At 50.1% G+C, this 455,487-nt stretch overlaps 14 protein-coding genes across 25 annotated transcripts; 8 read left to right on the top strand and 6 right to left on the bottom strand.

Annotated features, from left to right (window-relative positions):
* Nucleotides 1–200: 200 nt before the first annotated feature.
* DNAAF8 (dynein axonemal assembly factor 8) lies at nucleotides 201–96,763 on the bottom strand. Its single transcript, XM_035549110.1, has 32 exons — nucleotides 96,677–96,763; nucleotides 95,299–95,458; nucleotides 92,449–92,583; nucleotides 90,814–91,311; nucleotides 88,302–88,398; nucleotides 87,745–87,883; nucleotides 86,763–86,909; nucleotides 85,880–85,945; nucleotides 83,400–83,765; nucleotides 81,658–81,817; nucleotides 66,966–67,157; nucleotides 64,242–64,397; nucleotides 58,870–59,064; nucleotides 49,723–49,839; nucleotides 47,367–47,511; nucleotides 44,877–45,189; nucleotides 42,002–42,108; nucleotides 38,671–38,825; nucleotides 37,187–37,334; nucleotides 32,963–33,094; nucleotides 31,307–31,501; nucleotides 29,702–30,028; nucleotides 28,056–28,118; nucleotides 26,304–26,354; nucleotides 24,030–24,199; nucleotides 18,491–18,686; nucleotides 14,374–14,468; nucleotides 12,896–13,016; nucleotides 10,089–10,303; nucleotides 8,404–8,489; nucleotides 4,369–4,438; nucleotides 201–416 (listed from the first exon to the last, which is right to left on the bottom strand). The coding sequence occupies exons 2-32, from the start codon at nucleotides 95,443–95,445 to the stop codon at nucleotides 339–341; spliced, it is 5,082 nt and encodes a 1,693-aa protein (XP_035405003.1). The 5' UTR covers nucleotides 95,446–95,458; nucleotides 96,677–96,763; the 3' UTR covers nucleotides 201–338.
* A 550-nt stretch (nucleotides 96,764–97,313) lies between these two features.
* ANKS3 (ankyrin repeat and sterile alpha motif domain containing 3) lies at nucleotides 97,314–114,126 on the top strand. Of its 5 annotated transcripts, none has more exons than XM_035549108.2 (19): nucleotides 97,314–97,410; nucleotides 97,711–97,782; nucleotides 100,104–100,214; nucleotides 100,352–100,527; nucleotides 100,889–101,087; nucleotides 101,305–101,426; nucleotides 102,095–102,176; nucleotides 102,848–102,983; nucleotides 103,297–103,455; nucleotides 104,581–104,706; nucleotides 105,959–106,074; nucleotides 106,925–107,092; nucleotides 107,559–107,683; nucleotides 107,951–108,092; nucleotides 108,643–108,815; nucleotides 110,025–110,110; nucleotides 111,021–111,104; nucleotides 111,612–111,706; nucleotides 111,933–114,126. In XM_035549108.2, exons 4-18 carry the CDS (start codon nucleotides 100,358–100,360, stop codon nucleotides 111,692–111,694), a joined length of 1,971 nt encoding a protein of 656 aa, XP_035405001.1. In that variant the 5' UTR covers nucleotides 97,314–97,410; nucleotides 97,711–97,782; nucleotides 100,104–100,214; nucleotides 100,352–100,357; the 3' UTR covers nucleotides 111,695–111,706; nucleotides 111,933–114,126. The 5 variants fall into 5 exon arrangements, 4 of the variants coding, with proteins under 4 accessions (XP_035405001.1, XP_050569837.1, XP_050569838.1 ...); XM_050713880.1 differs by having other exon boundaries at nucleotides 97,323–97,410; nucleotides 97,711–97,774; XM_050713881.1 differs by having other exon boundaries at nucleotides 97,329–97,410; nucleotides 97,711–97,774; nucleotides 100,120–100,214; nucleotides 111,933–114,120.
* A 2,826-nt stretch (nucleotides 114,127–116,952) lies between these two features.
* On the bottom strand, nucleotides 116,953–126,439 carry LOC118249253 (glucagon receptor-like). Its single transcript, XM_035548997.2, has 14 exons — nucleotides 126,343–126,439; nucleotides 120,366–120,475; nucleotides 120,149–120,245; nucleotides 119,806–119,913; nucleotides 119,417–119,538; nucleotides 119,223–119,329; nucleotides 118,924–119,080; nucleotides 118,464–118,623; nucleotides 118,264–118,324; nucleotides 118,105–118,174; nucleotides 117,868–117,956; nucleotides 117,610–117,748; nucleotides 117,292–117,333; nucleotides 116,953–117,024 (listed from the first exon to the last, which is right to left on the bottom strand). The coding sequence occupies exons 1-14, from the start codon at nucleotides 126,437–126,439 to the stop codon at nucleotides 116,953–116,955; spliced, it is 1,431 nt and encodes a 476-aa protein (XP_035404890.2).
* Nucleotides 126,440–133,420: 6,981 nt separating this feature from the next.
* CLUAP1 (clusterin associated protein 1) lies at nucleotides 133,421–208,138 on the top strand. 2 transcript variants are annotated; one of them, XM_035549101.2, is made up of 12 exons: nucleotides 133,421–133,492; nucleotides 133,740–133,851; nucleotides 135,832–135,916; nucleotides 140,570–140,749; nucleotides 141,762–141,857; nucleotides 158,226–158,309; nucleotides 160,398–160,531; nucleotides 161,721–161,862; nucleotides 183,102–183,174; nucleotides 193,378–193,485; nucleotides 203,915–203,970; nucleotides 207,614–208,138. In XM_035549101.2, exons 2-12 carry the CDS (start codon nucleotides 133,751–133,753, stop codon nucleotides 207,767–207,769), a joined length of 1,215 nt encoding a protein of 404 aa, XP_035404994.1. In that variant the 5' UTR covers nucleotides 133,421–133,492; nucleotides 133,740–133,750; the 3' UTR covers nucleotides 207,770–208,138. The 2 variants fall into 2 exon arrangements, with proteins under 2 accessions (XP_035404994.1, XP_035404992.1); XM_035549099.2 differs by having other exon boundaries at nucleotides 133,451–133,531.
* Nucleotides 208,139–212,080: 3,942 nt separating this feature from the next.
* On the bottom strand, nucleotides 212,081–222,632 carry NLRC3 (NLR family CARD domain containing 3). Its single transcript, XM_035549095.2, has 18 exons — nucleotides 222,626–222,632; nucleotides 221,799–222,059; nucleotides 218,859–220,602; nucleotides 218,449–218,535; nucleotides 217,595–217,678; nucleotides 217,080–217,163; nucleotides 216,569–216,652; nucleotides 216,110–216,193; nucleotides 215,400–215,483; nucleotides 215,086–215,169; nucleotides 214,134–214,217; nucleotides 213,949–214,032; nucleotides 213,622–213,705; nucleotides 213,380–213,463; nucleotides 213,180–213,263; nucleotides 212,853–212,936; nucleotides 212,681–212,764; nucleotides 212,081–212,171 (listed from the first exon to the last, which is right to left on the bottom strand). The coding sequence occupies exons 1-18, from the start codon at nucleotides 222,630–222,632 to the stop codon at nucleotides 212,081–212,083; spliced, it is 3,282 nt and encodes a 1,093-aa protein (XP_035404988.2).
* Nucleotides 222,633–230,691: 8,059 nt separating this feature from the next.
* NMRAL1 (NmrA like redox sensor 1) lies at nucleotides 230,692–234,794 on the top strand. 2 transcript variants are annotated; one of them, XM_035549106.2, is made up of 5 exons: nucleotides 230,692–230,875; nucleotides 230,962–231,200; nucleotides 231,955–232,204; nucleotides 232,455–232,645; nucleotides 233,449–234,794. In XM_035549106.2, exons 1-5 carry the CDS (start codon nucleotides 230,836–230,838, stop codon nucleotides 233,617–233,619), a joined length of 891 nt encoding a protein of 296 aa, XP_035404999.1. In that variant the 5' UTR covers nucleotides 230,692–230,835; the 3' UTR covers nucleotides 233,620–234,794. The 2 variants fall into 2 exon arrangements, with proteins under 2 accessions (XP_035404999.1, XP_035404998.1); XM_035549105.2 differs by having other exon boundaries at nucleotides 230,962–231,238.
* Nucleotides 234,795–235,271: 477 nt separating this feature from the next.
* Nucleotides 235,272–246,015, bottom strand: DNAJA3 (DnaJ heat shock protein family (Hsp40) member A3). The gene is given in 13 exon segments (XM_050713904.1): nucleotides 235,272–235,575; nucleotides 236,199–236,315; nucleotides 238,446–238,543; nucleotides 239,332–239,447; nucleotides 239,887–240,015; nucleotides 240,914–240,978; nucleotides 241,845–241,992; nucleotides 242,908–243,060; nucleotides 244,116–244,322; nucleotides 245,062–245,145; nucleotides 245,287–245,414; nucleotides 245,533–245,698; nucleotides 245,701–246,015. Coding segments are annotated over 12 exon segments (1,713 nt in total). The 3' UTR covers nucleotides 235,272–235,575; nucleotides 236,199–236,211.
* Nucleotides 246,016–246,267: 252 nt separating this feature from the next.
* CORO7 (coronin 7) lies at nucleotides 246,268–286,808 on the top strand. Of its 3 annotated transcripts, none has more exons than XM_035549096.2 (28): nucleotides 246,268–246,579; nucleotides 248,397–248,493; nucleotides 248,747–248,821; nucleotides 251,222–251,292; nucleotides 251,751–251,934; nucleotides 252,715–252,791; nucleotides 253,938–253,988; nucleotides 262,183–262,269; nucleotides 262,818–262,900; nucleotides 280,931–280,985; nucleotides 281,067–281,124; nucleotides 281,205–281,350; nucleotides 282,394–282,489; nucleotides 283,277–283,399; nucleotides 283,477–283,612; nucleotides 283,697–283,872; nucleotides 283,972–284,080; nucleotides 284,202–284,288; nucleotides 284,413–284,555; nucleotides 284,790–284,894; nucleotides 285,006–285,091; nucleotides 285,250–285,391; nucleotides 285,489–285,578; nucleotides 285,650–285,766; nucleotides 285,837–285,972; nucleotides 286,053–286,144; nucleotides 286,226–286,312; nucleotides 286,687–286,808. In XM_035549096.2, the coding sequence occupies exons 1-28, from the start codon at nucleotides 246,520–246,522 to the stop codon at nucleotides 286,690–286,692; spliced, it is 2,775 nt and encodes a 924-aa protein (XP_035404989.1). In that variant the 5' UTR covers nucleotides 246,268–246,519; the 3' UTR covers nucleotides 286,693–286,808. The 3 variants fall into 3 exon arrangements, with proteins under 3 accessions (XP_035404989.1, XP_050569872.1, XP_050569873.1); XM_050713915.1 differs by having other exon boundaries at nucleotides 246,274–246,579; nucleotides 286,226–286,308; XM_050713916.1 differs by lacking the exons at nucleotides 246,268–246,579; nucleotides 248,397–248,493; nucleotides 248,747–248,821; nucleotides 251,222–251,292; nucleotides 251,751–251,934 and adding an exon at nucleotides 261,644–261,734 and having other exon boundaries at nucleotides 252,761–252,791.
* VASN (vasorin) lies at nucleotides 271,023–279,262 on the bottom strand. The gene is made up of 2 exons (XM_035549097.2): nucleotides 279,176–279,262; nucleotides 271,023–273,686 (listed from the first exon to the last, which is right to left on the bottom strand). The coding sequence occupies exon 2, from the start codon at nucleotides 273,674–273,676 to the stop codon at nucleotides 271,649–271,651; it is 2,028 nt and encodes a 675-aa protein (XP_035404990.1). The 5' UTR covers nucleotides 273,677–273,686; nucleotides 279,176–279,262; the 3' UTR covers nucleotides 271,023–271,648.
* PAM16 (presequence translocase associated motor 16) lies at nucleotides 279,302–288,891 on the top strand. 2 transcript variants are annotated; one of them, XM_050713917.1, is made up of 5 exons: nucleotides 279,302–279,320; nucleotides 287,403–287,488; nucleotides 287,761–287,900; nucleotides 288,215–288,280; nucleotides 288,735–288,891. In XM_050713917.1, coding segments are annotated over exons 1-5 (381 nt in total). In that variant the 5' UTR covers nucleotides 279,302–279,318; the 3' UTR covers nucleotides 288,822–288,891. The 2 variants fall into 2 exon arrangements, with proteins under 2 accessions (XP_050569874.1, XP_035405000.1); XM_035549107.2 differs by lacking the exon at nucleotides 279,302–279,320 and adding an exon at nucleotides 286,895–286,990 and having other exon boundaries at nucleotides 287,404–287,488.
* Nucleotides 288,892–289,492: 601 nt separating this feature from the next.
* GLIS2 (GLIS family zinc finger 2) lies at nucleotides 289,493–293,473 on the bottom strand. The gene is given in 6 exon segments (XM_035549098.2): nucleotides 289,493–291,980; nucleotides 292,084–292,202; nucleotides 292,430–292,563; nucleotides 292,786–292,962; nucleotides 293,115–293,389; nucleotides 293,392–293,473. Coding segments are annotated over 6 exon segments (1,581 nt in total). The 3' UTR covers nucleotides 289,493–291,186.
* Nucleotides 293,474–298,956: 5,483 nt separating this feature from the next.
* On the top strand, nucleotides 298,957–307,594 carry TFAP4 (transcription factor AP-4). Of its 2 annotated transcripts, none has more exons than XM_035549104.2 (8): nucleotides 298,957–299,116; nucleotides 303,281–303,446; nucleotides 303,657–303,755; nucleotides 304,094–304,264; nucleotides 304,579–304,716; nucleotides 305,969–306,127; nucleotides 306,249–306,465; nucleotides 306,953–307,594. In XM_035549104.2, the coding sequence occupies exons 1-7, from the start codon at nucleotides 299,028–299,030 to the stop codon at nucleotides 306,441–306,443; spliced, it is 1,017 nt and encodes a 338-aa protein (XP_035404997.1). In that variant the 5' UTR covers nucleotides 298,957–299,027; the 3' UTR covers nucleotides 306,444–306,465; nucleotides 306,953–307,594. The 2 variants fall into 2 exon arrangements, with proteins under 2 accessions (XP_035404997.1, XP_035404995.1); XM_035549102.2 differs by having other exon boundaries at nucleotides 306,249–306,477; nucleotides 306,953–307,593.
* An 813-nt stretch (nucleotides 307,595–308,407) lies between these two features.
* Nucleotides 308,408–329,828, top strand: SRL (sarcalumenin). Its single transcript, XM_050713882.1, has 8 exons — nucleotides 308,408–308,468; nucleotides 316,861–317,718; nucleotides 317,827–317,970; nucleotides 319,635–319,733; nucleotides 320,582–320,677; nucleotides 327,651–327,767; nucleotides 328,131–328,364; nucleotides 329,017–329,828. The coding sequence occupies exons 1-8, from the start codon at nucleotides 308,408–308,410 to the stop codon at nucleotides 329,826–329,828; spliced, it is 2,421 nt and encodes an 806-aa protein (XP_050569839.1).
* Nucleotides 329,829–347,247: 17,419 nt separating this feature from the next.
* On the top strand, nucleotides 347,248–431,264 carry ADCY9 (adenylate cyclase 9). Of its 2 annotated transcripts, XM_035549093.1 has the most exons (10): nucleotides 347,248–349,060; nucleotides 390,859–391,031; nucleotides 396,798–396,902; nucleotides 401,165–401,382; nucleotides 405,350–405,452; nucleotides 408,702–408,910; nucleotides 416,899–417,058; nucleotides 420,017–420,165; nucleotides 423,199–423,240; nucleotides 429,105–431,264. In XM_035549093.1, the coding sequence occupies exons 1-10, from the start codon at nucleotides 347,365–347,367 to the stop codon at nucleotides 430,291–430,293; spliced, it is 4,044 nt and encodes a 1,347-aa protein (XP_035404986.1). In that variant the 5' UTR covers nucleotides 347,248–347,364; the 3' UTR covers nucleotides 430,294–431,264. The 2 variants fall into 2 exon arrangements, with proteins under 2 accessions (XP_035404986.1, XP_035404987.1); XM_035549094.2 differs by lacking the exon at nucleotides 396,798–396,902 and having other exon boundaries at nucleotides 347,258–349,060.
* The last annotated feature ends 24,223 nt before the right edge of the window (nucleotides 431,265–455,487 follow it).

Genomic DNA, 455,487 nt, shown 5'->3' with positions numbered 1-455,487 from the left:
AGCAGCGAACCTCTGCCTCTGTGCTTGCCTCCTGATCTTTTTCCCAGCCAGATGAACACTCCGAACCTTGCTCCACAAATGCAAGCAGATTGCCTGAGAATGCACTCCACTAGAAAGCACAGCTACAGTTCAGAAAGATTTGTTCCTGGGCACTGATCCTTCCTCCCACCAATCTCATTTATCTTACTGATGCTAATACCATGCTTCAGACTTGGTTTTAATGACAAAAAAAATCTTAGTACTCTTGGAGGCTGGGAGCCCCCTTGGTGTCTGTCTGCACAGATACCCACCACAATGGCATCCACCCGTGTGCTGCTTGGCGGCACTGACCATCTTGGCTAGCAGTCCTGGGATTCAATGCGGTGGATGCTGTCAGACGTCAGGGAGTCAAAAAGACAACAGAGCAGCTCTTTAGCCTGCGGAGAAAAGAAGGAAGGTATTGGGCGTAAGCTGTGATTTCTGTGCATTGCAAAGAAACTTCTTTTCAGAGGTAGGTTTCCTGTGCATGGCGCAGGCAGGCAGCATAATGAGGGGATTTACCATGTAGCTGTGGTGTGGATTGGATTAATCCCTGCACAGAGGTAGCTATGAGCATCCCACAGCAGGAAAAGTCTGCTAGTTGTTACAACTGCTTGGCCGTTCTCAAGATCCACATTTTCAAGGAATTGAAAACAAATATCATGTGAAGTGTCAAGTGGGACTCCCCACTCCAAATCTGACTCCCTCCCCCTGGCTGCTTCTGCCTCACCTTCCCAAATCTCACCCCTGGAATCACAGAATGTCCTGAGCTGGAAGGGACCCACAAGGATCACTGAGACCAACCCCTGGCTCCACACAGAACCACCCAAAAACCTGACCCGATGTCTGGCAGCGCTGTCCAAATGCTCCTTGAATTCCTGCAGGCTCAGTTCCATGACCATGTCCCTGGGCAGCCTGTCCCAGTGCCCGACCACCCTCTTGCTGCAGAACCCTTCCCTATCACCCAGCCTGACCCTCCCCTGTCCCAGCTCCATGCCGTTCCCTCGGTCCTGTCGCTGTCCCCAGAGAGCAGAGCTCAGCGCCTGCCCCTCCGCTCCCTGTGAGGGAGCTGCAGGCTGCCATGAGGCCTCCCCTTGGCCTGCTCTGCTCTGGGCTGAGCAAACCAAGGGACCTCAGCCACTCCTCGTATACCTTGCCCTCTAGACCCTTCACCATATCTGTAGCCCTCCTTTGGACACTCTCCGATATTTTACGCCCTTCTCATACTGTGGTGCCCAAACCTGCACGCAGTGCTCAAGGTGAGGCCGCACCAGGCAGAGCAGAGCAGGACGAGCACTCCCTGACTGGTGCAGCGCTGGCCTCGGTGCACCCCAGGACCTGGTTGGCCCTCCTGGCTGCCAGGGCACGCTGCTGGCTCAGGCTCAACCTGCTGTCAACCACAACCCCCAGATCCCTCTCTGCAGGGCTGCTCTCCAGCCTCTCGTCCCCCAGTCTGTACGTACAGCCAGGGTTGCCCCTTCCCAGGTGCAGAATCTGACACTTGCTCGTTAAACTTCATGCTGTTAGTTCATATCGTCCTGCACAGCTCTTTGGCATGGTGGCTTCAGAGATAAGGTGGCCAGCTTACCAGCAAGACCTATGTGACCTGCCTGTCGTCCTGACTGTGCTGATGAACAGCATGTTCCCCCATAGCATTAAACATGCCGTGCTGACAGTCCACCCCATGCAGCCCTTGGATCCTCCTCCTGCCACTACTCTGCCTCTCCTCAAAGCTGCTTTTAGGACTCTTATAGGACTGCAGCCCTCCTGCCGAGGGGCTCAGGATTGTGCCAAGAGTGCCCAGGATGTGTTTTGCCTGTGTTGCTCTGCTCCACTCCCAGGTTTTGGCTGTCTCTGAAGGGAGGGAGGTGCTGGAGCAGCCATCGTAGCTGCTGACATCTGCTTGAGGGCTCCAGGCGGAGCAGAGGGATTAGCACTCCCTGTCAGCAGAGGCTCAAACACACATCCGTGGGCTGCTGCTGAGGAATGTGCAGAGACCCTGCTGTCTCCTCTTCTGACCCGCTAATGGTGGCAGGTCAGTGACGTACTGCACCGCCGCTGAGGGACAGCCACCCTGGCCTCATGGCCTTGTCCCAGCTGCAGTACAGAGAGCTGCATGCAAGGAGAAACTCTGCCAAGCCACAGGACATCTGAGTCCTGAGGTATCGTAATGCTGTTTGAACACAGCACTCCTTGACTGCTCTGTTCTCTGGAGAGATTCCAGCCCTCTCCAGATGCGGGGACATCTGAGACCATGTCACAGAGGCCCACTGGAAATTCCAGCCCCTAATGGTGACACCAACAAAAAGTGGCTCTGTCACTTCCAGATGTGAGCTAGTCTGTGTGTGCTGAGATAAGCTTGTGTGGGGAGCAGGCATCTGCAGGGACACTGCACGAGGATAAGGCACTTCCAAAGCGTGAATTCATCTGTTCCTAAGGTCAATGTTTCAAATAGGGCAGATGAAACGTGCTATAAAAATGCTTGCTTCTCTCAGCAGCTACAGAAGGAGGCACGACAACTAGCCCAGACACAGATTTCAGCACTGAAACAGTTCGCATTTGGAAATCTGAATTCTCATCCCATTGCCTAGTCCCAAATCACACAGGGAGCAAGTATGAAATTCCTTTTCACTTCCATGGCTTGACTCCACCAGTGAACAATACAGCTGTGCTGAAACCATAAGGATTTGAAATCCGTGTTCACTTAACCCTCTTGAACTTTGCCTGATATCATGTTGATGCTCATTAGCTTTGACCTGGAAAGCCTAGCTGACATTTCATAAACTCATTAGCACGAGATCAGAGGATCAAACATGGTTTCTAGGGACATCCTTTGAGTTACAATCACTCCCCAGTGAGCTTGCTCCTCAGATCTTGCTCTGTGATTTCTAAACCCACCCTGAACTATGGAGCAAAAGGCCCCTTTGAAAATAAACACCACTTGCTGCTGTGCTTCTTGCAACCCATGCTGAGAAGTGCTGCAGCCACCACTGTCCCAGGGCTAGACTTGTGGTCTAAGCTCTGAACTGCTGTGAATAACCCCTGCTTCCAGCAATGCCAGAGGGATTTGATTCAGCGGCCCAGACTGCTAAAAGCAGGGAAAAGGGCTGAGCGTATTTGCTTTTTATCTTATCTATCACAGAAAGTACTATAAACCTCGTTCTGATAGGCTGATTCTCCACGGCCATGAAGCAGAAAGGATTTTGTGTCAGCCAGAGATATGCAATGTCCTTTTCAAAGCAAATCAGAAGCCAGCCTGGACTGGCTGCCCTGTCACATTACTTGGCAACAGACGGGCACCCTGGCAGCAGTACGCGCTGTGCTATGACAGCCTTGCAGCTATCGCAGAGTTGTGCAGGCAGACCTTCCAGGCGGTGCAGCACATACAATCCCAGCTAAACCAAGGGAGAAGCTCGCTGCACCTTAGAGAAAGCTGCTGAAAACAGCAGCTGTGAGACTTTTGGGAAGTTTGAGGTAGTCTTGCTTGTGTTACAGGCAGGAATGCAGACTTCAAAGAGGGCTCTGTGTCTTTTAAGGTTCAATTCTTGGAGCACTGGTACTGAAGGCAGCAGCTCTGCAACATTATATGAAGTTACAAACACATCTGACTCTCTTAGATGAGACCAAAAGGGATCCACAGGAGAGGCTTGCCTACTTGCTACCCTTTCTCATTCTCCCAAATTCTTTTTATACCTCCTCGTCCTAACTCTTCAGGCACCGCCTTCTATATTTGTTTCATACTAACCTTTGATGATTACAGACAGAATTTTAAAGATATTTGTTTGGTTTATTTCCATTAAGTGCTCAAATGTCTTTAAAAACTGGGAACTTAGTGCTTCCTTTCTCGGGGGGAACTACTGAGAGAAGACTCAGCCAGGCCATCTGTGGAATGGCTAATGGTTTAGTTTCTCATTTTCCATTTGGATTTGGGCTTCTGAAACATGACTTCTAGAACATAGGACACGTGACAGCTTGGCAGTAGGACTGAAGGAACATTTTCTGTCTTATTTTTGATGAAATATCGCAGACATCTCACTAAGTGTTGATTCTTCATAAAAAAAGTAACTGACATCTACAGAAAATATTGAATCTTTATCAAAATCTCCAAGTATTTTGATTCAAAGTAGTGCTACTGGTGTAATGTGGAAGACAGTTCGACAGGCTTTTGGTCCTTCCTGCCATCATGCACTGAGCTCTCAGTACAAGCCAAGGCTTGGGGCTGTCATGAAGCAACATTTATGTCTCACACAAGTTAAAATTTTCTTTTAAAATTCAATCGATTTGGACAAGTTTCATTCACCACAGGAGCACAAAAGAACATATATTTGTATTATAAATTTCTCTACTTGCCTGTTTCTCATTTTGGGGATAAAGGAGATGCTGTGCAGTGTCCAGTAGCGACTGCTTCTGCCAACAGACACTGGGGGTAAAGAAAAAGAGAAGCCAGTGTTACTTCGCCATCTAAGCTGTCGGAGACTGCCGATGACCTAGCTTTAAGGAGAGCTATGTTTAGTGCCAGCAGCTCTGGCCATGTGCATCTGTTACTGAACTTCTTTACACAGACAAATCCTGGGTTTTACAAAGCTTTGTATAAATGGATTTGGATTCTCAAAATATAAGCCTCCAAACAAACAGTAATGACCTGTTGCATAATGGGGTCTCTAGGGCAGTGGGAAATGCACATACATCTAGATATTTAAGGTCTCCGCAAGGGCCTTTTTCTCAACTAATATAATCTCTGTGTTTTTCCAAAAACCTAGGACTTTCTAATCTGCCTTTGACAACAGGGCTGCTTCACTAGACCTTGTTTTGCTTTGGTCTCCCTCAAGCCACATGAGTTGACCACAAGACACAGGCAAGAGAGATTTAAAGGCAAGATACAAATTTCAAAACTGCCTTTTTAACTAACTCCACGCACAGGCGGAGTCTTCAGCTTCTGGAACCACTCGCTAACCCCATATCCAGGTATTGTGCTTGGCAACAGTTTTCCCTTCAGTGGTTTTCAACAGCTCCAGGATTTTACATCTCATGCATTCATCTTTTGATTTCTACACCTCCTTTCCCTCCAAAGCCTCCAGAGATGAGCTTCCTATAGGGATAACATCACTCCCTGCTAACAGCAATTAACATTTGGTAAGAATGTTTCATCAGACAGAATAACATCCAGCTAAGTTCCTTAACACTTGGCGTTTGTTCTGATTGCACTGCATTATCTAAAAAGGGGGAAGGTATAGGGTCTAGTCTGCACTCTGATTTTCTTCCAATACTGCTATGTTTTCTGTGAGCTTTGGTCAAACACTGCTTGCTGAGTTCCACACATTAACTAGATGAATTTCTAAAGACCCTACACAACATAGTTAGGTCCTAACAACCTTAGGAGCACCTCAAAGTACTTTTTAAAAGCTCAAATAACCATACAGGAGCAGTTTCTAGCGTGGTCATTATAAAATATGTATCACTTATTACAGAACTAAATCTAGTTTGCCACACATAAAAAGCAGAGCACGCCTTTCTTCTAGTAGTTGCTTTGAATCTACTTGTAAATTCTTCCCTTGGCCACCCTGCAGCTAGGAAGTCTGGCTTTAAAAACAAGTTATGACAGGATAAATTCAAACGTTATATATATTGGAGATCTCGGCAACTGGATGCTAACAGAACAAGAAAGATGTCTCACATCATTTTTCTTTGTCTGTGTGTCACTTCCTTCTCCTGATTCTCCCCCATCCCAGTCCCCACTGCTCCTAGGCTGTGCTTCAGCTTCCCCTCACCTCTTCCAAACACTTACATCACTCTGCCCTGTGAATTACCCTTGGCACCCTCCCAGATTCCTACTTTGGCTCTGTTCTTTGCAGTCAGCCAATCTCACGGGCTGCTTTTGTGCCCCCACCTGCATAAATTTTGTCCCCTTCTCTGTTCTTCCTGCCCTTTGGATCAGAAATAATCCATTTATAGACATCCAGAGAACAGAGCACACAGGGTGGGCACTGCTGCTGAACACTAACCACTACACAGTTACAAGGATCTGTGTCTGTCTTTAAGGCAACTGCTCTGCACAGCACATCCTCCAGTGACTGAACGTCTCCTTGATGTGCCACTGATAGAGCTGGCTTAGGAAAGTTTTAATATGCTCTGAACAAAGAGCAGTTACACTGGCAGAGCCTGCATTGTTCCTCCCAATACCTGACTCCTCCTTCTTATCACAGCCCATCTCTGACATCATGTCCAGGCTTTCATACAGATGGCAATGTTTTCCCCATGGCACAGAGCCTAAGTTATGTGGCTCAGCTGTGAATCAGCTCCCAGGGCCACAAAACAATCTCTTACACCCTGGTGCTTCAGCAATGCAGCTGAAATGCAGGCCAGAGCCTGTGCAGGTAGTGGAATCCCGGCCTGCTGCAGTAAGGGTGAGATAAATACACAGCAACCTGTTCAGTGCAAGAGAGGTCACGTGGTTCTTGCTGATGGAGCCGTAAGTGTAATTAACCTCAGATGTTATTTTGAAATGTTTATAAACTAGGCAATGAAGATGCCTTAGCATGAAGTGTCCTTGTGAGACACTAGCTCAAGCTGGCTGTGTTTTCAAAGATATTTGCAAAGTTGAATTTAAACAGTATGATAGCTCATGGTAGAGTAAGCTTACCTGTTGGCTGAAGCTGATCTACCCAAGGATCAATGCCTCTCCACCTCCCCATCCTTAGGCAACACTTTGCTGCCCCTCCCTTCCACATGCATCATTGATCATGAAGAAAAATATTATTCTTGTAGAGCAAGTTTTAAACGGCTGCAGGATCACCAGTTCTGGCACCGGGGCTAAAGGCAGAGCAGATCCTGCCATTTGGGAGTGCCTCTGTGATTTATGCACATGTATTTTGCAGTTTGGTAAGGACGTTTATGTGCTGTACAGGCAGCCATACCGGATGAGGGACACAGCTGGGACTGGCCGTGTCGACATCTATCCCTCCCCACTTCCCTCTCAGCCCCTGGGCTCCCTGTGAGTGGTAGTGAGAAGCCACTGTGATGTCTGCTCTGCGGGTGCTGCCTCCAGACTGGCAATCTTAAAACACATCAAGTTAAACCTACGGAAGGGGGGAGCACTGTGTTACAGATTGTGTTATGCAGTGCCCAGACTCTGAAAGTCTTGGGAAAAAAAAATAGGGGGAGATGCTGTATTGGCTCCCAGCCCTGCTGATGGCCACTCTCCCAGAACCCCCTTCAGCGGTGATCTTTGGGGCTCCCGATAGCTCACTTTTTCCTATAAAGCAGGAAAAGGGTGGAAGGAAACTCACTTGAAAGATCAGTTGCTCTTTGTTTCCCCTTAGTGCTGTACATTGTTGGATGGAAGATTTAGGATGTGGCTCCCTAGGGTGGGATTTTAAACCAATAGGAGCAATATCCAAATTTTGTCATTAGCTTAACAGCATATTTGAAAATATGCTAAGAAATTTGTTCCACCTACCCTTCCCAAGTGCAGCCTTGTGGCTGAGCACCATAAAATTAGATCAAAGTATGAGAACTCCAAGATGTCTACCAATTCAAATGTTTGGATTTGATCACCTCGATGCTTGTAAACTCCAGCATCCTTGAATTCTTATTCCTGCCCATTGACAGTCTGGAAATCCTCCTGAGGGAACAGCCAAAGTCAGGACAGCCTTAGTGGTGCGGCTGCTGGACTGCTCTATACTGATTGTGTCAGAAAACAGATTCTCTTGGCTTTCTTTCCCAGAGGAAACCATGCGCGTGAACTACACATCACATTGCCAAATACCACCCCCTATGCAAGGAAACTTTCCCTCTGGGAGACAGTGGGTTAATTGGCCTGATAATCATTCTATTTCACTAATCAGTCCCTGTAGAGGGGTTCTGTTTGTTTTATCAGGCCTGTAAATCCTCTACCCAGCATTTCTGGTGATTTATTTAAGAGGCTGATTTTTGATTTTGTTCTCTGGTGTTTATTTTAAGCATTTTTTTTCATAACAAACACAGAATCTGCTAAGATATTTCTCCTAGGAATTCTACTGATTCAGCAGGTCTATTCCCAATGTGAGCCCTTATTTTAGAGAATTCCCTGTATTTGTGGAACGATGTTTCCAAGTCTTACAGACACTCCAAGTCCTTAACAAACAACACAACTCAGTATTTAACATCCTGAGTATGGGACACATGGACTTGAGACTAAGGAATGCTCTGAGATGTCAATAGATTAAAAACAACACAGCTTAGGGCGAACACATTGCCTTTGAGTGGTACCTAACATCATGTGAGTCTAAACCACAAGAGAATTACAAAAATGAAGGTCAGCTGTCCTTGTTCAGATCACACACTCTTGGTAGAGAGTTGAGACGGTGGTGAAAAAGTGCTGCTAAAGTGATATTGTTCCTCACTTACCTGTCCAGCAGGGAGTCGAAGCAAATGACCGCATTGTCTCGCTCTGCCGCTAACACCAGACACAAACCGTCCATTAAAAGGGAACACTAAGGGAAGGAAGAACAGAGCTTTGGGTTGCTATCCACTTAAATAAGTCTGTAAGCCTCACTGATGAGCTGCTGACAGCACAGATAACTGGTTGTGTGCTGTGTGAGAGCAGGAAAGACACAAAGAGACAGATTCTTTCAAACTAAAAGAATATCATGTCTGAACTGTTAGTTAACCCATTCTTATAGCATGCTATTATTCCTGTTCCCATCCCTCAGAGTGAAAATAAGCAGGTTGCTTAGGTGTGTTATTCCGTCACTAAGTCTGCTGGAAGCAGGAATACGGAGATAACCGTAAATGTTTGAGATACTGTAGCAGAAACACTCATTACTTGAAGGAGCCCATCTTCCTTCTGGCAAGGGAACACAAATGCTGTAATGTTCACCTTTGGCTCAGCAGTGCCAGACCCTCCTGGAGACATGCCAGCTCTGCCCAGAGTAATTCATCTCTGACAGGAGGAAGAGTTTCCATCGCCAGGAGAGCAGTGCCACTGCCGTGGCTCTCCTTCCCACACGCTGATTCGCTTTGTCCTTCCTAAAGAGCTCTGCACATTCCTGCGCGCAGAGGGACGGCATCCTCAGGGGAACCACAGGAGAAGAAAGTAGTGCTTAGACTAATTGGATGCTAGATGTAATTGCTATTCTGTACAGATGTACTTCAAAGGGATGCTGTCAGTTTAAAAAATCACAACCTAAAAGATCTTACCTGCTTTTATTACAGGTAACACCTAAGACTCTCATAAGAACTGAAGGGATAGGAACACAAATGCTTGTCTGTATTTTTTTCACAGGAACTGCTGTGTGCCTCTAACAGCCCTTTGTTGATAACTACTTCCAGGATAAGTAGTTTTCCTTGTTGTTTACTCTCTGCTCCTAACAGCACTTTCTTGTGTATTCCACCTTACTGCTTTGCTCTAGCAAGGTTCCTGAAATGCTGGGTTTATCCTACATCAAGTACAGAGAGAAAAACAGTTCAGGCACAATGCTGCACTGATGTAAAGTGATGTATTGGCTCACCCCAGAAGCATATCTTGTGCTTACACCCTGTGAGCACTTGCTTAAATCCAATGCTGGACTGCGGCTTGAGTTGTCGTCACCAGCAGAATGAGACACAAAATGAAATCTCTGCCCAGAACTCCAGGGCACCATCCAAAAAGTGGAAGGGTTATTTAGCATCGTAGAAGAGGATTAATGGGGTGTGATTACAGAAAGGAAAATAGAAAATGCCGTATTCTGTCTTGTTCTTCCAGATAAACACAGCAGAACATACATAATAGCAGCAACTGCCCACTGATAGGTGAATGGAATAAAATGTGTAGTGGGGCTGAACCATTCACAGTAAGGATATGTTTGAACATAACAATGTCAAGTTTAGGTGTCAGCGAGCTAATGGAGATAGAGGAACACAAGGTAGGGACGAGCTAGCAAGGCACGCTGCCCAAATTACTTACCAGCCTATTAGAGACCAGATTGCAGTGCTCTGCTAATGCTGCTACCAAAGCTAGTCTGCCCAGAGCTAGCCCGGACATCTTAGCACAGCACTGCATCAAATGACTCTTCCACAGGGAAAGAAGCAAAACAACTCCAGCTGTTTCATACCTTTGCTGCAACACTGCACTTTGCCCTGCTTAGTATCTCAGAGATGCAATGAGCTTGTGGTGCGTCCAGGACAGTGAGACGTACTCCAGTCATTGTGAAATCTTTGCCAATAAGCTGATCAAGCAGTTCAACGTAAGGTGGGTCTGACCCCCGAAGGATGATCCCAGGCAAGACGAGGCAAGTGGTTTGGCAGAGGTTATCAAGCAATGGCCGATCTGATGGGAAAAGATCAAAACACAACAGATGCTTGCTTTATACCTACCCTCACCAACTGCTAGCCCTCTAAGTAATTCTTCCCTGCCACATACAAGTAACTGGAAGATCAGAGGCACTCAGGCATTGTTATATCCTTTGGGATGTTCACAGATGTGATTGCTCATCCCAAACTGTCAAACTGCTGTATGCCTGCGTGTATGTATCTGGAGATCACAAGACAGCAGTTGTGACCCCATTTCAGGAGTCAGACAAGGACAGCTGCTGGTTTGCTACAGGAGATACTATTCCATTTAATTTCTTCCAAGCAAAGAAATCTGTTAATCCAGCTGCTTTTATAATCCAAAATGTAATTCTCAGCAACATACATAAGATTTAATGTATTTCATATTTTCCCCATGATAAATCCGTCTGTCCATTAGGCAGAGCTTTGTGGTAATTGCAGAAAGGAGGTTTCTTTGTGTGCAAGAGCTACCTCTAGCGTTTAAGATGAGACCATAAAGTGAATGATGTGTCTGGTTTGCTGGCGGCGCTTACTATATCGTGCCTGACAGTTCAGAGATCACGTGTACTTGCTTTTCCAGGACAGTAACTCTTTGAAAAACATTTTCTGAGACGCAGACACATCAGGGCTGTACATTAATTTTCTTTCCACTCTGCTTAGACATCTTCAAAGCAAAGAGATTTCCTTATAAAGCAGGAAATTGGGGGCACATATTTTGAGATTTGCTCCCAAGACTGAGCCATACAAAACTTGCAGAATACCTGTGCTCTCTCCACAACTAGCTCTCTGTTGTTATTATTATTAACTTGCAAGCTAGGCTAAAATCAAGAAGTGCTTCAGTCACAACAAAACCGTGCTTCAGGTCTGGTCCTTTTCCAGGGTGCAGTTAAGCTGTTGGGGAAATACTCTGCTTGTCAGCAATAGCAGCATGGAATAGTTTGGACGGGGAACACCTGCAAGTCCCCTCTCACTGCAGCTTTGTCCTCTGAACAGAGCTTGAGCCAACACATCCCGCAGGAAACACAACACAAGATGTGGTGACATCTCTGCAGCCATCCAGATAAGAAGGTCAGGCAGCTACATGCAGAACATCCTGGTCATTCCCCCAGAAGCTGCTGTTAAATACACACAGTTGCCAATCTCTTATTTCAGGGCTCATATAACGGCTTGAGAATGTCAGTAATGTTGTGAGACAGGCCTCACCCCTCACCCCAGCCAACAGTTAAATCTAAAATGTTCATGTAGTCAATTTCTGACGTATTAGCATGCAACATAAAAAAAAAGGAGCTTGCCTGAGGAGATAGGACCTTACACGTGATTTTTGTCATTTTCATGAAGAATGTGTAGGGCATCGTCCAAGGTCAACATAAGACAATGGAAAGAATCCATTGATAATGACCTTGGGAAAAATTCTCCTTCAGAGACCCCCTACACAAAGTAACCTGGTGCCTACCAAGCACCTTTGCTCTTATTAAGGCAAAGGTCTTGACTTACCACCATCATCCTTGCACTTCTACGTGTGCTGTCTTGTGAACCTGCTGGTGTGGGGCCAAAAGTCCCACATCAGTAAGGGTTTAAGATAGGAATAAGCATCTGTATATCCACAGCATTTTTATCATGCTCTTCTGCCAGTCCACAACAACGTTGTGGTTTTACTGCTGGGGTTAACTGCAGCAATCAGTTGCAGTGCAGGAACATTTTCCCAGCTGCCCACCCTCCTGCTTGCTGGTCACATTGGAACTCAAGCTACAGGAATGAGAACGACCTGATTCCAAACATGCCTGCTCCCCAGTGAATACCACAGGGATACTTTACCTGGTCACTGCTTGGTTATAAAAGCTTGGAATCGGTCCACAAACATCCATGTGAGAGTTACATCTCCTGACATAAAAGGCACAGCATCACAGCCTGCGTTGTACACATGCAATCAAGTACAATCAGCAGAAAAGACCCAGAGCAACCATAGGCATCTGAGGGCACTGACAGGCTTGCTGAAGTTCTGACTTCAGAACAAATTCAGACCAGCACTAACTGGAAGTCATTTTGAGCTGGCATCTGTTCAGCAGCTAGTGGGAACTGAATGAGATCTCAGTCCAGTTCCCAAGAGATAGATGTCTACACTGCCAAAAGCACTCCCTGCATAAATTGCTACCTATCTGCGTACAGAACAAAAGGTCTCACGAGTGCCCGTCACGATGGCGTCTCGGTCTCTCCTGTGGCAAGCTGTGAATGGGCATGCAAACCACTGTGGCCAAGCTGGTGTTGAAACATATTGCAAACGTTCAGCAGAAAAAAAGTTCACCTTTTCTTACGTTATCTGTGTTGACAGTGCTTTTTCTTCTGCTGGTGACAAAGTCAGCACTTCTGAACAGCCCTATATTTAAGCACAGGAAAGCACTGGCAGTGGCAAGACCTGGCAGGTAAACAGTTAAACGGCCGGACTCCACTGGAGCTGCTCTTTGCAGCTCAGTTGTCTCTCCTTTCTGAAAGGACATCAATACCAAATCTTGCTGTCACCAGATGGTTTGTCTTGCTGTCCAATTAATCAATAACAGTCTCAATCTATATCAAGAGTTACGCGTTTCCTTACCAAGATCGCATGGTTGCCCAGAGCCCAATAAATTGAGTCGCCCTCCTGTTTCATGTTTTATGATTCTCCGCTGCCTGTTGATTTCCAAACCAACTATAGGGTCACGTTTCAGGTTATAGATCTGCAGGAGGGAAGGGAAGGAGAAAGAGGCAAGTCATGTGAACATTGTTACCTAATCTGTAAGGATAACTCTTCTTAAGTATTGATTCAGCCACGCTGTGAAGCTTTTGTTGGTGTTGTGTACTCCTATAATTGCCAGCCTAGAAAACACCTGGTTGTCTGGAAACAAAAACATTTTGTATGCATTTTCTTATTGGGGCTTAATTAAGTACAGCATCTTTTTATCCTTTTAAAGGTCTTGCATCCAGACACCTCTGTTCCCAGCTCTTCAAGGCCAGAAGCTCAAAGACTCCGAGTAGCCAACATCTTTACCCAGTGACACTCCAGTGTGTAGCAGCCCCCTTCTGTCTCTGAGTGAATCAGCACATCCATGTGTCCCAGCACAGTGTAGCCTTGCTATTCCGGACCGAGTCACAGAGGGAGGACATACACATAATGAAGCACTTTGAAGATCTGGCCAGCTACTTGTAGTTCTAGAGCTAACCTCCTTGGACTGACTTGATTGGGCCACCTCTGTGCCATGAGGACATCAGTCAAAAATTTCCATTCCTTTGATGGGCATAACCCATCATTTCAAACTCTTTGGTTTTGAGAAGAAACTGGTCAGAGTGGAAACAACATACAAAACTAGCTGAAAAGGAAAGACTTATTGTTTCATTTTAGCCACTGGCAAATTACGGTGGTTTGAATCAGAGACCAGCACTGACACAGTGTGAAGGGCCAGATGAGCAGAAGCTGTCCATGCCAGTACTGGTAGGCTTCTCAGCACTACCTACAATACAAGCCAAGAGGCAAGAGTCCACTCTTTCCCGTGCCGTGGACCAGTTCCTCTGGGGGACAGCACCCTTCTTATACACATGTAGCAGTGCTCCATGCTGTGAGCACGTATGCACTCTGGGGGACACATTCAGCAATCGGTGAGTTATATTATCAGCTGTCCTGCTTCATTCTCAGTTCCTGAACACTACGGGAGAAAACCTGGTGACAGTCAGCCTCTGGCCAGCTGTGTCTCAGCAATCACCAGTGGTGCTGCTTCCCCATGACCTGCTTCCAAAGTGATGTTGGCTCTGTGTGGGAAGTTTGCTTCTAAAGCATCAGTCCTGAGCCCTCCTGAGTTTATAGCACAGGTCACCGAACAAACGTATCTGAAAAAGCACTTTTCCACAGACTGTCTGGGTCAATAAAAAGTTAGCACATTGTGACAGGGACATTCACAGGAGAAGGAAATCTCAGCAGCTGGTGAAACACAGCAAGAAAGCATTATCTACAGTGTAAGGGGAAGGAAGTCAGGGGATAGCAGGACCAAAGCCACTGCTCTGACACAACAGGATACTTTTCAGGAAAGGGCAGAATCCTACCTCTTCCTCCTCTAATGTCCGACACTCGGCGCAGCACAGCCCTTCTGGGAAAAACAGCTTCATATCCCGGACAGCTATTTGATAGGATTTGGAGCCTGAGAGATAAATACAATGAGAAGATTCTCTCAGGCCATGAATTAAACATTCTCTGGACTCACACTCATCTTCCTGAGAGATTGATGATGTGCAACTTACTGAAGTAATTGCTTTAAAGGCCAGCTGTTCCGTACAGTAATAGCAAACATTTAAAACCATTATATTTAGAATAGTTTCATTGCCTTCTTGGTATTTTGATTCTGCTCTATTATCACACAGCTTGTTCTACATGTAAACAAGACTCCTTTTTCCTCACAGTGTAGTCAAGGGAATCACGTTAAAGAGCCTGTGAAACTCTTCAATACTAGCTCTAATCCCCCCCTTTTTTTTTTTCTCCCATGCTTCTGGATCACACCAGGCTAGTCTTAGAATCACAGAATGGTTTGGGTTGGAAGCGACCTTAAAGATCATCTGGTTCTAGCCCCCTACCATGGGCAGGGATACCCCCCAATACACCAGGGTGCTCCAAGCCCCATCCAACTTGGCCTCAAACACTTCCAGGGATGGGGCATCGATGACTTCTCTGGGCAGCCTGTTCCAGTGCCTCACTACCTTCACAGTAAAGAATTTCTTCCTTACATCTAATCTAAATCTACCCGTTTTTTAGTTTAAAGCCATTATTCCTTTTCCTATCACTACACTCCCTGACAAAGAGTTCAGTCTTGCTGAATGGGAAGGAGTTACTAGATAGTAAAACAAGTGTGCTTTATAACAATAATGTAAGCCCAAATATGCTGGTGATGTGGGTGTACAACAGGGCAACAGAAAACATTACGGTCCAACAACAGTTGGAGATCTTTCGGAAGTCTTTTCCAACCTAAATGATTCTATGATTCTATAATTAGTGTGAGATAGTACTGATAGCAGTATAGTATTCTGTTCACCTGTGGTCACAAAAAGCAGATTGACACTAGAAGAGGTACAAAGAATGAACATAAGGATCAGAGAAGGAATGGAGAACCATCTGAAGAGTTAAAACTAAAAGACCTTGGGTTGTTAGATCCAACATAAAAAAATAAGGAGTCTGATTTCTGATAAATACATCAAGGTGAAAAGGTCAGAGAAGCTCACTACTACTTGAAGTACAGGTATTGGCACAATAACAGATGGATACAAACTGTTTATGACTATGTTTAAATTTGAAAGTGTAATAAGATTTCCAGCTACCAGAGCTGTGAAGTTCTATAACCACCATCCAATTGGGTGAATGCTTATGAAAGTGAATCGATGATGTGGCTGCAGGTGATAGCATTTACTCAACTCAGGGACTTGAGAGGTCCCTCCAGTTTAGCATTTGAATATTACCCTATAAAGCAACACTGTTATAAACCACTACTCAGAACGTTTTGAGATTTGTGGGTGGAAAATGTTTAAGAAGGAAAAGCTATTTCTATGTAACTGGAGTTCAGATAGATTGTCAATGTGCTGGCACAGATCCATACTCCTGGGATACAAATATACAAAATGCAAATATCCTCTGAAATATTACCATTTTTGCAGGCTACATGTTGCAAAAAAAAATGTGCCTTGCTGCTCCTAGATCACTCAGTCCTGTGTGGAACTTCATAACTCAAGGCATTGTGTAGCCAGAGTCCTTAATGCAATAGTTTACAATCCTGAGATTGTGTAAGTCACCAGTGTATAAGTCATGCTGTATCCTTTATGTACCTCTATGTCAAATCTTTCTTGTTTAAATCATTGATGCCATTACAAAAAGGGGACACATGCTCTCAAAGCAGAATAGCAACGTTTTACTCTCACCTTGCTCAAGGTATAAGACTGTATAAGATGCGCACGCAGAGCTCCTTGGGTTCAAGAAAAAGCACTAGACAGTGACTTCATAAGGCCCAGAGGAGATGGGAGGAATGCAGGTTTACCTCTGCAGCAGAGTCTCAGAGCACTAAAACTGCACTACTTGGTTTGACTGTACCACTGGAAGCCGGTCTTCATCTTACTTAATTTCCCTAGTCACTTCCAAAGGAAACACTGAGGGTTTGTTCCAATTCAGTAAGATGGCATTGGTTAGAGATCTTCCTCAGCTGGAGCAAAACTGAGGAAACCTGGTATTCCCTCCTAGGAAAGAAGTATTTTACACGGTCCCCCAGGTGATCACTCGTTCAACGATTAAACTCTTCCTGCTTTACTCGTAGGCAAATGTTTCTCCCTTTTTGAAGGATAAACTCTTGGAGGTGCAAGGGGTTAAGAACACACCTTTCCTTATGGACAGACTCCTCCTTAGCATAGCAGCTGGATCAAATTCCTGAATTTGAGTTGCCATGTACATAAACTACAGCTGCAACAATTTTCCTTGAGTGTGTGCAATTACAGCTTTGTGAGCCATCCATATAGCTGGCTCTAATACACTAATACACAGTCTGGTCTCAGCAGGCAGGTGCTGGCCAGCCAGTTCAGCTCTGTGCCCAGCCCAGCCTTGGAAGGAAGCAGCGATCTGAAGGGAATCCTGAAGCAAATATCTGAGGGCTTCTCTAACACACAGCTCTCTTGCTAATGTAAACTAACAGAATTACGCTAGGAAAGCTCTAAGCGTAGCATGGGTACATCAAGTTTGGGTATATATTACCCATGACTGATGAGTTCTCATTCTCAAGGCAACATGGAAAGGCAATCCATTAATCTTATGAGCAAAAGAAGCAGGGGCTGATAACGGAAAAGTACTGGCTGAAGAGCTCTGACCATTTCTTGTGTAGGTAAACCCTGCTCTCCTGTCACTCCTACAAATGAGATCCTGTAAGTAATCATGGTAAGAGATCTCTCTTGATTTATCTTAGTCCTAAGGATTATGACCATATCTGACAAAAAGACATTCTAAATCAAGGGGTCGATTCTCTTCCCCAAGCTATATGTGGTGGATATATTGGTGGTTGGGGGACAGTTAGACCAGATGATCTTGTAGGTCTTTTCCAACCTTAATGATTCTATGATACCTTGTTCACTACCAGTTCTCCTCTTTGATATGGAGAAAACGAGGGAGCGATCTGACAGTGCAGAATTCAATAAAAAGAGCCAGTTAATCCAATGGATCTTGACAGGAAAGTTCTTGTGGAACCTGAAAGCATAGCTCAGTCCCTGCTAGTTCACCTGTGTTTATGTTTATTGATTTTACTATTGATATACTCCTTTAACTACATACAGCACAAAGAGCACCACACTGAGAAAAACAAACTACTCATGGGCACTCAACTAATGATTCCTTAGGAATTTTTGAATTACGTTCTTCCCCCACCCCCCCTTGTGACAATGGCTCAGAACCCCCTCCTACAATACACTTAGTTCTTCCTAGTTCTCTCTCCAGCAATACATCCCATTTTCCCATCCTTCACCCATACTCTCAGCTATCTTCTATCCCACCCACCCAACATATATACTGCAACATCCTAGCTCCCTCCCGTTTCTTCCACCTGCGGCTGGCAGATGAAACCGTGGCTGGTTCAGAACACTGAGGATGCTGACTAGCTCGGATGCCTCTGCTGATGTGCCAGCTGGCAAGAGCCTCTCAGAATGGAAAACAGCTGAGTTTACCTCCATTCCTCATTGGGAGCAATTTTTGATCACCTCTTTCTACCCAGTCATTAATGTTTTGAGAAGCTAGAGAAACTCACTATCCTGGAGACTTTAAACCCTCTGTGAAATCTGGTGCAATTGGCCAGTGGCTTGTAAGGTTATCAGGAGGGGACTCAAAAGCAGAGAGAAGACAGATGGATTCTTGGGGATAATAACAAAATGACCAAGCAGTGAAGAGATCAAAGGAAATCTCTTCTGAAGGAAGACAGATCTGGGGCTGTTCTGAGAAGACAGCTTTTTGATATATCTTCTGGGAGAATATTTCATAGCTTGAGACATACTCAGCTCCGCCACCAACAAAAGAATGAAAGCTTTCTAGGGAATAATGGCCTGTCTACTAAGGCCAGATCTGTAGAGACGATGTAGGAGAGAAACAATACATAACATTTTTTCTATTGGCATGTCTGAGCCTTCAGACTTTTCTTTTACAAAAACCTACCATAAAATCCGTTTTGGACTGTGCTGATGCCATACTGAGCCCTCCAGAGGAATGGATCTAATGCTTGGGCCACTTTAGGATCCTCTGGCCCCAGTAAATCTATCAGCTTCTTCACAGCATTTGGTCTTTGAAGACAAAGCACGAGAGAAGTGCCTGAGGTAAGATAGGTACAATGAGCTTCTAAAACAGCAGGATCCTGAAAAGAAATAATGGAGAGGAAACAGATTATAATAAACAGTGCAGGTGAGTGCTGGATACATCCCAGCTTTTCCTTTGGCTATAACCATCTCTGTTTGAAGCAAACAGATCTGCCATTATTCTTTGCTTTCTCTCCTCTTTGCAACACGCGTGCTAGTGGCCTCTGCCAGCAGAGCTTCCAGAGCATAGTCCACAGTCACCGAGCTGGTATCTGCTGTGACAATCACCTGGTAATAGTAGGTCTAGTTCCCACCCTGAGTACACATGGAGCTAAACAAAGTTAAGCACTGAGCTTGTCTTGTAGCTGTAAGCAGCTCATGATTTTAGTCCCCAGGTTCACGGATCAGTCAATGGCAGTTTTTACACATACGAACAGCTTTGGCATCAATTTCCTAACATTCTTCAGTAAGAAAGGAAACAAAATTGTGTTTCTAAAAGAAAGAAAAGCCTTGTGCTGTGACTTGTTCTGACAATCTGCACATGCTAGGCTGGAGGTGGAGTTCATTTTTAGTGGGTAAATACAAATATGAACTGCTACTCTGCTGTTTAGTTGCCCACTACTGAACCGTTGATTTGTGAAATACCCTTTTCACAGTACCTTCAGCATGACATACAGATAGGGAAGCAACAGACATGAGCAATATCATGGAGGTCATAAATGTTCTGGGATAAGGAGCCATGTTTAGTTCTGCTTATAGAGGATGATAGACTACAAATACCAGAACTCTTCTTTGATTTCACAAAAGGGACCCCCCTGCCCCAACACACACACCCTGCTGCTAGAGCCCAGCCTCTCCTAGAGGGTGGTAGAATTTCATGCACTAGTCAGGATCTGGACCACAAAAATAGTGAGCTTAAAACAAGGATGCTCAGGACAGGGCACTAGGCTGAAAGAAAACGGCTTGCCCTCCTGGCTTTGCCACTGATGTACTGTGTGCTCCACGACAATTTTCACCACCTTTGTTTCTTTTACAAGCATTGCCAGTTCACCCTGAGCAGAGATATTTGTTACACAGCTGTGCAGGTCACAACACCCTGGGATCTTTATTTAACTCAGGATGAGTGGTAAAAACAACTAGCAGCCACTGCACCAGCAACCAGAGACCAATTTGTTGGCTGGAGACAGACATAATGACTGAGAAACCCAGGGAAAGGTAGCAAGCGCCTGGGGCAGAAGGTGGCTGAGCAGCAGAGCCGTCAAGGCCATGCTGACTATTTTCATTAAGCAAAACCTTGGAAAACCAGGCTTGTTGCAGATGTTTCCACTGAGTGCGAGGTCAGGGTGTCCACAGCAGCTGCAAGCTGCCTCTTCCTGCTCCCTTCATCTTAAAAAAGTGGCAGAAGCACACAGGTCTGCCTCCCTGCCCTCCAAATGGCAAAGTGCAGCAACACCAGCGCTGCTGAGCAACTCCAGGGCACTGCTGTGTGCTCTTTACAGCTTACAGACAACAACATTTTCAGCTTATTGGCTGAACCAAGCTATGGTTGGTTACTTTTTTTTTCTTCAATTTTTGAAGAAATTAAAACATAGAGGGAAAAACTCTTGCTTGAGTCAACTGAATAACATCATTCAGCCCCCTAAAGATTTTCATTCCTCTCTTTTTTAATCTTTTAAAAGCACCAGAGAATGACAGTTCTCTAGATAAAACATTTCCGAAGGAAAATCCTATCATTTCATTTAAAAATATGAAGATAAAATACTTCAAGGCCTCTTTTGTTTTTCTGTCATAGGAAACCATTCACTAACTTTGACCCAAATCTTCTCACACTCACATTCCTCCTAAACTATATTTCTAAGTAGGCTACAAACTGAAAATCACTGGCTCAATCCTGATATTTGAAAATGCAAAATGATCCATGGGACAGACCCATTCTTAAGCTGGTTAGTTAGATAAGAGATTTGATACAAGTTGTCATATTTGTCAGTCCACCCATCCCATGGAAATAAAGGGCAAAGGAAACTCTGGGATGGCAGTCACATTGCATGACTGCGCATGAGAAACATACAGGGAAGTTTCATAGGCCGTGCTGTGATTAGAATGCCCTGTTTAGATTAGGATAAAGAGTTTCAGCATGTCATAGCATACTGCAAAATTTTGACGTTAATTCAGTTCTGTATAATACAAAATAAGCCCTTTTTGCTTGAAAACTTTTGATAGTTTAAAAAACATGCACATAATCCACTTTTCCAAGTGGTCATCAAGACTTCTCCTTCGGAGATGAAAAACAATGACGACGTCTCCATGAAAACTTTCAAAAGCTCTGGACAAAACATATCAACATTCATTTGACTCCATGTCAGACATCTGCAAAAGAAAACGTTCAAAGACAGTTTCTGTTAAACAGAACATAAAAAATGAAATTGTTTTGTTCCAGAGCTTCTGAACAGTGCTTTTAGTTTATGTAACAAACGCTTTTGTTTCTGTATCCTGTCTTATGAGCAGGCTTGGGGTTAAAGACTGTGTTCTTTCTAACCGCTAGCAATGGTGTCAGCGAGTCAAGGTGACTTCTTTCCTTCTGATACATCCTCGTATCCGGTCTAGACCCTTCCAGGCAAACGATGCTTTTATTTACATCCTGCCTCAGCACCATCTTCAAACCATGTCCTTGCTGATACCCGAGCAGCTGCAGCGAGATTGCACATTTGCAGCTGACTCGAATTCAGTGAGCAATTTTGTTGATGCACACAGAGAGGAAGTTCCAGCTGTGTGCTGGCTCTGGAGGACTAACAGGATTAAAACACAGCAAAACTGTCCTTCTGCCTCTACCGTTAGACTCACACGACAGGACTGGAGGGAAGCAGTCAAGTTACCGAGTCCAGTGACCTGCTGCCACTGGCAACCATATCAGGTAAATTCCTGAAAGATTGGTCAGCTCCCACTGTAAAATCAGGCTTTCTCTCTAGCAGCTACAACTGTGAGTCTCTGCAGTTCTGGATCCTGGGTAAGTGGGTAAGTGCAGACAGGAAAACCAATCAAAACAGGCAGAACTCCCTCTGGGAGCAGCTGCTTCTCACAATTTCAACACTATTAGATCATGGTAAAAGCTGAAAAGACAGCATCAGCTCTGTTTAGCTGACCTTTGCTTTTATTATTATTATTAGCCTTCAGGTAAAAAGCATTATTGTGATTAGACAATCTCAGCAAACAGTGGACCACCCCATTATTTATCGTAGTCCAAAGGCCAAAAGCTACTAAGAAGCTGACTGCTAGTATTTTAGTTGAAAAAGCAATCATGTTGCTGAAAGCATGTTGCTGAGGATATTCATAAATGCGCACGTAAATAATACATTTGAAAGAGGAAGGAGATGCTCAGTATTGCTACCAGCGACTAAACCCCAGATTTGATACCAAAGTACTATGTACATAAACCAAACTGGCACATTGCACAGCACATGGGAGTTTCTAGAGATTATTTTAGAGATGGATTTTGGATCAGAATCTGGGTGAGGAAGAGAGAGAAAGCCTGGAACTTCTAGAAGCGTTTGACACTGGCTCCAAGCTCTTCAACACGAGATGCTCAATCTCAGCAATTTACCTCCAAGTTAAGAGACTCTTTTTAAAAACAGCCTTGTATCCTGTTGTGCCCTAAACTGAGAGACAGATCTACAATTAACATTGCTCTGATTCAAATGCTTATATGAAATTCGGCTGTGAAAAATAGTTCTGCCCCCATCACCTGCCATTGTAACAATTACATGCCAGATTTTCAAAATAATCCAGTCCCTGAAGCATGCTGGGGCTTTCTGAAAATCTTACCTGTTTGTCTTGGGAGCCCAAGCCATTTCAGTCCACATGACTAAAAGACTTTTAGATACGTTCTAAAATGAGGAGGAACCCCCTGTACAATAGAAAGCATTTTGTACTGCCCATTGCCCCTTGCCAAAGGCAGTCTATTATCACTGTTTTCTCACTTTCAGAACATGCTTTTTTCCATGAACAAAACCCCAGTACTCTGTAATTTTTAAGCTCATTAGTCACCAGCTCTTCAAGGAAACTAAATCAATGCTCAACAGCTGCTCCAGTGTGCTAGAGAACTCTTAAAAACAAGAGAAAATTTTCATGAAATAAATTCTCTTCAAATTTACCCTAATATCTACATTACTTCCCAAGGTAGACATTTAGATATTTTTTTAAACGTCTTTTGTTTCAGATGATCAACTAAATATTATTGTTTCATCACATGATTAAAAACTTTATTGGAAAGTACTTCCCCAGCAATTCTAATAGGCACTATACTCCTCTTACCAAAGATCTGCAAATATTTAAATATCAGATGCTTTTGCCCCATTCCTTTGCTATTATGCAGAAAGTATTATTTTTTTGCTGATAGGTGGTTATGTCAGAACACTGTCCTGTGATATTTCCCATCTTCTTCTGGAAGACTATTATGAATTCCTGTGATATGTGCTTTAAACTCTTCCAACTTAACTCAAGAGTAATATCCACAAAAAAGGCTTGTTCTCTGTAAAAGTTAATTGGTTAAGTGTCTTCAGGAAAGCAACCAAATAAGTTTTTTTTCTTTTTAAGGAAAAAAATAAACTCCTTGAAAATGTTCAGCTTTCCATTTCCTGATTTTCACAATATCTTTACACTCATCTATCATCTCAGAATATTTCAGGTTGGGCAAAAAATGAATTTCTAATGCTATAAAAGAGCAGAAACAAACCTATTTTCAGCTAACAAAAACTCTTAACGCCCCAAGGTCTAAAAACCCTCCTTATTGTCTGTTAGACAGTAGAAATGACAGCAAAATAATTTTCTCTTTGCAGGTCATTTTTATAGACTACTACACACACGCTTCTGGAACAGAAACTCAACTATAGATGTAACGTAATACCATATTGTTACTGGGCTCAGGAGGTATATATATATTCTCTGGCAGTGCAAGGAATGTTCTCCAGCTCCCTGGTTTAAACACATGGATGGAAAACCAGGCACACGGGCAGGGAGGGCAGTACACTCCTTGAAGTGCCCTACCTGGATTGACTGTGGGGGAAGAAAAAGGGGACACCTGTTTTGTAGTTAAGAGTCAGCATTGTAAATTAGCAATTAAACAAATTCTTGGGAGGTCTGTATTGCCCATATCCTCTGAACTTTTGTTTTAGAGAAACTAGGTCTGCTTCTTTATGGCATACGATAAAAGAAACTGTCAGCGTGTCAGCTTGCTTTGTGCATGGTATTGTACAGATATGATTGTTCTATATAGCTCACTTCTAACAATAACTAAGAAATCCCGGATGGGAGTTTTTGCTCTTTCAGGAATGGATTACTCACTAGCTCACATATTTTCCCACTCTAAACCTAAGCATAGCTGTAGATCTGCCAGTTTCGTAACAAACCTGTTTCACTTCAGAAGAAAGGAGTCCTAAGGCAATGTCTGGTTCCAGATGTACGTGTTTCATCGCAACCACAGTGAATTTTTCTAGGTCTATTTTTTGGAGGATCCTTGCAAGACGATGGCTCCAGGCACCAGGTTTGATCAGCAGCACTGTGCAAAGGATCTGGGCTCCTGTAACAAAGCACACTAGTCAAACCCAAAGCTGCTCTTAAAAAGAGAGGCGAAACATACAGCAATATTTCTTTACTAGCCAGGACAGATATCTCTAGAAGAGGGTTATCTAAAAGCTGGCACGAAGTTCATAGAAATTTGAACCAAGCAAGTCCATAAAAAAGCTGTGCACATATATTTATTTTTAAAAAAGGAAAAAAAGCTAGCTACAACAGTCTGAGCTTGTAGATTTTTTTTTTCTCCAGGAAATCTGCGGTATCTACAAGTCCAAAAGGTTTATCTGGCAGGTCTGTAGGATGAGACTCCATCCTTTATATTATAGCTGAATGTTTTGAGCAGGATAAAATATTTCCTTTTACATTTTTCACGTGAATTGTAATGATTATGCGATAAAATTCTTCAGGCACCTATTAAATTCTTATTCCTCATAGTTTATCTCTCAGAGCTCTGTATCTCTCTGTTAGAGCTATGTTTCAAAGAGGCACTAACAAGTATGACAGGTTCCAATTAATGTTATAAGCCTTATTATGAATGGAATTGTGTTTACTAAAATTGAGATTTCAGCAAAAAGTTTTTGCTTCTGACAATATTTCCCCAGCAGGGCTGCCAGCCAGGTGTAGCACACAGTGTGCTATCAGAAACAGAACAAAACGGACCAAGATAGTTTTGCTATCTGACAATACAAAATGTCTTAAAAGGCAGAAAATACATAAATTACATTTTTAAATGACAGCATTTTCAAATCATTAGTTCTACTAATATAAAGCACTGTCTAAAATCTAAAGCTTTTTATTAATGGGACTGTAGTTAAGATTTTATCCTAATAACACCCCTTGAAGATTTATTAGCAACTGTAGTGTCAGAAGCAGTCAGCTAGGACCCATTAACTGCTGGTGCCTAACCATGTCAATTAGCATGAAGCATGAGGTAACAGTACTGCAGACTGCTAAAATTGATCCGTGATTATCTGTTTGTGTACATAAAATGTCATTTTATATTTCCTATACACCCCATTCCTAATTATACAGATGTCGATGCAACGAAGCATCAACCATGCTGCATATAATTTGATGCATACTGTTATTTTCAATTGGCAAGAGGCATTTTGCTGATTCAGTGACAGAGAAATATGGCATCAAAAATAAAAGGCAGGAATGCTGCCTCCATTTGATATGGAAACTTAACCCTTCTCCTGCACAAAGCCCTCATATTAAGGAACTGCTGGGTTTTTGCACATATTTCTTGAACAAAAAGGTTTAAATGCCATAGCAACAGCCTGCAAGTGCAGAAGCAAGCCGTTCGGATCCACTCAGCTGCTCTCACACAGAACGGCAATCTCAACTGTATACAGTTACATAAACGTTCATTGTCCTCAAGACGTTTTACTCACCATCTGCTATGTTTCTGGGCAAATATTCTCATTCTTGTGGTGTGTGAATCACTACATGCTGCATATTTATGTACTTTAGACACTTCAGGAGGGGATTTGTCTTCTCTCACTTTGCCTTCTTGCTCTGGTCAAAGGCAAGTGTCTAAACCAAGGTGGGACACTTTGCCACCTAGAGTTGGTTTTCTCTCCCTGGTGACTGTTAAGTGACAACATTTGATAACATACTGCTGTTTATCAACGGAACAGTCTCTGTTGATCATGAATTACCACAAAGGCCTGCTTGGCAGCCCTCAGACATGCCGGATTTCAACAGTTCTGGCTGTTTAGTGGCCTTTCTGGGTTTGCCCAAGTTTCCCAGTTCTTGTTACATTTTTCAGCACCATAATATTTTTAGATCCTTTCCTATAGCCCGTGATCGGGCCACCCTCCTCCCCTATGGGTTTTCATTTCATAGTGTAACAGAACCACAGCGCTGGATCTCTTTTATATACTATTTATATACGTAAGATATGAGCATGTTAAAGTAAGTGTAAACTCAAGACAAGCAAATATCAGATTTCCTGACATGTTTAGACAAGAGAATGTATATCACTGCCAGTATTCAAGCCTAAGAAAAAAGAAAATCTTTTCACTTATTTTTTGCTGGTACATCTACATGAGTTAGGTCCACAAAGGCCTTATGAAGCCACATTTTCCAATTTGTTCTTCTCTCACCTGTTTGCAAGTAGGTAAATAGTGATTCTTCACGGCATCTCTGGCTCTTTTCTGATAAATGAGATAAGCAGATAGATCTGATTAATAAGTGTGTATGTTCTGGGACAGTAATTTGAGAACAGCGCCACCATCTCTGCATAATGCAACCAACACTGCTATGACACACATTTTAAAATGCGACCCTGGCACATGCGTAGCTTGATTTCAGACATGGTTGGGAATTCAGTTGTACTGGGACACCCTGGGAGATGTAGTACTTTTCACTTCTCCAGACAGCCCAATAGCATATGCTGAAAAGGACCACAAATACTAAGTTGTGTTGATTTTCATTTATATTTTCTGTGTAGGTTCTTTCTTAGTCACCATTTCAGGGAGCAGCTAAAACAGTTTTAAGCCAACTTCATGCTGCCACTATTTCACAGTCAAGTTGGAAGCTGCCATGAAAATCAGACCTGTTTCTCTTTCCCTCCTTCCCTGCCCCACAAGCAAAGAAGGGCTGTGTATTCTGACTACACACCTAGGCAGCACTGATCTGTGGTTCAGTCCTCTCCCCAGCTCTGCTGATGAAACCTCAGTGACATTCCCCAAACAGCCAGGAATGGTTACTTCAGTGGTTCCTCATAAGAGCAAAGCAGTGTAAAAGGAGCCTGGTATGAGCGAGTTAGGCCTTACAACAAAAGTCCATATAAAAATGTTTTTCCTTCAGTCTAATGTAAAACCTGCAGTGACCTAGAGAGGTGAGGAAAATTTACGACACCTCAAGGCATGTGTGAATTGAGAAGTTAGCTAGGATGAGGGTGCAATGAGGAGAAACTTGCAGACTGTTAAAGGACTTCCTTTTCCAGTGATCTTCATTGGCAAGTTTAACCAAAGAGACATACAAGGTAAATAGCAGAAAACTAAAATCTGTTTGTCAAAACAAAATCATCATCATTTTTTACTGTCATCAATATTTATTACTGTCTGAATACTGTCTGAAGTCCATGCATTTCTATTTCCCAGAGCAACATATCTGGAAGGTTATCTAGCCGAAGGTTTTTTTTTTTTTTTTTTTAATTTTAATGATACTTTTTTCCCTTTCCAAATGTATTTCTCTTATTTTGCTGTAAATAATAAGAACAAACATATAAGGTGAAACCATCTCCTTGCCTCATAGTTTTTATCTCCCATCCTCAAAACACCACTTTTTTTCCTTTAGTATTAGGGGGTTAGCTAAAAACTTCTAGCATCTGTGAAGTGCCTAGTGACCTGCATGGCAATGTAATGCGATGAGCAGAGCCCCTGGCTGAGACTTAGGAAATGAGCATTCTGCTCTGATCTCTGTCACTCACTTATTGGGAAATGGTGACCAACACATTTCACCTCTCTAGGCTTCAATTACCCTTGCTGTAAAACAATGAAATGCATATTCTTCAAGACCTACAGCTGAGAAGTACTACTAAAGAGCTGGGATTAATTACTCTTCCAGCCTACATTCCACAGCAGAACCAGACAGGTTGTCCAGGCATGCAGAGAAGAACTGTGCAGAATAAAGGTGATCATGACAATAATACCACCTTCCCCCAGTACCAAGTAGACTTATCAGACCTTTTCTTCCTAATTGGCCAGGATTACAATGTCTAACCACGGGTTTACTAATCCCGTTTTGATGACTCCAACGTAGAGGATGTAGAGTTATTTTTTCTGGAATCTATTTTAAGAGTAAAAAATATTTTTATTCAAGAGGCATCTGGTGCATACTTTTGATCTTACCTTCAGCCCTGGATTTCTTGCCAGGTGGTGGCAGGTATTTTGTAGCAGGGCGGTATTCTGCATCTGTAAAAGGAAGGAAATGTGCTTTTACAGATGGAGGACCTTCACTGGGGAGTCAGGGGTTGAGGAAGGTAATTTTATTTAACAGGGCAAATGACAGCTGAAGAGCTGTTCCGTAGAATGAAGACCCCTCCACTCCTCTCACAACAGGAGGAAAAATGTAATGACCTTATATAAGAGAGAGTGGAGGATGCTGAAGTCACAGTTAAAAGATGTGTCTGTGCTCCTTTGTTGTCAACAATGGCTTAGGTGGGAAAAGCTGACATTGTGATCACAACCTCCCTCAACAAACTGATTTCAGTTCTGCATTTCTGTTATCCTGCCTTCTGGTCTCAAGATAACCCCAACGAAGGACAGCAATGCATGCAGTCTTGCAGTTTCACGCAGTAATTTGGGATGTCTGCTGCCTTGTTTTTTGAAGACCTCTTCTTGCTCTCCAAACTCACACAAAACACACAGATCACTGTCAGACCTAACTTATGTGAGACTAGAATGAGTATCTTTTTCCTGACACCACCACATTTTCTTCTTTGTATTCAGTAAAGCCAGTTTGTTATTCTGCACTACATAAGCACAGCATGTTTGAAACAAGCATCTAACTTGGTGTTGACAACAAAGAACCTTTCTTCCCCATGAAAAGATAGGGGAAGAGCTAAAACTACAAAGCATGAACGCACGTATGGAACTTCACCCCTCCTTCTCCATTGATACGGAGTGTTTCCACTATCCTGATTTATCTATGTGCCTGAACTATCAGAAATCATCAGGCTTGGAACTATTTATCTTTAGGTGTAAAGAGTCAGGCTTCCCCAAGAGCTTAGGTGACATGCTAACATATTTCACATTAGAAGAAAACAGTGGGAGCTCATACTGTGGCGGTCCAAAGCATCCAAAATGAGTAACACCTCAGTCCACACAATGATTTAATTTAAAGAGGTGTGGCTATACATTCCTTGCTGCAGGAAGAAACTAGCAGGTTTACTATGCTGAAAGATCAATGCAAGCATATATCATTGAAGTCTGAGAAGTCTTGACAACAAAGGTCTCCATTCCTCGTGAACTGTTCATCCTGCTCCAGGATGAAAAGAAATTCTCAAGAAAAACTGTTTTCTTCATCTCTTGCAGATTGGTAGTACCTTCACCTCCCTGAGTCTAGGGCAAGCTCAGGGCATCTAGCCTCAAGGAGTCAGGCATAGCAATTACACGCCTACATACAGGCGGGACAGATCTTGGCCTCCATTTCCCAGTTGCTCTTACATACAGAGGCAAAGTGCATAGAATATTATTTACTGGTCCTGCTACCTGTTGTGACATCTAGTTAGTATTTATGGAGTACCTTGAAATCTTCAGAAGGGGAACCAGGCCATACATAGCCACAATAGATAGGCAAACTTGTAGATGACCTCAACTGGCTCCTGGTAATTTAATATCACTGGTCGTTCAGCCAAGTGAAGAACTTAACCCCAGATTATTATGTTTTTCTGTGCCGTAGAAAAACAGGTAGAAATGGATTCCTTTATCCAAGTGCAATGAATTCCCAAACACCCTATACCCGAGAACATTATAAACGGTAAAATATGGCTTACTAGTTACAAAATCCTTCTCTGTGAAGAAGAGGATGGCTTGTCTGAACGTCATCTCTGGGGTCAAGGCCATTACTCTCTGTAGAGCACTGCCACTTTTGCTTAGCTCCTCCCTGTGCTGTGTTAATCTTTTCAGCGCATCTGCAAGAACTTTGAAGGCATTGATCCGCCGTAACGCACACACAAGGACTGGGTTTGACATGAGTCTATCAAGGCTTCTTTGCCAGGAAGTATCTCCAACCTCAAAAGGGGTTATTTCTCTTGCCTGACATCGAGTGAGATAGGGCAACCATTTGAGACCTAGAAGTTCAAACCCTGAATCAGGTTCTTCTGCAAGTGAAAGGAAATACATTTAGTATCAGTTGACAGCATGTGTTTCCTAGAAGCTATGTTTTATACTGGAGAGAAGTGTTCTAAATTATTATTATTTTTTAACTAAACTAAAGTTCCAAAGTTGCTTTGACTTCAGTCCCGGCTGCATCCAAAATGGACTATAATGCAGATATAGAAATATACTGGGGTAAAAAAACAAAACAAAAACAAGATACAAATGCTAGAAAATTACATTACAGTGAAAACAATAAATGGGCTATCTGGGAAATCAACAGGGAGCCAGAAAGAATAACTGCCATGATTTGATTAGAGAACACAGCAAATGGAGAGGAGTTGAAAGGGAAATACCAAGAATAGACTGATAGCTAAGTGCTTTGACACAACATAATCCATAATTATAGATCCTTTACCACCTCTTATAACATTCCATTTTAAGCTATATTCATTACCATAATAAGCTACAATTTAATGTTGACTTGTCTCTAAAGTAATTTAAACATTATTTGTAAAGTAGTCTTACTTCCAACATAAGATATTTAGGGGCTCAATTCATGACTGCATGTTGCTGGAAGTTTCTGTCAGCTAGAACCTTCTCTTTGCCTACCATGATACAGATCTCACTCCATAGTATTGTTTCAAGAGAGTAGGATACATCAGAATAAGAAGGATGCCAGACTTCTGCCCTTTATTAGCATAGTGCCTGTATTATTGAACTCCAATAAAATCTGCATCATGAAATTATATAAAATCATCCTGCTTAGCACTTCACAGCACTCTTCATGCATGCATTTGTAAGCATTTAATGTGGGGGACAGCGTCATTATTCTTCCTGTGTGCACGAGGAAATGAAGCATGAAGAGGTGCGGTGTCTTGCTTCTGATCACAAAGAATGTCAATGGACCAGGAATAGAATTTGTGACTTCTGAATTCCTGTCACTGCGACTCCCTTACACAGCTGCATTATCTCCCAATACTTAGGAGACAGGGAAAGACACAATACTCTGGATTACGCACATCTTTGAACTATTTTGACACTCTGAAGAAAATGATGCCCACTTACGCCAATGTCCTGTTTGTAATGTGAAAAGTGGCCTTGCCCATGACTAACTAGCCGTGATAAATTCTTTAGCACTTCAGGCAGGTAAACAAAGAAACTGGTCCTTCCTGAGGCCCCATTCACCACATTATTCATAATGTTCTGGCTATCACAAAAATAGCTGACAGGCTAGACTTTCCTGACTGACGTTTGCAGTCCTCCCCCACAGCTGTGGTCACCTGCATTCTGAGACTGGTTACTGCTCCCAGGAAGAAGGATCTGGCAAAGAAGCTCTCCAGCACTCTTCATAGCATCCACTCCGATCAGTGTCAGCATGACAACCTGCTCCATTTCAGGTTCAGAGGCATATATTTGATTGCAGAAAAGATCCAGAGGAATGTTACAGGGGCCTGGCACTGCACTGAGGTTTCCTCCTGCCCAAGAGAATCATCAAAACAGACGTAGTTACTGCCCAGAAACAAACATCCACTCTTTTTTTAGCGTGAAGGAATTGACTAATTCTCTATTGGGCAAACAAAGGCCAATGCCTCACCATGATGCTGCAGCTCAGCATGGCCAAAAAAAGAAGCATACTTGAGGAGCAGTATCACAGCAAATCCTTACTAATCAGTTGCACTCCTTAACTGGAATTGCTTTTGGCATGTAAAGCAGATATATTAAATCCTAATTTTGATATCCTTATTCACACTGTTAAGCAGAATTGATAGATCTATACCTAAATTATTTAAGACATCAGTTTCAGATTGATAACTAAGGACTACCTTCACATTAAATTGATACTTCACTTTGTGTTCTAGGAGATCACACAGCATACAACTGAAGACTAAATAGGGGCCTGTTATCATATTATGCATATGTCCATGGTCTGCAGCATAGCCTGCAAAATACCCTGCAGAAATCTGTGTTTGATTTTATACTGTTTCAACTACATTATTATTTAAGCAATTCTATAGATGAATATCCATGTACTTAGTTATTCCCACACTTTAACATGTCATAATGCTAGAAATTAGTGAATGACATACATTTAATTATATTTCCTTAAGATTTGGTTTTGGAAAGCGATAGACTTCAATTACAAATCCTGATATCCGATATTTAAAATAATTTAATCAGTTAAATAAAACTATATTTATCGCTGAATACATAAGAAAACATTACCTGCAGTTATCAAAATAAACTTCTGATTGCTGTGACCTCCAACTGTATAGAACTAGTATAGAGCTGTATAGAACTTAAAGACTCTCCCATCCGTCTGAGTCACGGATTTGTAGGAGAAGACAAGTTTACTTGCTTTTCCAAGTCTTATCAATTTCCCAGCTTTGAATGAATGAGTTACTGAAGTAAATTCAACTGTATAAACTAAAATTAAGAACATCTGAGTAAAGTAAAATGAAAAAGTGCCTTCTCTGCACCTACACAAGAAACTACAGCTGCTAACATTTATCACTTCAGCAAATTCTAGTTTTACATGCTAAATGAGCAATTTTTCTCATTTTAATATTTTGACTTATCTTTGAAACTATGTCTGTAAATACTTATTGATTGGATACTATTCTTTTACTTATGGTAGCTTTAAGGCTTAATTGGTTGTTGTCAGGTCATATTTAATTGTAAATAATTTATTTTTCCACATATATTGTAATCTACTTTAAAGTTACTTCCATATCACTTTTCTATTGATCCTCACATTCATTACCCAGTGGCAGAAGACATCCACTGAGAGTTACTATAATTGAAGGACAACAGAACACTGAACAAATTATTGTAGACAACAAGCATACTCATAACGTTCTTGTTCAGGAAAATCCTCTAATAAAGATGTCGGACCTTATAAGAGACAGAACAATGCATTCCCCCTAGTCTTGACCTACCCAGCGCCTGCAGCAAGGTCTCGGTGTAAGGAGCCACATGAAAGCACACAGAGGGATCCAGCCCAGCAGCGGCAGGCAGGTTGCTCTGCCTGTCACTACGGAGCCCTTGCTTTGCCAGTTCATTCATCAGTCCTGTGCACAGAACAAAGAGTGCATGAGGAATACATAACTCTGTGGTGCAGTCTGACATGAAAACACGCTTATCAAATATTTTCATTCATCTGACCACAGAACCATTACAGAGACATCAGTGTGGGTCGTGCTGAGCTCACCAAAGAGATATGAAATGCAATTCCGTCATCGCCTCTCCCCCTGCTCATATTCACTTACAGGTACTGGCATACAGTACAGCTTCACAACAATTGGTTGTGTTCTGCAATAACGCTTCAGACGTTTTTGAAGGTTTGTTATTTTTACAATTACTTTGCATATGTTTGATTGATTTACACTGTACAAGCCTGTCAACAATTTACTGCACTGTAGAATGGAAACTAGATTATTAGCACTAGACATTGATGACAAACCTTAGATGCCAAATGTGGCAGTGACACAGATTTGAACTTGCACCACTGCAAATTGCCTATCTGCTTTTTGAAATTCAGACGGTATGAATAACCGAAACTTTCCTCTAGCTCCTAAAGGGGGCCTACAAGAAAGCTGGAAGAGGATTCTTTATCAGGGAATATAGTGACAGGACAAGGGGCAATGGCGTTTAACTAAAAGAGGGTAGATTTAGGTTAGATACTAGGAAGAAATTCTTCACTATGGGGGTGCTGAGGCACTGGAACAGGTTGCCCAGAGCAGCTGTAGATGCCCTGTCCCTGGCAGTGTTCAGGGCCAGGCTGGATGGGGCTTTGGGCAGCCTGGCCTGGTGGGAGGTGTGCCTGCCCATGGCAGGGGGATTAGAACTGGATGATCTTTAAGGTCCCTTCCAACCCAAACCACACTCTGATTTTATGATTCTATAACATGCTCTAAAATGGAGGATCCGTGAAACCACAGACCTGTCAGTCTGACTTAGGTGCTGGGGAAGCTCATGGAGCAGATTATCTTGAGTGCCATCATATGGCACTTACAGGGCAACCAGGTGATCAGGGCCATGGGCATGGGTTTATGAAAGGCAGATCCTGCTTGATGAACCTGATATCCTTCTACGACAAGGGGACATGCTCAGTGGGTGAGAAAAAAGCTGTGGATGTTGTCTACCTAGATTTCAGCAAAGTCCTTGACTTTGTTTCCAACAGCATTCTCCTGGAGAAACTGGCCGCTCAAGGCCTGGACAGGTGTACGCTTCACTGAGTTAAAAAGTGGCTGGGTGGCTGGGCCCAAAAAGTTATGTTGAATGGAGTCAAATCCACAGCTGGGGGCTGGTTACTAGTGGTATCCCCCAGGGCTCAGTACTGGGGCCAGTTCTCTTCAATATCTTTATCAATGATCTGGATGAGGGGATCAAGAGCACCCTCAGTAAGTTTGCAGACAACACCAAGATAGGCACGAGTGTTGATCTGCTCGAGGGTGGGAGGGCTCTGAAGAGGGATCTGAAGAGTCTGGACCGATGGGACAAGGACAACTGTATGAGGTTCAACAAGGCCAAGTGCTGGGTCCTGCACTTGGGGCAACACAAGCCCATGCAAGGCTACAGCCTGGCTTGTTTCAGAAATAGTGTAGCCAGCTGGACCAGGGAAGTGAATGTACCTCTGTGCTCAGCTCTGGTGAGGCCACACCTCAAATACTATGCTCAGTTTTGGGCCCCTCACTACAAGAAGGACATCAAGGTGCTGAAACACGTCCAAAGAGGGGCAATGAAGCTGGTGAAGGTTCTAGAGAACAAGTCTTATAAGGAGCAGCTGAAGGAACTGGGGTTGTTTAGCCTGGAGAAAAGGAGGCTCAGGGGAGACCTTATTGCTCTCTACAATTACCATAAAGCAGGCTGTAGCAAGGTGGCAATTGGGCTCTTCTACCAAACACCAAGTGGTAAGACAAGAGGAAATGGCCTTAAGTTGTGCTAGGGGATGTTTAAGTTGTATATTAGGAAAAAAATTTCTCACTGAAAGGGTTGTGAAGTATTAGAACAGGCTGCCAAGGGAAGTAGCTGAGTCACCATCATAGAATGGTTTGGTTTCAAAGGGACCTTAAATATCATCTAGTTCCAAGCCCCCTGCCATGGGCAGGGACACCTTCCACTTGACAAGGTTGCTCATCCCTGGAGGTCATGAAAAAAAACTGTCAATATAGAGCTTAGTGACATGGCTTAACGGTGGACTTGGCAGTGCTAAGTTAAAGGTTGGACTAGATGATCTTAGAGGTCTTTTCCAACTTAAATGACTCTGTAATCCAAGAGTATTATATGCTGTCTGGTCAAACTTAGTGAAGAAAACCTTGGTCAAAAATTTTTGGTGTTTTGACTCTCAAGCCAGAAATAGGTTACCTAAAGACACCTATCTTTCTCTTCTGTTGTAGGAATGATTAAGTTTTCTTTGCTTTGAAGATTGAACACGGTTGGACATCAAATGGGTGACTACTTTTCAGGAGGCACTGATTAAAAATATGAAACTGTTTAGTATGGTATCTACACTACTCAATTCCTAGTGCTGTTCCACACTTCTCAGAGGCCAAGCCAAAGCTTATGTGGCAATATCATCAGCTTCCCCTCTTCAGGGCTCTGGAATATGGAATAGGCTATCTTTCCGGATTACTTATGTCTTCCTTTATTGCCTCAGAAAAGAGGCACTTGCAAAATCTCTCTACAAAGGGAAAAAAACAGTTCTCTACAATGAGGGAAAACACTTGACCTTTCCAGACTATCCTTTGTTCCAGTGCCCGCATAGATACTTCTAGTGCAAATTTTGCAGTGCAAAACAAACACTTTAAACATCATCTGGCACTCAGAGGAGGAAAAAAAAATGCTGTCTTTCTTTAATAAGCAACTTCCCTTAGGTCTACAGGCAGCAGGTGACACGGTGCTGTAATTAGTCTGCCATGATTAATCCACTGTGTCTGAACATGTTTTCAGAACATACTGTGATAGTCCTGGGAGAAAAAGCAGAGGACTTTTTGAAATTGTCATTTTTTCCCCCCCAAACCTCTCAATGTTCCATTCCATTATCCATGGATTAGAAGGGGCAATCAGGCAGTGGATGAAAGCCTCCATCAGGAACTAGCTGCTGTGGTGTTAATGGAGGGGTCAAACCACTGTGCTGGGGACTGTCCAGGCTACACTGACCCACTTCTCCCAGTGGTGGTGACTAAAGGGCAGGTTGCAGGAAAACAGACACAGGAACAGACTCTCCTGCTACAGGCAACTTGCCCATTGCCCGACCAGGAGGAAGCAGGCAGGGCAGGGTTCTCTGTTCTGCACTGATCCCTGTCGTTGTTTGTGATTTTCCCTAGAGACCAGCTTATCCTTAAGAAAACTAAACTCTCTTCCTGAACGAGAGCATCGGAACAGAGTCTGATTCGTCTAAGAAGATTTGGGGCAGCTACTTGTCTGTTCTTTGGCAGTCCCTGCATATAAAATGAGTTGCAGTTCAGATGCTTGGAAATCAAAAGTACGCAGAACTCAAGGCTGAGGTTGATAGGATCAGGTGCTATCCTCAGGCTCAGTGACACCCATGTAGTTTTGGTAGCACACTTCTCTGGGCAATAAGAATACCTGAGAAGGTTATTGATAAGATGAATCTAGGACCATTATGAAGGCGTACAGTGGGAAGTCCAGAGACAAGGGTCAGGAATTCAAACAGAAGAGGTTCCAGCTTGACATAAGGGAAAAACAGATCCCTGTGAGCATAAGCAAGCATTGGAAGAGGGGCCCAGAGAGATGGGGGAATTTCTGTCCTTGCAGATTCTCAAGACCTGACTGGAAAAAGCCCTGAGCATTCTGGTCTGAATTCACTGCTGATGTTGTGTTGAGCAGGCCATTGGGTGACCAACCTTCTGTTGCTCCCTCCAACATGAATTATTCTATGATTCTAAGTCAAAAGGACTTCAGTGCTAAAGATCATACAACTGACAAAGATCAATCTACTATGTAGGAAACATAGCAGTGGCTGATTTACAAGCGGGCTTGGAGATACATATAGCACAACTATAAATTCACTATAAATTCCTGATATTCTCAATAAATCTTTCCTGCAATGTAACAGATTTGGTTAGGCTTTTAATCTTTAGCTCGCATGAACTGAAATGCAAGCCTTGTTTTCTGAGGTTGTTAAGTGAAAGCATTACCTTTTACCAGCGCAGGAATATGGTGACTAGCATTCTCCTTTCTCAGCAACAAAATGAGACTGTGCGTGCATGGCTCAGCAGAAAGCTCTCCTCTTGCAGAACTGTTTGCAGGTGAACTTGAAATCTTTCTAGGGCAAAATACGGCAATCTGAAATAACAAGGACCAGATTAGACAACTACATGCAGATTTAATCACTGTAGGGCTCAAGCAAATAGTTAAGTTACAATGGCATATCAAGGTACAGCACACCAGCAGAGCCATAGTAACTTCCAGTGACTGGCTGTTCATGCGTCATCTGTTCATGACACAAAGGAATTTAAACATCAGGGAAAAGGTTTAATATAAAATGTTTTGCTCTACTACTGGGCTGGACTAAAACCACAACAATTACAGTGCAGCCAATTCGTGGTACCATCCTAAGTCACTCATGCAATAATGATCTTGAGCCCTAGGTTCTGAAACAGCACCAAAGAACACATTAAAGCAATAGTTCCTGAACTTCTGAAATGGCCATTTAGGAGCATGCTCCAAATATTTGGCTATTTTTACTATAATATTCCATAAATAGGAGCTACTTTTATTCTATAAAATATTATGAGCAGGGAAAGTGTTCTTCCTCATGCTTGATTAGAGAACAAGCAGAAAAGAGGGGCTTTGTGTACAGTTTAGTTTGCAAAATTATGCATTTCTTGATTGACACAGGAAACAACTCCAAGCATGAAAATTTAAAGGAAGGGGTCCAGCTCTTTATAAGACAAACTGTCATAGGATTCCTGGCTGATTTATTTTGTAAGAAATGCAGAACTTGTCTTCTTGTACAGGTGAGTTTGACTGAAATCTTGCATTTATGATTATTTGTTTCTTTAGGCTGACATGTCAAAATGCCAACTGCACTCTAACTCAAATAAATCTATCATCATGTTAACAGACCTTGAGAGAAAGAAAAAAAACACTTCATTTTTGACAATAGGAAAGCTCTTCTCGCAAGCCATCTGAATGCATTATGCTAGGGGACTTCATTCTGAAAGGCCACAAGCAGACCCAGAGGGACAGCAAAGTACATAATCACACATTAGTCTGGTAGATGAAGACCATTCTCTTGAATACAGGTTTACAGGCCAGAGATTGTTATTTTGGTTTATGAGGTTACTGCCTGCTCTAGCTTATTTTGAGATCAATGGTAAAATTCATGTTTACTTCGTAGAAGAAAGCCTGATCATGCATTAGTCTCAGTGAGAGGCTTAGGCCTAGTGGGATTTTCCTACTAAAGAAAAAACATCAGTACTGAAAGCAACAAGAGCACCACTCGTAGGAATACAAGGAACACAAGTGCTGGCTAGCTAGTAAAGAGAGAATGGAGAAGAACACTCAAGGACACTCACTACAGGAGTGTGTCAGCTCGCACATCCATAAACCCACAGTATAATAGTTTCAGAAATGGTAACCCAAAGCATACAACTGAGCTGTATGTTCTGACCAGTACCTGACTTGTTGTCATGCTCAGCACAATGGCTTGCTTGGGTGAAAGCTGCAGCTGTCTGATTCCTTGCAGAAGAAAACCCCGATGAGTACAGACCAAAATCACATTACCATATGCATGAGGAGATACCACAGGTGACACCATCAAAATAATGTCCCCTAGGTCAAAAAGAGAGTAAGAAAAACAGCATATTACTTTCACAGAAACCGTGGTGTTACTGCAAGGAAACTCTCATAGTGGCCAGTTCCTACCTGAAGCACTCTCCAAATGGAGACACTGTATTTTATGGTTTATTTGCTCTATTCAGCTTATAATGGCTGCTATCAGAGGTCAACACAGAACAGTAAAGCTTATGGCATTATAAGCAATCTCTTTATGAATCATCTACTCCAGACAGTCTGTCTCATAAGGTCTATCTAGCTGTCTATGAGCTGTTATCTTTCTTTGAGGTATGTATGCTCTCAGTTCACGTGATGGCTGTGTGTCAGTGCGTCAGGCTGTGTTTGAGCTATTACCCTTACAGCTGGTCTGACAGCAGCCAGACCCTTTGAGGACCAAGGACCTGATAAGCCTGGCCAAACTGATGAGTAACCAAATGAAGACAAGACTGATTGCTGGTTTGTCCACTGCGAAGTACATGAAGCAATCCCAGGCATTCCTTTCTGCTATTACTAGTGGTCCTAGCCTGTAGGACTACAGCCTTGGTCAGCACTATTTTCTGCTCCCTCTCAGCCCTTCTTTAGTCCTGTCTTTACTCATCATCCCAGAGCTTGCCTTGCGGCATGGGTTACTGTACCTTTGGACCAGCCTCTGATCACAACACCACCCCACTATGGTTTTGTACCATCCATGGCTTCATAGGTTCCTATCTTTGGTCATCATAATGGCACCAGCCTGCTCTCTCCTTCCTGGGTTTCCCTCCTACCTGAGCCCAATGCATTAAGTCTGGCTGCTTGTGCTCTGCTTGCATCTCTCACTTCAATAGATACGCTCATAGAAGCGACTGGAGTTTATGTTGGGTTAGAACCTTGCATTTTTTTTTTTTTTCACTTCCATTTTCTAAATTGAATCCCAAGCTCACTGTCAACACGCTGGCAACAGATGCTATGAGCATGCTCAGGAGAAATAGCCCACACGGCCTCCTGAACAGTGTACCTCCTGTATAGTGTCCTGCTGTACCTAAGATGGAGCTTCCCAGTAGCCTCTGATCTACCTGAGGCCTTCGCTTTGTTCTGGTATTACTTTGGGTCTCTGCTCTTACCGTCTCTTTTGCTATTATACTGTCCTAGTTCTAACAGATTTTCTTCTCCTGTACATAACACACATTCAGATCTTTGTAGCTTGCCAGGAGCTAAGAAAGTAGATGCTCAGTATCATTTCTACATGGGTTTCCTCTGTACTGCCATATTAATTTCTCCTAGCTCTAACAATCATATAATGGGGCTGAAAATATTTTAGTCTGTGTCCCAGTTACACTTGGTTTTGGTGGTAGACCTATCAATAGTGTATGTTTCCTGGGGTTCTAAACTTTGTGATAGATATTCGTCCCCCAAGAACTTGACCAAGGCTCAGCCTGCCATCTCAAAGCAATAGCAACAAAACAAGGGAAAGCTTGTGTTTATTGTTAGGGATACAACAAGCAGAGTGTTTCTTTGCCTAAAATTTCTATATGGCTTTAATTTTGCAGGCTCTGAGCCAGGCTGACAGTGCTGCACTCATTATATATGAACTGTCAAAATTCAGGGTTGCAGGTGGTAAGATTTTGGTTCATCTCTAGTTGATAACACCTAGACAAACAAACAAAATTTCACATACACATATCCCAAATTAACAAGAATATCTGCTAGGATCAATAAAACTTTGATTAATGGGAAGGAAGGGGGACAGATATACCTGGTAGGAGCAGCAGTATATTTGTTCTGCCTGCTCTGCATGAGTGTATCTTCCTGTCTCAAAGAGAAGCTGTTGGAGACCTGAGGGAAGGAATAAGTGAATGTTTCTTTTCCTTAACACCCCATAGGGTGCTTGCTCCCAGTCCAGGTTTTCAGCTTCTCTTTGAGAGTCATGATAGAGATGATACAGTTATCTGAGGAGCAAAGCTTGAAAGTGACTTCCTGAGCCCAAATACAGATGGAACGTGGTGTGGTGTAACTCAGCAGCCCACATCAAATGTGAATCATTAATGGCCATAAAAGGAAGGAGATGCAAAAATGTGAGTCATTCCATCAGCAGCAACCAGCTGCCATCAATACCGATCCCAAATAACGCAGAGCCAATGGCTGTCTGCCAAGCTACTTGAATTAACATGCCCAGTTATACGAAAGAGTGTATCTCAAAGGTAAGACTTCCGTTCCTTTTCCCTTCTCTATTTTTTTTTCCTGTCACCTTCCCCCTTTTTGGCTTGTGCTTTCGTACCTTCTTTCCTTTAGCACCATATTTTTCTGCACCTTCTTTCTATGTCAATACAATCTTGTTTTCCTCCTGCCATCTTCTCTCTGACAGCTGCTGAGCTTCTACCCCTCCCACCCCCCACTCCCCTCAGGGAACTGTCTTCAACTGTGGGAGTAGAAACAGGGCAGCAGCGCCCTAATAGCATCGTCTCAAAATCATACGCATTTGAGATCTGCTGTGCCAGGCCAAACTACAGAAGATTATCAGCACATTGGCCCATCTACAGCAGACACCCCTATACCACACAGACGCTTCTTAGCCAGTAGTAACGCTGAATGCCCTGGCAAGCTCCCCTTGAGCACAGTCAGCTTGCAGCTAGCCTGGTACGAGTTCGGAAGCTGGAAGACTACTCCTACAAAGGGAAAAAGGGAATTTGGACAGAGGAGCCAGGTGAGAGCTAGTTAATATCAGCCCTGTGAAATACTTTTTTTCTGTGTTGTCAGTCCTGGCCTGAAGTCTTAGTTTCATACCCCATTATATTCAACTCTTGAATAGTAGAGGTAGATGATCTCTAATCAGATAAACGTGCAGTTTAAAGACACTGGTAGGTCTTCAAATGACAGTTCCTTGGACGAACAAGTCCCCTACAAGCAAAAATTTGTGTTTTTTTTTTCTTCTTTATCGTTCAGTGAAATCTAAGCAGCCTACAGGACTCTAGCAGCTACTCCCATGAGGAGGATGAGGTGATGATAACACTCTTCTGTCACTTCATTTTAGGCAACAGTGTTTCACCAGAAATTCATTCCTAGCTCTGGACCTGGCCAGGTCACAGCACTGAGTAATCCAGGGAGGCAGAGTTTCCTGAAACAGGTGGGCTGGAGTGAGGTAACACTGTCAGCAAAGAAGAACCATAAAACCTCATGATTCATTCCCTATCACAGACCTTTGGAAGTTGAGACAAGCATCGCTGGAGGTCGAGGTTGCACCATGTCCTGGAGATGAACGTTTTCTTCATCTGCTTCTGCTCTAGTTGATGAAGGACTCTGAGACCTAAGGAAAAACAATAGATATTAAAAGTTGTAATGCAAGGTTCTGACTCTAACCCACTTTCTACAACAAGCCCAGGGACAAGGAAGCTTTACTGAAACCACCATTTCAACCTCTTGTCCATGACGTGAACTGCATCAAGGTCTCTCTGATTGAACATCTCTCTCTGTATTACTCCCTCTGAGGCTCTCTCTGTTCAATAAGTACCTAATACAAAGTAGCCAGCTTGGCAAGGAAACCTGGGAATCAAGAGATAGGTCAGGCTGCATTAGCAGTATTTTTCCCAGCCACAAATATATTACAGCTGCTATTCACTTTCGGTTCTTTAGCTAGAGTTTAAGCAATTTTAAAGCTATCATGATACTCCTCTGCTGCTTCATGTTGGGCAACAAGAACTATCAAGTCTGGCAGAGATGCTCATGGCAGTGAAGCCTCTAAACATTTCTGCATTCCCAAAAGGTCCAAATTATGGCATGGTGAACATAAGGTGTGGTTCTGAAAGCCAGGCACTGACAACGCAAATGGCACTGTAAAACAGTTTGGCTAGGTCTGTGAAGTGCAGGCTGTTCAGGCAAACCTGTCTGCCTCATCCCCTGCTACTGAGTCGGCTGGAATACATCCTACTTGTTGCTCCCAGGAGACCAACAGAAGCCACCAATATTTGCAAGTAAAATTTGAAAAAATGAATTCTGAGGTGCAGTTTGTATTCTGATCTCCCAATGGTCTGAATTACCAGCATTAAGAGAAAGACAAGCGCATTATTTAGAACATAGCACCACTCTGGACTGGCTAAGTTGTACCAGAGGAGCAGAATTCATCATCTTCGTAGGAGGAAAAGCATCCCCGAGGAAAACAAATAAATAAAATGAATGAAACTTTTCCAAATTGAGTTTTTCAAATCCTAAAACTAACAATGACGAGAGTCACTGTTCATGGCCAAACAAAACTGACAATCCCCTCTATGTGCATCAGATTGATTCTACATGGGTGCACCTTGCCCCTTGGCAGAAAGCACCAAGAGGACTGCAGAACAACTTACCCCAGGTTTGCTGCCATTGACAACACAGTGATCCACACTGCACTGAGCAACCGGGATCTTCAAAAACCTGTCCAGAACTTGCAGGTTCAGGGCCCTATATGAGTTCTCTCCAGGGGAGTTTCACCACATCAGTACATATTTGATCCAGTAACATTAAAAGGAGACGCCCAGGGTCTGAAAAATCCAGCCTGTAAAGGCTGACACCCCACGTGATTACACAGGTCTGTGTGACAAATGACAGCCAGGAGAGGAGGTCTGAGTTTCATGTTATCCTGGCTGGTGGAAATTCCTTGAAGCCCTAAGCCAAATCTTTTGATAAAGCACTGTAAAACAAATGTTTCAAGGCTGAGATCCTGTGCCTGGAACAACCAAAGGAGTGTCTTTCAAAAGCCAAAAGAATACCTGTGTCTCTTCTCTTCCCTCTGCAGGCCAGCCTACTCTGATCTGTCTTTGTAACAGTCTCAGGAAAGGATCTCTGAGCACAGCAGAGCCCTTCATTTACTGAGTGTGGCTCGGTGTGGACTGAGTGTGCTTCCTGGGTTCTTAGGTTTAAGTCTCCATCCATGAAGTAGCAAAATTGTCAGGAAGGGAATGATTGTTAGAAAGTGCTTCATCAAAAAAAAAAAAAAAAGCTGCAGAGAGGTTTGGGAAAAGAGCGCTAGGAAGGAGTGCTGCAAGAGTGTTCAGGCTACTGATCTCACCTTCCCTCTGCCTCTGTACAGCTGCAGACCATGTGCTGCTCAGTGCTGACTTCACAGAGCTGAACAGAAGCTTTTCTCCTTTCCTCTCATCCCTTTCCCTGACGCACCTCTGCTCTGCTGAGTAAGGTCAAGAGCAGACTTTCTGGCAGCCTACCATCATTGCTATGTTGTTGTCAACCAAGCAACTTTAAGAATAAAAAACATTAGATAGGTTTTGCCTATCTTGGACAGAAACGTGAGCCTTTGGGGGCTGTAGTCCCCCCACCTTGTAGTACTACATAGCAGAGCACAGGCACTGTAGGTTGCATGATGGATTAATAGCTACTTAATAGCCCATTTCCCTCTGCAGCTATATCCAGCCCCATCTGAGTGCAAGATTCCAGACTCCTGAATCTCACTTGTTCCCAGCACTTTTTGGCACCCTATTGCTATACCACCAGTTCCTAAATTGCATTTCTCACACTGATTGCTTGAGTTGAGTTTATAAGCCACCTTTTGTTTTCACAGACTTCTGTCATAACTCTCTGAAGAGCCTTTTCCATCTGAAGCTCCTTATCTCCAATCAGTTGATAAGGATGGGCAAAGCTATTCCTGGAGAACAAGCTCCTCAGAGGCACACAACCTTGAAGCATTTCTCCAGCACCAGGTACAGCTGAAAGAGATTTCAGATCAGGCTGATCAGCTGTACTTGGCACAGCAAGGACCCACGAGCAGGTGCTGCAAGTGTATGAATTACAGGCCTAGCTACCTGGGAACACATGATGGGAGGCAACTGCAAGAGTCCCACACCTAACACAACCAGAAGAGACAGTCTTGTGAGAGACTGAGGGCTTTTACAGACTGTAGTAACATATGTGAAAATGGAAAATGTACAGATTGCTCCCGTCCATTACTCTTGTTCATTCAGACCTTTAGCAGAAGACTAATTGATAAAGACAAAGCACACTAGCTGTGTGCTTGTCTGCCATCCATGTCATACTTTGCCTGTGAGAACTACCGTAGCTCAGAAGCATGCAGGCCAGTGCCATCACCTCACTCTGTTGCATCTGGAAGCTGGATCTAGGACACCACCATGCAGTGCTGCATGAGCAGCCCTCCCTCCGAACCAGAGGCACAGCTCTCTGTGCACACGGCTGTCCAGCTGGGGCAGGTAAACGAGAGGCTCTGCTTGGCTCCTGCAGTAGATGGCATTGATGGAACTGCAGTCTGTCACGCCAGCCAGCTGCGGGTCAGATGGCCCAATGATATTCTGCAAGGTGCTACGTGCTTTTGGCCCTCTCACGCCCAATGCCAGCACTGGTAGCACCTTGCCCATCTCTGAAGCATAGGAAGAAGGCAGTTTTTCTGTGAAAGACAAAGACACGTGTAACTAAAGCATGGAACAACCCACACCAAGGTCATTCATTCTGCTCAAGTGCTCTTTTTAGCTCTGTCATAGGGGACTTAGGCAAAGTAACCTACTGGTTACCTGTCCTGTGGGTGTTATGCTGGCAACCAGCTGTACTTTTTTACCCAGTAGTAATTCTGAGATTACTCAAGGTAGCTTACCTGTTAAAGGAGTGGGTTGGCTTCTTATTTGCTGTGGAAAAGGATGTGCATGGGGTTAAATACTACACAGCTGATACACTAGAAGCCAGCACTTTAACTTCTGGTGCTGTACGTTGTTTGTATTCATAAGGAAGGCTGGTGGGATTGAAGGGGAGACAGGGCAAGAATAAGGGCCTGAAGAGAAGAATGTTTTCTGTAATTTTCATCAGATATGGGAAAACTGGGAAGGGAATCACAAGCTGGATATCCATCTACATCTTTTCTAGATCATTTCTTCTGTATCAAATACAGATTTTGCATTACGTTGCCTAATGTGTCCAAATATTCGATTTTTTCCTTTATTTCCCCTCCAGGACTTGAATTGTGGCTTTCCTTATTTCCTGCAACAATTCTTCCCTACACCTCCGGCAAACCCTTCTCCACATTCACTTCAGCGCTATTTGGGTCCAATAAGTAAACCCAGTAAAGAGCAAGTTTTTCTCCTCCACATTTCTCACTGTGTAAGAGCAGAAAGACGTGTCATTCTCTTCCCTGGAGTTTAAATGTATTCATTTACATCATTAGTTGCCTAAGAATCAGAAACCAGAACATAAGTCTCCAGAACAGGTAGACAATGGAGAAACTGACTGAAAATACTTAAAATAATCATTTTAAAGTTTTCAAGCTAAAGGTAAAAATCCAGTCTACAAACTCACATAGCAGTCCTCGGCTCAAATGATTTGTCCCTTCATGCAAAATGTTCCTATTTAGATACAGGGTACAGAGCACTGAAGCAGATCTGCTGCCACTCATCTCTTAATGACTGGTGATTTTATGGTTTTCTTACTCATTTCTGAAGTCCTTCTTCATTTCTGCAGCTATCAATATGAATATATTACACGCATAATGCTGAGACAACTGCAATCCCATTTCTAAAGCAGTCTGCTCGTATGGTTTTCAAATGTAAAAAGAGGCAAGGAAACTGCAGGATATTTCTCTATTTAAGCAGGTCTGCGCTCATCTTCTGTCTAAGCAAACGGAAGCCTGTTTCTCTCACTCTGTCTGCCCACAACTTTCCCCATGAGAAATGGATTGCCTGTATTCACTACAGTGCCACATGCAAACCTTCCAAGAGAACTTTTGGATTAAAAGAAAGCACAAGCCACAAAACATTTCAGAGGCTCTCTCTACACCTTGCAGCTAGTATAATTGCTCATTGTTCTAAGGTTATACTGCATTATCTACTACTAATATTCTATACAAGCTTTGAGACAGGCTTCATTATGTCTACTTCACAAATGGAAGACTTGAGTGGCATGGGCCAACATGTGGCCATTGGTGTCTAATGTTAAGGGCTTTGAGATTTGACATCGGGGACTCATACAATTTTTGTTCGCCTTATCTTTTTGGTCTCTCACCTCAGACCACCTTCTATTGGCAAATTGTGATGTTTTGATGATGGCTTATCAGACAACATAATTACAGGATGGATAGATCTGTAGTTTCCTTTCACACATTCTCCTAAAGGTCAAGTAAAGACTGAAGTACCAGAGGCGATGGGATGGGGGGAACTGAGGAAGAGAGGCTGGATTCTCTGCAGTACCTGCAGGAAAATCAGTAGGAACTCATTTGGTATACCTAACACATGGGTCTAATCCTGCAGCTTACAGCACTGCAGTCTGGGAATGGTCTCTACAAAGGAACAACAAAAGCGGTTTGAGACACACACACATAAAGGACTAAAAATTCAACTTGGAGTAGTTGAATTCTAGCAACACTGGGAGTAGATAGAAAGAAACAGTCTAAGGTCTTTTATCATTTCCTTTGCAAAAGATATAGGCAACTGATATGATGCTCTTGTAAATCTGATACCCTTTTCTCCATGTCCGCAGCACCACATCATTCTTCACCTTAGTAGAGCTAAAGATCTTCACCTCAGCATCATTACACAATGGAATCGCTGAAGGAAACGCTGAAGGAAAACTAGACCTCACCTGAGCTAGAGAGCAGCACATCATGCTGAGGATAGAGCAGGCGGAGTCCGCAGACATCCAGACCAGAGCTGAGTACCAGCTGCAACATGTGATGGGTAGCTAGGGAACTTCGGAGGAGAGTTTCAAACAGCAATACCATGGCAACCTGAACAGCAAGAGCACATTGGAGGAGTGAGCCAAAATGCTTCCAAGCCCACAGTGACCACACAGCTGTCTCTTCTACTCACCTTAAATTCCCATGCCCTACCTACGCTACAAGAGCTATAAAGAGGCTTTCTTTTCTTCTGTTTACATGCAGTTCAGCACAGTAGGCTTCTAGCTTCAGATTGAATCATAACGATGATAATTATGATTGAATAATAATTATGTACTACTACTGAAATAATTGTGCCTTTTGTCACAAAAACCTGCTAGTAAAAGACTGCAAGTTCTCTGGGGCAGAGAATAAAGTGAATCACTCTTATTTAACTCTGCGTACTACAGAAAGATGGTCCAGTAATAATAATAGACCAACTGGTTGTTTCCTTATACCTACAAAAAGGCCAAAATCAACACAAAAAATGATTCAAAAGGCAGGTACATCCCCGGTACTGTCCCAGATTTACCTTTTGAACTTTTCCTTACCAGATGAATGCAATTCAGCTCGTCCTGACACACAGGAAGACATACGCTGTTACATACTGAATGTCTATACCCAAAAGGAAAGCAAACTACTTTGAGCTCTGCACTCTCCTATCAGGAGGAACTTATTGTTTTGAAACACAGATGCTTTACAACAGAAAGTTGTGTGGTGCTTGACATGCTGAGGGCAATAAATCGTCTAGCTGAGGATCAGACAAGCATGGTTGTATTGGCCTCAAATTTGTGCGTGGTTCTCCTGGGTGTAAAGACACAATGCTATCCCCAGCAGCAAGCTTTATGTCTGCAGTGAACGCCAAATGAATTCATCACTACTGGTCACTTTAAATGAAATGCTACTTCCCGATAAACACACAACAAGGCTTATAACATCATAATAAATGAAGATATAAATTTACACAAATCATAAAAAAGTAGTCTAATTAGGAATAAAAGCTTTATTTCTTTATGTTCGTCTAGCTCAAGCTCTCCTGATACTAACCCAGTGATCACAGCAGCCAGTAAGGAAGCTTTTTTCTGTAGCAGCTATAAGAGTCTCTGGGGTCTGGCTGCCTGGGCTCTAGGCCAACTTTGATAATGCAGCTGTCCAGCACTGACAAACCTCAGTAACTGCTGCCTCCCTTTTGCCTGGGAGCCAGCCACTTGGCTTTGGTCTCTGAGCTTTGTTGCAGGTATGCCCGCGGCCAGTCTCGTATGTCACTGATTCTGGCCGTTATCCTAATCTGCTGACTTGACCTTCTGGCTTGGCCCTGTCCCTATGGACTCTTTGGCTGACCCTGGTTACTGGACCTGTTCTGCTCTTCTCACTTGGGTAACGTGTGACTGCACCCTGCCAAGCGAGGTGGCTGGCCCTGCCTGCCTTGCTTAGTCTCACCTCCTGGCTTGCCACTTCCTTACAGGGCATCCTGCCCTTGCTGTGAGAGATTCTGTATGGGCCTCCCAGTAGGACTCCTGAGGCGAGTCGAGGAATTGTCATGAAGACATACGAGGCATTTCCTGACTGTGCCAGGTGCCCAATATCTTCAGTAAATAACTGTGGTTTTCTAGTATCTTCCAGGAGGCAAGCCTGGTACAGCTAACTGGCCAGACTTGCTGGTTGTTCAGGACAACATAAGGTATCTGCATCTCCCTGATTCACTCCTAACAGGAAACTGAACTCGTCAGATCAAACGTGCCAGGTTGTGTTGTGCAAGAGCTAAGAAAGGTGAGTTACCCCAGGTAAAACGTTATCATATCTGCACAGGGGTCCAGTACATTTTGGTATGCACTCCTACACTGAGGTAAAGATGAGCTAATTCAAGTTACACTGACCTCTTCTTCTGGGTTAAACGACGTAGAATTACTTTCAACTTGTTCCTACAACGCAGTTACTGTAGGTCAGGTAAATAGTACCAGAGGCTTCAGAAAAACTTGGATTTCTGAGCACAAGTTTTATAAAAGTTGTGTTGCACGCTGGCTTGCGGTCACGGGGCTTTGGGTTAGCAGAATTTGTCTGTTGTTACTGATCTGTACCCGGTTGGTAGCAATTTCTCCAACCCATATATTTCATAGTTTAATCTTCTGTGGCTCAGAGCAATCGGTATATCAATACCACTGACACAAAAGACTCAGCTTATTTATGTTTGAGTGAGAAATACTTCAAGTTGAGTATTTGTACCAAACCTAAGGATTGAAATATTTCAGGTCACTTAATTGTGATTATTATTATTATTTTTACCTCAGTGTCTATGTCGCTGCAAGCCTCAATGTTGCTGCTATTAGGGAAGTATTCTTCATCAGTTTCTACTGTCTGCCAGTAAAATCCATTTGGCACTGCAAACACTTTCTCCACTGCCTGAAACACACAAATGATATTTCTTACCTGTATGTTATTTTGATCCCTCAAAATCAAGAGCTAGGAAAAAACATTATGGTTAATTTTACAGCTAAAGAACATATGAGGATGCATAATCATGGATTAGAGTTAGTAGCCCAGTGTTGTTCCCCTACCATTTACCTTCCTGCATCTGTACCACCAACTCCAGTGAAATTATATCCCACGAATATGACTTTGCAGCTGCTTCCTGAGGGACTGAACCCTCCTAGGGTCCAACACAGTGGCCCTCCACATGGGGAGCAAACACTAACATGAACAGGAGTCGCATACAAAAGGCAATGCAGAATCAGGCTCAGCAGCTTGAGACCCTGTTTCTCCATGATCATACTGGGTATCCAGCAGAAAAGAGCTTTGTAAAGCGAATGCTCTTATTAACCAACCAAACAGAAGGCAGAGAAAGAATTGCATGAATTTTTTATGTGCCTGTAACTAAAATAGGACATTTCTCCTGTGTTCATGTCACCACAAGTGGCATGTATCTGTAAGTCTTACTGTGCCATATACTCCTGAACAGGCAAAAGACTCTGGCATTTAGGTCACAGCATTATAGAAATGTGGCATTTCCCAATCTCAGCACGTTATTCTGTTTCTCATACATTTTCTGGGCAGTCAAGCATGCAACCTGTACAAGGGCAAGTTTAAGGATGTTGAAGGATGTGTCACTCATCAGAATCTGCTGTGACTTCATGCTTCATAAGCAAGGCCATAGTCCAGGAAGGAATACAGCTTTTGAAAGTCACGTTTGCCAAGTTCTTTTTTGGGAAAAAGCGTTTTTTTTGTAGCTACACTGTTCTTGAGCATCCCAGAAATATGGGTGCATTTAGGCAGAGTGCACATTGGGCAGAATTCCCAAGACAAAAAAAATCGTCCCTTTTGAGACATAGGCTCAGAAGGTGCAAACCTGAGTATTTTCACTATTTTTAAGGTCTCTACTTTGACTTTCAGCAGTCATGAATCTGTCCCCATCTCATGTGGTTTTGTTCACATGCCACAAAATAATAATAAAATTCTTTTTTTTTTTTTATTTCAACATGGTCCCATCAAGACTTATTATGAATATAAAATGTATTAATTGCATGAAGAAGTGTCCATTTTAGAATATGAGGTACATATAATGCTCTTTAAGTGTATAATCACAAAAGAGATTAGAGATTTTTTTTCACTGCTTGGCAAAAGATATGCACTTCATATCATTTGAGAAACGAAAAACAACATCTACAAAGTGAAATTTATTTCAGTGATATTAAAATCCCTCTGACATCTGCCCTTTGTGTTTTCTCCTTCCTCTATTTTCTATGCTTCATACGATATTTGCCTAAAAGCAGAACCAGGGATTTCACTTTTCACCTGGTTTCAGTCAGCACAACTACCCCAAGCTAAGTGCTCTGACATTGCTCAAGGATTCGTTCATTTTGTCTTGCAATTCATCGTCCACTAGCCTCCACATGTGATATTAAACATGGTTGCTGTGGAAAACATTGGAGAAAAAAAACCACATTGATTTAAGGAAGCAGAAGCTCCTCTTTTTTCCAATGTTTGCTGCCAGCTCCTGCATACAACACTGGCATGGTGCAGTGAGCACAGAGGGATCAGACAGGCCTTCCAGAACAGGAATGCAGCAAGACCCCAGACTTCCATTTATTCAATCTGTTCCTTGAGCAAACGTCAAGTCTATGAACTTCCAAGAAGGAAAAGAGGAGGGCCAAAGGTGGACAAACCAACTCCAGCCTACATTGCCATGGGAACCTTCATTACAATCATCCAGACGCAGAGGACACAAGCTGGGAAGTCCCAGGTAAAAAGCTGACCTTTACAAAGTGCCGTGGTGTAAGCTGCGGATCAGCTGCGATCCGAGGCAGCTTGGCTGGCCTCCCTCCCCATCAGAGCAGGGATCTGGCCACACCTATTAGGCAATCAAAGCCCATGGGAAATTGTTCCTATGATCTGTCAGATTCTGTTTTCTAGCGGCCAACATGAATGTGATTTCACAAAGCAGCAGAAAATTAAGCTTGAAAAGCCTTAGATCTCCCAGAAAATCCTTTTTCTCCTGGGTAAGAAAATACACATAGCTGGCTGCAACACGACGGCCTGTTTTGTTCAGTCCAGCCAAAACGTTCAAGTGGAGACTCCTGACACCACCTTCCCATGCAATGCACAGGAAGAGAAGAAAACAACGCTCCCATGCATCAAGTTCAGTTGTTATAATATTGAGATGAGCCCTATTTGACAGGCAACACACAGTGATCCTCCCCAGGTAGCTGAGTGACCCCACTCTTATTGAAATAATTCTGGTGATTCTGACACTCTTTAGCTTTAAGCTACTGTTTTTAATATTTGGTGGGTAACACTACTTGCAGTGTTCCACAGTGAGAGACAGGGTAGGCATGAGAATTGCGTTGGTTTCACCTCAGGGCTGGTTCTTCTCTTATGCCTCTAACAATATTACAGTAGCTGTAAAGCTTCTGTGCAAACACAGCAGTTCAGAAAGTCTCTCCCAGGCTAGCTGATACATCATCTCTGAACGCTGACCTGTCTCTTGACAGAGACTCCCTCCCCGAGCACTGTGCAGAATGGTAAAGAGGCAGGCCAGCCTTCAATACCTACCTGAAAATGCCTCTTCTGAAAGGCTCTGCAAAGCATCCTAATAATCTTCTATCTCATGGGAAACGCATTACACCGGTGAAGAGAGGTACCCTGTGCTCAACCAATGGCAGCTATAGCAGCCCCTGGGATACTTTGACTTATGCTGTGACAGGCTCCAAAACCCCAAATCATTTAACCACGACCATTTCCAAGACCTTCTCCCCCACCTCCTAATGTAAGAAAATGGGGTTTCTTACAGCACTTACATCTTCTCCGTACATACTGCTGCTATCAGAGCAGGAAGGGAAGGGCTCGTCTGTAACTTCCCATTTGTAGGTACTCTAGATTTTTGTCAAAAATTATCCTTTTTTTTTTTTTTAATGGGGAGACAAATTCTGATTTCTGTTACCTTAAAACAGTGGAAAAGAACGATTTACACCATAGCTAGGATCGAACACACATCATTTTTCAAACAGCATTAAAAAGAAACCCAGAGCCACTGCTTTGTTTCAGACAGCATTACTGAGATGAAGCCAGACAGTTATGGGAAGGAAATTCACAGCAGAACAAAAACATGTTGTAAAATACTGAGCAGAAACATGAATAAGCACATTTTAGAGAAGACTGGAGCTGTGTGCAGCAAAAACATGAGTCTAACTGTCATACAGAAATATGACCAAATCCAGTATCTCTTCTTCTCGCTTACAGCATATTCTGTTCTCATTTCCGACAACAAAGAAATAGCTTTTGCCGTCAGATATCTAAGAGAGTCTTTTAAGTTGCAACAAGTCTTCTAGACTGCTTCCCAGCCACAGCAGGAAAACAGGAAGAATTTTTATGTACTCCACAATCTCATCCCCTTGCACTCAAAGTGCTTTCTAACACAAAGACTTGCTCAGCCATTATCACTAAGACAGCACCTATATCCCTAGGAGATAGATGGTGCATCCCCTCCCACCTCCAAAGATAGCCTGTGAATCCGATACGTCTATAACATTTCAACTCCACTGACCACTTCAGCAGCAGCAGAGGAAGCACTATTCTCATTCTAGCAAAGGCTTTGACATTAAAATTCAGGCAAGGCTCATGGCTAATGGGATACACTCAATCATGCCGCTGAGTTAGAGTGCACTATCCTCAAACTTTCTCCTCTCTTCGCTGTCATAAACCCCAATGCATTAGTGCAGTATTCCCTGTGGAATACAGATTAACACAAACTTGAGTTTGTTTTCTTCACACCTTTTCTTCTCCATTCTGCATACTCCCTTCAGGTGACTGCAGATTTAGTGCAGGAAACATGCAAGCACAGCAGGAAGATCCCAGGTAGGGGAAAGTCTGGGGAGAGAGCGAGCTAATTCAGGACTTTGTCACTAAAAACATGCAGTTCTGATGACTGTATTTCAGGCAGTTTGAAGATGCATCTCCTTCTGCTTGCAACCCTTTTGTATAAGGAAAGAGACATCCTAAAACACAGGAGAATGGATGAGAGTAATTTCCACCCATTCTGCCAATCATGCACAGCACTAATGGCAAAGCACATTAGCTTGATAGTTCTTTCAAACTGCTCTCTTCTGCAACAGTTAGCAATGACCCCAATTTAAACATGAGCTACCAAACTTTAGGAAAAATGAACTGTAATGGTCTACTCTTCCCTAAGCGAAGTCTTCATCTCCATACAAACTTAGGCAGATGCCATTGTAGTCCCTTCTCCTTTTAAAAGGCTTGGGTTTCCTAGTTACAACTCCCAGCGACAACTTGAACTCCTGGCCTCACTAAAATCAACAGCACGACAAAAAATCAACAGGACTCAGCTACAGCCAGGCTGTCACCATCTTCCCTCTGTCTCACGAAGATGGCTGAGATACAGCCATGCAGCTCTTCTGCTACAGATTCATTGCTATCAACGCACGTAGAGGAGGCCCCAGGACAAATGTCTCACCCACAGGTGACTCATCTCCACGCGGACTCATCAGTCCGATGACGTGTGATATGTACGTAAGTGCTCTCCCCCAAGCTGGTGATACGGCTATCAGGCCGCCCAGCAGATGCAGGGTGCCAGACACACGGGCCCTTAGCATCAACTCAAGTAAAGATGAGACACAAGCAAGATTTGGAAAGCAAGGGACAGGATGAATAGATCTTCTGGTTTAGAACTTCAGCCGGGGCTTAAACAGATGAGCTGTTGGGCTTAGGGGCCAGCGTGTGCCATGCTGCAAGTCTCAGCATCCTGCTGGCTCTCCTGTTTGGGCATGCAGATGCGGAGGTGCTGTTCTGGGGGCTGTACCTCCCACATGTGTCGGTCCAGTACTCCAATGCCCAGTTTAGCAGCAAAATGATCAAGTCCTTCAAGCTTTGGCATCAGGCTCAGTATAAGCCTGGAGGAGGAAAGCATGGCCCTCAGCCATGCACTAACTCCGAGACCTTAGAGCAACACATGGATCAGGTCTGACAGCTGGCCAAATTGTGCTGCATGCCAGGTAGTTCCGCCTGCACCCTCCACCCATGAAACATTACATGGCCTAACTCAGCTGCTGCTTAAAGCTACTAGTTTGCTGCTTCTCAGACAACACGAAAGGAGAAGGGGAGAACACATGGGGCAATAATCCAAAACAGCGTAACGGCCAACACCCATGAAGCACTGACCCGGAGCATACCGGCAGTTATTACATTTGAGATGGTGTGAAAGGCAATGCCCATGCAGCCAAGGGCCTGAAGAGTGTCAGGTGAAAAGCTGATGTGGTAGTAAGTAGCAGTTCTCTGAGCAAGCCTCTTTAGCAGTGGAATTAAAAAGTTGGAGTAAGAGACAGTGGAAGATGCTGAAGCCACTCAGCATGGGTAAAGCCATGGTACTCATCAGTGAAAAAACATCACGGCATTCAAACTCTATAGCTCAGCACGAGCTTGACAAGAAGACCCTAAAATACAGATTCACAACTGTACGTGCCCTGTGGGCTGTATTGTAGGGAGGGAAGCACCAGGAAATGGAAATGTTAAGGATTACTTCCACCTGTAACATGCCTTTTTTCCCTTCCACTTCTCTAGAAGGTTCTGGTCCCGTTACGAAATTTTAGTTTGGAAAAAGCTTCCTCATTTCTAGTCGGAAGTGAAGAATCCAAAAAGCTTCATTGCATGATCCGGCTCCTTCCACTGGGACACCTCAGTCTGTCAGATGGCTTTTTCTACTCTTGCTTTGAATGTTGCAAAAACATTGTTTCTGCTGCTTCTCCTGGGAGATTTTTCAACCTCTCTGAAGTTTCACATCAAGCAGCTTCCCTCTCTCCATGCTATTTAGAGAACAGGTGCATCCCAGGCAGGGTTTTAACCAACGTGCCTAAATTAGAAGGGTCACCCTGAGCATGCTGTCACTGGAAATGCTTCTCACTCCCGCTTCAAAGACTACGTACAGAGTTCAGGCACTCGCATGTCCCCATTAGGTGCCTTAAAGTGCACAAAGTAACGAGCAAAGAATCTGTGCCCACTTTTCCATAGCATGAAACAGTGATTTCTAATTTCCTCAGCCATGCATTGCTCTTGTTCTACCTGGTTATTTCAGTCTTTGGAAAAAAAAAAAGTTTGCAACTTTCAAGCTTGAGTGTTTGTACATGTAAAGCTCTTCTGGTAACGCAGTCGCCACCAACTTACCAGCAGGAAAATCCCAAAAGTTTGCATTTGTGTTACAGAAATACCACATTAAAGAACTGCTGTACTTTCTGCAAGTCCTCTCCCACATCAAACTTCCTGTTGGTTCAGTCTCCACTGTTTAAAGTCTTTTTGCAGCATTGAGTTGCAACATCAAGGCAAGTTTGGTGCCCTGGATCCAGTTCTGGAATTCTCATCCTTGCTTAGCCAAAACTGAATAAAAAAATGGAGCTTTGCTTAAGTGAAAAGCAAAGAGGGAGCTTTGTGTAGACCTGCCTTCAATTAGTACTGTCTAAAACAAAACAAAACAAAAAAACGCACCTGTGCTGGAAGTCAGGAGGGAAACTAAAAAAGGAGCAAGTAGGGAACTGATCACCAGGAGGTGCAACAAAAGCAATTCCTTGGAGCTAAAAAAAAAAAAAAAAAAAAAAGAAAAATCACCTTCACTTCCACTTAGGGATGGAGGTTCCCTTCCCTGAAACCTTGCTGACATGATCACTCACCCTATCCTGCTGTGCCCTGACTCCTCTATCATGGCATGCATCTGTACAGGTTGGGAGTTCAACAAGATGCTCCGGGAAGCGTGCAAAAAGATGTCAAGTGGTAGATGGTGGGGCTGTACCTTTTGGGCACGGGCCCCAGGGTGCAGAGCACTGGAGAAAGTGCAATACAAAAGCAGTGTGCCTTAATGAAACAAATTAGCAGAGGCAAAAAGCAACAGTGCTGGCTACAGGTTTCCTGTGTCCCTAGGGTTAGTGCTTGCATCCTAAGGCTTAACAGCAAAAAGTACTTCCCTGTTAAAATGAAGTTCTCTTTTTGCTGACAAGGAACACTGTGGTTAATGACTTCTGCGGGGACTATGCCACCCCTAACCTAACCTGAGGTTTTAATGACTGCTCTGTGAGTTTACTCTTCATGTCTAAAGTGAGTTACCGGAGGTTAATAGGCAGCATGCATAGTATTAATAAGAAAGCCTCAAAAAAAGATTGCAAGAGAAAAGCAATCTGTTGGGGTTCAGAACAGACTGAAAAAACACTAGAACAATTGACTGAAAACAAGACCTTGGCTTAACCTTTAAGCACTTTGTTGAGTGTATTACAGCAACTGCTACCAATTGCATGTAAAGCCGTACACCGAGCTAGTCAGCACACAAGCAGATGGCAGTTTTACCTGATGTTCCTCCTCCCTCCACTCCTACCCGTTTGTTTCACCCACCCACCAGGGCTTGTGTTTCAGACTAAGCTACCTGGAGCAAGAACGGGTATTCACTGTATGCCTTTCCAACAGACAGCAGCAGGTCCCTTGGTCAACTCAGGTTTGCATACACCACTCCAAAATACAGTAAATCAAAAGCAAGTACGGATCACAGGCCCTGTACAAAGTTTTCAGACCCATGAAGTTTAAAAATGTGATACTGAATTTTCCACGTAGAATTTATACTGGGTGTATTTTAATGACACTTGGGAACATTCTCAGTTGGTACCACTTTGTAAAGCTTCAGGCAGACAACAGGGTTAGCTGCTGCCTGCTGAGAGGCTGGCTCATTGCGCCTTGCTTAGAGAAGTCAGCCTTTCTGTTTAACTGCAAGACACATCTATTAAAAAGCCATGATACATCGTGGTCTCAGTGTAATTCAGGCCTGGGAACCTGGGTGGCGCAGAGCATTTGAACTTAGGAAGAGAATGTGGCCTTTGAATTGACTTTCATTTTTCTATGGCATCAAGGCAAAGACTTACCCCCAGAAAGTGCTTGCTATCTTGCTGTTCAACTTCTAATGATTTATAATCCCCCTAATAGGGGATTTGCATAAAAGCCCTGACTGTTTTAAATGATGCCTTACTTTATGCCTTACAAGTATACAGCAGATTTATCTTTTACAAGTATGTCAGCCTGCTTTATTGCACTTGCCTGTACTTGAAAGCTACAGTGACTGCAAATCAACAATATTAAGCCTCCTTTTCCTTCAGAGAAGTGGGATAAACCTTGAGGCAAATTGCTGAGTGCACTGCTAAGCCCCTAAGCTTTCATGGCATTGATTCTCACATTGTAATAGTAATCCCCAAATCTGGTTGGGATTGCAGCGAAGTTCTCATGCTACATTATTTTCAGAACTAAACTTTGTTGTGAACCAGAATTGCAGCCTTCACAATTCCCTGGAATTGTATCTCAAGTTTTTTTGATGACTTAGGAATACTGGGAAAAAAACACGATCAATTAAAGGCTGGTGATGTCATGGGAAAGGAATAAGTGGAACATTCCCTCAAAAGGTATGGAAATCAGGTAGCATTCAGTGCTTCTTTGAAAAGCTGGGATAAATATTTACAGTAAAGTGGGAGAGGCAGTTAAGTACTTAGAGGCCTAAAAGCAATGTTTGATGCCCACAGGGAATAAACTCCCCGAGCAAGCCCAAGGTACATGAATTCTTGTAACATTACATTCACTTGAATATCTGTTATGGAACACTTGCTAAACTGACAGAAGTGAAAAAGTTAATTATCATTCTATTTCTAGACAGCATGAGGTGAATGTTCCTACAGACTTCTCTAAGAAAGCGAGTTTAATCACTTGATTTTAAGTGGTGCTATGTCCTTGTAATCTCATGCACTTCAGTGGAAAATCAACACTGCTTTGAAGAATTTATTTTCAAACAGAGTTTAAATGCTTAGCTAAACCAAATGAAAATACTTGTAACACGGGAAGAACAACGACTTCTACTGGACATAATGAGAAGAAAAAATCAGAAGCCCAAGCATTTCTGTACAGTACCTGAGGATCAGGACTAACAGTAGTGATGCAACTCAGCAGGACAGAGGGAATTTCAGGAGCAAGTGGATATAGCTGGTTTTGGAAGCAATTCACCAGTTCTGGTCTCCACCAGATAACATCTGGAAGCCACGTACAGGATAGAAATTCAGTAATCCTCTGGTAAAAAATGGATATTCCTTGGAGATCTTCTTCAGTCTGCAAAAAGTCAACAATTAAAATGCATTGGTGACAGGCACTGCAGCTCGCTGTTCTGTGCTGCACTGTGTACCTGTAACAGCTCTTTCTGCCTGCAACAATCCCAACCTCATGCTTCACGCATCTGCCATACAACTGCACTTCAGTGTCTCCAAACCAAATCTTAATTTAACCCCTCTGAGCCTCCCAGACCATCACAACCTGCATCCCTGCAACCAGAGCTTCTAAACTTGTCCCCTTACCCACAGAAAGCACACTCCTCCCACGATCCTGCTGTCACTCTGCAAAGTCTCCACTTCTAGGACCAAAGACAGAACTGAAGGTCCCGATACCGTCCGGGTTTGTGACACCAGAGATGGGACCTGAGAGCAGATGTTGTCTGCAACAGCCAGTTATGCCCACCAGCTGACTGTGACATGCTCACACCATGGCTTGGGGACAGGCTCCCATGTGGACTTGCCTCAAAGACCCCTTTGGTAAAGGGGCTGGGAAGATTAGCAGCATTGCCCTTCCACCACAGTCCTTGATACGCGTGGACAGCTCAGCTATAAAACCCCATCGTGGATGATAACTGGAGAGTTCACAGCAATCTTCGACTGGTAGCCAGACACTGGTATAAAGTAACTGGCTCATGACATCTGACAGCCCACAAATACTGCTCCAAAGCACATTACATACATACATCCTTCTTGAAGAGGGAGAAAATGCCGTACACCAGGTTACAAAACAGTCTGATACAATGAAACAAATTTGCAAAGGGTTTCATAGGGATAAAAATGAAAATATTTATTAATTTCAGGATTTTAAAAAAAGATTGATACTAATATTAATATTGATACATTAATTTTGAACACTGCACTGCTAAATTACATTTTTCCATTATTTAACCTCCCCTCTAAGCCCGTTGTTCTTTCAAGTTTGTTCTTAATTAGTCAGGTTTTCAGAGAACAAATTGGTGACCTCAATGAAACCCAATCAGAAATGAACAGAATTAGCAATTATGCAAAACATCTTCTCCATATCCTCTATTATAGCACCTAGAAATTAGAACTCGAGCAGTAAAGGTCTGCAAAAAAAAAAAAAGCCCCAAATCTCATGACAGAGATCGTGAGCTCTTTTGAACCACCACGGAATTGTTAAGTGATCGAAGCGTACAGAGAAGAACCATACTGCTCTGCATGGTGCTAGCGTGCCTAATTGGGAATGCTGAGTAGATTCTTAGAAAGCGTACTCTGTACAAATCTAATTCCCATCAGACATGCCTGTAAATGCAGCTTGTCGATCTGCATGCAGAAATTACAAGAGGTGTACAAGCATTTGCTCTAACAACTCAAGAAGCCAAAACCACGCAGGAATATTCACATTTTTCTCACTTTTCCCAATTGTTTGGAAGGAGCACTGAAATAAAACAAGCAAAACTAAACCCCAAAAAAGCAACAGAAATGGGATTAAAACATTGCAGAAGCACTTGATAGAGGAACAGATGTCATCATAATTGAATAAGCCAAAAGTTAATCTGCTCAGGACAGGAGCTTTTTCCTTGAGAAACCGTTATTATATTCATAACCATGTGAAAGACATAGATGGCAGTGAAGAAGCTTGTAAATAAAGAGCTGATGGCTTACAGCTCTGTAATGTAGCTCACCTCCAGTTACTAGTTACTGAAAAAAAACCAAACACAAAAACCAAAGAAACACCGCAAAGCAACCAGCAGCACACTAAGCTACGTGAAAGCAGCAGGCTGTCTTGTTCCAGTTGCTGGTGATGAACTGTACCCCAGCATTACTTGAGCTGTGACGCTAGGGCAGGCACCAAGCCACAGAATCACATCCATCAAAGCCAACGAGACTGATGAACACACTCAGGGTGTTCAGTCACACCAGGGGCGGGAATTATCAGTGAGGGAAGCTGGAGAAGGTGAAATCTTGCCTTCTTGATACGGATAGGTCCTCAGATTCTAGCAATCCACCATCTGCTGTAAAAATCGTATTCATATTACGATCTGAACAAAATCCAAGAACAACTGTCATTTTGCTGCTATCACAAGATACAAGTACAGACACACCAAGATGGGCATTTCCTTCCTAGCATCAAATAAGCAAAAATCTACCTACTAAGCTGTGTAGTCTGTACATCTCCATCTTTGGCACTGAAAATGGACCCTGGACTCTCCACTTTAAAAACATTAAATATCATTTGTCAGAATGCTGTTGGTTAAAATTTATACTACCTGGTATGCCTCTCTACACAATACAAAAAAAGGTAAGTAAAATTTTCCTACACTTTTGTAGTCATTCTTGGAGTCAGTAGATGCAGTAATAATGCCTGGAAACACTGATTTTTCCTGGATTTTCATATTTTGAAGGAAGCCCTGGTAACTGGTTCTTATCGTGCCAACAGGAGACGAACAGAACAAGAATCAGTAAATGCCACAACAAAATAATTTTATTATCCGATTCAACCATTAAAGTATTGTACATTAACTCTACAGTACAAAACTGAAGACTTAAGTGTGAAAAGTAAAGTCTACCACAGTTCTCTCCAACAACAGCTGAAGCTGTTCACGGGGAGGAGTGGGGAGACAGGACTAGTCTCCCCATTAGGACTAGTTGTTTTCCTCATCTCTGCTGTGGGCTGACGTTTCTGAAAGACTTTTGTTGTTCCTATCAGCTTAAATCTCCGTTGGGGAAAGAGCAGCAGCTTTACAAACGCCTCAAGAAAGCAAAACTGACAAAAGTCGTCGTTATCAAAATGACATAACGGTAGAGCCTCCAATAAGAGTTATACATAGTCTTGCTTTGAGCAACACCATCAAAATGCCTTGCCCGTTCACTTCCATGCGCACTAGCTGAACTCAACAGCAACATTAGCGGCTGGAAATGGGGCAGTAAAAAAGCATTTACAATTTATATGCGGACTGGAAACTCCACAAGGCTCATTCTGACAACCTCTGACAGAATCCTTCCCAGCTCCAAGCAAACCTTCGGAGCAGCCTGGGCTTGCACGTCTCAAGTTCATTTAATTATTTGACACCAGATACACATTTTGAGCATACTCAGTGCTCATCGGTTCTGATGCTCTGGTCAGCTGCTCATCTGAGATCAGCAGAGTGACAAGGCAACTGGACAGAAGACAGGTTAGTCCATATTCCTGTTTTCTCTGTTTCGCAGAAAACATCTGGAATTGAGTCACCTGAGACAGAAATCAACACTAAGCCCTTGTCCAGCCTAGCAGGCTGCTTAGCCTCATTAGCCCTGCTGCTTCTGCCAACAGATGCCCAAACACTAGCAGAAAGGTGTGGGGTTTTTTTGAGTAGTGTTTTAATCATGACATTTTTGCCAGCATCAATCATTTACGTGTGCAAGCACTGGAGCCGCAGCTGTCATACTCCAGGTTTTATGACACATCATGGGAAATTCAATCTTCACTGCTGATAGACAGGCAGCTGCGAGCAAAGAATGCTCTTTGCAGCTGAGCAAGGGAAGCTTAAGCAAGTTGTGCCCCCACAAGGAGGACATGGACCTATTAGAACGAGTCCAGAGGAGGGCTATATGGATTATCAAGGGGCTGGAGCACCTCTGCTATGGAGCCAGGCTGAGGGAGCTGGGGTTGTTCAGCCTGGAGACGAGAAGGCTCCAGGGAGACCTTACAGCAGCCTTCCAGTACCTACAGGGGGCTTCAGGAAGTCTGGGGAGGGACTCTTTGTCAGGGGGTGTAGGGATAGGACAAGGGGGAATGACTTTAAAATAAAAGAGGGTGGGTTTAGATCAGATATAAGGAAGAAATTCTTTACTCAGAGGGTGGTGAGGCACTGGAACAGGTTGCCCAGAGAAGCTGTGGATGCCCCATCCCTGGAAGTGTTCAAGCCCAGGCTGGATGGGGCTTTGGGCAGCCTGGGCTGGGGGAGGTGTCCTAGACCATGGCAGGGGGTTGGAATTAGATGATCTTTAAGGTCCCTTCCAACCCAAACCACTCTGATTCTATTGGATCCTACAGGATCTTTTCGGCATAGAGGAAGCATCAAGAATTAGCACATCCCTCTCCACATTCCTATTACCAGTCAGTGAGGAAGGATAAAGAGACAGTGCAGCTGTTTAGGTGAAGCAGGCATTCTCAGGAGTAGGAAATCCACCCCCAGCTTGCCAAACCCAAAGCAACCCCTATGAAGGTTGCTTTGAGCCACCTGGGAGATGCTCACCGTACCCATCAGAGCATAGGGCCAGTGTCTCAGCTAAGGTTGGTCAGTAACAGGATCATTAGTCAAGCAAGTGACCCACAGAAGGCCTCAGGTACAAAAGGATCACTGTTCCCCAAATATGCCTGGAAACATTTTCCAGCAAGAGCCAACTATATGGCATAGGCAGGTATAGGTATCTCTACCAGGCAAGAGTAGCAAGGCCACAGTAGGTCTCAGGGTAATACCTAACAAGCTGTCTCCACAAAGGAGAACAAAATAGTCGATACTCTGAGCATCTTGATGCAATCTGTTTCAAATTAGCTCTGTTAAAAGACAGCAACTCTGGGCCCTACTTTGTTCCATTTCACAGCTCTGCTGTTTTCAGGCCACGAGCTCATATCATGCCTTACAATACACTGTGCCACCTACACATGCTAGATTTTCAGCTTCTGTGCTAGACCTTTCGGCTTGGTGTTTTGGTGCACAGCACAGACTCTGTAGTCTGGCAGAGTTGAAGGAACAGAGTCTCGGGTCCTATCTTTGGGTCCTGACTCTTGGGAGCCAAATAGCAAGACAACATTCCCTCTCATAGGCCACACTCTTCACACAGTTAAAATATAACAGCACAAAACATAATACACGCCAAACATGTGTCTCCTCAGTCAAGTCCCTGCACTGTGGGGTTACAGCCACCAAAAATATATTAACAGCTAATGAGCAGCAGAGACAAAAGACTTTGCCATACAGAGCTGGTTTCTCATCTGCACATAATCTAAATTCAGCATAACTGAGGACAGCTTGAGTTGGCAATTAGCTGTAAGCAGTCTTTCAGTTCACACAGTACTGGGCTGTTCCCCCATTCTAATTTAGAGCAGCACTTATGCTTTTCTGTCCTGGCTCACTGAAATTTGAGCTTGAATTGCCTAGTCTCTAGTGAAAAATAGCGGTAACTGCCTGTGGCAGTTCTGTACGACTAGCAAGTGTAAAGGCTGCTACTTACTTTCATCTTCTGGATTTTGGTGCTGTTTTGGGCTAGAGATTCATCTGGTGGCATCAGACATGCATATAGGGCCAATCCATCCTCTTGCCAGGCCTGCTGTAGCCCTACCACCTGAAACGGAGCTTTGGGTCCACCTTCAATTTTCACAGGAGGCACCTGTAAATCCATTTGAACATAATTTCATTTTTAGATGGTTGTATTTTGAGACTGAAGGTAACCCCTTATCTTGCTCTGTTGCTTTTGAGTAGTCACATAATGTACAATAACCCAGGGAGCACTCTCACTTGATTAGTGGATTAGCTGTGGTTTAGCCACTAGCAAAATCAATAAAGACCAAATTAAATAGGAATAACATGTAGGTTTTGATAAGTCATAGGATTTATTTTCTCAGTGAGGACTCTCGTGACTTGCAAGCTGACTTCCACCAGTTTCACTAAGTGAAAGCAAGAACCTACATTTGTTCTTTAGTCTAACAAGAAATGAGAACTGAGTCCCTGTCAACACCGCACATTCGTGCCACTGCATGCTGCCTTTATCAATGATAATGAAATCAGTCCAATCTCATTTCAAAAACCAGTGCTCAGTGATTATGCCATTCTGAGGAGCTATTGCAGGCATCTTTAATAAGACTTCATCTTCCCTGTTAGGGATCTCTAAAAGCCAAAACCCCAGTCTCTATCCAGTGAATCCACCTTGTAGTTAGATTTGAGGTGATTTCTTTTTGACAGATTTTTTCACGTCCGCACCTGTGTGGGAGGCATTCTATCTGCCAATATACATATCTGATCCAAACTGAGGAGGATAAAAAGGGACTTTTGCCAACCCCAAGATGAACACTGGGCATCTTTTATCGTGAGCATTGGTTTTGTTCCAGAGACAGGATTCCAGGAGGAGAGACCACTCCGTTGGCTCACAAGGCTGCCCCAAATGAGGCTGAAACAGGATGCGTTTTAGCAATGGAATACACGAGAAACCTTACCATTGGGTAGAAAAAAGACAGAAAAGATATCCAAAACAGCCTGGGAAGACATCACAGCACTGCAAAGCATCCTGAAACTTGGGTAGCAGGTGAAAGAGGGCAGAGGACTATCAGAAAGTCAGACACAAGCAACCAAAGCCACAAGAAAGAGCAGCAACCATGTGAGGCAAAGATCCCTGACCCAGATCGTGTACTAGATGAAGAGACAGGCAAGTTTGAATTACAGGACTGTAATTCGTTCCCAGGGTTCTGGTGAATACTGAAACCACTTAAGCCTTGTTCTCATGGTTTACACCATCACCACGGTCTCTAGATAGATTAATAGCTCTGCTATTCACTGCATACATAAAACAAAGCTATTTACAGTGAGATAAATGCCTTTAAAAATATATTCTCAACACAAGGCGCGAGTGCATTTTCAAACTGTGGAATAGGTCAGTTGTATCACTCCAAATAGCACTATCAAGTCCTTGACTGCCTTGAATACTGGTTTGACACGGGGATTTCTGTAGTAGTTCTGCTACTGGAGAATGCTCACATCTCTACCACATTCCCCACTAGCAGAAATCAGCATATCTTCAGGGAAGTCAATAAAGGCACGCTGATTTACACAAGCCAGGAAGCCAGTGATTCAGTGGAATTACACAGATGATCAGCAGATGAGAATTTGGTCTAAAGTGCTTCAACTTTTCTTTCATTACAGAAACGCAGACATTTTCATTGCTATCCAACAGCTGTTTGGGAACCTGTTTGGAATCAATTTGTGGCTTTTACCCCAGTTTGCATTGGACATAAAGTCCACCACAACATTTGACCCTCTCAGCAGATGCAGCGCTGAACCCTGGAAGCTGAGATGCCCTTTCAGGCTTGAAGAGAGCTGCTGCAAGTCAGAGCTCAGGCATTTTAAGTGGGAGTAAAGGGAAGAAACCTCAAACTGCAGCTGTTCATGAGCTAACTATTTTCCAAATAGAAGATTCAGACTCTGGGGTTGTTCAAGTGGCAATTTTCATTAGCACTGAACTAACATTAAGGAACGTTGGCAATGTTTTAATGGAAGCATGAACATCATTAACAATTAATACTGTTTAAGTGGAGTTTAAGTGATTTAAAAGCCTTGTGCATGCTGTCCACTCACGGTGGAATTTACGTTGAGCGCATGGATAGGTATGCCAACATCTTTAACAAGGGAAAATAATGCCAACATGCAGGATGGGAGGAAAGAAAAAATACTTCCCGTTTTCCTTAGAGGAGAAGGGTAGCATCAGATGAATGGGAAGAGTGAAGGTTTCTTTAGAGGGGAAAAGGTGTGATCCAAAGGACAACTAAGACAAAACACACCAACACTTGTTTATTGCCCTCTTGGCTATCAGAAAGGATTTGTTCTTAAATAGAAGCGTCAAGACACGTGAATGGATGAAAATGTCTCCGTTTTGCTGCGGACAAAGTATAATACTTAGCCCTCTGCTTTCACTAGTCACTTTTGATTACTTTGAGTCTGCCTCACTATTTTTTTTAAATTAATACATTTATTTATTTTTACCTTCTCTGCCATGCTCTTTGTAAACTACAGGCACAATCCAGCAAATCTTGCATTTAAAGACAAGTTAGGACATAATTTCCCCTTTGTGTAGCCACTGTTTTGTAGCTGTTGGAAGAAAGCGATTTCAAGAACCTATTCACTGGAGGGAAAAGCACACCCTTAATCATGCAGAACCTTCTTTTGTGCAGTCACTGCACATACTCACCAGAGACAGAAGCCACGTCACAAGGGCATTGTAGATGTCGGCTGCTCTCAGCACTATGTTAGGCACCTGCCCACTGCACTGATCTGTAGATACCTGGCCACAACTTGACAGCCAAATTGTCATAAGCAGAACCTCATTTTTCATAGTGGCTGATCTAGGTAATGTGTCAATATCTGGCAAATAAGAGGCTTCCTGTCGAAAAAAAAAGTAGGAAAAAGAACATCATTTGGATTACTGGAACCGTGTTCATCATCGCGAATGAATTATATTCATTGCTATCACAGGAGGGACAATTAATATCTAGTGAGCATTTATCAGAGAGAAAGTGGGAGCCATAAAAGCTAGGTCGTTATATCAGTGACACATTCTGGAGTACTTCAGTTTTTCTTGGAGAGCTGTCACCTGGGTCTTCATTTAGCCTAATACTGCTTGGTAAATGGAAGATTATGTGGTCACAGCTGGATATAGCACGATCAGATTTACTTAGTATTCTTTAAGATTTTGTGTTATTTTTAAAAAAAAAAATCAAATGAACACCTTCAAGGCAAGCATAGCAGAAGTGTCAAAACTTTCATCATTTTCTGCTTCATCTACATACCTCATTCACAGATGATGACACATTTAAGTGAATTCATCACCTGTCTTTTACTTTAGTATTGATACTTGGTTATTTAGGATGCAAATCCATCTCCTTGAAGAGACCTGTTCTTTAACAAACAACCCCAACCTTGAATTGTGGGATTATAGTTTAAGGGATCTCTTCTGTTTCTCCAAAGATGCTGTAATTATTAGCTGGCTTGCTATTCCTATCTATATTCAGTCTGCTGTCCCTGACATTTCTTCTGTAAATTAGGAAACTAGTCCCTAAAATCATAAAGATTATCCAGTACACATTTGAGTATTGTTCCTCAACAGGTATGATCCTTGAATAAGGACCCTAAGGGCCCCCCCAAGGCATCCTGAGAGCATGTATTCTACAGGCTTCGACACACATTCATTTACAAATAGCTGGAGCTGTTTACGGTGGTGTTATTTCCAAGCTACTAGTTACAGCATCAGATGAAGGCTATGCTCAGCACTTCAGAGTCAGCAAAGCGCAACAGGACTGCACTTCCTGTGCACGTCAGTACAATCAGCCAACAGACTAGACTGCTAATTAAGGTGGGCAGAATTAATCTGAAGTGACCTACTGTAGTACGAGGCTAGCAGGCTCCCCTTTCTGTGAGCTGAGCTGTAGGAACACAGGAGGAGCACAATGAGAACAGAAGGGTGTTGAGGAGCAGCTGGGCAGTTGTTTCCAGTTGCTCCAAGTAACCCTTAATGAGGATGTCTGCCCATGCCTTTACACTGAATTAACCTTAATTTGATTTACCTGAATGTACTTTGGAAGCAAAATCAGCTAAATCCAATTAAAGCCACTTTAATTCTGAATTAAAACATTCACAAAGGTGTTTAATGACTGATCCACTTGACAAGTTAATGTAGCTTGACTTTTGTGCCTGTCCTCAAAACACAGGATTCCTTAAAATGGTTTTCAAAAAAATAAAACCCATAAATACAAAGCCACAAGCAGATCTACGGTGTTGCTCAGTTATTTTGCTGCTAAGGTAGCTGCCACAGACACAGCACTGCCTACAAGCACCAAATAAAAAGTGCAATTAGTAATAAAGGAAAAATAGTCATGCAAAATCTTCTGATGCTGCGGATCTGCAGTACTAATGTTACTGTAGTCCTGGGGAGCTAACATGGCTTTGACACTACCTTCTTAATTCTCCCGTGAAGAGGCCTGAAAAGAAACTTGGAGACTTTCAGAAAAATATGACCTTCTTCTATAGCCCGTTTGGAGACGTGATTCTTTCTTCCTCTCTCAGCAACCGTATGGGGAGTGCAATCAATGACTGGAGGTAACTCGAGAGCTACAGATTAAACCAGGATCTATTCCTTAAGCAAGGAATTTTAAACTTTTCCAAATCTACTTGGCCCAGCGGCATGGGAGGGCTCCATAAGTTCGCTGACCAAGCTCAGAAAAGAATTTCACTTCTCCATTTGTTAAGGTTCTTCCTGAGAGCGAACGAGGCTTTGAACATTGCTCTTTGCCCTTTTCTTCCTCTGTCAGCCTCCTTACCCAACAAAGGCAAAGAAGAATTTAACTAACTGCAGAAATACTAAGGCTAATGAACAAAAAAAATGAAAAGGAGCTAATCCTGTTTAATTCCAGGCAATAACTGCTGAAGTCAGCTACACTCAGTGCTTTCTTAGTATGCCTTTGCTCAGCATTGTCCAATTTACCTAGTCTACCTACAAAGAGAGTCCAATTTCCCTACACGTTACACTGACTTTTGTGACAGTATTAGATTGTAAAAAGATAAAAATGACTGAAATGCTGAGCTATTTTCGGTTGCTCTGGCTAGAATTGTGCTGTCAATCACAGACAGGCTTGCAGCTGATTGTACTCAAGTACCAGCAATTACTATAGAGTAAATAAGATAAAATTTCTTGTTTCCAAAGTGCTTGCTATTTTATTTTGCAATTATAGTTTACAACATTGCAGCTTACAACCCTTCAGCTTGATTTTCCATCCACCCTTCCACACCCAGTTCTGGCCACATTTCTCCACTGTGACACAACAACAGTGCAAGCAGAAGCATTGGCCGCCCTGAGCAGCCAAGGAAGAACATGTCTATAGGTCACATTAAATATACGCATAAAAAAAATTAAATAACCTACCCCCAAATCCACACTGAAAAGAAAGGAGGAGAAATTAATTGAAAGATGCCTTCTGGATACTATATCTTCTAGCTTTCGGTTACAAAAAAAAAAATGATTCAAAGGGATCTGCACAGATCTGCCTTTTTAAATCAGAGCTGTTTATAATCACAGCAAGCTGAAGCTTAGTGGATACAAGTTTGTCAGCCAAGACTAATGTCATTTTGTTTCTAATAAAATAGCTCTAATTGGTTAAATGATGCTTTTGTTGATGGTTTTTGAAAAGACTAGTTGGCATTGCTTTTACTATGCCTGCACACTGCCTTGGACAAACAGCTCTGTTGCCCTAGAACTGGGAAAGATTATCAAAGCTGTTAGAGGCTGGAATGACAGAGCAGCAGCTCAGGAGCCAAGGGGGCCAGCTAAGAACTTTGCTGCTGGCTCCCAGCTAGGTATAAGGCCGATAGCAAGTGAAAGTGATTGCCATCCAACTGCTGTTTGAAAAACACTCTACATTACGTGTTCGGAAAGTTTCTTCCACTGCACGGATCCAAGAAAGCAGTCAGTATTTCTCATCAGAACCAGCTCACCCAGGCTGAGGGTTATCTCCCAGTGGAAGAGTAGGTCAAGGAGAAGCAAACTTTTTACAGATACAGCCTCACTTTTGCAAATAAAGAAAACTTTTTAGCATTTTCCTTCTAGCGTGTTTTTTTTTTCCAATACAAACTAAACTGATGCTAATGCTGAAGCAAGGCATCATGTTCAATCAAAATAAACTCTCTACTATGCTGAACAGACTCTATAGCATGGAGAGCTAAATGAAAGCATCTGCTGCATGTAAAGCATATAAGTTATACTTACTGAGTCTCCTCCTTCTTTACTGGAGGAGGTGAATGAGGGGGAAGGGGAGGAATAGGAAGAATCTTACTCTCATTGGCTGTAGGCTTAATCAAAATAATTGTTTTCAACCATGTCTAAATTTATCCTTCTATGTCATCCGCACCCTAGCTTGGATCGCAGATTTCAGAGGCAATCCCTGATGAATGGCAAATTACCGACTGCAGAAATCTTCTGCCAAATGATGCATCTGCTGTACGTTTGTAAATGTGAACTGATTTCTAGGTACTTTAGCAGCTCTAGCTAATTTCTCTAATGAAAATTCTATACTCTTATGCTGAAATAGCTCTAGCATTGCATGTTCATGCTTTGCTGGAGGCACAGCTCACAGTACAAAACACAAGCATGCTGATTATGTGGTGATAAATCTATTTTCCATGCAGTCATGTTGCTAATGTAGGACAGTTGATAGTTGGGATACATTTAACATTTGTGCCCCTCTCCCCAAACCAAAGCAGATAACACTTTCATGGCTTCTAAAAATTCTTGCATTAGATGAAGCCATATTGGAAATGTCAAGTGTTTGTTCATTTTCATTCTGTAGGGAAGGAAAAATGATGACAATGCCATCTGCTAGATTATCTGAAATTCCACATTAGATCGTGGAATAAACCGTGAAACTATTCAAAGAACTGCTTCATCATTGCAAAGTGGGAGCAACAGATAAGAATGCAGAAAGTATCTGCATTTCCTGTATGCAACTGGCAGAACATACTGTAATTAGAAAGGCAACATTTAATAATAAAAAGGAGAGTATGATTGATGTTAATGGTCTGAATGGTCTTTCTGTTAATGCATTTTTGTACTAGATTCACTCTATATAGCACAAACGGCTTTCTGAATATCAAACATGCTGAGGTTATGGACCTGAAAAATATAATGGTAGCAAGATATTGTTGAAATTTTTTTTAATTTGAACTGAGCTTCAGATCGCTAAAATGGAGGAGATAGGATCCTCCAAAGCAGGTAACTCTCCCAGAGGAAGATTGCAGGAACTCAAAGAGCTGAGAAACAGGCATTATTTGCTATGAACTTGGTAGTTCTCCAGATAGGGCACTGCATATCTTGTGAGGTTAAGTTTAAAAAAAATAAGAATAGTAAAGAAAATTTCTTTGCTGAAAATTATTTTCATGTTGTGTACAATTATTCTTAATCTTTGTCATGAAGAATATAATCTCTTCTGATTCAGAACGAGCCACTTATCCATCCTTGGCATCATGGAGGTGCTAAAGCTAGCCAGCACCTCTGCTGGAGCACGAAGAGGGTAAGTGTCAGAGTGAAATGTCAGCTCACTGCCAGCAATTACTGAGCATAGGAATGCAGTTCAGAGATGACACACAGGAAGGAACTGAGCTCTGCTTGGCACAGGAACCAAGAATAGAAAAATTCACTTTGTACACCTTTTCTTGTTGCTGCCATCTAAGCATTGTCAACCTCAAATGCAATCTAAAGTGGCTTTATATCCACCACAGCTCTGGCAGTCAGTCAGTGATAGGTAGGATCAGTTACATTTCCAGGTCGGGATGTGTCATTGTTCTACAACAATCCCTTTTCATCCTATCCCATCCTATATTCCCTATAAGGAATTTTTCAGCTGCTTCACTAGAATTAACAGCTCATCTGTGCTACCAAAAAATATATAACCCTTCTGGCAGGAGAGTCAAGGACGTGGCCCAAAGAATACGTTAGAGAGACACCGTGTGATCATTCAGGATCACACAGACAGAAAAGTATTTTTGGCCCAAAATTTAATGTCCTTTTTTGTTGTTGTCTGCAGTGAACAAGGCAAGTGAACAAGACAAGTCCACAGCATCAAGCATTTGGTCCTAAATAAGAATCTTGTACCTTAGGGTATGCTCTCTGTCCTAACCTGCTCAACTTTTGCCTGTGCTGCCAAGTACTCCCAATGCAAGTACACAGCACTGCCCTCGTCACACTGTCTCTTGTATATGCCAGTGCGAGACTTACTGGGATTTCTTGCTCTGTCCTGGGTTGGAAACATTATCACTGTCTGAGAGTCTTACACAGCCAGGTAATGGTCTCTCTTGGAGAACATCTTTCTAGTCACTCTGAGATCACTAGATCGGAATAGGATGAATGAAACAAGAACATCTATCGGTCAGCAGTGATGGGGAGAGCACAGTCAGAGCAACTATGACTTCCTTGATAGAATTGCTCCCTGAAATACTTCATTAGCACATAGAATGTTCTAAGTAATATTTAAAGCCAGCTAGGAGTACGTGTCAAATACCAGCCTAGTTTTCAGATGACTGAGGACCAATTGCAACATAATTCTAATGTTCATGAGAACACAGAATGTTTGTGTGGTTATGAAGCATATTAACTAATCAAAAGTGTTTTTAAATGGTTATTTTTCACCTAAAGATATTCAAGAAAAATTGTTGCCAAATAGCCTCAGTTTACACAAGTCTGAATGCAGCTAAAAACATTCAAGTAACTAGCAAAAATAATATGCAAGAAGCAGCTGTTTTACACACAATTTCTTCTTCATTTGCTGGAAGTGGGAAAATTTTCTGTCAAAGACTCAACTCCTCAGGTAAACAAAGAAACACTCTGAAAATTGCACTAAAATTTAAATCAAAGTAGCATTGAATCCCATTTGATTTTGTTTGCTTTCTGAGGCAATCATTAAAAATGAGAAGTGCCTTCTCCATGATTGGTGTTTACATTACAGTAACACTTCGGCTTGGAGGGATTCAGAACCTCATTGTGCTGGTATTCTATGCACACATAACAAAAAGCTCCTGCTGTACTGAGTTTTTACTCCTGGTTGACAAGCAGCAGCTGAAATATGTAAGACAAGTTAAATTACTTACACATTTCATGTGAACACAGTACTGGGAATTAGGAACTTGTGCCTTAGTCTTGGCTCTGGATTATTTCTCTATGAAACTGCAAGGTGAGTAAAACATTTCCTTATCCTAGATCCCCTCTAAATGAATTAAATATCAAAAGCCTGTAAAACACTCTGAAGAGGAACAGAGTAAAATTACAAAGAAAGATTAAGAAAACTTTTTTTAAACATTACTGAAACAGCATCATGTCTAAAATCCAAGCAGTAGTATCTCTATCTTCTATTGTTCTTCAGCTCATTTCATAACTGTCTCACAAATGAAATATGCTGTGATTTCCATACCTGCAGCAGGGAAGGAAATTGTATACAGTCACTTTGAAAACCTGTGATAGAGCATGGAATCGGTCCTCAGCCATCTGAAAACTAGGCTGGTATTTCACAACTGTTCCCAGCTGGCTTTAAATACTCCTAAAGGGCACAAGTAGCTTGATACTCTAAGAAATTCATCATATGCTTATCAAGTTAAGTAAAGCCGTATTTTTTTCTATTAAAAAACAACTATTTATCTTGTCATATATTTCTCTGAAACTCGACAGAAATCCCACAGGGAAAAAAAAAGTGGGGAGCTAACTACGCAGTCTCTTTTGAGTCCTACAGCTCTTACAGTTGTAGTACTTAAGTCCCTTCCACTGTGATGTTGCCAAGTCCCTGATTAGGGCAACGCTCTTATCGACATAGGAAAAAGACATGCTGAGAGGCAGTGTCATGCCCAAACTCAGAGTGAGCTTAGCCACCCTGCAGAGCGAGCGTGATAACAGGTTCTGGTTTGGACTATCCATACAGCATATTGCAGCATTGCTGGTTTGCTGAAAGCTCAGCTGATTTATCCAGACATTTTACCAGAGCTAAAGTAGCCTGCTCTTCAACCTCTCGGCTGCCAGTTCATAAATGGATTGTGTCCAGCTTGTCATACAGGCTGTGTGATCTTGTGTCCAGCTGCAAAACACTATGCATACAACTCTTTGGACCTCTGAATTCTCTAGGCAGTAAATATGGGTTAGCTGTGATTTTGAGAAATGCTAAGTGCTTACAATCTCCAACGAATCTTGTGGGAACTCCAAGTGCTTGGCACATTGCTGGACAGAGCTTTATGTTTTTAAAATAAAGCTAACCATAAGATTCTTCCACTTAGTAATTTCAGACGAAGCCTTGAATTCCTTTCAATAGCCCTGCCACTAAGGATAATGTTTCTATAATTATTTCTGTAATAAAGTGTTTACAAGCTGTAACCAAGCTTATCCCCCCAACGTGTCAAGATTCAAGGCCGTAGTCCAACCAAAGTCATGATGCTAAACAAGCGGGCATGAGGAAAAACTAGGAATACAGTTTAAACTGTAAAGCTTCTTTAACAATAGCATTATAGCTGTGTCAGACATGCCTGAACAGCCCCTTAGAAGAGCAGAAGGCCACATTCAACCTCCTTTCATCTGCAAATAGTCTCACAGATCTCAACCATGAGGTAAGGCCAAGAGTTGAGAGTTCCAGGAAAGATGCGCATGGCAGGAAGTATTTCTTTACATAAGTAAATTTGACTGGCACTTGTTCATATGCATTGCAACCTTATCGTAGCTAGTCCTTCTGCCAACAAACACAGGAACTACCAAAGAGCAAGGCCTGAGGAGACACAAGGTACAAAAAAAAGCTCTCTCCCCTCCTGCCCTCTTCTAAATGAGAAATAAATATTAGCCCATGGACATTTTACTCTATTGTCTTCTCTTCAAGTTTAATCTGAACCATTCTTCTAATGTGAACAGAGGAGTGTTTAGGACCTCTACTGGCAGCAAGTTCACGCACGTAATTCTGGAAACTATATTCTTTTTACTTAATATTAACCCTTCCCTTAAGGAGCAACAATGAATGTTCCCATCTGTCAAAATCATGCATAAGTATATTCAATAATAAGCCTAAACTCATTTTCATTGCCTCCAAGATGTGTCAGGGAATATAAAGGACTAAATATTTCACATTTCCCTATGGCCATTTCAAACTCCCATCACAGAAACAGCACTAAATCTCATCTTTGAAAAGACCTGACTGTCCCACTCATTCCATAGCTGGTAAGTACAGTGGACAAAGGTGGAAGCCCCTGCTAAACAACCAGACCGGGTCTCTGTGTGGATATTTAAATAGAAAGAAGTTCTCCACGGCATTTTGTTAGTCCTGCAGTGTTCAGTATAGAATGAGCATCTCCTGGTTCTGAGCACAGATGCAGCAATGTGGCTAAGAAACCTGCTGAAGCAGACAACAGGTTATTAAAGCAGGATTAGGGTATGTCATTTTTAACTGCTCTTGCTGCATGCACAGAACTACTGGGAGAGTTATCAGGATGTAAAGTTCCTGACTTGCGTTTATCTGTGCCCAAAGCGTGCCAAAGCACACACTTCCAGTAACATCTATTAGTCTGAGAACACAAAGAACAAGCAAGCAGAATGCTTGTAGAAAGGAAGTTGTTTGACAGACTTTTAAGGCCTAGATTCTCTGCTTTGCCTGTTAAGGCAAATCCTCAGGATGCATCTGTGACATCCAGGGCCGTGGCAAAGGCAGTAGCAGCCTTAGTTCCTCTAGCTTGTTAACCACAACCAAGGGGACCATAAATCAGTTGAACTCAACCTAAGCATGAAATACTCTGCCAACAATCCCTCCCATTTTCCTACTCTGGTACCATGTGGGAAGATGAAGAGGAGGCCAGAAATACAGGCCCTGTGCCAGCTAACAGTTGCCTTTGATAGAACAACATTTTCTTGGGTACTTCCATGCTATTCTGAATCCTGTGTGCTGGACTGGTGGTACAAACAGGAACCTTGGCCTTCTGTTTCTGCAAGCTAAATTTAACTACATCATCTCTAATTGCTTTAGTTTATTTTTAAGCCTTTCTTGAGTTGAGGCAGCAGGTTCATTAAGTACAAGAGATTTTAATCTTGCTCCAGGAACTCATTAAATACTGCACTGTACAAAAAGGGAGGAATTCAGGGGCCATCTGCTGGCTGTTTGGCACATCACTGCTGGCCACAACCCCAGACAGAGTCAGAGCAAGAGAGTGAGAAGACCTAGAGTGAAGGACAAGCCAAATTCAGCTCTGATGCCAGAAAAAGGTTGAGTATGAAATATTTTGCAATTTTTAAAATTAATTGTTTTAAGCTATAGTAAAATAGTAAGGGCTGAATGTTGGTTTCTGTTACCTTCACACAGGTGCAAATGTAGTAGCTGCTGTGGTCCTGCATAAATGAAAACAACACTTGGTCACAAGGAGATTTAACATTGCAAGATTAGTTTCAGAGTAACACAGATACAGCAAAGTTCAGTTACTGTGTGACAAGATAATTGTAACTGAAATAAGATATAAGTTTTCCTTGATTTCTCCAAATATGTATATGGCACCACTTTGTTGGAGAAAAACTGGCATTTCCGTGCAGAACCAGCATAAAAACTATTCCTTTCATAACTGGTAGATCGGGTTCTGGTATGATCTTTCTACTGAGACGTGAATTTCACCTTCATTTCTCTTTGGTCAGCATGGCCCTGCTCTGAAGCAAGTGTATGAAATTACATAGCTTTATCTGTTTAATTTCATAACCTGCAGAAATCTTATTCTTTTTCATTTATGCCTCTTCCACAGTGATAGAAACAGAACTTTTAAATATTGCTTAGGACATCACCTAAGCACATTCACATAAGCAGATATACAACTGAGTTGGTGAGATGCCAAAGTAGTATAGTCCAGCTGGTAAACGGTTAGGTTGGGACCCTGGAACCCGCAGTCAATTTCTTTCAGCAACTCTTTGTGCTCAGGTACGATGCAAGAAAAAGGCAGTTTCCAGTGTTGTCACACTACTGCATTAAAAAGATCAAGACTCTTCTACAACAGTAATGAAAGTCACAGACACCTATTTTAGTAAGACAGGTGAAGAATCAAAGCAATTCACTGAAAACTGTGCAGATCAAGGCATCTTCTACATAAAAAAAACACATAGGACCAGTAATTGAACTAAAAATATTTCTAGAGATTTTGGAAAATCAACCTCTACTTTCAGTCATACTGTGCTAGCCCAGGGTAACTGTCACAGTATCTAAACATACAATACTTCAGCACCACTCCTGATGGTTGCTAAGACCCAGGAATTTTTTCAGAGATTTTCCTGTGAAAGTCACATCAGATCCAAAGGAGAGTAAGGCAGTAAAAGGTCAAGGACGGTTTTGACCATAGTACTTTAAGTTTAGCTTTGTGGGAATGCAAGCAGAAAATCTTCTGGTCTAAGAATTTTACCTGACATCAGTGAGCTGAATCAAGGATATATTAATATAAAAAACCACAAGCCTGCCAATTTTAACAGAAAGGTTATAAAGTCTTATGTCTGCAGGTTGGAAAGCAATTGTCTGCATAATATATTTGTTAAGCTAGAATGACTCGGTTGCATGCCTGACTGTTTTTGTTTAGTAAGCCAGCTGTAAAGCTAAGCTGCAATAAGACGATGATCATAGTAATATAATTACTAGCACAAGGTTAGCCAAAGTGAATGTGTAGCCAAGAAAAATTAGATGTCTCAGTATGAGTCAATGCATTCATTTTCCAAACAGTTTGACTGTACAAGGTAGATAAAACAGTGTTTAAAACGTACTGGTAACAAGGTGGTTCCTAATAGCTTTCAAACTGCACTATCTTGTTCTGCCATACCATGATAAAGCAATAAAGGTAAACAAAGAATCAAGCTGAAGCCCCCATTGGAAAACAACCCTTGTGTCCTAATAATAAAAGTTTCATAAAACCAACTGACATTTGCTGTCTGTTAAATTAAATCCATAGCAGGATGTAAAGTATCTGGATGTAAAGTATCAGGGCCATGAACACCACCCCCTGCAGTGGTTTAGCTGCCTGGGTTCAAGGCCAATTCTGACACAGCACAGCTGTGTAACTTCACATGCTGCTGACGTGAAAAAAGCTGCGTGAAGCCTCTTGCCCCTTTGCTTGGGAGCTGCATTTAAGCTGAGACACTTGCCCTTGGTCCTTAACCAAGCCACACTGCAGCTATACCTGCGCCTGGCCACATGCTTCATCGCTACAGACTTACCGCATAATCGCTGCCTGTTGGCTGACCCAGTTTACCATCACTGGACCCAATCCTGACCCTGACTTGACTTTCTCACCTTGATCTTGGACCTACCTCACCACCAGAGACTTGGTAACTGGTTACCCTCACTGGACCTGCTCTGCTTTTCTTGCCTGGGCACTGTGGGACTGCACTCCTTGCTGGTGAGGTCTCTGCCCCTGCCTGCCTTGCTGGCACCTTTAGCTCGTCTCATCTTCCTTTACACAGTAGCTTGTGCTGCTCCTTGACACAAAAATCAGTTGCGGGCCCAGCAAAAGTAGCAACTATTATCTGGATCTAATGTCAATGTAATACAGAAATAAACATCAGTACTAAGTCACTCTATCATACCAGACAACATCAATTAAATGACAGGTCAAACCCATTTCATTTTACATCTTTCATTTAACTGTTTTACATGATGTACAGCATTCCTTCTCCATCTCCCTTGTCAATAATGCTCTGCTCAAATACTGAAACAAAACCTGCACGTTACTTTAAGCTATTAATTCAACCTGACCTTACAACATGGATTACATCACTCAGCTGGCTTTCAGCAGAGCTGCAGATGCTTAAATCAGTTCTGAACTAGATCCAAAGGTTAAAATGTGGCTAAGGGGCCTGTTTTTGGGAGAAATCTACTTATGCCAGTCTTAAGTTTCACTGAAAATTTGAGTAGTAGAGGTGAATGGAGGGGTGGAAGTGGGAGAAATCAGGCTCTTCCATGCATTTTTGAAAATAAGAGTTGGTTCAGATTGCAAAAAGTACCTCACGTGTCTAGGAATCCGAATGACAGGCAGAATTTGTAGAATGAGCCCACTGATTTCCATGGGAACTTGGTACTTGCTTGTCTGGAAAATACGATTGGATATCAGCCCCTTCTTTAGATGCTGAAATACCTCTGAAAGTTAGTTCTCAGCATCTTAAGTTACCTGTGCAGTTTTGCAAGTGTTCTTCCCAAACCTGATTCTCATTTATATTAGCGCATCCCACAGAGCAAAGTTGAGTACAGAATTTGACTGAACTAGGTTAAGAAAGAGACAGTAATATTAAATCTGAATTTCACTGCTTTCAAATTTTAGACAAGAACTCCAATGTAAAAATTTTAAAAGCTGCATTATAGTTACAATTCTTTCCAAGCACATCAGCTACAGTAACTACAGAGTTTCTAAACTTCCCCTCTGATTATTATTCAATTCAATTATTTATGTACATTAAAAATGGTCAGAGGAATTCTGGAAACCATGACAAGTGTTCCAGATCTCGACACCTACCATTGCCAAAACAAAGGACTTTAAAACAAGTTTCAAAGTATTCTACTCTGTCAAACATTGTGGTTTGTTCTTTGAGTATACATGTTTATATATAGATATTAGAGCAACACAGCTGCCAAATTACACTCCTTTAGTTTTAAACGTCAAAACATTCAAGTTTTTCTGCCTTCCTATGTGCAGAAGAAAAAAGAAAGGAGAGAAAACCTGTTCTAATTCAAAGACAAAAACCGGTGCTGTCAGAATGAATTTCAAGTAATCTTATAAATGGCTTGTATTTGATGGATGATGCTGATCTATTTTTCATTCTTAATTTTAATAATGAGTATTTCTGAAGAACTAAGAGCAAAGCTGCAGTACGAAGAAGTGGTAATAAAAGATTATGGGTTATACCGATTCCGTTACTATAAACAGTGCCTTGTAAGTTTGGGCAGGTTTCCCCCCGCCAAGCAGCCTGTCAGTTAGTTTAGGTACCAGTTACCCCAGCTGCCAGCTAGTTTCTACAGGCCTCAGAACTCGAGCAAATTCTGAGCTGGTTAGCTTATGCTAATGACCACACCACATTGGCTAGCTGGCAGTAACGTGACTACGGGTGTATTTACTCGGTGATTTGGTGACAGCAGGACTACAGTGCAGATATACTCTGAGCTGTACTTGAGAGAAACCACATTACCAGGCCTTCATCTTCACTACATTGGCTTCCGTGCAGCAAATATGGGAAATGACGAGGATGCAACACAATCCAGCAATCACTTAGTGCACTGCAAGGAGTGAGTTAGCAAAGCTCAAGTATATTTCTGATGAGAAAGTGTCTGCATTTTAATAAGGGCTAGCTGGAATCTGGTAGCACCTCCTGGCAGACTGAGAAAGAAGCAAGTCTGAAGACTAGAATCACAACCTTTACACCAGGGACTGAAGGAGCTAAGGGAACAGCTCTGTGCAGCCTATTCCAAAGCAGGCTGATAGAGGGGAAATTCACCTGTCAGTTTGTTAGTCCTGTACTTCTTGACAGTGATTAATCCAATGTGGGAAAAAATGAGCTTTTAATCTGCAGAAATATGGCATTCAGTTCATTACAAAACAAGCACATCCAAATGGTCCGTTCCCGAGGTTAGGGCTGTAAGGTCTATCACCTTTTGTACTGACAAGAGAGCTTTGTTATTGCTACTGGCCCAGAAAAATCAAAGTAATCACAGACAAGTTCTAGAGTTTATCTCCTCTTACCTTTTCAGCTGGTGTTGCGCCCACTGAAATCAGTGCAAGGATGAATTAGGACTATATACACAAATCATCTCAGAAGGAAAAACTACCCTGTCCTCTGAGCCATACTTTAGGTTTGGGGAAAAATCAGGATTAATTTCATGCTCCCGTAATCAGAGCTTCAGCCAAGAGCAAGATCTATTATTAAAATCACAATCCTCAACAACTACTTATTCACACACACCCACCAAACTGAAACAGTTTCTAGGGGCAAACAACCAGACAGGACTCAGAATAGGCTTTGCTTTAGAAGTACAACAGTGAAAATGTTTCACTTTTTCTAAAGGTATTAAAAAAAAGTCTGGCTCCAGGGAAGTGACACTGAGCCCTCCGACTTCAAGTTCGGATTTCTGTTATGACCCCATACATCAAGTCTGGTGGGCAGCTGTACAGGGAACACTCCCCTTACAGGGAAGGAGAGAAAAACATAAGTAACGTGGGAGAAGAGCTGTAGGACTGCTCATCTATCCAGGTAATGCTGCTCCACAGCAAACAGGTTTAAAATGATGTAATGAAAATGACTTTTTTCTTCTACAACCCCTTCCACGTTTGGCCAGGAAGCCATTCCAAAATGGACAGTCCTGTGCTGAACTACTAACCATGTGGAACAAAACCGGTGTTTTCTCTGCCATGGGCTGCTTTCCAGTAACTGACTGATGAGGCTGCAATCTCTCCAGCTGCTCCTGGAATCTGTGTCTCCTGTGTTTCTCTTTCATCTGTTCTTCCTTTTGAGATAGTTCTATCTTACTTTCTTCTGTCCTGAAAAATATACACATTCTTTTTTGCTTTAACTTTTTACTTGGGAGAAAAGACATGCTTGTTCATCTGTTTGCATTTCTTATTCTTATGTTTATACCATACACTTGAGGGTGGATCATGACGTGAAAGGCTAAAATAGATTTAGAAAGTGCTTATGGTGTTTGTGGGGGACACAGGAACTTGTCATTGGGTGAAATCATCTCTCTCTAAAATAACAAAGAAGAGGAGCAGACCTCAAACTTCTGATAAGCGGTGACAATCTGGAGACCAAGACATGCCATTTAGCACAGGCTTGTTTGAGATTTCATTCCCTTTCTCCACACCAAAATACTCAGCCTTCCAGCCATCTCCTTTCCTATCTGCTATAATAGTGGCAAGTTTCCCCTGAAGCAAGACCTTCCATCTTTCTATATTTTGAGAAAGATTTCATCTGCCATTTCCACAGCAAACATGAAGTTCAATTTCTTCACAATCCTTCAAGCCCCAGGTGACTCAATTAGAATAGCAAGAAAGAGAACTGAAATATGTTAAAATCAATGTGAGCAACAATTCAGCAACAACAACCACCCAGATTCTTGCCAAGCTACAGTCTGCCATCTATGCGGCAGGCTAACAGGTAGACAAAATGGAGTTTTTATAGAACTGATGGAAGCAGTGAACTTTAGTATCAGGAGCTTCTTGGAGGAATAACCCACAACCAACCATCTGCCATTTAAAACTAGTACATGCCAACTGAAGTGTTTAAGTGATAGGGTAGACAACTGAAAAAGTAATAGTCTCTGGAGCAGGCAGATTCTCCTTTTTTCCAAGGGCTCATATGTCAAAGTCAAAATGTTAAATTTCACCCTGAAAATAGCAGGCAGAATATAGCTTTTGATAAGTCAGTATAATGGAGATCTCCCAAATAGCTGGGCAGGTGCACAAGGTGCCCACCTGATTTCACTTTTAAAATTAGATCTTACACAGAATACACTTCATTAAGCCTAAGGAGGCAGAAGCCCAAGTAACCGGAGAACACTCTCCAATTTCCTCAATTGTTACCATTGTTATTTCTCTCTTCTAGCCTTCCAAGTGGTAAAAACAGCTCCTCATGGTTATACTTTGCCCCACTGAGCTCTTGCTCTTTTCTTGATGACAAAGAGAGAATTGCTTTGTTCAGGGGAAATAAAAAGAGATACAGGAAAGGATTAGATTATAACTCCCAATATTGGTACAGGAAGACAGACCCTTCCTGACTTATTTTCTATGATGCTACGCACAGTAAATTTCAGCTTTGTTCTTCATACAGGTGATCAATATTGTTACTCTCCTACCTATAATCCAGGCTAAAGAAAACGTCTAAATTCACCATGTCAGAAGTGCCACAGTAAGCCATGTCTAATCCTAGGCCAATTCTCTGATCTACTAAGTCTGGCAGCCTCTAAAATGTTAAGCAACAGCTGCCAAGTTTGGCCATCTTTCTAGGTAAGAGAACCAGACATCCTTTTGCTCCAACTTACATTCCAGATAAGCCATATTCTTTAATCTTACACAATTAGATAAGCCCTAATCAAAACCACTGGTGACTTCTCTTGTGCGATACCTCGGCAATTCTGTCGTGGGTAGAGGAGACTCCAGAACGTTTCCTGAATGTTGAACGCTCTCAGCTTCCACTTGGCTTTTTCTTTCTATGTCAGCTCCATTGCTCCCCTGGCTTGACAAGGGGGCATTTCTATTCTCTGGTTGCAGTCTCAATTTCCTAGAAATCATCTTGTCTGTCTCTTGTCTCAATTTACTATATTGTTTTTGACTGAGTTTAAAGGCACCCATCTCTTCCAGACTTTCTGGATCTTGTTTTGTGCCTCTGAGTCTTTCAGCTGGGGTAGCTGCGTCATGAAGAAGCTCTGAGGCTTCTTTACGGGCTGTACGGAGTTGTTGCAGTAGCAAACTTTTCCCTGAGCAATTGCTCCTGCAGAGGAATAAAAAAGTGATTTAATCAAGATAGAGCATTACATGAATAAATTTATGCTCTGAACAACTTCTCATGAGTAACAGCTCAAAACAAAAACTGGACATCTACACAGATTAATAGCTGTTGATAAAAGCAGCACCAGCATACAGGTAACACAAACACCAGTGACAGAATGTGAATCCGATCTTACTGGGAATTTCTTACCTCTTCTGGATTTCGGGCAGAAGAGACAACTAACTACTAGAAGAGCCCTGAATAAGTGTGATGTTGGCATGGAAATCAGGTCTGCAGATTTTTGCCCTCTTCGGATATGGGTACCGGGACTCAAATACATAGAGGAAGAGTTCTGATAAAGTTCTGATAACTCTTAGGACTTGTGAGTGTTTAGCTTCATTTCACCTATGCCTCCAAGTTATTGTGACTGCCGTACTGTCAGTAGTACAATATTTTGATTGTATTCTGCTGTGAAATGTCCCCTCGTGACATCGTAAGCAACTTTGGTTATTCTGTCTTGCAGTTCCATTCAGTGATGAGGCTCCCAGGTTATCTGCTACAGGAAGACTGTCATCTGTAGCAAACATACCTTGTTTTAGTAGTAGCTGAACAGTACATGGACTAAGTGACAGATTACTCCAGTTAGATATTGATGTTGCAGTTAGGTGGTGTGTTTGAGTACACAGCATCATAGTGCTCTACTAATCCAACTAAACGTGCTTCTTGGAACAAAGAAAATCCAGATGGAGAGCATTCTTCCTCCATAAGGATCTCACTTCTGCCATCACATCAACCAATCCAGAACCACCAGATCAACATTTACATTGACAGCTGTGATACTGGCACTGAACTATCTGACCACTCTGGCAATAAACCAACAGTGTATTTTCCATGCTAACTAAGTGCCTGGAGATCTTAAGACTATAAGATTATCCCTCCAAGGCCTTAACATGTAGGTATGTTGTGCTATGGCATACATAGCCCTATTTAATAGCTCCATCCAGGTAAAAGTGAAAATGGCACTGAACCCATGCAAGTGAGATCAAGATCTTGCACTGCTGAGACCATGAAGCTTTCTTATTTAGAAACAGAACTGAATAATGTTTGCCATGCTTCTTTTGTGTATTTACTTTAACACCATTAAAACAAATCAAAATCCACTCAGCTAAGCTCTGTTCTCCATCACACCAGATTTACACTGATGCAACTTCTGCATTTGCCTCAGTGACAGCGAGAGTTCCCCAAGCATCATCTCATCCCCATTTTCTGATGGTTTTGGATTAGATGTCATAAGTTACGCTGAGTATTCAGCTCTGTTCCTTGCCAAGTCATTTATTCTTTTAGACTATTAAAAAAGAATAAGAGTAATTGGCTGGCACAACAATACAAAGTGTTCTGCCTGTCCTCTGTACCGCTGTAATGTGAACTTACATGCATCAGGTTTCTAAATATAATACAGAAGATAAATACAGTAAGATGTTTAAAACTTGACATACCTGTTCCACATTAAATGGATGTCTAAAAACCTATGGGTATGAATCAAGCCCTAAGTTTAGTAACAGGAAAAGGCTAGCATCTGTGCCTATTGAAGAATCTCCGGTTTAGGATTCCATGACTATATATACACACACACACACCCCTAAACAATTAAGGAGGAATGTGAGCATCTGTGCCCACATAATGTATTCAATATTCCCTTTAAGTCAACATGCATTCTAGCCTATTTTATTACTGCTAAAAATAAAGGCTTGTCTGAGTCAATTTGCTATAACATTTTCAAAGTTTGCTTCCAAGTCATTTAAAAGCAGTTCTCATGTCACTTAAACGTGTCTGGAGAAAAAGCCATGTCTACTCTGTCTTTTATGCCACTGCCACACAGCTGTAAAGTAGCACGGTGCTATACCATCTCACACCAATCAGTTTCTAACTTCAATATCTTTACCATGCAACAGAGATCTGGGTCCAAACTGAAACACTTTTGTTATTAGGTTGGGCGCTTTTGCTGTGAGAATCAGGAATGGAGATATTTCAGTATGTGAGCTCTCGCTCTAATCACTCTTAGGGGAATTATTTTAATTTTGTAACACATGAATTAGGGTCAAGGTAAAGAATCTTACATTCTCCTTTCTGTTTGGTCCTTAATTGTCACAGTCTCTTCTTCTTCAGTGGAGCTGTCGCCTGCACTATGAAATAAATTAGATAGCGTTACTTAACTTCATTCAAACTGTGTGTTAGATTTCAGTCAATTCTAAGATGCAAATTTAGAGCTGTTAGGAAAAACAGGACACTTCTAGGGCAGACCTCTAGGTCTTATGGATAGCTCTTCACACTATTACTCCAGCAAGGCAAAAAAAAGCAAACAACACTCAAGCAATTCTAGATCACGATGTGTTGGTTGCACTCTGCTGTTTATTAACAAGGTTTGTGGTGACTGTTTTCTTCAGTCTCTTGCTGCAGTAAGCATGCATCTTGAGAAGGAAGCAAGACACCGTTAGTTCTGAAGAAAGGACACATCTGCCAGAATCTGTTGCAGACTGAGAAGAACCAGGCCTCCTATAGACTATATAGAGCCCTCTTATCACACAGGAGACTGAGAAATCATCTACAGTTGCTTGCCAGGAATGAAGTCAAGGAAGTCCATTTCATACACAGTGCTGTCAAATGCTAGCCCAATTCCAACAGACAGCTGCAAGCATTGCTTTGCAATCACTGCCCACTCCTTCACAGATAGGAAGCTTCCTAAATGTTATTCCAGGGATGATTTGCATGTCCCTTCTGTGCTGCCTGCATCCCTACACCTTTACACGTTCTGAGACAAGTTATCCTCTCCTCAAAATACTTTCATGCTCAGCTACGGGCTATGCCTTCCTATTAAGGTCACAGAGGCGTGCAAGAAGAGAAAACTTTAAAAGCTTATTTCACAAGTATGAGACGCAGAGAGAAGGTTCCTTCCAACTTCCCACTTTGTTATTGACGTCAAACAGTAAAGCCAGAATTTACCTTTGGTTCTCATCATGGAATGTTACTGACTTCTGTGGTTTAGCATCTCTTAAATCAATGTACACAGTTTGAGGCTCTGGCAGGCACTGTAATCTCATCGTGTCCATCGTCAGAGAACTTGGTGAAGATGATAGGAAGGCAACATCCCTAAGTACAGAAAACATTGTTTTAACACATCCTCTCCCATATCCAGAGGGGAAATCCTGCAGGGCACAGATTATGATTGAAACTGGACTGTGAAAGAAGCTTTGTGCTTGGCTACTGCACCAATTCAAACTCTACTTTTGCCTGCTATCCACCACCTTCCAGAGCTCAACTCAAAGATTCAGCTCCCCACCAGGAATACAGGTCACAGGCAGCATAATGAGGGATATTTAGTTCTTAAAAACTGATGTAGTCAAATTGACAACTGATGTTGTCAATTGACAGGCAGTTACTGTACCAAATAACTTACAAGATCCCAGTGTCAATCAGCAAAAACAGGCCCCTTTTTCCTCTGCCTCCTTCAGCAAGTCCATTTTATCCTTCAGAGCATAAAAAATACAAGTAATCTTCATGGCTCTTCCTGCTGTCAGCAAGGAGACTTTTAGCGACATTAGTATTTAAATTAGTATTTTAGCTAAATCAGGACCAGTAAGAGAAACTGCAAGCCTTAAAATTAACCGAAATGACAAAAAAACATGGCCATGATCATTTGCTCAGCCTTGTTCCCCTTCCTTTCCCATCCATCTCAAGTCTGACAAGATTTAAACAGAACTGGTAGAGAAGGCTCAGGTGGCAGGATACTGCCTGTTAATTATTAAATGTAAACGAATGACCGAGTCTTTGTCTTTTAACGCCACTACAACATATTCCAACAACAACACAAGCTTTCTGCAGAGGCTACAGAGAAAAGCACCTAGAGAACACCATGAGTTTCCAAGCATCTCTACCGCCAATTGCAACTACCCGCTGTACATAACAATTGGAGTAAAGGACCTACTTCCTATTCTCTTGCTCTTCTTGAAAGGAGATCTTGGTTGATGGCCTCCTGCGGCATGGAGATGTTGTCCTGGACTGCCTGCCACACAGCTCTCCTAGTTTTTCCATGAGCTGATGTTCAGATCTACACCTGAAGGTCTCTATGAGACGACAACAACAAAAATCACCGTTTGTGGTATATTGGGTGATCCAGTGGCAGAAGACCCTTTCCCCATTGTAACAGCACACCTTCCTCTACAGCCTGTCAGAACAGGAATGACAAAAATACTATTGATGTCTGCCTCTGACTAAATGCACTCCAAACCTTTATCTGTCTTGCCCCTGATTCACTCTTAGGCTATGAGAGGCTACAAAGCACTTTTTGCAAGCTACAAAAGCAAGACAATCTTAAGGGAAGCTAATTAGTTAAAAAATAATACGTTTTAAAGAGGCATTCAAAAGGCTACCATGATCTCAACATTCAAGAAGATGCTGCAGGAATGACTTGAACATATGAAGCTAAGTTTTCTTTATTTGTACATGTTTTCAGCAAAGTTGGTACTAATTTAGCAGTATTACCACGATCTGCTGAGGAGATGGCAAATTCTGCATGAGTGCTATCTTTCTGCTGCTTCTGCTCCTCAAGAATCTTGTCTAGGTCCCATTTCTCAGTATTCTGAAAGAAGAGAACCAAACTGTGATGGAAAATTCACCACCAAAAAATTGCTACTAAGTAAGAGTTCCTTTGACTCGCACACTTTGTGGTAACTCCCTCTGATTCTTCTGCCATACATTAACACAGAAGTGACACAGAATTTCACCTTACTTATCCCCAGCATTGCCCCACTGTCACCTGCTAGTAGATGAACCAGTGGGTCACTCTGGATACAGCTGCTTAAGCACGAGCCTCAACAGTTGGCATGACCGACAAAGAGACAGTCCTCTGTCCACCCCTCCAAGTACTATTTTCCTCTCCCTTTCAACCATCTTAGAAAGATGAGGTCCCTGACACTCCCCCTAACTTGCTTTGTTACACAGATCCACAAAGAAGTGCTGTAAAGAACAGGATGTATTTATCTCTTTGGATACTGCTTCTATTCAGCTGCCTCATCCACATCCGTTGAGGCTTCTGCTCTGAGAATCATGAATGCCTTTGATACAGACTATAGAAAACCACTGTAGATAGTGAAACAGGCTAAAAGATGGTCTGACAAGGCCAGTCAGCATCAGCTGGGATCTCACAGCTGTTTATCCCAAACTGAAGACGGGATCATCAATTTTGTTAGCACAAATCACACGTACACTGGCTGAAGATATGCTCACTGTGCACACCGCTCACGTAGGTATGAGAACCAGTCTGTGATGACAAAGGCTCCCAGGCATTTCAGACACTGCCTGCTTTCCCCTCTGAATATTTAATGTAAAGTTTCATTTAAAATAAGATATGCCAATCTGGTCTGAAGCACCAGAACTCAAAAGTATTTCTATTTTTTTAAATTGTCATAATAGACAGCCAATTTCTTTTTATGTCACAACTACAATTAACGGGTGTTTTGTGTGACTGTTTATGGACTTTAGAAAAGCAGAACCAGCCTTGAAAACAGCTTCACCTTATAAAAAACCTCGGTCATTTGCCCCTCCCAATCAAGAGTCGATTCTCGCTCTTTCCAGAGCGAGAAATCTTCGTGCATAGCTGAACCATGATCAGATCTATTCTAATATTACAGGCCACAGCTGATGATAGCCACAGGCTTAAGTCTCTCACATCGCCATAAGCTAATCTTGGTTCAACACCAACATTGAGATGTATTGGTCTGGAAGAGTGACTGACTGACAGCGGAGCTCACTACCAAGAGAACCGCATCACGGTTCAGTACAGGTGCTGTTTTATCAGACAGCCTGGAGGGAGAGACCACACGTGCTTTTACGCTATGATGCAACTGATACTCAACTTTTTCAACAATACTGCTTGAATATCAGCTATTATAATAAGACGACCACATTATCATCTAACTTGCAGTAGGAAGTCTTTATCCTCCTAAGCTTTAATAAGAATGAGACTATCGTAAGGTATTGTAAGGGTACAGAACAGTAAGAAATGAAGATATACAGGATTAAATTCCAAACACAGAAAGGGACTTAAATATTCATTAAGGAAGAAAAAATATTTCTCAAATGAACTAATGGAATTTCTTCTGATTCCAAACATAGTAGTTTTAACTATTTTAATTGACAAATTGAGGTAGCTTGCTGAGCTGGGAAGTAGCAATCAGACTTCAAATCCAAACATATACACCACGCATGCAAAGGATACAGCTTTGCCCTCACTGTTGTGAAGTGAGAATACACTGAGCCTGGTCTCAGAACACACACAAAAGCATCAGGCTTCAGTTCACTGATGTCAGTGATATCAAACATGTTCTGGAGGCAATAAACCACGCCTCTCCAAGTAACAGAGCAACTGACTTGCGCTAAGTGAGGTGGGAATTAAACCTAAAACCACTTGAAAAATAAAAAACCCTCCAATAATGGCATGATTAAATGATTCAGCACAATGCAGAAAGAAAGGTAAGCACTGTCACCCTTTGCCTGTACTAGCAGAGCTCCAACATCAAAAGGTTATGGTTTTGTTTTTTTATTTTTTAAGAGTGAAGATCTCAGGAACCCTGACTGCTCTCTCCTCACCTCCAGCATTACCACACTGCTGCAGAAGAGACGAGATACTGGAAGGCCAGAAAGCTCACTGTTTTAACGTAAAGCCTGCAAACAGAAGAGATCCCTTGCCTTCCTAGGGACAGCTGCAGTGGCTGGTGTTCCTGAATGAGAGCTCAAACCATCCCGCTGACCAGTGACTTTTGCTACCATTACAGACAGTCAAGGGCAGCTCCACAAGACAAAGAGAAGCTTCTTAGCAGTTTGTATCACATACGACCCAACAAAACTCAAATTCAGGACAACAGCAAAGAAAAACGCTGTGGCACGTGCAGAATTCAGCATTTTGGTTCTGTATTTTAGTAGGATTATGCAACCAATGCCCTAGCCCTTCTACCCCATGAACAGCACTCTGAAACCGCTTGCTTGGGCCGCTCACCTGCGAGGACAGATGGGTTTGTTCTTGAAGGTGGTCAGCTGTAGAAGTTTCTTCCTTAACACTTCTTTCTAGACTGTCGCTCATGCCATGGGAAGGAGGCTTGACATTTAGCTCTGGGTGGCCTGGTGATGGCTCCAGATATATTTTTGAGAGTATCTTTGTCTTTATCAGCTTTCTTCTCTCTTTTTTACTGCCCAGCTCTTCCACTAACGATGCTGTATTAAGCCAAGAGTTCACTCTTTCCTTGGCCTGTTGCCTGCCCAGCTCTTTCTCTTCAAGTCCATCTGTGGAATCTGAAAGAGGTTCTTCAAAAAAAACAGCTCCCTTTTGGCCTGGAATTTCTTCAGCATGGCTGGCAAGACTGGAAGTCTCATCTTTAATCACCAGTACATGTTCTCTTGCACTAACTGGGGCACCATCTGTTTTTTTCTGAAAGCCAGAACTTTTCAGATCTCCATTCCAGATCTCCCATGGATATCTTTCTGTTTCCTTTACTTGCTACAGGTAGAGGAAATACACACATGCACAGTCATATCTCCCTGAGCTATAGAAGCTGACAATAAACCAAAACAAAGTGACTGGCAGATAGCAACTCCAACTCAGACACCATCTGGTAGCAGCACACACCACATCCATCACAGAAAACAGTAAGACTGTTTACTTTGCAAAGACTATAGCTTCAGGATGTGCTAAGCACCCTTGAAATTAACTTACCTTACATCTGTTCATTATATGCCACTTCTTACACTGAGATAAATGAATGGGGATAAAGCAGCACAGTAAGTTAGTCCTTCTGGGACAAAATAAGGTCAGCTGGCTCCTCTTCCAGCTTCTTATGACACCTAGTCTTCATCAGTGCAGATGCAATGTAATCATTTTATCTCAGAACACTGGTACAAGGGCTGAACTCCCTATTCACCCTCCTTAGTACGCTGCCATTAGGAATTCCACTTTTTCTAGGTACGTAAAATGGTGGCTGAAACCACTTCAAACTGTCTAAAACTTAGAAGCCATTACACAGCACTACTGTTAACACACAGCTGTGCTGTGGCTTCAGCTGAGCTGCAGGTAACATTCCGGTACTGAGCTTATTATAGACAAATCCACAGACTCAGCAAGCAGCATCGTCTGCCTTAAGGACTCTGTGTCATCGCCAACCCATAAATACTTGCATGGTCTTTCTGACTAGAAACTGGGCACCTGTTATCACATGACAAACCGTGCCTTCCCACGCCATATGCACCATGACGTACATTAACCATAACAAGATTCATTAGATTTAGAAGAGACTGAAAGATTTCTTGAGAGACAGGACCACAAGTAAAGAAAAGGCTGGTATTTTAACAAAGAAAAGATTGGATACACATCACTAAGATCTAAGGTGTGCCATAGTCTTAAAAAAAAGATAAAAGGAAAATAATAAAAACAAGATGATGGGACCAAAAAAAAAGTCTGAAAGCACACGAGCAGAGAAAGCTTAAAAGGGTCACTATATATGGAAAAAAAGACCTAATTTCCAATGGGAGAAGGTACTGGGGACTATGTTCTTCTGTCATACTATTCAGCCAAATAGGTCAAGTAACAGCAGCTGTCTACACTGGAGACGAGCAGAAGAGGAGGTTACAGTCATACAACCTGCTCACAACAGCCAACAACCTGTGTGTCAGAGTCTTCCAGGGAGAACTCCAGCAATTCTTCTGACAGGTCAGGAATTAAGTTGGGATGCTCTCGATGGAAGATAAAAAGCTCCTCATCACTCTCGCAATCAGACTGTCAACAGAGAAGTTAAATAAAAAATTAAACTTCACTTAAATGCTTTTTTTGCGGTCACAAATTCTATGTTGTCACCACCTGACTGAAGTTCAGAAACCACCATTTTCTCCTCAATCACATCTCTATTAGACAGCCTGACACTCAGCAACCTAGACTGTCTTACAATAGACTAACATTTGAGCAAGCTACAGTAGTTAAAAAAAAAAAAAAAAAAAAAACAGATAAAACATTGAATTAAGCGAGTGTGTGAGCCCTGAAGATCCTAAACGATTCTTTATACTGCCTTATTTACCCCTTAGGAAGCAGCAAGGGCAGAGCTGCTCCCTAAAGGAGGATAAGCCAGAAATATAAGTACCTCACCAGCTAGGAGTCAGAACCACAGTACCTAAGAGGAATAAGCAAGACAGGCTAGAGCTAGAAGCAGCGGCCATGTGGAGCCAAGAACCCATGCTATAAGGTCATGCTGCAGTAAGGCTGAATGCCTCAGGCCAAGTAAAGAAATCAATTCACCAGTCAAATCTTGGATCAAGGCAGAACTGTGGCTGAAGACCAACACTCTTCAAACAGAGCCCAGACTAAAAGCAAAGGCCCAGGGCTGAGTTTAAATAGAGCTGCTGGGCCAGCGGGTGTGGGTGGAAGCTCCAGGTGAGGCTGGTCAGGGCCATAAAGGCTTATTATTGCACTCAAGGCTCTGACATTCACTGTTCAGAATGCAAATCACTACCTATACTTGGTGGGACAGAGTTTGAATAGTTTTGAAAATCTCTTTTCTGAACATAAGATGCATGTTTGACATGAATTCTTACGCACAGACAACAAAGAGAGAATAAGCAGCTTCCCTGCAGTTAAGACCCTGGCTTCCTGCTTGTCTCATTGTTTTGCAAGTGTCTATTTTCAGTAAGTCACATTTTAGAGAACTTTCTCTGGCATAATTAATTTTTCCTAACATAGACAAAAGTGCAACGTAACTTCTTTCCCCTTAATAAAATGCATACGAAGGTAATGAAAGTACTTCAGGGCATAAAACGCTATTTGTCAGTGCCACTTGCGACGCAGGAGCACAGCCTGTTGAGGTTACAGATCTCAGACACACAAATGCATCTTCCCGCAAGTGGAAACCACTCGGGCAAAGGTGCAGGAGGGAAACCACAGGCTCAGCAGGCTACTGGTTTACATTAAGCAGGAGAGGGATTATACAAGCAGATCCTTTGAATGTAAATTAAGGGTAGCATGTAAATGCCAAATAGACTGCAGCAGTTCCTTCAGCAGGAAATTTGTTCCACATGTGATAGAAACAAAGAATTTGGAGATTTTTTATGAGTAAAAAAATGGTCAACGTGATTTAGAGTTATAGCCTGGTATTTGGCACAAAAATACAAAGGTATCTCTCTGCCATAACTTTATTGCACACTTATAGAACAAGAATGACTAGAAATCATTCCTGAGTGTTGATGTCTAATCTGTACTGCATAGACACATCTGAAAATGCAACAGTTGCTTTAAATAACTAACCCAGGATATAGGTAGGGAGGAACTGGGAAACAGTAAGGCCATATAACTTGTCCAACATATATGTTCCTGATAGAGGCAGGTGCAGAAAACAGGTCACGGAACCTATATCTACCCTTTATCCACTACATCACACTGCTTCTCATGACCCATTATTAACTGGCAGTAAATAGCCCATGAAGGCACTTCTGACTCCTTCACGGCTCACAAGACTCCCTTTGTGTCATTAAGGGGCATGCTAAGTTGGAATAAAACTCCTAAATAAATTTCCTGAAGAGTTCAAAACCATTTTTTCAAAGTTACCTGCTTGACGATTAACAAAATATTTTGATTTGGACAAAAGGCCACTAATAATCAAGTCTTGAGACACACTATCACTACAGAAAAGTCAATGCCAGAACCAGCATCTTGAACTAGAGAGGCAGACACTTCTATTTCCACCAGGCTGTCCTGTGAACTGGGATCTTAGGCTGCCCATAGGCAGCCTGTCCCACACATTAAGACCCAGCAAGTAATAAACATGTAACGGTGAAGAATACTGCACAATATCTATGAATCTCATGCTTTATGTCAAAACAGTAGTGGCATTATGCTTCTTTGCAGGTAGAACTGAAGAACAGAAATCAACGTGGCTTTGTGAGAATTACAGGCAAGGAAAAAAGTAGAATCCAGGAATCAAATATCGGACAAATGCTTCTTCCAGTGGACCACAAAGGCTTCAGGAGTATGACTTTCCTGTGATCCTCATACATAGAAAAACTTTCTGTATGGGCCTACTGTCTGGCCAGTACATTAGCAGAATGAGGAGCACAATACTCTCAAGGATAAAACCTTAGCATTTCATCTCGGATCAATTGTATGATTCTTTCCTCTTGTATTTTTGACTGAACAAACTAAGCAGAAATGTGCGGTCATTCTGCAAGGTGTCCACTACCCACCTCTTCCCAACCTAGCAATATGAGCATCTGGAGAAATCAGTCCCACATTGAGGTTCCAAAGAACACAGTGAGATGAGATAGCAATTACACCGACAATTAGAGGTAACGCTGTGGGTTAATGCACACCGTAACGATACTCAGAATGAACCAGTACACCATCAAGGATAACATACTAGCTATTCAAAAATGGCTGGCAAAGATGACCTTGATTTTGAGATTTTTTTCTAACAGACAGTGAGAAAGATAGGCAGGTTCCAGTGCTTACTGTGGAAGTGTCAGAGTCCAGAGATGGGAGCTGATCTTTCACTGCAGCAAGTATAGCTCCCCACTGAAAGGCTCTGTTACTCTGAGCAGGGACTGTAGGAGGCTCAGGTGGATGCTCTGTATCCTCGCTTTGCCCTTCTGAGGCCATTAGAACAGCTTCCCTTCAATCAAATGAAAGATGAACTTAAGTACACCTCAGGAAAGAAAGCAAGGGAACATCAGAACAGAGCAAGAACAAAGCGTGTGCATTCAGGGTCGGCATAATTCTCAGCGCTCCCAGGGTTTTCACGGTCAGCAGTGAACATCAAGATCTGCGTTCTTGGAGTCGCTCCTTCCCACCTGAGCTCACTGGGCTCAGAGCTTTCTGCCCCACTCCCCATACACATGCATAACTTGGGCCTCGCCACGGCCATTTTAGCCCCTTATTTATAAAGAATTTCCAGGATCGTTAGCTGGACTGGCTTGTCATTGTGTTCTTAGGAAAGCCTGTTCTCACTGCCTGCATTGAGAGGGAAGACAAGACTAACACCTCTGCTCTCAGCTGGTCTTTACTCCTTTTTCCTGTTTCTCCTCATGTTACCCTCCTCACTGATCAAACAATAGATAAAATGATTTACGCTTGCTTTTTGTCACTGCATTTGTACAAAAATAGTTAAGAACAGGCACGCTCTTGGATTTTGACCTCTTACAGGATTTTTAAAGCAGACTCCTTCCTTGTGTTTTCCTTGATGTACAAGAGGAATTGAGACAACACAGTAGGGACTATTGCTGTGCTAGCAAGTTGAATAATTAATCCTCATGGAAAACCTTTGCTTTTTAAGTTTTTATGCCAAAATTGCATGGCTTCCTGGGGAATCAAAAGCAGGAATAAATCAGTACTGTTTGGCGAGAAAGGTTAAGAGGTCTGTGACTGTATGTTGCTCAGCAGAGAACTAACTGTCCAGAGGATTCGACTGATATTTGCATTGGCATGGACTGACAATTCCTCTGAACGTTACCTGAAATCTATCTTGTGCCCTGGCAAGTTTACAGCTCAAGAAAGGCCATTGCAACTATTTTATGTGCTGCTCACATACAGCGGCTCCAGTGTTCGTAAGCCTACGCTTGGATCTGATTTATGTACTGTGAGAGAAGTCACCAAGGCTGGAGTACCGCGTTCTGACAGCGAGCAGGAGCTCGCTAAGTGGACGGGGCTAAAACCAAACTGCCCGCTGCGGCTCCCTGCTGACAGAAGGCGGCTTTCCCAAAATTAAGGGCTCTGGACCCGGCTTCTCAGTTGTCGCATACAGCGTCCTCCCGGGGCACGAGCCCTGCTGTATGCGTAGAACAGCCGTGGCCAGACCTAACACAACTTGTGCCTCCTGCAGAGCCGCGGCCACCTGAGGAGGCACCCCCCGAGCTCCCCGCGCCACCACAGCCGACATTTTCTGTCACGCCCGCCTCGGCCGCCCGCCGTTCGGGGCGCGACCGCAGCCGGCGGCTGGAAACGCGAGGCGGGCCGGCACTCGTGGGCACGGGGCCCGATGGAGAACCGGCCCGAGCCGATCCCTGCCCGCGGCGCTTCCACACGCTGCAGGGGGGACCGGGAGAAAGCGGGGCGGCCACGGGGCCCCAGCGGCCAAGATGGCGCCGGGGCGGCGACGCCCGCGCAACCCCGCCCCGCCCGTCGCCATGGCAACGCGGCCCACGGCGCCCGCGCGGCCCCTCCCCTCCCGGCAGCGGCCCGGCCGCCCTCCCCCGCCACCGGCCTCGGCCCGGGGGTCCCGGCAGGGGGAGAGGCGCGGGGGGCGTCGCTCGTGGGGCAGGGGGAGGCGGGCGCGCGGCCCCGGGGTCCCCGTCACCGCCGCGTCACCCCCGCGCCTGCCTCGCCGCCGCCCGCGCCGCAACGCCTGCCGAACCGCCCGCCCTTCCGCGGGGCTCGAGCCCCATTGGCGCTCGGCGCGCCGCCCCCTGGAGAGCGCCGCCACCTATTGGCTCTTTCCCGCAAGGGGGGCGGGGCTTGGCCCTGCCGCCGCGGGGGCTCTTGGGCTTTGTAGTCCCCAGGCGCTACGGGACGCTGCTTCCCGGCAGCCTCGGTGCTGGCTTCCGGGAGCGGAGCCTCACCGGGCGGCAGGTGGGGGGCGGCGGGGCTGGGGCAGGGGGTGCTCGGCCGGGGCTCGGCCCCTCAGCGGGGGCTCCTCCGGCTGCGGCCGCCCGGAGTCTGACCGGGCCCTGCGGCAGCCGCCCGGGCCGCTTCCCCCGCCGGTGGGGGCAGGCCTGGGCCGCCCCGCGCGGGGCCTGGCCGAGGGGACCGGGGACCGGGGGCGGCGGGGCCGGACCGGACCGGACCCTTTGCCGGGCGGTGGCGATTTTCAGAATAACTTTACTAATTTATATCTCTTTTCCTGCGTTCTGGTTTTCTCACCTGCTCAAGCAACGAGCTCTGAGCGCGGGACAGCCCGCTCGCTGCTCGGCGTCTCCGGGGAGTGCTGATCTTGGTAAGCAGGTAGGTGGCGACGGATGAGGAGTAATTATAAGGCAGCCTCGGGGGGCTGAGGAGGGCTTCTAGTGAGTGCCGAGTTAATCGCTTCGCCCCAAAGCAAGAGCAGTCTGCAAATGTTCTCGGGGTGTTTGTCTAGCTTATTGCTAATGAGCAGATCTCCGCCGCTGATCCATCCTAGCGTACTTTTTTTTGACTTATGCAAGGATTTCTGCGGTCTTTCGCCAAAATCTTGCATGCTACAACTTAACTCCATTACATCTTGTCATATCCACTGTAGCCCCCAAGGAATGGGTTATTTCTGTCCTCTTTCTCTTTGCAGCAACCATTCACGCACTTGAAGGCCATCACACATCTCCTCCTCCTGGCTCCTTTTCTTTAGTCTGGATAACCCAATTTAGTCAGTTTGCTCTTTTTAGTCTTTAGGGCTCTGATCACTTTCACTCTTCTCCTCTGTATTTTGTTCAGCTGTTCTCTGTATTTTCTTAGGTGTGTTCACAGCTGATATCATGTTCCAGTTTAGTCTGGGGTGAAACTTTTGCCTTTTTTAAACTCTCAAGATGTAGGTAGTTAGAGCAGAGTCAGGGTGGTAGCAGTGAGGTTGGGAGTCTTGAATATTCTGGAGTCAAGTGTTAAGTTAACCTCTCAGTTGTGTCAAAACTGCTCTGACAACTTGCTGAAGATGTGTTTGTAACTTGTAACTGACGTGGGGCAGGTTCTGGTAAAGGCTAAACATCTGGGTTTCATGGTAAATGTACCCAATTAAAAAGGAGGTCTGCAGAGAGAGCAGCGAGCTCTGTTTTCATCTGAACGTGCACGTACGAACTGTCGTGGACTTTACCTCTTAACTGACTGCGAACATGCCTTTTTGCCTTCCAGTGGAAGCTTTAGTTTGTTGCGGTGAGAAACACTACTACTTTTCCTGCTTATGTTTCACCTATCCACTTATATATTTATGTTTTGATTGTGAGGTGGTCAGGGTGTTTCTGGTCTTTCACTTGTGTTCACCTGTGTATTCCTGCACGAGGCCCCTGCATTGCCAGTGTAATAGAAATTGCTATTATCAGGTGAAACAGGTGATGTCTTGAGAAAGGAATCACACATTAGCAACGCATGCTGATTAGGTAGAATGGGTGGTGCTTCTATGGTCCTAGCAAGTTAAAGAAGGCAGAGGGGGAAGCAAGCTATGGGAGAAATATCCACTGGGGGAGAAAAGAGGTAGGAGTTAAAGTTGATTCCCTTATCTTATAAGAAAAAGGGCTGGTGCTTGCGAGAAGAGGACTCCTCTTCTTGTATATTTATGCAAGTATATTTATGTTTTCTAATGTCACATCTGAGGCAACATAAAGACTAACTGCTGCTGAAAAGCACATTCTGTCTCTCCTTCATTGTTGCCAAGTGTGGCACTTGCATGACCCCCAAATGAATTAGTCTGAGGAGTTAAACTGGCAAGAAGCTTTCAAGAAGGAGAGAGTGCTTCTTGGTTAGCTCAGCTGCCCAACGTAGTATGTGGTGGGATCTGGCAAACCCCAGAAGTGCTGTATGGGAGGCAGTAAGACTAGAGGGATGGGAAAGCACTTCCCATTGGGTTGACTCAGATGTAGCCTGAAACCGCAGCTGAAGACCACAGCTGATAGATGCAGCTGTGTTGAAGAGCTTTTTATGAAGCACCAAATGAGAACGCTCTCCTGTGAGTAGTTAAAATGATTAATTTGCAATTGCTCCCCAAGGCTAGGGATGGAAAATAAACCTTTCAGACAGTCCTGAAACTGTGCTAGCTTTGTAATTAAGTTACTGTCTGCAGAGTGGTGGGTACAGCCAGATAACAAATGGGCAGGTGCGCGGCTGTTCAGAGCATTTCAGCTATTTCCAAGATTCACAGCAATAGGACTAGGCTGCTGCTGAAGTGCTGAAACAGTGGAAACAATCTCCTTATAACCTGATGACATGATGAAGTGTGCACCTCGTTCAGGTGATCTTAACTACTTTTGAGAGCAGTGTGCACTTGTTGGTATTAACGACCAAATTCTAGTTTAGGCAGGGCCATCCTGTGGTGCAAGACATGTTTTTGGTGCTTCTCCCGACACATCAATTTTTAATTCTCTCTGAATTATAAGACATACAGACCAAGAATTACATCCTTTTGTATAGCACTAAGCATGCTATCAGCACTTAAGTAGAAGTTTAATGTCTTCTCTTGATGAAGCTATCCAAAGGTGCCTTAGGCGTGTTTTGATCAGAAGGGGAGGAAATAAAGCCGGTGCTTCTGAAGTCTTAAAATGAGATTTGAAAGATGTTCTTAGCATTATTGGCTTTTATTTTCCTAGTGTATTCAAATCCCAGAGTCTCCTGCAGCAAGAAAGAACTGCCAGCAGAAACTCCTTGGCAAGTCTTATTGCTTCAGGCTACAGCAGGCTAAGAAGGCCATCAAAGTAAAGGTAGGAGTTTGAAACTCTGTGCCTCTGAGGTGACCTTGCCTCCAAGCCTTGGAGCTTCAGAGCTCCCCGGTGAGGCAGTACTCGGTGCAGGACAGAGATCAGCCAGCTCAGAGTTCTGCTTTGCTTTGGTCGCTCAGAGCGGGATGTCGGAGCTGAGTGATGAAGCCAGCGAGTCGGAGCTGCTGAGCCGCAGTCTCTCCATGTGGCATGGGGTCGGGCAGATGATTTGTCGGGAAGAACTGGATGTTCCTCTGGACTTGCACACGGCCTCCTCCATCGGCCAGTATGAAGTGGTGCAGGAGTGTATCCAGCGGTAAGGAGGGGCTGGAGAGGGCACAGCTCTCTTGTACTTAGTGACTTAACTTTTTTTTTCCTCTGGCTGCTGTACAGGTCTGCCTAACATGGCAAGAAGGGCACACCATGGAACTCCTGATGTGTTCTTAGGCACAAAGTTACAGGGGGCAATCCTGCTGGTTAAAAATGGTCTCTTCGGTGATTTGGTGGATGTTGTTCTAGAGCTGGTAGGAATTCCCATGCAGGCTTCAGTGCTAGATTCTATTGGGTTTTTTTTTCAGCATTCTTTGCATATGGTGGTGGTAGCAGAGACTGCTGGAATCTGCTGTGAGCTATATCTCCAGGCCAGTAGTTCAGCTGAATTCTTTTCTGTTATTTAGTGGAGATCTGGATTTGAATAAGAGGAACTGTGGTGGCTGGACTCCACTGATGTATGCTTCCTATATTGGCCATGACACCATTGTGCACCTGCTGCTGGAAGCAGGAGTGAATGTGAACATCCCAACACCAGAAGGACAGACACCGCTCATGCTGGCCTCCAGCTGTGGAAATGAAAGTGTTGCTTACTTCCTCCTCCAGGTGTGTATCCTGTAATAAATAGGTAAAGCCACACTGCATGGTTTAAATGCACAGAATAGGATTCTCCGTCAGTTGTGACCGAAGTTTGCAATTTGTTCTGTTGAGTCCAGCTTCCTGACAGGGATTTAAACTTTCTTGGTATCACACCACAGAGGGGCAGTGGCTAAGAGACCCAGCAGAGGGGATGCAGTAAAGAACATTCTCTGTTCTCTTGAAGCAAGGCGCAGAGCTGGAGATGAAAGATATTCATGGCTGGACTGCCTTATTTCACTGCACCAGTGCTGGACATCAGCAGATGGTCAAGTTCTTACTCGACAACGGGGCAAACGCCAACTGCAAGTAAGGAGAAATCTATCACTTTTGAAAAGATCTCTCATTTCAGATAGGAAAGCAACAGTTGATGTATGAATGCACTCAAACACAGACAGGAAGAAGATGCCTGCTTTTATCTCCTATCCTGCGCTTTAGGAAGTACGGTACGCTGTTAGCTAGTACAAGGACAGGTGACTTGCAAACAGAACAGTGGGGGCTGCCCATGTTGCTATCGCTTATTTAAACAAGCACAAGAGAAATTAGATTGACTACTGGCTTAATTATGGGATAAACTCCAAAAGAAAACAAGTGCGACCGTTCCTGAACTCAAGTTTGGTTTCTAGTTTTTGGAGTGTGCAGCAAATTCCTGTGACTTAGGAACCACCTGTACGTTTGTGTATTGAATTGCCTAGGGACAGCAAGAGGTTCTCGGCTTTGCTAGTTCCTGAAAAACAGATTTCGTCAATGAAAGGCAGATAGGCAGCTGGAGGAGCAGCATGTTGCTGTGCAGAGTAACACTTTCTGCATCTGTTTTATTGAGATAGGCCAGAATGCAGCGTGTATATATACAGCCAATATACTGTATAGTTTGTGATCAGCTAAGGGTGGAGGCTGGAAGTGTCCTATTATGATATGGCAAGGAATGCAACGCGTTTTTGATTATTCTGATCCATGTGTATTTGTTCCCTTTCTAGGGAGCCTGTGTATGGATATACACCTCTGATGGAAGCAGCTGCTTCTGGCCATGAGATAATTGTTCAATACCTTCTCAATCATGTAAGTGTCTGGACAGTTCTCTGTAAAGCTCAAAATCTGTGGTTTGAGCCTTCAGAGAGGGAGAACCACAAGACTAATGCCATAACAGTTCTAAGTGTTGTTTAATCACTGACAGTCACTCTGATCTAAAGTAATGAATTCCAAGGGCTGTTCTAAAAATAGCTGTTTTCTGAAAGCTAATACTCAGTGCACTGCTAGTCTTGCACAAGGAGGAGAAAGTCTGATGTGACTGAATATTGGCTGAATTAGGAAGCAGCTAATGCAGTAATCTGCATTGAGTTTACAGGCTTGCGTGCTTGGACTACTGGGCATCTTAAGTCTCTGTCCTAAAGCTTATCAAGAGACATGAATGCCAATGTTAAAGTTTTTAATATCCCACTCAGCTGGTCCAGCTGAATTCCAGAGGGAGGCAGCAATGCAAAACATTTCAGATAAAACTAAGTAGCTCCCAGTGGCAATGCACAAGAGCCATATGCCTCCTTGGCATTTGGGGATTGGGGAGACCAGATAGAAAGGCAACAAGGAATTCATAGTGCAGCTTGAACTGTCAAAGGTGAGCCTGTATTTCTGATGGGCTTGGAGAAATGAAGACAATTCTTTAGCTTCCTTGAAGATATTTTTTATGTAATACATATCTGCTATGAACACTTCAAATGCCTGTTTTTCTGTAGGGAGTGAAAGCAGATGTCAGAGATAACACTGGAGCCACGGCACGGACACTGGCTATGAAGTATGGACATACGAAGATTGTGGGGTTGATAGACTTGCATGCAGCCCCGGTACCCAAGGTCTTCTGCAGGGGTCCAGGTAAACAGGTTTTAGTTCCTTCATCTTAAGGTAGAACATGAAGATAGGTGCTTGATGTCTTGTAAGTATGGAATTACATATATGGGGTAATGTTAGCCGGTCTCTTTTGGAAATTCCAGTATTTTTTTAGGATGTAAGAGGCACAGATCCAACACTTTTTTTTTCTTGCCTGCTGGCCCTTTTCTGACCTAGTTAAACTTTCACCCTCTCTTTTAACGCTTCCTTTTTTCTTTTCATTGCTTTTATAGGACCAGTAATAAATAAGTAGGTACATGAACTATCATGCTGCTAACAGTCTTTGTTCGGACTACAGGAAAATATGAAGAGCTGAGTTCTTCAGATGAGTCGTGTTCTGCTCCCCAGAGACAGAGACCTGTTCGTAGGACCAAGGGTCCCAGCATCCATGATGGGCCCCAGGCTTTGGCTAAGATAACAGCAGTTGGAATCGGGGGAAAGAAGCAGTCTCGCTATGGTGAGAATAGTTTGAAGCCTAACTGCGACTCCTTCATGGTCTCAGGTGCTTTACAGCTATTTCTGTGCCAACAATTCTCTTTTCATTTGGGTTTTTCTATGCATGGCTTATACAGAAAGGAAAACAGTGAACTAACTCCCTCATACAAGGCTATAGAGCTTCTGGTTTAAAACCAGTCTATTGAATGCACTCGTGAGAGCTGGATATCGAGTGGAAAATTATCTGTAGAACAAACACTGCTCTTACTTCAATTACTGTTCCCCCTCACTCTTGAAAACAGTCCAGCTTCTCTTTTGAGGTGGGCTCAAAGGCTTGAGAGCCCTTCTCAGCTGATGACAAAGGAAGAGGTCACACGATCCAGGAAATAACTGATAAGGAAAGTAAATTTGCTACACCTGGACCTGTCAGCTTTGTTTTCCTTGATGCTTGAAGTACTGCTTCAAAAAAAAAGTTTAAGGCCTTTGTAGAAGGCTGGGAGAAAGATCATGACAGTTCAGACATTGACCACTGGATGCAGTGGTATGAACTTGCCTTCTCATGCATGTGTTGTAGCTATAGGTATTCCTCAGGCTGATTACCTAGTTTTCTGAAATAGCCAATATGGGCTTAAAAGCATATTCAACACTTGGTTCATTCTCTTAACACAGATGCATGCTACACCATGGGCAGTGACTGTATCAGCACAATAATCAGCTTCTGAAATGATAGTGGGATGTTAACACAGATGCGGAAGGGTTAGTTTTACATTGTGCTTGGCTGGGGGGGTGAAGTACAGTTGGCACTTTGCTGCCTTAAGCAGATGTTTTCCCACTTAGTGTGAGTGTGGAGATGAGAGGAAATGCTTGAAAGCTGCTCCATAAGTAAGGTACAGCTCTGCTATAAGGCTGTTCCCTCTGACTTTTCATCAATGCCATCATCTAAATAAAGTCCGGCTATTTGTTTGTGTGAGGGAAACTGTAGACATACACACTTTCTCCCCTGTGCTTTTTAAAATGGATTCTGCTAGTTGAAGTGACAGTCTCTTGGTTATTTTGAAATCCCTGAATGAATGCTCTTTCTGCTGGAACCTCCCTGGTAACTTGAATCCTAATTGCTCTGTTCCTTCTGCCTTTTTTGTGCACACAGAGCAGGTTCCTCCTCAGGGCTATGTTACCTTCAATGATGATGGCAGCTGTGAAGCAGATGGTATCCGGAACCGGGATGTTACCTCTCCAATTAATGAGCAGGATGTGGAGAGCAGCAGCAGCAGGGGTAAATCACTGTGTTGGAGAAAGAATCTACTTGCAAAGCTCACCTGGGTGTGGGACTGGCCCCTTGGCTTCCGTGTTCACTTTCCAATCTCCTTAGCTGTTAGGCAGCTGTGGTCACTGGATCTTCACCTCTGACCTGAGTCTGTAGCATCGTAGTATTGTACCACTGGCCAGAACCAGGTTGTGCTTGACCCTCCAAGCAGAGAGTGAGATGCCCCAGTGGGCAGGGAGAGGAAAGACCATTCTGAATGCTGCCTTCACCTCTGTCTTACTGTCTGTCAGTAAGACACCTCTGTCTTACCGTCACCTCTGTCTACTGTCAGTAGTAGGGCTGACCTTGAGAAATCCCAGAACCTGGAGGGGCAGAAGGGAGGCATTCTGGAGCAAGTAAGATATTCCCTTGGTAAAAGAGGTCCAGCAAATTGCCATTAATATGTTGAGGGCTGAAGTATCTCCCTTCTGAGGAAAGGCTGAGAGGGCCAAGGTGGTTTAGTGTAAAGGAGAGAAGGCTCTGTGGGGATGTCAGTGTGTATAAATATCTGAATGGAGGGTGTGAAGAAGACGGAGCCAGGCTCTTCTCAGTGGTGTCCAGTGACAGAACAAGAGGTGGCAGACACAAACTGAAATGGAGGAGATTGCCTCTGAACGTAAAGAAACAGTTTTTACTGTGAAGGTGACTGAACACTGGAACAGGATGCCTAGATGGGTGGAGACTCCCTTCTTGGAGATGTTGCCGTTACATGATTCTAGGTGACTAGCTTGAGCATGGTTTGGGACAAGATACCCTCTAGAGGTCCCTATGAACCTTGACCGTTCTATGATTCTGTGAAGCAGCACAAGGAAAGCATCTATGGGCGTTCCTAAACTAATGGAGGGTAATGTGGCACTGTGCTGGCCTTGCTCAAAGAGATTTTCCCTGGATTTCAGTAATGGGAGTGAGGGCTTATTGTAGGTAATAATTCACTTGTCCACCCTGTCGTCAAGAGCCTCACAGAAACACACAAACACACACTTGGCCTTCCGGCTCGCTGAGATATTAAGCAGACTAGGAGAAAGACTAGTGCGTGGGATCAGACTTGTGACGTGTCTGTCTCAGAACTGTCTTGTAATCATGAGTATTACAAGTGAAGGAGAAACCCAGAACAAGACCTCCTTTATGCCTTCCAGGAGACTTCCCTGATTGTCGTGTGGCAAAAACAGTCTTGAGTGTAATGAAGCTCAACCTCAAGATTTTCTTTCCTGTTCCTTTCCAGAGGATAATGTTTTCCTCACAAACAACTTAGCAACCATCAGGAGCAGCAGCAGCAGTAGTGAATGCCTGACCAAAGCCCTGGGGGTCAGCAGTGAAGGCTCCTTGGAAAGCAATGAGGTGAGGTTGTCCTTTTTTCTTTCTCTGCCTTCAGTTTGGCCTGTGCTGTTACCCTTCCACAGCCTGTTATGATTCTACCTCCACAGAAGGCTGCACTACCAGGCTGGGTGAGAAAAGGTACAGGAAGGCACGCAAAACCAAGTTTCTGTATTTGAAGATTACACATCGGCTTGTTTGGTCTCTGGCTAGTAGCCAACTATCAGAATATTCCCTCAAGTAGATTTTTTGATGTTGAGTGAATGGTTTTTAAGCTCTCTCTGTTGCTTCTGAACTCTTTCTTGAGCACCATCTATCTAGCAATCCGTAAAGGACATCACTTGCTAGAGCTGGGTCGATCGTTTAGCGTGGTGAGGTAATAGGCAGTATTGTAAGATTTAGAGAAGCACAGTAATGCTACATTGTCACCCTGAAATACAGAAAAGGGAAGAGGTGGTTCAAGTCACAGCTCATGCTTCAGAGCCAGCTCTGGGCTGGTACGTAGAAGGGTTGTGAACACAGATCCTGTTTCTTGAGGTGCTTCTCACAAATGGGAACTCAGTGCATTGTATTGGTCTGGGGAGGATTTGGTGCTGCTCTCTGCTCCCGCATGCTACTTCATAGGCTGGAATTGCAAGAGCCTGTTAATTCCAGGCCAGTCTAGAGCAGTGCTATAACAAGGTGCTATCCTGACAGTGATTTGACTCGGCCCTTTCTGAAAATGTTTCTAGTCGTCATTGCTTGTATTTGTAGACCATTGTCTGGATTTAGAGCTTTAGGCTTGGAGCCTGCACTTGTTAGACATAGTGCTCATGGCACCTTTGCATGACTGTCCTTGACCCAACATTCCCTGTTGTGTTCTTTCCTTTTTCAGGATTCTGACCACACAAACAGTCCTCCAAGTCGGAAACAAGCCAAAAGTTTTAAGGTCAAGAACCGCTACAGCAACAGTGATAACCAGTGGACCCACTGCCCAGGGAAAGCTGGAGGCTCTAGTCAGCACCTCATGCTTCCAGAGCCCCCTGCCTATACAGGACCCCAGGTAACTGAGGACAGAAAGCTATCTTTGAAGTGATGCAGACCACATCACTGTATCAAGCCTGGGAGGTTTCTTTGAAATTGTTCAAGCTGCTTTCTTGGCCTTCTCAGATAAAAGGAAAGCTGTCATCAAAATGTCTATGATACCCACCCCCTGCCCAAATATAAATACTTGTGAAAGAGCAATTTCTTGTACAAAGAACTGCTTGTTTAGGTGTTGGTGTTGCTTGGAGGGATATTACAGATCCTTCAGGGCTGTGGTGGGGACTAGGGCAAATGGTGGGGGGTTAGCTGTCTCTTCTGCAGTTGTTACAGGAGGTAGTAGCTGCAGTGCACAGGCCAGGACGAGTCATGACTTGCTGGAACCCAGGAAGGCATAACAATAACAAGAGGAAGCAGATGTTTATGGTGAAGAAGAGAGCTGATGCTTTTGTTTGTGAGAGCGTAAATAGTTTTTGTATGGGCTGCAGGACCTGGCAACGTTCCTTGAGCAGATTGGGTGCCTGAAGTACCTGCAAGTGTTTGAGGAGCAAGATGTTGACCTCAGGATTTTCCTGACCCTCACAGAGAGTGACCTGAAGGAAATAGGCATCACGTGAGTATCTGTCAGGTAGTTCTTATCTCTTCCCTTAAAACTACAAATGCAACCTGGTAAAGAAAGCTTAGCTGGTGAGTGCTTCTCTGTTTTGGTAGTCTCCCGCACAACTTTGATATCCCTTAGTTCCTGGCCACAACAAGCTTTTGTTGTGGATGGTGCCCTTGGAGGAACCAGGAGGTAGCAAAGGTCCTGCAGGCATCTTGTTGGGCACGGGCACAGACAATGCTGTGTTTGCTCCCTGACAGTTTGTCGTTTTCCCACCAGCCTGTTTGGACCCAAGAGGAAGATGACTTCTGCTATTGCCCGATGGCACAGCAATGCCCGGCCACCCAGTGATGCCCTGGAGCTGGCCTATGCAGATCGGCTGGAGGCTGAGATGCAGGAACTGGCCATTCAGCTGCACAAGGTAAGAAGTCTGCCAGGAGCTGCTCAGTGGCTTATCATGGTCTAATGAGTGACCGGTAGCGTGTTTCTATGTTCTGCCTCTAATGGACTGGGATAAAGGAACAGGCATAACTTCCAGAGGACACACTAGGCATTGAGTAGATCAGTTAACCCCATAAATACAAATTTTCCCCTCTGCATTCACCTGAGAACTAAAATGAGAGGGTGAGGGGAACTGACTACCTGCCTTTTTTGGTAGTGTCACTTCACATGAAGTTGTGCAGCCATCTGCAAACGGGCTTCTACTGATTTAGGAAATTAGGTCTTCTGAATATCTTTGGAAAAGGAGAGCAAGAGGAAACTGTAACTTTGGGGCTGGTCTTGGTGTGGATAGAATCTCTGTTCAGTGTATAAATCTTGGGCAGTTTCATTTCTGCTGGTTTTGGCATGTTTCTGCAGGGACCCTCTGGCTGCCAAACCCATTAAAACAGCAGGGACGTGTCAGAGCAGGCATGTGTGAGAGTGATGTACAGTACTTGCAGTGTAGTCATCTGCACTCTGTTCTGCTGTAGAGGTGTGAAGAGGTGGAGGTGATGAAGGGCCAGGTGTGCCAGGAGCAGAAGCTGCGTGCGGTGGCCGAGAGCTGTTTGATGGAGCGGGATGAGACCTGGAATGCCATCCAGTGCCAGCTCAGAGAGGCTCAGGCCATCACCAAGGATGCTGGGGTCTTACTGGATCAGATCAAGTAAGTTCTTCCCAGCAAATGTCACTGAAGCTAATGGGGAAAATGGGGATTTGGGCTATGCAGAGATCAGAGGTCATACTGTCACTCTTACAGGTGATACATAGGGTAAGGCAGGACAGCTCGTGAGGCATCTGAACTCATTCTGGATCCTCTGTGGCTTTCTCTAGTGGAAAGTCATGGCCATGTGAGCAGATACGAAGCCTTGATTAGATGCATGAGTTATAAATGGGCTGTTTTTTTCAGTGCCGAGTGCTCCTATTCCAACTCAAAGATGAAGGGACTCAGCTCCTTTGGAACCAAAAGCCTAAGTGCTTATATGAGACCCAAGTACTAGGGGGCATGTGGCTTGGTGACTGCATGAATGCAGGAAAGAGTTTCTAACTTCCAAAGAGTATCAAAGGACTTCCAGTGTCCGATCCTGGCTAGCGAAGAATACTCTTTTTTAGCAGCTCTGATTCCTAACAGAGAGAAGCCTGCCCTGTTCATGCCCACCACTGCCTCTGAGTTCCGTCTTCCCCTACCTGCTGTTATGTCCTTTGCTGCCTTTGGGGTACTCTTCTCCATGCCCCAGCTGAGCCGCTGTTCTGTCCCGGGCCCTGATCTATTGGTTGATAGGACTGACGTGTCCTTGAAGATGACAGTAGTCCTACTGCTACAGTTTCTAGTCTAACAGGGGAGAAGGCTCAGCTCACGCCCAAGCCAGGGATTGGCTTCCAAAGGAGAGCAGAGTGATATTCCCAGAGCACTCTTCCCACTGAGGAGCTGAGGCTGCACTGTTTGAACTGATAGCATGATGATGTTAACCAGAGAACTTTATGCGTGCCCCTGATGACTGTCCTGAGGTAGCTTCATTTGCCCATTAGAAACCTTGGACTGGGGTTGATTCTCATATAAACCAGATGCAGCCCCTGGCTTAGGCTTTCTCCTGCTCACCCCACCTCCTCCTTCTCTTCTCCCCCCGCAGCTCCTCTGTGGACAGGGGCAGAGATTGCTGTGGAGATGGGGCACAGTGGAGAGCGCCCTGAGCTTTGTCTGGGGCACGTCTTCCTCTTCCTGGGAAGGAACAAGGAGCAGTTTGTAACCCAGGGCGTTAGATGTGGTCCCTCGGCATCCCAAGCAGGTACTTGCAGGATGTAGGAGGGCACAGACCGGCATGCTGTTCCAGAAACCACCCTGTGCATTTCTGACTGGCTTTGTCTTGTTTGGCAGATCCTGTCAAGCAGAGCTGTCCTCCCGGCTAACCCAAGAGCAGGCAGCTGGCAGAGCACTGGACACAAAGGTGCAGCTGGGAACCGGTGAGAGTTGAGTAGTATGTCTGGGGAAGGAAGAGCTTATCAAACCAAAGAAACAGGAGCAGAGGGTGGGCAAACAGTGGGAGACCCTAGAGCAGGCCATGTGCTTGCCTTTCACTGCTGAGAGGGAGAGGCTAGGTGTGATTTGGAATGCTAGATGAGCAGGTAAATGCTTACACTTAGTATAAAAAGTCTTGCTTGGGGAAAGCATCTGAAGTGTCCAAGGTGTTTGGGTTTTCACTGCAGCAGAGTTTCTTTGAAGCTCTTGATCCTTAGCAAGTCAGAAGTCCTGGGGTCTGGCAGGTGTTTCTGGCTAAAAACGTAGAGCTGTAGCACAGGCACTCAGTGGCAGTCGTGCTTAAAGATCCTGTGGCTTCCCCTTCCTGCACTGCAGTGTGGGCCCCTCAGGTGTGTTACTGCACTGTGCACTAGAGCAAGGTCTGAATCAGAACCAGTGGTGGTTCAGTGACCCAGTCTGGTGGATTGTGCTGCTCACGTAGTGAGGCAAACGGCTGTACGTGGCTGGGTAGGGTTGGCTCTCCAGCTCCTGATCACAAGGAGCTACCAAATGGCCATGCTGCCCTACGTGATGTGCTCTTCACTGCTTGTGTTTTAAAAGTGACGTAATCAGAGATGATGATTTCAGTCTGCTACACTTAATCTTTGAGATCTGTCTTACTGTGTGACCAAGCCAGTATTTCTGAGGGGGGGGGGGCGGGGATCACAAGTGGTATAATTGGTGGGGGAAAAAACTCAGTTTCTGCCATGGGCAGTTCCAGTTCCCTTCACATGTGACTCAGAACCCCCAACTGGAAGCACTTTGGGTGTAGACACCTCACAGCAACACCAAGCCCTTCTCTCTGTTCTGTTGCAGAGCATGCAGATTGACAAATGTGTGGTTTCTTTCTTGCAGTGCGGGAAGGATGGCCACCTTCCTTGAAGTCTCTGAGCTTGCCTGAGCTGTCAGCTGTTCTAGAGAAGTGTGTGGGAGAAATGGGTAAGGTGGGGGAGGACTCCGGTCATGTGAAGTGACTGTTGTGCTGGAGGGGAGGCATGGCGGGGCAGGCTTTTGATGGTTTGGCAGTGGTATGGGTTGGAGGGAGCTAACAATCCCCCCATCGCTGAGGGAAGTCTCCCAACTATGAAGCTGTTGCTGGCATTTTCTTGCACTTACTCTCACTGCAGACGTTGGGCTCTGCCTTAGCCTCTGCTGACAGGTCCAGACTGAGAAGGGGATCCATAGCTCCCTGTGTCTTCCTTGCTGCTGTCCTCTCCTGCTGCTCAGTGATCAGAGCTGCATGTGAAGGGGTTCCCAAAGCGTGTGCCCTGCAGACAGGAACTTGTCCCAGCAATATGCACGGTTTTGTTCCATGGGTCCTGCAAGATGCAAGGAAGAAGATGGCATAGAGGCAGGATAATGGTGGCTGAATGCAGTCTGCAGCCTGCTCTTTACCACTCGCTGGCCTATTGCTGACAATGATTTTTCCTTTTGGTTTGTCCTCAGGTAAAGCTCTGCAGACTGTGACTCAAAACCTCCAAAGGCTCCAGGCCCCAGGGCAGGGCGGGCAGAGCTGGCTAGAGCCATAACGAAGCAGGATGGTGAGTGGGAACTAATGATAGCTAGAAAGGGCTGTGGAATTGAGGGAGCATCATTCCTTGCAGCAAGTGACAGCCATCCGTGGCTTGTGCCCAGTGTTTGCTCGTAGCATCCACCATGAGGCATTACTCCGGTCCTTATGTGCCCTTTGACTGGTTTTCTGTTTGGAAAAATCTGTCTTTGTGTCCCCCAGGAGGGTAACTGTCCTGTTTTTCCTGGTGGCTGCAGGAATACTGACGTCGGGTGACTGTTCCACCCGGAAGCTGAGTGTGCCTGGGAGAGTGAACGTGAGCACTGTGCTGGCAGCACCGCAGCTCTGCTGAGAGCTGGCCGATGTGTGGAAGAAGGTCTTGGCCATCAGAGAACGTGCCTGGGAGAATGAGGGACAGCAGAGGACAAGGACTCAGCAGCTGTATGGGCCTGACTGTTGTCTAGGTTCCCAGGAACATGTTGTCTGTACTGGAAGGTTAAGTTAAGAGGACAAGCACTGAGCCCAAAGGGTTTATCTGCCTTAAACTCCCTGTAGCCTTTGTCATTGAGGGCTGCGTGGTGTTAGAAAGCTGACAGCTACCTACAGCAATCAGTTATCCTTTTCAGAATCCGCTCCTGAAGGCCTCCAACACACATGGATTGGTAGTTGCTCAGGAGCTGACACAGAAAATGTATCTGAGGCAATAAGGAGGGCAGGCTTGTTGTGGATGACTAAAGTGAGCAGAGGTGGTGGTGTTTTGCAGTGAGCTCCAGAGAAGCTCACGCAGCCCTAGTCTGTAGCTGGAATGACTTCCCTACTGCTGTCTCAGATCTGTACTTCAAAACGTCTCCTAGCCAGCCCGCCTTGGTTCAATTCAGATTCTTGCCCGCCCTCCGGGGTCACTTTTGATCATGTTTTTCACTCCCAAATAACTGTTTTTTGTGGTAAACGCTTTGTGGCAGAGACTCCAGTGGTCAGGTTTGTCGGTGCCAAGATCCCAACACTGACAGTGGTTGCAAGGCAGATGTGCCCCTGGAAGGACATGAGAGAGAAGGAAAAGCTCAAGACTGTTTGATCTCCTTTGCCTCTGGCAAACAACAGAGTGCCAAGGCGGGCAGAACAAGAACAGAGGAATAGATCTGTCCCCACGCGGGAGGTGGATTTAAAAATAAAAATAAAATCATATCCCAGTTGCAGATGTAGCTGCAGTGCAAAGCTTTAGTCCCCAGCTTTGCCTGCCTTTGGTTTCCAGGCTTCAGTGCTAGGAAATAGGGCTGCTGAGGCGTTCTTGTGTTGGCACTGTGGGTGTTTTCAAAGGGCAACCGCATGGCGCAGGAAGAGGCCCCCTCCCAAGGGGACTGCCCGGTCTCTTGGAGCTGGGCAAACAGCCACAGGGGCTCTGGTGACAGTTACATCGTATAAAATGGCTTCCAGCACTGTGCAGCAGCTCTGTTCCTGCGTATTGCTGAGTCCAAGGCAAGTGGGAGGTGGGTAGGGAATACCTGTGGTCTGACCGATGGCCTTAATGAGTCTGGAGAAGTCCCCTTCTCTTTGCTGAGAAGGGGAAGAAACTGTGTTCCTTCTGATTATTTTTTTAACCTTAATCACAAATGCTGAAACGCAAAAAAAACATCCCAGCTCCATCCTTAGCTAGTTATCCCCTTCTGATCAACTGCCCAGGGCTATTTAGGCTTGAAAATGAGTCTGCATTTGGTGAAGGTGACATCCAGTTGGGCTGTCCCAGTGAATTGTCCCTGCACTTTGGGGGGCAGTCCTGGGGCACTGAGGCAGGTATGTACACCACTTGGCACACCTGCACTGCCGCAGCCTGTGTGCACTTGACAGCATGCTCAGCTGGGGAACGTTGCCTTCTATTCATGTTTAACTCTTGAAATGAAAAAGCTGCTGTTGTGCCCCTTGTTTGGGGGATGACATGGGTGTATGCAGGTGTCAAGTGCTGCAGGCAGTAGGACGAGGCTGCAGGAGCTTTCATGCTGAAGCACTATTGTTGTGGCAGAGGCAGCTATTCTGAGGCAGCATCCCTGAAAGCTGCTCAGAGTATTGAGGATGTGCTAGGAGCAGGATTTGGGGCCTTGTCCTTCGTTCCCCCCTACGGAACAGGGGTAGGCTGGAGACTCGCAGCCTGGAGGAGTAGACAGGAGACTTCACACCTACAGTGTGAAGAAAGCCCAACAGAAAAGGTTCTCTGGGAGCCCAGATGTAAAGGCTCAGAAGGGTGCTAGAGTGTCCCAAGGGGGACGCCAGGGAAGGGGCTTTATAGAACTGTTCCCTTGAGGAAGCAATCCCTTGGATGTGTGACTTGAAACAGTATTCAGTGCTGAAAGGGTGGCTGTGCAGGCAGCAGGGAGTCTGGTGCTACCCGTAGTCAAGCTGTCCAAATTAAATAGCGTTTGTTGACTTGGCTAAAACAATAAAAACTGAAAACCTGTTTCTGGTGTCTGGTGTGTGGGCTTCTTGGGAGGGAGCTGGTGTAGAATTGTGAATAACCTGACCGATTCATTTCAGGACCATCAGGAATACGTAGTGTTTCTAGCTTTCTCCCCCAGGTGGCTGCAGGGCTCTGGGGCTGCCTTGTCCATGGCTTCCCAGTCCCTGCCTGGCCCCTGTTGGAGGTGATGCCCTGGCAGTGCTAGCTGGGTAGGTGGTGTGGGAACTCGTGTAGTCAGCAGTATCAGCGCTGCGGAGGAGGAGTGTGCATAGGTAAGCGTGAGCCTTTTTACTTCCTAGCTGGGAACTGCCACTTTTACACCCAAAAGGTCCTAGCTGCTTGAGAAAGGTGGCGGTCTCTGCAGTAGCTCAGAAATGAGTTTAGGCCTTGTTGAGTTGCGTGCTGGGGTTTTCTTAAGATGAAATGCTGATCTTGGGCCCAGCTCTGGTCTGAGACTTGTGAGCTGTGGCAGTGTGACTGCGCTCTGCCAAACCCTCAGCCAAGCTCTGATCTGTCACTAGAGACAGGTGGGCAAGAGGAGCTACCATTCAGCAGCTGTAACATAAACCTTCTGTCTGGTCAGAAGTAAAGCTGCTGTGTTGAAACACAAACAAAGCTGACCTGTGGGCTGAACTGGTGGGAGTGGAGCAGAGAAGACTCACACTTGGATCCCTGTGGTCCCTGTATCCTGCATCAGCCTGCCTGTGGGACAGTGTGCAACCAGGGCTGGTCCTATACCCAATTCTGAAGCCGCTGGGAGAAAGCTGGCGCCAGCTTCCCTGCTTCCCTTTCATGCTGTCTTTTTTAAGGTCATGGTGTTGAAAACTGCTACTTGTCTCTTCTCAGCTTCATCTTGCACGCAGCAGCACTTGGGAGAAGAGTACAGGGAACCCAGGGGCCAGTGTTTGGGGGGGGGCAACTAGCTGATCTCAGGAGGAGGGCTAGCTCTTCCCCCGGCAGTGTGTCTCTGCAGGCCCAGCAGCAGCTCCTGGGGCCATTCCCTGCTGGGACTGGCAGCACCCAGCGAAGGGCAAAGAATCCAGGCTGCAATCCAGCTCCTGGCCGGGAGAAACTACCTGCTTCCTTGTTCTGCGTGTGACTCGGCTCTCCTGGTACAAGAGCTGGCATGGAATTGTGGTAGCTGTTTGTATTATTTATCACCACGTTGACTTATTTTGCTGTTTTTGTCCTTGTGCACCCTGTAATGTAATCCCAGGGTGGGGAACACGGTGCTATCTTGAGCCAGGGGCTCTTGGTGCCTGTTTAGTAACCTATAGTGAGGAGCGTGTGTGCATAAGTGCACATCAGTGCTCTTACATACACAGCTGCCTTTACCTTGGTGCCTGAGAGCCACTTCCCTCCCTCAGAGCAGACACGTGGCATGCTCTGCTTGCTGAAAAATAAACATTTATTTACATCTGAAAAGAGTCAATGTGCAAAATGGTCTCACAGGGGTTACATCTGTCCAGCAAAACTCCTGCTTGGCCCTCCAGCTTCACATGCCAGTGGGGCTGAGCTCTGTCCTTCCCGTGCTCAAGGCAGCTCTCCTCGAGCCCCTGTGTTTGCAAGAGGCTCAGCCCGTGAGCCCGGGGGCTGTGCGAGCCCCTTGCTCTGTGCTGGAGCACCACCTGTGTCCACTTGCATGCAGCGGGGAGTAAGAGCTGCTTCCTCCCTCCTGATGGAGCGGCCGTTGCAAGGCAAAGCGTTGTGCAGCAGGAGTTAGGGACTAACTGTCTGTCCTGCTGCTGAAGGCGAGAGCAAGGGGGCTGGGGTGGTGCTGGCGGCCGTTGCTGTGCTCAGCCCTCACCCCTCACGGGAGCACCAGGACCACTCCTGGACACAGCTCTCGGCTGCAGCCAGCCAGGTGCACGCGGCTGGGCTCTGCTGGGCTTCCAAGGCGAGGTGCGGAGACGCTGCTGGAGGCTCTTCTGTGGTTTGGGTGCTCTGGGGCTGGGGTCCCCATCCCAGCAGGGGTGCTGAGCTGGGCCACGGCAGCAGAGACTGGGCTCCCAACAGGCTACTTGGTGGCGAGGGTGTACAGCAAGTGCTCGGCCCCCTCCTGGAAAGCAAGGCTCTTCACAGGCAGCTGCTGCATAGCCGGGCCCCAAAATACCCAGCCTTTTGCCAGCCTTCTCTTCCCGAGCCTGCGGCATTTCCCGTGCAGGGCTTTACAGCGCTCACTGGGGAGGAGGAGGTGGCTGGGCCTGGGGGGGCCGGGGCTCAGCTCCCCCCTCCCGCTGTGGGCAGGCCGGGGTCCGAGTCCTTCGCTCTCCCCTGCAGTGGTTTTCCCGGCCCCACCAGAGAAGCAGCGCTGTCCTTCCTACAGGGCAGGATTAACACAAGTTCAAGTGCTCAAGCGCTGCGCTAAGCTGCGTGTGTGCCACTCAGCTGGCGCCGGGGGGCTCCGGGGGGGGGCTCCGCCATGGGAGGAGGTCGCAGAGAGGAGGCAAGGGGGCGGCTGGAGAGCAGCGAGGACGGAGGCAGATGCCGATGCCATGGTCTGCGGCGGGCGGTGAGGAGGTGAAGAGCTTTGCAGGACGACCCCAGGACAGGTGTCTCGGGGTGGCGGCGAGGGCCCCCGCTTAGGCAAGGAGCGGATGCCCTGGAGAGCCCGGCATCCATCCTGCTCCCAGCAGGAGCCTGCGTCCTGCTTCAGCTGGGCCTCTCCTGCGGCCAGCATCATCTGGTGGTGCCAGCAGAGGTAGGTGATGGCGTGGGGTCAGGGAGTGGCAGGCTCAGCTCCTCGCGCCGCTCGCCCGCTCTGCACAAGCACGAGGGGCTGGCAGTGTCTGAGCAGCGCCCAGGGCCCTACCTCCACCCAGGGACCCTCACTGCGTGCAGCAGAGCGCCGGGTGGTCGAGCTTCCAGAGCTGCCACTTCTTCTTCATCTCGGACTTCACCTGGCAGGGGCGGCAGGCTTAGGGTTCGGCTTTTTGTGTCCTCCCCAGACCAAGCGATGCGAGAGGCAGATTCGCAAAGCCTGCGGCTGGCACGACCCAAGCCCAGCTCCCAGCACCCACCCCAATAAAGCCAAGGTTAAAGCAAGGTTAAGGGGTTTTACTGGCTTCTGTGGGGCAGCAGCCAGCGCCACAGCATTAAACTGGTGCTCTGGGGCCAGTAGGGCTGGCTGGTGGCAGAGGCAGGGCTTGGGAGGGCAGGGTACGTACCTCCTTGTTGGCAAAGCAATACAGCACAGCCACCAGGAAGCCCTGTGGAGAGAGCACGGACCTGAGTCCCACGTCAGGGTGTGGGACTGGCTCTGTCTCACCTCCCTTGTGCTTTTCGGGCCACCCCAGAGCATCCCCAACACACGTGTGCATCAACTCCTCAGCCACCATCACGCACTCGACAGGGCTTGGGCAGGAGGCTGGCGTCCCCGTCCCCCAGCTCGTGCAGGGGCTGGGGCAGCACAGGGGCAGCCAGCTGGAGGAGGGGGCCCTAATTCTCACCCCGTGGTGCGAGGACGCGCCGTGCTCTCGCCTCACCTGAAAGGAGTTGAGGAAGAGGGTGAAGAACACCTTGACGTAGCGCAGGATGCCCGTAGTTTGCTCATCGGTGGCAAAGATGAAGACAACTTCGTGGATCCCAAAGAGGGGGATGAGCGTCAGCGTGGCTTTGGCCAGCCTGAAAAGAGCACAAGGGGGGCAGGGCCCTTTTGTGAGCAGGGACGAGCTCTCATTTAACCTGAGTGGTCATTTAATGAGGCACGGGATGGGGGAGCTGGCAAGGGCAGCCCCGCTCACCGCAGCTTGTAGTCGGCGTAGCCCTTCTGGTTGGCGCGCAGCTTTGCCAGGATCACCTTGAGGATCCGCATGAAGATCAGCAGGTTGATCTGGGGGGGTGACAGTGGGGGGGAAGGGGGGCACCCATGGACCAGTCCTGCCCTGGGGCCAGCCCTCCCTCCCACCGTCCCCAAACCCGAGCCGGGAGCCGGCTCCAGCCCCTGGGAACGGCTCTGGGGGTCGTTGGGGCCCCCCTACCAGGGAGGCGAGCAGGATGGGGATGCGGATGATCCACCAGTAAGCCATGTTCTCGTTCAGCGCCCAGCACCTGCCCGGGAAGACACAGAGAGCAGCCCGGTCATGACCTGCTGGGGGTGCAGGATGAGGCCATGCCCAGCCCTCTACACAGCCACTCACTCCGCGTTCTCCTTCAGGTACTTGGCAGCCATCCAGGGCACCACGAACACCACGGGAGTCCCTGCAAGTCACACAGCAAACCCTGTAAAACCAAGCACCCGCCTGAGCTGAGAAACCGCCCCCAGGCTGGGGACGTCGCGGGGTGGCAGCTTCGCCCAGGGCCCGTCCCCCCCGTCGCCGGGCGCCCGGGTGGCCCCTACCCCAGCCCAGGTACAGGTAGAGCCTGTAGTAATTCTTCTCGGAGAAGACAGCACCGATCAGCAGTTTGTAGAGGTAGACGGCTTCCACCAGGAACCAGTAGTGGTTGGCCAGAATGCAGTACTGCATCAGCACCTGTGCCGCACGGCAGCCCAGCGCCGCCTGCCAGAGGACACCCACCATGGGGCTGAGAGTTTGCCCACAGGGTGCACAAGTGCACCAAGAGCTCGCCCACAGGGTGCACGGGTGCTCCAAGAGCTTTCCCACAGGGTGCATGGGCACCCCGTGAGCCCAACCACCAGGCGCATGTGGACCCTGCGAGCTCACCCACTGGGTACACGAGCACCCTACGAGCTCACCCACTGGCCACACGGGTTGCGTGGGTACCGGCACCCAGCCGCACGCCCTCCCCAGGGTCAGCATCCCCCCGGGCTCAGTGTCACCCCCCCCGGCCGCGCTTGCCTCGTGGCTCAGCAGGGCCTGCCAGTCGGCCACCTGCACCACCTCCATGCCCCAGCGCCTCTCCAGCAGCGCATCCTTCACCATCACCGAGGTTGCCCGTAGCCCGAAGGAGGCGAAGAGGTTGGCGTGGATATAGTTTCTGGTGCAGTGGAGCTTCCTGGTGAGAGCAAGGGGGTCAGGGGACACCCCTTGGCCGTGGCTGGCAGCCACAGACAAGGGGCCATGTGCGGCAGGGGTCATGGCCCTGCTGGGGCTGACCCCCGGTGCATGGCAGGACTGCAGCCCCCAGCCTGTCTTACCTGAAGACAGTGAGCACAAGCAGGGCAGAGACAAGGGTCAGCAGTGACAGCGAGTAACCCACGGTGTAGAGCACTTTGAAGCTCACCATCAGCCTGCGGGCACCCTCCTGCACACAAGCACCACTCCACTGAGCCCGGCTGAGCAGCACCCACCGCGCACCCTGGGGTGCCCCCGCCCCCGCCAGGGCTCCCACCTCCTCCATGGTGGACTCCATCTCCTCCTCGCACTGCGAGTAGTCCCGCCAGGGCTGGCTGCCGTTCACCGTCACCCACTGCCCATCCACACCGCACTTGCGGCTCACCAGCCCGTGTTTCACTGCGGGCACAAAGCAGCAGAGGCTTCCTTCGGGCTGCCGGGGGCCCCAAACCCCGACCCCATGATGGAACCATGGCTCTCTGCAGGGGCACTGGGGCATGCAGCCATGGCTCACACCCACAGGGCTGCCTCTGCTCTGCCCTCCCCATGCCACGTGTGTCCCAAGGCTGTGGGACCCCGCTCACCCCCAAGCCCCCAGACCTGCTGTGGGCCAGCACCAGATCCCGCTTCCCCACGGGGTCCGGGATGGCCGAGGCTCATCGTCACCTTTCTCAAACCAGGGCAGGTAGAAGGGGCAGGAGACATTGACCGCGGTGCCGGGGCTCCCGTCAGGCCAGCAGGCGTACATGTCAAATGTGCGGTTGCAGAAGAGCCCTTCCGTCGGCAGCACCACGCCGGGGAGAAGACGATGGTCGGACACAGGCAGCACGGCCAAGCCTGGTCCCGCTGTCCCCACACCTCAGCCCCCCGGTACCCCAGCCCTTGGGTGCCCCCCATGGAGACACCCGGTCCTGGCTCAGGAGCCCTCTGCGGGTGACTGGTGTCACCAGGAGGCTAAGTCCCAGCCCTGGATGCCACCCAGCCCCGCGTCCCGTGCACAGCCGGCTACCTGCTGGGTACGGCTCGCTTGCCATCCTCCTCAGGCACTCGTCTCGGTACCGCATCCACTCCTCAAAGGTCCTCTCCAGCACCTTGGCCCCGCCGTGCTGCAAGCCCAGAGCCCGGTTTGGAGCTGCCAGCCCCGCACGCTGGGGGCACGGAGCCCGCAGGGGCCTGAAGCAACCCCTCGGCACGCACCGGCCCCGCAGCCCCGGCTTGCACCTTACCGGCACGGAGGAGAAGAGGCACATCCAGGCGAGGTGGACGAGGCTCCGCCGGTACGCGGGTGCCATCACGTCCCTCATGGCTGTCCCCGCCGGCCCGCGGCACCCCGGTCCTGGGCGAGAGGCGGCTGCTGAGGGCGGCACGGCCGAGGGCTGCGCTCCCCGGGGCAGAACCGGGCTGCGAGCGCACCAGTGGCTGGGGTGAGAACAAAAGCCACTTGGGGTAACCAAGTGCCAGCCTGGTGCCACCGGGCTGGGAGCTGGCGGGGGGTGAAGGGACGGCCCGGGGGGTGCCGGCATCCCAGCGAGGGTGGCACCGGGCTGCCACAGCCCTGGGAAAGGGTCAGGGCTGGAGCCCCCCCCGGGGCTCCCCCTTGCAAAAGGGCGCTCCCCGCGTTCCCCGGCCCAGCCTCGCCCGGGGGCTCCCGGAGCTCCGCACGGCCCCCGGGCCCCCCGCCCCGCTCCCCCAGGGCCGTGCCCACGGAGGGGGGGGGGGGGTCCCCCGCCGCGCAGCCCCTCACCGCCCCCCCAGCCCCTCGCCGCCCCCACCCCGTGCCGACCCCAGCCCCGTACCGGCTCCGCGACGTGAGCGCGGCGGCGAACGAGCGGCGTCTGCGGCGCGGGCACCTCCCGCCAGCGCCGTGCCCCGACGGGGGGGGCGGAGGCGGCACCGCCTCCCGGGGCTCTGGGCCGCCCCGCGGAGCTCCCGGCCCGGCCCGGCCCCCCCCGGGCCACCGGGGGCCGGGGGCGTGCGGCGGCCCTGCGCGGGGGCCCCCTTTGGGGCGCTGTCGGGGGGGGCCCTGAGCCCCACACAGGGGCGTGTAGGGGGAGTGCGGACCCCGCTGGTGCCCCCCAGAGCCCCCCCGTGCAGCCCAGGGGAGGTTATGGGGTGCCCTGCGCTCGAGGGGGGGTTTGGAAGCGCGGCGGGGCGGCCGGGCTGCGCCCCGAAACGCAGCTGGCTGACCCCGCCAGAAAACCTCGCATTTATTTCACAAAATCGAGATGTTCGCCCCTAAAACCGGCCCGGTGGGCTCATGGCAGAGAAGGCGGCCGGGAGCAGCGGGGAGCTGCGCCTGTCGCTGCAGCAAAGGGAGCGGGGTCTGGTTTTGTGGAACGGGCAACCCGCTGGTGGGGCTGGCAGAGGCGATGCGCTATGGTGCGGGACCCTCATCCCTCCCCGTCTGTTTCGGGGGGAGCCGTGCCCTCGGGATGCCTTTCCCAGCACGAGGTGGCACCGGGCCTTTCCTCGGGCTTCCCTGCCCCGTGCTTTTTGCTTCTTGCTGATTGCTTCGGTGAGCCCGGGCAGTGCGCTGATGGAAACCTGGAACTAAGGCACGAGATGTAAAGAGCGGAGCCGGGGCAGGGTCTGGCACCTGATGCTGGAGGGCCCTGGGCCTGGGGTCCCAGCCGTGCTGGTTCATGCTGGGAGGGAGGCACTGGGGCTGCTTAATGCTCCAGAACCATTATCCCTTACTGAGCAGCCCCGGTGCCATGTGCTAACCCTTTATTTCTAGGTAGACCCCGTGCTGATGGGCAGGTGGGTCCTGCACACCAGTGTCTCGGGAAAAGCAGCCTGGCGGGCACCAGGGGCCCGGTCCCGGTGGCAGTGATGCAGACACACACACACAGAGCTTGTGGGGCAGAGCTTGGCGTGAGGCGGGGAAGCAGCGCTGGGAGGCAGCCAACGTCTCACCCGGGAGCGAGGGCACCCAGGGCAGGGCAGAGCAGCGCTGCTGAGGCGGAGGTGAGGGGATCGCGGGGTGACCCTGGCTGGGGACGTCGGGGGTAAGGCTGGCAATGGCAGTTGGGCTGTGACCGAAATCTCCAAAGCCTCCAGACAGCAGAGGATCCAAAGGAAGAGGGTTTCCAGTGGGGTTTCTCTGCTTGAGCATCACCGAGCACGTGGAACGGGGCACAGCACCATGCCCTGCTGCCCACCAAGCCACCGGGGAAAGCTGTGAACCCCCAAGTGGGTGAGCATGTGCACCCGCAGGCAGCTTCAGCCCAGAGATGCTCTTCCCCCCAGAACAGCCTTGCTGGAGGACGAAGGAGTGACTCGGAGCACAGCCAGCACAGCTCCCTACCCCTGGTGGTGGCTGAGGCGCAGAGGAGGTACGTGGCCTTGGAGATGTCACCGCAGCCTCGCTGCTGAAGCCCTTTCCCTGGGGGTTCTGCCGTTCTCCCCCTTGGCGGACAGTTAACTTTGCCTCAGGGTGACAAATGCTGCCTGCACAAGCATGTAATGCCCAAACAGCCACCGGGAAGTGGCCTTGCCAGACGCCCGGGGCGCAGCAGAGCACCAGGGCACACATCTGCGGTTGGAGCGGGACATGCCCGCCGCTCCTTGCACAGGAACCTGAGGGCTGCACCCACCCGTACCCCCCGCTCCAGCCTCTCCCTAGGACATCTGCAGCAGAGCAGAGCATCTGGGCATGGGTTCCCTTCCAAACCAGAGCAGGAAGCCCCAACATCCCCCCACGGTGACCCAGCTGGGGCATGGAGCCGACCCCTGCCGCAGCGGGGCGCGGGCTGCAGCCTGGCCGGGAGCCTCCCACAGACAGCAGCACCTGGGTTTGCTGCTCCGCTGCGGTACCTCCATAATGGGCGGCAGCGGAGCGTGACCCTCAGGAGCACGGCGCCTCGCTCAGCACCCCACGGTCTTCCCGTCCCGCCCTGCTCTGCTCCTCACCCTCGCTGCTGCAGGTGAAGAACCGCTCCTCCTCCTCCTCTTCTTCCTCCTCCTCTGCTGCCCATTAGCCCTGGTCATGGGATGATGTTGCCACACGGCAGCTTTAATGCCCAAGGGGAAAATGGGGGCTCTGGGGGCAAAGCATCAGCATGCTGGTGTGGTCCCCCTGCTGCCAACGCACGTGGGTGCTCAGCGGTGTAGGGCTTTGCTCTTGTGAGAAGCACCCTGGCTGCGGGAGGGCTCCTCACCGGGGTGAACCAATTCAGGTCACCCTCCCAGGGCCCCCGCTCTCCTGGGGTCACATCCTGCCCGCAGGGCAAGCTCAGCACTCCGGCCAGGATGCTGATGTGCCTTTGGACTTCCCATCAACAGTACCATAGGAAATTAATACACCCTGATCTTGGGTTGACATAAGCAGTTTGTTAGCGTGCATGCACAGATGCGCTCAGGGAGACGTCTGAACAGGAAGAAAGGTGTTTTTTCCTCAAGGTTTGGTAAATGAAATCCTTTGGCAATGATGGCCATTCGCGGGGACCGTGTCTGCCCCCCACACAACCTGAGCCCCTCTCCACCGCCGCAGTGGACCCAATGGGGCCAGTGCCTTGAACGGGGATGTGAGGAACGCGCTGTTCCTCTCCATATTGATGCATCTCGGGCAGAGTCTCCATAGCGACTGCAGCGCCTGCAGCTCGGCGGGGCCGGATCCTGACCCACCGGGCGCCGCAGAGCCCGGATGCCGTGAGTGTGGCCGGGCTGGAGGTGGCAGCTCTGCTGTCCCCTGCCCCTTGCCGCTGCCTGGCCTTTTTGGGTCTGCGCAGGCACTTCCCATGTCTGCCCCACCTGTCCTGCGGCCGGGCCGTGCTCACCACATCCTCCTCTCGGTTGTGGCCCTGGCAGCCCCGCACGTGGTGCGTGGGGCAGGTCCCAGCACCTGCGGCCACTGCTCCAGCAGCTCTGCGAGAGATACAGATGCCTGAACCCCCTTCCCACCTCCTCCCCCACTGGGGAGACCCCATGGGACCACCACGGCCCTGCTCCCCAGCACCTCTTGAAAGCAGGCTGCACTTCATGTAGCCACTGCAGGCAGGGAAAGTCATACGTGTGTCTTACTGCCGACTTTGCTAATCACAATGTGTGGCTTCTCGCAGAAATGCTAATCAACACACCCTGACTTGCAATTATTCAGTGAACTTCTCAGAAAAGGCTGCCGGAGCAGTACCGGGTAGGGAAATTCATCAGGCAGTGAGCGCGGCGCGGGCGGGAGCTGGGCAGGACGATGCTCGGCGCCGCGCTTCCATCCTGCCCTGCTCAGGCGCACCAAAGGCTTTTGTATAGCTAAAAAGCAAAGTATGTTTAATATCAGCAGATGGTGCTATTAAAGATAGCTGCAAAAGCGCAGCCTGACAACACGCGGAGGCAGACCCGTGCAAGCAGTGAGCCGCTTGCCCCAGACTTTGCTCTTTTCAGAAGCCGTTGTGTGCGTATGGGAAAAATTTGTTTCATGCTTGAATCTCTCTGATTCAGCAAGGGATGGATCCTGAAAACAAGACACCAGAGCCAACAGCAACCCAGTGCCAGGCTAAGTGCTGCAGCTGCCCCTAAGCAGTGTGCTCTCCATGCATTGCCTTCAAACTCAATGTCTCAACCCTAAAAATGACCCCGAGCTTTGCCCAGCCACAAAATGCTTCCTCTTCCTGCAGGGCTGTGGCTTGGGGTGGCTCTTGCACAAAGTGACATCTTAATTATCCTCTGGGGAGCACCAGGTCACCACAGCCAACAAGGACATGGCCACGGACTTCACAGGCCAGCCCGTTGCCCTCACCTCCATCCCCTGGGGCAGCGGTGGCCGGGGACGCCGGCACAGTCACCGCTCTGCAGCAAAGGTCACTTCCAAGCTGGTGCTTGAGCACCGCATTGCCACATGCTCGTGATAAATGACTGTTCCCAGCTCATAAAGCCATTATCGAATTTGGCACTCTCTCAGAGAAGCCCTCAGCAGACGCCTTCCTACCGGAGCACCCTGGGCGCGCGGCTTGCTGGGCCTGCCCTCAGAGCTGACCGAGCCCCTCGCGCTTCCGTTGTGCTTCTCGCCTTATTCAAGCAGGAAGGCTGAACGATAAGATCAAGAACTTCTCTGGAAATCATCTATATTCACATCCTGCCCTGGAGCTGGACTCTTTGTACCCGTCCTCTGCTGAAGGGCACAGCTTGCCCTCCTCCATATGTAACGGCTTGGCAGGCGGCGCGGCAGCCGTATTGCAGGGCAGGGTCGCTATACCCCTGGCATCCATAATTCAAGGAGCGGATAAGAGGCTGCAGCTTTTATTTCACTCCTGCCCATTAGGAGGCTGGCTGCAACTTCTTCTATTACCACCTATTTTAACAGAATCGCATCCAACAGCTCACTGCCCTGTCCTCTCTCCCAGGACAGAGAAGCCAAATCCAGAAGTTTTCTCCCGATGGAATAATTTTAAATCACATGCTGAGATCGGTTCCGGGTCTCTCCATAGCCCTGTGTTTGCATTTCACCATCTTTCTTTTTCTCACTCCCTTTGACACCGCCTGGGTGCAGTCATCGGTGACTCGGCGCCGTGCCCCAGCTGTGCCATGGCAGCGCCTGCGGTGGGACCTGCCCATCCCCGGGGCGGCCACAAAGCGGTGGCGCTGGTGGCACCCGGCGCTCCCGGAGAAGTGTGTGATTCAACGCGCTCTGCGAATGCTGTGTCTGCATCTGCACGTTGTTCTCCCAAACCTCTTAGCACTCGATTTGTTGTTATACACTCAAGTCATGTTATTTTATCTTTCCCCTCAAGCTGGGATGAAAATTGACAGTGTTTGGCCTTTCCCACCAGAGAGAAATACCGACCTGGGCAGCCACCAACCTGGGCAAGGAGTCCCTGACCTCTCCCCAACGCTTGTCCCAAGCCACCACCCCGCCAGCCCCGGCAGCATCTTTGCTGCAGCTGAGCCAGCGCCGCGGGATGCATTTTGCAGCTCGGTCTCTGCTGCACCCGCCATGGACAGGAGCACGTGAACGAAGTCACGCTCCTTGCAGCAGTGGCTCTGGACAGCCTGTCCCCTGAGGTCACCCAGCTGGAGGGCTGAGGCTCAGTGCATCACAAGAAACCCGCAGGGATGTTGCTTTTATTAGTGATGGGAAGATAATGGGGTATCTACTCAGCACAGGACATGGCTGTGTCTGTCCTTGCTGTCCCAGGAAAATGGGTCTCACTTCAAAATGCCACCACGAGGCCTCAGCTGCAGACATTCAGCCTGCAGCATTGAAGGTACCTGCCCCCAGCTCCAGGTGGAACCACAGCTGGTTGCTGTTGAGCTCAGCCTGTGTACGGCTCTGGGCTGAGCCCAGGTGCCAGCCCTTAACAGGCATCGTCCTCAGAGCGCCCCACTGACTGTTTAGGTGCATCCGAGGCTGAAGGAACTGCTTTGCCAGATCTGGGCAGGAGATAAGAGGTGGTAATTTGCTCCCTAAAAGTCATCTGAAGATGCTGAGCAGCCTGAAAGAGTTCCTTTGCTCCTCGCTGAAATGCACGCTGGCTGCTGCTCGACAAATGGCAGCTGGGTCCTGCTGCAGGGCACATCGCTGGCGCTAATGTGGGAGCAAAGGTGGGTGTGCTGCTGCTTTGGGTTCCTTTGTGTCTCTCTCCGGTAGATCTGAGGGCTTAAGAAAAACAACAGAATAGTGCCCCTCCACCCGGGGTATCAGACATAGCTTACAGCCGGAGGAAGCAGCAGGCAGCTGGAGGCAGGGTCCTGCAAGCCCCGCTCTGGTTGAGCTGCATCTGCTCCAGCCTCCCGGTGTGGGAATTGCCTGAAGCTGCTGTTTGGCTCAGGATTGCTGTCAAAATCCTCCCCTTTTCCTCCCTTTGGGGAAATTGAAGCAAGAACGAGACTTCCTGATTTCTTCCCTTTGTAGCTGTTCTTTGCGTGTGTTACCGTGCCAAGCTCCTAGTTTGGGCTGGGCTGGGACTGGGCTTTGCTGTGCTGCTGGTGTGGGGCTCTGCTGTGTGCCAGGGATGGCTCCGTCTGAACCTCAGCCTCCAGTGCCCTGATGCCCTTTGTGGCTTGGCACAACCGGCAGGTGCTGCTGCTCTGGGATCTTTCCCCTGGCATTGCTGGCATTAGAGTTTGCAGCACGCACGAGGAGGGTCCTGCAGGCGGTGCCAGGTGTCAGCAGCCCTGGAGCCTCCTGCGACTCCACGTGCTTTGGGTGAGGTTTTGAGGGGTTTTCACTTCTCTTAGTGAATGAAAGCTGGAGATGGGCCCTGGGCTCACTGGCACCATCGTACATTTTCTGGAGCTCCCCCAAAGGGAGGTTTCTGGGTACACGTGTCCTCTCTGCTCAAGGAGGTGCAGACATGCCCACCATGAGCTTCTCCTGATGTCACTGCAGATCTTCCAACAGCTTAACTGCAGAGGAAACAATGTCACCTGCCCAGGAAACCTGAGATCTTCACTATCTCGCTAATAACTCCCCAAATCCCTCAATATCTCCAGTGCAACAGCTTTTGCTTCAACTGCAGAAAGGTTACAAGGGCTCCCCCCATCCGCTGTGCGCTTTGGACAGCGGCAGGTGAGGACTGCGGTGCAGCCAGCTGCTGGAATGATGTTGCGTTGATACAAGAGCAACCGCTTCCTCCATGGGCAATTTCACAGCTGAGTGGATTTTTGCGATAGGAAAAGGCACTAAGGACAGACAGGATGCATCTGGGCTGCTTCCAGATGAGGCATGGCCCTGCTATTGCTCATCTCTTCCTTACAATCGTTCTCGCACATGGGCTGGGTCTGCCCAGTGTCCCATCCGCAGAGATCAGGAGCCAAAATATTGACTGTACAGAAGAGACACAAAACTTTTCACAAGTGAACCATGATTTTGGATCCCTTTGCCTATTAGTAATGATGATCTGGACTTTCGGCCCCACGTAGTCTATAAATCAAGCTGTGCCAAGCCATCTGAATTCAGACACCCCAAGATTAGGGGGATTTGGGGGAGATAAGTGCTTACAGCTGGCTTCAGGCAGGCCACGTGGCACTCAGCTTTGAAGGGAGCTGCTACAGAGTGGAAATATCGTCTTGTTTTTCACTGCATATAGATGAGAACCCAGTCCCTCCTCTCCTGACCTGTCAGACAAAGTCTGAGATAGATCTGGAAATCTATTTGCTTGGGGATGTTTTTTCATCCTAAGTAGCTTCTCTTGCTTATCTGCTGAGTGATCAAACAGTGGCAGTTGATTTATTACCCCTTCTGCATGATACATGGGCTGCTGCTCATCCTGGGCACCGCACTCTGCTCTCCAGGCTCCCTTAATGCCAGCACATTAGCAGGAGGGAGCAGCTGTGCAATGTAATTACAGGGAACGTGACATTCCTGGATGCTTCCCTTCCCCAGGCACAAAGCATTGCATCTCCGGGGTTCCTTGGCACAGCCCCGTGGCTCCCACCAGTGGTCTCCAGCCGTCCCCTGTCCTCCCCTACCTAGAAATAGCAGTCGCTGTCCTGTCCTTGCTTCTGGAGCGATGAGGAGATGGTAAACAAGTGAGAAGGGTGGGGGCTGCTCCTGAAACTCTCTTCCATGCTCAGCAGTGAGCAGAAACCCCACATTGCGTGGATGGGGCAGCGAAGGTGGCAGCACATGGCACAAAACAGCTTTCAGGTGACAGTGAATCTGCCCTGGCTGTGAGCTGGGGGATGCTCAGAAGCCAGGCACCAGAAGTGGGGTGCAGAAACCTGAATGTGAAGCATCTGTGTGACACTCGCATATACCAGCCAAATGAAAGCCTTTTTTTCCCACCCTGCCTTTTCTTTTCTCACCAGCTTCTCTCTGAGTGAATTCCTCTGGCAGATTCCCTTCCCAGCCCTTCAAGCCGTAAGGGGTCTGCCCATAGAGCTGACACTCTCCTGCAGCATTTATCTCACAGCTCAGGAAGCAACACAGCAGAAGCAGTATTTATTTTCTCAGCCATCAAGGCAACCACATTCTCATTTTGCGGTGCCTGAGAGGTGGCTTGGAGCAGGCTGATGCCTGCAGCGACTTCACACGGAGCTCTTCTGGGATGTACAAGAAGTGTGAGGCCTTTTTACTCCTTTTTCCCATCAGGGAGGGCACAGATGAGTGTTTGTTGCTTTGTGCTCGAGGAATCCCAAGAATCCTCGATCATCTCAAGACTTTCTACTTCTCATTTTAAAAAAACACTAGAGAAATCAGAATAAAAATTGCTGGCTTTCTCACATGGTCATATTTTCAACAGCAGAGTTTATCCCAGCCCTGCCAAGAGCTCTGGCCATGCCAGCCCTGGGATCAAGGACTGAATCTGCAGTGCAAGAAGAGCCACACAAGACAAGGAGACAACATCAGGGAAAAAAAAGTAGGTGAAGCCTGCAGCTCTTCTCCCTGCTTGGCAGGTCAGTGAGCAGCAAGGCTCTGGGAGGTGGCAGGGATCAGCTGCTGCTGGAGGGAGGCTGCGCTCAGGCTCTCAGAAGCTTGTTTTAGCTAGAAAAAGTTCTTCTTTCACTTTTAGATATGTGGGTTTCTAGGTGGGGTGTAGTTCTGAAACAGGGGCACAGAGGAGCGTGGGCACAGTGGCTCAGCCTGCCCCTGGGAAGGGCGCTGTGATGCAATGCCACCACCTGCCCTTGCGCTCCCCAGACCGCCCCGTGCTGCTCACCTGCCCGCCAAGCGCAGCTTATTTGGGATTTTAGAGCATCAGGAAAACTCCATTTCAATGAGCTGGTAGAGGCACTGTGGCCACTCCTTCTGCATGTGAGCTGGAAGAAGCCTCCGTGGCAGCCCCTGTCTGCCTCTGCACCCGTGAGCACGGGCAGATGCCGCCAGGGATGCGCGGCAAGCAGCCAGGTCAGCCCGGCTGCCAGCAGCAGTCCCCCGTGGGAACAGCACAGAAGAACAGTTCTCCACCAAGTGTTATGGAAAAAACACTTTAGGACGATCTGCCAGGTGTTACGATGTAGAGGTGTGAGAATTTGGCTAGAAACGTGCCATAGCAACTTTAATGTTGAGTGCTGCCAAAAGAACAACCTTAGGAAAGAACAGCAGAATGCTAAAAATGAAAAAATAAGTAAAAAAAAAAAAAAAAAGCCTTCATCTACAGGAAACTGGCAACAAGAGTTCAGATGGCTGAAAGAAGGAAAGATTACTAGAGCTGGTTATTTGTGTGCTGGGAATCTGGCAGATGGGGGTAGTGTTCGGATGCGACGGGACCGTGTGGAGCCTTGGATGGGAGCTGCCAGAGGGGAACTGGAAAGTGTCAGCTGATGGCCAGGAGAATCGGAGCACCAGGTCAGCAGGGCTGCTCTGGTTGCAAGGAGCATCTGGGGAACACCGAGAAATAGGCAAGCCACGAGACTCTTTCTCTGTTCTCAGGTGACAATGTGGTAGGCAGATGTGACCTTGTTTGGGCAGATGTGACCAAATAGTTCTCCCTTCCTAAGGGCTCTGAAAACAGCTCTTGTGAGCAAGCAGAGACTGGTAGGTGTCACGAGGTCTGGCTGCCCTTGTGAGGTTCAAGGTTCAAGGCAAGTCACCTAAAGCAGGCTGCTCAGGACCATGTCCAGACAGCTTTTCAGCATCTCCAGGGATGGAAACTCACAAACGTCTCCGGGCCTAGTCACCCTCATAGTAAAAAGAGTGTTTCCTGGCATTCAGAGGGAACCCCTGTGTTTCAGGCTGTGCTCATTGCCACTCGTCCTGTCACGGGGTACCACTGAAATGAGCCTCACTCCGTCTTCTTTACAGTCTCCTTTACATACAGTTTTTCATGAATAGTCAAGAAGTGCTAGATGTTCTTCAGCAGCTAGTTGGAAGTCATCCTACATAGCTAAATACAAGATACTATAATGATACTTTATCTGTTGACAGCTTCACAGAATGGCTGAGGTTAGAAGGGTCATCTGGTCGAACCTTGTGAGACTGCTTCTCCTTCCCCGCCTGCCACCTCTCAGATCGCAGAGCTTGTCTCCGGCCCTGCTGCAGAAACTGTGCTTCTTGCAGAGGCACGGCAGTTTGCACAGCAGCCTCTGGCACTAAGTCAGGAGCTGACACAGACATCAGGCTGTCTGATGGCATATTTGAATGATGTACTATTTAAAAGCACATTCTGCTAAACACTTGCAGCAGTTAAAAGGGACCGGATGGCATGCAGCCTGGATCAATGATGTTCGGCTGCTCAGGTCAGTGGTTTCTTGGTGAAACCACTGACTGATGGATGCTCATGAGCCAACGGATGACTCCACTCCAGTGGTATGGAGCCAGAGAAATGGCTAAAAGGTGTTGGCACAGCCCTGAAGTCAAAACAGAAGGACATAAGTGGGATGAGGTGATACAAACAGGGCCCGGGCTGTGGAAGGGGTTGCCCGGCCCCAGTTGTAGCACACATGGTACTTATCAGCCCTGAAGTGATTTGGGGAGCCCCAAAATTCACGTGTACATGTGAAACAAGCAGATAAGAAAATTTTTCCATGAGGATTTAAATAATAAGCTGTTACTGATGGTCTCTTCTGTTATCCCCAACTGCATCTCACAGCGTTGCCATTCATAGCAGGGGCTGCTAATTCCTTATCACCAGCGGTCTGGGCTGAGTGGTGCAGCCACCACCTTCCACCAGGCACTGGTCTGCTTGTGCCTGAGGGGCCATCAGTGCCCTGCGTGCTCACAAAACGCTTGGGCGGTGTTCATCACCCCCGCCTGGCTTCCTCCTACAACTTCACCAGGCCCCCAGCAGAGGTTGAGGCTTCCCACAGCCCTAATGGAATGAAATTGCATTTAGATGAAATTAGAGGCTTGGATGGAGACCAGTTGCTGCAGGTGTACAGTAAAGATATTATCAACTCAGAAATCTGCAATGTTGTCACATAGTTCACCCATTGCTGCAGGAAATCTGCACCAGAAGTTTAGGTTTTCCTTCCCTTCCAACAAAATGTCCAGCTTTTGTAGTGGTGAAGGGAAGAAAAAAAACCCAACGCAACATTAAAGTGTGAATTGGGCTGTGGAATGAGGAGTAGTTTACGTGGAGGCTAGTTCATGTCTGGGGGTATGATCACAAATGTATAGCACTTTTCTTTTGGGTCAGAGTTTCTGGGGATGGGAACATGGTAGGGAGAAAGGTTTGGCCCCATGCTGCAGGTTCCTGTCAGTTATATGGCTGCAGTTTGCTCCTGGCCCTTTTACTTCAAAGCTGCATTCACTCCAGTGACATTCATGCTGCCTAATGTTCATCTATGAATATGAAGTGAAGAGCCGAGTTAAACAATATGGTGACCTTTTATTTCATTTATTTTATTTTATTTTGCCCACCAGTCAATGTGGTACAGCAGGGGAATGATTCCTTCCTTCTCTGGTTTTCCCTGCACAAGTTATTGGACGGCTGATAAGCTCTTGAACTAATGAATTATTTAAGGTTTTCTATCTTACGGCTTTTTGGCATTAGGAACCCAACCTCTAACCATGTATCCTGTTTTATAATGTAACTACTTATTTTCAATTTTTATCTTTATAGGACTCATTGTTATTTCCTTGCTTTTGATTGCTCTTTCAATCGTGTAGATAGGCGGCTGCTCAACAGAGTTTGTGTGTGCATGTGTTACATATGCTTGAGCAGTTGGAACTGGTAAACTGAGGACTGTTCACAAAATGTACTGAGGCATCCATAGATCAGCCTGACATCTAGATTATTTTCAGCTCGTTCTGCCCCGCAATATTGATGGCCCTGTCAGTACGAGCTGTGGCCACTCTGCCCGGTGCTTCCACAGTCCCGTGGTCAGAGCTCCCGTTCCTTTAGGACATCTGAAACAACAAAGTGTTGGCGGAAAAACTGTCACGTTGTCCTTACTTGATTCATCAACATTAGAACTCCTGTTGGCTATGTCTGTAGGGGCAAACTCGGGAAACCGATAGCCTTTGAGTAGTTTGTTATGAAACCCCGCTGACAGGATCAGTCAGCGTCAGTCGTGGGCAGGAGCTGAGGGGTGGCAGGGAGCGAGGGGCTGGCCCCGGGGACATGGCTGTTCTTGGGTGTCGTGAGGATGGACAGCGAACATGGAAGTATTTGCTGGAGGTATTTGCTCATCGCAGCCGTCTGCGCTGCTGCGTGTGGCATAGGCTGCTCCTGGGGCTGCCGTGCGTTTCGGTGAGCGGGGCACGTCCTGCCAGCACCGTTGGTGTCACACCCCGACCACCCGCCGGCGATGTGTGACCATGTGGAGCAAAGCGTTCCTGCCCGTCCTCGAGCTCAGCCCCGCTCCAGCGTGCGGGCAGAGCTGCGTGCCCCCGTCCCGCCGACATCCCGGCCCCCTGCCCTCCCACAGGACCCGAGGCAGGATGCGGCCCTCCTCGGCGCTTCGCTTCCCGATGAAGTTCGGCCCGGCCGCTGCGCCGTAGGGCGGTTGCTGTAGCGACGAGCGGCGCGGCCTGGTGCGGCGGAGCTCCCGATGTCGTTCCGCGACCTGCGCAGTGAGCGCGGTCACGAGTCCCCCCGTGTCCCCCCGGCGGTCCCCCGTCGGGTCCCCGGGCTGGTGCAAAGGGCGCCCGGGCCGGGCTCGGAGCCGCGCCGTGCTCCGTTAGGGGCGCCGCGATGGCGGCCGGGCCCCGGCTCCTCACGGGGGGCTCGGGGTCGGTGCTCGCGGCAGCCCCCGGACGCGCGCTCTCGGCTGTTTTTCAGATTTCACCGAGATGATGAGGGCGCTGGGGTATCCCCGGCTCATCTCGATGGAGAACTTCCACGCCCCGAACTTCATGCTGGTTGCCGAAGTGCTGCTGTGGCTGGTGAAGAGGTGGGTGGGTGGTCGCTGCCGTGGGGCCGTGAGCCTCGGACCGACGGAGAAACTTAACGCGACCCGGCCGTTCTCTGACATCTCCCCTCCGCGTCACGCAGAACATGCAGTAATTACGTTTGTGGCTTTGGAGTGTAATTATAGAAGCTAACAATGTGTTTTGGTAACTGAAGTAGAGAATAATGCCCGAGTCCTGTCAGAGACGGCACCCTGAAGATGGGTGTACTTAAAGGTGCTTTTATCTTTCACGTATTCCACAAGCTGTACTGCTGGCCTTGCACCCCAACCAGGGCGATGTGCAGTCAGAACTGCTCGAGATCCAGTTAGTTTTTATCTTGTTACAGCTCTTACTGGTTCAGCTTGGGCTTGTCTAGCATCCGTGCTGCATTGTAAAACTGTGTGCATATAAACACAGTATTCACCTACCGCTATCCAGTTACGGTTTTGCACCCACCTAACCCATTGACAGACTTTGTTTAAATGTTTATGAAACTCGACCTGCTAATACATACTCTTCTTTCCCTCACATATGTGAAAAAATAAAACAAGCTACTCCCCACGTCGAATATTCCAATGGAAAATAGTGATCTGTTTGCCCGATAGCTGTTTCTTTGGCCTGGACTTGTAATTGATATAATAGCTGGGAAATTAAATTGAATGGAAGTTTCCTGAATGCTGTCGCAATTGTAATAAAATAGGGGAATACTTAAAAATGATTCAAAAGTACTTGAAATGAGTTACCCAAATATTCTTTAAACTACTGCTATTACACAGAGGGTCTAAGTTACTTGTTGTTTCCACCTCATGTTTAAGAGTGTAAATCAGTGTCCCCCCCCACAGCAACACAACAGGGTTGCTGAGAAAATAAAGAAAATAAAAATATCATTTTAAAAATAGTATTTCTAAAAATAGTAAAAATAATAAAATATCATTTTAATAAATAGTATGTCTCTAATTAAAAGCTTAAACTTCAATACTGTGAGATAACTGGGAGCTCTGTGCCTGTTAGGGAAGTGCTTTACTTTCAGACCAAACAGCAACTGAATGCCAGCATCCTTCTCTGTTATGAGTCAGATTTACACTTGACAGTGACAAGCAGCTTTTCCTCTCAAGAAGCCTTTTGATTACACTTTAAAGCAGAGAGGCTACTTTGCACATGCCTTGCTCTTAATTGCAAATGTGACTTGAAAGGGAAGATGCTTTTTTTTTTTTGCCTGTCTGAATGGTGAAAATCTCAAAGCCCGGGAATAACTCCAGGAATTTACTTTTTTTTCTTCCTTTGTTCCTGTAGGCTGGTGACTTCTGGAAGTTTCTGCACTTCACTAGTCCTTTTTAAAAAGCAGTTCACAATCTTTCCGTCTGCTTTTTCATGTTCATTTAATTCTAAAAGTAATATGTGTGAAAGGATGTCTGTGAGCACGTACTTTTTTTATGTATTTTGAGAGTGTGGAAACATGTATGGTAACGTTTTAAAAGATGACATGGCTCTTTTTGTTACTGCCATCAGTAGTAATCTAGCACAACATTTTAACATACCACCTAAAAGGCTGAGAAGATGAGCTCTGTCGTATGCCAGGTGTTTTAAATTGTGAAGCCACGTGTGATCGAGTTTAGTTTGATTTACAGAAGCAGCTTGTGATTTAAGTAGTAAGTTATTGCTGAGTATAAGTATTTCACAGATTTGATCAAGTCAGCTAAATTTTTCTCCTTTCCAAAACCCTGAGTGAAAAGATGTACTCTGGATCCCGAAGTAACAATTCCTGCTGGAGAAGTATCTCGAGTTTCGTAGCTTTTGCAGTTTGTACACAAACCCCTCAATGCATTCCAGGGCTTGGATCCCTGTATCTGCAATAGGAGCTAAAGAGTTATTTTTAGTTTTGTACGTGTGTTCTTTTTACTTTTTGATTTTGCCTCACGAATGAAAGAGTCTCCTCAATACTGCGTATTTATTTCAGAATTGATATGTGCTTCTTTCCACAGGTACGAGCCTCAGACTGACATTCCTCCTGATGTTGAGACAGAACAGGACCGCGTTTTCTTCGTTAAGGCTGTAGCTCAGTTTATGGTATGTCTGTTTATTTCACATTGAAATACGTGTTCTGGGTTAGCTTTAATGGTTTCCCTCTTAATCCCTTATGATTTCCGTCTGATGGGTGGCTGAGTATGTACTGTACTCTTGTGATGTATGTCAAATTGCAGGTCAGCTTTGTTTTCTCTCTGAAATAATAATTTAGGCTATATAATTTACTGGGGAATTCTGCTCAGGATCAAAAATACAAATTAAAAAATAGTAAGACAATGAAGAGGAAGGGAGAGAGAGGTTCATTTTAGAACTTACTACTAATAAAGCTTCAGCTATTGCAATGATGTAAGCATAACTGCTTACCTGATACTTTAAGTAGCTTCATTTGAGTCATGGTAGTGAAGTCAAGTAGAAGTATTCTTCCTTGGTTCATAGGTTCTTTGGGCCTTGAGTGTTCTTTTTGGCTTGTATTTGCACGGATCCAAAACAAGTGGTGACCTTGTCTGTGACTTGGGATCCTGATATAACAGCTGTTAAACTTGAGCAGCCCAGGGTATGCTGTTACTGAAATCATGTAGAGTTATATCTGTGACTTCACAGAATTGGAATCTAAACATCTAATGATAAAACAAAATTCATCTTTATCTCTTAATATTGGGGGGGTGGAAGTAAGAGTGAAAGATATAGCTGTAGATAAGACATTTGTGAAGCCCTTTAAATGGGTTTAGAAGAGATTCTGTCTTATGTACTGCTAACTTTGGATGCCTTTAGTTCATATGCTTGAGTAGTTATAACCTCTGATGTGCTCTATAGAATTGTACGCTGGTATTCTGTCGTATGAGCCTTCTCGCTGATTGGGCTGAGGCACATTTTTCTCAGAGCCAATCTTTTACCACCTTATTCTTAACCATACTTGAATTAGGTTATCAACTTCTGTAGTCTCATGCGATAAGAACACAGTCCTTCACATCATCCTTATTACTTTGATGTATGTGGCATGAGCCTTTGCTGTTATGACACACCTGTGCACAACTTTAATCAGGTGGAAGAAACTTAGTGGTTAAAACTTACAGATGGGTTTGGAAACAGTGGAATTCCTTATGCTAGAGCCAAAGATTAATTTCTTATAAAACTTCTCTGATTTTTTAAAATATATTAAAATGATATTCTAATCAGGATGACTTTTGTCTTCGGATTTGTGATGGTGTCCACCATAAGTTTCCTTGATTCTTAATTTTACGTTGTTCAGAATATGATTCGCATCTGTGCATACCAGAATGTACTTCTGAGCCCTGGAGCATCATAAGATGAAGTGAACAGATGTATTTTGTTGGGAGGGATTTCTTCCCTCCAAACCAAGCACGTCTTGAAATGAAAAGATGGAGTCATTAGTAATGTTGTTAATACATTTTCCTTTTACTACCTGATTTCACGGAAGATATCCCTAAAGATTTTGAAGAATTACTTGATTCAGAAAATGAAATGAATTGAAATTTCTTTAATCATCCTATGCTTAGTTAATATTACAAAATAATGTGGGGATTATTGTAGTTCTTCAGCATTTTCAGAATGAGAAAAGCTTGTAGACATTTCCTTAATAACTCAACGTCTGTGGAATCCACAGTTATCTTGTCTAGTAGCTGGGAGCTTTATGCGTCCGTAGCCAGAGGTGAGATGTGATAGAGACAGATTTATCTTAGGGAATATCGGGATGGATTAATCACCATGAAATATATCTAGAATATTCCTTTCCTTTACCAGACAAGGAGTATAAATGTGTTTTTACTCAAACAGTGCATTGCCCTGTGTTACTGGGTTTAGATACTGCCAAGACTGTGCTGTTGTACAGGAAAGAATGCGAAATGCTTGGGCCAGCTGGGATAAAGACTGGGTCTGCAACTGAATGGCTGGAGCGCACAGCTGGGACTTCTGGTGGTTCTTCCCTGAGCTGTTTTTGCTTTCCCATCACACAGTATTTGGCTAATTAACCGATTACAAGGACTGAAACCTGTGTCTGGCGTAGGCACGAATCCTGCTCTTGGTACTGCCTGGGCTGTGTGCTTTACAGCTGTGTCAGGGTTCCAAAAAAGCCAAATGTCAGCAGCAAGGATCGCTGCAGAAACCAACCAAGGATCTCAGGGCCCGAACTATTACTGTCTTTGGATGCTGTATTGGTAATTTGCAGAGAGCTTTTAGGAGCACAGGAGTGTGTTAGTAGTGAGCCATGGGGTAGAGGAAATAAATTGCAGGGCTTGTTGCTTTGCACAGCAAGGCCCTGTGTTTGTGGCATGTCCATAGCTCTGTGTCCTGGGACTGCCCTCACTGCTGGAATTAATGTTTGTTGTCAGGTTCGGGACCTAGTGGTTTTGTGGGGTTTGGAGGAGGGTTACGATGCATGTGACCTCATGTAATTAGGATATCCATTTCATCTGTCCTGTCTCATAGGAATGTAAATTCTTCCTGCTTGCGGTTATCTCTTATTGAATTACTGAATTGACAGATAGAAAGTTCTAACATAACAGGAAAGATGTAGACTGTTTGGAGAAGCAAGGACAAAGGTACTGAGCCCACCACCCTTTGGTTTAAATGGTATGGCATAGCATCCCCTCCTACACAGCACAGAGGAAAGTAAGATGGGACTGGAAAAATCCACCAGCCACTTCAATCCCCCAGGAAGGGGACTTGCAGCACAGTGGCAGTGACACGGTGCCGTGCTGCTCTGTGGGTCAGGCAGGAACCTTTCGCGTTCCCGCTTCTCTGAGTGTCTTTACTGAGGCTCTGCCTTGGGTTCGCAATTTGGCTCCATGATAATAATGAAGCAGGTTTTAAAGTAGAGCAAATTTTCTGGCTGTTGATTCCATTCTTGCAGTAAATTTTTATTTCTTTCCTATTGCATTGTAATAATTGGATTTTCAGGATAGATGGAAGTGATTCTTGATGATACTTTAAAACTATTTGGAGTTGTTAGAAAATAGGTGACTGAATCTCGAGCTTTCCAAACATGAAGTTTGCTTGCTTGAATAGGCAGTGCAATTATGTCAATCTGAAAAATATATGTAGTTTTATGTGTTTTTCCTCTTTTTTTTTCTAAGTAGCCTTTGAGTGCAAAACATTTTTTTCCTTTTACTAGACATTGATTTTTCTTTCTTGAGGTTGAATGGAACTGAAATTGGAATTCCTGTCTCTAACCATGTCCTTCATGATGTGGTGTATTAGTCTTCTTTGTGTAGTGGATGTTTAACAGATTCTGTCAATTTAATGGCATACTTCTCTTAAAATTTAATACCTACTGTTTCTACGGTTTAGTTTTTTAGATTCCTTGTACCCAAAGAGATGGAAGAACACATCTGGCTTTCTGCTTTGTGTGTTGGTTCATTTGAGGTCACATTGGCCAAAATTTTCAAAAGCGGTTCGGGGTTTTTGTACCGTAAGCCTCATACTGCCCCTGATCAGGGTGTGCAACATCAGTAACCTGTTCTGGAAAGTGTGACTTCACTTTTAGCTGTGTTCCTGCATGCAGGAAGTGGGTGTAGAGTCACTGTGCTGCGTTGTGACTTTGTGAAGAAAGAGGCAAGATGCAAGCACCACCGAGAAATCTGGTTGTAAAGTCATGAAGCTTGGCCGGAATCAGATGACAAAACGTTGATCAACAGCTGTTTGCTTTGTTTTCTTTGCTCCCTGAAAAGTTGGAGCTAGGTCCGTGGGTTGAGATGCAGTCCTTTCTCCCTTTCGTTTCACATGAAACTTTCCTGCGTTGAAGTATTTGGAGAAGCCCAGTGCAGAGTGGGCAAAGCTAGCACCAACCGTTCTGGTGTTCGAGTCGTGTATCCCAAGGCTGAAGGTATTGCACTGCTAGGCATCCGTAAGAGGATGTTAAGTTAAAACTTAGCTGTATTTGTATTTGTAGAACTAGAGGGCAAACAGTTTTCCTTTGCTTGTCTGTTTAGTCAGGCCATCAGCAAGAGTGCCTCAAAACTTAACCTAGAGTTTGGCGTTAGCTCCTTGTGGCTGTTTGTTTGTAACATAATCTTGTTAGGAATTTCAAGAACTCCGTTTGTGTCCTTTCTGCAACAGATGTGCAGCATCTATGATGCTCACTTTTTCCCTTTGGTGTTTTGAATTAAAAAATGATAACGTTATAGTTTTTGATGTTTTTTTTCCTTACTGGTCCGTCCGTACTTTTCAGAGATGGAAGACAAGGGAATAAAGTTGGTAATATTGTAGCAGGGAATAATTTGAGAGAAACAATAAAATATTCTGAAGGTACTGCTGAAAGAGAAGACAGTTAAGTTAGGATAATTGATCTTATTCTTGTAACTCGTTAAGGGTGAAATTTACCTCTCTGCAGCATCATCACAAGACCTGGGCAGCACTTACATTCCACTTAAACTTAATTTGAATTTAAGTGGTGCACAGGGTTTTTGCTGATCTTCGCAGAGGGAAGAATTAATGGAGAGTCTGAGGTTTTTTTATTCTGGTAATTATCTGCAAATGTTCTGACATGCAGAAAGTGCACATATTTCAGAAAGATTTCTTTTAGAAACATCAGCAATACGGTGAGGCAAATTTGTTTCCAAACAGGAAGATTTATTCTCATAAAGCAGAGGATGGTGCCCACAAAAAGAGCTTTAGAGTGAAGAGTGAAAAGGTAACGATTTTATTCTTTGTTACATGATAAATTCTTTCTTCCCAAAGGCTACCAAGGCTCACATAAAGCTCAACACGAAGAAGCTTTACCAGGCAGACGGCTATGCAGTGAAGGAACTGCTGAAAGTCACCTCTGTGCTTTATGGTGCTATGAACACCAAGGGAGTGGAGCGCACAGACGTGAGTGAGGAAGACAGCAGCAAATTCAAGTTTGATCTTGGCTCAAGAGTAAGGAAAACTTGTAGTCTTGTTTTTTATTAATCTGTGGAAAAAAAAAACATTTTCTGGCTGAAACTTCAGTAGAGAATGTTCTCTAAAGGAAGTTTATATGCCTTTATCTCAGACTTTCTGTGGCTGAAGTTACACGCTATGGCTTGTTTTTAATTTGTGTGTTCTTAAGCAGAAGTAGAGGCAACAGAGGCACAAAATTGGTTATCTTTGTTTTGCATTGCTACTGAAATTGCAGAGCTATTGGAGTAGGCCAGAATAAAGGCTTATTTTCTCTATCTTAATCTCATTGCAACAAGGGAGCTTCCAAACCACTGACTGATAGTTGGGTTTTGAGCCAATTTGGGTTGAGTGGAAGGGGAATCTTCCTATCATCTTAACGGACATCAAAGTTGTTCAAGCCCTTAAAATAAACGCCTTCTCTAGATATTTCATTTAAAAAAAAAAAAAAGGCAACCAACAAAACTGTGTTAAATAAAAGGCGTTCTTGTTGCTGCTTTTTTGTTACTTTTATCACCTCTTTATATTCTGGTATCTTTAGTCTTTGATTCTATTATAGCTGTGCTATGTCAGATCTGCTAAGAAAGTACCTAGAAGAAATCATGAAAAAGCACTTCTAGATGATCAGTATTTGCTATCTATGCACTGTGCTAGTCATGTACCTTCTATTATATGCACTTTCTACTTTTGCATGTGGAAAAAGGTATTTTCCCTTTGCCCTGGGCAGCACATGAACCAACAACCGGCAGAGTCAGTTTTGAGGAGTGTTTTTTGTTGGCCTGAGGTGTCTGGGGTTTTACTGATGTGTAAATGGAGGCTAATCTAGACCATGAGAAAGCCAAGAGACAGGCTCACTGTGATTCCGGTGGGGAGCTTCAGTGCTACAGTAGAGATTCAGCCTCTGTGCTGGCCTCCCATGCGTTTTTAACATAAAATGGGAAAAAATCTGTGGATCTTCTGTGTGATATTGTGGATTCTCTTTTGCCATTGAGTGCTGTTGCTCTGTTTCCAGATTGCTGACTTGAAGGCAGCTAGACAGCTTGCTTCTGAAATCACCTCCAAAGGAGCAAGTCTGTATGACTTACTTGGCAAAGAAGTTGAGCTAAGGGTAAGTAAACCCTGGAGAGTGTACAAGAACTTTTGTTCGCTGGGTGCTGCAAAGGAAAAAAGGTGGAAAAAGTATGTAGCTGTTTTTAACAGCTGCATCTAAAATGAATATCCTGTTATTTGTAGGATTGGGTCAGAAAGTTTGCATTTTCTTCCCACTCATATTAACACATGGATTGCAGTGAAACTGAGAGAACAGTTTGGCACTTTCTCTTCAGAAGAAAACTGAAATAGTCTCTGGAGAACTATTTGGGGATATTGACTTCATGTGTATGTTTTAGCAGTGGTGATGAGTGTGTTCTGAAAGATAAATGATTAATGCCTTTAGTTATCCAAGTGCAAGGCTCATTATTTCTGTTATAGTAATTGAAAGCCCCACAAGCCTGCAGGGTACATATTCTTTAGCTTTGTTGTAAAATCACAAGCATTGCATGAAGTCACGGAAGTGTCATCAAACACTTTGCCAATAAGTCTTTCAATATTTTCTTTAATGCTTTCATCTGTAATGCTGTAGATTATTTGTTTGCTGATAACAGACATTTAAGCAAGGGAAGCCTGGAATATTCTAGTATTATTTTTGATAATCTTCAGATTTGTAATATCTGAGCTGTGGGAAGCGCATCCTGTAAGAGCAGTAGACTGTGTGCCTTGACAACTAATGCTCCCGGGTCCTCGTTTGATGGAGTGCGAGTGTTTCAAAGGATGGATGATGTACAGGGAAGATTACCTGTGGAGCGTTGTCTTTTCTTCTAGATACATTAGCATGGTGTACAGCTGTGTGAAAGACATTAGTATCTTAGAAGGGAGAGAGAAGTGATAACCAGTTTAATTCAACATACACAAGTCTTACAAAACTGTTAATCAGTCACTTCTCATCTTGTACTTTTTGCTTAATTTGCTGGCTTTGACATTTTCACATTTTCACGTGAGTACTGCCTAACGTGCTAATGCTTGCTTTAGAGCGTTAAACTATTTTTTTCTGTATATGGCATCTCTTAGAGCTCAGCTAAAAAGTCAAGTATAGGTCAGTGTAAGTCAGCATTTTTAGAAAGTACTTAAGCATTGCTTTGAAATTGGTCATTGTTTAATCACTTTAAATCAAGGCTTTTAGGAGTCCAACTGACTTTAGAACTGGGACTTAAAATAGGGACTTATACAAGTGCCGAGTGCTGAAAGTGTGAAATGAAAAATCAAGAGATGGGTAAGTGCTTCATCGCAGCCACTTCTCGTTGCACCCATAAAGAGACCTTCAATGGTAGTCTGTTTAAGGGTGCAATTTGTAAAAGGATAGTATTTATTATATACTGTAGAGAGCGTATGTTTCTTGTGGTGTAAGGACCGAGTGCACAAGCTGGGGCTAACTGATCTTACAGAGGTACGCAGTTTGTATTTTGCAAAAAGGTTTGACAGACTGAATTTATCTTCAAGAAATCCTGTCCTAGGAAAGATGACCTTTGCTTCTGTCTCATTAGCTACAAGTTTATATCTTTAAAGCACAACATGACACTATGCCAGTGCAGTGAGTACCTCGAGAGCAACAAAGAAACTTTCTTGCTCTGTTCCTTTTCATTTGATACTGGTTCCAGCCTTCTGAGTGATTTGTTAAAACTGGAGGAAAAAAAAAATGGCTTGGGTGTTAAATGCCAAGTTTGGTATGTAATTGTGTACGAGTTTGAGATTTAAGCATTTAGCAAAGCAAATAATTTTCAGGTTAAAAAGGCATGCGGTTGCAATAAGCAGTTTTCTGGTGGAGTTTGTCAAGTTTGTTTGTTTTAATTATAAGCAGAGTTATTTTTTTACTTCATGGCTTTTTCTTCTACAAAGACTGCTAGCATGGTGATGGTGATTACTTGGCTTTTTGCTTTCAATTAGTAATGGAAAGTTTATGACTAGACACCTGTTGCTGCCATTTTTTACGAAATTGCAGTTTAGATACTGTAAAAATTATTTCCAGTCCGTGCACCAGAAAAAGTAATCTCCTGAAAATGAGCTGAACTTAATGTGTTGTTCTGAGTAGTTTACAGATCACTTATACCAGGAAATGACCAAAGTGCTGGGCAGCTTTATTGGTTTTGGCACTGACATGCCTCTTGTTGTTTGGAGAGATGATGGAGGCCAGCACAGCGCCTTTGGGAGAGCTTAGAAAACATAAGGTGAAGTGAGACTAAATACAAGCGAATTCCCCTGGCTCTTGTCCTTTCCATCTTTTCAGGAGTCACAAAGCAAAACCTTTACCTTCAAATTGGTACTGGGGTCACTTCAGTTTACCTCTTTGTAAAGTAGATACGGTAACTTTCTCTTCCTCTGTGAAGCTTAACTAATAATATGGGAAGTGTTGTCTTGGGCTTTTCTGATAGAATCTGCAATACAATTGTGAATGATTATAGCTGGGATTCGATTCAGGAGTGATAACCTTCCTTTTGGCAGCTACCAAGATCTTTGTGACAGAACCTGAGACCCTCGCTCTGTACTTTAGGAAGCAGATGGAAAAGGGAAATCCAGAAATAACGTGTAGGTGGGAGATAAATCTTACCGCTCCCTGAAGCTGGAATTCAGCTGAACGTGCAGCTGGGTCACTGGCTCTCCGCTCCATTGTGCAGTTTGAGCCCTGTTTGGTGGTGCTGTGGGGTGTGCGCATCAACGCAGTCCATCCCAGGGAAAACCAGCAGCATCTGCCTCAGCCACCTGTGTTGCTGGGATGCTGGATACTACCCAGCTTCACTGCACGTGATGCAGCTGCGTCATGAGACCTTTTAAAGCTGTTGGGGCACCACAGATTTTGCACTTTAATTCCTGTAGAACTTATCTACCTTGAGACTTCATGGCTTTGGTCCTGTTTCCACAATGAGCCTCTGTAAATAAGTGCCCTTGCTTCCTTTTTAGTTGGTGGTAACCTAGACGTTTCAGCAGTGGAGTCGGGGGTGTGATTTGTCACCCCTAAAGTTCACGTGTTTGTAGGAGCAGCAGAACTGCACCGTGTGCATGCATGTTTCGGTAGAGTGTAAAGGGAACTCGGTGTGGATGGCACGAGCGAGAGACGCCTGCAGCTTGGTGAGGTGGCTTTCCCCTTTCACCTGCCGGTGCAGCCCGTGGTCGAAGATCTTGACTGGGTGCACCAGGTGATCCTGCAATCACAGATATGAACACCTGAGTGTGTGTGGTGTAAGACAGTTGGCGTGCTGCCCGGCACTGCCCAGCTTGAGGGCTTTTGTGTGCCTCGAACTCTTGGCAGCAGCAGCTCCAGCCTCGCTGCAGGCTATCCCAGCTGGGGGAGCAGAATCCTCAGGGCTGCGGGGTTTTCCTACACAAAGTTTACGGCAGGGAGGGAGGATGTCTCTGGGGGGAAAAGAGGGATGTATGGCAACCTTTAGAAGATTTCATCATCCTAATTTTTCCTCCCAAATATTTTAAAATAATTGGGCTACATGAGCTCACTTGAGTATGAAATGAACTCATCGAGTGAGAGGCAGAGAGCCAAATGCTGCTGTTTTCTGCCACTGCCATTAAGTCTGATAATGCCTATGGAAGTCAGTGGTGTTGTAGTTATTTCCAAACAGCCAGTGTGGAGGGCAGTAAGGAATTGCCCGTCATCGTTTCACACCATCTCCCTGGATTCTTCACAGACTCGGTGAGGTGCTCTGAAGCTGACGGGGTGGCATCCTGTGCCTGCCCTTCCCACCCCGTTCCAGGTGGGCAGGAAAAGTGCTGGGAATTCTTCATGTGGAGAGCTAGAGCTTTGTCCGTACATATCAAACTAGCTGCCATTAATCTAAGGTTACTTTTAGTATTTTTTTTAATGTGTTATTTATTGATTTCCATTGCTTATTTTCTTTTGACATTGCGTGGCTAAGTAACGCACACAGTAAATTGCACTGGAGGAGAGACCGCGCTATTGAAGGGCAGTAGGAGAGCAGTATGGTTTATTTGTTAATTACGTTTTATGTCCTGAAACCTGTTGCATATATTAAAATGCATCGACAGTTCTGATATTGTTTTAATGAATTTGAGAACATGGTTGTTTTATTTTCCCCGAACTCCCTCCCCCTTCCCTTCCAATTCATCCATCTCCAAATATCCAATTGGAGGATCTTGCTACCAAGGCTTAGTTAAGCTGAGGATCTTGTTTCTATCCTAAGCAAAGACTGCTTCATCTTCGTGTAACCGTAAAAGAAATGCCAGCGTTTGTCATTAATGGGTTGAATAGATCTGTTTTCATTGTCTAAGCACCTTTTGGGGAAAGATCACTGGGAAAAGTGAAGTAAAACTCGTTTTTATTTCCTGTAGAAATGTTGACTATAATTTGTGTCACAACCTTTATTTTCTTTATTGGAGCTCTTCTTGCACATAATTTGTATAGAAGCTATGTAGAAAATCCTTATGCATAAGATAAACCTTATTGATCCAAGTCATGGGTCACTTTCGTAAATTACTTTCTGAATGAAAACAAATTTCAGCCAGAGAAAGGAAGGGCTTATTAAGGGAAAATTTATATCAGATGTGTTGTAGGTACGTATTGATGTAAATGCATCTGTATTAATTTGGTAGAGTATTTGTGTTCATGGAAATGTGGTACTGTGCCTTTGTAATGCCTTTATAAATCCATGATTTCCTCACTGAATTTCTGATATATTTGTAAACTGCTTTTAGAATTAATCTATAATGTTCAAACAACAAAAAAAACCCACAACCAATAAACATCACTCAAACCTTTAATTTAAGAATACTGGAGGAAGCAAAACCTACAGGTACTCATTTGCTTAATTCAGACTAGGGTGCTGTTGGTAATTGTTTTGGTCAGAATCTTAACTAAAAGCTATGCTTATCTCATCAGATGAAAATCACAAATGTCGTTTTTGGTTTAAATAAGAAATCAGATTTTATATTTGAGCAGAACAGGAAGGCATTTCCCGATAAACAGCCCTACAGCAGCAGAAAGCTAAAATGTGAGGAGAAGCCGCTGGGTTCCAGCCCTGCAGACGGGTCAGGAGATTTCCTTTCCTGCTCTCCCACCTCGTGCGTCGGGCTGCGGGGCGCAAGGTGTGGGTGGGGAGAAGTGCAGGCGCTGCCTTTGCCCTGTTCCAGCTGGGACACCGGTGCTGCCAGGTAACTGCCGGGGGGGAGCTTGGCACAGTTCAGCGCTGAGGGGGAGAGAGACGGAAAGCTGTACTTCATCAGGGGATCTTTGGAGTTCAGTGCTGGAGTCCACTGAAGCTGCTGGGATGCTGTGCTTCAAGAACAGCTGTTGGTGAGCACAGCATAGGTTGGTGTCCTGTGGCAGTGCGCTGGGGGAGGGACAGGCTTCTTGTTTTAAAATGGATTTAGCCCTTATATTTGCAGATAGTTTGCAGTTTCCAGTCTTACTGGTCCAAGTATAGAAATTGGAAAGTTGGAGTTCGTAGAGTCTGTTTTTAAATACGCTGGTTCCTAGCGCTCAGTAATTGTTTCTTCATGCGTGGAATCATTGTAATCTTGATGTATGTTAGGACTGTAGCGGAGCTGATGAATGAGTTCTGGTGCAACACAGTGAGTTCCCCAGCTGAAAAGCAAATTCTGTGCATGGAGATGCGTGTATTTATCTTCATTGCCTCCTTTACTGCCAATGGGACTTCCTCTGCATTGCATGACTATGTGGCCTTAATTTTCAGAGTATTTATATCCAGCTTTGGAAGAGTAACTAGACACTGAGTTCTCGTTTCCTAGCACTCCCTCCACGCCCCCCCCTCAGATGAGGAAATGTGGGGGTCGATTTGAGTTTGGGGTAGGGATGGAGAGATTTGATTTATATTTCTCCCTCTCTCCATCCCTCTTTCTCTCTCTCTCTCTGCATACACTGTTTTCTATGCTTAGGAGGACCAAAAGAAGTAGAAGTTGAAACTACCGGTGCTGTGATCAAGCTTGTCAAGCCCCAAATCAAGAAAAGCACCAGAGTAATTAATGTTGGTGCTCAGGCAAAATGCAGCGCCACTTCATTGTGCGTTCAGTTCAGTTTTCACATGGGTCGGCTGACTCTGGACCTACACAGCTAACTGCTACGGTCTTGTAAATGGCCCAGAGACCTTAGAAAAGCCAGTGGTCCTCTGTGTCATGTGACAGCTGGTTACCGACAGGTCGTTCGTGGGGAAGATGGCAAGATGAGTCTTTACTGGGAGGGAGGGCTGATGAGGTGACCCAAAAAATTCTTTAGCATAAAGCAGTAACGACTTTCAAGGTCAATTGTGATCAATTGAGGAAGGATGCTCCTGAGTTGTCATACGTTGAACATCCAAAAGGAAAAATTCACGGCTATTTATAACACTTGGGCGAAGCTGACTGTCTCTGAGAGGCTGCCACTTTGCGTCTGCCAGAGGTCCCGTGGACGTGTTGGCAGGAGCCTGTCAAGTAGCTGCCTCGCTTAGGCTTGCTGACTTATTAGATGCAGTAAGATAATGAAGCAAAAAAATTCCAAAATAAAACTGCCTCTGTGCTGGTGGCAGGCGTAAAGATTTCTGACCTTCTCAAGGTTGTTTTCATTTTATTTACCTCTTAATTAACTCCAAGCCATGTAAAACTGAAGAAAGGTGAAAATAATCTCTCTTCTGCTGTACTTTGCTTGTGCTGAAGATGGGCAGCAGCCCGGGTCAGTATTCTCACGTTCCTCTTGGCTCTTACTCAATCTGCAACCTTGAACAAACCATTTAGTCCCTGTGTATTCTCTTGCGTAAATAAAGTAATTTCTGTAATTTTGTAGATCAAAGTTTTTAACAGCCAGATAGCGTTTCCAAGCCTGCGGAAGATGAATTTTGAAGTACAGGGTGTTGGTACGAGTGTTCCTGTTATGTATGCACACAGTATAAGCTTATTCCAAAATTGATGGAAGCCATTGAGAATCTCTTTGCTGACTTCAGTTTGTGACATGCTTGAATTAAACTCTCAGGAGAGCCAAAGGCATTTAGATCCAGCTGCGGAACTGAAATGGCATTAGTTACAACATAAAGAGATGCCACTGAAGACATTTAACTGGATCTCTTCATTCCCTGCTTCTTGATTAAAGATTCCCTCTCCCCTGCCTCCCCCTGCTCGTTCTGTTGCGGTTTGCTGCCTGCCCCTTTCCGTCGAGGGAGAGGTGGGTCGGCTTGGAGTGACAGCTGCATTCTTGAAAGGTAACTACAAGAAATTATTTTACCTGTGATGTTGGAAATGTTTTCCATCTGCCAAATGTTAGTTCTGGGTGCTAGATATTGCCTAGGGGAGGCTGATAAACTCATTTCTCTCTTTCCCGTGCCTTGGCTACAAAGTTGCCATGCACATCACAGGGGTAAAAGTGATTTCTAGTGGGAACTTGAAATTCGAAGTTCCCAGAACTCCAGAGAATTACGTAGTTTGCTTCAAATTCTTTGAGCTGTGCTGCTTCAAACCAAAACCTAACTTACCAGTTTTGAAGAAAAGGGATTATTGCAAGGTGGGAAGCCAAAATTAAACCTTGAAATTGTGAGAAGTTGAATCAATACTGTCCTATACTTTGGATTGCTTTAACCATAGGCATGGTTATATGTTCACGTGACAAATGATTTTCTAGTGAGCTTTGCATTAGTATTTGGCTTGGAGACATACCATCATCTATAAATTGGTAGGGGGCGTGTTTCCTGTTGCAGTTTGGGGCCCGTTGTTTCAGTGCAGTGACGATTTTGTCAACCATCTGGAAGACTTGCGTGCTTGTAGCTCAGTTCTAGACTGTTTTGAAAAGCCATTCTAGCTTAGCTGGGAAGAAAATCACATCCAAACCGTCTTCTGTATGTCACAGCACTTGTCAAAAACTGCATGACTCTGCGAGAAGGTTCGCTTAATAATTGGGCTACATCAGAAGCGTTGTGTTCTGAATATCTGGTGAGGCTTCAGTTGCTCATTATTCCTAACCTTCCTTCATTAGAGACAAAGTATAGCCATGTCAAAATTTTAGTGACATAAGAGGAAAATGTGCTGACTTAAATTGCCTTTGTTTCTGCTGAAGAGCCGCCCTGTATTTCTGTCACTGGAGCACACCAGCCACTCCACTTCTTGCTGGTTAAGCTTTGTTGGGAATGGAAACCCAAGCTGCGTGGCAATGTTTGCGGAATCGAGGGCTTGATGCGAGTTAAAAAGTTTAAACTGTCTCTCGGGTGGTATTGCTGCATACCCAGTGCCTGTTCCTGCTTTTACTGCAGCTTTGCATGGTGTCATAGCATGTTTTTGAGGTCTGAAAGATGCTGCTGAACAAAACACGCTTTTTGTTGATGTTTCTTTTTCGTTCTGAGGAAATCATAACCCTTCCTGAAGCTTTCCTTTTATTTTTGTCGAGTAGGGAAAGGAAATACTTTTAAAAACATTTGTTACAGAAGGATGTGGATAAAAGGAGATACTGAAGTAACTTCTGGCCTGACCAGGTGCCTTGCCTTTTTGATGACCCTGCTGTTTTTTCCTTTAAAAAACAAAAAGCATGCTTCCAACTGTCCGTGCTGCCCAAGGCCAATTTCATCTGTTTGTAGTAGGAAATCCACTCACAAACACAGCTTCCGCTGTGCTGGCAGACATACGTTCGTTGTCTTCTTGCCAGACTGTGGAAGAGACATCACAAGCTGCCGCCTGGATCGGGACCCCCGGTCCAAGCAGGACCCTGCAGCCCTGTGGACTAATCCAAACTTTACCAATGCAATGTGCCGTGAAACCCGTCACGTATTAAATTAAAGGTGAGGGTTCTAAGGGTGCGGGAAGACACCAGTAAGCACATGCTGGGGTTTGTGAGCGGAAGGTAATTCAGTGGAAACAGCTCTTGAGCTAGAAGACCCGCGGACCACCTGGAGGTGGGTGTGGGGAGGGGAGAGCAGTGTAACTACGTGCCTGTCAGAAAGCTTTACAATCCTCCTTCTTGCCTCACAGTTCAGCAGTCTGGATGCTAATGTTTGCAAGGGGTTTCTTCTGTCATAAGGCATATGTTCAGATTACATCTTATCTGGCTAGGCAGACTGCCTGATTCTTTTTGGTCTGCAGAAAATTATGCTTTCCAGCTGGTTCTTTAGCTCAGATCCCCTTCTCGTGCCATGCTTTTTAAACATTGCAATAGCTACTGGGGCTTCAGACAGTAGCTTTGGTTGAGGGCTCTGCATTGCTGAGTAGGCAGATGTCTCTGTGGATTTACTTTGTGGACTGCTGAGGTGAGCATACAAGACAGCAGCTTCCTGGGAGCCTGGAAGCAGCAAAAGTCTCGATTAACTTGAGCTTTAATCTCCTGGGGAAGAAAGTAGGCTGTTAGAAGTATCAGGTTCCTTCAGAAGGTCTTGATTATTATAGAATCATAGAATATCCCAAGTGGGAAGGGACCCGTAAGGATCATCGAGTCCAACTCCTGGCACCGCACAGGTCTGCCCAGAAGTGTAGACCATGTGACTCAGTGCACAGTCCAAACGCTTCTTAAATTCAGACAGGCTTGGTGCAGTGACTACTTCACTGGGGAGCCTGTTCCAGTGTGCGACCACCCTCTCGGTGAAGAACCTCTTCCTGATGTCCAGCCTAAACTTCCCCTGCCTCAGCTTAACACCATTCCCTCAGGTCCTATCCCTGGTCACAAAAGAGAATAGATCGGCGCCTGCCCCTCCGCTCCCCCTCGCGAGGAAGTTGTAGACTGCGATGAGGTCTCCCCTCAGCCTCCTCTTCTCCAGGCTGAACAGGCCCAGTGACCTCAGCCGCTCCTCATATGTCTTCCCCTCTGGGCCCTTCACCATCTTCGTCGCCCTCCTCTGGACACTCTCCAACAGTTTCACGTCCTTTTTGTGCTGTGGTGCCCAGAACTGCACACAGTGCTCGAGGTGAGGCCGCACCAGCGCAGAGCAGAGCAGATCACTTCCCTCGACCGACTAGCGACGCCGTGCTTGATGCACCCCAGGATACGGTTGGCCTTCCTGGCTGCCAGGGCACACTGCTGGCTCATATTCAACTTGCTGTCAACCACAGCCCCCAGGTCCCTCTCTGTGGGGCTGTTCTCCAGTGTCTCGTCCCCCAGTCTGTACGTATAGCCAGGGTTGCCCCATCCCAGGTGCAGGACCTGGCACTTGCTCTTGTTAAACTTCATGCGGTTGGTGATCGCCCAGCTCTCCAGTCTGTCCAGATCTCTCTGCAAGGCCTTTCCATCCTCAGCAGAGCCTACAACTCCTCCAAGTTTGGTGTTGTCGGCAAATTTGCTCAAAACACATTCTAGTCCTGATTATTTTTAATTTCCATCCTGTACCTTCCTGTTCATGTGTAACTGTGCCTAATAATCCATTCCATTTTGGCCAAATGTGATCACGGTGTATGTTAATTAGTTTCCTGAACGGTAAACTCTCCAAAAGTAGAGTTTTATTACCTGCATGGACAGCTGTAGTTACAAAAACCCTGTTTGCAGTGAGTATGGGATGTAATGCTTCCTGGAGTAAGACTGAAGGCAGCAGAGAGTGGCAGTGAGAAGGTAACTCGCATGTGCTCCTGAGAGAGGAGCAAAGATTTAATCTGTGGTCAAAAAATCTTACGTGCAAAGTCTACTGTGGTGGAGAAAAGCTTTTGTGTCCGGTCCTTAAGACAAAAAAAGAAAAGATCTAGAAACCTCCGTTAGACCTCTGCACATCAGTATATACCTATAATATACAACAGTTATCATGCGTGACCTGTATGCTAGTCGTGCACCCCTTACTGCGCTTCAGAAGATACGTGCATCCATTTATTGCACATATCAGGCGTGCAGGAAGCTAGCTTAGCTGGTTTTGATTCAGCATGATGGAAAACAATAGCTAGTTGGAAATTCTGCACTGGGCATGTTTGTAGACTGTTTTTTGCATTAGTGGCTTTTCATTTTTAACCAAATATAAAACTCCTAGAGGGAAAAATTCTTAGTAAAGGAAGCGGTGGGGGGCTTTTGCAGGAATGGCAGCAACTTCCTGGCCCCACGTTGTGTGCATAGTAGGTGCATTTGCCTTTTCTGCATGCTGACATTACTTTGTGGCCAGGCAGCCTGTGAATTTAGGATGACTTTGTGTTCCTTGTTGTCACTGCAGCACCCAGGGAAACAAATCAACAGGAGCATAGTGCAGTGGGAATGGCCTGCCTTGCTCAGTGGCATCACTCTTGCATGTCAGCGTATTTGCTCGGCAAGACAACGCGAAGTAGCACAGGTACACTCAAAATCCACCACCTTAGTTCTGTTTGCAGGAACTTCCTGTGCAGACAAGCGCCAGCATTGCCGCTGTACTCAGAGTCCGCTGACTTTAATAGAAGGTCTTCAGGTTGTGGTAGAAGGCTGAGAAATTGTACAGCTATTTCCCACTCTAGGTCTGAAATGCAAGCCAAATGAGCCACGCTGCAGCTGAGTCCATGTAAGTGCTTCTAGATTTCGCAATGGGCTCACAACATTGCCCTTCATGTAAGGGTTCTGAATCAGATTATAACACCTCTTGCATAATGGAAAGCTAAAATGTACCTTGGAAGTGCTGCTGCTGGTTTCTGCTAAGGCCATGATCCCATGTACTTTCAGAAGATGCTGGGAGCTGTATCTTGACCCTCTGCCAGTAATTGCTCTGTGGAGCCCATATGACATTTGACAACAAACCAGTTCCTTCTGTAGTGTTTGCTACTGAATCTTGTGCTTTGGGAGAGTTTTGTATTTTTTTCTTGACAATTTCAGTTGACTGTGTGGAATATTTCTTATAATTGATGTGTAAGGGGGCTGAAGTCCAAACTTACAGGAGCTTTTATCTGGCTTTTATTTTGCTTTTTATTCAGGAAGATGACAAAGCCATACTGTGTTTTTTTTGTTTGTTTTGCTTTTTAATTTGCAGTGCAGGTGCCCAAATCTAGCCATCTAAGCCCGTTTCGGATGGCTGAAGTTGACCAAGACATCTGAAAATGGCTGGCAAATATAATACAGGACTTAGGGCGTACCTGGAAGATGAGTGACATCTTTGTTCGGGCACTGGAGTCCCCTGCATGTTAGCATTTATTTCAGAGATCCTGTATATACCTGAAGGGGAACTTTGCTTTGAATAAAAGATAAGTATTCCCTAATGGTCTTAGAGATCCATGTTTTTCCACATCCAGGAAGTTTGTCTGTAGAGCTTTGTGGAACAGGTCTTCAGTGACAGGAAAGGCAGGTCCTGCGCTGCTTTTCTGCATTTTATATTTCAAACGGCCTTTGTACGTTAGCTGAGTATTTGGCAGTGAGGCTGAAAGAGGGTTTGATAAAATTACTGTCCCTGTATTTGTATCCTACAGGATGCTTTTTTGATGAGTGCTGCAGAACTCCTGGTGCAATGAACGAGTTGCTTCCTTGTCCTTTGGCAGAAAGAAGCTGTACTGTGACACCAAACTGAGTGTTGTGACTATAATGACAGTTTGCGGTCCTGTGTTAGGCAGACATCTCCAATAGGAGCCAAAAGGTGGCTGCTGGGGTAGATGACCAGAACCGCAGCTTGTCACAGCTTCTGGAGGGCCAGCTGCTGGTGTGGTTTCTGTCGACAGAACCTCAGGCATCTGCTGTGAGGATCTGCTGTGGCCTTCTCCTTTGCTGGTTTTTGACCCAGGGGACCGTCACTCAGCAGCGGTGCACACGTGAGACTAGTAATTTCTTTAGACGGATGGAGTTTTGAAGGCTTTAAGCTCAGTGGTACTTCCTGAAACGACGGCAGTACAGTTTTGCTCTAAGGAAATCTATCTTCACTTTTGACGCCAAAACTGGTGCAACTTGGGTGGAGCTGGCTTCGCTGTTAGCTTTCTGCATCCTGCAGGGATTGTTCTGTCAGGCTGTGCTCTGTTCTGCTTGATTGGGCAGTCAGCTGGCCTTTGATTAGAGATCCTTCTAACTTTGTAATGAAATTCTCATTTCCAAAGAAAACAAAATTTTTGAGTCTAAACCAGCCAACTAATTTGATAGTACATTCAGTTGGCTTTGTCCAAAGTGAGATGCAAAACTTGCAGAACTAACATCTCAGCCTTTCCGTGCAGCACCAAATACTGGTTGAACCAGAGTGGGTAAAAAATGCCAGCAAATGGTGTCTCTTGTGTACTTTTGTGTGTTTTCTTTAATAATTGTCAGCTTTAGTTCATCAAAAATGATTTTACGCTTGGCTTCCCTGATTTTTAATTAGTATTTATCATGTAAAAGTATAGCCAGGGAGCTCTTTGAACACTTTGAACAGGAAGCACTGGTAAGTGGTAAACAATCAGCTTGTTCATGAATACCTCTCTGTTTTTGTATGTGTTTGTCTTCTTAAGTTGTAATTACTAGGCATAGTCCTAAATTGTTCAGCTTCTTCCCTCCTCTTGCCTTGATAATTTTTTCTATATTTTCCACCTCTCCTGAGAACTCTGTTTTTAATGGTTAATTTAAAGGAAGCCTCTTGTGTATTATAATGTGCATTCTGATTAGTACACCTAGTTGCAAAGAGTACATTACTTCAAAAGAAAATGAAGAAAGACACATTTTGCAGCTTGGTTTCATTTGCACACCTTTTTTGAGCACGTGGAATTGTGAGTACAGCCAGTAGCAATGTAATACCTGGTATTTGGGCAAATTCAGAATATTGGTTTGCCTTCAGGTGTACAGCCTGTTTGTAGCCACAGATTTAAGCACAAACAGGCAGCTTTTGTGCCAAGTCAGGTTTTAAAAATCTCCGTTGTCATCTTACTGCGTATTTTACACCGGGTAAGAAATGCTATTGATGACAAGTTGGGCTGGCAGGAAAACATGGTTTATTTGCTCGTGTGGAGAGTCAGAGATTGTCAAAGTGGTCGTGTGAACTTAAATTCATTTTCTTTCATTTGCTAATGGCTTAATAATGTTTAAATTAGTCAACTCTGGTATTTTAAATACTTTTCATAACATCTCCATAGTCTTTGTGGGGTGTTTTATTTTTCTTCATGCACATTAATGTGAGCTGTCTTCTTTTTATGGCCAGTTGCAGGGTCCTTCCTCAAAAGAGGTACTGAAAGTAAAAGCTTTTTCTTCAAGAGTTTTCATGGGGTGACAGGAAATGTCCCGCTGACAGATATCCATGGGAGCCTTTACAAACATCCATTAACAAATTCATTGACCATTTTCATTTTCTCAAAGTGTATTTATTTTTCTGTTATGATTTAGTGCCCACTTATATTTACTGCTCTGAAGTGCCACAGGTTAATGGCACTGTTTGTAGCAATGAAGTGAAAAATGGGAATGCAAACGTAGACCCTTAGGGAGGAGCTGTGTGCCCATGGAAGCTGCAATGGTGCACCTGGGTTCACCTCTCAGTCTGCTGGAGCGCAAGGAGGACGTTCATGACACTGACTGCCTTCGTTTCGGTTAAGCTGTGGTTCAGTAATCAAGTCTGAAAATACAAATTGCTGCCTTAACTCTGCTCTTCATTGGCCTGACGAATTTTTCCAAGCGGGCATGACTTCAGGACTGAACCTCGTTCTGGACATTGATGCGGATTTCTCCATGAAGACTGTATGTAAAACTTCCACGGGTGGTAGAGGGAAGGTAGAAGGAGAGACATCAAACTTGTAGAGATGATTCCAACTTGAAATGGTGGCTCCTCAAAGGTATATCTGAAACCCATCAGTTACCCTGATCTGACAAAGGTCAGAGTGACTTGTGCGTTATCTGTGGGTGCTTCACCAGGCTACTAAAAGGAAATTGGTAAGGGAGTTGGGTGTAATTAAAACCTAAGGTCCTTGCTGTTTCTTTTATCTCGTTTGAAAATGGAAAGGAAAATCATTTCCTTCCTCCTGCTGAGTGATAAACTATTTTGTTGGAAATACAGTCGCTTTGTAGCAGAGATCTCACTGTTGCCATCAGGAGAGCTGAGTGCACTTGGCAGGGCAGTTTTTCCAGCAGCTGATCTGGCTTCCTTTTCAGCTTCTGTGCATCTTGGCTCAGGCGGAGTCTTCACAAATGAACAGGCATTTTGTTGAGCTTGTGGATGCAGAATGGTCTCATAATAGCTACTGAGCTACGTTATTCCTATCCGGCCTTCCTCCAAAAGCGTCTACCTGTGGAGTTATTCAGGAATATGTACTGTGCAGACTCTTCGCATCTTATATTCAACCAGACTGACTTTCTGCTGCTTGGCGCTTGTATTTCTGTGTGGGCAGGGGAATGTTCATAAGCACCTTAGGCAGCGTAAGCTGTCACTGCCACTAACAGATGTAGCTCTTGTCATTCCCCAACAGGATATTTCCCCTACTTCTCTTGTGCCCCCCCAAAAATAACAAAAACCCTCCACACAGCATGTGGCAGGCTGATTCAGGGAGCTGATCCAGCAGAGGAATAAGCTCTGCACGAAAAGCAGCTTTTTTTGTCTGGGTGAGCTCCCTGATTGGATTCACTGTGCAACTCTCTGAGTTTGAGTTGGTGAGGCAGCAGGATGGAGTTGGGCTGCCTCCGCCAGTACGTGCTTACGCAAGCTGGAGTATCTGGCCTGGTAACGTAACGGAGTAATTGTATCTGCTTCCAGCATCTGTCCTGTAGTAGGCTGGGTGCAGCCTGTTGTGATGCGTATAACGTGTTTTCAGGTTCTTAGTCAGATGTTCTCTAGAGAGATGCTATTTCTGTCTTTATCCACCTGCTTCCAAATGGTTTGCCGACATAAGATGATTTTAAGGACTTTTGGCTGGAAAAATCTCCCTCTTCTCCCAATCAAGCAACCAATCCAGTGTTTTTGTGTAATGACCTGGTCAGTTTTGTAAGACATCATACAGACGAGGGCATGCTGAATACTCCTAAGCCCATCTGTCCCCAAAACTGCTGTATGCAGAAGAGGTTTTTGGGGGGATATAAACAAGGAATGCAGTTTTGATGAGGAGTCTGAATCACTTGGTTACCTGAATCAGAGAAGCCCATACATCTGCATCAGCTCATTTCATATGGGTCTGCACCCACATGGGAGGCACTTACGGACTGTCCCAACTGCCTGGTTTAGTTAGGTGGGTTCACGCTGCTTGTGTCTCTGGGAGTTTTTGACACTGGGCTCATCTGCCTGTACTGCAGTTTATGTGAGCTGCATTGTAATGATGAAATCTTCTGTGTAATGTTGCACACTTTGCTTAATGTGTAATAACCTGTGCAGTTTCCAGAAAATCTGCATTCAAGAATAGTTGCAGTTCAAATGATAACACTTACCTTGTTTTGAAAAGTTACCTTAATTGCTCCATGTTGATCCCAGCCTCACTTAACTGACATTTTCATAACCTCCCATTCTTTTAATTGTTTGAGCCCTGGTGCATAAATACTAAATCCTATGCCATTTGTTATGCAGATGATTATGTTGTTGTTGCTTGACCGTCCTCTGTTCTGCAAATACTAATTTCTTAGTGTACTGTTTAAATTTATTTATGTACTTTTGTTTCATAGGAAGCAAGAACAGAATCTATTGCCAGACCTTTGGAGATAAATGAGGCTGAGAAGATGATGAAAATTGCCATTGACTGTGTTCTGGTAAGCAAATTGATATTTAATTGCAAAATCATCATTCCTCTCCTGCAAGAAGAATGTAGTTGTTCTTATCAACAGCCTAGGGTTAAGCTGTAACACACACATCACCTTCAACTGACTGGGCCAAGTAATGCTCTGCCTGGTTAGTTAACAGGTAATGTGAAACTTCAACTAATGGCTAATGCAGGTTTTGGTCTTTGTGTTCACACGTTTAATGTTACCTATGTTCATCAAGGGAGAGAGCAGTCTGTGATGACTCCTTGCATCGTGGCAATGAATATAGTGATGATCTTTATGATTTCTGTGGAAAATCTGTTGTGTTCAAAGTGAACAGCCTTGTTAACTGTAACTGGTAGCTTTTCTTGGCAGAGTAGAAGAGGTGTCTGCACAGTGATGATTATGAGCTGGCAGTCAGAAATCACAGCCTGCAGCAGAACGGATAAACTATGTTAGCAGCAGCACCTTGGAGAACATGTTAAGAACAACTCTGCTGCCAGACTGTTGTGCTGTATGGCTGTGTTGGTTTAATGTGCAGAAATATTCTCCCAGCTGAACTGACTTTGGTAACAAACCTATGGTGTTGCTGTCAATACAGCTGTGTCAAAGAACAGCTTCCCTTGGCCTCTATCTTGGGAGAAAACAACAGAAAACCCCTCCATGGTTTAGTCGTAATCCCTGCTTCTGGTAGGGGCTCAGCAGTAGTCCCAGAATCTCTACAGGAATGATTGACTGCATCAGCACAGAAATCTGCATGCCACCTCCATTGTTTAAGCTGTGTCAATTTTACAGTCTGGGCTGCAAGGGGCATACTTGGTAACTCAAAATGTGTTGCTACGTCTGGGGTCGTGAAGGTAGGCTCTGGAAAAAGGATAGCTGAACTGAGAAAGGGGTGAGAAGAACTTGCACTGTGCTTATTAGTGGCATGCCAGTGCATCGTTACGGTTCTAGTTTCAGAAGTCCCTTGTCCTGGTCTCGGGAACATTGTCCTTGCTCCAGTGCTTGGGTTCCTGTATCTCTGAATCATTAGCTGCCCTGAGAGGCAAGTATGGTGGTTAATTAAATCCTAGTGAATACTGTAAGTTATTTAACTGCAAACTGTATCCAGTCCAATTGTATAATTACAAGGAGTGGAGTTCCAGGTTTTAAACAGCCAGCACATAATCAATAGATACTCCTGACGATCTTTCTTTGTTTCTGCTCCTACTTGCAGTCCATATCAACTCTAAATGTTGTTAATGTGCATTGATATTCCAGGCAGTAGTGCTAATAAACTAACAGGAAAATATTAGAGCAGTTGAGGAATACCAATAACACATACCTCATCTGGTTTAGTTCTGGGCCAGTTAATGAAACGACCTATTATAGCTGTACAGCATGTAACAATTACTGCTAGAATTTGAGCAACTGTGGAGTCCTTCTTCCCTTTCACTCAAGCGAGATTCAGAGTTTCTAGAGCATGAGCACCCTGAATGCACTCAGTTGTTCTAAAAAGCTTTCCCCTCCTTATTCCTGTAATGCGTTACAAATTTTGGGATGCTTCCCAGATTTTGAAAAGATGGATGCAGCAAGACTCAGAAGAGTATGAAAGTATTGGGATAGATTAACTTCTTTTCAAAAGTAACATTTATCAGGAAGAAAAAGAATGTTGATAAAAGCCTAGATATTCCCTAAAATAGCGCCAAGAAATTAATACATTTCTCATCTGTGTTTGTTCAGATGCCTACCTGTTGAAAGATGACTTTCTATATCCTTTCAGATTTTTGGAGGGGGCTTCTTTCCTTCCCATCTTTTAGTACCATTTTGATGAAAAAGAAAGTAAGAAAGTTAAAGCTCAGGACAACTTTTTCTTTTCTTTAAGAATGCATGGGGAAAAAATAGGTATTTTAAATTTCTAAATGTATAGCTAGTTCATTATCCTGGTCATGGTCACACACAAAAAAAAAATTATTCTCATTGCCTGGCTTGTTCTAGCTCACTGTTATAAAGTTCTATGAAAACGTTATATGAGATAATACAGAAGTATGTTTAGCATCTGAAAGACAATTCTAATTATTCCAGCGCATGCTATGGTTTATCATCCTTCTCCTTTAGGAACAAGTCCAAAAGACTAAAGACATGTTGAATAATGTGGCTTTGGATGAAGCCAATTTGGAAGCCAAGATTGAAAAAAGAAAATTGGAGCTGGAAAGAAGCCAGAAGAGGCTACAGACCCTACAGAGTGTTCGGTAAAGATTATGAACCGATTACCTACTGCATAAATGAGTGCTAGCGTAAATGATGGTATTGTGTGTTCTTAATGCTTAGAGCAGCGAGGAGTGAAGTCTGTTAATGAGACTGAGATGATGGCCTGTGGGAGAAGGATTTTCATCTCTAGAGATGCCCAATCTGGATTGTAGTTGTTTTTTTGGTTATTTTGTATTTGAAATCAGATTATCAGGGCTGTTAAAAGCCCCCAGAACATTATTTGGTGGGCTGCCTAGTTGCTGCTTGAGCTGTACAAAATGGTCAGGTAGTATGTCTTTTTTCCTTTATCATTAAACATAAATGGAGACATGTACTTCCACTGAAAATGACATGTGGTGCAAGCATTCCCTTTGTTCCAGAGGCTTCCAGCATTCCCAGCCACCAAAGTAATTAGGCATCCCTTGTTGGGATAGGTTCCTCTGGGTAGTGACACAGCTTGCCATAAAATCAAAATGTTCAGGTCCATGGTTTAGCTTGGTTAAATTAACCATGCCCCCTTGGCTAAATTGCAGATTTATGCAATCTATAAGATCATTCTCTATTTTTGAACCTTGTATGAAGAAAAAAGAATATAAATACGAGAAGAATGAATGGTGGGAAGAATAACATTGGATTCATATACACGTTGTGATCCAGAACACTTCAGTTGGTAGATGTGAAGCACTGAACAGCAGTAGCATTCTGTGGGGCACAGCAGTAGGCACTGTAGTAAAAGGCCTCATCACTTACTTGTATCGGGACTAGTTATGCTTCTAACAACACAGTACAGTTTTGTTGCAGATAAGCCTCCAGTAAAGTAGGTGGCTTACCATCCATGCAACAAGCTGATTTTTTTTTAATTTTTTTTTTTGGAGTTAAGGAACAGCAAGCTGATTAATTTAGATTTGTCTGCTAAAGAGGCCAAAACGCTGCCTTCTGTTTGTTTGGAAAGGAATGGTAGTGGATGTGCAGTAATGTTTCCTTTGCTATGTGTAATTTTCATAGGATAGCGTAGTATTTCTTTGCCTCGTGCTTTTAGTCTCTGAAGTAGCGTGGAACCTTGGAAGAGAAGGTCCTTATAGAGTAGTACAGTAGACATGGAAAAGCAGCTGCAAAAACAAGAATGCTGCATCACATTTCTGCATGTACAGGTCTATGTTTCTCTGAGTAGTTTGTTCTTGTTGTCTGCAGTCCTGCTTTTATGGATGAGTATGAGAAGATAGAGGAGCAACTGCAGAAACAATACAGTAGTTACCTAGAAAAATTCCGTAATCTAACCTACTTGGAGCAGCTCCTGGATGATCATCGTCGGACAGAGCAAGAGATGTTTGAGGTAAAACAGTTTGGAAATGCTCATCAAGACTCTCTGTACTGTAGTCCTTGGCCTTATAACAGAAAATGTCATAATACCCCTTTGCCAGAGCAGCCTGTTGCTCGTAGTACCAGCTCCAAATGACTGGCAGTTTACTGATGTGCTGTAAAGTATGATTGGTGTTGGACAAACGTGATAATAGAGCTTTCTATTTTCAGTTAGTGAACTTAAACCAATGTAGTGATACCCCTTTCCAGACTAACTTTTCTTGATTCATTCTTTCTCAATTGATGCCTTTTATTGTGTGGAATATTTTCAGTATTTCTAATCTTCCACTTGCTACATACAGTGTATGTACTAAGAGTTTTAGACAGTTATTTTTGTTGTCTGCCAACAACTGATTTATAAGGGCTTCTTAGCACAAGGCTCTTCAATTTCCTCATAGTTGTTCTCTTCAATGAAAACATAGCAAAAAGTAGCAGTGAAAAAATCAGATATGCTGGAATCCTCTCTCACAAAGACTTCACTTTATTTTGGCAGAAATTCTATTTTCTGTTGACTTACTGAATTGTATCAGTTCAGGGTGATTCTTGATTATCCAACAGGATAGAAAATATGCATCTCTATCTCATCTTACTTCATCCTTTCCTTTCCTTTGGGTGTTTACTGGACTGCAGCACTTTCAGCCAGCCTTTTATTCAGCTTCCTGTAGCTTCATGGTTTACTGATATTATTGGCTTTTCATCCTTCTTGCAATCTTTACCCAGTACATTTTCTGTCTGCGTTGAAAAGAGATGTTTCAGTGAATGATCTCCCCTTGGGCCTTAATCTTGGTGGGTGTGCTATACCTTGTTTCAGTGAAACAGTGCTTCCACTTTCTGGTCTCCTACCTTTCATATGCAGATAGTGTTTTATTTTGTCAACACAACTCACTCTTGTTCTTGGCAGAAGTATGGGAGAGCTGCAAGTAACGTTCCTTGTGTCTGGTCTACAACTGCACATTTTGCTTTTGTCATATCCGTATGAGCCTACTGATTTGGGGAAGAAAAAAAAAAACAACAGTTAAGTCATTTACCCCCAAGTTTAGTTAGAGTAAAATTTTGTGACCTGTGCTTAGGCTAGAAATAAGATAAGGTAACGTTATTGTCCCTCTTTTTCCATGATGTCTCTCTTGAGCTGGTGAGATTGTATCTTTCTAGAAAGCTTTGCAATTCTGTAGAACTGATTGTGTCAAGAAACCTCCCCTTTGAGTATTGTCTGCACTCTTTCTGTGCATCTGAGCTGTACAACATGATGTACAGAGGGCTTCATAACCAGGCTCTCAGTTCTTTTTGCTGTCTAGAGAAAATACAGTAATGCCCATCACCTCTGGGACACAGGAAAAGGATGCTCTATTTTGTTCAGAAGGCTCAAATATTTTACTGCATTATTTGCCTGAGGAGAAAGTCAGTCTGTATTTTAAAAGATAACATGGGCATTTGACAACTTGTTAATTGTTGTGAACCAACTTCCTATTAATCTCCCTTTTTATAAGCTATCTATCTCTGTAGAAACTGTCACGTATTTCTAACCAGTAGCGAGCTTCATATTTTCATGTGTCTTGTTTAATAATACTCTAGTTCTTCCCCATCTCTTTGGAAGAAAAAAACCCTCCTCAATTAAATCATACTCTTGAAATGAAGCCTAAAATCTGATTTATTCTTTTCCCTTCTGTTCAAATGTCATTGAGACTTAATACCAGAGGTAGAAATGATTTGAATTTGACTACCTGGAACTGTTTATAAATTCATGAACAGAAGTTAGTAATGAGTTGGCTTACAGCTCTTGAGAGGATTTTTGTTAAAAGATAATAAGATGAAGGAAAAGCCTTTGCCATTCAGGAATGTTCCTGTGCTTAGAATATGGAGAGCACTTTTTATTTTCCTTCTTCTTTCTGTGAGGTGCCTGGAGAATCCATATAGATTCTTTGGCTTTTAATTTAGTAGGCTAAGCAGATAGTGATATTTCAACATTGTGCAGAATTAAAGAGTATTAAAGGCTGTGAAAAAAAGATGTGTCTTTCTCTGCATACTTCTGTTACTTGTTATACGTGGTACACATTAGCAAACATCAGAACTGGAAACTTCTTAAACGTGTGTTTTATGTTAACATTAAAATAACATCAAGTCTTCTGCATTTGGAATGTGCTCTTGCCATGGTTGAGTGTTCCTAACAATGATCTCAAGCGATCAAGTTACCTTGCTTAAACCATCTGTAAAATGCATTGTGTTAGCTTAAACCAGCAGTTTACCTGTCTAGTTCCATAGCTTGAGCTAAACCCTGAAAAGACCCTGAGACCATTTCATTTCACTTCCCATAGGTTAATGTCTGTTAAATCTTTTCCCGAGGCAATGTTTGAGAATACTGTCCCATTCCTCCCCCCCCCCCCAAAAAAAACACCAACCAAACAAAAAAAAACAAACCACAAAACAAAAAAGACAAACAACAAGGGAGAAAAAAAGGTACCTTTGACAGTTTTTCTTCAGACTGAGGAAAACAGCATGGGGATCAAGAATAGAAAACTAGAGTATCTAAAATACTTAGAATGTTTAAAGAGTGAGGCCCTAAACATCCCTTTGTGGGCAGCAATCCAGCGACTCAAGTAGCGATGACTGCTTTGTTGCAGAAGCTGTTGCTTTGGTAAAAGAAGAGGTTGTGCATCTTTTACAGCCAGATTCTCAGGAGTGCTGGAGTTCAAGCTAGTATATGAAGTCATGAGATGTCAGTGCTTGAAATCAGGCTCCAGGACTTGGTAACTGAAAGAGAATGAAGGATCTGGGTCCTGACTAGGCCAAGAGACTTGCTGGCACACTCCTAGCTCCAAACTGGTGGGAGGGTATTTTTATTTTTAAAAGTGCGGTGTTTAATCCATTTCAGGTTAGTCTCTCACCAAGCTGGAACACCAGGGCATTTTTCTGACTTCTTGTGTGCTTTTCAGGTAGTGTTTCTTCACCTTTGGTATGTGTTGGTGAAGCAAAACAGTGGGTGGTTTTCTTACATGCTTGAAAAAAGGAATTTGCTCCAAACTGATGCTGAATGCTGTCTTAGAGTTTATCATCTCTGTATCACTTTTAGAATCAACAGAGGAAAAATAACTGGGATAATTGCATTTAATCCATTTTAATATGCAGTCTCTTGAACTGTCAAAAATACTGAAAACTGTGTTGATTTTAACTGTGATTTGTCTTTTGTTCCACCAAACAAATCTTAATTATCTTGTGTGGTAGAAGTGAGAGTCAACTCTTTTATCATTGCTGTGTATTTTGTTAAATAGCTTGCTAGGAAAAGCAACAGCAACGTAATTAGATTAATCCAGCACTCTGTGTGCTGTTCAGTACTGAGGGCTGTTTCCTGGATCACTTTCCTTGACTGGTTGCATGTCTTAAAGAGGAATTTTTGTTCTGATTGAGAGACTGTTGCTGAATAACGAGACTAATCTCTAGCGTGCTTAGACTCAAAGCCGTTTTGGTAGCCTGCTGACGTAGCATGGCTAATGACATAGGCCAGAGTGCATTTCCTAATTAGAAAAGTGATTTAAAGATTGTACCCAAGCACACAGATTTAATTAAGTGACATTGAGCAGTGGAAGCACTCCAGCCTTTCCAAACCGCGGTGCTGGTTGTTTGTGTGGATTTTTTGGTTTGTTCTTTCAAGCGGGAAGTGTGCGGCTGCTCGGAGAGCTGTGCTCCGGAGCTCACACCGCTGCGGCCTCGAGCTTCCCGTTCCTTTTTTTTTTTGCCACCCGGTGTCTGTGATAACAGGGAGCAGCGTTTGGAGGACAATTGGCGGTAGTCTCCTGCCAAGCACCGGACTGAGAAATATCCCTCGGTGTTAAAAGGAACTTGAAGGCTTGCTATTGAGTCTCAACTTAAAGAATTGGCAGAACTGAACAGTTAATTGATGATGAAATTACCACCTGCAGAGTGCCTGCCTGTTTGATGTGGAAACCCTTTGAAATGTATGAAAAATACGAAATTATTTGTCTGTTATCAACTCTCGTTTGTGGAAATGTCAGAAGTCCTTACATGACTCCTCTTTTGAGTGAGTTTCTCACATTTATTGACAAACTGTCATGCACTATTTATTATTGGATCCAAGGAATTTAAATAAGGGTATTTTGTCTTTGTGGTTTCCTTAGCCATTTTTTCATTTTCAGTCACCTCTTTTATTCTGTTTCCGTTCTCTTGTGCTGCTCGTGGCACTAATCCATCTTCTCGCATGTCTGCACAGAAGCGGGGATTTATGTGCCGTGTCTTCTGAAAGATTTGTTCTTATTTTTCTACTATGTAAAAAGAGTCGATGCTCTTCATTAATTTTTATCCTATTTTTAAGACAAAATTGGTTCTGATGTTTAGCCATTAAAGTTATTAGAACTTTGGCTGCTGTAAAATTCAAAGTTTCAGGGGTTTTCAGATTGGGGACTGAATTTTTGGACTGTAATAGATGCCTGTCCTTTAAAGGACAGCCCAGGCTAACACAGTTAGAAAGGCATTTTTGAAACTAGTTTGTGTAATGCCAGAATAACGTGGCAATATCCTTTAGCATTTGCTGGCCTTTTTTTTAGACAGAATATACTTATGTTTCTTTTGTGCTTTGCAGAGGGCATGCTTGGAGTGTTTTCTTCAGCTACTTCCTACTGACGTGTTTTAAGACTGCTTTTATGATGGTACTGTGAAATCTCAACTAATAAATGCCATGGAGTGGTGGACATGGAAAAAGATGTTCTAAGCTACTCTGTCATTATCTTTGGTTTGGGATTGCTTAAACCATTTTTCTTTTCACCGTTCTGATATTACTTTCAATAAGCAGTCCATTATGATGAAAGGTTAAGCAAGGGAAAAAAACAAACTGCATCGTGACTTTCTCTTCGTAACCCACCCTACCCAGATAAAATCCTGTCTTCATTTACCTGACGCTTTCCTATCAGAGCTCCATACCTGAAGCAGGTGCTTTATTCTGAACATGTACGTATCAGGGATATCTGAGTTCTGATGCTCTCCAAGATAATCTTTGGTTCTGCTGCTTTGCTTTTTGTCTTTTGCCTTGCACTATCCCTTTGAAATATTAAATCTAGACATTCCCATTGCAGTGTCTGCTTACTGAAATAGCCAGACAGAAGGTTAATATGAAGAGCGTTTGGTTACAGACTTTAATCTTCTAGCTAATGTGCACTTGAATTATGGCTGTTTGGTAACATTTTTATAGGTATCAGGAGAGCACTCCTGGTCCAGCATAGCTAAATTATATTGAATATTAGATGTAAAAGTAAGCACAGGCATCTTAATTGTTGATTGCTTCTGTTCTGGCATTTAGTCCAGTCTACAAGTACGACAGCGATGGTGGGCTGAGACACAGAAATCCCATAATGGAGAAATGTGGAAAAAAAACAGAACAGGAGGAAGGGATCGCATAGGCAGAGAATGAGGGCAATGGAGCATTGGAGGAAAAGACATAGGAAACTGCTGGCCTGAGAAATTACGGTCACACAGTAGGAGAAGATGGTGGAGACAAAGAAAAGGTGGGAGGGCATGTGAAGAGCAAGCTAGAAAAGATGGAGGTTACAGGGAGCTTTTGCTGCACACGTTCTTTCCACTGAAGCAAAAATCTGCAATCCCCTACCAATACCATGGCAACTGGAGCTGGAGTCTCAGAGGTACCTCGAACTGCCCTGAAGTGGTTGTGTGCTCCTGGTGCTTTATTGACACTGTCTCACCTTAAAAACCTTAGCATAAACTTTTTGGGAAATGAAAACAATTGAGATGTATGTTTCCCAGTGCTCAAAGGTCCACGTATTTGTTACGATTCTCTGGACATATGATGTGCCATATGGGCAAACAAGCTTGCATTTGTCTCCTGGATTTGGGGTCATTTGACTCAAGGCTTTGTGTTCCTTTTATTCAACAGACTCTAGAACTTTTTGCAGACTCAGAGATCAAACAACAGTTGATTAAAACCCTAACAATACCACTTAAAACTCACTGTATCTAGTGCACGATAACCCGTAGTTTGGCTTTGGGAGAATAAAACTGTGATATATGAGAAGCCCTAACTGTTTTCTGGTGGCTCAGGAGGTACAAGTACAGAACTGCAACTCTGTATTGAGAACATTTTCACTACACTCGCTAAATTAAAAAGGGAGCCAAGATGAGATTTAAAATATTTCAGTGAGCTAGGGATATGTGGGAAAGCAGGGAGGTTTTTGAATAGGCCAATACGCATCTTGCAATAGAGAAAAAAGCCAAGACTGCTGGGGTTTGGTAAGAGGAGAATGATGCAGGAATGCAGGTCATCTCTGCTCTCACATCAAATTCTGACACAACCTGAAGTGGGATTCATTAAAATAATTGAGGGGGTGGCAGGACTGAAGATGACTTCCCAGAGTGGCTGCTAAATTGTCTTGCGCCTGTTACTGCTGTCAGTTTTTTGGAAGGAGCTACTCAGTACAGGTTCATCATTTAGAGGTTTTTTTCTGAACAACAGCAATGTTCATATTCTGCCCTCAGCAGCCCACGAACTCCTCAGCAGTAGGAGGTGGAGAGGATCCTTGTGCATCTGGGCTTGGTGCTGTGCTGGATACGAACCCCCTGCATAGGCTGCTCCAGGCTAGTTCTTTGCTGCTGCTGCAAACCCGCTGTCATCCTGTTAGATATAAAAATGCTCTGCAGCTGGGGAAGGAAGATGGGGACAGTGTCCACTAAGTACTGCACCGTAGTAATTCGCAGGTAACTTCTCTGTCGTGCCAGCAATTGTTTCCATAAAGCACGAGATGTAACAGCTTGCAGTGATAGCTTAGCTTGGAAATCCATGAATGCTGCTAGAGATCAGAGACTGTGCAGCCTCTTAAGTTCTTAGGTTGTCTTGCTGAATTTCTTCTGCAGTGACCCCGTTCCTGAAGAAACATTAGAGGATAATGGTGTCTTTTGTGTGTTCAGAATGCACTGCCTTTTAGTTTTTAAGTGTTCTCTTATCTGATCTTATTTGGCAAGAAAATAGGATAAGAGGATTGTTCACGTGGCGGTCTTTCTGCCTTCCCTGTATGCCTGAGTTATGCTTTTGAATATTCACAAGTATTTTAAATGAGTGACTTATATAACGGAAATCTAGCTAAGTAAGAGACAAAGCAGAAAACAATCATAGATCACTTGAAGCAACACTGATCAAGTGGATCAAGTTTCTTTTTGTTCCAGCCTTTCCCCCCCCCCCCCGCCAAGATCAACACAAATACAAAAATAATCATTACAAGAAACCTTTTAATAAGTGGTTACAAGCCCAGGAATTGGTTGAAAGAAAAAGCCCAAATAACAGTTATTTGGGGACTGACATAAGTAGGTAATGTTAAAATGATGTGAGCAGCAGAGGCAGGTAGCTATGAAACACTGGCATTTTGATTCACACAAACATGCATAATCTCAATGTGAAAAACAGGTTGTTTTTTATATAATGTTAAACAGTAGAATAATTCTCAGATTTCCAGCTGTGTAGAAACAATTTCTAGTTATGTGAAATATATGAAAATGAAAGACTGTGCAAGTATGAACAGAACAAGAAGCCTTGTGTCAGACACCCACCTAGCACACGGGCTGGTGGTAGGAGATACGGCACCTCCCAGAGTCCTTCCCTTCCTCCTCTGAATGCTCCAGAATGCTGTTGGGGTTCACAGAAGTTGGTTCTGGTGTTGAGATGGATACCAGCACTCTAAATTGGGAGCTGTACCAGTTCAGAAGCATTCCAAGAGGATCAAGCATTGGGATTAAGGAAAGGTAAGAAATGCTAGGGCATCTTTCTGCCCAGGGAGTATGGGTCATATTTGTATTGCCAGGATTCCATATTCATTCTCACTTGGCCTTGTTTCGAGCACAATATAGTCCTGAAATCAACGGGAACCTCCATTTTAAGGCCACTAGATTCTCCGAGGGCCTTCTCTTTTAAATCTGTCGAGCTGTGGAGCTGTGTGCCTTTCTCTTGCTCAAGCTCTGTTGCATCTTTGAGAGGTCAGCCTGTTAAGCAGGGTCTAAATCCCTTTGGCAGTTTTCATTCGCTTGAAATACTTGGTGGTGGCCATCTTTTAACAAGAAACAAGAGTATCATATAGCACATCCTACATCTCAATTTCTTCTCAGCACAAGGAGATTTAAATCAACAGTGCCTGTTTCTTAATCTGCACACTAGGCTGGAATGAAGCTACCCTGAAATGAGGTAAGAGCTTATGTGGTGAAGAACACAGAATTACTGAAAAGTAGAGAAGAATGCGTAAGGTGAAACCTGATGTTTTTGTAGATCAGTGGTTGCCCAGAAATTATTACTTATTTTGTGTTAAAGAATAATAGCCTGATGTATGTGAACAGTCCTAGAAATAGTGTTTGCTATTCCTTTCAACAGAGATTTGTCTGCGCCCTAAGTCTTGTCTACTTTATTCTTCTCTAGCTCATCACAATGAGAAATTTAAAAAAAAAAAAAAAAAAAAAAAAAAAAGACCTTATCTCTGTCTTCTAACTTTGTAGCTAGAGCACTGTCTTAGTGAGCAGGAACTAGGAGCTCAAATATTGTCAGGCAGGAGAAGTTGTAAAACCTAGGTCTCTAAGTCCTGTGCTAGGGTTCTAACAACAGTGCTGTTAAGACAGAGGCTTGCTGGTGCTGCCTCTTAATTTGAGGCTTGACTGGTGGGAATGAAAAAATAAACTGAAGTGTGTGTCAGCCACCTGTAGAAGAGATTCTTTGCTGTAAGAAACATGGGCTGTACTGGAACTAATTGACCTCAAGATGAAAGCAGATTCTGTTGTCAATTCCTGGAACCATTGAGTTCAACAAGAATTATTACCCTGTAATATAATAAATGCTATCCTTGAAAAGAGCAAATGATCCTGGCTCCCCTTGGAATGCTTAAAGGTTTGTGCTACCTTTGACACAGGGAGAGGATAATTCTGCTGTTAGATTTTAGTGGTGATGGGACAGTGACTGCTTGATGGTGGTAAACAAGATACAGCTGTGACTACTAACTTCCAATCAATACTAATTTGGATGATGATTTCTTCACACAGTGCAAACTGACCTCAGGTTTACATTGCGGAATTGTACATTAATTCAAATAAATCATACATCTAACCAATATAGCTTGTAAGCTAGTACAATAAAAATGTAATACATGGAGGGAATGCTCAATGAGCTGTTATTGAGTCATTATAATTCACGTCTTCCACAAAAGCGAATTGGAAAAATAGAGAGGAGCCGTCGTGATGGTAAACTTGCACTAAATCTGATGATGACTACATTTGAGTCGCAGGATAAAGTCCATCCTCTGTGACACAATTTCAGGTAGTAGTGAATTCCTGAGTGTTAGTGCTGATTTGAAGCTTGTATGAAAGCGTTTTAACTGGAAAATTCTGGGCAGAAAATGTTAGTCTGGGATTTCCACCCCCCCCCCCCCCCCCCCCCTTTTTTTTTTCCTCAGTTCTGTTTGGATTCTATCACTCAGCACTAGAGGATGATTTAGAGGCCTGTGATCTCACCCAGTCTCATGATGCATTCTGGCTGCTTCCCTTCCAACCCTTTTCTCTTCTGTCTCTTCCTGATCCTCTTGAGCTATGCCCTGTCGTAGGTGGTCACAGAAATCTTCAGCGACCCAGTGCTGTATTACCTGTAACGTTCTGCTCCCTCAACTCTGATCTGTGGTTCTTGGATGGTTCAGGAGTATTTCTTGTATCCTCTTGGGGCCTTTAACTTCAGGCCTTTAGTCAGCTTTATTGAACCTGGATCTTTATGTGGAAGAGGAAACTAAGCCTAGTATAAGCATGCTAGACTTACCTGTAGGCAGCATCCCTGTGCTTCTTTAACCAACTTGAAAAAAGGCGTTCAAGCTTGTACTTACCCTGGTGAATCATGACATTGCACCATTCCTTGTTTCCATATGGCCCAATTTATGTGAATAATGAGATGGCTCTGGCTGGTGGCACAACAAAGTGTGCTCTGGGAGTAGTGTTGGAAAAGCAGTTCAGCAGAAACATTTGGCATAAATGTCATGTGTGTGTTTTATGAAGGCTTCTCCACATTTATGATGCCTCTTTCCCTTTATTATTGAACGAATGGAGGTAGTCAAGGGAAAATTTACATCAATCTGCAAAGTGACCCATGCTGTATAAAATGCACGCGTAGATGTAGGGGGAAACTGGCTGCCCCAAGAAGTAATGAAAATAGGGTGCATGTGTGCATATAAGAAGAGATCCTGATCAATGAAGCCTCAAAAAGAGGGGAGGGAAGGTCATGAAATAAAGGAAGATTTGAAGCGTCAAGTTCATAGGAGCCAGCATTGACTTCAGAAGTGGCAGAGCTCGTAATGAAGGAGATAAAATTATAGAGAGCTCAACTGCCATCCTTCTCAGGAGCCTTCAGGTAGCTTATGTCAAATTCTTTGAATTGCCATCAATCATAATATATAGCACAAAACAAGTACAGTACAGCAGTGGGGATGACTATCTGGGGTAGTTTGTTGTGTTTTTTTTTGTTTGTTTTTAATAGAAAAATAGTCAAAAGAGGTAAATAACGTTTAAGCCTGCTTCACACTGATCACTGATTCACAGATTAATTCTGGTTGGAGAGGACTTTGTGAGGTCTCCAGCCAAACCTACTGCTCAAAGAAAGGTCAGCTATGGCATCGGACCGCGCTGCTCAAGACTCTATCCATACGGGTCTTGAAAGCCTCCAAGGACAAAGACTGCACGGCCTCCCTGGGCAAGCTGTTCACTGTTTGACCATTTGGATGAAAAACGTAATGTGTATGTGGCAGAGACGGTGGAGTAAGCTGTGCAGAAAGATTTTATCTTGATGCACAGTGCGTCAAGAAACCTGCCACTAGGAGAATAACCAATTTACTTCATAAGGACAAGAGGGGAGAGCTGTAGGGGGAAGCAGAGGTTTACATGAAGCTTAAACGTGGCCCTCCAGTCTATAGGGCAAATCGTGAAACCCAACCAGTAGTGCAAGAGCAAACGCTTACCAAGGTGGAATTTGTCACCCTGAGCTAATTTGCTCTTTCTATTTAGTCCCATCCTTTTGAGTTCCTGAGGGGAAAGCATTAATTTCAAGGTGAGACCTTCATGCACAGTTTGCTTATTCAAGAGGGTGAGTAACTGATCCGCCGAAAGTCTCAGGACACCACCTCTCAACTTCACTTTATGAAGTGTGCTGTTCAGTTTCAATTCCAATTTATCTGTTCCGCGAAAAGTGGTTATTGCAGTGCTTGTGAGTTGGAAGTACTGAAGTCAAAACTGCTCAGTAATTATGGGAGTTTTAGGAAGAAGTATGTGAGAAACATTAAAACAATATAATTTCAAAATGCTTCCTATGGATTATGTTTCATCCTGTTATGTTTAGTGGGTTTTTTGAATGTACTTTACAGGTTGTGGCCTGAGCTTGGTAGCATTAAGAGCTGCTGTGGTGGAATAGCATTAGTGTAGGTAGTTTAGGCTGTAAATCACAGCTTTCTCTCTCTCTGCCTTCTGCTGTTCAGGTGACATCCTGCAAAGGCACAGCCAGGCAGCTTGGTACTGGCTTCACTTCCCCACAGATCCTTGACAGCAGGTTGCCTTCCTAAAGACATTCTCCAAAACGGTCATCATGAGAGCTCATGCTGATATTTTAATACTATGCTATCTTTCCTTTATGATAAATTTAATTACATTAGAAAACATTTTAGTCTTTTTCTCCCTTTTATGATAGCATGAATGGCATTTGGTTAATTGTCATGTGTTTCCTTGTAAAGATAAACGGTTCAAGAAAATTTCAAGTCTTTTTGCATCTTCGGTTGATGGAAGTGCGCTTTGGTAGTGACCTATCAGATCTAATTATTTTGCTAAATGTGGTCGCTGGAGTTTGTCTTGGGGAGGATGCAGTGTTCTCCATGTACTGTGAAGCAGTGAACATGAACGTTTTTGTGATTCTGCCGAGCTCCTTTCAGTACAAAGTTGGTGCTTCACTTGGATAAGTATTATTCTGTCAGCTTTAGTGACTAATACTCTTCTGCCCCATTTATTCAAGTACCTTTAGTGTGTCTATTACAGTACTCCCTGTGAACACTACTTCTACCACAAAAAGCAGCAAAACATAAGGCTAGCAGGATTTAAGACAGGAAAAGAGCAGACTGGAAAGATCAAATCATGTTGTAAAGTAGCGTAAGTTTTGCTGTTTTTTCAAAAAAAAAAAAAAATTATTCTAGATAGATATATCAACGATGGGTATTTGTAATGGCTAGCTGGGACAGAAGAATAGTTTCAAGGTAAACAATTTTCTCTGAAGAAGGACAATGAATCAAATTCATTATTTAAAATAATGACACTGGGAGAAATGAGCTGCTCCCCCTTTTCCACCATCGCTGTAGGGACAGTGTTATGATAACAGTTGGTGAATTTCTGTTGAGTATCAGTTAAGCGTATAAAATACTCTCAAGTATGCTTTATGTGTGTTTCAATAGAAATGATTACTGTAAAAATGGCTGTTAATGATGAGAGGCAATGACTGTTTCAGGACATAAAATTGAGGGAGAAGATGGGAATAATGAGAGCAGGGAGGAGACAGATGGTCCTGTAATAGGGGCTGGTGATTTTCAATTCATTCAGTGTGTGCCCATCCACTGGAAGGATGACCTCTCTTAAAAAAATAAAAATAAAAAATGGCCAGAGGTGGTGATTTTCAGACACGCCTCAGGCCAAAATGGTAGAGGTATACATGTACGTAAAAGTTACCTATTAGTGTGAACTTAGAGTGATCCAGAGAATCTGCTAGGACAAGGTTGTGTTTTCTTTCTGATGCAGAGCTCTGTGTTTGAAGCAGTGACTCGCTTGTTGGAGGCCCCAATCTCCAAAGCACCGTCCTTGATTTAATACCAGGACGGAGGGAGGTTGTGGCTTTTGTGTTCATCAGGAAGCTACCTCCCAGTGATAGCAGTTCACAGGTACTGAGGTGGTGGCATCAAAGGAAAGCAACCTGTCAACCTCTAGATGCAAAGTCTGTCTTCCAGCCAGGGTGCCGGGGACCTGATTTATTGCCAGCTTTAAGCACTGCAAGCCAGCTCCACTGTGGTTCTGTGCTGTTCACCGAGTGCAATACCATGTGGTATGGAGAGGAGTATTTTTTTTTTTTTTTTGACTTTTCAGATTTGGTAGCTTCTATAGGAAAGTGGATTTATCCAATGACTGCAGGTGAGATGGGAAACCAGAGAAACCCAGCTGTGCCCTTGGTTTCTTTGTTGTTTCTTTTACTGAAATGATATGATGTGCTAAGAATATGACTTAAGCAGCTCAAAGTTTGAGGTTAAAATGAACATTAGCTTATGCAGCGTGATCTGTGTTGGCCAGTGCTTTGTCCTCTGATCTGTAACCATAAGCTCTCACCAGGCTCAGCGCCTAATGCGAGGCGATTCAGTGCATTCAAGCTGCTCCTTTGCGGAGAGAGCAGCCCCTCCTCATCCTCCTCTCCCAGCCTGTCTTTTCTGGAGTGCCTGTATCCATCTCTTGCAATGCTCTGAGGCTGCAAACTTTCTCACCGTGGTTCTGTAATCCCAGTGGGTTCAAAGCTCTGCACCTGTGTACCTCTTAATGCCTCCAGTCTCATGCTCTGTGCCATGCGCGTTTGTGTACAGGACTAGAGATGGGCTTCCATGCATTGGTTAATTAATTTGGGGTGAGGTAATTATAAGCAGTTCAGCATGATCAGGAGCATTGTCTTCAGTTCTTATAGAACGGCTCTGGGTAGGTTGGCACCTCATGCTGTTGTGAGCTTCAGCTGTGCGGCCTTGGTGTTGTGTTCCCTATGTTTCTGTTGTACCTAGCAGGCTTCCTCCTGCTAAGAGTGCGGTCACGTTCCCTGCTCAGGCACTGTGCAATTTCTCCTGGTCCTTATATCTCATCACCCCCGCTGAATGAGTGGCAACACTCTATTATGAAAAACAAATCCATTGCATGAGTGTAGCAAGAGCTAATCTCAGCTGCTTTGTTCTCTAACAAAGCAAGAAACAGCTGCTGAGATTAACAGGCAAGGTGAAGATGAGGTGGCTCAATTCATCTTCAAATCGCTTCACTTCAAGTGTACTACAGAGCAGGAGGATTACCAGGATGCTCTAGCAAATCGCCAGGAAAAAAAAAAAAAAAGAAACATTATTTTCTCTTAGTAAGATGAAAAGGTTATACATAGAGAGAGATGTTGAGAAATTTCTGGGATTTGGAGGGTGTCTGAGAGCAGAAGAAATAATGAAGGCAAAAATTGAAATGTTAGCATCTGAACAAAAAGTCAGCTATCTCCAGTTGTTGTCTTGTCATTCTTTCACACTTATCCCCTTCTTATTTTCTTCACTTCTTTCCTTTGCCTTTCTGCTTAGCGGTAACCATATTGTCTGCCAGCTGGCTCCAGGGCACATACTTTTGGTATTCAAAATCCCACTGACATTTTCTCCACGCCTTTCCCAACAAAATTTTGACGTTAACTTTTTTTTTAAAAAAAAAAAAAAAAGCCTTAAATGATTAAATACTGCATCATTTTTAGTTTTATTTTCTTGAGCCTAGATTTGCCACTTTTCATTCTGAAGGGACGTGGAGAAGTCTTCAGTTACATGATTTGAGCAACTCGATTTTATTGTTTAAAACAATGCTCAGCAGCATTAGTTATATCATAAGGGACTGGCTGTCAAGAAATCATGTGGCTTATTCAAATCATGGATCACTTCCCTCAGTCAAACAATGAGCTGGTGGCAGAGCTTGTGTGATCTGGGGGTCAGCTGCTGGAGGATATTCTGTATGGTGGCATATTGGTCTGTTTAAAAACAACCAGAAAAAAACAAACCCAAACAATCTGCCCCGCACCCAGGCCCTGCTCATAGCTATGTATAGTTTGCAAGTGGTTGTAATGGCATGTTTTTTAGCAATGCCTCTCAGAGAAATTATAATTCATATTAAATAAGAAACTGATAAATGAAAAAGCATTTCTTGGGATTTGCTTTCATGTAGCTTTCTGTAAAAGGATTTTCAAAGCCAACTCCCGCTCTCTCTGCTGTAGGAATTGTAGATGACGCTTTACTTGTCTGTAGGGTAGTAAGTTAGATTATAGTAAAACATTCTGCCAAACAGACATGTTTTGTCTCTTTGCTGTTTTTCAAAGGCTTTCATAGCCAGACGTGAGAGGTAAAGCCATTTACTTTGCCAGTTAAAGTAGATGCAGATGCAGGGTATCTGTATTGTGCTCCTTCAGTCCCTGTTCCGTGAAGAACGTACGCCTGTCTCGCAATAGCGTTTGGCCAGCTGGACAGATGGGTAACATTGATGCTGAATTGGACAGTCTTGAAGAAATAAGCACGAAAAAGCTCACAGAAGCAGCCAGCATAAAACTGGAAGCCATCTCTGATTAGCACGGTCTTGTTTTCACCAAGCTGGTGTAAGTCATGTCTGTTAGATAATGTGAAGTCTGGGGAGCGGTGTTTGGGGCGAAGGTGGAGCCCAGTTGGGGCAGAAAATACAGCCTGGTGACTGCAGGCACTGAAAGCAGCAGGGAGAAAGAGGGAAACTGAAGCTACCACTGATGCAGCTGTTTAAAAGTTGACATGATTTAAGATTTCGGCGTTAAAAACAAATGAAGCTGTTGCATTTTTTCACTAATTTAACATGTCTCCTTCAGATTCTTTTAAGTGAGAATGTGACAAAAAAAAACCTGAACCATGGTAAATATAATTCACTTTCTAAATACGTAAATGGCTACTGCTTCTGCCTTCTCCTTTGAAGATCTTGCTTGTTCAGAAGTACTACAGCCAGCACATAATGATGCTGTCCTGGTTCCAACTGGTTTGAGGCTGCCCTTTTGAAACAAATTTGTTTTGCTGCAGTTTTTGGTAAGCTTTTGTAGGACGTAGCCTGGCAGCACAGCTAAATTGATGCAGTGATGGGCTGTTGTTGAAAGGGATGGTGTTGTACAGTCTCAACAGCTCCCTTGGGCTGACTGCAGCGTTTATCTGACCATGCTTGAAGCTATTCAGAAATCTAAACTGTAGAAAAATCAACATTTTTTTTCTGCCAGTGAGCTCTGTGCTGGCTCGCTACGAGGTCAGCTGAGATGCTGCTGCCAGCACAAGGAAGAGGCTACAGGAAAGGGGGAGAAGTCTCAGCTGTATGGTCAAATCATTTTCTTAGACTCCACTTCTCTTATATTTTAAGCACGGGAATCAGCACTGAAGCTGAAAGCAACACTGCTCCCTCTTCTTACCCTCACGGTTTTTCCTGCAACGGCAATGCCCTGTCCTCCATGTGCAAGTTGAGACTTTGTGCAGCATCATGCTGAACTGCACTGGAGAATTTGTCTGGTTTAATTTTATTTTGATGGATTAGTAGTTTTCACCTGGGTTTCTTTTGTGTAGCTGTACAAATGCTTGCACCAGAGTAGGAGTGAAGGAGCAAGTGGCTGAGGGTGCGGGGCAGGTGAGGCTGCTTATTTGATTGAATTTGGATTGCCTTCAGCAGTCTTAACAGATACATGGAATTACACTATTAGGCAATGATTATGTCTATTATTATTTTAATGGTCCGTGAATAGATGTATTTTAAAAATGTTTTCCAGGTTTATGAATTTGTCCCCATGATATCTGGGAAATGTCCTTTCTTTTTCTACCTCCCTGTTGGCCTTTGCCATGTGCACTGCGTAGGCTGCAGCAGTCACAGGGGTTGAGATTCAGGCGGCTGACGGATCCCTTCATTTGCGCCCTTCATCCCAAGGACACAGCAAGTATTGTAAATGTTTGCTGGGGCGGGGAAAGGCTTGTTTAAATCAGTTTCTATACCTTCAGTGACCATCTCTAGGTCTTCTGGCTGGCTGGGAGAAAAGGTGGGAAAAGCAGGTAGCAGCTGAGGCAGTGACCAGAAAATATTGGGACCCACTATTGCAGAGGGAGGTCTTGGAAAGGGGATGTGCTATGGACACCAAAGGAAACACTGGTAGCTAGAACCCTCTGGGTATTTTTCCTCAAGTCCACATTCGTTTTCACATTCATCCATCTTTAAGAAGGCTTTGCTAACACAGAGGAATGTGGAAGGTGGTAATCATTGCAGCGGTTACCCTTCTAAATGGGACTGAGCTGTGCTGGTTTGCCATCGGTGTGTGGACGTGTTGCTGCTCTGGGGAGCTCATTGTATCGTTGCCAGCAGCACAGAGTGAGAGGAGGCAGGTGAGATTTACTGGCCCGCTTACTGCACCGTGTCGTCCTCAGCACCCCTCCATCTTGCCTTTAATCCTTGGTTACGCTCCTCTGTCTCCTGGTCATTTGTTCCTTAGAGAAAGAGCTAATCAAGAAGAGCAGTTTCTTAAACAGGGTAATTAAAATGTTCTGAACCTCCACAAAACAAGTTATTAAAATATTTTTGCCTTTTCCCTTCCTTGTTCTTGCAGGTGAAATTAGCTTCTTCCTGCAGAATACATATCCCTCACCGGTAGTTTTGATTTCTAGGTAGCGTGGCTTCTGCACGATTGCCTTTTGTGTAACACTCCTTGCAATGGCAGTCATCTTCCCATCTCCGAGCAGGAATTGTTTGGTTTCTTCCCAGAACCTTTCGTACATTCCCAGGCAGGTTTGTGAGCCCACGTGGTCCAGCGCTGAGTGCCTGCGCACCCACCAGTGCTCAGCACCTGTGCAGGCACACAGAAAATTCTGGACAGGATGCTTTCATTATAAGGGGGAATATTTCTCTGTGCCTATGGGCTTTCCCCACGGACACCCTGACAATTCCCAAGGAGCCTTTTGCCCCTTTCTCGTTCTCATCCTCCTGTTAAAACATCCAGGTTTGCACCTCAGGTGTTGGTATTTTGTATCTTGCCCATATACCCGTGTGAGCTGCTATGGCAGTACGGAGATGCCTCTTGCACTTGTCATTTCCTTCCTTCAGGCGCTGTACAGATGGTGAAAGGTGCCTGTGCTCCAGCTGCTTCGCAACAGCTGAGACCCGGAGCATGCTCAGCCTCGCCGAGCAGTAGCTATTAGGGTATTATGGATGCGTCTGGCTCACTGGAGAGAGGCTGAGGCAGCCCAGTCAGCTTATAATTAAGAAATCTGAATGAGGTAGCAAATGTGCTCTGTGTTATCAGGGTGATTACAGTGGGGCCTCCCAGGTCACCCCAAAGCAGGAGCTGATCAGGCACTGTGGGGTTTCTGCTTCCATGTGCCCTGAAGCCTTGCAGGGTCTGGGGCTCTGCTTCGCTGCCCACCCCATGTCACGACGGCTCAGGACGGAGAGGTGTGGTGGTGCTTGGGGGGGGGGGGGGGTGGTCACAATTCATCCTCCAGGAGAATGTCGGGGAAAAGAGAGCTAAGTGCATAAGGGAAAAAAAATTCACATTGCTTTAGTATATGAAAACTAAATAAATGTGGTTTGTCTGCCAAAAGGCAATGGACCTGGGTTTCTCCTGATTTTCACCGAGGTTTTGTGTTGGTCTGGCACAGCTCCCCCAGCTAACTGGCCTTATGCAATCTGCTCCTCGTCTCTCATGGAAGAATGAGATCTGGGCAAGCAGGACTGTAATTACCCAAAGAACTAACCTGGGGATTTTGGGGTCCGGTAACTTCTCTTTTCCTACAGCTTCTTCTCCTAAGATTTAGACAAACTCAAAGCTCTTTGCTGGTGATGCTTTAATTATTGCATGATATGAACTACAGCAGCCGGTTGCAATTCTTTGTAAGAGAGCTTTACTGGGATCTTTGAAATGGGGTAAGTCCTGCTCGGAAAGCTGTCAGGATGAACGTCGCTGTCCGAGAGGTGGTGTTGGGAGTCACAGGCATCCTCCTGAGTGACTTCGGCTGTGTTAGTTGAAACTCCTCTAGTCACCTGTGCTGGCAGCTTGTGTCAGTACCAGACATGGCAGCGTATGTGACTGGCTTCCCCAGCCAGTCCAGGTGTTGGCCCATTCCCTTGTCTGTGGTCTCCCACTTCCGCTGCATTCTAAACTATAGTTGGTCAAGCACAGCCATACAGAAACTAGGATCTTTGGCCTAGAAACAATTTATAAGGTTATATGAGCGCACATAGATGGCTGCATGTGTGCCGTGCAGTAATGCAGCTGCTGATCCCTATGTCATTGCTGACCTTGCCCGTTAATTATACTCAATACGTGATTAGACATAAATTTTAACTATTTACCCAGCCAGTCCTTTAACCCAACTACCAAACTCAAGCAACCAGTTAAGAAAAATGCTATTCACTACTTATTTCAAATACTAAGGGTAAAAGCAGAATTTAAATGACTTCAGCTTACTGCCTGGAAGCAATTTCTCTGCAAGCTTTTTCAGCATGACTTTCAACTCCAAAGACAGGAATGCTTATCCCAAGATGCAATGTCTTGTGCAAGCCAGGCCTTCATCTCCAGCAGCTTCCTCGTGTACTGGTAGGACCTGGTAGGTTTCCAAGAGGTTGGTGGGAGAAGATTTTTCTTTCTCAAGCTACCACGCTGTTACTGTATGTAAGGATACACGGTTCCATCTGAGAGTAAAAATCTTTCCTACCATTCAGTTCTTTTCAGATGATCTTCTTTTTTCCCCTCTGTCCCACAGGTATTTCAGTTGATCCACTGGTTCCTTTCTGCACATGCACTTAATGTGCAGATTTGACCCTGTCAGAGCAGCAGTTGTCTGTTTATTTTTTTATTGTATACAAGTTCTGCATAGAAAATCAAAGGCTCAGAAAAATTGCAGCTCAATCTACAGTTAATTAGTGTTCCCATCTACTTGTCTTGCTTGAGTGCAATTGTAGAAAAAACTAGAGCTAGTAAAATGAGCGGCTAAATCCTTCCATCAGTTGTTTGCCATCTGTTTAATATTATAGGTTCTATCTTGATGTGGTTGTATGTTTTATGTCTTACCTACTCTATCATGTTTAGTTTGCTTTTCACCATTGATGTTATCCTAGTTTAAACTAGATGTAATTAAAAATATATTTTTCTGTCTGATACTGCTATTGGGATAATGACCCTTAATTTCTAAAATCCCTTGGTAACTTCGGTAGATTTTAGTCCTAACCGGATGAAGAACTTCATGAACTCAGCAAAAGACCTCCTAGAATTGCGTTGCGGTGTTTAGCAATCAGACAGTTCCTTTAGTCTATCTGGTATGCAATGCTTAGCAAATGCATGTATACCAGAGGATTAAAATTACTCCCATCTGTTACTGTCTACAGAGGCAGGCATGTTTTCTTACCAATCCATTATGCTGGAATGAAAGTGTCTTTTTTAACTGCTGCTGCCCAGCTCCCGTCAGCCTACTTCTTCCCTTCTGAGCTGTCACATTTCTTGCTCAGTTGATACTGCAAAACTTAAGTGTGTTTTTTTTTTTTTTAAAGTCCTTGTAGGCCTTGTTGTAATATTCCTTTTATCGTTGGCATTCATTTGAATGGGTTGAGGGTTGTGACTGCTGCTTTTCCTCAGCACAGCAACCACTGTACTACTTACCCTTTTCATTTGCTCCTAACTGCCTTTGTCGGAACTTTGTCATACTGTCAGTACAGTAGCATTTCTCAGCATATTTTAATCTGCTATACTTAAAAAAGAAAATCAACGATCCACCTTGTGCAGTCTTTTATCACAGTTCTCCTTTGCACCCAAATACTATCAGTAGTACTATACAATAGCATGGTATACTAGTATTGTATAGTATATGGTTGTACTTCTCCAGCTCATTGTGTGGGTTTTCTCTTCCCATTTTGTTTGCATGCATGGAAATTTGTGAATTTGTCCTGGTTTGATTTATGTATTATAAAGCTGCAGTCATTTCACAAACCACTTCTGGTGGTTAATGAAGTATTGGTTGGGGGGGGGAAAAAAAAAAAAAAAAAAACAACCACCAAAAACCACTTTCCAAAGAAAGTCCCTTCTGTTCTGTAATGGCAGTAATGTTCTGTGGGATGAAAACAAGTGAACTCATTTTCACTGCAATAAGTGAAGTTTCAGCTGGCAGGAATGTATGGTTGATTTTCAGCCCACTGTTTTACGTGGGTATATGCTTTATATCCTGACCTCATGGGCAAAGTAAGTAGGAGTTCCCAAGCTTCAATTAAGACCTTTTTTTTTTTTTTTTCATGAAGTATTTCCCGTGGTGAAATTTTCCTTTTTCATTCTGCTTTTGAGTGCTCTTAACTGTTATAGGGCCATCCAATTAGCTACTTGACTGGGCAATGTGGCAGCTTTTCTGATTCGTTTGTTTTCACCTGTTACAGGAAGCAGCAAACATGCTGCGTCTTATGCAGAACAGGCTGAAGGAAGAGGAACAACACCTGCTTAAGAGTGGAAGTAAGTGGGATTTCTAAACTAGTTGTATTGGCAGAAAAATGAAGCGCTGGCTGCTACTTGTATAAATGTGCACTTACAAGCCACAGGGACATGGGATAGACAACTGAGTCAACAGATGATATTAGAAAAAGTGGGATGATGATAACTTGAAAAGAACACCAATGAAATGGAGAACCTAAACTCTGTGAAATGCTCCTTTACCTTGTAAATTTTACCTGTAGTGCTGAGAGGCAAAAACAGTTGCTCACTAAATGTGCTGTGCAGCTGCAGTGGGCAGAGGGAGGCTTCATTTTACTGGCATCCAAGCCCCTTCAGGCTAGCTGCAGATGAAGCAGTTGTCCCAGCACAGTGGGATTGATGATGAAAAGTTGGTTCGCTAACAAGCTTGGTTAGAGGACTCTACCTGGGAAAATGCTTGTGTGCTGGTGAGTAGTCTCATTGGTTCGTGGGACTACCTGGCTGCCTCGTGTTGCGCGGGTGCTGGTTTGCCTTGCAAAACTGGAGGATCATTTTTGTCCTCAACAGTTAGTCTGCCACGTTGCGTGCCGTGGAGGTGGCTATGTGTTTGGACTAAATCTTTGTGATGTATCTGTCAGATTGTAACATTCACTGATGAAAAAACCTCTGTTTGAAATCCTCGTTAATATCACTAATCATCAAAGTGTGGTTCATGTTTGCCTTCTTGGGTTTCCTTGATTTAGTGTACCTGCAAAATGTGAATGCAATTAAAATTTGGGGATTATCTTTTTTTCTAAACTTTTAATTAATTAGAATTCTAGCTGAAGAACGGAAAGGAACAATAACCCCTTGAGATTTTGCAGAAAGCTAACAAACCAGATTTTGCTTCTTTTGAGTCAAGCGTCAGCAGAACTTCCTCGTTAGTTGCCCATGTGAATTGAATATTGCAATATGTGCATTTTTATATGGTACTGAAAAAAAACAAGAGGAGGGTTAACTCTCAGGATCAAAGGGAGAGTTCATGAAAGCTAAAATTGGGTAAGGACATAAGTTATGCTTCACAGTTTGTTTGCTGGCAGATGTTTTCTGAACAATCTCATGAAAGAGGAAATTCATTCATCTCTGCCCATCTTTGATCTCTCATCTCCTTATGTCAATGCAGTAAAAAGTGAAGTTTTATCTGAAACGTAGGATTTGTAAAGTAAATTGCAAGAATGTGGAACTATTTCAAGGATTTACTTGAGTGAAAAAGTCCAGGTCCTGCTATGTGATAGTTTCCAGGATGATTAAGTTTGGTTTCAATAGGTTTCCAGAGTAAATAAGTTCAAGAGGGAAGAACATTTATCATCAATAATTAACAACGTGAAGTGTAACGTGAAATTTTCCTGATTTTTTTTTTTTTTTCCTTGCCAGTGGACTTTCAGAAAATTGTTCAGTCATTTTGCATCTCTCAGATAATACAAACCTTGCCTTTTAGTGAGCGATCTAACTTCTACCTAAGAACACATAATTAGGACTTTTACTGACCTCAAAAAATATTGTCATAATATGTCTTTATTCCAAATTGACAAAATTAGTGTTTGTTCTAGTGATAGGAGCAACAGGAGCCTGGTTTTCAGTGCTGGCTTATTTATTGATTGTCCCATAACCTTGGCAAATCAAGTCATCTTTCTAAGCTACAGTCTGCCCTTACCTGAACGTGGCGTTGAAGTCTGTGGAGCTGCAGGGATGTAACTGAGGCAATAAATTTGGCTCTTGGAGGCTGTTTCCTCAGTCGTGAGCATGGAACACAGCTTTGTTACTGGGTGCTGTGAGGTTAATTTATTGAATGCTGTAAAACTGGCTGAGATCACAGTTTGCTAATGCGAAATGATCAGGTACCAAGTTGTGCTTTCCTCTTAGACCAGACCCTGCTTTCTCCTCTCACTATTAGTTACAAGATGCCTTTTATACAATTCAAAACAAAGAAATTTACTTGGAGGAGAGAAGGAAGAAGTTGGTATCTCGTAGTGCCCTGTTAGGGGTGAAGTTAACCCTAGGATCCTAGTCGCAAGTCAAGGATGTATCTTGCACAAGAGGAAACAGAAGCAGCAGCAGAATCGGTGCAGCATCACAGAACAGCTTTGCCTGCCCCAAAGAGGTTATTAGTGAAATTCACACTAGAAATAGAAAGGACAGTAAGGGATGGAGCTTCGGCAGTCGAGGGTTCCCAAGAGCCCTGCAGCCTTGGCCTGGCACTCTGTGATTTTATCAACAGCTACTGCAAGCATCATGTGGATTGTGGGGAGCTGGTGTAAAACCTAACGGTCACGAGCACTTAGACCTTATTTTACCGATGTGCTGAGGTTCTGCATGCTGTATCCTCCTTCAAAGACAGGACCTGCCTTTTAGTGAGACAGGCACAAGGAAGATTAAAGAAAGGCTTTTCTTCCCCATTAGAAAGATTTTTCTGAAGCAGGTTTTAAGAGAAAAAAATCACTTGTTTATTCCACTTGCATTTTTAAGTAATACACACGCACACACACAGTCCAAGTGCTTTTATCATGAAGTTGTTTTCCATCTTCAGCTTGCCAAAAAACCTCAGGACCTTGCTGTCTGGACCGTTAGGGCAACAAATACGTCTGAGCTTCGTTCCCCTGCAGCTCCGCTCAGAGGCAGGCAGTCTGGCCTGGGTCCCTGTCTCCTAAGGCTGAACCTTCCCGTGAGCTCCCTTGGGACAGATTCGTGGTCTGCCTGCACAGAGGCAGCTCGGGGCCAGAGGGAAAAGGAAGGTGCTCTAAATCTCATTACGCTTTGCCCCTGAGAGCTGCAAAGCACTTAATGAGGCTCTTGGAACAGCATAGGCTGGAATCAGGTGATAAATGTGTTACCACTAACTGATAAAAGTCAGCACTCATTCTGCCCCTGTAAGCACTCTCACCTTTGCATACCTTTGTAATCGATGCAGTTCTTTTATTGTCTGAATCCTTTGACCTTATCCACTGCTAATTTGGTAAGACGGGCTGCAAATTAACAGTTAATTTCTCTGCAGCAGAAGTTGCAGGAATTCTGGACAGCTCTCGGTTTCCTTTCAGGCTGAACTAATAGTGAAGAAACCTAAATGATATTTATTATGAAGAATGGCTGTAAAACATACGTTGAATTGTGCAGGTCTGTTAAGAACACAGAAAGGCAAAAGGCAATGGATATGTCAGGATGCATACACAAAATTTGCAACAACATTTAGTGCAATTCAGAAATAGCCTGGTTCTTTTTTCTTTTTTTTTTTTCTAGTGTACATCACAAATCATCTTTCATTTCTCACAGAACATCTTCATAAAACCACTGCACTTAAAAAAAAAAAAAAGTTAACACTAAGTTATGTGGTAAAAACTGTTCTTAAATTATGTAAAGACGTTGAACTCTAGATACAGATCGGGCTTTCAGCAGTATTTGCATGATGACAACATGTGCAGTTAAGTACTTGCAGCACTACAGAAATGGTTTTTGTGTGTGAAGAGTGATAAGTAAATTGCTGGTATTTTTGTAATCCTAATTTCACATAAGATGCTGTTAGAGAAACCAATATACGATGTACGGTGTTTTTTCACAGCGTGCTGCCTTTGTAGCACATCCAGGGCTGGTGCAAAGTAACAAATGCCAATTGCCTGAAACTCAGGGCTTGCTGTAGTTGTGGGTAATGGAACAGTGCCTCTTAAAATATTGTATTCAACACTGCTGGATGAGCACTGCGAAAACTGTTGAGAGAACTATTGTCAGGTGTAGATACGTGAAGAGTTGCTCTGATAATGGTTTGGTGCGAGAGGAGAGGACTAGGAGGGTCACTGACCACAGTAGAAATTCAGGATATTTTTTCAGCATCTCCCATTGTTGAAAAAAAAAGTGTTTGCTGAGCAAAAAAGTAACTAGTGAATTTTTTTCTAAGCTAAAATACATTTTTTCAGACTAATCAGCCTATTTCATTTATACACATTCTTTCTTTTTGTGAATTTAAAAGCAGAATATATATACATATTTAAAAAAAAAGATATATTTTCAATATATAAAAATAAACCCTTAGAAGGTTTCAAACTGTTTCCTTTATTTCTTTTGGCCAAATCTATGCCTAGCATTCGATTTCAGTTTGCAAAAATATTTGCTGTAAAATTGCATTGTTCAGTGCAGGTGCCACTCTCTGGCTTGCCACTGCAGTCAGCCAGCCCAGCCCTGGCTGCTCTTGCTTGGTCTGTAGAAGGAAGAAGCGCCCGTGCCATGCAGCACGCTGAGATGTGCAGCTCTCTGGTGGTGTTCAGCAAACCTCATGTCCCAGCAGTAGCAGCAGGATTGACCGATGCTCCTGTACAGCTTGAATTCTGCCCAGTACACAACCAAAGCATTTTTTTGGCCAGTTCTACGTGCGGAGCTAACTCTTTTTTTGACAGGCAAGCAAGATGTGCCCAGATCTAGCGTCTTGCTCAGTTAAACAGAGCAAATAGATGCTGTGCTCTGGGTAGCAAATCACGTGGCGCTGTTGCAGGTTGGTGATGTACTGAATCTCTTGTATCTTTCCCACTCCAGAACTGATGCTCTGACATCTGACAGGTGATAAACAAAAAGCCCAGTGGCAGTAATTGTCACATTTGAAGTGTAGCAGGGAGTTGCTGGGTAATCCCCACGGGTGCCTGGATGGTATTGCTAATGCTCAGCACCCCCACCAGTAGCATGCTAAGACCATCCGTCTTGTAAGAGACGCTTGGAATTTGTCCACAATTGTCTTGTGTTTTGCTCATTAAATAATTGCAAATTCACGTTCTAATATAATAGTACTACGATGGATTCTTGGCCTCTGAGATCATTAGAAACTTGTTATGGTGGCTGAACATGACCCCTCTGTAAAATGGGCCAAATAGCTACTCGTTCCTGTGCCAAGGCTGCAAATCCCAGTTTGAATGGAGAACTATTCTTCACGATTTCAAGTGACGGAGACCTATAGGTTCCCTGGGCAGTGGTTAGTTGTCTGTACTGTTTAAGACATGAGATCGGATGGTGCAGCGATAGACCATTTTAAAAGGACAAAAGGTGAGAGGTGAGAAAGTGCACTTAGACCTAACTGCAACACCTGCTTGGTGTTTGTGGGCATGGTATTGCTCAGTTTTCCTACGTTAGGTCTGAACATCCATGCTTTCTGCTGAGGTCAGTAGGACCATAGGTGTTCGGGCCTTGCTCGGGAGTTCTTAGACCAAAATGACTCTTTCTGAGATGACACAAAGGGTCTCAGTTTTGTGCTAAGGACACGGGATATTCCCTACTGAAATGCATACATCAAAGCATTTCTTTCCATTCAAATTTGCAGAGCTGCAAATACGTCAGTGTTCGGGCTGGTACATCTGACTGCTTTCTCTGAGTTTGGTGAGACATGAGTATGGCTTTGGTAGAACTGAGCCTTTCAAGTGGGAGCTGAACATTTTTCCTCCCTTGGTAACGTTAAAATCCTAATCCGCTCCTTTTTTTTTTTTCCTGTTGTAAAATTTAATGCTATTTATCAAGTGGATTTTATTTTGGCTCAAGTGGCTGTTGGTTACCCACTTGGTTTTCTCATGACATTTTCCACCAAAATCAGCGTCTTGCTGAATACAGTAATCATGCAGCCAGGGTCTGTTTTCAAAGCAGTGATTTTTATTAAGAAATTGAACATGCGAAGCAACACTTACATCTAATTCTAAATTTATTCATTCCTATCAATAAACTATGCCCTTTGTGCTCATTATCTTCACCCCAGTACCTTCTTATTTTACAGTTGGATACATTTACTTGAATATTTATGCAAACTAACAAATCTGTAATGAAATCACTGGTACGTTATTAAATCATGCTGTTTTTCCTTCAAGCTTTGCAAATTACCCCAAATTTAATCATTTAGATATAGTACCATCAGTCCAGGTATCTGCTCTTGCTTTTTTTTCTGGAAACAGGTGTGTTTTGGAACAAATGACACACCTTCTGAGAGCACTGTTTCTCAGCTATAACCAGGATGTACTTTCTGTGGCTGGACTAGTTTAATTGAAACTAATTTAGTTGCCTGAAGCCCACCTTTATGAAATGGAAATACTGAAATGTAAGTTTAAAATCCCAGTATATTCTCTCTCAGGTGACCTGATATTTTGCCAATATTCTCTGTGCAGTAGAGTAAATCCCAGCAGTGAGGAAGTGGGCCAAATGCAGTTTATGGAGCGTTTGTCTTGATTACCTTTTCATAGTAAAAATAAAGGAGCCTGTTAAAATACCAGCCTTAAGCTTCAGTGAGCTGCCAGCATTAGTCTAAATTTGGGCACGTAGATTGCTGAGTTGCAGTTTATTGTTAAAAGTTAAATAATCTTCATGTAAAGCCATGCAAATCTCATAATCCAGCTACATTAGAATGTGTTCTGTACTTCATGTACGAGTATGCGGGAATTTGAAGTAGTATACTTTATTATTCTCATTGCTTTATATTGATACTAAGAGAAATCCACACTTTCTCCATAAAAAACTCTCCTTGTGTGCTCAGAATGGAGGTATTGTCATTTCTGTTGTGCTGTAATGTCTATTGTTTGTATTACACAGTTAGTGGTTGTCACCTCTCCTACGACAACAAGTGATTTCTTTCTGTGTGTTAAGTGAAACATTCTGAATTGTCACCTTTTTTTTTTGAGTATCCAGAATGTTTTTCTAGAAACTAGACACCCTGAGCATGTACAATGAGAAATAAAGGGTGGAGGAGTCCTGTAATTCTCTAGGTAGGTCAGATCACACAACATTAGACTAGTTTGCCATTTCATCCTTTCATAAAACCTGTACTCAGCTTGTTTTCACCATGCCTAAATAATTTTTTAGCAACGTGCTCTGCTCTGTGTCCTTGGCATTTTGGCCCTGCACAGTTGTGCCCTGTGGGCGATAACTCGGGCTGAAGAGCTCTGTGCTAGGAGCCACTGAGCCACCCCTCACAGAATGCTGGGTTAGAGCAACGCAGTTATTTTTTTGCAAGTGAAAAGGGTGCTCGGTGTGTGTCCAGGCGGTGGGCAGGAGACTCAGAGGCAGAGGTTGTTGCTGAATTTGCATTTCAGCTCCAGCCTTCCTGTTCCTTCAGCATGTGCTCACTGTAGCAGCCTGGTGAAACTTCACATTGGGGTCTGTGCAGCACAGTTCCAGACAGGCTGTTCAAAGAAAGTCCAGACTCTTGCCAAAATCCATAACAAGCTTTGTTTCAAGGTCCCATCTCAGCTGGAAGAATGGCGCACTGTGTTTGCATGCCGGTAACTCACCTGATGAATTTTTCTCTTCATTTTTACTGAAAAGTAATCCAGGATTTTTAAAGGTGTAAATAAAAGCTAGGTTTTCAGCTGATGTTGGCTTGACTGTTAGAGCACACTTTGAAAGAGGAGAGGTGGAGCTGAGGCACCAGGTGTGCTTTTTGGGGGGGTGGCCGGTGGCTCTCTGTGGCGTCCACGCATGGGCTGAGCACCTCCATCACTGGCAGGTGAGAGGTAAAACATCTGGGTCAGTGGGGGAGAGGGATAAAAGTAACAGTGTGAGAAAGAGGGCATTAGGAGGAGCAGAGCAACTGAGTGAAAGAAGAGGTTGGGAGAGAGAAAAGCTGTGTTTAAACCATTTCCTTTCCTAAAGCAGCAGCTTGAGGCCCTCCAGCCATGGATTCTCTCTACACAGTAGGTATCAATTCTATCCCAAGGCACTGTTCACTGTGGGATCTTACTGCCAGTCCCAATTCCAGCAGAAAGATACCGTGGGGAATTATATGATGAGCTGGTCTTCCTTTTTTGCAAGTTGAAATGGGTCAGAAATGGCTGGAGAGCCCAGGAGCATGCTGCAGGCAGCAGCAGGGTTCGCGTGGTTCAGGAGAGCATTAAGCCATCAGCACGGCTGGTTAGGGGGGAGAGAGCACCTCTACAGACAGCAGAGGGATGATGGCAGGTTCATTTCTGTCCTTCTTGTCATCTTACCACTGTTCTGTCTGAAGGGAAGTATGTTTTACGTGTTGTATCTGAGAGTCTGTTGCTACAAATGGTTTAAAAAATGGTTTCCAGAAAAGTGAAATGTAAAATTAAAGCCCTGTGTGTTACAGCAGTGCCCCCACCCCGAGCGGAATCGCATCGCTGTGCCTCTGCAGGGGTGAAGGCTCTAAGTCCTGTCCCCAAAGTGGTGTTAACTGGGTTTGTCACTTTGGGTTGCCACCAGAGAGCACCGGATCCATTAGTCCAGGTCTCAGCTGTCAGCTCATGCTCAGGACAGTGAGAAGGAGAAGGTGCTAATGGGGAAGATACTGAACTGGTCTGGCAGAGCACTCATGAGGGCCCTCAGCAGCATCCTCTGCTCTGGCTGGTGGTGCTGCAGAACAGGAGGAGCACATGACAAAATCTGCAAGAGAGGAATTGTTGCTCAAAGAAGGGGCAAAAAAGAAGTCCAAAATGAAAAAGAGCATTTCAGTAGTAGCAGTGAGACCCCTTGCAGATGAGGTGGTCTCACTCTTCAACATGCAGAGCACGAATCTGAATCCTTCGTTTAGGCTACGCATGGGTCTTCCAGAGGAGTTTGCCTGAACAAAACCTGGCTTTCCTGAATATCGGTAAACAGAAACAGTCTTCAGCTCCCACAGCACCCACAGCAGTAAGTGATTCCATCACTTGCCGAGGAAGAAGGTGCAACACAAACAGACATTGCAGCTAATGCTCTTGGAGCCTCATAATCTTACCAGGGTATCAAATATATCCCTTGCTGTTTTGTCATTAACTTAATATTGCAATGAAAAAGATTATGGAAAAAAAGTCTAATATATCGTATATTTTCTGATAATTAAATATTGCAAAGACGTGTCAGCTCATTACTAATCATAATTAAAGTAGTTATTTCCATTTTCACCTCAGACGTGTGTAATTAAGTGTACCTGGGAAAGAATTGCCTGCTTTCTGCAAATAACAGACAACTCTTGCTGCTGTGCCAAGTGTTAAGCTCGCAGTCCCGTGGGGTTTGGTGTAGCACCGGTGATTCCTTAAGCTCCTGCAGACCGGCCACCATGCAGCAGCGCTTCTCGGTGGAACATCAGCCCTGAGTTGTTGGATCAGCTGTTGTAGGGGGGCTCATCTCTACATAAAGCACAGGAGTTTGTAAGATGCCAGGAGCTGAAGGCTCAGCTGGGGAGGGAATTAAACAATCACGAGTGGGCAGAAGCTGGAAGGCAGAGCTTGGTCTTCGTGAGCCAAGGAGCGTGAACAAGTAGTCTTACATGCACAGAGGGGAAAAAAGCTCATGGGTAGAAGGAGACTTGAATGGAGCAGAGCCTCTTCCAAACTTCCCACACACACCTGCACCCAGCTGGACTGCTTCGGAAGAGGCTCAGAGGAGAATCAGTTTGGTTGGTCTTGCACGTGAAACTTGAGGTTGGACTCAGATGGGACTGCTATGGCTGACTTGGAGAACAGCCTGCCCTCTTTTTCACTGCAGGTGCTTCGATGTGTTGGAAGGTTTTTGTCATCCTTTCAAACCTCTGAAAGACAGATCCTTTAGGTTTATTCCAGTTTGGTGACTGGGGGATTGCTGTCAGGGATTCAGCTTTAGTTTGGGTGGGAGGAAGAAAACAAAGGCAGGTTATGAAAACATTTGAAGTTCCTGCATCTTGGGATCTCTGGGCTCTCTTCCTAGTCCTGTTTTTCTAGACAGCTTGGGTTTAGCTCTAACAGCTTTCATTTATCTGGAGATGTCTCATTGTGCTTTTTCTAACCTATGACTAAATGAAAGGCAAAGAGTCTAAGGGGACTTTTTTTGATATTACTTACAGCAGAGTAAAAGAGTAAGATGTGTTAATAAGCCCACACTTTCCAAAAGCTGTTAAAAGATATTTATTTTGAAATCAGTTTCAGAAATAGCACCTTCTGACTGGACATACGGTTCATACCCAGCGAGTGTATTCAGGACATTGCCTTTACGGTACGACCTGAGGATGGTCTCAGGACAATTGTTTATATTGTACACTCTGCTCATCTCAACTTCTTTGGCACTTACGTGTGGAAAGATGCCTTCCTTAGTGAGGCTGTGGAAACTGGCTATTCCCCTGTACCTGTCAGCAGAGACAGTGCCCTGTTTCCAACACATTTTGAATTAATCTTGGACTTGAACAAAGGTAGAGAGCGCTAGCATCTCTTCCGTCTAACTGCTATTATGGGCTGTTGCACTTTGTTTTTAGTGATGTTTATCTTCTGCTTTTGTTTTAACCAGATAATGATGATTCCGATGCAGACATTCAAGAGGATGAAGGCTCTGATAGTGAAGTGGAAGAGGGGCAGATCATGAAGCAGCGCATGGCCACGGAGGCTCTAGTGCAAGGTACCTTCAGCTTTCCTGAGTTGCTTTTATTCAAAAGGACATGCTAAAAGCATCTGAGTAACCTTAAATGTAAAAGACCCTGTTCAAGGACATTGGCACTGCTCCATTCACGCAAGCTGTAAGAGGACAGTGTCTTATGGAGAAAATACAGTGCTTTCAGGGGAGCGAATTAAGGAGGATTTACTGAAGAAAAAAAAAGTGAGAAAAATCCTTTCTTAGTATTGTTTTGCAGATTCAGAAGTAGCCTTGTGCAAAGCCTTAGAAAAGTAATATGATTTCTCATTGCAAGGCATTTATTTCCCTTTAGGTGTAGACATTATCTCCTGTAGGGTCTTCTTCAAAATGGGACCTTTAGCGAGTCTGTAAAGCCTCCTGCACTGACACAGTCAAGGGTGTGACGCATCTGAGTTACTTCATTCAGGGGAGGACCCCCAGCTTCTAGCACAGTTGATGCAGAGTGGAACTTCAGCCCCTGGCTGCCGATTCCTATAGATTCCGGGTCAGGAGCAGTCTGAGGATCTGTGTTCCACTTAGGTGGAAAAAAAAAATGTTCTGCTCAGTTTACAGTCAAGCAAAATGAAACCAGAAAGTCGGGTTATTTCTCACTGGCGTTCTTGTCAGCTGTGAATGATTCTGTCCATCAGCAAAAGCCTCTCTGGGCTCTGGATGAAGTGCCAGTGTGGATAATATCATGTGCCACTACTTCTGCTGGAATGTGTTACTTGTATAGACTGCAAATGTGTTTTCTTTCTGAGCAGAGTTCTGCTCTCCCCTTTCTAATGGAGACTAGAGCAAGAAGCTAAAATTCTCAAGTCAAAAAGATTCAAGCATTTTTATCCCCATTTCCTCAACTCTTCATAAAGTCGAAAACTCTTGAAAAGTTTGAAAAGTTGAAAGTCTTGAAAGTGCCAGATACCCTAATATTCACTAACAATTTTTACAGTGTAGTTTCTCAAAGAAAAGTTTGTACTCAGTTTTTAGAGCTTTAGAGCTGACTGTACCTGTCTGTGATGCCCCCTCTCAGCAGGCATCATAACCCAGCGGTATGGGTCCTGGCTGCAGTTAGAGTCAGCTCTTAACATCAGCTTCAGGAGGAAGAAGTTTTATAATAAAAGCTGTAGATTTTGTTGCAAGTAGATTTTTTCTAGGATGAACTTTATCGCTAATTACACTTACTGGAGACTCAGCCTTAACTTGTCCAACCTAACGAAAGCAGTTGAAATCCCTGAGATATTTCCTCTGCCTTCCTGCTTAGATGGCTTCTTTGCTCTTGTCGGTCTCATCCGAGTCTTTAGTAAACTACTTCTGACACACGATTATCCTCTGGCTTTGCATGTTCTGATTGTGGTTTGCCGACTACCCAGTGGCCATACCAATCTTTACTCAGTGTGTCTGTAATTTGGAAGTCTCCCTTAGCTCTCTGTCCTCTTTTTGCCTCTCACTTGCTATGAACAGAACTACTGAACCAACTCCTTGTATGTTTAAATGGATCCTGAGATGCCTTTTCCATGGCTCATCGAGGGGTGAGGCTGTATTCTCCTATTGTAAGTCACAGCACTTCAGTCCTACTGTGCTCCCATGCAATCTCTGCTGGCAGAGATGGATACAAACATCCTTAGGCTTCTAAGGGAAGAATTATCAGCTTACTTTTCTGCCTTGCTGAGGTTACTCCTCATCGTCCTGGGCAAATCACCTAGTTGCTCTAGCTGTATCTACACTGTGAGATTAACAGCAGGCTCTGCGTACTGCTGGCGTTGCTCCAAAATGTTTTGTTTAGGAAACTCAGCCTTGCTATATCTCTGCCTCTGGTGTAAAATGAGCTCTCTCAGGCCTGCTGATTCCTTATCAGTACAGAACATAGGGAAAAAAAAAAAAAGCTTGGACTATGTCAAGACACCAGCCAGGCTTTCCTTCAGGAGGTCCAGCCTGATCCAGAGTGCACACTTAGTGAGGAGCAGCTCTAGCCTCAAGGACAAGCTCAGTCTGCCTCTTATTTGTGTTAATTGGCCCCTTTGGTCACATCAGGGGTGAGGTTGTGTTTGACTGCATGAGCCTGGCAAACTGAAGCGCTGGAGACAATGTCAGGACCTGAGATTAATGTCAGGTTCTTCAGCTTCGTTAGCAGATTGAGCTTGAGCACTCACTGGCCATTCATCCTTAAATGCAGAGAGAATCTATACGTGTACTTCAGCATGGGTAGTTTGCATTTAAAATGTACTTAATAATTAAGACAATATAATAAGAGCATCATTTTTATTAATTACCACTTTTTTTTCCTTGGCTCAATTCAAGAGATTCCTATTGCTTTCTTTTGAAGTATTGTCTTCTTACAAAGTGATGCTTCTGAGCCATATTTGTTCTGCTAAGGAGAAGTAGTCCACTGCGGTTAGTTCCTGCAGTTGCTGTGATTCAGTTTTACATCTCTAATTTCCGTGTTATTAGTATTGTAAGAGAAGGCTTCCTCCCTCTGTAATAGGTGGGCAGATATTCTAGTGTGTTTTGCCATTAGAGAGGCAAGATTCATAGGGAGAGATAATCACTCTTATTAGGCCACTTGGTATAAATGGGGAAAATCAACACACTTTCTCTCTCGAGTCGTTTCAGCAGGTTTGTCTAAATGCAGTAAAATTCAAACTAAATGCAGCTTTGACAATATTGCTCCTGGTTTTGTTCTTTTAGCCAGTTAAAAGACTTGAAGGTATAGGATTTAGTCACCCATGGAGCACATAGAAGAGTGTTGGCTAAGGGAGACATGACAGACTGCCAACTCCTGTGGTACAGAGAGAAAATCAAATCCTTATTCCCCATGTGAAAAGAGGAATAGGTGGGCTAAGAAGGAGGTTAAAATGGGCTATGGAGCCTGTATCTCCATCGAGTTCAATATATTTACACTCTGATTCACTGATACAGCAAACCCAGCTTTAGCAAGCCAGGAGGTGCTTCTGTACAAGGAGAGAACAGGCACGGGGGTGAGAATGAATGTCTAGAAGGATGGTCACCAAACTGGCAGATGCTGGCTTGTTGGCTTTGTGACCCTATAGCCAGCTTTGTCAACACAGTTGAAGGCAAGCCTTCTCCTTGATGTGGCTTATTGTAATAAATTCACGTGTCACTAATCATTTGCTTTTATAAGTGAAAGAATACATTTATTTATCATCTGAATCTTTTAGTTTGAACATTGTAAGCGTAAATAAAAATTCACATCCACTTTTGTTCTGCCTGGGAATAGATAAGTGAGGCTGTTACACAAATAAAATAGCAAATACTTGAACTTTCCTGAGGTCAAACTGTGAGTTAGTTTTGATGTTTGAAATAAGACTCTGTTTTGTCAGAGAGCCAAAGAAAAAGAAATTCTTGCAGTGTTGCAAGGTCTTAGCCCTCTGCAATGCAGACAAACCTCTTCCCTGAATCAGGCCATAGACCAGTGTTTTGCAGCAGCATGGTTGTTCACGTGCAGATGGTATAGATGTTGGGGAGAAATATGCAAAGCTTCATCCTGGGAAGGTAGAAGTTACCATGCCAGGTCTGGCATAAGGTCCATGTAGCTTGGTCTTCTGTTTCCAGAACTGCCTGAAAGAACATGCCTGGGGATGGCTGCAAAAACCTCCATGAGGTTCTCTCCCATTCTCAAACTGGTTCAAGCTCCATCAGGGTTTCCTGAGCTGGTTTTGGTTTCCACATACTTGGTCTAACCCTTGGTAGGTGTTTTATTCTAACAACCTGTCCGGTCTCCCCTTGAACTAAAGTGGTTTTTTATTGCCCATGGTACCAAAAGTGGCAGACTTTGAAGTGATGCTGTGGTTACATGTGCAGATCCATCTTTTCAGACTCATTCATCCAGAGTTCTGAAATGCATTGTGGAATCATGAGCAAATTCAGGATCTCTCCTCTTCCCAGAGGCTGCACTGGCTGACTGTGCGAGCCATGGCAGACTGGCACACGCTGTGCTTGGAACAAGGTAGGCAGTGGAAATGCTACTGAATGAAACAGAAGTGATTAGTGCTTGCAAAACAATGGGACTGTGCCCATATAGTAAATCATCCTCTATTCCCCACTGCCAGGATCTTTCAGCTCCCAAAAAACAGTTAACCAGTTGTTCTCTCTCTTATGTTTCCTTTTGTGATGTTGGCGTTGAGGGGCATTTTTGTCCTGTTAGGACTATGGAGACTATTCTGCTGTCGAGACAATAACAACTTCAGCTCCATTTGGTCTTTATTGTAAGACAGCTTTATCAAATGCTGAATATTACTTTCTAAACAATCAGTCCACGGTGAAACAGTGAGAACAGCTCTCTTGGAGCCTCTTACCTTTCCAGAACTGCCCAAGAGGATCAATGTGGTAATGAAGTCCTGGCAGCCAGGTTAGCAAGACTACTTGCCAGTGAAGGGATAAAACGTTAGCCTGTGAAAACCTGCAGCTTAACATAGCAAGGACAACAGATGAGAACAGAGGGGTTTTGTTAAGAAAGCCAGCTATATCTCACTGAAGGAAGTGGAACCAAATGTACAGCAATCAAACCAGAGATGAGCTTGGGGACAGGCAGGGAGCGTGGCCCCAGGTCCCCGTGGACACGGGCTGGCTTGCCATTGCCAGCTGTTCCTGTGCTGCAGTCGGGCATGTGGGGATCCCTGGTCCCGTACAGATGAACCTCGGGGAGGCACTGTGCACAGAGCAGCATGCCTAAAGCATGCCAATGATGCTTTTGTGGCAGATATTCAGTGTTTTGAGATGATAGTGATGTTTAGTCTCCCTGTCCTACTTTTCTTCTTAAGCTTTTGTTGGTGATAATTAAGTAGGAGCCGGCTAGCAGGCATGGGGCAAGGGCTGAGGATACCCTGCATGCTGGGGGCAAGGCTCCAGTGGGTGAATTAGCCCTCACGTTTTCAGTCCTTTAGGGAGAATGGGAGCTTTGACAGAGCAGCAAGAAATCCTCCCAGGCCTGCACAGTCCTGTTTCCTAATCCCTCCTTACAGCACGCAAGCTGAAAACCAAGCAAGTCCTTATCTGTTCTCACATAAGGAAATGGTCAGACTCCTCTTGTGGCAATTCTCTCCCCAGCTCATGACCATGGTCAGGCTTCTGCTACTGAATTTCTAGAATGCTTTACTTCCCTCTAACCTCCTCGGTGCCTAGAAAGCATAGGCATGCCATCAATATGAGGGGGAATTGAGGGATTCAATTATGAATGTGCAACAGCTGCCTATTCCTTGTTCGATGTCTTGTTCACATTGAGTTCCTGTGGATGTCACATGTCTGATTTTTAAAAATGTATGTTAAATAATTAATCTATGTCTTCACTTTTCTCTGGTTCCTAAAAGAAATTACGTTTGTAAGTCCAAGACCAAGAAACATACAAGTGCATGTATCTTTACAAACACAGGTTTTCTCAAAATGTTGCATTCTTTGCTTTTGTGAAAATGAGTTTTGATAGGAAAAACATGCTGAAACCTGCTGCAGTTGTCTAGACATCATTCAGATGTTGTGTGAGTCTATTCCTGATCTCTCAGCTTCTTCCATAGGGACAGCTGCCTCTTACTGGCATGCAGCTTAGTGTAGGATGTGGTCTCCCGCTTTACTGTTCCCCAGTCATTCCCCCCAGTGTTCAGAAGTAGCAGTCAGGATCTCCCTGCTGCTGCAGTGAGAGGCACTGGAGCTTGTGTTGTTGGAAAGAAATAAATGAACAGAAGAAAATGTCTTGTTCAGAGTCATGCCACGCTTGGTAACTAAAGTGTCACTAAGAAGGATTTGCCAAGGGTCTGTTGCACGTGCAGACTTCAGCCACAGACTCAAGAAACTGTCAGTGTCCCTCCGATGTCCCAACAGCACTCAAAGGTACCAGGAATCTGCGGTTCAAATACTCAGTGAGGCTTGCAGGCATTCTACATCTCACAATTTCAGAGTAGAAAATAGAGTTTGATGCTTGCACTGAAAGGAGATACACGCGTGTGCACGCACACACACACATATATATCTATATATATATCTCACAGAAAGGTGAGTCGGGGTGAACAGCAGCCTTGACACCAGCTCTGCTGGACATCGAACTCTACTTTTCCCTTCTGTTGGAGGTTCATGATTCTTGTCTGTAACCCCAGAGCTCCTCTGAAAAATCCCCATCTGATTCTTTGGCAGTTAACAAGAGATACACAGCGACAGAAACAAAACTCCCTTCTGACCTGGTCAGGCTGCTCTCTTCCTGACAGCTCTTCACAAAGCCAGGCGTTTGCAGGCCTCTCGTTGCATGTGTTTGCAAACGGGCCTTGATCCAAAGTCTGTGAAAGTGGGTCTGGATTTTGCATGTCCTGTGGTGGTGGCGGCAGAGGGAGAAGGCTGAGGCATGAAGAATGGGTCTTGCAGAAAGGCATTTGGCCGTGCACGGGCAGGAGTCAACTTCTCCCGCTGTTTGATAAGGTATGAAGTTGAGGAGAACAATTTCACAAATGCACCTGCTCTCAAAGCACCTCAGAGGACTCTGCCAACCTGGTATGATTCTCCATGAACGTTAAAAATTCCTTCCTTGAGAGCACCACAAAGTGCAGGTTTAATCCGACTGGGGCTTTGTATCCATGTCGTACTGTGGATCCTTGTGATTGTGCTTCTGGGGTGAATGTACTTTTCTAATAAAGAAATGTGAGTTCTAATTGCAAACACTTCAAAGTGATTTTGGAGAATCGGGTTAGTCTCTTTTTCCTTGCCTCTTCAGCTCAAGCAGAAGGGAAAAACAGTCGGCGCTGTTTCAGGAACCGCTGGGTCTGACTGCCAGTGCTCAGAGGAAACTCGTCTGGGGAGGAGGAAAGCCAATATAGCTGCTCTTCTGATCTTAGCGTATTTCTGTGTGGATCTCTGTAAATTCCCATCCTCCAGATAAGAGTCTGCAAAGTCTTTAGGTTTACTGATGTGGCTAGCTGCTGGATGTGCTCGTGTAGCTGGGGAAAGAAGAGTCAGGTGGTTTTGGACACACTGAAAAGGGTCCGCAGTTTGGAATTCATGGAAGTGAGTTTGTCTTAACTTGAAATAGAGTTCCCTCCCTCCATCTCATCATCATCTCCCAACAGAGCTATCTCCGGCTGCACCTATTGTGTCATCAAAGTGAAGTGCTTACAGGGATGGAGGAGGTGTCCCTGTGCTTTCAGCCTGTGTTATGGCCGCTGGACCTAGTGGAGGAGGAGGAGGGCTGTAGGTCCGAGATGGTGGGGTTGAGACAGGTGACTTACTTCCAAGCAAGTTTCCTTTTCATGGGTGGTGTGAGAAATAGAAGTATGAGTAGCAACTGTAGCGTGCTTGATAAACCACTGTATTTTGGCAGTGTCTGGAAAACGCTGCTGAGATCAGGGCCTTCTGCTAAGGGCTACACTCGCACGTGTAAGAGGGCAGAACCCAAAGGGTGCACGAATCAGAAAGATCAGGCAAAAGATTCATCCTCATTTCCTGTGCAAGGAGGGGAAGCCAGAGGGAAGGGAGCTCACCCTGGAAATTTGCATTAAGATTGGAAGACTGAAGGTAGATCTCCAAATTGGAGGCAAAATGTTTCAGCTGCAAATCTCTCTTCCCCTCGGGGTAGGTTGTCCTAACTTCTCAGGTTAAGTGTCACTTCTTGTTGTCAGGAACAGGGTTAACATATACCTACTGCTGAGTAAGAAGATGTAAATCATTCTGGTCCTGTGGATCCATTGTAGGCAGCTGCACAGGTCAGTACAATGGCAGGCATCACACGCAGAGGAAAAATGGCAAATGCTCACGGGATAAAATCATGGATGCGCATTCACTTCTGATCTTTGAAAGCTCAGTGGCTACAAACCGTGGCGATGCACTGAGATTGGATTTGAATCCAAAGGTGCAGTGAATTACAGCCTGTTCATTACTAGCATTTTACCTAATTATCACTTTGTACAGCGTGTCCCAACTGAATTCACATTATCTGTAAGTAAACATAACAGGCTTTCACCCGCTTGGAAGCTGCGTGAGCCTCTGTGGCCAGAGTGGTGCAGCACTAATGCCGCAGCAAGCTGAGCCCAGCTAAATTGAACCCAGTAAATTTCAAGTGCCAAACACTCCCGTACGTGCCAGCCCTCCCTGTTGCGTGCAGGCAATGCCTCTGTTTCCTGCCTCCCCTCCAGCACGCAAGGAAATTCACTGCGGCCATCTGTCACTTCTCTTGCTCCCACACGCAGAGACTTGGGGTTTAATATCGGAACGGTAAAATGAGGCTCCTGCCTTTGTCACAGAAGCTCTTCTGGTAACATGAAAATCTGTCTTCTCTCCTGTTTAGACTACAGCATATTGCACAGCCTGAAGCTCCAGGCTTTCTGCATGTCGCGGTGTCTTCTATGAGCATCCCAGGGCTGTGCCACGGGATCTAATGCTGCTGATCCCGCAGGCGCTAGTTTGAAGAGGTCCTCCCAGCTTAAACCCATGTAGGCATCAAAGTCGGGGCAGTACCTGGTCCTTTTCTTTCTCCAGCTGTAAGCAGTTAGATGCCAGTAAGATGCTCTTCCTGTACCTGCTGATGGAAAAGCAGCATCTTGTAGACTTTGTTAGCATTCTTCAGGCTTTTTCCTTGGCATTTTTGAACTGTCCTATTTCATCAGCTCTCCTCGTTTGATAGTCTGGTTCTCTTCAGGATCTCTCTCAACTTTGTCTTATCAGTAAATTTTAGGAACTCTCTGCTGCTTTCTGCTTTGAGGTAATAAATCCCTATCTAGCACTTTATGCTGAATCTTCTATGGAAGAAAATTGCAGTTAAACTCTTGGTCCCATTTGTTGGCTGAGCAAAAGAGTCATTCTGTTGTCATCTAAAGATGTCAGCTGCAATCACCTCTGAATTCATGTAATAAGCCTATCTATATCAGTCTCTAAAGCTTGAGAATCTAAAGCTCTGTCCAGGAATCATCTTATAATTCCAGCTCAACTGCCTGTGTTGTCAGCAACCAGCTCGATACTTTTTATTTGAAGATATAGGATCCTTTAAATTATCTGTCTTGACACAGCAAGGGTTGTTTGGTGGCTTCTGAATGAGTTAGCCAGCTGTTTGCTTCAACTAACCCAAATCAACCTGCAAAAGGGGTGAGAGGGACCCGTCTTCTGTACTTTGGGAGGTGCAAAGGAGGTTTGACAGGATATATTTTAAAGTTGTGTTGTTCTCATGCTAAAAAAAAAAACAAAGATTTTGTCTAGTTTGGAAAAAATCCCGTATCTGTCTGTCGTAGAGAAAACTAGTGATGGCACGAGATGGAGAAATGGGGTGGCCCCAGCAGGGTTGTTAAACAGGCATCCAGTTAGTGCTGAGTGTTTTCCAGTGGCTGCAGGAAGCAGGGCTGGCTCAGCCAGGCAGCCCATGTGCAGAACTTCCCAGTTACAACTCTGCTTTACCCTTTCCCAATCCCTTCCAGCCCCCTTTCTTGGCAAAAAGGACCATGCTATCTTCCCACTTCAGATGGCCTCTGCGTGTCCCAAAGTACCAAAGCAAGGCTTGAGTGCTTTGTCCCTTTTCAGTGGACTCCCTACAACCACTGCCTCTTCAGACTTGCACATCCCACTCTCAGCAGGAAATTCTTGAGCCTTGGCACTGCCCAGGATTTCTGTGAGATGTCAGTCCCTGCTGGAATGTCAGCCAGGGTCTGAGCATTGTGGCCTCTCTAAGGGCCGGAGGGCTTACCAGGAGAAAAAGATGGGCGTTGGTTCTCAGTATGCTCAAGTGGAAGAAGGAATACACAATTTCACGGAACCATTTAGGTCGGCAGGGACCTCTTGAGAGCATTTAGTCCAACCCCTCAGCTCAAACAGCATCAGCTTGAGCAGCTTGTGCAGGACTGCGTCCAGTCAGGTGGTTTGGATGCGAAGACAAGAAGAGAGGGAGGACCTGCCACTCCTTCTGTGCCACCAACTGATTGCTCTTGCAGTGAGAAATCCCTGCCATATTTCTGATTGGGTTTCATTTGGCTTCACCTTCTAACCCCTGACTCTTACGTCTTTCTGTTAGCGATTTAGCAGCTTGTATATCGTAGGATTTTCTTCTGATGAGGAATATCTGTACGGGATAATCATGTCATCTCCCAATCAGATTTCCAGTAACCTGAATAGATTGAGCTACATGGTTGGGGGTTCTCCTTGCTTGAAGGTATAAACAGTTGTCAAAACTTTGCTATGAAGTTCTTGATTCACTTGTCATGCATATCTTTTCTTCAACCTATTGTATGCCTTGGCCTAGCAGCATCAGGTAGCTCTGGGAATACAGTCTTGACTGGAATTCCTGTCAGCCTCACCCTCTCCACCTTCTTCCCAGTTATGAGGCTTAACAAGCCGGATGGCCTTACATGCGTTGGGATCTCATCCTCCCGCTGCTATTTGGTTGCTTCTCTAAAAGGAAACCCTGAACTTCATCTTTTGTTCTCCCTCTGTGCTAACCACAGTGATTCTCTTTGCTCTGCAGGGAGAACTGGCATGCGGATCGTGGGAACAATGCAAGGTGGAGACACAGAGGAAGAAGTAAGTAACCATCCCACGCACCTGCAGGGCTTCTCTGGCAGTGCTTCAGAATGACAGCTCTCTCCTTAGCTAGAGAAACAGATTTGTGTCTGCTCAATCTTCATGCCACAGGCTTGCTTTTCCCCTCTTTCCCTCCAGCTGACTGCTCTCCCTTTATCTGCACACACGCATACTTTCCCGTTGTTCTTTTGCTCTTAGAGTCTCTGCGCATTGTGCTGTGCTTTCACCTCAGCCCAGAGCATGTAAATAGCGGCACGCAGGCTACAGTGATGCTGTTTTGCTGATCCATGGGGGCAGGTTGCTGGGAGGAGGGATCAGTGCAACGTAATAGGAGTTAGATGTGTTGATCTGAATCCCCTAATTTGCTCAAAGTCATGCTCCCTGGAGCCCTCTCACCGACCTGTACTACCACGCAGCATCTCAAGCATCAGTCCTCCAGCTGATGGGATGGGTGGGAGCTGAACTGCGAGCTGTACCCCTTGAAGATGAAGCTGTCTCCTGGCTTTGCATCTGGTTGAGGCTGACCTGGTGAATAGATGGTAGCTAAACAGGTACACCCAGGTTTGTACAGCGGGCGGTTGCTCTGACTGCTCTGCTCAGCCTTTGGCATATGGGTGATCTTTCTATGCCTCTGGGCACTCTTAAATGGCTACATCTGTACAAGGCAGTAAGACAGAGCCTCTGGCCCTGAAGCCAGCTGCTCTGATATGGCTTGCATCCACACCGTAAGCTCTCCCTGCCATCCCAAAAAGGTGCCTGTATCCAAGCTGCCAGCAGGGATCAGAGGGGCTGTCCTGTTCCCCAGGTGATGCTGGAACTTTGTTTGGGAGAGTGCTAGCTGGCACAGGCCAAAACCGTGTAAGGAAGTGGGACAAACACTTAAAAACTGTGATGACCGTGAACTCACGTTTGATTCCATGCTATTAATTTACTAGTGTGGAGCCTTTCTGTCTCACCGTCCAGCAGACACCTCACCCCGTGTTGCCTGTCTGGATGAGGAGGCGTGCCAGGAGTTCAGACATCCCTGTGCCACTGGGGCATTATCGGTCTCTCAGTACTGCCTCGGCTCTCGCCGCCTTCATGGCGTGGAAATTAAGCTTCTGTGAAACAAAGAATGTGCTCTTTCAGAAATGCCTCCACGAAAGCTAGGCTCCAGACCCTGGGGAAGCAGCAAAGCACTGGCTTGGAGCAGGAAGCTGAGGTTAGTGGTCAGCTGTGAGCTAGCCCAGGCTGCTCCGTAGCTCCACACTGGAGCGGAGATGTTGGGTGTTCCAGTGGTACAGAGCTCTGCCCTGCGACCCAGGGGTCTGAAGCTTTGGGCCATCTTTTGCATCTCAGAGCTCTGGTGGGCTCAAAGCACAGCAGCCCGTGTGTGCAGTAACACGTGAGCTCTGGGAGCGTGGGCACAGGCAGGGTCAGCGCCGCTGTCCTCCCAGCCAAATCCCCAGCAGCACTGCACTGCCTGCCACAGAGCCCTCCGGCGAGGGACTTGTCCCTCCAGAGCCGTGGTGGGGCGCCAGGCCCCAGGGTCCCAAAGAGAGTTTAAAATGAGAGAGAAGCTGCTGGGGGAATTCACCTCTACGGGATGTAAGGGTAGTTGGAAACTCCTGATGTTTGCCACCAAATACAAAAGCCATTTGCCATGGTTGTCTGATGCCGCTAGGTTAGCAGTGCAGAGTTCTGGGCAGGCTGTTTCTCCTGCAGGTAGGGTCAGAAGAGAGAAAATGCTGCTGTCAAGTGGTCGTTGTAGAGACTCAGAGGCACCATAGCGATAAGGGAGTTAAGTGCCCTGCTAGAGAGGGACGAGCTGCCTTCACCTTGTTTGTCCTCACTTTTTTCTCTGGAAAGCAGCTTACAGACCATGCTCTGCTGTTTGTTTCTGCCAGAAGGGATGTAGAGAAAGCTGTTCGTTGCCTTCTGGGGAGTGAGTTATGCCCTTGACACTCAGACCCATTTCTGGGTAGGGTCAGGAGTGCCAGTGCTGTAGGTGAAGACGCTGTGACTTCAGTCACAGTGCTGCCTGATTGTTCTTTACCAAGTCCTTGCCAGCTTTGTCTATGAATAACCATCCTCTGTAATTTCTCCGCCCTTTGGATTTCCCTTGTGTTGTTTTTTACCACATCCTGTTCACAGCCTTCTCCCATGTCTGCCTGTTGCCACAGCCCTAGCGCATCAGGTGTGGAAAGGAAGGCCTCTCGTTGCCTCAGCTGCAGCCACGTTGGTTGTCTTAGGGCTCTGCCCTCTTAGTTCTGCATCTCAGCAGGCATCAGGGCTGAGAAGCTTGCTAGGGACTCCTGCAGGCTTCTGTGTCTGAGGTCAGGAAACAAAACTAGTGAGGCTGGTTAGGAGTTAATCTGGCTATGGGTTTGAGAAGAGAGCAGACTTCAGCCTCCCCAGGAGCTGGCCTCTAGCACTTCTTTGCTCATGTGGCTCCCCTCCCCTCTGTATCCGATGAGCCCCTGAGCTGTACCAGTGAGCCTGCACCCCCTGCACAGGGCACCCCACCTTTGTGGGTTTCTCCTGTGTGTGGAGCAGGGCATCTCCTGCAGCAGCACAGCTGGGGGCTGTCGGGAGAAGACCCAGTCACCGACCCCGTCATCTGGCAGAGCTGCCCTTGAGTCTGGGAAGACAAGGTGAGCACTCGAACTGAAGGTGACTGCTGCCCCACATGGGATAGGGGGGTGAACCCAGTCCAGGCAGCTTTTCTGCCTTTCCCTGCTTCTAGCTCCCCTCCCATACAGGGCAGCTGCTTTCCTGCAGCACACGTTTCAGGCAGGCCCACCTGCACGCCTCCTTTTGGTGAGCAGGTCTCTGGGCACCTGCTTGTGCTTTGTAGTTTAGTCTCAGTTTCCCCCACTTTGGTTGTATTCTCAGTGTCCTTTGCAGTGTAACAAACGGTTCTCAGATGTGGCACATGATGCCCCAGCTGTTCCTGCCTTTGCCACCTTCCCTCCCGCTCCCATTCTGGTTACTTTCTTTTTTTCTTTTATGTTCTTGTACTTTTTTTTTTTCCTGCTCTGCCTCTCCTGTTCTTTCTGCTCTGGTTCTCCAAGGGGAGATCTGCCCCAGCCCAGCCAGGCAAGCGCAAGATCATCACCAAGGCACAGGTGGGTTTCTTCTGCAGTTTTTCTTCCACTAGGCCTTGATTCTTCGGTCTCACAGTAGGTATCACTTTGAAATTAAACACTCTGCGAGGCCTTTAATACCACAGATTGAGTAGAAGTCAGGAAGCTCGTTTTTGTCAGCCCCATGAAGCGAGGAAGGATGTTTGCTGTGAATCGACTGGAGCAGCCAGTGTCTAGCAAGGCGGGGAGCTGCTGGTGGAGCCTTGTGGGCATTTAGCCCCCAGAGGCAGCTGAGCTCTGGCCTATTGTTATTTTAAAAGGCAGCAGCCGGAGCTATGGGCTAGAGTAAAACCTCTTGTAGAATCTGCTGCTGCTGCCCAGGGCAAGTCCAAGCCTCGATTCATAGCAGTCCAGACAAATGGCCTTCCCCATAGCCCCCAGGCGTGTGATTGCGCAGAGGGCAGGGGAGGAAGCAGCCTGATGTCAGCCAGAAGCACCAGCCTTCACTTCTGAGCTGGCACAGGTGCCTCGCCACCCGAGAGCTGAACTGGTCATGGACTCTGTGTGCTTCCCTGCAGGAGGAGTCGGGGGATAGTGAGATTGACCTGGATGATGATGAAGATGAAGAGGAGGAAGAGGATGTGGAAGATGACAGCATGGAAATCTCCCCAAGCAAATCCAATCACCGAGCAAAGAAGCCAGAGCCTCTAGAGGAAAGTGACAACGACTTCTGACCCTCTAGTAGCAGGACCAGGAGGCACCTTGAAATAAAAACTTTGGAGAGCATTCAGGCCAGGAACTAATATCCTGCCATCTGAAAAGTGCTCGTCAGCATGAATTCAGGAGTTGGTAAATAATGTTCATTAAACTTGAAAATTAAACTTGGATTGCCAGTCCTGTGACTCGCAAAGTATGAATAGTTTATCCGTAATGAGAATCACAGTAATGTGGAGTGCTGTTATTTCCATAATTGCATTAGAACTGGCCCTCATGCACTGCAGTGCCAGAAGTCTCACTCCAGTGAGCATTGTGTGCCTGATTTCCCTGCATTTTATTATGTCCAAACAGATTTTTTGGCTTAATAAAGCTGGATGAAAAGCTGCTCTGGGAACACATTTAAATTGATTTTGAAACTGGCTTAAATCTGTTTATCCTAAACATACCCTTTCCTTAATCAAGGGCTTGTCTCTACGAAGAGCAGTGCCAGCAGGACTAGAGGAGTGAAGTTAAAACTGGGAAACTAGTGAAAGGATCCTCAAAGCCTGCCGTCCATGCAGCATCTCTTAGTATTTCAGCTGTGTCAATGGGAATTGTTCTCAGACTTAAGTGCACCGTGCTTGAGTGTCCTGAGAGCAACTGTGTGAGACTGTGCTGTAACTAAATCCATATGAAATTAGTCTTTTAATTATACTGGTACTTCTGGGGCAGACTAAGCTTTAGGCGCTCAAATGGCCAGAAGCTGGGCACTGTTGCTTCCTTTTGTTCCTCTGCTTGCCTTTCTTCATGTATCATCGGTCACCAAGAGAACAAATGTCCAAACCCGAAAATCAGTAGAAATTGACTGGTGTGCAATGCTGTTCTCCTGGTAGAAGAGGTCCCCTTTACATTTTTTTATTTAAGAAAACATTCCTACTTGTATCAGGAATAGGTGTATTTTCTGTACTTAATTATTCACCAGTTTTAGCCTGATTTTCTATAGGAACAACATCAAGTGATTGCCCTCTTTGTCTACCCCTCCCTGAAGAACTTTTAGGATACCTGGCCAGTTTCAGTGAAGAGTGGTAAGGATGTCTGGATATTAAATTCCTGCAAACTTTGGGGAAAAAAATAAGGAGATGTTAGGAGAATACTTAATGGAGATACTCAGTTCAGCTGGTGAGGAATAAGAGATGTGTGCAGGAGCCAGAAGATCACAAGGTATGTGGTAGGAGCTGAGTGTTAGTGTAGGGCAGTGGTGGTGTTGGGACACGGGCACAAGCCTGTAGGCATCCAGGCTTTGGTAGTGTGTTGCTCGCAGAAGTGCTTAGCATACTGGGAAGTTCGGTGGGTTTAACTGATGCCATCAGTGAAGGTACTCAGATGAAAGCAAAAGCTGGAGTTTTTCTAGCGTATTGCCTCCTTTCCTTTAGCTCTGCTTTAGTGTCACGGTTTGTCTTCACAGGAGCAGAAATCAGTGCTTGATTAGAAGAGTTCATTCTGGTGTGTGTTCATCAGGGCAGGCAAGAGCCCAGGCTGTTCTCTTGCCCTTCCCTTTTCTTCACATCACCGAAGTACTTTGCTTTCCCTCCATCTGAAATCTACAGTCAGGTCCAACCCCTCCATTATTACACTGAAGGAAGGAATACGCGAAGGAAGGAATACTTGAAAAACCAAGAGATTTTTCATCTCTCCGATTCTCTGACACCTGTCAGCAGAGCTTAGAACTTAAAATGTCCTGTTGGAACGAGCCAAAACTTCACAGGTAAACGCTCCACAACTTTTATGTAGTTAACAGGACATATGTGGGTGCTGTGACGTGCTGAAATGCACAGAATTATATAAGCTTGAGCTGAACTGGCTGACAGTTAGGACCTTTCTTTGCACCCTTAATTATAAAGTTAATCAGCATTTTGCACCTCACTTCAAAGAAAGCAGACATACAAGATGGCGTTCCTAGTGCTAGATACCTACTGCAAATCCATTAGGGCGGTCCTGTGACACTTTTTCCCTGGCTGTGCTTGCCCCATTCCTTCTCCCAAGGGCTGAAATGTCCTGATTTTAGGACCTGATCTGAAAACATTCTTTCATGGTATTCAGGGAATCCGTTCTGGTCCTCCCTGCATGCTGAAAGAGATGCATTTGACCTGTGAGGGAGATTTCCCATGTGACTGGGCACAGTCTCTGAGTTTGGACCAGTTTTCTGTTATTTCCTATACCGTAGGCTGAAATGGAAAGCTGATGTACTAAATCATGTGCGTAGAGCCAGAGCCTCTTCAGGCAGCACTGCCACCTAGCCTTTCAACAGGGCCTGCCAGGTTTTAGGGGAGCTGTGGTTTGCATTGCAGCTTCTTGTATCAGGCATGAACAGCAGTGCTTTTAGCAGCCACCCCCCAGTGCCATGGGAAATGCACCCTCTGAGTATTTGACACTTTCAGCACGGAAGTGTTTTTCTGTAGCTAGGTATGTGTACGTGCATACAGATCTATAAATGTCTTTCAGATTGTCGTTAACCCCATATTTCCTGCAGCTCCAGGGTTTGCGAGCCTGCTTGGGATTGTTGATTGCTGTCTCCCTTTGGTACTTCAGGCAACATTTCAGCTTGGGGTTAAACACAGACTTTGGGCAGAGCTGGCCTCAAAGCCCTGTCTGTCCTGAAATAATGATGACAGAGGTAGGACTTCAATCACTCAGCATCACTATATCCTGTTGGAGATCACGAGCCAGCCTCTAATGCCTCATGGAAAAGCCACGAGCCCTCCTGATGTGCTAGAACAGGGTGTGGGGTCTCCAGCCTGGGCAGGGGAACGCAGTCCTAGTGGTGCACCCAGAATGTCCTATGTAATGATCCACAACCAATAGAGGAAGGCAGTGCAAAGGCATTTTTCCAGCTAGGAACCAATTTATTTCCAAGTATGTACATATCGCACAGCTCACCCCAGCATTCCTCCAGGATCAGCCCACAGCAGTGTTTGGAGCAGGACTACAGCAGCAGCATGTCCAAGTGTGGACTCTGGCTGGGGTGGATCAGGGAGAGGGGCAGTGGCTGGCAGGGGCTCTGGGGGCCGCACAGACTGCCTTCTGGTCATCTGCAAACCTTGTACCCTCTGGAAAATCACCGTGTCTCTGCTGCACACCCAGAGGCATCACCGGGCACCTCTGCTTTCAGCAGCTGCCTGCCCAGAAGGTGACCTGCTAGGGGAGGACCCTCTCTGGAGCTGGGACAGTGGGAAGACACGTCCCAAGGTCACCCAGCTTGTCACCGATGGCAAGAGCAGGAAACCCAAGAAGTCCAGCCTAAGCTTGTGAGAGGCAGAACTTTGTCAGGAGGCCTCCCAGCAGCACCTGGATGCATGTGCTGGAGATGGCCCATCCTCATGCAGTGCTGTTCCTCTTCCAAACACCCTCCTGCTCCTCCTTCCTTTCTCCCAAGGGCTCTTTATTTCCCAAGGCCTTTCTAGATGGTTCTACTCCTACACCTTGGGATTTCTGTCTCTTCCAAGAGGCTTTGATGCAGCACAGCACTACCAAACACTTTGGGCATGCCCAGCCAAAACCATCCTGTTACTGAGGGCACGGCAAGGCACACCGCTGCACAAGGAGCAGCCCCTGCTCTGAAGTCCCCTGGTCCAAAGCACCACCGACTGATCTGAGCAAGGGAACAGCAAAGCTCTCATCTCTCTGGGACTTCGGCGGGAGCTGCAGGACGGGGCTGTATTTGGTCTGGTGAGAAGGGGCGGCTGTTTCACCCGGTTCTCCCAGCCTCTCCCTAGCAGACCTCAATGGAGAAGAGCTGGCACTTGGAGCAATGTCCTGGGGCCGGGCTGGGGTGCCATGATGTTTGCCTACAGCAACCCAGGGTGAGAAGAGAGCCAAACTCCTGGGTGGTCAGGATGTGCCTGGTCTGGGACAGGCTGTGGGCACAGCCCCGCGGCCCCAGCATCACGGAGATCACAGGAGGGGTTTGCTGCCCAGGCAGTGGGAGGTAAGTCACCCCTGTGCATGGGAAAAGGGCCTGGCGTGTGGGGTGTCCCCCCCCTCCCTCCTGTTTCCATTTCACCCATTCACATAGCCTCGAAGCTCCCCCAGGGCTCGGCTGAAGGGGCACCCAGCCATGCGTTCCCCAGCTTTTTAACGCTGGCAAGTGTTGACCCTCGTGCACTGCTGATCCGGAGCCCCAGGTCCCAGCAGCTGCGAGCCCCTCGGGGCCATGCTGAGAGCTGCGGGGCTCTCCTTGCCCCTGCTCTCCCCTGCCGGGCGGCGGGCCCGGCATCCCCCTGCACAGGCACAGCGGCCGAAGGGACGCCCTCCGCCCCACCAGGCCACCTCCTCGTGGCGGCCAGGGGCCCTCACACCTCCACGACGCAGTCGGGCGAGTTTGTCCGGATGGCGTCAGAGATCATCTTGGCTCCCGACTGGCCGATGCGGTTCCCTTGCAGGCTGAGAGAAGGAAGGAAGAGGAGTTCAGGCTTGGATACGGGGTGCAGCAAGATCCCCAGCAGGTTCGAGAGAAGCTCCCCAGCTTTGCACCAGCCTCCAGCATCGCTTGCACCCTCCCCACACCAGCCCAGACCTCCTGCGAGGACCCTGGTCACAGAGGACTCTGGCTTTGAGAGCCCCGAGGCAGCCAGGTGAGCAGCTGTAGAACGCCCCTGGGGAGCTGGAAGGGCTGATCCAGCTGGACCTTGTGGTATTTTGGGGAGTGTTTGACTTTTAGAATGGTTCTTTGCCCCGAAGGCATCCCCAGAGAGGAGCTGTGGGGTCTGGAACGGTGTAGGGATGTTGGCTGCCACTCGGGAGGAGATCGGGATGCCCTGGTCCCCAGCCCCGCTGGGGAGGACCCTGCAGGGCAGCTGGGGATGGGCAGTGCCAGCAGTGGGGAAGGTCGCCTTACCATTCCTACGGTCTCCCCCACCCCTGCCTTACCGTCCAGCTCAGCAGCCACTTACTTGACGTACGTGAGGCCGTGGTTCCCCTTCAGAGCGGTGGCGATGCAGATGGCTCCGTCCATGCCCAGGGAGTTCTCCTGCAGGCTGCGGGAGGCGGCAGGGTCAGAGCACCGACCTCCAGCAAGGTCTGGGAGCGTTCTTCCTGCCTCGCCCCGGGGAGCAGGGTACTCACTTGAGCCTGCGGAGGCTCCGGTTCACCTTCAGTGCGTTGGCCATCGCTTTGGCCCCTGCCACGCCAATGAAGTTTCCTCTCAAGCTGCAAAGGAAGGCAGGCCATGGGGAAGGACAGCCCAGGGTGACCCGTGGGCCCCATGCTCTCCATGGGCGAGAGCAGGAGGTGGGAGAGGCAGCCCCACGTCAGCGAGCCAAGGGACAGGTAAGTCTGGTAGGCCATGATGCAGGGGATGCAAGGGGTGATGAGCCAAAGACAGGGGCCTCGGACACCCCCAGGCAGCAGTGTCACTGTGATGGGGACTCGCTGGCCCCACCGAGCACTTACTCCAGGATCTGCAGACTCTTGTTGACCATCAAGGCCTCTGCTAGGGCTTGGGCCCCGGCCGCGCCAACTGAAGCCACCTGAAGGCTGCAAGAGAACAAGAGACCTTCAGTGCACGTCCTGAGGTGGCCGTGGTGTGCTAATTAGACAAGCTAATCAGACTAGCTGCAATGCCAGGGCCCTGCCACAGCCTGGGTACTCACTGGAGATCTGCCAGGGTCGTGTTGACCTTCAGCGCAGCAGACAGGGCAGCCATTCCCTCGTCTCCGATGGCATTCTCCTGCAAGCTAAGACATGGAAATCCTGCGTCTGCCCCCAGCCCGAGCACCCAGGAGCAGGGAGACGGGCAGCGAAGGGCATCGAGCACAGGGCATGGTGTGCCAAAGTGCCCTGGGGGTCCCTGCCCAGGGGTGCCCAGGACCTGCCCACCTGTATCCCCACTTACTCGAGGCTGGCCAGGCTGCTGTTGGACTTGAGTGCTTGTGCCAGCGCCGTGGCAGCGTTTGCCTGAATGAAGTTCCACTGCAAGCTGCAAAAGAAGGGGAGGTGAAGGCCGGGGCTGCAGGCTGGGGGATGCCCTGGTCCCTCCGGGCTCAGCACCCAGTGAGCTCAGCACCCATCCGCTCACCACCTCCAACGTGGTGGAGGCTTGGGGGCGACCCTGTTCACCCAGTGCAAGTCCCCACGGGTCCATGCAGGATGGCACGCTCCACGTCCCGTGGAAGGGCAACTCAAGGAAGCCACTTGCACACCAGGTCCGAGGGAAACTCACTGGAGGGACGTGAGCGCCCTGTTCTCCTTCATCGCCAGAGCGATGGCCTTGCCGCCTTCATCATACAGCAGGTTGGCTGCTAAGCTAGGGGCAGAGGACAGAGGACGTGAGTCACACATAGTTTGGGACATCTCCAGCGACACCGCACGGCAGCGTGGGTGCCCTCCTGGGCCTGTGGGACTTACTCCAGCCTCCTGAGGGTGCTGTTGGTCCGCAGGGCACGGGCGATGGCGGGGCCCCCCTCCTTGCTGATGGAGTTCTCCCGTAGGCTGGGGAAAGATAGAGGCTGGGGGGGAGCACCAAGGCAGGGCATCGGATGCCCCCCCCAGCCCCTCTGCCCCCTGCTCTGGGGCTGTAACCATCTGTGGCAACAGAATCTCCACCAACATCTGCATCTCCATTCCTTGCATCGCTGTCTACAGCGAAACAAGCTGCAGCTGTTCTCATCAAGAGATGTCCTCGGAGAAGAGAAGCCTGAAGTCTGACCTCGTGGTGTGGGGCTGTGCACAGTAACTGTCCAGGCTGCCCCACTGAAAATAGGGATCACGGATCACAGCGTGGCTGAGGTTGGAGGGGACCCCTGGGCCTATCTCCTCCACCCCCCGCTCCAGCAGGCTGCCCAGGCCCATGTCCGGGTGGCTTTTGGAGATCTCCAAGGAGGAGACTCCACAGCCCCTCTGGGCAACCTGTGCCAGGGCTCCATCACCTGTAAAGAAGCGCTTCCTGGTGTTCAGACAGAGCCTCCTGTGATTTCTGTGGGGTGGCATTAGGTGGAACAGAGCTGCTGTCACAAGTGCCCTGCTGTCACCCCTCCCTGGAGCAGCTAGTGTTTGCAGCACGTCCCACAGATGTGAGCACTGCCAGCTTATCGGGGTTTTTCTCAGCCTATTTCCCTGCTGTGATCGCTTTGTTGCAAGACAGCTGAGCTGATACTGTCTCGCGGAGGGAGAAAGTTAATGACTTCCAGCTTTCGGCCTTTGGAGGGACCAAGGCTGCTTTCAGCATCCGGAGCACTCGTGGAAGCAGCCGGGCACAAGCCCAGACTGCCAAGGAGCTCCCGTGTGTCCCGTCTGTCGAGAGAGCTGTGCCCCAGGGCGGCATCGCTGGGACAGGGTGGCCAGAGGGGCCGCCACTTACTTGAGGTTGATGAGTCCCTTGTTGGAGCAGAGAGCCACTGTCAGAGCGGCGACCCCGGCGCTGCTGATGGAATTGCTCTGGAGACTGACACAAAGAGGGGGGCGTTAGGATGGGCCACTCTTGGCACCACTAGGTGGGCTGTGGGGTTGTGTCGGGGGTTAAAAGCACCTGTTACACCAAGAACCCAGCAGCTCCCCGGTGCGGGGAGCCGAGGCCAAAGGAGCAAACGTGGAGGAAGCAGTAGGCACCCAGCAAGGGGCTTTGTGGCAGCAGGGTGGGAGGCAGCCAGAGGCTGCCACGTGTCGGGGACTTACTCGAGGCTTTGCAGGCTGTGATTAACCTTCAGAGCTTCAGCCAAGGCGACCGAGCCATTGTCTCCAACAGAGTTGCTGGAGAGCCTAAGACACAAGGCCAAGCGAGTGTTACCAGCAGCTGTGTCACAACCCAAGCCCCTGCCAGCAGCGTGGGGTCCACAGTCCCCTGCCTTCCAGCAGGACCTGGGCAGCTTTGCTGGCCTTCCCTTGCTGGGGCCGTGCTTAGACCTGCTGCCAAGGATCCATTTGACCCAGCAGGAGTCCCACCACAGGGTCCCCGTGTGCAGGGCCTGGTGTACCTTTGGGTCCTGGGAACACCCTCAGGGTCCAACAACAAGCAGGAATTTGCTGCGGTCTAATTTCCAACCCACACACACCTGTGTTGCTGTATCAAAATTGCTTTTTAGCTGAAACCTCTTTTATTGTACCTACAGGGCCTGGAGACCCACCATTCTGGAGGGCAGCTTGGCCCCTTGCTTCACTCTGGCTCCCTGCTTCCCCAGAGGTAAGCAGAGCAACTCAGCACCGGGTCTATCCGAAAGCCATTCTGACACGCTTCCCACCCTCACCCACGATAGTCCCCTTGGACAAAGCTAGCAAAGCCTGCCCTGGCTGTGTAGCATGGCCCAGATCCCTGTCCTCAGAGCCCAGGGACACATGGCATTGGCACTGCCATCCCTCGGCCTTGTGCTTCCCCTGTCGGCTCTCACATTAGTTCCTTGAGGCTGCAGTTCCGCTTCAGTGCTTCTGCTATTTTCCTTGCGCCCTGGGCTCCGATGGAGTTTTTCTGCAGGCTGCAAAGGAGAGGAAGTCACCCACGATTATCAGCCAGCCCCAGTCACGTCTCTGCTGGCGGCACCTGTACCCCCTTCCTCCCCTATAGACTGTTCTCAGCTCTGGCAGTGCTCTTCCACCCTGCATGCACCCTGAGAACACGTCAGGCTGGGAAAGAAATTGGGTTGTGACAATCTCTAAAGGCCTGGAAGGTCTTTGCTGACAGGGGTGGTGTGGGGACAGTAAACTAGGAAAAGCAGCGCAGTGGGAAAGCCCAGGCTCTGCTGCTTGGCCCTCGTGGCCAGCCAGACGCCAGGATGTGGCCGAGCCGGAGCCCGCGCGGGGTCTGCTGGTGGCTGGGAGGAGCAGGGGGGCACTGGGTCCCAGTCACTCACTGCAGGGTCGTCAGCTTGTGGTTGGTTAGCAGGGCCTCGGCCAGGAACGTGGCACCGTCCTCCTTGATCACGTTGTGCTGCAGGCTGCAAGGAGGGAAGAGCAAGCTGTAAGCGAGCGCCAGGGCGGGCGGCACCTGCTTCATCTCAGCACCCCCAGACACACAAACACCCGTGCAGGGCTGCCACCAGTGCTGGGTGAGCAGGAACCCCCCTGTTACAGCACTAAAGGGTTCCCAGCTTCACTGCCCACAGCAGTCTGCTTTGCTGTTGTGCAGTCCTGCATCCCAACGAAGATTTAGGGCCCCTCTGGCTGATGGGGATTTAGGGCCCATATTATTTCTGTGCCTCCTGCCGTCAGGCTTGCTGCCCAGCACAGCCAAACCAGGGTGTGCACAGGGACTCCCCACGAGGGCAGGGAAACCGCGATGTGCAGCCCTGCAGGCAGCTCAGCCCTGCAGGCAGCTCGTCCCATGCCTCTGCTCCTGGGGGTGCTGCAGAAGTTGAGACTTACTTCAGGGAGAGCAGGACTTGGTTTTTTTTCAGTGCATCAGCCAGCGCTTTCGCTCCCGAGGGGCCGATAGAGTTGCTCCGCAGGCTGGGGCGAGGCAGGGGAGAGGTGAGCAGAAAGGACGCGGTTAGCAAGACGCGAGCGGCACTCGCCCACCCGCACCGGGACCGGCATCCGAGCGGGATGTGCCCGCTTTAAGCCAAATGCCTCCACGTGGCGCTGCCTTGGGACCACTCCTCTCCCTCCTGATGTCCCCTTGTCCCCGGGCTGTTAGTGTCCGGGTGGGACACCGTCGGTCTGACATTTATTAACGAAGCCACGTGAAGGGACTGTGGCAGTTGGCCGACACGCGCTCAGCGCAGCTGAGAGCTGCTGTGGGATGCCGGTGGCTTGCAGGCTGCGCCCACCCCTGCAGCAGCGCGGCGTTGGGCACGAGGCTGTCCCCAGCTCCGTCAGGCCAGGCGGGGTTTGGCTGCGCAGGGACGGCGCGGCACGAGCTGGGAGGAGGTAACACTTACTCCAGCACCATCAGGCTCCTGTTCACCATCAGCGACCTGGCCAGTGCTTTGGCACCCTTGTTGCTGATCTGATTTTCTGCCAAGCTGCCCAGAAAAAGAGAACGGGTGTCTGTCAGGGGAAGGAAGAGGCTCTCACAGCCCCGGTGCGTCTGGGAGCGCTGCTGGGACACAGCTGGGGACGGTGCAGCACAGGAGAGCGATGGGGAGTGTTTGCTTGGTGGGTGACACGGCCCTGCCTCGCTGTGCAAATGCTTCGGGGTGTGCTCCCCTGGGGTGGGACTGCAGGGACAGGGTGGAAAGGGAGTTTCTAGACTTAATTCATGTAGTGAAACGGAGAGGTCACAGTGAAGGAACCTCCGTGTGCAGCCACAGGTAAGGAAGGGAAGGGAGATGGGAAAGAGAGGACCCATCTTCTCCGGGCCACGCATCTCCATGCACCAGCTGGTCTAACCCATGCTGAGCCCCTTGTGCCCAGCAAACAACCAGGACCTTGGGAAGTGGGTTACCAAGACAAGCAATCTGCAGCTTGCTGCCCAAATTACAGGTTTAAGAACAGCAAGGAGGTAGGAGTCCAGCTAAAAATAACCGAGGAGGGTGGCACTGATCAGGATTTTGGATGAATCATGGCCTGCACTGGAGACAAATGCAGGGCTGCTGCTGGCAGCTTGTCCCAGGGAGCCTGGGCGAGATGGCTGCCCCAGGGAGCATGCTCCCGAAGCAGGGTAAGGTGCAGGAGCCCCCCGTGTGGGGCTGTCCTTGTCACCTGGCACCCTGGGGAGCCAGCGGGACGGCTGCTCCTGGAGGCCCCTCGCTCTGGTTCTCCCCAGGAAGAGCTCATCTGGGCCAGGTCCTACCTGAGCTTCTGGATCTGACAGTCCTTCACGCTCAACACGCTGCCCAGCAGCTCCATCACATTGTCCTTAAACTGGTTATTGTCCAGCCTGGAGGAAATAGAAGGAAAGAGCAAAAGGCAAGGTATTTTGGAGAACAAAAAGTGAGGAAAAGACTACCCGCAGCTGCATAGGAACACAGCTGTCCCATGATGTCTGCACTTCCCAAGCGGAAAAACTCAGGCACAGAAGCAGAGGTGGCTTCCCTGAGACTGCAGATCTGGCCCCGTGCCATCCCCAGGACAGAGGACAGCTTCGTGGTGACGGACAGCGCTGGTGGGCCTACATCTCCTGTAGACACCTGGGGTTTTGAGTCACGGGAGCAGTCTGGTGTCCCTGCTTGCTAATCCGAGTGCAGCCCCACTGCGCCTTACCTGAGGTTGTGGCAGAAGAGGAGCTGAGGGAGCAGGCTCTTACAGACATTGTAAGTGAGGCAGTTGGAGAGGTTGGTCTCCTCCATGCACACGTTGGAGACCTGCAGGAGATACGCCAGGACAGAGCAGTTCACTGGCGTGAGCATCCCGGCCAAGCTCTCATTCTTCATCGCTTCCTCCACAGACTTGGCAATCTCCATGTGCTGGATCTCATACAGGCAGTGCACGGTGTTCACTGTCCGCGAGGAGATAACGTAGTCCGTGTTCAGGCAGCCCTGGAGGAAGCTGATCGCTTGGCTCCTGAAGCTGTTGTGCTCATCCTTCGCCAGGAGCCACCCGGAGAGCACCTTGTTCACCTGGGGGGAGAGGAGCCCCGAGAGGAAACGCACGAAGATATCAAGCTGCCCGTCCTCAGCCTGCAGCGACCTCTGAACAGCACTCTTGAAGTGGTTGAGGAAACCCAGCTTGGGCCAGGACATCCCGTTCTCTGTGAAGAGGTCGAATATTGCCCGCTTTGCAGCAGTGTAATAATAAATAGCTGCTAAAAACTCCTGTATGGTTAGGTGGGAAAAATAATAGGCTGTGGAGGACTGCATCTCCTCTTTGAGTAAGAGTCTGCTGCACAAGCTGCTCTGCAGCAAGGAAAGGTCTATGCCGTACGTCTTCATGTCCTGCTCGTAAAACACGTACTTCCTTTTGAGCAGGCCGTAGAAGGCCAGCCTGCCCAGGCTGCCCATTATTTTCTTGCTGTTGTTCACAGCTTGCTCAATCCTGAGTGTTTCTCTCTGCTTTTCTGGCCAGTCACTGCTCAAAGCCATTTTAAAATAATAGGAATAGATTTCTGATAAGGTTTTAGGAACAACTGTCATTTCTTGGGATTGATCGGTGCTGTTTTTTAGGTAATAACCAATTGAAGAGCCAGAAATCCAGCAAAAACCAGGAACTGTGCACATGATGTGTAAAGACCTGTTAGCCTTGATATGATGCAGAACTTGGCTGGACAAGTCTCTGTTGTCAAGGAACATCTGGTCCAAAAATTCTTTCATCTCTGCTGCTCCGAAACCTCGTATTTCTGTCATCCGGTCAACAAGGCCGCCGGGGATTTGGCTGGCTGCTGTTGGCCGTGAGGTGACCCAGACAGAGGCCTCCTGTAACAGGTTGCCCCGTATGATGTTGGTGATCAGGTTGTCCACCTGAATCTCCTTTTTGGGATCAGTGCACACAACCGTGTTGGAAAAATCCAAAGGAGTCTTGAACTCATCCAAGCCGTCGAGGATGAGCAGCGTCCTGGCGGCTCCCGCAGAGATGCAGCTGGGCTCGGTGATGTGAGGGAAGGCCAGGCGGATGAGCCGCTCGGCAGAGAGCTTCTCGTAGGTGTTGAGCTCCCGGAAGGTGAGGGGCAGCACCAACATGATGTCCCTGTTGATCTCCCCCTTTGCCCAGCTGTAGACAAACAGCTTCACCAGCGTGCTTTTGCCAATCCCAGCCACCCCTACGGTCACGGAGATCCGTGGGGGGATGCTGACCTTGGACAGGGGCAGGAAGAGCTTCTCTAAAGGGATGCTCTTGGATACATTACGTAGGCCTTTGGTGGTTTCGATCTGCAGGATGTCGTGCTCCTTCTGCTGGATGTCGGTCAAGCCTTCCACCAGCAGCAGGTTCGTGAGGCGCTGGAGAGGACCCGTCTCCAAGCCATTCCCATAGTAGCTTTGGAGGCTCTCCAGATGTTTCTGCACCATCGGTTCTGCACAGAGAGAAAGGAAACAGGAGGTGAGGGGGAGGAGAATAACCACAAATGCAAATGAGAGACGCTGCTCCACTTTTCTGCCACTCCTGTGAGGAGGGGAAGCTGCATGGAGCCTGTACACAAGGCGTGTGCCAGGGCCCTGACTGGCCTCACCTGCAGCCTCCACCCACACCTACAGGGCCAGGAGCCTGTTTAAGCTCAGGCCTGGGCCTCCCGTCCCTGCCCGAGCTGTGCTGTAGGAGTGCTTGTCGACAGCTCCACTGCACATGTGCCTGCTGTGGGCCTTGTTGATCCGGACCCTGATCTGTGCACTGCCTTTGCAGCTTGTCCTCGGGCCCTCCTCAGCACTCTGCACTTGCCTGGGGGTCTCTGGCATGTGCCTGGCCCCGGTTTTCCTCCCTGGGGCTGATCCTGTGGCATGACTCCCTGGCTTGGCCTCAGCCTCATTGCCACAGAGCGGGACCCTTGCTTGCACTCAAACCCCAGCAAGTTATTTATATTGAAGTGCAGGATAAAACAGGGACTCGAGGGGAGGAAGAAGCTGGTGTCTGGGGCTGCTGCCTCTGATTAGGGAGCAGAGGAGATGCCTCAGCTGGGGTATGAGCCCGGGGGCTGCAGTTCAGCACTGCTGACATGGTCCTCCCACTTTCTGCCTCTTCCCAGGCTGCAGAAATGTCTCGGAGGCTGCATGGCCCACCCGAGGCCCTGCTGCGTTGCTGCAGTTGGGTGGCGATGGAGGATCCATCCCCAGATGGTCCTGTCAGACTGCATGAACTCCGTGGGAGACACCACCCTCTGAGCACAGGTACAGCATCGGTGCCGCTCTCTGCTGCGGCTCTCGCGAGCCCAGCTGCTGCCTGTACCCTCAGCTCTGCTCTGCTCTGCCTACAAGGGCTGTGAGGCTCTGTCCCCGGTGTGGCTGTTGCCAAAAGCGACGGCTGCCCGGGGAAGTGCGCTAGAGCAGGCAGAAGGAAGGTCTCTCAGAGCTGGCAAGGCTCCTGTCACCCCCTTGCTGTGTCCTTCCTCAGCTGGTGCTGGAGGAGGCCCTGAGCCAGCAGCAGCGCTGGCATGGGGCTGCGGAGCCCACCTGAGCTGCCAGTCGCAGCCCGGCTCTGTGCGCATCGCGGGGCGCTCCAGCTCCTGGCCACAGGCACGTGGACACCCCGTGTCCTGCCCCCCTGTGCGCTGCCTACCGTAAACAGTGATGTGGAGGTAGAGCTGGGAATTGGTGGTCTCGATGAAGGTCTGCAGGCACTGGGAGGCATAGCTGCCCTTGCCAGCCAGGACATCCACCACGGCCCTCACCTGCTCGGGCAGGGAGCTCGCCTCCTGCACCCGGCCGGCCTCCTCCGCTGTGAGGAGGTCCAGCCTCCGCAGGTAGCAGATGATCTCCTCCAGGAACTGTGGTGAGATGGACCTCACCAGCTGCTTCTGGTAGCGATTGATCCAAGCCTCTGTGGGAGAGGAGAGCAGCAGGGTTGGGTCTGGTATGAGGCCTGGGCGCGTGGCTCGGGGGTGCTGGGGAGGGCGGCAGTGGAGCGCCCGGTCTGGCTGGGAGGGCAGCCCTGCTGGGAGCAGGGCGTAAACCAGAGCCCTCCAGGGGAACCTGACAAAGTCCTCCTGGAGGTGATGCCGTCCCACAGCTGTGGCCGGCTGGTTTGTTAGGAGGTCAAGGTGGTGGCTATAGAAAATGGAGTTAAAGAAACCCAAGAACACAAGAGATGATGCTTCTTCCTGGAAACAAAGCCTGTGCGGAGAGCAGGGTCTGAGGAAGATTGTCTGCCTTCAGAGGCAGCTGCTCCCCCCATGCCAGCACAGCAGTCCCCAAGCCCTCGGACCAGGGACCACCATCAGTGCTCACACCTGGGTGCTCCACCTCACCCCATTTTTGGACACGAACCCCACCAAGGTGCTGGACTTCCTTGGACCACTGCCCATCCTGCTGCAGAGCTCAGCCACAGCCAGGCCCGAGGACCCGGCTGTGTCAGTGTCCCTGCAGCTCCGTCCGGCCACCACTCACCTTCCATCAGAGGCCTCCCGTGGCATCGGCGATCCCGGGGCGAGGAGCGCGGTGTTAGCAGCAGCACGGCTCTCAGCCTGCGCCCACCACCTTCCCATGGACTGCCCAGTGTTCCCTCGGGCAGGCACGCAGCAGATGGCACGTCAGTGCAAGCTCTGGCTGCCCCGCTCAGCCCTTATCCATCTTCCTGCTGGAACGAGAGGAGCGGCGTGGGAGGGAGCTGCCTCGAGGTAACGCTGCCCTCCCCGCCGCTGGCACAGGGGGACGTGCGCTGAGCTGGTGGCCGCCTGCAGCCACTGCCACGAGCCCACATGGGCCCACACCAGTGCTGAGGCTGCCGCGTGCAGAGCTCGGATGCCAGCACTCAGCCCTGCCCTGCCTGATCCTCTGACCCTAAAATCCAGCAGCATCCGTCTTAACTTGGGGCTCAGGTCAGCCAAAAGCTCAGACTGCTGTGGGCTTGGCAGGGACTGAGCCCGTCGTGCTGCAGCATCTCTGCCTGCTTGCCCGGACCTCGCATGAAGGCTTGGTGCCTTCGCCAGCACCGCTTCTGCAGGTGCCTTTCTCGAGCACTGTGGCTGCGTTAAGTGCCCAGACATGCGGTGACACCCCCGTGCCACCTGCAGGGCACCCGGCAAGTGTTTGGGTGCCAGCACTGTCACCTGTGGGTCAGCAGGACTGTGCACTGCTCGTCAATTTTCTTTTTGTTGTAAAGGAAGTTGTGGGGCAGCAGCAGAACGACAAAGGACCCGTTTCAGTTTCCAAGCCACCTCGTTGCCGTCCAGAACCTCCGTCACAGCTTGCTGATCGGTGGCAAACACCACATCCTGTTGCAGAGCTGTAGGTGCTCTATTTCAGTGGCAGCGCTGGTGAATCGTAGCGCAGACAGAGCACCTACCCACTCCCTCCCCCTCGTCTGCTGCAGGACCACTACCAGACTGCTCTTACTTTTGTTTTGTTGTTTAGAAGCGTATCCAGTCATTAAGTCCCATTGTTTTTAAAGCAGAGAGCAGAGGTGAGGAGGGAAATACCTTCCTGCAGAGAATGCTCCAGGCTCCATCTATATTAGCACTTTGTACCATACCTCGTCACCAGCCCTGAAGCCATCGCTGTGGCTGTGTCTGGGTGGGAACTGCTCAGCCCGTGGAGCCAGGAGCCCCAGCACCTCCAGGGGCAGCTACTTTAGGCCGGGGCTGTCCGAACACAGCAGCAACACAGACACCACATCTGAGTGCCCTAGCACAGCACCTGGGCTGCGCAGGTCCGTGCCACTTCACCCCGAGGCATGCCAGCCAGGTGCTCTGCAAGAAGTGACCCAGCTCGCAGGCAGGGCTGCCCTTGCCCAAACCCTCTCCTGAGCCAAACGTGGGCACCACAGGGGCTTTGTGCTGCCTGGCCAGCAGTCACAGCTAACTCTCGCTTGCTTTGGTCAAACAAACCCGAGCTCTTCCAGAGAAAAAGCGTCATTACAGCTTTGACCAAGGGAACCTGGAGGAGATTCTGGTCCGTGGTCAGGTCCATGGTACAAGGCTAGGATGCGGGACAGCCCCTTTGCAGTCTCCCCTGCTCGTCCTGCCAGGAGACCCGTGTGAGATCTGTTTCCCGACAGCAGACGCGAAGGGTGAGTGCCCAGGCTGCAGGAGGGAGGAGTGGGGCTGAGTCCTGGGGGGCCCTGCACACACTTCGGGGCCGCTCTCTCCTCGAGACCCCTCGCAGCCGGTGAGCGTACAGCGCTGCGCAGTGACGCATCCAGCCCTCCTACACAGCCCATCCCCATCTGCCCGCTGGCAAGCCAAGGTTTGAGGCACGGATTGGGTGCTGGTGCTGTTTTAGGGTAGCTGGGTCTGAACCCACACACTCTCCCTCCAAGAGGGAAAGCCAAATGGTCCTGCTCCTCCTCGGCTGCCCAGCTCTAACCCTCTGGTTTCAGAGGCCCAGAGGCAGCTCAGCTGCCTCGCATTTCACCCCCCAGGCAGCCTCTAGGTCAATTAAAATATCAGCACAAGTTAAAGGAGCTCAGGGAGCAGTTCACAGCAAAATTTTCACCCTTTGATGTCTTCTTGTCTCTGACTGGCCTGGAAGATTCAATTAAGTCTTTGCATGCAGCAGTCTCTAGGTTTCTCATCTTTGCTCTGCAACCAGTAGCGTGGTTAAAATGAAAGGGGTTTTTGCTGCTTGTAGTGATGTTTCACTGTCAGCCCTTCCTCTGAAACGTGGCTGGTCAGGAAAAGCCCTTTGATGGGGGAGAACCTGCTCTAATGCTAGAGATTATTTGATCACATCCCTTGGTGCTACATCAAAACGTAATCCTGCTGCTGGAAGCCAGCAGCCGTGGCTCAGCTCATCCAAAAACATCTGACACGAAGAACAAAGCAGCAGAAGAAATGATGCAGTGGCAGCAATTTTTTTCTGCTTCCGGCACGAAAGTTTCCCATGGATGCAGCTCCAGGACTGCCGAGTGGGTGCTGGTTTTCTCCAGGAGGGCGGAAGATGTTATCTGCACAGGCCAGGAGGCTGCAAACACCGCGTGGCCGCCCGAGGGGGATCCAGCAGTGGCTTGTGTCTGTCCTGCCGTGCTGCCGGTGTCCCTGGGAGCGCCAAGGTGATAAGAGGGAGAAGGGGAAGCCACACAGCTGAACTGGCGAACAGCATCTATGAGCCCCAGGCAGGGAAACATGGGATTTAGTTTGCAAGAAGGTGGCATTACTCATCGGAAGGGTCCTACGCAGTGGCATGCCACCAGACGTGGGGCTCTGGGGACATGGGGACCACTGGCTGGGGTAAGTGAAGTGCCAATGCATGGGGAGGCTTCTGCTGGTGACCCCTGGGCATGGCGGAGTCCTGCGGAGTGCTTTGGCTTTAGCGGTGCTTTTGTCTTCCAACAGAAGATTCGCCCATCTGAGGATGTCTGGTCAACACTTGCGTTGTCCCTTAGCAGAGCTGCGGCCCTACCTCCTTCGTCCCACCACGCCTGTGAGCAGAGGGCGCATGTCCACAACACATCCGTGCCCAGGAGTTGCAGACACCGTGCTGGAAGGGACCCGTACGCAGCCGCATGTCCTCCCTTCTGCTCGTCTGTGGCTCCAGCTCCCTAAACACACTCCTGCTCTCAGCACAACCGCGAGGGATTCGGGCGCCTGCCTGCAGCAGGCCTGGTTCAGCGGGCTGTGCGCACCGTAACCCTGCTACGTGCGGTGTGTGTGACCGAGGTGCGGAGCAGCGTGCCGCGGGGGATGTGGCTGATGCCGAGCAGCGCAGCCCAGCCAGCAGAGCCCAGGGGCCCGGCCTGCCCTGGTGGGACAGGACGGGCTGGCATAGCATGGAGCCTTTGCAGACGCCAGACTGCCTGGAAAACTGTGGAAAATGTCTGATCCGCAGTATTTAGGTATGTTATAAAGCTTCTTACATTAATTAATAGTTGCATTATTAACCAGGTGCCTCTAGGAGCAATGAACTGCCCATTCCAGTGCAGCTCCATGGCCCCAGAACAGCAGAAACCCTCGGTGCTGCCTCTGCCTTCTCCCCGTTTCATGACCCCCCCGCTGGGGCTCACTGGTTAATTTGGGAGGCCCCGCGCCGAGCCCAGCAGCACGGTGCTCTTGTGCTCGCTCTCCCCCAGCCATGGCAGCGGCGTTGCTCAGAGAGAAACCAGCCTGTCTTCCCACCATTTCCTGGCACGCATGAACCTCGGTGGCGTCCTGCTCCGGCAGCGCTCTCCGAGCTGGGGCAGGGGGCGTGATAGCAGCTGGGTCCCCAGGACCAGAGCAGGATCTGTTCCCACAGCACCGGGGACTCGGGGCTGTAGGTAAAGCCGGTGACAAGCTTGGAAGCTGAAAGTAGAAAACTGCCCCTGCTAAAGTGACGTGGGACGTGGCGGTGCTCTTGCTGCAAGGCTGGAAGTCTCCCTTATCGATGCACCACCCCAGCAGCAGTGGGTGCTTTGGTTTTTCCTGCTGCTTATCTGCGGGGCGGGGAGGGAGGGCAGCTCTCTGAGGGGCAGCGCATCGCACGCGGGAGCAGCCAGGCCGTCCTCTCCAGCCGCTCTCCCTCCGCCGATGGTTTGAGCAAATCCTCCAGGCGCAGCACGGGCTGCCACCTTTTGGCAGAACAGAAAAGGATTTCACTGAAGCGCTGAAGCGTCTTCTGCATTAGACCCAACTACAGAGCCAACAGATTTGCAGGTAATTCACCCATCTAAGCTTGCACACGATTTTAAGATGCCACCTTATTTTATTTTTACCGTTTGCACGTAATGTTAGCAAAAACGATTGTGCCCACACAGAGTTTCCTGTGTGCACTCTCCCGTCAGCCCTTCTTTACCAGGAGGACTTTCTCAAAACCAGAGGCCCCAGAGGCCATTTTACCCAGGCCACCACCCTGTAGAGACCGGCCGGTGTAAAGTGTCACCAGGAGACAAGGCTGGCTGGGCCTCGCGCGTCCCGGCATCGCAGCAGGCAGTGCTGTCACTGCCCCAGTAAACGTCTTCTAGATGCACCACATCTAACCCCTACCAGGTTTGTTTTTTCCTCCAAAACCTCAACCAGAAAAGCAGGGCCCAGACCCAGCTGGAGTTAAACAGCAAGCAGTGGAGGTGAGGAGCCAGCGAGTGCCTGCAGGCTGTGTGCTAGGAGCCCGAACACCAGATCTCATCAGCAAAAAGCAAGGATTGATCTATGGGTAACTCCAAACCGACAAAAATGAAGCTAATTTCAGAGAAGGTTTCTTGCAGGGTGCTGCTACACCTCGGAAGCCTCAAAATGAAAAATGAAGCATTTACTGAGCTGACTATGCCCTCAGGACAAACTTCAGCACGTATGTGTCTGCAGCTCACGGAAATGCAGACCCTCTCCCCCTGAGCAGTTTTAGCCTCTCTCGCCCCAGGGATCTCCGTTCTCAGGATATCAGCACAAACACTGAGCATGAGCCTGCCCCGTAGCGAGGCCAGCCTCAGCCCCAGCGGGGAGGCAGAGCTGAGGGCGCTGAGCTGCCGCGGTGCTGCCCCGCTGCCGAACCTTGGGGACGCGCCAGGTCCCCCGGGGCTTCGGTCACACAGTGCCTGCCCGGAGCTGCGGCTGTGAACCCCCAAAACCAGCTGCAAGTTCTCGAGAAACTTTTGTGCAACACTGAACATCGTTCGTGCTGCGCTCTCCTCAGACTGCCCCAAATTATGTGGCTGGCCTTGGGTCACCCTCCACACAGCACTCAAACTGCAGGCGTCTGGTGACAGCACCCGGCCCCTGATCCGGCTGCCCTCTCCTAACAGTCCCATGCCTCCAGGGTTCATAGCATCCCTGATGCTCTTTGGTACTTAAATAGGAGCAGGATTAAGCCTCATGCACCGCCCACAGTGCCCAGCACGCAGTGTCGTGCTGCAGGGCGCTGGGCATGGACACACGTCCCCTGCCTCCTTGGCCTGCCCTGGCACCTGCAGTTCGTGCATCATGTTTGGGATCCCCACAAGCAAAAAGAGCCCAAGGAGGTACCAGGTGAAGCCACTACGCCTTTGGCCTCATTGTTCCTGTGGCTGGGCACAGGGAGGGCTCAGTGGTCCCATGTCCTGAAGAAGGACATGTGGGTGTAGCCCAGCAGGGAAGCTTTCAAGGCCCATCTGGTTTCATCCCAGCCACAGGACCCCTGCTCGCTCTTTGATGCGCTGGGCTAGTGGGCAGCATGATGCGCTGAAGGATGCTTATCTCATCCTTTTCTGTTTACACCGCATAAATAGCATATTCTATTTACGCTACATTTCTTTGGTTGTTTTTGAAGAGACCTGAAGTCATCAAAATGGCACTAACATGGGGGCAAAACCTGGCGACGCACAAGGTGGGCAGGCTGTACTGGGCCCGTGTGTGCAGCCAGCAGCAGGCAAGGGGAAAGAATTCGTGATGAGGGACAGATCCCCATGAGGTGCCACGCATGTCCCCGTTGCACACAATTGCTCCTGAGCCTCTCCTCCTCCGGCTGAGCTGTGAGAAGGCCAGCAAGCCCGGGCTGGGAGAGCCAGGACGTCTCACAGCAGCAAAGCCGGCGCCGCCGCGCATGGCTGCCGCAGCGAGGTGTGCAGCAGCTCGTCCCCACGCTGGGTGGCCAAGCGGCACCCTGCCATCCCGCACACCACCCAGGTGACAATGGCCAAGCTCCAACCAGCCCCACCAAGACCTTACCTCTGCCTCGCGCCGCCTTCCCCAGGTCCCCGTGCGAGCAGGGTGGGAAGGAGGACACCCCTAGTCCTGGTGGGAGCATCCTCCGCGCCCCTGCATGTCCCCGCTCAGACGTCTCCCCAAAGCTTTGCTCTCTCGCCGCCCGGATGTTCAAGCTCAAGTCAGAAAATGGAAGCCAAGCCCCTGGCCCTGCCCCTCCGGGACCCGAGGAGGAGCTGGGGGCCGCAGGCCACCACAGAGGAGCTGGGGCAGCACCCGGGGGCGGTGGTGGCGGCTCCCCCCACCCTCTGCGCCGTGCCAGCCGAGCTGCTTTTGCTCTGTCTCGCTCCTTGCCCCTTCCTGTGCTGTGGGTCTTGCTCGATCTTCCTTCCTGTCACGGCAGAGCTGTCGGGCTGCCGTGTACGCAAATTGAAGCGTGGCTCTACCAAGAAACCCGCAGCGCTGGTAACCACCCCATCCGACGTGAGGCCTCGGCGCACAGCCGCTGCCTGAGCCACGGCTGCTCTCCTGGCTGCTGCATCTCCACCGAGCGATTTCAAACAAAAACAAATCCCCCCAAACAACAGCACAGGGGAGCCCTGCGTGGGCAGAGCTCAGGGGAGCTGGGTGCTGAACGTCGCAAAGCCGGGGCTGAAGCTCCGGGGAGACCTGACAGAGGAGGCTGCTGCCACGCGCAGCAGCTCTTCCCCTCGCTGGGCCGCACCAGGAAACATTTGCCATTCCACTGGTAAATTCAAGTTGTATCTTGAAAACGCTGAACGAGCAGGAGGGGAGGAATAAAGTCCCTTTCCTCCGGAGCTGTTCTCCTGCCAGCACTGGAGCAGCGTTTGGACAACGCTCTCCAGGTGTAACTCGGGTTGTCCCGCGTGGAGCCGGGAGATGGACGTGAGGATCCTCGTGGGTCCTGTCCACCTTGGGCTGTTCAGTCACTCCGTGGGTCTGCCTGCAGGCCCCCAGCAGGTGTCCTCCACTGGGTGTCTCCCACTGAGTGTCCTCCGGCAGCAGCACCATCACCCCTGGGTGCGGGGCTGCCGTCAGCCTCCTGCCCCCATCGGCTTTGCCTTACACATCCATCGCCATGCCAGGCCTGCCGTTCTGCCTGCTGCCACCCGTCTGCCCTGCGTGAGCGGGTGGGGACAGCGCGTCCTGCGTGGGGAAGGGGTCGCTCCGTTTCTGGCAGGTAGTGCCAATGAAGCTGCACCAAAACCCCCGATGCCCGTTGTGCGGCCCCTAGGTCTTGGGGAAAGGGACATTTATTTATTTTTTCAGCTAGTATCACATGCCCATATGTTTGCTTCTATATATTAATATGAACCCGTATATATATATAAATATATATTAATATAGTTAATATATTAATTAATATATAAAATTATAAATATATTTATATAATATAATTAATATATCAATACAATTAATGTGTATTAATATGATGTATTAATATATTAACATATTAATGTGAATATTAATATTACACGAACAGATATAGTTTGGGTCACACAATGCTGTAATTCTGTGGTGTCCATACAAGGGGCTGTGCTCGGTTCTCGCAGCGTGCTCGCTGCCACAGGCTGCCCCGGCGCCAGCTTCCAGGCTGGCTGCAGGGATGTGAGGCTCCTTTTCTGTAATTAAAGTGATCCGAGTCCGTCCGTGTCCATCCGCGTCCGTCCGTGTCCATTGTCCCAGCACAAGGAGGTGGGGAGCGATGAACTTTGCAGAAACCTCACATTGGTCAGAAAGGAATGCGGCATTAAAAGGAAATAATAATGATTAATAATAATGATTAACAATGATTAACAATAATGATTATTAACAATAACGATAATAATAACAGTAATAATAACAACAATAATACCGATAATAATAATAATAGGAAATAACCCTCCCAGAAGAGCAGAGCCAAGAGGAGCCGAGCCGAAAGTAGCCGAGCGGAGCCGAAGGCAGCCGAGCGGAGCCGAGCAGAGCCGAGCAGGGCCGAAGGCAGCCGCCGGGCGGAGCCGAGCGTAGCCGAGGGGAGCCGAGCGCAGCCGAGGTGCATGAGGCGAGGCCATGGCGGGCCGGGGACCGGTCGTCGTGTTCGGGGCCACCGGTGAGCGAGGGCCCGGGGCGGGCCGGGGGCTGGGGGCTCGGCCCGGCGGCCCCCGGCTCACGGCCCCGCGTCGCCTCCCGCCGCAGGGGCTCAGGGCGGCTCGGTGGTCCGGGCCCTGCTGGCCGAGGGCACCGGGGAGGTCCGCGCCGTGACGCGGAGCCCCGGCGGCGCGGCGGCCGCGCAGCTGAGGCAGCTGGGAGCCCGCGTGGTGGCGGCGGACCTGGACGACGGGCGGACGCTGGAGCCGGCCTTGGCGGGCGCCTACGGAGCCTTCGTGGTCACCGACTTCTGGAATCACTGCAGCCGGGAGAGGGAAGTGGAGCAGGTAGCGCCTTGCTGTCGCGGGCCTCGCGCCTGGCGGAGGTGCAGCCGTGTGGCAGCAGGGCGCGGCTGCTCTCAGAGCTCTTCCTGCAGCCTCGCCAGCACCGCTGGCTCCGGCCTCCGGTCCGCAGCAGTCACCAGGCTTTGCAAATGGATCGGGTCCCGGTTCTTGCAAAGCCAGGACTCGTTCCCTGCGCCCCACCTTGTCACGCGGTTAGATGCCCTGAGACTCGGGGCGGTGGAGGGCACTCAGAGCGGCAGGGGTGGGCTGACCGCCCCGCAGAGCCTCCCCGGGAGGGGGCCAGGGCTGTGGCTGCCTGCGCTCTGCTGCACGCACAGCTTTGGGGCCAAAACGTGTTACAGCATCAGAAATCCCAGGGCCTTCCCCAGCGAGGGGAGCTCACCCTAGGGGAGGCTGATGGCTTCAAAAGGTAAGATCTGCTAGGGCAGATCCCTGGTGGGTGCTTAGGGTTGGGGTTTGTGCACTCGGCGGAGGAGCTGGAGGGTTTGTGACCCTTTAAAGTAGGATGTATAAGCAGAGGACTGCTCCCCCTGGCCAGCTCACACTGCTGGGTCTGCTCAGCCCCGGTCCAGCTGAGGGCTCAGAGCATGAGGTGTGTGGAGCTTGTCCCCTGGTGTGTTGGATGCTGCCTGCCCGCCCAGTGGAACGAAGGGGAAGGGGTGTGTGGGGATGAAAGCTTGCGTGTGTCCCATGGGAGCCATGCTTCTCTTCATGGCTGGTGTCACTCTTCACACAGGGGAAGCGGCTCGCTGATCTGTCGAAGCGCCTGGGTTTGCGCCACGTGGTGTACAGTGGCCTGGAGAACGTCAAGAAGCTGACAGGAGGCTGCCTAGAGGTGCCCCACTTCGATGGCAAAGGCATGGTGGAGGAGTACTTACAGGCCATCGGCGTTCCCACCACAATTATCCGAATGCCGTGCTACTTTGAGAATTTTCTTTCTTTCTTCAAACCTGAGAAGGCCCCACAAGGAGATGGGTTTGTTCTGGGTAAGACCGGGCCTCTCGCTCTGCAGCTCGCTCTCCCAACTTCTTGTCTGCTCAGTGCAAACTCCCTGGGCTGGAGGAACCATCCCCTCTGCGGGCTCCTCCGCAGTTCAGAACATAGAGGCTCAAAAGATCCTGTTTTTTCCACACCTCACGTTCAGAGGCAGGGTGCCAAAAACTGCAGCTCTGCATCCGGGGAGCTGGGCTCTCGCGCAGGGCTGCGCTCTGACTGGGATCGTTCTGTCCCCTACAGCGCTGCCCATGGGGGACACCCCCATGGATGGGATGGCAGTGGAGGACTTGGGGCCCGTCGTGCTCAGCGTGCTGAAGTCCCCAGAGGAGTACATAGGCCGCGTGATTGGGCTCAGTACTGGCAAGCTCACCATGGCAGAGTACGCCGCTGCCTTCTCCCAGCAGACGGGCAAGACCGTGGAAGCCTCCAAGGTAGGAAGCACCCCTTGGTGTGTTTGATGCTGTTGAGGTAGGTGGGAAGCTGGGTCCTGTCTGGGACAACAGGCAGGGGCTGCAGCAGCTCTCTGCTCTGAGAACAAAGCACCCCTGATGCTCGCTGTAGCTTCTCCTCTGCCAGGGATAGGCAAGCAGAGTTTTTCTTCCCAGGCCTTCAGCACAGCACAGAAGCAGTGCCCCACACCTTGCTTCAGGCAGGGACAGCAGCTCCTGTGGTACCTGGGGGCAGCCCAGGCTGCTTGGGCTGTCCCAGAGCTCTCCCAGACCCCTCCGGGTGTTTCCAGAGCCCCTCAGCCATGGCTGTTCCTGGGGGCAGGGAAAGGCTCCTGGTGGCTGCACTGGGCCTCGTCTGCTGGGGCGTGTGCCCCTTGTCTGAGCCTAAGCCTGGCTGGGTGCTGGCCCCGAGCAGCCCGGGCTGTTCCCTGCCGGACGGGACTGCAGGGCACTCAGTGACACTGCCCTGCCACGTGGCTGTGGATCTGGGAGGCAGCTGCCTCGGGACGGATGCAGAACAAGCTCCCGAGCATCTGCTGTGTGATGTCCCCCTACGCACACCCTCCTCACACTGGAGGAAGGGTGGGCTGGGGCGGTGGGGGGGGGACGACTCGTGGACCCTACCCAATAGACTCGCTGAGGAGCAGATCCTTCCTCACCCGTGGAAATTAATGCAGCAGACTGCTATAATGCAGCCCTCTTCGGCCTCCCTGCATGGTGTCAGAGAAATGCCCTAGCAGCCTCTGCCCTGTGAAGCCGGTGCTTTTCCTTGATTCTCTCGGCAGATCTCACCAGAGGAGTATGAGAGACTCGGCTTCCCGGGGGCGAAGGAGCTGGCTGCGATGTTCCGTTTCTATGCCCTGAGGCCAGACCGCAACGTGGAGCTGACGATGAAACTCAACCCCAAGGCCCGCACCTTCCAGCAGTGGCTGGCAGACAACAAAGCTGCTTTCTGACCTTTCCTTCTCTCATCTTCCACCTGAGCTTTTGCAGCAGGTAGCAGGACCTGGCCGAGGCCGGGAGCCGCGCAGCCTTGCGCTCGTGCCTGGGGGCGGCTGACCTCCAGGAGCACGTGCAGGAGCAGCGTGCCGACTGGGCTGTAACGGCTGTGCACACCATCTTTAGGGAGGTGTTTAGTAAGTTCTGGGTGTTTTCACATCTGTGGGATCGGTTTCTTGGGACCACACCCTTTCCTAGGCAGCTCTGAGCATACCGCACAACGTTGGGCACTCAGGTCCCAATAGCGCTGTGCCCACGCCAGGTACCCACAGCAGCGCCCCAAAGCAGCACTGGGGCAGCAGCTGGGGTTTCTCCTTGGACCACGTTCGGGCATCACAGGGAGGGCGGCAGGCCTGGCCGTGTGTCTGCGGAGACAGGGCCCGGTGCTGACAGCCCCGAGGGGTGAGAGCTCAATTCCTCTAGCCAGACAGCTCCCGGCACCTGCAGCCTGGCCTTTGGGCTCACAGGGCTGATTTCCAACACTGCCCTCAGTAGCTGAGTATAACTTTCACAGTTGTCTTTTAAGACAATTAATTGTCTTTAACACTCTAAGACTTGTTTAAAAAGCTTTTTCCCTCACCCTCCCCCGACGGTACTGTTGGGGTGAGCTCTGGGCCACGGCTGGCTTCGTGCTTGAAGTCAGGCGGGGGCACGACTCCGTTACCTAGCCCTGCGCCCCCATCCCAGAGCCGACCTTCGTTCCTTGCCCGTCACTGGGGCAGGGAAGGGAGCAACGACAAACCCACGGAGGCAGGATGGGGGAAGAGCAGACAAGGCAGCGAGGCACAGCACGTGTTAAATATCTTTATCAATCTTATTTACATGGATACAGAATCACTTTACAGGCAATTTAATCAGGAGGCAACGCGTGCTTTTTTTCAGCTAATTAAGAAGGGCAGGACTACGACATGTTCCTGTTTAGCTGGTCGATTAGTATGTGGGCTGATGGTACCTGCAGGGCATAGCTAACAACAGCGGGCAACAGTAACCATGAAAATACTGCAAGAGCTCAGCTCCTCCTGGAAGGACTGATCCACTTCACTTGTATTCTCACACACGTAGAACAATGACTCTGAACAATCATTTATGCTGTGGGTGTTGCACTAACAATAAATTTGTCCAAACTGGCAAAGGGCTTGGTGATAAATTTGTACCAGCTTAGAAGCAACGGCATCTCCGTAGTAACTTCAGTCGATTGAGGAGGGGGAGGAAACCTGAGGCAAAGCGCAGATCCCATCTCTGCGCTTCGTGCAGGAAATCAGCAGGACTAAGAAACCCCAAGGCTGCTGAGGAAGCTGGGGCAGCTGGGCTCTGACAAGTCCCAGCGAAAGGGAGACATCCTGCTGCGAGCGTGATGCAGGGCGGCTAGAAGGGCGCGGGAGACTGTCTGTGTGGCTTAAAAGCCACGGACACACCGAGTCTCCTAGGAGAAGATAAGCAGTGCCAAGTTCACCACGCACGTCTAGCATTCAGAGGGGCACCTGAGTGAACAGCAGCCATCTTGGGCTCCATACAGCAGACTGCTCCGCTCTGTGCTGGAAGGACAATTCTTTATTTTCACATTTCCACTGGTTTGGATTCTAAGTAATTTTTCAACTTTTTTTTTAAAAAAAAAAACAAAACCAAAAACAAATAAGCTTCTAGCAGCAGTATGGACAGTGGAACAACCTCAGGAGACACCCACGTTACCACAAAGCTGGCATTTTCCATTGTTACCATTTCCTAGGACGCTGGGTTGCTATTTTATCATGATGAAGGTTGGTGCCTCAGTGCTTTGTGGCCTCCAGCTGGGATTCTCACTGTGCTGCTGACCGACATCCTTCGCTCTCCAGAGCCCGCTGCCAGAAGGATTCATCCCCGACTGCTAAGATGATCTGCTGCTGCTGGCTCTTAGTTTCCAGTAGAACGTTTCCCTGCAATTGAAGCAAGCAAAATGTTTAATTTTTCCCGAATGCACCAGATTAAGGTGCACAGCCCCTCCAGCCTGCTTTGGAGCACGAGCAAGTCCCCGCCTGACCTGCAGTCACGCTTTGTCAGCCACAGGGAGCGGACGAGTTTGAAGCTGAGCCCCTGGAATCCAAGGGGGTATTTCCAAGTGGGCTGCTGTCAGCCCACAACCAGCACCAGAGGCTCTGCGGGCCCCTCCTGCACCTCCCAGCAAGGCGCTGCTCCTCCCAGCGGCAGCAGAACTGCCCGGCCCCAGCTTTGCCAGCTCACAGGAACGCCCTCAGTGCTTGGAGGAGGGACAGTCCCTGAAGGGACAAGTACTCCCAGGAAGCAGAGCTGCAGGGGAGGCCACCAACCTCCCTGAAGCTGTCTCCAGCGTTTCCTTTCCTGGTGCAGCAACAACGCAACTGGGGCCCTGGCTTTTTGCTCCAGGTCACAGGGGACAGCTAGAGCTGGTCACGTCGGTGGCTGGAAGGCCTGAGGCTAAGTGAGAAGCAATGCGCTGCTTTCGCTTCTTCCACCTCCCAAGAAGGGCAAGTTCTGCTCGGTGTGGGGGAAAGGCAACAACAAAACATAAGAGGCTTCCTACCTCGGATGGGGTATCAGGAGCTAAACATTTTCTTAAGTTTGGAAAGGAATCCCTCCTTGTTCTCCTCAGCCTCAGGCCTATCCTCGCCTGCGTCAGCTCTAGCCGTGGCCCTGCCACCTGGACACAAACAGCAAAAGGCTGCAGTCAGATACATTCCTCAGGCTGCCCCAGCTACGTCTCCCACCAGCAGCCAGCGCCCCTGACAAAGGGAGGGGGTTATTTTAGACTGGGAATGGTTGGGTCAGCTGGTTTCGCCAGCACCCTCAAGTATCTCTCCACGAGGGGCTGCAGCAGGCAGCGAGCCACGGTACCAGGGCCGCTCTCTGAAAGCACCGGAGAGCCTGGACCCCAGAAGGGGAACAGAAAGAGGTCAGCCCAGGTAACGGCGGTCCTTTCCCTTCTCCTCAGCCCTCCAGCTGCCAAGGGAATTCCTGTGCTCTGCACAACCAGGGCAGAGGCCTGACACACTTAGAACACAAGCACTTGGAAGCAGGAGTCTGCCACTGAAAGCAAGTTCTTGACTTCACCCTACAGAAGGGTAAGCTACGCTAGTGGTCCCTGGAAAAATCTGTCTGCCCATGTTTCATCGTCTGTCTCACGTTTAGGGCAAAGGAGTGCAAAACCACAGCAGGAGCCTGCTGTAAGTAATTCTCGTGCAGTGCTCAGACAAACAGTATCAAGGAGAAACTGAACTCAGGCTAGAATGAAAAAGGCTACAGATATTTCAGAACAAGTGTCCAGATAAGGAATCTTACTGGCAGCAGCTGGCAAAGTTTTCCTATATAAAAAAGTCCTGAGAAGTTTTTTGTCCTTCTGAGAAGTGGCTACAGCAAAAACAAAGGCAACCTCTTTGCTACTCTGTTTTTTCTGCAGCCTAACCATCAGTAACAAAACCCCAAATCCTCCCCAGCCTTTTTTGGGACACAGAGGGCACAAAGTCCAGTCCTCTCGCAGCCAACACCCGAGCTCAGACTGATGCAATGGCATGAAACACTGAGGCCTGCAGCAGAATGTGCCTCCATCCACTCAGGGTACTTTCTGCCTCCCAGAGCAAGGACAGGCTTTTCAGCAGCAGCCTGTCTCAATACTGCAAGCTACTGGCTTTGGTTTTAATCCACCTTGTTGCTTAATTGCATTTAAGATATCTCTGCCCTTCCCTCCAAGATGCATCTCTAATGTTACCTGAAGCGGAAAAGACAATCCCATTCACTTCTGTATCATCAAAGCACTATAAAACATACCATTGGTAAGTATATGGCAGATTCCATCTTTCAATATCCTGAACTTCCAATATCGTAGGCTTTGGCATGTGAGGTAGAGAGGACCTGAATTCCCACAACCATAGAGCAGCTTTGAAAAGCTTACCTTTGCCTAGCTGTACGCAGTCGAAAATGCCCTTTTTGGTTTCAACCAAAAATAAACCACAATCTAACAGGCATTAAGAAGCTCATTGTTCCAGCGTGAGTAAAGAAAGCACTGTTTTGCTAGCAGAAAAGACAAAATTTTTGTCTTGCCTTACTGTTCTGCATATATTTTGTCTGCAGCTGCTACTGCTGCAGGATACCTCACCACTGACACTTAAAACACAACTGCTGGATCCAAGGTTTTAATCTGGAACTGAAAAAGCAGCTTTACAAAGCTCCCAGCTGACTTCATGCCTTCCATCACGCTGGATGCTCTCTGCTGACTGGAGCCAACACCCAGCACCAACAAACCTTTCTAGCCAAGGCTTCCCCATGTGCACCAGCTATGGCTCAGAGTAACCCTGACAGCAGTACTCCCCTTCAGCTTTCAAAGAGAAACATCCCCACTGCAGCCAGAAGCAAGCGCTGAGGACAGATTAGCTCACGCAGAGAGCTGGCCTGAAACACATTCGCCTTTTCCACCTCTGCTACCGTGACGAGTTACTTCTGGCCCAGGGGTAAAAGCCGGCAGCAGGAGGCATTCATCACCACAGCGAGACTCACCAGAACTTGTCAGGACCTGGAGTATCACATTACCTGCTCTTTGTTCACACACAGATTTTGCCCAGTGACCATCAGAGCAATGCTCCCTGGGAAGAGGCTTTATGCCACAGCCTATTAACATCTCACTAAAACTAATTTCAAAGTAACACGGCAGGTTGTGCTGACACGCCGTCCGACAGTCGCCTTGGCTCACCTTCCGCTGTCCCCCTGAGCCCCCGGGAAGCGTTGTGCTCTCCCACACCACCTCCCCGAGGAAGGAGCGCTAATTCCCCCAGCTCACCTGATGCTGTATTTGTGACTCCGTTCACTGTGCCGTCCACATCTGTCTCGTCCTCGGCATAGCTCATCATTAAGGCTCTCTGGCGATCTGTCAGCCTCCTGCAGGTCAAAGAGGTGTTGGTTACGGCTGCCTTTAGGGACATCGCCAGGCTTCCTTATCCTTCTCTGGCAGCACACACAAGAGGCAGCTACTGGAAGCACAAGATTAATACATCTGGCATTCCCTGAGAATCCCTGTGACCAATCTATAAAGAGCCAGCCCCAGTGGAAGAGGAGAGGGATGAACCACTGCATTTCATCAAACTGTACTGAAAAAGCAAAACCCTTTCAAGTGCTGAGAGAAACATCTGGAGCTGCAACAGAACAAACACCTGTGGGGGGAGGCCTCAGGAAATGAGCTCCCTTGCTGCGTGCAGCAATGCAAACTAAAAAGTTTGCTTCACCACAGGAGCAGAGGGTGGTGAGGCAGCCTGAAAAGCAACTGCCAAGGACCTCAGTTACTTTAAGCTGCAGGTAGAAGAGCACAGACATGTTGTAAGCCAGAACAATGAATTTACGTAACTGGGTTCCAGACAAAAAGTGGCAGGAATCCAGGTGCATGACTATTTATATATTTCTAGGGTTTAGGATTTTTACAGCTGTGTTGCCAAACTGTATTTTCAAAAAAAGTAAGCAAACAAACAAAAACCACAACAGAAGTCCAAAAGTCTACCTGTCTACTTCACACTAGGAAAAAAAAAAAAAGCAGAGAAATGACTCTAACTGTCCAAGGAAAATTCAAAACAGATCTTGATAAGCAGTAAGAAATTTTCACAAAATCCTTCTGAACATTTTTTTTTTTTTTTTTGCAAAAAGCACAAGATTTCCCAGAAACTTGTGTTACTTACTGAGGAACTTTTATCTTTATGTGAATGTAGTGGTCTCCGTACCCATAACTATTAACCTTGGGAATGCCTTTCCCACTCATTCGAATTCTCTGGTCTGGCTGAATACCAGGGGGTATCTGTGAACACACAGGGGACACGTTTGTTATTCCACTGTATGCATTTACATAGTAATTGTGTTGCATGTTTGTAATCAATTATTTCTCCAGCAGGCTTCAAAATAAGATGGGAGAGGTCTGGTAGGTTCATGCATCTCAACACATTCAGAGGCTAAGTCAACACCGATGGCAAAGCTTGTAAAGAACCTAGCAGGGTTCACCAGACTTCGGAAGGGATTTGTGCAGCAATGCACCCAGCCGCTCCTGCCCCTGTCCCCACACAGTGATCTGGAAAGGAGGTGGGCCCAAGCAGGTCGCAAGCTACCTGACACTCAGTCCTGAAGAAGTCTGACACTTGATACTGGGGGACCGAGAAGATTTGCACCATCTCTGCAGCAAAGTGGGGCTCTGATGCCCCACAGTGATTTATGCCCGAGCTCTTCCACGTAACGGTACCTACCGTGATATTGATTGTCTCGTACAAGCCTTGACATCTGGCTGTACCTCCCAGAACAGCTTGTGCTACTGAAATAAGGAGGTCTGAATGGATATCTGCTCCATTTCTTCTGAACACGGAACTTTTTTGAACCTAAAAGGCAGGCAGTTCCAAAAAGTAGTGAGCAGAACAATACAAAGTTATCACGGTAAACTGCTTTGAAAGGTCTCAGCAGAAAACACCAGAAAGCTGCAGTCAGACCCTTTACCACCCACAAACTGCGTGGCTAACAAGTCTAGGTTAACGTTCAGTCTTTCAGAAAATCACAGCTCTTGACATAACTGTAACTAGCCACAGGCTTAGGGGGATGTCTGCTGCTTATCTCAGCAGCTCCCTCCTCTAACCCCGTTTGTTAATTCATCAGTGTCAGTACGATTCTGCAGAGACAAAGACAACACTGTCTTGTCCAGTACCCCAAAAAAGGAAAGCCTGAAGAGGGAAGCAGGAACCTTTGCAGTGGCCTCACAAGCTGGAAGAGAATTAAATCCTCCTGCACCACCAAGGTACTGAAAAAAAGAGTTTTCTCCCTGACAGAGCCACATAGAACAGAATACCTACAGGAGAAGAGGGCCCCAGCTACAAAGAATGTGCAAAGCAGCACTTAATGCAAATCTGCAAAAGGGTACTTGACCAGCCAGCCTCACGTGCATTCCTCCAGCCCTCCCACTGCTGCAGGCAGACACCTCCTTCAAGTCCCCAAGCCAAATTCTAAAGGCACCAAGAACCTGCTCTGTGTTTTGATACACACTACCACAAAGGCCTCACCCCAGAACTAGCAGCACAATTCTTCATGAGCAGACTCAACTTGTTACAATGCAGATCTTCTGCTATCTCAGAAAGTTCACACGGATCACGTTACCTCAGCTGTTTACAAGGATCACTTGCTCTTCCTCCTCCTGTTCCCCATTTTGTCCGACTTCCCAGGCAGTTGTGAAGGGAACAAGCAACCAACTTAATAATGGAAAAGAGCTTACGCTGTAACGATACATACCCTGAACGTAATGAAAATTTCCTTCTTCCCCACAGGCATCCGAACTGTCTGCCCGTCCTCAACGCCTGCAATCAGGAGAGAGGAAAAAAAGGGGGAATGTTATCACATTAATCTCGTATTATAATCTGCGTGCTACTGGAATACCACAGCTTCCCCACTAGGTCCCTGCCATCCCACCGCAGCAGCGCCCGCACACCACGAGCGGAGGCACAAGACCTACCAGAGGCACAGCGAGCCCCTCGCCACGAGCCCAGGACCACGGCCAAAGGGCAGAGGTCCAGCACACACTGGTACCCCAGAGGTGATCGCTGCCCGCCGAGCAGAGCAGCACCCCTACGCAGGCTCAGTCCCTACAGAGTTCTCCTGAGAAACGCATCAGCCTAAGGAACACTGGGCAGCCTCTACAAGCTACAGGAAAATTACATGCTGGTCACCCAGGGCGGTCTCAAAGCAGCATCTTCAGTCCCACTGCTTGTTTTACCCTCTTTGGTGAGGGAAGTGATCAGCAAACTTTTCTGAGCTAAGCTAAGGCTTTCAAGATTCCCACCCTCCCCACCAGCTTCACCAAGGACAAATGAAAAAATCAAGTTGAAATCTTTTGAAAGTGTCACTCTTCAAAAACTGCCGAGAAGGATCCACGCAAGAAACAAAACTTCATCTCAAAAAGGGCAAAGCAAATATTTTTATCTGCCAGGTACAAACGCACGGCCAGAAAGTTTCTCTCATTACTAATGCTTTCAATTACCAAGCTATTGGTCTGCTTTGTTCTTAAGATTAAATTATCTGCAGCAAAACTTCTTTACGTTGCCCCGACTTTTGTACCTGGCAGGGAACAGCCACGCTTTACAGGCAAGTGCCTTGCTGTTAGCCCAGCAGAAATAAATAACTACAGTCCCTTTAACAGATGGCAGTGCACAAACACAACACTGACCAGCTGGCACCGGAACCACCACTGTCTTCTTCTGTTTGGTTTGCCCCCTTCCTCGACACACTACACACGGGGTTGTGATGATGGAACCACGACCGCCACACCGTCGGCACGTAGATCGCATTACAAAGGGGCCCGTATTTATCGTTTCCTGGTGAAGAAAACACAGATCATCCAAGTATTTAGTACTGAGGTGGTACTTTTCACCTCCACAGTACCGCTGACGGTGACTGGCCCGGCAGACTTGAGTCCTTCTAATCGCACATACAGCCTGACAGGACAGTTGAGGGCAGCGTTATCTTTTAACAAGGGGTGGAGCAGAAAACAGGCTCAGAAATCCAAAGAGGATGCTGCTTGTGAGAAGCTGGATCAGATTCAGCTTCCATTACCATATACTGATTTCCACTGAAAACCATCACGACTATGAGCAAGCGTCTGCTGGCCTGGGGAAGGGAGACAACACTTTTCATCTCTAGGATATAACGCAGAAGAACAAGACTCCTCGCAGTGCTCTTTCATGTGGTGCTACAAACAACTGTATCTCGAGGAGCCCAAGGACAATCTACTTGCAAGAATTATTGCTGTATCCAGGAAAAGGTTACGGAGACTAAACTATGGACCAACCCGTCCCACAAGGAGACGGTGGGAAAGGCTCGCCTTGCCCTCTGGCCAACTGTGCCCGTTCCGCACAGCAAGCTGTTCTGGCCACAGACTGATCGCCAGTTTCCATTTTGATGCATGGAAAATCAAAAGCCCAAGGCTTGATTATTTCTTTACTAACTTCTTCACTTACTGTCTGCAGCATACATCTTCTCATTTCCTGATGGGTAAATATCACTGGTCACGATACCAAACTGACCTCGTCCTGAAGGCTACTGCTTTAGCTGGATAGAACATGCCTTTAACTTAGAAAAAAAACTCCTAGCGCAGATTAACATCAAGTCCACATTAACCTGATTTCACCCAAGATAAGCCGATGAGTGTAGTGAGAATTCTTCAGCGTGGAAGGGACTGACTTGCCCCGGTAAGGAAGAGAGGCAGGTTCTGCTGCGCTTTAAGCACTCACCATGCCAGTGCCGTTGCAGTAGTGGCAGTGCTGTGCTTTGGTACCAGGCTCGTTCCCTTTCCCACCACACCGCTCGCAGGAGTCATTGATGTTCACCACAATCTCCTTGTTAACACCTTTTGCAGCTTGGGTGAAGGTCAGTTCCATGATGTACTGCACGGGAAACACTGACGTCAGTCCACAACCGATGTGTGGTGGGGTCTTAAGCAAACTGGAATTGGTTTTGCCAAATATCAAACTGTGCTTAAATACGTCTGGGTAACAGAGGGGGAAAGAAACAGATGGATGCACAACTCGTTCGGAAATGTTCTGCCTGTATTTGGGAAGCAACAGCCTGTCTCATATAAATAAAAAGGATGACAAACATTACAGGAACGATGATTATACCATTGTGTAACAGAAAGGAGATTTTAAAAGAGAAAAGACAAGTATAAACGCAAGCCATGCGTTTTTCTGCTCTCAGGAAAGACCTTTAGTATTTCCAAAGGTTTTACTGAACAGAAATACATCAACAGGTATGGGCGGAGGCTTTTGCTCCCAAAGAAAGCATCTGCTCTTCCTGAACAAACTCTTTGCTTAGCAAGGGAATTCAGCAGAAAAGGTGACTCCACAAAACAGGAAGTTGTGTTTGTAACAGGAAGGCCATTTCCAGCTAGAAGCACTGAACACCACACATCTCCGAGGGCATCGTGTGAATCAAGGCTGTCAAGACTTAATGAGCATTTAGCTGCAGCGCAAAGAACAAGAAATATTTTTTGCGTTATTATGGGCTCCACTGCAAAGTTAAGCCAATTAAGTTGCAAAATTAAGCCAATTAAGCAGTCAAATCCAATGCTGGAAGGCTTGTTTTATAGTTAAAAGGTATTTTGTGGTTTTTGTCATTACAGCATGAAGCAGACATATGCAAAGCAACTTAACGCAGAAAAGTTGCCTATACAAAGATGGAAATTGTTTGGCAGCACTAACCGGGTCAGTAAACACCAGGAGAAGTAGCTGAAGTCCACAAAAAAATGCTTGGCCTGGAGGCATGGAGAGGGTATCCGCATGGCTTACCAAAAATCCCCCCCCACACACAGCACGACGCTCACGTGCTGACGTTCCCAGAGCAAACGCTTTGCTTAAACTCGCTCTGGCAGCGATCTGACAGCCTGCTGCCCCGCTCCAGCTTTGCAGCTTCACACGCCCAGGAAACGCGCGCATCTCGTTACCTCCTGCGGCTGGTCGAAGACGTTCTGGAAATCACCAAAAGGGGACCCCGAAAACTCGCCGAAGATTTTCCTAAAAAGCTCCTCCGGATCAATCGATGGACCGCTGCTCCAGTACTGGCGCCCAGCACCGGCACCTGTTGCGCCAGGATCAAAACTAGCTGTCCCATACGCGTCGTACTGCTTCCGCTTCACTTCGTCGCTTAATACCTTGGAGGCAAAGAACGATGCCATCAGGACACCGACCAGGTCCCGAGCAGCCTGGCTGTCCTGGGCAGCCCCCCCAGGGGAACTCAGGGCTGTCTGTCACCAGACGGCGCTCGCTCAGACCTTCGTGTCCTCAGGAAGAGCGTCCCAGCCTTCGTGATCATACAAACTATCGAAAAGCTTGTCATTAGCAACGTGACAAGGTCTTACTGGTTCATAACAAGCATGAATAACTTGTGTTGTATATTTCATTGCTCATATATTGAATGAAAACTGGTGGTAAGAGTGCTGGAGGAAACCTGAGACCTGCCAGAGTGCAAGCCAGCACAACACAAGGTAGAGAGCAGAAACGGAGCTGAAGCACAGTGGAACATACCTTTGTCTCAGAAAGCTAGTAACTGCTGACAGGTTTGTTTGTTTGTTTGTTTCACCTATGCGCTACCTCCACCGCAGAAACCACCTTTCCCAACTGTGCCAGTCCCTCATTGCTAAGAGCCAAAAATGCAAAGAGCCAAAAATGCAAAGAGCCAAAAATATGATCAGGTAAAACAGAAATCTGCGCTAAATAACTCGCTATAGACACCTCTAGGGCAGATGCACTCACACCTGAAGCACAAGATGTCAAAAAACAGCTGTGCTTTTACAACAAACAGGCACAAGAAGACACAGTATCTCCACTGTCTACTCCAGGAGCCGTTCCCACCTCTCTTCCCTTTCACAGCAATAAAACCCCGCACGTTACCTCGTAGGCTTCTGCCAGCTGCGCGAACTTCTCCTTAGCTTTGGGGTCATCCTTATTTGTGTCGGGATGGTATTTCTTCGCCAGCTAAACGAGAAAAAAACCCAAGCGTTAGAGACAGCCGAGACCGATCTCGCAGGCGGCAGGCGAAGCTCGGCGCTCGGTGCCTGCGCTCTGGGGGACGAAGCCCCTCGGTGGGCGCCCCGGGGGGGGGCGGCGGGGCCGTGCCTGGTAGTAGGCCTTCTTGATCTCCTTCTGGCTGGCGGAGCGCGGCACCCCCAGCACCTGGTAGTAGTCCTCCTTGGCGCGGGCCGCCGCGCTGCTGTGGAAGGAGGCGGCCGGGACGCGGCTCGGCCCTGCGGGAGGAGGAGGAGAGGGGCGGTGAGGGGGCGGTGAGGGGGCACCGGGCGTCCCTCAGCCCCCGAGCCCCCCTCAGGCCCCGCCGCCGCCCCCCCAGCCCCGCTCCCCGCTCACCCGCGGCCCACGGCCCGGCGCACAGCAGCGAGGGGCGGCGTGCGGCGGGTCCCGGCGCGGGGCCGAGCCCGCGGAGCAGCCACACGAGTGGCAGCCGCAGCGCCCCCCGGCCCCGGCCCCGGCCCGGCCCCGGCCCCGCCGCGCAGCCCCGCGCGGCACCGGCGGCGGCCCCAACCAGCGCGCGGCGCTCCCGGCCGCCATCTTGGCCCGCGCGCGGCGCTGCGCATGCGTCACGGCGGCGGTGGGGGGGGAGCGCGGTGCCGCGCGTGCGCAGTGGCGGGGGGACGGTGAGGGGAGTGGGGTCGTCGCTGCGGGTCTCGGGACCCCCCTCCCGGGCACCCCGGGGCCGTGGCCGGTCTCCTGCCGCCCGGGCGGGGCGCGGGCAGCGGGCTGAGGCCCGGGCTCCTCTCGCGGAGGTGGCCGCGTTCCCGCAGAGCCCGCGGTAAGGGCAGGAGCTGTTCCCGATTCCTGCCCAGCGCCCATCTCCCGCCTCCGTCAGCGGGGCCGTCGCCGCCGAGCCCCGTCAGCGGGGAGCGCAGCACACACGCAGCTGCCCACAGCCCTGGCGAGACACCGGGGCGGCAGGGCCCGTCCCGGGGCTCGCCGCGGGCCGCGTGCCGGCACACAGCGCCGGACCGCGGGCGGCGGAGCCTCGGCGGGCCTCGAACCCGCGGCCCTTGGAGCTGCCGCGGGGGGGGAGGAGGCGCGCGCCCGGCCCGGCTCGGGGGCGTGGTCAGCGCGGAGGAGGCGGGGCTAGGGCGGGGCCGGCGGCTCGGCCCGGCTCGGCTCGGCTCGGCTCGGTTCGGCTCGGGCGTCCCGGTTCAGCCCGGCTCGGCTCGGCCCGGCTCGGGGATCCCAGCCCGGCCCGGCCCGGCTCTGCTCGGCTCGGCTCGGCTCGGCTCAGTTCGGTCCGGCCCGGCCCGGCCCGGCTTGGCTCGGGATTCCCGGCCCGGCCCGGCCCGGCCCGGCCCGTGCTCCCGGCGCACCATGAACCGCTTCAAGGCGTCCAAGCTGCGGCACACCGAGGCCCGGCTGCCCCGCAGGGAGGTGAGCGCGGGGGGCTCGGGGCTCCCCGGGGCTCCCCGGGCGGGGCCGGGCGCGGCGCGGTGCGGCGGGGCCGTGCTGGGGCGGGCGGCACCCACCCGGCACCCGCGGGGCTCCCGGTGCCCCGTGCCCTCCGTCCCCGTCCCCTCCAGCTCAGGGATGCCGGCTGGGTTGTGCTGGGCGAGACGGGGTGCTGAGCCTTACCGGGGCGCGCAGCCCTTGCGGGGGCTCCCCGAGGCCGCCCTGGTTCCCAGGGGTGGCACCCAGGTGTGGGGTGCGGTGCCCTTCGGCGTGGGCTGTGGGGCCAGCAGCGGGTTGGGTGATGCTGCTAGAAATCTTGGGGTCTCGCTGCCTTCGAAAAAGGTTTGGGCCCCCCAGGGGCACGGATGTGTTCGCCTCCCAGCCCGTGGGCTTCAGCACGCTCCTTCCCTTTATCTTCCCGTCCGAGCTGCCCTTGCACAAGCCTGGCCTGTCCTGCACCCACACCCCTGCAGGCCTGCCAGCACCCGGCGTGTCCCTCTGGGGGTTAATTCAGGGTTGGAAGGGATGCGGCTGCCCCCGCACGTGTGCCCAGCCAGCCCGGGGAGCACACGCGGGTGCCGGGACTGTCACAGCCCCGCGGCAAAGATCCCAGGGGCCCGCAGGCAGGGGCGTCCCCGCACCCCGCTGGGGGAGCTCTGTGGGACATCAAGGGCCCGGCGTGCAGGGAGACATCTGCTCGGCCTCGGCAGCCTGCGTGGGACGGGGCCTGCCTTAGGGCATTCCCCATCCGGGCACGAAGCATGCCCCAGGGAGCCAGGCCTTGTGCCCCAGCCCCGTGGGCAGGACTCGTCCCCACGCGTCTCGGGAAGCGCCTCGCGTCCCTGAGCGTGGCCGCTTGTTTACCGAGGCGAAGGCAGACGCTTGACCTGGCCGGATCAGGAAGCACGGCGCAGACACGAGGATCGCATCTGGGTCGCTTCTCCCCCCTGGCAGCCTCCGAAGGGCTCTGCTGGCAGAGACGCCCTGAGGGGCTGCGGCTTGTTGCAGGGATGTGGCCGGGGTGTTCACCTCCCCTGGGTGCAGGAAGGGTTAAGGGGCCTGCCACCAAGCAGGCTGCTGTGACAGGGACCAGAGGAAGTGCTGCAGGAACCGCTCGTCTCTGTCAGGCCCCAAAAGGAAGCCGTGCAAAGGGAGGAAGCGCAGCTCTCGGTCCTTGTGGGGTTGTGCAGCTCCCGTCCTGCAAAGGGCTCTGTGCGGGACGCGGGCACACGCTGCAGCGGTGCTGGTGGCTCTGGTGACACCCGTCCAGCGCCCCGCTGTCGCCTCTGTACGAGGGTTGGACTTAGCCCCGGGTGTGCCGGGGAGCTCCCACGGGCCTGCGGTTGCGCACCGGTGTCACCTGGAGCAGGTCCGGCCGAGGAGGAGCTTCTTGGTGCCCCGTGGGTGCCATGCTCAGACACAGAGGTGGTGGGGAGCGAGCAGCCAAGTGGGATTTTGGCTCAGGAGCTGTGGTTTCATGGAGAGGCAGCGCTGGGAGCTGGGGTGCTCCCATCCCTGCAGAGTAGCTGCAAAGCTGGCCCCGCAGCCCAAGCCCCTGTGATTTTATGGATGGAGCACGAGCAGCCGCGTTGCCCCATCCCTCCCTGAGGACGGGGCCCTACAAACGTGCCTCCAGGTGGTGCGAGGTCCCTCAGTGAGGGAGCTCTGTTGGGACTGAAGGTCTTCAGCAATGCTGTGTCAATGCTTCATGCTCTCCTCTCCAGCCATGCGCCGACCAAAGCGCCAGGCCCCTCCGAAGCAGAGGCATCTCGTAACATGGGCTTTTCTCTCCATCCCAGGCCTGGATTGGGGGTCTCCGAGCTGGCTCCATCACGTCCTGCGGGAACCACGTGAAGGCCAGCTGCCACTGGGTAGCGTTCAGCGCCGAGGCGACAGGTGAGGATGTGGAGGTGGGATGGGTTTGTCCCCGGAGCTGCGGTCCCTCGGGGCTGGCTGGCAGCTGCATAGGGCACAGGAGGCACACGGGCACGTGGAATTCCCCCAGAGGTGCTGGCAGTCCCGCAGGTCCGTCTCTTTGGATTGCAAAGCTGGGTGCACCCTGCTGCGTCCCGGGGATTCCTGGGAGCTCCTGTGGGCAGCGGTCAGGCTGTGGGTGGCTGGTGACCTGCTGCTGTGTCTTCTCCTGCAGGTGTGCTGGGCATCGTGCCGCTGGAGGGCAAGGATGGAGGCAAGAGGACCGTGTCTCAGCTCTGCTGCCACTCAGGTGAGCTGGGCGTCTGCTGAGCCCAGTCCAGCTCGTCCTGTGCTCCACAGCGCTCTGCACTGGGGCACCGAGGTGTCGGGTGCCACCTCCACAGCAGGCATTTGGCACAGCACGGCTGTGCAGGGGGGCTCAGGAGCTACTCCTCAGCCTGGGCTCACCCGGGGATGCTGCGTTGGGCCATCTGTGTCCTGGGAGAGGGGCTGGAGGAGCTGCTGGAGTCCCCAGGGACCACCACCCGCAGGCAGGGTGACCCAGACACGTCCCGCTCCCGTGTGAGGCAGGGACCTGCTGAGTTCAGAGCCGTGGAAGCTGTGAGCGCTGAGGACCCTCTCTCAGTGCCCTGCCCCCCTGTGTCGCAGTAGGGCCTTGGGACATTGCCCACCTGCAGCATCCGGGCAGCTGTGCGTAGCAGAGGGGTTGTAGAGAGGCCAAGCTGAACACGAGGGGCTCAGCAAGGTCGATCCCGGTCCTTTCACCTGTAGAGCTGCCGAGTGGTCTCAGGCTCCTGGGGACCTTCCTCCAGCACGCCCTTCCCGTGTCACTCGTTGTGTGCCCTGGACTTCCCAGTACAAAATGTGAGCGGAGCAAACCAGTGGGAAAAGCGGCCCCTGGAGCATAATTCTGGACTTGACTCACCTCGAGCATCCTGCAAAAGGCTCTTGGAAGACACCCGAGGAGCAGCAGCAGAGCAGCCCCCGGGGCAGGCAGCCTTGCAGGAGGAGCACGGGAGCAGCCCAGCACCAGGCTGGTGGAGGAGCTGGGGTCCCAGCAGTGTGCAGTCGGCTCCAGTGACGAGGGGAATGGGAATGGGAACGGGAATGGGCTGATGGCCACATGGCTCTGAGCTGCTCTGACCCGGCCAAGCGAGTGCTGCAGGGAGAGGCGGCTGGCAGCGGTGGCTGAAGGCACGGGGAAGGAGAGGGGGAGCCTGGGGCACCCTTCCCCTGGTGTCTGCGGTGTGCTGGCTGCCCGTTTCCCCGAACACTGCGTCAGACAGAGCATCAAGGTGGGAGCAGGCTGCTGAGCCGCTCCCAGCGCCGCCCTGGTGCGTGCGGTGCCTCGGCAGGGCTGCGGCAGCGCGCGGCGTGCGCAGGCTGGGCTCTGCCCGCCTCGGCTCTGCCCAGCGCACCGCGTCTCCTCCAGCCGGGGTGCCGGCAGGCGAGAGCTGTGTCACGCTGGCAGGGAGGCCAGCAAAATCCTTCTGTAAGCGAGGCAAGCCAAGGCAGGGAGCCGGAGCCGGGCGCCGCGGGGAGGCCCTGTCCGGGCAGCACCGGGCTGGCTGCCTCCCCGCACCCCGCGGTGCTGCGCTGCCTTCTGCTGCCTCCCGCTGCCTCCCCGCCTGCCACTGGCAGAGCCAGGAGGGTTTGGGCTCTGCCGCGGCCGGCCAGACTGACCCGAGTCCCTCCGGTGCTGCCGTAAGGGCAGCCGAGCCGCCACTGGAACGAGGAGGCTTGAAGCTTCCCAGCTTCCTCGGGCTACTGTCAGGCAGGGTTCCCTGCGGGGTTGTTTGCTGCCCTTTCTTGGGGCTCAGCCCATCATCTGCTGGGCTCCTTTCAGCCCCCTTTCTGGGCTTGTTGCCCTTCCAGAACTTCTTTCCAGCCTCCGTCCTGTCCTGGCAGACATCCCTGTGCCACCAAGCTCCCCGAGTTCCCGGAGGAATGCTCGGTGGGGCTGGCAGCGCACGCAGCCAGCGCAGCCGTTAATGAGATTTCAGCACAAGCCCTTTGAAGCTGGCCGTGCCTGGGAAATGCCTCCCTTCGGCATTCAGAGCAGGGGAGGGATTTTTCTCTCCTCCCCGGGGCAAACACAGCAGATAAGTCAGGAGCTGGAGTAAGTTGCTTTTCTTTTTGTGCCTTCTGGGCCCGTATCTCCGCAGCCTCGTGGAAGCGGAAAAGTACACAGTGACCCAGTTTCCCGAGCGTGCTGATGCACCGGAGGGGCTGTTAGTGCCGGTGCCAGCCCAGCCTTGCTCCCGCGAGGCTCTGCCGCCGGCACGCTGCTCAGGGCCGTTACAAAGGGAGCATTGTGACCAGCGCGGGGCCGACACAGACGCCCTTGTGCCATGCGTGCTTCTCCTGCCTCCCCAGGCTGCTGCGGCTCGGCTCTGGGGACGTCTGTTGTGAAATTGGAGCCAAAGCTGGGTGGTGGCACCTCGAAGAGGGGAATGCAGCTGTGGTGTGCTCAGGGCTCCCCGAGGGACAGCGTGGAGGCTTTCAGCAAAGCTGAGCTGCCCCGAAATACCTTGGTGGGGAAGGGTACCCCAAGGGGACCTTGCTCCCTGCGTGTGCATGACAAGGGTCTGAGACTGGGGGACAGCAACGGGGGGTGAACGTGCTGTCTGCGGGGGGCTCGGCTGAGCGGTGGTGACGCGGAGCTGGACCTCTGCTCCTCTCCTTCCAGACGTGCTGACAGACTTTGACTTCTCACCGTTCGATCAGCTCCTGCTGGCTACAGGCTCTGCTGACGAGACGGTGAGTGCTCGGTGCCGTGGGGACCCACGGGGCCACGGTGTCCCCACCCCGGCGTGTCCCTGGGCTTTGCTGCAGAGCTTGGGGAGGTGGATCCAGAGAGATGGGAGTGTGAGGAGCCTGGGGAGGAGGGTGCCAGCCTCGGAGAGCAGTGTGGGCAGTCCCTGGGTTGTAGGGGACGGGGCAGACTGACGTGAGGGACGGGGACTCGGGCACGTCCACGAAGGATCAGCCCTCTCCTGTCACCCGGGGCGCCTGCAGCCCCGATCCCACCAAGGGTCACGCGATGAGGCTCACCTGGTGTCCCATTTTCCTGGCTCTGGGTAGAAGGCACCAAAGCCTGGAAGAGCAGCAAGCACCATCTGCTGGCTCTGCGCTGACGGGGAGAGCTGGCTGCGGGGTGCAGGGCCAGGGCCGGCTCACCTGCCTGGGGACTGACCCGCGTCTTCTGGGGGCCGCAGGTGAAGGTTTGGCGCCTGCCCGAGAGCGGCCAGGACCTGCCCAGCAGCGCGGGGCTGACTCTGGGGCCCGGCGGGGGCCCGGTGGACGTGCTGCAGTTCCACCCCACGGCGGACGGCGTCCTGGCCAGCGGCGCGGGGAAGCGAGTCACCGTCTGGGACGTGGGGCAGCAGCAGCCGCTGGCAGGTAGGCGCGTGGTAGATGCGGGTGCCGTTGGCCCCTGAGCAGCCAGAGCCGAGCTGCCCTGGCGTGGTGGCTCCTGACCTTCTGTTCGAGCTGCCAGGGGCGTGGGGATGCTCCTGCACAGCTGCAGCCGTGTCCCCAGGGGGTCCTGGCCTCAGCTCTGGCTACCACAGGCCCTCCAGAAAGGCCGAATCATTTCACCTGGGAAACGCTGGAAAAAATGGGTAGCAAAAAGTGATGGCTCCTTCCCAGAAACCTCTCTGATGGGCTGCAGGGTCGGGGTTTCCCTGGCAGAATGTCCCTGGAGATCCCTGGGTCATGAGGGCTTTACTGGGGGGCTTGCAAGAGGAGACTGGGCAGGGGAAGACTGCAAATGAAACCTGTGCTCCCCCAGCAGTGTGGGGTGTGTGGGCAGGCAGGCTGGGCTTACAGGGGCTCAGCACACCAGCGCCACCTTGGTTTGGGTTTTGAATTTAGTGGCTTTGAGTCCAGAAGAACCAGCAACTGCCTCGCGATCTCCGTGTGGCAAACACAAAGTCCACCTGGGAAAGAGAAATCTGCTTTCTCGAGCAGAAGCGTGTCGCTTGGCAAAACCAAGCTGGTCAGGTGGAAAACCAGCGGGCGGCGTGGTGCCGAGGGGCGCTCCTGCTGGGAAACCTTGCCAGCCCTGCCCTCCTGCTCTGGCTGCCCAGGGCTGGGGTGGGGGGGTCCTGCTTTGTCCTCCGGAGCACAAAGCGGGTGCCCAGCCCCACGGGAGGCCCTGATCGTGCTTTCCTCTCCCAGCACTGGAATCTCACGGGGACCAGCTGCAGAGCCTGTCGTGGAAGCGAGACGGCCGCCTCCTGGGCACCTCCTGCAAGGTGAGCAGCGCAGCCGCCCTCGGCCGTGCACGGGGAGGCTGCTGAGCGCTGCGAGCACCTCAGCGGGCATCTCCCGTCCTCCCCCTCCTCCTCCATGGGGTCTTTGCTGGGCTCTGGCTGCCCTGCGTGAGGTGCTGGCCGGGCTGCTTGCAGAGTGCTGCCTGTCAGCCACGCACCGTGTTCCTGGTGGCCGTGAATCCGCCTCGAGGAGCGCTGGCTGCCTGGCTGAGCGCAGGGAGGGGAGCGCAGGGGCTTTGGAAGGGGGGCGACGTCTTTGTGGCACGGCTGGCTAACCTGCTCCTGGGGTGCACACGGTGACCCCGTTTTGGGGAGAAAGGGCACAATCAGAGCCCGGTGAGAGGCGCTGAGCAGCGCTAGATGGCGCCTGCTGCTCGCCGCCGGCGTGCGGTGCCGGACAGGCGGTGCGCAGGGTGCGTGGAGGCCTTGTGTGAAGGCCTTGCATGGAGGCCCTGCCTTGTGTGGAGGCCAAGCAAGCAGGACCGAGCATGCGAGCCTGGCTGAGCGAGCAGCCACGGTGTCGGGCTGTCCCGTGGCGGTGTCGGGCCATCCCGCATGCACCCTCCGGAGGGGACGTGGCTCAGCCATGTGGGGCAGGACGGCCCCGTTGGCCCCACGGTGCTGCCTGATCCGACAGATGCAAAATGTACGGGTCCGTGGCACAGCTTGGTAGTGAGCGCTCCTGCCATGAGGGCCCGGGCAGGTCGGGCTGGAGCGGTGTGACACTGCAGAGAGCAAAGCTGGCTCCAGGGCACCTCCCCACCGCATCCCACCCGTTTGGCTGTGGGGCGCTGGGCAGGGAAAGGCTCGCCACACCGCCCTCAGGATGCTGGAGAGCGGTGGGAGGGTGGGGGCTGAGAGGTCAGCTATAGCCCTGGGTCTGCTTTGGAGGGAGAGTAGTTGTGGGGGTGTCTGGGAGCAGTTTTGGGGGTGTCGGGGCCCTGGTGAGGCCATGGGGATGTGTCCATGCCCGCAGCATGGGGCAGGACCTGCAGGGTGCCCTGCAAGTCACAGGATCCGGCACTATGGGGAGGAGGAGGCTCGCTGCAGCCCTCTGCTTAATATGGCCACACATCCTGCTGGCCCTGGGGTCCTTAACCCCCCTCTGTTTTCTTTTTGTCTCAACAGGACAAGAAGCTGCGGATCTTTGACCCCCGAGCCAGCCCGGCTGCATCCCAGGTACCGTCCTTCCCAGCTGCGCCGTGCGGCGTGGTGCAGGCAGCCCTGCCCGGCTGGGGTGCTCGGTGCCCCCAACTGTCCCAGCCCTGGCAGGGCTCACAGACACTCCAAGGGGCCCTGGTGGCAACGTGGTGGCACAGAGGGGACGGGGCTGCCTCCTTCTCGGCCCTGGTGACGTTCACCACATGGGGTCCCTGCCCTCCCGCTGGAGCTGGTGAGCGCTCTCGGTGCTCCAGCACGCTGGTGCTGGGCAGGAGGGACTCGCGAGGGCTTTGGCACCGTCGCCTTCCCACTGAGGAGCCCTGCGGGCAGCGGTCCTGAGCCCTGCAGGCACGAGGGCTCCAGCGTGGCTGCGGGCTCCTGGGCTTTGTGTTGCTGTGCAGGAGCTGAGCAAAAGGCTTTTGGGAACAAGGACTTGCCAAGGGTGAGGCTGGGCAGCTGGATCTGCACAGCTCAGCAAACAACAGTGATTAGGAAATAAGTAGAGGACTTGGGCCTTGCCGTCAGCGTCAAGTTTGAACAGCCTCTTATTAGAGGCTTCCTGTGGCTTTGGGGCTCTGGCTGCCGGCAGCCGCCGTCCCTCCGTGCAGAAGCGGTGGGAGGCATTTGGGAGGGGAGGGAAGCAGTGGAGACCAGGACAGGACGGCGGCAGCAGGCTCTGCCGGTCCTCGCACCTCTCCTGCTACTGGCGTGCGCCTGCCCCTGGACTCGGGAGGCCAGCAGCCTCCGGTGCTCGGGTGCTTGGCTCCCAAAAGGCCCAGGGGCGCTCTCTGCGGGTACAAGAGGTGCTCTGACTCTTGACGCAGCCGTGTAAATACAGCAATAGAATATATTTACATAAACCCGGCGATTGCATATGCAACTGAGCTAGGGTGAAGTGCTCCCCGCCCTCCGAATCGCTTTGGGAGCCGCTCAGCGTCGCGGGGAGGTGCCAGCCCCTGCTCCCAGCTTCACCTCATGCCCACCCTGCCCGCCCCCCGGTCTTCCCCCGCCAGACCTGCCGGCTTGGGGACCGGCGTTTCTGCAGAGCCGTGAGCTCCGTGGGCTCGCGCCAAGTCTCCTAGGGAGGGTGGACTCCGTCTAGCTGAGCTATTAAAAATAATGTGTGAATGATGGTGTCTGTTCAAAGCAGGCAGCTCACTTCCCTCCGCTGCCGGCTGAGCCAGACCGGGTCCGGCGCGGAGCCCTGGCCAGCGCTCGGTTTGCCAAGAGAAATATGCACCTTCGCTGCTGCTGCCGAGAAGCGCAGCGCCGCAGCCGTAACCCCGTCCGGCTGAGATTTGATGAAGATGTTTAGTCTTGGAGAAGTATTGCGCCGAAGGGGAAAACTTTAAAATGCCATAAATCCTCTGGAAGCTTGCGCAGGGCTGGCTTAGCCAAGAGGAATAACACTCCTGTGTTTTGTTTTTTTCCCCCTGTTGCTGGAGGGCCGGGTTGCTTGGAAGGGCTCCTTCTCCCCGGAGCCAGCGTGGTTATGAAACCGGGTGATGCCGGGGCCGCTGCTCGGTGCCAGCAGCTTGCCAGCTCCCATCTTTGAAGTGGCCCGGGTGGCGCGGCAGTGAAGGAGGTGAGCGATGGGTTCCAGCCAGCCCCGCTTGGAGCAGAGGGCTCGGGCTCGGCACCGCCGCCAGCGCGGCCCCATCCCTTTGTAGGGCTCGGCAGAGGGCTGCTCCTCCGGCTGGTTTTCTTAATTTGCCAAGCCTGCCTCGTTAAACCATTCCTTTTTTAGAGCAGGGGAAAAGGACGAGAGGAGCTAAAACGGGAGCCTCTGGAGCAGGAAGGAGAGGTCGCTGCTGCGGGGCTGCAACGCCCCATGTTGCTCGCGGGTCTCGCGGGTGCCGCACGCGCCAGGTTGGGGACCGTGGGGTGGCCGGGAGGTCGTGCTGGGGGCTCGGCCTCCAGAGCCGGGCTGGAGGCTCCCGCAGCCGTGCGTGGGGAGGGCCCGGCCCCCCCGCTCCCCTCGCAGCTATTTCGAGCATGTCCCGGCCACGGGCAGGAGCGTGTGACGCAGCGAGAGCGGTGACGGATGGCAGGGTGGCGCAAGAGCTGTGCGGCCAGGGGCTTGCTGACCCCAGAGGGTGCCCAGTGAATACGCACGGCCATGATGTCCCTTGCGAGGACAGTGGCTTCATCCTGCTGGACCCACAGCCCCTTGTTGCTGCATCTGGGCTGGAACAGGGAGGTGCAACCCCGCCGGCCCCTCTGTGAGCATTAGGGCAGTGCTTGCACCCGCTCGCTGCTTGGTGTGGCTCCCTGGGGCCCCAGAAGTGCCCTTGGAGACGCCTTGAGCCTCAAGCAGGGGCTGCTCAGCTCTACCAGGTTCTGGGGCCACCGTTTTGCTCCGGTCCCACCGTGCCTCCCCATGCAGCCGTGCTCCCCGGCCCAGCTTGGGCTGGGTGTGAGCACTGCTGTCCTTTTGAAGAGGTCCTGTGAGTCCCATCCACTGCCTTGGTCTCGTCCCCCTCCCAAGGCCATGCTCCCCGTGCCGCAGCCTCCCACGGGCTCAGGGCTCGCTGCTGCTGTGCACAGTTGCCTCCTTGCCTTTACCCTCACATTGGAAGCGCGTCGCATCCCCTTACCCCTGGCCGTGGCCTTTCTGGGGCTCAGTGCTTCTCCCCTCCTGCCTTCATCAACCCTGCAACGCCTGGGCACGTCCCTCCTGCCTCCATGCACTCCCACGTCCCCTGGACAGGGCCCTGGGGTTTCATCATGCAGCAGCCCTGGTCCTCTGTGCGTGGGGGACGAGCTGGGGCACCGGGAGGGCTCCTGTACCGCGGCCAAGTGCCGGGTGAGCCACCGGGACCAGCACCGCGCAGCTCAGGTGCAGCGTGGGCAGTGCTGGAGGTGGCAGCTCCCCTTGCAGGCTGCCCCAGCCACGCTTTCCAGGCGAGTGCTTTTTTGGCACGTGAGCCAGCGCCCTGGTTTGGTGCGGCGGAGCCACCTCGCCAGGACCCAGCATCGCCCCGAGGGGCCGCGTCCCGCGTCCGCCCCCGTGCTCACAGGCTGCGCGAGCACGCGCTGGGCTGCGCGCATCTGGCCAGCACCTGGCTCCCACGGCAGGGCCGGGGCAGGCGCCGCAGATACGCCGGGCTGCGGGGCGGCGGCTGAGCGTGGCCAGTGTGGGATGGGGAGGGAGCGTGCTCGTTCTCACGAGAAACTTCCCCCGCCGTCGTTTCGGCAGGACCGGGGGCGAGGGAACAGCCGCACGCGCCAGGCGAGCGCATGCCCGCGCTCACGTTTTAAAGAGCTCCCTTGGAGCCTGGTGCTTGCGGGGCCGGGGCTGAGGGCAGCTGGGGACAATTTGCAGGGTGTCCCTGTGGGTTTGTCCCCGCTGTGGGTTTATCCCTCCTGCTGTGCCTGCCACATCGAGGGGGCACAGCTCGGCGCCTGGCGGTGCCCAGGTGGGGACGTGGGGGTGCCCACCTCTGCCCGCAGCCTCTCTCACGGCGGCTGTCACCCTGCCTCCCTGTCCCTTGGGCCACATCAGGCCCCTGCCATGAGTACAGCGGGGCGGGGGGCTCTGTGGCCGTGCTGGCAGGGCGATGCCGTGGCTGGCTGGACACCAGGCTGGGGTCATCAGAGCCCAGTGTGGCACCTCTGCCCCGGATCCTGCTGGAGCGGTGGCCCTATCCCTGCCCGCCAGGGCCAGCTGGGGACCACTCCACAGGGGAAGGAGCACCAGGACAGCCAGAGACTTTCTGCCTTCATCCTCCCCCCCCCAGCAGCACGGCATCCCACGCCGGGGTCACCCCGGGGGTACCTGACTCCCAGCCTCAGCAGCAGCTTCCTCCGGGCGGGGGGAAGGTCCGCAGCATCCCACATTCCCAAGGAGACCGTGGGAAGCTTTGAAAAAGTTGGCCTAGCTCTGGGCTGCCTATTTATAGCATCGCGCGCTCCGCGCTCTCATGCTTCTGTTCCCCAGCGTAGCTGCACGGGACTGTTTATATTTCCTCTGCTCTGCTTCCCCCTCGGCCGTCCTTCGCAGGAATGCCGCTGGTATTGCAGACATGGGGAAGTCGAGGAGGACTCGGGCCGAGCATCACGAGGGACGCGGGCGCACGGGCTCGCCCTCGCCTGGGTGCCTCTCCCTCCTGCGGGCGTGCTGGGGATGGCCGTGCCGGGTGGCAGGCTTGGGGTGTGCCACCGCTCGCTTGTGTGGGCCTGGGGCGGTTTGGGGCCCCCCCCCTCCTGGCTCTTTGTGGAGGTGGGAGGCTGCAGAGCCTGGCGGCTGTCCCGCTGGGAGCCCGCTCGCCTTCCTGCCCTCGCTGGGCCGGCGGCATCCTCGGGAGCCTTGCTTTGGCCTTGCCAAGTAGCGCAAAGGACGGGACGGAGGCTGGGGCCTCTCCTGGCAGTGGGGTGGGGGATGCGGGGCCTGCGGGTGCGTACCCATAACACGGGGACACTAAGGCAGCGCTGCTCCCTTCCCGCTGACACCCCGCACCCACTCATCCTGCACTGGGCCAGCGCCAGCAGCATGATGGCTGCTGGAGCATCGCTGCCACCGCATGCAGTGACTGGAGCTCCCCACGGGGAGAAGCCCCGTGCCCCTCATCCCCCGTCAGCCCCGCGGTTTGGTGCGGCTCAGCGAGGGGTGGCCGGCCGGCGGGCAGCGCAGTGTCGGCGAGCTGGGGCTGCTGGCTGCCCGCAAGCACCGCGCTCTGCTTCAGGACAGATCTGAGGAGGGCAGCTTCTAAACCCAAAAGCCACGCTCGCTGGGGCTTGTGGCCCCTCATCTGTGCACTGTCCCCTCTCTCTGAGCATCCTCGGTCAGAGGAGCCAATCTGCAGACGTGGGGCTGGCCTGCGAGAGGCTGCTCTGCACTCCTGGCCACCTCTGGAGTAAGTGGGATTTGGCAGCAGGAGATCGCATTCTTCTGCGGGGAGGATGCGCAGCGGTTAACCCCCTCGGCTCCTCAGGAAGCCCTTCCCCCTGCCCCCTGGGCCGTGGCTGTTGCAGGCAGCGGTTGTTCTCCCCACCCTTTCGCTCCCTCCCGCAGGGGGTTCGGGTGCCTGCGGGCTGCCAGAGGGCAGAGCTGCGGGCCCCCCCCCCCCCTACCCAGCCCTGCAGCTCTGCCCTGGGCTCCCCAGCCCCGTCCCTCCCTGCCCTCGCCTCCCTGCCCAAGGTAAATATTCCCTGCGGAGGCAGGGATCGCCCTGGTGCGGGAGCAGTTTTCGCTTTGTGTCGGGCTCTCCTAGGCAGCCGAGGAGCCGAAATCCGCCAGCAGCTGTTACCAGCTCGCGCTGACCCGCCGTGGCTCTGCTGCCAACAGCTGCATCCGACAGGCCGGCCGAGCTTCCCCGGCCCTGCTCCCCCGCGGTGCTCGGCCACCCTGCAGCCCCCGTGTCCCACAGCGGCCCTGGGGCCCTGCAGGGAGCAGGGCTGGGGACCCCCAGAGACCCGCCACAGGAGCTGGCACGGCACCCAGCCTGCGCCAGGAAAGGTGGGGAGAGTTCCCCGGCACCCTCCCTGCGCTGCCGATCGGCCTCAGAGGAGGGAGCACAAAATTTCCCCTTTCCCTTGGCCTGGGCTGCCTCAAACCAGCTGGGCTGAACCTGCACAATGGGCTGGGGGAGGCTGGGCTGCCTCGGCGCTGGCGTGACCGGGTGGTGGCGGGGGAGCTGGAAGGCCCTCCTGGGCTCCCTGCGTGCCAGCCTGGAGCTGGAGGTGCCTGCCAGCCTGCGCTGAGCCTGCCAGGAGGACGAGCAGCTCAGCGGGGACACGGAGGGGCTGCCAGCGTCACCTGGGTTCAAAGCGCTGGGTCCTTGCCCAGCTCTGGCAGCCCCAGGGACCTGCAGCTTCCCCAGCTCCCAGCTGACCGAAGCATCCCGGTCACACCGCCCCATCCCAGCCTTGGCACCTGCCCACGGCAGAGGACACGGGTGGGGGTCCTGGGGACCCCCCGGGACCCGCTGCCGCTAGGTGGAGCGGCGCACGCGCCGCCCGGCCCCGCACGCTCACCTCTGGCAACATCTGCACAGCCTGGTGTCTGAGCCACCTCCGAAACCGGAGCGCCCCGGCCCCAGCCTCCCTGCATATTTGCTGACATACGTACTGCTCAGCCTGGGATGGAACTAATGCAGAAAACATGTTTCCCCGCTGCAGCGTGCGCAACGTGGGCTGGGAGCAGCGAGGCCCCGCCAGGGCGCTGAGCTGGCCCGTGCGAGGGTCCCGGCACCGTCTGCGCTCCGGAGCAGTCCCGAGCCGTGCCCCTGGGTGCTCTGCCCCGTCCCACCCAGCTGGGGACCGTCCGCACATCCCTGGCACCGCCACGGTCGGCACCGGCCGCACACGGGAGCCAGCGGAGCCGGCGTGCGCGGCTATCGAATCTCCAGCTGTGGAGTTTTGGCTGCCGCGGCCGCGTGGCTCAGGTGCAGAAGCGATCTCCCCGCTGATGATCTGGGCTGGCCAGGGTTGGGCTTCCAGCTCTCCTGGCCCCAGCTCCCGGGGTTTCCTTCCCCGCTCGGCTCCGATCCTGGCTCCTGTCCGTCAGGCAGGCGGTGGGGCCCTGGGAAGACTGGCAGCCCCCAGGCTGCCTCTCCCACTGCCCCGCTTTGGGCCTCTCCTTGTCCCCACCACGGTGACACAGCCCTGCTCTGCAAGGGGGACACGTCCCCCCGCTCGGCCCCAGGGGCATCACGGGCCCCAGGGGCGGGATGTCACTGGAGGGGTGCCGGTGCTGGAGCTGTGCGTGGGGCAGGAGGATGGAGCCAGCAGGAAAGGGGGACTGGGTCAGGGGTTTGTCAGGGGCCTCCTGTCCCCGCTGGAGAAGTCTCCTGTGCCAGTTTTTTAGATGTGGGGAATGGGCCCCTCCTGCCCCACATCCTGCCCCACATCCTGCCCCACATCCTGCCGCCGCTGCTGGGAGCGCCAGGCTTGGCTTGGCCAGCCCAGCGCCTTCCTCGCGCGTCGCTCGCGCTGGCTGGCTTGCGCCGTGTTTGTGCTGGCAAGGCGGCCACGTGCCGGCGCCAGGCAGCGGATGCGCTTGGCACCACGCGCACCTTCTCCAGCCCTGGCCGCAGGCCCCGGCGGCTTGTCCGGAGAGCGGGCATCCCGCTGGGACCGGGGGCGGCAGCTCCCGGCGAGGCTTCTCCAGGGGGCAGGAGGCACGGCACCTCCGCGGGGATGCGGCTCACGGGACGTGGCTCCCCTGGGTGCTGGGGCAGCGTGTGCGTGCCACCCCCATCTGCCTCCCGCCTCGGGCATGCCGGGTCCTGCGGGCCCCTCTGTGCCGCACGGGGAGCGGGGCTGGGAGCGCTCGGCTGCGCGGAGGGGCCGGAAGCGCTGCGCTCGGCTCAGCTCCGCTTTTCCGTGACAGCTCTGGAACTGTTAGTGGTTGGGCTGGTTTATTGGCGCTTCGTAAAACGAGAACGAGGAGGCTCCAGCGCCTCCTGCGTTGCAGGGCGAGAGCTGGCTGCCGGGCCCTGCTGGGATGCCGGGAACCGCAGGGCCCATCTGGGGGCCACATGGGAGCCGGCCCGCAGTAACTCTTCCCTGCCCATCCTCGGCAGAGCAGCGCTGGGGCCTGGGGGTGGGACAGGGCTGGGGATGGTGCTGGGGCGGGCAGGATGAGGCACAGGCCTGCTGGGGGGGTCCCAGCCCTGCAGGGAGAGGAGGAGGAGGTGTGGGGAGCGCTGCCGGGCTCAGTTTGCCATCAGTGTCTCGGTAGCCTCTGGACACGCGTGGGGCACCTGCCTCCTGCAGCCAGGATTTGGCACAGATCGAGAGCCCGGGGAAGCATCCGGGGAAGTAAGTGCCTCTCCCTCCCTGGCCATGGCTGGTGTCAAACATCTTCTGGTGCCTGCCAGCATGGAGCAGCTTCTCGGTGCTCTGGCCCCCCGAACCCCCCACGCTTGCCATAGGGGGAGCCCGGGCGGTGCTGGGGGACCCGGGAGCCTTGCCGTCACGCTCACGTTACCTGCTGCCACCCCCCGCTCATCCCAGCCACCACACCGGCACCTCCGAGGCCACCTCGCCGGCTGGGGGCTTGGGACGGTCACTGCTTGGGGGCTGCCCCCACCCCGCTGGCACTGTGGGCACCTCTCGGTGGGGACCTGGAGCCAGCGCTTGGCCCCGCGTGCTTGGCCCCGGGGCTGGTCACGGCCGTGCTGTAGCCGCACATGAAGCACGCGTCCTGCACGGTGGGCCCGGCGCGGGCAGTGGGAATGCTGACGGCCGTGTCTCCTGTGCCTTGCAGAGCGTCCCGGGACATGAGAACAACAAGGACTCCCGGCTGCTCTGGATGGGCGCCAGCGATTGCCTCATCTCCGTGGGGTTCAGCCAGGTACGGTCCTCGCTGGGAAGGCAGCTCCGCGCTGGCTGGGATTTCCCACCCCGTGCCAGGGCCACGGCACGTTGTCCCCACGCGTCTCCTTTGCTCCTGCACGGCATGGCGATCGCAAAGCAAGGGCACCCCCAGGTGCTTTTCGGGCTGCCTGGCCCCCACGAAAGCAGGCAGCTCGGGAAGCAGGAGCTCCCCTCCCAGTCCCTGTGGGTGGCAGAGCCTCCGGCCACCTCCGGTCCTTGCAGCGCCCTGGCCGCAGCCACATCGGGTCGGAGCGGCCACGCTGGGTTCTCCCCTGCCTTGCGCAACAGCCACCGGCACTCGAACCCGCGCTGAGCCGCGGGGACACCGAGCGAGGTCAGGCGGGCACAGCCCCTCCGCTGCCTGCCCGGGATTGCCCTCGTGGCCTGGGGCGTTGCGTGCACTCAGCCGTGTCCCCTGTGGTGGCCGAGTGGCTCGGCACTTGCAGGCTGGAAGGCGAGGACGTGGGGACGGATGTGCCACCCCGCTGCCACGCGGCCCCCAATGCCGTGTCTTTGTCCCTGCAGATGCGCGAGCGGGAGGTGAAGCTCTGGGACACGCGGAAGTTCAGCGGCGCGACTTTCACCTTGACGCTGGACACCTCGCCCGGGTAAGGACGGGGACTCGCCACGGGATGGCTGAGGAGGGACGTGGGGCAGCGTGGCAGCGCCGGGGTGGGGACGTGCCCTGCCATGGCCACCACCCCCGCCTTGCTCGGGGACCTGCAGTGAACACGGCGGGAGAGCAGGACCTGGCAGGGAGCTCCTGGCATCGGTAGCGCTTGGACACAAAGCCAAGGACAAGCCTGGGGATGATGTGGCTGCGTCCCTGGCACCACGCGGGTGGGAAGGGCGGGAGGTGGCAGTGCTGGGGACAGCGTGTCCATGTCCCCAGCAGCGCCAGGCTGGGGAGGGTGCTCCGTGCTGCTGGGACGGGTGATGGCAGCGCTGGCGACAGCACAAGGCAGTGTTTGAGGTGGCCGCGGCCGGGCGGGCGCGTGCTCTGGGCAGCACACGTTGCTTGGGAACAGGGCTGGGCCCCCAGCGCGATGCTGCGGGCGACTGAGTCTCTTTGGCACGGCTTGGCCCTGACCCGGGCTGGCGGCAGGGCTCGGTGCTTTGTGCGGCGCTGAGGCTGCCCAGACAGACGGGGGCTGGCTGGCGGCGGAGCTTTGCTTGTGGGGCGTCCTTTTGGGAAACGGAACGGCAGTTTTTGTGGCCGTGAGGGGTCAGCGCCTCTTTTCAAGGCTCGGTGAAGATGTCTCCTGTCTGCGTGGCACCACCGAGGCTGCGGAGGTGACAAACACTCCAGTTAGGGCTGACCTCACCTCTCCCACGCCGCCCCCGTGAGCTGGCCCAGGATCATGGTGCAGGCAGGGAAATGGGGGCCACACCGAGAGGCAGGAGGAGGAGGAGGCACTGCCTTCATCCCGCCAGGGTAATGGGGGCTTGGGACAAGGGCTTTCTGGGCCGTGCTGGAAGCCTCTGTCTGTCCCAGAGCTGCTGGCAGGGCAGCAGGATGCCGGGACCCTCGCTGCACACCGGGCTGGCTCTGTCACATGCGGCAGGGACACCGGGACCCTCGCCACACACCAAGCTGGCTGTGGCACGTGGCGGGATGACAGAGCTGGCTGGGTGGTCGGGAGCCGCCGGATGCCGATACGTGGCCTCTGGCAAGGAGCTGAGTGAGCTGTGACAGCAGCGCTGGCCCTTGGCTGCCCCACCGCATCCCCGCACGAGGTGTCAGCCCCGAGCCGGCGCTGACGGCAGCTGGGACCGGCAGGAGGGGAGAGGAACGGCCGCCGGCGCTGCGGGGAGGTGCTGGCACGTCCCTGCGAGGAAGGGCAGCTCAGCACGGTGACCGGGGGAGCAGCAGAAGGAGGGAGGCAGAACAGGAGGCTCGCGGAGCATCCCTCACCCTCCTGCGAGCTCCCGGGGCTTGCAGCTCGCCTGCTCCCCAGCTGTGCCAGGACAACAGGCGAAGCAGCCACAGGGGTGCTGTGTCCAGCCTCGCCTAGCTGTGCCCCAGGGAGAGAGAGGTTGCTGCTGGGAAAAGCACCCCGGTGCTGTCAGGGTGCTTCTGGGCTGCGGCAGCCTCTCCGGGCATCATTAGTGTCCAGAGTGAACGCCCTTGAGGGGAGCCAGGGAGCACAACACACTGCCAAAGGGGATGCTTTGGGATCCTTTATCCAGAACCCAGCCCGTTGCGCCTTTCCAGGAATCACCCCAAACCCTGCCGTTCCTCATCCCCCACGCGCGTGGGCCTCCGTGCCGGCGCTCAGCTGGGGCGAGCCCGCCCGGCTAAATTGGATCCAGACGCGAGGCCGCGCGCAGCCCTGTTTGCGCAGGCTGGAGTTATTTTGGCTGCCGGGTTTATCGGCCGCCAGGAATGCGGCTGGCAGGCTCTGCTGCGCGGCCCGCAGTGGCGTGTCAGGCCGGGGCTTCGCGAGGTTGTGGCTGCGTGGCGAGGGGAGCTGATAAGGCGGAGGAGGAGAGGGGCCGCGGGGCGCCGGGGGCGAGCGGGGCCCCTGCTCCGGGGAGCCGCAGAGGAGAGGGAGGTGCTCTTTTTAGCGAGCCGTGCTGGGGCTGAGCGCTGGCAGCCGCCTTTCCAGCCCTCTCCCCACCTCTCCCCGCCTGTAAATCTCATGGAGATGACAAACCGCGGAGGGGGATTTGGGCTCACTCCCAGCAGACGTGCCGAGCGCGAGCCGCGCTCTCCCTGCAGCACAGCCGCCCGGCACGGCACGGCAGGGTGCGATGCTCGGGCAGGCAGGACGGGGGGTGAGGGTTTGGGGGTCACAGGGGTCCCCCCAGGAGGCAGAGCCTGGGCAGGGGAGCTGCACACTTGGTTCAGGACCAACAGACCCCAAATGGCACGGCACCCGGCCCCGCCATCACCGGCACCCATGGGTGAGGGCCGTGCTCAAGGGGCTTTTGCCTCCCCCTTCCCTGAAGGCCACTCCCCATGAATTAGCCCCTTCCCCGCCTGCTCTCCCCTAGGTTTTGGACCAGACCCTCTCCATCGCAGCCCAGCGCAGAGCACGGGCCGTACCAGCCTGTCCCCACCATGTCCCCTTGCGGTGCTTGGCACCCAGGGGACCCCTGGGGAAACGCAGCCGCCTCCACGCAGGGCACGGAGAAGCCGCTCTCCGCACGTGCCGCTCCCCGGCGCCTTCCCAGGGGTGCCGGCCCCCAGACTCTTTGCCACCATCTCCATCCCCGCTGCCCCATCTCTGTCCTTCCATGGCCCCACACGGAGACGTGGCCATGCCAAGCTGGCACGCAGGAGCCAGCCGGGCACTGCGCTGCCCACGATCACTTGGGCACGGTCACACGTGGCCGCGGGTGCCGGTCGCAGGGCACGGGCCATCGAGCGCCGGCTGTGCGGTGCCGGCTGTGCCAGGAGGGGTGCCAGGCTGGCAGGGCGGCCGTGGCCACAAGCCGTGCACAGGCAGCCCGGCGCAGCAGCAGCCCATTTAGGCTTTTTGAGGAAGCAATCAGTGGGCGGGCAGGAAGCTCATACCATTCATTACTGACGCCGGGCCGGCAGGAAGGGGAGCGCGTGCCCCGCCGCGCCCCGCTGCGGGGGCCACTTGCCTGCCGAGGCTGCCCCACACATCCCTGGGCATCCCAAAATGGGGCACGAGTGTGGCCCGAGGTGGGGCTGGGGGGACAGCCCCCGCGTGCCCAGCCCCAACATCCTGCGGTGCCCACAGCCACCGCAGCTCCACAGGCGGCTGCGCCCCTGCACAGCATCCCCAGGGGTGAGGGTGGGAAGGGAAGGCACTGGCCTAATTCACCCTGCTTTGTCGTCTATGTCCTCGAGTGCGTTCAGGGGCTTTCTCATCCCAAACCCTGAGCAGGTGAGCACTCTGTGACCGCGTAAACCTTGTTCTGAAAGCACAGGGCAGCAGCCAGGCAGATAGCAGCATATGGCACAGCCCAACTTAGCCACTTGTGCTGGATGTGTCCCCGGGTGTCCTGGGAATGCTGGGGTGGGGGCGCTCCTGGCCCTCCTCCCCAGTCCCTGCCTGGGGGCTGAGTCCCTGCCGGTGCCCAGACCCCGAGGGAGGCAGTGGCAGGAGGCGCGGGTGGCCCCGGACCCCCTCTGCGCCGCCATCCTCACATGTCGCCTTTTGCCTTTTGCTTGCCCGTCGCTCCCTTTGGATCAGGTTTTGTCTTCCCTCCGGCCCCCTTTAATTGGATCAAGGAGCAGCAGGAAGGGGCCTCAATAGGTTATTGTTGCCCTAAATTGTAACCAGCACCGGTGGGGTTGGGTTACGGGCTCAGACTCAGGGTCAGCAGCCAGACCCCGCTGCCGCACGCCCGCCGCCCCGGGCCGGTGCCGCCTCTGTGCCGGGGATGCCGAGAACAGTGGCTCCCTTGTTGTGCCACCCAAACCTTTCCCTGCAGAGCCGGCGGCCTCAAACCCCTGCCACAACCATCTCGGGGCTGGGCCAAGGTGACCGGGTCTTGCAAAGTGTCCCAAAACTCCCGAAATGCTGGGTCCCCCTGGGAGGGCTGGGGAAGAGCTTTCGGGAGGGCTGAGCGATGGGGCCCGGTGGGGCCGGCTGGGTCTGTGCTGCCCTTAGCAGTGCAAAGTCCACCAGCGCTGGGAGGTGCCCGCGGCGGGGGCAGCGGCGTGTTTGCAGAGGGCTTTAGCGCCGCTTGGGTTGGGATGCGAAGGGCCCCGGGTGGTTCCCCCCGGGGACGCTGACCCGGGCAGGCTCAGCGCTCTGTACTCATCATCCTTCCCTTCTCCAGCTCGTGGGGCTGGGCCCTGGCTGCTGTGAGCCCCGGCGCTCCCTGCGGGGTGGGACGCAGCTCACTCTGCAGAGCCTGCAAGTGGCCAGGGCTGGAGCACAAGCCCTTCCCGGCGGCGTTGCTCACCCGGTGTTGCCCGGCTGCGGGGCTCCAGCTCTCGTGCACGCTGAGCCACGCACCTCCGCCGTCTCGCTGTCCCCTGTCCCCATTCATCGGCTTTTATGGGACTTCTGCAGCAGATCCTGTTGTGTTCCCCATGCCCTGAGCCCAGTGGGGCTCCCCCGTGCGACGCGGCTTGTCCCAGGGGTGCGCCCATGCCACTTGGGGTTACTTTTACCCCAAGTCCCTGTGCAGGCAGCGCCAGGACCACCAGCTCTCGTCCCAGTCTGGCCATGAAGCCACGAACGCTGGCTTTTCCTGGGACTTGGCAGCCATTTTCTATGATTTTGGGTAGCACGGACATTTTGGGGGGGGTCTCCAACAGCTCCCACCCCAGTGGCAAGGCCTTGGTGGCAGAGCCCTGAGCAGGACAGGTCCCCGTCCCCATCCCTGTACCACAGGCATCCCTATAGAGCCCTGCCCTCGCCCCCTCTGCCCCCATGCCTGTGCTGGTCCCCCTCAGCAAGGAAAGGGCTTTTCCCTCTGCTCCAGCCAGCCCCTGGCTGCTGCCACAAGACACAAGGAAGGACGGAAGCCACCTGACCAGGTGCCAGCCCCAGCGGGGACTGTCCCCGCGCAGCAGTGGGGACAGATGCTTCCCCATGGCCACATGAAGGGGTTAACGCCAGGGCGGCTGCCCAGCCCCGCAGCCTGCCCCGCTAATTGCACCGTGTAAAAATAGCCCAGTGCTTGCGCTGCCGCTCCAGCGGGAAGGCAGCGAGCGGCCTAATTGCCGAAATCGCTCCCAGATGGGCCACAGCCTCGTCCCGGCCTCGCGCTGGCCCACAGCCGCCTCCGCGGGCGACCAACGCTCCCCAGCCCTGGCCTCGTCAGCTTTCCAGGAAGCCAGCAATATTTCTGCCTTTCCACAAGCTCTTTCTGGCAGCAAATGCTCTGCAGCAGCGCCGGGGGGGGGCTGCGGGACACTCGCACGCACGCTTCGGCTCCCTGTGGGCATCCCTCGCCCTGGGGCAAGGGGACGGGGACCCAGCACCCCCTTCATGGCCCTGCAAAGGCTGCATGTCCTGCTGCGGCTCTGCTCCAGCCATGGGGACGTCGGGGACCCAGCACAGGCACCCTGGGCTGCTCAGGTGCTGGGGACACTGGGACTTGCCCCTCTGCAGCTCGCGATGCTCTTCGCTGGGCCCCTGTCCTGTTGGTGGCTTCTGCCCAGGGCTCTCGGTTACCCGAGAACAGCGAGAGGGATTTTTTTTGTTTGGTTTCATTTCAGGGGGTTTTGCAATCCTTCCCCTGTGCTGATTCAGCTCGGAGGAATTAGCAGAGCCGCACAGTGTGCCGCGCTCATCTGCTCCTGGCGTGCTCGGAGCTGGCAGTGGTTGGGGGGACTTTTGTGCTGGGGCTAGGGAAGCCATGAGGGCTTGGGGGAGCTGCGAGGACACTTTTTGGGTGCCACTGAGCTTCTGCAGAGCCACATGGGTGCGGACGTGGGTGCTGGGTATCACAGAGGGTCCAAGCACTGCGGTGTGCCAAGCTGCGCCCTGCTGCAGCATCCCCATGTGCCAGGGCCTTCCTCAGCCACGCTGAGCGGGGATGGTGCTCAGGGAGCCAGTGCCTTGGCACAACAGCCCGATCCTGGGGGGCGTGGGGAGGTGGCAGCCACCAGGGCTGCAGGCCAACAGCCTGCTGTGCGGGGTCTGACCTCCTGCCAGCAGCACGGCTGTGCACGAGCAGAGGTTTGGCCCCCCCCCCCGCATGCTTCCGTGGCATGGGCAGAAGGGGACTGAGGGACTGCCCGTCGTGCTGCTCTGTCCCCCTCCCCATCGCCTGAACCACCTCAAAACCTTGTCTGGGAGCCCCACGAGCAGCAACATCCTGCTTCGTGCCGGGGGAGTTGCTTTTGAGCTGTCGGCAGCCACCAGGAGCAATGTGACCAGCCAAGGGTCGTGCGTGGGGTCCCCCGGCTCCAGCCCTCGCAGCCCAGGCATCTCATTTCGCGCTGGGGAGAAATGAGCCTGGCAAACCTTGAGCTAACTGCAAGTGGGAAAAGTCCCTTCTTTGGGAGAGGGGCACATCATGAAGCAAAGCAGCGAGAGAAGTCAGGGAGGAGTGAAGCAGCCGCTCCGGTGGGAGCATGACCCTTGGAAGGGGATGTGGCTGTGCCAATGCTTGGATGTGGGAGAGGGATTTGTGCTCCCTCCGTGCCCTCTCCAGCCTGGGCGGTGAAGGATGGGGCTGCTTGAAAGCGGGGAGGGGATTTCTCAGCGAGGTCCTGGAGCTGTAGGAATATAGGGAGGCAAAAGAAAAGGGGCCAGGAGGGAAGAGGCGTGATGGCTCCTTGCGTGACGGTGCGGGGTCTGGTGTGGCGAGGGGACGTTGCTGGGGCTGAGCCCGTCCCTGCACCCATCCTGGCTCGGGGGCTGCGGCAGTGACCGTCCGGAGGCACCCGTCACTCGCCGGCACGGGGCTTGCGCTCCGCTGGGGAGTTTTCTGCGCTCCTCCTCGCAGGGCTGGAAAATATACAAAGCTCGCAGTGAAAATATTTACACAGCAGCAATTTTCAGAGGAATTTGGGATGTTAATTTGAAAAATCTGTGGGGAGAGAACCACAATGGGCCCTTTGAGCGGGCGAGCGTGGCCCTCGCGCCTGCCCGCCCGCGCCGGAGAGGGGCCCCCGCTGCCACTGCGCCGGCCCTAATGGGAGCCAGCCCTGCCGGAAACCCACCTGGGAGCCGGGGGGGCCGCGCCAGACGGCCCCCGCTGCCGCCCCACGCCCCTAATTGCATCCAGAGCACGCACAGGACCGGGTCAGGGCCACATCCTGCAGCAGCGCAGTGCGCCCGGGGGTCCCGGTAGGCTGGGGGGGCTGCAGGGCGCTCACCTGAGCCGCCAGCCCAGGGAGGCAGCAGCCCCGTTGGGTCGTGTCCCCTCTGTAACCCTTTCGGCAGCCGGCCCGCCACAGCTCCGCTCGCTGTGGTGGCGGCGCTTCAGCCCGCTTTGCTCATTTTCTCCAAATAAAACATACCTCCGCGGGCAGGGACCCAACCTGGAAAATTCCAGCCCGAAAGATAAAGGATTGGAAAACGATTAAAACCAGAGGTTGGAGCAGAAAGCACTTGGCAGCGGGAACCTGCCTCGCGCCGGCCCCGAGCCCCCCCCGCCGCAGCCAGCGCACGAACACGGCTGTTCCTGGGGCTGGGGGGCTCGCACCCGGGAGGGGGGCCCAGCACAGGCTGCCTGAGCCTCGGCGTGGTGGCAGCCCCCGGCGTGGGGGGACCGTGGCCCTGCTGCGGGCTGAGCAGCTGCGTGGCTGGGGATGAAGGCTCAGGCACGGCACGGTGCCAGATGCAGGGCAGAGCCCCGGGCAGCCCCTTGGCATGAGGCTGGCGCAAAGAGGAGGAGGAGGAGGAGGAGAGGAGGAGGAGGTGGAGGAGAGAAGGAGGAGGAGGGTGACGTCAGGAGGTTATCGAGGTTGAGCCACGCTGTTTGTCCGACGCCCTGTGGCCATCTGGCAGCCGGGGCAGGATGAAGTCAGGCTGGATGATGCGCAGGGCAGGGTCTCATTTGAAACTCGTGGCCTCTGTTTTGCTAGCAGCTCGCGCTGGGGGGGCAGCTTCATGGGGCTGAAACCTCCGAAAAACTGCCCCAACTCATCCAGCGCCAGCAGCAACGGGGAGGACGCGGCCGACCTGTCCCCTCCTCTGCAGGGGACACAGGCACTGCCACCAGCAGGGTCTGTCCGAGAGCCCCAGGGGAGCTGGGCTGTGCTGCCCTTGGGAGGGGTCCCGCAGCTCCCAAGATTGCAAATGCTGTGCACAATTCCTTGTTGTTATTATTTCATTTTATTTTTTTACAAAAAGACACCCTTCTGGTCTGCCTTACAAAACAGATGTACACAAACCTGTACTAGAAAAAGAGTTTTCCCAGAAGAAATGGGAAATAACCATGTATAAATATTCTCTCCGAGTTCTTAAAGCTTCGATTCCCGGTTTGCCTGCTCAGCGCTTCCTTTGGCGCGCGGCCCGGGGGTCCCGAGGGTCCCAGCACCTCGGCTGGGCCGCGCCGCTCACATCAGCTTCCAGGGAGTTGAGAGCCACGGGCCGTGCTCCACTAAAGGGCCCTTGTTGCCAGCACGTTGATGCCCCTTAGCTAAGTCACCGATGACTTTCTTTTTAGCACTAGCTAAAAAAAAAAAAAAGGCCAACCCAAACCCCAAATTAAAAACGAAAACCCCTCTCTTTCGCTACCCACGTTCTACGTAGAGTCACAGAAATCAAGGCACTTAGTCATACGCCGAGCGGTAAAATTAGTGTCTACTCCCTAAGTGTGTAAGCCTCTCAGAAATTGCACGTTACGGGTTTGGGCTTTGTGCCTTCATTCAGTTAACTCCTCGCTGTTCCTCGGCCCGGAGGAACGGGGCCGGGTGCTGCCGCCGGCCGCGTGGCGCTCCCCTCGCCCGGCTGCCCGTGCCGCCTGGCTCAGAAGTAGGAGGGCTTGAGCGCGGTGGTGTTGTTGTTGCTGGGGTAGTGCGCCTGCATGAGCGGGACCTCGCACTCAGAGCCGCCCGAGAGCATCGCGGCCTCCGGCCCCTTGCGGCTGTGGTTGCTCAGATCCCCGTTGTCCAGGCAGGCTTTCACGCCTTCCAGCTCCAGCGGGCCGGTGTCCACCCCGCCGCCCGCGTGCGCCTTCGCCCGGCGGTGCCGGCGGTAGTACGTGACCGCCGTCACCACCACCACCAGCAGCAGCACGGCGGCCAGCGCGGGGACGATCATCAGGGTGAGGTTGTTGTCCTTGCCCTGGGTGACGGGCGAGTGCTGCTGGTGGGTCATCTGCAAGGTGTGCGCCTCGACGCAGAACTCCTCCTTGGAGACCTTCTCCCCCAGCGGCCCGACGCAGACGCGGTAGGTGCAGTTGGGCCTCAGCGCCCGCACCGTGTACTCGGCGAGCGAGGCCGGCAAGCGGAGCATCACGGGCCGCTTGTCCGGCCCGGAGAGGTTTCGGTAGCTCAGCCGGATGCCCTTCAGCTGCGCTTTGGACTGGACGTAGTTCTGCAAGTCCACCTTCAGGGACGTGCTGCTCACCTGCGTGATGCTGATCTGCCGGCTCGGCGTCGGCGCCTGGGTGGCCGGGGACGGTGTCGTCCCCCTCGCCTCCTCCTCCTCGCAGTACGCCCCGGCGAAGCCCTGCGGGCACAGGCATTGCAGGTGGCTGCGTGCGTCCAGCTGGCAGGTGCCGCCGTTCAGACACGTGCGCGGGGGGCAGATCTGCGGCGGGGGGCTGCTGGGGGCCGGGGGGACGCTGAAGGACACCGGTGCGGAGCTGCCGGGGGAGGCCCTGGCCTGCGGGGTGGGAGCAGCGGTGCTGGGCTCTGGCGGCGGGCGGCTGCTGGTGGGGAGCGGCGCAGGCGGCCGCAGCGTGGTGGTGCGCGGCGTGGTGGTGGTCGTGGTGGTGGTGGTGGTGGTCGTGGGGCAGCCGAAGTCAGCGTACTGCAGGTGGTGGAGGAGTTTGCCGGAGTTTTTTGGGGGGAAGTGGCAGCGCGTCTCCTCGGGCCGCCGGAGGACCACGCTGCTGGCGTTCACCCACTGCACGAGCCAGCTCATCTGGCAGATGCAGTTGAAGGGGTTGCCGGCAGCTGTCACGGCCCGGAGCCTCGGGAAAAAGCCAGAGAAGTCCCGAGGGATGGTGTTGATGTTGAGGTTGCTGATGTCCAGCTCCTGGAGGTTGTGAAGGCTGTGGAAGTCCTCTGCCGGCAGCTGGGAGATCTGGGCATTGCCAGCCAGGCTGAGCTTGGTGAGGCTCCCCAGGCGCCGCAGCACGGCCGGGACGCGCTCCAGCAGGTTGTTGGAGACATCCAGCTCGTGGAGGTTGTTCTGGGTCTGGAAGAGCTCCTCGTCCAAGCTCGTCAGGCCCAGCCCCGCAATCTTCAGAGACTCGATGTTGACGGCGTGGAAGGTCCCAGGTGCAATAGTGGGGATCTTGTTCCAGCTGATGTCCAGCAGCAGGAGGTTGGGCAGGTCAAGGGGGGGCACTGCCCAGAGCTGGTTGTTTTGCAGCTTCAGCTCCAGCAGGTTCTCCAGCGTGTCGAACGCGGCGGCGTGGATGTGCTGGATCCTGTTCCTCTGCAGGTAGAGCCGCTCCAGCAGCCGCAGCCCGTGGAAGGTCTCATTGGTGATCTCCTGCAGCTGGTTGGAAGACAGGTCCAAGTTGACAAGCTCCGTTAGGGGCTGGAAGATATTTTTCTGGATGCTGGTGATCTTGTTTTGTGAGAGGTCCAAGAGCTGAAGGGCGGGCAGCCCCGTGAAGCTGTCCTCACTAAGCATCGTGATGCCGTTCTCAAAGACGTACAGGGAGAGGGTGTTGGGGGGCAGCCCCCGGGGCACGGTGTGGCCCCGTCTGGCCGCACACAGGATGGTCTTGGGGTCCTGGCACTGGCAGCCAGCGGGACATGCCCGCGCGAGCTCCCCGGGGACCAAGAGAAGCAGCGTGCAAAGGACCAGCTGGTTCATGGTGTCAGCTCTGCGGGAGAGAGAGGTTTGCATGAGGATACATGGAGCAAGCACCGCCGCAAGCACGGCTTCACACGCAAAACACCCGGCTTGTTTGGCGATGCTGAGGGAGGGGCTGGCTCCCCGCAGCTCCCGGGCCAGGCTGGCACGGGAGCCCCCAACCTGGCTCCCGGTGGGGCAGGGACAGCCAGGCTCGGGCACGCTGCTGTCCCCACCGCTGTCCCCACCGTGCCAGCGCGGCGCCACAGCCTCCCAGCCCCCGACTGCCCACACGGGAGGGACCGAGCGGCCATGCCACCAGCCCCTCGGCATCTCGCCATCCCCTCCTGCCCTGCCCGGGACACTGCAGCCCCAAAGGGACCATGGAAGAGCCCAAAAGCCCCCGCTGCGCTCGCGTCTCCCCGCCGCTGCTCCTGCCTGGGGCTTGAAGCAGCGCACGAGCTGCCCACCCCGGCTGAATGCTCTCCCATTCCCCTGGCCCCCCAGATTTAGGGCCGTTGGTGTCTGCGCACCCCCAGCTCCTCCGTGCACGGTGTCCCGGCTCCGGCTCGAGGGGCTGCCTCCCGCGGGGCGAGGCGGCGGGGAAAGGGCCCCTCCTTCCCCCCGGCTCCTCTCAGCAGGGTGCAAACCAAACATGTGGGATGCGCCGCCTCCATCCCAGGACGCACCCGGCTCGGCCTCCGCCAGCGAAGGGGGTGGGAGCGCGCCCGCTTCCCGCATGCCGAGCAGGACTTAACCCTTTGCTTGTGCCGCCCGCACGGCAGCTGCCCGGAGCTGCGCCCACGGGCGAAGCCCCCCCGGGACCCCTGCCTATGCTGTTGCTTTGCCCCCCCCCATAAGCACTGCAAGGTGCTGCTTTTTGGGGTGGGCACGTGGCCCCCAGCACCAGGGCGAAGCGTAGGGCAGGGTTTTGGGGAGGGGGGGGTTCAGTGCTTTGAGGTATCCAAATGGCCGCGCAGTCTCCAGCGCTTGGAACTAGAGACCCCCCTGGTGCCAGGGCAGTGCGGGCGCTGGTGGTGGCAAACGCGCCCGAGGATGGTGGCACCCGGAGGTGGCACCCACCGTGGGGTGGCCTTGGCTGACGAAACGCTGCCAGGGCAAGGCTGTGGGGCCAAAGGAGCTGGCCGCCCCAGCCCCAGCGGGGAGGCTCAGGGTGCCAGGGACGTGGCCATGGGTGGCAGGAGGGCATCACAAAGCTGGCGAGGTGCTGAGAGCGGTGTGGAGCCACAAAACGCCCGGCGACGGGTGCTGCCAGCCCCCTCCAGCCCCTGCGTGCCGCTCCTCGCGGCCCCAAGTCACGGGCAGATGCTGCATCGTGTCTGCGTGGGGAAGCAGGGAGAGGACAGTGCTGTGACCTGGGCTCCGGTCCCCTTGGCAGAGCAGAGCCATTGGCAGGACGGGAGCCCCTGCCCGGCACCGTCCTGCTGCTCCGAGGGCAGCGGGGCCACGTCCCCGGGCTGCAGGGGGGGGGCACCAGGCCAAGCTGTGACCCCTCCGTGGGCTCAGCCCCTGGCGGGCCTCCAGCCCTCTCATCTCCCAAATCCCTGGCTGCACACTGCGACTTGGCGTCCCAAAAAGCTTCCTCTGTTGGCATCCTAGGATTCTGGCACGGCATCGGCCTCGTCGGGACACAGAGCCCCTGGGCTGCGGCCCTCATCCCTCGGGCGTGGGCAGACTGTTTGGGGCAGAGGACCAAGGGGAGGACGCTCTTGGTGTGAGCAAGGCCACAGCAGCCCTTGCTCCAGCCCCTCTGTGCCAGGGGCCCCGGGGACAGACGTCCCAGCTGATGTCCTTGTCTAGGACGTGGCTGGCTCGTCTCTCAGCCCCGTCTTTCAGCCCTTTTAATGACAGTCCTAATTAATGCCGGCGAGGGGTGGGGGGTGAGGCACAGGGTTGCAACAGGGCCGTGTTTTCTCTGCCACCCCACTGCAGGCGCTCTGCAGGCTGTAGGGGTGCCGTGACCCCCGCAGCCCCTTCCCCAGCGCCTCCTCCCCTCTTGCCGAGCCACTCAGAGCTGTTAATAGCTTCAGGCAAATAAAACCCCCGCGGCGTGCAAGGGGCCCCCGCCGTGTGCGGGGGGCTACCGGGTCGTGCAGCAGCACGCGCCGGCTGCCCCGGCCGCCCCTCCGCTGTGGGGGGCCCCGGCCGAGCCGCACCGGCGGCACAGCACGAGCCCCAGCAGCGCTAGGGGGGGTGACACCGACACCCAGGGGCAGCTCCGTGCTGGTGCCCCCCCCCACCCCTGTCCTGTGCCACCACCCGGACAGAGTTAAGGCGGCGTCCGGCTCATGGCCCGGTCCCGGGGTGCGCCCGAGGGTGGGGTGCACCCACGCCGCTGGGCAGGGTCACCTCAGTGCCTGAGTCACTTGGCCTGGGGACACCAGCAGTGGGGAGGAGCCGCTCCGTGGCCACGGGGTCACCGTCACCAAGCCCCCACCCGGTCCCATCGGGTGGGTGGCTCTGCCAGGGGCTGCTGCACCCTGCGCAAAGCGGTCAGGCACGATAGCCGAGCCAAAGAAAGCATCGTGCAGCCTCGTGAAGGGGTTTTGGGGACACTGGGGGTGTGAAGGGAACTGGGAACGGGGCTGGCACTGCTCCCACCGCTGTGTGAGCCCCCGGGGGGTTCAGTGCCGGGCAGAGGGCCCAGGTGAGCGGCTGCAGGAGCTCGAGGCTGCCGGTGACACCCCAGGGTCCTGGCTGCCCCTGGGAACGAGGAGCCAGCCAAGAGCCCTGCACCAACCTCAGGACTGAGCGGGGGACAGCAGGCACCCCGAGACAGCCACACCAGTACCAGGACAGCCTCGAGGCCGGCGCAGCGTGGGGCCGTGCCAGGCCACCCGGGTGGGCAGCGCCGGGTGCCGGTGGTGCAGGAGCTCAGGGCTGGGACCGGGTTTTGCAATGCCAGGGTCGGGTTTCGCTGACGTGTCCCATGCTGCAACCAGCTGCTGACTCCAAGTCTCTCGTCCCTTTAATTATGCTGGCATTTCCTCTCCGGCTGCCAGGCTCCGCTCGCCCGGCCCCGGGCAGGTTGGGCCGGGCCGTGACCGCGGCCGAGCATCCCGCCTCGCCGGCCGGGCCGGGTGCCCGTGTGCTCCACCCGCGCGGCTCCCGCCTCCGCCACCGCTCCCTCGGCACCGCCACGCTCCGCCGGCACGCGCCAGCATCGCCTCAGCACCCTGATGGGCTTGCAGGGTGCTGAGGGGTTGATCCAGCCCGGGGGCTTGGCAGCTCCATAGGGGCCGGGGTGACGGGCGGGCAGGGGAGTGGAACAGCCTCGCCGCATCCAGGCGGAGGAGATGTTCTTCTGGAGGTGCTCGGCCATCCCGCGGCCGCCCTGCCAGCGGCCTGCTGCTGCCTTGGCTGGGCTCCCCCCTGCCTGCACCGCAGATACTTGCCGAATTATTCATATTTTCCGGCTGCGGGAGGATCCGGGCTCAGCCTCCCCAGCTCGCACAGCCTCTGCCTGCCAGCCTGGTGGGCTGGAAGCGCTGCCCCCGCTCCCCAGGGAGCTGCCCTGGGTGAGCCCCGCTCCCTGCTCAGGGTGGGCACCGTGGTGCCTCCGCCGGCATGCACAGAGCTAGTCTGTCCTGGGGACACGGCGGGGTCACCCCTTTTCCCATGTGAGGGGGAGCCTGATACCAGCCCCGTGCAGCTGCCGGGGCTGAGGGGCAGGGCCGGCTCCTGCAGGGGGTCCCCATCCCCAAGCCGTGGGTGATACCTGGGCAGATGGATCCTGCCACAGCCACAAGGAGGTGCCCCTGCTGCTTGGCGAGCATCCCTTGTCCCTGGCGCTAGCGCCCGCAGGGCTGCTCGCCCTCCCGACATCAGAGGCCAGTGAACCCGGGGGTGCCAGACTGCGGCTGGGAGGGGTCCCACAAGCTCTCACGTTGCGCCCCATGTCACGGCGGGTCCCTGAGCCGGGGGTACCCAGCACAGGCGGGACATCTCCTCCCATCACCGCCCACACCGGCGAGCGAGGCCCTGCATCCGTCCGGCTCCTGGCACCGAACAAAGCCACCGTTGTCGCCGGCACGCAGCCAAGCCCGGTGGGCCACCCCAGCCGCTTGCGGGCACCGGCGCAGGCACGGCTGCGTCCCCGCCACCGCTCGGGGCCCCGCGCGCAGGAATGCGGGGCCTGCACCGGCGGCCGGCTCGAGTTGCAGGCGCCGCTCCCCAGCCCCTGCTCGCGGGGCCCTCCCTAACGCCCCCCAAACAAGCCCGTGTCAGCACGTGCCCCCTCCCGACCCCCGGCGGGGGCGCAGGATTAGCCCCTAATCCCCCTTTTCCCTTCAACCCGCCCTCTGCCGCAGCTCCCACCTCCTCCCAGCCTCCCCTCCCTATTTAATTAAAGTTTCCGCAGCAGCCCCGGAGGAATGCGGGCCTGGTTATTGCCTCCCCCCCCCGGCGCCAGCCCCTCGGCCTCGCTCCTGCCCCTGTGACCCGGCCGCGCTCCCGGCTCTCAGGTGCCGGGAAGGGGAAAAACCAGCAGGGTGGCTTCGCCGGGAGCCAACGCGCCCGGGAGCCCGGCGGTGCCGCCCTGCTGCCACGCGCGGATTCCTGCGGCCTGACTGTGGCTGCCGTGTCCCCGAGCGCTTCCTCCTGCCGCATCCCGCCGGGGCGGCGGAGCCAGCCGGGCAGGCAGCGCTTGCGTCAGGGCGACCGGGCCAGGCCACCCGGGCTTGGTGTGGTGGCGAAAAATAGTAATTAGCGTCGTTCGTCACGCCGGCACGGCCCAGCGCCGTGTGGGCAGCAGCCCGGCCCCAGCTGGGTCAGGCCAGGCTGGCTGCCACCAGGTCGCGGTACGAAGGGACCTGCCCGTGGCAAGGAGGGGTGACACGCGTCTGGCTGGCACTGTCACCCGAGCATCTCCCCGCAGTGGCACCGGGATGCCTGGGCGCTTGGGGCAGCGTGGTGGCTACAAGGGAGGGAGCCTGACACGGCGAGGGATGCTCAGCCCATGTCACACCTGGGGAGGCGACGGGCCCGGTGTCACCCCGGCACGCACTGGGTAACAGCGGGCGCACAGCGGCAGAGCCGGTGGGGCATCACCACCAGGCTGGCCGGTGGGCCTGCTGGCACACAGCCCCACGGGGACACCGGTGCCTGCTGTCCCCTGCCTGCTGTCCCCAGCGGCGAGCCCTGCTGCCACATCCCTCGGGACCGCGCTGGGTCTCACCGCCACCCAGGAGCCCTCTGCCAGCAGCACGGCTCACGGCCACCCGGCAGCAGCGGGGGGGGTCCCCGCAGCCACATCTCGCCCCCTGCCCGTGCCGGGGCAGCACCAGGCCCGGGGCCGGAGCCGCGGCAGGGGCAGGCGGCGGGGGACAGGACCCGCGGAGGCACCGCGCCGGATGGGGACCCCGCCACCGGCTCCCCCGTCCCCGCGCACCCCAGGGGGCTGCCGCCGGGGCCCCGTCCCCAGGCGACGCCGTGCACCCGGCGGGCCGTGCAGCCCGGTCCCCCCTCTCCTGCCCGCGGCCCCCCGGACGCGGCACTCACCGGGGCCGGGCCGTGCCGGGCCGGGCCGTGCCGGGCTCTCAGCGCATGGCTGCGGGCGGGCGCTCCCCGCTCTGGCCGCGCTGGGCGCGGGGGGGCGGCTTTTAAAGCTCGGGGGCGGGGCGAAGTGTCGGGGGGGCGGGGACATCTCCCCCGCCGCCTTCCCATTGGCTGAGGGAGCCGGGGGAGGGGATTGGGGGGCGGGGCTTCCGCGGAGACTCCGCCCCCTGCGCACCTGGGGCCCGGCGCGGGGGTCCCCAAGGACCCCCAGGGACCCCCGGACCCCGGGGGCAGCTGCGGGGGCAGCGCGGGGGGCAGGCGCAGCGCCCCTGGCACTGCCAGGCCCTGGTGCCCCTGCAGCCCCCAGCAGCCCCCCCGGTACCCCCGTGGCCCCGCGGCTGTGGGTGACCCCAGTGCCCCAGCGGAGCCCTGGTGCCCCCTGCCACAAACCCCAAACCTGGTCCCGGGATGGCGCTGCCCCGACGTGGTGCCCCCCGCAGACGTCCACTGGGGACAAGGGGCTCCAGGTGTCCCCGCGGGGCTGGCGTCGCGGTGCCCCGGTGACAGCAGAGCTGTGCCAAGCGCTCCAGGACGGCGCTCGCCCTTCATCGCCTTGAGGACAGGGTGGGCTGGGTGTCCCGGCACCCAGAGGTGCCCTTGTCCCAGCGCTGGGCCCTGCTGGCGGTGGCAGTGCTGGCAGCGGTGACCGCAGCTGGGCAGGGGACCCCCCGTGCCTGCCGGAGCCACCCCAGCAGTATTTGTCCAAGTTGTGCCAACAGCCACGGGCCAGGATTGTGCCGTGCCGGCCAGGGCCGTCCCTGGTGTCACCCGGCCACCCCGTGACGTCCTCTGCAGCGTCCCCGCCGCAGGGACCCGCCGTGGGCACAGGGCTGCCGGGGCCAGGCAGTGGCTGGGGTGGGTGCACAGGGCCAGGCGCCTTTGTTGGGCTGCGTTTCCTCAAAGTCGTTCCGTGTAAAATCCCGGCACTGCACGTGCTCCCTTCCCCCAGCCGGCACGACCACAAAAATGTCAACCCGAAAGTAATATATTGTCCCTTTGTTCTCCTGGAAGCTGCCTCTGGAGCTTTCTCCTCCACCCGCATCGTGGGGAAGGAAGAGAAGGGCTTTGGTGCTCCCCGTCCCCTCTAGCCACAGGGTGGGACGGGGACGGGGTTGGGGACAGGGACGCTTTGGCCAGCCCAGCCGGCGGCCCCGACCGCGGGACTGGCAGGGCGGCGTGTGCCGGTGAGGCGTGCGGTGTGCCGGCTGCGCCCCGCGGCCCCGTGCCCGCCCCGAACAGGCTGAGCCGGCCCGGGCAGCCCGGGGCAGTGCCGCGGCGGGGCCAGGTGGGCCCCGGGCTCCCTCGCCCGCATTTGGCATCCGTGTGCCCCGTCCCCGCGCTGCCGTGCCACGCACCGCGGGGCTGGAGGCGGCCGCCAAGGTCTCACGGCCATAAAGCTGTCACGGCAGGGCTGAGCGTGGCAGGGCTGTGCCATGGGAGGCTGTAAATCGGGGGAGATGCTCAAGGCCGTTCCCATGCGCCTGACCGAGGGCACCCGGCACTGCCCTGCTGCCACGGGCACGGCCGGGAAGCCACCGGCGTGCGCCTACCTGCTGTGATCCTGGGGCTTGGGGCTCCAGCGGGGGAAAGGGCTGAGAGGGCAGGATCCGGCCCCGTGGCTATTGGGGCGCTGCCGCGTGCCAAGGCAAGGTGCTGGGCCCCGTCCTGCGGTGCTCAGCGCCCTCCTTCCCTTTGCAGGGCCATGATCCCGCTGTTCGACGCTGACACGGGGCTGCTGGTGCTGGGGGGGAAGGTGAGGAGCCACGGCACGGGGGGGCGGCGGGGTGCTCCCCGCGCCCCCGCTTACACCCCAGCCCCTCCACGTCTCTTCCAGGGAGAAAACCTCCTGTACTGCTTCGAGGCGGCACCGGCACAGCCCGCACTCACCCAAGGTAAGCAGGATGCGCCCCGCGCCGGGCCGCCGTGGTCCCCAGCCTCGCCCCCACCCCACGGCTGTCCTGCCTGTCCCCAGTCACCCAGTGCCTGACGGAGGGGCGCACGCGGGGCCTGGCCGCCGTCCCCCGCCTGGCCCTGGATGTCATGGCCTGCGAGGTGCTCCGCGTCCTGCAGCTCACCGACACCTTCCTCGTCCCCGTCAGCTACATCGTGCCCCGCAAGGTAAGGGGGCGCGGGTTTCCCTTGGGGGGGGATCAGCACCAAGCTTGGACCCCGTGTCCCCGTAACCCTGGCGCCCGCTCCCTCGTGCCACAGATTTGGGGACTGACCGCAGCGTGCGGGGCCGTGGCGTCTCAGCCAGGTTCTCTTGCTGCCCCTGATGCGCTCTGGCTCTTCCCCACTCCCTAAAGCATTTTTCTGAGGGGAAAAAAAAAAAAAAAAAAAGAAAAAGGGTGGTGGCTACAGAAATGCCCTTTTCTGTAAACAGACACTGTTGTGGAAAAAACTCACGTTTAAAAAAAGAACCAGAGCGTAAGCGCTGCTGCAGGGCGGCCACGGGCTGGGGAGGGAGGGCTCTGTCCCCACGGGGACACTGCCTGGGCAGGGCTCAGCTCCCCAGGGAAACTGAGGCACGGAGGCTGCCGCCGCCGCTCACCCCAGGACCCCCCTAGCAGCACCGGGACAGAGCTCGGCCCCTGGCCCCCACCCTGTGGGCAGCACCATGTCGGGGGGCCTGGTGCCATCTCACGGGTGCCACGTCACCGGCCACCGCCGGGGGATGGAGGGCAGCCAGGTGTGGTGAGGGTTGGCGGGGGACCCGGGTCCCTGGCCTGGGGGCAGCAGGAGAGGAGGGAAACCTGCAGGGAGCTGAAACCTGGGTGCTGGGGGCTGAATTCTGGGTGCTGTGTGGAAGATGTGGGGTGCTACCGGACCCCGCTGCCTAACGGAGGCTGGGCGCTGGGGCAGGGGCTGCAGGCCGGGTGCTGAGAGCTGGGTGCCGCCATTGGCAGTGGAGGCTGGGGGCTGCAGGCCAGCAGCCGGGGGCTGCATTTTGGAGGCCGGATACTTTCAGGGGTGCACGGCACAGCCCAGAGCTGGGCAGCGTCTGACACCTACAGGCTCCGGCGTGCAGCTCGGCCGGGGCTGGGGCTCCGCGGCCGCAAGGTGCCCGGGGGTCTCCTACCCGGGGCCACCAGCGCTCGGTGCCCAGGGACAGCGAGGGGCCGCAGGCAGAGCACCACCTCCGCCCGCCCCCTCTCCCGCAGTCTGTCCAGGAGTTCCACGAGGATCTGTTCCCCGACTGCACCGGGGTGCTGCCGGCCACAGGTGCCCAGGCCTGGTGGGCAGGGGACAGCCAGCAGGTGAGTGTCACCCGGGGGGTGTCCCCATGGCAGGCATCACCCGGGGCTGGGGGCAGCACTGGTGCCGGCACAGCGACCACACCACAGCCTTGGGATGGGGACATGGAGGGGCGTGTGTGCAATTTTTTAATCACATCCTTTTAATGGAAAGTGGAGATTCATACAAATCAAGTCTGTTTCCCAAACGCCAGTGGGTTTTTGGAGTGGCTGCGATGGTGGCAGGGCACCGAGGTGCACCCCCAAGAGGGTGCCATGCACCTCCTGACTGCGGAGTGGGAAGGAGGCCCCTGGGGACAAGCAGGGCTTCGCCCCCAGCCACCCAGCGCGCCCAGCCCTGTGCTCGGCTGCTTCTGAACGCAAACACAGCTTCAGGAGGTCTCGTCTGTCCTGCCGCTGACGTGCGCCCACTGAGTTTAAAATGGTTTTCCAGCAAGGAACTGCTCAAAAAGGCTCTCCTGAGCTCAGCCAAGTGAGCTCTATTTTCCATCTAGGTGCAGCTAAGAGTAAAAATCTAATAGTGAAAACACATTTCCCACCATCTTCCTTAAAAACGTAGAGGTTGAGGCAGTATCCTTAATGCATCCAGAGCCAGGAGCCAGAGAAGGGCCTCTCCTGTAAGCCACATACCACAAGCGGCAGGTCTCGGTGGGGGCGATTGCCGAAGGAGGGGGAAAAGGGGGTTTTGTGGGGGCAAACCCGCTCCTCGGTGCGGCTCCTGAGAGCGAGCGGGTGGGACTCGGGGGCTCCTCTGCCAGTGCCCGCTCGCTGCAGCGCTGCCGCTCGGCAGGTGGAGAAGGTGAGCCTGCACCCGGCGCGCAGACCCACGCAGACCTTCCGCTCCCCCGTCATTGCCGCCGTGGCGCCCAGCACCCAGCTGCCCGACGATGGCCCCGCCGACACCGACCGCAGCGTGAGCATGGGGGTATGAGGGGCCGGGCAGGGGCTGGGCGGGGGCAGCACCCCCTGCCCACATGCCGTCTCCTGCAGGAGGGCAGCGGCTACTCCTCACCCTCCGGCTCGCTGGCCTCGCCGAGCAGCGCCGCCACCTCGCTCTCTGCCAGCACTGGCCCCTCCAGCGGCTTTGCCAGCAGCCCCAGCCAGAAGTCTCTGCAGAGCATTTTGGGTGAGTGGGTGCCAGGGTGGGCTCGGCGTCCCCCACCCACATGGCCGAAGGAGCCGTGGCACTCAGCGGTCCCCGCCTCCGCAGGGCCCAGCTCCCGATTCCGGCACGCGCAGGGCGCGGTGCTGCACCGCGACACCCACATCACCAACCTGCGGGGGCTGAGCCTCACCACGCCAGGCGAGAGCGACGGCTTCTGCGCCAACCATGAGCGCGTCGCCCTCCCGCTGCTCTCCGCTGGCGGCCAGATTGCCATCCTCGAGGTACAGCGGTGGGAAGAGGCTCTCTGTGCCACCGCTGTGCCCAGCACATGGGCGCCCGCGCCTGCTGCGCGCCCTGGGTGACGCGTTGCTCTCCGCCAGCTCTCCAAGCCAGGCCGTCTCCCTGACACGGCCGTGCCCACCATCCAGAACAGCGCAGCGGTGGCCGACCTCTGCTGGGACCCCTTTGACCCACGGCGCCTCGCTGTTGGTACGTGCGCTGTGCCCAGGATGCGTGCCGTGGGGCACTGACACCCTGCCGTGGCACACTGCACCCCGTGTCACCACTCACCCCCTGCCTGTCTCTCTCCATGGCGGTTTTGGTGCTGCAGCGGGTGAAGATGCCAAGATCCGGCTGTGGCGGGTCCCTGAAGGTGGGCTGCAGGACACGCTGCGGGAGCCCGAGGCTGTGCTGCAAGGTGAGTGCGGTGCAGGAACACAGCTCGAGCACCGATTGTCCCTGGGTGTCCAGATAGAGCCGCACGGGCAGACGGGTCTGGTGGTGTCCCTGTCCCAGTGCCAGCACTCCGCTCTCCTTACCAGGGCACACGGAGAAGATCTACTCCATCCGCTTCCACCCTGTGGCAGCTGACCTCCTCGTCTCCTCCTCCTATGACATGACGGTGCGGATATGGGAGCTGGGCACCAGGCAGGAGGTGCTGTGCCTGCAGGGACACACGGACCAGGTAGGGTCAGGCACCGTCGGGGGACCGCAGCACCCAGACGTGCCAGGCCTCCACACTGCGGCGCAGCTGGGTGCCAGCTGGGAGCTGGTTCCTGAATTACGGTGCTGAGATGCCATCGGGGAGGAGAGGTGCCCACGGGACACCCAAGGGATGCACCTGGCCGGCCACCAAGTCCCCTGGGCCAGCCGGGGGCTGGGGCACGGATCCCTGATGGGGGCACCCTCCATCTCCCAGATCTTCAGCTTGGCCTGGAGCCCCGATGGGAGGCAGCTGGCGACAGTGAGCAAGGACGGCCGGCTGCGGCTCTACGAGCCCCGGCGCAGCCCCCAGCCCCAGCAGGTGGGACCACAGCAGCAGGAATGGGACAGGAGAGCTGGGAGGGGACAGGTCCCTATGCGGGGAGCTGCTGAGCAGCGGGTGCAGCCAGTGACCCTCCTTCTCCCCACACAGGAGGGCCCAGGCCCCGAGGGGGGCCGCGGGGCGCGCCTGGTCTGGGTGTGTGGAGGCGACTTGCTCCTCGTGTCCGGCTTCGACAGGTGAGGGCGGGCACATGGCCGTCCCTCGTGCCTCCCCGGGCACGGCCACCACTGGGCACAGTCCCCGGGGGAAGAGTTGCGCCTCGGTGCCCGCCATGGGGACACCGGGCATATCGGGCCCTGCCGTGCCACCCACCCCCACCCCCACATCCCCACAGCCGCAGCGAGCGGAGGATCCTCCTGTACCGGGCACAGGCCCTGCCTGATGGGCCCCTCTCAGTCCTCGGCCTCGACGTGGCCCCATCCACCCTCCTGCCCTTCTACGACGAGGACACCAGCGTCGTCTTCCTCACTGGCAAGGTGGAAGGGCCTGCGTCCAGGAGGGCTGCCTGCACAGGGCACCGTGGCATGGGACCCGCCGTGCCCTCACACCAGCCCCCGTCCCACTCTGTCCCAGGGTGACACCAGAGTGTTCCTCTACGAGGTGACCCCCGAGCCACCCTATTTTCTCGAGTGCAACAGCTTCACCTCCAGCGATCCCCACAAGGTGAGGGGGCGCCCGCTGGGGCCGTGCTGCCTGCCCTGCTCCCAGCCCCGCTCACGCACCTGCTCCCCCAGGGCTTCGTCTTCCTGCGCAAGACAGCGTGCGACGTGCGGGAGGTGGAGTTCGCCCGAGCGCTGCGGCTCGGGCAGGGCGCCCTCGAGCCCGTGGCTTTCCGCGTGCCTCGTGTCAAGGTAGTCATTAGGGCTGGCTGCGTGGGGGGGCCGGGTGGAGGCCCCCCCCTCACCACCCCGCATCCTGCAGAAGGAGTATTTCCAGGACGACATCTTCCCTCCGACCCGCGTATGGTGGGAGCCCTCCCTCAGCGCCGGCGCCTGGCTGGCAGGGGCAGACGGGCAGCACCACCGTGCTGACCTCCGTCCCGCCGACATGATGCCAGGTAGGTGCGGAGGGGCGAGGCGGGCAGCGCGTGTGGGGCTGCCCCACCTGGAGCTGCCCCACATCACGCCGCCCTCCCAGTGAGCCAGGCCCCGAAGGAGCAGCCGGCGCGGAAGTTTGTCCCTGCGGCCGTGTACCTGGGGGAGAAGACGGATGAGCAGAAGAAGGAGGAGGTGAGCGCGGGGATGGGGATTGCCAGGGGACGCTGAACCCCCTTGCGAAGCCCCATCCCCACCGCACTGCTTGCCCCATAGCTCCTCAGCGCCATGGTGGCCCGGCTGGGCAGCCGCCACGACCCGCTGCCGCAGGACTCCTTCGAGGGTGTGGATGAGGCCGAGTGGGTAGGCATAGCGGGGTTGTGGGGACAGTGGGACATGGGGACACCAGGACACTGCAACATGGGGACAAGGGGACACCACGACGTGGGGACACCAGGACACTGTGACATGGGGACACCGAGACACCGCAACATGGGGACATGGGGACACCACGACGTGGGGACACCGAGACGCGGCAACATGGGGACACCACGACATGGGGACACTGGGATGCTGCAACATGGGGACACAGGGACACCACGACGTGGGGACACGGGGACACTGCAACACGGCTACATAGGGACACTGTGACATGGGGACACCGGAACACCAGGACATGGGGACGCCGGGACGCGGGGAGCGAGCCCTGCCGCTCTCACCGCCCCCTATCTCCACAGGACTGATCCGCGCCCGGAGCCCACGGCTCCCCACGGACACCGGGCTCTCCGGAGCGGACCCGTCAAGACGCGGGCGCGGTTGCGGCGCTGGGGCCGGCCCCGCCATTAAAGCCGTGCAGCCTCGCCCCGCTCTGCCGTGCTTGTGTGGGGACGAGGGGCCGGGGAGGGGAAAATGGCGCCCGCCGCCCGCCCGCCCGGTGCCGGGCGCCGCCACCAGGGGGCGATGTGGGGGCGGCGGCTCCGCCCCGCGCCCTCCGCTCCCTGACCCGGCCCCGCGCGGAGCGGAAGGGGCGGCGGGGACATGGTGAGCGGCCGGGCCGCGGCACCGGGCGGGCACGGGGCGGGCACGGGGACGGGGACACTGAGGGGGACGGGGGACAGGGACGGGGCGGCAGGGGACGGGGCGGCAGGGGACGTGGAGGGCGGCAGAGGGACAGGGGACAGAGGCCTGGGCAGGGGACGGGGGACAAGGGATAGGGCAGGGGGACAGGACCCGGGGCAGGGGACCGGGACGGGGACAGGGAACAGGGCCCGGGAGGAGGTGACAGGGCCATTGAGGGTCCGAGTGACAGAGTAAGGAGCCAAGGCTCTGGGCGGGGGACAGGGGACAGGGCCCGGGGAGGGGGAGGCCGGATCCGGATCGGGGCCGGCCCGGGGGGCGCAGGAGGCGGCAGGGAGACGTCGGGGCCGGCGGTGACAGCCCCGGTGTCCCCGCAGGCCAAGTACCTGGCGCAGATCATCCTGGTGGGGGCCCAGGTGGTCGGACGGGCCTTCATGCGGGCGCTGCGCCAGGAGTTCGCAGGTAGGAGCCGAGCCCGGGACACCCCCGGCTCCCCCAACCCCGGGCTGTGTGCGGGCAGGGGACACCCCCAGGTCCCTTTGCATGGCCCCCAGGCTCCTGCCACCTCCCCAGCGCTGGGTGCAGGGAGGGGACCTCACCCGGGTGGCCCCATGAGGGGGGCGGGTGGCTGAAATGGGGCTTTGTGGCTGTGACCCGCCTGGAAGCCCCCGGGGTTTTGGGGTGCGGGGACAGGCCGTGAGGCACCTTTGGAGGGCTGACAGTGTGCCGGGCAGCGAGCCGAGCTGCAGCAGACGCGCGAGGGCGCTCGGAGAGGCCCCAGTCCGCTGCTGCCTCCAGGATCATCGGCATCAGCCTGCAGGAAGCTCAGCAGATCCTCAACGTTTCCAACCTCAACCAGGAGGAGATCCAGAAGGTAGAGGCTCCCTCGGAGTGCCTGTGGCTGGGGAGGGCTGGTGCGGGGTGGTGGGGGGTGATGCCTGGTCTCCGGAGGGTTTGTGGGTGCTGTCCTGGGCATGGCTCGTCCCGGGAGAGCTTCACTGCCCCAGCTTGAGCTGCAGCATGGAGGAATTTGCTTGGCAGAGCTGCCTGGGGATGGGGACACTGCTCCCCAGAGGTGCTTGTCACCACTGCACGAAGCAGCCTCCACCCCCAGGGCCAGAGGCTGTCAGGATTTGGGGAGCAGAGGGTGCAGGAGGCAGCGACTGACAGGGAGCTTTGCTTTGGCAGAACTATGACCACTTATTCAAGGTGAACGACAAGTCTGTGGGAGGCTCCTTCTACCTGCAGTCCAAGGTGAGCAAAGGGAGAAGAGGTGCGGAGGCCCCCCAGCTCTGCCCTCAGCCTGTCTGGCTTTGAGAGGAACCTTCCAGAAACAGATGTTTTGGGGCAACAGCATCTCCTGCACAGGCTGAACCCACCTGAAGGCCATGCAGGGAGGGTTTTTCTGCCTCTGCTTGGCTGCTATGGGAGGGAATGGGGGCTGTTGGTGCCAGCCGAGCAGAGCTGGGCTGACAAGGGGTCAGGAATAGGCTCTGTCCCCACCCTTTGTCATGCTGGAGGCCATCCAGCACAGGGGGATGCCTCGGGGTGGGGGTGGGGGGGGGCAAGGGACCTGCAGCACTGACAGTCATTGCGGACGAGCCCCTTTCAGAGCCCTGGTGAGGCAGGAAGGACTCGGAGCCTGGTGCCAGCAGGCAGGGTGTGGGTGCTCTGGCCCTCTGTGTCACCTTGTCCCCTTGTCCCGCAGGTGGTGAGAGCCAAGGAGCGGCTGGACGAGGAGCTCCGCATCCGGGCCAACGACGAGAAGGAGAAGGGCTGGAAAGCAGAGACGTGACTCCTGCCACCCGTGTCCCTGCTTCCCTCTCCCTTAAGTTAAAGGTAGCCAATAAACGCCGTGTCCTCCACTGCCTGGCCTGGCTGCTCTGCGCCCTGGTTAGGGAGAGGGGGCGGCCCTGGCGCTGCTGCTGCCCTGCTGCTGTGCCCTGGCCCTCGGCGCACAGCAAGAAAACACGACCCAGACGCAAGGGACTGGCACGGGCTGCGTCCTGTCCTGCGGATGATGGAAGGTGGAGGAGGAAGGAGGGGTGTCCCCAGCTGGGCCTCAGGGCAGCGAGGGCTGCCAGCGCACAAATCACGCCCGGGAAGGCCGCAGTAGCTATTTTAGTGGGGGGTTGGATGCTCTTGGCCCGACTGCACACATGCCTCTGGCTCTGGACCACGTGAGAGCTGGAAGCTGCGTGCAGACAGGCAGCAAGGACAGGCGCTGCGTTGGGGCACAGCGGCAAGGAGCCCTGCGGGGACACAGGGGGGCTGTCCTCGCTGCAGCCCATGGAGGGGGCTCAGCCCCCCAGGGAGGCCAGGCAGAGCCAGCTGTGCCCCAGGACCCCAGCCCCAAGGAGATCATGCTGGTGTCACCCCTCTGTCCCCTGGCATGAGCTCAGCACTTTGTCCCCATCTCGGGCTCCTCGCTGCCCTCGAGCCCCGGGCACAGACTGAAACAGGAACTTACTTCAACTTCGCTTTATTGTTTTCTTAATAAACTTCCTCTCCCATGGAGGAATATAGTGTTATAGTCGTTAGCTTATCTCTTACTTCTGTAGTCCTTAAACTCTATGCTAACAGCGATGGAGCCCAACAGGAGGAAAATAAAAACAACCCAGAAACTACAATAGAAAGGCACTTAGAGACCGTTAAAATACTGATGTCCTGGAATGTGCAACACAAACCAACAAACGAGCAAGAAAACGTACACCGGCCGGGGAGGCCTGGTCGATGGCCGAATGCCATGCTGTGGCAGTTCCGGGCGGCCGCCGCGCCCCGGCCCGAGGACGGTGAGCACGGGGAGACCGGCTCCCCGCGGGGCGTGCGGCCAGGGAGCGCTCCCCTCCCCGAGCCTGGGCCCCTTGTGGGGCTCCTTGCAGCTGGGTCAGGGTCGGGGAGACCCCCGGTTCGGAGAAAGCCATGGGCAGGGGTCCTGCCCGGGGCGGGGCGAGGTACGCAGGACCCCCCTGTGCGCACCGGGGCAAGAGAGGCACCAGTGCCATGGGAGCGGTCAGGGAGAGCTGGCCCCCGTGCTGGGGGTGGTCATGGCCCCGGGTGAGTGTGAGCGGTCCCTCAGAGAGGGAGGGTCGGAGCTGGGGGAGCAGGGATGGACCTCAAGGGGCCTCGGGGCACCTCCGTGTGGTCCCCATCCCCGAGGCTCCTGCCTCTTGGTGCTGCTGGCAGAGCCGAGCGGGGGCCCTGTCTGCCCAGCTGTACTGGGGCTGCCCAAAAATCTCCGTTTTGCCACAACGTCTGGGCTGGGCTGGGCTCTGCCTGTGCTGCACAGAGCCTGGGCAATTTGCAGCACCTAGCCTGCACCGGTGCTGCCCCACAGCGTGGGGGGGCACATTCAGAAGCTTGCTGTGGGGCTGGCCTGTCCCATGGCAGGACACCCTGTGGGTCCCCTGCCAGGCAGGGTGGCCCGGCCACGCCAGGAGAAAACACCACCCCTGTGGGGCCCCAGGGAGCCGGCACGGCACCGAGCCACCCGGTGCCAATGTGCCACTGGCAGCTGCCCGCAGCCCTGCCCGTGCCAGGCACCCTGCCTGCGCTGCCTGCATGCGCTTGCGTTACATGGTTAGGTATGAACATAGCTAAACACAGTGGCTCTGCCCCGGTGCGGAGCCGGTGCGGCGAGCGGCACACGCGGCCGTGTGCCTTGTCACGGGGAGGGCCGGGGAGGCGGCGCGGGGTGGCCCAGCCGCGGAGCGGGCGTTTGGGGATGGGCACCCAGGAGCCGCGGGAGCAGCCCCAAGCTGTCACCCTGCTGTCCCCACGGCAGCCCCGGGCTGGCACCGGCAGGGCCAAGGCCTCGGGCAGGGAGACGCCAAGTCAGCGACAGCAGAAGAGCCCAACAGGGGCCCCGTCAGAGCAGGGGGTCTGGTCGATAAATAAATAGCGGCGTCTCCGGCTGCCGAGGCCGGGGCTGGGCGCAGAGCAGGGCCCCCCAGGCCCACCCCGCGGGGCTGTGGCGCTCACGCCGAGCAGCAGCACGGGGTCGTGGCTGGCTCTGTGCGCCGAGGGATTATTGCTATTCTCAGAAGAGTCCGATCTTCTTTCGTGAAGGTTAAAATCGTGCGCAGGCCCGCTGCTGGTGTAGGCAGCGCCGGGGGTCTTGGCGCGTCCCCCCTCCCGATTCCGGGAGCGGGGCCAGCCCCTCAATTCACCACGGCCGGCTTGAGCAGCAGGGAGCCGGGTGGGATGACGACCCAGCCAGGCGGCAGCGCCTCGGGGGGGCTGCTCGCCGCCCCGATGCCAGCCGACAGGTCGAGCACAGCTCCCGGCAGCAGCGCCAGGCTCTCGGGGGGGGCCCGGAGGCGCCCCAGCTCCGTCCTTTCGCAGCCCGGCTTGCGGCTCTCCGGCCCCTTGCCGCCCTTGCGGCCCTCGGCCCCCGCCGCCTTCTCGGCCTCGGCCTTGGCCCCGCCGGCCAGCAGCGACATGACGGGCAGCCCCAGGCCGCCGGCCGCGAAGGGCGAGGACAGCAGCGGGCTCTTGGCCAAGTTCAGGGGGCCGCCGTTGAGGGGCAGCGCAGGGCCGGGCAGGGCGGGCAGCCCCCCCGAGCCCCCCGCCCCACAGCCCAGCGCGCTCAGGTCGAGCGGGGCTGGCGCCAGTGGGATGGGCAGCCCCGGCAGCCCGTGGGGGGCGAAGAGGGCGGCGGGGTTGGGGATGACGAGCTGCGCCCCGTTGACGTAGGGCACGTCCGCCGAGCCCAGAGGCGTCTTGGGGGGTGGGTGGCCCTTGAGCATCTCCTGGTGCTCGTGGGACACGAAGTGGCCGTGGGCCTTGATGTGCTTGCGGAGCGAGCTGGGGTCCGTGTAGCGCTTGTGGCAGCCCGGCATCTTGCAGTAGTAGGGCTTCTCCACGTAGTGGGTGCGGGTGTGCTTGAAGCGGTCGCTGGAGTTGGAGTAGCGCTTGTTGCAGCCTTCGTAGGGGCAGATGTAGGGCTTCTCGCCTGCGGGACAGCACAGCGCCGGGTCTGGCAGGGCCGGGCACCTCCGCCACCCCCCTGCCGGGCCCCCCTCCCCCCCCCCCCAGCTCCGGCCCCGCATCCTGACCTGTGTGCGAGCGGTTGTGGATCTTCAGGTTCTCCAGGCGGGAGAAGCTCTTGTTGCAGGTGGGGCAGCGATGCGGCTTCTCGTTGGTGTGTGTCCGGATGTGGATCAGCATCTTGTACCTGCACTCGCAGCCGTCAGCTGGGGGGGGCCCGGCCCGACCCCAAACCCACGCCCCCCGCCCACCCCACTTTCACCTACCACAGCTCGCGGGGACACCCGGTGCGGTCACCCAGCGCCATCCACCCTCACAGCCCAGCCCAGCTCTGCCCGGGGGTGCAGCGCTGTCCCCCCCAGCCCCAAAGTCCCCCATGGAGCCCGAGGTGTGTCCCCCCCCCCCGGCACCCACCTGGCGTTGAAGCCCCGGCCGTGGCGGGCGCAGCCCTCCCAATGGCAGCAGTACCCCGCGTCCTTCTCGGGCTTGACGTGGAAGTCGTTGACGTGGTCCACGAGGTCTTGCAGGAGGTCGAAGAACTGGTTGCACTGCGGGCAGGAGGCTGGGGGTGAGGGTGGGGGGAAGACTGGGGACCCTCCATCCCCCTCCAAGTCCCCATCCCTGAGGACCCCCCCAACTCCCGTGCATGCCCTGTGCTCAGCGTGAGGGGCTGGGGAAGTGCAAACGACCCCTTGCACCAGCCCCCTCCTCCAACCCCATATCTGCTGCCCCCCAGCCCCACATCCCCCCCCCCCCCCCCCCCGGCTGACCTTGGACCAGCGGCAGACGAGCTGTTTGGGCAGGGGCAGCTCCGGGGAGAGGCGCTTGTCCTTGGGGGGGGGCAGGAAGGCGGAGGAGGGCAGGTGCAGGGCCCCCCCGGCGCTGAGCGGCAGGAAGAACTGGAAGGAGCTGGGGATGCCATCGATGTAGCGCAGGGACTGGAAATCCTGCGGCAGAACCCAGGGGGACGGCGGTCAGGGAGGGGGCCAGCCGGCAGGGCCCCCCCCCCCCGGCCCCAAAAAAAAAAGAAATGGGGCGGCTCGGGGATGCCAGGAGGGGGGTCGTGCAGGTGGGGAGGGGGGGTCCCGGCAGTACTCACGTGGGGGACGGTGGGCAGGGGCAGGTCGCTCGCCCCCGGCCGCTCGGGGGACAGCGGGGCGCTGCCCCCCGGGGACTCCACGCCCGGGGGGGGCGAGAGGCTCAGGTCCATGACGGGCACGGGGGGGAAGCGCCCGTCCCGCTTCTCCAGCAGCTTGGAGTGTGCCAGGAGGCCGGAGGCCGGCCCCGCCCGGCGCCCCCCCCGCGCCGAGCCCCGGCTCTCCCCGGCCGGCGGGGCGTCCTGGCGCGGGGGGGGCGCGGGGCCGGGTGCAGGGGGGGGCCCCGCTCCCGCTTGTCCCGGGCGGCCCGCAGCTTGGAGATGCTCAGCTTCAGGTCCAGCGGCTCGTCCAGCGAATGCATGGCGGCGGCGGGCGGGGGGCTGCGGGGAAGGAGGACGGCACGGTGAGGGGCGGGGGGGGGGGGGGGGGGGTCACCACCGCATCGCCCGGCCCGGCCCCCCGCCGCGGGGGGGGGGGGGGCGGGGGGGTCTGGCACGGGCTCAAGGCCGCGGGGCGCTGGCACGGGGCCGGGGCCGTGCCGGTGTCCCCGTGTCCCGGTGTCCCCTCCCGCGGCGGGCAAAGGGCAGGGCGCAGCGCGGGGGCGACGGGGGGGCACCGAGGAGGGGGGGGGGCGCGGGGCCGTGCCCGACCCCATCCCCATCCCCCGGGGCGGGCACGGCCCCGTTCCCCGCCCCCCCCCCCCCCCCCGGGGATTCCCCCGCGACCCCCCTCCCTGCGCCTACGGGGGTGGCCGCCGGGACCCCCCCACCTCCCGCGGTTCCCCCCCCCCCCTCAGCCCCCCCCGCCCTTTCCCAGGGGCGGCGGCGGCTCCAGCCCCGCCGTGACCCGAGCGCGTTGGCCCCAGCCCCGGCTTCCTCCCCCGCCGGGGCCCCTCCGCCGCTGGGGCCGGGCAGGGGCTGCCCGCGGCTCGGCTCGGGGCCCCCCCCGGCTCCTCCTCGGCCCCCCCCCGCCCCTTCCCACCCCCCCCCTTCCCGGTGCCCCCCCCCTCCCCTTTCCCCAGCCCCTTTTTCCTCCATCCCGGTGTGTGCGCGCTGGGGGGGGGGGGGGGGTGGGGGGGGCGTGGGGCCGGGCAGGGGGCGCAGCGCACCCAGCACACGTGGCACCGTGGGGCCCCCCCGCGTCCCCCCCCCAACACACCCACGCCCCCCCCCCCCTCCCCGCTGCCGTTGCCACCGCCCCGGGGGGCCCGGCCCCCGCCCTGCCCCGCCGCCGGGGCCCCCCGCGCTGGCCGGGCTCCAGCGCGGCGCAGACGCTGAGGAATGCGGAGGAGCCGCGGGGGGGGGACGCAGGGGGGCCCGGCCGCGGGGGTGGGGAGACCCCCCCCCACCGCACACACACACAGAGATACCCCCCGCCTCCCCCCCCGCCGGCCGCCTGTGGGGCTGGCCCCATAGGGGTGAGCTCCCTCCCGCCCCACAGCAGCTGGGGGAGGGGGGGCTGCAGAGGGTGGTGCCCCCCCCAACGGGGGGCCGTGGGGCCTGCCCCACTGCGGCTGGGGGGGGCAGAGCCCCCCTGCCCCATAGTGGGGGCGCTGCCCTGAGCCCCCCCCCGCCTCTCCCCACACCCCCAGGACGGACAGGCGGCACCCACGGGTGCGGGGCCCCACGGCACGCACTGGGGGGGGGGGAGCCGGGTGTGCGGCATGGGGGCTGACCCCATGGGGGGGGGGGGGGGGTCGGGACACGGGGGGGCCCAGGGGAGGGGCGCAGCCCCAGGCTCTTTAAAACGCCCAAACCCACGTCTGGGGCCGCTTCCTCTTCCTGCCACCCGTGGCCCCCGCCCCACGCAGGGATGCGGCGATGGAGCCTCACGGGGCGTGGGGGGGGGGGACACGGGTGGGGTCGGGGGGGGCAACGAACCCAAACGCTGCTGGGATGCGGCCCTGTGCCAGGCCGGTGCCCAAAGAGAGGGTGGCCCCGGCTCTGTCCCCGTGTGTGTCCCTACCCCACTCGGGACGGGTTTTGTGGGGTGCCGTTGGGGGGGCGAGGGGGGGGTCAGGGGGGAAGCGGCCTCTGTCGGGCAGCTGAAATAGCCCCGGGGGGGCCGCCAAAGCCTCCCGTGGCCTCGCTGCAGGGACAGCCGGGGGTCCCTGGGCAGCCCACAGCCACCCCGCTACGGGCAGTGGGGGAATCGTGTGTGTGTGAGGGGGGGGAGACCCAGCGACGGGGTGACATCACCGCCCCCCCCCCCCAATAAATAAATAAATAAATAAATAGCTGCCCAGATAAATAAAGCCCCGAGCATCCCCCCCGCCGCCGACAGCAGCGCAAGGACGGAGCTGGAGGGAGGACGCGGTCACGGGTGGGTGACACAAAAGGCGAGCGGCTTGCGGGGAGGGGGGGGGGGGGGGCACGCCAGCAGCCTGCTGGTGGGGTTGTCACGCGTCCGGGGGGGACCCACCACCACCAGCACCAGCACCACCAGTACCACCACCATCATCATCATCATCATCACCCCCCCCTCCCCCCCACCCCGGACCGCTGCCTACCTGCGGGCGGCTCAGCGCGGGGCTTGGCGCACGGCCCCCCCCCGCCGTGGGGCCAGCGGGCGGCTCCGCCACATCTGCGAGGCGCCGAGCGCCGGGGCCGGGGGCGGTGGGAACGGCGGGGCCCCCCCCGGCCGGCCGGCAGCCCCGGGGCGGGGCGGGGGCTCTGCCCGCCGTGATTTATGGCCGCCCCACCGAGCGCCCCGCTAGGACCGGCCCCGCCGCGCCGCCGCCCCGGCAGCCATTCGCGGGTGGGAGCTGAGCGCATGCCTGGGCCCGCCCCGGGGGCCGGGGGGGGGCTGCGGGTGGGGGGGGGGTACACGGACGGACACACGGACACACGCGGACACGCGGGCGGGGAGAAAGCAGCGGGGGGAAGGGGAAGGGGGAGCCCCGCTGCGGGGACGCGCACACGCGTGGACGCTGCTGCCCCGCGGGGGGTGGGCTGTGGCCGCGCCGGGTGTCACGCGTGGGGGGGGAGGAAGAAGGAGGGGGGGGGGGACGTGGCGCGGGGACCCCCCCCCCCCTAGGATGCAGGAAGCGAATCCCCCCGGCCCGCCCCCCCCTTGCTCGGGGGAACTCGGGGGGGGGGATTCGTGTGCTGCGGGGGGGGGGGGGGGGGCGAATCTCCCGCGTGACGCCAGAGCCGCTCCGTGACGTCACGGCCTGGCAGGGCCTCCCTATGACGTCACCCCCCCGCGGTGCGCCTGGAGGAGGGAGGGAGGGAGGGAGGGAGGGGAAGGGGGGCGGGATGGGGCGGGGGGGGCACACGGGGGGGTTGTCCCCGGGGCTCCTTCCGCAGGCAGGATGTGGCGGCTTGGCCCGGCTGCAGGGCCGCGGGGGGGGGTGTCCCCGCTGTCACGCCCCACGCGTGTGTTTTGGGGGGGGGGGGGGAATCCACGCGAGGGGGGGGCGCAGAGCTGAAAGCGGGGCACAGCCCCGTGGCGGGTGGCTTTCAGCCCTCCCGGGGACATCCGCCACGGGGGTTGTGCCCCCCAGGGGAGTTGTCACCAATGTGGCCCCCCCCCCCGTACACCACCATCCCCCTGTGGGGCCTCCCAAAATCCCAATGTGCCCTGAGCCCCGTGGTCCCCAAAGCCACCTCTGAGCCCCACAAGTGCTCTGAGCCCACCCCCCCAAGGCCCCCAGCAGCCCCCCAAGCCCCCCCCCGCCTCCCCCCCACCAGCCCCATTTGGCAGCCCCACGGGGACGGAATGGGGTGGGATGGGATGGGGATGGGGACAGGACAGAGGGGGGACAGGGTCAGATGGGGTGGCACAGGATGGGGCAAGGATAGGGTGGATGGGATGTGATGGGGATAGGAAAGGATGGGATAGGGACAGATGGGACAGGGCAGGATGGGATCAGATGGGGTGGCACAGGATGGGATAGGACAGGACGGGATGGGATAGGATCAGATGGTGTAGCACAGGATGGGATAGGGATGGGACAGGGATAGGAAAGGACAAGATGGGATAGGATGGGATGGGATAATGCGATAGGGAAGGATGGGATAGGGTAGGATGGGATGGGATAGGGTCGGATGGGATAGGATGGGATGGGATAGCACGGGATGTGATAGGGTCAGATGGGATGGGAACAGGACAGCAGGATAGGATCAGGTGGGGGTGGCAGAGGATAGGATAGGGATGGGATGGGGATAGGAAAGGATGGGATAGGGTCAGATGGGATATGGTGGGTTGGGATGGGGACAGATGGGATGGGATGGGGTCAGGAGGGGATGGCACAGGATGGGACGGGGATGGAATGGGGAAAGGAAAGGATGGGATGGGATGGGATGTGGTAGGACAGGATGGGACAGGAATATGAAAGGATGGGATATGGTCAAAGGGGATACAATGGGATGTGATAGGGTCAGATGGGATACAATGGGATGGGGACAGGACAGAGAAGGATAGGATCAGGTGGGGGTGGCACAGCATGGGATAGGGATGGGATGGGATGGGGATAGGAAAGGATGGGGTAGGATGGGATAGGGTCAGATGGGACAGGGCAGGATGGGATGGGGACAGGATGGGACAGGGATAGGATCAGATGGGGTGGCATAGGATAGGATAGGGATGGGATGGGGATAGGAAAGGATGGGATAGGGTCAAATGAGGTAGGGTTGGATGGGATGGGATGGGGACAGGACAGAGCAGGATAGGGTCAGGTGGGGGTGGCACGGGATGGGATAGGGTTAGGAAAGGATGGGATAGGGTAAGACAGGATGGGATGGGATGAGGACAGGACAGAGCAGATAGAGTCAAATGGGATAGGAAAGGATGGGATAGAGTCAGATGGGATAGGAAAGGATGGGCTGGGCTGGAATGGGACAGGATGGGACGGAGATAGGAAAGGATGGGATAGGGTCAGATGAGATGGGATAGGGTGGGATGGGGACAGGACAGAGCAGGATAGGGTTGGGGGAGTGGCACAGAATGGGATACGGATGGGATGGGGATAGGAAAGGATGGGATGGGGTAGGACAGGATGGGACAGGGACAGGAAGGAATGGAATAGGGTTGGATGGGATACGTTCAGATGGGATAGGGTCAGATGGGATGGGATGGGGACAGGAGAGCAGAATATGGTCAGGAGGGGGTGATGCAGGATGGGATAGGGATAGTACGCGGATAGGAAAGGATGGGATGGGATAGGATGGGATGGGATGGGGACAGGAAAGGATGGGATAGGGTTGGATGGGATACGTTCAGATGGGATTGGGTCAGATAGGATGGGATGGGGTTAGGACAGCAGGATATGGTCAGGAGGGGGTGGTGCTGGATGGGATAGGGATGGGATAGGGATAGGGCCAGACGGGATGGGATAGGGCCAGATGGGATGGGACAGGACAGAGCAGGATAAGGTCAGTTGGGGGTGGCACAGGATGGGACAGGGATAGGATGGGGATAGGAAAGAATGGGATGAGGTAGGACGGGATGGGACAGGGTCAGACGGGACGGTGCCAGGACCCAGCAGGCCACAATCCCGGGGGGGGCCACCGGCCGCGCCAGGGCCTTGCTCGGCCAGCACGCGTTGGGACAGCACGGCACGGGCACGGGGACGGCAGCCGGGGCGTTGCGGGCAACGCACCGCCTGCAAGCCTGTCCGCGAGACCTTGCGATCCCCGCAACGCCCCGGCTCCCCCTCTACACCCCCCCCCCGAGCCCCCTTCGCCCCCCCGAAGCCCCTCTCCCCCCTCTCCCCGGCGGAGCCCGCGCCGTCCTTTGTTTACATGGGCCGGTGGCTGGCGGAGGCGGCGCCGCCGGGGGAGGGAGCGCTGCTGTGCTCTCCCCAGCTGTTTCCCGCCTTGTGAGACACACGCACACGCACACTCACACCCGCACACGCACCGCCCGGCCCCGCACGCCGCTCCCAGCCCGGCCCGGCGGCCGAGCAGCCCGGCATGGAGTACTTCATGGTGCCCGCCCCGAAGATGCCCTCCCTGCAGCACTTCAGGAAATCCGAGAAGGAGGTCATCGGCGGGCTCTGCAGGTGGGGCACGGCTCTCCCCGCGCTTCTGCCCCTTTCCACCATTTTCTCTCTCTCTCTCTCTCTTTTTTTTTTTTTTATTATTATTATTTTATGCTTTAAAAAAAAAAAAAAATTTCTCCGTATTACTCCCCCCCCCCCCCCAGCCGCGCTCCCGGGGCCGCCGCTCCGCACGTGGGTGCGCGCCCGGGGGCGCCGCGCACATGGGGCCGGGCCCCGCCAGCGGCCATGCGGCCTCCGGGGGGGGCCCCGCCGCCGCCGCCGCCGCCGCTGCTGGTGGTGGTGCTGGGGCGGCGGGGAGACAGAGGGGGGGGCGGCACCGGGCCGCCCCGTGCCCCCCGGGGACGGGGATGGGGGCAGCGGAGCCCGGAGGAGGAGGAGGAGGAGGGGGCCCGGGGGCGCCCCGGCGGCGGGCGACGGGGCCGGGGGGGCGGCGGCGGGGGGCGTGCGGCGGGGCCGGGGGGGTGTGTTTACTGCGGGCCCGGCCGTGACTCTGCAGCCCTCCCGGAGGAGGCGGGCCGGGCCCGGGGCTGCCGGGACTTGTAGTGCGGAGCCCGGCCGCGATCCGCGGGGCCCCGCCGCACAAAGCGAGGCCGCCCCCGGTGGAGGGGGGGGGGGTGGGGGCGGCTGCGGCGGGCACGGGCCCGGCCGCGGGAGGACGAGGACGAGGAGGAGGAGGAGGAGGAAGGGGATGGCGGCCCCGATCCCGGCCCCGGTCCCGGCCCCGGCCCCTCCGCCCCGCCCTCGGCCCGGGTGCGGCCCCGGCGGGTCCCCACGCGGCTCCATGGCGGCCCGGCCCTGCGCGGGGCCTGCTCGGGCCTCTGCCGGGCCCCCGCGCGCACACACACATACACACGCACACCGACACCCACACGGCCCCAGGCCCGGCTGCGGCGTGGGCGCGGTGTGGACGTGGCCCCCCTACAGGGGCTGGGGGGTGCCCGGGCCTGCCCCAGGGCGCGGGGAGCTTGGGGGCGCACGGCCTGGGGAGGCGGGTGCTGCCCCCGGGGGGCTCGGGGAGCTGGGGTGCACCCTCCTTGTGAGCTTGGGGAGCTCAGGGACACCCTGCCCGTGAGCTCGGGGAGTTGGGGTGCACCCCTCTTGCAAACTCGGGGAGCTCGGGGACACCCTGCCTGTGAGCTTGGGGAGCTCAGGGATGCCCTGCCCACGTGCCTGGAGACACCCTGCCTTTCCTGCAAGCTTGGGGGACCCAGGTGCACGCTGCCTCGGAGTTCGGGGACACTATCCCCTTCGTGCAGGCTTGGGGAGCGTGTGTACGCCCTGCCTGGGAGCTCGGGGAAACTGGGTGCGTCCTGCCTGCAAGCTTGGGGAGCTCGGGGGCACCTTGCCTTCGAGCCTGGGGATGCCCTACTCTGCCTGCGTGCATGGGTAGCCCCAGGGATGCCATACCTGTGAGCTCAGGAAGCTTGGGGACACCCAGCTGGCGAGCTCAGGGTGCTCAGGTACACCCTGAGCTCGGGGACACCCTGCCTGAGAGCTTGAAGAGTGCAGCAACACCCTGCCTGGGAGCTTGGGGACACCCTGAGCTTGGGAACACCCGGAGCTCGGGGACATCCAGCCCACCGGTGCAGCCCAGGCTGTGAGCTGCAGGCACCGACAAACACGGGCTGGCACAGCGGGTCGCCCGCAGAGCCCCGGCACGTCCTCATGAGTTGCGTGGTGGCGGCCGGCTTTGATCCCCCGTGGTTTTGCTTTCCTCGAGGTCCATGTGAGCGTTGGTGTCCCTGCCAGGTCCCACGTGGGTACCACCATGCAGCTGGAGAGGGAAGGATCAAATTCTACCCGTCCAGCCCACGCCTCGTGTCCGGGTGCACCCGCGGCACGGGGTGGGGGCTGTGGGCACCCTGGGGCTTCTCCCCACCATGGCTTTTATGGCACAAGCGCTTCCGTGCACAGGAGCGGCCGGAGCAGGAAGGGAGAGCCCGGGTGCGCTGCTGGCACGTCCCAGCACGGCGGCAGGGCTGGAGCTGGGGCTGGATCTGCCCCGCTCGGGGCTCTGCCCCCGTCCCTGTGGCTGCAGCACTGCCGCCGTGGCCAGGTGCGGGCAGGCAGCAGCCGAGCACCGTGTGGAGATGCCGGTGTGGAGCCTGCTCCCAGGGTGGCACTGGGCGCCAGGACAGCTTCTGAATCGAGGCCTTTCTTTTTCCCCTTTCTGTATTTAGCTGTCACTTTTTAGGTCTCTTCCCAGGAAGAGCAGCTGGGGAAGGTTACGAGAGGTCTGCTGGTGAGGAAACGGGCTCTTCCTCCTTTTCTTGTATTTAAGAAACTGGTTCCGCGCTGCCCAGCCTGAAACATCCCCATCTAATTCCCCTTGTGGGCTTGCAGCTGGTGGCCCTCAGGCCTGAGAGGCATCAGTGCAGGATGACGAGGGGCAGATCCTGCCCTTGAGGAGGGACAGTGACCCTGGCAGGCATCGTGCTCACTCTCAGCAGGGCTGTCCCCACGACGAGTGGACGTGAGCCCGCGCCCACCGCTGTGGCTGCCCCAACGTCGCGCTGTGTTCTAACGGCCACGATGGGCACATGCGGGGCAGAGCCCCAGGACCCATCCAGAGCCCCGGGGCACCCCTGCGGAGCTGTGCCGGGGGATCCGGTGCCTCCAGTGCTCCTCACCCAGCGCCAGCCTGCACCGTGGCGCTGTCTGGGCAGCCGGGCACCAGCGTCTTCCCTGTCCCTGTGGGCTGAGCCAGGACCTTCCCCAGACACATGACTTTGCTTCCCAGCCTGAGCGAGGCGTTCGGTGGCACGGTCCTGGCTCCATGCGGTGGCATGGTCCCGGCTCCATGTGCTGGAGCTGAAGATAACACCATGGCCCCGCACCCGGCGCGATGCAGATGAGGGGCGAGAGGTGGCGGGGAGGCTCGGCTCGCTGTGCCTGCACCATGGCGTCAGCCCCGGCGCTGCTTGGCACCTGGACGCATGTTAAAACACAGGCTGGGGCCGTGCACGGCGCTGCTGCCTGCAGGGGAAGGCCAAAGCCCCTCTTATCTCGCCTCGTGCCGGCCGCCTGTCCCCTCTGTTTTGTCTTCGGCATTTCGCAGCTTTCCTAGCCCTGTCTCTGCACGGAGCTGGGCGCCTGGCAACGGGGGCAGGCTGCGGCACACGTCGCCTGCTTTCGTCTCAGTGCCCGGCTGTCGCCCCAGCATTCAGGGCTCCGTGTTGCTCGCCACCTTGCTCGCTGCCCCGTGCCACCATCACTGTCCTCTGCGTGCCAGCACCCCACGGGGTCAGGGGGCGCAGGGTGCGCGTGCTGCCCCTTCCCTCCCGCCGCGGATCCCCTTTTGTTCTGCTCATTTATTGACCACTGCTTGCCAGGACTTAGTCTCCCTGCTCCCCGCACCACCTTGGGGCTGCTGAAGAAGCCAAGCTGGGGGGAAGAACCGGGACCCCCCCAGCCCTGGGCTTCACCAGGGCGCAGTGCCCGGCCGGGGCACGTTGGCGGTGGCCGGCGGTGTTTCCCGGCCCAGCTGTGGGGCGAGGGCGCGCAGGAAGCAGGCGGGAGCTGCGGCTTCGGGCGGGACGGGGGCTTCTCCGCTGGGAGCTGTCATCTGGAAGCCATCAGCGGGGCGGAGGGAGCCGCCTTCCCGGGGCCACACACGCTGGCCGGCCCCGCGGGGACGCAGCCGGCGGCCTCGCCCTCCCGCCCGCGCAGGGTCCCGCGGCCCCTGCCAGCGCGTAGGCACAGCGTGGCACGGCCCCGCGGCCGCTCAGAGGCGATGCCGGTGGAGCAGGCACGCACATGTGGCCCCAGACAGGGCGTCTTTGCTCACGGGGTGTCCGTCAGTCCCTCTTCCTCCCGGCTTTCTGGAGCTTTGTGGAGCCGTGTGGGTACGGGAGCATTGCTAGCTTTTGCCCCAACGGCAGCATCGTGCAGCCTCTCCCCGTCCTGCACAGGACAGAGGTTGCGCTGCTTCCCACCTGCCTGCAGCTGGAGGATTCGCCCCGCGGGCTCAGCTCTGGCCGTGCTGTCGGGATTCGGGTCTGCCCTCCCGGAGGGTTCTCCCCACGGTGTTCCCCATCCTTTCTGCCGCTCGGGGCTGCAAATCGAGACAGTGCGGTGCTGGGGATGCAGAGCACAAACGGCCGGTCCCTGGGGGACGCACGGGGGTGCAGCCCCCCCACCTCTAACACCCAACCTCTCTCGCAGCTTGGCCAACATCCCGTTGACTCCGGAGACCCAGCGGGACCAGGAGCGGCGGATACGCAGGGAGATCGCCAACAGCAACGAGCGAAGGCGGATGCAGAGCATCAACGCTGGTTTCCAGTCGCTGAAAACCCTCATCCCGCACACGGACGGGGAGAAGCTCAGCAAGGTGAGCCGGGGCTGCGGCGATGGGTAACGCAGGTGTCGGTCCCGCACCTTGTGGTTTCCTACACTACTTGTGGGGCGATGTCTGAGAAGGGCAAAGTGGGGGTCGTGATGTGGGGCGCTGGTTGCAGGGAAATCCCAGGCGAGGTGCGGGGCAGGGGGCTCGGGGAGGGACCGTGACTGCTGCCTCACCGCCCCCCCGGCTCTCTCGCAGGCGGCCATCCTCCAGCAGACGGCGGAGTACATCTTCTCCCTGGAGCAGGAGAAGACCCGGCTACTGCAGCAGAACACCCAGCTCAAGCGGTTCATCCAGGTGCTGCCCCAGGCGCTGGGAGGGGACGGTCCTGGGGGCTGGGGAAGGGACGGTTCCCGCTGCTCAGCACTTCGCTGCTTCTCCTCGAGGTCCATCCTAGGACATGGAGGGGGGGGGGAGATGCCCTGCCCTCCTGGCAGGCCGGGGGTGCGGATGGAGGCACTGACCCCACACGCTGCCCATGTCCCCAGGAGCCCCTTCCCTTGTGGGGAGCCCTGGGATGTGCTGGGGATGGCCACTGGGGTGGCACTGCCCAGCCCTGGTCCAGGTGGAGGGCTGGGAGAGGAGGGCAGCGCCAGGGCTGGACCCCATCCCCTGACACCATGTCCCCACTGCAGGAGTTCAGCGGCTCCTCCCCGAAGCGGCGACGGGCGGAGGACAAAGATGAGGGCATCGGCTCACCGGACATTTGGGAGGACGAGAAGGCCGAGGACCTGCGGCGGGAGATGATCGAACTCCGGCAGCAGCTGGACAAGGAGCGCTCGGTCCGCATGATGCTGGAGGAGCAGGTGAGGCCGCGGGACGGAGCCGGCCGTGCGCGGGGCGGGCTCGCCCTCTAGCGGGCTGCGCCGTGGGGATGCTGGAGACGGTGCGGGTCTGGCTGCGTGGCTGGGACGAGCCCCTCTTGTAGCGAGCCCCTCTTGTAAGGAGAGGGCTCCGCTGTCCAGCTCCCTGTCCCCAGGCTCGGCCGTGCGCTCTCCGCCTTGTCTCCACATCGTCCACCCTGTGGCTCCGTGCCCGGGGACATCCCATCTTGGGTCAGGGCAGCGTGCACGGCATGGGCTGTGCTCCCCCAACACGCCAGGGCCCTCTCTGCTGGCAGGTTCGCTCTCTGGAGGCCCACATGTACCCCGAGAAGCTGAAGGTGATTGCTCAGCAAGTGCAGCTCCAGCAGCAGCAGGAGCAGGTGAGGTTGCTGCACCAGGAGAAGCTAGAGCGCGAGCAGCAGATCCGAACCCAGGTGAGTGCGGACGCATCCCACCACCCATCTGGCTGCGGGGATGCCCCGGCAGCCCCCGTCCCTGCAGGCTTTCCCCTGGGATGCGTGGGACAGTGAAGCACAAGGGGTCAGGGCAGTTTGATGATGTGCTTGGCACCTGTGGGAGGCTGAGGTGGGCAGCACTGTCCCGGCAAAGTGCCTGTGTTAAGGAGCTTGGTAGGGGTTGATGCCAAGGGTTCACGTCTCACTGGGGGACTCCAGCTGATTTTTGGGGATGCCAAAACTGCTCGCTGCCGCCTGCAAGGCTGGGACGGGCAGCAGGCATGCTGGCAAGCATCGCTGCCTGGCAGAAGTAGCAGGACTGCAGGGACAGAAGCCTTCACCCCTAGGGGTGGGGAGCGTAAAAGGGAGCGAGGAAAACCGGCTTCCTCTGTCGTTTGGCTTCTGCAGAGATGCTTCCCTGCAGGAGCCCTCCCAGCCGCCTCCTGGGGAAGTTCAGCCTGTTTTTAGGTGAAGGCTCCTTAGCCTCCTGCGAGGGCAGCTCTTTGCACCCGCTATTTTAGCGGGGATCTTCGAGGGGTGCGGCATGTTCCCAGCTGAGCAGGTCGGGACGATAGCAGGGCGAGCGCGCAGCAGCCGCTCGGGTCTGGCTTTAAGCCTCTGCCTGCCCGAAAACCGAAAGCTTCAGGATACGGGGGGGGAGGAGGAATTCTTCAAGTTCATCCGGATGCCTCCTGCTCTGCCAAAGCAAAGCTGACTGCAGCTTTCAGCTGGCGTCCTCTTGTGTCCATTCAGGATGGGCGAGTAGCAGCTGATGGAGCTTTTATGGCCTTTTGGCAAGCGGCGCTCCCCATCGCCGCCTTGCCCGGGTCCAGGGGCTCCTGCCCGCCGTGTGCAGTTACGGGGCTGCCCCTCTTCTGGTTCCCTCCTCGCTTCGAGCCACAGTCATCTCAAGTGAAAACTGGGCATGGAGCACGGCAAAACACCGCTGCGAGCGGGAGGGACGGGTTAGGGCACTGCTTCCGTCCCTGATAACCAGCGTCAGGGTGGCCACGAGGCCCCCAGCGCCGGGCCGGGGCGCAGACCAGTGTTGGGGTGCGGGGACCTGGGGATGTTCCCTTACAGATCACAGCTCTGGGTAGGGCAGAGGCAAAGGGGACGAGGGGTTTGGGGCAGGAGCTGTCACCCTGGGTGGGGGGGGGGTTCCCAAGAGGCTCACACAGAGGGAGGCTTTGCCGTGCTGACGGGGGGGGGGGTTTGCTTCTGTGCCCAGCTCCTGCCAGCACACGGTCCCCCAGCGCCCACCCACCACCCCACTGTGATTGTACCAGCACCACCTCCCTCCCATCACGTCACCGTGGTCACCATGGGCCCGTCCTCGGTCATCAACACAGTCTCTACGTCCCGGCAAAACCTGGACACCATCGTTCAGGTAGGGAGGGCTGCGGCATTGCAGGGGGGAGCACCACAGGGTGCCCCGGGGATGTGGGGGTCCCCAAACCTGACGTGAGGGGAGTGTCACCGTCCTGACGGCTGTCGGTTGCCCTTGGCAGGCGATCCAGCACATCGAGGGGACGCAGGAGAAGCAGCTGCAGGAAGAGGAGCAGCGGCGTGCCGTTATCGTGACGCCTGCGCGCGCCTGCCCCGAGCCCTCCGCCTCCGACACCGCCTCCGACACGGAGGGCAACGACAGTGACTCCATGGACCAGAGCAAAGAAGACCCCTCGGGGGAAGGGGAACTGCCCTGACACCCCCCGGCCAGCAGCCGGGGTGGGGAGCGGGGTGAGGGAGGGAAACGTCAGAGAATATGCTGAAATTTTTAAAAAATACGATGCGATTTGGGTCTCTTTTATGACCTTTTTCCAATACTGTAAATCAGAGCGCTAGAACCAGGCGACGTTCGCTGCTCAGTTCCCAGCGAGCGGGGAGCCAGGGGGGCCGGGGCGGGGGGGCGGCGGCGGGCACTCGAGGGGGGACAGAACTGGAACCGGGGCTCGGGGTGCAGCCGGGGTTTGGGCCAGGCGGGGGTCAGAGCCCCCCCAGCCCCCCGGTTTCATCAAACTCGCCCCCCACCCACGGGAAATCCTGCAGAACCAAAGCCGGTCCCGGCGTTCCCGCTGGCAAGCGGGCACCGTGCCGGCCGGAGCCGGGTTTCCCTCGGGACGCCGGGGCTGGGGGGGGGGGGGATGTCGGTTGGGATTTTGATTTCTTTCCACCTCTTTTTGTTTCGTTTTAAACTTTTCGTTTTTTTAAGCAGGGGTCGGGCAGACTCCAAGCGACGCGGTTGCAGACACAGCACCGGTTCTCCCAGAGGGACGGGGACCCCGGCTCGGGGTGCGCCCGCCCTGCCGCGGCTCCCAGTCCCCACGAGCATCCTGCACCGTGCCGGGGCGAGGATTCCCACCCACCCTGAGAGCAAACACCAGCGGGATGCGGCTCATCAGAGCATGGGCTGCCCGGCACGCCCAGCCCCGGCCCCGCCGCGGGGATGGGGTTTTGGGGGTCCATTTTTGGTGCCGGCCCTGTGGGGCTCCCCTTCCCTCTCCCCTCCCTCCTTTAAGCACTTAATCCGGTTTGCGGGGTTCGTCAGGTGAGAAGAGCTTTTCTGTTTCGTGGTTGTGTCGCTTCTGTTTTTCATTGTGGGCGGGGGGGCCCCACTTTTGTCCCGTCTCTGCCCCCTGCCTCTGCCCCCCCTCACCCCCCCGTTTGGCTGTAGGGTTTTAGGCCAGTCGTGTGTAGAGCCTTGTTGGTATTTGGTAGGTTCCTCCCCAACCACAGCTGTTTCTCTCTCGGTTTCTTTCATTTTTTTGTATTTTTTTTTACGATTTTCAGGTCTTTGTGTTCATTGAGAAGCTATTATATTTTGTTAAGAAAGTGAAAAAAAAAAGAGGCTTGTGCCTTTGTAAAGAAACAAAATAAAGTTTGTACTTTGTTTTTTAGAAGCTCTGCCCCAGCGTTATGTCTGTGGGGGCTGGGGGACAGGGTGGATCCGCCCCTGGGGACGCTGTCCCCTGGAAGCCGCCGGGATGTGGCAGGAGGATGCCGGTCCCGGGGCCATGTCCCACGCTGGGGGGCTCTGGGGCCAGTTTTGACACTGCGTCTCAGCTGGGGGGGCTGGGGAGGGGATTTCTGTGCCCACCGGGGGCCCAATGTGCCCCAGGATGGGGGTGCCAGGATGGGGGTGCCCCATGGAGCACTGTGGTTTGGGGAGGGGGGCACACCACCTTTTCCCAGGGCTTTTTGGGGGCACCCCCACGGGCCAGGCTCTCTGTCTCCCCCCTCTGTACCGTGGCCACCCGTGGTGCCTGGCAGGGGCCGGATCCTGCTTCCCCACTGCATCCCTCTCCCAGCGCAGCCCATGGCCTCCTGCACCATTGTCCCCATCCCACCACCCCCTGCTCTTGCTGGGCTTTGGGATGGGGGGGAACTTTCTCAGATGTCCCCAGGACGCTGAGGGCTTGTCCCCATCCCTGGGGACAGCTCTTGGCACAGGACGGTGACCCCATGGGCAGTGCCACTTCCCTGACACCAGCCCTCCCCGGGCTGCAGCGCTGCCGCCCCTGTCCCCGTCCCTGTCCCCTGGCTGCGGGCCCCCGGGATCGGCGGCGGCAGCATCTGTGCAGGGCTGTGCTGACAGCAGCCAGCCCGGCCCCGCGGCCCCCGCGCCGTATAAATAGAGGCGGTGAGCAGCAGAGAGCTCCTGGCAGCCACCATGAAGCGCCTCAACCTGCTGTGCTGCTGCGTGGCCTCGCTCCTGCTCCTCGGCACAGCAGGTATGGCTCCCGCACCTTGCCCGTGGGGCTGGGGGTGTCTGCGGGGCTGGGGGTGCCTATAGGGCTGTTGGTGTCCAGGGGGCTGGGGGTGCCTATAGGGCTGCAGGTGCCTATAGGGCTGTGGTTGTATATAGGGCTGTGGGTCTCTGTGGGGCTGTGGGTGCCCACTGGGGCTGTGGGGTGCCTACAGGGCTGTAGGTGCCTATAGGGCTGTGAGTACCTATAGGGCTGTGGGTGTCCATGGGGCTGTGGGTGCCCAGTGGGGCTGTGGGTGCACATGTAGGTCTGGGTGCCTGTGGGGCTGTGGGTGTCTGTGGGTCTGCAGGTGTCTTTGGGGCTGCAGCTGCCTGCAGGGCTGTGGGTGTCCATAGTTCTACGGGCGCTCATTGGGGCTGCAAGTGCCCATGGGCTGGTGGGTGCCCACATGAAGCTTCGGGTGCCCATTGGGCTGTGGGTGCCCACTGGAGCTGTGAGTGCCCATGGGGCTGTGGGTGCCTGTGGGGCTGTGGGTGCCCGTGGGACTGTGAGCACCTCCGGGGCAGTGAGTTCCCCATGAGCCCAGCCTGCCCACAGGGCGGGTGCCCCACGCAGGACATGCTGCAGGGCTGCAGCCTGCTGAGCTCGTCTATGCCAGGGCTGCAGTCACCCCAAAACTATGCGGGGACACGGGGGGGGGGGGGAGGGCTGTGAAGGTCCCAACTCCACAGCCAGGGTGGGTGCAGGGGCTGTGCTGCAGCTGGCGTGCTGAGGGCAGTGTCAGCCATGGGCTGCAGGGGTGAAGCCCCCGCGTGGGGTCTGATGGGCTCCAGGGCACCCAGCACGGGACCCCCCCCCCCCCCCCCCCAAGTCTCTGCCAAGCAAGACAGCATTGGGGTGACCCCCAGACCCCCTTCCCCGGGCTGGAACATCCCCGCTTAGCACCCCGGCCCCGTGGCAGTGCTTGGCCGGGCGTCGCACGGGGAGCCGGCGACATCGCCATTACCCTTGCTTGCCCTTGAGTTAATTTGGGCCGGTTCGCTGCCTGGCTGGGCTCGGGCGGCCGTGCTGCCGGGGGGCGGCTAAGTATGGAAACAGCTGTGTAACGGGACACTGCGCTCCTGCGGCCGCCCTGGCCCCCGCGCCACCGCGGCTCTGCGCGCGGGCACCCGCAGCTGCTGCCTTCTTGCAGCCCGGCACCCCCGGCCCGGCAGAGTTTTATCCTTTTAAGGGCATCTTTTACCCTTCTGGGGAATAAAAGGGGTTTGGGGTGTGGGACGTGTCCCGTCGGTGGCTGGGGGACCTCCGTGGAGCTGTGCGCCAGGGATGGAGATGGGAGTGCCAGAGAGATCCTCTCCGGGCACGGCTGGTGGCTGGTGCCACCCAGGGTTGTGCTGGTGGCCCAGTGGGGGATCTGTCACCGCAGGAGGTGGCCACCGGCCCGGCTGGGCTCGCCCCGGTGCTTGGGCGAGGTGGCTTTGGCTTTTTCCTTTGGTGCAGAGCCGGGCTCTGGGACAAGCTCCCCTCTGGCCTGCAGGAGGAGGCCCCTGTCACCCTGTGCCTGGCTTTTCCCATAGGCGCTGCTGCCATCTTGAAAGCCTCGGCTTCCCGTGGGACCTGCAAGGCCCTGCGGTGAGGAGAACTCAGGGGGACCCCACGGGTGGCCGGAGGGGCTGTCACAGGCACCTGGTGGCTTGGGGCGAGGGCTTGGGGTGGCTCCTGCAGCCCGGTGACCAACCCTGGCCTCATACTTGGCACGTGGGGATAAAGCCCCCCTAGTTTTATTTTTTTTTAGCTTCTGTGTGCCTGGCCCCGCTGTGGTGGCTGTGGTGATGCCGGGGGTGGCTGGGACCCCGCCACCGCTCCCGGGGCAGGAAGGGCCCCGCGCTCGTTGAACCCCTGCCAGAATGGCCGGCGGGCCACGTGGCCGGGGCTGGCAGAGCTCCCCGGTGTGGACGGGTGCTTGCCCACCTCCAGCTGGGCAAGGAGCTGAGGGAAACCCTGGCACGGCACAGAGGGCGTTACGGGGCTGGCCCACGGCTCTCCCCACGGCAGCAGCCTCGGCCACTACCACCACACCCTGGGACTCCTCACCCTGCCTCCTCACAGGATGTGTCGCCGGGGGTGGGCACCATCGATGAGTCCTTGTGGTGTCCCCAGCACCCAGGACGTGTCAGCTTGGGGTGGAACCCACCTCAAAAATGTCATCTGGAAACATGGTGGACACTTCCACCTGGAAAGTGTCATCTCGCATTGGGCTCCGTTGCCTGGGATACACCACCTTGAGGAGTGCCCCATCTCCCTGGAACGTGTCCCAGGACATAACACTGGCATAGGCTCCACCAGTGGGACATGTCACCTCATGGTGAGCTCCATCACCACCTCCTCGTGTCACTTTGGGGTGATCCCCATCACCCATGACATGTCACCACAAGTGGGTTCTATCACCTGCGACACATCACCTCGTGGTGGGCTCCATCACCAGGAATATGCCATCTTGGGGTGGGCGACATCATCTAGGACAAGTCACCTTGATGTGGGCTCTGTCCCCTCAACACATAACTTTGGGGTGGGCTCCAGCTGCCAGAATGGATGAAAAACAGCTTGATGTGAGCTCCACCACCTGGCATGCATCACCTCGGGTGGGTGGGACACAGCACCCATGGGAGAGCCCCAGCTCTGCCAGCCCCAGGCTGCCCACCCCAGCCAGCTGCCTCCATGGGCATCATTGCTGTTGGGTGCAGAGGCACAGGGCTTGGGGTGCCACAGCCACCCACAGATCTTGGCCATTCGTGCCACCTACATCCCTATCACATCCCCTCACCAGGTGGATATCCCAGCCCCTGTGGGTGACCCGGATCCCTCCCAAATTGTTGGCCAAGGAAAGCAAGGCAGATGTCAGGCATGCTGGTGTGATGTGACACCCTGTCCCACCAGCCCCGATGTTTCTGGGAGCGCTCTTGGCACGCTGTGCAGGTGACATCCAGCCACACAGGACGTGTGGGTGGGAAACCTCGCTTGTGTGCAGCACCCCCCCTTGGCACAGGGTCCCCATGGGGAAGGGGTTGGGAGTTGAGCTGCAGCCAGGGAAACACGTCCCCACCATGTCCCCACCGCATCCCTGCTCACCGAACTGCCTGCTGCCGGCACTGGGGGGTGCCGAAATCCCAGCCCATGAGGCAGGTCCGAGAGTGACCAAATCACTCCTAAAATCACCCCATTCTTCAGGCGTTGCAGGAATAGCAGCAGTGCTGGTGGCTTGGCAGTGTTCCTCTGGGCTATTTTAAGCCTGCGGGGACATTTCCCTTGTAAGCGATAGCCCGAGGAAGCCATCGAGCTCGTGTGCCGGCGGGGTCTGGTGGAGGGGCCGGGCAGTCTCCAGCCGGGCACCCCAAGCCAGGCCGGGGTGCTGGCACCAGGAGAAAAGCCCCAGTGCCAGCCGGGGTGGTGGGGCCCCGGCTGAGTTGGGGGTCCGTGTCCTTTGTCCTGCTGCTGGGGCTCCTGGAAGGGGCTGGGTAACCGCTGCGTCCCTGCCTGGATGATCCCAAGGATTTAAGGATCCTGTGGGACAAAGCATCAGCATCAGCACCAAAATCCAGGCTGGTGAGCCCCAAGGGGGTTGTCCCATGCAGGTGGCCAGGAGTCCCTGGCAAAAACGAGAAGAGGAATGAAGGGTCATGACCCAGAGCACCCCTTGGGGCCACTGGTGGCCCTGGGGCCAGTTGATGACATTTTCCCTCACCAGTAGCCCAAGGACAAGGCCAGCGTGCCCTCTCAGGAGTGGCTCACCAAAGGAAGGGGCTCCCCTGGGGTCTCCCAGCCACGGCACAGCCTTTCCCACCTTGGCATCTCTGCCTCCAGCCCCGGGTCCTTCAGCATCTCTCGGCACACAGTGTGGCCTCCGGCTGTGCCTGGACCTCGGCCTCCTGGCCAGGGAGTTGCTCACGTCGTCACTCTCCGCTGCCCCCGTCCTTGTGCCACCTGCAAGCTACCAGCCACGAGTTTGGGTTTGCCTCCAAGTCTCTGATAGGAACACCAGGGTGGGCACCCTGTGGGAAGACAGTTGAAAAACACCCCGCAGAAACGATTCCCAATTTTCATCTCTATATTTAGCAAGCCATGAGCCTGGTTTAATCCATTTGGTGCATCCTGGTGAGGTTTCCTTACCCTGACTCCTTAATCAAAATATCATGCAGCTCTATCCCCCTATTTACAGAAATGAAGTCTTTTTTTCTTTTTTTTTTTTTTTTTTTAGTCTGACAAATCTGTTTCCTGTGTCAGCAGTGTGATCTGTATCGATCAGCCATCTCCCCCTGTAGGTGGGCATCTGGGATTTCTGAGATTACGCTGGGATTTCTCCTGCTAAAAGGCTGGAAAATGCACTGGGGTGGCTGGAACTGCCCAGGGTGGGAAACTGAGGCACGGGACCACCAGGCAGGAGCTGCTGCCCTGCCATGCTGCCTATGCTAGGTCCGGGTGGCGAGGCAAATCCTCCTTGAGGTGCTTGCTCTGGCAGCAGGCTGGCAGCAGTGCGGGGCATCCTCCCTTTCAGACCTTCTGTGCATTCCCCACCTTGTTTCCCCTGGGCCATTCATGCTGTTGGCTGGAGGCGAGCTGGGCCAGCACTCCGTCCCCGAGCAGAGGCAGGGACATCGCCATGATACAGGGGGACTGCAGCGGGTCAGATGGCGCGGCCGGTGCCATGGGAATCCTAGGAGGTGCCAGGCAGTGTCTTGGAGCCCAGCCACCTCCCTGCACCTCTGGAGGACTTTGTCAGAAGCAGGCACATGGTTTGGAATTCGTGCAGCCTTGCCAATCCTCAGAAAGAGGGAAGAAAGAGGCTGGGGGCTTCCTCGGGTCCGGTACAAAATTCTCCAGCAGGAAACACATGCTTCCTTCTTTCATAGCAGCAAGATGTCCCCCGAAGTCAAAGAGCCCATTTGACCAGAACCTTTCTTTGATCAGGCCTAAATAAAAGTAATGATGGCAAGAAATGGTGCTTTGGCAGCCGAGGCCTGGCCTTGTTTTCCTTTGTCTGTGTTGCTCGTCCTGCCCGTGTACCTCTGGGCAGTGCCACCGTCACTGCTGCCACTCCTGCTCCCACTGGGACGGGCACGGCTGCTGGAGCAGACAGGGACGTGTGCCTGGGGTGTGGGGTTCCCCAGAGCCCCTCTGGAAAGGCAAGGGGAGGGCAGGACTGGTGGTGGCCGTCCCCTCTGTGACCTTCCCGCGGTGCTGGTTTATGGACTGCTGGTGGGACCCATTTGGGAGCCGTCCCTCAGGCCGGGTCCCCATTCCCTGAAGAGCAGAACAGAAACCAGCTCAGGCAGTGATGGCTTTTCTGTTTCCCCCATGACGTAAAACACAAGCAAGGAAGGGGGTCCCGATGATGAACACAGGAGAGCAGGGAAAGGCAAAGTCAGGGTTCGTGTGGGGCTCTGGGCCCCTAAGGGCATCTCGTTGTGCCTCCCAGGTTACTGCTCCCACAGCCTGCGGAGCCGCTGGTCTCTGAATCAGCCACGCCGTCAGAAATAACTCCCCGCGTGCTGCAGGGGCTGGGATTCGGGCAGAGGAAGAGGGCGTGTGAAAAGCCATCCCCGCGGTGCTGCACATCGCCAGCCCCACGCTCGGGGCTCCTATTTCTGCTGGAGGGGGAGAGTGTCCTTCCCGGGGCCACCTGTGCCCATCTGTCCCTCCTGGCTGTCCCCAGTCCTGGCGCCATCCTCAGAGGCAATCCCTCCCGGTGGGCTCCGTTCACCCGTGGTGCTGCTGTTTCATGGGGCCCTGTGAGAGGATGGCAGGGAAGGGTCATGTGCGTTGCAGCCATAGGATGGCCGAGCCATCCCTCTTCCTGCCATCAGCACTGGTGTCGTGCGGCACACCGAGTCCACCGTGGGATTCCCATCACGGCTGTGCCCCACATTGCTGTTCCAGCTGGGGACAGGGTGGTCATGTCCCCAGCCATGTGGGCAGGGCTGGAGCAAGCTTGGTGACCTGGGGTCCCACCACCAAGGGGGGCAAGGTCTCCTCTTTGATGTTGCTCAGTACAATGCAGGGTGTGAAGTAGGGGAGCCCTGGAGTCATCTTAAAATGCGTCTGCATGTTGTAGTTGTCCCACTCTCTCCTGCAAGTGCATGGGGACATCTCCTGGCCGAGGATATCACCCTTGGCTGGTAGGCTGGCACCGGGGCCCAGGGGCTGAGGACAAGCAAGTGGGTGTCTGCAAGGGGGCTGGTGCCATCCGTGCCCCCGCTGAGCTGCTCCTCCTGACCCCACCGTACAGTTGCTGGATGTATTTTTAGCCCACAGAGGCTGGGCAGAGGGTGTTAAGCCCATAACCTTCGGCCCATTTTGCTGCACGGCGCTCATCAGCCGGCCATCTGCAGATCAGCACAATTTGCCTTGTGATGGATTTGGAGACCATGTAGGGGAAACAGGCGGGAGAAGGAGGTGGAGAGGGGAGAGGGACTTTATATAATGCTGTGAAGGTCACAGGAAATAAAGCCCGTGGCTGACACACCAGCAGGAATATCCCAGTTTGAGCGTGTGGGGAACATTTCCCTTCTCCCGCAGGGGATGGCTCACAGCTGAGTGCTGGGGCCCAGTGGGTCATTGCCCAGGGGACACGTCCACGCCCTGCATTCAGTCAGAGGGGACACACTGGCCCCAGAGATCTCCGGTGGGGTCTCCTTTGGTCCCCTCCTCACCTGCCCTGACCCTCTTCAAATGTCCACTCAGGAATCAGCTTCCCTCCAAGACCTCCAGGTCACCAGCTATTCTGGGGCCATGCTGAGAGTCTCCCTGTCCCCATCCGCTGTGGGGACCCTCAGGGTGCAGGTGGGCAGAGCATGCCTCACACCGGCTGGCCTCTTCAGGCCCTCTTGGGTGGGAGCTGCGTGGGGCTTGCCGTGCTCAAGGCTGGACCTGGAGCCTGCGGGTACCTGTGAGCCACCTGCTAGGACAGGATTCGGGAGGTCAGCATGGGCAGAGAAGGGTGACTGTGCATCTGTGACAGGCTTGGGGACGCTGGCAGCTCTGAGCCATGGTGCCAGGCTGCACATGAGGACTACAAACCCTGGCAGGCTGAGGTGGGCTGGTGCCTCCCAGCTGCCTTCCGCTGGCATCGTTTGTCCCCTGGCGCGAGCCCTCAGCTGTCGTGTGACTGCAGGCTATCAGCGTGGCTGGCCCCGGCATGGCACGGACAGACACATGGCCGCCTGCCCGGCGCTCTGCTCCAGGGCTGCAGTGGCAAAGTGGCTGCAGTGGGCAAAGAGGCCTGGGGTTGCCCCACACTGTCCTTGGCTGTGCTCCTGCCGTGCTCACACCGGGGATGGGTGGTACCCAAAATTTCAAGGGTGTTTTAAGACACACACCATCATGTTGCTGAAGCGGTGCTGCAGCACACACCGCAGCGAGCCAGGTCCCCGTGTCCCTGGCACAGCACTGCGGTGTGCCACTGCAGGGCCATGGTGCACGAGGCCGGAGGAGGAGGACAGCTCCATGCTGCATGCTGTGCCCGCACTGCTCACCATGCCCGCTGCCTTCCTGTGGCCTGGGTGGAGGTGGCGTTTCTCCCAGTTGGCATCTGCTTGCCAGCTGGAGTACAAAGGCATTATTTTCCTCTGAAACGCTTCCCTGGTATGCAGGCATTAGAGTTTTCAGGGGATTATTTAGACTAGCAGCAACTGTTTGTAACGGAGACAGTATAGCTGGTGATATTTTATTTTTGGCATCAGTTGACTAATGTTAAATTGCAGTTGGAGGCCTATGGAAAATACAGATGACTTCTCCCGGACTGCAGAACAAATTCATTGTGTTCCAGCCAGTTGCACGGAGTGGCAAATGTTTTCCTAATGAAGGGACGCTCACAATAAATAGCTCCGCGCCCCGCTGCAGGGTCAGGCCCTGTGGTGCCGCCCGGCCCAGCCCTTCCTGCGCGCTGCCGGCTGCGGAAAGGCACGGCCCTGCTCCGGGGAGCCGCCGGCCGCCCTCGCCGCCCTGCAGGGCTGGGGAAGGACCCTTTCACCTGCCAAGTGCCTGAGGCCTCTCGCACCCAGTGCCCCACTTTCATATCCCCACCACCACTGGGTTCTCTCTCAGGGCTGCTTCACCGCCTCGCCCTAGCCCCACAGCGCTTCTGCGGTGCCCCACAGCCTGCACGGCCCCAGGGCCACGTCCCAGCCCTGCGCAGCATCAGCGCTTCTGCCCGCAAGCACCTCTTTGCGTCCAGCTTCTTGCTACGGCCAGAAAATGAGCTGGAATCGGAGATGCGTTAGGAGAATTTAAAGTCTTGGTGACAGCCTCAAACCCCCTCTCTTGCCCCTGCTGTCCTCTGGGGCCGCACGCCCCGCAGCCGCGGGCAGGCGCGGGTAAGACTGACCGAGCTATTCTCATCGTTTAGAGCTGCGTGCCCCAGCCCCGCCGGGTGCCGAAGATGTTGGCCATGCCGCACAACGCCCCTCGTTGGCCACGGAGCCCCGGCTGGAGGAGATGGCCACCGACGGCAGCCCTGAGGAGGAGGAAGATGGCGGCACCGCCAATGCCTCCAGTGCTGCAGAAGAGGGAGGCGGCGAGGGGGAGGAAGAGCTGAATGGAGGCCTGAGCGGGGCCATGGGGCTCAGCCAGGAGGGGCCCCACTGGGCACAGGGCCCTGGGGAGGATGATGCCATGTTGGGTGCCCCTGAGGCAGGGGGAGAGGCCGCCCACCAGCCTGGCCCACAAGATGGCTTCCATGACCAGGAGGATGAGGAGACTGATGCTGGCTCCAAAGAAGTGGCCACTGAGGAGCAGGGGAAGCCTGAGGGAGAGAAAATGGAGGAGCCAAGAGTCGTGTCTGCTCCTGAAATTGGAGAAGAAGGGGAAGAGCAGAGCTCAGAGGAAGATGACGAGCAGGGGGAATCTGAGGAAGAGGGAGATGAAGGTGGAGAGTCTGAAGAAGATGGAAGCAAAGGAGAGTCGGAGGAGGAGGGAAAGTCTGAGGAGGATGGAGAGTCTGAGGAGGACGCTGCTGGCTCAGCAGGGCCAGAGGACGGAGCTGAAGGAAGTGACAAGGAAGAGACCAGCGTTTTAGGGGAAAGTGGCCACAGCAAAGCAGCAGCTGCCAGCAAGGGGGAAGCCAAGGATGGCCCTATCAGCTGCCATCACCCACCATGTGGGGACGTGGAGCCTGGCTCTGGCAGCAGCAGCCCAGCAACAGCAGAAAACCCACCTACAGCAGTGGAAGAACCAGCAGCAGCAGAAGACCCACCAGCAGCTGTTGAAACCCCACCAGCAGTAGTGAAAAACCCACCAGCAGCAGAAGACCCTCCAACAGCAGAAGACCCTCCAGCAGCAGAAGACCCTCCAACAGCCAAAGACCCTCCAGCAGTGGAAGACCCTCCAACAGCAGAAGACCCTCCAACAGCAGAAGACCCTCCAGCAGCAGTGGAAGCCCCCCCTGCAGACAACCCATCGCTGGCAGAAACGGAGAGCCCACCCAGCCCCAGCACCCACCCTGCTGCCGCTGAGCACCAGCACAGACAGATAGGTTGGAGTCTTTTGCTGTTGGTGTGCCGTAGCATAGTGAGCAGAGGGCGGCGAGAGTGACCTACTATCAACCCTGGTGGAGCTGCGCTTGGCTCATTAAACTGCGCCTAATGCATGGCCCTCTCCTAACGCTTGTGCTTCCCGCACCCGCCCCTAACTGCTGCACGGCCAGGCCAGCCGCGCCACGGGCAGCAGTGGCACAGGTGGGAGCCCACGGATGCCAGCAACGCAGGTGCTTGTTGCAGCGATACCAAGGCTGGCCAACATTTCCCTCGCTGCACTTTAAGCCCATGACTTCTCCCATCTGTGGACACATGAACTTCTGCCCTTCCCCTCAGCCCCTTTCAGCAGCCACAGACCTGCTAAAGGACATTTACCAGCCCTCAGAGTCCACCAGACCAAACTCCCGGCTCTCTTGGCATGCAGGCAGGATGCTGCCCAGGCCGGCAGGTCTTGTGTCCATCAGCCACTGGCCTGCAGCCCTTGCCATGTAAGGAACGTGTAAAGAGCCAATTCAGCCTGCTGAATTGCTGAAGCGCCTGCTCTGGCCACGGACAGGGTGTGTTTGGTCACCGAAATGTGAGCTAGCTCAGGAAAAGTGACCCCCCCCCCTTCCATGTTTTACTAGAAACGCTTACGGACTTTGGCCCATGGGCTAGGCAGCAACCTTTGGACACAGCTGATTCTTTTTTGCTTCCTTCTGTAACATCCCAGCTCAAAAAGCTCACATTTGTGCCGAGAGGAAAACCCAGTTTGGAATCTGTGGCTTGGCAAGTCAAAAGGTCTTCCTCAGCCCCACACTCAGGGACAGGCTCAGCGCAGTCCCTCGGGGCAGCCCCAGGGCCCGTCAGTGCCCCTGTTTGCCCGGGCACCCATTCCCCAGCTCAGCCAGTGGGGCACGCGTCCTTGAGGCCCCGCTTCAAAGCCCCAAGCCATGGGGCCCTGTGTGTGCCAACCCCTTTGCTAGCACGCCTGGAGCAGGGACACCTCTGTCCCCCTCTGTGGGGAGGCTGGGGAAGGTGCCCAGGGCCACCTCCTGCCACTCAGCACCGAGCCAGGGAGGCTCCGGAGAGGCAGCCTCCAGCCTGGCAACAGGCAGAGGTGGAGAGGCAGGAGGGAATCCAGGCCTCACAAACCCTCATGTCTGCAGCTCGACGTGTGATTTCTGGGGGGTGGACAGGGAGAGAGGCAGAGCAGAGAGCACCCAAAGCTGAGGGGAGTTGCAGCTGCCGGGGGGAGTGGCGGGGCAGGCAGGAGCCCCGTGGGCAGCAGCTGCCGCATGCCCCAGCCCTGCACTCTCCAGCGCCTGAGAGCCCCTTCCAGGCACATCCTTCGCATTCCCCGCGAGCACCGGCCCTTGCCTCCCCCTCGGGAGACACCAGAGGCCTCCCCCACCAGCCCCTCCTCGGAGCCAAGCAGTTGCCTGCGATGCTTCCCCCGGCAGCCATGGCCCCAGCAACCTCGGCCAAGCTTCCAGGAGCATTTGCAAAACAGAAACTGAGTGGTGTGCCAAAGCTGGCGGGTGCCGGGTGCGCAATGGGGCCGCGGGCTCAGGGTGTGCGAGCTCCCCAAAGCCCTCTCCCCAGCAGCAGCTTGTGTGAGCTCCTGTGCGGGTCCCCCGCTGCCAGCTCCAGCAGTAACAGGTCTCCTTGTTTTTCCCTCCAGAAGAGGTTGAGGATGCCAGCGAGCCCACCAAGCGCGACCGGTCCCACTTGGAGAGCACCCTCAAGTTGAATGAAGACAAACCTGCCGATGACGTCTCAGGTGAGGGAGCCCGGATGGCACTGATGCATGCAAACCCTGCTCCTTTAATCCCAGCAATGTTTCCAGGATAAGCTCCCTGCCACTGTCTGAGAGCTGAGTCTGGCAAACCTGCTCTGCTACGTGAGGAGCATGGACAGGACTCTTCTTCCCTAGGCTGCTTTGTCAATAGCCTTATTTCTTGTGGGTGCAGTAGCACCATGTCTTCAATACCAGCCCTTACACTGGACTGGCATACTTTAGGTATTTTAAAGACAGCTCCAAGAGCGTACAAGAATGAGGAGGCTAGAGAGGCTGGCAAATCATGAATTGGCCTGGGCCAACCACACTGTTGCCTGCTGCTCAGAGAAGCTTGGGGCAACTTATAATAAGGGGTTTTGATTTTTATTCCAATTATGAATTGGGTACTATTCTTATAAGGCTTGCTTCTGCTGGTCCCATTGGCAGTCAGGACTAGAAAGGAAGCAATAAAAGTGGCTGGGAAATGCCAGCAGTAGGGGGGCAGCTCTGGCTGCAGCAGGGGTCCCTGGGCTCTGTGGTGGAGGACTTTGGGGATCACGGGTGTTGAGTGCTAAGCAGCATTAACGAGAGAGGTTCCTTGCATCAGTTGCTGGCAAGCACGAGACCAGCAGGAGATGGGGACAGTGCCCAGTAGGAAATATTAGCAGGGCAGTGGCATCAAGATGCGTGACTTGGATCAGTTTGGCCAAGATTTCAAGCATGAGCTGCATCTCTTGATCAGCTGTCACCCTCAAGGTCTGCAGGGAATGCCCAGCAGCTTACCTAGAAGGGATGCAACCAGGGTGGCTGGGGTTTGCCTGTCACCCATCTGCATGCTTTTGCTCCCACAGGAGTACTGCAGCGGCTGAGGAAGATCTACCACTCCTCCATCAAGCCCCTGGAGCAGTCCTACAGATACAATGAGCTGAGGCAGCACGAGATCACAGGTAACGCTGCGGGCACCGGGGTCTCCGGCACCGTCAGGTCATTGGGATGCATTCAGACAGCAGTGCAGAGAGCAGATCATGGAAAGGCTCGGATAGTTCGTCTTCCTCTACAGCTTCCCAAGAAGGCCATGAACATGCTGGGCTTGGAGGACGTGCACTAGTGAACCCAGCACCCAGCGGCAGGCATTCCTGCATCTGCCTTAGCCCATCTGCTGTCGGGACCATCTGTGTAGGCTGAGCATTGAACCCTGCCTGCTTTGGGTCCTCCACCTGCTCAACATCAATGCTCTGTACCCGTGCCAAGCAGAGATCATGGCCCAGCAAGACGGGCTTGGCAAGGAAGCTTAGGACCTTTCAAGGCTGGGGTTGAGCTTCCTGGGGGTGGCTGGAGCTGGCATCCTTCCTGCTCCATATGGGACACGGCCATGTGGGCAGGGTATTCCTCAAGCTCGGCAGCCTTCACTCATACCAGGAGTTAGAGTTTCCACCTCTTGGCAACTACAGACACATTGGCTCAGGTGAGCAGGTTCCCGTGGCCATGGGCATTGGCTTGGGCTGAGCCCCAGTGGTGTACGTGTCCCTCCAGAAGAGGAAAGTGCAGCTCTGGCCCCAAGATGCTCACACACCTGGAGGCTCCTGTGACCCTTATGACATGAACCACCCCATTTTCCAAGCACAGATGGCTCCAGCCCCAGGTTAAGCCTCTGCCAAAGCCCTGTCCCTAGCAGGGGCCAGGTCCCCCCGTGCTTCGGCTGCATGATCACGTCAGCCTCCTGCCAGGGTCCCTCCTAGCCCTAGGGTTTTGCTTCCTCCCCCAAACATCCTCAGGGCTTTGGCCTCACACCCTGGAGCCATGCCTGCCCCTCCTGGTGCCAGAGGCATGCCTGCCCCACCGGAGCCAGAAGGACCTCGCACAGCGCCCTGACCTTCCTCTGCAGCTGTTTGTGGGTCCCCTGCTCATATGGGTGAACCCACAGGACACATCCACCTAGAGCAGAACTCCTGCTTTACAGGGGCCCCCATTGCAGCCCAAATGCCACTCCTAGGTCAGTGCCAGACTTCTGACATTTGGCAGGTGGGCTTCCTCATCCCCAGCCCAGCCAGCCCGTCTCCAGCTTGGAGCCAGTGGGGAGCACGGGGGGACCCACGGGGCAGCAGGACGGGGTAGGGTCAGGGCTGTGGAGCCCTCATCACCAGCCCATGTCCTGTCCCTCCACCTCACAGCACACCCTGGGCATCGGCCACCACCCACTGGGGTTCTGGGGCGGGCGGTTGGAGGTCTCACACGACCGGAGGCATGCGCAGCTGCCCCGCAGCCCACTCCGTGCCGCTGCCTTCGCGCTGCCTTGGCCTGCCTCAATGTGCCTGGGGACCATGAGTTGCTTGCTGTGCTGGGGGTTGGCCGGGGGGGTCACAGCAACAAGCATCCGCTCTCAGCTCACCCCGGGGCACTGCGTTTTGGAGAACACTTGAGGTCGGTCGCAAGGGCAGATAGTGGACTCACAACCTCTTTCCTTATAGGGTGCAGCCCTAGCGCACAGCCTGTGGCCTAGCTCAGGACATCTGGGTCTGCTCCTCAGCCGTCCCACGCCCAGGCAGCCCCTCCCTGCTCCCTGTTGGGGGGTCCCAGCTGCCTGCATTGCCTGCAGCCCCCGGCTCAGCCAGGCACAGCCCCACTGGGCTGCAAGAAGCCCAGGTCGCACTCCCACCGGAGCTGTCTTGCCTCCCACCAAACTCCTCAAGTACCTCTGGAAAACCCAACCCCATCATACATAGTCACATCCTAAAAGCCTAAAGCACAGCACTTTGCCTTTTATACCCACTGACACAGTTTTCCCCAACCCTTCATTAGTGGTGCAATTAGAGCAGCCTGCAGATTAATTAGAGGGTTGGCCGAGGGAGCCCCTTTGGCTTTGTAGGGTGGGTGAGGGCATGGTGGGGCTGAGCGATCCATCTCATCTGCTTCCACCATGTGGTGGGGTGAGCTCCTGTCCTGCCTGTGGCCACAAGGGGTTCCTGGCATCGGGGTGCCCCTGTGAGCAGGAGATGCCCCAAGCCTCCCCCCGTGGTGAGCTCCCATGGCACGGGAGGCTGGAGGGCGCGGAGCTGCGGCTGAGCTAGCTGGGGGGAGCGGGACAGCTGGGCGAGCGGCGGGGCAGCAGTGTCATGGAATATGCATGACCTTTGAAGGTGTAAGCCAATATAGAGGGGTGCCACCGCAGGCACCTTCGCCCCTCCATTACGCGGCAGCCCTCCATTTTGTCCACCTTCCACGGGCTCCGTTTTGGCCTCCGCTTTGGAGCTGTGGCCATGTCAGCCCTAGCGTGGGTCTGAGCCAAGTGGGGCCTCCCCGCCATGCACACCAGTGCGAGTGTCACCTGCCCTGGGGAGCTGCGACCGGCGCCGTGAGCCTGGCTGAGGCTCGAAATTGCAGCCCAGAGCATTCACCCAGCTCCCTGCTCACAGCATGGCGAAGCCCGACAGGGGACGTCTCCATCCCATGCTCAGCATGGGCTGGGTCCCCCATGCGCTTGGTCACTGCAGGCCACCCGTCGGGGATGTCCCTCGCCCAGGGAGCCTCACAGCCTGGCGACGGGGAGCTTGCCACCAGGCCATGGTGCATGCCACTGATGCTAATTACTGTGTATGTGCCAATTAGCCTGCCTGCTTAAGGAACGGCCTGCCGATCGCCTTCACCAGGCTGTCTAGGGAGGCATGCAGATAACTGTGGGGTGGTCAGGACACGCGTCTGGGTTGCTTGCTGTCCTAAGCATGCCTCGTGTGGCTCCGTTTGCTTGGTGATGCTGCCAGGGAAGGCAGAGGCAGGAGGATTGGGGCGCAGGGCATCCCCAGCGAGGCAACTCTGCCTGGGTTTGGATTCTCATCCTGGTAGCTGCAGGTCTCGTTGCTCACAGACTGTAACTCCTTCTTTCCTTCTGGAAACATGGCCATCCTCTGGCTTTGTCCTGCCTCCGAGATTGCCAGGGCCGGTGTTCAGCTCCCTCTTCAGCCCGGGCCAGACCCAGGCAGCCGCATCCCTTCTTCGACTCACGGTACCTTTTCTCTCTCCCCGTGTCCCCTGCTAACAGCTTACCCCGGACGCACCCTGGGCTCCTCCGCCACAGGTTGGTATTGCTGCCTGCCCCCTGCATGCTGCCAGCGCTGCCTGAGCTCTTCACTGGCCTCTGGCTTTCCTCTTCACCCGCCCCAGCAGAGCCACATCTCAGCTGCTCACGTGCCCCACGGCACCCAGTGCGTCCCGGAGCTCAGCAGCACAGCGCTGCCTCGGCACTGCCCGCCCCGCAGCCGTCCTCGCCTCTGCCAGGCTTCTAAACCTTTCCCTCGTGGGTTCAGTCTCAAGAGGGTGCAAGGTCCTCTAGTGATGGTTCAAGGGCTTTCGTGGTGGGCCCGCAGGTCCGTCTCCCACCCATGGGAGCGGAGCAGAGCCCACACTGTGGGTGTGATCTCTTTTCACCCTTCTACGTGCAGAAACTTCCCCAAATGCCTCCCCTTGATCCCCCCGGCTGCAGTTTAAGCCGATGACCCAGCAGCAGCTGTCCTACTAACACAGCCTGGCCCCTGCGCGGCGGCCTCAGCCCTCTCGGGAGCTGGAGCTGGCTCCTGTCCCGTGTCATGCCCAGGGGGAGCTGCCAGGGCCCCTGGGAGCACGAGCCTGGAGAAACAGGGGCTGGGAGGGAGGCCAAGAAGCGCCGGTGATCACACCGCCCTTCCCCTGGGTCTCTGCTGCGGCACAAGGCACACAAAGGATGGGGAATCCCATCTTATGCCCCTCGTGTCCTACCCCATGGCCCCTGGTCTAGGATCCTGCCAAAATGGGCTCCTCCGTACCCCGCCCCAAAGTGGCAGAGCCCCAATGGTGCCCAAGGGCCTCTGGCTCCCTGTCATGGCAGCGTGCAGGCAGTGGAGAGTGTTGTAGGTATATATAGCATGTCAGATAGCTGTATTATCTGCGTCTCTAGCTGCACAGGCACACAGGAGTGCGTGCTTGCTGCTTGCGTGGGTGTGTGTACGCAGGGGGCGAACGCACGGAGCACGACACAGGGCGAGCATCCACGTGCAGCTTTCCCCCCGTCCGCGGGCACTCGTGCCGTGCAGGCAGACAGGAGGCTTCGCAGGTGGGCTGGCAGCCCTGCTGGGGCTGCAGGCAGAGTCCCTGCCCTCGGCAGAGTGCCTGACAGCATTTGGGGTTGGGGATGGCTTAGCAGGGTGGGGGATGCTGGGACAGCCTGGCCAGGTGTTTGAACCCACCTGGTTTGAGAGCAGAGCGGGATGTTTGGGCCAGTCCGAGCCAGGAGAGGAGGGAGGCTTTGTCCACATCCTCTGCCTTGCTGCGTGTCCTTGGGACGGACCTGCGCTGTGGGGTCACCCTCACTCCATGGGGCTGAGCCAGCACCCAGCATTTCTGCAGGGCTTGAGGAAGAAGACCCAACCCAGGGCTAATCCCGGCCCCAGAGCAGTGGGGGGCACCTGAGGGCAGCCTGGCCTTGGAAGCAACATGGAAAAACCACCCACAAAGCCACTACTGTAGGAAAAAATCCCTCCATGAGTGAGAGAAGCAGTTCTCTGTCCTCCCCTGCAGGACAGCAACACTTCCAGGAGGGACAATGCTCCGGCGGGGCATGGACTAAGCCAGAGCCGGACAGTACGAGATGAACACAGCCTCTGCAGGGGAGATGTGACCTGCTGGCCCTGTTTGCCAGGTGCTTTGCAGCGTCTCAGCATGCTCTGTGCTCCAGAAACCCTTAGAGAAGCAGCTGCTGTGATTTAAGCAGAACCACAAATGAAATGCAAAGAGCTGCAAGGTCTGAGGGTCCCCCCACTCACATGCAGGGTGATATCATGCACTGGTGTGAGGCCGCCCTGCAGATACCACCAGGATGAGCTGGGATGCACTGGGATGAGCTGGGACGAGCACCAACTGTGGTGTGAGCCAGGCTGGGCTGGGAGCGAGCAGCCACAGGGTGGCTGGAGAGAGCCGCGGTGGCGGAGCTGCCGTCATCCCATGCTGGCGCTGGCAGGGACGGAGCCTCTTTTCCCCTGGCAGCAGCACCAAGGTGACGCAAACCCGTGCTGGAGGGACACAGCGGGAGGACCCAGCAGGGCAGGAGGCCTGGCCAGGCACCCAGCAGGGTGGGAAGCATGCTCTGCTTCCCCAGCCCCACGCCATGGGCAGAGGCGAGGAGGGCTCATGTCCCCCAGGGCCCAGGAGCTTTCCAAAGCAAGGGAGAGGATGGGCTGGGTGAGCCGCTAGTGACCTGCAGAGGGGCTGCCCACCTCGGCACGGCCACGTGCGGCCCCGGCACGCAGGGATGGTGCTGAGCCACTCACCTTGCACCCCGAGGAGCCCCCCCCGGCACGTGCAGCGGAGCCGGGGCTCGCTGGCTCCTGCCCTCACCCAGCCACACCTGGCCGGAAACCTGTTATGAAAGAGCACGCGGGGACCCGCCTCAAACCTCTGGCACAACATCACAGGGGATAATAACAATAATAATCCGAAACCCAATTAAAGCCGGCAAGTGAACAGAGCGGCAGTGATACAGTGGTTCAGAGGAATGATTAGTAATAAAAGCCCCAGGTTTCGACACTTGTTTTTGTCCCGCATGGGAACAGAAAGTCAGATCCCAAATATTTTGGGGAGACAGGAGTGGGAAGGCTGCTTCGTCCCTGGCGGAGGAGACGGAGGGGGTTTGGTCCGACTGCCCCTGGGTGACGGCCACCCCACTACCTGACCCTGCCTGCCTGGTGCTGCCTCACGCTTCAGGGGCAGGAGCAGGCCTCGGGGCCGACCCTGTCGTGGGTGCCCTGTCCTGTCAGCGGGGGAAGGCTGTGGGACAGGGCTCCCAGCTCCTGGAGGCACCCAGCCCCACCGGGCAAATCTCCCACTCACACCAGACAGGCCCCTTCCCATGCTGAGCGGGGACACAGGGGGCACATCCCCACCATCCTTCGTGGCTCCTGTCACAGTGTGGCTGTGGTTTGCTCCCCCACCCCGGTGTGTCCACACACAGCTCTCCCAGGACCGCTGCCCGCCCGGCTCTGGGCCAGGCTGCCTGGCTGCATGAAGCAGGGATGGGGAAGGTTCCCACAAACGGGAGCTCACTCATCCAGTTTTTACTTCCATTTCTGGCCTGATTTGGCCTCGAGCCGACCAGCACACTCCCACCTGCCCAGGGCATGGTCTGGGGACCAGCATGGCCCAGGGGCTCCCCTGGCACAAGCGGCCCCCTGGGTGGCCCCAGTGCCACCGGGGCTGGGCCGTGCAGGCATGGGCTGATGGCGTAGGTCGGCCCCAGCACCTCCTGGAGCAGAGGCTGCTCCTGGGCAGGGGACAGGTCGTTACGGGCCCCACACCAGCCCTTGTCTGCGTTCCGTGAGCCTCTTAGCAAAGTGTGGGGCTTCCAGAGCGTGGGCTGGGGACTGTGGTTAATTCTCCTCCTGCCTTTCCCCCAGCCCAAAGCAGGGCTGTTGGCTGAGCTTGCCCTCCCTGTGCCGGTCTGGAGCCCTGCAGCCTTCAAACACCCCAGTTCCTTTTGCATGAGGCATTTACCTGACTGCAGCATGGCCACGTCCCCTGCATGCCCAGTGCTTTGTGGCGCCTGCCCTCCAACAGCCCCCTGCAGCCAGCCCCAAGCTCACCCTGGCTGAACTCGAACCGAGCCGAGACCCGATCTAAAAGACTTTCAACTTGTCCTGTAGTCTAAGAAGGGCCAAAGCTTAGAGCAGAGCAGACAGGGTTCGATCTCGCTGCGGTGCCGGCACGGGGCCCTGCTGGGCGATGCCGTGGCTCGGCGCGCAGCGGCGGTGCTGGGAGAGCAGCCCCGAGGGCGGCTGTCTCCCTGAGGCTCTGCGGCCGTGCTGCTCAGATGGGATGTTCATTACGGCAGGGAGTTAAATGCGCAGCGGCTACGGCTATTGTTTCTTCACTTCCTCTTGTTATTTCCCCTCTCCACAGATGGGGAGATCACTTCCAAGCCGATGGTGCTATTCCTGGGACCGTGGAGCGTCGGTAAATCCTCCATGATAAACTACCTCCTAGGGCTGGATGACACTCCCTACCAGCTCTACACAGGTACCTCGCTCACTGCGGCCCCGCTGAGCCCTGGCCCCCGTGGGAGGGCTTCTTCCCCTGCCACATCCCTGTCCTGCAGCACAGCGCTCGCCGCCTCCAGCCCCCTGGGTGCAGCGCTGCAGGGAGCCTGCATGGCTGTGAGAGCAGCAGCTATGTAGCGAGGGCAACTCAATGTCTTCTCCCCATCCTGCCCAGTTTAATCACCCTCCCGGGAGAAAAGCCCTTCCCAGTCCTCCTCTCTGCTCCCACTGATGTTGTCTTGGAGCCTGGGAGGTGCTCCCAGCAAAGGCCCGGGCCAGCCCCTGCAATGGCCAGTGTCTGGCACAGATTTCACAGCTCTGCTGCTCCTCTTGTGCTGGACAGGGGCAGAACCCACCACCTCTGAATTCACCGTCATCATGCACGGCCCCAAGCTGAAGACCATCGAGGGCATCGTGATGGCTGCAGACAGCGCGCGCTCCTTCTCACCCCTGGAGAAGTTTGGGCAGAACTTCTTGGAGAAGCTGATAGGGATAGAGGTGCCCCACAAGCTCCTGGAGCGAGTCACCTTCGTGGACACGCCAGGCATCATTGAAAACCGCAAGCAGCAAGAACGAGGTAGGGCTTTACTGCGTTCATCCGAGGGACTCCAGAAAAGATGCTATTACGATGAAGGACAGCAATGATGACTGAAACATGATGAGGAAGAGCCCTAGGCTACAGGGGGAGTCTGCTCTCGCTTTGGGGGGGTTGGGGAAGTGTGTCTGCCTGTGGCCTGGGGAATGTACCCGGCCACCATGGCTCAGCATTTGCTGTCCCGTTTGTCACTTGGAGACAGACTTTGCCAATGGCTGGCGCCGCAGCAGCACCCGGAGGAGCACCTGGCACTGGATGCCCGAACAGGCCCAGCAGGGCTTGCAGGCCCTCTCAGTGCCCACTGGGGAAAGCGGTGCTGTGGACAATACCTGCTGACAGGAGCAGCAGGAAGCTGTGGCTGGCAGCAGGGAGAATGGAGGTTTGGAGGTGAGGTTGAGGGAGACGCAGTCACAGGCCATAGGGATGAGTTTTCATGCCAAGAAATTAACTCTGAAGTGCTTTAGCACATGAGAAACAGGTTCTGTGCCACATGGGAAGTCAGCTGTGTCTCACAGCCTGTCCAACCCAGACAGGGGGTGAGTTGCAGCAGGCTCGAGGTTTCTCTGTCCCTTGACCTGAAGGGACTCCCACTGTGCTGGCCATCGCTGCTGGATTTCTCTTTCCTCTCCTCAAGGTTACCCGTTCAACGACGTGTGCCAGTGGTTCATTGACAGAGCCGATCTCATCTTTGTTGTCTTTGATCCTACGAAGCTGGACGTGGGCTTGGAGCTGGAGATGCTGTTCCGCCAGCTGAAGGGCCGAGAGTCCCAGATCCGAATCATCCTGAACAAAGCCGACAGCCTGGCTACCCAGGAGCTTATGAGAGTCTACGGTGCCTTGTTCTGGAGCCTGGCTCCTCTGATCAACGTCACAGAGCCACCCAGGGTGTACGTTAGCTCCTTCTGGCCCCACGAGTATCATCCGGACACCCACAAAGACCTGTTCCTCAAAGAAGAGATATCACTCCTGGAAGATCTCAACCAGGTGATTGAGAACAGGATGGAAAATAAGATTGCCTTCATACGCCAACACGCCATCCGGGTGCGCATCCACGCCCTTTTGGTCGATCGCTATCTCCAGACCTACAAGGACAAAATGACCTTCTTTAGTGATGGAGAACTGGTGTTCAGAGACATTGTGGAAGATCCTGACAAGTTCTTTATCTTTAAGTCCATTCTGGCAAAGACCAATGTCAGCAAATTTGACCTCCCCAACCGCGAGGCTTACAAGGACTTCTTTGGCATCAACCCCATCACCAGTTTTAAGCTGCTGTCTCAGCAGTGTTCCTACATGGGCGGGTGCTTCCTCGACAAGATCGAGAAGGCCATCACCCGCGAGCTTCCCGATCTGCTGGGGAGCATTGGCCTGGGGAAGAAGCCCAATGTTCTCTCCTGCGACATCACCGGCTGTGGCGAAAACCCAAAGAATCGCTACAAGAAGCCGTAAGGTTTCTGTAACACAACAGTCCACGTGTTCCTACCAGTGAATGAGCTTATGTCTTATCTGTCCAAGAAGCCGTGGTCTGTTAACCTTTTGAGTGCCACACTGGCAAAGGCTACTGTACAATGAGGACTTTGAGTCATTGACATCAATGGCAGGGGAAGATGGGTGGGCATAAGAAAGAGAATAAAAACTGTGAATTCCTGACATTTTATCTTTGTTCTTTTGAGTAGAAGGCAATGTTTAAGCTGTAAGTATGAGCAATGTGTGGTGAGCTAAAACTGTAGCTGCTTCTTCACTGGTGCCGAGATGGGTGAACTGGAATTTCAACCTCTGCATACACGAAGCCAGCAGGGAGTGAGGACGAGGGCACAGCGAGAGCACAGGGGCGAGCAGTGACACAGTAACCTGGGGCATCAACGGGAGCCCCGGGGCACGGCGCTGCGCAGGGAAGCAGAGGCCAGGTTCCAGCTGTTGTTTTCAGGCACAGAAATCCTACAAATCTCTGCAAATATTGATCCTGTTTTTCCTTCCAAGGCTTTTAGGTCACCTGGTAGAGTTCTCCTTTCATGTAACAGCTGAGCTTAACTTTGTTCTGCAGCCTTCACCTAAGCATGAGCCAAAAGAAGGGATTCAGTCCCCCCACCGGGCGTTTGCAGGGGCATTTGTTGCTCCAGATGGATCACCGTGATGTGATCTGCAAGTCCATGCCAGAGCAAGAAGTGGTCTGGAGAGGAGCTGCAGGACCTGGCTGAGTTGTGCTGGAGGAACAGGGGCAGCACCCCACTTCACAGAGTCCTGCAAGGAGCTGTCAGCAAGTTCTCTTTCCAGGCCAGTACAGAGACAGGGCACTTAGTGCCTGCTCCTGCCATTAACCTCAAAAATCCATGCTGGCAAGTTAAGCCCGAGAGTCAGCAGGGCTCAGAGGGTTAATATTTTGGCAGTTTGACCTCATTTTAAGTCCTCATTGCATGTTTTCTCCAAGCAGCCCTGGTTTTTTTTGCTCTGTGGAGGCAGACAGGAATGGGAGATGACTCGCCACATCCTTTTTTCCCCTCTGCTGACCTGTTCTCCCCAGGACAATCCAGGCAGGTTTCTGTGACTTATTGTCCAAACCTCACCCATTTTAGCCAGAATCTTGTTGGCTTATCTCTGTGCATCGGCGCTCAGTCCTGGGAGTCATGGGAGAATGACAAATGACAAATCCCAAAATGAATGACAAATCCCAAACAGGTGACCTTCCTCAGGGAAGCCGACCTTGGAACCTGGCAGCGAGCGCTGGAGGATTACGGGTGGCCCCCGCCGCTGGGCTGCGCTGCCCAGCACAAGTGACAAAGATCTCCCGGACGGAGCCTGGTGCCTTCGAGCCCAGCCACAGCCTGCTGAGTGGCTTTTCTCCTTCCTCCTGCCAAAGGACCACAACCACCGCTGCTCTCCAGGAAACCTCTGGAGCAGGACTTACCTTTGGCAGGAACAAGCAGAGTTGGAGGTGCCGGGTGAGGCAAGAAGAAGGAAAAGGGAATGAGCGAGGGAAAGAGAAAGCTGGAAACAGAAGGCTCTGTTGTGATGGGAAAGGTGTGAAGGGCAGTGCCCCTTGTCGCCACGTGCCCCACGGGACGTGAGCCAAGGCAGAAGGTCCCTGGGGCGCCATGTCCCCGGGTGCTGAGGCTGGGTGCTGCAGAGAAGAGGTCCCCTGAGCCCAGGTGGGTTTGGGGTGATGCCGCCCAGGGACTTCCCTAGCTCCTTGCCTCTGCTTGGGGCGAGGACTGTGCAGCTGATCTAGAGCCGACGAGACACAAACCCACCTCCAAGCATGAGAAGGGACATGTCTCATGCAGAGGGGACTGGAAGTAATGAGTGAAGGCAAGGAGAGGTGTCAGAGAAAGCAGAAGCCAGGATAGCCTGGAGAGAAGTGATGCACTCATGAGTCAGTGCTGTGAGGTCTCAAACCTGCTGCCTCCCTTCGCTCCTGTTCCTTTTTCCCTCTTTCACGTTATCCCATTGCTCATCGCCGTCCCTCTCTATCTCACCCACTCTTTCTTGCCTCTCACTGTCCTCCGCTGGGTGAGTTTGCATGGTTTTCTTAAGAGCTAATGGCATTGAAATGCCAAAAGAAATGTGCTAATAGAGTTGCTGTTCCTGCCATTGCGCTGTGTGTCATTGTCACAGTAAGCAAAGTCCATCAAACCTTCTATTTGCAAGTGCCGTGTTGTGCCATCTCTTTCTTTGCTGCCTTGTCCCTCCAGAGCCCATGGGCTCTGCCCAGGGTGCCCCATGGGAAGCCCCCAGAGCCCAGGAGGAGCCTGACCTCTCCCTGATGGCCTCAGACCTGAAGGCAGCATTACTGTGCTCTCAGGCTGCTCCCATCCTTCTCCCTTCCCTTCCCTTCCCTTCCCTTCCCTTCCCTTCCCTTCCCTTCCCTTCCCTTCCCTTCCCTTCCCTTCCCTTCCCTTCCCTTCCCTTCCCTTCCCTTCCCTTCCCTTCCCTTCCCTTCCCTTCCCTTCCCTTCCCTTCCCTTCCCTTCCCTTCCCTTCCCTTCCCTTCCCTTCCCTTCCCTTCCCTTCCCTTCCCTTCCCTTCCCTTCCCTTCCCTTCCCTTCCCTTCCCTTCCCTTCCCTTCCCTTCCCTTCCCTTCCCTTCCCTTCCCTTCCCTTCCCTTCCCTTCCCTTCCCTTCCCTTTCCTTTCCTTTCCTTTCCTTTCCTTTCCTTTCCTTTCCTTTCCTTTCCTTTCCTTTCCTTTCCTTTCCTTTCCTTTCCTTTCCTTTCCTTTCCTTCTTTTCTTTTGCTCCAGCTTTTCTTCAGCACTCATTGCCTTCTCTCCCATTTACGACCCCTCGCTCTCTCCTCCACCGCCTGCAGCCCCGTGCAATGCACTGGCACAAGTGTCCTGGACAGGGCTCCTCTGACATGGCCAGCTCCTTTCCCCAGCACACTGCGCTGGGCTTCTCTCTCCCGCGCGACGTCCCACGCAAGATCGATGGCAGCGGGGGGGGGTTTGAAGCTGGGGCTGGGCCGGGGCCGCCTCCCGCTGCCCTCATCCCTGCGTCGCGGGCTGCGAGCATCTGGCCTGAGCGTGTGCTGGACAGACACTCGCAGGAGTGACACGGTGGGGACACAGGCCCGTGTAGATGCCCGTGATCGAGTGCATTTGTATGAAACTGTCAGCTTGAACATCGGCCTGTCTAATAAATCCTGGCATTTTCCAAACACACTCCCTGCGGGTGCCTGGTCTTTTTTCTCTGGCCCGGGGGCAGCAAGGCAGGGGCCAGGGGGGTGTGTGTGGGGGGGCAGCAGCCAGGTCCCCACCCCTGAGGTTACAAGGAGCGCATCCCATCCCATGTTGGCTCTCCCCAGCACCGGGGTCCCCCCGCTGCCCCCATGTCACATGAAGCCCAGAGGCGTGCACAAGCAGCTGACGCCTTGCACGGCTGCAGCTTCTCCCCCTTGAGCATCACACTGGCACCCGGTCTACCCCAGGGACCTGGTGCCCCCAACCATCTGGCTAGCTTGCTGGTCAGAAGGGGTTGTCCCAAGAAAGCTGGAATAAGTGGAGGAACATCTCACTCAGCCATGGATCCTTTGGAAAGCCTGGAAAAACCATGGCATCTCAACGTGCGTGAAGGTCTGACTAGCGAAAAGCACAATTTCTTTCCAGAGCTAGTTCAAAGATGTGAATCATGAGAAATTAACACTCCTGGCAGAATGAAAACTGATTCCACCGAGACGCGGTGCTGGCAGCAGCCCTGGCGTATCTCTTGGTTGGAAAAAGCAAACATTTATCCCAGGACCTAGCTGGGCAGGAGCTGCCCATGCTGCTGGCGGCCCCCAGCACAGAGTCCAGCTCCTGCCCGTGCCCAGGGCTGGCTCAGCAGCGTTCCCGAAGTACAGCCATGGCACTGCCGATGTCCAGGCACAAGCTGAGGGTGTTACTGTCACTGCTGCCTCCTTTGCCCCAAGACTTGCCCCAAGGTCTCCATCGCCTGCCCTAGTGGTGTGTGGAGGTGATGGGACGCACCCGCCATGGGATGTTCCCACTTCCCCCTGTGCAAGGCTCAGAAACCTGAAGAAGCCCAATAGTAAATAAAAAAGGGTTGTGTTCTGCCTGTTAAAACACACCACATGAAACCTCACCACCCTCGGTAGCATCTCTGCATTTCAGGGATGAAAATATCCCAGTGGCTCTTTCGCAATGAAGTTGATTCAATTTCTTTTTTTTTTTTTTTTTTTTTTTGTGTAGACATCGCATTACACTTTGCAGGGGTGAGGATCAATGCCTGTAACTTGATCAATTTTTCTTGCTGCAAGCACAAGGCCAGTGCTTCTCACTGTAAATAATTAAGCTTCGCCCCTCCAAGTGTAACTTCCCCATGGAGGAGCACCTGCCTTTCGTTAGTGGCAACCACATGTGGGGAACTCGGCTGCGTGCTGCATCTTTCATCGGAAGAGAATTGAAAGCCAGATTGTCAAACGCAGTTGCACCTACTTGGGATAAGCTGGAAATCAATGGGTTTTGCCTGAGGCACGTACATGCTGAATCACGAAAGTGCACAAAGCCTTGCCTGAGGAGCACGCAGGGGATGCTGGCGCGCTTTGTGTGGTGGGAGAAGGATTGCTACGGTCTTTGGGAGAGGGCAGCTGCACAGGGCTCCGATCAGAAATGGGGCTCACAAGTGCCACAGGACCTGGCAAAGCCCCAGCAGGTCACCGCCCGCCTTTGCAGCCCAGTGGCACAGCCAAGACCCGAGGGAGGCTCAGGGCAAGAGGCGGAGGCTCAGAGGAGGCCGGGCAGCGTGGAGCCCTGGGGAGGTCGCTTCAGCCTCGCTGCGTGCCCAGCAAGTGCAACGCAGGAGAAGCAGGGGCTGCTGGTGTGGGGGGCTCAGCCACCAAGCTCTCCTGGGTCCTGGGAGTGCGAAGGAGGAGGGAGGGGGGTGGTGGGCTAGGGCGTGGGGTCCTGAAGACAGAGAGACGGGATGTTTGTCCTTCCAGGGGGCTCACGTGCTGCGTGCTCCTGGCCGGGCAGCGAGCCTGTGCAGGACAGGAGGTAGCTCAGTCCCATGCAGTTATCACACCAAGAGCTCTCCTGCATGTGATTCGCTTTCCTCCCAGCACCTGAAGATGGGAGCTGTGATGGCCGTGAGCTGGCAGTCTGTGTGCCAAGCCCGAGTCAGCCACTGTGCAGTATCCTCACCCTCTGTCACGGGTTAGTTCATTGGGTTGCTCCTTTTATAGCACGTTCATTAGCGGTCATTTAATTGCAGAATGCCAACATTAGCTGTTCTGAAGAACTAATATGCATACGCAAATTAGCAACAAGCATTTAATGCTACCAATATTAGAGGGAGTAATGGTAGTGGCAACAGGAAAAATACTGCAAGACCACAGCCATCGGGAGATCTGCTCTTCCAGCGAGCAGCCTGTGACCTTCAGCGGTCCCGGAGGCAGCAGGGACCAGATCGATGCCTGCAGCAGCCTCGGCAGGGGATGAGCAGGGTGAGCCGGAGGCATTAGTGGGCACCCTGTGCCCCCAGCACCGGCTGTTGGAAGGGATGGCAGTGGGGACAGCACCGCTGGGACCTGCGGACACTGGTGTATAAGTGTCCGGGTCCTGTCTCCACCGAGCCCTGGCTGCACAGGTGCAGCAGTGCTGTGACACACGTGCTCCTCGTCCCCACGCGTGCTTCTAAAGCTGTCAGCACGGGGAAGCCCTTGCTTCCTGGCTGCTTTCTTGCACTGTCTGCCAAGGGATGGGAATGGCCGAGCAGGAACTGAGCGCTCCCAGGGATCACAAGTGCTGCCCAGCACTTCCCGGCACCCGTGATTAATTGTTGCTCTTAAATTCAGCGCTTTTATGCAGGATGGAGGATGGCCAGCCAGAAGCCCAGCTCCTGCCCCACCTGTCATTAAAAAACATTGCGGTTGTATAGTTGTGGAAGGAAATAAGAGTAAATGCATCCTCTGTAAGTGGCTTCAGCTTTCTACGCACATCTGCATCCTACCATTTCCGCTTCGGTGGCCGGTCTGCTTCTGTTTTCCCTCTTCCCATGACCTGTATGCTGCTTTTCTCCTTAATCCTGTCTGCAGCTCCTGACGTGGGGCTCGGGGCAGTGCTGCAGCTATGGATAGCGGGGAGGAAAGGAGCCACAGCTGCCTCTGGCCAACTGCAACTGATGGAAATTTTGGGTAAGCTGCAGCTGCAGCCCAAGCCCCATCCAAACTCAGGGCTACTCTAGGTGCTTTCTCCCTCCCTGATGTACGATGCCCTCTTCCCTCCTTTGGTCTGCCCCATTTTAACACAAGGGAGGGAAGCTGGCAAGCCAAAAAAACAAGTAAGTGAGGGCAGTAGCAGGGTGACGGGGTGAAGCTGAAGCTGCCCTGGGGCCTGGCGGCAGGGCTGGGTATGCCCTAGTGAAGCCGTGGTGCAGAGCGGCTCTCCGGGTCCCTCATCTCCACTTGCAGAAAGCCGCATGTTTGGTGCTCTCTGCTTGAGGTAGGAGCACTGCAGCCCCACCACAAAGGGTTCCACAGCTGGTTTCCACCTTGGATGGGATTTTTGGTGGCTGAGACCCACTTCTATGTAAATCAAGAGCGAATGACCTCGTCCAGTCAGGGAAATGCCAGCTGCAGGTGAGGAGAGAGCAGGGCTGCACAGGCAAGTGGCTCAGAGTCAGGACAAAGGCGCCCAGCAGGTTCCAGGGTGGCTGAGCCCAAAACTGGGGCTGTTGCAGCCCTGGTGCCCGTGGTGGAGCTGTGATCCCAGCAGGAAAGCAGGGTGGACTTTTTGCAGCCCTCATTGGCAGCAAGTGCAGCCAGACAGTGTTTTCCCACCTAGGGGTTAGCCAGCTTTGCTTTGGGTGCTCTCCCTCCAGTGCAAAGCAGGGCAGCAATGTGGTGGGAGGGCAGAAGCACAATTAAAACCTAGGGCAAGGAAGGGGAGATGGGCTGGAGTGGCAGAAACATTGAGTCAGGCACGACAACTCCCAGCAGCTCAGAGGCAGCATGGCTGGATGCCCCAGCCCCTGCTACAGAAGACACCGGGATGATTTTGGTGTGCTCAAAGCTGGGGAGCACAGCCCTTTGCCGGTCCCACCGCCACAAGCTGGGAGGCGAGAGATGCTTGGCGCTGCACCTCGGTAAAGCACATCAAGAAGAGAAGGGACCCAGGATGGAGAAGTCGGAGGTGAAGAGGATCAAGGGCAGCAGCTCCTCCTGCACCGGGTCTGGGGCTCGGCAGCATCAGTGGGCAGAGGAAATCCAGGGAGAGGCACCACAGAGGAGGGAAGGGCTTGCGGGATCACAGTGCCGCAGAAGGAGGAGTTTTTTTCCATTGCTTGCAAACATCATCATGTTGTATATAAACACAAAATGCCAAAATGTGAGTCAGCTTAATGGCAGTTTGGCTTGCACACAGAAAGACGATAAATGTTAGAGGCACAGTTTGCAGAGGTGATTTATGGGCGTTTCGGAGGTTTTCAACAAGTTGCTTCATGGCAGGTAGAACATGCTTCCACAGTCTAATAAATTTTTTTGATGAGTTGCTTCCCATCAGTGAGGAGAAACCTCTCGGGCCCAGCTAGTTGCCAAGCTTACTTTTTTCGTCTTTGGCCTTGATATACTTTAGAAAGTGGAAATGCAGATGGTGTCTTCCTGTGGGCAATAGGATAAGAATACATAACAGTGTACTTTTAATAGTTGCTAAATAAATTTAGTGGCACAATGCCCTGATCCAGCACAACAAAAGATCCTATTCACATGAGGGAGCAGATTTAAGACAGACTTAGGAATCTTAATTCCTGAATTTCCCAGCATTTTTTTTTTCAACATAAAGAATCTCAATGAGCCAGTTGCAGAGACTTTAATATAACATCATTTTTGTAACAAATGCTATAGTCAAAACGTTGCTCCGCAAACATTTACGCATGTACTTAAATTTACACGTGTAAATAATCCCATTCAGGTCAGCAAAACTAACCACATATATAAAGTTAAGCATGTGTGAAAGTGTCTGCAGGATTGAGGCCAACGATTGCAAAACAGTTTAAACTATAATCCTCCATTTTCATTAGTTCTAACTTTCTTGAAAAACTTCTACCGTGGGCTTGAAATTCTCCATGTCTTGTTGAGCCAAAGGCGATTTTTCTCCCCAGGAAGTCCAAGCAAAACCCTTCCAGCTGTTTTCAAGTTGTTAGGCTTCAAAATTGCATTTCCCACCAAGGACATTCTGCCCTTTTAACTTAGATAGCTTGAAATCTATTGTGTAAATACAGCTAATTAAAGCCAGTTATTACTTGCTATACATGAAAGCCCTCAAACACCACAGTCCAGTAGATTTGGCTGCTTTCGCTAATAAATCAAGGAACTCTCCGAATCATTCAGAAAGCTCCTTGAGCTTTCACCACGCTGCAGAAACACTAAATACAAAGTTTACAGCCTACCAAGAAGTTTCCCAAGCCTCCTTCTTTTCTGTAAGAGTTAAGACTTCAAAAAAGTGGAGGTATTTTGGAACACAGCATTTGGCGACCCACGTCCAGCTCCCTGCCCGCCATGGGTGAGCACCGGAGGGCAGCCCAGGGAAACTTCTGATTCCCAGGCCCACAAGAAGCCAAGGCGCTTACAGGCAGCCCCCTTTAGAGGTCGGCCCATCCCTCGCACCCTCTGTCTCAGCAGTCAAGCCTGGGCTGGTGGCAGAGCCATCCGAAGTACTTCTGTGGTATGGTTCACGCAAGTACAAGTGCGAATCTTTTGGCAAGTGCGTTCACGCAGCACCACAGTGGAAGAAATCCCTGGTTGCATGGAAGGAGATGCAGAAACAAGATAGCTGGTTGGGCCTGGTGATCTTGAAGGTCTTTTCCCAACTAAATGAATCTACAATTCTGTGATTTTCTTTTCTTTTACCACTGAGACTCGGCGCGGGACTGCACTCCCAAATCTCCATGTGTTCATCCTCTCAGAGCATCACGGCGCGGCCTCCAGCCCCTGGGCATAGCTGCGGTGGGCTCCCATCGCTGCTCATTGCACGCCCCAGACAGCGAGCAGCCATAGCCATCTCGTGGTGAAATTTCTCACTTGTACAGTCCAGGCGTCCTGCTTTTTCTTGGACTTGTTTCAGCAGTTGGGAAGATCATGGAAACCTTGTCCTTCTATCCAAGCGAGGTGACAGAAAAGACAGCGCTGCCTCAAAAATAAAACATGGCAGTCATTATGCTTTGTGTGTTGGGGGTATAACAAAACAGGATTTAATGGATATGTGTTACTTGAACGGCCGTGAGAAGGGAATGGGGAATTTTCACTGCTCTTCCACTGAGCCAAAGCTAAGGAAGGAACTGAAAAAAGGAGGGTAAAAGTGGAGAAATTAGAAGACAGGAAAAAGCCACTTAGTTCACCAAGCCTGCTCCTCCGTGGGGTTAGCTCAGCCCCCACGCTCCCGTCTCTCCCCAGGGACTCACGTTGCTGCATCCCGAGGTCAGGCCGGGCCCCGAGGCCAGGCCAGGCTCGACGGCCTTCGCCAGTCGGGGAGCGCAGAGCCCTGGGGCACTCCAGGGGCTGCTCTGCCTGAAGCGTTGTCCAAAGGCACGGGACCGCTTCGTGAGTACTTCAGCCAACGGCACATCTTCGTAGCTTATCCAGGAGCAGGTTCTGTAGGATCCCAGGAGCTTACTCCTAATAATGGAGATGTTTTGGCTAGGCAGATAAGATGAAATCTGGTTGTTTGTTTGTGCCGGAGAAATACCGAGAGGCCATCTCAGCTCCTCGTTTCCTTTTCAGCCTTCTAGGAAATAATTTACCAACTAGCAGACAACATGCAGTGAGGAGATGGGGTCACACAGAGTAACACATCAGGCTGCCTGGCCTGCACCAAATCCCCTTTTAGATACCCTGCGGCACTTAACTCACCTGTCCAGGTCTGCCTGACACAACACCTGAGCAGCTCCCACAAAGCTTTCAGGGGTCCTCTGAAAGCTGCAGCCTGGAGGCAAACCTTGTTGGGAAATGGCTGAAAAGCCTGCCATGGTTATGTTTTTTCCTGACCATGTCATTCAGAGCTCAGCTCGTGCTGTGAAGCGTGAGGGTTATTGGATTTTTGCTTATCCTGTGTGACCGCCGGTGCTCCCATTACCCAAGCGAAGGAGATTCCCTGTTTATAAAAGGACAAGGGCCCCATTCCTGAATCCTGATTGCATCTAGTCTGGACCATGTAATTTCTCATTCCACAATCTTTCATTTTTCTATATGCTATTTTGTTTCTCCCGACTCACCTTTTTACCAGATTCTTGCTGTTTTCAGCACCCCAGAACCGATATTTCTCCCTAACTGCAGAAGAATACGCCTCGCCTTGCCTCCAGTTTCAGTCACTGACAGAGCAGGGTTCACATTGCTCCACACGATTTCTTCTTGCTTCATCAAAGCCTTAAACCTACCACCATGGCAGTACCTCACAGTAGCTCCTGCTGCCTGTGCTTCATGACAGTAGCAGTGGGCTCCTTCCAAGCTCACAGAACACCAGCGCGTGTAAATCATCACTAACACAGGCTGGAAATGGAAACAATCATTCCTCGGTGCCTCCCACATCAGCCTCTTAAATCAAATGCCTGCTGCTCAGGGGCATTTGCTCGGGGGGAGCGGTGAGTTATCCACGATCCTAGAGAGCACGGCAGCTGCAGCCACCCAGGAGAACGCCCGGGTAGAGCTGAGAAGGTGGCTGTCTTCTGTCTTCTTGGGGAGAAAAAAAAAAATCACCCAAAAGCTGGTATTACAGATTTTTTTTTTTTAATGATTCTGGCACCCACACCACAGAATAACAGATTTGTAGCTAAAATACACTGTGACATTCTGAGAAGGGGAAAAAGAAAGTGAACGCGTTAGATGGGAATGCCGCATTACTCAAATGCAGCTCCTGGCTCGGGGCAGCAGCAGCCGCCACCATGTCCCCCAGTGCCACCCTAACGGTTCTGGCACCCACAGCCCTGGGAACAAGGGATTGGGCCCCAAAAATGTTAGAGCATTTTGGCCTCGGAAACCTACACTTGAAAAGGGGCTTGGTACACACACCACAAATGTTCTACTAACTTTTAAGTTGTGTAATTCCCTGTGACACTTGGAGTCCTGGAGCTGGGATTTTCTGTGGATTTGCAGCAGGTCTTTCTTCAAAACCTGTGGAGTGTGCACAAGGTTGCATAAGGCTGTAATTATGCCTATAAATTCTCATCCCCACCTCTTTTCAGTTGAATAATCCAAAACATTAAATATAAAATGTGTTGCAAGTTGCAACTGTACTGTTGCAATTAAAAAAAAAAAAAAACAGAAAATGATAAAGTGAAGTTATGTATCGTAGTGTTCACACACATTGCACAAATGACAAATGATTTTTTCCAAATCTCTATCATTTCCTCATAATAATGCAGGAAAATCCTGTACCGAGTGTCACCCTAAGAGGAAACCTGCCTGTGAGGTTATACAAATAGCTCAGGCTATTCTGAGGGTGATTCCATGCAACAGAAATCCCTTATCCCTAAGGATCTTCCCACAGAAACTGTGCAGTGAAGACAGATTGTCTAAATCAATGAGCTGGTATAACTATTTTATTTTATTTTATTTTATTTTATTTTCTGTTTCTCTGTAGCATTGGCTTCATAACTCCTATTTTGCAATATCATCTAAGTCATGATGTTATCCAGGTACAGGAGCATGTACAAGGTCTTCGTGGCATTGTAGCACATAGGTCACCAGCCCTTCTTTAGACAAGATGGAAGTCAAATTTCCAGGGAAAGTACAGTGCATCAGGACTTCCCCTAAATCAAATGGTATCTTTTGCCTTAGCCCAGTGATGGCTGGATATCTCACTTGCTCAGGGCTCAAAAAGGGTTACTGTTTTTTTTTTTTTTTTGGCAGATAGAATTGCCTGCTTATCACGGGAGGCTTTGCCAGCAGTGGGCATTTCTTGGACCTGGAAGACAGCGAGACCGGCCTGCAGCAGGCACCAAGGGAGAAATGAGGAGCAGTGCCAGGATGGTGGCACGCAGCTGATGGCCCCAACACATTTTCTAAAGTCTGTCTTTCTCTAGTGTGCTAAAAAATAGTGACAATCTATCTGCAAGATAAAAAGCCAGCTGAACAACTTGAGAAGAGGAAAATGGGTGAATTAACACTATGCTTATTTTCCTACTTATCAGCCTGACGTGGAGCCACAGAAACTCCTCCCTAACGCACACCATGTATGGGCTATTTTTACATGCATTTTCACTGCCTTCCACCTACTCACAGAAGTCCTGCCCATGACTTAACAGCCTGAGTTCCCACCACTTGACTGCAACTGTTGGTCACTTTCACTGTTTTTCGGTACTTTGTGCTGTGCTACAAAGCTGAGATGTGGCCTGGCAGCGAGAGTGACCCAGCTCCACTCAGGCATCATGGGTGAGCATCTCCAGGGCTCATCTCCCATCAGCTGTTTTACAGCTTCATCGCTTTTTAGTGGCTTACGGCTTTGTTTTAGCTGAGCTGCAGGCTGTCCCTTGTCCCCCTGCTCTGCTCTGACCGTCCTGCAGGTAGATATGCTGGGATCTTGATGCTTGGCTGGGCGAGGCGACATCAACGCCTGCTGCTCGTCCTTCTCCTGCTGTTTACTCCTTGATGCTTGCATGCCAGAGAGCCCCATTCACACTGATCTTAACTTCTCTACTGTAAGTAAAAAAAGGCCTTTTTTTTTTTTTAATTAAAGAATGCCATGCAAGTTCCTCCAGCGAGAAGTTGTAGTTATAAAAAACAGCACGTTAGATGTGGCAGTGTTTGCAGACAACAGTGGTACTTCCTGTGCTCGGAAGCTGAGCAAGTTTCTATTTCAGGCTTTGCTGACTCAAGGGTGAGGTACCCACGCTGATTCAGCAGCTTGGCAAGTCAGGAGGACTTCTTGTTACGAATGGCACGAGCAATAAATTTTAAGTTTGCCTGCCTCTTACAGAAATGCATTTTAAGTGAAGCCACCTCCTGGTGGCAGACAATTTGCCAAATAAGTGGTATTGTCCGCACCGCTTTTGGTGTAGACAGACACTTGAATGAGACACCCATAAAGCCTGCAAGGAAAAGCCTGGTCCTGCAGGAGCCAGCACTTCCCACTCATCTAGGCCAGGATTTATCCTTCCTACCGAGGTACAAGTCATGCAGAAAGACCTTCTATTGCTTACTTTCTCCTGTTATCCATGCATCTTGTCTGGGACATGAAATTGTGTCGGTAACATGGATAATTTGAACCACAGCTTCAGAAGGATGAAAATACAGCACAGTTAAAATCAACCTGGCCACCTCACAGAAGTAAGAAGAATGCACCACTTTCTCAACTTCCTTTGCTTTACAAGGAAAAGGTGCCAAAGGTAATCCTTGTGCTCTTCTTTTATGGAAAAGTGAAATAAGCATCTTGATCATTTTCTGAATTTAAGAAGCAGATGGGGGTAACAATCCTCCCAAATGTTTAACCTGTCAGTATGCAACCAGAAGTCAGAACAGTATGCTTCTTGTCCAGAACATGAGCTCTCTCACCCAGCAGTTGTCAGGGTTCAGAACAAAGCTCTGAATGAACACTGCTGGGCCAGCTAGGATGCAGAGGCAGATGTTTGTCTGAAAGTGAAATCCTGCTATCTGTTAAGGTAGGAAACTAGGGAAAGGGACGTCTGTTCTCTCTCCCTTGAACCTTTCTGTCTCTGGATGGACTAACAGGTTTCAAAACATTTTTTTCTTAACAGTTTTACTGTTTCCAGAGCCAGATGGGATAAATAGTCTCCATCCATTGCATCCATGATGCCTTCTCTTTCAGGCTGTAAGTTTTCCTTTGCCAGCATACAATAAAAGCCACAAACTTCTGAATAGCATTCCTCCTTCCCAGCTACTCCGGCATTAATATACTTTGTTGTTCTAGCCAGCAGTTCCCATGTCATATTCTTCTGCCTCCTGAAGGCGGTTTGTGAAGTCTAAAAAGCATCATGTGGGTTGTCACATTTTAGAACCCCCCCTAAATAGTTTTGCACAGCTCCATCAGATAAGCAGTGAAGTACAATATTATGAATGTCAAACAAAAGCTAATCAGAAGAGCTGACAAAGCTGTGCCTCTGAGAAGGGAAGCAAATCAAATTCTATAGACTAAATATGTATATTTAGTGGCATGAATTTAAAAGAAATGTGCAAGTAGGATATGCATTTGCCTAACTATTGCACTGTAAAGTATTTCCTCTAACTGGGTCTCTGAGAAAGGAAACCAGCCACAGCATATTTTGGAAGGGTGGCCAGAATTCTTTACAGGAAAACAGCACAACCCAGAACTACCAGGCACTAGAATTAACCCAAGACTCAAAATCAGCACTGCCTGGTAGCCTCCAGCTCGGTCGAGGTGCGCTTACTGAGACAGTGACCAGGAGGAGGTATCTTCCTTGGAGAGTGCTACAAAACTCACCCACCTACCTTAGAGGGACACAGCAACAGCATTATATGCCACAGGGTTCATCTCTCTCTGGAAAACTAATCGGAATGCAGGGGGGAATAACAGATACAACTTTGAACCACTTCTTGCTTTCTAAGACAAATTTTACTCAACCACTTGAAATAAATACATCATTGGCAATCTTGATTACCATTTACATGCATTTAATCTGCTTCTCAAATTCAACAGAGAGATATCTTCATGACAGAAGCAGAGGAAAAGAATAGCACCCACAACAAGGTCAAAGTTTCAGTCTTTTGGGAGGCAGCCCTAAGTTCTTCCCAGGCAGTAGAGCTAACGAAAATAAATACAAGGCAACAGTTCTCCCTGCTGCACATGTAGCTCGTGTTTGCATGGAAGTGGACAATGGCAGAAGCTGCTGGGGCACGGTGAGGCAGGTGGGCAGCCATGGGGCAGCACTTTGCAGTGATTTGGCTGTTAGAGGTTTCATCTCGTTATTCCAAGGCAGGGCTTGGTTTGGGGGCGAATGGCTAACACTGAGTTACTGCACAAAAGATCAAAAAGAGGAGCAGGATGGGAGCCTGCGGGTAACAAACCTAGTGGGAACTTCCTCGGGGGAGAAAGGACTCTGAGCAATCCCGAAGTCAGGGTCTGAAGTCAGATGCCTGCTTCAGTCCCACGTCGCTGTCCCTCAAGCCAGCATACAATAGCTGGGAAAGAGGAGACTACTTCAGTAGCAGAGATCAAAAGCAGTCTCTGACTAGTAGGCAGCCAAAATTTGGGATCATGTGGGTCACTCCATTAAAACTTGTGATGTAGTCAGCATCTTTGATGTGATTCTGTTCATTATAAGAACACACAAAGTCTTGCTTTATTGAGCACAGGGGGAACAAGACATTTCTCTTGCTTTTGGGTCAGAGCTTTGCTTCTGCTTATTTTCTCTCCCCCAGACCACGCATACCCCATGCCTGACGTGTGGGTCTCTCCCACATGCATAAGAGGGAAATGCACACGAGCTGCCCCTCTCCTCTGACCCGAGCACTCATGCACGAGCGCTGTTAAGCACACACGCACCCGAGCCGCCTCCTGTCCGCATGCTCACGCCCTGTGATGCACACACAAGCCACTGCCCGACAGTTTGGCTTTAACGAAGGTGTGATCCCACATCTCCATTCCAGATACTCCTGAAAATTGAATTAAAGCCTACCCAAGCAAGTTTCAGTAGTAAATAACAATCTGAGCGGCTTCTTCTGCTACCTTCCGGACAAGTACTGTTTTACTTACCGACTGTCGGTGTGCTCCTAGTCACTCTGGACCAAAGGAGCTGAATGAAATCACAACTTTCTTCTTGCCAGAGGGAAAACTCACATCTTCAACTGGAGGAACACTTACCCTGGCATTCTTTCCAACGACATCCTGATTTACTTACAAATAGTAAGGGCTTAAGTTATTTCCTATTTCCCCCTTTCTTCCCACCTATTTCAGCTCTTTGTAGTTTCTACCTTTTTCAGAGGGGTATTGAGCAAACGCAGCTGGCCCAGACTGTCAGCTGATGGAGTCTCTCGTAGGGGATAATAACAAGCCAATGCTCTCACAGAGCAAACGGTGTGCTTGACTCTCAGTGCCTCTCACATCTGGAGCTTTGAATCGTCCCATCTCGGCAACAACCTAAGTCTTAGAGGACTATTTAGTAATGTTAAATGACACAGGTAGTGTTACCTAAAAGTGAGGTAAAGGAATCCCTTCCTTTTCCCAACAAATCTCCCCAATTCCTCTGAATCTTTGGTAAGCCTGGCACTCAGACTGAAGAAATTCACCATCCCTTGTGAAGTAACTCAAAGTACACTTGGCTAACCGAACAGAAAGTTCGCAAGGAGCCTCGGCAGCTTTGCCCGTTACCGGGGAAGCCCAGGAGGCCATCCTTCCTTCCTCTCGCTCTCAGTACTGGTGTTTCCGTGCGAGCGGCCCGGGCAGCGGCTGTGCCCGGGGGGCGGCTGGCAGCGGGCAGTGCCTCGGGGCTGCCCGGCCTCTTATTTACTGCGCCGGGAGCCGCGGCCGGTCCCCGGGGGGCGCCTGGGCCCGCTCCGCCGCCAAGAGGCCTCGGGGGCCGGGAGCAGCCCCGGGGCGAGAAGGGGGGGGCAGGAGGGACGGGGAGGGGCAGGCACCGCCTGTGAGGAAGCGATAACGAGGCGCAGGCAGCGGCGCGGCTCAGATAGCGGGGGGGGGGCCACAACAACAAGCGGCCGGGGCGCGGGGCCGCCCGCAGCTGCAGCCGCCCTGCCCTGCCCCGCCAGCGGCAACGGGCCCAGCCCGCTCCGTTACCTCGGCCCCGCCACCCCCGCGGCTGCCACCGGCCGGGCGTCGTCCCCGCCCGCGGCCGCCCCCCGGCAGCCGGCGGCGGAAGATGGTGGCGGGGGCCGCCCGCGGCCCGGCCCGCCGCGCCTGAGCGAGCGCCGCCGCCCGCCTCCCCGCGGCCCGGCCCCCGCCCGGGCACGGCGCGGCACCGCCCGTCGGCAGGGGCACGGAGCGGGGCGGCGCGGAGCGGCCCCGCGGGCAGCGAGCGGCACGCGGCCGGCGTTGAGCGGAGCCCGAGGGGCGCTGGGTGCCGCAGCCCCGCGCAGGCCGGCGGGGAGCGGCGGGAGGCGGGCGGCGGGGCCGGGCCAGCCCGGCGGGGCGGGGGGCGGGCGGCAGGCGGGCGGGGGCCGGCCCGGCGGCGGCGGCGGCGGCGGCGGCGGCCGTGAAGGGAGCGCTGCCCGCCCAGCGGCCGCCATGGAGCAGCGGTGCCCTCCCAGCGGGGGCCCGGCGCCCCCCCGGCGACGCTGAGCGGGACCGGGCCGGCGGCGAAGCGAGCGGCGGGCCCCGGCCCCGGCCCCCCGCGCGGCGCCCCGCGGCCGTGCGAGGCGGGGGAATATGCGGGGCTGCCCGCGTTGCCCTGCCCTGCCTGCCGCGCCCGGCCCGCGGCGGAGCGCCCCGGCGCTGCCCGGCCGCCCCTGCGCGCAGGCGGCGGGAGGAGACTGAGCGCGACGGCCCCGGGAGCCGCGGGGTCGCCCCGCCGGCGGCTCTCCCGGCCCCGCCGGGTCCGGCTCCGGCTCCTCGGAGCTCCCCGGGAGGAGCCGACAACATGGCTTCCCCACCGCACCAGCAGCTGCTGCATCACCACAGCACCGAGGTGAGCTGCGACTCCAGCGGGGACAGCAACAGCGTGACGGTGAAAATCAACCCCAGGCAGCACCCGGGCTGCGGCTCTTCCAAGCGCTGCAAGTACAGCATCTCCTCCAGCTGCAGCTCGGGGGAGTCGGGGGGCGCCCGCAGGGCGGCCGGTGGCGGCGGCGGCCCCGGCCTCCGCCGGCAGAAGAAGCTGCCGCAGCTCTTCGAGCGGGCCTCGTCCAAGTGGTGGAACCCCAAGTTCGACTCCAACAACCTGGAGGAGGCGTGCATGGAGAGGTGCTTCCCGCAGACCCAGCGCCGGTTCCGCTATGCCCTCTTCTACATCGGCGTGGCCTGCCTGCTCTGGGGCGTCTACTTCGGCGTGCACATGAGAGAGAAACAGATCGTGTTCATGGTGCCGGCTCTGTGCTTCCTCTTGGTGTGTGTAGCGTTCTTCGCGTTCACTTTCACCAAGGCTTACGCTCGCCATTACGTATGGACTTCGCTGGTACTCACCCTCCTGGTTTTCGCCTTGACTCTGGCTCCGCAGTTCCAGGCGCTGAATCCTCTCTCAGGAAGTGGTGACATGTCCAACCGGACGCCCCCGGCCAGTCCCGCGGACACTTGTCTGTCTCAAGTAGGCAGTTTTTCCATGTGTGTCGAAGTGCTCTTGCTGCTTTACACCGTGATGCACCTACCCCTGTATTTAAGCTTGTTTCTGGGACTGTCGTACTCGGTCCTCTTTGAGACCTTTGGTTATCGCTTCCGCGACGAGAACTGTTTTGCGCCTCTTGGAGCCGGGACGATTTACTGGGAGTTGTTGAGTAAAGCCTTCCTTCACATCTGCATCCATGCCATCGGTATTCATTTATTTATCATGTCTGAAGTCAGGTCCAGAAGCACGTTCCTGAAAGTGGGGCAGTCCATCATGCATGGAAAAGACTTGGAAGTGGAAAAAGCCCTGAAAGAGAGGATGATTCATTCTGTTATGCCAAGAATAATAGCCGATGACTTAATGAAGCAGGGGGATGATGAAAGTGAAAACTCCGTCAAACGCCATTCCACCTCAAGCCCCAAAAACAGGAAGAAGAAGCCCTCCATTCAGAAAACCCCCATAATATTCCGCCCTTTTAAAATGCAGCAGATAGAGCAGGTGAGCATTTTGTTTGCAGATATCGTTGGCTTCACGAAAATGAGCGCCAATAAATCTGCCCACGCGCTGGTGGGGCTCCTGAATGACCTGTTTGGACGTTTCGACCGGCTGTGTGAGGACACCAAATGCGAAAAGATAAGCACTTTGGGAGACTGCTACTACTGCGTAGCTGGCTGCCCAGAGCCCCGGGCAGACCACGCTTACTGCTGCATTGAGATGGGCTTGGGTATGATTAAAGCCATCGAGCAGTTTTGCCAGGAGAAGAAAGAAATGGTGAACATGAGAGTTGGCGTCCATACTGGGACAGTGCTGTGTGGCATTCTGGGAATGAGGAGGTTCAAGTTCGACGTGTGGTCAAACGATGTCAATTTGGCCAATCTGATGGAGCAGCTGGGGGTGGCTGGAAAAGTCCACATTTCGGAAGCTACTGCAAAATATTTGGATGATCGTTATGAAATGGAGGATGGAAAAGTGACCGAGCGAGTTGGTCAGAGCGTGGTAGCTGACCAGTTAAAAGGTACGTGCTTATATTTTGTATTCGGTTCTTTTTTTTTTTTTTTTCCCTTTTACGAGGGAATATTTTTTCCCCAGTACGTGTTTTGTGCTTGTTGACTTGCAAACTGAACGTGCTTTACACGTATCTCTGCGTGCTGGTGATCAGAAACGCCAAGGGAATTACGGAGTGAAAGATGCCATGGAGATAAGTGTGAAAGAGCTCACGCCTTTTTTTTTTTTTTTTGGAGGGTACTCAAAGCATACTTTGACTTCGAAACTCCTGAAAATTCCTTGTGAGCTTATCGCGTCGTAGGGAGGAGAAGGTTAATGTGCTTGCTGTCTGCAAGAGGTTTTTGTTTTACTGTTGTGTGTCATCCTTTAATTCAGTAAATAAACTTGTTAATTGACTTCATGTGCCATACATACAGCATATGTGTTTTGCAAAATTATGTATATCTGTGAAAAGTTTTTTGGCACCGAAAGAGTTGGGACTGCGAAGGCATTTGGGAAAACTGACAGCTGGATTCACAGAAAGAAGTGAGCACTGCAGATTTGGCAGTTTGATAGCAAGTTGTTACGGTTCGAAGTTAGGCTGGAAAAAGTTACTGGGGTGGTGCAGTGAGCTAGCAGATGCTCTCATTTCTGCAGCTCTAAGGATTTGGGGATGAAACTGCAAATTTGCAATTCAGGAAAGAAAATGAGGGATCGTTCGGTTCCCCTTATAGCTCGGATAAGGGGCCGATACTCATTTTTCCACAGAGTATTCATTTTCAAATGAACCCCTTGACTGCTTTCCAGCAGAGGTAGCAGCACGTAGACGTGCATGCAGGGGGATTGTACGTGCTGGAGCTTTCACTCTGGGGCTCCTTGGAAAAAGCTGTCCGTCTCCAGCACCGCACTTTTGTCTCTCCGAGGTGTGTGTGTCTGCAGCGGTGGTGCTCCAAAGTGGAGAGCAGACAAACAAAAATGAGCGTGGAATGCGTTGCAGCCCCTTTTGTGTGACGCGGGTTTATTTGTTCAGCTTGTCAATGTGCAAGTTTCTATAAGGAAAGTGCGGAAAATGGAGTGGAGGAAACCAGAGGAGTCGCAGGAGAGCGTTGTGGTGGGGAAGGAGAGGTTTGTGGCAGTAAATACGAAACGAGGCCAGGATGGTTGTAGGAAGGTCAGCGAGTAAGGACGGGGGGAGAGCGTTGCAAAACAGCGGTAGAAGCGGTGGCGGCGGTCCGCTCGCCTGTGGCAGGTGCTTATTTTGATGTGACACAAATACTTATTTTTGGTGAACTAGCTGTCTGTATGCATATGGCAACAGGGCTGAAATGAGAGGCTTACGGGGAGGGAAAATATCAATAATGACATTGGTGGCTGGAAGCCACGGAGCTGAAGCAGATGTGTGTCCTGAGGCTTTAGCTCTCTATTTGACTTCTAAAAATACAAATTAAGTTAATTTCTTTGAAAACTGTTGACGCTGGGGTGGTTACGTGGAAGGGTACTTTCGAGAAAAAAGGATCAGATATAGTCTCTCTGTCAGTGTAACTAGAAGCTTGCCTCTCTTGTGAAAATAAATTACATGATTTCTAGAGAAACAACCCCGTGATGTTTAAGTTCTTATTTTCCCTCGTTTGTCTAACTTTATAGCTAAATGCAGTGTAAAGGCTGTGCTGTAGCAGCAAGTGAAATGAAGTGTTTTTGCTAAATTTATAACTGTACTCAGTGTCATTACTCAAAGTGACACGAATTGGCTTGCGGAGACTGATGGTACTGCTCTTCAATATTTCAATATATTTGTTCATGTTTTCTAGGAGATCACAAGAGTGCTGTATAGAGCAGTTACACCCCGTGCCAGGAGTGTTTTTTCATGGTCTTTCTCTGACTTGTGTTCTGTCCTTGGTTCCATTTATTGCAAGGAGGCATAGGCTGCACTCTCTGTAGCGTACTGATGCGGATTTGGCAGCTTCCAATGCCTTTCACGGGTCCTGCTTTAGCCAGGGCACTACAGATGAACAAGCTGAAATGCAGCTCGGATAAGATGAAGTATGCTTTGTGGATTGACATTTTAGTGGTCTCTTCTCACCCTGAAACCTAGCTATGACAGCATTTGGAAGATGTGGTAAGAATTACTTGAACAAGGAATTGCTTTAACAAGGGTTGTTTTGTTTATTTTTTTTCTTTTTTTTCTTTCCCATCTGTATTTTGTCGTGGAGCTGTAATTAGCTCATGTTTTATTATCCGTGTCTTCTATGGGTATAGAAAGCGAAGCCTGTGTGCACGTGTACTTGCGGCGCAGGCAGCCCCGTGCCGTGCCTGCTCGACGTGCAGGTGTGCTGCAAGGTGCGGCGGCTGCAGCAGTTGCCCATTTTTTCCTCTTTTCTCAGTCCTTTGCTCCACAGTGAGCTTACTTGGCTGACAGGTGAATGGCATCGGGGGAAAAAAAAACAAAACAGGGAAATGGCAATGATAAAAGCAATCTGGCAGCAGTGCCACTGCATAACATGGGGCTGGAGATTAAAACCAGCTGCAGGGGAGGGTTTAGTTAAGGAGCCGCTCTGAGAGTTAATGCGGTGAAGTGAATTTCACCTTGTAATTAATAGTCCTCTGCCAAGCACCTGCTTGGTTTTGTGACTGAAGTACTGTTAGGAAGCTTTGCTTTACTGTTTTCCCTGAGCGTTAGTTGATAGCAGTGATAGAGCAGAGGAAGTTTGTTGTGGTTGTTTAATTATGTCATGCGTCGTACTCTTTTCAAGTATCAAAGCGCAGCGGAGATAACAGGCATAAGCTTTATTTCCCTACCAATTCTTCACTTCTCAGTTTCCTTTCAACCTTTGGTATCTTAATGATATCCTATTTTTCATGTTGTATGCCTAGCCTATTATCTCTTAATTGCTTGAGCTGCCGCAGCGGTCGTTGCTATCTGTCTGAGGCTAAGTCAACATTACCAAGTCAACTCCTCATCGAGCAGAACGGGGGTGCTGAGGGCTCGTGTCCACCTCGGATGGGTTTCAGGACTTGTGCCTGCACGAGCGCTGCCCTGGCACTCCGGACACGGTGCTGTGCTGGCTCAGGCGTAACCCAGGGTGCTGGTAGAGGTTTGCCTGGAGTCATCCTCCTGCTGCTCTGCTTGGTTGTTGGAACATGTGAGGCATAACCAAGTTTCTCCTTCCCTGCGCTGTTTTGTGTTTCATTGGAATTTTTAGGATGGAAGTACCTTTTCTTCCTCCTTTGGCTGATCCATGATACGATGCTTCCTCGCCTCCTTATCACAAGAAGTGCAGCCCCAGTATGTTCCTTCGTGTTTCTGACTTCTGAATTAACTAGATGGTGTTTACAGCATGCTGACGAGGAAAGAGAGCCATTGATGGCCTTACAATGTCTTTTTGCCTGACTGCTCATTGTTTTAAGATTGCTTAGGCCTGCTGTCCTAGCAACACCTTGGATTTGAGGGAGTTATAGGGGAGCAATGATGTAGTGATTTTTTCAAGTCCATAGATAAACCCTAGAGGTCAGTTTAATTGCATCTTCCATATTAATTTTGCCGTAGGATTTGAGACAATTCACTTTTTCTGTTTTCTTGCTGAGCTTCCTAGCAAATACATGTATTGAGGACTATAAGATAGCAAGCGTCACATAATACATGAGATTATGGTTTTAATGTGTCCCTTCAGGACTCTGTGGAGTCAGAGATCTCTTTTCAGGATATAAAAAGTCCTGCTTATGGAAATATTTTTGTTTTGCTCTTGGTTGTTCTTGTTTCTTCTTGGTTGTTTGCATTTCTCTTTCTTGTTACTTAGGAGGTCACAGCATTGCTATTTGCCAGCCAGTCAGCAACATTTTCAGAAATACCAGGGTCACCAGCATCTTTTTTTGAGCGCTCAAAATGCGTAAGCATGTTGGGGAAGAATGCTTGCTCTGTTTATGGAGCATAGCACAACCAACCATGGTTTCATTTGGGACGTTTGCATGTATGCTGTTAGTCTAGTGAGAGTCATTGTTATTAAATTCCCTAAAAAATTCCTGGCTGTTCTGCCTCAAGCCACCTCCTTCAGTTTGTCTCAAGGAATGGCGTTACCCCTGAATTCCTGGAAGCGCTTGACAGACATAGTTTCTCTATGGTTGCCATTTGCTTCATCATGGAAAAAATGTCAGTGTTTCCTGTGCTCTCTGTCACTGGCTCAGCAGCTCGAGCTGTGCGTGGCCGTGGGGTGCAGGTCTGGTGGTGGGAAAATCCCCCTTCACCTGTGGCAGCCGGTGGCTCCAGCTGGTAAAGCACTCGTAGATCTGGGGCTTAATGTTTTGTCCTTTGCCATTCTCCGCGCTTCTTCTAATACCGTTAAACGTTTTTAAAGAAAGCAAACCGGTTATAAAATTCACCGTTTCGCCTGATATTGCAACCTTTCTGTGCAGTCCATTAAGGCTGTTATTTCTCCATAAATAGCCCGGCTGCGTGAAGGCGCGGTGGCAACCTCTGACCGACGGGATGCGCATCTCTGGGCAGGCCCTGCCTGGTGACCCGATACTCTGCTGCTCTTCGGGTTTAAGTTACAGGGAGGCAGGGCTGGTGTTCCTGAGAGAAAAAAGTCTCAGATAAGGCTATGTGGAGGCAAAGCACTGAATTTTTCTTCCCTTCCTCCCCTCTTGCAGATCAGGCGAGACCAGGATTGCACCCGATGGCAGTGAAATCTTCCCAGCCTGCCCACCTTTCTGTCTTTTCGCAGGGCTGCATACAGAGGACCCGTGCAGTTGTGTGCTTCTCGAAGCTCATAGGTGGATGAAAAATAAGATGGAAGTTTCCCTGAACTTCCTGAGCCCAGCCTGCTGGGCCTGCTGTAAATCTAGAAGGCTTGTGCTTGTGCCAGCAGGACAGCTCAGCAGAGAGCTCTGTGCGGGTTCGTCTTTGCTGCGTGACTTGGCTAAAAGCAGCTTTAGTCTCTAAAGAGGAGATTTTAGTGAATAGTCAGTTTATCATTTTTACATCGTCTGACGTATAAACTGTTATTATTGAGGTGGAAGTCCACGATCTTGTTGTCAAGTGTGAGACTGAAAATATAGTATCATAGACAGGTTGACTTCTCTCCTGTATTTTAAAAATGGAAAGTACTCAGTGACAGATAAAGAATTATAACTAGAGATAATTTGTATGAAGGCATGTTGCCAGGAAGAAGTAAATTCCACGTTGATTTAACATTTTGACATGATCTGTAATTTTGCAGTGTAATAGCAAAAAGAAAAGAGATAAATAGTGCATGAAGTTGCTCAACCTGATTCTTGTCTAAGTCTTCACTTGGTAAAGATACGTTTTGTACTTATAAACAAAAGAACCTTATGGGAAAACCTAGTGATTATTCAACTTTTCAGACACTTTGCATGATATAATGATAGAGCTTTTTCTGAAAGTAAACATTTGTATTTTTATCTATGTATTAGTGCGAATCAGCTTTATTGCCAGGTAGGTATGACCTCTCTAGAAAGATCAATTTCTCCAAATTTTGAGGGAGATTTGCTGAGTTGCTTTTGACTTTACACAAGATCAAGTAGCAAAATATCTCTATTTAGAAATCCTCACACCTAAGCTGTTTTTATTATTCAAGGGGAACTTGGATGCTTACCGTTGAGGCTCTGAGTTTTGATAGCATACTTCTGGGCTAATTTGATTGCACGTGGTGCAAAGCCATTTGTAAGTACAGTTACCGTCTATGTAAGATTCTTCACTTTGCACAGGGTGGGGCCTGGCTCTGGCCATATACTTTGTTTAACAAAGTAGCCTCCAGTTTCAATTTTTTTGTATGTCCTGACACTAACAGGGAAGTCACCATGTGGCTTCCAGTCTGATTGTAAGGTGTTGCTGGCTTCAGCCCTACCTCAGTGCTGCTGGGTGGAGTAACAGCTTTACTAACCCTTAAGACGTTTACATCCTCAAACAGTTGAAGTGAGCGCAGCACAAGTGGGGCTTTATTTTAAAACGTGGGCAAGATCAGTGTTGAAATCAGGCCCTGTAACGTTGGAGTGACACCATAACGTCTGCTGCAGTGGGTGATTGTCGTCTGCAGAGGCTTTCTTTCATGTTCCTTTCTTTGGCTCCCCAAAATGCAGTTGTTGAAACGCAAACCAGTACCCTACAAATAACAAGTCAGAACTCCCTCGTTCCTTCTCTCCATTTACTTCAGTAAATCTTCAGAAGTGTGTGAGAGACTGTTCAAATGCAAGAGAACTTTCTGTTCTTTAAATAAGAGCATTGATATTGTAGCTTATAAGGGGAAAAGATTGATGGAAAAGACAAAGCACAGTCAAAAACACATAATTATATTCATCTTCTGTCACAAGGATTGAATGGATTGTTTAAAACCCTCTTCAGTTGTTTCACAATATGTACTTCACTTTTCCTTCTGGCAGGCAAAGTATATAAGAACTTATATTCGCCACTTTAAAGCACAGTACAATTTCATTGCATTTCAAGTTGCTGTAAATTGTCCTGGAATACTAATCAAATTAATAAATTAACACTGCTTTCTCCCCTCTGCAGCTCGTGGTTGAGCTTTCTCGCTCTTGATCCTGAATCACAAGCTGACTGCATCCCTCCTGGCTCTGTAAGGAGAGACTGCTATTCCTGCTTCCGTTACAGCTGACACTTGAAAATTCCCTGCTATTTTTAGATGATTTTCAATCTCATTTCTGTCCTTCAAAAAGAAAAAAAAAATCCTAGCCTTTCAATTTTTAACTTCCAGTGGGAGTTGCTATTGCAAAGAAGCCAGCTAGTCACCGTAGTCGCATTAACACATTTTAACAGGTTCTGTTACCTACGTTTGTGTTACTGTCAAGGCTGTTTCACAGGTTTGTGGGAAATGGCTGGAACTTGACTTAAAGCAAAGCCGCGTGGGTTGTGGAAGTGCAGCTGCTTGCTCCCAAGCAGCATTTAGTGAAAACACGAGGTGACAGTTGTGGCAGGAGTGGGCTGGGAGCAGCACCACAGTGCTGCGGGCCTGGCTGTGGTCTAGGGCCATGCTGAGGGGCCGTGGCTGCCTGGGCAGGTTCGGCTGGAGCCGGGCTCCTCTCGATCCTCTTTGTCTCTCCTGGGTGGCACTGGCCTGTGCTGCCCTTCCAAACCAACTTGTTTTCATCGCATGAATGTTCTCTGGTTTCCAGAAATGCTCTAGCCTAGAGTGCTAGGCCTACCGGATACATGGCTTTAGGGTTAGATAGGTTTTGTGATTCTAAAGTTATTTTGTGAAGGAACAAAATGTTCCAGATGTTTTTCTTCAGCGAGCATCCCTCAGATTCAAAATGTCCCTTACATCTGCCTGCAAACTTTTGGATTTGTATTTGCTACAGTAACTTAATGTGGGAATTCTTAGGAAACCATATAAATAACCATAAATACATGCTGCAAGTCTTTATTTTACCGACAGTGCTTCCTGTTCCTTTGAATGCAATTCTTAAGCTGTTGTCTTCAGCTTGACTTGATAAATTTAGAAATCACATTATTGTCATGAAGTTGTACTACCTAGAGAAAATCCCCCAAATTGGAACAGTGACGAGGAACAACTGGAAGAATGAAGTACACTAGCTTGCTGATGGGACCTTTCTGTTTGTGGCTTGACATATGCAGAAACACGCAAACAAAAGAAAACATCTTTTGCTATACCTGTAATGTCTTGTTTGCCTAAGAGCGAAAGAGCAGCTGTCTTGCCTCTTGCTCTTTTCCTTTGGCTGTCGGCTGACGGTAACCCTGGTTCCTGTGTGTGTCTGCCAGGAGCGGGACCGTCCCCGGTGTTGCTCCCATTGCATGGGGAGTGGAGGGACACAGAGAGAGAGATGAAAAGCATCCAAATGCAGCTGTCTGTGAACTAGGGGTTAACGTTGGTTCCCTTCCACTTTTGTTAGCTTATAGGCCTTTGAAGGAAAGCTCACAGAATGGTTAGGTTTGGCAGGGACCTCTGGTCATCTGATGCAACCTTCTGCTCAAGCAGGGAATCCTTTTCTGCCCCCTCAGAGATAAGAGGGAGAAGGAGACGGTGAAAGCAAAACTAGTCTATAATCAATATTAGCAATTATTCATACATTTTATGAGCTAAAATGGTGACAGTTAGGTTGACTGCTTAACAGCACAATAAGCAAAAAGGAAAGTCGGTAATTGAAATAAAATGCACTTGGAAATGTTGATTCAGCCTGTAGGAAATGTAAGAAAACTTCTGTTTCTGATATCAGATGCTTAATTCTTTGCATTCATTAGATAAACAAGGACATTTAAAACGGAAATGGAAACTTTTTTTTTTAAATGCGCAGCTTGGATGTCTGACTTGAATGCATATGCCTAATGCATGAAATAGAAGTTACTTTTTTTCTTTACACCTATTTTCAAAAAGCTGCCTGATAAGCTTTTGCATAGCTGTTCTTGGTAGTTCTTGAATCAAATTCTTGCAGTTATTTTTAACTCCTGTTTAGTGGACATGTGAGGTCTGTCCTGTAAGGAATGGAGTGCCTTTATCCTCTGACCGACTTGGACAGAAGTGAAACAGGTAAATCTCTTGGAAGTACTCAGGGCCTGACACGGCCGGTGTTAAAGACAGGATGTAATGAGGAAATGCTACTGCAAGGACATTATTTGCAAAGAGCCCAAGTACAATGTTAGCTCCAAATTTCCGTTGTTTAAATAACGTGATGCTCGGTAAGAGCTGTGGGTGTTTCTAGGAAGTCTGCATTTGGGCTGTACCAGCAGAAGGAATGGCTGCAGGTTTCCAGAAGAACAGCGAAAACCTTGTAGTGTGGCACTTGCCCACAGTGAAATTCTGCTAGCAGATCATCAGACCTTGTTCCAAGACTTTTGTAGCCTTTTCCACCTATGCCAGTTTTCAGGACTTGGTTCTTATTTGATAACAATATGTAAAAGGGTTTCACTTGTTTTGCTTTCAGTCTGACTCCCTTTCTGTGACTGACGTTGCTACTGCAGTACGTTATGAAAGAGGTTTTATCACGTATGTACATGTAAGTTACTATTAAGACAATATGAATAATATTTAATGTTTTACTTGCTGCTTGGCAATGTAGTGTCAACTGGAAGCAGAGAGCTTTCTTAAAAATACCACGTGAGGATGAGAAAATTTATTATTAGTTGTTTCATAATCCCAATAAACCATTTAAGAGAAATGCGCACATGTGCCATGCCTTTCCCCAGTTTCTGGAATCCGTAGTGATTGCTAATTGAATTTTTCTGCTGAGGATGTTAAACTAACATGTATGTCTTAGGTTATGAAACATTGCTGCCACTGGAATCTGCTGTGGGTACGGAGCTGTAAACAAAAGGTCTCTAGTCTTTGCTGAAGTCACGTTTTCCTACCTCTGTTGGAAACTTTACTCATACTTTGGTATTTGATGATAGCTTTTTGCAAAGAAGTCCAAAAATCTTTATTGCATGAAACTGTTGCGAGTTACTTGCTTTCAATGTAGGCATACATATGTGTTCGTGTATATGTATAACATTTCAGTAAATATGTGCATCCTGAGGGTGTTTCTCGTATGAAAATGCACCAACTTGTCTTTGCAGCCTGTTATTTCTGAAAAATTGTCTTCTGTGCCTATGACCATCACTAGCCCTTCTGCCTCACTGCAGTCCAGCCGGGGTGTCCATTGTCCCTCCTTTATCTAGCTGGGCTAGGGTGAAATCAAAGACATTGTGAGAACTGTTAGTACCAGTAAAGCTCGTGATTCTACCATCTTATTTTTCAGACCCATTGTCAAAAATTTAAAATTAGGACTTTAGACAGCTGGTACTTTTGATGAGACAGAAGCATATCTCTAGCTGCAATCACCAGAGTAGGGTTGCCACTGTCAGGATTGCTGGTGTGTCTGATGAGTTCAGGGACACTTGCAGGATCAGGCATAACACTGAATTTAACCTCTCACAGCTGGATTCTTCCAAAGGCAGTAAGGAGGTTTACGCGCCCATAGCCACAGCAATGTCCAGAGGCCGTGGTGGGAATCCTTGTCTAAAGGATTGTATTATTTTATTAGACGGGGATGGTTTGCCTTTTACAATTTACTGCATGAAAACTTTGAAGTCTAATTCCACTGTCGGTGCATCACTGCACATGAGCTACAAATCAAAGCAAACAGGAATATGTCATTTTGAAATCCCATCTATTGAAATGATTATGGAAAATGCACTTGTCTTCTTTTTACTACTTTTCATCAAAGAGCAAAAATGGCCAAAATATAACATTCAGCTTAGGTCAAATAAATGTGTGGTCATATTGGATGTAAGCTGGCTTGCTGGAATGTCTCCAATTCTGGTGTCAGTTTCTCTGATAACTCAGCACCTGATCACTTTTCTTCTCGTATCTTAAGGTTTTATGTTGCTGCGCATCATCGCAGGTATAAGAACCATCCCTGTAATACATCCCAACAGTTAGATTTTTAATGTGCTTCCTGACAGTTAGTCTGTCTCTTCTAGGAAAAAAAAAAAACAACGACCTGTGACAACATTTTGGTTTGGGTTTTTGGTTATATATTCCCCGTTTTATTTTGTGTGTATTAGTGAGGTTGCTTTTGTTTGTTTTTTAGCAGAGACATAGCAATATCTGTAGAGATGTAATCCTTGTCATGGTAGGTGAGTATTTTTTGGAGAGGAATTTTTTGTTGTTGACATGTCCTTTGTAAAAACACTGGATTAACCAAATCGCCTTGTAACCTTCATTTCATGGCTGGACCTCTTCAACTGAGTGTACTTTCTTTTCAGTTCATGGCTAGAAGTTCAGCCATTAGTGCAGGTTCGTTGAGGTGAAAGCCTTAAAGCTTTTAAAATGATGGAGATCTCATAGGTCCAAGAGATCTCATGTGGTCGGAGCATCTAGGTCATGGGAGGCTCCGATATACTGCACCGGTTAGAGCTAGGATCTGGTGTTTGAAGGCACCATCAGCTGCTCTCAATCAGGCTTAACTTGGGAAGAGTGCTCAGTTCTTGTAGCACAACTGGCCAGATCTTCATCAGATGGCTGGTGTTAAAAAAAAAACCAACAACAACAAAGCTTTGCTTAGCTATCTATAATTAATAAGGAACGTGCTAGAACCTACCTGTTGATAGCAAAGGTAGGAGCACATCTAAGATTTTCTGAGTGCCTTTGGCTTTCGCCGCTGTTGCCACAGCAGGGCCTGGGGCGCACCCATCTCGGCAGCACTGCCCGTGCAGGGGCTGCAGGCAGAGGAGTTTGTGGTGGCTGCAGTCAGGTGCCGAGACTGAATCAGGCCATATGGAAAACATTTTTGATCAGGCACAGTGTTTTCTGAACGCTGCAAAAAAAATGAGTGCGTGACGTGGCTGTTTTTAAAATGTAGTGTGTCTGTCTGTCAAGCACTGAATTCTTTCCAAGATTTTGAGAGGTGACAAAGTTGGAAATTGTCTTAGAACATAAAAAGAAAGTTTTTAAAGTAAGGATAGATTTTCTTGCTAGGCTTCCCCACTTTCTGCCCTTCCATAAAGTAAGGTATTTTATAAGCACTTAGGTAAACTGTGTTACATATGTATTTTGGGACTGAACTTGGACTATGATTTGCCTTGTGTGAGCCTAATGACATAGACAGCTATGCAGCACATAAGGCTGTAAGTGTGCGTGCTGCTGCTGTAGCAGGAGGGGGCTTTGCGGTGCCGGGTTGTGCTGGATTTGTTAATTCTTGCGCTGCTTCCTACGCCCAGGAGCCGGGCCGGGCCCTGCCAGGGTTCTGTGCGGATTTTAAACAGCAAATCTTCCTCATGCAAGCAGCGTGCTTTGTTGAAGTTGTTATAATCGTTTCCTTTCAGAGGAGCCAGCTGGTTTTAATGGCGGAGTTATTGATTTGGGGAGGTTGTGTGATTCTGTGTGCGCGCTCATGTCGCCTGCAGGATGTTACGGTAACAAGTCTCTGTGGGGTAATGCATAAAACTGCATTGATACACATTGAGTGCATTGGCAGTTTATGTAAATAAGAGCACTTTAAGTGTAGCAAAGGGCTTCCACACACGTAAGCCACGAAGAAGGGTGCTTGGACAGTCCTTGCTGCTGTGTTCAGGTGATTCAGCACAAAGCGGAGTACAAGAGGAAGGGCTGTAAACACAGACGTAGGGTTTGGAAGAAGGAAGCCTGAGAGCATTTCTGAGAGTTTTTATCACCCCTTTCAATGTGTATGTCAAATTACAGCACTGCTGCCATGACCATTAGAGGTTGATGTTAATTAGCCAGAGGACTGCAGCTGCCATTAGGTGGCCGTTGGCCAGTCTCACAAAGCCAGTAACGATCCTGTCCCTACGCTTGAGTTGATAACGGCTCTTCTACAGCCTAGTCAGGTAAATAAATAAGTTTGGGTTTGGGTTCTTTTTTAAGCATAATTAGATTTCTTTTTCCTGGTGTGACTTTTCCATGTCTTGTAATTTGAAGAAAAATCCCTCCAACCCCTTTCTTTCAAGAAAGCCTAAAATAAATGTCTCAATGTGTATGCATGTGGATATTTTTATACCAATACATAGCTGAACCATAACAAAGGGAGGATGAAATGTTATTCTTTAATATTTACTCTTTCCCTTAGGTGGTCAGGAGGTAAAAATCTGCAGCATGGGCCCAGCACACTAGCTGGGAAGAAGCTGTGCGTTTGGGTAACTGGGACAAACGGACTCTGTGTGCTTGCAGAGGGATGCTGTGGTTGGACAGGAGCGAGTGCTCGCTTTGAGAACTGTCTGGAGTCCCTGCTGTTAGTTTCTTCCGTGTCTGTAGCTGTGTAGCCCGTCCCTGGAAAACAGTTGTGCAGGCATCTGTCAGAATGTGTAATTTTTCTGACATGCCCATTCAATAATCTGCCTGAGGAGGTAAGTCAGCCTTCATCAAACCCCGGTTATAGCTGCAGCCAGGGGTCATTATGTTCGTGTTTTGTAGGGTTCCTGCCTGCTCTAATAAAGCTGCTGGAACAGTTGGCTTCAGTGCCCTGGTCTGTGAAGTTTACCATTGTTAATGTCACTTTTTTATGGGAGACTGACCAGACACATCCTAAAAACGCAGCAGTGAAGTGCCAGTGTGCAATAACTGTAATTTCTATGCTGCGACCCCTAAAAGCAGGTTTAAAACCCCATCAGCAAACAGGTGCTCACTTCCCAAATGTATTTATGGTAGAGGGAGCACCACAGAGTGCTGCTGTTTGCAGGGCAGGGCAATGAGCTTGTTCATTCGCTGGTAAGAAGCTGTGCTTGCATTTTGTTGACAGTGAGCTGTGATTGCTGACAGCGGCTCCCGAAATGCTGTATTTGAGGTTTCTCCAGAAATGCAGGCATTTGTAAGTAAGTGGGCTAAATCAACTAAATTCTGTGTAGTTAAAATCAGTATTTCTACTCCATGGACATGGTGTGTTGCTTGATACCTCTGTCTCAGACACTGCCTGCCTGCACGTACACTTCTGTGTTGAGCTGGGAGTATTTTGTGTCCCCACATTTTCTCCCCATAGCATTTTCTCCCCATAGCATTTTCCCCCCATGTTGAGTTAAGGAAGAATACAGGGCTGAATTGTACTTTCCCTTTTTGGTACATCTGTATGCATTATCAGTAATAGAGTTTGGGGCCTTAAAAGGGAAAATCGGTATGTAGATACTCACATGAGAAGCGACAGGGAGATGTGGGGATACCAGGCATGTTTTGGCAGCAGGATGAAGAACAGCGGGTTCAGCCCAGCAGCGCTGAAAACCCCCCTCAGCGGTACGGGCAGACACAGTATTTGCAGGGAGGAGTGTCCACCGCATCTCCTGAGCTGCCTCTTTGCTTCTGCGTCCCGCACTCTGGTGGCAGGTCCTCGTTAGTGGCTCTGTCCAAGCCAGTGTCCGCGTTGTTCTGCTCAGCTTTTGCTTCCTGCACTCGTGGGTAGAACCTGGTGTTCTGCCTCCAGACTTGGAAGGGAGAAATTGCTGTCAACGCTATTTTGCAGCTTTTTTTTTTTTTTTTTTTTTTTGTACAAACCAGATAATGATTTATTCTTCCTACCGCAGTGTTACGGTAGTTCTGGCAGGGAGAGGATTTTTAAGTGACATTCACTTGGGAGGACGGAAATGATTCTTTAATGGCCTAACGTTTCCAGATACTGCCTAGCATTTGGGGTGATTCATGACGTTTCCTGAACCAGAATTTACCTTTTTGGATGTTGGGGAAGGAAAGAACATACTGCAGCGGCAGTAGTGTATCCAAGATGCTTTTTGTTGTTATTTCAGTGAGATCTCCCCAAAGTAAATTCCAAGACCTTTAGCACTTGGCGTGTCCCATGTGCAGAAGAAAAGATTGATTCAGTACATTTATCCAGCTGACATTTGGCTGGTTTGAATACATATTCCACTTAGTGTGACTGGTCTTGTGAATATGTTCAGATGTGAACCTGTCTCCACGTGTGGAGAAATTGGCGTTTTTGAGCTGTGTGTGTGTGTATGTATATAGTTGCAGTATTATCAGCCAAAACAACAGGGAGACCAAGTGTGTAAATGACACCTGAAAATATGAAAGGTAAGCACTAATACAGGTGCTTACAGCACAGGCAGTAGGTGGCCAAGTTCCTTCATGTTCGCCTTTAAAATTTGCTATTTTGGCATTTGGAACTTTAATGTCCAAATTTTGAAACATACTGCAGTCTTTTAATTTATTTTTATTTTTAAAACCTACTTAATAACTAGGAGGTTAGTTGGCAAAAACATGTTTCAAGGGAAGCAGAAGTGAAAGAGGGAGAGACGGTGGATTTTTGGTCCGGTGCGAGATGGCTTGTTCCCCCAGGGCGGCTGTGCCCCTGGGTTCCCAAAGTTCAGGTGCTGGGGGCTCTGCTGGGATCAGTTTTTCTTTCTGGGTTATCCATTACATTCCTGACTGATTTTAGGGGCCGCATTTCAGAGGAATTTTCTCAGTGCAGTGCAAGCCACTACCCATGGTAACTTGTGCGCTTCTAAAGAAAGGTCGTATTTGCTGGTATCGCCCTCCCTGCCCCCAAAACCTGACAGCTGTTTTAAGAAGTTATTTTCAGGCTGGAACATGAAACTTGGAGGAGAACCAGCCTTCTTTATAAACAAACTCAGCAGTTCCCCCCTATCAAATACGACTCTGTACTTTTATTTACAACTTAATGCAGCTGATCATATGTTACTGCTGTAGTTTATTTCCCCCTTTTTATTTACTTTAATGTTCTTTAATGTTTGTTTGCTAATAATTCAAAAGCGTAAACAACTGGAGGTGGTGGTGGACTTTGTGGTGTGAGTTGTAATAGCATTTCCAATGCAGTTTGCTGATGGGAAAAAGGATGTTGAGAAATAGGAAAGCTAGGATTTTCACATATTCGCATCATGGTTTTTAGCTGTAGAACTGAAGAGCAAAACTTATTTTTGAGCAATGTCTCGCGTACTTTGGTGCAAGTTCCCAAGGTCCCATAGCACCATGGTAGCTTCTCTGAAAATATTGTGGCTTATTTAGATAAATTTTCAGTGTTTGTTTTCTTTGTTCTCTTGCAACTGAAGATAAGCCCTGTAGGCAATACAGCAGGAAAATATTTTAATGGGACGGAAGCAGTGAAGGGAAAATAGTTATTCCTAAATTTTCTTTTGTATTTTTAATTACCCATTAGATCATATCTTCTGAGATGTAAATTAGCGATGGATTTTGTGGTGATAGGCAGAAAAACTGGGAGGGCGGTAGGGAAGTGGAAATCAAAGGGATGCTGTGTGATGGTGGGAGGGAAGAGGTGGTGAGGAGTTGAAATCTGTAGAAAGGCAACCTGGACCGCTTTTCGGGGGCGTTTCTTGTTTAGCCATTGGATGTCGTTAGTTTTGTTTCAGTAATAGAAGAAACGCAGCCAAAACAAGATGTGAAGCAAGTGGAGAGGGCCCATAAGAGAGCAACGGAGACAGACAGATGCCTGGAAAAGAGGAAAGCAATTGCAGCTGTTTGGGTTGGGGTGGAAGGATGAGTAGGAGGGCGCTGCGTAGGGGGCAGGACCCAAGTCCTGTCCTTATGCTGCTGCACCAGCACCGGGCCTGGCAGCGTGGGCGGAATGACAGCAACTTCATCATGTTGAGGATGCTAAAACACTGAAATGAATTAATGGATCACCCTGGGAGGTCGTAGGGTTTTCCCTGCTGGCAGTTCTCGTGAAGAAGCGAGGAGCTCCGCAGGGACTGCCCCGGGGCGTGTGGGTGGGCTGGGTTAGAGAGATGGGAATAGTGGTGCTGGGACAGCTGAGTCGAACTGTGCTGCTGCGAGTGGAGATGCCATATTTCATCAAGATGGCATTAAAAGAATTTTAATCCTCTTTTTGAAAACATAGAAGTGCTGCTGCTTTACTGGGCGGGGGAGGGTTTTTTTTTTTTTTTTTTTTTAATGTCATGATTCATCCACAGTGCAGGATGAAAGAAGATCTGCTGCTGTCCCCCAGAGCCGCATGGAGCGGTGACGTGGTCCTACCTGTGATAACCAGGGCTGTGCTGGGCGAGGGATGGGCTGGGCACGTGTCGGGGCTGTGGTGCGTTCCGGAATGACACTTAAGCAGTCCCCAAGTCTCATTGCCAGAGGTTTTCCTATAGGTAGAATTTATTTTTCTTTTTTTTTTTAGCATGCTCATGTATTTGAGCATGTACTGAGCCAGCAGTGTGCCCTGGCAGCCAGGAGGGCCAACCGTATCCTGGGGTGCATCAAGCACGGCATCGGTTGTCGGTCGAGGGAAGTGATTGTCCCGCTCTGCTCTGCGTTGGTGTGGCCTCACCTCGAGTACTGTGTGCAGTTCTGGGCACCACAGCACAAAAAGGACGTGAAACTGTTGGAGAGTGTCCAGAGGAGGGCGACGAAGATGGTGAAGGGCCCAGAGGGGAAGACATATGAGGAGCGGCTGAGGTCACTGGGCCTGTTCAGCCTGGAGAAGAGGAGGCTGAGGGGAGACCTCATCGCAGTCTACAACTTCCTCGCGAGGGGGAGTGGAGGGGCAGGTGCCGATCTATTCTCTTTTGTGACCAGGGATAGGACCTGAGGGAATGGTGTTAAGCTGAGGCAGGGGAAGTTTAGGCTGGACATCAGGAAGAGGTTCTTCACCGAGAGGGTGGTCGCACACTGGAACAGGCTCCCCAGTGAAGTAGTCACTGCACCAAGCCTGTCTGAATTTAAGAAGCGTTTGGACTGTGCACTGAGTCGCATGGTCTACACTTCTGGGCAGACCTGTGCGGTGCCAGGAGTTGGACTTGATGATCCTTACGGGTCCCTTCCAACTCGGGATATTCTATGATTCTATGATTTGTATATAAATAAATGCATCGATTCTTTTAGCTCAGGAAAAGAAAACAATTGCAAACCAATGGTTTGGGGGGTTGCTTTGCTTTTGATGTGAAAAGCTTTGGATGCTGCAGCCACGCAAAACACCAGGACAGATGTGGGACGCATCCTGATGCCCCGGCTGCCAGCATAGCGGTGCCGGTCCCATCGCACCGCAGCTGGCCAGGGCTGGCCGGGAAGCACCTGCGGCCGGCGGAGGTCTCGCGATGCTCCAGAGGGTGGCTGCGCTCAGCTGTGACAGTTTGTCCCTCTACATCCTTTTCCTTTCAGTGCAGTCTTCTGGACACGCTTGTATGATAAGTTTTTGTGACTGCAGATGTGTTTGTTGTTGGAATTTACTCCACTCTGCTCTGCAAGCCTTGCCATGGTGTTTCCAGGTCTGTTTCACTGGAAATTTCTCTTGCACCATCTAAGCTTGCAAAAACAAACCAGGCATAACTATTTGGAAAGGTTGTTTTGTGAGCTGTTCTTTCTGTATTTTCCAAATGTATATTGCCAACAATAAGACGAAAGTGACGGAAAGGTGCTTTGGGTGAAAGCATGACCCAGGAACAGTAAAAGTTCTGTTTCTTCTTTGGCTTTGTGCAAACCAGCAAAGCACCTTGGTATCATGAAACATTCTCAAATATTTTCTGTTCTCATTTTTATTTCTTCCTTATCTACTAGTACAATTCCATAGGCTTGCTCATTGATAAGCAGATAAGTACTCCTATCGAAGATTAAGAAAATAAACTTGATTTTTGATTGTTTCCATCGCTTGCCAGCTTTATCTCAATGTGTGTGTACAAGAAAAAGTTCTCTGGGGTCAACAAGTCTAATGATTTTGTTGGTAGTAGTTCAGACATAATGCATCTTAGTTATGAAGGGCAACATCATATACTTAATTTAATATCATGTTAGCCATTCTCTCCTTTCAGTTATCTACAGGAAGACTAAATAAAAATAGCTTAAAGAAACATGCCACTAAAATACATTTTTAAAAAAGCATTAGGGAAGAACTATTTCAAGGCTATTTTTAGGTCCCTAAAACTTGAGATTGTTGTCATATTTTTTTTCCCACCATGTAGTTTTTTTTGTTGTTGTTGTTTTTAAATCATTTCTGTTTACTTTCATAACCAGAAGAGTTGTTGCGTTGAAGTAATATATTTTTAAGGATAGTTAAACTCAGGAAGTTTGGGGGGATTGTATTATTTATAGTCCATCACTTTATACCAAGGTTCTTACCTAAGGGTTTCTTTGTATCTGATTAATTTTGTTTCTCCTTAATTTTTTCATTAAACTCCACATACTCCCAGTGGGAGCTATACACCTAACTCACTTGGATCTACCTGTGCAGATTGTGAAAACCAAGCTTCTAGCTCACACTGGGGAAAAAATCAAATTATAAATGTATTTTACTCACCTCACTGGGGCTGTTTTACTAGAAAGCAAGCTCTGTTGAGTATGTCAAAGCCCTTAATCGTCAGGCTCCATCTCACAGTTGCTGCTGCTCACTTGTCCTTTTTTTTGTGTTTTTTCCCTCCTTTGCCAGTTCTCCCCCTCCTCTCTCATTAATGTGGTTTGTATTCAGATTAAGTTAAGGAAACACAAGGGAAATGCATATGTTTTAAGAGGCTGGTTCTTCTCTGCTAATGCAGTGTTTGTTGTTGGGTGCTGCCTGGAGTTTGCCTTCATGCAAAACTTCAGCTTTTTCTGTTTGTTTTAGGGCTGGCACGGCACAGTAAGCAAGGTGAGGGTTTTTAAGTAGGGGAGAAATGAGGCTTTGCTGCTTGTGACGTGATACAGGTGGTGCTCATGGGGCTGCTTGGCTTTTTGGCCTCCCTCCTCCACGTAGATTAGAATTGTGGAATTGTATTGGCTTTCCAATTGTCATTTGGAAAAAGTATTTTACCTTTAATAAAGTCTTTGAAATGTTTTCCTTCCCTGCCTCCAGCATCTTTGCTTTCTCCATGCCCCTTCTTTCTTGCAGTCCTTCCTTCCAGGTTTCTGCTCCGGGTCCGGAGATGGAAGCCACAAAGCAGGGCTGGCTCAGTGCTTGGAATGGCTGGAGGAGAGAAAAGCTGAAGCACAGGGAGTGAATGAAGCAATGGGAGTGAGCAGCTGGGTAGGGTGGTTGGAAACTCCTGCAGCAGATCCGCTGGTGGAGCGGTGCTCCTCGTCCGCCTGCAGCAGGACCCCCCAGGCCTTCCCGCTGCCTCCCGTCTCTCATTTGCTTCGTTGCTGTTGTCCAGCTAATCTTTGCATCGGGACAGGATTCAAGAAGAAGATGAAAACTTGGTTAGAAAGAGTCACGGTCATCCTTTTCATTTTATATGGGCGATGATCTGGAACGTTACACAATCTGAATTTTGATGGATTGGCAGCGAATGTCAAGGCCCTTCATTCTCCAAGCCCCATTTTAGCTGTTTTTAAGGACATGAAAATGTAAAGATGTGATTACCAAGGGCAGAAGCGGCAACAAGGATAACCGAGTCAATTCCTGTTCCTTTTCAGGAAAGGAGCCCAACTCTGCTGGGCTGGGAAGCACCCATAAACTTCCCAACCTAGCTGGTTTGTTTTAGCTCTGGATTTATGGGACTTACAGTAAGCAAACCCGAGAGGAAATAGTATAACATCCGGTCCGGAGCATCTCTCTCACACTTGACAGTAAGCGAGTAATGGGAAGGAAGGAGCAGGGCTGGCGACTGGCAGGGTTGTGCGTCCGGGGCTAGGAGCACCCCGGGACACGGCTGTGGTCGCTCCCCCGTGCCGACCGTGGCCCCTGGCTCTGGGGCCATAAAAGGGAACACATTTCTTGTCAAAATAAGGCTGCCAAGCCCAGCGGATTTCTGGGAAAAATGTCCGGTAAAGGCTGATGCAGCCTTGGGATGCTGTACAGATTAAGAGTGTAAACATTTACTTGCTCTAACTAGAGTTGTTCACTCTTTGGAGCCCGTAGGGCAGGAGGATGTAATGCTGCCGACTCATGGACGGTCACTGCGTAGCGGCGTAAAGCCTAGGCAGAGGTTTAAAGGTCAAAATTGTTGTGTTTTTTTTTTTTAAAAATCAGTTATTTTATCATGATGGACATAGCAAACAGGTCCATTTTTTTTTTTTTTTTAAAAAAAGGTGCATCCTTGCAGTAAAAATCGGTTTTAGATAAAAAGTAGCCATTTTTTTCCTCTCATCGTTTAATTTGAATTGTTTTATAGTAACACTATTCCCTTATTGCTCAGAGAGTTTTAAATATCTATAAAGTCTTTAAATGATGCAAGAAAGCGATCTGTTGGCATATAGTGCAAACTGAGCGAGTGGAAAAGTAAATATTTAAGGCTGACATATTGAAGTATAAATAGCGGTCACTGTGTGTAATGTCTTAATTGTAAAAATATTTCTAGACTTCTGCTAGTATGCACCGCTGCCTGTCCGATGGCGATGTTTTCGAGAAGCCGTGTTTATATTTTGGAAAGTCTGCCTAAGGCTGCTCGGGGATGCTCCTTTGCTAGCGCTGTGCCACCGGGTGCGTGGCGATCCCCAGCTGGCAGGCGGAGAAACTTCTCTGAAGTTTGTCCCTGCCCCGGCCTGGCTGTGGAGCTGTCTAATCCCAAAATGAGGAACACGGCTCCTCGAATGCTGGCGTTGAGGCAGCACAAGGCCTGGCACAGGGCCGCTGCCGGCCAGGCCATGCCATGGGGCATTGGTGGCCCTGCGGAGGTGTGGTGCTGGGAGAGGCCTGGGCTGATGCCGCCACTCGCCACGGATGTCCTACCAGGCTGGAGCTAGGTTTTCTCCGTCTTCAGAACCTGGTTTTGAGCTCTTGAGGCGTGCAAGGACAGGGTTTTGTACCTGAAGAGCCCCACTGTGCACCTCAGCTGGGGACGCAATGAAGAGCTCGCCTCTCCGTTCCCTTCCCGCGGGCTCCTGGTAGGTCATGGCTGTGGCTCGAGGCTTGTGCGCTGAGTGGGACCCCTGTAAGCTGTGCCGTGCCCTGCCCTTGTTGTTGGGCCTGGCTGGCTTCCCTGTGGGCAGGAGGGCAGGGAGGTGGGAGCTGTTAGCATGCCTTGACGTTGTACGACAGCTGCCCTCCGCTTGAAGCTGAAGTTTGGCGTAGCTGGAGCCAACCTGACATTTGTACTTAATGCTTAACGTGTCTTACTTTAGAAATAACGTTAAAGGGAGGCGTCCCTCTCTTGCAAAGAGCCATCATGGTCACAGGTAACGCTAGTCTGGAATTGCATTGGTGGTTTTTGCTAAATCTGCTGTGAAATATTTGTTTTATAGGTAACACGTGTTTTGACTGAAAGTTTTGTATACGGGAACAACGCGAGAGATCTTGCTAAATTTCAGCTTCCCCACCTCTTAAAAGACTGGTTTTTAAAATGCAGGAATTTGGTCTTGAACTGCAGCACAGAACAGGGACACGCCAGGGCCTTTCGGAGCCCTTCCTTACCTTTCTGGCGGGCAGCTTGCTCAGCCAGGTCAGCACAGCAGTGACACACACAGTTACAAGCTGCAGTTGTCATCGTCTCCGTAGATGGTGCCGCTATCCGTGTCAGCTCATACTTTCTCTTGTTTATTCTTTCTATAATACTGCCTGCTAATACTGAGTCATATTTTTAAGCTGTGGTTTGGAGCTCTCCAGGACCTTGAGCTCAGCGCCGGTGACGCGCTGTGTTGCATTACTTTCTCCAGAAGCAGCCCATATCCAGCTGCTCCCCTCCCAAAATACCTGCAAAGGGGGGACTTTCGGCCACCATTCATAGCAGCCCAGGTACGTCGCTAGTTTTGCGAAGTAGTGCAGGGCAAAGAGGTTTCCTGCTGCTCGGTGGGTCCAGCCACAGAAGGTGGCGAAGGGCAGCCACTTCCCCTTCCCTGCCCCATAGTCCCAGCGCTGGGAGAGGCGGCCGGGAGCGCCGCGAACACGTGGCCACGTAGCATCCGTTGTTGTGTTGTTCTTTGACCGAATAGTATCAGTGGTTTTTACTCACTGGAAAATAAATGGTTTGCAGAAGCTTTTGTGGCCAAGAAAGAAAAATAACTTTTTTTTTTTTAATAATTGTGTAGATGTGTACAATAAAACCTGGTTATGCATTTAGCAATAAACACTTGTTCTGCCAGTGCCATACCTGTGGTCAGGGCAGTGTAGTGGCATTTTTTATATTACCCCAATATAAATAATTTATTTAGTGAATTATTATTTTATATGTTAGTTTCTAATCCAATGTATGATTATATAATAATGGTAATGCCTGAGAGCCTTAATGAAAATCAAGAACATTCTCTTAAGTGCTTTTCAAACATTAAAAAAAAATCCCTGTGAACTCTGGTTTAAATAAACAAGATAGATGCAACAGAGATACAAGCCACAGCAGAAGTAAATTTGTATTCAAAAAAGATAGGAATGTGCTTAAGTATTTTCTTTGAAAAGTTTTTTTTTTAAATACTATCTAATATCCTAACTGACATATTTAAAAGTCCAAAAGCTTTGTTTGTAATCATCAATTGTGCTGCGCTGATTGTGCAGAACAGGTAATTCCGAGGCTGTCAAACACCTAACAAAGGTCTGACCTTGCTGACTTCCCCTTGCAGGCCTGTCCTTTCCTCCGTTTGATCTGCTCTGTCTCTCCCAGCCGAGTGCTACTTTCCCATCTCACGGGCTCAATAACCTTGTTTATTCACTGCCTAGCAAACAGAACAGTGCATGCACTGAGGCCTGGCTGTGGCACTACAGGGCTTGCCACCAGCTCTTTTGCCCTCTGTTTTCTTCCCCGCTGAGATTTTTTTTCTTTTGTAATTTAATCACTTTTACAGACTGCTTCTCTGGTTTAAACTGTTCACATCCTTCAGTGCACGTGGCTGTTCAGAAATGAGCTATTCAAACTCATGCAGATAGCTTTAGTAAGCCATACTTGTATATCCCATTTTATATTTTATATAAATGCATATATATAAGTGCATAAATCCTATCAGAAATTGATTAGGAATGTTCTTCTGGGAGGTGCAGTTAGGTCTTTGCAGGCGCCTGCTTGATGCTCATTTCCTTTCTTTTGCCAAAAAAAAATTAAATTGTCTTGACCATAGCAAAGACCATCTTTCAGATGTTGAATGCTGGAGTAATGTACATGGTGCGGTTGTATCTTGCTCGCACTGATCATTTCATGGCTGTGACTCCGTTTGTTCTGGTTTTGTTTGGCGTTTTGTTTTTAACAACTGTTCTGGAAGCACCTCGCATAGGTAAGATAGTAGGCTGGTATATTTTTAGTGCAACAGCTAAAAAACAGGATGATGGACAATAAAGCAGTGTGTGTGCCGCTGTTCTGGCAAGAGTGGCTGATAGATGCTGCCCTAACCACAGAGCTCCCAAAGCACTGGTATGCTTTGTGGCACGGGGATCACTGATTCCACTTCGTGAGCAGTACATTCCTGTCTTTAGCAGCGGTAGCTCCAGTGCATTTAGGTGTATTTTGAAAGCTTTAATACCAACAGGTTTTATAGGTTGTGTGTAGTTAATTCGTATCCCTCAGTGATATCTTGAGCCAATGCCGCATTTCTTTTATTTCCCGAGCAATTGTGTGTGCTAATTTACAATGCAGTTGCTTTGTTTGCATCTTAATTTTATGTGTGTCACTTAACAACAGATGCTTTGTGGAGTAGAGGCTCCTATAATTAGATTTGGCATATGTTCTCGTGATAGGTGAAATAGTTTGCATGCTTCTAGAATAAATATTTTCTGCTGTCCGTATTTATAATAATGGTAAACAATTGACCATGTTAGCTCTGCGCTACATGTTTAGCGTAAGCTGTGGCTTTTGGAACAGGTACCCTTGTGGTTCAAAAATACGGAGTCCTTTCTAATGGCATTTTTGTTGTTGTTTTAATACTCCAAAAAAGGGAATGATCAAAGTGCAGTCTGTTCTTTCCTGCCCTTCTAGATATACAAAACAGCTGCAAAGCACAATCAGCTATTGTAGTGATATGTGCCCGAGGTCTATAAATAGACGTAAAGCTTCGAGCTTGAACTGTGCTGCTGGAGAGGCCAGGGGATTTTTGCCTGGGGTTACTAAACATTCCCTCGCTTGTTTGTGGTTTAGAACCATAATTTCCTAGGCTGCTATATTTCAATTAAACCTGAATTAAAAATGACTTTACCATGAAGGCTTTACATGATTTCATTGTTTGCAGTTCTCTCATTCCATGATGGTTTTCAACCTCTTTATTTTTTTTCGTTGCAAAATCCTTATGCATTACAAATTTCTAAAGGAAAACAAGTGAAGTACAAGACCTAACTTTTTTTTTTTTTTTTTTTTTTTACTAACAGAATATTGCTGTGATATGTGCAGTTAGTGGGAGTTTTATGGAGGTATGCGTGAAGAGTGAGAATCCGAATATTGTTTCATTAAATTGTGGTCTGGACTCTCCTTCAACCTGGAAATGTGCAGTGTGGTGCTAGATAAGGGCTTCATGTTCTTTTGAACTGGAAAGTAGGCAGCTGCTTCAAGTACACCCTGCCGAACTGTGAAAAAGAGTAATAAAATCTGCATAGCAGATTCTGAGCTGCAAGAGCTGTTCCCAGATTTTTGAATTTGATGTGCTGCATACTTTTTATTCATCGTGTTAACTGGTATTGGAATAGTTGTTGAGAATGTGAGAGCTAGGGACTTCCAAGACGATGAGAGAAAAATTAGTGTATTTGGCAGGAGTAAGGTGTTGGAGATAATTTGGGTTTTGAGTATCCAGGATGTGGTTGAAACTGCTTCAGGCAGAGTTGAAGGAGGCTCTAAATTGCTCGTTGGCTTTCCGCTCGCTCTCCTCCTGAACAAACGATTGGTTCCCGTTGCTCTTCAACAATACTAGCACCCAGCATTGTTAGTAGTGCTGTCCTGCTTTAAATTAAAGTGAGAGGAGTGATAAAAATAACTACTTTAGCATTTTAAATCGCTACTTTTCACATGTAACCCTCGTGCTTCGAGTTAGATGAACCAGTTCATCTCAAGTCTGTATTATTTCAGTGACGTGACTTGAAATCCAGATAATCGCTGCTTATCAGAAGCAACGTGGAAGGACCTGCTCCGTGTAGGCAACTCACTGAAGGTGTTTCTTGAAGCCTTCAGTGCATAAATATAATTCGATATATGTGGTCTGCATTTTCCAAGGACGTGCAAGATTATGGCAGAAATTCCCCAGCCAGAGAGTAGAGTGGGATGATGATAAACAGTGTTCTTTCTGAAGAAATAGCAATAAATCCTTGAAGGAAACAGGTTGAAATCTCAACTGGAAAAGCTATTTGAGAACGTACAGGCCTGCAGAGTTCCTTGCAGCAGCCAGAGGTTGACAGGAGGCAGCGGTGTGTGTGTAAGGCTGCTGTTCTGAAACCGGTGGTGGCTCCGGGGCGGTGTTCGCCTGTGGTTTTTGTCAGTCAGAGATTTACCTGAACTGAGAAAGTTCGTCTATTGGAAGCTGTCCTGGTGTGGCCTTTCTTGGTGAAGATCGGGACATGAAGAGGGCTTTTTAAACTGAAGAACACCAGGAAAATTTCTCTGCTTCTTCTGCTGAGTCCATGAAAACCTAAACCAAGCAGGCACAGGCACACAGCTGATCTTTACAACAAAGAGGACTTTTCCTATAACTTTCCATGTGGCAGTCCTTAGGTTTCATGGAGCAGCAGAGGTTAGAAGGAGCCTCAGAAGGTGCCTTGGCCAACTCCTGCTCAGACGTGGGAGCTCAGGCCCTTGTCCAGCTGTTTGGGAATCTCTCTGAGGACGGAGACCGCACAGCCTCTCTGGTCTCCCTTTTTTGCACTCCACGGTGAAACTTTCTCCAGTATTTTGCCTCTCAGCTTCCACCAACCAGACCATCCCTATAGCTTGGCAGAGCGGGCAGGGGCAAGTGCCCAACCTTCCTTCGGAGAGGCTGAGGGGGGAAATCAGCCTCCTGCCCCCTTCCTGCAGGCTGCGTAGATGCACAGAGGATCTTAGCTGTTTTGAAAGGACTTGGACTCTGCCTTAGTATTTATTTTGGTGCAGTAATTCCTGCAACCTGGTTCCTTGCTCAGGAGGCTGAAGAGCATGATTGAGGGGCTGCTCTCAGCGGCACTGCCACGAGCACGACAAGAACCATTTCTCTCCGCTGCCCTGACCCGCAGCACAGCGTGCGGGGACACTGACCGCCGGGCGGGCTGCGATGCACCAGCAGCAGCGCTGCAGGCGCTCGAGGAGCCATGGGCACGTGGAGAGGAGCTCCCAGGGCCCACAGCACGTGAAGGTGTTGAAAAGTGTTCGGGGAGGACACGGTGGTTTGGACTGGGAGAGGATGTTCCCCTCTGAGTTGGTTTTCTCGGAGAAGCAGACGTGAGCTAAAGCATTCGGAAGGGTCGGTTTCTCAGGGCGGTTGCTGTAGTGCAGGCTCCTCTCTTTTGGGATCGCTGGGCTCCAGCGTCCCTGCATAGCATTTTTAGTGCATCCAGCAAAAATAGATGTACTTCAGTACCCAGTGTCTTTATTTATTTGCTTTTGAGAGCAGTAGCTATTGCATGTCTTCCCGAGACGCTGTTTTTTTCCATGAGATCGTATTTGGTTTCTGATGTTGTTTGGGGCCCCTCGGCTGAACTCCTGCAGTCACCTTGTTGTCTCGAACAGAGCGTGGCTATTGTGCTGGTCCTCGCAGCAGTTCCCTGCTAGAGCTGGCAAATGTTTTCCTGAACTCGCTGTACCCTCCAGTAGATAAAATGGAAATCTAAAAGCAACACAGGCTTCCCACCAAAAGATTAAGATTAATTCTTTTTTTTCAGCAACGTGTTTTTTTCCAGGCTTCTGTGCTTGCTGGTTTGCCTCCTAGAGAAAGAGCAGCTACTCTGGAGGTGTGCACCATGCAGCTTCAGCTGAAAAGACAAATGCCTTGCTTGTGCTTTGGTGCTAATGGGAGAGCAGACTTGAAATAATCCATTTCCCTCTAAAGTAAACAACTTTTTATGCTTCTGACATAAAAGATGAAAAGCACACCTCCTTTCAAAACCAGAGCTTGCTCCTTAAGATTCTGGCAGCTTCATTAATTAAAAAAAATATATAATAATATATATATATATATATATATATGCTTCAGATAAGAAATTCTTTTAAACAAAACACTATTTGATCTCCATATTCTATATATCCTTCATATTCTACAAACAGGACATCCAGTTGTTGTGTAATACCTTCAGTAGATGGCTATGACTCAGTGGAGCCCTCCAGTAACTATTAGAAAAGTATTTCCTTTCTCAGCTCTAAGTTTATATACTCCCGTTCCCGTTTCCCAAGTGAACTCTGGCATGAAATACCAGCGGCCTGGATCAATGAGAAATTAAAATGTTCTTTTTTGGACTAGGCAGCAGGGAAAAAAAGGCATCAATTGATGGGGTAGCGCCAAAAGTTTGTCTAAGGTTGGACTCAGTGCTGTGCAAGGCAATGCTGTTTGTTCTGAAGCCTTGTTTGAGGGTCTTGCAGCCCGGGGAAGCGTGGTGAGCAGCACATCACGTGTGGGGCCGCGCACACCACCCGCGGGGCTATTCTGTCCTGCGGGGATCGCAGCTCCGTGCTGGGGGGGCCATGAGATCTGCTTCAGAAATAGGCAGCTGCGTGGTGCAAGTAGCTTTCTCTTGCACGTTTTGGCGTGACTTTGGGTTTTGCTGCCGAAGAGATGATGGTTATATAAGCTCCAGTGGAAGACTGCTACATTAGCAATGCATAGCTGGATGCTCGCATACATCTTAATATATTTAGAGTCCTGATTTTCCTGGTATTTCTAAGACATCCTATGATGATGTTTTTTAGGGGAGAAAAATCTCTCTCCTCTACATGCTGCCCAGGCACTGACATGCCTTCCTGTGTATTAAAAATGATTTATTTTTTCAAAGTATTTGTCTACTTTTAACTTTTCAGTGATTAAACTTTGATTGAACAAGTTTAACAAAGCTTGATAGATTTAATGGTTTGAGAAGAGACTCGTTTATTTTGACATAAAGTTCTTCCATAATTTTCATATTGCTGGTTAAGAAATAAGAGTGTGCAGGAGCAAATAGATGGGAAGAAGTGCAGTCAGAAATCCACCCAGGAGTAAGGTGAAATGCCAACAAAGTGTAGAGATCTCACTGTAGACAAAAATGAGGTGAAAACTGAGGCATAGACCTGTGTGATTGAGGTTTTAATGCCAGAGATAGGCAGAGATGGGGGATATGTGTCCCAAGCATCCTACACACTAACCTGGATGCCATGCACTCTGTTTAAAATCATTTTATGATATTGGTGTCTTTAATTTCACAATGTCAGTTCTTTAATTTCAGTTTCCTTGAAGGAAGGAAGACGTGCAAACTAAAGGGAGATTTACCACCATCGTTTTTTCTGTTTTGAACCTTCCCATACACCTCTGTGAGTTTTGCAGCTGCCTTGCTGTATTCTGGACGTGCATCTGCTTCTAAAACAAGAGATTAGACTGCTTATCTCAGGGAGATGCTAAAAAGTGTCAGTGGTCGGTTATAAAATTGTCCCTTTACATAAAATGGTATATATAAGTGTGAAGGTAATGAAAAGCATACTCTCCTTCTTGTTCAAACAAGCTCATAGCGTTTCTTAGATTAGATATATTTGGAAAAAAAAGAAAAAAAAATTGCTTGTTATCAGTTAAAAAAAAAAAAAAAAGCTTTTTAAGATGAGTAAGCTAAGCCACTGTGATTCATCATGTTTCTCAGAAGCCCTGATCCCTAACCTCAGGGAGAGAGTAATCCCACAAAATACCTCACTCTTCATTGAGGAATTTTGTTTTTGAATGCCTGGATCTTCAAATAAATAAGGAACGACTCCGTCGGGCGGGTGATTCAGTAGCACAGCACTGGCCCAGAGCTGCCAGAAATCCAGCCAGGGGCTGCTCCCCCCCGATCCCCACAGATCCCAGGGCTCTTTGCACAGGCACCTGGCAGGGCTGCTTGCTTGGTGTCTGCTGTCGTTGCCCGCGCAGAGGGGCTGGAAGAAGAGAACAGACTTCCGTGCCGCGTGTGCAGAGCTCGTGTTCAACACTCTGCTTGCAGGTGCCAGGCTCTACAGGGAGGGAGGGCGACGCAGGAATTTACATGCACTAAAATAGGCTTTTGTAACAGGAGCTTTCCGTCAGTAAGCCTGTTATGTAGTAGCATGCAACTATAAAGAAAGCTTCTGCATGAAAATAATAATAAAAATGTTAATTTAGCTGAATATTCATCTTTTTCAAGTCATGGCTTACTTTTATGGAACGCTTGTTTCTTATGAAATCACATCAGAATTTTTGAATACGGTAAAAGCAATCGCTTAAGTCTTGAACCAAGCTAACCTTGCAAAATAAGAATAAGAACACGATTGAATGTCAGGAGGGCAAGGGTACCATCAAAGAACATGCTCTGGAGTTGTGTGTACTGCTTATTGCAAGCCCTTAGTTTTATCTAGAAAAGATTCCTGAATGTGATGTGGTGCACAAAGGTCAGGTTTAGCTTGCTTTAACTATATTGAATCACTCTGAATAGGCGTATATATCTTTCTTTCCAAAATGTGAAGTATTCGGCCTATCTTGGATTTTCTCTCTTACACCAGTTTTTCAAGAGTTTACCTGGGGTAGTTAGCTACCGTGCATGCCAGTGTAGCACAAACATTGTTTATATGGAAATTTTTGCAGAGATGCTTCTTCGTAAGGGCTAGGAGACTAAATCGGTTCACCAGTAGATTAGCTAGGGGAGATAGTGGGCTACTTTCTTGTGGTTTTGCTTTTTGAGAGGCGATGAGTTTCCGTAGCAAGCTATCTATTTATACCAGCTCAGAGCCCACTGATTTTCACCCCGCTTGTTTTTGCATTCCAGACGCATTCCTGTACTCCCCAGTAATAACTTCTAGCCCGAGGGAAGTTTGAAATGTAATCAGCTAATTATTAGCACGAAGTCTGAGAATGTTTTTGCAAAGGATGAAACCAGCATCCTTTGGGTGATACGGGGCATGAGCAGCCGGCGGAGCTGGCTGCGATGTGAAGCAGGCCGCCAGGCTTGGTCCAAATGCAGACTGGTGAAATATCCAAACCTCGGAACAACTGAAGTGCTAATTTCACCCATTTTGTGCCACTTGCAAGACTTCTACTTACCTGTCGGCCAGTAGTGGTGGTATTTTTTGGTATTAAGATTGATGTGAGCATCAGTAGTGGGCAGAGACTTGTTGAGGGCGCACTCATTTCAAACAGTGACAAGCCAAAGGAAACGGTCAGCACTTGTATTTGGAGAATGAGCATTTGACTGTATTTACTTTATTTTTAGCATCATTCACAATGGGTAGATTTAGTGATGAGATGTAATGATAATCAAGAGAGTTCATTGAGTAACCAGTGACAAATCTCAAGCTAAATTTAATCAGGTGTGTTTGAACCAGGTGTGTTTGGATGAAAGAATTTGCTACATATGTGCTACATTTTCTAGACGTCTTTCATCGAAATTATGATTTGGATCATGCTACATTATGTGGTGAAGTACAAGTTGCTAAATGGGATAGTGATGAGCATTTGTGATGAATGCACAAGAGCAGAAGTAACATGGTTTCAAGTCTGTGTGCAAGAAACCTGCACTGGCTTGGATCTGTCCTGGCCCGAGTGCGTGGCTCCCATACACGACAAGCTTTGACGACAGCCTGAAGACACTCGGCAGCTTCTCATGCGACAGCAGGTTTGTTCTCTGTCCCCGGAGCCAGGAGGGGGTCATCCTGCCCGCCTCGCACATCCTCGCCTTGTGGTAAGGGACGAAACTCACCAGGAAGCGGCGAGACTGGGGAGGGCAGCAGGGAATGTCCAGGGAGACATCACCATACTGCTGTTCGGCTTTGTGGACTTCTCTGAGTATAGGTGCTTGCCGTGCCTGGAGGATCAAAGTGGATTCTCAGCAGGCTTGGTTTTCTTGCTGAGGGCTCTAACAAGCCTACCGTTTGGGCAGTCTCTGGTTGTCCTGATGTTATGCGGGAAGGAATAGAAGGGATTTTGGAAAGGTTTTGACTGTGTGAATAAACATAACTCTGGAACAATTTCCCTTTTCTTTTTAACTTTGTTTTGAAGCTTTCAAATTCTTTATTTTGGCGAGGGCTTGTTAGTATCTCATAGTTAAGGAAGGGAAATAAGCTGGTTGAAAAGACGATACTCTCTGCTCGGGGAGACACAACATTCACAATCTCAGAACAGTAGTTCTTCTCGGCACTGGCTCTCAAATTAATCTTTCCTGTGTTCTAGAGGTACTTCGTATACCCTGTGGCTGAAGTTTGCCAGTTAAATTAAAAGCACAGCCGTATGGTGATGCATGCTTACACGGTGGCTGCATGCAGGGGTTTCATTTTCACCACCTTACCTGTGTTTATACAGCTACTATCCATTGTTATTTTAAAGCGCCTCTCGCAGCAGTTTTATTTGCGTTAGTTTTATTTTTCACTACTGAATTAGTAACCATTTAAAACTGTTGGCCATGTAAACAAGCGGTGCGTATGTTATTCATAACAACCTACCTTGAATTACAAATGCCTGTTTGTATTGCACAAGGCGCAGCGCTGGGGGTGGGATTGTGAAACGAGGGAATCCAGAAGCGCGAATGCCGTTCCTGTTTGCCTGGTCCCTGCAGCCCACTCGGACAAAAATCTCACAGGGTTCCGGCCCCTCCACTGCCAGCAGTCTGGGGATGCTTCCTCGGGGAGAAAGAGGGTACATGATTGCTGTCGGCTCATTGGTCTTAAAAATAAAATGGGAAGATGCATTGAACAAACGCTTGATCCCAACAGTAATTCTTCAAACTGTGTGGGTAGGCTCTGATGATGGGTGAAAAAAATGGTCATCTTCTTTACTTTGAAACCGGGTGTAGAAATGTATTAAAAAAAAAAAACAACAGCAACAACAAAAAGCTCATACTTCTAATGTAGGAATTATCTGTGATGTGCAAATTTACTACTTTTGATTTGATCCCTTAAGGAAAAATCTTTTATTTTTCTGAGTCTGACTTAGGCTAATCAAGTTAATGAACTTTTACTCAAGGTAATTTCCGTAAATGTACTTTGGTGAAAGTTCACAAAGCATTCTTGTTGTCTGCAGAACGTTTCCACCTCGCATTCTTTTCAGTGAAATATTGGAGGTTACTTGCAGGGTGCAGGGATCTTCCCAAAGATGCCTGAGCATGAATAAGCCAGCATGGAGCAAGGCGGGGAGAGCTTTTTAGTGTGCTGCCATGGAGCAGGGTTTGCCTTTCCTAAAGCACTGCTGTGCCTTGCCACTGCTGCTGGTCTGTGCTTTTGGTAATGGGAAGAGGTGACACGTTATGGCTGTAGCTACCCAATACTGAGGAAAGGTGAAATGAGAAGGGTCCTTCTGACCAATATGTGATGGATATTTAGGAACTTTTGAGTTAGAGCTCTCCTGTATGCGTCACTGGATGCCCAAGATGATCTCTCTTCATTTTGACCTAAGCAAAAATGTTGGTACTTAACGTGTGCCTTCAGTATTATTTTATCAATTGCTTGGAAAAAAAAAATGAAAAGTGTTGTTGACAGTATTGCATCTGTTTTTTTTTCCCTTTACCTTTTTAAATTTTTTTTTTTTAAACCAAGTTACACATGCAGAACCCACCAGCTCCTAGCAGGTCTGCTTGCAATTCTTATTTGGTTTAGGCTTCCTTGTCTGAAAGTCCACGGAGAGCGGTGAAGTCGCATGGCTCTTAGTGAGGGCGTAATTAGCCTGTAGGATTGCCCTGCTTTAAATAAAATGCTGATTTAGCACATCGAGCCCAGACTACCTGCATTATGCAAGAGGGAAGGAATTTGCCTGATTGTAGTCCTGTCAACACGCAGAGATTGCAGCAGCGTAACAAAATAGACTGCTAAAATCTTGTTTAAATTGGTGCGTGCTCTTGTCTGGATCCTATTAAAAATGTTAGTACCAAGGGCCACAATAGCTCACTTTGTTACTGAGTGCCCGAGCAGACTCCGGTTGCATCAGACTATTGTTTTGTACTGGAATCCTTTTGTGCATCGTGCATGCTTGCTATGTTTCATTTCTAAAATATCAATCAAAAGGATAGGTGAAATTTCTGGTCCTGAGTGCAGTTTTCCAGGGTGGAATTTCTATAAACTTCTAATTGCTTTCAGTAAGGCCATGCCTTTTAGTTTAAAAGAAATCAGTTTCCATCCCTGAGAGCCTGGAGCTGACAAAACTTTTGCTTGGACCCCTCTCTGTTCATCTTAGGAAATCCTGTCTGCCATGCAGGGCCGGTGCGGCTGTCCCACGGCCCCGAGGTACACCAGCGTGAGGTGGGCAGGAGGGAACGTAGAGCTTGAGACAGCTCTGGCATGCCTGTGGTTGTGCGTAATTATCCCGTCTAGAGGGCTGGAATTTACTCGAGAAATCCTTGCCTCTCCACGGATCTCTGCTTTATGAAGCTGTTGTTAAAACGGGTTGCCTGAGGTCCTTGCCTTGGAGGTGGCCTCTCTGCAGCCGTCTGATCACTTGCATCCCTCCACAGCACAATGCAGCTTTAGGTTAGAAACCATTTTAGTGTACTTAATTATGAAACAAAGGGACGTTTGGGAAGTGGATGCTGCATATCCCTGAGGGATCGTGGCACTCCTCGGGCAGTGGGGAGCGGCAGGGCTCCCTGCGTGGGCAGAGGCACAGGGGATGTTTGCAGATGCCAGACCGACAGCTTGGCTGCAGGGGGCTGCGAGGGAGCGCTCGGAGGCTCCCCGCAGCTTGCTGCCTGCCAGCCACAATGTAGTGCAAGGGCGGTACGTGGGGGCTCCTGGCTCCCCGGACAAGGTCCTGCCTTTGTTACATGGAGTGCTAGGCAGAAGCAGGGGTTGGATGTTGCCTTAGCCATGTGTTTTTGAACTTGCTGGGTTTCCAAGCGGGCTGCTTTCTTAGATTCAATTCCTGCTTCCTTAGTCTTTAGTTATATTTTCAGAAAACAGATTGGGCTGTAGGAGTATGGTAATTTTTGAAGACGTTTCAACCCCCTGAAGAAGCTGAGCTCCTGTGTGCTTGGTCGACTCTCATTTTGGCAGCTCTTCGGTTCCAAAATGCCATCATCTCTGCCACGCTCGTTCCTTCCCAGCCATTGAAATTAACGCAGAGGGCAAAGGGATAGCCAATAAGTGTGAAAAATAATGCCAATAACATAGCAGGTGCTTATGAACACACATAGTTGAATCACGGAATTTGTTTTCACAGAGGTATTACAGAGATTGAATAGTGCAAGTACAAGCCAGGTAGCATCTTTGGTCCCAAATGACCTACAGCTGGAATTGGGCCCTCTTTTTGCCTTACGTGTAGGAATGCTGTATCTCTCTCAAGTTTTGTGAGGAATCCTTAGGACAGGGATCATCTGGTATCTACAGCCCATTAGTGAATTGGCTGGACCTTCGGCTTCCCGCATGGAGCACCCAGTTCCCAGGGCAGGACTGAAAAATCCCAAGATTGCCCTTTGAACCAAAGCCCTTCTTTCCTCTCAAGGCATCAGACTGTGTGCTGAAGGGAGTAAAACTGAGCCAGAAACCAAGGGAGCTGCCCAGGAATGGGCCCATCTGCCCTTCGTTTCCAGACCATGGTCAGTGGCACACTGGCACCAAAGCAGTGGAGCAGACAATAAATGAAGGCAGCCCTAAAGCCTGGGCAGGGACAGTTTATGAGCAGGTCCGTAAATACACTCCTGAGGCAGCTGTTGCAGTTGGATTAGTGGTTCGAGCCGTTCGCCCTCGCTGGATCTGCACAGGATTCTTTCCCCCGCTCTGTGCTTCGTTTTCCTGTCCCTCACGCAGGTAGGAGGAAGCTGTGAGGCTCGAGGGAGGCCGGCCGGCTGCAGCCTTGTGCCTGCAGCACAGCTCCAATTGCGTACCGTGGCTTTGGGTGCAGGGCTCCCGGCTCCCCGCTGGCAGATGTCGAACACCAAAATTACACACATGTTGTTGATCAGCATATTCCAAGCCCACTGTTGTCTGTTAGCTGATCAAAAGCAAGCGTTTTGCTAAACAAAGGAGGCATAAGAAAAACAGTGGTTTTCCATAATACAGAAGATGCCTCTGGTTTCTCTGGCTCTTTGCAATCCTTCTTCTGAGATTATGAAGATAGGTTTGGGTTTTTTCTTTTTTTTTTTTTTTTTTTCTTGGGGGAGGGGGGGGAGTTTCTTTTGTATTTCCAGCCTGTAAAGTTCTGTTTCTTATTATCATTGTTTCTGCTTTCCAGAGTCCTAAGATAACAAGTAGGCTCATAAATTCCCTTTCTAATTTTAGTCACAGGAAATATTGCTCCATACATTCGAAGTGCTTTTCCAGGTAGGCTTGTTTATTAGAGCCCAGGCATTGGGGGCTCTGCATGTTGTAGCGAAAGAAGCGCCTGTAGGTTTTTGGGGTGGGAGCTGATGCAGCCTAACAGCTGGAGTAGAGATTAAACATAAGGACAAAATATCAGGTCCAGTCCTCCTTCCTTCCTTTCTGATCTTGCCCAAGGAGTGAGGGCGAGCAGCTCTCCTTTCGATGCTGTATCTCATGTTGTTTAAACACAGCCACTGGTGGCTCCTTCAGGAAATCAGATAAACTCCTTGGCACAGCTGGCGGGCTGGGTAGGTAATTGTTTCCACTATGTGAGCATCTCGTAAACTTGCTGGAAAAGCCACTCCTCTTGCAGTTAAAGATCAGGCTAATAACTCCCCATCCTGGGCACAATGCCATGGAGGAAACTTGTAAGGTTCTGCCTTGGAATCTCTGCGCCCTCCTTTGTTCAGCACGAGCGAGCAGATGTTTGATCGCCTGCCCGCGCCGCGCCATGCAGGAAGGTGTTGAGAGCGCTCGCCCTGCAGCTCCGGTGCACAGCCCCGAGCTCTCGGGGCTGGTTCGGGCACTCAAGCAGAAAGAGGTTTTTTGGTTTGGTTCGTTTTGCTAATTTTTCTTTTCCCAGTTGCCAAAGTGCTCAATAGCGATTTTCTCTCTGGGCGATCCAATTGCAATGTGGCAGCTTCCTTGAAATTCAAAATATACCTAGAGGTCTTTACATGCCTAAATTTCTAAAAACAAAATCCTAAGCGACTTAAGCAAGTTGAGGTGGAGAATTATTGCTAGTGCACAGTGTTTCCACTCTGAAAGTTCAATCGACTGAAAGATGTTCTGTGGGGATATCACAAGCCTTCTGATTATCCAGTTTGTATTTACCAGATGCTGCTGCCCAGCTAAGGACGTTCCTTGGAGATTTTTCTCCTCTAATTTCAGCGTGCACAAATGCTTTAATCTTGAAATTATGAGAATCTTCAAGAAGAAAAACACTCAGAAGTTAGTTCTTAAATGCAACAATCTGTTGGCAAATTAAGATTGCAAAATAGGAAAAAACTATTATTACAGAAGTAACAACCCTTATTTTCATTTAAAGTTGCGCATTTCTTGGCAGTGCATTCAGTTTGGTTACTGGGGCCCTCTTTGAAGATGCCTCGGTTGATTTGTGGTATGTTGGCTGTGCAGCTAGGCAAAGGACTCCCAATTATGCGTTTGCCCATTTCCAGATTGGATCTTTAGTGAAATGCACAGCGAGCTCTGGTTCATAAGGAGCCTCGAAATTGTATGGCAACATATTTTATTATATGAGGAAAACTAAAATCGGTCTCGGTTTCCTCTCCCTGGAATGGCCGGGGCTGAATACCAGTTTTCTCACTCCTGGATTTTTGGCAAAATAAGAAGATGGGGTGTGGAGAAAACTTTGCATTGTGGTTTTTAAAAAGAGAAAGCAAGAGATGATTGATTGTGAAGAAGCATAACCTTGAAAGTGAGTGAGTACTGAGCTACTTACAAAGGAAGGAGGTAAAGCCAGCCCTGAAATGCAGAGCTTTTTGATGAGCTGCCTGTACTGCTGCACGAGATACTTGTACCAGAGTTCTATAAAATGAGATACGAAATTATTGGGAGGTAATAGCTAACACCGTTCATCACAGCAGACTAGGGCAGGTTATTAATATTACTTTCTATCTGGAAAGATGCTGCTGTATGTCCTCGCTCTGGCGTAGGAAGGGCAGTCACGGTGGTTCTCTCATGTGGTAGGAACAGATTACATGTGAATTCTGATTTTGGGTGGTAACAGACTGCAAAGTTAGTGGGTTGTGAAAATAGAACTCATTATTTAATAAGCGTAAATTCACAAAATAATTTATTTGGAAAGAAATATGATTAAATGATTAAAGTGAGTAGATTTCTGGGAAATAACGGAAGGATGAAGAATGAAAAAGAATCATTAATATAAAGCCGTTTGGTAAAAGGGGGCATAATTGGAGTAATTTGGATTTTATTACACCAATACCAGGAATGTTACTAATTTTACAGAAAAGAGGGCTACTGGGAAGTAGTTATTCCACAAAGGAAGGTGCCCTGTTCGCTAACTGCCATTTCCTAGCAGCACAGCTAAAAAGGTGAAGTGATTCAGGGGGAGGAACAGGGATGTGCACAGAGAACGGGGTTATATTTCCATTAAATGAATCAGTGAGGCAACGACTGAAATATCGTCGTGATTTTTTGGTGTCTCTTCTTCAGTATCAGTACTGAGAAGGGTTTCAGAAGAATTTGAAGTTCATTAGATTAGAGAGGTGAGAGGTATGCTACAGCTTGCCAGTGAGAAAGTAATTTTCCTGTCTGCTATCAACAGAGAGCTAAGAAGCCTTGATTCCATACAGGTGAAGCATCAGCACTTGATGCAGGAATCTTATTTTACCAAGGAATTTGCTCACCGATGTTGGTATTAGCCCCGCTTTCTTGAGGCCTTCTGTAGGAGAAGACATCTCCTCTTCACAGAGGCATGGAGCAGTGCCTGTGCCACCGTGCACGTCAGGCCCAATGAAGGAATGAAGCGAAGTAATTGAAGTGACTGGGACGTCCTCTTGCCCCTACCCGTGCCAGCAGGCCAGGTCCCGCCGGCTCCCGGGCCCGCTGCCCGCAGCAGAGCATAGGGCGGGGGTGTGGGGAGGCCGCGCTGCAGCGGCCTACTGCTGGGCTGCCTCTGCCTCTGCTCCCCTGGGGGTGTTTTATTTCATGCTACCAAAAGCAGGTTAACAAGACAGGGATGTTTATGCACAGCCTTCCTCATAATTTTGTTTGTTTGTGAGCTTGGAGGTGTTTTGCTGTTGTTAGGTGTGGTGTTTTGGTACTGGGAGTGGGTTTCTGTCTTCATAGCTTCAGAGGAGGGCCGCCGATAAAAAGGAAAGCAAAGCTAGCAGAAGAAAGGAGCAAAATGCAGCCATTTCTTAATGCTTCCAAAATTCAATGTTAGCAGCAGTCATAAACCCACCGTAGTTCTGTGCGGATCTCACCTGTTAACTACTTTGTCAAAAATGCACTTCCACAAACGCTGCCGTGGCAACGTTCAAAATGGTCGAACTCCAGCAGTAAATGGCTTGGCTCGGTGCACAGGAGCTGTTACTCTTTATAGCACTGTCAGATTCCCAGAAGCTGAAGATGAGTGAAGGAAACGGTTTGTGTTGTTCAGAGACACACGATGTTGCTCATTTTCTCCTGGGCAGAAAATACTGAATAAATCAGATGGTGGATGCTGTGCCCCCGGTCAGATGTAATACGTCCCCGTGAAGGAATGAGCCAGCTCCTTCCCGGTCTGTGCTTCCAGGAGCCATCTCTGGAAAAAGCAGAGACGTGCTGCAGGGTAAAGCCTGCCAGAGCACGTACTCGCTATCAGGCAGCTTAAAATTGTGTTATTTTTCAGCATTTCTTTGGAATAAATCTGGGGGAAGGGAATTATTATAAAAAGGAGACTGGCAGGAGGGGAAAGAAGGACAAGCTTTATCTTTGTTAGTGGCATTTCATAGCACTTTCTTCATTGTAATGTTGTGAGATGAATTGTCGTGCAGCAGCACACCCCAAAACTTGCACCATTTGCTGTATCTCACAGAAAATAGCTGCTCCTTCGTTGCTGGCTTATTTGTTTCATACTGTTGAGTTACCTAACTGATGTAAACCTGCTGCACGGTGATGCGAATGTTCTTCCTGCTGCACCCTGTTTGTATGGAAGATGACAGTGTGGCTGGAAGAGCTCACTGGGTATGTAAAAGAAGGAAAATTACGCCTCTTGTCTGATACGTTTTATTGCATCAATAGAGTTCTGCTGAATTAATAGCCCTTTTTTATACCAATACACTTCAGACTTACCAGGAGTTGCTTGAGGAGGTGTCACAGAATTGCAAGCAATACCAAAGCATGCAGTTTCCCTATTGTAAGAACTATTTAATGACCAAGTATTAGGTAGGTAATATTAGTAAAGTTCAATAAAGGTTTCTAAACCTCCTAATTCTCAAAAAATAACCTTTTTCACTTATTTACTTTCCTGAAACACCAGTCCTTCAAGTAAGTTACATTTGTTAGCCCAAAGTGCTCGGAGGAGCCCTGCCACTGTCTGAATGCCGGGGACACCTCTCGAGTAGTGCTGCGTGTTTGGTGAGCATGGTGGGGCTGGGGAGCACGAGGAGGGAGTAAGGGAGGCTCTGTGGTCACCCGGTGCCCCCTCGGCCAGTTTGGAGCCCGGCACCAGCCACCTGTGGGGCAGAGCAGCGCAGGGCTGCTCCCCCAGAGCAGGCCTCTGTTGTGGCAGCCCCGTGGCCTTGGCGCTTTTTTCTTGGTGTGGAGCTCAAACCAGCGATGATTTTACTTCTGTGTGATGCGTTGGCAAAGTAATTCTGCCGTGCAACACAGGAAAACAGGAGAAAAGCATTAAAGAATGCCTCCTTAAAAGTATAAAGGAACAAAGAAAATGCATGTGCTTAAAAAAAGAAAAGAAAAGGGAATCATAGTGGCAAAATAATCGTGTTGCTTTAAGGTAGCATTTAAAAATAGAAGTAGAAAACTTAATGCTCTAGCTTTTACCCCAGTAAACATACAATTGTAAGCTGATTGCGGTGAATTCTTTACATGACAACCCCCATCAGCGTAAGGTTTAGAGACAGCCCAACATCTGGAAGCCAGCAGCAGCAGCCCGGGATTTTACGAAGCGCTGCCGCCAAGTAGGATCCAAGGGCTGCTGTAACCAATGTAAAATGAAGGTCGGGTCCCATGCAGCACCTCAGGCACAGGGCCCATGCGAACGCGGGTTTCTGCACAGGCTGGGCAAGTGCTGAGCAGTGTGAGGTACTTGGGAAATAAACAGAGAAGCTGAAAAACTGCTATTAGTATTTCTAACTTATTTGTATTGGAAAGCTTACAGACAAAGTCCTGTCTGTATTACGTGTCAAAGGCAGAAAAACGTTTATAGAATCTTTCCAAAGAAAGTTGCAAGAGAATGACCTTTATCATAACGTCAGCTGTTACTTGAACAGAAACATGCTGTCTTCCAAGGGCTGGAGCTTGGAGTGTTTGTGTCCGGCTTTTGTCCTATAGGAGGAGGCAACCAGACGCAGTAGATCATCTTGTGTATGAGCGGTGTTGGGCATCTAAAGCCAGGAGATTTGCTGACCCAGATGCAGGACCCACGAGCCAGCGCAGGACGTCTCCTCCAAGGCCAGGCAGGGAGGGCTTGGCTTCAGAATCGCATGGGGCAACAGCTGGGACCCCAAAATAAGGAGCACTGCCCGTTTCGGGAGCTGGTCCTCCTGCGCTTCTCGGAGCGTGGCAGTGCCTGTCTGTGCCAGGTGGGAGATTTCCCACAGAGCAGCAATAAAACTGTCTCATTTCAATTCAGGAAGGAGCGTGGTGAGCAGCTCCTTCTCCATCTTTGTGCCTAGGAATAGCCCAGAATATTGTAATGCAAAGTATCAAGGAAGTGAAATAAGGAATATTCTGAACCAAACTCAGATCCGTATTTTTTGAACAGATTTTTGGTATGGATCAGCTTGATACAACACGGTATTTACCAGCCTGGCCTTTAGTACAGGATCTGGCTTCCAATTATGCTTCACTTCATGCAACAGTTGCAGAGAGTGCGTGTGGGTGTATGAGAGATTGAGTTTGTTCTTTAGAAATGTGAAGTCTGCGTTGACTATGAAAACCCATCAGAATTTCTAGCACTTAAACGCCATTTCCTTTTGCAATGTGCTACCAGCATTAAGCGAGCTTCACAACAGCTCTGTGAGAAATGGAGAATGCAAGTGGAGGAAGACAGGGTGGTTTTCAGAGGTAGAATATCAGTCCAGACATCATTGAGAAACAGGCTGTAAATCTTTTCCAGAAGCAAAGAGTTAATGTCCAATCTCAAATTACAGCTTGGAAGTGAATGCCTAAAGTCTTAGCTCTTTTTTCAAAAGTACGTAAGTGAAAATGGAATAAAGTACATGTCAGGCATGGCTGCTGCTGTGGGTTCGAGTAGTCTCTTGAATCTGGGATAGCAGCTGTCAGGCAATCCTGATGGCCACCACTTCACCCAGAGTGTCCTTATATTCCTGGTGGTTGTTCCCAGATGCTTCTCCTTTTGTGCTGTGCTCTTGAGCTTTGATGGCGCTTTGCTAGCTACTGTATTTCGTATCCGAGAAGTCCAAAGGAGTGTTATTTTTGTCTTTCTGCAGTTCTCAATGTTTATGTCTCTCCTCTAGGTTTGAAGACCTATCTGATCTCTGGTCAGAAGGTGAAGGAACTGCAGTGCAGCTGTTCACAAGCCCTGCTTCCTGGCTTGGAGTCTGGAGATGGAGCCAGGATACAGGCAGCATCATCGTCTGAGAACGCCAGCGACTTGACGAAGACTCTCAAACATGTGGAAAAACCTAAGGTAAAATGCCTAGTCCAATTGACAAGCAATCTCTAAAGTAAGGTGAATGTTTTTTAAAGGTGGTTTCAGATAAATGATTTTCTTAATATTTGTATTTCGTGACTAAGAGGTCAACACCGCTTTTTCAATAGTCTTGATTTTATTGGGGAGAAAGAATCTATGCCTCCTGCAGCTACTATAACTTTTATGATTTTCTGTTTGCTGCAGCCTGCTTCCATCTTTCCTCTATCTCTCATGCTGTGCACCTGTGAACCTTTTTATATGAGCTTATAACAGACATCTCCATGGAAAGACAGCAGGATTGTTTGAGTGGTAGGAGAAAGCGCTTTGGTAGGCTACAAGACTGTGTTTTATCTGCTTGCTCTAGAAACCTAGAGGGCAACGATTTGTATGGAGAAACAGCTTAGAGAAATGATGACATTTTGTTATGTTCACACCTCTCACGAGAACTCTTGACAAGGAAATCTGTGAAACAATGTGTATTACTTTGAAGCTTTGCTGTTACTCTCAATCTTCCAGCTCAGAACAGATTTCCCAAACAACAGATGTCTATTCTCTGTTTTCATTTGTGCTGTGAGTTCCTCATGTTGGGTTGCCTGAGCTGGGCACTAATGCCAGGCCTGTGGGTGGCTGTCTGCAGGTCCTTAGACTCAGTGTATTTAGTCCTGGAAAGAGCTCTTTATATTTAGCTGGTAGAGCTGACAGCAAGTGACTTTCATGGCACTCCGTCTGGATCAGGAGAGCATGGTTCAGGCACCTCTACCCTGCATCTGTGCTTGGTTTTAGTTTTGGAGTAAAAACACTTGATCGCAGTGTGATAAGCTGGAAGGCTGGTCTGCAGATACAGACCAAAGTTAAGCGATCTCCTTACAGAGCAAGCTGGGGCTGTATAACTACAGAAGGTAGCAAAGCCATCATTGTCCTTCCCAAAATATGCAGTGTGAGGTTTGGCTGGTTTCAAGTTGTTGGTGACACCTTTCTATATTCCTACTGCTGTGTAAGTAAGAACGGGATGGCATATTTGGCATCCCTCAGGCACCAGCTTGCCAGCTCTCTCTCATCTTTCAATGAAGGGACTCAAAAAACGTAGGAGAACACAGCACAGGGCGGTCAGTGGATGCCTGTGTAAACAAGTCTGTGCTGCCCGGCGCGAGGCCACACAGAGGTACTGCTGAGGCAGAAAGGGGTAGGAGCTTATCTGTTTCAAGTAGTGAAGAGAGAAAGCGAGTATGCCCTGTTAACCTAATGAGTTAGGTTGGACTAGATGGTCTCCGGAGGTCCCTCCCACCTCAGAACCTCGACTGTTCTGTGATTCTGGGACAGCAAAGTAAGCTTTAACTGGAGGGCAGCAAAACTACAGCAAGGTACAGTGCTGACCTGACTGCAGCTGGGATCTGCTAACATGTGTTATGTAGCAACTTTTGGTGCTTGTTCAAATGACCCAAGACCAAAATATAGTCTGTTAAGGATTGGCTTGCCCTCTGGGGTGTGTGTGTGTGGGGGGGAAGTCCTGTTTGTGGGGTCTGCGGGCAGCTGCTGCAAGCTCTTGGGTTTTTACCTCTCCTTTTACCTCCCCTTCCATTTGTCTCCACTGGGGAAATACTCACAGACCGGAGGGGTGGTGTAGGGACAAACTGGGCTGTGCTGCTTTTCCAAACGCTGCTGCTGCTGCGTTGCGCAGTGAGCCTTTGTGTACCTAAAATGGCCGCCCAAGGAGCGGGGTGAGAAATCCGGCGTGTGCCCCTTCACTGTGTGTGGGGTGAGGCTGCTGAGCGCTAGGTGAGGGGGAGTGTTTACACAATGTGGCCCTGTCTGCCAAAATCTGAAGAGAAGGTGTGGGGAGCTGGGGGTCAGCCTCTCCTCAGAGGTAACTAGTGATAGGACTAGGGGACATGGCCTCAAGTTGCACCAGGGGAGGTTCAGGCTGGAAATGAGGAGACATTTCTTCTGAGAAAGAGCAGTCAGGCATTGGGATGGGTTGCCCAGGGAAGTGGTGGAGTCACCGTCCCTGGGGGTGTTCAAGAAAAGGTTGGACGTGGTGCTTAGGGACGTGGTTTAGTGGGTGACAGTGGTGGTAGGGGGATGGTTGGACCAGATGATCTTGGAGGTCTTTTCTAAGCTGAATGATTCTGTGGTTCTAACATTGATTTGCTGTCATGTAGGTAGGCACTTACTTCTCTACGTGTTTTCTGAAACAGGAGGGTGACTTACTCAGCAGAAGTGTGCATCACTTCCTAAACAGCTAGCGTGCCACGTTCGGACATGCTGCTGGCCCGCGCTTTGTTTGCTGCTCATCGTCTCTCTGCATCTGGTCTGGGGCCGTCCTGGCTGGGTGTTAATTGCTGTTTAAATGCTTACGCTGTTCTTCACCGCACAGAAGTGCAAACATGGCTATCCAGATAAGTGAAGGAGAGGCTCACACTGACTGTCCAAGAAGGGAAGCTGCTTCAGAAGAGCATCTAGGACAAGTGCCGGCTTAGTTTCAGCCTTCTCAGACACCCTATCTACAGTGGTGCTAAAGCTGCTGCATCGAGTTTATGCTTATAGGTACCTGTTTCTATTCATCACCACGAGCACTGGAGGTCTCCTGAGGGATTTTGCAAGTGGCCAGATGACACCTTGAAAATAGTGTGCCTGATTGCCCAAAACAGATTGATGCTGGAGTGAATTTTGAACGGCCCCAAACTCAGCTTCCCCTGCAGTCTGATAAGTATCCATATAACGCATGCCCCAAAATATGTCAGAATGTGTACAGCACAGTGATAAAGCAATCATGTGAAGGTTCAGCACTTAGTTAAAAAAAATGCTCCGCTGCCGTAGTTGCAGTATAGGAGTGCAAGGTGCTGTTGCTTCTCGCAGCAGGGCTAGGTGCAAGTACTCCAAGCTCTGCAGCACACTCTCAAGTGTGGATGTGCTCCAGCCTTCTTCCCTCTGGGTAGTCTGTTATGGCAGACTGCGGGCTGAGAGGGTTGGGTCAAGCATTCAGGAAATCTGTAATTTGCCAGCCATGCTAGAACAGGTCTTACGATATTAAAAAAAATAATAATAAAAAATTAGAATATATTTTAAAAATCCTCACAAAGAACAGATGTGCAGTTTAATCACAGATCGTGCACAGTTTCTGAAAAGGAGTGGGTTTCTTTTATACAGTGTTTTTTTTCTTTTAAAGCCTGCAGCTTGCTGGTAGGGTCTGGAGTGATAATTTGCAGAAGAATCATGACTTACATGCCAACTGTTTTAAATACAAAGCTGTAAACAGTGTCAGTGTGGGAGGAGATGACTCCAACTCTGCAAAAGTAGGAGGGGCAAAATTGTAGGCAAGCTGAAATATTTTTGTTCCAAAGGGAAAAAGTGGCCATATTGCATGAAAAGGATGACTTTCACCTTTTGGGCTTGAATGGATGTTCTAGTGGACAAGGTCTGTTAAGGAAGGTCATGAAGGAGAGTGCAACAGTAATTGATCCATGAAAGGAATTGTATTTCCTCCTCTCCTCCACTATGTCTGCATTTAATTTGATTGCAAATCTCATTGCAGTATGGATATCAATAAAAGGCGTGTTTCAGGTCATGAAGTGGGTATGTAACTAAAACGGTGAGGAAAGATGCTGAAAACATTAAGTAGCAGCTGATTTTTGTATGAAAACGCTGTAACTTGCTTAGCCATTTTTGGTATTAGTTTATTTTATCTGTCATATATTGTGAAATCCCATACTTGACTGAGAATTACAGGCTTTTTGTAAAAAATGTCATTATCAACTCAGTATGAAAACAGAAAGTACTTCTGCTTGTTTCGGTGTTTGCTGAAAGTGCGTTAATGCGTTATTCATCGTGACTGGCCACAAACGCACGGAGCTTGTGCGAGTGTCTGCAGTAGAGAATTAAGTTTATGATATTGACTTGAACGCATGGGGTAGGTCAGATAACCTCCCATCTCTTTTCAAAAAGACAGGCTTCTTTTCTGAGATTTTTGTCTTCTGCTTTAACCCTAGGAGCTAAGCATGTGATTCGGTCCTGCTGGTTTATTAGCAAGATCAAGTGGGGAGTATTTTCTTTATTTTTAATGTTTGAGATATTTGATTTTTATTATCACCATTAACTGACTTCTACTATGCTTAAATCTACTAGCTATCGTTCTAGGAACATAGAAAGCTTGTTAGCCCATGGTCACGTTCAATTTTAAAGCCATTTGATAATGCTTTCTGCAAAGTGGTTAAGGCATTCGTGATACTTGATATTTTTTTAAACAAAACCATTTAGGAAACAACTTCATTCTTTTTTCCGGTATGCTGTTACTTGGTCAGGTTGTACCGCTTCAGAATTGGATGAAATTTGCTCACCCGTTGCCAGATTAAGGAACTTGTAGGTAATTCGAGTGCCTCAGCCCAGCCCGTACTCCCGAGGAGCTGCGGGTGTGATGGTCATGGTCTGCTGGCTGCTAAGAAGGCTCAGAGCCTCCATGACAGCCTGTGAGAGACATACATGGTTGAATGATGAGGTGGAGCAGCAGTCCCAGGAAGAAGTGCTACACCATAACAACCTTCAAAATTAAGACTTCTGAATCTTTTTTGAAATTCAGGTGTGACAAGAGACAGGAGAAGGGGCACTGGATGAAAATTCAATTCTGAAAAGAGAAACATGCTGGTCTTTGAAATAGGGAGCAAACCTGAAGGGAGAAGCTGTTGTGTTTTTGGACCAGCTGTTGCATGTTGGATGGAAGCTTGCACCAGTCCCTCCTGAGTTCAAAATAAATAGATAAAAGGGACATGGGGTGTTGAGTTTGGGATGAAATGCTCAAGTGGCTTGTTGGAAATTTCAACAAGTTCTTTTGTGGATAACCCACCAACATGTGGTGTAGCGTGCTGAATTTAGCATGCTGTTCCCAGTGACTGGTGTGTCTGTACCCATTAGTAGTCTTCTGGCAAGCCTGGTAACAACAAACTGTCTGAAGAGTATAGGAATTGTCAACAGGGATCGGATATAGGGTCCCTCTCGTGCAGCATCCTGTCTGTACATGGCGAGTAAGAGAGAAAAGTTTGAAGGACTTTGCAAAAGAAGATAGAGGGTTAATTTGCCTTAAGAAGATCACATTTTAATTCAGTGGGACAGGTTGTTTTAAAAGCTGAACTGTGACCTTTTAGGTTGCTTCCAAAATGCATAACCTGTAACTATTAGGAGTGTTGATGTGCTTTCCTTGTTTCCTGTGATGTTTGCTCAGTGTTTGGCTTCAACGGTATAACACAGCCACAGCTCCAGTCCCCTCTCTTACAGAGCTGTATGAAAAAGTATTCTCCTTCATTATTTTCAGATTTGTTACTTTCCGTTTTCCTGTGCTGTTTGTAACACGCCATGGTGTTTTGTGTTTTTGAATATGCTGCATTCTGTGCTAAGTCTTCCCTCAGCTGGTCATAATGCCATTCAGATCTTTCTGCAGACCCTTTTTAAACAAGAAAATTGCACTTCTCTCACTGAAGAATATTTCTTTTGGGGGTACTCCTTTGCCAGAGAGTAGTGATTACAGAATGTCTGTGATTTTACACCAGTAAATCTTTCCTGGGTTAGATTTAGCTTTAGTAAGCAAAAAATCTATGATTTGTTTTTGAAATGGTGGATTCTGGTCCTGTCAAATTTTGCTCCCTGTTTCCCTTTCTGTTGCTTTGTTTATCTTTTAACCATGCAGCAAGCATACAAGCAGGCCACATTATAAATTGCATACCATTACGAGGACACCAGAATGTTCCTGGCTAAATTTTTTTTGTCTCATTGCAGCCTTGCCCTTCATGTAGTACCACCCTTGCACCCCACTGTGATGTCAGCATAGATGAAGGAGCTATCCAAAATGGTTGTCAGGATGAGCATAAAAACAGTACAAAGGTAATTTGAGTATTTATCACTTCCCTTCTTTCCCCTTATTTCTCTGCTTCAGTTAGCTTTCTCATTTTTGCACAGCTATTACTTTTATTCAAGCCCTTAAGCAGCAGAACCAATTTTGAGCAGTTGTATTCTAAACTTTGGTTTCCCGCTCCCCGCACACCCCAAATTTCAAAACAGTTGGTAATTTCATGGGCCAGTTTGAGAAGGACCTAAAATTTGGGCTCTTTAAATTAATGCTGAGGCCAGCCAATGAAAGAGGCACAAACAACGCTACCACCCTCTCCATCGCTTACACCAGTCGCCGTGTGTCACCTAGCCACAAGTCACACAACTGTGTCTTGCCATTGTCTCTTGTATCGTAGCTCTAAAACATGGTCATTCCTGTTCATGCCCACAGCTGAAATTCACAGCACCTGAGTCCATTCACATCCTTTTTCTGACAAATAGAGCATCTTCCATATTCAGCATGCTGCTGCCAAGGTTGTTTTCCTTGCTTGTTGCTTAGATATTCTTACCGAAGCCACCTACTCCCTCTACAGTACCAGACATGGCCTATTTGTCGTCTTGTTTGTGGCCTTTGTAGCCTCCCTGCTCTGCCTGTCATCTCTTCCCCCTTTCCAGAAAATTAAGCTCCCACCTAAATGCAGACTGGATGCCAGAGCTTATCAGCTCTCTGTTATGTTTTCAGATAAGTGTAATGCTTTTCCTCACTGGGGAGAATCACTTTATAACTGTTCTCAGGGATAGCTATCTGGCTGTTTTCCTTCTCATCTGTCTGTAGAACTCTTCTTGTGTATAGAGCTAACAAAAAAACTTGCTAGCATTTTTGTAAATGGTATGTAGCACAGTAGGCCATGTTCTGTGCTGGGGTTCCTAGGAAACAGCCTAAGAAAAAAAAATACTCATCTCTTCAACTCTCAGGAAGATAGAGCAGAGTGGCCAGCAGGTACTGGTCTCAGAACAGCATGAGATCTTCGAGACAGAAAACATTGTGGGAAATCTTCCCAGATGGTGAGCATGAGATGCTGCTTCCCAGGCTGCTTCTGCCCACGTGCCAGGGGTCTCCAGGAACAGACTGCAAACCAAGATTTTCCTCCTGATACCAACCACCTGTTGTCATATATTGTCTTCATCAGAATTATTCTTTAAAGTTTCTTCCTACTGCAGCTATCTTAGCCTCATGTATGTTAATCACGTGGTCGATGAACCATGCTTGGAAGAGGCCTGTCCAGTGCTGAAAAAAACATTGGTAAGTTCATTGGAAGAAATAAGCTGGTGGAGACCAGATCATATGTCCCTCATGTATTCACAGGTCACAAGTTGCTACCCAAAAACTGGACCAGCTAAGTGGCTATCCAGTGAGTCTGGGATGCCCATTTAAGTGAAAGCTTAAGCAGGTACATGTACAATGCTGCCATGGCATTTGATTTCCGGATCTTCTTTGCAGTCTCAGGTTTCTTAGGAAGAAGAGCTATCGGCTCCCTCTGCTCACCTCTGTTCTCTCCCCACACCACGTCGCTGCGCCTGGCCCTGCAGCATTCATGTCCCTTCCTGTTCTCTCATCTCCCAAAACGCTGTTAACCACCTCCTTGGACCCTAGTGTCCTTTGGAGCCCACACGTCTCTTCATGAGGGGAGTGGTCCCGTGGTGCGTCACATCTCCGAGTGCTCGGGAGAACTGCATGGCCTATGGCCGTCAGAACCCACAGTAGCACTGGAGCTAACAGCATTTATTAAACAGGGATTTTCTCCTTACAAGCAAGCAGTTTCAAACTCTAATCCCCTCCTGTTAAGATTACAGAGTGGAGACAGCACAGGAAAACCTTGAGCTGACCAAAGGGAAGAATTTTCTTAGGGATTTGAGCCTTTGCCAAAGAGCTGAAGAGAAGAGGCCAGGAGAAGTCCATGCTGACCTTCTCTGAAAGAGCAGAAATTTTTACTGCATTCTTCAGATGAACTCGAAGAACAGACAGGGAAAGCAAACAGTACACATATCTTTTCTCTGAGCTGCCCAGACAAAAAAGCTGTGTTCCCTTCTTTACTGCTTTTCAAGTACAGCAGGGTGAGGAAAAGGAAAAAGATTCTTTACAAAGAAAAGGGTGGTAACTGTGACCTTCATTTTTCTAGGCCTCAATTTTTTTTTCTGCAAAGTGCTCTCAGCAAATACAATCTTTAGCACTAAAAAAACAAACAGCAGCAATGAAGAACCTTCACTTCAGGCGCTTGTTTGACAGTTCTCCTTGCCTCGGGAGCAGCAGTTGCTCCGGCCAGCACTGCCATGCCCTCTGCTCCTTCGTAGCGCTCCCCCTGGGCGGGCTGGGTGACCTGCTCCGGCTGCTGGAGGGCTTGTTTGGAAGCTGTTGAATGCTGTCCCATAGAAAAGACGCTGGAGACCTTTGGTGGTGACCAGGAGAGTGCCCTTCTGTCACACTCACAAGTGCCTGTCCAGTCCAAGAGATATGCGTTGCTGAAATCACCTTTCTCTTCTGTTGCTTACGTTCCTTAGCAAAACATTGGCAGCACACCAAGGTAACTACTGAATTTGCCTATTATACTTCATCAGCTGCTGTCGCTGTACCATGAACACCTGCAAGCTGCCAAAACAGCTGTCTTGAGTCATAGTAGGGACAAGGCTGGGAATCCTGTCCTCTCTGTGCTGCACTCCTCCTGCTGGGCAGCCAGCGCAGAAGAGTCCTGCGTCCTGCCTGGGCAGGGGGAAAGGGGAGTGCAGTCCGCCTCCCTCCTGCCTTTCCTCCGGCTTTCTACGGCTGTGGGGCAGAGCAGGTCTTCCTTTCGCTCTGGAAGTTTTGACGGGGATGGGGAGCTGAGCCCAAGTATTTTATGACTTCCTTGCTCGAGGTGATGTGCTGCTGCTGTCTCATATCTTCACTGGTAATTATTTGTGAAAGCAGTGATGCATGAAAGTTTTTAATATGCACAATGTTTGTGTTTTTATGTTTGTTCAACTAGAAAATGGATACCAGAAATGCTTATGTTAGAAGAACGCTTCTTTTTTGTTGTAACATCTTCCTGTTAAAAACTAGGAAATAATATATTAACAGTTGCCTGTGCACCTTCAATTATACCTGCCTATGTTCACGTTCCTCATTTGTTTTACAGCCTAGAGACGCAAGGAGATTCAATTAATTTTGCACGGGCAGCTAGAAATCTGGTATTTCTCAGCTTTAGCTAAGTTGATTTTACAATCTAAGGAACATATTTCAGTGCATGATTGGGTGGTGTGATATTTATGGTCACTGCAGTGGCATCCAAGAATAGTCCTTTGGAGGAGCTAGTCACTGCTGTGCTGACTGCTGTACAGGCAGAAATGAAGAAACTTCTGTCATGAGTGGGTTTCAGGATGAGGATGAATGATACATGGTAAATGATAAGACGTGGAGGGGGGAGATGAACATTCAAATATGCTAAGTTTTGATACATGTTTGTATTTGAAAATTGTAAAATGATCCTGACTAACTGCAGCTCACTTTCATTCTAGCTGTATTTAGTTGTCTAATTCCTTGGACTTGCTTCAGTGCACATTGGTCTAGATCAAACAAAATGTAAAGAAAGAACTTCACATTCCATGAAAATAGAATCATTTTTGGTTGAAACTTATTTTTATTCTGAAATGAATGACAGCAGAATTGCTGATACTGTGCACTTCAACTGTATTGCAAGCTGGTGTCAAAATTTAAAAATACATTATTAATACAATGGTAAAAGAACTATATCTTAGTGAGGAAAATGTGGTTTCAGTTGCAGAATATTTTTGTAGGATAATAAGCTGTACAAAAGGGCTGTTCAGATATGGCTGTTCCATCTTTCTGGGAAAGCAGTGAGGCTGTAGTGGACAGTGGCAGGATCAGCAAGGCTGGCAGAGTTAATTGTCTTATGACCTGTGGAAAGATAGCACAGTTAAGGCAGGTATTTAAAAAATTTTTGAGAAGAATCTTGACCTGAAGATGAGTGAATGAAGTTTTGGTCTGTCATTGGTCTTCATTGCATGTGTGAAAATGCAATTTGCTTTCTGATGCCTTGGAAACGGACATAAAAAGCAAAAAGACGACTACACCTAAAGAGGCGTGTGCTTCTAGCAGACATGAATGATTTCAAGGCAGGTGGAGGTAGGTCTTTGACATGATCACATAAAAGTTCAGCGTGCTGAGGGAAGAACTTTTGACTTTTGCTCCATTAAATCTCTCCTGTCTGCTTTCTCAACCATTCATGTTCCCTGTGTATCTTTTACTTTCTGTCATGCAGGCTCCAGGAGGCCATAGTCCAAAGACTCAAAATGGACTTTTGAGTCCTCCACAAGAAGAAAAGCTGAGCAACAGTCAAACCTCGCTTTATGAAATGTTGCAAGAGAAAGGAAGATGGGGGGGCGTGAGTCTGGATCAATCAGCCCTCCTTCCTTTGAGGTTCAAAAACATCAGAGAAAAGACAGATGCTCACTTTGTCGATGTGATTAAAGAAGACAGGTAAGGCAAGTGGAGCTGCACAAAGAAAAAGTATATAAAGGAAGAAAAGGCATTAACAGGGGTCCCATATCTGTAATCAGCATTTGTGTGCTTTTTGTTTCATGTCATTAATTATTGTAAACGTATTATAACATGCTGTATGTTTTCTGATCTTAGTCTGTCTTCTGTTTAACCTGTAGTAGGAACTTGAACTCAAAAACATTCTGCTCAGGAATATGTAAAGCCAGGTTTTTCATTTTTTTCTGTGGTTAACAGACATTCTTCATTCAAGTCTTCGAAAAGGAAAAATACTCTTTCGATGACTTGTTGTGGAGTTGAACTCTTTTATCTTTACATTCAAAACTCCTCCTAATATACATATTATGTACCTTCATCTGCAATTAAAAGTGTAATATACAATCTGAACCACAAAATTCAAATTTTTGTATTGCAAGAGAACAACATCTGATAATATTGTGTGACTAATACCTAGAAATCACATTTGGTTTGGAAGCAGAATTAATAGGAGTGAATTTTCATGGACCTGTTAGCTACCTACAGCATTTTGTAAAGTTAGCCTCTCTCCCCATTTCATACAAAAAGACTTGTTTCGGGCAGAGGAAAATATGTTCTTCAGAATTCAACACTGTATGATTTTGTAAACACACAGCCATATCTCCCTTATTATGGCAGTGATTTGACTGGATCAGCTAAACAGATAACTTAGTTTTGTTATTATTTATGGCTATTCTTATTTTTGCTTCACTGCTTCCACTGAGATTAGGGACATTTTATCTAAATATCCTTGAAACTGTATGCTTGTATATACTCCAGGCTGTTCGGAACAGGGACAGTGTTGTCTTAATTGGAAACATGACCAAAGCAGGGAGAAGTGAGAGAGAGGGACAAAAGTCTTTCTCCAGTCTCTTCTTCTCTTGTTCTTTTTCGTTTCATTTTTGTTTGTTGGTTGTTGGTTTTTTTTTTTTCAGATTATCTTTCTCCTGGGGCCAACTTCTGTAAAAATTTAGGTTCTTTTTTGTGTGTGTGTTCTGTCATTAGTGGCTGAGAACAGGTGTTAAGCTGATACTTCAAAATATTAGAAGACAGAATGATTGGGAAAGTCCAAATGTTTGCAGAAATCAGGAAAAACAAATTGGATTTTTGTTTAAAATTTAACTAGCATACTGCAAATTTTAAGTTACAGAAGCAGCTTAATTTATGCCAGTGGACTGCTAAAGATACCCACCTCCAGCTCTTGTATTCATGGAGCTTTCCTCCTCCACGTACAAAATGGATACTTCTTCAGAAAAAGGAAAAAGTAGGACCATGATGTGACATCAGTCAAAGCCTAGCTTTTTTTTTTTTTCTCAATTAAATATCATCATTACCATATTAAGTGGGCCATTTCTTGTTGCCAGGGAAACTTCTCTGCTGAGTTCGGTTCATGTAAACATAACTTTCCAAAAATAATCTCCTGATTAATTAGGTCTATTCAAAATGGTTTAAGCCTACCATTTTATATCAATCCTTTTTAACATTTCGTAGAGTTAAGTTGTATGTAATGAGTCATTTAAAAAACATGTTTGATCCCCTACTGTGAAACGTAATATATTGTTGGTCTCAAATTTAGTATCGATGAGGACGGTTGAACGGGAAATCTGAGTTTTCTCAGCGAGTGGGGTAAAATCCAAACTTCCACTTGGTCATCCTACATGAAGACTCACATCATTCACAGTAATAATTACTGGAATGTTGCTGCTTTGCTTTCATGTTACTGCAAACCCAACAACAGCGAGTGAGAGCTTCTCTTCTTATTGGGTAGCGACTTGCACCATGTTGCATGATGCAGGTGTTCTGATCTGCAATGTAAATTAGGCATCATATTCACAGATGTCTAACCTAGATATGGTGATTAGGTGTTTAAATTAATCATGCAGGTTTCCTGTACAGCTGGGAAGAGTTAAACATATCCTAGGGACGATTCAGGAGCCTGCGCACTGCACAGCTGCCTAGGGCTGGGTGCGAGAAAACATTGAACACTGGTGGTGTTTGTCATGCCATAGCCTCTTCTGGAGTTCAGATGTGTGTCTGAGAGTTTCACAATTGGCTGCTGGGCACTTTGTGTGCCCAGATTTCACCTTGGAGTTGATATCTCAGCACAGTTCCAGTCATCTTTAAAAATAATAGCAATAAAGCCAGTGTTAGTGTGGCATTTTTGTATTACTGTATTACACAGGAATCCTTTCCATGGAAGTTATCGGCTTGCCTTTTCTTAGAAATTGATTGTATGTATTTTGCACAGTACATAGTTTGAGCTTTAACTCTAGCTTTATTAGAACCTCTATAAAAATACCATGCTTTGTTCATTGCAATCTGCATGCTACCACGTATTTTAGAAGAAAACTTTAGTATAAGAAGTAGTAAGAGTAGTAACTGGGTCTTCTCATTCCTCGAGAGCATCCGGTAATGTTTTTTAATATATTGGCCAAAACCGGAGTGTTTAAAGGATGTAAAGTATCTGCCATATTCTTGGTTGAAGTCTTTTGTCTTCTAGAGCCTCAGGGCATGTGTTTGGTTGGTCTTGCATCTCGAGAAGAAATGCTTCCCACATGCTATCTTGTATTGGGAAGTTTGGGCTTCTAAAAAATATCTTCCAGCGGTACAAAAAAAAAAAAAAAGAATGCAGGTACAGACTAGCTTTCTAGGGTCTTTCAGCTTGTTCAGTTACGTGGAATTTGGTCTCGTGCATCTCTGTGGCTTTTGTTTAGCGTTAGCAACTGCAAAATAGTCTGCTCAAATTTTTGCTCAGGTGCTATGTTTTTTGAGGTAGCACTTGGAAGGAAGCAGTACCGTTTCAGATTCTATGGCAGTTTCTAAAACAGTGCATTGTATGTAATGAGTGGAATCAGTTGCTTGAAAACGAAAAGAGGTTCATAAGGAAAGTGTGTGTTGTGAAGTCTCAGATTAGGATGACAGAAGAGGGAGTGACAGACTATCCCAGAAATAAATTTGGGTAAGCAAGCCTGACCATCGGGCACAAAGCAGTCTATGCTGAGTAAGTTGAGTCCTTCCAGCTCTTTGACACCTACTGGAGAAAGAAGAGGTTTGGAGATCAAGTGTCATAGATATCACCAGAGAATTTCTTTCATAGACTTCTTACAAGTCTGTAATGTAGACCTCAAAAAATGGTCTTTTTTTTTTTTTTTGCTCTGGAGGGTAGAAAATAGAAACAACTTTTTAACGTTTAAGGCCCCTTTTGTGTTTGTGCTGCACCTGGCACTGAAAGATAAGCTGAAGGAGTAAATAAACACCCTCTGGTAGATGCTGCCTACTGGTTCATTAGTTCTAGTAAGCTCATTTCATTATTTGTTAGTGCCTTTGTTGATGATTCTGGAGATTTCAAATTTTCTGTTGCAGAAGTAAATTTAAGCCATCCATCACCTTGGGTTACATTTTTCTGCAGCCTGGATCGTTAAGCGAATGTTCCCAGCTGAGTTACTGAGATATTTTAGTGTCTTTAAAATAACAAGACGGTGCTGTTTTCTAAAATGGACAATGTTTTTTTCTAACAATTTGTCACCTTTATCATCCTTGGCTTGCTTTGTCCAATAGAATTCCATCCAAGACATAAATATCCCACGGCCACGCATCTCCTAAGGTTGTGCACCTGTAGCAGCAATTAACCTTTACAGTCAGCTAGCTTATATTACAGTTATCTGTAGCCATCTGCAGTTATAGCTGTTAAGTTTCTGGAAGAGCTTGTTAGTGTCTTCCTGAAAATATAAAAGTTTGCTCTGTCATGGTTTTGTAAAATATTTCCTCTGTCTGAGCAAGGATAAGGGGGTACCACAGTGGCTGAGAGCAAAGGAAAACTACAGGAACTGCAAATGCAAGTGCCTCCATCCCTGGAAGCAGAAGCCACAGAATGGTGGGGCTCTGGAAGCACTACAGCTGAATAAACTGATGCTGAATTGTCTTTTCTCTTTAGCCTCATGAAAGACTACTTCTTTAAACCGCCTATTAACAAGCTGAGCCTGAACTTCTTGGATCAGGATCTGGAGATGGCCTACAGGACGAGCTATCAGGAAGAGGTGCGTTTCTCATGGCATTGGTTTTCTTCTGTAATCCAAGTAATGTCTGTAATTGTTTTTAACACATTTCATTGCAGTTGATGACAAGGGTTATGAAATGTCAAGTGGGGTTTACTACTCAGTATTGCTGCCTCTGAAAACAGTCTCAGTTTACCTGTCTCGTGCCATGTCCTGAGTCTAGTCCAAGATTTGGGTTGGAAATACATTTTCACAACCCACCAGGATACACTAATCACTTCCCCTGCCTTTTCTCTGTTTTCAAGTTAATGTTTCAAGGCTTTAGGCAGGTCGGAGAGCTGTAAATGACTACTTGCCTTCTCATTAAATGTCCTGACTTTGAGAATGGTATTTTTGAATTTGATTCTTGTTCATGCCACAGCCTCCTGCTTATCTCAGTGATACCCAAATCTGGTCTGAACTCAATATTATAAGTTCTGTAAATGTGTTGCATTCAAAAACAGGCAGTTCAAAACACTGTGTAATTGTAAGGAACAGTGTGTAAATTGTAAGGAACTTGGTGCATTCTTTAGGATTTTGCAGCGAGTATAAAAAGTCCTTTACCCCCTTGGGAGCTAGTAGTTCTGCAGACTATACACATCAGTAGATATTCCTGCTGGGTTGATATGAACTAAAAAGATGTAAGTTTGCATGTAGCAACAATAGACGTCAGTACTAACTGAGGTTACATTTCCATGAGTGGCTGAAAAGGTACGGCCAAAAGAGGGCAATTGCTCTCCCATCTTGTTCCTACTGCTCCCTGTTCCTGCTAATGGCTCTGGTGCTTACCACACTTCCCTGCTGTGATCTAGTTCATTTTACTAACCCAGCATAAAATAGTCATGTTTTGTTTTTCTGTTTGGGGCTTTTTTTTCTTTTCTTTTTTTCTTTCCCTCTATTTTCTGCTGTTTTGGAATTGAACCAGCAGCTTGCTGAATGCCAGAGGCAGCACGAGGTGAGGGTCTGGGAGCAGGAGGGGATGGGCCCTGCCCTTGAGCAGTGCTGAGCTGTGAGGCTGGGTCACACCTCTGGCAGGGTTCCCACCATGATAAACGAAAGTGTTGATGCTCGCTTCCTCCCAGTTTACCCTGTATCTGAGGACAGGTAGGATTTCTGCTTCACTGCTTGTTGCTTTCTGCTTGTAGGCTGCTTTCTGTGCTGGGCAGTGCTTCCACGCTGTCCTTAGCAGCAGCCCGTTTGCTTGGTTTCTACTTTTTACAAATGAGGTCTAACTTTTTCTTTTTCCTCTTCTTTTGTTTTTTCTAACATAAGGGAAGCATAGTAGTGATGCAGTTCAATTCATTCACCTTGTTCAGGAACTCTATGCTCACCCTGCAGCACTTTAATTGGTGTCTCTCTGAATAAAGCTCATTCAGCAGCAATAGGGAGAAGCTTCCTGTGGGTGACATTCACATTTATGAAGTTATATCTACAGCAGTGTATTACATCTACTCATATCCTGGATTGAGTGCTACAGGAGAGCAAACCAAGAGTGGTATGTGCTCTTTTGATAAATCAGAATTTACATGGTATTCATACCAGTGTGTGTGTGTACATACACGTGCACACACAGACCACTGTTTGCCTGCTCAATTTGTACAAACTATACAGAAAACAGTAAATCTAAATCTTTCCAACTGAAAGATTGGAAAGAGAAGAAAAGCAGTGATAGTCAAGCACATGCAGATTGATCTAGTAATGTGGGTGTGCAGGAAATTCATAGAGGAAGGAGAAGGAATGAGGTCTGTGCATTTTGTTGGTGGTAAGCTGTTCATTTGAAAATTATTAAGTAAACCTACCTGAAAATGGGAACCTTATTTCATAATAGCAACTATGCAGGACTGGGGCAAAACTTGTTAAAGCCTTAGTATTAGCACAGTACTGGCCCAAAGCAAAACAACAAAAATCTCTTGGGGAGCGAAGTGATTGTAGCATTGCTGGTTGTTGAAATGCCTCGCAGTTCACTGTTGCTGAACGCAACTTCCAGCTCCAGCGAGTTCACCTCTAATTACACGGTGCCAGCTGCATGATTGCTTTGTGATCATTCCTAAGTGTCTCCACTTCCCGAGAGCTTGCTTAGCCTGTTCTTGTTTGGAAATTAAGGCACTACTTAACACTGTTAGGGCATCCTTAACACTGTCACTTTAGGATGCGGTGCTGATTTCCTTAATTCAATTTGTGACTGTGTATGTGGATTAAAGGGATTCTTCTACAGTTCAGATTAAAAGGTAATTTTGGCACTGAAACAAAGCTCACTGAATACATTAGGTTGCAGAGAGCTACAAATGAAGAACAAGTTCATTTTGCTGTGCTGTTGAGTGCCAGTAATGTTCTGAGGACTGAAAGAAATGTCCAAATGAAAGTAGAGTACAAGACTGCAGTATTCAAACGGGGCTACTTCATGGCGTTATCAATAGCATACTTCTCATTTTTCTTTGGAATTTGTTTTCTGCGGTCCCTCCGGAAGATACAAACACTCCTAAGACTGCACTTAGTGGAATAAGCCAGGGTGCGGAGCTCATGGTCTGGTTTTCAGCAGGACTGGCCAAACCAGCACACACCACAGCTGTGCCAGCACAAGGTGGGGTGGGAACATGTGGTAAGGGGTTGCTTACAGCAGAGAGTTACTTGGAGTCCTGGCCTTAGATCAGTTCAGGTTCCATAGCGTCCCGATTGCTGCTTTTAGTCTTGTGTGAAAGGGAGATGTGAGTTCTGCCACGGTGAACTAACTCCTTCTGTTGAGTGGTGCTTGGAGGGTTTTCTTCAAGACCCCCTGGAACCAGAAAGGGTTTTTTTTGTTTTTTTTTTTTTTTCACTGTTGTAAGTTCTACTGTTATTTTAAATGAAAATACTTGAAGAAAACTTCTGATAGCTTTCTCTGCTAGTAATTATGTTTTTTATGTTCCTTTGCATAGTATTGGCAATTTTTGTATTATTTCTATGTCATTATATTCTGTTAAAAAAAATGATAGTGGTCTTTAAGAAAAAAAAAGATGCACGCCATACCCAGGGGCTGTGCTGCCAGTGTGTTTCTGCAACGTAGGCGTATTCTCAGGGAACTGCTAGTCATTGAACTACCTCTTCTGTTTCTTTTTTAATACAGTACTTATAGTGGATTAATGAAGTGGCAAAATGTTCTGTATTCCTCTATTTATTTTTGTGAGCTGCTGTTTATGCTGTTTATTATGTTAATTTGTCAAGAGAGCATTTATTCATTGTCATCACTTCCCTCAACCCCCGTGTTCCACACAGGTTATAAGGAATGCTCCAGTGAAGACATTTGCCAGCGCTACCTTCAGCTCACTCCTGGACGTGTTCCTCTCCACCACAGTCTTCCTCATACTATCTGTCACGTGTTTCCTGAAACACGGGATGGTGGCGTCCCCTCCGCCACCTGCGGCAGTCGTCGTGTTCATCATCGCCATCCTGCTGGAGGTGCTGTCCCTCGTCATCTCCATTAGGTAATAAAAACGTAACACTGTCTTGAAATAGGAGTGAGAAACAAAGCGGTTGGCTGGCTAACAGTGCTAGCAAAGGCAAGAAGGCTTGCAGCAGATCTTGCGCAGAGAGGGTCTAGCTGCAGAAACTGAAGGAGAGGAGGGTGACTCTGATCGAGTCCGCCCGAGGAAGCAAAGTCTGCACACCATGCGTGTCCCCACCTACCAGTGCTTGTGATGCCACGCACAACTCGATGTCTTTCACTCTCATCTGTCCTTCAGAAAAATCCCCCACATTTAAACCCCTAAACAGAAATACCATTCTTCTGGTTTAAAGCTGAAATAAGTTGTCACAAATGCAAACAGTATTCCTTTTCGGGGGGGGAGGAATAAATAAAATTGTCAAAGTCACAGCACATCTGTCAAGAATTAGTTTTCTTAATGACTTCTGTTTCAGCTCTGATCAGTTTAATATTCAAATCATTTGTGTTTTTTTTCTGTTTGACACACTGAAGTTCAGTATTCCCCCCAATTCCTTGGCTGTGTGACAGTCAGCTGCTGCTCAACGGGGCATGGTCTTGTCTCCGCAGTCAGGGCCCTGCCAGCCCCCACACTGCCTCCTTGCAGCAACAAACCGTCAGCCCCCAGGTTCTTCAGGGTGCCTCTGAAGCACTGTGCCATCAGAGGCAGGTCTTAGCTGCAGGCACAACTACCTGGTATTTAACAGTGATTTCTCATTCCTGATTTATGCCCAGTCATCTCCAGAATGTGTGTTTTGGACTTCTGGGACACTTACGGTCCTTACCCCATCATTTGTAACTCGTTGAAGATCCGTTACTGTGCAGTTCCTGCATAACGTGGGGTTTCCCCAGGCCTTAGCAGAAGACTGCAGTTGTTATATGCATTCAGTAAAGCTCATGCTCTCCTGGGCGTGTTGTCTGATGTGCACAGATACCACATGTAACGTGTTATTAATCCAGATGGTAGACGCAATAGTAAGATGTTTGTTTGTCTGTACTTGTGATGGCAAGTTTATTCTGACCCCTTCGTTCTCTGTTTTCACCATCACGAGAGAATGTTGTGCGGGTGGTGTGTGGAAATGGGTGTCTTCACTTGCAGTTCTGCAGATCTGTTGGTTATGTGTAAGTTAAAATGCTTTTGTAATTACAAGTTAGAAGCAATTCTGCTGTTGTTTCAAAAGAAACAATAGATTGCAGCTTGCACTCTGACTTTTCAGGGTCGAGATAAAAAATAATTTGTACTTCAGCCACCAAAGTAATCCTTGTAACTCAAGTATGCCTACAAAGGTATGCAAGCATGCTTACTGGAAATAGTGTGTTTTGGAGTAAAGAGATGTCATTTATGAACAGGGACAGTACTTTTGAAGGTAGTGTTTCTTAGCAGGTGTACTTGGCTGTTACAGCTTGAATAGCATTGTAGTTCTGGAGTTTTTGGAAAAACTAGAAACTCAGAAAAGTTTTTCTTGTCAGTTTAATGAGCCCAGGCAGATCCTTCATTACGTCAGGATGGGGAGCAGGAAGGCAACAGTGAGCAGTTAGTTTGGGTTAGGTGGCCACAGAACTGAATCCTTGGATTTGTTCAGCTCTGAACAACTCAGCCACCGCTTTCTACAAGAGCTGGTTTCTGTTACCCAGGTGCATTTGGAGATACTTTGTTTATTCGCCTTGCAGATACCTCATCAAAATAACTCCATTTTAGTATTTTTCAATATGTTATTGTTCCTACTTGTTTTTCCAATGTCACATTATTATCTTTGCATTTACTTTTGCTTACTTCATACAGTTATAAAAGATGATGCTGTAATCCTATAAATTTTTTTATGTGGGTACATAAGGTTTTCCTTCAGTCCTGTTCTGTAATTGGTGGGTCATGTTTTATTTAAGGAGAAGAAGGAAAGTTGTTGTTTTCAGTATGTTGTCTGTATAGTCAGGAATTTGCAAAGCAGTTTTGTCTTTCTGAGCTGTGTACGTCAGTAGGGAGGTTTAAATTCATTGCAGCACTGTATTGCTGACATCAATGCTCTCTGATAGTGAGCCCGGTCCATTACCAAGGTGAGTTTAAGTGGCCTTATAATGTTTTCTTAATGCTATTTGTTTTTGCCAATGACATTTCTGCTATTTGCATGAGATTGTGTTGGTTTAAAACCTAAATTTTACTTCCTGAACAGGCTCGGATTCCTCATTTAAAGTCATGCTGATTTAAAAAGCCAGTGTTTAAAGCAGACTCCTAAGTCTTAGAAGTATCTATTTTTTAATATTAATCATTCCTTTGTGTTTAATTCTGATCGGAAAAACAGGTTGAGAAACATCTCACCTTTTGGTGAACATCTGTAGACAGTCACCAAAACTTAAGTGGTCCCACCTGATATGACAGCAGCAGGTTTTCAATAAACAATGGATTGAGAGCGCACAGGTTTGCCTTTCTCCTAATGGACACTCATGGGAGGTTTGGGCGTGCAGGGAATATTGTAATTCCTGCACAGCTACTACGAGTGCAGATGATGGTTGCTCACTAGCACTTGCTGCTTTCACTGGGACTGAGATGGCTGTGAATCTCAAGACCCCACAAATTCTTGTGGTTAATTTGGGAAACAGGAATTGCTGGATGGGAGAAGTGGTTGCTGCCCTTTCCTGCCCTCTCCCACAAATGTGTGGCTGAGGAATTTGAGATAGAAAACAAGCCACTGGCTATCAGTAGCTGCTGGGGCCCTTGTCATGCAACTGTGAGATGTGTTCTCCTTTCTTCTGGCATGAGGAAAGCATCTGCAAATTTACTCCAGAGTTACAAGCAGTTGATTCTCAGTCATTTGCTGCCACAGGCTCACATTCACAATTTTTCCTTTAGTAAACGAAATATGATTTGTACTTGGCTTACATCTCATCATGGCATCTATAGTAACCTGTAAGTAAATCTCTGAAGTTCAAAAAAGGATCATCTCAGATCTGGGGAGATCTCACCCAGGGTACTTCCTTGAAAATAGCCTCCTACTTTGCACTGAAAAAGAGCTTTTATTGCTGAAGACAATCTCAGAAGCCTTCTGGCTTGTTTTCAGTTAGAATCATAGAATCATTCAGGTTGGAAAAGACCTCTAAGATCATCTAGTCCAACCCTTAACCTAGTACTAAAGTCCACCATGCTTCTAAGTTCTACATCTACACATTCCCTGAAGACCTCCAGGGATGGTGACTTCCCTGGGCAGCCTATTCCAATGCCACACAACCCTTTCAGTAAAGAACTTTCTCCTGATATCCAGCCTAAACCTTCCCTGGTGCAACTTGAGGCCATTTCCCCTCATCGTACCACTTGGTGCTTGGGAGAAGAGCCTGATTCCCACCTCTATATAGCCTCCTTTAAGGTAATTCTAAGAACTAAGGTAGTTCTAAATATATTGGCATATTTTGGGGGCACTTTTTTTTTTTTTTTTTTTTTTTTTAGGATTTGATGTCTGTTTGGGGTTTTGGGTTGTTTGGTATTTTTATGTTGAATTTATGGTACTTAGTTAAGGTACATTTTTGGGCCACTCCAGTCTCCACAGCCTGAGGCACACACTCATGTACAAGTGTAACAACCTTCCACTTACCCATCTGTGCTATTGAAATATGATCATTCTGTAAGTGTTCCTTAGTTGGCTGCATTAAATTCAAAATGTTTTAAATTGTGCACTGCATTGCATATTCCCAGAGGATGAGTTTACAGGCAGCTCTGTTTTCACTGCTGAAGCATGGAGCCTGTTGGCATCAAGAGGACAGACGTACTGTTGTGCCCTTATTCCATCTCACTTCCTTTGATCAGAAAGAACAAAATCATCCTTTTCCTCTTTAAATTGTCTTCAAAGCGAGGACTGCTCACTGACTGCTCATTATACGCAGAAAAGTGCAGAGCTTCCTGTGCAGAAATGTCATCACAAGTGACAATCACAGAATACCACAGAGATATCTTAAGGGAGGGGATTGGCCTACAATGCTGGGCACAATCCTAGAATTTCAGGAGAGGGATTATTTTGGGACCAAAAAATTCTTGCCTAAGTTTCTCATTGTATTTTCATTATCATGATGCGAAACACCCTGTATTTAAATCAGCCTGACTTTTAATTGAATCCAGTGCTCAGACTAGGAAGTACTCGCTGCAGCTCTTGTGGCTAAGGGCTCGAGTCCAGCTGCAGTAGTGGGAGAGGAAAGCACTCGCTGCCTGCACAATGAGAAACGAGGTAAAACTGAAGTTGTTAGAGCAGAAGTCCTTATAGAGCAAGGCTTGCAGGAGAAGGATGTTTTGATTTCTCAGAAGTGTCTGATAATAAATTATTGGAGTATCTATAGATGAGGATCCCACTGTTATCACAAGTGCCACTCTAGAATTAATTGTTTAAAGCTGCATGCAAAAAGTGGTGCTTAATTTGTCAGCATGTGGAGTATGTCATCTCCAGTTCTGTAAATGTAGTGCAAAGAATGTCCTTCTGCCCACTTGAAATATGACTACTTTGACTTTCATGAGTTCAGTTGGAGTGTAAGAGGTCTTAAAGTTCTGGTATTTTATAAAAATATCTTGGGAAATGTCACTGAGCACACGATAGTGTTAAGTTTCACTTGGGATTCTTAGGGTTGCTTCTGCAGGAATACAGGTAAAAGAGATCTGCCCACTATTTTAGGTGTGAATACAAGTTTTTTGTTGACTAGAAGTTTTTGCATCCAGTTCTTGTTCTCAATTAAAACTTGTTATAAATAAGATGTTTAAAACATGCATTGCTTTCAATAACACCCTTCAGTGAAGATCTCTCAGTGAGGAGATGAATCCAGTGTAGTGGATATTTCAATCCTGTTCTAAAGAGTGAGAGGTGGGAGCGCGTGGTAAGTTGATTCATCAGTTTAGAAGTACCTTAACAGAGAGAAAAAAAATTTTCTGGGTGAAGAAAAAAAGCAAATACAGTCAAAGCAGTAGAATGGAAACCTGCTGTGCTCTGATGAAATAAAACTGCCCTTTGCCCACTACTTCACCTTCTCAAGGCTTGCCAAAGTAATATCCAAAGTCTGTCTGCTGTTGAAACCCTGTAGCCGACTGATTGGATCTTCTTAAATTCCTCATAGCCAAGAACAAAAATTGCTTTGTGCAACTAGAGCTTAATGAACTGGTTTTGTTAACAACCTGACTTACATAGAGTATCGATGCAAGGGCAAACTGTATTCTGTTTTGCCTTTATTTATTTCTAACATCTGTGACTTTGGTATTTAATATCCCACCAATTCACTGCTGTGCCAAAAGCTTTTGATTTGAAATATGGGAATTGATTTTAAACTGCCAGTAAATACAGAAATGATGGTAATGTTCTCCATTAGCCATTAATCATTTATGTCAAAGTTACTAATTTGAACTGCAGCTTGTGTAAACATCTTAGATGCTTCAGCATTTAAGCCCTGTTGAGCTACCCACTGACACTGCATTATTTACCGGTAGTGCCCTGTAGCCATTAAATGTCTGCAGCTCTCCTGCTGCCTGGATTTAATGCAGTGCTTGCTTCCTGTGATGGGAGAGCTGTGCTGCATTCACAGGCTTCGTCTGTTTTGTGAAAGATGAGGTTTCCCTTGTTTTAATTCCAGAGTGTAGAGCATTGCAATTGATTCTGGACTGAAAAAAAAAAAATCAATGCAAGAAGGTAAACATTACCACTGAGAAATGTGGAGTTGTCCTGGAATTTGTGCTTGCTTTTTCAAACACGCAGCTGCCTAAATAAAGAAGTGTCCTCATCCCAGGATTAACAGATCAGGTTTGCTGATGGATTTGTTGCTATAGTTCCCACAAGAATTTATCCTGGCATGAGGCTTGGCAAAAACCAAGCTTTCTGCTCCGTGAAGTGCCCACGTGGGCTGGGGTGCGAGACACGAGCGGCGCCGGGTGCCCATCCCCAGGGCTGGGGTCTGCGCCCGCAGCGGGGTCCAGGTGTGGCGTGGGCAGGGGGTGCCTGGCTCCACGCGGGACTGATGGGTGCTGCCCACGGTGCTCTGCCAGAGCTGGTGCTGTTTCCTTCTCACAGTTTAGCCATGTAAAAGCTGATCCCAGTTCGAACGCTTTAGCAGGATCGACTTTATTTTTAGAGGCATGAACTTGGGTGGCATTTTCAGAAGGACTCAATACTGGAGCAGCTTGGCTGCCACTGGAGCTGGAGCATGTTCTGCCATGGATGATAGAGGCTGTCAGGACAGTATATAACACTTTAGAAAAACCAGTAATTACTCTACAGGGCTTTTGAATTTATTTTGCTTTCTATACAGTTGTATTTCCGTGCTTTGTTGCAAATTCTCTTTTATGATGTAATATAGCTATGCTTTTTGGCTTAAATGGGAGTCCATTAACTAGGCACTGAGAAATCTGAGAGCACCCTCTCGTGGGGTGCTGGTGTATTACAGCGTTTTCCATCCTATTACCCTACTTTTCTCTTTTTTTCTTTGCATTTAAATATAATTCAGATATTTTAATGTATTAAATGGGAGAATAAAAGCTCTTGAATTATGCTAGAGGTTGCAAAATTCATGAGGCCTAGACCTGAGAATTAAAGTAACACTCATAAGCAAGACATTTAAAAGGTGTGCAATTAGTGTCCAAGTCACACAGAAAACTTTACACATTTTTTATCAGGTTTTTATCCAACATTATACCTTGTATTTTAGTCAAAAGCATTAGAGAAAAAACCTCTGTGGTTTTTTATTTTAATTTTTTTATTTTTGTCATTTTTAAAAAAAGATCTAGGTAGTATGCAAGAGTTAGTTACTTTGGAATATGTGAATTCCACATTTAGCATATGTTGTATTTATACATTCTCGTTAGCTGTGAGCATCTCTGTCCAAAAACGCGTTTGCCATTCAGGCTCCCTGGTCATCCACTGTGGCACCAGCAGAATTACCCGTGCCACAAACGCACAGGGCGCTGCTCACGCCTGCCTTGTGGTCTCGCAGCGGGCTCTGTGGTTTTGCCATTTCTCTTTGAAGTAAGTTCGTCTCACAAAAGCAGGAATTCTTTGGTAAAGCAAGAAAAGCTCAGGCCCGCTCTGGTTAATACATACATCCACAATGGAGAGCCTTTGAATGAAGGTAACTATTGCATTGCCTTTTTATGCCTCCATAAAAATAATTAAAACCTTGAAAAGCGGTTGCAATTTTTGGAGAGTGATGAATGTTTCTGAGCTTTGAGAAGCAAATTTTCCCGATGATCTGTTTCTGTAGATAAAAACAGTTAAGCATTAAACAAGCCTTTACCTTTGCTCACTCGTTTTAATGACGAGAAGCTCTCCGGTGTAACAAGAATCTCTGCTGAGCTGCCCTCGGGAGCTCACCCTGTTTCGCTGCTGGCTCCTGCAGCGTGCCGCGGGCCTGGGCCTGGGCCTCCGGCAGCCCGAGACCAGAACCAACCCTGCCGGGTGCCTGCGTGTGGAGGGGCCCACACGCCCCTCCCGTCCACCCCCTGGCAAGAGGGGGTGGCAGGCATCCGATCCCAGATGGGGACTCACGTCAGGTGTCCTAACTGGGAGAAAATGGTTTGGATTGTGTCGTGACGCTAGGAATGCACAGATCTGATGGCCTTTGGAGGAAGGTCTGCTGGCAGGACGCGCAGCCCCACTTCTCAAACATTTCTGATGGTACTCTTAGTAACTTGCTTTAACCTGTAACCCCTCTCTCCAACTGTTTAAGGCTAGGTATTTATGAATGTAAGTCTCTCATACGCTTGCCTTCCAAGTAAGTGAAAAGCGTTTTCCAGTTTGTTTCTCAAACCCCAGCATCCCCCCTCCCTCCCATCCCACCTCGCGCTGTAGCAAACAAGCCGTCATCTTTCAGCACACCTGGATCATTCCTTGAACTTACCAGCAGGTGGTATGGCACGTGGCAAGCTGTGACTGGTGCTGCAGTCCCAGGGAAGAATTTTAAGTTGTTTTATTACAGGTAATTAAGCTGTATGGAGTGATGTGCTGAAATTAACCCATAGGTCTGTGGTTCCATTTGTTCCAGGATGGCATTCTTCCTGGAGGAGGTGATGACTTGCACGAAGCGTCTCCTGGAGGTGATATCTGGCTGGCTGCCTCGACATTTTTTCGGTGCAATCCTAGTTTCTCTCCCAGCTCTTGCAGTTTTTTCGCACTTCACCTCTGATTTTGAAACAAATATACATGTAAGTTGTAGAACTCTGTTTCATAGTCTGACGTTTTGGATCTAACTTAGCTTGTTGCTTGCCTGCGTTCTTCCTTCACTTCCCTCATGCTTTACAGATGTTTGATACAGATCCCTTAGAGAAAACAGGGCTTTTGTGTATGATGGAATACATAGTGACTTGCTGGAAAACTGTCATACAGAAGAGGAGAGGGATAGCTATAAATGCCTGTGTGCATACATACCTTTTTTTTTTTTTTTTTTCCTTAGAGCAAATACTTCTGCTGGTGTTTATTCTGGCTAATACAAGTAGAGTATCTTATTTTGTTTTTTGATTTGGAGCTTGTAGTCTGAAATGTTTTGTGAACCTAAGAAGTTTGCATGCATATTAGTAAATCTAAGAGCAAGGCCAGTATTAGCAGTGGGTTGGGTTTTTTTTCTCTGCCAAGTTAGATGGAGAAACTGAAAAAGGAAAGAGCTGTTGGGACATAGAAATGATTACCCTGAGGGGCTGCAGGGATGGTTAAAGGAATGCAGGGTCTGCCTTCTCAAAAGGAACTGAAAGAAACTGGCTTTATTTGGCCCAGCCAGAGACAGGTTCACAGGAGATTTGGTGCCTCCTTTAATAAAAACATTCAGAAGCAGGGAGCAAGGAGCTAAATACGGAGGAAGGAAAAATGTTTAATTTAAAGGTGAACCGTAGCATAAAATCAATGCTTATAACCTTTATGAATAAAACAGATGAGAAACTGAGATAAAAGTTTGTTTCTCCTAGGTAGCACAGCGTATGAGCCTTCCTTTCCAGGATCTTCAGGGAACTCATTTACAAATCACTTGCTATTGCAGGGCCCTGGGCATAGGTAACAACCAGAACCTCTTCCTTCTTCCTACCATGAATTACAGATGCAGTTTGGTACTGTGTGTCGGGAAGTGTTTATTCTGTGGGAACATATGGACCAGACATTTTGATTTAAACCTATTCCATGGTTTTCACAGTCACAAAGGACTGGATTTGAGGATCTCACATCCCATGTTTAAAATCTTTCTGTAGCTTTTACCTTTGTGAACTTAACCAAAGCTATTTTAAAGCTGTACAATTGTTTTAGTTTGATGATGGCCTTCTTCCCTCATGACCACTAGCAAACTAATTGTAGGAATGTTTTTACACTGAAGGGACCTGAAAACCTTCAAATCTCTCAAATTTCTTTGTGCATTGATTTTATATCATCCCATTCATCACCATCCATGATCATCTCTCCAAACATGTAAAAGTACTGTTGGAAGACCCATTTTTGTTAGCGTATTCTCAATACCTCATCATACCAGGTTATTGGTCTAAGTGCTTCAAGCAGCAGCAGTGAGGCGGTGGTGTTCATCACCAAGCTGAGAATAATCTTGGCGTTCTTTCCTCTTGCAGGTCCTCCAGAGTCGCGGGGTTGTTGGCTCACTCTCCAAGAGATGTCCCAACTCATCTTGTACTCAGTGATGTTCCAACAATCATGGAGCTCTAGGAAATGGAATCAACCTATAGAGGGTCAGGTAAGTGTCATATTTTACTATGACATGGTTTTGCAAAGTTTTTTTTTATTCATAGCATTTTATACCTTCCCTGAATATAAAATAATTAAAATAAAAATTAACAAAAATAGCAATGAAAAAAAACTTTCCAAAGCCATGCATACATAGTAAACACAGCACTTGCTGACCCTCTATAGGCTGGCTTCATGCTGGGGCATCACTTGGAGTGAGAACCAGTGCTCTGCCACTTTAGGAGACCTGAAATGGGGGGAAAAAAGTAAGTTTAAATTATGTTTTTTATGGACATTTCTGAAATGAATTTTATCCATTTTTGAGTCATTAAATTAAACAAAAACACTGTGCTTATGGTTTAAAAATGGTAAATTATGTAAGTTCTTTTTCCATACACTGTGTCTACTTCTGAATCACATGCTTATTTGTTATGTGACAGTATTCCTAATTTGCATTTTCTGCATTTCAGCTGTAAAGGAAATTTAAAATGGGGGAGAGAGAGAGCGATCATTTGATACCGTAAAATGCAGTATGTAGCAGAACAGAGCTCCAGGATGCGGTTGTGGAGTCTCTGTTTTAGCTTGGATGGTCATCAATAATCTTGATAAAACCATACCTTGCACATCAGCTTGAGAGCTTTGACCGGTGTAACATTGTGTCTCAGGGAAATTAAGACATTCTGGGGAATACCTCTGTTCTGCACTTCCTTTTATTTATCCAGCAAAGATGTGGAAGGGGAAAGCATTAAGACATTTGGAAGAGAAAATCCAACATTGTCTTTTCAAATTGGCACAAGTGGTGGTATTACCAAGCACTGATTGCACTGATTGACAATGATTGATACCTGTCTTCTGTAATTGAAACAGTTTTTTCTTATTTCCTTATTCACCTGCTGATGGGCAGTATGCTAGCATCCTCTAAGAAATGTTTTTAAGGGAAGCTGGTTGTAGTTCCTGAGGGTGAACATGTTCCACTTTTTCAATGCAGTGGAATTTTGACATCCCGTTCAAAACAGGGAGGATCTAATCCCAGTAATTAGAGAGGATATTAATGTGAATGCTTACCCTATTTTTTCCTTTATTCCTTTCTTTTTTTTTTTTTTTTTTTTTTTAATAAGAAGAGGAACTGAGCATTTTGCTAAGGTAAGCTGAAGGTGTTGAATAGTATTGAGATAATGGTGGTATAATGAGGTAATGCAAAACTGTATCTAGGGAAAATTGTGACAAACTGTCTATGCTGAAAGTTTGCTTGCTCTTTGAAGGGAAGACCTCCGTCTTCAAGTGCTGCCTCCTGTTACAGACACAATGAGGATCACTTAATGTGCATATCACAAGGAAATTAGGTCTTTATCTTTCATATTGCACATGCCTTTATTTATGCTGGCATTTATGTGCAAAAGGGCTCCAGTCAGCAAGGCAAAGCTAACTCGCGCTCTCTCTCTTTGTTGCAGTACACCATGTTTATGTGTTGTGCCATTCTGATCACCATTGTGCAGTACTGTAACTTCTGCCAGCTTAGCTCCTGGATGAGATCTCTATTGGCAACTGTAGTAGGAGCAGTGCTTCTCATTCTGCTCTACATCTCCTTGTGTCCAGACAGGTGAGCATCACATCCCAGCACCCATAGACCATGTTTGGGATAAGCAAATTCGGGATAAACAAATTTTTCTCTGCCGGTGAAGTGAGGATCCAATACATGTGATTTTAGTATCCGCCATGAATTTCTCTACTGTCTCAAATGTAAAAAGCCGATTTGGAAAGAGATCTGCGTTTTTGGAGGCATTTCAGGATGATACCTGAGGGGCCTTTTCCTGTAATCTGTGTTGAAATGATGCTCTGTCCTCAAGTGGTGTGTTTCTAGGGCACACTTAGGAGACCCATAGAATTGCTTTTTACGTTTTGTTAGAAAATCTATTTTAAGACATTTCTGAGGTGTTTGGTGTCCTCTCCTAGCTTGATTTACATTTGCCTTTAAGAATCATGTATTGTTCTTCCAGCTCCCTCCTCAAGGAATTTTGCACTGTAGAAGGCAGGCACTCAGATTTAAGAGATCTAATGTCCTGCTTCCTTTCTCACTTTTCTGGCTTTTCAGAGGATGCTGCAAAACAGTAACTAGAGGAATCATGTTAATGTAGTTTGTGTGAAATAACCTTAAGCCTTTTCAGCTTGTCTGCTAATAAGCAGCTTTCTCCATAGGATAACTTGTTTGCAGTATTCTTCTATTTTCTTGCCAAGATAGTCAAGGGACTCCTTCCAGCCCCCTGTCCACTCCTATTGTCAAAATTGTATAATCAAACTGCACTTCTTGGTAGCTTAAGAAATATGGCTTTTGGCACTCTTACCGTAGCATGGGCTTTGCAAGGACTTCTTATGCTAGACTTCTGTGATTCCTATCAAAAGCTATTCCTTTTACACTTCTTCAGAGGCCTGCTGAACCATATGGTGAAAAGCTGGGGAAAGAAAAAAAAAAAGTTTGCAGATGCATGTTTTGTGTATTTAGTTTTCCCCTCTTCAGGCGTCTTCAGCTGACTCTTAATCTTGATCCAATTTATATTATAAGAGGACAGAATAAAAGTCACCCCTTAACATCTGCTCAGACTGTAAGTAACTCAGAAGTGGCTATGAGAGCTGTAGGAAGAAGAGCCTGTCCCTCCTTGGAAAAAAAATAACTTGGAACTGGTGTCAGTTGACAAATGGTTTCTAGATCATATTAGACTAAAGAAAATCCCTTTTTTGTGTCAGCAGAGCACTCAAGCGAGGAGTACAGAACAGCCGTTTCTAGCTTCAGTGGAGGGAAGAAGTGTTTGGTTTCTGGAAGTAGTGTTCAGTTTCTGGATGCCTGCTCCCTTTTTCTCATCTTTGATTTTTCATTTGGATTTATTTGTCCAGCTTACCTAACAACATCACTCCTCCAGTGTGCTAAGTGACCCTCTCCCAGTAACAGTTACTTTCACTCATTTCATTTTTCCTTGGCATTCTTTCCCTGTCCAACCACCAGCTTCACTGAGAAGTTAGCCCCAGGTTCATTTTTTCAAGTGAGTCAGTGAACAGTAAACTCATAATGCTGTTTCACGACTCCCTTGCTCCTCTTCCATAATTCCCCCAGGCCAGGGGTCTTGCTGCTCATTAAGCTACATGCCTGCTAGCATGTCTGCATGGAGCTGCTGCAGCATAACTTGGTGCTGGGTGCAGAATCACAGACGGAACCAGAGAATGGCTGAGGCTGGAAGGGACCCCTGGGAGTTTCAGGTACAGCCCCTGTTCCAGCAAGGGACTCCCAGAGCTGCTTGCCCAGGACCATGTCCAACAAGCAGAGCCTTTTAGAATAGGGTAATGTAATGTCAGTGTAGTACCAAAAGTCTTTATGCAAAGGCAGGCAGTCAAGCTAAAGCATGGAAAAGGTATCAGGGTGGTTGACATTCTCCTGGGTGATTACTTCAACAGACCTCTGTGCAGTTTATTGCAGAAGAAAATCAGAAGGTTTGGTGTCATAATTTTTACTCCTACTTCCATATTCAGAGACAAATTTTAGACAAATCACAGGTGTAATTACTAGATCAGCTTGTATGTAAGCTCTGCATCATGACATTGCGCAAAGGTAGGGACAAAAACTTGAGATAACTTGGGGATTTCCCTGCACATCGACTTTATTGAGGGACTGGAAAGGTTATTCCCAAGCAGAGAGTTGGAGACCTTGCAATCTGACAATTTGTAGCATCATCTTTGCTAACTGCTAAAGGGGTAGTTATGAATGTTTAAGAAACTTTGTCTTAAGAAATTTTCCTAATGATAGTGTATTTTTGCCTGTGGTTTGAGTACTGGTGATCACAAATGGGCAAAGTTTAGAATTCATGCAATATGTTATTTCATCTCTGAAGTATTTAAAGTAATAGCCTGAGCTGTTCAACTGCATACCTGAAAAACAGCAATTTGCAGAATTGATCGTGGACAAAATGCGGGTTGAATTAGTGTGTCCCATAACTTCTATTTGCCTAGATTAATAATAACTTTTTTGTTCCTTTCTTATCAATAGCCTAGATGATTTTTTTTGTCACAAAGGTAATTGCAGCTTTGTATACATCACAGGGAAATCCATTCTGCACTATTCTTTACTTTTTTCCCCCCAAAAGTAACTAGTTCTGTCAATTAAAATACTTAATTGCTGCATAGAAATTGTAATGTTTAAATTACTTTCATTCATGGCATCTTCAAAAAGAGACTCTATATTTGTGTTTTGTTTTATTATTTTTTTAAATCTTTGTATTGTGTTGGTCAGATAAGATGGAGGCATAGCTGATTTTTAGAGTTCTGAAATTGCTTTTCTATGTTTCCAAGGTAAGTCTGGATTCTTTAACAATTACTTGTTCCAGACGTCATATTGACTGCATTATCATCACCTAGTCTTCAGAGGTTTTTGCATCGCTGTCTGACTGTGGTTGCTTCTGCCAAGCAAAAAGTGCAGATAAGTCAGTGTTCAAACAAAGTTTGTCAGAAGTTGATCAAATGTGCAGTGCAATTATTGGTCCTACTGTCCACATAATAGAAAAGTTCAAAATGCTAACTGGAATTCTGGCAGAATGCTTTGTTTATTGCTTTAACTCCCTTCTGATGTCAATGCTTTTTTTTATTTCAGCTCTGTGGAAACTTTTCATCTGGATTTGGCACAGAACTTTAGGTAAACTTTATATCAAATGACTATGTTTAGGAATAGAAACATTTTCAACCAGTTACATGTAGTAAAACTTTGCATCCATAGTAATACACCTGGGAATTCAACAAATTGGTCCAGCAAGTTGTGTTTAAGCTCCTTGTGTACCTAGTTTCCTTTCCAGAAGACCCGAGTATGATGAAAAATCATCAGAGAGCTGATGGTGCAGTTGCTGAATTGCATAATGCTATTTGCTTTTAAAATTTGATTTGTAAGAAATAGAACTATGGAGGAGCTATATAAAATAGCACCTGTTTTTCCAGTAGTAGCTGTTTTAAAGCACTATCTGTACATCTTGAACTTTTTTTAAATTGTTTTGTTGATTTGCACAATTTGGAAGTGTGCAGAGTTAGATGTTACCCACAGCTGGGCAGCTGAGAATTCCCTGGTGTAGAGAAACGTCAGCAGAAAGAGCAGGCTGTGAAGCCAGCTGCCTTCACCGGGACGTAGACATGCAGGCAATATCAGTCTGCGTGCTGTCTGTCACCCGGAGCTCACTTAGGCAGCACAGCACGTACTGTCATTGAGAGCAAATGAAATTGTAGCCCCCAGACTTCTAAACCAACAAACAAAAATCTTTTACTGGGTTATGAATAGCCCCTTATAAATCAGCGCATTAAAGATTCACTCTAATTATTTCAGTGCTGAATTTCCTGTGATTTTATTGCAAGTTTTTCTTCTACCATTTTAAGTGTTTTTACTAGTTGTTGGTATTAGAAAAATGTGTTTTCTAATTGCACGTTTGGGGGCAATACTGAGGTGATGTTGTGCTCGAATGAACTAATGACCCTATGAACAAGTTGACTAAGTAATTCATCTAAACGAGTGTGTATTCAAGAGGATGTTGCTTCTGCTGTGAGTATGTATCACAAAAAAAATATTTACTTTTAAAAATTATCATCTACACAAAGTGCTCTGTTAGTCTAGCAAATGTGTGTGTTGTAAACACGGGGAGATGGTAACTAAGCTTTCTTATTAGATATGTATTCACCAAGATGATAAAACTTAATACAGTGATATGTTCTTTACATGGGTTTTCTTTTCTTATGGCTTTGATTGAAGATCAAAGATGAAAGATAACTTCATTTGCAGAAGGGAATTCCAGTTCACTAAACCCAGAAGGGCTGAAAAGTTAAAGCCAAAAAACAGAGGTTGCTTGATTTTTGTAGGCCAAAACACTGGAGGGAATTTGCTGAAAATGCAATGTACAAAATATTGAAGTGTGGTTGATCACTGAAGGTAATGTCTTAGAATTAACCTGAATTTAGATCTTCAGTGTTTTATTATTAGTTTGTGAAATGGCCTAAGCTTTTGTGTTGCTCAGAATTACAAATGTCTTGGCCACCATTGACAACAGCTTAACAGGCTCCTGACCAGATGCTAATCACTAATAAATAATTCATTCTGCCTTAAATAATTGACAACCCAGTCTTCAGTTCCATGACTGTTTGTATATCATTGTTTATTAGGAATCTGTCAAAAAAGAGCTGTCAGGCATTGTTTGCATGCAAAGATTTTTCTTTCAAGAACGTATCACGTAACTTCTAACTCATGATAAATAAAGGTAAAAGTAGGTAAAACCAAACAATGTAGAGGTAGTTACTTCAAGCAGGCATGGAGTACACTCTACCTGCTTTGCAAATCCTACCCTGTGATTTAGATTCTAAATAAAGCAGTGACCAAAATATCTGGCTCATTAAACATTTCTAAGCTTAATTTTAAACTTTCTACTATGAGATGCATGGTATTTGTATTCTGCCTGTCGTTCCTTCAGTCGGGGGAAAAAATGCACGTACATGGTGCACGTGTAAATACCGCACAGCACAGTCCTTCCTGCGGGCAGTGGCAGCTTTGTCAGGTGGTGGTTTGTTGGTCACCATCTCTGTTTTAATGCAGGAACTGTGTCGCACCAGTGCGATGTTTGTGAGTGGCTTAGGCCCCTCTGATCTGAAGCTGCCCAAACTTATGAACCTATGTAATTCTTCTCTGGTTTGGAAGTTAAAAGAGAGAGAGAACTAGGAGTTTATCTTATTCTGCTTCTACCATTGATTTGCAACAGAATTTGGCTGCTCGGGGCTCTTTTTAATGTGCATCGTTATATACCACAGTTCTAGAGTTCTGTACGAACAGATTTTTCTCTTTCTCCAGGTGGTGTACCAATAAAAAGTTGAAACTCCCTTATCCTAACAAACATTTACACTGTTCATTTCTAATTAGTATAGATAAATAAAAAAGATTCCTTGGTCACCCAAGTCAGCGCAAAAGCTTTTCCTTAGCTCTAAGAGGGCAAGACTAACTTTTTATTTGCATGCCTTTCATAAAGCCATTCCCTGCTCTTGATCAAGAATTGAGATAATTATTAATATTGCATGGGAAGAAAGGTACTAGTAATGGTAATGAAGTCTTAGCACAGAGTTCATCTCTGGACTGTCTATGCTGTGCTCAGTAAATCAAAATACGGAATTTGCCTCCTTTTCCAGACAGACCAGTTCTTCAGCCCCAAAGAGGTATTACTGCACTTGGTCTTCTAGGCAAGAAATATTTTTGTTTTCATTCATTTCTTATCTGAGAGCAGACAAAGTGTATTGTCACAGATTGTGATGGCTCAAGGAGGAACACTGATAGGCTACTCAAGGTGGAAGACTATAATTGCTTGATGATAGGGTTTTTTTATATGCCTCCTCTTTATGTTCTTCATTGAAAGCAGCTGTTTGATTTCCTTTTTCCATGCTGTTCCACCATTGCATTCTTTTTTAAGATTTAGCAGGCATGCATCCACTTTAAATATAGTAAGAAATCCAAATCCGAACATAGGTTACTGGCTCAGAAGCAAAATGGCTTTCCAAAAATCTTTATAAGTAGAAAGCCATTATCTTTATGATTTGTGATCAAGCCAAAGGAGATTCTGTCTCCGGAGCTCTCACTTGTTCCATATTCAACACACAGGCTGAATGAAGATGCCAAGTTAATAGTTAGGCATCTGTGCCAGGAAGTGCTTCAACAGTTTGAGTTAAAGGAACATTGACAGCTTAAGATTTCAGTCTGAATGACTTTTAAAATTAGTTTTCTGCGGCAACACCTCATGAAAAGTAGAACTTAAAAGGATTTGGTTTTGTGTGATCCTTTTCTATATTCGTGTGAGTTTTTTTCTTCTTTGCATTTTAAAGGACAGCTTTGGACAGAGGGTTGTCTTTGCTAACAGACTGTGAGGTGGTTTAAAGCCCTGTAGGTCCTGTAACCTATTCGCTGCAATGTCCAGAAATTTGATTTTCAAATGAGTAGGAAGTAAATGTTTCCTCCTTCAGGTTAGTATTGTGGCTTTTAGTACTAATAATTGTAGCAGTCGCATAGTGATCAAAAATGCCTGCTCTGGAAAAGATACTGCACCTTCTCTTTTGAGATACTAACCCATTACCTTATTAATGAAATCAGGTCAGCTTACAAGTGAGTCACTCTCATTTCAAATGCAGATCTCTGAGGTTGTACACCCATCTGGGAAACAAGGTCAAGCCGGTGCTTGAGGAGATGACTGAGAGCTCGCAGATGCCAGTACTTCAGGAGCTGTGAATGGGAGGCAGGAGTTTGTTCTTAAAAGGCATCTCTAGCGTTTGATATGGGCCACTTTTTGTAACGGAAAATGTATGGTGCCTTCTTAATTTATTTACGAGGAATTAAAGTACCAAGGACTGTTTTGTACAATAAAAACTAAATAAAAAGCCTCTAATGACTTAAATAAATCCCTGTGGCAGGGCTGTTTGATGTTAGAGCAGACTATCTGAATCAAACTCATGTACTCTCAAAGGAGTAACTTGGCGTTGCTCAGATCTTCTGGCAGATCTCTTTCCACAAGATATGGAAAATAATCAACTGTTTTGAAAAGAACCTGAATCATGCTTCTTGACTGAGATTCATTCCTCACCTCCTCCAGCTTTCTTTATTTAAAGAGATCTTTACTCTTACCTATCCTCTCTTGTTGTGTTCTCTAAGCCCATCAAATCTGGAGGATATTTTGCTACCTGCTAAAGAGGCAGCAAGGCTTGTATTTCAGAAATTCTTACTATTTCAGTTATTGATTTTTTTTTTTGATATCAAACCAATAAAATGAATATGCCTTCACTTCTCCTGGGAGAAGCATATTTATGATTGGGAAAAAAAAAATATATATATATATATATAAATTCCCAACATAATACATAGTCTTATCTTTAATCTGAAATTTGACCTGTAAGCTCTCTATTGTAAATACTTTACTTGCAGAAGCCTTTTTCTCTCCTGTAGGCTTACTATGATAAAATTCAATAGATACATATACAAAAAAAAAAAGACCAAAGCACAGAATAAAATGTGTGTATTCATCTGTACCACAACTGTGCAGGGTTTGCTTCATCATACCTTTCTGGCTATACTGTGCAATCAAATATTTGAGAAAGAACTTCCAGAAAAAGAAATTGGGTCTGGAACGTAGCTCAGTTGCTAAAACATTTGCTTTGATTTCAGAAATGGAAGTATGTCCCCCACAGACATAAAGAAACGAACTGAAAGTTGAAATGTTTTCACATTACAGAAACAAATATAAAGTCTTCTTTTCTTGAACTGTTGCTACTGTTGTGCTTTGAGGTTTTGATCTCCTTTTGCTAACATACCTTCATAAGAGGAATACAAACAGATGCTGAGATACAGATTGCATTTCTCTTTTTCAAGCAGAAAGGTTGAGGTGATGCTTTCCCTTATCAGACCATTTCTTAACTTGAGAAATCTGAGCATGTGTCTGCACATATCAAGTCTTACACTTTGGCATAAGAAAGTTTATAGGAAAAAAAAACTTCAGTTAAGTGACTCCGGAAATCGCTGCATGCCAATCTGTCTGGGTTTAGACTTAGTTTCCAGCATTGCATAGGTGGTGTCTTCTCAGACTAAATGTGTGTCTTCACATCTCTCCAGAAAGTTGAGACTGTGGACTGCAGATGTCTCCTTGCTAAGGGCTGTTTGGCACTGGAAGCGTACTCTGTCAGTGCTTCATAATCTGCACAGGCAGTCAACGAATTGTCAAAAGGATTTGAAATATTGCTCTTAATCTATATGAGCCATGATTTTTATTTTATTTTTTTTTAAATCTTGGTACTCTGAGAAACTTTCCATCTACACCATAAAAAGCTTCAGTGGTTGTAATGTGCAAAAGATGTCAACCCAGAGCTCCATATTCAGTGCTTTCATGCAGGAGATATGATGTTCTTCACGAAGCATCTTGTACAGGGCTATCTTCTTCCAAAACCTTGACATGTTAACGTTAAAGGCATACTGCAAAGGTTACTGGTCTTTGATGAGGAGACAAGGGAAAGTCACGAAAAATATAGAGCGAATGCTTCTAAATATTGGAGGGAGTACAAAGAAATGATAAACACGCCACTTACACACACTAACGCAAGCATAGATGTAGACAGACAGATGTGCACATGCATGTATCTAAACACACCCATTATTAAGCATTTATTTATATATATTTACATGTAGTGTTTTTTAAGTACATATTTATATAGAACAATAACTGTCTCCTTAGTGAAATCTTTAAAACAGGACTAACGTAAAGGTGGGCCAATTTCTGTGTTGCTAAACCCGATGGTATCCCTTTAAGGAAGTACTTGGTGAGTTTAAGGGTGAAATTAATTCTTTAGCAAGCTTAATAGCAGATAAAGTTTTCAAAGCATATTGTCTAATTTGGTGTGTAGCATACACTTCCAATACTTTTCTTCTAGCATAGGAGCAGAAATCGCAGTGCCCTGACCATGTTTTTAAATGCACCTTTCTTGTTCTTCCCTTTCTTCTGCTTCCAGCTCCAGGAAGAGTCTGTGCAACAGTTCAGTGCCAAGTGACATGAAGAGGCCAGCAGACCTCATCGGTCAGGAAGTGATTTTGGTTTTTTTCCTTCTGCTCCTCCTGGTCTGGTTTCTGAATCGGGAGTTTGAGGTCAGTTACCGCCTCCACTATCATGGGGATGTGGAGGCCGATCTTCATCGCACCAAAATTCAGAGCATGAGGGATCAAGCTGACTGGTTGCTGAGGAATATTATTCCCTATCACGTGGCTGAGCAGTTGAAGGTTTCCCAGAGCTATTCCAAAAACCATGACAGTGGCGGAGTAATCTTTGCTAGTATCGTGAACTTCAGCGAGTTCTATGAAGAGAACTACGAAGGAGGCAAAGAGTGCTACAGAGTCCTGAATGAACTGATTGGGGATTTTGATGAGCTGCTAAGCAAACCACATTACAGCAGCATTGAGAAAATCAAAACAATTGGGGCAACCTACATGGCTGCTTCAGGGCTGAACACATCGCAGTGTCAGGACAACAACCATCCCCATGGACATTTGCAGACCCTTTTTGAATTTGCCAAAGAAATGATGCGAGTGGTGGATGACTTCAACAACAACATGCTGTGGTTTAATTTTAAACTTCGGATTGGCTTTAACCATGGCCCTCTCACTGCTGGGGTCATTGGCACCACCAAGTTATTGTATGACATTTGGGGTGACACTGTGAACATTGCTAGCAGAATGGACACCACTGGCGTAGAGTGTCGTATACAGGTGAGTGAGGAAAGCTACCGCATCCTGAACAAGATGGGGTATGACTTTGACTATAGGGGGACAGTCAATGTGAAGGGGAAAGGTCAGATGAAGACCTACCTTTACCCAAAATGCATGGACAATGGGATCGTGCCACATCACCAGTTGTCTATATCCCCAGACATTCGGGTTCAAGTGGATGGCAGCATTGGGCGATCTCCGACTGATGAGATTGCCAACCTGGTGCCTTCTGTACAGAATTCTGATAAGATAGCCCATGGCACAGATAACTCAGAAACCAAGGACATACTTCCTTCCTCCAAGAAGCTCCAGAAAGATTCAATGAAAGCAGAAGAGAGGTGCAGGTTTGGCAAAGCTGTAGAGAAGACTGACTGTGAGGAAGCGGGAACTGAGGAGGTCAATGAACTGACAAAGCTAAATATCTCTAAGAGTGTATGATGCACTGTCAGAGTTGCATGAAGTGCTCTGTCAATAGAAACACAAAGACATTTGCAATTGGCAGTTTTCTTTTTCAAGAGAGACCTTCTCAACACCTAGGTTGTACGTTTGTTTTCATTTCAGCGCCTGATGCTGTGTGGATCACAGCTCTTCAGGGCTTGTTTTCATCCATCTCTCTCCTCCATGCCCCAAATCACATCCCAAGCTCCCCAGCTCCCTGTGCAACCATCTTACAGCTGAGTAGAGGATATTAAGTGCCTTCAGATATACTCCATTGGACTCCCTGTCAAGGTACAGAGGCCCCAAGTGAAATCATAGCTTTGGGTATTTATCTAATTTTAAAGAAAAGAAAAGCTGTGGTTATATCATTTTTATTGTTGTTTCTCACAAAACACTTTTTTTGGCTAATGCAACTCCTTGGGTTTTTTATATCTATCTGAACAATGTTTTACTGTTATCAGACCTTTTGTATGTAAACACACAGACAAATGTGCATGTATCTACCATATGAGACTGACATAAAGTGCCAGTAACATACCACAAAAGAATGTCTTGGCAAGGGGGTGACACAATTTTACTTTGTGTTGGGCTGGAGGAGGAGTTCTGCAGTGGCTCAACATTTAGTTAGAGTAGGCTGAACAACTGCTGTAGTTTTATTCTCCTTTACCAATGCTTTCTTCAAACATAATGTGCCATTGTGTGCTTTGGATACCCTTCTTTTCCATATAGCCAATGAGTTACTGATATGTGGGAATGGAATAAGGGTTTGGACTTCACCAGCTCTCAGGACAGGCTTCCAGAAGCAGACAAGCGACCAGAAGAGCGTTACAATTTGGGTTTTGTGTGTCTAAAAGGGTTTTAGGTTGCTCTGCACCCTAGCTGAATTGGCAAAGGTAGGTGAAGTTGGTGTCTCTAAGCTGGTCTGATTTGAGAGAGAGAAAAGTTAAATAAATGTTTTGGAGATGCCGTTATTTATTTATTTATTTTATTTCTATTCTTATTTTGTTTTTGTTTTTTTTGCGGAAGGGATCAGGAGAGACGAGTCGTTAATTGGTTTAGCAAGAGTAGTAGGATAGCGTTTCAGCCTCTTTGAACTACCAACCACTGTGAGGATGTTGTTACCTAGGCAATATTTGTTTCAAAGCTGGTGAAACTTCCGAAGCCACCAAACGCAGTTGGGCATCCCAGCTTCCCTCTGTACTGAACTAATGGTGCTGCACAATATTTTTTCAGGATTTGCCCCCTACACTGTGCTTTTGCAGCAGGGAATAGAACAGCATGCTCCCTGCGTGCCACTGAAAGCAGGAATAGGGAGAGAGTCCTTTGTTGCGAGCTGAGAAGCACAACAATTTCCCAGTCCTGCGGGTGAGTTTGTGCAGGTCCCCGTGACTGGAGATCTGCTTGCACAGAGGTAACTGCAGGAGTGGGGCCTCAGACGATACCGGTCTGCCCTCTGCATGCTTCCATCACCTCATCCACTTACATTTGATGCCCCACTTTGGATATCATTACCTATTCAGCTATTTGAGTTTAACAACCTTGCAACACCAAATAAAAGAATTTTTGCGCCTGAAATAAGTTCTTTAGCCAGGGAAGGTCTGGTGGAATGCAATGCTGTGCTGTCTGCGTATTGGTATGTGTTTTAATTCTTTCTTTCCATCTGACCTGAAATCAGAATATATTGATACTTCGTTTTATTCCCGATGCAATTTTCGGAGTTTGAGTAATAAATATATACATTGTGACGTTTCTATTCAGCCATCTGAGATCCATCTACACTCCATGGTGAGCATAGAGTCCTTGAAGCCTTTGTCAAATGTAAATCTAGGAGGTTTCTGGATCTCAGTTACCTTAAACAAGACTCTGCACACTGTTCTCACAAAAGCTGCTGTTTATGCATCTCTAAATTGCATTGGATACAAAAGCTGTTTAAAGTGAATCTTACTTGCTCAGTCTCCCAGCACACACAAAAAAAAGGGGGTGCTCATCCCTATGCCACAGATGCCGTAGCCTTGTTTGGGGCTATTCCTGACAAGCAACAATAGGGAATTGTTTTTAATAGTGCAAAGTTTTACAGCAGCCTGCCTTCCCACTCAATTAGAACTAGTCCCCTTCCCCCATAGTGGGTTGCACTTCCAACTTTCAGGTAGTATAACTCTGCAAATACCTCTTGAATCCGACGAATGTATTCTTGAAACCATTTCTAGGATTCTCGTTCCAGTTAAGTGTATGTCAGTATTTCTTTTCTTACAGTGGGGGAGTTCACGTGGTCCAGAATTGTTTACATGCCTTCTAGTGTTATATTTGGGATCTTGAAGTGGTTCAGCCCTTTTTCCCTTTCCCTTCTTTCCCCCCGTTTTACAAACAGCTCTGCCCAGGGTTCAGTACCATTTCTCTCTCACTGACCCGCTGCTTTGTCGGGACGGGCCTGCTGATGGAGCCCTGCGTGGGGACCCCTCCCGCAGCCCCCTGCCACCAGTGAGGTTTGTGCCGCGTGGAGCCTCTGAAATGGGCAACGCTCCCGTGCTGCGGGAGCACCGCAGGATGGCTGGTAGCGTTAGGATACCAAAAAATAAAACACTATACCGGGGGCTCATTATTGTTGGCATTAAGCAAATGAAATGGCAGAGGAGAGAAATCGGGTTGGGCTCTGAAGTCGGGGGCTGCTGTCTGCTGCAGGCTCTGGTGCGTTGAGCGCGGCGCTGCTGCAGCCTCCGCAGCCTCCTTCGGAGGTCAGCGCCTTGCCTTAGCACAGCGTAGGAACAGGATCGGGAAGCTAAGCTGTCGGCGTGCGCTTTGAACAGTGAGATTTTCACAGGCACAGGGAGACACTTGTTTTTTGTTGGAAAACGGTGGGGGTTGAACCTTTGCGCCTTCCCTTGATGCCTTTGAAAAGATGTCCCAGTGCTTGCAGGAAATTGTTCTGCCGGCATATGTAACGGCGCCGGGCTGCATCCCACCTTGCCCCGGAGCTGGCCCTGCTACACGTGCGCTTGTGGGAGGCCTCGCGCAAAGCCAGTGTCATTGAGATGTCCCTCCTGCTTGCCCCACTGGTGCCACTGCCATTTAGATACGGGGTAGAAGCTGCAGGGCTGGACAGATAGCTGGAAGTGTATTCTGCACGCACAGTCAGCGCGGCGCTGTGCTCTGGTTTTAGGGTGTCTTCATGCTGATCGTTTCAAAACTACCCAGAGAGGGGGAAAAATTGCTGCATGTTTGCTAGGCCAGGGCTGCCTTCAGCCACAGGTCCCCTGTGGGAGCTGCTCGGGAGCACAGAGTGAGGAGGAAGATGGTGAGCGTGCCCTGCAGTGGCATCTTCATCTGCTGCCAACGCGCAGAAATGCTGACTTTCTTGCAGCTTCTGCTGTGAAATGGAATTGATTTCTCATTTAAAAACAAGTAAATGGCGTTCCTGTTGATTTACTTCTGGTGTTCGTGATTTGGAGACAGGACCAGACCTGCCTGTTGTTTCCCACAGTTTGGTGCCATTCCCTTTGGCCGAACCAAGCAGGCACAGCGTTGTGCCTGGCAGCTTCTCCGCAGGGCAGTCGGATTTTGAGAAGACAAAAGGGGAGCTGAGAGGATGCCCCCAGTGTGGAGGTGGCACAAACCTCTCCCAGAGCCAGGTCAGCGTTGGCTGGCACCAGGAAAAGGGCGAAAGATAACTAGTTGGATACTTCAGGGCTTATAATTGCTGAACTCTAACTTGTTTCTAAAACTTTAATTCTGAATACAACAGCCATGTTTAAAAAAAAAAAAAAAGTGGTAAGGGAGCAGTTGTGCACTTCATGCCTTTATGTTGCAATATCGCAGAGCCTGGGAGTGCCTGAGGTTGGTTATAACCCAGTCAGCTGCATAACTGAGCAACTTGGGGGTTTTTACCAAATTTAAGGACTGCGTCTGTTTTCTCTCTGCTTTCATGCGGGGTCTCGCTGGCTCAGTCTGGGTGGGTCCTTGCCTCCCTGGTCCTCTCTAAGCTCCATCTTGCGCTGTGCACAGCAGCACCTGACTTCTGCCGGGGCCAGGTGGTGGTTCCAGGGGTTTTCCTCCGCACTTCAGCTGCTTCCACTGCTGTTTGCCTGTGACTGCGTTTCCCAACACGAAGGGGAGAGCACATCAGCTCTGATATTTCAGTCCTGCTCTGGTGGTCCAGCTGCTGCTGCAGCTTTCTCCTCCTGCTGTTCTTGAGCCGCTTGGCAGAAGGCACAGAAGGGTGGCAGGCACGTCTGCAGGGTTAACTTGGAGATTCCAGGAAAAAAATGAATTTTTCATCACACCAAAAGGAGGGGGGGGAAGTTCTATGACCTTGAGTGTTAGAGACCGTGCAAAAGCAGAAGTTAATAACTAAAATGAAGTGAGGGGCTGCTGGTGTTGGGTTCAGGGAAGCAGAGCTCAGGAGGGCGCTTGTCCCCAAAATGCTCTGGGATGCTGAAAGTGGAAGGATGCTTGCAGAGAGCATGTTTTGTTTGTTTGCTAAGCTTGAGACTTCTTGGTTCGAAGCTATTTTGTGGGGAGGCGTATTTGGAAAGGAATGTGGCCAAGCAAAAAATGAGAAACTCTGCTTTCAGTCTCAGCAGAAAAGAGACACGTGAGCGGGCAGGGGTCCTTGGCTGGTGGGGCTGACTGATACACACGGAGGGTTCGGCTTTGTCTTGAAGTCTGGCATTTAGTTATATATTGTAAAGCACTGTTTATTGATGTGACTTTCCCAGTCGCTGGAAATGTCATGGGAATGGTTTGGCTGGAAGCAGGGAATGATTTACACATGGAAAGAAGAGCGGTGGATGCTGGAGATGCAGGGGTGCCCCAGCACTGTCCGGCAACGTGCTGCAGCACTGATGCCTCGCAGGAGCAGGCCTGGGGTCGGCTGGCTCAGTGGGGTGGGAAGAACCTGGACTTGCGGTTCGTTGGAACCGAGAACATCAGCATGCAGTGCCTGCAGAATTTTGCCAAGTCCTATAAAAACAAAAATTTGGAAATGGTAACCACTACATGCTGATTCCTGCAGACATTCTGGCTGTCCCTATTTTAGTTTGAGGGGGGCAGTGGTCTGGTGACTCAGTCAAGAGCTGTGAAACCGTGGACCATTTTCTGCTGAAATGTACCGTGCAGGAAACCAGAGAGCCAAGAGGGTCTGCCTGTAGGAATGCAGGACACCGCACACCGGTGGATTTTTGTTTCAGTGGATTTTGGTGCTCTGTACAATGACATTCGTGCTTCCAGCTCAGAAGGTGGGGAGTTCAGAGGCCGTGCTGCAGCCATACATCGATCATAGACAGCATCCTGTGGTTATAGAAACCGAAACCCTGTTGCCAACACCAGCCAGTCGTTTTCTTGGAGAGTCCACCTACTCCTTCCATCCTTTAACCTAACTGGCAGGATCAAGAAGAAAATGACCTGGACCCCCAGACCCTTACCACTCTCACCAGAGCTGTGAAATCCCTTTGGTAGTTTCCAGGTTGCCCTTGGTGTCCTTGGTGCCCACGTGGGAGAGCAGCAGGGGGCAGTGGTCGGATGCGTGGACAGGACTCAGCAGTCTTCCCCATGACACCCCTGGCAGGCGGCAGACCTCTCTAGGGTCTAGAGGTGGGTGCCTCTGTCCCCTACAGCAGGGAGTCACCCGCAGCGATCACCCGCTGCTTCTGGGTGCTCCCGCATGGCACAGGGTCCATCAGCTCAGTTTTTCACGTGAAGCCATGCCCAGCACCTCAGCTCAGAGGGCACTAAGCCTGTTTGCCAACTTCAGGAGGAGTGAGAGCCTTTCTCCTCTTATGAGGAGCGACCAACTTCCAGCCTTCACCTGCTACAGACTCACGACGTACAGTTTCACGTGGCACAGAGCCCCCCTACATCTCCACTGCAGCAGGGGGGTGAGACTCCTGAAGCCATGGGGTCTCTGAGGATATCCCCTCTCTTCGTGCTCATCCTCGCGGGTGCTGTGCAGCCCCCTCGCGTCCTGCCATAACTCCGCTGGAGGCTCCGCTAGCCTGGTGGCAAAATGTGGGGTAAGCAAACAATGCTGCACAAGGCACCAAGCGCGCTGATATCACGGAATCCCAGGGTCATCAGGGTTGGGAAAGACCTTCAGGATCTCCAAGTCCAACCAGCAGCCCGGCCTCCCAGTCCTCTGCTAAGCCACGTCCTGCAGGGATGGGGACTGGGCTGCCGCGCCAGGCAGCACGCCCCGGTGCCTGGCCACCTCAGTGCTCAGGTCAGCGAAGAAGGGGGAAGGTGGACATGAGATGAGATGTGGGGTGCTCTGAAGGCTCATCTCTGATTTCCAGGTTCGATGACTTTGCTCGGCTGGAGCACGGGGAGGTTTGGGGTTTCTGTGCTAGGATGAGGGAGCCTTAAAACAGACACAGTTTGTGGAGCTGCTGTAATGCCACCCTCTGAACTCTGTCCTCTGAGCAACGCGGCAGGTTTTGTCAGCAACCATCAGGCACCAGGAGCTTGCTGGCTTTGTCTTTAAATTAGAGTTCATTAAAAATCAAATGTCAGACTCTGAATAGGCTCAAGCAGTAACTAAAATCAGTGCGAAATCTGATTTGTGTTACCAGTGGCTCAGCTGGAGCGTTGCTGGGGGCTTACGGGTGCTGAATGAAGCTCTGTGGAATAACAGCAGTGCGAGTTTTCTGCAGAAATCCCTTTTTAAGCTTTGAGCAGAGGAGCTAAACTTTTGTCTTCAGCTGAGAAAACTGGCTATACAACTTAGAGAAATGTTTGCTTTTTACATTCAAGAGGCAATATTAGATCTTAAGATTATTTTGGGGAAAACAAAACAAAACAAAAAACAGGTGGGTAGAAGACATTTAAAGCTTTTTTCCCTGGTTCTTTAGTGTAGCTGCTGTCCATTAGTTGGCCGGGAGAGGAGCAGGGCAGCCCCGGGTGCAGGGGCGCGAGCTGTCCTGCCTGCGGCACGTTGCGGGGAGCAGCTGTTCCGCACGCGTGTTGTGGGGCTGGACGCTGGTGCAGGGGAAGCAGTCGCTCATGTTTTATTGTTCTGGAAAGGCCCCGAGGCTGCTGCGTCGGCTTCTCGCTTTGTAGCCCTCAGTCTTACTTTGTACGTGTTTTACTCTGTTCTTGCATTGGTCTTTGGCCCGCTGTAGCAGCACGTATTTTAATCTCTAGATGTTGCAGCATTCACTGAATCTGAAGAACTGCAAAGAAGGTAGTGGCTGGGACCAGCTTCTAAAATGTCAACTTTCAGCTCTTTGACCGGTGCTGCCCTCGCCTAGCTCATCATTTGTGGTCGCTTGAGCCGCTATGTACCCGAGGTACCTGGCTGGGCACCGCGTTGCTCCGCAGCTCGTGTGTGTCCGCAGTTTGAGTTTTCCGAGGACATTAATGCACTCATGTCATAGTGACTTTCTCAGTTTTTACTCTTTTCTCCCTTACTTACTAATGAGGTCGCCTGTTTCTAAATTCATGCATTGGCTGAATATTAGTGCGCGATTCAGAGATGGTTTGTATCATTTGGTTGTGGGAAGATGTAGGCTCGGGGCAGGAAGAAATGCAGCGCATGGTACAGCAACGAACTGGGGTGTGTGTGCAGAAGGAAGGCGCTTGCCTCTTCAGCATCCTTGACTCTTTGCCTTGATCCCAGCAGGAGCAGTGTTTCATTTGGGGTCTATCTGAGATGTGAGCTGGGTACCTCCGTCTCGCTGGTGCCCCCAGGAGCCTCCCAGGGAGGGTTTTGGTGGTATCGCAGTGCTCTGCTGGGCACCGGGGTTGCCTCTGGGCTGGCACCAGCACCTGCAGCGGTTTTCTCTGTGCGTAGAGGTTCGGGACTCCCCCACCGCCAGAGTGCCCTTCCCAGATTTCATTTGTCACCACCAGTTTTCTGAGGCCATGTTGAGATACACATGTGCATGTGTATATGTGCCGAGACAGAGACTTGTTGCACCCTACTGCGAGTACAACTTCAAACTTCCAAAGTAATAAACTCTTTAAAGCCAAGAGCCTTAACGACTCCTAATGTCTGCTGAGAGACAAAGCACAGGTTCAGGTTTGTGCCGAATACTTAGGAATTTTAGCCACAGATGTCTCCTGTCCGTGAGGAGGTAACAGGAGCATCCAGAGACGCGAAGGACCTTGGCCGCGCTCACCGAATCCACCAGGAACACATAGAAAGGCTCCCCCGGTGCTCTCAGGAAAGTCGCCTCACTCCCGCAGGGCTTGCCATCACATTGCATTTCTCATAACAGCCCCTCCTTTCTGTGAAATGCTGCTTTTAACCTGGCGTAAAAGCTTTCTGGTGGTGGTGGGGACCAGCCACCTCCTTTCCCTTTCAGCCCCAACGTGGGGCAACACCACGGCATTGGTGCCGGAGCTGTGGTGAGGTTTGGCCAGGTGGAAGCAAGGAACCCAGATCCGAGCCGGCTCGCGTCCGGTGGGGCTGCTGCCTTGACGTGGTACGGAGACTTCAGCGCTGCCTGTCCTTGCCTAAGCACACATGGAGATTGTATGGAAAGTGTTAAACATTCATTGAGAACAGTTTCCAGTTCAGGAAAAAAAAAAAAGGCAAATGAAAACATTTTAAAGTATCCAGGTTAGCTGGAAATTGTTTCTTCATGACGTCTTTGTTTTCTTTCTCTTCCCATCCTAGCAAGGGCCGTGTTCACACTACCTTCTCCCCTCCCTTTCTGCAGAAAGACAGAACCGTGCTGTTTACAAGCGCCCTGCGGGGAAGCTTGGCGCTTCTGCCGGGTCGCTTTGCTGGGGGACGGGGCTTCCGCGCAGCGGCTTCAGTGTAAATACTCTGCATATGCTTCGTTGACAAAGCAGAAATGGAGAAAAGTTGTATCTGTGAAATATTAAGCTATATATGTATATAGATAAACCGCGTATTATCTCTGACTCGTTACGGATCTGTAATCAATTGTATATTAAACTGTTTTACTGTATCGCAGATCATTTCACGCTATCTTAGATGTAGAAAAGCTGAGAAAGTAATCCACAATACACTATGTCAACTTAAAATTTGTTTGCTTTTTTATTTTTGCTTCAGCACAACTTCAAATGCAATCTTGTGCCATTTGCACATTGTTTCAAAGTATAATAGTTTGGAATAGCAGTTTTTTGAGCCCTTTGTTTTGGATTTGGCATTTTACAATGTTTCTTTGATAAATCATGAAACCACCGAGTTAATTTTTGATTAGGTGCATATTTAGACGGCATTTTAAATGCTGAAGGAATTTGTCACGTAGCCCAGAACATAGGCCCGCTGCACTTCGGTGCGTTGCTCGGCACTGAACGGCCGCCGTGCTCCCAGCAGTGGCTCAGGAGCAGAATCCCCCCGCTTCGTCCTCGTCTCAGCGCTGCTCCGGGGCCTCGGCCACGTCTCTGCGGCCGCCACCACGGAGGTGAGAGCCCGGGGCTTGGTGTGCCAGGGAGCTCGTCGCGGTTGAAGTTGGGCATGGATTTAAGACAGATGGTTTTTCTTTAGCAAACAGCCTGGATGGTTTATTCTGCAAATTATTTTGATCTGCTTTAATAGTGGAGTAGGACATTGTTATTCTGGAGCAAGAGTCCACAAGACAAGAAGTCACTTTTCCTGGGAGTGGTTGTCTGTGAAGACGAGCCTTAACGTTTCTGAAATGCGAGTCCAGCCAGCAGAAAGAGGTGAACGTGTTGTGCTGGGCTGCCATGGGCAGTGGAATCTGTGTCCGCCTGCCTTGAAGCAACCCATTGTGTTTTCACTGGGTGTAATGGGGAGACAAACTTGTCGGAGGACTGTCCTGAGCCCTGGCAAAGCAAGGCCTTGAGCTGGAAGATCTGAAGGCTGCCTCTGGATCCGTGCTCACCCGCTGAGCCCAGGTGCTGTGCTCCGCTCCCACCTGCCGGTGAGCACAGGTGCCCACAGTCACCGTGTCTGTAAACACCGAACCCTTCCCTGCCCCCGGGCGCTGAGGACGGGGCTGCGCTGAGCCTCTCGCTGGGTTCAGCCAGACGCCGCGTTCGGGAGCCTCGGGTTCCCTTTCCCCCGCTGCCCATCGGGCTGCAGCAGCGTCGCACCACGAGCTTTGTCCTGGAACCACGGAGAGGTGAAATTTGTTTCCCCTGAGGGTGTTGATTTATTGCTTTCCCCCGTATTTTAAATATTTTTTATTTCTGAAGACGAGGTAAGTATCGGAGCATGCGTCATGTGCGCCTGGTGCGATTCGCTCTGCAGCCAGTAGCCAGCAGTTGCACCACGTCACTTGATGGCAACCCGGGATTTTGTGCCAATGTGCATATTTAGGCGATGCTCAAGTGTGCCTGGGTGTTGGCCTTCTATTGTAGGTGAAAACTGTTCAAATGTTATCCAGTGGGTTTTCTATTGTAGATCATGGTGATTGTGAACTGCCAAGGGATATTTTTTAATAAATCTTATGAAGGCATTTCAAATAAATCCAGTCCTTCTGTTTTCCTTTTCAGTTCTGTTGTCTTCTCCCAAAGCTGCCCCATTTTTCAGTTTCCTGTCTTTGTCTGCTTCAGGTTGCAGTGAAGGATGCGTTAGACACAAATGTACTTAAAGATATTGGCTCGTGTGTGTTTAGCTTAGTAGGGGACTTTGGGAATGAGAAAAGCCCCAGAATCTCCCAGGGCCGTGTTTCATTGCTGTTCCCAGGGGGCCGTGCCAGGGGTGATGCCGTGTCCTCAGACCATCGCCTTGCAGGGGTCCCACGCCCCAGTATTGCCACGAGCACAGGAAGCTCTGCAGCAGCCAGCCTCTTGCTTCTTCATGCGTCAGGATGGCCCCAGACAGCTGGAACGTGAGTACTGGCTCGCTCCTTGCTCCCAGTAGCGTGATGTGGAGGTCCCAGGCCGGCGTGCACTGCCCAGCCGTGCTGCTCTAGGGGTCGGCTGTTCTGGAGGAGCCGCTGTCGCCTCTGGGGTAGTGAAGAGATGCAAAAGCCCAAGCTGCCCCAGCGCTCAGTGCTGTGGCACCCAGAGCAGTCCCACCTCGCGGGGTGGCTGGCTGCCTGCTGCGCCTGCCTGGGCCTTTCTCTTGCCACCAGAGGTGCTGTTCAACCTTCTTATGTGAGGTGAGAACCTGAGAGTGCGTCCTGCCTGGGAGGAAGCAGGGACATGGGTGCCCTCCAGCTCCAGCAGCGTGGAAGGTGGTCAGGGAGTGGCGATGCTGCCCCTGCCCCAGTTCCCCTGGGGTCTCCTTGGGGCTTTCCCCAGGGAGCCCAAGCTGGGCTCCTCACCCTGGGAACTGGTTTTGATTTCCATGGCGCTGAAGAAGATTTTCCTCCCTCTCTGGGGCCAAATCTCTCTTCGGAGCAATATTTTATTCCCCACTCTCCCTGGTTTCATAATGTTTAGTCCAGCCAAAGGCCCATAAGCGATTTGTATTCAATTAACGTTGCCACTTAAGCACCCGCTCGTTGCGTCGCTCGGCGCGGGTTCGCCACATCACTTCGGGGAGCGGGGACCTGCCAAGGATGCGCTCGGCCGCTGCACAGCCCCTGGGGCCGGGTGGCTCGGGAATGCAGCAGGCTTTTGTTCTCACTTGTTAATCATTGTTTTGCTGTTGGTAACTGAGCTTTGTCGCTTTGTGGTGTCGAGCAGCAATTCTCATTTCACAGCTTTGCGGAGTTGATGGGAATTTAAGAGCTAGATGCAAATGAACTTCATTAATGTGCTTAATTATCTTATAAACCTCGTATCCATCTGTCCTGCATATGCTTTGTACTCGAAGCTTTAAGACAAGCATCCACATCAGCTTGGCACCAGGCGGCTATGAGCGGGAGCCCTTGGCGAGCACCAGGCTGCGCATGTGGCATTACCTGTGGAATGATTTGCTAAGAGCAAAACATATAATAAAAAACGAAGAACAACATAGAGACTTCTCCGAGGTGTCCAAACTCCAGCCCCAGCACCAGGGGGAATCCTGAAGCTTCAACACCTCGATGATGTACGTGGTTTTCAGCAGAAAGCTATTTTGTGTATTTCCAAAGGTGCTGCTGTAGAAGTACTCCAGCGGCTGCAGCCATAATCACAATGGGAGCCATCCGTCCGTCTCGCGGACAGGGCCACAGGAGCACTCTGGAGCATGCTGGGGCCTTCTCCAGCAGCGCCTCTAGGTCTGGCTGCCTGGCCGTGCCTGCTGCGCTCCAGCCCGCTGACAGGAACTCGGAGCACCAGAGCCTTCCCCGGTGGCCGGCTCCTCTCCCATGTGGACAATACCACCAAATGCCACAGAAGTCAGTAAGTTTATAACCCACCCCGCGCTGGCTCCTCTTGGCGAGGCATGCCCTCACTCCTGCCATCGCCTCCTTCCCTGTACCGAGCATTTCACCATGGGAGAGGTGCGTTGCAGTCCCAGCACCAGGTGCTACAAGCAGAATCGCAGGGGATGCTGCGATTTAATTGCATTATAGTAAATAATTATAATAATTTGATTTAGATAATTTAATAATTTAACTCCATTCAAGCATAGCATAAAACGGAGCCTTTTCTTCCAGGCTGCCTCATGAAGCCGCAGACCTGCTGGACAGGAGGCAGTGCAGGTGCCCGTGGTGCCAAGGCTGTGTGGCTGTACTGGGGCCGAGGCGCAGGGAGCGGCCCCAGGGAGCTGGGGCTGTGGAGCCGGAGATGCTGCAGTTGGGTGCTGGGCGCAGGGAGCGTCTCAGCTGGGAAAAACCAGCAGGGCTCAGTGCAGATCTGCAGCTCTTGTCCTGGCAGCAGCAGTCCCGGAGCTGTGCAGCTCTGAGGCCGGCGTCCTGTCGACACAGCGGTAAGCAGCGAGCTGGGAATGGGGAGCCGCAACGCATAGCAAAGTGCTGACGGAGAGCTCGTTCCCTTCTTTCACTCTTGCCAGCTCACATCATGGCAGAGACACCTTGTTCCCAGAGGGGCTCGGATAACACCCCGTCCTGAGAGCCCTCTGCCTTGCTCCCTTTTTGCATCCAGCCTCCCTGGTCCAGTGCCAATGTCCCTATCAAATTACCAGCCACCCCAGCTCCCCTTTTTTCCTCCAGCACAGCCAGACACTCAGATTCAGAGGGGATATTGAAGAATTGTTGTCATCTGGAGCTCTAAAAACTTGTAAACCTTAGCGAGGGCTGGCGATGCTGCCTGCTGAGGAGTTCCACACCCAATGCTTGTGCTGGGGACACACCAAAATCTCCGGTCCCTCAGCATGACTTGAGCTGTGGCTGCACAGCAGGCAACACTTCTGAGGTGTGGCCCCAGACATGGGGACCCACTCACAGCAAAGCTCCCTCCCTAAGCTGTGGCAGAGGAGGCAGAAAGGCTCGAGCGTTGGGGTTGGCATCCTCCAGCCGCATCCAGCTCCCCTCCGGCACCAGGAGCTGTCGAGGGAGCCCCTGCCGCGGCAGGGGGAGAAAACCTTTGTCACTGGGGCCGGGTGGTGGGCTTGGGAGTAGCGCTCTGCAGGGCTTCCAGGGGGAGCTCAGGGATGTGCACGGTGAGCACAGACCCAAGGGCACAGCACCGTGGTTTGACAGCATCACAGGCGGTGTGCGGACATTTACCGACATCGCATGTGGTTGTAGCTCCAGAGCCTGTGTTAGGTGAGGATGTGTGCCAGCGGGGCTCTGAATCCCTCTCCTGGAAAAGGGGAAAAGTTTTCTCTTTTCTTATGCAATCTATAGAAAATATGAGCAAAATATGCATTTCTTGTGCTGCTGCTGCTCCATGGAGCTCCTATCACACCCTGCTTACCGGGTGGCTGCACCCATGGGGACCTGTGGGATGGGGCAGCTCCAATGGGGCAGCTCCTGCTGGTCCTGCTCCCAGGGAGCCCTGGAGGTGCCCGGTATGGTGGTGCTGCAGCACAGGCGTGGGCTGAGTTACCAGATGAGGTTTGCAGCATCTTGTCCCCCTCTGCTTCTGTACCAGAACACCTCTGTCCCTGCTGGGCCCTGCTCTGTGTGCCGGGCACTGTTTTCCTTCTGGGGTTGGTTTTGCGTGCCCCTGTGCTACCTGCAGCCGGCACGCCCGCTGCAAGTACATGTAAAAGCTAGGAAGCCCTGGGCACCATTCCCAAAGATGCTGGGAAAGCCCCTGCAAAGCCGAGGGTCTGCCACCTGCAGAAAGCTGCAGCTTGGGGCAGAGTGGCTGTGGGGACACGGGGACACAGGGCCACAGCACCAGGAGCACCCGCATATCCCGGCCTTTACCTCCCCCTAGTGCCACCCCTGCTCCGGCTGCAGCAGGGGAAGCCAGGGGCCAGGGCTCAGCGCCCTGCCCAGCCCCCCAGGGCTGCTGGCAGCTGGAGCGATCACCCCAAAACCCCCAACCTGGGCGAGTGAGCACTGGGTACTGCAGCTGCAGCTGGCAGCAGTGAGGAGGCATTCAGCATCCCCTGGCTATGGGGGAGAGAGGGAGCCTGGGGGCAAGTACCCAAAAGTGTGATGTTTTGAAGGCCGAAGGTCCCCAAAAAGCGCCGTTTTGAAGGCTGAAACGAGGCTGTTTCAGTGCCACAGTTGTGGGGCCAAGAATCTATGGGGCAAAAGCCTGGCACATGGGGTCCGTCCCTGCTGTCAGCTCTGTGCTTTCCACCTCTTGGGGTCTGAGAAGGACAAAAGCAGGAGGAGGCCCTTCCTTGGAGGCCGGACGGTCTGCGTCAGCCCAGCCTGGCCGAGGCACGCTCTGGTAAGGTACATGGCAGGGAAATGGTTCAAAAAGCACGTTTGGCACCACAAAGTGGCTTTGTACGGTTGTGGGTGTCAGGGAGCTTCATGACCCCAGTGCTGGTGATGCCCCAGGCTCTGCAGTGCCAGGGACTGGGTGTTTTGGGGTTGTCCCCAGAGCAGGGACGGAGCACAGGAATTGGCTCCATGTGGGGTCAATGTGCCCGTGGGCTTAGAGGGAGTGTGTGGGGGGGGGGGTGGTTGGAAACTGGCTCACAACCCTGTCCTACCTGGATGCGTTTCTGTTGCCCTCAGGGGTGTTGGATTTTTCTGCTCCTCGGTCCTGAAGAGCAGGACTTGCATGTGGGGAAGGGGCAGGGGGTGCGGGCTGGGCAGCGTGGGGCCATGTGGGTCTGCAGGGTGTGGAGCCATAGGGTGTGGGACATGGGGCTGTGCAGCATGGTGCACAAGGTGATGTCGTGTGGGGTGCGAGAGGGGCTGGCCCCACAGCACCGTCCCCCAGGGGATGCCCAGACCCCACCACACTGTGCCCCTAGTCCCCACCTCTTCTGGAGGAGCCCCCAACCCACACAAGGACCGCAGCGGCCACTGCTGCCAGAGCAGGGCTGGCCACAGCCTGTGCGTCCCTGCCATGCAGAACGAGCCCTGGGACGCTTCCAGCAGGAACCAGCCCAAAGAAGGCGTTTGCTGCACTCTTCTGGCTTTAGAAACATCTTGGAACCAGAGGATTCCTCTTTTTCAAACTGCGTAGGGGGAGACATGAGCGCAAAGGGTTAATTGCAATTAAACCCCGTTTGGTTTTAGCAGCCGCTAACGCCAACCCTGTGGCCCTGGCAAGCCCTGCGCTGGGGTATTTATAGCACCGTGAACTTTGAGCATGTCCAGCGAGCGGGCAAAGCCCGAGCTGGAGATGCGGGGAGGGCCAGAGGCTGCTGGGTCCCCTAAGCCAGCAGGGCCGCGTCCCGGCCCGGCCCCTGGAAAAACCCTAAGGCCCCCAAAAAACCTCAATTTTTGCATCTTTTTAAAGTTGCAGCAGATGTACCTATGGGGTGACAGGCCCCACGTTTGATGCAGCAGTCCTGGCTGGCGGCTCAGCCGCGCTGGCATGGCTTGCAACAGGGCAAGAGGACAGGACGCACTGGGCTCACAGCCGCACGCAGGCCCGAGGACGCGGGGAGCCTCACACCGGCACTGCCCGCATGGCTAAGCCCCAGCACTGCGTGCCGGCAGGGCTGGGGAGGTGACTGTCACTCGTACGCGGCACTGGTGAGACTGCACCTCAAATACTGGGTTCAGTTTGGGGCCCCTCACTACAAGAAGGCCACCGAGTTGCTCGAGCATGTGTGGGGGACAGCAAGGACACTGGGAAAGGGGCTGGAAAGCAGGACTTAGGAGCAGTGCGGAAGCTGGAGCTGCTTAGCCTGGAGCATGGGAGGCTGAGGCGAGACCTCGCCATGCTCTACAACACCCTCAAAGGAGGCTGCAGCAAGGAGGTGTTGGTCCCTTTTCCCAGGTGACAAGTGACAGGACACGAGGAAACTGCCTCAAGGTACGGCAGGGGAGGTTGAGGTTGGACATCAGGAAGAATTTCTTCACAGAAAGGGTGGTCAAGCATGGGAACGGGCTGCCCAGGGAGGTGGTGTCCCAACCCCTGGAGGTGTCTGAGAGATACGTGGACTTGTCAGCAAGGACGTGGCTGAGTGATGGGACTCAGTAGGTCAGGTTGGTGGCTGGACTTGATGATCTCGTAGGTCTTTTCCAACCTGAGTTATTCTGTGGTTCTTTGATCTCCAGTCAGGGGCTATCCTGCTGCTGGAGTCATTCCAACGCTGCCGTACTGTCCGCAGCCATCGGATGGTCTGTGAGCGTCCTGGTCTACAGGCAGAGATGAGAAGTGACTCAGAGAGGTGTTGTCTGGAGCATGCTTGTATAGATGCTTCCAAAAGGGCATTGATCTGAGACGGGATCGGAGCAGGGACAGTGAGACCTCACAATGTGTTCTTGCCATCAGTGGAGACAGTGCAAAGACTGGGAGCCAGCCGCAGGGCACAAACTGGCTGAGGAGGAGTGTTATGAGTCCAAAACAGCCTTCTTTCAAGGGCAGGACAGCAGCATTGCTCCTGACCGCTGTGCAGGATGGCACCAGGTCAGCCAGACCCCACGAGGCCGCTGGGGGATGCGCCACGGGCACAGAGAACCTCTCCAGCCCCTTCTCCTGAGGCTGAGTGTAGGACTTGTAGAAGTGCTGACTGGAAGGCTACCAAGAGCGTGTAGTATTTATTTTTTTCCTCAAAAGCAACTGAAATGTTTTGGCTGAAATTTAATTTTTTCTTGGGAGTTTTCACTGTGATTCTGGCCCGAGAAGAAAGCATTTCATCTAACGTAGGTAATGTTTGACAGGGTTGTAAGCAAATGAAAATCAGGTCTTATAAAGAGAAGTGTCTGGAAACCTTCATAAAGGAGGACTGGCCTCATTTATAATTGAAAATATATACAGTTTTGTACAATTACGCATCTTGAACAACTGTGAGGGCAATTGTTCAAGATTGCCTCTTCTTCCTGAAAACTGTGGCTATTTATTTGTGGGAAAATATACTTTATTCCCTCAGGAGAATAAAAGGGTGTTGCTGTTGCTCTCCAAGGTGCCTCTGAGATGTCTTTAGGTCCTAACCCCACCCCAGGAACCTTTGTACCAGCAGGCGTAGGAGGAAGCACTGAAATGGCGGGGCAGGAAGGGAAGGAATGGTCTCAGTCTTACAGACCTCTGCATCAGAGGCTACAAGCATGTCTTCGGAATAATTGAACAGGGATACTGTCCAGTACATGAGGCTGTGGGGAAAAAAAAAAAAGAAAAAAAAAGAAAAGAAAAAAAGCTGATTGCTGATTTCCATTTTTATAGGAAATAAAAGGAGTTTTGTGGATGACATAGCTCCTTCCACTGAGAATGTCAGTGCAAGATAAGTGGGCTTCAAATGGGAAAGTAAACATTTTCCCATGGGGACTGAGTTCTTACCAGAGATCTTCATCTGAGAGGGAAGAATTTTTAAAAGAAAAATTTTGTCGCCATAATAATGTTTTTATAGCACAATGTGCATTTAATGCAAGAACGCTAATTCTCACCTTTGCCGGCAACTTTTTGCTGCTTCATCTGAACATGGTGAAGATTCGGATAACAGGAAAATTGGACTACTTGTATTTTGTGGATGTAGCATTTTTCAGGGCACAAATTGGTTCTGTTTCTGCAGGGGGGGCTGATGTGCTTTTTAGGAACTGGGGGGATTTTTCAGCGGACGTCAGAGCAGTTTAGCGATACTTTAATTTCATTCACAATGAGCAGCCCGGTGGGGGGTTTTATTCTGGTTTCAGGTTGGTGGCCCTTTGAGATTTGATATGCCACGCTTCAGATCCACTGCTGTCTGGCATAACAATTCAGGTTGCTCAAAAGCAATGATTAGCATAAATGAAAGAGTGGGTGAAATGTTCATTATATTGCCTACTGTCATGTTTGTGTACCAGATTTTGTTACCATCTGTCATTTCTGTTTTCTTGTTGTTGCCAAAAGTTGTCATTCTGAATGGAGGGTGGAGACATATTTTCAAAAGATAACACAAGATAATTTTAGGTACTTTAGGGCTCATATGCTCTGTGCTGTGTGTCAACAGCTCTCATGTACATCAGCCTTGTGAGTCTTTGATAAATCCTGGGCAGTGATTTAGTTAAAGTAGTTTTTAAAGTCATTGGTTGCAGCCACGCAAATGCATGAGATTCTCAGCTGTCGTCATCCAAAATGTATCCAGCCCTTGCAATTGCAAAGAAAAGCTTGAAAAATAAAATGTGTCCTCCCTAACGTTAAAAAAACAGAGAATATAAAGAAAGCAGGTATACAGCGGCATCGGGCTATTAGAAACTGGCCTCCTGACCGGAGATGTGACCACGGAAAACAGCAGCTCTGCAGTGCCCCCAGATTGTTTCCAGGGATGTAAATGTCCCAGGGACCTGAAGATGGGCAAATTCAACATTGAAATAAGCTGCAGTTCTCTTGCAGTGACAGTAACGGCATACTGTGACGGTGTGCAAGGGGAGCAGTGCACTCACCGGGGCTTGCAGCCTGTGAAACAAAATGAGCCCATTTTAAACTGCAAGTTTTAATTCAGCTTCTGGAGGGAGCGAGGAGCGGGCAGGGTGTGCCTTGCCTTGCCCCAGAGCTGCAGCGCACCCCACTCTGGGGCTTGGGTGACTGGGGGTGCTCCGGTGCTTCTCACCTCGGCCCCAGCAGCACTGCCGGCCCCGGGTGCAGGGCTTTCACCCAAGTGAGTGCAGCACGCTGCTCTGCAGCATACAGAATGGAGATCACCTAATGGCTTCGGCTGGGCTCTGGGAAAACACAAAGCCAGGAGTGGTATTTTGGCAGTTTGGGCATGGCCAGCCAATGATCCGAACTCGTAAACGAAGCTGTAAGGGTATCAGTGTTGCGGCAGAGCTCCCTGCTGGGACAGGAGGGCGGAGGGTCGCTGCTTGCACATGGACGGGTAGAGAGGAGGGCGGTGGGGCTGCCTTTGCTCTGAAGGAGAAATGGGGGGCATTGAAGATGGACAGAAGACCAGGGTAGCATCATGACAGCAACCTCTCACAGACCAAAGGAGGAGAATGGGGCTTCTTTCCAGTAGCTCTCCAAAAAGCCCAAGGTGCCAACCAGGAGGATTTGGTCTCCATGCCCGGAGCTGCAGGCTGCCATGCCAGGACGCTCCCCAGCCTCGGATGGAGGAGGAGTGGCTGCGGGAGCAGCCCTGTGAGGCCCAGGACTGGCGTCTGGTGCATCAGGAGCTCTCTGACAATCCAGACAAGCAATTGCTTTCCAGGCCACGGGGACAACAGGAGAGGTGTCAGAAGGGCAAGCACAAAAAGCGCACAAAGGGGCTCATTAGAGTAATTTTGATAGTGATGTAATTTAATAAATAGCTGTTAAATTATTTCCAACTAACCTAGCTTCCTTCATAAGACAGCAGTGAAGCAGTGGATGGGACGTATCTCAACTTCGTAAGGGCCTTCAGCACGATCCCTCATCCCAGTTCTATGAAGAACACAACAGACAGGCATTGGATTAAATGCCTGAAATGAGGGTGCATATGGTATGGAGAGTTGGGTGCTGGGTTAATACCCTATGGTGATGACTGAAGATTTTGGATTGGGCGCTGAATCTGGTACTATTCCATTTTAATTAATAACCTGTTAATTAATTAGGTGGCAAATGAGTAATTTGTTTGATGGAGTAGATTGGCCTGGGATGGTCTGGCTGCTGCTGTGTGGTGGGACCATGGCAGTGTGGTGGTGCCAAGCCCCCAGAGGCCCACGGGGAGGCTCAGGACAGAGGAGCTGCACGTCCCTACGCAGGGCCAGATCCTGCACAGCCCTCAGGCTGAGCACGGCTCCAGCAGGCCCTCGGAGGGGAGGTCATGCCCTGTTCAACGTGGTCTGGGCATCGAAGATCCTTTCCATGCAGATGTGTCTCCATCACGAGCTCAAAGATGCCCAGAAACCAGCATCTGGGCTCCACCATGGGGAAGTTTGGACCAGCTGCTGAAGTGACAAGAGGATAAGAAGCCTCACATTGTGCGAGAGTGAAATCCACATCCCCTTCCAGGTCTCCTTCTTTGTGGATGCCTCATGGAAGCTTTTAAGCAACCGCATGGTGGGTTGTGCACCCATAGTTGTGCTGGCCACCCAGCCTCCGCCTCCCCGGGCTTCCACAGCCCTTTCCCTGGAGTCACAGAAAGGCGCACAGGGGGGCTGGGGAGCGCAGCACGCAGCTGGTGTTGGTGCTACCAACCAAGGGCCGACCCACGTGCTGCTGTGTCTGTCAAGGGGTCAGTCGGGGCTGGTCACCTCCGTGCCTGGAGGTCTCATGTCACTCTTTGTCCCTGCCAGTGCTCCTCCCTGCACTTGGGCTGCGGTCCTGGGACCGAACTTGCTCTAACAACCGGGCTGATGCTTGCTCTGGGATGCTTTGAGACATTTTAAGATATAAAGTCTTCCTGGCAGAGCGTCCATCCATGCAAAATCCTGTATTTCACGCTGTCCTCAGCTGCTTTTGTAGCATGGATTGGAGATAACAGCTCTGTCCTGTTTTAACACTTCAGTAATGTAAATTGGCTTTCCTAGTTTGAATTCTTCCCTATTTGCTCTCTGCTAGAGGGTAATTTTACAAAGCTCACAAGAAAATTCCACACGAGCATTTCAGGATGCTGTGCACGTCACTGAAAACTGTTGTAAAAATGTTGTGTCTTTTTTTATTTCACAAGTGTTTTTCAGAGCTCTCAAATTCAAACCAGCCTGGGAAATTGCCCTAAACGAGCACCAAGTGCCTTCTTGTATGGGAGAGCCTGGAAGGCAGCTGAGAAGCTTCAAATAAGCAGGGAGTTGTGGGCTTCGGCCACGGGGAGCTGAGCCCACCTGGCGGGGGGGCCACGCTGGCTGCTTGCAGGGTGGTTAAATAGACGTGGCCATAAAATGAGCATGGCAGAGCTGGGCGGCAGAGGTGAGGTGTGGCGCTTTGTCCAGCACCCGGTTCCCTGCCACGCTCAAGGCTGGGGTGGCTGGGGTGGGATGGGAAGAAAACCAGGAAAAAAAGGGAGGTTCTCTGCTTATCTCCTAATCTGCTGTTGGTTTAAGGAAACAGAAGCAAGCTCTGCGCCAAGACCTAAGCGCAGAGTGCTTAGTGCACAGCTGCGCAGGTCGAACAGCCAGCCTGATAAATTCAGTGGTGTAGGAAGTGAGCTGCGTGCAAGGTGGACAGGTTGGTTTGAAAAGTTAATCCTGCTGTAATTAGAGGCAGTGTCGTAATAGCAAAATCGCAGAGTCGCAAATCAGAGGGCAAGATGCCACAAAGACTTACAGTGCGTCAAGTCTTGCAAGAACGGGACAGAAGTAATACGCATAACAAAAATAATCCAGCCTCACGCTTAAAGGAATGCGGCAATAATCTGAGAGAGCTGGCGAAGGCTCCTCTCCTGGTCCAGCTGACAAGGTGTTTGGCCTTGAGGAATTTCAGGCGAGAAAAGTATTGTGTCCAATCAAGGACACAAAATCCAAACAAATTAAAATACGTCTGGACTAATGTGCGGTGATGTGCATGTACGTTAAAAGTGCTTTCTGACCTTTACATGGATTGTTTTATACCCTGGAGTGTGACATTTTATTACTCTTGCCTTCTACATAATTCATCATAGAAAAATATTATTTTGGCTATAAAATCATTCGCCTTCATTTTAAGCCCAGCAATAGTGTTTAACGTTCTGATCCTTTTTTAAACTAATTTCCCCAGGCAAATTGCATATAGTGCCAAAAGATTCCTTTGGCTTTAAATTTTCCTGCCATTAATGTCAAAGAATGGGACATCGCAGCCGAGAGGGTGATCATTTTTTTGATAACCTTGAAAGCAGCAGAGTAGAACACCTCGTCAGAGTTGCTCTCACGCAGGTTTTCCAGTGGAAATTATCCCAGTTTTTCCTGTGCCAGTTATCACCACCACAACAGTCAGCTTTACTCTGATCCCCTTAACCTGAGCTAGAAGCAATAAAGACAACAATTATTTCTGTTTTCGCCCAAGACCGTTATTTGGGCACTGTGCAAACACAGGGCAAAAGGTGATTTATTCTGAACAGGTTTTACAGCTGAAGCCATGATTCTGTGTTTGGGAGAAATTCTGGACTGAATCGATAGAAAGGGTTTGGGTTTGCCTCCACCACACTCCACAGGGAACACCCAGGAGACCCCAGGTGTTGGGCCGATCAGGGGAAATGAGGCGCATCCGTGTGGGATGTGCAAGAGCCAGACCTTACCTGAGAAGCTCTCTAAGAGAACCACAGGGTTAGAGAAGTAGTGGATTCTTTGATCTGGTTGTCGCCGTAACAAGAAAAAATAACAAATTTGGTTTGAATCAACGTGAGAAATTCAGTGAGGGAAGGGTGGTGAAACAATACAATTTAGTTAATCTGTCATTTCTAACTCTTTTTATTTTCATAGTTTCAGAGCTAGAAGCTTTTTTAAAACTTTGCTCATGAAGCACGGAGATGAATTGTTTTCTTTATCAATTAATAGATCAGAATGTTTCAGTGCTTTCCAAAACCCAAAAGCTGAAACCTCAGGGTTTTCTGAATACTCATTGAATACCTGAATATGCAGGGGTTGTCCACCTGCAGAAAAGTACACTTCCTGAAAATGTGTTTTTGGCTAGAAAGAGGGGGGAAAAAGCATCATCTAATTCTTCCAGACCCCCCAAAATGCTGAGGAGACCAGAGTTCAGCTTTCCTTCTCCTAGGAAATGCAGTTCCCAACTCCAGGCCGGAGGGAGGTGTCCCCTATGCTCGCCATCTGCCGCTGTAAGGCTCTGTGGATGGCCAGCCCTACGGTGTGGCCCCAGGCCTCCTGAACGTCCTGAGCCTCAGCTCCTGAGCAGGAAGGCCCTCGAGAGGCCTCCGAGCCCACCCACCCACGCACCCCCACGGCTGGTGCTGGAGCTAGATCCTTCCTGATAGCTGCTTGGCCAAGGTGGTGACGGGGACCAGCCACCCGCAGCACAGCTTGGCAGGGCACTCATCAAGCAGCATGGGGCTGGGCCACCAGCATGGCTCTCCCACCTCCAACCAGGCTGCACCCAGCTCCTCTCTCCTGTGGAAGTTTTTTGTTTGTTTGTTTGTTTTTGCCTAAAACAGGGCAAGAACCCTTGTGCTAGAGGAAGAGCAAGACCGGGGGAACAAACAGGCGGTTAATGTATTCACCTCGTTGGCCCTGCTCATGGGCTCCCTTCCCTGATGAATATTGAAGAACTTTATACAAATCGGAACTGGTTCGGCAGGCCAGTTTTCCACAGACCCAGCCCAGAAAGGCTTCCTGGTTGCCGCTGGGGACCCTGCCCACCGCAGCAGGAGTGTGGGCCCCGGCTTTGCCCGAAGGGCTGATGGGGACGAGCGCTCCCGCTCCTCTGCACGGCGGGAGGTGCAGGCTGGGGCTCCCCGAGGAGGCTGGTTGTGGGGGGACCCCAGGTTGCTGCGGTGGGGCGGGGGCTGCCTGCAGATCTGCTGGCCCTGGTGGTGCCGCAGAGGTCTTGCGTGCCGTAAGCTAGAGGGGTTTGCACGTGGCCAGCCACAGAAGCGTAGTTAGCAAGCATTTCCATAGCTGGAAGTGTCAGCCAACACGAAATGTAGGTGCCTCAGGGGAGAGGTGAGGGCTGAGCAGAGAATGGGGTGGCAACTGGGTGCTCAGGAGGGCAGGGAAGTCCCGTGGAGGAGCCGGCTGTCCCCCAAGAGGAGCTCAGCTCTGTGCCTGCAGAGGCACAGTGCTGTTGTGTGTTCACCTTTGGGGCTGGTCTCTGCCCTGAGTGGCACAGTCAGGGCACGATGGCAGGTGGCAGTGCCTGAGCAGGGACAGGACAGCTTCCTGGAGGGCAGCCACCCCTCAGGCTTTATCGTTCTCTGAGAGCTTGGACAGAGTTAACTCCTGGACCCAACACAGAAGATGAGGGACCTGCCTGCCACTCAAAGCCAAGAGGTGGCTTTGGACCCAGGTAACACAGAGGCTGGCACTGCAGAAGAGCTTGGGGGGGTGACCCTAGGAGTTCAATAGAGTCTCTGCTAAGTTTATTAGCAGGTGGGAGGAGTTGAGCTCAGAGCAAAAAGCTGGTGGGCTGATGCCCTTGACAAGGCAGAGAGAATTTTCCAGGAATGGAGCTCTTAGGGATAACCAGAGGTCTTGCACCAGAGCCACGACCAGCACCAGGAGTTCCTCTAAAGGAGAGGGCTGAGCAAGGAGGGCCAGGTGAGGCTCAGTGAAGCAGCAGCAGAGCCATGCATCAGCCAGGACAATGCCCAGAGCAGGGGAACAACGCAGTCAGTGTCCCCATGGCCTGGCTTTGCAAAGGCTCAGCAGAATTTTGCACACGGGTGACTAACAGGATGATGGTGAGACTGAGAGCTCAGGCAGACTTTTCATGGGGCCATCACATTTTTTTTTTTCCAGCAGAAAACAAGGACTGTCAGGCAGAACACAAGGAGGACATTTCCAAATGTCATCTTAGACACTCACGTGGAAGTCACTGTGTTGCTGTGAGCAGTGCTGCCAGTAGAAAAAGAAGCTATATGGAGAGAGAGAAGAACAGCTGAACTATGAAATTTACAGTAATGAATTTACTTCCACAAAAGAAATATGCAGTCTGTCCAAGTAGGTTAATACATGGTGCATTCGATCAAACAGAGCAACGCTTAGTGGGGTAAAATGTGGTGAGCCCTTGATCTTGTCTCTGTAAAAGCCCTCATGGAAAGGGCAGAGGACAGAAAGGGATGAGGAGGAATCTGAAGATATCTTTCAAGGGACAGGCAAGCACCCAATCCCCCACCTTGGGGCAGCGGTTCGTGGAGATTACTAATATGTCACTGCTCTGAGGTTCGTGGAGTGAATGGAAGAATGGGCTGAGGCGCCAGCTGCAGCAGGAAGGATGAGGTCTTTCTAGGAGATAGACATTCAGTTAAAAGGTGGAGTCTGTAGTGAACTTAGTAGACAGGAGCATGAGCGGTGCTAGCCACCAGAGCTC

This window comes from Cygnus atratus, chromosome 15, assembly GCF_013377495.2.
Source record: "Cygnus atratus isolate AKBS03 ecotype Queensland, Australia chromosome 15, CAtr_DNAZoo_HiC_assembly, whole genome shotgun sequence".
Taxonomy (NCBI): Eukaryota; Metazoa; Chordata; class Aves; order Anseriformes; family Anatidae; genus Cygnus; species Cygnus atratus.
The sequence above is the reverse complement of the archived record's forward strand: the minus strand, read 5'-3'. Positions and strand labels throughout refer to the sequence as shown.

Excerpts from the sequence above, each read along its gene's own strand:
- DNAAF8 (XM_035549110.1), bottom strand. The coding sequence starts at position 95,445 with ATGGCCTCAGAAGGGCAAAGCGAGGATACAGAGCATCCACCTGAGCCT. Across the intron at positions 85,946-86,762 it reads TTCCATGATGAGAACCAAAG|TGCAGGCGACAGCTCCACTG; the intron begins GTAAATTCTGGC and ends TTTATTTCATAG. Across the intron at positions 31,502-32,962 it reads GACCTTGCTGCAGGCGCTGG|GAGGAAACCTCAGTGCAGTG; the intron begins GTAGGTCAAGAC and ends TCTCTTGGGCAG.
- ANKS3 (XM_035549108.2), top strand. The coding sequence starts at position 100,358 with ATGTCGGAGCTGAGTGATGAAGCCAGCGAGTCGGAGCTGCTGAGCCGC. Across the intron at positions 107,684-107,950 it reads CTGAAGGAAATAGGCATCAC|CCTGTTTGGACCCAAGAGGA; the intron begins GTGAGTATCTGT and ends TTTTCCCACCAG. Across the intron at positions 108,093-108,642 it reads TGGCCATTCAGCTGCACAAG|AGGTGTGAAGAGGTGGAGGT; the intron begins GTAAGAAGTCTG and ends GTTCTGCTGTAG.
- LOC118249253 (XM_035548997.2), bottom strand. The coding sequence starts at position 126,439 with ATGCCTGTTAAGGGCTGGCACCTGGGCTCAGCCCAGAGCCGTACACAG. Across the intron at positions 119,914-120,148 it reads AAGCGAGCCGTACCCAGCAG|GGCTCTTCTGCAACCGCACA; the intron begins GTAGCCGGCTGT and ends TGCCGACGGAAG. Across the intron at positions 118,175-118,263 it reads TACCTGAAGGAGAACGCGGA|GTGCTGGGCGCTGAACGAGA; the intron begins GTGAGTGGCTGT and ends CTTCCCGGGCAG.
- CLUAP1 (XM_035549099.2), top strand. The coding sequence starts at position 133,510 with ATGTCGTTCCGCGACCTGCGCA. Across the intron at positions 133,532-133,739 it reads GTCGTTCCGCGACCTGCGCA|ATTTCACCGAGATGATGAGG; the intron begins GTGAGCGCGGTC and ends GCTGTTTTTCAG. Across the intron at positions 193,486-203,914 it reads CACGGAGGCTCTAGTGCAAG|GGAGAACTGGCATGCGGATC; the intron begins GTACCTTCAGCT and ends TTTGCTCTGCAG.
- NLRC3 (XM_035549095.2), bottom strand. Across the intron at positions 214,218-215,085 it reads AAGGGACTCATCAACCTCAA|CCTACGGGAGAACTCCATCA; the intron begins GTAAGTGGCGGC and ends ATCTTTCCCCAG. Across the intron at positions 213,706-213,948 it reads AGGGCGCTCACGTCCCTCCA|CTTGCAGTGGAACTTCATTC; the intron begins GTGAGTTTCCCT and ends CTTCTTTTGCAG.
- NMRAL1 (XM_035549105.2), top strand. The coding sequence starts at position 230,823 with ATGAGGCGAGGCCATGGCGGGCCGGGGACCGGTCGTCGTGTTCGGGGC. Across the intron at positions 231,239-231,954 it reads GGGCCTCGCGCCTGGCGGAG|GGGAAGCGGCTCGCTGATCT; the intron begins GTGCAGCCGTGT and ends CTCTTCACACAG. Across the intron at positions 232,646-233,448 it reads AGACCGTGGAAGCCTCCAAG|ATCTCACCAGAGGAGTATGA; the intron begins GTAGGAAGCACC and ends TTCTCTCGGCAG.
- CORO7 (XM_050713915.1), top strand. The coding sequence starts at position 246,520 with ATGAACCGCTTCAAGGCGTCCAAGCTGCGGCACACCGAGGCCCGGCTG. Across the intron at positions 284,081-284,201 it reads CCCACGGCGCCTCGCTGTTG|CGGGTGAAGATGCCAAGATC; the intron begins GTACGTGCGCTG and ends TTGGTGCTGCAG. Across the intron at positions 284,895-285,005 it reads GCAGCCCCCAGCCCCAGCAG|GAGGGCCCAGGCCCCGAGGG; the intron begins GTGGGACCACAG and ends CTCCCCACACAG.
- VASN (XM_035549097.2), bottom strand. The coding sequence starts at position 273,676 with ATGAACCAGCTGGTCCTTTGCACGCTGCTTCTCTTGGTCCCCGGGGAG.
- PAM16 (XM_050713917.1), top strand. Across the intron at positions 287,489-287,760 it reads GCTGCGCCAGGAGTTCGCAG|CGAGCCGAGCTGCAGCAGAC; the intron begins GTAGGAGCCGAG and ends TGTGCCGGGCAG. Across the intron at positions 287,901-288,214 it reads ACCAGGAGGAGATCCAGAAG|AACTATGACCACTTATTCAA; the intron begins GTAGAGGCTCCC and ends TTGCTTTGGCAG.
- TFAP4 (XM_035549104.2), top strand. The coding sequence starts at position 299,028 with ATGGAGTACTTCATGGTGCCCGCCCCGAAGATGCCCTCCCTGCAGCAC. Across the intron at positions 299,117-303,280 it reads GTCATCGGCGGGCTCTGCAG|CTTGGCCAACATCCCGTTGA; the intron begins GTGGGGCACGGC and ends CCTCTCTCGCAG. Across the intron at positions 306,128-306,248 it reads ACCTGGACACCATCGTTCAG|GCGATCCAGCACATCGAGGG; the intron begins GTAGGGAGGGCT and ends TGCCCTTGGCAG.
- SRL (XM_050713882.1), top strand. The coding sequence starts at position 308,408 with ATGAAGCGCCTCAACCTGCTGTGCTGCTGCGTGGCCTCGCTCCTGCTC. Across the intron at positions 308,469-316,860 it reads CCTGCTCCTCGGCACAGCAG|CCCCGCCGGGTGCCGAAGAT; the intron begins GTATGGCTCCCG and ends TGCGTGCCCCAG. Across the intron at positions 320,678-327,650 it reads GAGGCAGCACGAGATCACAG|ATGGGGAGATCACTTCCAAG; the intron begins GTAACGCTGCGG and ends CCCTCTCCACAG.
- ADCY9 (XM_035549093.1), top strand. The coding sequence starts at position 347,365 with ATGGCTTCCCCACCGCACCAGCAGCTGCTGCATCACCACAGCACCGAG. Across the intron at positions 408,911-416,898 it reads TCCCTCGTCATCTCCATTAG|GATGGCATTCTTCCTGGAGG; the intron begins GTAATAAAAACG and ends CATTTGTTCCAG. Across the intron at positions 423,241-429,104 it reads GATTTGGCACAGAACTTTAG|CTCCAGGAAGAGTCTGTGCA; the intron begins GTAAACTTTATA and ends TTCTGCTTCCAG.